We start from the raw sequence: 576,716 nt of genomic DNA on the forward strand, positions 1-576,716 counted from the left end.
GCAAGAAACAACAATGAAAAAATTTTTAAATTAGTTTTAAAAGCCCTGAAATACATGGAGGATATAAATAGAAATGTATGGGATATAGAATGGATAAATCACTTAGCTTATGAGCAGGCCAGCCAAGCACATCTAAACAAATATCAGAGTATACTTTAATTCACATGAAATTATAAAACTGCATTTCTTTGTAAAAAAAAACAATGAACAAGAAAAAAAGAAAATTCCAAAGGTCAATGATAAATATAAAATGAAAGTCAAGAGGCCAAAAAAATGGATACTTTTTAAGCTAGAAAATTTAAGTTTGAAGAATGGCATATCAAATGCCACTTCATTTGGGTGAGATTCAAAGAACTGTTTCAGAGAGCATTTCTTTCCTTGAAAAAGATGTTCAGCAAAGAAAAGATAGAATTTTAGTGATATTTAAAGTGTGGTTAACTACCTATATGAGGCTACATTAAATTTTAAAAGAAATTCATGAGTTTTCACAAATAATTCCATGAGACAACAAGATGCTAAATTTACTTGTACTGCCACTGAACTTTACTGTAAGTTGGTTTGAAATTTTTAATTGCTTTTGAGTAGACAATTTAAACCATAAAGAACTGGCATGTTGCCATGGTAGCGTTTCTTCCCCAGCTGAAGAAGTTACAGAGAAGAAAAGATATAGGACAGAAAGTGTTTACACTGAAAACAACTGCATTTTGTAAATGCTTTTGTAAATGTCATATACTAAAGGAGATCTGTGAATCCTGGTTTCAAGTTACTAAAGACAGACTGATTCATCTTTGGGAAGGTATACCATTCAAGTTCAAAAATATTCTCTTCCCTGCATATTGGTAGTTCAAAAAAAAAAAATGGTGGCCATGATAAACTTTTTGCTACTGGTTTCATCTGTGTTCCTTGAAATAGAGATATATCAAATTGAAGAACTCTCCCAGAAGGCAATTCAGAAGGATCAGCTCTATGATCAAGAATTATATGTTGGTTATTCATTCTGTACCCTGATTAATGCCCAAAATTTCAGAAATGCAATTGAAGCAAGATATAACTAAAGGGAAGGAGGGAATAAGGGTGAAAGTTGCAGGGAGAAATAAAGTGAAGTTAGTCAATAATCCAGAGGCAGGAAAAATGAAGGAAAGATATAAAAATAAGAAGGAAAGAAGTTTAAAAAATGGCATATCAGATGCCAGTAGGAAGTACAAAATAAAAAAGGAAGGAAAGAAGGAAGGAAGGGTGGGAGGGAGGGAAGGAGAGAAGAAGGAGGGAAGAAGGAGGGAAGGAAAGGAAAAAGAACATTGGGAAGTATCAAAATCCCTCTAATAAAAGAATGAATATAGCATTTGCAAGACAGTGGCTGAATGGAAATTTGTAGGCTACCTTCACAGCATCCATTGGTCTCCACAACACAAGACAACCATGACTTTTGTCATGGGGGAATTCACACTTTGCAGTTTTACTGAATTTTGTTTGGATAAGGTTAACTGGATGCCCAGTTTGAAGGGTAGAGTCTGATTGGCTTAAGTTAGTAATATATTCCATTCTCCACTGAACGAAGTGATTAATTCCAGGATGGGCAGATGATCCAATCTGAGCCAGTACTTACACATACTTTGAAGTTTCTAAAAAAGAAAAGCTATTTTAACCTCCTAGAGTGCAATATGAAGACATGAGTTCTTTCTGCAGCCATCTTGGGACTACCAGGAAAAGGTTGAAGCTAACAGAAGCCATCAGTGGAAGCTGGGGATAAAGATACCTCAGAGGAGATTGAACCAAGACATGGATTAAGTGATATTTCAACATTGAACCAAAGCACACTAGAAGACAGAACTATGCAGAGACTTTTCAGTTGCAGGGGCAATTACATTCTTGATTTTCCCTAAGCCCCTTTGAACTGGATTTTCCATTTTTTGCTTTTGGGACAGAATTCTGATAAAATTTCCTGTAATTCCAAAGTATTTCCTTTCCTTCAAGCCAAATGGAGATAACTGAAGTAAACGGAACACAAAACACTTGTTATATCCTTGGGTTCAGAATCCATGAAAATCTCTGGAACATGCATTTATGACCTCCCTTGTGCAAGGCACTAGAAAGGATATAAAAATGAAAAAGACAAAGCTTGTGACATTCAGAGCACAAAAATGAGCATGGGACTAGAATAGGTAACACATCATTAGCAATGAGGTAGAGATTTTATTTTTATCATTTACAAATAAGAATAAGTTTAATTTAATTTAAGAATGAAATTCAGGCACTGAATTTAAGTACTTGCCTCAGGATGTGCACTAAAACTACAGTGGGTGGCTGATGTCAGTCTTCTGTGACTGTCTCAGGTGACTTCAAGGAAGTATCAAAAACAGGAAGAACTGGAAAACCAGTTAAGCAGAGGCACGCAGGCAATAATTTTGAACAAGCAGAAATGATAGATACATAATGTATAAAGAGAGCCTAAAGGACTTTCTCCTATGTGGAAATTAGTAAACCTTAATTTTTACATCCAAATTATACCTTACAACTTACAAGTATATAGAGAACTGCTGCAAGAATGTTTACCTCTCTTCCAATTTTGTATATATGATCCCCTGTTGCTAACAAGCTTTGGAGCAGTTCTTCAGAGCAGTCTGACAGACTGACTTCTGGGCTATAATCTTCAATATGACAATTAATAAAGCATTTACTAACTTGCTTTGAGGTTGACTTTCTTTCAGTCTGCAAAGAGGTGACAGAGCTGATGAGGGATGGAGTTGTGAAGCAAGGCAGTCAGTTGTAGTCAATATTATGTACTGTCTATATTAAATCCATAATCCACAATTCCATCTGTTTATTGATATGTCTATCACTAGTAATAACAGCGTAACCGTTGTTATAAAGAATTTGACTGGTTTTTGTCTCTGATTACTAAGAAGGGAACTAAATCCGAGGGATTTCCTCTGTGATAGGACTTCTTTGTGATGCATAGTGAGCCCTGATAGTTATACCAATGAGGTGACTCCTAGTGGGCCTTTAGTTAGTTTTTGCTAACAAGATGATTTAAGATAGGGCAAACCACTAAAGAAAAACCAACCATGTGATTAAAGGCTTAAGCTTGAGCCACATAATAGCCAAAGTCCTTGACCTCTAGGAATGAGAGGGAGGCTGGAGACCGAGTTCAACCAGGTGGCCAATTATGAAATCAATTGTGCCTCTGTAATGAAACTGCAATACAAATTCTGGGCACCGGGGTGCTTGGGTGGCTCAGTCTGTTGGGTGTCAGACTTTGGTTCAGGTCGTGACCTCACCGTTTGTGAGTTCCAGCCCCACATCTGGCTCGCTGCTGTCAACACGGCTTTGGATCTTCTGTCCCCCTCTTTCTCTGTTCCTCCCTCACTCATACTCTCTCAAAAGTAAATGAACATTAAGAAGAATAATTCTGGGTGCCAAAATCCTGTGGAACTTTCTATTTGGTGAATACGGTGATGTGCTGGTTGGGTGATTATACCCTGATTCACAGGGAGAGGACACAGATGCTCTCTGTTCCTTCCCAGATCTTACCCTCTGGGCCTTTTCCATTGACTGGTCTTCCTAATTTGTATCTTTCATAATAAAACTTAATCCAAAGTACAGTACTTTTGTGAGTTCTGTGAGTCATTCTAGCAAACTACCGAACCTGAAGGGGTCATGGGAACCTCCAAATTTATAGCCATTCAGTCAGAAGTGTGGGTGGCCCCTGGTGATCCCTTAAGTGTGTTGGCATCTGAGGTAAGTTCAGTCTTTTGAGAGACTGTGCCCTTTAACTTGTGGGGTCTTTGCTAAGTTTATGTGGCTAGTACCACAATTGAATTACAGTATATTTGGTTAGTTTTAGACCAATTAGTTTGACATGGAATAATAACATAACACCATAGTGAAATTTCAGGGCTAAGAAAATATTGTACCTCAAATAGTTTAATGCGTTAGTATTTAAAGAAAACAATAAGTGTTCCTTAATCTTTTATTCAGTAAGGCATAGTCAGGGTTCCAGAAGACCTTGAGGGAATGTCTGCAAATTTTGAGAGATAATTTGATGAAAGATTTCTGAAGAGGGCTATACTTCAGCTGCTTCTAAGTTGGAGCTAATGTTGTTCAAAGTTAATAGTTGGAGGAAGAGAGACAAACAAAGGAATTACAGTTTCACATGAAGGCAGCCAGACATGAATTCCCTTCTGCAACTCATTCTGTAACGAGGACAGAATATTTTCAAGGTATTTTGCTTACTGTCAACGTTAGATGAGGTAGGTTGGGTGGGAAAGGAGCTTCTGATGCTCAAGTGATTATGTGATTCTAGAGACTATATGGAGTAGATCAGAGCTAAATTTCAAGTTATTTAATTCCTAACCCTGTGTTTTTTTTCTGCCATAACATAGTGGTCTAGGAATTAAGACAGGCTTGTGCTAAAGTCATAAACAGGGAACATGTATTTACACATTGATTATTTATGATCATTTGTATAGTTACTGAAAGAGTACTTCCTCCCTTTTCCATTCCATAATACCCTGCACTCAATCTTACTCCCCATGAGAGAGGGACATTACCAGAAAAGCACAAGGCATTGCCAGAAAGTACTGAGTGCTGATTTGATGTCAGTGATCATGATTTTATAGTGTTCTGTGCCATTATAACATTTTCTCCGGCCAACTTCAATTACACTGAAGCCAGCACAGACTTGGGTTCTGAGATTAAGATAGAGACAAGAGTGACTGTAAAAAAAAGTTACTAATGAATTATGAATATGATGAAATAAAAAAGAAGGTGAGGACAGGAGGTGGCTGTGAATAGTGGGGACATGGAGGGTATCAACAGTCTAGAGAACTGCAAAGGTAGAAGAATTGATTTTATGTGACACTTACAGGCAGAGTGGCTTCAAGTGTGGGGCAATGCCAAGATATTTTTCTAGCCTCACCTTAAGTCTTCTGAGTTCGGAGTGCCAAGAGGCCCAAGCACCCTAGCTTGTTGCCTTTAGGAGAAAAGATTTATAACTAGAAGTCAAGACTGATGGACCCCGAAGTAAAGACTAAAACTCAGTTTATTTTCAATATTTTTCAGACTTGAAAAGCAAACTTCTTAATTCTATGACTGTTTTGTTCACAACTAATTTTGAAGTTATTGGTAGTGTTTGATTTTCATGTAAAATTATTCTAGAGCTTTTAAAACAGTGCCCCCCTGAGGCATTTCTGAAATCAGGCCCGGAACCACTTACTTCATTCTACCTGCTGCTCCAGGAGGCAAGGAAGCCAGTTCAGTGACTTATCAATGAAACATACTCTTTTTTTCAACAAGTCCACCCTAACACCCTAGCTCCATGGTTCTTAGCTGGTAGCACATCATGTACATTCTTTAGAGCAATTAGGAAGCTATTAGAATATGTTCTTTACAGTAATTATGAAGACAGTATCATTTATTTATCTTATAAATACATAATTAATGTTCATTTACAGTGTGTTATGTACAGTTTTACACACTCTACAAATGTTGAATTATTTAATCTTAACATAGTATTACCACTTTTTTGTAGGTTTATTTTCTTATGATATGCATCCAAATAAGGAAACTGAACTACAGAAAGGAAAAATAATTTGCTCAAGGTTATAGCTAGTAACTGGCATGATTTGAGCCCAGAGCAGCTAATTCCAAAACCATATATTTTAACCACTCTACCTCTCTCAGTGGTCCTTAAAGACATTAGGTTTTTGCCAAAGGGAGAGTTGGAGGAGGCACTCAAGGTAATGGGAACAGAATGAATAAAGATAAAAACAGGAGTGAAAGGGGGCGCCTGGGTGGTGCAGTCGGTTAAGCCTCCGACTTCAGCCAGGTCACGATCTCGCGGTCCGTGAGTTCGAGCCCCGCGTCAGGCTCTGGGCTGATGGCTCAGAGCCTGGAGCCTGTTTCCGATTCTGTGTCTCCCTCTCTGCCCCTCCCCTGTTCATGCTCTGTCTCTCTCTGTCCCAAAAATAAATAAACGTTGGAAAAAAAAAAAAAAAAACAGGAGTGAAAGAACTTATTTGAAAACTGCAGTATACTTAGACTGATTTAGTGACTTATTTTATAATGGTATAAAATAAAGCTGGCAATTAAAAAATAGTTGTATACTAGTAATGATGTTAGCTGTCAGAATAAACATACAAAGCAAATAGTTTGGATGAAGGTAATACATTTCTGTGTATTGACAGCATCATTGCTGAATCTCTGGCCTCAAGTCCTTTGCTAAAATAGAATTCTCCTTTTCAGGGAGTGTGTTGATGTTCACCAAGACGGATCTAGGTTCGGTGATTCAATAAATGGATTCACAGGACTCAGTATATAATTTTACCTATATCTAAGCTTTGTTACAGTGAAAAAATACAAAGCAAAATTATCAAAGGGAAAATGTGCATGGGACATAAGTATGGAGGAAACCAGGCACACATTTCCAGAGTCCCCTACCTGTGGAGTCACAAAGGACACAACTAATTCCTCCAGCATTGAGTTGTGATGACACATGTGAAGTATTTTTTACTAGAGAAGCTCATCAGATGCTCAGCATTCAAGGTTTAAACTGGGGACTGGTCACATAGACACATTCTGCCTATCATGTATCCAAATTCTAGAATTCCAAAGGGAAAGCAGGTCTACAGCATAAACCACGTTGTTTACACAAACAATGAGCCACTCTTATCATTTAAATACAGCTTTGTATCAGTGTAGGAAACTATTTATCAGCTGAGTCACCAGGTGCAAGCCAAGGGTAACCTTGCAAAGCAGGAATTTCTGAGGATAGGCAGTCTCAGGCCTGTTATGTTAACTCTTTTTTTTTTTTTTTTTTTTTTTTGCACAAAGGGTCTCCACAAAAACGTTCTTTATAAGTAAAGGATATTGCTTTTTATTCTGAGGCTGAGATGTCAAGTGAAAGAGGCAACCATATTTTTTTTTAATAAATTCGTTTCTTTGATGTATGCTTGTGAAATGATAGAGACACTAACTCACAATGCTCAAAGCTGGCCTAGTAGACTGAGGCCTCAGACTGAGAAAAATATCTGCAAAACACCCTTGCACTTAAAAGTATAATGCAAGACATTCTTGCAAGTCTTGTAGAAGAGGGTGGCTCAAGTGGATTGGGCAAACCTTAGCTTATCCCCACCTCAAGAGTTTATGAAGTTTTGGTGGCAGGGGGCTTAATTAGACTTGGATGTTCTTTTTCATTCTTTGGGCAACACATGGGTCTCCCCGTAGAAGCCTAGGGAATGGGAGCGGCAATCCAGCAATGGCTGTGATATTGAGGCTCACGGATTCAATTTAGAGAAAATGAAGATAGGTGGTGTTTCTGAAAGACTGAATTTTCTGATGGCAAATCTACATCTGGTAGAATGAAGAGAAATATCAGAGATATAGAAAAAAAAATTGGCTGGCTTTGAAATAGATTAAAACTGAAAGATGGAAAGATGATATTGGTAATTTTTTAATGAACATGAATGAATATGTGATATGTAAATTTATAATATAAATATAAATGTATAATAAATTGGCATGATGGGATTCAGGGTTATCTGTTTCTTGTGTTTAGTAAGAATTTGTAATTAAATGCAGTTTCAGGCATCTAATAATAATTCAAGCAGATTGGATTTAAAAGATAAATTTTATACCTGAAAAAGCCAAACACCAATAGACATACAGATAAACACTAAACTCAGTATCCTCATATCATACAAACTTAAAAAATAACCTTCCCAATGTTGTGATTGTTTTGCTTATACTTCACTTTGAGGTTGTTGGTAATGTTTGACAAACTTTGTTGTAGAATTATGCTAGATCTTTTAAAATATGTTGTATTTTTTAATACAGAAGAAATTCTTACAATCTCAATTGGTTTAAATTTGCAGTCCCTGTCAGGCTACATTTTGATTTACTGGTATTTAGAAACACTAGTAGTGTTATACTTAATATAGTATGAGGACTGCTGATTTTATTGTTAAATCTGATTTTGTTGTTTAAATATTTCCTAATATTTCCCATTTTTTGAATCTTAATAGTAATAGCAATACATTACAAAGTGAAAAAAATAGCATTTTCTCCTGAATGAAATAAAATAAGTGATTAAGTAGTATGAATAAAGAAGATGTGGTATATATATATATATATATATATATATAATGGAATATTACTCAGCCATTAAAGAATGAAATCTTGCCATTGGCAATGGTGCGGATGGAACTAGAGTATATTATGCTAAGTGAAACAAGTATAAGCAAGACAAATACTGTATGATATCACTGATATGTGAAATGTTTTAAAAGTTTTTTATTTTTTTTTTTATTTTGACAGAGAGATCATGCACACAAGAAAGCTGGGGGAGTGGCAGAGAGAGAGGGAGAGAAAATCCCAAGCAGGTTCTTTGCTGTCAGCACATGGCCCAATGTGCACTTGAATACACGAACCATGACATCATGACCTAAGCTGAAATCAAGAGTCTGAGGCTTAGCTGAGTGAGCCACCCAGTCACCCTTTATATGTGGAATTTAAGAAACAAAACAGATGAGCATAGGGGGGGGGGGGGTGGGGACAAAGAAGGAGGCAAACCATTAGAGACTCTTAATTATAGAGAACAAACTAAGGATTGCTGGAGGGGAGCTGGACAGGGGATGGGCTTAATGGGGGATGGGAATTAAGGAGGGCACTTGTGTGATGAGCATTGGGTGTTATATTGAAGTGATGAATCGTTAAATTCTACTCCCGAAACCAATATTACACGGTATATTAACTAACTAGAATTTAAATAAAAACTTGAAACAAACAAAAATAATAATAAACAACTTACATTAAAATATCAGTTACAAAAATCTGATTTTCTCACATTATAATGTGTCTAGACCTTAGAAAATTAATCATAAAATGACTGAGTTTTTCATGTAATATCTTCTTTCTAATTCCACTACGTATGATAATTTAAATCCTATTTACACACATATTAAACAAATTTTCATTTTCTTAAAATACTGTAGAGATCTTTACAGGCATTCTGTTGTCCAGTATCTCTCTGATATAAAATCTGCAACTGTAATGAAATATTAATTAAGGAAATCAGAAATTCTGTATCTTTCATTCCATAAATCTTTTTTTTCAGACATTCAGGAGACTTTCTTCTGTACTTGAGTGCAATGAGTAATAAGCTTTAATATTTTTAAAATGATTACACATTCATTTCACATTACAAAGCTCTCGTACAAAATTACTTCCTTTTACTTTGTCCCAAATATTCTGAATACTAGCAAAGGCTTAATCCCTATAATTTAATTTATCAAGGAGTAGCTTCTGCTCTCCCAGGTTTTATTGTTTGTATAGGGTTAAAATCCTACATTGCTCAATAAATATTTATAGATTTACTGGATATATGCCATTATCTTCTTTCATCTAATGGGTGACTTCAAAAATACAAAGGGACACAGAAGAAAAATAAATAACAGAGGATAAACTATGATAAATAACAGGTGGTGTGAAATGAGTTTTTAAAATTTATTTTTATTTTAATTAAGAACATTTTTTTTTTCCAGCTTTATATCATGGCAGCAAAAAGATTAGATTTTTGTGTTTTCCTTTTGCCAGGGACTCTTATGCTGAAGAATTACTCCTTTAAGATCAGAAAAATAAAACAAAGGTATAAAAATATTACACAGATGTTGCAAACATTAAACAAACACTTAGGGCTGCCTGACAGTATTTCTGCTGCAATATTCTTTTTAAAATGTGTTTCAGTGAAAACCTTTTACAGGAGTTTTTGCACTGCCAACATCTCTTATTCAGGTTCCTAGAGAAATGAAATGTGGGTAGCAGTGACTAATTAAACTAGCAGCTACTGTTTCCCAAACAAGTTTGGACAGATTATATTTACGATGGCCAGATGAAATCAAAACCATTGAGTATAGTCAAAGTGAGACAATCTAAGAGGGCAACTGAGTTTTATCTGATAGCATACTGATTAACCTGACTTAATAAAGTTCAATGGCCTTTGGTGGCCACCTACATTGTCAAGTGCAGAGTGAGGCCTTGGAGTTGCAAAGAGGACTCAGTGACAGATGGTGACTACACTTCCCCTGGTGAGCAATGAGTAATGTACAGAATTGTTGAATCACTGTATTGTACACCTGAAACTAATATAACACTGTATGTTAACTATACTGGAATTAAAATAAATAAAAATGAAAACATTAAAAAAATAAAATATAAAACATTCCCAAAAGAATCTCTCTCAAAGAAGTGAAGGCATGTGCACTTACAGGTTGCTTTAGAGAAAATGGTTATTCTGTTTCCTTTTGCACTGCCTTGTAAAAAGTTCACAGGTCTCTGAAATATGAAATGTACTGAACAGATGGATGAAAAGACAAATGACTGCATTAGTAAATGACAGTGAGCCTTCCATAGGAGTGAGAGCGATGCAGGATCTTCAGTTAATTTATCTTTTCTTGATTTCCTCAAGGTCAAGGTAGTCTTTTTGCTATAAAGAACAACAATGATATGGTAATGCCTTTCATTTGTATAGCACTTTTTATTTGTCAAAGGATTTTTTTCCTGTTCTCACAATATCACTTTTAGGAAAATAGAACAGGTAGGCTATTTTTATACCCTTCAGAGAATTGTGCATGTAAGCCTGAACAAAATTTAAGGAAAAAGAAGAAAATGAGTAGCAAGTTGAGTATTGGGAATTCAGTGATCATTTAGGACATTTATGCTACAGTTAAAAATTGTGATTTTAATATTTTATTACTGCCACTAAAGTATACCCAAATCTCTAAAATTTTATTATCCACTTGCAAGTATTAATCAGAAGACAGAAGTAAATGGTTAATTCAGTACAGAGGTCAGTGACATGAAGATTTTCAATCTTTTTTTTAAATCTCTCACAAATCAGTATCGTTTTCTTAAAATTTGCAAATGCAAGGTAGATATTATAACTGTTTACTGAATTAGTATTTTCTAAGCATCATATATGTATCTTTTCTATATAGGAAATTCAAAACATATAGTGATACTTCACATTTTGAATTCAGTGTATATAATGACATCCTTGAATTCAGAAAATAACTCAAGGTAAAGTTCTGAACTGCAGAATTTGATATTTTGAAAAACAAAATGAGAATTTCATGGAGTGATTTCTTATAATATTCCATAATTCTATGTTACATATAACCAATGACTTGAATAAGTTCTAAACTTAATGTAATTCAATTTTTTTTTTATTTTTGGAGTAAAAGAACACAATGTGGTTATTTTGAGAATTAGCTGGTTTCTTCTGGGTAAAGTCCAGAGATCACATTTTTGCATATACTCTATTCTTGATGTGTCTGAAGAAAGAAACAGTTAATGTGATTTGCAAAACCTAGAAGAAATGGAAATGATAAGATATCAAAATAATAAATAAGAGTAATTCGCAGTTAAAACTTACAATACAATCCCCTACATGCATGTTTTATAGGGAAAGGATCAAAGAGTGGCCAAGTTTTGAAGTAAGGTACATATGGTTGCCAATAAGAAGTCTGCAAAGTGAGTCTTCTAGAGTAACCCAGGTGTCACCAAATTCATTTATGAAGGGACTAACGAATAGACTTCAATTTTAATTACATGAGCTATCATTGGGCTAGATGTCATGATGAACTGTGATCTGGTTTTTGTTCATCATCTGTGTCATCAGTCCTACAAAACTGCTTCATTTTGGTGTAGAATAATTAAAGATGGTGTGCAAAGAGTAGATGATAAAATGGACCACAGGTACTATCTCCCATTCAGTCTTGTCTTAAATACCCAAGCATGAACACAATGGGGAATAAACATTTTGAAAGAACATCATTAATGCATATAAAAATGTTTTAATCACCATTCTGAGACTATAGTTGTTACCAGTTGAAGAAAATTTATGGAACCTCGGGTCAATGCCTTTTTGGATCAGCATAAAATTAAATGCGGTATCCTATTCTGAACAAACCATGCATTATATATTCATTGCAGTGTTTTAGTCTACACTGTGATAATACATTCATTCTCACAGTTTTGTTAAATCCATAGCCTTCACCTGCTTTCATCAGTCTGCACTGAGACTGGAGAATGAAGTTCTGCTTCTGAGTCTCAAATCTATAGTTGGCACTGTACAGGTCAGCAGGTCATGGAATGTGTCTGTTTTGCTTCCCATTGAATCTCTGACCATTAATACAGTACCTGACACACAGTAGATGTTCTCCCTCCTCCAAATTTATTGACTGACTGAATGAATGAATGAATGAGTATATGAGTAACTAGTACATTTACTAATGTCAAACATTGGTCTATATTTCCAGTCTGCCAACTTGAAGACTGCCCAATGTGGGCTCTCACTGTTGAGATATGAAGTATTATATATATATATATATATATATATATATATATATAACATATATATAAAACATGTATATAAAACATATGTGAAGTATATATATACTTATATATATTTATTATATAATATATATTTAATATATAAATTTATTATATATTTATATATATTTATTATACAACACATAATAAATATATAGAATATGTTTATTATATATTATTACATATTTTATACATATATAAATACTTCATCTCTCTCTCTCTCTCTTTCTCTCTCTCTCTCTCTCTATATATATATATATCACAAAGCAATGGAGTCACTACCTTCCAGGATGACCATTTATTAACAGGTCATCAACTTGGCTGATTTAAGGATATCACCCCTCTAGTTGGGACCCATACCTCTCTCGGATGTGAATAGTCTCAAGGTCCTGACTCCTTTTGTATAATTTGTCTGATTAGGACTCCAGCTGGTTTTTCTGCAGTTTGTTATGTATGGTTTATACTCAACTACTTTTTATCTTTAAACATATGAACAAAAGCTTACCTCTGAAGCCAAAAGTCCGAAGTTAATTCCAGTTAATGCTAGAGCATTAGCGTTATACCATGTGTTGATTTTATTTTCACAACCCTAATGAAAGAAAAGTTATTTAGACTGACTTGGGAGAGGAAAATGGTCTTATATAGAATTCTATCACAAAGAAGAAGAAACATAATACAGTAATTCACAAACTCTAAAAAGTCATTGTCTAAGTGGAGACTAGCCTTTTTAGTCCAGAGAACTTCCTCTCATAGCAGAACATCTCTGTTACTACTTTTTAAGTTGCTAAGATGTTGTGATGTAATTGAAATCAGAAATTTATTAAGTTTAGAAAGGGCTCTAATTTTCTGCACACTACTGTAATTCAGCAAGGTATGTACTATGACCGAAAATGATTATTTCCCAAATAGGAGAAGCTTAAAAAAACCCATAATGCTCTATTTATCTGTGAATGAATTATGTAAATAAAAAATGTGTCTTACAATTAGAATAACATCAGTGTGTGAACTATATAAAATGTTAGAAGTTCTTGGGATGGAAATCTTGTTGATCAGTATCCCATACCTGTAAGTAACAGACGAAACCCTGTTCTTGCTTCTACTACATTTATCTGAACACTTGTTCACTGCTGGCGTCCCCTCACTTCAGTTTTTGCCAATGCTCATACCTTCTTACTTCTGGTATTGGAGCTCCCTTACCAATCCTATATGCCAGAGACTGGCCAAAAGTGCCTCCCTTTTCTGCAGTGATTCAGTAAGGAGGGTTGGGGAGAAAGGTTGATGGTATCTCAAGCTCTAGGAGCACTTAAATAACATACTCTCAGAAAGTTAAAATAATAATTATTCATTAATTATGAGTTCAGTTTCATAAAGTAGCTTAAGAACTTAATCACTGTAAATAATAGTGTTTGTATATACAACTTTTGTTCAGCATTCTAAATTGACTTGCAAAAACAAAACAAAAAAAGGCACTGTAAACACTTGGAAAGCCTTATCTTTACCTCTAGGTAAGTTGCATTCAGTGGCTCATCACAAAACCACTTTCTTAATGTAGAATTTGTGCAAGAACATGGCACCTGTTCTGAATTTTCTTTATTTTTATTCTTTATCCAGTCTGTGTAATTGTACTGGCCACAACACTGCAACTAGAAAAGAAATCTATAAATTTTACTATAAAATATTCAAAAGGCAGTTAATTGTGATTCCCATGTACGTTAAAATATTTTTTCTGAAAAAGTTATTAATTCATTCTGCATTGAAATGCAGTGAATTACAAATATAAGTATAGCTTTGTTTGTTTAATCCATTACTTTGTTACTGCTTTTGTTGATGTTAACCAGCACTAAAGATCTTTACAATATAAGTGGGCTATGTTTGGATGAAATTGTTAGATCTGAATTTATCATAAAGGAACCCAGGATGGAAGGTATACCTGATTTACTGAAGCTACAAACTATGTTTGGGACTGAATACAGAAAAGGAAATCACTATAGGCATATCTTTCTCTCCACTATAGCAGTAGCTATATTTTTTCTCCATAATATGCTGCCATTTTTATTTAATTATACATAAAGAGATACAGTGTTATTTTTACTCTCTTAGGACTAATATGTTAACTTGCAATTTTGTATTGTGTGAAAATTTTCCACAGAGAGTCAAAAAAGATGAAAAGGCAAACAGCCATAGAAATGATAAAACATTGGAAAGATCTCATTTCCAATCCCATCAAGTTGAATAGGGAAGATGTGAAAGAATCAACATATATGTTTGTCACCTAGAATGTAAGACAGAGTTGAAGTGAATACTTCATTGTTTTCTAAACTTGTTGTTGAATGTTATAACATCAGTACTGCCTATGTCACAATATGTACCAACAATCATGGAAATGTTGAATGACTGAAATAATGCTTTAGGGTGTGAGTACTGAAAATGAGTTCAGTCAAATCTACATGTCTTGTCTCAATTATACTCAGGACTAGGAACTGTAAGCTTGATTCTCATTAATAATAGCAATGTCACACATAGAACTTTTTTCTTGTTTATCAGTTTATGACCATAGGAAGGTTTGGTTCTCTGCCATCAGTCCTAATGCAATCTAGAGAGGCAATACATGTACACATCATATGCGTCAGGGGAAAAACAGTATGACTAAAAAAGCATTTATAGTTATATTTCAATTCTCCTAAAATGCCTTTCTGTTACTACATATACTAAAAATAATAGCTATTTCTTTTTTTAAATTTTTTTATGTTTATTCATTTTTGAAAGACAGAGAGAGACACAGTACAAGCAGGGAAGGGGTGGAGAGAGAGGTGGGGGGGGGGTGTGGTGCACAGAATCTGAGGCAGGCTCCAGGCTCTAAGCTGTCAGCACAGAGCCCAACGCGGGGCTCGAACTCACGAACCGTGAGATAATGACCTGAGCCACCCAGGAGCTCCAATGATAGTTATTTCTATGTGAGGCACCTACTATAGTAGTTAGAGTACAAAATCTAGTGCTACATTGTCTGGAATTGAATCATGTTTCTGCAACCGAATTAGCTCTATGACCCTGGGTAAGTTAGTCAATTTCATAGTCCTTCATCTATAAAACGAGGATAATAGGTCTTACTTCATTGGGTTCAGAGGAGTAAATAAGTTGATACATATAAATCACTTACAAAAAGTAAATACAAAAATTATTTTCTTTATCAAGCATTTACTAAGTTCCAGCTGGTGATCTATTCCTGTAAACCATCTGGGCAACTATACCCATTCCTGTACGCTGCCTAGAAATATTTGATGTGCAAAATAAGAATCATAATAACATTAGCTAGCAAGTATTAATTGCTCACTATTTTCCAGATCCAAGGCTTTCTGTACATTCTATATATTATTTCATTGATTCCTGCCAACCAGAGGTAAGGGTTATTCTGTCCATTTTAAGAATATGGAATCTGAAATTAATAAGGATACTTGTCCAGGGTCAAAAAGCTAATATGTAGCAAACCTGACATTCAGGCTTAAATGGTAACTACCATGTTTCTCTGCTGCTGGCAAGAACTGTGCTCAGACTTCTGTCCCACAGGTGCAGCAGGGAAGATTACCCCACCAACACTTTTATAGGTGAGACCAGGTTAAAATGCACATCAGTTAACCAAGAATCAAAGATCTAATTTACAAAAGGAGGATAAAACTCAAGATTTGTAACTGGGAACAATGCTATTCCTCTCATTCCTCTGTCCCATCTCCCACCCTTCCCCGTCTCCCTTACCCTATAGTGATCATGTTTGACATCTAATTTTTAGTTTTATTCTAATTTTCTCTTACTGTTTTCTGTAAAGCATTCAGAAAAGTCCACTTGGGTATATCTTCAGGCATATCTTTAGATCCATACTCAGCAATGATTAAGTCAACTTTATCATGCCATACTTGGTGAATCTGTTGAAAATTGCATCAAAGTCAAAATCTGAAATCCTATGGGATTTGTCTTTCTCTGATTTCGCTTAGCATAGTACTCTCTAGTTCCATCCATGTCATTGCAAATAGCAATATTTCATTCTTTTTGATGTCTGAGAAATATTCTATTGTATATATAATCACTAATTTGTACACCTGAAACTAATATTACACTGCATTTTAACTAACTGGACTTTAAATGAAAACTTGGAAAGGAAAAAAAGTCCAAATCTGAAGGAAACTTTCCTTATGGTTCCTAACAAGAGTATTCTAGTCATTTTGCTGTTCTCTGATTATTCCTGTGTTTTCTGTTTCTTTAACTACTTTTAGCAATCTCAGTGAGTGCTGAGGCATTTGGTGTTTTGCATTGTGACCTACAAGAGGAATATATGAGACTTATTTTATGGCTGATGAGAAAGTTATGTGCTATTCTCCTGAATGTCTAAGGATTCTGCTTTTCTTCTTGTACTCTCAGGAAAAATTGTGAAAAACTCTGAAATGGGCCGAAAAAGATTACTGAGTATCTTTTCAATGGAAATTAGGCTTTCTTTAGCATAACTTCCGGGTCTTCTTATTTCATGAGGGTCTGTATCTTTCTCAGTTTTTAACTTATTTAACAACTTTGTAAGTTGTAGGAAACTACTGACAACTGATGCTTTATCAGAGAAATGCAGATGAATTTTTCCTGGTGGGGGGCAAATGATATCTCCTCTACCAACTGTATTTTGTATATGTTGAGAGATAGCCTTTATAAGTGTCTTCTCTTTGGACTCTCCTTTGAACTGGTTTTTATTTCTTACTGATTCCCACATTAATCAAGATGTTAAATAAAATCACTGATCTGTGCTTGCTGTATATTTATACAAGAATTATGATTTTTAATTTAAAAAATTAAATTATGTTTTCACAATGCTATAACAAAAACAATCAGATTTGAAAGAATGGGGTGAACATGCTATTTCAAAACCTAGATATTGCAGAGGTAAATTTTAATAGTAATCTACTTAAATATTTAAAAGTTCAGGTGACTTTCATAACTAAGGTAAAACGTAGGAAGAACAGATACTATTCCGTTTTATGAACAAGGAGATAGATCCAGAATTTAGTTATTTGCTCTGTTTACATGAATAAGGATGTGGAGATGAAGCTTTTAAATATGGTTCATTTGAATTCTAGTTTAGTGATTTCTCATTGTATTATGCTATCTTTGAATAATGAAAACTAATTAACCGGTGGGAATACTACAACCATTAAACCATGTGTACAAGTTAACTCGAATATAGTCACTTATATATCTATGCTTTAATGCATTTAAGAAGATTAGAATAATGTAGTGTTATTTAGATCTGTAAGTTATTTAATTTATTCTCTAAGTTAATTTTTATTTATTTTCATTTTTTAAATGTGCTTTTTTTTTTAAAAAAAAAGTTTATTTATTTTAAGAGAGAGCATACGTGCACATGAATCAGGAAGGGGTAGAGAGAGAGGGAGAGAGAATCCCAAGCAGGCCCTATGCTGCCAGCATGGAGCCCTACCCGGGCCTTGAACCCACAGTGAGATCAAGACCTGAGCCAAAACCAAGAGTTGGATGCTTAACCAACTGAGCCACACAGGCCCCCTAATTTTTATTTAGACTAGAAAATATTTTTCCATTTTATATTGTTGTAGGAAGGGGCAGGCTTATGTCCTTATTTACCCTCTGAAGCATTATTTGGGAGATCCAGAGAGCAGATAAATCACATCTTAGTACACAAGAGTATCATATCTAATCTCCATGACTTCTGTATAAAGAAAATCCCCTCACACATATTTATTTTGACAAGGATCCTTTGTAGCCCTAGTGCATCTCGAACACTGTTGGGTGCTGTAAGTGGCATAAAAGACTTAGAAGCTCCTAGGAGCTTAATCTAGTGTGAATGTAGAAGGAAAATTGATGTAAACAGAGCTGTTACCTCTAGATTCAGTTAATAAGTGTTTGAGTCCAGACTCTGTCATTTGGCCATGATGCATTTTAGCAAATATTTCTCCTCTCAAAGCCTCAGTTTCCTGTTCTAGAAAGTAGGACTAACAATGCCTCTCTAGGGGTTGTTGTGAGAATCAAAAATCTAATGCCTATAAAGTGCTTATCACAGTCTCTGGCACATGGTAATTATTCTCAGGTGATCATTTTTATTCTTAAATTAAGTAGAGATGAATATGTGAATAATACTTAAGAGAGCATGGACAACACTGATAAACTAAATTTAGGTGTTAAGGATCCTGAGGTGTTATATTCAAGTTCTATCACCAGATCCAAAAGTTACAGGCTGATTGGTTGGGATGTAGTGCTTTGCCACCATTACAGCTTTACAGAACTCACATACTGTGCACACACATACACACACACACACACACACACACACGAGAAGACATTTTAGCTCTAAATGTCAGGCCATTAACAACAAGTCCTGGGTGGCTAGATATCCAGGATAGATGCCAAGCACAGGAGAGCAAATGAAGTTGGAGGGTGATGGTGTTCTACAGGAATGAGGTTTGGTCATTGCTTAGGACTCTACATATAGTGAGATTTTTGAAGGCTAGGAAGTGTAGGAATTGATCAGGGGTTCCTTTGAAATTAATTAAGGAAAGAAAGGGAGTTCTTTTTTAAAATATTAAAAAAAAATTAAAGTTTTTTTTAATTCATTTTTGAGAGAGACAGAGTGTGAATGCGGGGGGAGGGAGAGAGAGAGAGAGAGAGAGAGAGAGAGAGAGAATGCAAAGCAGGCTCCAGGCTCAGAGCTGTCAACACAGAGCCTGATGTGGGGTTTGGACCCACGAGTTAGGAGATCATGACCTGAGCCGAAGTCAGACACTTAACCGATGAGCCACCCAGGTGCCCCAGAAAGGGAGCTTTAAGTTACTCAGTGACAGAAACTTTTGAAGTTGTCAGTTAGTGGTAACTCTCTAAGGGAGGTGGGTATTAACCATGCTGTACAGATTAAGACATAGGCTTAGGACTGCTAAGTAGCTTGTGGACCTCTAGTTATCTGCAGATCTGTATAACTTCAAGTCCATGCTCTTTCCTACAGGAAAATCTCCCATAATACAGAGACAGAGCATGGCTGCACTGAAACAATGACATTTCTTTTTCTTTTTTTGAATTTTTAAGTTTATTTATTTATTTTAAGAGAGACAGAAAGTGGGGGAGGGGCAGAGAGAGAGAGGGAAAGAGAGAGAATCCCAAGCAGGCTCCGCACTGTCGGTACAGAGCCCCATGTGGGGCTCGAACTCACGAACCATGAGATCATGACCTGAGCCAAAGTTGGATGCCTAGCCAACTGAGCCACCCAGGCACCCTGAAACAATTAAATTTCTTTAAAAATAGAGGGTAACCATTGAACTTAGTAGGTAATTTTTGTTACCCAAAGGTTTTTTTCAGGCAGTTTACTATATTTTTTTTTAAACTTAATTTGATAAATATAAATCTCGTTGTGACTGATTATATCACTCATGACCATACCTGTACCAAATATTTGAATTATGCATTTCATTTCATTTAAATAACTAAATTTCAAATTCATACAAGTCTAAAGGTATTTCTTGACAAAAATAGAATATAGTAAGTCTATATAGAAAATAGAATTGGGTTAATCATGGGAGCCAGGGTTGGCTGGGAGACAAATTTTGGATTCCCTACACCCACTATCACCCCCTCTTCCCCCATGTTCTTTTTTATTTACAACACTGTCAATATTCTGCTGAGTTAAAGACAAATTTCCTTATAGTCCACCTTTTTGATATGACCTTATATAGAATTCTGTAATATGTCCATTGAATCTTTTCCCCCACAAAGACATTTACCTTTCGCTCTTAATATAGGCTCATAGGTCTTAATAATTTAAGATGTCTAATGTTCTTTAGGTTTCAAATAAAAGGATGATCTTTCCATACCTCTTTTTTCTTTGCGAAGATGAATCCTGAAAGTACAACTTGAACACCAAAGGCCCACATTAACAGTGCTGCATACTAAAACAAAAGAGAAATAGAGGTGGTAACTGTGCTTCTACTATGTACTTTAGATGTTACAATGATGGGGAAATGCACATTATATGAAATATCCTGTCTTAAAATACACACAGGTATTGCTGGTTTCCAGCCCTCATATACATGAGTGATGTTATTCAAACAAAAAGGCAAAGAAAAAAATCATTGAACATTTGGATAAGAGTAAGACAGAAGTGATAGTATTCAGTGGGCACCCTAACAGACCGCTTGGTCTAATGAAATTGTTGATGATCTTCCTTCATTTGGATCTAAAACTGCCCTAGAGGGGAACTCACTTAGCTGGATCTCCACTTAACGCACCATGACACTAACACTAGAAAACTCACTGAATTGTGACCTATTAGGCGAATCCAAAATGGACAAAGTAACAACAACAACAGAAAATAACAAAAGTATCTGCTATAATAAGATTAAATTTGTATGTACATTTAAATTATTCCTTTGAAAACTGAAAATACTTCTCTTCAAGGCCAAATGAAATTATTTGCATGTTTATTTAACTATATTTTTTAAACTTACGGCCACTGCACTCTTCTTCATCATAGCAGCCATAGTAGTATATATTATCTAGAATTTATAATGATCTAAAAAAATTAGCAGTCTGAATATTTTACTAAAATATAAGAATGACTGTTAGTATTCTTAATTTCACATATTTTAAACATTAATACTTTAAAATAGTTAAAATTTATCCATTTTGAGTTTATTTTTGTGAATGGTATGAGAAAGTGGTCTAGTTTCAACCTTTTGCATGTTGCTGTCCAGTTCTCCCAGCACCATTTGTTAAAGAGGCTGTCTTTTTTCCATTGGATGTTCTTTCCTGCTTTGTCAAAGATGAGTTGGCCATACGTTTGTGGGTCTAGTTCTGGGGTTTCTATTCTATTCCATTGGTCTATGTGTCTGTTTTGGTGCCAATACCATGCTGTCTTGATGATGACAGCTTTGTAGTAGAGGCTAAAGTCTGGGATTGTGATGCCTCCTGCTTTGGTCTTCTTCTTCAAAATTCCTTTGGCTATTCGGGGCCTTTTGTGGTTCCATATGAATTTTAGGATTGCTTGTTCTAGTTTCGAGAAGAATGCTGGTGCAATTTTGATTGGGATTGCATTGAATGTGTAGATAGCTTTGGGTAGTATTGACATTTTGACAATATTTATTTTTCCAATCCATGAGCAGGGAATGTCTTTCCATTTCTTTAAATCTTCAATTTCCTTCATAAGCTTTCTATAGTTTTCAGCATACGGATCCTTTACATCTTTGGTTAGATTTATTCCTAGGTATTTTATGCTTCTTGGTGCAATTGTGAATGGGATCAGTTTCTTTATTTGTCTTTCTGTTGCTTCATTGTTAGTGTATAAGAATGCAACTGATTTCTGTACATTGATTTTGTATCCTGCAACTTTGCTGAATTCCTGTATCAGTTCTAGCAGACTTTTGGTGGAGTCTATCGGATTTTCCATGTATAATATCATGTCATCTGCAAAAAGCGAAAGCTTGACTTCATCTTTGCCAATTTTGATGCCTTTGATTTCCTTTTGTTGTCTGATTGCTGATGCTAGAACTTCCAGCACTATGGATAAAGGACCTAAATGTGAGACAGGAAACCATCAAAACCTTAGAGGAGAAAGCAGGAAAAGACCTCTCTGACCTCAGCCGTAGCAATCTCTTACTTGACACATCCCCAAAGGCAAGGGAATTAAAAGCAAAAGTGAATTACTGGGACCTTATGAAGATAAAAAGCTTCTGCACAGCAAAGGAAACAACCAACAAAACTAAAAGGCAACCAACGGAATGGGAAAAGATATTCGCAAATGACATATCGGACAAAGGGCTAGTATCCAAAATCTATAAAGAGCTCACCAAACTCCACACCCGAAAAACAAATAACCCAGTGAAGAAATGGGCAGAAAACATGAATAGACACTTCTCTAAAGAAGACATCCGGATGGCCAACAGGCACATGAAAAGATGTTCAGCGTCGCTCCTTATCAGGGAAATACAAATCAAAACCACACTCAGGTATCACCTCACGCCAGTCAGAGTGGCCAAAATGAACAAATCAGGAGACTATAGATGCTGGAGAGGATGTGGAGAAACGGGAACCCTCTTGCACTATTGGTGGGAATGCAAATTGGTGCAGCCGCTCTGGAAAGCAGTGTGGAGGTTCCTCAGAAAATTAAAAATAGACCTACCCTATGACCCAGCAATAGCACTGCTAGGAATTTATCCAAGGGATACAGGAGTACTGATGCATAGGGCCACTTGTACCCCAATGTTCATAGCAGCACTCTCAACAATAGCCAAATTATGGAAAGAGCCTAAATGTCCATCAACTGATGAATGGATAAAGAAATTGTGGTTTATATATACAATGGAATATTACGTGGCAATGAGAAAAAATGAAATATGGCCTTTTGTAGCAATGTGGATGGAACTGGAGAGTGTGATGCTAAGTGAAATAAGCCATACAGAGAAAGACAGATACCATATGGTTTCACTCTTATGTGGATCCTGAGAAACTTAACAGGAACCCATGGGGGAGGGGAAGGAAAAAAAAAAAGAGGTTAGAATGGGAGAGAGCCAAAGCATAAGAGACTGTTAAAAACTGAGAACACACTGAGGGTTGATGGGGGGTGGGAGGGAGGAGAGGGTGGGTGATGGGTATTGAGGAGGGCACCTGTTGGGATGAGCACTGGGTGTTGTATGGAAACCAATTTGTCAATAAATTTCATAAAAAAATAAAAAATAAAAAAAATAAAATAAAATAGTTAAAATTTGTTTGTTTGATATAAGTTACAAATCTTATTTTTAGAGACAAATGTTTCGGAGACAAAAATAGGGTCTTTAGATCTGTTTGGAAGTTTAGATTTCTAATACTTCTACATACATCATCTCACTTAATCTTCACTAAAAGGAGATTTATAGAGACAGGAAAATTGTAAAACAATACTTCATTATAAAATATTGTAAGACAATATTTTAATGTAAAACAATAAAAAAATTACTGGGCTTCTTTTTAATGGAAAGCTGGTTGTGGTCCAGTGGACCTTCCCAGTTTTCTGATCCTATGGACATATGCAATGTTACCTTTGACTAAACTATTATTCAACTCTGTATGGGGTAAACTTACAGAATTCTGGTAGTAATACAAAAGTTCCTCTTCTTCAATATTACTTTGGCTATTCGGGATCTTTTGTGGTTCCATACAAATTTTAGGATTTCTTGTTCTAGCTTCGAGAAGAATGCTGGTGTAATTTTGATTGGGATTTCATTGAATGTTAGATTGCTTTGGGTAGTATTGACATTTTAACAATATTTATTCTTCCAATCCATGAGCATGGAATATTTTTCCATTTCTTCATATCTTCTTCAATTTCCTTCATAAGCTTTCTACTGTTTTCAGCATACAGATTTTTACATCTTTGGTTAGGTTTATTCCTAGGTATTTTATGATTCTTGGTGCAATTGTGAATGGAATCAGTTTCTTTATTTGTCTTTCTGTTGCTTTATTATTAGTGTATAAGAATGCAACTGCTTTCTGTACATTAATTTTGTATCCTGTGACTTTGCTGAATTCATGTATCAGTTCTAGCAGACTTTGGGTGGAGTCTATCGGGTTTTCCATGTATAATATCACGTCATCTGCAAAAAGTGAAAGCTTAACTTCATCTTTGCCAATTTTGATGCCTTTGATTTCCTTTTGTTGTCTGATCGCTGATGCTAGAACTTCCAATACTATGTTAAACAACAGCAATGAGAGTGGACATCCCTATTGTATTCCTGATCTCAGAGGGAAAGCTCTCAGTTTTTCCCCATTGAGGATGATATTAGCTGTGGGCTTTTCATAAATGGCTTTTATGATGTTTAAGTATGTTCCTTCTATCCCAACTTTCTCGAGGGTTTTTATTAAGAAAGGATGCTGAATTTTGTCAAATGCTTTTTCTGCATAGATTGACAGGATCACATGGTTCTTACCTTTCATTTATTAATGTTATGTATCACATTGATTGATTTGCGAATATTGAACCAGCCCTCCAGCCCAGGAATGAATCCCACTTGATCATGTTGAGTAATTCTTTTTATATGCTGTTGAATTTGATTTGCTACTATCTTGCTGAGAATTTTTGCATCCATATTCATCAGGGATATTGGCCTGTAGTTCTCTTTTTTTGCTGGGTGTCTGTCTGGCTTGGGAATCAAAGTAATGCTGGCTTCATAGAATGCATCTGGAAGTTTTCCTCCCCTTTCTATTTTTTGGAACAGCTTGAGAAGGATAGGTATTATCTCTGCTTTAAATGCCTGGTAGAATTCCCCTGGGAAGCCATCTGGTCCTGGACTCTTATTTGTTGGGAGATTTTTGGTAACCGATTCAATTTCTTCACTGGTTATGGGTCTGTTCAAATTTTCTATTTCTTCCTGTTTGAGTTTTGGAAATGTGTGGGTGCTTAGGAATTTGTCCATTTCTTCCAGGTTGTCCAGTTTGTTGGCATATAATTTTTCATAGTATTCCCTGATAATTGCTTGTATTTCTGAGGGATTGGTTGCAATAATTCCATTTTCATTCATGATTTTATCTATTTGTGTCATCTCCCTTTTCTTTTTGAGAAGCCTAGCTGGAGGTTTATCAATTTATCAATTTTGTTTATTTTTTCAAAAAACCAACTCTTGGTTTCATTGATCTGCTCTACAGTTTTTTTTTCAATCTATATTGTTTATTTCTGCTCTGATCTTTAAACAAGCAATCCTAAAATTTGTATGGAACCGCAAAAGACCGCAAATAGCCAAAGTAATATTGAAGAAGAAGACCAAAGCAGGAAGCATCACAATCCCAGACTTTAGCCTCTACTACAAAGCATTAATCATCAAGACAGCATGGTATTGGCACAAAAACAGACACGTAGACCAATGGAATAGAAGAGAGACCCTAGAACTGGGTGCACAAAGGTATGGCCAACTAATCTTTGACAAAGCAGGAAAGAATATCCAATGGAAAAAAGACAGTCTCTTTAACAAATGGTGCTGGGAGAACTGGACAGCAACATGCAGAAGAATGAAACTAGACCACTTTCTTACACCATTCACAAAAACAAACTGAAAATGGATGAAGGACCTGAGTGTGAGACAGGAAACCATGAAAACCCTAGAGGAGAAAGCAGGAAAAAACCTCTTTGACCTCAGCCGCAGCAATTTCTTACTTGACACATCTCCAAAGGCAAGGGAATTAAAAGCAAAAATGAACTATTGGGACCTCATCTAGATAAAAACTTCTGTGTTGTAAAGGAAACAATCAACAACACTAAATGGCAACCAATGGAATGGGAAAAGATATTTGCAAATGACATATTGGACAAAGGGCTAGTGTCCAAAATCTATAAAGAACTCACCAAACTCCACACCCGAAAAACAAATAATCCAGTGAATAAATGGGCAGAAGACATGAATAGACACTTCTCTAAAGAAGACAGCCAGATGGCCAACAGGCACATGAAAAGATGCTCAATGTCACTCCTCATCAGGAAAAAAAAATATCAAAAACATACTGAGATACCACCTCATGCCAGTCAGACTGGCTAAAATGAACAAATCAGGAGACTGTAGATTCTGGAGAGTATGTGGAGAAATAGGAACCCTCTTGTATTGTTTGTGGGAATACAAACTGGTGCAGCTGCTCTGGAAAACAGTGTGGAGATTCCTCAAAGGATTAAAAATAGATCTACCCTATGACCCAGCAATAGCACTGCTAGGAATTTATCCAAGGGATACAGGAGTCCTGATGCATAAGGGCACTTGTACCCCAATGTTTATAGCAGCACTTTCAACAATAGCCAAATTATGGAAAGAGCTTAAATGTCCATCAACTGATGAATGGATAAAGAAGTTGTGGTTTATATACACAATGGAATACTACTTGGCAATGAGAAAGAATGAAATATGGCCTTTTGTAGCAACATGGATGGAACTGGAGAGTGTTATGCTAAGTGAAATAAGTCATACAGAGAAAGACAGATACCATATGTTTTCACTCTTATGTGGATCCTGAGAAACTTTACAGAAACCCATGGGGGAGGGGAAGGGGGAAAAGAAAAAGAGAGGGAGGGAGGCAAACCATGAGAGACTGTTAAAAACTGAGAACAAACTGAGGGTTGATGGGGGGTGGGAGGCAGGGGAAGGTGGGTGATGGGCACTGAGGAGGGCACCTGTTGGGATGAGCACTGGGTGTTGTATGGAAACCAATTTGACAATAAATTTCATATTAAAAAAAAAGTTCCTTGTCCATAGCAATGCAATTCCTATTAATGGAAATGCAAACAAATACAGTCCATAGAGAATATAAATCTCCAAAATCTTATTCTCATTCAACTAGTTGTTACTTCTTACTGGTTCCCTTAATGATTAATTATTTAAATAAAGTCTCTGACACATATTTGTGCACATATATATGAGTCATGATTTTTACCTTTGAAAGTTCCCTTCTAGTAGTAGTTAGATATTTATAGTAATAAGAAAAATTCAGTGTTTTTTATTTGTTTTAGCACTTAGAGAGTACAGTGAGAGACTGCCCAAGAACTTCTAAAAGAGGGAAGTAAAACTTCCCCTAAGCCTTAAATTGTGAAACAATATTTATTCAACTGGAGTAAGGGTACGCAAAATCGCCATTAAGCCAAAGAAAGTGCTTAGGCGTATAAAATTTGCCCATAAGTTGACTGCATGAATTAACATGGTAATGTATCCATCAGAAAAGTATTGGTAAACGTGACATGATTGCAAAAAGTAGTAGTGCCCTTCATTGGAGCCTCCAGACAAGAGTGTGGTGTCTTGGCTTCAGGACCTACTTTGTGCATTCCTTTTGATGAGGTCTATCAGGCTTTCTCAGTTATAGGCCATTAATATCACAATCCCATAAGGCTGAAACTTATAAGATGTTTGTTTCCCTCCCTCTAGATTCCCCCCTTCTTTTGTTTTGTCAAACAAATACAATATTCAACTGCAGCCATTGTGTCTCTTACCAGGAAGAATGCAGAAATACTTAGCTTTTATGTAGCACTGAAAGGCTGGGTGGTCACTCTGGACACTGGTTATCAATCTACACTGCCTACCACGAAAACTCTCACTTTCCCAGCTCACGTAATCCTTCGGGGTCTACTCATTCTGCTTTTTGAATGGCCTAAGGTGGCAAAGGCAGATCTGCTCTTGTTTGGCAAGAGAGCTCCTGTGAATTAAAACTGATTTGATTTAAAGAAAATGGCAAAAGCCATATTTCATCTGAGCCTGTGAATCGTGATCTTTAGCTGCCACATGTGTGGTAAATGGCTCATGTTCAGGTCTATATTCCTAATTATAATTTATCTTTCCACATATATGGCTAGGGAGAGATAGTGTGCCAGCCAGATGCCAGAGTCTGGCCCTCTCAGCAGTTATATTTCCCTTTGTTAAATAATAAATTGCAATCTCAGTTATAAGTTAGCTTTCCACATGGCAGTCCCACAGGGAGATGTGCTAACTGAAGGACATGGTTTCTTTCGTCTTGCTAAGCTACATTGCTCATTGACTTTAATAGTTTATTTGGATTTTAGTCTTCAGATTGTTATGTTTGGTTAATTGTAGTTCACCCCAGGAGATGGATTCCTATTGACTTTGTTTGGAAAATTAACATCTAAGGGTGCAAGGGCAGAGGTCCAGATCCACGGAAAACTCACCAAGAACATTCTATCTAGAAAAGTTTCTTGAGAGGAGGTGCTTAATTTACCTTATTCCCTGGGAAACACTATACTGAGGTGTTATGGTGATGTAAATGATTATTGCTCATTTCGTGACTTGGACACTCTAAATCAAAGATACAGATTCATTCAGGCTGTTAAAATGAAATACATACCAGGATTAGGAGCCATCTGATTTCATTGTGAATTCCCAAATAACCCAAGAGACAAAGAAGAACAATAGCAGATCCAGTTCCAGTCAAAATTTGAAAAATATATACTATCAGGTGATTATTTTCATCTGTGGAAACCACAAAATAAATGATTATCAAGTGGTATCAAAATCCTACTTAATAATATATGCAGTAACCCAAGATTCTGTAAGCAGTTGTCGCCAAACAGTAGGATTCTCTTTCTCTCTCTCTCTCTCTCTTTTTTTTTTTTACTTCGTTCTGGAACCTCTTATTTAGTCTTGGTGACTTTTCTTCCATTAATGACATGATAAAAAAATTCTTCAATCTCAAAAGATCTCTTTCCTTTTATCTTATTGATCTTCACTGTCTTCTATGAAATTTTTTTCCCCTAAGGTGAAACTTTTATGTTTAATGTATATCCAAACACTTATGAACTTATTTGAGTATCTAATATGTGTGGGTCAATTTTCTTATAAGAAACTGAGTTTATTGGTAATATGACTGCATTGAAATTGTATTTTATTCTCTCTCCACCTAGACTGAGCTCTCTGTGCTAGAGACTATATATACTTATACAGTCAACAGACTAACTGTTAAATGCTTAGTGTTATGACACAGACTGTGGAACACTGAGTGCTTACCAAATATTTGTTAAAAAAAAAAGGAAGAAGAAATAAATTAAATATGCCCTAGGTTTTATGGGAGAACAGTGGAGGCAGTGGTGTGCTGGAGCCAGTTTGTTCTGGCTCATAAACGCCAACTGTTACATTTTCACAAAATTTGTAAGCCAACTTAGCTCACGGTGACACTGTGAAATCAGCCATCGTGACATTACGTATTTAAACCACAGAAATCAGTAAATACCATAAATCAAGACTTTCTCTCCCAGAACTGGTTGTTAAATATTTACCAGCACACCCCTGGGTACATGAGCATCTGATCCAGGAGGGGGAGGAGGTTGGAGAGTAAAGGTAGGCAAGATTTCTGGAGAAGGCAACACTGAGCATGGGCTTTAAGTGATAACTGAATATATCTAGATTGGAATGATAGAACAGTACAGTAGGTGTAGGAAATTCAGCTTTGCTGGCACTTAGGGTTTGAAGCAGGTGAAATTGGGCAGGTTTTCAGGGGCCAAATTATGCACACTTTGTATGCTCTAACCCAGCCTTTCTCACTGAAATTAAACCCCATGAGGACAAAGTATTTACCTTTCTTGTACACTACAGTATCCTCAGCTTACAGGATCATGCCTAACATGTAGAAGACACTCTGTAAATACTTGTCATATGAATGAATAAGTGCAGTGAGGAGCCAGAGAAAAGCTTTTAATGTTGTATGGATGGATTTTCATCTTAAATTATTTCACGGGCCTCTGGAAGATGGTTGAGGAAGGAGATCAGAACACAAGGCTATTGGATGCTATTACTATGGCAGAGGGAAGATGGGAACCTCACGTAGCATGGTGTTATTATAAATGGAAAGGTGAAGGCAGAATAGTGTTTAAAAAAGGGTAAGTTAATTTAAAGTTGCAGATAAAAGGGAGGGGAGGACCCAACCAGTTTCTTGCCACAAACTGGTTATTTTCAGTTCCATGTCTTGAAACCTTAACTGAGATTTCACTAAATACATACTTTCAAATATATAATTTTTAAGAGAACTATCTCTCAATTCCATAATGGAGGGAAAGAAGAAAGGAAATGACTTTTGCTCCACTGTAACTACTATGTTACCAAATTAGATGCTGTATGGGAAGTGCTTAGCCCAGTGTCTGGCACAGAGTCAACATAAATAAGTGGAAGCTCTTATTGCCTCTCTTCTGGGGAAGGAAAAAAAAAAGACAGAAAGGTTGTCGTAAGATCTCCACACACCCCTGTACTCTGAGCAAACCACTAATGCACTCAGACATCATGAATACTTTCCCATAAGCAAAGTATGCAAATGGAAGAGAATAAAGTTACTAGGCACTTAGGTGTAGCTGAAGTTTAAATTGTTCAATACTTTGTAGCACTTTATTACCTATTAAACTTTTTTACTCAGCTTTCATTTTCCTACAAACATATTTTATCTTACTTGAAATCCACTAAGAAAGACGTTGGCCTGCTTTTTGTCATATTTTTAAGGATTAACAGTACTGTTTAATAAAACTCACTGAGGTAATGGATATAATCTAAATCTGCACTTGTCTCATAAGGTAGCCATACCCAACAGCCGCATCTGGCTATTGAGCACTTGAAACTGTGGCTTCTTTCCCTCCCACCAAAGAGATGTATATAAAAATAATCTTTAGCCTATTAAACTTCAGTCCACAGTGACCACAGCATACCACAAAATGGCAAAATAAAGATTTTTTTTATCAAGTTACCTGCATTTAATTATTTTATTCATTTTGGATAATATTATATTTTATTTGTAACCATGTGATGGTGAGAGCAGATGGTAATTGAGTTTTAAAAGAAATTATTTAACCTGGGCACTATCAAATATGTGGATCTCCATTATCTTTTCATCCAGAGTTTATTAGAACAATCCAGTCTTGCATTTCTCTCATAGCTCTTGTCCAGCCAAAGTTCCTAGTTCTCTCTCACCAGATTCATTCTCCTTTATGGTCTTGGTTTTAAGTCCCATTAGTTAGAGATGTTTCTAAAACCAATTGGCAAAGAGCTTCATAGGGAAAAAATTGAACAATACTCAGTGAAGTTTAGAGAAATACTGCCACCTGCTGAATAAATCATGTGTGCAATTATTTAAAATGGAATGCCTGAGTTCACAAAGAGAGCAAAAGAAAAATAGATACATACCCAAAGCTGTGAAAAAAATATTTCTATCTAATAAAAGCCATGCACCAAATCCCAATAATAAAAGTCCAAGAACCTACAGAAAAGACAGTCGATTATATTTTTGTGATTGCCAATAAAAATGCATTACATTTTCTTTACTAAATAATTATAAAGAGTCTTACCAAGAAAGCTCCATTAATGAGATTAAGAAAGTATTTAAAAATTAATATTTTGTTTTTTCTTAACATTCTTTTTCCCTCCAGATATTGGTGTTTCTGAAAAGATAACCACAACTTTTACTATTAAGTCACCACAGTACAACTTTAAATAGTTCTGCCTATTCACATCATTTATTTACACATTTTTCTTCTTATACCAGTTGTCAATGTAACATTCCCCTCCACCCTCCAGAATATAGGGACATGCTGAAGACATCTTGAAATGAGGTCTGTCTTTTCTATCTGCACCAGGGAGTTGAGAACAAGAATTTGTATAACAAATTGGCATTTGTATAACATGCTAATAGGCACCTTACTAAACTTCTTGCAGTTTTCAGAAAGTAATATATTTTATTTTGTTCTTATTTTAACACACCTTCCTTGCTGGGAAGCTTTCCTTCACCTCGGCTTGTCCCTCCCTTTTTTCCAGAATAATGCCTCTGTGAGACCTCTGAGTAGGTCTTGTGTACCAGTATACTCCCAGAGTTTAGCACATAGTAGCTACTCAATAGATATCTATTGAATGAATAAATGAGTAGATGAATTAGATTATTTTATTAGTGCATAATTTAGTTTAGTGTACAATGGAAAGAATAAAACCAACTTACGGCTGTGTTAATTAAAAGTTACTTATTTAAGGGTGCCTGGCTGGCTCAGTCAGTAGAGCATGTGACTCTTGATCTCTGGGTGGCTCAGTGGGTTGGGCGTCTGACTCTTGGTTTCAGCTCAGGTTGTGATCTCACAGTTTTTGAGATTAAACCTTACATTGGGCTCTGTGCTGGCAGTGTGGATCCTGCTTGGGATTCTCTTTCCCTTTCTGCCTCTCTCTCTCTCAAAATAAATAAATAAACTTAAAAAATTCTCTAAAAGTTATTTAATTTAGTTTCCTAAAACTTTTATGGGAAAGTCAACTCCTAGACCATTGGTTTTTGGTGCTTTATTAGATATGAATGCTTTAAATTTTCTTGGGCATGTTTCTGGGTTTTCTCTTTTCCTTCACTGTTTCAATTCTACCTAGTACCATAGTTTACAGCGTTTTAGCACATGCAGTGTATAATTAAGATGATGAAAGCAGATTTAATAAGACTAATTTGAAGCTACTTGTCTCTATTTGCTAAGATCTATTTGTTGAATTGAAGGATGCCCTGACAATTGGAGGACTAAGAGATGTCTAGGTTAGAGTCTACACACTTCCCCTCCCTACTCTCACTTGAGGTCACATTCCTCCCTAAAACTCCACAGTTCTTCTTCCCAGCTGAAGGAGTCTCTCCAGGTTTTGTCTTCTATCATCTTCTTTGAAGTCTCCTACTGCCATTTAGTTTCTCCAGTTTCTGTCCTCCAGTCTTATTTTTAGATTCCTTCAGTGTCTGGCCTGTTTGGATAGAAGAATCAGTTGGAAAGACTAACTGGTTTTTATTTCAGTTTCTGTATGCTGTAGGTATATGATTGTGGCTTCACTTCTATTTACTTCAGCCTATGAGAATATTGAGATGCTCTCCTACAGCCTAAACAAGTTCTCAGGGCTAAAGTCCTGGTCCTCTGTGAATGAGAAAGAGAAAGTAGACTAGTGAACAAGAACACTGAAGTAACTCTGGTGTGAAGTATTGAGAGACAAAGATTTGGCCGTTGATTTGGTAATAATTAGTATGTTAGAATCAGGGCTAAAATGCTTTATCAAAAGATCCAAATACAAAAATAAACTGAAGCTTATTTCTCTTTCAGTCCAAGGTGGGTAACTTGTTCTTTTCTAGGAAATCATCTTAGGGACTTGGGGCTTGCTCCAGCCTATTCCATATCTGGCTCTCAGATTTGTTCACAGGGTCACGCTTTATAGCCAGCAGAAAGGAAATGGGGGGAGGGGGTGCGCTTGGGTGGCTCAGTTAGTTAAGCATCTGCTTTCAGCTTAGGTCATGACCTTACAGTTCACAGGTTCAAGCCCCATGTCAGGCTCTCTGCTGTCTGCACAGAGCCTGCTTTGGATTCTCTGTCTCACTCTCTCTCTCTGCCCCTCTCTGCTCATGCTCTGTCTCTCAAAAAGAAATAAATTAGTAAACTTAAAAAAAAAAAAGAAAGGAAAGGAGGATGAGCAAACTCGGCAAGCATCTTTTAATCAAGTGGGATGAAAGTTGCACACTTCTCTTCTGTACATATTCCGCTGGCACATACTTAGGTCTCAATGGAGGTGGCGTCAACTATGTGCCCAAGATGAAGGAAAGAATTGAATTAGGGTGAAAAGAGCCAAACAAAATACCAAGCAGTTAGGGAAGGGCATTGTAAGAGATCATTATAGGGAGAAATGGAGGGCTTGGATACAGTTTCAAGATGCGTTACCATGAAAAAGAAAGAATCAGAGATAATCAGAATGATTCCTGTAGGATGGGTAAATAAAAGAATAGTGATAATCACTGGCAATAGAGAAATTGGGGGAAAATTATAAATTTCATTTTTAGTAAATGAGTTTGAATTAGAAGAAGATATCTCCTAATATATCTTGTGGTTAACCACTGGAAATGGAGTGCAAGTAAATAGATATCATAGGCAATGTGGGAATTATTCACAGGGAGCTGATGTCATGGAAATGAATGAAAGGGAGTGGGATTGACTACAGATAAAAGTGAGCAGAGATTTGATAACAAACAATGACATCATTAGGAATTTCAATTTTTTAATGCAGACTTCTACAAAATGAGAACATAGTGAAAGTATGATCTCATGGAAATCAATAGAGGAAACATTTTCTAAAATAATGTTGCATGACATAGAGGTAAAAAGGGTAAGAATGCAATATTCTCAAGGTCAGCCAACTTGGTAAGAAGGCTGCTCATGGTACCTTCAAAACAGCAGTGTTTTAGTCTGTTTGGGTTGCTCTAACAGAATACCACAGACTGGGTGGCTTATACACAAAAGAAATTTATGTCTCACAGTCTTGGAGGTTGGAAGTCTGAGATCAGGGTGCCAGCGTGCATGGGAGGAAGCCTTCTTCCAGGTTTCAAACTTCCTCTTGTATCTTCCTGTGGGGAAAGGGGCTAAGGAGCTCTGTGGGATCTCTTTTATAAGAGCACTAATTCCACACATGATGGATCAACCCATGACCTAATCACCCCTTAAAAGTCCCATTTTCGAAAAAGTACCCTAAAAGTACCATCACTTTGTGTATAAAGATTGCAACATGTGAAGTGTGCGGGAATACAAACTTTCAGATCACAGCAAGCAGTTCACGTCAAAGAGTTAGAAGATAACAAATAGGGTCTCTAAGCAACAAGTCAAGGAAGCCTGTAGCCATATTTGCACAGAATGAGAACAGGGGATGGTCATATGCTGATCTTTCCAGTCACAAGCCCCACATACTGGAAACAACATCAATGAAAATAAAGACGTGCTAACACAAAGATACACAAGTTCTTATTTAAATATTTGTAGTGTGGAAGAACTTTGTATTATTGTCATTATTTTACTATAGACAGAGAATTTGTTTTTAACTTAATCAAATAAGGTCCTGGTGTGGCATTTCTTTTGTTCATTTCCTGATTAGTTTATTAATGGTCCAATAGCTGAGATATTTATTAGTAGTATTAAAGCTACAGGGAAAGACAATTTACAATGATTTCCCTATTCATAGGTGTCATTTTTCACTAGTTAAGTAATAGTCTAATTACTTTTTATTATCATTTTTAAGTTGCTTCTGAGTGCCAGGAGATAGAGGCAAAAAAATGAATAAACAACCTGTCAGGGAGTCAAATATCAAAACCTGGGGCCAACTCTTAATTCTGTGTTTGAGGTGTGGGGACAGGGAATAAGCACAACTGGGAAGTTTCAGAGAGAAGATAAATTTGAGATAATCCTTGAAGGATGCTTAAGAAGGTCCCAGTCAGACAAAAATGGGGTAGACAAAGGAAGATTTCAAGACAGATGGAACACTGTGTTCACAAGCTTTACAATGAAGGGTGTGGGGGCATGGGTCGAATGGCAAGAGATGAACAATAAGGCTAGAGAAATAGATTCAGTAAAGATTGTGAAAGATCAGGTACGCTTTGCTAAGAAATGACTTTTATTTTTCTGCAGGTATTGGAAACCATATTTCCATCATCAGCGTGGAAGTCAAATTAGAAAAGAAACCTAAGACAGCGAGGTACTTTATGAAGCTGATGTACTAGTTCACAACAAATGAATGTAGTCTAAAGTACAAGATAGTTGTGGGGATGGAGAACAGTACCAGGATGTGAGAGAAACAACAGGAGGTAGAATTGCCAGCAGTGGGATGTTAGAAAAAGCCCAAAACAACACCTGAAACCAGGTCTATAGAGCTTAAGTACTTGGGCTAGCAACATTATGCCATGTTTTACAATATGTCATTTATATGGGTTGCCTTGACCATCAAAGTTTATCCCCAGGATTGTCAATGACCAAAGAGACTCAGGAAGGTAAAATAACCTTCGTGAGTTCACCTAGTTAATATTTGGCAGAGCTGAGAGTCAAACCCATAGATATAAACCACTTTCTTGCTACTCTTTCCAGGCCCCCATGTCATCATCTGCAAATGTAGATTATAGGAACATCAAAGGGATGTTGTGAAAACAAGATATGATGTGTTAAACAAGATTATGTTTGTAAAGCACTTAGTCTAGTACTGGGCTAAATGTTATTATGGTACAGTGATCTTTTCTTTGAAAAAATATATTAGAGAGAAAGAGAAAGTGTGAACAGGGGAGGGGGGGGAGAGAGACAGAGAGAGAAAGAGAGAATCTCAAGTAGGTTTCATGCTCAGCATTGAGCCCAAGGCAGGGCTCCATCCTATTACCCTGGGATTATGACAGGAGCCAAATTCAAGAGGCTGATGCTCAAGCAACTAAGCCACCCAGGTGCCCCTAGAATAGTAATCTGATACAAGGGAGGTGCACACGAGGTTGGGAAATGGGATGGGAACTGTAGGAAAGTGATGAAGTCAAGTAGGTAGTCATGTCAGCTGCAGACAGAGAGCACCAAAAGGGTTAGAGGAGGAACTTGAGTGTCCGCAATAGTCTTTAAATGGAAAAAAAGAGAAGCAGAGGTCTAAGAATCCAACACTACAGGTCACATATTAAAACTATTATTACTCAATAGTCATCCTCAAGAAAATAAAACAAACACCATGCAGCTATTTGAGTACTATAATGATACTCTGGGATATTTAAATTTTATCACTGCTGAATAAAAACTAAGACAACTGTTGAACAGTATTTTTAAACTAAAGTAATCTCACTACTCAACTAACATTTCCAAAGAAATCTTTTCTTGTTAGATATCAGAAGAACAAATAGTTCTCTTTCATCCTTTTATTTCCTCAATGAATATTATGTGCTCTCTAAGGGAAATATATTGTGTTAGGTCAATTGGCTATAAATACAATCATTCAGATACTTTTCAAAACAAGAGCATAATTTAATGAAAAGAAAGTTATGTATTAAAAAGGAAAAAATGCAGGTTAAAATGTTATAGACAAACTAACCTGCTCAATTTTAGACTACGCTTTCTAGGAAGATTGCAATGAAATAAGTTTATGTTAAATGCTGCATAGTTAAGCAATAGTTTCTTAAAAAAATTTTTTTTAACGTTTTATTTATTTTTGAGACAGGGAGAGACAGAGCATGAACAGGGGAGGGTCAGAGAGAGGGAGACACAGAATCTGAAACAGGCTCCAGGCTCTGAGCTGTCAGCACAGAGCCCGACGCGGGGCTTGAACTCATGAACTGCGAGATCATGACCTGAGCCAAAGTCGGCGGCTTAACCAACTGACCCAGGCGCCCTGTTAAGCAATAGTTTCAAGTTAAATTGACTTATAATCTGTAACCATTTGGGGTGCTTGGCTGGCTCAGTTGGTTAAGCACCCGACTTCACCTCAGGTCATGATCTCGCAGTTTGTGGGTTCCAGCCCCAGGTCTGTCTCTGTGCTGACAGCTCGGAGCTCAGAGCTCAGAGCCTGAAGCCTGCTTCTGATTCTCTGTTTCCTCTCTGCACTTCCCCTGCTCTCTCTCTCTCTCTCTCTCTCTCTCTCTCTCTCACTCTCTCTCTCAAAACAAAACAAAACACACAAAACATAATATGTAACTATTTGAGATAATTGTTGTATTTATTTCTTAATTCGTGATATTAATGACAGCTAAGTAATGACTAATTGATAGAGTTGTCAGTTTTCTTCCAAGGTAAAAAAATAACATAAGAATATAATAGGTGTAGTAACATGCACCATGGATGAATTTATCCTCAGAAGAACTCTAAATATTTTTCTTTTTTGCTAATCAGTTTGTTTGTCAGGGTAAGATTTAAGAAAAAAAGCAATTTAGACATTACATTCAAATAAGTTGACTACTAAGTTAGCTATTTAAAATTAGTTCTGGAAATTAATTGATTACTAATGTATTTGATATTTTTTAAGAAAAGCTGAATAGTTTCATAATTACAAATAAAACCAATCTTAAGATTTTTACATGTGAATTTCAATATGATTCGATAGCCTGAGTGTTTTCAATGAAGAATTTGAATAGTCTGCAAATTTGCAACAAAACTAAACTAAAAACAAAGAAAAAATGGCACTTGAGCATGGATTTTGATAATAAAAAATATCCTAACTTTTAATTAGATTTGAAACCAGAGGTAGTTTATTTTTCAAAATCATTACCGTTCTTGAGTGAGGCACTGTGTTTTTTAATATCAAAAATCTACTTACTTCTCATTGTATATTATTCATTCTTGTGTTGATGCAATGTTAGTTGTTACCAGGAAATAGTCTATTTTCTTTCAAAGGCTCAGTGAAATGTTTGCGTTTAGTTTATCGTATCTCAGATATCTTTTACAATTATGCTTAGACACTTCCTCTTGGAATTTAATACTTTGCAAACTTAAAAAAATTAAAATCAGAAATACCCGTTATTAACTAAAATAAAGTTCACATTTTGTACACTACGTATTTGCTCCACAAAAAAAGAAACTCAGATGAATTTTAAAGTTAAAATTAAATAGCATGATATATACTTAAGCTTAAAATTTTGTATGAAAATAGTGGGTGTCACTGTCAATATTTTACAGTAAAACATATTCCAGAAAAGAATTTTTAAATATTTTCACCCTATACATTGAGAGGTTTTTGATAGGCATTGAGTGATAATTGACTTATTTACTTTTCCTTTTAAAAATAAACTGCTGTCGTGTAAAGCAAAGGCTTTATTGGCTTCTTTTCCACACTTCCCGCCCCACAAATCACTATTCAAGATTAAGGTTTAGTGGCAGGACCAGTTTATACATGGACAAATGAACATTCTCTAGATGGAAGTAATAAATATAGATCAGAAACAGTTAAAAGGTCAGGCTACCTCCACTTGGCTAATTGTAACAAAATGTTTCTTTATTAAATACTTTCTAAAAGTGTTTAAATGTTAAAACTTACCTGGAAAAAAATGTGAAGTTCCTCGTCCAACTCCTGAGATGCAGCTTTCGTTCCAATTTCGAGCGGAGACAGTTTGTCCTACTGGGGCACCGGTAAGAAAAGACCGGTCCATCTTCCTTGGGATTGGTTGTTGTCGTGGTTACGCTTTGTTTGGAGTCTCTGCGCGCTGTCTTCCAACCCAGCCGAGGGACTTAGTCGCTCGTGGGTGAGCCGGAGCCCCTCAAAGCTGGGGTAGGTGGCGCGGGAGGCGACACAGAGCTGTGGGAGCGGGGAGCGCAAACGGAGGCGGGCGCCTCTCCGCCGAGGCCAGGCTTTAGGACAAACGGTGGGGTCCGCGGGCTGAAGGGGTGGCTGCGCGAGTCTAGGCTCTCTTAGATTTTGGAGATTTCGTGGCTCACTCAAAACTTGAAGATCCACCGTAACGATCTAGGGAGATTTCCATAATTACCTTTCTTCCCCCTCCTTAAACGACACTTCCTTTATTCCCTCCTTCCCTCCTTTCCTTTCCTTTCCTTTCCTTTCCTTTCCTTTCCTTTCCTTTCCTTTCCTTTCCTTTCCGTTCCTTTCGTTTTTTCCTTCATAATTTGTAGTTGCCTTTTAAAGTAGATTTCCCTCCCTTATCTTTATAGTTGAAGAACAGTAGTTGAAAGTGGAGTTCCTTAAGATTTCCCATCTTTGGCAGCTTTAAGTAGTTTACTGTAGCCCATTTACAGTGGGATACATCTAAGGCTGCACTGTCCCATCCTGTCACCACCAGGTGGCCGCTTGGGCTTGAAAGGTCTTGAATTGAATTGAGATGGACTGTAGGTGTAAAACACACAGCACATTTTGAAGAATTAGCATACAAAACAAAAATATAAACTTTTTACATTGATCTTAATAATTAATAATTTTTGTACTGGCTACATGTTGAAATAATATTTTAGATATATTGGGTTAAATAAAATGTTATTAAAACGAATTTCACCTGTTTCTCTTTACTTTTTATTTTTTTTTTCAATGTTTATTTGCTCTTTACTTTTTAAAAAGTTGCTACTAGACAATTTAAAATCACGTATGTGCTTGGATATGTAATTGGGCAGGCCGATCTAAACGTCCAGGAGATGAGCAGAGAGGGACATATAATGGAAAAGTCTGTTACCTTTACCCTATTCTACTTCTTTTCTTTCTACATAAAGTTTTGTGTACCTGTGCATTCTGCTTTATAACTATGGTTTTTTAAAAAAATCTAATTTTCCATCTAAAAAATATTTTGAATTGCACTTTAAATGAGTTTGATAACAAGATAGCATTTTACACTGGTTCTGTTTTTTGTTTTGTTTTCCTTTGGAGGAGGGAGATTATGGGTAAAATTGAGTATATTAAAATGAGCTTTTAGAATTACAAAAGCAGTACCTACTCATGATTTTAAAAATCACTCAACATAAAGGTATGAAATGTAAATTGAAAGTTCCTCAAATTCTTCTAGAAAGTTTCTGTGTTAAAAAAAATGTGTGAATGTGTGTATAGTTACACAAAAGAGATATTACTTTACATATTTTTTGGCCATGTGCCTCTTTTCAATTAGTTCTTCCTTGTTACCTTTCCACAGGAGCATAGTAAATATACATATTTTTAAAAGGACTTGTATAGTATTCCATTCTATGAATCCATCATAATCTATTTAACTGTTTTCTTAGTGAGTATTTAGGAGTTTTTAATTACATGTTTTATTGAGATAATTGTAGATTAACACCTAGTTTTAAGAAATAATGCAGAAATATCCCTTGTACACTCTGTCCAGTGTCTCCTCATGGTAACATTTTAAAAGTAAATTTTACTTTTTTTAAAACGTTTCTTTATTTATTTTGAAAGAGAGAGAGAAAGACAGAGAACGAACATGTGCACAAGCAAAAGAAGGGCAGAGAGAGAGGGAGAGAGAGAATCCCAAGCAGGCTCTGTGCTGTCAGCAGAGCCTGACACGGGGCTCGAACTCAGGAAACATGAGATCATGACCTGAGCTGAAATCGAGAGTTAGACACTTAACTGATTGAGGCACGCAGATGTCCCCAGTGGTAACATTTTGTAATGATAGTCTGATATCAGAATATTAATATTGACACAGTCTGCTAATCTTACTCAGTTTTCCTTGTACTCATTTGTGTGTATGATATATAATTTTTATCATCTGAATATACTCACTTATCTATTACTACAATCAAGATACTGAGCAGCTCCAATGCTACAAGGATCTTTCATGTTGCCCTTTCATGACCATAGCCACCTTCCTCCAACTCCATCCACCCCTTACTCCTGGGAATCACTAATCTTTCCTCCACTTATAAAATTTTGTCGTTTCAAAATGTTACATAAGTGGAATCATATAGTATGTTACCTTTTGGTTTGGGCTTTTGCTCAACATAGTTCCCTAGAAATTCAAGGAGATTTATCAATATGGTGACGTGTAGTAAAATCTATTCCTTTTATTTCTGAGTAGTATTGAATGGTATGGATGTGCTAGAATTGGCTTAACCATTCATCTACTGAGGGACATTTTGCTTGTTTCCAGTTTGAGGCTATTATGAATAAAACCGTTGTGAACATTCATGTACAAGTTTTAGTGTGTGAAAATAAATTTTTATTTCCCTGGAATAAATGCCCAATAGTATAGGCAATAAGGGAAGACCAGTCCAATTAAATCAATTGTATGTGAAAGAAAGATATGCAATATGTATAGCTATAGGACAGGCAGGCACAGGTTGTTTGTTTGATTTTTGGATGGGAGTGAACTGATTGTGTTTATGTGTAGAAGAGAGGCAAGTGGAATAAAAATGTATGGCGAGGCAATAAACAGAAAAAATAGTGGATGGAACACAGTTCAATATGTGAGAAATTGTCAGATTCAAAGCATAGGTACAAGATTATACTTTATTAGGAAGGGGTTCCTCTCCAAGTAAGATGAATATGAAAAGATTTCAGGAAAAGAAATAGGAAAATGAGGATGTTTCATTTTCTTTGTTAACTAGATCATAAACTATGAACACAGGATACTTTCTTATTTAATCAATATATTTCTATCCCTAGTAGTGATGTTAATGTACCTTGTAGGCTCCCAAAAACTTGATTTTGAGATGAGTAAAAGAAGGAAAAGAGGAGGGAAGGAAGGAAGGAAAGAAGGAAGGAAAGAAAGAAAGAAGAAAGGAAGAAGAGTCAAGAACACAGCACTGGAAAGGCCAGGGACCTGAGGAAAGAATTAAAGTTTGGAATAGTCTGGAAAACAAAATACTAGTACAGAATTTTTCAAACTTTTTTCCCTTAAACCAAGACCCACAGTAAAACAAATACACAACTACACTGCAGCTCATGTACACATGCATACATATATACCCATTTACAAGTGAAACAAAAGTTTTAAAAACTATTTTTATCTTTAACATATATAGTTAACTTATAGTTTCTTTTATGACCTACCCTAATTTTTCCTATCCTATTCCATCATTAAAACTTTATGATCAAGAGCCACTGAATTAATTTCTGGATTCACGAATTATCATCTAAAATTTGTGTCTGGTGTAAGAAAGTGGTCCAGGTTCATTCTTCTGCATGTTGTTGTACGGTTTTCCCAGCACCACTTGCTGAAGAGACTGTCTTTATTCCATTGGATATTCTTTCCTGCTTTGTCAAAGATTAGTTGGTCATATGTTTGTGGGTCCATTTTTGGGTTCTCTATTGCGTTCCATTGATTTGAGTGTCTGTTTTTGAGCATATCATCTGAAATTTGAAGATTGTTGGATTAAGAGATGTTAAGAAAGACTGCTGCGCAGATGAAGAGCTTGACTAAGTTTGTAGGACATGTTGTAGTGGGAAGAGTCCTGGCTTTGTATCTCTCAATTAGGGTCCTGTTTCCATTGCTTATTAGCATAATGACTATGCACAGTTAAGTAAATTCTTCAAACCTTGGTTTTATTATTAATACAATGACTATAATGACCTTAACCCTGTTAATTTACTCTGATAACTATTAATCACACAAGTGTCTTCTAGTGCCTGGCTTGTCACAGATACTCAATACCTGGAAGCTAATGCTGGTTGATGATGTGATGATTATGTGAAGATATACTGTAATGTATTGCTTGATCCATAGCCATTATAATCATTAAAGATTTAAATAAAATAAGTATTAATCTTATATACTATCCATATATCCATATGGATATCCATATGCTGTCCATTATTATAACATCCATTATCCATTATGGATATCCATATATTATCCATTATTATAACATGTTGTTGTTGTCAAAAACAGATGACTATCTATAGTAAAATTGACAACTATGAGTTAATGAGTAGAAAATAACCATATATTGCCCCACGTATAGACTTGAGTTGTTCTCTTTTGACTATTCGAATCTTCGAATATTCAAGCTGTTCAGAGGTATTTTTCCCTTAATTTTACCCATGAGGATGAATTTTACTGTGATGTTTCTTGGTTCAGGAAGCTAAGACAGTCCATTCCACGTGACTTTTCCCTTACAGAATTAAGAGATTAGTATTAGAGTTGATCATTTTGTAGTCACACATTAAAAAAATAATGAATTAACGTAGAGAGAAAACAATGTTTTCTAATATATGGTACTACCATAATAAGATATGATAAAAGTTTCCTAGATGAAAACATGTTTACACAGAACATTGGTATGACACATTAAACAACCCATAGTTTTTACTCATTTTAGCTACTTCAATTCTCTTTATTTTTTTTAAATAATTTATTTATTTTGAGAGACAGAGAGAGAGACAGAGAGACAGAGAGAGAGGGAGAGAGAGAATCCCAAGCAGGCTTCATGCTGTCAGCAAGAAGCCCAATGCAGGGCTCGATCCCACAACCCTGGGATCATGACCTAGGCAGAAATAGTCAGACCCTTAACTGACTGAGCCACCCAGGCACCTCTCAATTCTCCTTAAATGGTTTTGTGTTTTATTATGAAAGATGATGGAAAACAACAATGATGATGAAGCAAAGCTCGAAGAAGAAATAGAAGCTGAATTGGATAAAATCAGCATTTCTTCATTGGAAAAAGATGATGATGATAGTGATTCAAAATCAGAAACCCAGAGTGTTGATAGTGATACAGTAAGTGTTAAATACTTGACTTTTAGGAGCCTTTTAACTGGAGTAAACTTTTCAGGAGAAATATTACTTTTCTCAGTGTGTTTTACATAGTTATATAATTTTTTAACTTATGATCCCTTTTAAACAATGTGTATTGTTAGATATTTTAATATAAAAATGAAAATAGAAATCACATATAATTTCATATGCATATGTGTGGGATTTATTTGCAAAATTGGGATTATATTATACATATAATTATTTATATCCCGCTTTTTTTTACTTCCTCATGAGTGTCTTAATGTTATTAGATATACATGAAAAACAAAATTTATGTAAACTCTTTAGATCTATAGAAATAGTTATTTTTTTGGAAATCAAATATATCTTCTTTTCATTTGTGCATTTTCCCCAGTGTTTATATGCTTAGAAAATTTATTCACAGATTAATTCTTTTACATCAAAATCCTTAAACTAATGGGAATTTATTTTCAATTATGTTATAAAATGTAGATCTAGCTAGAAATTTTCCTGCATGTATTTAGTTAATATTATTAATATCACTTGATGAATAATTTACCTCTTCTCAATTGATCTGCCTTTTTTTATAATTAAATTTTTTAATGTTTATTTATTTTTGAGAGACAGAGAGAGACAGCATGAGCAAGAGAGGGGCAGAGAGAGGGAGACCCAGAATATGAAGCAGGCTCCAGGCTCTGAGCTTTCAGCGCAGAGCCTGACGTGGGGCTTGAAACTCTGGAGCCCTGAGATCATGATCTGAGCCAAAGTCGGTCGCTCAACCGACTGAGCCACCCAGGTGCCCCTGAACTGCTTTTTTTTTTTTTAAGTTTATTTATTTATTTTGAGAGAGAAAGAGAGAGAGAGAGAGAGAGAGAGAAGGAATGTGAGCAGGGGAGGGGCAGAAAGGGAGGGAGAAGGAGAGAGAGAGAGACAGAGACAGAGAGAGAAAATGAGAATGAATCTTAAGCAGGCTCCATGCTGTCAGCACAGAGCCCTGTGCAGGGCTCGAACTCATGAACCATGACATCATGACTTGAGCTGAAATCAAGAGTCGAATGTTTAACTGACTGAGCCACCAAGGGACCTCTCAATTGATTTGTCCTATCTTTTGTATATGTTTAGCTCTATCTAAGATTATTCTTTTCCGTTATTCTGTTAGTTTTGGCCTATTGTAGTTTTTTAAGTATCAAATAGGTAAAATTGCTTTAGTTGTTTTGCTCTTTGAAATCTCCACTAAGCTTTTTCTAAAAACAAAAACAAAAACAACTCATTTGTTAAATTTCAAAAAGCAGTTCTACTTTGATTTTCAATTAGGATTGAAATAACCTATATACTACGTTTGGAAAGTTAATATTTTTACATTATAATGATAATAGTAATGATATTCAAATGAGACAAACAATTCTGAAATTTTTCATTTAAATGTGAAATCCAACAGAATCATGGATGTGCTTCATAACCACTTGAAAATGAAGAGCAAATTTTAACCAATATACTTGTTTGAACTCATTCACATATTTTGCTCAAATTTTTGGTGTATGAAAACTTTTATCAAATATTTGATACATAGGTTTAATAAACAATTTAACCATTGATTTCATGTTTTTTAAATTTGAGGATGTGGATGAGTTACCTGAGTCAGTTCTTCACTGTATTGACATCATAAAGAATAAGAGTAAAACTGTTGAAGAGCTCATTCTTCAGGACTTGGAAGATACAGAGGTTTTAAGTAAGTACAGTTTTTAACTGCTTGGCAGATAAGTTTTCTGTAAGCAGGAATGATTTATAATTTAGAAAATTATATTGTTTCAAGTTCTTATCTGTTGTCATACACATGTATGTGCATTTGTCTCTAGTATATAATATATGAGATTTTTATTTACTCCATTAATTTATTTCCTGTATTACTTTCCTTATATGTCTAATAAATAGTAGCCACCAACAGTTTGTTTTACCAGTCTTAATTAAAACCAGAGATTGTATTACGGCTGATTCTTTTTTTAAAAATTTTTTAATGTTTGTTTATTTTTTTGAGAGAGAGACAGAACACGAGCGGGAGAGGGGCTGAGAGACAGGGACACAGAATCTGAAGCAAGCTCCAGGCTCCATGCTCTCAGTACAGAGTCTGATGTGGGACTCAAACCCATGAACCTCGAGATCATGACCTGAGCCGAAGTCTGAAGCTAAACTGACTCTGTGACGGTTGGTTCTTGAACAATGCTGGTTCAAATTACATGGGTCATTTATACACAGATTTTTTACAGTGTTATAAAATGGATTTTCTTTTCCTTATGATTTTCTTAATAACATTTTAATTTCTCTAGCTTACTTTGTTGTAAGAATACAGTACATTATACACATAGTATATAAAATATATGTTAATAGACTTTATGTTATTGGTAAGCTTTCTGGTCTACAGTAGGCTATTTGTAGTTATGTTTTGGGGGAACAACAGCTATATGCAGATTTTTTACTACATGGGGGTTGTCACTTGTAATCCCCATGTTGATCAAGGATCATCTGTACTTTGCATTAAAGAAAAGAAAATTGGTTGCAGGAATATTTTAGAAGTATCAGTTTATACATCTTTTTGGAGAAAAACCATTTATATCAGAAGGCTAACAAGTTTTATTTGATTCAGCTGAGCAAATTTACTTCTTGAAATTATTCTAAGAATAATAGAGTGATTAAAGATTTAATTAGAATTAATCAAGGTTTAGTTTATAATGAAAAATGGCAACAGCCTAAGTGTTTAATAGGATCTTAGTGTGTGCAACTACACCCATTAAAAAAGATGGCTTAGATGATATTTAATAGCATAAAAATATTCATTATGTAGTGTTTAAAATTATAAAAGTCAGTGTTATTTATGCAAATATTAGTGTAAGTTACAATATGGATATTCATAGATATTCATTCAACAAATATTGCTGTGTGAAATGATCTGTTTTAGCTACTAAGACTATAACACAGAACAAAATAGACAAAGGTCCTGCTTTCCTATTCTAATGTTCCAGTGTGGGGAGATAGACTATAAATAAATAAATATGTAATATTTTAATCATGATAACTTCTATGAAGGAAAAAGTTTAAGATAGGGGATAGAGATTGGAGGTTGCCGTTTTAGGTAGGGTAAGTCAGGGAAGGCCTCTCTGAGAAAGTAATATTTAAGCAATGACTGAAAGGTAAGCCACATGGACATCTCAGTGAATGAGAAGGTGAGCTACATGGATATCTAGAGAGACAGTGTTCCAGAAAGAAGGATGTGTAAAGGCCAAAGCACAGATCATATACGTGTCAGATCATAGAGGGCTCTTATAAATCATGGTCTGGACTTTGGATTCTACTCTCTGTATGCTAAGGTTTTTGAGTAAAGAGTGACAGTATCTGACACATTTTGAGACAATCATTCTGGTGATTATGTAGAAAAGATGACTTGAGGTAGCAAAAGTCTACTACAAAACTGTTGTAGTAGTGTGGTTAGAAATGAGAGTGATTTGAGTACAAATGATGAAAAATAGTCATATTCAAGAAACCATTTTTAAGGTAAAAAGAACCAAATGGATGTTTTATTGGTGGATTGGAATGAAAGGAAGAGAGGAAATTGACTCCCAAGATTTTTGTCCTGAGAACCTGTGTACATATGTAAATACTTACTATATGTAGATGCTTCAAATTTTGGCAGTGACTGTCTGTAGTTGAGTTATAGGGAATTTTAATGTTTTTTTAAATTTATATTTCCTGAAGTAAATATAATGAAAGTATATTATAAATATATTAGCAATTATATAGCCTAATTAAGAAAAAATAGAAGGAAACACAATCATAGAAAATTAGTTACATAAAAGGTTATATAATTACAGTTGTAGCAGTGGTTTAGAAAATTATGAGATCTTATGTATCATTCTAATGAAATAAGTTTGATAGTATCAAAGGATAGAATAATTTTTCAAGAAAATTCAAATTATCAAAATTGTTTGAAAAGGGTGGAAAACATGATTAAAATGATAACCTGGCAAGAAGGTGGAAAAGGTTTCCTTCTCAAATGTCATTAGAAATTAGTATGATTTTTGGGGCACCTGGGTGGCTCAGTCAGTTAAGTGTCTGACTTTAGCTCAGGTTATGATCTCAAAACTTGTGAGTTTGAGCCCCACATTGGGCTGTGTGCTGACAGATCAGACCCTTGAGCCTGCTTCGGATACTGTGACTCCCTCTCTCTGCTCCTCCCCTGCTTGCGTTCTGTGTGTCTCTCTCTCTCAAAAATAAATAAACATTAAAAAAAATTAAAGAAATTAGTATAATTTTAAAAAAGAAAAAAAGAAATCAGTATGATTTTACAACTGATTTCTTACAATCCACAAGGATAAACAAATCTGAAGATTATATTTCATTTATAAAAAGCTACATATTTCAAATATAAATCTGTACAAGCATAACACACATACAAAAGAAGCCAGAGGCTAATTTCATTTTTGAATGTAGATATTTTGTTTAGGGCTCTCATTTGTAGACAGAAGCTACTTTAGCTCCTTTAAGCAGAAAGGTTTTTGGGGTATTTGTGTGTTTGTTTTTATGCATAGAGTAGATGTTTTGGTTACTTATTGCTGCAAAACAAACTGAGTGGTTTAAAATAACAATATGTTATTATCTTTTATGGTTCTGTGGGTTGACTGAGCTTAAATAGGCAGTTCTTGCTTAGATTTCTGTATGCATTTACAGTTAGATCTTAATTAGGAATGCAGTTAGCTGAAGTCTTTAGTCTTCACACGTAATATTTTTAGGAAAATAAAGACTTAAATATATCACAGAATCTAAATCACCCTCTGAAACCTGGCTTCAAAGAAATCTGTAGAATGTTTTTTTTGCTTTCAACCTCTTACATAGGAAATCATGCTGGTAAGGCTGTGAGTAGGTGTTGAAGGCAATATATGCTATCGGACAAAACTGGTGTGAAGAGGTAGTTAACCAGCAGAACAGTCATCTGTAAAAAATAGTTTACTAGTAGGAGAGGTTCCCAGGATAGAACACATTAGCTGAATAAGGACAAAAAAAAAAAAAACAAACAAAACTACATCTACACAAATGGTAACAGGACAATAAAATTCAACAAAAAACACATAAAACCAGGAATGAAAGCTCACTTCATTCACATTAATAATTATAATCTTTTAAATTAGTAATTTTATTAAAGTATTTTTAATATCTTGTGCAAGCTTATATTGCTAGGTTTTGGCAGGTAGAATTGAACTTTTGTTGATTTCTAATTAGGGCGTCATTGCAGTATAAAACAGCATTATTCTGTGTACATGGAAAATAAACTTCAGTATAAAATATGAAAGGTGATCAAAAGAGTGCTTTATAAATTTATTGCTTTTATTTTTAGAACAAAGATTACAGATTTCCTCTGTTCTTTATTTTTCATTATTTTCCTATTGTTTTGTGTGACTCATCATCGAGTCACTGATAGAGGTTCCTGGATGACTCCGTCGGTTAAGCATCTAAGTCTTGTTTTCTGCTCAGGTCATGATCTCATGGTTCTTAAGATCAAGCCCTGTGTCAGGCTCTGCATTGACAGCATGGAGCCTGCTTGGGATTCTTTCTCTCCCCCTCACCCTGCCTCTCCCACACTCATGCGCATGTGCATGTACTCTCTCTGTCTCTCTCCCAAAACAAATAAAAAGAATATACTATGATAGAATTTGAGATTAAAGGATGACGAAAGCGTTTGAGATTTTAACATGTTTTGCCTTGCTCTCTAATATTTAAAGCTATAATATTTTTTTCTTCTCTAGACTATAGTTATGGAGTGGTTTCTAATAATCATATGCATTTAAAGATAGAATTGTCAACTGAACATAAAGAAAATCCGGAACAATTAATAAAGGTATATGATCAATATTTGACTGAAAGTACTCAATATTACAGTTATAAATTTACCTTTCCCTCTTATAAAGGATGCTAGTTCACTCATTTAAAGTTCACTGATTAAAAATTAAAAATTTAATTATTTTTAAGCAAATAATATTTAGTATTGTGCTTTTCTCTGGCATGTAATAGACAACAACTCAAATTTCAACCTTTAAAAATATTAGAAATAGTGCTTTGAACCATCAGTACCTGGAAATTTAACTATATTGTGTGATTATTTTTTCCCTAAAATCTCCAAGGAAGAAAACAATGACTATAATATTAATTACCTTGCTTAGGAATGTACTGTTACAGTAGAGACTTTAAATACCCTATGGAAAATTTAAAAATAGAACATCTTATGTTAGTTAAAAAAAAAGATAAAATAAAAACATTCTTAAAGAAATAATATGAAAGGAGAGCCTAGCATTTTTGGTTAAAACCTCTAGAAATGTATTTGAGAAAGTTTCTTCTACAGGTTCAGCATTTTGGACTCTTTTACTTCTCATTTTACCCAACTATGTCTAATTTTACTAACTCTACTCCTGGTCCCTATGATGTTTAGTGTAATTTGAAAGTTGCTTATATATATATATATGTCTCGACTCCCTTTTTTTGGTAACAAACTTGAAATATTAATTTTGAATTATCATACTGTTACTTCATTGAAATAGATGTCCTATATCTTACCAGCTAGAATATGGTGCAGGTCTAATTATGGAAAAGTATTCATCAATATTATGACTTTTTCATAATTTAGGTTAAAGTAGCAAATAGTTGTTTTTTAAATGTACTGAATGTATCAGCAGTTTGTATATGTGAGCAATCACTCTAATTGAGAAATATATAAATATATTAAGAAGAAAACATTAGTAGAAACATTTGGAAATAATTTTCAAGGAATTTCTTTGTTTTCATTTGAGTATAGTTAACACACAGTATTACATTAGCTTCAGGTATACAGAGTAATAAAACATCTCCACACATCATGCTATGGTTACCACAAATGTAGCTACCGTCTGTTACCATAAATGGCTGTATACCATTGACTGCATTCCTAATGCTATACCTTTTATTCCTATGACTTATTCGTTCCACAGATTTTCAAGCAGTTTAACTGAATAGTGCAGATGAATATCAGAGAGTGCTTAGAATTCTGAAAAATAAGGAGGGTAAAATATAGTCTGTTTGCATGGGAAAAACATTTTTAGTGTGCTATAGAGTTGTATTTGAGAGAGATTCAAAGTAAATAAATTTCTAGATATGTGTATGTAAATACTTGATACATTATTAAAGCGATTGCTTGACTCTTTCTTTAATTATTGGCATTCTTTTTAACCTCTTAGATGTTATCTGAAATAGAAAAAGAAGAATTCCTGAGGAGTAAAACCCATTGTAGCAGTCCTGATTCTATTCCAGAGCCTGGTCCTCATGATTTGCCTGTAGATGAACATGTTTTGTCAGGTGGGCTAAATGCTGAATGATAGTTTTGATAATTTTAATGTGATTTACTGTAGTTATCTGAAAAACGATTAAGAGTTTTCTTTTGACATTTAGAAAAATACAATCCTGATATTTGAAAATTATTATGCTTTACTGTACTTATTTAATTTCATATTTTCATAGTTTTTAAAAAAATTAATGTTTATTTATTTGTGAGAGAGAGAGACAGAGCACAAGCGGGAGGGGCAGAGAGAGAGGGAGACACAGAATCTGAAGCAGGTTCCAGGCTCTGAGCTGTCAGCACAGAGCTTGACAAAGAGCTTGAAGTCATGAGCCACGAGATCATGATCTGAGCCAAAGTCAGATGCTTAACTGACCGAGCCACCATGGTGACCCCATATTTTCATAGTTTTTTATACCTCTTAAATTAACTTGATTTAAATATATTTAAAATTTTCCATCTATATAGCTGACTGAAATAGATATACTCAGCCTTGGATTTTTAAGTGTCCTTTAACTATGTTCCTTAAGTATCTTTTAAGTACAGCACACACACACGTATTATGTTTTTACATTAAGTTTTAGGTATATAGTTTAAGGCAAGCTATGTAATTTCTTAATTGACTGAAATGGAACTCCCTTATATATGACTGCAATAGAATTTTTATGTATATTTAAGAATGTATTTTTTGCATATTGTCCCTTTTACTTTGGTAATACATTGACATTATTTCTTCATTTCAAAATTACCCTTATACTTTACATTAAATCAGTTTTGAGAGGTTAGATTTTTTTTTTTTCTTTTTTGAGAAAATGAGAGTGTGAGCTGGGAGTGGCAGAAAGAGGGAAGGAGAGAGAATGTTAAGCAGGCTCCATGCCCAGCACAGAGCCCAATCCCACAACTCTGAGATCATGTCCTGAGTTGAAATTATGAGTTGAAATCAACTGACTGGGCTACCCAGGCACACTGAAAGGCATTATTTTAATAATAATAATAGTAATAATAATAATAATATTTCTTTTCATGAATGCAGATGATACTGATATAAATTTTGGATACTGTGAAGTGGAAGAAAGATGTAGGCAGTCTTTTGAAGCCTGGCAAGACAAACAGAAAGAACTGGAAGACCAAGAGAAAGAAACTCTCAAAGCTCAAAGGGATAGAGAACAAAAGCAATTTGAAGAAGAAGAAGAAAAGAGACATTGCTGGATGAAACAGTTTGAAGTTGAAAAGAAGAAATTAGAGAATATTCACAAGGTAAGGATTTTTTTTTTATTTTTGTTGTTTTTCATACATTTTTTGAATCAGTAACTACTTCTGAATAGTACTGGTGTTTTGGATTATGGCATGGATTGAGCTATGTCCTGTGTATTTTTTTTAATAGAATTTTACTTTTTGGACCAAATGACATTAGAAAATATTTTTTTAATATTTATCTTTGAGAGAGAGGGATAGGGGGTGGGGAGAGCCTGAGTGGGGGAGGAGTACAAAGAGATGGGAACAGAGGATCTGAAGTGGGCTCTGTGCTGACAGTAGAGAGCCTGATGCAGGGCTCGAACTCATAATCTGTGAGATCATGTCCTGAGCAGGAGTCAGACCCTAACTGACTGAGCCATCCAGGCACCCTATTCTGTGGGTTTTAAGTACTTCTGATAGTTGAAGCAATTGACTGTGGTAATAGGATTTACTATGGACTTCTTGATTAGTTTTCACTGTAATTCATTGGAATTTCAGATGCTTCTTTGGATCTTGGGGGTCCCCTGGGTCTATGAAGTTACAAAGATTGTCCTAGAAAGGCTGATACTTGGAACATAAACTGTTGTTTTTTCATACCCTTCTTATCATGGAAGAAGGCAACATAATTTACTTGATCATGAAATATCCTTGCTATGTGGTCTAATATATAGCAGTTACATGAAACATTTGGTTGAAGTGGTTCAACCATGTAGGTGATGGCCTATGCCTTGCTCCCATATTGAGCTAATTCCTGGGCCAGAGATTTTTTTGGTGTGAAGGAGTTTTATGTTGTTGTTTAAAAAAAAAATTTTTTTTTAACGTTTATTTAGTTTTGAGAGACAGAGCACGAACAGGAGAGGGGCAGACAAGGAGACACAGAATCCGAAGCAGGCTCCAGGCTCTGAGCTGTCAGCACAGAGCCCCATGTGGGGCTCAAACTCACAAACGCAAGATCATGGCCTGAGCTAAGTCAGACACTCAACCCACTGATCCACCCAGGAGCCCCAGGAGTTTTATGTTTTTATTTTTGTTTCCTCCTAACCCTACCCCAGGGGGTCCACAACTTCAAGTCATGGTAGTGGTGTATTGAGAAACGGGTGAATTTTTAGGACTTGACTTTATGGGCATCAGAATGCCCATGAGCTTAGAATGTGTGGGTAACAGGCAGGACTGACTTCCCTGTCTTACATTACTAAAATTGACTTACATATTACCCACAACTTAATAGTTTTGACTGTTCTGTGTAGAGAGCATTGGGATATGGTCACTTATGCAGTTCAGGGTATTCTAGCCCTCCATGTTGAGTACATTGCATTTCCTGATTTTATAGAAAATAAATTAAAAACAATTATATTAGAGAGCCAGTTTGGTTGTGGCTTTTTCTAATAGAGAACTGTGCATCCTTAACTTTCCTTTCATTATGTTTTCCTTCCCACAGACCATTTTAATCAGTCATTTCTGAAAGTCAGAAGCTTTTTTTTTTTTTAATTCCAGGAAACGCTTTAATATAATTAAGATTATTGGAGTAGTGTTTGCTGTCTTGTGCTTAAATGCATCATTGTTATTGATTCTTAGTGGTGTTTTCAGATTTAGAAGACATCTGACTTTTAAATTCTCTTCAAATAAATTGACATTTTTAATTGTTTTAAAGCAAAAATACAGTGACTACCTCATTGGCAAAGCATTCAGCTATATGCTTAGATGACCCAGAGAGATCTAACACTTGGGGCCCACCCTCAATGATTCTAACTTAGTTTCTAAAAGTAATTTGTGCTTTATCATAAAATTATAGGTTAGAATATTTTAATGAATTCCTAAATGTATGCTTTGTTATGCCTTGAGGCTTAACACTTTTCCAATGACCGTTCCATCATTTTATTATGATGGATTCTAAATATGAAATTTATTTTCTTTCAGTAGTTCTTTTCTGTGTCCTTTGTTAGCTTCCTCTGCATTCCACTTAACAACTATTGTAAATCTCTTTCTTTAAGAGTTCTACCCAACTTCTCCCTCCTCATTATTGGCAAGTAATCACATAGCATTTTTGCATCAATGGCAAATTTTATTTTCTAATCCTGTATCAGTTTGCATCCACCTTTATATTCACCCTGCTGTTTTTTCTTGCCTTTGCTCCATTCTCAGTAGGAAAGGTTTCTTCTACTAAAGGTTAGCTTTCCCTGCTCTGCTCTATATCTGTCATTTTCCAATTTACCCCTGCTTTGTTAGTTTTACCCCATATGCTGAAACACCCCAAAACACCCCTATCAACTTCTTTCTTTCTTACTGTTTATACACATGTTCAATTTTCTCCCATCCTAGAAACAAAACACAAGAAAAATCATGAGATCAGCTTTGATCATATATCTCAATTTAGCTTCTCTTTAGCTCTAGCTACCAGAGTCAGGCTTATTAAAGAGTAGTTATTTTTGCTGTATTTAAGTCCTTGTCTCTCATTAAATCCTAAGCCTACTAGGTGTATATCATCACCACTCTACTAAATTAAACTGCTCTTAACAAAAATAACCAATGACTTCTCTATTTCCATACTCACAGGTTCTTTTTCAGCTCTTATATTGACCTCTGTAGCGTTTTATGCCAGTAAAATTTTGATTGTTGACCATTTCTCTTTCCCTTGTCTTCAATCGGACCATGCTGCCTTGATTCTCTTCTTACGTGTTTGACGATTCCTCCTTTATATCCAGTTTAGCCTTCTCTGTCTCTGTCTCTCTCCCTGAATATGGTACTACCAAGGATTTCTTCCTTTGTTCTTTTATTTTTCTTCATATACTTTCTCTCTTGATAATCTCAGCCACAGCTACGGCTGTTCAGAAACAATGTCAACTACATAACTCTTCTACAGATACTTTACACTCAGAACTTAATATGTTTAAAACTGAATGCATTGTCTTTATTTCTTAATTGTGCTTCTCCTCAGGTGTTTGTTATTTTTATGAGCTACACTATCATCATAGTCCAAGCTGGAATGATAAGGACCATCTTTGACTCTTCCCTCTCTTTATTATCCTCTTCCCTCTAATAGTTATATTATCCATCTTTTCATCCACACACTTAATCTACTGTTACTCCATGGTTCAGGGTGTCCTAATGTCTAGCTTGTCTAAACTCTCTAACCTATCTCTCTACTTTTGGCCTTGTATTCCACAAACCCATTCACCATAGTCCTGTCAGAAGGATTTTTTAAAAAAATATTTATTTATTTATTTTGAGAGAGAGAGAGAGATTGAGAGAGAGAGAGAGAGAGAGAGAGAGAGAGAGAGAACGAACGAGGGAGAAAGTGTACAAGCAGGGTAGGGGCAGAGAGAGAATCCCAAGTAGGCTCTGCACTATCAGCACAGAGCTGGATGCAGGGCTCCATCTCAGGAACCCTGTGATCATGACCTGAGTGGAAATCAAGAGTTGACCACTTAACCGACTCCACCCTGGCACCCCTAGAATGATTTTGTTATTTCTGTGCTTAATTCCCATCATGTAAGATTATATCCAAAGAAATATTCCCATTTCCTTTATTTCCAATCATCTGGTAGTTTATGGAAATTTTATATTTACATTGTCTTTATATCTGTTCTCACTCCTGCCACCCTATCTACAGAGGGCTCTCCTTGATTCTTACATGGACTTTTCTAATACCTACTTTATTATCTCTTTGGTGACTCTTGCTTTCTGTCTTTAACTCTAAGGTAACCTTTTAATTTTCCTAAAAGCAGAACTATAGTCATCTTCCTAGTTGAAAAACATTTAATAAATGCTTAACATGTCTGTTTAACTTCTTGAAAGCCTAGTCATTTCAACTAGTCTTCTGCATGAAGCCTTTGATGATCCTCCAGTTATAACATCTATTTCTGCTGTGATGCTTTATAGTCTTCTCTTGCAGTAAATTTATTCTGCTAAATTTGAGATAATATGGGAATTTATGATAATGTTTCCATAAAGTTTTAGAGGAAAGGGATTACATTTTACTGATCTTGTTTATTCTGCAGAGCCTTAACAAAATAGATGCTAATCAAAAAAAACATTATCCACTGAACTGAATGGTTATGTGAGTTAAATGGGATGGTGAGGAGAGAAAAATATTATATAATGCAAAACTCATCTTACAAACATTAATATTTGTAATTTTCATGTTGTCCAACAGCATATCTAGTGAATACATTTTACTATGTACGTAAACATACTCAAATAAGCTTTCCCAGGTTGCCAACATCTTTATGTGCTCAAAATGGGAACTTTAGGTATCATTTATGTGACACTTTAGGTTGAGATTAAAGTTGTTATACTACTACTAATAACAGAGAATCATTGGGTGAGTTTTTATCTTTAACTATTATTTACAAATACAGGTTTGAGAACCAATTATAATAAGTATATATATATTTTTTGATATTTGAATATAATATCAATATTACCGTATGTTCAGCAAGAACAGGACAAGATGAATGATGAACTCCATAAAGAAGAGAAAATATGGAAAGAGAAATTTAAACAGCATGAGGTATCTATTTCTTCTTTTTAAACATCATGATAATTATTCTTCATTTGGAATATTTATTATACTTGAAATGGACATTTAAAAGTAATATTGCCTAGCTGGTATAGGATTTAATTTACTAAGACTTTAAAAAATTCATTAATCACCAGAAATTCTCCTTGAAATATAATGCCCTAAAAATTAAAATAAACTGGGTCAGTGAGTGAACATGTCTATGTAAAATTATAATTCTATAATTTTTTAAGATTTGAGGAAACATGCTATTATGAATATTTCATTATGATTGAAGATGGTTATGAAAGTTACCTCATTTCTTGAACACAACTGAATGTTAAATAATTCTTGTGAATTCAAGATCATTCTAATGATATTTATTAAGTTTAAATTTACTTAACTCATTTTTATATAATATTTATTTATGTATTTATATATAATATAAATATATAATATAAATATAACATATGTCATATAATATAAATGTAATATATGTTACATATAATATAAATATAAAATAAATTTATATGTAATATAAATATAAAATAAATTTATATGCAATATAAATATAAAATAAATTTTATATAAAATTATGTTTTATATAAAACAAAATTTTTAATAGAAATTTTTATATAAAATTATTTTAATTATAAACATGAAGTAGATAAAACTTCTTATAATCCTGATATCTAGCTAAACATTCTACCTTTCTTTATCTTTCAAGTATTTTCTTTATATAAACATACTCCTGAAAAAGTAGGTTTCTACTATCCATTTAAACAAATATATGTATATTTGACATTTAACATTGCATAAGATTGAAGGGTACAGTGTATTTATTTGATGTTATATATTATAATATGATTTTCTCTATGGTGCATATTTAAATAAAAAAGTTGGTTAGTCATGTGAACAGACAGTACATATGAATGACAAGGGAACAAAAAGACAATAGTAATTTACCTATAGGTAACCCAAATGTTGGAGTAGGAGAGCCATTAAGATACCTATAACTATCATGCCATAGCAACATGTTAAACAGATAGATGCTAAGAAAAGAGAACTAGAATCTATAATGAAATATCAAGCATACATTACAGAGTTGAAAAGTTCAGTATGTAAATTTAAAAATTCAGGGCATAAGTTTGACAGTTTGACTCAGCAAATGAGAGCATTAGTGAAACTGAAGCAAGGTCAGCAGAAAATATCCAAATTAAAGCACAGAGAGGACAAAAAAAAAATGGGAGGACAGAAGAGAGTACAACAAATATATGATGTATAGTGAAAAGATAAAACATGTGTATACTAGTAGCCTTTGAAGGATAGGAGAAAGAGAATGGAGCAGAAACAGTGGGTGAAGAGATAATAGTTGAAATAGTTTAAAAGAAAATCGATCTGAACATTCAAAGTTGATTAATGATCTGTATACAGAATCAATACAGAGAAAACCACACCTGGGAATTTAGTAGTGTAATGATTGAAATTCAAGACAAGGGGGGAAAGTTGTAAAAGCTGCCAGAGAAAAAGGCACATTACCTAAAAGGAGCTACAGTGAACTTAACAGCTGACTTCTTAAGTGAGATAGTAGAAGAAAGTAGAAGATAGTGCTAAGTGTTAATGGTTTCTTTGATCATTAGTGTTCTTTGAATCCTGAGTTTCCCCTGATTTCTGGACTCAGTTTTCATTTTCTGGAATGTATGCCTAAATACCTGTCAAAAAGATTTTTGGATGGCAAATTTTCTTTATTTTGCACACTTGAGAATAATGCCATTTTGTTTTTACAATCGAATGATTTGTTTCATGGGATATAGAATCCAGACTTATTACCATTTGGTTTTAACAATTTAAAGATCTAACTCATGTGTGTATTTAGATATTTTTGCCTGTGTTATCGTTGTAGATTTGACACTCCTTCCTTTCATTCTTTTGAAGTTTTAGGATTTTTCACTTTTTGCATTTATTCACACAAATTTACTGATTTCTTACCGCATGCCGAGCACTTCTGAGTGTTCAGGGTGCAGCGGTGGATAAAACAGAAATAACTTCTGCCTTCATGAAACTTAACGTTCCTTAGGGTTCTGAAATATTGCTGCATCTATATGAGTGTATCAGAGCATGTGTGTCTATGTGTATGTGTGAAAAGTTAACTCCACTCTTTATCTTATCTTATGGCCTTTTTTGGTTTAGAAAACATTTTTGTATTATTTTTTTCCCTTTAATCCTTCTCAGGTCTTTAGCTGTAACTCCTACTAGTGGTGTTGGAGTTTCTGTGTTGATCCTCCGCTTGAAAGTCTCTGTCATATATTTCATGTCTTTGTTGTTTTGCAGGTTGTTTTGGAAAAACACCTAACTTGGAAGTTTTTCTTTAGCCAACACGTATTTAAAGTCATTCTACTGTGATTTTTTGTATGAATGAGTCATATTTTTTTTATTTCAATATTTTCATTTCATTTTTATATAAAGTTGTTCTTATTTAAACATATTTTTCCTAAAAAATGTTTAAATTTTTATTTAGTACCTACCTTTTCTCAGAAACTAGTTCTTCCTTCTGCTTGTTCAAGTATTTTCATTGCCTCACATCCTTTGTGTTAGCTTTTCTCCAATAGTTGCTGAATTTTGTTGACCTGTTTACTTTTGTTTTAGGACTCTAGTGACAATGACATTTTCTCACCTAACCCAATGATCTCATTTAATGTAGTATGTGCTTATCAGCTCTCGTAATAGTTGAGAAAGGATAAAATGTGTGACTAGGCTGGTTCTTCATATTGCATATATGTATGCTCTACCTTGCCTTCCTGGTATCATCATCTCACCAAATAATTCCCTGTGTCTGCAGTCCCTGTGCTAGATCTGGGAAAGTTTAAAGTCCTTTTCCCCTACACAAATTTTGGCTTGTGGTTTTTCTCGCTTTTTCTCTGTACTATTCTAATTTCATATGCTTTCTATCTTCAAGGAATTCCCCAATTTATATCTGAGTGGCTTAGTATAGTCATAATATTAGAATGTCAACTTACTAACTTGATCAAATCTCTCAAATATTTTAAAATATTATATCCTTTAAAATAAATGGCTTTTGTTCTTCTAAGTGAATTTTATAGTAACTTCATTATGACTTCAATTTAACTATTTGTTTTCAGCCTATATTTAATATGATATTTTAATAATATTGTTCACTTATACTGGTATTTATCTTACTTTACTTTAGGAGTTTATTAAAAAGTTGCATCTACAAATAGAAGAAGAAAGAACAAGATTTAAAGATCTGCAAGAAAAAGAAAAAATGCGTTTGTTAAAACTGCATCATAATGCAGCTGTAAAAATTCAAGCTAAATATAAAGCATTTGTGGTCTACCAAAAATATGGTCCAATCATAAGAGAACAAATAGAAAGTAAGAAAAGGAAAGCACAAGAGTGGAAAGAAAAAGAAGCAAAAATACGACAGATGGAAGAAGAAAAACGAAAGAGATTGGAGGAAGAACAAAAGATTGAAGAAGAGATAAAAAAGCAGAAGCAAGAGGAAAGGGAGAGGAGAGAAATAGAATATGAAGAAAAAAAGAACATCGTGAGAAGAGAAAAAGAGCAACTATTAAACAAAGAAAAATTAAGGTTAAGAGGAGATGCAAGCAGACAGCTAATAATAAATAGAGCGTTAAAGAAAGGTGAATATAATGCAAAACATTTAACTGTTGAAGATACATCAAAGAATAAGGATGATATAGCCAAAAAGGTAGGGGAGGAAAAGTCAAAGAAGTGGGAAGATGTTCCCCTCTGGCTATTTGAACAATCAACTAAGAGAAAAAATGTAGGTAGACAGCTTGTATTAAAAGAGCCAATACAAGTGCAATTGAAAGATTCTATACCAAACCAGGTGATTTTGGCAGAAATTGAAATGGAAGTAAAAAATGAAAACCTAGCAAAACAACAACATTCCACAAAAATCGTCAAGCAAGAAAGAAAATGTGAAGATGTAGACAAAAAAACCGAATTGGAATACCCAGGTCTGAAAGAAAACGTGAATGAACAGTTTCATCTGCAAGAATTAAAGTCTCAAATGCAAAAAGGGGAACATGTGAAACCTGCCATAAATGAGAATGTGAGACAAGACACCCAAACAATAATATTAGGACATAGTCAAGGAATTAACAAGGTGAAAAACAATGAAGCACAGAAAATAATCAAAGATAATCAACAGAATAAGGTACAAAAAGTAGAAAAAGAAGAGATATCAGAACAGAATGGACCACTATATGAAGAGAATAATATTTTAGTAATTTCAGTGAAGCAACAACCACTAAAATTAGAAAATCCTAAAGATATAGGGGAAAATGTAATACAACAAGAACAAGAAGTTGATTTCATTTCCAAAGAAACTGAGGAGAACCGAGAAGGCAATACTCTGAATAGTGATGTGATTTTTAACAGCATTGATTCCATGATAAATATAGAAAACAAAATAAATGAGCAAGATTATACTTTAGGAAGAAATGCTCTTTGTGAAGATTTGGGAAGTTTTGATGCAAAAAATTTCTTAGTTTTTAAAGAAGTAAACTCTCTTAAGTCTCAAATTAAAGAAACCGCAGAAGAATGTCATAATAATAGAGCTGAATGTGAAAATATTGTGACCTGTACTTTACCAAAGTCAACACTTCTATCTTCTATTGAAGAAAAGAGGCTAGCTTGGATAAAATCATTTAAACCTTGGTTTGAAATTTTCAAGCAAAATCAACAAAAGGAAATTGTTAGGACAAAGAGACCTGTAAAATGCCCAGCCAACACGATGCCTCCTTTGAATACACTAGAAATTCTTCAGTGTGGCCCTTGGAATACTTTACAGCAGGTATTTTATAACTTTATAATACTTTTTCATATTTAATTACAATTAGTTCTCTAAAATGTAACTTTAAAAATATCAGTAGAAGGCATATTTTGTATCCAAGAATTTTACCTCTTTTTAAAAAAAAAATTAATATTTATTTATTTTTGAGAGAAAGACAGAGAGAGCACAAGTGGGGAAGGGCAGAGAGAGAGAGAAGGAGCCGCAGAATCCAAAGCAGGTTCCAGGCTCTGAGCTGTCTGCACAGAGCCCGATGCGAGGCTCTAACTCAGGCACCATGAGATCATGACCTGAGCTGATGTCGGACCCTCAACTGACTGAGTCACCCAGGCGTCCCAAGAATTTTGTCTCTTAATCGGTGATATTGCTAATGAGATATTGCCCCCATTTGAGAGGGGATGTATTTAAAAGATCTCAGTTAAAATTATTCAAGGCATCTTCTTTCTCAGTGAAGCACTATAAAAAGTTTTGGTTTATATCTTGAAGCCATGTTCAGGGTTCCTGTAGCCATTATTAAGCTTCTAAGAATGGAGGCAGCTGGGAATTTAGTGTTGAATTAGAATAGGAAATTCCAAAATTGACACTCAGTTACTTTGCTATAGTTTTGGGCACAATACCACCTACTGGTTTGTTTTGGAATGAAGTGGATTTTTCTGTACTTGACAAGGGCTGTGAAAGAAGGGCTTACAATAAAAGACTCTAGAATTTAGTCATGTGCTGTATAAACACGGTACATATATACTGACATTTAAAATAATTGTCATCAACTGCTACTAATTTCTATGTTTATAAAGACCATATTTCAACCAAAATTAATACAGAAACTAACAGATATGTAGAAAAACAGTAAAAAAATATTTCAAGTGGTATAATACTAGAAAGGACTTCATGATTAAAATGCATATATTTGTCTAGGGCCGGAAACTGAAATGTATTCACTAAAATTTATTTAGTTTTTTGATATAGACAGATGCCTATGAAAAGAAATATTCATGTTAATATATATGAATTTTTTAAATTCATTCACTCAACTAATATTTCTGTCCAATATGATAGATTAATATGTATTGTTGAAAGGACAGAAAGAAACCTATCTTTGACCTTATGGAGCTAACTTTGGTACACAAAAAGGCTTTAAACAAATAAACACACTGTTAAATACATTACTACAGATCTGGATAATTGCTATAAATAAGATTTCAGAGATTCTGTGATAGGGTAATTAGATAGTTGGCTTTAAAGAGATCTCTGGAATGTGAAAAAGCAGTATAAAGAACAAGAATTACTTTAAAGTTCCTCTACTTCCTAGGCAATGTATTTTTCATTTCCATCAGATCTGTAGGGCTACCTATAGAATCACTCATTAACTCTTCTATTAATTTTTTTCTTTGGCTATGTTATCTCTGGAATCATTCTTTTTCTACTTTCCCTAAGATGTTAGTGCAGGCATTCTTTTTCTTTTTCTTTAAAAAATTTCTTTAAGTTTTTGATAGAGACAGAGTGCAAGTTGGCGGGTGGGGTGGGGGGGGGATGGACAGAGGGAGAGAGGGAGACACAGAATCCAAAGCAGGCTCCAGGCTCTGAGCTGTCAGCACAGAGCCTGACGTGGGGCTTGAACTCATGAACTGTGAGATAATAATCTGAGCTGAAGTCTGACGCTTAGCCAACTGAGTCACCCAAGTGCCCCTAGTGTAAGCTTTCTGAATTTATAACATTAGCTACTAATTTTTACTTTGGGTAATTTTCTTTGTGTGTATGTTTGAGCTAGGCCTGAGTGACAGTTTCATGCTCACTGTGTACTTGTTTCTAATGTAAACTGAAGTTAGAAAAACAATGGTGCTCTTTTCTTTCATTCTGGGTCTTTGCTCTGTTCAACAAGAAGAGCACTGAGGAGGTTAAGATGTGTGAACCTGTCTGCTTGGTGTTTCTTCTCCTATCCACCCTGTTTCTTTTGTGAAACTCTTGTCAATGTGCGTAAAGTGAGGATTAACCCTCTTATTTCTTAGAGCAAATCCTTGCAAACTGTACTGTGTATACAGATCACCTGGAAATTTTAAAATGCTGATTCTGATTCGTTGGGTCTAGTGGCTAGTCTCAATGCTCTGCATTTTTTTCAGCGCCCTTGGATGATGCTGTTGGTGCTGGTCCATGGATTAATTTGAGTAGAAATGTTGTAAAGGACACTGTAATCCTCTAACCACTACTCACGCAACTATTTCAAACATTTAATTTTTCTTTGAAGCATCAAGTATGCAGTATAAAGTTGAAAGATATTTATGAATGTGTCTACAAATGCAGCAGTGTTATAAACTACCATCTTGTAATGACTCGGGTAGATGGTTTATCTTGGTGTCATTATTCACTACTACTACTGACCCATGACTCCCTTACTTTGATTTTCTAATCTCTTAGCTCCACATCTTTGTCCTTATCTTGATCAGTTGCTGCCATCTTCGGAAGGCCCTTCTGGAGGAGACCTTTAGAAGAGAAAATTTTACTCTTCTAGAATTTCACCCAATGATGAATTCATTTTGCTTATATTAATCTCTCACTTTCAGCCTTTGGCTCATGAAATCGGGTCTGCCTCTTGTCTATACTGCTTTACATATGGCCAGGCAAATAGTGGTTTTCATTACTCGACTGTTGGATGGATGAGTGGGAGGAGGGATAAGTGGATGAATAAATAATTCCAACTGAATGTTGACCTTATTTTCCATATAACTAATAGCTTCACAACTTAGATAGAGGTATTAATGAAAAAAGAAATTAATAGAAAATTTAAGTAAAATTTAATAAAGTACTAACAAGCCCTATATCAAGTAAGATCAGGGTCCTAATTTTATATCTGCCATTTACTGGCTCTGTCACCTTGGGCAAGGTGCTTGATTTTTCTGAGCCTCATTTTTATCTTCTATAAACTGGGAAGAGCAATATCTATTGGATAGGATTGTTGAGTTTTGAAATAATATATATGAAGATTATAGCCTAGGACTCCTAGTATATATAATAGTTATTGTCAAACTTGGATCTCAAGCAAAGATTATTGATAACTAATATATATTTTTTCTAGTTAATTCATTTTTATTTTATTTTTGGTATTTTGTTACTAATGATAACTTGCTTCAAATAACCGTAAAAAAGGTACTAAACTTAAGGCTTTTCTTATATGTCTTTATAACATGGCATGAAGGATCGCATCTCAGCTGTTGATTAACTTCTAGATCAGAATCTTTCACATCCTTATACAAGGCAAATTGTAATAAACTGGTGTTGTAATGGTACATGCACTACTAAAAGTTAGATTCTGATTCATTTAAGCCGGTAATTACTCAGATTCAGTCTCTTTGCAGCTGATTTTTCAAATGATATTATTTAAAGAGATTTAAAATTGTGTCACTGAACAGATGTTCTGCCAAAAGCAAAACCAAGAGTCATGACTTTCATTATTTTTGTAATTACAGTTTACATAGATGACTGACACTCCTTATGTTGAACTCGAGAATAATTGAGAGTGAAATCTCTAAAATTATACAGCTATTTTAGGTCATTTTATGTACCATGATCTGTCAAGGATTTAGGGACCTATAGATGATTATTAAGTAGAAAACTGATTTGTTATCTTGTATTAAAATATAATGAATGAGTCAGAGGTTCTATAGGTAGAACAGTTTTTTCAAGTTATAAGAGTTTGAAAATATTAGTATCTAAAATATCTTCATATTACTCACTATTAAGGAAAGAAACTGTGAATGCTATTAGTACATTTTAGTTTTGCTGCAGGGCAATTTATTCCTTCATTTATTTCAGAAACATTTAGTGAACATCCACTATGCTTCAGTTGCTCTTTTTCAGGCTGACCATGAAGTAGTGAATGCCTAGGAGTATTAATTTTATATTGACCTTAATATTTGGGGCATAAAGCAGTTTTATTTGATTATTGCCATGCATAGATCAATACATGATTAATATAAAAATTTATTTTGATCTCATGTTTGGCAAAACCTAGGGTAGAATAGATAATAAATTGCTACATCATAAGGAAATTTTAAAATCTTCAATAAAAGGGAGGAGGAAATATTATTGAAATGCCTCATATTCAAAAGTGGATACCATTAACAAGGACACTGGAGCAGTTGTCACTTCTTTGCTGTAATTAAATTAAACTAGAGAAATGACCACATCATAAAAACTAGAACCTTATTGTTTACCTAGGTGATTGTAAGCAGTGTATTATGAAGTCAAGCAAGGTAATATACATTAGAAGGTAGAGAAGCATTTGTTACTATAAATCTGCAGTTGTGGAGTTTTCAGGGTTTTTTTTTTTAAATATTTATTATTGACAGAGATAGAGCGTGAGTGGGGGAGGGGCAGAGAGAGAGGGAGACACAGAATCTGAAGCAGGCTCCAGGCTCTGAGCTGTCAGCACAGAGCCTTATGAGGGACTTGAACCTACAAACTGCGAGATCATGCCCTAAGCCAAAGTCAGACACTTAACTGACTGAGCCACCCAGGTGCCCCAGGAGTTTTCAGTTTTTAAGTGCTTAGTTCTGAATAGTATTTTCACTTTTTAGTATAGAGCTAGCTTCCCAATTACAGAATTTATAGGTTCTCTTGTGGACAAATTAAATGGGTAATATACTGTGGCTTTCTTGACACAAATGGATGAATATTTTTCTTTCTGAGATACCATAAAATAGAAATTTGTTTCAAAAGTTATTTTAGGGGCGCCTGGGTGGCGCAGCCGGTTAAGCGTCCGACTTCAGCCAGGTCACGATCTCGCGGTCCGTGAGTTCGAGCCCCGCGTCAGGCTCTGGGCTGATGGCTCAGAGCCTGGAGCCTGTTTCCGATTCTGTATCTCCCTCTCTCTCTGCCCCTCCCCCATTCATGTTCTGTCTCTCTCTGTCCCAAAAAAATAAATAAAAACGTTGAAAAAAAAAAGTTATTTTAGATTATAATAACTGAAAAATTCCTGAAATAATTATACTAAAAACTTATTTCACCTGAAATTTAAAAAATATTATTACTTTTGCTATTTAAAGTAAGGAGTGGGCTTAATTCCTTCCTTATACCTCCAGGACCATATGGTCTTCCATTCACTTATATAAACATGTAAATTTAAAACTTTCAGTTTAATTTAATGCATAGGAAATATCCCATATGAAGAGGAGTTACTGCACTTAAGAGTTTTGTACTTTTTCTAGCTTTTTCTGAAGCAATAGTGCTTTGAATTTCAACAGAACATTTTTTGAATCTCTGTTTTCAGTATGATATATACTAGACTCTTCTTATGAAGCTAATAATATTAAAATTTCTTTTCAGTACATGGGAAACCTGGCCTCAGGTAGGATTTTTGATATGAAATGTGTGAAAGTATTCTTACTATACAATGATTTAACATATATAGTTATTTCAGTGCATGGACTCAATTATACTGAAGAACCAATATATTATATTTATTTTTCTGCCATTTTACTTATGTGAGAGTTCTTGAGTTTAATAAGTAGAGTGCTTTTCAGCAATCCAAAAATATTCCTGTTATCTGACATATTCTTGTGGAACTTTAAGTGTAGTCCTTAATATACATACCACAAAGTTGAGCACATTCTTTGATATTGAATTTTCTTCAGTTAAAAAGACTAAAACAAAAAAAAAAGATAGAAAAGTTGTTTAAGAAAAAAAGCTTTGTGAAGTATTGAGTTCACAGTAATATCTCAGTAATAAGAAATTTCATAAATGTATGGTCTCCAAAGTATTTGGAAATACAGGAAAAAATATACCATTCATGATTTGTTGTATCACAGATTCTATATGCTTTGAGTATATTAGTAAGGAATGATTCATACCATTATAATTCAGAGGACTTGTAAAATGAAATTATTTTTATTACATGGTTTACTTATTATTCCATGGTTCTATTTTATGAAAGTTTTTTTTAAATTTTTTTTTAACGTTTATTTATTTTTGAGACAGAGAGAGACAGAGCATGAACAGGGGAGGGGCAGAGAGAGAGGGAGAAACAGAATCTGAAACAGACTCCAGGCTCTGACGGTCAGCACAGAGCCTGACACTGGGCTCGAACTCACGGATCGTGAGATCATGACCTGAGCCGAAGTTGGACGCTTAATAACCGACCGAGCCACCCAGGCGCCCCTGCATGGTTCTATTTATTTCAGGTCCTATAATTTCTCAAATTTCCTTTGTTTTTGGAAGATAACTGAGCTATTCTAGTTGAAGCATGGAGGGTTGGGTACAAAATCTATCCCCTGACATTTTGTGGCTCCTATTACTATCCAGGTATCCCTAGGATACAGATCTTAAACATTTATGTAGTATAGTCCTCAAAATAGTGCCAAAATAATTCACACAGAAAGTGAATTTGATGAAAAATCAGGGAGTGAGCTAATAAACGATTATATTATTGCTTCTGTGCATGTTGCTTTTTTTTGTATTTGAATTGGTCATGGATGATGCATTATTTGTCCTTTCTATGTGAGGAAAAAAAAAAGAGGCCAGATAATTTAGTTGAAATTGAGTTGTTAGTAAGTCAATTTTCAATATATAGCCTTAGTGTTTTAGATGAATTATTTTAATTTTTTTTATTAAAAAATTTTTTAACGTTTATTTATTGTTGAGAGACAGAGTGCAAGCGGGGAAGATGTAGAGAGAGGGACACAGAATCTAAAGCAGGATTCTATCAATTCTGACTGTCAGCAAAGAGCTCTATGCGGGGCTCGAACGCATGAACCATGAGATCATGACTGGAGCCAACGTTGGATGCTTAACTGACTGAGCCACCCAGGCGCCTCTTAGATGAATTTTTATAACAATTTTGCAAGGCTAATATAGTTTATATTCATTATTTTTATTTTTTTAAACAATTTTTTTTTAACATTTATTTATTTTTGGGACAGAGAGAGACAGAGCATGAACGGGGGAGGGGCAGAGAGAGAGGGAGACACAGAATCGGAAACAGGCTCCAGGCTCCGAGCCATCAGCCCAGAGCCCGACGCGGGGCTCGAACTCACGGACCACGAGATCGTGACCTGGCTGAAGTCGGACGCTTAACCGACTGCGCCACCCAGGCGCCCCTCATTATTTTTAGATAATATTACGCACTCCAATTTTCTTGCATTCTCTAGGTTACAACAGTTACATTTCAAGATTTGCCAGGTTGTAGTCTTTCCACACTGGCAGAGTGTCCAAATCTTCAATTTCTGTCTCTTCGACGCTGTGGATTAACTTCTTTGCACAGCCTGAGTAACTGCAAAAAGCTGAAGCACATTGATGCACAGGTATGTCCTCCATTCTCCTCATTATTTATCCTATAATAAAATATAAAATGGACTTATGCTTACATGTTAGAAATGATAATTTTAAATAAATGTTTTCTATAATAACCTATAACTCAGGGTCTAAGGAGATCGAGAGCCAAAATTTGTGAGAACCATTGAGGAAAGATGATTAGGAAGTATGACCTGGAATCACTTACCTCTATTTGCAGATGTTTTTGTTACTTTTTGCTGCATAACAAATGACATTACTTAGTAAATTAAAACAACAACCATTTTATTTGCTCTTGGTTCTGTGGGTTGTGAATTGAGGCCTGGGTTTTCTGGGCATTTCTTCTGCTTCATGTTTTGTTGACTGAGTCTCTTATGTAATTTGAAGCTGGGGCTGGAATGTCCAAAAGGCCTTTTCTTATATATCTGATGCCTTGGGAGGTTGGAATTTCAATCTTTCTTTCTCTCCTCTCTCTCTCTCTCCCTCCCTCTCACTCTGTGTGTGTGTGTGTGTGTGTGTGTGTGTGTGTGTGTGTGTATGTGTCTGTCTGTCTCTTCCATTTAGAGCTTCTTTACAGAATCGCCCAGTGCCACCAGAAAGACAAATCTCCAATATTCAAATGCTTATCAAGCATCTGCTGTCATCCTGCTCACCAAGTCTGAATTTGTGTGAGAGGGGACTGGGTCGATGTGTCAATACTGGGTTGGTGAAATTTATTGGGGCCTACCAAAGTTACCCAGTGGCTCCTGAAGAGTCACATCCTTCCCACATGCAAAATACACTCAGGTGCCAGACACCCCCAAATCTCATCACCTTGTGGCATCAGACTTACACTTGAAGCACAGAATTTTCTCATCTAAATCAGACCCAAGTGGAGATAACATGCTCTGATAGAGTTCTTTCAAGTCCGAGATCTGTGAGATAAAATGAGAAGTTATCTTCTCTCACTGTTCCCTCCCCCTTAACACCCTCACAGACAGTGGTGAGATAGGGCTTGATTAGTTACAATAGTCATTCCCATTCAAAATGAAAGAAAACAAGAAGCCCATAGCAGTGCCTGTTCCATAGCTGAACACATATCATTTCCTTAATGAGGACTCAGTTCTCCATAAAAATAGTTTTGTATGACTCTGGGTTCTGCCCACTGGAGCAGACTGAAGTATATTATTCAGAATTCTGAAGAAGACTTGAGAAGTATTCTCAAGGCATACTTCTTTTTCCAGAAGGAGTGCTGTTTGCAACTGAGAGTTTTTCTCAGCCTGTTTTTTTCCCAAAGAGGATGGGGGCAGGTGTTGTTGCTTGAGGCTTCTTTTCATTTGACTTATTCTTTTCAGTTCACACAGGCAGTGTTTCCACCAATCTGATTTTCTTTTAAAACTTTCTGGATTTCTTATGCTTCTTATTAAGTTCACTCCATTAGACAAAGGCTTTATGCTCATAAATATTTTTGAGGGGGGATGCTAGGAGACTACTCCCTTAAGATTCTTAAAAGCCCATTTATCCTTCTGTGGTCTTAAAAAATAGAATTGCTGGGGCACCTGGGTGGCTCAGTGGTTAAGCGTCTGACTTCGGCTCAGGTCATGATCTCACAGTTTGTGAGTTCGAGCCCCACATCAGGCTTATTACTGTCAGCATGGAGCCCGCTTTGGATCCTCTGTTATCCTCTCTCTCTCTCTGTCCCTCCTCTTCTCCCTCTTGTGCTCTCTCTTGCAAAAAAAAAAAAAGAATTGCTGTTACATCCTAGACATGTGATCTTGACACTGAACCAGTATTATGTATTGCAGAGATATGTGTGTGTAGTAAAAATATAAACGTACACATGAGATAACATACCTAACTCACAATATTGCTGTTCTTTGGAGAGGAAGGGAGCAAAAGGGACTGAGGAAGGGAAGTGGGGAGATTTCAACTTGTTTCAGTCTTTAAAATGATAGTTTTAAAGGAACTATGACCAAGTGTTCACTTTTGTTCATTTAGATTGCTTGAAATATTTTGTTACATGATCGTCTGTATTCTGTATTTTGAAAGATTATTAAGTACAAAATTAGTTAATAATTTATTAGATTACTTACTATTTTCATCTAGATACCATAACATTCTACATATTTGTCTTAAAGTCAGAGATTTGGATGTATGCTTGGAGATCACATCTCACTCTTCCTCTTTTTGTAAGCCTTAAATGTTTCATTAGTAAGCCATTGAAATAAAACTAATTACATTTGTTCTTTGTTTTAGGAAAACCATATTGAGTCTATCAATTGTGAAAATTTGGAAAATCTCTGTGTTGTTCTTCTTAATAAAAATCAACTGACTTCTTTTCATGGTTTGGATGGCTGCACTAATATCCAAAATCTTGAACTTTCACATAATAAAATCACTCGAATTGGTAAGAGCAAGGGAATTTGAATATATTGGCATTTATTTCTCATTATTACGTTTTGTTTCATTTATTCCTTTTCAAGAACAGGCCGCCATCACTAATTTGCTTATTTTATTTGTGCCGTACTTATCTAATCTTTTATCCAGGTGCATGAAAGAAGTAAAATTATTTTTAAAATATACAAAGGGAATATGCTCCCACCACTGGTAAATGGCTAGTTATTAGTAGCTCCTTAAATTACTATATTCACTGACCTGTTCCTGTTTTTATAGCCAGTAGTGATCTGAGCTATACTACAGAATCTAATACCCTGGCTTGGTTCCATCATATGTTTATGGATCCTATGCTTTCTACACTTGGCAACTGTCATAACTGTTCCCTAAAAATCCCTGTCATCACTCCTTTCCTTGCCTACATACCCTGCTTGTGCTAACCTTTCCTTTTTTTAGATAAGGCTATCACCACATGAAAGAAAGAATTCATCAGTTTGCATCACCCTAATCTTTTCCATCCTTCCATCTGTATATCTGTATCCCTTTTTATCTGTGTCTGTTTCTACCCTCATACTTTATAATCCATATAATTCAGCAATGAAAATGTCTTTTCTTGTTTAAGGCCAGTCCTTCTATTTTCTAAGACTGTCAGTTTCCTTTGATACTTTATTCTATCATTTATCACCTGTCTTATGTCAAACACTTCCTTTTGCCATTCACTTCTACCATTGCCTCATTGCTCTTACCCTTGACTGTCAAGTTTTGTGAAAGTGTTCTGTTTGTGCTTTCACTTTTTACTATCCAACTTCCCTCCTCTTCCTACTGAAATTCAACTTCAGCTTACTTATAGACTGTTAACAGTGGGATCACTCTAAAATAAAAATCTCATTATACTTCTTAGTGCCTGGCTTAAAATTCTCTGTTCGTTTTTCACTTAACTTGTGAAATTCTCAAGGGCCTTGATAGGGACTTAAATAATGGTTAATGTATAATCAATATTGCCAAAAAGTCAGGAACTTGATAAAAATTTTACTCTGGGGCACCTGGATGGCTCAGTTGGTTAAGCATCCCAATCGTGGCTTCAGCACAGGTCATGATTTCCTGGTTTGTGAGTTTGAGCCCCACGTTGAGCTCTGCGCTGTCAGTGTAGAGCCTGCTTGGGATGCTCTCTCTTTCCCTCTTTCTCTGACCCACTTGCTCACTCTCTCTTTCAAAATAAATACATAAACAAGTTAAAGAAAACTTTTTTACACTGGAATAATACTAATAGCTTAAATTTTTGGACCCCCAAAAGGTAGTCCTTTCCACCTTCTCCTTACTATAATCATTAGGAAATGTGATCTGGACTGAAATTTCAGCGAGTGGGATGGGAATAGATGGGGTAGTGGAAGAAAGCTCACTTTCCCATTTGATTCTATTTTATTTTTGATATGTGAAACAGACTACATTAGTCAAATTACATTAAAAAAAGGCATACTCAAAGAGATCATTCTTTTTTCCCTGTCTTTTCACTCTGTTGTCATATCTACTTTTTATATAGATATTTTGTATATATGCACATATAACATGTATATATGCATACAATGTATGTATATCACTTATGTGTATATATGTATATGTAAATATACATTTACAACATATATCTAAGAGATACATGTATACATGCTAATCCTTTCACAAAAGAGAATATTTGGGGTGCCTGGGTGGCTCAGTTGGTTGAGTGTCCGATTCTTGATTTCAGCTCAGGTCATTATCCCACAGTTCTTGAGTTCTAGCCCCATATAGTATTCTGCGCTGACAGTGTGGAGACAGCTTGGGACTCTCTCTCTCTCCCTCTCTCTTTGCCCCTCCCTAGCTCTCACTTATGTGCACACACACACTCTCTCTCTCTCAAAATAAATAAATAAAACTTAAAAAGTAAAGAACAAAAACAAAAATATAGAATATTTTAAGTACTGTCCATTGTGTTTATTTTTTTCACTTAACAGTGTGTTATGGCGTTCATAGCATTCTTTTTTCATAGTTTCATAGTATTCAGTTCTGTGGATGGATAAGGTTTTATTCCACTGGTTCCTGGTTGAGGGACATTGGGTGGTTTCTAATCTTACACATTTGCCATAATACCTAATTGGATACCTATATCATTTCATACTTTATCAGTTATATCTTTAGGTTAATGTTCTGCAATATATATTGCTGATGCAAAGGACATCTGTAATTTAGGAAGATAGTGTCAGGAACATTCTATGGGTTTAATTCAATTATTTTTATTCTTTTTCACTCTTGTTAACATAAATGTTTTTTTAAGAAAGTTTATTTATTTGAGAGAGACAGAGACAGTGCAAGTGGGAGAGGAGCAGAGAAAGAGAAAGAGTAAGAGAGACAGGGAATCCCAGACAGGCTCCACACTGCCAGCACAAAGCTGGACACAGGGCTCGAACTCACAAAACCGTGAGATCATAACCTGAGCCGGAACCAACAGTCAGATGCTTAACCAACCCAGCCACTCAGACAGCCCAGCGTAAATACTTGAAGTCTATACATTCTCCTGTGAGCACTGTTTAGTCCATAACCTCTGTGTTTTCATCAGTTCTACAATTTTATGACATATTTTGCCTTTTACCTAAGATTTAAAATTTCTATATGGTAAGACCATTTTGTGTTGTTGCTGTTATTCTTTTTAGTTTTATTGTATTATAGTGAGAGACTTATCTTTGTGCCACTTCTGCTTTTTGTAACTTACTGTGATTTTCTAATGTGTGGTCAATTTTCAGGAATGTTTCATGTGTACTTAAAAAGGAGGTCATTGTTTTTAGTTGGAGTATGGAGTTTACATTTTTATCTTTATGACCTACTTTAGTGATCGTTTGTTGGAGATCTTCTGTGTCTACTTGACCCATCATAGACTGAAGGAGTTGAGCTAGTATAAATATATTTGTTATTATTCAGTCTATTTACTTTTGGTTTCTGTTTTATGAGTGTTGCTTCATGCTGTTTCACTGATATTCTTAACTGTGTTATCTTTATTGTGAATTTTAGCCTTGAAATTTATAAATTCCCTTCTTTTTCTCCTTAATTCTTTGAGACTAAACTTTACCTTGTCTAACAACATTTTATTTTTGTTTGTATTTTCCTACTTGGCCATAAAAAGCAAAACAAAGCAAAACAAAACATCTCGAAGCACTTTGTTTTAGGTATGGACTTATATACAGCATAGATTTGGTTTCTATTTTTGGATCCAATTTTAAATTTATAGGACATGGCCATCTGCATTAGTAATTCATCGTAGACACTCGGTGTTAGCACTGTCATCACACTCAGGATGATGCTATCTCTTTCTGGGAGGAGGCCTTGTTGACAATACATGGGTTCTCCCACCACTGGAGCATTTCCATTTCTTACTTATCTATTCAGTTTCCATAGGATTCCCTCTGTACCAGTGTGGAGTAGGGTGGATTGTATTGGTTGTGGATGCTTACTACCCCACTTAGAAAAAAATCAGCTTGTAATTTCATCTCCCATTTACACTGGAAGCATAGGTTGGGGTATGTTTATTTAATTGTTGCTCATTATGGATTTCTGAAGGAGATACAGGGAGAGTTGGATCTAGGCAGTCACCATCATCTTCCTTTTTTATTTTTAATATGGGAAAAATATAGTTGTTTTCAAAAAGCAAGCTTTTGCAGACATTTCAAGGCACACTTTTGAAAATATAATGCATAATATTCTTTAATGTGTTTATTTGCCTATGTGTCTGTGCTGCCTGCTTTGGGACTACTCATATTTTCTCCTATATGGAAATAGTGATACCTTTGATACAATTTTTATTTTAAAATTTTAGTTTACAAGACAGAAATAATTTTGTTGTTGATGGAATGAAGGCAAGTGCATTGATAATATATGTTGCTATATTGGCACACCCTGAAGCAAGCTTAACAAAAAAAAAGGGGTGTTTGTGAGAGAGATGCTTTAACTCCCATTCACTTCATTTTCATTGCCAGCAGGGCTGTATGGGATTTCTTGTAACCAGTGGATTTCCTGGGATAGGATATCTGCGTGATTTATGTGGAAACTGCCATGGTATTAATTGATGTACTTGAGGTATCTTTATGTAGTACAGAGCAAACAAGGTAAAAGACATCTTTGCTGTCTGTTGGGCACAATGAAAACACTGTATTTATTGAGTGTGAGGAGAGTATACATGAAAAAGTAGATTTTTCTGAAGACCAGTTGGAGTCTGTTTTTCATCTTTAGGAACTGCTTACAGAGATTCTGGTTGAGCTAAGGGGAAAGCATAGATTTTGTCTTTCAATGATGTATTGATGCTAAGAACCCTTATGAAGGAGCACAAAGATAGATTTGTGTTTATAAGTTAATAGGTTACTATTCCATGCTATAATATTTCTTAAGGAGGTGAAATAAAATTGGAAGAAATACCATGTATTCTACATCTGCAGTTTCAAGTATAATTTGTTCCTAATTTTTACTAAGCTGTAGTTGTTGCAGTAAATATGTAAGGTTAGCTCTAATTACTCCTTTTATTAGAAAACTTTAATGCACATTTTTATCTGACTTTCATTGCATTTAAGTGAATGAGAATAGGAACTGTCAATCTGCTTAAGGCAATTCATTTGAAATTATCCATTGAAATAAATGTTTTCCGTTCTAATTGAACTAATTACAGAAATAGGAACACAATGTAAAATATACTTTTTAAAAGTAGCAACTTAAAATGTAATTCTGTAAATTCAAAGTTACAAAGTTAATAATATATTTTTGTTATTGCCATTAATGCTTAAACATATTGTGTGCCATGAGTAATTTGAAAACGACCGTATAACATTTTTATGTTATTTTTATGTTATTTTTTAATGTTATTTTCTATAATTGGTTCTATTTTGGTAGCAAGGTTTTAAAAAATATTTACTTTTGAGAGAGAGAGAGCAAGTGGGGAGGGGCAGAGAGAGAGGGAACTACAATCAAAGGAGGCTGGAGGCTCCAAGCTGTCAGCATAGAGCTGCTTGTGGGGCTCGAGCTCAGGAACTGTTAGTTCATGACCTGAGCCAAAGATGGACAGTTTACTTACTGAGCTACCTAGGAACTCCAGCCAGTTTTTGATTATAGAATATTTTAACTTGATCTGGAATTATTTTTGCATATTTTGAATGTGCATAATAATCGTTTAAATTTATTAAGCTCACTTTAGTTGGTGATTATAAATATGGATTTATTTTGAACAAACAAGAGATTTTATTATACTTTTTATTAGTCTAAAATATTTTATGTTTGAGGTCCCTGGGTGGCTCAGTCGATTACACATCTGACTTAAGCTCTGGTCATAATCTCATGGTTTGTGGGTTCGAGCCCTGCATTGGGCTCTGTGCTAACAGCTCAGAGCCTGGAGCCTGCTTCGGATTCTGTGTCTCCCTGTCTCCCTCTCTCTTTCTGCCCCTCCCCTGCTTGTGCACACTCTCTAGCTCTCAAAAATAAATAAATAAACTTTAAAAAAAGAAAATATTTTGTGTTTTTTTTTTCCTGGAAACTTTTTATTTTCCTGTATTATTTTTTTTAACTGAATTTAATTTGGGTGATTTGCAGTTTAAATTTTAACATTTGTTACTATCTAATTATTCTATTTCATGCTTTCATTTGCCTGAAATTTCCCATAGGTAAATTTTAAGTAAAATTGATAAAACATTTTGTTTTCCAGAAGTAATGTGGAAAAATTTCCTTGAAAGGATGTTGAATATCTGTGGGAAATTTTTCATATTTTGAGTTAGTATTTCTGACTTAATTTTTTAGTGAATAGCCAATAACAAATGAAAAATCAGTGATTTATAATTTATAATGTAGTTTTTTTTGTTTCTTCTACTTTTATGTTGAATTTTATTGACTTTCTAAGGGAAACATTCTGAAACTAAATTAATTTGAAACAATTCATGCTGTATGACAAAATTGTTTTACACATTTTATGTGTAAAAAAATATAATTTAATATGATAAACGTAGTAATAGATACCTTTTTTAACCACCATATATTTATGTGCTTTATACATTTAACTCATTTGCTTTTCACATAAGTGCTATGAGTTAGTTACTATTAAATGTTCCTTTCCCCCCACCTCAGGTAATAATTGAGGCACAGAGAGGTCAAGTAAATTATCTAAGATCACACAGCTAGTATAAATATAGAAGTCAGATTTGAAAACTCAGCAGTCTGTCCCTAGTATCTGATTTTTTTAATTGCCTCATTCTACTGCCTCTCTAATAAATATGCATTTAACGTTTAAGATTATTAGTATTTTTTGGACTATATTAAAACTATGATGAAAAAGTAATGATATTAAGGTTCTTTGATTAATAAATTCATCAGCGAGCAAACTTACTGAGGACCTATGATGTGTCAGCACATTGCCAGGCACTGGAACACAGTAGTGGAAGATTGGCGAGGCTGCAGCAATAAGGAAAACAAATGAGTGTCCTGACTCTCACCAAGATTATCTAATGATACTTACATAGAGAGAGAGAGAGAGACAAATGGGAATAAATTGCTATCTTTCATTTATTATTAATTAAAAATGCAAATAAGTATGATGTTAATGTATAAAAGCAAATAATAATTTTTGTCTCCTCATTTCATGACGTTTCTATCTTTGCTATTTGAAGGAAACTTTAATCTGGAAAAAGTGTTTCTTTAATGCGAACAATTAATTTGTTAGTTTATGTATTTCAGGTAACACATTCCTAGAAGATGTCACTGTAAGTAGATAGAAGTACTAGGAGAGTTTCTTCCCCGTGATGCTTTGTTTTCTGATAATAGTGCTTTCTGGAAAAATGACACTAGTGTTATAAGTATGAAAGATACTGAAATCATGCAACATTTTTACGTAAGCTTGATTACTGTCTTGGCTCCTGGAGGAAATGTGCCTGGCTTAATTCTTGCCCATGTTGTCTTTGGACAACAAGTGTTGTCTTTGGAACATTTGAAAAAAATAATGAAGTAAAATAAAATAAACCTTTGACATTTGCTTGTACAAATGGTTTTTACTATTATACATTTAGTGAATTTTTTATATTCCACTAGATGGTGCTAGCTTACCCTTCAGTTTTGAAGTGCAACAATGCCTAGTACAAAGCTGAAAGGGATTTTACAGATCTGCCAGTTTAGGCTTCTTAAGTTTCCAGATGAAAAAACAGACCCACATAATTTTCATGTAAGTCCTAGCAGAGGTGAGGCTAGCATCCAAGTTTTCTGACTCCTGATTTAGCATTCCTGTTCTCACACAACATGTATGATCCTGAAGGAGTTGTGCATTGAAATTAAAAATCTTAAGTGCCATTCAGCAGATTTGTATGTAACTATCAAACATAGCAATCACTGAGCAGCTAAAGAAGGTAGACCTTTACCAAACACTTATTTAGTGAAAACCTCCAGTGTAATTTAACATCTTTAGTTTGCTGTTCCTTACAGGAGAGGTTTTATTCCCCCCAAGTGGCAGGAATGTTTTATTAGACCATTGGCTCATTTCTGTGGGAGAAATTCTTTGAAATAGATATTTGTAGCAAGTATGGCCAAATGCTAATTTTGCCATGGGCAAAGGCCTTTTGAGGGATAAACACATTTGACCTCAGTTCTATTTTGTGGGACCTAGGAAACTTTTAAAGAGTTAATAAAGATTACATTGAAGCAGTGGACTCAAGAATATTTAAGTGACACTTTATATTTATAGTTGTTATATTTACATCATGTGTAAGAAGCTCTTGAATAGTTTTGTGGCTACTGTTTTGTATTGTTTGGGATGGGGAGTGAAATAGAAACGTTGACTGGAAAAGAATCATTTTCTTTGGTATGTTGAGGAAGTAATGATATCCTAAGGTAAGGCTTGCTGCACGCCCCTTTTGTTCAGTTATTATCCTTCAATTGATAGATAAGAAGTTGTAAGAATAAAGGAGAAAGAATGGCAAGTTATTGTGACTTACGTCCTGTCTAGGTTCCCCGTTTTGAGCCAAATGCGTTGCCTGCGTCAAATTACTGATTAATCAATTGTATATAGACTTTTAAAAAGTGTGTGTTAATATCCAATTTCTTCATGGGTTAGCTCAAACATTTCTCTTTGAAGCCTTATTGGTCACCACAGTTATAGTTTTTTTAAATCATTTTTATTGAGGATTTTTGTTAGGAAGCCATAATAGTACCTCATATGTGAAAGTGTGCAAACTACTTTATGATACTGTTTTTAATCCTCCCAAGAACGTGAAATCACCCTCGCTCCACAAATAAAGGAATAAAAACTCAGAGAAGTTAAGTAACTTGCTTATATAAACGTGGCTAGTTTTGGAATAGGCCTGAAATTCATGGAGTGCCTACGACAGAGCGTATTCGGTTTTTATTATGCAGTAGTGCCTGTAATCCGCATGCACTGATCATGTCAGCATCGCCATAGAGAAAAAGTTATATATGTGACTCCCATGATGATTGTGCATTGTGTCTCTTTATTCTTAGAGCGTGGTTTTTTTTTTATTGCTCTAAATATTCTTGAGGCCATGCTATTTGTTGTATATAAATTTGTAACTGTTACAAATTTCTTTTGAATTCACCAATTTTATCACTTTTAAATGTCCCTTTTCATCTGTAATAAAGCTTTCTGCCTTAGTCTTCTGTGTCTGATATACCCAAAGTACCTTTCTTCTGGACTCTGGAATCTTTTATGCTCATAAAAACTATTGAGTACCCACCTCAAACAGGTTATATCAGTATTTACTGTATAGAAAAAAATGAGGAAAATTGTTGTTTTTATTTATTAATTCATTCAGAGATTAAGATAATAAAGCTTTTCCATTAGTAACAGTTTTTAAATAATAAATGTATTTTTCAACAAAAAGATATGGTGAGAAGAGGGTTATTGTTACACATATTTGCAAATCGCTTTAATGTCTAGCTTAACACAAGACAGCTGGATTTCCGTATTTCCTTCTGCATTTAATTTGCTACAATATCACACCTTATGTAGCCTCTGGAAAACTCCACTGTAAGTTCTTGAGCAAATGAGAGTGAAAAGGCAAAAAACATCTTAGAATTATTATGAAATAGTTTTGACTCCACAGAACCTTTAAAAGCGTCTGTACGAGGGAGATCTCTGGACCACACTTTGAGAATCACTGGTGTAGTGTGTATAGAACATAATTTTTTCTACCCTTTTACTTACAATATTTCTGCAAGTTCTATTTTTGATATGTCTGTTGTATGTAATGTGAAAATGTGTTGCTTTCGTTACTGTTTTCTGTAGGCTTCCTGACAAATTCCAGCTTTGTTTCCAGCCTTCGTTTCCAGCTTAGTTAGCCTTTAATAACTAAGGTTAATTAATAATTAAGTGCAATTATTGATATATTTGAGCATAAATCCACTATCATACTATTTGATTGTGTTTGTTTCTCCTGTTGTGTTTTCCTCTTTTCTTGCCTCTTTTTGTTTTAGTTGAGGTTTTAAATTATTTCATTTTTCCTTTCTATTATAAGTTACATATTATTTTACTATTCTTTTGGTTTATTATAAATACAGCATGCCTTCTTGATTTACCAAATCTGAATTTATGTGGTACTTTTTCAAAGCAGTACTAGGGTCTTAGAAAATTGAAACTTTATTTACTTGCTCCCAAATTAATATACTACTGTTGTCATGCATTTTAATTGTATGTGTGTATTTAGAATGACTTAAGACAGTATAAGTTTATAATATCAATACTTCTGGATTCACCCACTTTTTAAAAACCTTCCCTTTGTTTTTTTATTTCTTTGTGTGTGTGTGTGTGTATGTTTAAAGTATTTTCTTTTTTAAAAAATTGAGATATAATTGATATATAACATTGGGGTGCCTGGGTGTTTCAGTTGGTTGAGTGTCTGACTCTTGATTTCGGCTTAGGTCAGATCATAATCCCACAGTCCTGGGATGGAGCCCCTGCATTGAGGTCTGTATTGAGCATGGAGCCTACTTAAGATTGTCTCTCTTTTTCTCTCTGCTCCTTTACCCCACTTGCACACACACTCTCTCTCATAAAAAATTGGTATATAACATTATATTTGTTTCAGATGCACAACATAATTTGATTTTTGTATACACTACAAGTGATTACTACAGCACATCTAGTTACCATCCGTCATTATACAATTGGCTCCCTTTATTCAATTTGCACTCCCCTTTCTCTCTGGTAGCCACTCATCTGTTCTCTGTGTATGGGAGTTTCGTTTTGGTTTGTTCGATTTTTTCAGACTCCACATATGAGAGAGGTCATATGACATTTGTCTTTTTCCAACTTACTCCACTTAGCATAATGCCCTTGAGATCCATCCATGCTGTCACAAATGACAAGATTTCATTCTTTTTCAACTTTAATTAATTAATTAATTAATTAATTTATTTATTTTTATTGTATATATCTGTATATCACAATTATTTTATCCGTTCACCATCAGTGGGCACTTAGATTGTATCCATATCTTTGCTATTGTAATGATACTGTAACGAACATGAGGGTGCATATACCTTTTCAACTTAGTGGGTTTTTTTCTTTAAATAAATACCTGAAGTAGAATTGCTAGATCATAAGGTAGTTCTATTTTTAACTTTTTGATGGAAACTTCGTACCGTTTTCCATAGTAGCTGCAAAAGTTCACATTCACACATTTACAGTGTGAGAGGATTCTGTTCCCTTCTCTCCACATCCTTGCAGTACGTGTTATTTCTTGTCTTTTTGGTAATAGCTATTTTAACAGATGTGAGGTGAGATCCCTTTGTGTTTGATTTGCATTTCCCTGATGACTAATGATGTGGAGCATCTTTTCATGTGTCTGTTAGCCATCTATATGTTGTCTTTGGAAAAAAATATCTATTCAGATCTTCTGCCCATTTTTAATCAGAATTTTTTGTTTGTTTGTTTGTTTTTGTTATTGAGTTGTGTGAATTCTTTATTTTGGGTATTAGACCCTTATCAGACATGTGATTGGCAAATATTTTATCCCATTCAGTAGGTTGCCTTTTCATTTTGTTCATGGTTTCCTTTGCTGTGCAGAAGCTTGTAGTTTGATATAGTCCCACTTGTTTATTTTGTTTTGGTGCTTTTTCTTTTGGTGTCAGATTTAAAAATTTATTGCCAAGACCTCCTATGTCAAGGAGTTTAACACCTATGTTTTCTTCTAGGGGTTTTATAGTTTTATGGTTTCAGGTCTTACATTCAAGGCTTCAATCTATTTTGAGTTGATTTTTGTGCATGGTGTAAGACTGTGGCATGCTTCATTTTTTGCACATGGCTGTCTAGATTTCCCAAAACTATTCATTGAAGAGACTGCCCTTACCTTGTTGTATAATCTTGGTTCCTTTGTCATTAACTAATTGGCATATGTGTGTGGGTTTATTTCTGGGGTCTCTGTTCTGTTCCCCTGATCTATGTGTCTGTTTTTATGCCAGTACCATCGTGTTTTGATTACTATTGCTTTAATATATAGTTTGAAGTCAAGGAGTGTGATATCTCCAATTTTGTTTTTTTCTCAAAAGTGCTTTGGCTATTCAAGGTCTTTTGTGGTTCCATACAAATTTCAGAATTATTTGTCCTATTTCTGTGAAAAATGTCATTGGGATTTTGATAGGAATTGCATTGGCTGTGTGGATTGCTTTGGATATTGTTATATTTTAACAATATATATTTTTTTCAATCCATGAGCTCAGAATGTCTTTTCATTTATTTGTGACTTCCTCACTTCCTTTTATTAGTGTCTTATAGTTTCCAATATACAGGTCTTTAACCTTCTTGGTTAAATTTATTCTTAGGTATTTTATTTTATTTTTGGTGCAATTATAAATGGGATAATTTTCATATATGCATTATTAGTATATAGAAATGCCACAGATTTCTATACATTGATTTTGCATCTTGCTACTTTACTCATTATTCATTTATGCTAGCAGTTTGGTGGATGGAGTCTTTAGGGTCCTCTATATATATTGTGCCATGTCTTCTGCATATAGTGATAGTGTTGCTTCCTTTCCAATTTGGATGCCATTTATTTATTTTCTTGCCTAATTGTTCTGTCTTTCCATATTGTTTTCTGCCTTTAAAAAAATCACTACTGTAATATTGTTTTGTAATTTACTCTATTCACTTTACAATAAAGTGTTTACGTTTTTACATGCTATAATTTTTAAAAAAATGTAGTTGAAGGGATCCAGTAAGATATTTTAGCAGAGATTCTGTCTTTATTATTTTTCTATTTCTGTGTGGACACAGCACAGGGCTGATACTAGTAAAACAAGTCTCTGATGAATTTTATATTACAAGTAAAGCCATTTTTGAAAAAGTAGGTTTTGATATTTGTAATAGAAATATGGGGAAAATAAATGATTTATGTATATGTGTTAATATATGATACTCTATGCTTATTTCAAAAAATTAGAAAAAAATTACCATATACTACTTATTAAGAAAATAAAACTGTGATAAGCATAGCTGACACCTAAATAGAAATCACAAACTCTTTGAGGAATAACAAATACAAAATGGTAAACAGAATGTCCTTCTATATATAGGAGGCATTTATATGAAAGAAAAAAGTAATTGAAATAAGAAATCACTTGAAATGAATATGGTAACTCTTCAGCCAATCATGCTTAATTTTTCTATATGAATAAGTATACTTAGGGTAAAGCTTAATTTAAAAAAGTTTAGGTAGTTAATTAAGTAAAGTTTAATTAAATGGTAGAAAAAGTTTAATATCTGTGATTATTATACTATACTTAAAGAGATGAGCTCTAGGCATATATTTTATATTAATATTAAAGAAACTCAACATTTTAGTGCTGCTTTTGAGATAATGCAGACATAACTTTAACCACTACTGAGTTGAATACCAATATGAGTTTTTAAAAAGTACCATGATTGTAAAGTAAAGCAATCATTAAAATATATTAATGTATACAAAATAATTTTATGATGAACAACAACAAAAAAGTCATCCCTATATGAATTACTGGTTGGGAACATTCCCTTTTAGTCAATTTTTCTACAGTTTCCTAAGATAGGACATATTTAAAAACTCACAAAAGCATTATTAAACAACAGAGCAGGAAAATATATGAAAATGTTTTGTCTTTGAAATTTTAGAGTGGCTTCCTCATGCTAAAGATGATAAAATTATTGGGGCACCTGAGTACCTCAGTCAGTTAAGCGTCTGACTTCGGCTCAGGTCATGATCTCATAGTTCATGAGTTCGAGCCCCACGTCGGGCTCTGTGCTGACAGCTCAGCACCTGGAGCCTGCTTCAGATTCTGTGTCTCCCTCTCTCTCTGCCCTTCCCCTCTTTACACTGTGTATCTCCCTCTCAAAAATAAATGAACATTAAAAATAAATAAATAAAACCTTTAAAAAAAAGATGATAAAATTATCTCATTCATACCTCCATCTCCCCCTTCCAGTTTTGTCAGTTATAATACCTTTTTTGTTGTTCAGTAAATTATGAAAACATGTGCTTTTAATTCATCTAGTTTAAGCAATATTAACTCTTTAAGAGAATGAAATAAATTAGAATATTTATTCTTTTCACCTCACAATTTTTATTACTCACATCAGGAGTTATGATTCTACATATATATCCGTTAGCAACATTAGATCTGTATGACAGTTGGTCAATACCAGTTCTTTTGACAACTACTCCTTTCATCCTCTGCTTGTCTGGATTATCCAGTTCATTAGCTCTTTTTAAATCTTATTTTTCAAAGAAAGATGCGTCCTATAATTCCCGAATTCTTTCACATTTGAGACTGTCAATTGCCTTCATTCTTGAATGAGAATAAAGCTGTGCTTTAAACTCATTTCAGGGGTGCCTGGGTAGCTCAGTTGGTTAACCGTCAAACTTCAGCTTAGGTCATGATTTCAAGTTTTGTGAGTTTGAGCCCCGAGTCGGGCTCTGTGCTGACAGCTCAAAGCCTGGAGCCTGCTTCGGATTCTGAGTCTCCCTCTCTCTCATTCCCTCCTCTGCTCATGCTGTTTCTCTCTCACAATAAATAAATAAACATTAAAGAAAAATAAACTCATACTTTATTATGAAAGTAACACTTTCACTTGGTGCTGTGTGACAGTACATGATATTGTGTGTTGCTATTGCAAGTGAGAGGCCAACTTGATTTTCTACCCTCATAACTGATTTTTTGTGTAGATACCTGAATAACATTTCCTTGTCCTTGATTCATAACTGAACCAAGAAACATAGTCAAGAAATCCACATAAATTTGTTTGGAACGCAATGTCCCTTTCAAACTACAGACTAAGTTATTATATTGTTTTTGGAAAATTTTGGTTTTTATATATTTGAAAACTTTTTGTCTTGGTTCTATTTTTCAATCATAGATGATTCATATGTTGGTTGAGTTTATCTGTCTTTCATGTCTATTATTATTTAATCTAATCTATGTCTTTATTTTCAGCTTCTTCATATTTTATTCTTCATGTGATGATCTCTTTTCTTTTTTTTTTTTTTTTTTTTTGGTGGGCAATTCAAGCTTTAGTTCTCTGTTCTGTAGAATGTTGTTCCTAAAGTATTTACTAGTTCTGTCATGGTGTTATTTTGGTCCACTTGTGTACCCATCTGTTATTTTAATATCTTTGAATTCTTGTTACATTAAGTTTCTTTAACTGTCCTTCTACCGCCCCGAGGATTTTCAACATATTTTCTCCTTTCTCATATTTTCTTCAGAATGTAATCCTTACTGTATTAGTTGTATGTTGTTGTGAAGTGAAGTACCCTAAAAGAGCAATATAAAACCACAAACACTTATTACTTCATATTTTCTGTGGATCAAGAATCTGGGAGTGGCTTAACTGGGTAGTTCTGTCTCAGGATCTCTCAAGAGGTTGCTGTCAAGTTGCCAACCAGGACTGCTGTCATCTCAAGGCTCAATGAGGCTGAAAGATCTTCCGAGCTCATGCACTTGTTTGTTGGCATGCCTCAGTTCCACATATTTCACATATTTTTTTAAAATGATTTCCTTTTTTTTTGTCATTAAACTAAGTTTTAGGCTATATACACACACACATATATATATACATGTATATACACATATGTATAACACACATATATACGTATATATACATATATACGTATATATACACATATGTGTATATATATTCAAATACGCATCCTTCCTCACAGTTATATTTAGGCCAGTGCTGTAGAGATCTTACCCAGTCTCTGTCTACTGTTTCATTGCATTTCCTTTAAAACTTTTATCTTAAAGTCTAAGAGGTATGTCCTCTTATCTATGTACAGAGTTCCCCTATTTGGCTATATAGCAAGCCCTTTTAATGAATAGCAGATCAGGTTTTCCAAGGTTTTCTTCAGTTAAACAATCATTGTTGGTGGTGGTGGTAGTCAGGATTAAATACAAAGTAACACTTCTATTCAATACTTGCTCTGAGTTTTTTCCCCCAAATTGATTGTTTTTAAATCTGTTATGCAAGAAGTGCATTCTCATTTAAGCATTTTTTAAAAATAGAGAATTATATGATGTAAGCAATAAAACATTCTCTGTTTAAGCCTTCTTTTTTTTTATTTTGTAAGAGTAACCATGGCTCATAATTGTTTATGAATCAATTAAGATATTTTTGCAATACCAATATAGATGTATAGATTTAAATTCCAATATACTCACTCAAATAGCTAAAAGCCTATGTATACAAATTAGGTTTTACATATAGTAATAGATCATGGACATCCTTCTATGTCAGACTACTTCATATTGAAGATTAGGTGTATTCATTTTTAGATACTCCATAATTTATTTAACTATTCCCTTACTGATAGACATTTAACTTATCTCCATTTCTTTGTTTTAAATAATATGGAAAGGAGTTTCTCTACATTTTACTTTGTAGTTGTGTGTGTATTACTGTGTAATGGATTCATAGAAGTACAAATGCTCTGTCAAATATTCCTTGGTATCGGAGGCTTGAAATCATGTTAATTCCACTAGATTGGAATCTCAAACAGATTATTGAATGGACTCATTATACCTTCTCTGTGTACTGGCTGAGAATCATGGTGTCTTAATGTTTGAAATTAGTTGGTGGGCATTACTTAATTCTTCCTAGCCTAACATGTTCACACTCTCATATTGCTTTTTACATATACAGACAGCCCTAAGGTGGAAGTGTGTGTGGCATGTTTGAGGAACAGCAATGAGGTTAACATGGTAGAATGAACCAAGATAATGGGATAGTAGTAGAGGATGAGTTCAAATATAGGGTTTTGTGGGCCATTTTGAGCACTTTAGATGACCTTCTCTCCATAATCAAGTATCAAAAAAACGGTCTATACTCCTTGCCCCCACTTCTACTGCACTGTGACTTCCATCTTGATTATGTTATTGTTGCCTCTAACAAAAGTCTTTAGCTACTTCATGACTGCCAAGACAGTGGCCTCTCCATACTCCTTTTCACATTATTGGCCATATATGATTTACTGTGAATAAAAATGCCTTTCATAATTGTAAAATGTATATTATTTTATTTTTTATTTTTAGTAACCACTGTCATCATCACAGAATTCTGTTTGCTTTTTCCTCTTGTTCTTTCCCAATTATTCTGCTGCTTTGTCTGCTATTTCCTATTTCTTTTAGGCTGCTTCTGCCAAATCCTTTAGCTTTACTCAGTGTATGACTAATGTTTTCATTCTTGGTTCTCTTCTTGTGTGACCTTTGAAAAGTTTTACAAATGCATTCCGAACTCTAAATGATTTAATGGAAGATTCTATTTCTGAATAGCTCTGAAAAGCTTAAGAGCAATGTGCATGGCTTTTAAAAATATTAAGCTTATGGAAGTAGATTGCTTAACATGTGTAAATGTTTGATAAAGGAAATTTTATTTTACACAATTACAAATTTTTATTAGCATTTCCTTCTGCATTGAATACCTTTAAACTACTTCAGTGGGTTTACTGATATTCTTTAGAAGTGATCATAAGACATACTAAATTCCAAAGTATTTTCTATTTCAGCAAACTTTAAATTACATTTTAACGAATATATAATTATTAGAATATGTAATATGCTATTTCTAATACCTTAGAATTAATAATATATAATTGGTCTGTTATTTAAATGGTTAGTCATTTCTTATAGGGCAGAACAATTCACTCCTTGAACAACAACAGATGACAATTTTTCTAAGTTATGCTTGCTATTTTACATTACAAGAAAATACCAGTACATATAATCCTAGATAAGCAGTTAAAAATGCAAGATTACTGCCTACATTTAAATTTCATTCTGTCTCTTCTATAGGTCTTCTATGCATTTTCCTGCTTTTCTTAGATATTATAAAATTTATTTATCATTATAAGAAAATTTACTCTTTAGCATAAAAATATATTCCTTTTCATAAGAAATAATCATGCATAATATCAAATTATTTTGACTCAAACTATTAGAAATACTGAAATTTTGATATATAGTTTTTCTTAAAATATATCTCTGTGAAATATTTGTACAATATTTATCATAATTCTGAATTTTATATATTACATATTGATATTAGATATATTTTTAAAATATGATGCAGACTAAGCTTTCTTGTGAAATCTTGGTAATGTTACTTGATTTTTCCTTTTATTTCTCCATTTTGATATAAGCAGTCTTTCTGCCCTTTCTTTCTGTAAATTACAAGGTATAATCAGAAGAACAAACCTTGAGTTAATGCTTTAAATGTCTCCAGGATAAATTTATTACATAAATTCCAGATATTATTTTTATACATAATGATGTTTCTTTCAAGATTACCTTTCAGTTTATTATCAAATAAATTTTTTTTGGTTGAAAACTCATGCCTAATCCAACATGTAATTAAAAAAAAATATTTTGGGGTTTGACAAGAAAATCACAATGAAGCTTGATTCTCCAAAGTTTAGCCTCAATGACTCCCATATGTGTAATACTCACTGAAGACATTCTGCTTAACTGTACTTACTTTAGACCATAAGCCATACTTCCAGCTTTTAAAACTGCCTATTTCATATAATAGTGTGATGCATAGAGAGATCATATATAGTTCAATATTCAATATAAATAACATTTTCTAGATTTTTAATATCTTCCATGAAACTTTTACAGACTTCCTCAGTGTTTCTTTCCAATCCTAATTCCTGATGACTTACTTGAACAACGTTCTCAGTTTTTTCCTTAGGAGCACTGAGCTGTAGTCTAAGGCTCCTTTGGTATTTTTCATATAGTATCATATTAGTTTGAGCTCTATCTGGGTTAAAAGCGGACCACTTGTGACAATGTTGAAATACCTGAAGAATATGTTAATATTTCATTGTTGTTAATATGGTTGCACCTACATCATTTGGGAATCTAATATAGATATGTCAATGGTAGGAAAATGGCATTCCAATGTTATATATTCAGACTTAAGTAAGGATTCAAACTTTAAAGACCCTGAGATTGAGTTAAAAACTATTTAAAAAAAAAAACCAAGTCCTTTTATCTCTCCCTTGTTCAACTGTCATTTGAAAATAAAATTTTCAGTGTTAATGTATACTTTTAGTATTTTGCTCAATTTTAAATTGGCACACAACTATGTCATTCAAAAATATCTCTCCTGGGTACAAGTTTAAAAAATAATACATTTTACACTTACACACATTTCATAGGAATATGGACTAAGTCTTCACTTGTAACTAGAAATATTGGGAAATATAAAGATGCAATTATTTAGAAAAATATGGAAGCTCTCCTTTCAATTCTGGAAGAATGTACAATGCAAGTGATCTCGGAAAATTTTTCTTTCAGGTGGTTTAGAATCTTTGAAAAATCTTCAGCAACTAATTGTGGACCACAATCAGTTAATTAGCACAAAAGGCCTTTGTGATACTCCTACCATTATATACCTGGATTGCTCACATAATCATCTTACTAAAGTTGAAGGTATTGAAAAGTGTGGATTACTCCAAATACTGAAGTTACAGGGAAATTATCTAAGTGAGGTAATTGCTTTGAATTATTGGTTTCTGTGATTAATGGAACATTTTCCTTTTAATAGAAATATCAACTGTACATTTAAAAGCAAGTTTGATTAATTTTTCTTTATTTTTTTGCCTATTATTGATATGTGATTTCCAGTTTACTTAAAACTGTTACATACTTCTCTCTATTAAAAAAAATGTTCAACATAGAATATTTTATAAAGCAATCTAATTTAACATAAGTTTTTCAAAACACTAAAATAAATAGTAACTACTCAGTTAAAATATAACAGTATATAAATGGGGCCAATTTATCAAGAAATTCTAATTAAAATTTGTGATGAGATAACGTGTAAAAAATCAAATTCTAATTATGAAGTTAATTCTTACAAATTTAATTCATCCTAAAATTCTTATAACATTATACTCTGAATTTAACAGAATATGTCTGTTAGTTTTAGTAGGTTTTATGCTTTTAAATTTTGTTGAATGACAAAATATTTTGCTTAATATTAGCTAATGACCCAAATTTAAATATAGCTTCCATCCTTGGAGAATCATGTTCTACTAAGAGAATTGCACTTGGATGATAATAGCATTTCAACTGTGGAAGCACTTTCTTCATATTGGTTGCCTTTACTACAAAACCTGACTATCTCTCAAAACAGGTAAAAACAAACTGCTTAAGCACTAAATGCATGGAATGATTAAAGTAAATGCTTGATCTTCATAACAAGTAGAAAAGTTGTTAGTTTTTCCCAGCAATTTAGTGAAAGTGCATCACAATAAATTAATATATATGTTAGAGATATAACCTTAATGGATTTGAAAAAGTAGTGTATTGACATACCCTTGCATTTTAGTAGAATTTTAATTGCCACTTATCCTACTCATTTTATTTCTTCTGAAAGACCTACTTGTAGAAATCTCCCAGAGCAGGTTTGTTTATATTTGTAAAGAATATAGTCCTTGGAAAATGCAGGAGGTAGTTAATTTAATTCAGAAGGATGTCTCATTCTCTCAAGTGGTACTTATTAAGTCCTGGAAGAATGATTTTTAATCTGCTCTCAACTTGCATGTCTTTTTGTAACTGTTAAGATTGATTTAAATTCGATTTCCCTAAGGATATAAAGTAACACTTAAAAAAATACCTTAACATTAAATCGAGATGTGTACCTGACACAGAAGATCCATTTGAAACCACCAAACATCTGGATCTTTGCAGGGAAAAACTGTCTAAAACCAAAACAGGAGTACAATATGCGTATGTCTCCTTCTGCTTAATATTTCATTGAGACCTATTCACTCTAATATGATTAATTTGTTCATCAAAGTCACATGGAGTAGGGGATAGAAACCACCTTTAACAAGAAATTGCTTTTTTGAGGTATACAATTCTTGAGGAACAAGTGAACAAGTACAGCCTGATTTTAATACATATATATTTTTCTCCTAAAAGAATCATCAAATATTCTCACATTCTCTGCCACAGAAGTGCTCATCCTTTGAGCATGTATGTCCCAAATGATTTAACATATACCTATTAAACTGTTCCACTGTTTGGTAAAGCAAAAACTGAATCTGTATTCAAAAATTCCCTCAAATTATTTTAATCAGCTCTATTATATGAAAGTTGACTTGGTTTTAAAAGGACATTTATGGTAGAGCCAGCTCTATTAGACAACATTGTTTAAGTAATGTGGGCCATCCACAAACTCACTGGATCTCTTCACAATATTTTCCAGGTAAGAAACACAATTTCAATGGAAATGCTCAGCTGTGCTTTGGACATATGCAATAAATCACTCAGTAATTGACATACCTCACACATCTTATAGAAGTGGATCTTAAACCACATCAATGAGCAAAATAATATTTAATGAGTTTAAAAAATATTTGAGTCAATAACATTTTTTGAGAAATAATGCCTTTAATTTTTTTGGACAATTTAGATTATCAAAGAAATCTTTCTGATAGACTTTTGACCTATCAATCTGCTATTACTAGGAATTATATAAACTTGATCACTAGATGTTTTTTAGAATTGATAATAATAATTGGGATACTTAATCCAGATAATCCTTATTTATAAATTTATTTGCTTAACCTTATAACATTTGGTGGTGGTGTTTGCTATTCTGGGGGACACAGAACTGAGTAATATATGTTCTTAGCATCAAAAAACTCTTAACAATAAAAGAACTTAATCTTTTGAACTTAACTATATAAAAATAAGTAAATTTATTATATAAATATGTTCTTTTGAATTTTTTAATACTGTCACATATTTGAATATATTCTTTATGACTCTCTCAAAGTTCTTTGCACATTTAATCTACCATTTCTGAAAGGACAAAGGGAAAAGGCCTAAAGACATCAGGGATGTGACTGATAGCAATGGACTCAAGGGCAGCCGATCTGAGTTTGAATTCTGAACCTACAACTTACCTGTCAGTTGACCTTGAGCAATTCTCTTCTTACTGCCTGAGCCTGAGTTTTTTTACATATAAAAGAGGTAGTAATACCTACCTTACCTATTTCATGGGATTCTAATGATGATCTAAAAGGAAAATGTATGGCAATATATTTTGCAAATCTGAGAAGAGTTTTGTAAATGCGATATTTGGATTTGTGATTGGTGTGTCTTTTAAATTGTATATATTTTTCTCTTAATTTTTGATATTTTCACCACAAGGAAGAAATTATGTGTCCATATGCTTTTCCCCCCCAACAAATGAAATACAATAAGGAATGATACTTAGTACATATTGTTTGAAATGCATGTTTCATCTTGACTTCTGTTTTAAATTTTCATTAGAACATATGACTGTTTTAAGTTTGACTCAGCGGAGTCCTAACTGGAAGACTCCCGGCTTCATAAGTCTTTCTACTTCCAGTGAGACTCTAAGTAGGAGCAGAAAGTGGAAACTATTACCCATTGGCTGCTCATTGTACAAATCTTTTGCTTTTTGTCGTCTTTGAAATTTATATCTTTTTTATGCCCAGGGCTAATGTGACAAGGTCAAATGGTATTAGGTTTTCACTAATGTCCTTTGTCTTTCTGGTTTGAATTTTCTTGGAAAAAATATACACAGAATGTCAGTAAAAGGAAAAGTTCTAGAAGTTTGAAAAAAGAATTCCACTATTAGGTTTCTACCATCCTAATGAATAGTCATAAAGGTGAATGAATAATCAGTTTTCTTGATTAAAACTTTTAAAAAAGAAAAAGAATAGAATTCTAAAAGCATGGTTATCTGAAAAGATGAAGTTTTCATATTATAAAAATAGTCAAACCAAATATTTCTTTACTTGCATTGATTTTTGAAAAGAGAGTTTTATTTTTAATTCTAAGACTTTATTGGTTATTTTACTGGAAGTCTTCATATAACCTATATGTTACCTACACTTTACCATATAACTTACTGGTTAAAAACATGAAATAGTCTGAAAAAAAAGAAGAAAACTCATTATCTGTTAATCTTTCAAAACCCTTTTAGTAGAAGAACAAAGATTTAGTATTAGAAATTTATTAAAGGTACAAAACAAGTAAGAATTTTCTTGTTGATAAAGACATTCATTAGAATTATATTGAGGAACTTAAACTTCCTGCTTGTAATGATAATGATCCAAAACATGCTGAGTAGGAAAATCATAAAACTAGGACTTAAATCCACTAATTATGTAGCAACAAAGTTTTAGGTTGTTTTCCCTCCCTCCCTTCCTCCCTCCCTTCTTTCCTTCCTCCCTTCCTTCCTTCCTTCCTTCTTTCCTTCCTTCCTTCCTTCCTTCCTTCCTTCCTTCCTTCCTTCCTTCCTTCCTTCCTTCCTTCCTTCCTCTTCATTGTACATGCCACATTTCATAAAATTGACTATTTAGGAATGTATGTACAAATAATGAAGTGTATATATAAATGTAATGGCCAACATTTTATCACTCTTTCTTTTGTTATCTTGGATTTTCTTTCCTCCTGGAAATTGTATGTAAGAAGTGGTGTTGTATAGGCTTAACATAAATAGTAATATTGTATTTAGGTTTAGCTACAGTCAGAGAGAACTTTTTCCAATCTCATTATTTAGTCTGTTTTTTCATCGGTAGTATCTTCTGTCTCTGCTAATGCAGAACAGGATAGTACAAGAAAGGAGTCAAGGTCAGTACAAGGGTTAGTTTTGTGCCAGACCCCATGAGGCTTCTAGTCACAGTATTATTCTACAAGATTCTGACCTTAGAATAATACATTTTTTTTCATGACAAGGAGATAGTAGAAATAAAGATGTAAAAATGTCTGCCAGGACAACTGGAAGAACAGTATAAAAAACAAGAAAAGAAAAGAAGTGGAAATTAATACATACTTTTTTTTCTTTTGTACCAGAAATATTCTGTTAGTTGAGGCATACTTTGAACTGTTATGGAGTTCTGACATTTATATGGAAGATTAGTTCAGGAGACTTGTGTTTGTAATGACAATGTATTTCAAGCAAAGGAATTTTTCTGTTGTTTAAAGATTTAGAAAAGCTGGCTTAATTTTTATTTCTAAATAGCTATGGTAATGTGGTTTTGTGTTACAGACTAAACTGTAGACTTGTCTTAGTTGGAAATGCAAATCAAACTAAATTAATTTTCTCTTCACGGCTTTTGTTTCCAGTGATGTGAATATTTTGAATATCACTTATGTTCCTGGCTTGAATTTGGGTTCTTACTGACAACTATATCTTAGAAAATGATAGAAACTTTTAGATGTAGGAGGAAAATTCATTATTGCTAGAATTTGAATATGCATGCCTTAATAATGATTATTAATTTAAATGTTTGCATATTTCTGCCAAATTTAAGTTCTTTCTATCTGTATAAAACATTTTCTATTATAATGTTGCTTAGATGCATATTTCTAGTTTAGAAATAACCTTAGTGTAACTTTGGATAATTGCAATACTTATAATACTTTTGATCTGGAAAACAAACAAACAAAATTAATTAAAAACAAAACTAGTAACTCTAATCTGTTATGCTGTTGAAAAGTGAAAACAAATATTTTTTTATATTTTTAACCTCTTCATGGTTTAAGTTATGTGTTTGAGCCAGGACAAAATATATCTGTAATATAAATTCTCTGTAAATTTGGCTTTATACAAAAACCAAACAAAAACAATAATGAAAAAGTTCACTTATTTTTATTTAAATAACATGTACACATTAAAATCCATGATATTTGTCATCGAACTTGATAATACATGGTGTTTTCTCTTAAAAATGAATACAAATGTTCTATTGTAGAATAAATACTTAGAATTTTATGATTACTACATTTTTAATTAGCACTCTTAATGTTATTATAATTGTAGTTTATTATACAAATATATAATGATATATGTATATATAATCATATACAATTGCATATTATCACATAATTGTGTTATATTAATACGTTATTATGTGGTTATGTCATAATAAGGACATTCCAATTTAAAATTTTTATGAATTCTATTTCTTTGTTTTCAGCCTGACAAAAATCATACCGCTTTTTCATTTTGTTTCTTTGGAAAAACTAGATGTCAGCAACAATTGTCTTTCTGGTAAGTTTAGAATAATATATAATTTCTAAAAAGTACATAATAAGCTTTTGAGTTTCTTTTCTAAATGTGGTAAGGAATGGTTTTGGATAGATGTGTTAATGGTATTTACAAATAACATATCTATACAATAAGGTGTAGAGGAGGAAAAATTTCTCCTGTATCCTTTTACGATTTTAGGGTAGGCCTAAGAATTAAACTGACACAAGACAGATTTAGAAGCAAAGGATACAACTTGTAATGTTTTGTTGTTGTTGTTGTTGTTGTTGTTTAAAGGTTTGGTTGTAGGCATTTCTCTTGGCTTCTCCCTCCTATCCTCTTGATAAGAATGTCTCTTTTAGGAGCATCTGGGTGGCTCGTTCGGTTAAGTGTCTGACTTCAGCTTAGCTCATGATCTCACAGTTTCATGAGTTTGAGCTCACATTGGGCTCTGTGCTGACTGTGTGGAGGCTGTTTGGGATTCTCTCTCTCTCTCTCTCTCTCTCTCTCTCTCTCTCTCTCTCTTTCTCTCTCTCCCTCCCTCTCGCTCTGCCCCTCCCTGACTTGTGCTTTGTCTGTCTCTCAAAATAAATAAACTTAAAAAAAAAAAGTGTTTCTTTTAGTATAGGGAGGATATCTTTCATTTAGGAATTTCATCTCTTCTAAGGAAACGAAGGAAGGTCACAGGATACTTGCATCTGATGTGTTTTAAATGCCTTTAACTCAAAATAGTCAATATGCTAGAGTGGTATATTTGTGTGGAAATTTCTGAATTCCTTCAAAGGTATGGTGAAATCATTCAATTAAATTTCCTTCCACTTTTAAAATCATAATTCCTGTATCTTTCTGATAGACCTGGCAAATATCACAATTGTATTTTTATTTGAAATTCATGTATCTTTTACCCATGAAAAATCTAACCTAATGAAGATAAGTAAACAAATTTGTCTAATTTGTTGGCTCCTAACATTTATAAAGCAAACACCAATTAAAAATTCATTAAAGAATGATCAACTGATTTAGTTGATTAATACCTCCCCAAATTTCCCCATCCCCATTCCCCTCACGGAGACAACAATATTTCTGAATTTGACACCATAGGTTAACTTGACTATCCTATATATTAATGGCCTCAAACAGTATGTTCTCTTTTGCCTCCAGCTTTCTTAACATTCACGTGACATTCCACCATATCCGTGGTCTGTTCTTTCTTTTTTTTTTTTTTCCTTTGGCTGAAGTGTAGGCTATTGTATGAATGTATCATACTTTGTCCATTTTCCTGTTGATTGATATTTTAATAATTTGTGGTTTGGGACTACCATGATTATTATAGAATTTCCTGGGGAAATTCTTATATAAATCTTTCTGTAGACATATGTTTTCATTTCTGTGGGATAAGTATATCAGAGTGTAATTGCTGGATAATATAGTATGTGTATGTTTCTCTTTAGAAGAAACTGAAAAAACTGTTTGCCAAAGTAGTTGTAACATTTTACACCAGTAATATAGTGGATTTTCAACTGCATCATTCTGGAGGATCTTTAATATTTTATTGTGTTATCTCATTATGGTTTTAGTTTACATTTCCATGATGAATAATGATATTAAGGCTTTTTTCATTCATTTATTGATTGATTATTTTTGTATATTCTTTTGTGTCCATTCAAATGTCTTAGCATTTTTAAAATTTGGTTATTTGCCTTTTTCTTATGTATAAGCTTTTTATATATTCTGGTTATAATTCTTTGTCAGATATATATTTTGTAATGTTTTCTCCTGGTCTTTTAACTATGAATTTTTATTAATGATATTTTCAGGTGAGGAGAAGTTTTAAATTTTGATGAAATTTAATTTATTATTTTTAATAGTTATTGTTCTCTATGTCCGTGTAATATTTTTCTGCCTCCAGTTTGAGAAGATGATTTTATATACTTTCTTGCTTTCTTATAGAAATTTTGTACTCTCAGTTTTGATCTTTTGGTCTATGATCCATATCAAATTATTTTTTATGAATGATACAAAGTAGAAGATGAATTTAGTTTTTTAATGTGGATATCCAGTTGTTCCATCAACGTTTTTTAATCAACCTTTTTTCACCATTGAATTACTTTGGTGTCTGTCAAAAATTTTGATTTACCCTTGACTTTGGGATGAGTTTCTATTAACTGCTTTATTTTCTTTATTAACTGATCTAATGATAAATAATATTTCCTATTTCCTTATGTATTTAGTAATTTTTTATGAGGTGTTTTATTTAATTAAAAATTTGAGAAAAGCAACATATGGATCAAGATGCTAAAAAAAGGAGTTGAGGAAAAGTCTCTTTAGCCTTGCTTGCCCAGCAGCAACCAAAGTTACTAGCTGTTCAGTGTACAATAAAGGTATTCTGTGCGTATACAAGCAGATGAAGAGTGGAGTTGTCTCTGACCTTGGCTTGAACTACACCCCCATCTCCTTCCTATCATGGTAGTGCAGCCTTGGCCCCCAGATGTTCTTCACAGATCAGGCTTCTGGGTCCCAAAGGCTTCTTTTCTCAAGGCCTTTCCTTTTCTCTCTGGACAAAATTAGCTTCCACAGAGCAACAGTCCACTCAGGTGATGGAGGCGGTAGTTTTGAAAATGAGAAACTTAATATATTAGAGAACAAAAACAGCCATATTACCAAGGGCAACTTCAGCTCTGTTAGCCAATCACTGGGAAAACTTTGAAATGACTAAAACAATAAATCGTTCAAACAGATCTGTACAGTTATGTACATAGAACAGTTCCAGAGAGTATGGATAGATATGTTGAGTATCATGGCAAAGGGTATATGGTTGCAAGAATATGTGGTAATTCCTATATAACTGGGACATACAGTGTGAACTAGAACTAGAACTTTTCTTCCAAATTCTGATCCTACAGACTCATCTTTCTCTAAACAGTTCTTTTTGGTGCTAAAATTTTATCCTTTGATTTTGGAGGTGACAGGAATTTACGTGATAAACATATAACTTTCAAAGGATTTTTTTTCAATTTATTTAAACAAACAAAAAAAGAATTCATCCCTTTCTTCCACCCCCACCCCGGGTCTGAGCCTTTTATGTTTGTTTGTTTTGTGTTTTTGTTTTTGTTTTTGTTTTAGATTCCACATATGAGAGAGATCATATGTCATTTGTCTTTTTCTGACTTATTCCACTTAGCTTAATGCCCTTGAGATCTATTCATGTTGTCACAAAGGAGAAGATTCCATTTTTTTTTATGGCTGAATAATAGTCCATTGTAGATCTATATACCATAATTATTTTATCCATTCATGCATCATTGGACGCTTAGGATGGGTACATACCTTCACTATTCCAAATAATGTTGTAATGAACATAGGGGTGCATGGGGTGCATGTATCTTTTCAAGTTAGTGGGTTATTTTTTAAAAAATAAAATATCCTGAAGTAGAATTGCTGTATCATAACATAGTTCTTTTTTTACTTTTTTTGAGAAACTCTATACTGTTTTTTATAGCAGTTGCACCATTTACATTCACACATTTACAGTGTGAGAGGGTTCCCTTCTCTCCACATCCTTGCAACACTGGTTATTTCTTATATTTTTGATAATAGGTGTTTTAACAGATGTGAGGTGAGATCCCATTGTGATTGGGATTTGTATTTCGCTTATAATTAATGATGTTGAGCATCTTTTCATATGCCGGTTGGCTGTCATTTTGCCATCTTTGAAAAAATGCCTATTCAGATCATCTGCCCATTTTTTAATCAGATTAGGTTTTTTTGCCATTGAGTTGTATAAGTTCTGTATTAATTTGGGATATTAGATAATTACCAGACATGTAATTTGCAAATATTTTATCCCATTCAATAGGTTGCCTTTTCATTTCGGCTAGGTTTCCTTTGCTGTTCAGAAGCTTTTAATTTGATATGGTTCCACTTGTTTATTTTGCTTTAATTGCATCTTGTTTTGGTGTTAGATTAAAAACATCATCACCAAGAACCCATCACCAAGATCTAACACCAAGACCCATCACCTATGTTTTCTTCTAGGAGATTTATGGTTTCAGGTCTTATGTTTAAGTCTTCAATCCATTTTGAGATAATTTTTGTGTATGGTATAAGACAATAATCAATTCATTCTTTGAATATGACTGTCCAGTTTTCCCAAATCACTTATTGAAGAGACTGTCCTTTCCCCAATGTATATTCTTGGCTCCTTTGTCATAAGTTAATTAAACATATATGGGTAGGGTTATTTCTGGAGTCTCTCTTTTGTTGATCTGTATGTCTGTTTTTATTCCAATACTATACTAAATTTTAGTTGCTGTAGGTTTGCAATATAGTTTGAAATAAAGGAACATGATGCCTCCAACTTCATTCTTTCTCAAGATTGCTTTGGGTGGTTGGGGGGAATCATGGCTCAGGTCATGAACTCAAAGTCATGGGATCGAGCCTTGTGTTGGGCTCCATGCTCAACGTGGAGCCTACTTAGTTTTCTCTCTCTCCTTCTCTTTCTACCCTCCTCCACTTGTTCTCTCTCTCTCTCTCTCTCTCTTTCAAAATAAATAAATAAACTTAAAAAGAAAAAGATTGTTGGGGCACCTGGATGGCTCAGTCAGTTATGTGTTTGACTCTTGATCTTGGCTCAGGTCATGGATGATCTCATAGCTCGTGACATTGAGCCAGCCCCTGCATTGGGCTCTGCACTGACAGCACAGAGCCTACTTGGGATTCTCTCTTTCCCTCTTTCTGCCCACCCTCTTCTCTCTCTCTCTCTCAAAATAACTAAATAATCTTAAAAAAATTACTTTGGGTATTCAAGGTCTTTTGTGGTTCAATATAAATTTTAGGATTGTTTGTTTTACGTCTGTGAAAAATGCCAGTGGGATTTTGATAGGGATTGCGTTGGACCTGTGTATTGCTTTGGGTGTTATGGACATTTTAACAGTATTCCTTCTTCTGGCCTATTGCGTGGCATGTCTTTCTATTTATTTGTTCTTCCTTGATTCCTTCATTAGTGTCTTACAGTTTTCAATATATAGATCTTTCACCACTTTGGTTAACTTTATTTCTAGGTATTTTATTCTTTTCATGGAATTATAAATGGATTGTGTTCTTAATTTCTTTTTCTGATGCCCTGTTACTACTGTAAAGAAACCCAACAGGTCTTTGTGTATTGATTGTGCATCCTGCAACATTAGTGAATTTGTTTATTAGATCTAACAGTTTTTTGATCAAGTCTTAAGGGTTTTCTATATATATATATATATCATGTCATCATGTCATGTCATCATGTCATCAAATAGCTTCAGTTTTACTCCTTCCTTTCCAATTTGGATGCCTTTTATTTTATTTTCCTGAATAGTTGCTCTAGCTAGGACTTCCAAAACTATGTAGAATAAAGTTGTGAGAGTGGGCATCTGTGTCTTATTCCTGATCTTAGAGGAAAAGCTTCATCTTTTCACCATTAAGAATGATGTTAGCTGTGGGGTTATTCTGTATGGTCTTTATTATGTTCGGGTACATTCCTTCTATACCCACTTTTTGAGCATTTGTATTATAAGTGGATATTGAATTTTGTCAAGTGCTTTTTCTGCATCCTTTGAGATGATCATATGATTTTATCCTTCATTTTGTTGATGTGGTATGTTACATTGACTGGTGATTGTCGATAAATCCCACCTGATCATGATATATTAGTTTTTAATATATTATTGATAATTTAGTTTGCTATTATGAGTTTGATAATATTTTGCTGAGAATTTTTCATATCTATGTTTATCAGGAATATTGGCTTATGATTTTCCTGTGGTGCTCTTGTCTAATTTTGGTATCAGGGTAATGCTAGCTTCATAAAATGAGTTTGGAAGAATTCCCTGCTCTTCTAGTCTTTGTAAGAGATTAAGAAGGATTAGTATGTATTCTTTTGTGAATGTTTTATAGAATTCACCAGTGAAGCTGTTGGATCTTGGACTTTTGTTCGTTGGGAGGCTTTTGATTACTGATTCAGTCATCTTACTAGTAATTGATCTGTTCAGATTTTCTAATTCATGATGATTCAGTCTTGGTGGGTTGTATGTTTTTAGGAATGTATCCATTTCTTTTAGATTGTCCCAGTTTGTTGGCATATAATTGTTCCTAGTAGTCTGTTATGATCCTTTGTATTTCTGTGGTATCAGTTGTAACATTTCTTTGATTTTTGATTCTATTTATTTGAGTCCTCCTGCTTCTAGTGAGTCCAGCTAAAGGTTTGCCAATTTTGTTTATCTTTTCAAAGAATCAGCTCTTAGTTGTATTGATCTTTTCTATTGTCTGTCTTTTATTTCATTTATTTTTGCTCCAATCTTTGTTATTTTCTTCCTTCTAATAACCTTGACCTTCCTTCCTTTTCTGGTGCCTTGGGGTGTAAAGTTATGTTGTTTATTTGAGACTTTTCTTATTTTTTTGCGGTAGCATTTATCCATTTTATCTTCCCTCTTCAAACTACTTTTGCTGTATCCCATAAATTTTAGTATGTTACATTTCCATTTTCATTTGTCTCAAGGTATTTTTTAAATTTCTCTTGATTTCCTCTTTGAAACATTGGTTGTTGAGTAGCAGGATGTTTATTTATTTTTTTTTAATTTTTAAATGTTTATTTATTTTTGAGAGAGAGAGAGAGAGATAGAACACAAGCAAGGGAAGGGCAGAGGGTGAGGGAGACACAGAATTGGAAACAGGCTCCAGGTCCTGAGGTGTCAGCACAGAGCCTGATGTGGGGCTCCAACCCATGAGCCTTTGAGCTGTGAGATCATGACCTGAGCCAAAGTCAGCTACTCAACCAACTGAGCTACCCAAGCGCTCTGGTAGCATGATGTTTAAACTCCACATATTTGTGAAATTCATTTTATTCTTGTGATAAATTTCTAGTTCCATATCATCATGTCAGAAAAGGTGCTTGATATGGTTTCAGTCCTCTTGAATTTATTAAGACTTGTTTCATTGCCTAACATATAATCTGTCTTGGAAAGTGTTTCATGTGCACTTGAGAAGAATGTGTATTCTGTTGCTTTTGAGTGGAATGTTCTATAAACATTTGTTAAGTCCATCTGGTCTAACATGTTGTTTAAGGCTGATGTTTCCTTTTTGATATTCTATCTGGATAATCGATTCTTTGATGTAAGTGGAATATTAAAGTCCTCTATGATTATTGTGTTGCTGTCTATTTCTCTCTTTAAGGCTGTCAATATTTGCTTTAAGCATGTAGGTGTTTTTTTTGTTGGCCACATAAATATTTACAATGTTGCATCCTCATGTTGGATTGACCCTTTTTATCATTATGTAACACTCTTCTTTGTCTCTCATTACATTCTCTGTTTTAAAGTGTGTTTTATCTAGGCGTGCCTGGGTGGCTTAGTCAGTTAAGCATCCAACTTCAGCTCAAGTCATGATCTCACGGTTTGTGAGTTCTAGCCCCTCATCGGGCTCTGTGCTGACAGCTCGGAGCCTGGAGCTGCTTCAGATTCTATGTCTCCCTCTCTATCTGGCCCTTCCCCTCGAGCTCTGTCTCTCTGTCTCTCTCAAAAATAAGTAAACATTAAAAAATTTTGTAAAAAAGTGTGTTTTATCTGAAGTAAAGTCTGTTTTGTCTGATATGTCTAGTAATTTTTAACTATATGTTGGACATTTTACATAATCCAGTTTAGTGAGTCTGCATATTGTTGCCTTCCTTTTAAAGGGAGTTAACTTCAGTTGCGGTAGGCAGTTAAAGCATTTATGGATATATATTTTTTTCTGCTTTAATTTCATTCTCTTTTAGGGCAAGCCATTTTAGTTTTCAACTCTTAGTGCATGCCCCTACCCCAAGGCATTGTGTTCACTCCTAGTGCACACTCTCTGAGATACTCAGTTAGGTCTCATTTTGGCTGGGCTGAGACTCCAGTGTCTTTCACTGATGAATGCACTTAGTGTCATCATGCAGCTCTTAGCCTTACAGCTGGTGATCTCTGCTAGGTTTTTCAGTCTTTCCCTGTGTGTGTGACACCGTGTACTTGCCCACATACCTGTGGTGAATTCTCACATAGACTTCTTTCCCCAGGTTCCTCCCTATAACATGTATATATATACATAGCTTCTTCTCAGTACTTTTCATCATGAATTCCAACTTCAGTTCTAATCTTTGCCTCCTCACTCAGCAAAAGAGCTTCTTCATTTGGTCTCTACTATTCTGAAGTGGTAAGCTGCTTTCAGATGGGAAACCACTGTGAGTGTAGATGCACCATATATGTTTCCCATCTCTGAGAGGCAGGCTTAAAAACAGGTACTTCATATGTATTGTCCAGTTTTCTGATTATCTGTGGGAGAGCAATTTTATATAAATTCTTCTGTAATATACCCTGGATTGACTTACTCTTCTTACTTTTGAAAGTAAAAAAAGTTCACGTAATTCTCTTTAGGTATGTGTTCAATTTTACCACTTATTACTTTAGATTTAACTTCTTTAGATTTCGTGATAACAATCTGGCACAAACTGTTCTAAATTCTTTATACACATGATCTCATTTAAGCCTCACCCAGTAAAAGGTATGAGCCTGAATCACAAAGCAATTGTGGGAAAAATATATATTCTAACAGTGGAGTCTGTATTCTTAATACAGCCTCTTTTTAAAAGCACACTGTATTCTGCAGAATAAATATTTTTGTTGCTTTCCTTTATTACCTAATCAATAAATAAATGGTCATTTATAAATGATTATTGTTCTTTCTCTGTATTACCTTTCATAATGGTTTTTATTTTTTATTTTCTGTAGATCTTACAAGTGCCATTAAGTGGTTTAATGCATGTTATTCTCTCCATGAATTGTCTCTCACTGGAAACCCACTTCTTCAAGAAGTAAACTGGAGGTAAGAAACATTGTTGCACCCTATTATGTGTACTTTATTATAGTTACAGAAAACACAGTTTGATGAAAATTTCTCTGTGCCTATTAATTTCTTGGAAAAAGTTAATAAAAATAATTTAAAAGTTATTCAAAACAAGACATTTTTGTAAAATTAGTTTTAAAAATATCTTCAACCTACAATAATTTTTTTGCACATGTGTGAAATAATGCAAATTTAAAATGATTATTTTGATCCATACCATTAATTATGTGACAATTTTAGTATGATGTTCACTTGGGTCTTGTCTTTATAGAAAACACATTTTTATTGGGAATGACTTTTTATAAGTTATCTAAATCACATAACTTGCTAATTAAAATTATTTTTTTCTCCCAGTAATTTGATTTTATTTTCTTAAAATAGAAATTTGGTGTCTGTTAAAGTACAGATTATAAGATATGTGAATTCATACCTCTCTTTAAAATATTGCAGTACCTAGATCTAATAGAAGAAAAATATTTTATAATTTTTTAGAATGGATTTTTTTATAAAAAAAAAGTTTCTCTAATTTGAAACTCTCATATTATGCTAATACCATTACCCTCAAAACTGACCAACATCTTTTTTCATGATGAGCTTTTTTGAGATAATTTTCATATGACAAACTTCATCAGTTTTATTTAGAAGTGAGTATGGTGTACAAACCACCACAATCAAGACATTAAACATTTTTATCACCTTAAAAAATTGCCTAGTGCCCCTTTGGAGTCAGTCACCTCCTCCAGTTCTTTAAAAAAGTCTCTCCACTCTTATGGCTTTCATTTTTTCTGATGAGAAGTCTGCCAACATTCTCTCTGGAGATTTCTAAGATTTTTCTATCATGGTTTTCAGCAATTTGATTATAATGTATTTTGCTGTGGTTTTATGTAGATTATTTTTCTTAAGAGCTATTGAATCAGGGCCTCTGGGTGGCTCAGTCAGTTAAGAGTTTGACTCTTAATTTTGGCTCAGGTCATGATCTCAGGGTTGTAAGATCAAGCCCTGTGTGGGGCTCCATGCTCAGTGTGGAGCATGCTTAAGATTCTCTCTCTCTGCCCCTCCCCTGCTTGTGTGTGTGTGCATGAGATCTGTTGAACCTCTTGAATCTGATGAATTTGTAGTTCTCATAAAATTTAGAAATTTTTTGGCCATTATTTTTTCAAATATTTTTTCTGCCTCCCCCCATCTTGTCCTACTAGGACTCCAATTTTACCAATATTTGGCCACTTGATATATTCTAGAAGTTGCTATTTCTCTGTTCATGATGCGTGGTGTCTGTGTATATATACATACATACATATATATATATGTATATATATGTATATATATATTATACTTTTTTCTGTTTGTACTTCACTCTTAACAGTTATTGCTATATCTTCAAGTTCTCTTATATTTTCTTCTTATATATCTATTTTGATATTAAAGTCCAGAATTAATCAGTTCAGAGTTCAGATACTGTGGTTTTCATCCTAGAAATTTCATTTATTTTTTTAACATTTGCAGTTTCTCTCCTAATCATACTCATGATGTTTTCCGGAATCATCTTGAACATATGGAGAATATTTATAATAGCTGTTTTAAAATCCTTATCTGCTAGTTTCATCATCCATGTCATTTTGGGGCCTATTTTTATTGACTTTTACCCCAATTTCGGGTCGTATTTCCCTGCTTCTTGCATGCTTCATCATTTTGGTGGTATTCTGGACACCTTAAATTTTATACTGTTGATTTCTTAATTTTGTTCGTTTTTTTTAGATAACATCTATTTTGTTTCTGACATGTAACAGCTATGTTAAATTAGGGAGATGCTTTTAAAGCTTGCTTTTAGTATCTGTTAGGGAAGTCTCAGGGAAATCTTTTGACTGGTGCCAATTTAGCTCTACTGCTATGGCACTGACTTCCTGAGTATTTTCCCTACTGCTTCTTATATACATCCTTTCAATTTTTGCTGATAGGAATTACTCCCAGCCTTATATATATTCTTGTAATTTTTCTACTTTTTCTTTCCCACTGATTCCTGCCCTTGGCTTACATGTTTTTTTTTTTTTCTCATACACCCTCAGATCATTTTTCATTTACCCAGATCCAATTGAATTAAATCCCAGAATTCTGAAAAGCTTTGAAAATGCTCACTTTTCTAGTACTGGTGATGATTCTGATCTAAATTCTTGTCTTTTGTATGTCTAGCAGTGTGTATTTGTAAGATGGTTTAACATGGTTTATTGTACATTTGACATTTGTATCATATCAAGTCATGGGTACGTCAAAACAGAACAAGGTAAGAATAGACAAGGCTTGTAGCTTAATTTAGCAAGATAAGTTTGACAACACACTAAGTATAGAGAAAGGCAAATATTTACTGAAATTTTGGTAGAAAACCCATTTCAGGATACTCAGAGTTTAGATCAAATATGTAAATCTTATCAATTTGATCAGGTAGTGAAAATACAGCATTTATGAATAAAATATAGACAAAAAGGAGTGAATAATCGAAAAAAAAAAAGGTTGTGACATCCAATCCTAGGGCATAAGCAGTTGACTGTTCTGATTCGATTTTCCTATGATGTGTGGCCATAGCCTGGAAGATCCTTGTTCTGATGACTTCCAATGGAGTATACCTTACAGGAAAACCAATGATCTGGTCATGCTTAAAATTCCTATATCTGACTTAATCCACTTGTAGAACAGGTTAAGAAAGTCTAGGAAGTAATCTCTTTCCCTCCCTTGTCTGAGGCCACTGCACACCTCTGACACCCTCTTTCACATGTATTGATTCTGTGAATTTGTTAATTGGTCTTTGGTTAAGAAAATAGCATTTTATATCAAGTTAAACACCTGTGTAATTTGCTACTTGTTGATAGTTCATTTATTACAGAAGAGTTATCTTTTCAGTAAATCTGTTTTTCTATATTCTTTAAAGCTCTGTTTCCACATTAATTTCTAATGCTATACCATTTTTTAGGGAAACCTGGTATGTTTTACATGTTTTAGAACAGAACTTGCCAACTTCTACTTTAGAAATTTCCTTTTCCAAGTGCAACTTAAGCTGTGTACTATAGAGGAGAGAGGACAACCCATTGAAGTGGTTTTTGAAGATACATCCCTAGATGAGAAACTTCATCATCACTTGGAAACTTTTAGAAATGAAAAATCTTGGACACTGTCCAGACCCACTTAATCAGAAGGACCTAGGGGATGATGTTTATTAATGTGTGCTTCAACAAGCCCTTTGGATGATTTGATGCACGCTAAACTTTGGAATCACTGTATTTTTAAACAAGGACATCCTGTTCTTGCCTCATACCATGTGGTCCTGGACAAGTAACAACTTTCCTATGTCTCCAAATCCTCACTGGTAAAATAAGGATAATAATAGTACCTATCTTATGGGGTAGTTATGGTAATTGAATGGAACAATACACATATTTTGTTGAGAGTAATTTCTAGAACATGGTAAGCATACAGAAGTCTACTATTTTCCATGTCTAGGCTAACCACACTATGGTGTCTCATTAAGTCACCAAATATTTAGTGTATGCCTACTATATCCAACCAATGTTCTAACATTTTGGACTCTCTAAAGGAAATTCTATATAGTCCATGATTTCAAACCATGCTTATAATCTTTATAGGGATATAAAATGTATGCAAAAAATGATAGCCATGAAAACTAATAATGATAACAAACACTGTTATAGCATTTACTTTGTGCCCATTTAATACAATGTATAATAAAATAGCTACCTAGTGTCCCCATTTTACAGGTAGGGAAACAGAATCACAAAAGGGCTAAATAACTTGCCCAAGTTTACACAGCTAGCCACTGGAAGAGCCAGGATTCAAACAACCTGACTTCAGTTGTGCTTTTTAACACTTAGATTTCAGTACCTAATACATATGTCAGATGATTGTTGTAGGCAACAGATATGCTTCAGAAATCCCACCCTAATTTAGAGTGACCAAGAAAACTACTTTTGCTGAAGAGGCAGACTTTGGATTAAACCTCAGAATTTTAGTAATATTTAAAATCAAGTTAAAAGAAAAAAAAGCACATCTGATGGAGGAAATGTCCAAGAAAATGAGGGAATATGAAAGGCAAGGTTAGGCTCTGGTCTATTCAGGCGTAACATAGATATAGTGGAAAATACTTTTGGAAGTAAATAAGAAATCAAGTATATACATTTACAATGGGTCAGGGAATGGGCCAAATACATACACATATTACTTCACAGCAACTCAGCTGAGTTCTGTAATTATCATTCTGATTTACGGGGGTATTTACTGAAGCTTAGATGCCTTGTGATTTGTTCAGTTCTGTAAATGTCAGAGAAGGGTTTTGAGTTCTAAGGCCTGGAATTTAAATACTTGCTTTACTGTTTCATATGATATATTGCTACCAGATTGTAAAGGGCCTTGTATGCTCGGATAAGGTGTCTTCTTTATCCTGTGGTCATGGAGAGACCTATTAGCATACTGGGTGTACATGTAGGTGTTGTGAGTAAACTGCTCGGGTGCATATCTAGTTCCACCACTTCCTAGCTGTTTGCCTTGCACAAGTTACTTAATCGTGCTATGTCTCAGTGTCTTCATCTATAGAATGGGTATAATAATAGTAGCTACCTCAGGATTTATTCATTAAGGTAATAGAGGTTATACCACACAACAGCAAACCCAGAAATCTATGTGGTTTAATACAATAGAAGCTTATTTTTGGTTTATATTGCATCTGATGTGAGTTCATCCTGTCTAATCTAAGCAGACGTGAAAACTCAGGATGCTTCCCTTTTGTGGCTCTGTGTCATGTAACTTCAACGTAATCTGACATTTTTAGATAATAGATTGTGGTGAGAAAGAGGGGAAAAGACCACAGGGAAAGCACATCTGATATTTAACTGCTCTGCTTTCAAAAGTAGCATTGGTTAGGGCGCCTGGGTGGCTCAGTCAGTTAAGCGTCTGACTTCGACTCAGGTCATGATCTTGCGGTTGTGAGCTCGAGCCCTGCATCAGGCTTTGCACTGACAGTGTGGAACCTGCTTGATTCTCTCTCTCTCCCTTGCCCTCTGCCCCTCTCCCACTCACGCTTTCTCTCTCGCAAAATAAATGTATTTTTAAAAAGGTGGCATTGATCATTTCTCTCATATTCCACTGGATGTAACTAGTCATAAAGCCAAACTAACTGCAAGACAGAAGCATTTTATAGTAGTGCCTGGCATATAGCACACTTGGTAAATGTTAGCCTTTATTTTTAAGGAACTATAGAGAAATCTTGAATAGTTGTATGAAAAGGAAAATAGTATGTGTGGAAGATTTCTTTTCAGCATCAAAGTGGTAAGAGATTAAGGAAGGTAGCCACGTTCTATGTTAGTAGAAAGTCCAGGAATTAAAAAAGGACTCAGTTGCATTCTTATACACTAACAATGAAGCAACAGAAAGACAAATAAAGAAACTGATCCCATTCACAATTGCACCAAGAAGCATAAAATACCTAGGAATAAATCTAACCAAAGATGTAAAGGATCTGTATGCTGAAAACTATAGAAAGCTTCTGAAGGAAATTGAAGAAGATTTAAAGAAATGGAAAGACATTCCCTGCTCATGGATTGGAAAAATAAATATTGTCAAAATGTCAATACTACCCAAAGCTATCTACACATTCAATGCAATCCCAATCAAAATTGCACCAGCATTCTTCTCGAAACTAGAACAAGCAATCCTAAAATTCATATGGAACCACAAAAGGCCCCGAATAGCCAAAGGAATTTTGAAGAAGAAGACCAAAGCAGGAGGCATCACAATCCCAGACTTTAGCCTCTACTACAAAGCTGTCATCATCAAGACAGCATGGTATTGGCACCAAAACAGACACATAGACCAATGGAATAGAATAGAAACCCCAGAACTAGACCCACAAACGTATGGCCAACTCATCTTTGACAAAGCAGGAAAGAACATCCAATGGAAAAAAGACAGCCTCTTTAACAAATGGTGCTGGGAGAACTGGACAGCAACATGCAGAAGGTTGAAACTAGACCACTTTCTCACACCATTCACAAAAATAAACTCAAAATGGATAAAGGACCTAAATGTGAGACAGGAAACCATCAAAACCTTAGAGGAGAAAGCAGGAAAAGACCTCTCTGACCTCAGCCGTAGCAATCTCTTACTCGACACATCCCCAAAGGCAAGGGAATTAAAAGCAAAAGTGAATTACTGGGACCTTATGAAGATAAAAAGCTTCTGCACAGCAAAGGAAACAACCAACAAAACTAAAAGGCAACCAACGGAATGGGAAAAGATATTCGCAAATGACATATCGGACAAAGGGCTAGTATCCAAAATCTATAAAGAGCTCACCAAACTCCACACCCGAAAAACAAATAACCCAGTGAAGAAATGGGCAGAAAACATGAATAGACACTTCTCTAAAGAAGACATCCAGATGGCCAACAGGCACATGAAAAGATGTTCAGCGTCGCTCCTTATCAGGGAAATACAAATCAAAACCACACTCAGGTATCACCTCACGCCAGTCAGAGTGGCCAAAATGAACAAATCAGGAGACTATAGATGCTGGAGAGGATGTGGAGAAACGGGAACCCTCTTGCACTGTTGGTGGGAATGCAAATTGGTGCAGCCGCTCTGGAAAGCAGTGTGGAGGTTCCTCAGAAAATTAAAAATAGACCTACCCTATGACCCAGCAATAGCACTGCTAGGAATTTATCCAAGGGATACAGGAGCACTGATGCATAGGGCCACTTGTACACCAATGTTCATAGCAGCACTCTCAACAATAGCCAAATTATGGAAAGAGCCTAAATGTCCATCAACTGATGAATGGATAAAGAAATTGTGGTTTATATACACAATGGAATATTACATGGCAATGAGAAAAAATGAAATATGGCCTTTTGTAGCAACGTGGATGGAACTGGAGAGTGTGATGCTAAGTGAAATAAGCCATACAGAGAAAGACAGATACCATATGGTCTCACTCTTATGTGGATCCTGAGAAACTTAACAGGAACCCATGGGGGAGGGGAAGGAAAAAAAAAAAAGAGGTTAGAATGGGAGAGAGCCAAAGCATAAGAGACTGTTAAAAACTGAGAACAAACTGAGGGTTGATGGGGGGTGGGAGGGAGGAGAGGGTGGGTGATGGGTATTGAGGAGGGCACCTTTTGGGATGAGCACTGGGTGTTGTATGGAAACCAATTTGTCAATAAATTTCAGAAAAAAAAAAAAAAGGACTAAAATTAAGTAGTGGAAGTGATCCCAGATATTGTATAGATCCTTATACTTTAGAACTGGAAGAATGACTTTAGAGTAACATTTTCTACACAAAAAGAAGAGCAATTATGTCTAATAGGCTCTGCTTTGCAGGTGATATCATTTATAATGAAAATATCTGATGGATTATTTTTAGGTAGATATCTTTATTTTCCTAAGTAACTATATAGACTATGTGTAGTTATTATACACACACACATACACACACACACACACTGTATGTAGACTTATGCAAGGCAAGTATGTCTGCATGACGTCCATAATGTCATAGATAACCAAAATTATTTGTTGAAGGAATACATTATAGAAATTTACATTGTAATGTGTAAAATCTTGAAAAAAAATGCGTTTCACCCCCTCTAATTTTTCTCTTGGATTTTTTAATGTTTATTTATTTATTGAGAGAGAGAGAGCATGTGCACAGGAGAAAGGCAGAGAGAGAGAGAAAGGGAGGGAGAGAATCCCAAGCAGGCGCTGCACTGCTTGCATGGGGCCCGATGTGTGGCTCCATACCACAAACCATGAGATAATGACTTGAGCTGAAATCAAGAGTCAGATGCTTAACTGACTGAGCCCCCCAGAATCCCTCTATTGAATTTTTAAAATTTACTTCAGGGATTGAAAGTATTATTACCCATAAATTGACAATTGATACTTATTTATCAGTTTGCAGTAATTATCAATGTCAGGAGTTCTACAACTGGAGTCTTTAGACTTTTAGGGACCATAGTGTTTGTGACATTCTTCCTGTTTTCTGAAAACCTGATCTTAGGACAAGTTACTACTACTATACTACTACTATACCAACTATTAGTTAATATCAAATTATAAGGAGATCAGACATTGCAACTATTTAAAGAAGGTGTATATATATGTGAAACAAACAAACAAAAAACCTTAAATATGTTTCTAGACCTTTTTCCACCTGGGAAAAGGACTCTGTCATCCAAAAAAGAAGTAGTCAAGGTCCCCATCTAGATGTACTAGCTCAAGTTCTGGGGCCATGCTTTTCTTACACTGGGATTTAAAACACTAATCCCCAGGTTTTGGGTCCCCTTTTTTAGAACCTAGACCTTAGAATGAAACTTCCCACACAAAAGGTAGGGTGTAATTATGCCCAAAAGCCTCTTCTTGGCAGGTGATATTATTTATAATGAAAATACCTGATGGGTTGTTTTTAGGTAGATATCTTTATTTTTCTAAGTAACTATATAGACCAAATCTATGATGACAAACAGAAATAGGTGGCTGTGCCCAATATTCAGAGCAAGCTCTTTGCAGGCCATGGTTTTTCTATTAGGAGTTGGGCAAATAGGACATGAATTCTGTTGCTGATCTGGTATGAGTTTCCATTCAAACAGCTGCCATGTTGCCAGTTGCAATAACTAGAAACAAATCTATGTCCTGAATAATCTTTGAATTTATTTATGGTTTTTTTTTTTTGGTATGAAGAATAAATACTTAGTTTGTTGGATAAAATATGCTCATAGTGAAATATATTGATATAAATCTGTTTAAATATATAAAGATAAACATTCACATTTTACTACTATGCTAAGTATATATACTTAGTGCTATACTAACATATACTATACTTACTATGTATATATACTTTACAGTTTTAAAGCAAATATTTAATTAAAAATAATATTGATAAAAGGTAGTATTTATATTATAGACATGTACAATTATTTAGCTATTATAATTTCTATGTTTAAATAAAATTTACTGTACTAGAGTAAAACCAACTTAAAAATTTTGCTTATCAAATTTCACTTAGATCAGTGGGCCTAATACAGATTTCATAATTTCAAGAAGAGATTCAGTTATCTAAAGGGTTTAAAATCTGGTAATCTATAAAATAGGGATTTGTTAATGAAAGGATCAACTCAAACTTGGGTAAGCAGTATGTTTCAATGAACTTTACATAACCCCGTGATACCAACAAAGGGATTAGTTATAGATTTTCCCAATTGGCTTCTTACTTTCATGTCTGGCCAGTGATAACATGGAAAAAACTGATGTACTAAAAAAATCTCTTTTTAAAACTTAATCTACAAACTCAGTTTGGAATCTCCTTTGGGAATGTGTTTCATTCGTTAATGATTAATAGAGTCTCTTAAGTGACAGAATATTCACCAGGAAGTTTTCACTAAATGAAATATTGATTCAGCCCTTGGCTAGGAGGACCCCAGCTGGAAAAACTAATGTTGAGATCTCACAGTATTCTTATACTTCATTTCCAACATGAATCAACTTGTTACAGCACTTTCTAATATATTCATCATAGAGTCTTCTAAGGCTGCATTTGAACTGAAGGCCAACCTACTACACTACTGATTTATATAGTTCTGATAACTATTCCTTTAAAAAAAATAGCAAACAATTTTTAACATAAAACACCAAATCAAATATGGATATTTATTATATAAATCATAAATATCAAGATATTGTCATGGTCTTGAAGATCCAAACAAACTAATTTTTACATCCAAAGAAATTTCAAATATTTTGACACAAATAAACTGTTTTGGACTTTTTCTTATGTAAAGGTGATGAATGTAACATCAAAATATTTTCAATGTAAAAATTCAAGCCCCATTGATCCACATTTTCTGTAATTATTCCCTATAGCTATAATATTGTACATAATAATATCTATATTCATAGCCATATTCAAAATGTAGTATTTGATGACAAAATTATCATTTTGCCCCTTGCTAATCTGGTTAGTTAGCATCCAAACAGCTTCCACATAATGCCACTTGCAATACCTACAAATAAACCTAATGCCTTGTATTAGTTACCTTTGGATTTACTTATTTTCTTATTATTTTGGTTGTTTAGGGCATAAACAGTTGTTTTGTTAAATAGAGGATACTTGTGGTAAATCATTGGTCCTTCCATTAATCTGATAAGCAAATTCTTATATTTTGCTTCTAGGATTATATTGGGTCATTTAGTTAAAATGGCTCTTTGTTTTGTCATTAATTATTTCTGAATAGAAAACTGGTTTCTCTATTTGATATGTATTCTGTAACTTCAGTGTTACAAGAATACTTTCCTAAGAAACTTTTGCACCATTTATGTAAAACCAATGGCAATGTTAATCAGTGAACAGATCATTGGAATGTAACTGTCCAGGCCCACAATATCTCTTATTTTAGCAAATTCTCTGGCATCATTGATATATATAGGGCATGCCTCAAGTTTACAAGAAAGCTGTATTTTTCTTGAAAATTTAAGACAATTCCAGAATGATAAAATTTCAAAGTTTTTTTTTAAGTTTAAACCTGAACATCTCTAATTTTTGCGTAACTTGTTGTAGCCCATTCCCCGCCCTCCCCCCCCCCACCCCCCCGCCAATGCATTGGTTCTTTAAAGCCATAAGAAAAGCTATATTTTAAAAATGCAGGGGCGCCTGGGTGGCTCAGTCGGTTGAGCATCCGACTTCATCTCAGTTCACGAACTCACTGCTCTGTGAGTTTGAGCCCCAAGTCGGGCTCTGTGCTGACAGCTCAGAGCCTGGAGCCTGCTTTGGATCCTGTGTCTTCCCTCTCTTTGCCCCTCCCATGCTCATGCTCTGTTTCTCTCTCTCAGAAATAAAGAAACATTTTTAAAAAATTAAAAAAACCAAAACAATAGTTCTGGCAAAGAGAGGGGGAGACACAGGAAGGGGCACCTGGGTGGCTCAGTTGGTTGAGCATCCAGCTTCGGCTCAGGTCATGGTCTTGCGGTTTGTGAGTTCGAGACCCGCATTCAGGCTGTGTGCTGACAGCTTGCTCAGAAGCTGGAGCCTGCTTCAGATTCTGTGTCTCCCCCTCTCTCTCCCCGTCCCCTGCTCATGCTCTGTGTCTCTCTGTCTCTCAATAATAAATAAATGTTAAAAAAATTAAAATGCAAACTCCCCAGAACCCACCAACAGAGGTCTTTGGTGTAAGTGAATTTAAAAAATTATCCCAGGTACTCTGATACAGTAGTTCAAGGAGGATCTTTTCAGAGACCTTGCCCTGCAAGGTTGGAGACACACATAGAGATTTAGCCTTGAATTACCATCACAATGGATTTAGAGAGTGACTAAGATAAAGAACACATGTGTGAGACCCTGTGGTTCTCATGATTGCAGCATGAGTATTTTCTTCATTTTGTTGACATCTTCTTAATTAGATAAAATGACACCTGAAAGATGGCTGTTCAAGAGGGTTTTAAGTGTTACTTCATCTGCAATATCACGGTAGGTACAGGATCCCAATGAAAAGTATTATAGATCCATCAGCTTATTGTTATTGTTCAACCAGAACTAACTGAACAATAGAAATAAAAAAATCAGCTTTACCTCTTTAAAAAATTTTTTCAATGTTTATTTTTTTGAGGGAGAGACAGAGCACGGGCAGGGGAGGGGGAGAAGTAGAGGGAGACACAGAATCTGAAGCAGGCTTCAGGCTCCAAGCTGTCGGCACAGAGCCTGACGCAGAGCTTTAACTCATGAACTGTAAGAGCATGACCTGAACTGAAGTCAGTCGCTTAACCAACTGAGCCACCCAGGCGTCCCAGCTTTGTCTAAGTCTTAAGAGATCCAAATTATAATAAGAAAATCTGCTTTATTAATTTTCCTTATAAGAAATATACCTATTTTAAAGACCAAAGCAGGTCATTAGCATACCTCATTCCTTCTGCTGATCAGGTCCACTCTGGAGACCAAATTATCAGATAGAAATTTGCATGGTACACAAGGAATTAAAACTGTTGGTTATTGTCTAGGGCTGGTTCCATCACATTATTGAAGCCTTACGTTTGCTCTTCTGTATTTTAGGAGATGATCTAATGAAATAAGATCATCAATAGGATTAGAGCATGTTCTTTTTTTTTTTTAATTTTTTTTTCAACGTTTATTTATTTTTGGGACAGAGAGAGACAGAGCATGAACGGGGGAGGGGCAGAGAGAGAAGGAGACACAGAATCGGAAACAGGCTCCAGGCTCTGAGCCATCAGCCCAGAGCCCGACGCGGGGCTCGAACTCACGGACTGCGAGATCGTGACCTGGCTGAAGTCGGACGCTTAACCGACTGCGCCACCCAGGCGCCCCAAGCATGTTCTTTTTTAAGCTGTATAAACACCAATACAGTTTTAACTTTTACTACCCTTTATTATCACATTTCAAAAGCATCTTTATTTCGTATGTGGCATTTTATAGCCACGTTATTCTGACATGTCATGTCTTGAAGAAAACTTGACTGTATACTTGAGGGAGATTTAGAATGCAATATAGTTTCATTACTAATGTAATAAACAATTTGATAGGATAGAATATGGATAGTTAATCTCTCCATTATATTTTAATTATTACCAGCTTCAATTTCAGAGCTCAACCTTTCCTTGTTTTGATGGTAGCCTCAGTCAAAAATTTCATGTTATATTTAGTATTGTACCTCTGTGATGAATACCCATTATCTTAATTAGCATTCTGCTTTTGAACCACATCTTAAAATGAATCCAAACAGAAATGCAATATATGCTAGTTATTTAACCTTTTGTAGTAAGTGCGGTAGTTTATGATATGACCAATATTGGTATCTTCAAGCCTAAAAAAAAAAAAGCTTAAAAAAGTTCCAAATAAATGGACCCTAGTCTTCATTTGATCTTAGCCAAAAGGCCAAGAAGTGATGGACCCAAGTTTTCTTAACTAGATTAAGCTCTTTAACACTGTAAAACATCTGATAGTTATCTTGAACATAATCTGTTTGCTTTCCCTCTTTCCTTATTTAAATATCTGCGCGAGAAAAAAAGTATTATTTCTCAAAGGGTGGAGGGAGGTAAGCGTGGGAAATTAATCATGTATCCTGAGTAAATGAAAAACTGTGATGTTCTTCTCTTTTTTTGCTTTCATTAAAGGAAATGTTTTTATACATTTCTTGTGATTATCTTTTATTAAATACTAAGACTATCAAGATCATAACTATACATAGTAATGTGTTATGGCTTTAGTTGGGCCTTGGCATTTTTGCCTCAGTGGACCACTTTCTTCATTTATATATAAAGTATACATAAATATGTAAATATAAGTTTATATAAATATAAGTTATATATAAATTATTATATAAAGTATTTCTATAAATATAAAAATTATATTTTACAATTGTGTTTTTATAAATGGATATGTTGACCCTGACTATATACCATCTAGGTGGAAGGAGTACCTGACTGGAGTTTTCTTTCTTAAACCTTGGCATTTTTGTAATCTTATCTTGCCGTCCTTCATTTAGTTTTTAGAGAACTGTGAGTTTGTCTTATTTTGTGTTTTAATTAAAAGCTTTATATTTGGGGGCCATGTGGGTAGCTTAGTCAGTTAAGCATCTGGCTCTTAATTTCAGCTCAAGTCATAATCTCATGATTCATGAAATTGATCCCTGTGTTGGGTTCCACACTGACAGTGCAGATCCTGCTTGGGATTCTCTCTCTCTCTCTCTCTCTCTCTCTCTCTCTCTCTCTCTGACTCTTCCCCACTTGTGCTCTGTCTCTCAAAATAAATAAATAAACATTAAAAAACTTTATATTTTAGAGAAGGTCAGGTTATCAAAATTAAGCAGAAAATACAGAGAATTCCCAGGTATACCCTGTCCCCACACATAGACAACCTCCCCGACTATCAGCATCCTACACCAAAGTGGTATACCTGCTATAATTGATGAACCTACATCAACACATCATTATCACCTGAAGTCCATACTTTACATTAGGGTTTGTTCTTGGTGTTGTGTATTCTATGGATTTTGACAAATGTATAATGACATGTATTCGCTATGTAGTAGTATCATACGGAATAGTTTCACTGCCCTAAAAATGCTCTGTGCTTTGCCTGTTCCTCCCTCCCTTCACCTTAATCCCTGGAAAACACTGATCTTTTTACTGTCTCAGTTTTGACTTTTTTCAAGAATTTCATATAGTTGGAATTGTACAGCATGTAGCCCTATCCGATTATCTTTTTTCACTTAGTAATATGCATTTAGAAATCTTCCCTACTCATGGCCTAATAGTTCATCTCTTTTTAGTGCTGAATAATACTCCTTTGTATGGATGTAACTCAGTTTATTTATCCTTTCACCTACTGAAGGACATCTTGGTTGTTTCCGGGTTTTGGCAATTACAAATAAAGCTGCTATAAACATCTGTGTGGAGATTTTGGTGCAGATACAGTTTTTAATTCATTTAGGTAAATCTGAGAAGCACATTGCTGGATCGTATAGTAAAAGTATGTTAACTTTTGTAAGAAACCACCAAACTATCTTCCGAAATAGCTGCACTGATTCCGCATTTCCACCAGCACGAATGAGGGTTTTTATTTCTTCACATCCTCACCAGCGTTTGGTATTGTCAGCGTTTTGAACTGGCCATTCTAATAGATAATAGTATCTTGTTATTTTAATTTACAGTTTTCTAATGACAAATGATGTTGAGTATCTTTCATATACTTACTTACCATCTGTATATTTTCTTTGGTGAGGGGTTTATTAAGTTTTATGGCCCATTTTTTAATTGGTGTATTTATTTGCTTATTGAGCTTTAAAATTTCTTCATATATTTTGGATAACAACCCTTTATCAGATATTTTTCCTAGTATATTGCTTGTCTTCACATTCTCTCGATACTCTTTCACAGGGCAGAAGTTTTTAATTTTAATGAAGTCCATCTTATCAATTATTTCTTTCATGAATTGTATCTTTGGTGTTATTATCAAAAAGTCATCATTATATCAGTGCCGTCTAATTTTTTCTCCTATGTTATCTTCTAGTAGTTTTATGGTTTTGCATTTTACATTTAGGTATGTGACCCATTTTGAGTTAAATTTTTGAAGGATACAAAGTCTGTGTCTAGATTCACTTTTTTGCATGTAAATGTCTGATTGTTCTAGCATCATTTATCTTTGTTCCATTGTATTGCCTTTGCTTCTTTGTCAAAGATTAGTTGACTGATCCACTTTAGTAGATTCATGGAGGTCTACTTCTGGGTTCTCTCTTCTCTTCCATTGATATATTTGTCTGTCTCTCTTCCATTGATAAATTTGTCTATTCTTTCGCCAATACCATACTGTCATAATTACTGTGGCTTTGTAGTAAGTGTGAAGTGAAAAGTGTTAGTTTTCCAACTTTTTTCTTCTTTTTCAGTGTGGAATTGGCTATTCTTGTTTGTTTTTTGTTTTTGTCTTTTTGGATTTTGTTGTTGTTGTTTTTTGGCTTCTTTTTGTAAATTTCAGTATCATTTTGTTGATATACACAAAATACCTTACTGGTACTTTTAGTGGGGTTGCATTGCATCTAAAGATCAAGTTGAGAAGGAATGATCTCTTGAACAATTTTGAACTTCCTATCTATGAAAATATCTTCATTGGACATCTTCCCATTTATTTAGTTTGTTGATATCTTTCATCAGTTTTGTACTTTTCCTCGTAAGAAATTTAGTTTCTAACTAAGGGGGATTTATTCATTCAAGAAGTCCGTTTTACCCCTTTGACCATTAATGGCCTTGTGAAAAGAGGCCCACAGTACCCTTGTGAAAGGATTGGGTAAATACTTATAAATGGCTAGGCCTGGTGGAAAGCTCTTGCTGTCTGGCTTGGTTTTTCACACCATTAGCCTTTTAAATTGGTACAGACTTTTGTGCATACTTTGAATATTTTTATTATCATAATTTTTAGCAAGATTCAAGAAGAAATATAAGTTTAGATTTTTCAGATCATGATAAACAAGGTGATTGTTTACTACTCTTGTTTTAGCCCTACTCTTAACTATGTTTTACTAAGAGAAACAATCAGAATTTACCTCTACTTCTAAAATAAGCAACAAATTTCAGTAGTTTTATTTTAATTATCATATTTTTAAAATACTGTATCTGATATTATTTTTTTTTATAATGTAGCTTTTTATTTACTCCCAGCCCAAGTTTCCATCTGCTAAATTTCCCGTTTATGTTATAGAAGAAAATGGTTAAATGTTTGTCAAGTCTCTAAAATTTAACTTTGTACATGACATGATACCATAGAAATTTTTAACAAATTTAACAGTATCATTTTCTCTACAAAATCAATAGCATTTTCTGAGATATACTCTGTGTTTATATTGTTTAAGTAATAGGTATATGGTTATTTTAGATATAAACTCTTCAAGATTATTTATTTTTTTCCTGCTTTCAATAGGCATTCTCTACTTAAAGTGTTACCGGCTCTAAGAATCCTCAATGGTGAAATGATAAACTCTTGTTCAGAAAGGCAGACTGAAGAATACTATCAACCAGAATTAGGACGTTTCTTGGTACTTTGTCAGTCCCAGATTCAAGAATTCAACTTACTAATTGAAAAGTATATTACTGTGAAAGGGTAAGACTGTTCTCTTCTCATAATTTAAAGAAATAATGCAATTTATGTATATAATTAAAAAATACGCTGATTAATAGTGATGTTTTTTTTAATTAGTACTGTGTGTTTTAAGGATATTCTCTCTTAAAAACACAATATAAAATATAATTTCAATGCTGAAGTGTTAGATAAGTGAAATCATGAGGATAGCTTCAAGACAAGAATCAAACATCCCTTCAGTCAGTCATTCAATGAATCAGTCATAAATTTATTTGACAGTGATTGTAAACAAAATACACAATAAGCTAAGTTTTATACTTTATCTTCAAAGAATTAACAGATTAACATAAGAGAAAATTAGACAAACAGTTAAAATGGAGCAAGGCATACAACATTTATTATGTATTAGATATATTGTACATATATTAATATATTCAAATATTATGAGCGCACAATAGATAAGAGCAGTCAACACATGCACATATTCAGAAGAACAGAAGTTGAGAGTAGAATCCCAATTAGATATAAAAGAAAGAGAATTTCCCATTCCCCCTCCAAAATTCAGGGTACGTTAGTATGAATGAATTATATTTGATCTTTCTATAACTGTATATTCTTTTATTTTTAAAGATTTTTAATATTTTTTATTGAGAGAGCATGAGTGGGGAAGGAGCAGAGAGAAGGAGAGAGAATCTCAAGCAGGCTCTGCACTGTCAGGACAGAGACCAGTGTGGGGCTTGATCTTACAAACCATGAGATCATGACCTGAGCCGAAATCAAAACTTGATGGCTTAACTGACTGAACCACCTGGACACCCCTCTATAATTATATTTTCTAATTTGCATTGCTCCAGAAAACACAAATGAAAAAGGAAAGTGATTTCATATTTCACTTATGATGACTCTCCATTAAAACTGGAATTATAATTGTAATATGCGCTTCTAAATACCTAAACTTAATTTTTAAATTATTGCTCTTTGCACTTTCATACATGCCCATCTACATGAGATTTGGTTTTTCTATTTAAATATTTGTGTATATAGTCCATTCAGATTAAAAACAAATCTCACAGCTTTTAAATAATCCCAATTGTCTGGGGCACCTAGGTGCCTGGTGGCTCAGTTGGTTAAGCATCCAACTCTTGATTTTGGCTCAGGTCATGATCTTGATCTCACTGCTTGTGACTTGGAGCCCCACCTCAGGCTCTACACTGACTGTGCGGAGCCTGCTTGGGATTCTCTTTCTCTCCCTCTCTCTCTGCCTCTTGCTTGTTTTCTCTCTCTCTCTCTCTCTCTCTCTCTCAAAAATAATAATTGTTACAGATAATTACTTTTTACTTTTAATAAAGACTAAGGTTATTTACATTTATTTTGTGCAAAACTAAACATACTTCCTTGAATATGTATGGTAATATGCAATTTTTTGTTTAAAGGTGACCCTTGATATCTCTCATGTTGAAACATAGGTTTCTCAATTCCTTTGGATAATCCATTGTCATTGCAACTTGTTTCATTTTGGCATTGATAATGGAAAATAGACTATATTTTATATTAATAATAAATGGTGAATTCAATACCTAATCAATAACCACTTGATATCCCAATATTGAATTGAAACTTTTCTACATTATTAGCCACCAAAATGAATGAAATACAAAATATAAATATAAAAAATATATATTGGAGGAGACTATGCTAATGTCTGATAATACCTTTGTGAACACAAGACTATTTATCTCTACATTTAGGAACTATAACTTTCATTTTTATGGTATGGTTAAAAGTTTTGTATTTATTTATATCCTGCAAGAAAAAGATAAGGCAGCTTGTGGCTATATAGTAAATATAGTTAGAAAATATACAGTTGGAGTAAGTAAAATTAAAAAAAAATAAATAATGGAAGGTAAATAAAGTGTAGCCAAGAAAAAGGCTCATACAAGTGCAAAGTTCTTTACATTTGCTACTGAGATCCTCAAATCTGGCAAACAGAAAGTTTGATTAATTACATAAGCCATAGCCTCCATAAGATAAAAATTCAACAATTGTTTAAGAGAATCACCACCATTTATATCTTAAAGTATTTGAATTTTCTTTGCAATGGATTGTTTTGCCAGAGAAAAAGGGGAATAAAAACTTTCCCATAATATAAATTCTTTGTTTAAAAGTCCAATACAAATATTTTGCATGGCAAGAGTCAATGTAGAAAGTACTTTTAACTTTGTTTCATAAATAACTTCTCCAAATTTAGGCAGCCATGATCTCTCATGTTTATGGTAGTAAAAGCATGGATTTTTCTCATTCAATTGTACCAAAAATACCTAGAATAAAAATGGTTCTAAAACTTCCAGACATTTTGTCTGGATTGACGGATCTAAATTAGCTAAACAAATATTTTCAAATTTTTTTTAGAAATGAGATCAATTTCTATATAAACAACCAGAAATAAGTTTTTAATGAATATTGTAGTAAAGCTTAATTTTCATGTCAAACCACACAAGGGAAATTTCCAAAACCTATATGTTTTAATATTGGTGATATAATTCTTATTATTAAATGTCTTCTTTATTTGTTTAGAAATTTGGTCACCTTGGATGCTGCAGAAAATCTCTGCCATTATAATAAGAAATTAATGGCACTTAGTAATGAATGCCGATATTCACATGAATGCGGGGATGCACGTATCACCCAGAGAGAAGAATCAGAAGTCCAGCAAAATCATTTAGCTACAGATAGTGATAGCATCCTGCAAAATAGAGTTCTCCAGTCTTGTGCAGACAGGTATAAACTGGAATCACCAGATATTTCTGAGAAATGGATGAATTCTGACTCTAGTCATTCTATATCAACCAAATCCTCTCTATGTGAAAATACGGAAGGAAGAAATCAGGGAGAAATAGCAGACCAGAAGAGAGAAGACAGCAAATTAAACAGTATCCCCACGAAAAGAATCCCATTTGTGGAAACAGTAATGACAAGTTCTCTGCTGAGGAATTGCCAAAATATTGGACATCGTAATAAAATGTAAGACTTAATACATCATTTTTCTTTACATTGTATACTTTGTATTTTTTATTGATAGTATTCGTTCATGTTTTGGTAAAGGATTTAAATCACTATTGTATTTCATATGAATTCCTTTAATTATGTTTTTATGATGTGTACAAATTATTAATTATAGTATTATGAATTTGAATTTTGGCAGGTTCTGATTTAATTAACTAGTATTTCATTGAAAATAAGTACATGTAAAGTTATTCTTTCTGCTTTCTAATCTTTAAACAATTAAAATGAATTTTTAAGAAAAAATAAAACACTCTGCTATTCTAAAAATAATATAAAGAAAACTTGCTGAATAATCAGGTAATTTCATTTTTAAAAGTATACCTTTTCATGTACCATGTCTTTGCTTCTTGATCTCAGAATAATTTAATAAGCATCTATGCAAGTATTTGAATGCATGTGCTATAATTTTTGTTGGCATAACAACCTATAAAGTATGCCAATATTCTTTGATATTAACCACATAAACCTCTTCCAACTATTAAACACTTTAATTTTTAATTTTTTTCTTTCAAGTTTTTATTTAAATTCCAGTTAACATACAGTATATTAGTTTCAAGTGTAGGATTTAGCGATTCATCACTTATATACAACACCTAGTGTTCATCATACAAGTACCCTCCTTAGTACACATCACCCATTTAACCCATCCCCCCACCCACCTCCTGTTCTTAATAGTTAAGAGTCTGTTTTATGGTTTGCCAACTTTTAAATACTTTTATAAAGCTAATGGCTTTAATTTTTTTATCGAACCAGTAAAGATAAATATTACTTCAGCTTGTCAACTTTTTTCTTTTTTTACTGTTGGCCTCACTGTCAAGCCAACAAAATTAAAAAATGGTTAAATTTAGCTTTTCCTAAAATAACAGGTGCTGAATAGGGCAGAATGCAGAAAATCACAGTAGCTGACCTTATTTTTCCCAGTCTTTATTCTTTCAGAAGTTGTCAGTGTGAATGATGATTTCTTTTCTGAAAGCTATATTAAAAAGTTTGATATGCTAAAACTAAGATGTATTCCCTAGTGCAAAAATGTTTTAAATTTTCTTAAAAGTGGCTTTAATATTTCCTCCTTTATATTTCATCAGTTTATTTAATCAATTACTTTTGCTCTGTAAGGGAGGAAAAATATCATCTTTTACTTCCACCCTTCTAAGTTCTCAGCTGGTATCCCTGAAACAAAAGGTTAAATTAATAAGAAAAAAGCATAAAAATGTATTTAATATGTTTCACATGACATGGAAGTCTTCCTAAAGAAATAAGACCTGAAGAAATAGTTAAACCTGAGCATTTTCGTATCGGGTTTGACAAAGAATAGAAGGTTGTGGAAAATATAATTAGGGCAAAGGGTATAAACTAAGTGTAGTAAACTGGGGTAAATTTAGCAAGGCCTGTTGATTCAGATTCTTCTTGTCATCCGTCTTCAGATGAGAATGCTTCTTTTCTCTGGGTACATGAAGGACACCTCTCACAGGAGGATCTTATGGCCTGCTTCTGGTGAAGGTCAAAAAGTCCTTCCTGGACATGCTGTTTCTCAAATTCCTACAGCTTAAAATATTTAGTATACCAGGATGCCATATTTTGAGGTAGCATATTCTGACCCCATCAACTCCAAACACTCCAGACCCTGCCTATTGTAATTTCATATAAACAACATTTACAACTTCTTAATCTGTTATCAATAAAATAACTAAATGATGATAATAAGGAAGGATGGCGAACTGAAAATATAGACAAGCCAAGGTCCTAAAGAATAATGAGAAAAGAAAATGTACGCATTTACTGAACCTCACCATTCAGTGTTTCAGGAAGATTCACTGTCAGTTGTGTAGATGTTTCCTAAGTATGATTTACATGTGTTCTTATGCTAAGGGCATTTTATCATTATGATTTTTGCCAAAAAAAAAAAAGATAATGATGGTGATGGTGATGATGGTAGGCACCTCTGATACAAGCTGTTTTTCTCAACATGGAAACATCCTACATTCAGGAAGCCCCAAAGTCATCATGTTTACCTGCCTTCAGTGTAGTAAAAAGCAGTCCTTGTGTTAGTGTAACTGAGGAAAATATCCCTCACTGTTGTTGTTTCCCTTGGGAAATTTTGATGATGTTGGGCTGAGGAATTCAGGCACTCAATGACTGGTGAGCTTTAGAAGAAATTTACAATTACAGTCAGTGAAACTTGTATGCGTTTGTAGAAAAATACAAGATGCTGTCTGAGCTTAAATGAGTTTTCTTACAAACCTTTCACTCTTTACCACTTATAAATGATAAATACATTTTCAGATTATTTATCAGCCAAAATACCAATTGTAGTGCTTTAAAAACTCCCTAACTTGTTTCTGTTCAAAAGAAGAAAGAATGAATTGATAATTGAACAACTGAATACAAATTAAATCCATTGCAAAATTTATAGTTCTGTTTACCCTACAGAAGGACATGATTTGTTGGAATGTGATTATTTTTTCTAAGCATGTGGAGTTCAAGTAGTTTATCTTAGGTCAGAAGTTTTATCCATTAACTTTAACTTTCTATTCATAGCAAAATAGATTGAAGTCTTCTACAGGGTTTAAGTAAAATTATGATGATGATAACAATAGTGATAATAAAGCAAAATAATGATAAAAATGGTTACATCATTCCTAATTTCCCACAAATATATTACTATGAGAAAAAACAATGTGTGGTCTTGTCTGGCAGAGTTTATGACTCAATTCCACTTTGCCTTAAACTTACTAGTATGAGGAAGGAGAAAATTTCATTTGAATTGCCAATAATTATAAAATTACTGAAAACTGTTTTAATGCAAGGGATATATGCAAGAATCACTTCTCCTTCATGTGCCTTTTAAACTAAACTCTGGAATTTAAAGAGCACTTAAGACAGAATAATTAGGTACTCAGTACCTTGATAATATTCCTGCAATAATCTGGGTGGAAAAAGGGAAATTTATCCAATTAGGAAGAGTTAAAAGGTGAAGCACACTGAGAACCCACTTACTATCATTGTTATTCAAATTTTGCTAATGTTGCTGGGCAGCCTAGGGGGGTGTGGAAAAAACAAAGCATTGATTGATTCAGTGCCTGAAATTGGCAAATAGATGTAGGCTGGGAAAATGTTAGAATTTACTACTGGGTTTGTAAGGGCATGATTTAATATTTGTCATGGGCAGGGAGGGAAGTGCAGCTAGTAATAACCTCACGGGTCCTTTCTCTTACAGTGGAGGGGGCCCTCCCTTCTGTCCAACGCTAGTCTCTCCACTGTGAAGAAGATCACATCCTCTGTTGCCAACTCAGCATAGGCTCCTGCATTGTCCCTTTTTGCAACATCATCACTTTCCCCCCTTTCTACTTGATCAACATACTCTGTTATCATACAAAAATCTTGGTATTATTTTCCTCCTTAAAAGAAACAAACAAAAACCCCCTAGTCCTCACATCCCTCTCTAAGTTACTGGCCCGTTTCTCTTTTTCAGATTTGAAGGTTTTCCATACCATTTTTACCTATGTGCCTATTGTTAACAAAAGATGTTCTTATTTTAAAATAATACTTGATGCGGTTCATGTTTATACATATAGTTTATGAGGACCTCTTACCTACAACTGTTTTTATGGGTTCTAACCATGTTTTCTTTTCTCTTCTGAATAGTATGGCAGCTTTGGTAATCCAGGCACACTGGCGTGGTTACATGGTACGCAGACAGATTAATTTCTCTCAGAGGCTACATACTGCTGCAGTAGGACCCCTGACATTCCAACCCAATGACTGCATCAAGAACAAAACTATTTTAAAGGAAGAAAAAAGGGAAAACACCGTGAATATCCAAGAACAGAGGGAAAAGGCTGCTATTCTTATTCAGGTTAGCTTTAATCTTTGGTGAAATAGTCCTGAGAGATGTAGTTGTCATCTTTCACTGAGTAATTCTATATAATGGACAACCCATGGATGTCAGTGATTTACAGCTACTGGATTTGCTTCTTACTTAGTTAGGTGACAGGTAGGCCATAGATTGGCTGTGCCTGTGCTTAGTATCTAGGGTGAAAGAGTAGCCTATAATTTAGAAATACATTTCTCATGACCAAGGGCCAAACTGAGCCACACAATCATGTTTAAAGCTTCTGATCAGATATGCCATTTGGCACATTTGGTAACATTTGATTAGCCATAGCAACTCTCACTTGGCCTAATCTAGACCTCTTTTTAGAAGCATGTTTAAAAATCTACTAAAATAATTGTTAAAGTTCTTCAAATACACATTTTAATGAGAAATTCAGGGAGCAAGTATTGAATAGACTTGATTCAACCTCACCAAGATCAGATTTTGAAGTGAAGTTCAACCTAATCACATTCATCCTATTATTTATTTATTCATCAAATATTTTTTAGAATCTACTATTTGTCAAGCACTATTATGGGCTTAGGAAACATAACTATAAACAAACTGTATAAGTTCTCTGCCCTCATGGAATTTACATTCTAGTGGAAGAGGCAGAACTAAAAAAATACATAAATATAAAATCAACTAAATAAATACATAAAACTAAATAATGCTAAATAAATACATAAACTAAATAAACTAAATAAATACATAATGGTACCGAATTGAAAGAGAGTAACCAAAAAATTAGTGTTTCCCTTTATCCATTCTTTCAACAAATATTTCTTGGCACAAAAATCTTACTAGCTTACATTCTGTTGGGATGTGCAGTTAGTAAATAAATATGTTAGATAGTGATAAGTACGAAGAGGAAAAATAAAGCAGGATAAACAGGACAGGAGTATCAAGGGAAAGTTTATCATTTTAGATATGATGGAAATGGAAGACCAGAAAACGTGACATTACAGTGACAGATTAAGCCATTGGCTATCTGGGAGAAGAACACTCCAGACAGTGGAATATCTGATCAAAGGCACTGATTTAGGAGCATACTGCAGTGTTTATAAAGAGCAACAAGAAGCCAGGGTGACTGGACAGTGATGGAGGGGAGAAGGGTAACACTTACAAATCATAAGTCAGTGTAAAGACTTTGGCTTGTCATCTGAATGACATGGGAAGATATTATAGGAATCTGAGCAGTAGGCTCACATGATCAAGTTTCCTTTATGTTGTGATTATACTGTAGGAAGGCAGGGGTAGAAGCAGCAAAATCAGTTAGGGGATATTACAGTAATTCAGACAAGGGATAATGGTAGCATGAGGCCAGAGTGTTGCAGTAGAAGCAGTAAGAAAATCACAGGCCAGAATATATGTTGGTTTATTTTGAAGGTAGAGCTGATAACATCAGTTCATGGGGATGTGGTGTGTAAGAGAGCGTAAGGAGTCATGGATGCCTCCAAGGTATTGGAATAACCAACTAGAGGAATAGCCTTAAAATTAAGTTGCTGGCTTTTACTACGAAAGCCATAGTTTTCAACTTATCTTTGCTATGGTTCTAATAAATATATTCAGTATTTCAGTTGACTTAATTTGTCTGAACTGTACTCCTAAGGGCAATGCATAGACATTACTAATGCCTGAATGGTGGTGGGAGTGGGGGGGATTCAATGGATTCAAGGAAACTCTGAGGAAAAGAAAGAACCTCAGTTACTATCTCAAAATATTATTCTGCAACATGAGAAATGAATATATCATGCAGACCAAACTCCCTCCTGTCATCAGTTGATAAGGAATACTTTGTTCAGCATTGATGGTACGTGGATCTGAAACTTTTGCTTCATTCTGTTCAATGAAGAAACAGAAGTTTATCGCTTTGTGAAACAGTCTAGTTCAGGGACTGATATCTCTGATGAATGTCCTTTTGTTGAGCTTCTGTGTATCTATGACAAAAGTAAGCATAATTCAGCCTTTGCAGCTTAGAGCAAGTCTCTTTTATTGTACACCATGGTATTTAAAATCACCTGAAGTGATCTCAGTTTCATTTTCTCTTCTCTTGCGTACAGTCATCTGGTTACTTACAGCATTCGTATTAGTATGAATTCTAGACTGACTTACCATTCTAGAAAGCAGAGCACAAAGCAATAGAAAGAGCCTGGGCTTTAGAAGGAGCAAAATGAACATTTTATGATGGATGTGGTAGAGGCTGCTCTCTGCTCAATAAAACTCACATTCTCCCCTTGTTCCAAGCATACAGCCAGACTAGATATCCCACCTTCTCCTGCACTTTAGTATGGCTCCTTTTCTGACTTCTAGTCAATACATTGTACATGAAAGACATGTACACCACCTCCATGTCTGGATCATTAAACATTGCACAGATATCCCTTCATATTCTTTTCCCTTTCTGGTTGGCTGAAATGAAGACAGGTTTTGAGGCATCCTTGACAGCTGTCTGTCAGGATTACAGAGCTAGCAAGGTCTGGATACCTGAATTACCTTATGTTAACGTTTTGCCCCATGGTCTTTCTCACCCTCTCGTTGTTTGCCAGATGATTACGAAGTAATCCTTTAGGAGAGAACAAGTGTATAGTATGTTTTGGGAATGGGAGTTGATGGGAGTTGGAGGGAAAATAGATACAATTTCTTGGCCAGGGAATTAATTTGAATATGTGAGAAACATGAATTAATTGTAGATGGATTACTGGGGAAAAGTTAAGATCTTGACAGAAACAAATAAGCTAGAAGATGAATCTGAACATCTATAATACCTTTATTTCTCATAAACTGATCAGAGATGGCTGGAGGAAAGTATCTATATATACCACACCAGAAAGACACACATTATATATTGTACTCTAGAGCTTTGGAGAAGTCCTGTCCCTGATGAGTTGGGCTGGATCTGTTGTGAACCACAGTGAGCTGATCCTTATTATTGAAAGCCTGGATTTAAGTTTCCCTTTATACCCTGTTTTGCCTAGGTCTCCATGTCACCTTGATATCTTCTGTAACCAACCCACATCTCCCCACTCATCACTAGACTATTTGAAACAAATCCCAGATACCATTTCTTTTGTAAATATTTCAGTATGAATTTCTGTAAGACCTATTGCTTTAAGTAGAACTACATTACCAACCAAAAATTGAAACTTATTTTTCAATATCACCAAATATCAAATCAATATTCAAATTTATATTGTTTTATCAATGTTTGTTTACAGATTTTTCTTAAAATACAAATAAAGTCATCACTTTGCCTTTGGTTTAAATAATACCTAGAAGTCTTTTAAATACATAGTAACCCCCTCTCTTTTTTCCTTACAGTTTATTAAAGAAACTAGGTCTTTTCTCCTGTAGTTTTCTGCTTTCTGAGTTTTGCCAAATGTATCCCCATAGCATCACATACATGTTTCTTGGTTCCTTCTTTTTCTGTAAGCTGACAGTAGGTTATAAAATTTGCTATTATTTTGGGTTTTTTTGTTTTGTTTTGTTTTGTTTTGTTTTTTATCAAGAATACTTCAGGGGCGCCTGGGTGGCTCAGTCAGTTAAGTGTCTGACTTCAGCTCAGGTCATGATCTCATGGTTCATGAGTTTGAGCCCCATATCGAGCTCTGTGCTGACAGCTCAAAGCCTGGATGGAGCCTGCTTCGGTTTCTGTGTCTCCCTCTCTCTCTGCCCCTCCCCTGCTCGTGCTCTCTCTCTTTCTCAAAAATGAATAAACATTTTTTTAAAAAGTTTAAAAAATGAATACCTCTAAGTGGTTGTATGTATTACAGTGAAGAAGCACCTAATGTCTAGTTGCCTCTCTTTTAGGAATATTAGTGACCATTGATAATAATTGCCTAGGTCAATTCTTGTAAATAGTTTGCAAAATATTGATACTCTATGTGTAATTTCTTCATTTTTAAACAAAAAATGTCTATAGAGAGAAACTTTGTTTAATTGACTATGTAGTTTACCTTGAGGTGCAATTCACTGGAAAGGCAGGTTAAATGCTTGATGCTTTTTTACCAAGTTTTAGATTAATAAGGTTTCCCAGTATCCTTCAGCGGTCACCATAATGTGTTCTATCATAATATACACAAAATTTTTAAATATATGATGTTTAATTCCATTGCAAATTTACTCTTACTGATGCTCAAATTGTCCCTCATTTGGCCAGGTTAGCTTCAAATTAGCTTTGGTGATACAATTCAGTAGTTTTTAAAAACTTCCCTTGCTTTCTAATGTGCCATTATGTTTCAGGTTCATTTTGCTTACATTTTATGCCAGGCCTAGATTCAGACATTGCCCCAAAGATCTTTGGTTCCTTTAATGGGGATAATATTTAGAAACCCAGCCTGGGTTTAGGAGTGAATTAGGATCTTAGAGGTGTTGTTGTTACTGGTATGGTCATGGTTTCTAGATGTTTTTTCATTATAAGGAGCTTACAAATACATATTTTTAAGAAAAAGTATACCATGGGTTCATACTGACATTTTAATATTAAATTTAGGACTACAGGATTTTTACTTATTCGATTTTATATTTGCATCTTTTTTCTTCTATGGAAATTTCTGGTTCCCAATAACATTAACATAATTGTTCTTTATTTTTTTCCTCCTTTTCACTTTCATTTCTGTGTGTGTGTGTGTGTGTGTGTGTGTGTGTGTATCTGTGTTTGTATCTGTGTACACATGCACATACTTAGTGAAAATAAATAAGGACCATACAAATAAGAAAAAAAACAGGCTATTTATTCAGAGACTGCTATAGCAAGGGACTCAGCCACTATCAGTTGCCTTTGGCATAGTCTCAAAGGCAGGGGGAAGAGTAGGAAACCTTTAGTGGAGAAAGAGAGAGAGAAAAAAAAGATCTTCAGGTATGGTCTAATTGGAGGGTTTGGGGAGGGGGAAGGTATTAAAGTGGGCAGCTAGAAAGTAGGACATATTGTGTGATTGGTTGGGAAGCTTATTTGGCTAGCTTTGGTTGATCCTGAGTTGGAAGTAGGGACAAAAGTAGGGAGGCTGACAGTCATTGACAAAATCTTGACCATTCTTGGCTACTTGTTGCCGAGGTTGTGGTTTGGCTTTCAAGGCTAGTTGCTGCAGAGGTTATGAGTGACTTCTATTGTCATGTATGTTCTGGCTATTGTCCATATATTCCAGTTCTCCATATATAGATTTTCCATGATAACAATACCAATATTATTACTAACAATATGATTATTGAAAACATATTTAAGGTATCTTCTGTAGTTAAATTTGTCTTTTGAGTATGTTTGACTAGGAATAAATATATTTTAAAGTCACTTTAAATAACTTCCATGTGTATATGCCCCCAGCATAAAATATATTTTTGTATCTCTTCAGGACTTCCTTTTTATTTCATATTTGTTTGTTTTATAGTTATCTTATGCATGTGCACAGTTCCAAAGTCAAATCTAAGAAAGGTATATTCAGAGAAGTCTGGTTTCTGTTGCTATATCTTGCATCCTATTTTCTGCCTCTATACTTAATGATTTTTAAAATTAATTTCATAACTTTTATTTGTAAATATTAACAACCACATATACGAATATATTTGAGTGTATATGTTTATATAAATTATGTATTTATTGTATATTTATATGCAAAGTTGCATAAAAATGGCAGCATAGAATATACACTTGTTTCTATCTTGTTTTTTTATCCTTAATGGATCTTAGATCTCACTCCCTAGTAGTATATAAAAGTACTTATTTAAAAGCTACAGAGTTCTTGGAGTTACAGTTAGGAAAGCTTTCTCGACTCCAAGATTATTAAGGAATCTGAATGATTTTAATTCTATTTTTATGTGCTTAGTTTATTTTAAAATGAAATTAGTTAATAGTTATGGGAAAAGATTATACCTTTCTAATATGGCCATTTGTATATGTTGAAATTTTCCTAAATGTGTGTTAGTTTATTTTATACACAATTATTTGAAAATGAGAAAAATTGGTTTTCCTTTGTATCTCTTTCTTCTTAGTTTAGAATGGGTCCTGGAGGAATTGTCAGATAATTGATTGGTTGACCTACATGTGCAGTTGAGGGAGTTTTAAAGATTCTTTTCTGCTTACCACAAGGAAAGTCTCCTGAGATTCAGAACTTTAGACACATGCAGTTGTTTAATTTATCTTACAGTTTTAAGTGTCACATAAAGTTCAAAAAACAGATTATTGAGCCATTAAACTAAGGGCTTAGATGTTTTATCTTCCTAATGGGATAACACAGAGAATCTGGTTTGTAGTTTGATCTATAACCTTGTATAACATGCTTTAAATTTTTGTTTAGGCAGTTTGGAAGGGCTTCCTTTTGCGAAAGAAACTGACAACAGCTTTAGAGGCTATTAAGAATGAAGAATCTGAAGAAGAATATGAAGAAATAAATTTGGAGGATTTTACATTTGATGAAGTAAGTACCAACCACAACGTATAAATATAGGTCTTAAAAATGTTTAGTATACTGTTTTGGAGCTAAATCAGTTTTTAAGATTTTTATCCTCTTAACACTATGTCATAGATTATTTTAAACAACACTTGAAAAGGTATGCTTCTGATTTCTTAATATCCTCTTTATTTACTCTACAAGCATGTACAGTATGTGACTGTGCTCCGAGAATATTAACAAGAGTTTGTGCGTACTCTTTGACAAAATGATTTGCACAATGTTTTGTTTATCAGTTATCCTTCATTAAATACAACTCTGAGCTTATGTATGCCCTGCTCAACAGTCTTTTGTAGTTCTTTGTTGCCTCGCAAAATGAGAACACCCTCTATATTGTTCATGTAAGAGTCCACAGTAAGGTACCAAAGTGTAAAGACATCCATACCACTTCTGTGACTTCCAAGTGCTCCAACCAAATCGAGCACTGTTTTATCATACAGAGCACTAGCCTTTTACATTAGTTTTACTCACTCTGTTTCCTCTTCTCTAGACAGTTACACCCACATAAACACCACTCTGATGAAGATGTAAAACATATGAACATCTCCAGACTTCCTCATGCCTCTGCAGTATTCATACCTCCATCATCATAGATTAGTTTTCCCTATTTTGAACTTCCTATAGGTGGAATCATACAGTATGTAATCTTATTATTTCATGTAATATTATGTCCATAAGATTTATCTATGTTGTTGAGTATAGTTGTATATATACCAATCTTAAAAATACCCACTTTTTGGTGCACTTGGATGGCTCAGTCAGTTAGTTAAGTGTCCAACTCTGGATTTCAGCTCAGGTCATGATCTCCTAATTTGTTGGATTGAGCCTAGGGTTGGGCACTGTCCTGACAGTGCGGAACCTTCTTGGGATTCTCTCTCTCCCTCTCTGCTCCTCCTTGGCTTGTGCACACACAGGTGTGTACATGCTCTCTCTCTCTCTCTCTCAAAAAAATAAGTAAATAAATAAAAAGAAAATACCCACTTTTTATCTATTATTTGAGTACGGTACTTTTTAAATCTATTATTTGAACACACCATTTTTTTATTTGAATACATACACTTTGAATAGTAATCTATTCTACTATTGGAAGATATTTGTTGTTAATTCTAGTATTGCCTATTAAAGCTAAATGCTATGAACATTCTTGTGCATGTCTTCTGATGTACATAGTCACATTTCTTTTAGGAATAGAATTTCTGGGCCTTAACATTCACCTGTGTTTAGTTGATAGTGCCTAATGGTATTCCAAAGTGATTATATCAGTTCATAGCCCTATCAGAAGAATATGGGTGTTTTAGAGGAGCTCTATCTTCACAACACTTTGTATTTTCATGTCTTTTTCTTCCATTCCAGTAGGTGTGTGGTAGTATAGCTATTGTTGTTTTAATTTTCATTTGTCATAATTAATAATTTTGAATACCTTTTAAAATGCATATTGGCCATTTAGATATTCACTTTTGTGATATGATCAAGTGTTTGTGTATTTTTTCATTGGGTTGTATATCTTTTCTTCTTATTGATTTGTAGAAGTTCTATATATATTCTGAATACTACTCTCTTTTCCCTTGCAAATATTCTAACCTCTGTGGCTTACCTTTTCACTGTCTTTATGGTTAATTTTAATGAACAGAATGTTTCTAATTTCAAATAAAAAATTTAATTGTTGTGATATATGAGAAATCTTTGCTTACTTCTAGATCATTAAGATATTCTAGAAACTTTATAGCTTTCAGCATTTAAATCTAGATGCACCTGGAATTAATTTTTGTTTATAGTGTGAAGGAGGGGTCATGTTCTTCTTGGGTCAAATGAATCTATAAATCAACTTGGGAGAAATAATATTTTTTAGTCTATTACTTTTTAAAATCCATGAACATAGACTATCCCACAATTTATGTAAGCCATTAAAAATCTCTGTAAAAATGCTTTGTCGGTTTCATCATAGAGGTCTTGTACATTTTTGGTTAGATTTATCAGATATTTTCTGATATTATATTTTTGTATATTGACCTTATATTCAGCCACTTTGTTAAAATCACTTATTAATTTTAGGTTATCTCTCAGGTCTTTGGCATTCTGTATACACATCATGTCATCTGAGAACAATTACAATTTTTTTTCCAATTCTTATGGCTTTTATTTGTTTTGTTTGTGCATTTGTTTGTTTTTGATTTACTATTTCCGGTAAAATGTTGAATAGTGGTGATATTAGTTTTCATCATTTTCTAACTTCTGGTCTTTGGGTGAAAGCTTTCAGTATTCCACCATTAAGTAAGAGTTTTAATATAGGTTTCTTGTAGAAACTCTATATTTGATTTTTTTTTTAATTTTTTTTTCAACGTTTATTTATTTTTGGGACAGAGAGAGACAGAGCATGAATGGGGGAGGGGCAGAGAGAGAGGGAGACACAGAATCCGAAACAGGCTCCAGGCTCTGAGCCATCAGCCCAGAGCCTGATGCGGGGCTCGAACTCACGGACCGCGAGATCGTGACCTGGCTGAAGTCGGACGCTTAACCGACTGCGCCACCCAGGCGCCCCTAGAAACTCTATATTTGATTAAGGAAATTACCTTCCTTAACATATTTTTACCATTCCAAGAGGCTAATATGATGATGATGATGATGATGATGATTTCATATATGAGTTCGATTTTATCAAATACTTTTTATGCATATAACAGTGATTTTCAAACTTTAACTCTTATATTCTTAGAATAAACCAACTTAGCTGTAATGTATTGTCTTTTTTATTATCTCTGAATTTGGCTTACTAGTATTTGTTTAGAATTTTTGCATTTATATTCAAGAAGAACTTGGATGTATAAATTTTCTTTTTTATAAAACTGTTAATTTAGATTTTGGTATCAAAGTTATGTTGGCCATATACATTTCATTGGGAAATGTTTCCTCTGTTTTGTTTTCTGAAAGAGTTTGATGTAATATTGATTTTATTTGTTTCTTAAAATGTGTCTCAGCATATAATATATTTGGGGAAATGTTCCATGAGCATTTGAAAAGAATTTTAAGTATATTGTTACTAAAATCACAGTTATTTCAAGTTTATTAATTATGGTTTTAAAAATCTTCTGAGTCCTCAGTGACTTTGGGAGGAAGAATTCTGTTATTGACCGAAGAATGCTAAAATCTCTTACTATGATTGTGGGTTTCTCTAAATGAACTTATAGTTCTGTCAAATTTTGCCTCATACTTTGAAGCTACATTATTAGGGCATCACATTTTGTATAGGAAGTGATTGATCATTGACCATTTCATCATAATAAAATTCCCTTGTTTAACTCTAGGTTCCCTCTTTAACCAAATGCCTTAGTGGCTACTTCCTCTGATATTTCATACCTACAACAACTTTCTTTTGGCTGGTAATTTTATAGTAATAGATATTTTTCTAACCATTCCCATTTAACATTTCTGTGTTTTATATTTAAAATTATTATCTCATAAGAGACTATAATTAGGTTTTGCTTATTTTTATATTCCATTCTGATAGTATTTCATTAACATATTCAAATTATTTTAATATTTTTTATAGAATATAATTAGATTTATCAATACCATCTTTGTATGAGTTTTTTGTTTGTCGTATGTATTCTATGTATATTTTTTTAGGTTTTTATTGCCCTCTCTTGCATGAATCAAGTTTTTGTTTGTTTTCCTTTTCCCCCCTTCATTAGCTTGTTGGTTTGTGGTTATGTTTTTCCATGCACTTCATTTTTTCCTGCATTAACATGCTTCCATCTGCATTTATTTTCCTTCCCTGAAGGATTTGTTTTAGTAATTATTTAACTTCAGATGCGTTTTTTATCATTTGAACACTTCTTTTACTTTAAAACTTGAAAGATATCTTCTCTAGGCATAGAATTCTAGGTAAAGTTTTTGTGTTTAAAGATGTTATTTCATTAGCTTCTGGCTTTCATAGACTCCGTTGAAAAGTCAGTACTAAATCTTAATTTTCTTCTCTGAAGATATCCTTCCACTCCTGGACTACTTTTAAGGTTCATTTTCTGTGTTTGTTTTTCAGCAAAGGTGTGATTTTCTTTGTATTTACTCTGTTTGTAGTAAGGAGGTTGAATGGCTTCTTGAATCTGTGGTTTGTGTCTTTTACCAGTTTTGGAAATTTCTTGGCCAAGTATTTCAAACATTTAATCTTTTTCATTATTTCTCTTCTTTGAGGTAAAGTGCTTCCAAAAATGTATATGTTAGAATTTCTCATCATTTCACATTAGACTTTTCAACTCTGTTTTGAATTGTTATCTATTTGTGTGTGTGTGTGCTTCTGTGTTTTAATTTGCATGTTTTTTACTGACCTATCTTGTAGTTCACTAATTGTCTCTCTTGAGTTACCTAAGAATTTGTAGCCTATATTTTGAATTCTTAATTTTAGTTATTCCATTTTTTTATAGTTTCAGAATTTCTACTTATTTATTGTAAATTCTAGTTAAATGTTGAAGTTTCCTATCATCTTCTATATTTTCTTGAATATACAAAGTATGGTATTTAAAAAATTTTCTCGGTTAATTGCAACATCTGGATCACTTGTAGGTTTATTTCTATTGACTGTTTATCTCTTGTATTTTGAGTTAGTTCTCCTTTTTGGCATTCAATCTTTGATTAAGTATCAGACATGAATGAAAAAAGTGTAAAGAGCCCGAAAGGTGTTTTCTTTCTCTAAAGAGGATTTAATTTGAATCTTGCAGGCAGATATTGTATGGAAGAGTTTCTTTGAGGCTTATTTTCAAGCTTTATTGACTGGTATTTTTCTGGTTTCTCTTGGGGGCTGATCTAATATGGTGTCTCAACTAAGAGTGACATATTTACCAGGTTACCCTCACCTTGTTTGTCCCTCGATTCTAACCCCCTTCTTCACAGCATCCAGTGACTGAAGAAGTTCCTTTTTAGCTTTTTAGTACAATAGGTATTCCTATTGCCCTTTGATTCCATGTGTCTCTCCTATACATATTCTACATGGAGTTGGAAAACACATGAAGGGGAATTTTATACATTACTTTGAGCTCACATTTCTGTGGCTCTTTTCTCTTGAGGATCTTAGTCCAATCCTAACTACCTTGGCATCCCTGCACTTTAACTTCTGTGTCCTCATTCCAGTGAAACTGCTACAAGAAACTTCATATTTCTGCTTGGCTTCTTTTTCCTGTTAATAAAATTAAGAATTTTCTTGAGGGAAAATGTGGAGGGAAATATAGGATTCATATCAGCATGACACTCTACTTTCTAGGATCTTGGCTTTTTAAGTCCTGGATGCTTTGATTACCCTTGTGTGCCTTCAGCTCCTTTTTAAATGTAATAATTATAGATGTTCTCAGGATAATTTTAATTCTAATTAAAGCTATGCCAGAATGAAATGGACAGAATGAAATTTTTATAAATGAGTATTTCAGGTCAGTAGTTATCTTAAATATTTCAGGAATTGTTCTCACCACAATGAAGAAAACAGGTAAGATCCCTAACCTCACAGAGCTTACATTTAACTTGAAGTGATAAACAGTGAGTAAATACATAAATATATAGAATGCTATAAAAATACATTTTTACCTCTTTTTCATTGGCACCGCTTTATTTTATTATTTTTTTGAAATTAAGAAAGATGTGCCTTTTTTTGAAAACTAAACATATAAATCATTAATAGAAAAGATCTCAAAGTTAGCCATTTGAAAAGCTTGGCATCAAAACTTCTTACCATTCATCTTCTAGGAAGTTAGTAATATGTAATGACTTTATTGTACAATTTGGGAAATTAAATGCTTCTCTTGAGTCTTTAGGATTATTTATGCTCATTACTTAACAGTAATGAGTATCGTAACAGGCTATGAAAGTACTGTGATGGCTAATGAATTATAGGTTTGAGTGACAATGTAGTATCAACCACTTTCCATGAGTTACATAGTTTTTCTTTTTATATACTTCTGAACATCAATGCCAAATTGCAGAGGGTACATGTGTCTTTTCTCCTTTTCTTTCTCTTCTTTGCTAATTGCTTATTTCACCTTAGGCATTTAATATATTGAATATGAAAACATTTACAAATTAATACTTATTTCTTTACTATTTTCCTTTCCAATGAGTTAACAACCATTAAGTAGCAGTCTAGGAATAAAGAACAACAAACTTTTAACTACTGCATTACAGCTGCTGAAAAGATCATGACTAGTCACTTAATAAGAAGGTATCAATGACTGGCAAGTGCAGTGTGGAAATTACCTAAAATGAACAGGCAGAGATAGAGACATGGGGACTGAGGATTCAGTGAATGCATCAAACAGCGTCACCACTTTATTTGAAAATCATCTTACAACTTAAGATGTCATGATTAAATGACCGTGGAGTCCCTGTATCAGAATGTCTGTATGCTGGCAGAAGAAATAAGACATTTATTACTTGTCACATCAGGCAGGAGGAGCTTAGTGCTCCTATCTGTTCCCCTTTGCCCCCAAGTTGCACAGGGAGGAATCCAAAGAATTCCCCCCTAGGAATCCGAAGCCTAGGAAACCTTATATTTTAAAAAGGGCTACTACCAAACCTTTCCACTCCATGATCCAGAGGAAATGATTATCTTAATTATACCAGACAGCAAAGAAACTTTTCCTTCTGCCCCAGAGGGAAACACTAGAAGACTATCTCCATCTTCCGAGTCTATTAGCTATAGTAACATCTTTGAAAAGATAGTCCAGAACAACAACTCTTGTACGTTAGGCAGAAATGTTAGAAACCTATAAAAAAAATTGTCTCCCAATGATATGTAGTCCTTGTGTATACATGGCAAATTTTCCCATAAGACCCACTCTAGTAGGTCCCCCCGAATAATCGGACAGAAGCCAGGACAAAATCCATTGGGTTATCCTCATAATGCATTTATTAAGGTTATCAATTAAACTTATTATATAATAATAATATATATTATATATAATAAGGTTATTTATTAAGGCTATCAATAGCCCAGGTATTTTCTCTTTAAGTTTCTGTACTGACTCCAACTAGGGGCTTTAATCCAGGTACAGCTGGAAGTATTAGCTACTGCACAGACTCTTGGGCTTCAAGGAAGAAGTTTAAATTCTGCCATCTAAAACAACCCTGGCCAGTGAGTCAAAACTGACTTGAATGTTTTCTAGTGGTGTTTTCTTAAACATTTGAAGATGATTTATGGCCAGAACACCTTCCAGGTGGCATTTGTCCATCCCATGGGATGACTGAGAATGGGTATAGGGAAACGTCTAGTGTGGTACAGGTGGTACAGGTTCTGGGGCTATCCCTTGATATCCTGATCAACTTCTCTGTAATGTTAAGGGGAATCACTATCACACTGTGGTCACAGCCTTCTGGAAAGGAATGGCAGACCCAGCAATAAGTTAAATTTAAGGTTCTTGCAGCCACTTGGAAGGGCCATACAGTACATTTTCTTGTGGAAGAAGGCTTCAGGGGTAGTTCTGAAGGACAAAAAATTATCCATGCCCCCCCTTTCCTCTACCTCTCAGAATGTAAGGTGTTCATTTCAAAGATGCTGGGTGGTGGTTATCCTCCACCCCCTCAAAATTCAAGTGTCCCGTTGCAGTAAATGCAACCTCACTTTTTTTTTCCTAATCATTCTCCATTCACACCTAGACCTTTTGAGTGGAAGGTTTAGGACAAGAGGAATAAATTCATTTTTAGAAAACTTAACCAGGATTAAATTTGTATACCTTAAATCTCCTTTGGCCAGGCTGTGCCGTGAGGATGAGGATGTGCCAATCATGCTGGTCTGGGACTCACTGTTAGGGAAGAGGAATATGCATCGTGCCCAGGAATTGTCAGGACAGAATCCTGAGTTGTCAAAGCAGGTCTGTCTTAACCTCGGTACAGTTTTTCCTACTCATTGCCTAGGAAGTAGCTGCAAGGGTATGATCCTTTCTGGGGACAGTCACATTAACTGCCTTATCAGCGTGTTTGAATGGAAGGAAGTAAGACTGGTGGAGTCAGACTATCAGCTCATTGTTGAATAGCTTTTGTGATAAAAGGCAGTACCTGTCAGACTCCAATGGTCCAGAAAACCGTAAAATTATACAGACAAATTTCAAGGCCCACAGTTAATATGGCAAAGTCACCTGGCAACCTGAAAAGATATCAACAGTAAGGTATTGAAAGTTTAATGTAGTCAATTTTTCAATAGCAGACAGGGGCAAGGATCCATGCAATGTTACCTCTTTCACCATAGATGAAGGGGTAAATTTAGTAGAAGTAATGGGGCACCTGGGTGGCTCAGTCAGTTAAGCATCTGACTCTTGATTTCAGCTCAGGTCATGATCCCACAGTTTGTTAATTAGAGCCCTGCATCAAGCTTTGCACTGATAGTGTGGAACCTGCTTGGGATTCTCTCTCTCTCTCTCTCTCTCTCTCTGTCCCTCCCCTTCTCTATCTCTCTCTCTCTCTCAAAATAAATAAACTTAAAAAAACTGTTTGTAGAAGTCACAAGTCTAGCATGCATTAATAGCTTCAAACATAGAATGAAGCCTAATCGGTGATTTGATTCCAGTCATCTCATCAGGGGATGGGACTTTACATTGGACATCCATATGAGTAATCAAAACAGTTCTGTAAACAACTGTGATTTGATTTTCCTGTGTGAGGACCCAAAACAGGTTGTCTGTAGTCAGCCGGTCTGTAGTTTTCCACATGGCAGACCAAACTGTGGACTGTTGGCCACAACCCAAGTGTCATTTGGGTTTCAGCTTACCTGAACCATCCCTGAACCAGACCAATAGGGGAATCTGGGTGAATTTAATCCAAGCCAGTAGCTCTAAGCCAGTAGCTCTGGTTCAGGCCATTGAGTTGAGGTAATGTTTCCCTGAGGATTATAGCTGCTACTTTCTCATGTCAAAGCCAGGATTCCACTGAGGCCAGGATGGCTATTTCTTTTGACAAGTGAGGCTTTGGAAGACCTTTCACCTTGTTAGTCATTGAATCTGAGCTGTTTCACCCCAAACCAGAACTATTAGGTCAGAGAGTCACAAGGCCTCCAACGGTCAATCATTTAGTTTCTAAAAGAGTCCAGCAGGAGCTTTTTTTCAATGGGAATATACCTGGTATCTGTGTTAGAAAGGCCACAAACCCAAAGCCACAAGGGATGCCTCTAGGTGGAGGCCAGAGGGTCCAATTGATAATATCATCAGTCACAGAATCTTGTATTGTTTCCAGTTCTGAAGGGGTCCAGTGAGATATTGGACCTACTTTTTTGTGGTAAAAAGCTGAAGAGATAATAGGGTTTTTTTTGTTACTGTTGTTTTTTGTTTGTTTGTTTGGCCAGTGGAGAGATTGAGCAGTATATTTCTTCCATAGTCCCAAGAAATTACTTGACTAACCAATCCCTGAATGCTATCTCCAGAATTTTGTTCAGATTTGTCGGTCAAGTCCTGCTGGCAGAGGTGTGATAATTCACTATTATCAGGACAGTTGAAACTAAGACTTTTTTGTTGTTGTTGTTGAGATATAATTCACATACCATTCTGACATGACAACCAACAGGATATCATCTATATAATGAAAGCTTTGGACATCAGAGGATAGACCCAATAGTCATCCAAGAGATGTCAAGTTAAGAGTTTGTCACACTAACATTTCTCTACCTGCAACTCTTCCCCTATTGGGATAATTGCCTCTGGCACTTATGGGATAGAAAAGTAAAACATGTGATATATCAACTTCTACTCTACAATTCAGATATAGAAGCAGCAGTAGTACACTGAATTAGCCTAAAGAGCCCCACCACAAGATAACTTCAGCTCCTTCCTCCACAGTGAACCATGTCTAAACCCCATAAGTTGAATCAATGTGGTCCATACCCTATGAGTCCAGAGTAGCATAGTGCCCTCTAGCACAGGGGAAAACACTATCTGTATCTTCCCAGGGTGTTAGCTGTACACAGATCCTTGAAAAGATAGTCTGGAAAGAAAGCTGTCATAAGGCATGCAGAAATGGAGACTCATGAAGAATTGTCTGCTGGCCCTAAGCACTGTTTATATACCACTCATAATGAACTTCTGAAATAGTGACGAATAAGACATTTTCTTGGGCCTTGAGTTCACAGTGCAAAGTGGATAACCTTTTTAAAATAATTATTTTAGCGGAAGCCTTAATAAGCCTAGGTCTCAATCTCCTTTAGAGGGAATTTTGGCCACTTTGCCATAAAATATCTATAATAACTTAATACATGTCTAAATAATAAGTATGTTAAGTCTAATGTGGCATAGTGATCTACACCAGCACTTTTATTTTTATTGTTTTTATTTTTATTTATTTTTAATATTTATTTATTTTTGAGAGAGAGAGAGAGAGAGAGAGAGAGAGAGAGAGAGAGGGGAGGGGCAGAGAGAGGGAAACACAGAATCTGAAGCAGACTCCAGGCTCTGAGCTGTGAGCACAGAGACCAATGTAGGGCTTGAACTCACGAACTGTGAGATCGTGACCTGAACCGAAGCCAGATGCCTAACTGACTGAGCCACCCAGGTGCCGCTATTTTGCACCTTTTAAATTACAGTAATTTTAGTTGATGCTTTTATTTGTCGATTTAATTTAATAAGATTTTCTCTGTTACTTAACACTGTTTAGAAGCCACCATATTAAAACAATAAAGTTATCTTTAAGTTTAAACCACCAATTCTGTTACGAGTCCCTAAATCTAGAGAAGATGAGAAAAGCTAATATAACATAAATATAGAAAACCACAACAGTCAAATCGGATTTTTTTTTCTCAGACTGAAGTAAAATTCAGTAAGTTTTCAGGAATAATTTTTGAGACAGAGACAAAGGTGTTAAGCTGGGCAACATTCTGCTCTGGGGTTTATGTTTGATCCCTATCGCAAATTAACTTCACAGAGTGTTACATATTACAGTACATTGTGGGGAAATAAACAAATGCAATCTAAAGTATAGGCAAAGGAAAAGACCACAGTGACATTTTGTTTAATGAAAAAAAGGTATGCATGGCATATATATAACAACAGTCTCAAACAATTTGAGCCACCATGCTTTTGCAATGAGGATGGAAGAGAGGGTTTAGAAAGTGAGATTTGAGATGTATAATGAGCCAAGTTTCCAAACTATAAGGATTCTAAGATGCTCCAGAAGTTATCAAGAAGTATTAGAAAGAATTATTTTGGGGATAGCAAGAGACAACTTGGACAGAAGAGGAGGAAAGTGTTGGGGCACGAGAGTAGTAGTGAAGGGAGGAGGAAAAACATCAAGTCATGGCTTTTAGCATTTCTGGGACTTGCTCAATTCTAACTGACTTGTTGCTTAGGGCAAGTCTGAACCTAGTTTCACGCATCAAATGAAAGGATTACACTAGATGGCCTGAAAAATTGTGTATTTATACACCCAAATAAACATGAATGTTATTTGCAGTCCTTTCTTTTTCTTTTCTTTCTTTCTTTCTTTCTTTCTTTCTTTCTTTCTTTCTTTCTTTCTTTCTTTCTTTCTTTCTTTCTTTCTTTCTTTCTTTCTTTCTTTCTTTCTTTCTTTCTTTCTTTCTTTCTTTCTTTGCTCCTCTTTTTAATATCCTTATTTTCTAGACTTTCAAAGTTGGATTATAGAATAATGATTTCTTTTCTGATCAAAAGCCAAATACATGATTAGAGTGCCTTGGTGGCTCAGTCAGTTGAGCGTTCAACTCTTGATTTGAGCTCAGGTCATGATCCCGGGTTGTGGGATCAAGCCCTGCGTCAGGCTCTGTGCTGAGTGTGGAGCATGCTTAAGATTCTCTCTCTCTCTCCCTCTGCCTCTCTCCCTCACTTTCTGTCTCTCTCAAATAAAAAAAAAAAAGACAAATACATGGATATCTGGTCAAACATTCAATTGTGAACACACAGTTACAAATCTAAGTTCAAGTTTATTTTTAATATGTAATAAATTTGTTAGTAGTCTTCTAATAACTAGAAAGCTTTCCAGATCCTCAGTTGTAAGTTAAAGGATATCTGAACAGAAGGTTTTCTTAAGCAATAACTGAAATTTGTATAAATGTCCAGGGGTAAGCATGATATATTAATATACATTTTTAAAACAGTAGTATATTTATAATCTTGGCCATTTCCTCCTAACATTTTGAAAGTCTTTTTCAACATTCTAAGTACTGCCAAATATACTTGACATTAATAAACTTGAACTCATATAAATCAGTAGTATTGGTAATATTTTTTGGTTGTTATTATATAATTACTAAGAGCATCTTTAGCATTTTATATTAAACCTTCTCTTCATGCTTCTAGAAATTTCTGAGATAGTAGTTAAAGAATTGTTCTGGCATCTTATAAAAGTTTGTGACATTGAATTAAAAACCAAGAAAAATGATTTTCAAAGTTTTCTTCACTTTTATGTATCAATTTAAAGACTACATTTTCCCCAGACTTTAGATAGCTTTTTTAAGAAAGAGACTTCCATCTACATCTATGTGAAATGGCAAAGAAATCACTCTGCTTTGTGAGTCCCTGTCCTGCTGTAGAAAGGAAACAGCTGGAGTCCCAGAGAATGTAAAAAGGAGGTGGTTGGCAGGTGTTTAAAAGAAAAAAAAAAGTTGTTTGATTGTATATTAAAAAAAAAAAGCAAAAACAGTGTATAAATCAAGCTTCTCACCTGGCAATACTGCTCCTTTTCCACAGTCAGTCCTTTAGTGGCACATTACCTTTAAAAATTTCCCCCCAATTTTTTTTATTGTAGTAAAATACACATAACATAAAATTTATCATCTTAATTTTTAAGTGGTATTCAGTGGTATTAAATACATTCATAAAGTTGTGTTACCATCAATCCATATCCAGAACTCTTTTCATTCTGCAAAACTGAAGCTACATAGCTATTAAACAATAACTCCTTAATCCCCCTTAGTATCCTAAAGCTGTAACATTCTAGTTTTAATTTATGCCATCTTAACTTCAAAAGCATCCAAAAACTTTCTCCTTTACAGTTCCAACTCCACCACTTTTGGTTGTTGATATCACAAAATTGCCTCTGTATAAACCTAAACTAATAACTCCTTTAAATGAATTACTATCTTAAATTATGTGGGGAACTAAATGTGGAATTACAAGCCAAAGTAACAATAATACTAGCTTTTAAATTAATAGTTCTAAAATATATTAGTCTCAAGTCATATAGAAAACAAAAAGTAGAGTTACAAACCGTTGTTACAATAATATTAGCTTTTATACTTTCCCATGTATTTCTCTTTACTGAGATCTTTGTTTTTTCATATGGCTTCGAACTGCTGTCTAGTCTTTTCATTTCAACCTGCAGGACTCCCTTAGGCATTTCTTTCAGGGCAGATCTAATGATAACGAACTCTCTCAACCTGTGTTCATCTGGGACTATCTGAATTTCTTCCCTGAATTTGAAGGACAGTTGACAATATAGGATTCTTGGTTAACAGTTTTGTTGTTGTTGTTTTCTTTCACCATTTTGAATATCTCAACCCATTGCCTTCAGGACTTTAAACTTTCTGATAAGAAATCTGCTGGATGTCTTAGTGAGGATTCCTTATATGTGACAGGTTGCTTCTCATTGGCTCCTTTCAAGATTCTCTGTATCTTTTGCTTTTGAAAGTTTGATTATGTGTCTTGGTTTGGGTCTCTGAGTTCCTTGTACTTCAAGTTCATTAAGTTTCTTGGATGTTTATATTCAGGTCAGTCACTGAATTTGGGAAATTTTTAGCCATTGTGTCTTCAAACATGCTCTCTACCTCTTTCTTTTTTTCTGTTCCATCCGTGACTCCCATGGTACATGCGTTGGTACATTTGATAGTGTCTCACAAGTCCCTTAGGTTCTGTTCACTTTTCTTCAATCTTTTATTTTTTCTTCTATTCCTCAGACTTGATAATTTCCATTGTCCTGTCTTCACATTCACTGATTCCTTTATCTACCTACTCAGAAATAGATCTCTCTAATGAATCCCACTAGTGAATATTTTATTTTGGCTATTGTGCTTTTCAGCTCTAGCATTTCTTCTTGGTGTCTTTTTAGATTTTCTATCTCTTTATTGATATTTCCATTCTGTTTATATACCATTTTCTCTCCTTTTACTTCTTTGAGTATCTTTAAAACAATTATTTGTAAAGTCTTTGCCTAGTAGATCTGCGATGAGGTCTTTTTTTAGGGGTAGTTTTGGTTGATTTATTTATTTTTCCTTTGAATGGGCCATAAACTTTTCTGTTGCTTTGTAAGGCTTGTGATTTTATTTAGAGTTGGACATTGAATCTAATAATTATGGTAATTCTAGAAATTAGATTCTCTTCCCCAAGGTTTGCTGGGGTTTTGTTTTTGCTTTTATTGTTTTTGTTTTTGTATTGATTATTATAGGCTATCTCTGTGCTGAGGGTCACCCTGGTCTTTAAGGTCTTCTCAGGTCTTTTCTGAGCCTGTGCCTTTCCCTGGACATGTATGTTGACTTTCTAATTTCCTACATATATACAGATGCTTTTGAATGTTCTAGCCTTAAGAAATAAAAAGCATATCTTAGTCTTTAATGGCTCCCAAAAGATGAAATAAAGAAAAATGAAGGGGTTGGGGAGAATAGCAGTCCATGAAATCCCCTGGAGATCACTTAGCTGGTAGGGCAGGGGCTTGCAACAATAGAAGTGCAGCAAAGGATACCCACTTCTTTGCACCTCTGTGATCAGAAGTAATAATCAATGATCAGTGCATAGACACCAATACTTGGAGGTTACTGTCCTGATTGTCCACCCTGGCTCTACAAGCTGTGTGCAGGCTACTCCTGGAACACATGAACAGCTGCCTGCCTCAGAGCCCAGGAGTAGAGAATAGCTGCTACTGTGCTAAAAGCTGATATTGAATAAAATTAACCACAATTTGCCATCCAAGTCTTCCCCTGGAAGTTATAAGCCTTCAATAGATGCCAGAATTCCAAAATAATTACATCAGATGGATTCTGCCAGTGCAGTCATTTTCTAAGTTGGGAAACAGGTTCCCAGTTCTTCTTACTCCGCCATCTTCCCAGAATCTTCTGGGACTGCCTTTTATCATATCATCTCCACATTTTCACATTTTCTCTTCACTTTAGTAGTTTTCACCAGATTAAGAATTCGAATTTGATGCTAGCTGATATGCCATAGGCCTTGGTCTTTCCTGGATGGAACTGGATTTTTCTTTATTTGTCATACACAAGGAAGAATTAAAAAATCTGAGCTCTAGGGGAGCCTGGGTGGCTCAGTCAGTTAAGTGTCCAACTTCAGCTCAGGTAATGATCTCACAGTTCGTGAGTTTGAGCCCTGAGTTGGGCTCTGTACTGACAGCTCAGAGCCTGGAACCTGTTTCAGATTCTGTGTCTCCCTCTCGCTCTCTGCCCCGTCCCTGCTCACACTCTGTCTCTCTGTCTCTCTGTCTCTCTCTCTCATAAGTAATGAAATAAACATTAAAAAAAATTTTTTTTAAAAATCTGAACCCTGAATCCTGTTTGCATCGTAAATAGCACTTTATAAACAAGATACATATTCTTAAACCATATGTAACTGATATATAACTGTGATATATGTGTTAAAATGTTTGCCTGGAAAAAATTGGACAATGTACCTGTCAAACAACTGAGTAGAGGTTTCCTATTTATTCAAATACCATGAATTTAAATAGTTATTCTAAGTTCTATAAGTAAAAATATGTCATTGCACTGCTAGCCTATAGTCAGGGTTTCTTAGTTTTTCCTTCTCAGTGGTCTTTCAAGAGATGGTCAAGAAACACTGAAATTGTATAAATGGAAAATTGCATTTAGTTCTCCTCAGAATATAATCATTCTAGTTTTTAAATCCAAAATGTTTGAATATTTTACAACCTTTTAAAAAACAAGTTCATGAGCATCTGATTTTTTTTCATAAAAATTCCCGAAACATTATAGAACCACAGAAGTTTATTCTAAACCATATTAGATACTGCAAGCAAAAAAAATTTGGATAATTATATCCTAATTATATAACACTAGCATAATTAGTATACCATTGTGAAAATATAAAATAAATTTGATAATTACATAAATGGAATAAAGATAAGATAAAAAGTGAAGGGACTTAAATAGAATCGTTTTAAAATTTAAATTTATATATTTTTTATCATCCACACACTTGAATTAGAGACTATAATGTTAAGATCCATGATTTTTATGTTGCCACAAAATTCATTTTCCATCTATTCAGAAAATTTGTGAAATTTTTGAAAAAATTAAGGAAAATCTATCCTATAGACAGTGTACATGGAAAAAATGATAGTAATATTAAAATAACCATAAATTTTCAATACTGAGGTTTGGTTGAAAATATTAAAGTTTGCATTAAAAAGAGATGAAAGATTCTGTCCCCCAGTCACATCTAGAGTTGGCTCAGAGTGATAATTATCAAACAGTTAAATACACGGAACAGTCTGCACCTCTTTATTTTCTGTAACACTTGAGCAGTCAGATTCTCACTTTATCACACTTGGGGATGAAAACTCTTCTATTTTTTACAATGTTTGCTTTAAATAGATGCATAACATCTCACAATAGCAAGTAGCACATTTTCCTATAAATAAAAATCCTGCTACGCTCTCTTAATATTTGTAGTATAAAAGACAATTTCAAAGATTCTTTGTAAAAGTTATGCAAACTGAACTATGTACATTAATGTTTACTATTTACAGGCTGCCTTAGAGAAAGAATGGCTAGCTTTAGATTCCGCCCGCTTCCCTTCACAAACACTGCTTCTCCCGAACCAGCTGCACTGGCCAAAGGTAACATGTCATGGAAATCTCTTAATGCTCCATCTTTGTTCGTTTCTTAAGGTTATGCCGTGCTGCAGTGATTAATAATGCAATTTATTGACTTGAAAAACACAATTACTTTTAGAAGCCTCTGACTTCCTCCTCATCCCCAGATGTAATTTTTCATGTAGCTTTTCTTTCGTTTGCTTCTAATTTTTTTCTTTATTTTGGATTTCTTTCAACACTTTATTTCACAGTAGCAAAAAAAAAAATGATATACTTCAGCTGCATATTTGGCAGCAGACTAAAATCACTAGTTGACAGCACTTTAAAAATACAAAAAATATGCATTAAGAGGGCAACAGCTGAAGATTCTCAGTCAGAGGTCAATGGACTGCAATATCTGTTATTTATTTGATAATCTTTGAAGTTTTTGTTTTTTGATATTTTTTAAGATCTTTGCTATTAATCACTCTGTATATGCAAACTGTACCAAAAAAACATATCCCTTACCACTACAATAAAGGACATTTACATGTGTATTACATAAATTTAATTTTATTATAATTTTCAGTTTTTGTATGTGTTTCCCTTGGGAGGCTACTGAATAATATGCATGTAAAGTAATATGATATAAGTGCTAGAATTTTTCCATTTATTTTATACTTAATATACATTATTTTTCTGATAAGTTCTGTGGAACCTTAAAATATGATGATACTTCACTGAATTTACCAAGCCATCCAGCTCAAGCGTGGCTATGTAATGAGAAAGAAAATTTGTTTTCATCAGAACACTCACAGTTTAATAGCAGGTAAGCTAAATTACTCTTTTAGAGGATCAACCCATAACGAGAATACTATACTTATTACAAAAGTGGTAAAATGATGAAAATTAAGTACAAATTTATCTGCTTAGAAGATGGGAAAACAGTGTTAAGTGTAATGATTTTACAGAGTTTTCAGTAAAAAAAAAAAGTGTGAGGTAGCTTCATTAAAACAACTACAAAAGTGTCAGTGAAATAATGTCATTAACTGTTGTAAACAACTGAACTTTAAAATACTATGATATAGGTAGAGATAAGGATTAGAATAAAAATTCCAGGGCTGCATTTCTTTCGACAAAAGGATTGAAATATGCTTCAAGTAATTGAAATGTAAACATTTTAAATTAATGTCAGACTTTTATTACTTTTCAAGATAAAGTTTTTCTGTAACTTAAATAGATTTTATTTCCGAGTTTGAAACAACATAAATAGCTTGTAGTTTTTTAAAACGTGCTGATATTCTTGTGTTGATTCAGTTAGTGTAGTTTTTTCTATCGCCAGACCAGAACACAGAACTTTGTCCTGGACACCTGAATCAAAGATCAGCAGAAAGAGTTCGCTAAAATCTGAAAAAGAAGCAAAAATTTCGAAAGAATGGTATGTGGTATATTTTAAACTAAAATATTAAGAAATAGAGACTTTAAAATTTTTAGGATAGACATTTTTCAAGACTTTAAGAATTATTAGTTTTTAAGAAACTATACATCTGTTAAATTATAGGTTCTTAAATGGAATCTAATTTGTTTTAGTATGATATAATTCAGATATGTGTGTTTGTATATCTATGTATATATAAATATGGTCTGAATATTTGTTTTTCCTTTATGCAATCTATTAATAGGGGCTTTAAGGACATTGCTACTGCTCAGCAAATGTTGAAGAGAGCACAGAAGATGAAATCAAAGAAATTAAGGAAAAAATTAGGTGGGTTGTGAATGCTCTTTGAATAATAATGTGTGTCTGATATTGAAGATAAATTATCTTAAAATATTCTTTACCAAATCGTATTTAATAACATTTAATAAGAACCAAAATGAAGTGTGCAGTTATGAATACGTCTAAGGTAATAATTCTGAAAACTCAACCAAGGAAACTGAGAGAAAATTATGTTATTACGTTAAATGATTTGCTATACACTTAAGTGCTATTTTCACTTTCCCTCTGTTTCTTATCTACTTTCTCATTGATTATTCTATCCATTGTGCACTGAGAATTATGCTGTAATTTGTTTCTAAGTTGGTTCATTTTGACAAATGTTGATTCTAGAGTGTCTGCTTCATGTGGTTATTCCTTTGTTTTTAAATTGCTTGATTATTCAATAAGCTATTTCTATAAGTTTGTTTGTTCCATGAACATTAGCTCTGAAGGCTTCACAACTTGGCATTTTGGAAAAGAAGTACAGTGTATATCTTCACAGTTATGTAGAACTTGGGAAATGTTCAGTGGCACCCTTTTTTTCTATCCCACTTGATTCTTCAAATCATTCTTTGGATAATTTTGATCATTTTAGTATCATTACCTAATATGTGGAATAGTTTATAGGTGTCAGAGCAAGAAACAGCACATTATTATGACTTCAGAATTAAAACTACTTAAAATTATTAGCATATTGTATGTAACTTTGCATTTACTTATAATTTTATAAATATGGACTCATAGACTTGATATAAGTAATGTGACCTTTTTTTAAAAAAACTGGTTTTGAGTTTTTCTCATTCATTAGCTTCTTTTGTAGATTTTAAGAATTTTTGAGATTTTAATGGCAGTGAAATGTTTTTGTAAAAGTACCATCAGTCCTGAGAAAAGCAAAGAATCTATATTTATCTTGTAGTTCTAGCTTATTTAAGTATACAAAGAAGCATTTAGAAGATTAATTTTTATCTTTATTAATTTTCCTATTTATTATTTAAAAATTATTTATTATTTCCTATTTATTATTTAGGTAATACTTAATGATGACTCCTTCTATTTATTATTTTAATCATTAATTCCCTGGTAGAATTCTAAGAAAAATATATATTTATATATTTATATATATATATATATATATATATATATATTTTTTTTTTTTTTTTTTTTTTTTTTTTTAATAATAAGGGGTGCCTGGGTAGCTCAGTCAGTTAAGTGGCCAACTTCTGCTCAGGTCATGGTCTCATGGTTTGTGAGTCGGAGCCCTGCATCGGACCCTGTGCTGACAGCTCAGAACCTGGAGCCTACTTCAGATTCTGTATCTCCCTCTCTCTCTCCCCCTCTCTCACTCACACTCTCTCGCTTTCTCCTCTGTCTGTCTCAAAAATAAAGGTAAACATTAAACAATAATAATAATAATAATAGCCAAGATACTCTTAGTTTCCAAGGAATAGCTGATATTTCTTGGCACAGTACTTTATTGATAGATTTCTGAAGATTTATTTTTATATTCCAAAATGTCAACTTTCCTTTTTTTGGTGTTTGTTATATTAGTGACATCGTTTATCTTTTTGAGATAGCTGTAGTACTTTTTGTTGTGTGCTAACAGTTTGTAAAGTTTGAAAGATTGAAATTTTAAACATTTTTAAAGAAAATGTAGTGGTGCCTGAGTGACTCAGTTGGTTAATTAAGCATCTGACTTCAGCTCAGGTCATGATCTCTGGGTTCCTGAGTTTGAGCCCCACGTCAGGCTCTGTGCTGACAGCTCTGTGCTGACTTGCTTTGTGCCTCCCACAGTCTTGTTTTATAAACTCCTATTAAGTTCATCAGGACTCAGTGAACACAATACTATAAGGTGGTTCCCAAAGATTAGTAACTCCAAACTCTTAACAATAGTGAGCTTTTGTTTCAGTCCTAGGGAAATGGAATCCAGTATAGTAAGTCAGGGTAGTTTGACAAACTTTTTTATTGCTTTGATCTATATATTTTTTTCATCTTCAGTAGTACCAACAAACATTCTTTAAATAGCCGTTTTGAGAATAATAAAAGTTTCTGAAATTCCTGGGGGAAGTTCAGATATTAGAAGTGGCATAAGTACTATTTCAGCCAATGTTCAACAAATAATTATTACTTATGTTCAAGGTCTATTTTTAAAAGATATTCACAATGTTTGTAATAGTTTCTGATAGTGAAGCTAAGAAAAAATCTATCTTAGTTGAATCTGTCTCTGGAAATGTATAGATCTTTCTTGCTCATTGTTATAACTAAGTGATTTTTGTTGTTAAAATCATTTTTAATAAATCAGCATAGTAAATAATATGTTTTAGCAAAAGGTTTAATAAGGAATATATGCTCATACAGAAAACCATTGTGTTAAAGGACAAAAATTAGACGTAATAATTATCAGGCAAAATCAAACATTTTTTATCTGTCACAAGGTGGCATGATAGAGTAACAAATGTAAAAGGACAACCAAACATACAAATTAACAACCTAATTTTAAATTCAACATTTTGCCAGTGGCCATTAAGCATGATCTGTTAGGTAAAGGTCTAAAATGGCAATTGTATAATTTTTATGGATATCATTACTCTAATTGCATGATTGAAAACCAAATTGCATTCTTACTACTGAGTTTGTACCCTTGTTAAGCTTTTGTTGTGCTTTTGTTTAATCAAAATATTATTAGATTAATGAAATACAAGTAATTTTTTTCTTTTAAATTTGAATTCCATAATGTACAACTTAATGATGACATTTAAATTCTCCTCATTCTTTTTCTCTACTGCCTCGTCACAGCAGATACTCAGAATAGAAATACTCAAGGTAAGATTAAGGATGAAATAATGAACAAGAAAATCAGTGGGATCTTCTCCAATTATAATACTTTAGTCTTCTACTAGATTAATAATGTAGCACTTATGTCATTTTGTATCTGTGAATGAATCGTATAAGATTGTACCTCTGGTTTTCTTCTTACAGAAAAAGAACTTTCTAGCACATTTCCAGTTTACAATTCAATATGTAAAATCCTACTACTTATTTAAATCTGCCTAAAATAATGGCCATAATGTTAAACTTTTACTAAGAAGTTAAAATGATGCTTTAGATACTTCAATTATATTAAACACTTAAAAATTAATAGTAAATTTTCAAGTATACATGGATATATATGTATGTATATATATATGTATATATATGTATATATATGTGTATATATATATATATATATATATATATATATATATATATTATATTACATGGATAACATGCCAACTTGAAAATCATAAGCCACCAGAGGGCAACATTGTCCATAAAACTACGGGAGACTATCCATCTTTGTGGGGGTAGGGAGGGTGGTAGGTGAAACATCAGAGGATAGAAACTTTTAATGAAGTGGAATCAATTATGTCCTCCAACCTAACAAAGCTGTAATCCTCAAGGAGTGGGGTATAAATGCACAGGTTATGGAAGCTTTAATTCAAATTTCTACCATGAAAAAACCTTAGCACAAGTTGCTCAGTAGCATAATACTTCCCGTTTATATCTTATACATGTATTTATTAGCCAAGGGATATGAGTCCACAATATTTGTTTGAAGATGAGAGTGAAAATAGGGCAAAAGGCTGGGGGTCAATTATTCAAAGAAAGTTGCAGATAGGGAAGGAATACCACTGAGTTTGCTGATTAATAAAGAAGCAAGGGGCCAAGGAAACATACAGTGTAGGCAACCATCAGGGGAGAGTCAGTATTAATGACTTCTACTGGGATAAAAGAGGTCATCTGCTTTAAACAGAAAAAGCCAGAAGAGGAGGGGGAGAGGGAAGGGGAATTGATTGGAAGTCAGAGGATGAAATCTAAAATTGTGAGGAGTTATATTTACTTAGTTTGAGTTTGGGATCTGATTATTGTTATTCCTAGTAAGTTATTGCTGTTTTTCTCATGATGGACATAAGCATGAACCAGTAATGACTGGTCTTATCTTTATGGAGTTTTTATTTGTTTGTCTTTTTGTATTTACTGTTGCCTCATGCACAGAAGTAATTTTAGAATTTGGTGATCTGTGTTGGAATTTAGCGAATACGCAGGGAAGGTTAGGGTGTATAACACCGTGGAAAGCATGATGTGCAAGATGTGAGTTGCTGCTTTACTGAAAACATAAGAGTCAATAACCTAAAAGTAATGAGCTTGACTGGTAGCAAGATTGAGAGGAACAGGGTCAGGGAAGAGAGTAAGTGCTTTGTTTTGATGTGGAACACTTCTCAGAGAGGATAAGTTCTGAGTATAGGGATTTGGGTGGAGAGCCCTTAAAAAGTTTAAAGGCTAAGAACATAAGGACAAAAACACAATGTGGTCTTTCAATATTTATCATATTTATGCATATCACATTTTAAATTTCATTGAGTAAAGAAAGAGTAGGATGAAGCAAAAGAAGTTAATTTAGTTCTAAAGGTAGGGCTACACTAGGGATAAGAATCATCTTGCAGCAGTTTGTAACACCTAGCACAGTGTCAAGTAAGCACTCAATAAATACTTGTTCATTTTATTTCAGTGATGAAAATAGCTTGAGACTGTGTTGGTAACAGGTATTTGTAGTCAAGAATTAAGCCAGGTAGAAAATAAGTTAGACTAACTTTTTAATGTGACTCGAGCAGTCATGGGCTACCACAAAGAGATCAGGTTGCAAAATGATAACGTAAAGAATGAATGTGAAGGATCAAAAGGGACTAGAATAGATAGAACTGTGACAAAATTAAGTTTATTGATAATTTGTTTTGTTTACTTCAGTGATTTCTAAAAATAATTTATAAGAATTTTGGTCATGTGGTGCCTGGATTAAGCGTCGGACTCTTGATTTTGGCTCAGGTCCTGATCTCACAGTTTGTGGGATCATGCCTGGCATCAGGCTCTGTGCTGAGCATGCTTGGGATTCCCTCTCTCTTTCTCTGTCCCTCTCCTGCTCGTGCGCTCTCTCTCTCTCTCTCTCTCAAAATAAATAAAATAAAAACATTTTTTGATCAAACATTAACTTTGTTGCGCTAGCAAAACAGTAATAAAATCCATTTGAATAGTAAGATCCTTGAGGTGAAGACACTCCTTGTTCCCCACCTAATATCATACCTGGCATATGGTAGATATTCAATTAACAACTATTAACTGAATCAGCAGTAAATGAGATAAAAGTCACTAAATACCTTTGACTGTGTGTATGTGTATGACTGGGTATGTATATTATAGTCATTTAAATATATGTTTCTATTTGGGAAGGCAAATTTAAATTAGTAAGTAAATGATGAAATAGTCATCAGACTTAAAACATATTTTACAGTACAGCTGTACTTTGCACATACAAAAACTGGGTAATAACCAGGTTTTTATGTATGAAGTTAACAAGAATAAGATCAACCAGTGAGCTAAGATTAGGACTGTAGAAACTGAAAAGAGATTATATAGGAGATGAAATAATTTTAAAGTTGTTCTAATGCCTAAAGTTATGTTACTTAAATGAGATAATGAAGTGTTGAGTACGGAACCACATACATAATAGAAACTCAACGTACTTATAGGTTTCTTTAAATATTTTATAAAGATATATTTAAAATCTATTTCCCAGACATTGGGCAAGCCATACTGGGAGACAAAAGATTTTTAAAACAGCAACATAGACTTGCCATTGATGACCTCAGAGGGTAGATTTAAATGTACAAAATTGATTTTATGATGCAAGAAAAAGGTTTCACAAGCTGAACTCTTTACAATAAGTTTGTACCCTAGCTTATTTTTTGAGGATATTTTTTGAGGATAAGAGTAGTGTCTTATTTCACAGTGGTATTTCCAGGGGCTATCAAAATCAAGTGATTCCCCCCCCCCCCATCTAGAATACTGTTTCTTGCTTCTTTATTATCCCTTTGAAATTTGAATTAATGTAAGTTTTAAATAAACTAAAGGTTGCAATCAAAATGTTTTAAAATGAAAGGATATTGAAAATATAGCACTGTTTATGCGCCCTTGTAGAGTAAAAATTTTTTTTTGAGTAAATTGAGCTAGACAACTTTTCTAGATATTTTTGTATGTATTCTTTAATCTTGATAATAATATGAGGAAAGTGCTATTTTTTCTCTGTTTTACATATTAAGAAATCAAGTCATGGAGAGATTATTTGCCCAAAGGAGTACCAAAGAATTTATAAAAGATCTACAGCTATTATTCTGTGTGCTATATAAATAAAATGGGTAAAATGAAGCTAATTATGGACCATCAATTAATATCATCTTATTCTATGGAGGATTTAAGATCTTTTCTGAGAATAGAATTGCCAAGTTGGAAATATTATTCTTATTTATGTTGTGGTTATATGTTTACTAGCCAGCATTTGTTGAGCACTGACACTTTGCAGACTTGAGTCTTAATGCTTTACATACATTATTTCCTTAGTTCTCGCAGTAGTATTTCAAAGTTACTATTATTTCTCTTGGGTAGAGAAGTGAAGGAGAGAGGGCAATTTTCCCAGAGTCATACAACTAGTAAAAATTAGGTCTCGGGTCTAATCCAGTTCTGTCGAATTGTAATGTCTTGCTCAGGACACGCATATATGAACATGAGAACATGTTCTCATGAACAGGAGAACATGTAGAAAGATCAGTAGGTTGTAAAGTATCATACAGAACATAAGCCCATGGTAATCTGTCTTCCCTGACTTACTAATGCTCCTTTTGACATGTCAGCATGGTTTTTCATAAATGACTTAGACAATATATATGTTTTATTAAATAGACACCACTTTTTAAAAATATGTTATTCTTATTGCTAATTTATGTTGAATTCATATAGACACACCCAACTCTTACAATACCTTAGGTCACATATAATTATGAGACATGCCCAAATATTGACTAATTCCCTAATCTTGAGAAATATGATCTCTGTGAACCATGGAAATCATGCTTATTAGTAAGGGTAATTATTGCTAAAATATTGCTCTGTTTTTTCTAATAATATTCTAAAAATATGCTATCTTAGCATTTAATTGAAGTATGTAGTTTGAGCTTTACAATATTTAAAATCATATTTTTCTATTTGGCATATTCAATGTTACTACATTAGATATTAATTAAAGATTTTAAGTTATCCTTTTGCAAGATGATGTAAGATATTAAGAAATGTATGCTGCCCTTAAATGTGGTTTTATGTTAACCTACTTGAAATGCATAAATTTCCATTCTTTATTCTACTCCATTACTTACACCACTATTTTCTTTTCTCACAGTTCTTCAATAAGCAAAAAGTACAACTGCACCAAATCTCCAATTTACATTCCATAGAATCATTCATTACCAGTAAATTATAGAGCCCTATATTTACAATCATCCCATTTATTTTGTAAAATTAATAGATTTAGAGTTCTCTTGGCTATAAAATGTATATAGAATTTCCATAAATTCTTTGTTATGTAAATATAATACATTAGGACAAAAGCAAAACTGTTATTTTATCCATAAAATTAATGAAATGATCTTTGTCTCTCCTATCAATTGTCTTGCTTACATCTCCTTTCTCCCAGCTCCTCATATGTAGAGGAGAGAATAGTAGGGTATATGGCCTTTCCTGTAATAATAGCTTTCACCTATTATGAATTTATAGAAATTTTACTTTATTCCAGCAGAAATCAGGAATTTAAGAAAGGAGCTAAAATAAACAGTAAAACAATTCCCAAAACAAAAAGATGATGCCATTACTAGAAAGTGTTTATGTGATTTTTTCACATTATTAGCATTTCTGTGCTCTGTATTAATTATTGGCTATGTACTTAATCAGAAAACCAAGAATATGTGAATGGTTAGTTACTGTTTCATATTATGAAACTTTGACATAATTACCAATATCACAGTGATTTATAGAGTGGGTATTATTTGTTAATACTATCATAAAAAAATATAGCCACTTCAGAGATAGAATGAGCCAGAGCTGAACTTTTGTCTTATCTTGCTCTTTTTGTCTAGATCCCACTGTCTGCCTAGAATTATTCAAAAACAATGAAAATAAAGTTTCTGTTACAAAATCACCAAAGAAGGCACAGCCCAGAAGAGATGATCACTTTGAAGGTATGGTTTAATCATAGATACATAGGTAAAAAAGGTAAAGACGGAGTATGGGATTGTTGAATCACCGTATCATACACTGGAACTAATATAGTACGTTAAGGAACTAGAATTGAAAGAAAAAGTTAAAAAAATAAATCAATAAAAGAATTTGTAGAAAAAAGATAAAGATGGAAAATTGTATCTCAAATAAAAAATTTTAGGGGTGCCTGGGTGGTTCAGTTGATATAACATCCGATTCTTGATTTTGGCTCAGGTCATGATTTCATGGTTTGTAGGATCAAGCCCCACTGCACTGATAGCAAGGAGCCTGCGTCGGATTCTCTTTTTCTCCCTCTCTCTCTGCCCTGATAGTGCGGAACCTGATGCAGGGCTCAAACTCACGAACAGTGATATTATGACCTGACCCGAAACCAAGAGTCAGATGCTTAACCAACTGAGCCTCCCAGGCTCCCCAATAAAATAAAAGTTTAATTCTCAATAGTCCTAAAGTACATATATGAAATATTATATATAATTAAATAAAAGTCAAAATATGTCTCTTGGAGCTAAAATACTAATTTAGTGCATCGATTCATTAGCATAGTAGTTTAGTATTTGTATCAGTGCTTACATAAATTTAAATTTCTTATATTTTTATGTGAAATCTTATAAAGCTATTTCATCAGTGTTACTAATTTTATTCAAATTTTACACTGACTGATATTAGCCAATATCAGTGGAAGTGAACCCATGTGGAAATGATATTCTAATATATTTACTTTACTGCCACTATACACAAATTGCACTAAATGTTATAAATTAAACTATGGAATTTTAAATATTTTATTATATTTGAAGCTTGCCCAACTGACTTTTGGGGTAAAGGATTTATACATCTAAATGGCAGATTATATTTCTGATTTCAGCATTTGGAAGAATTATGGACTTAGATTATTGAACAGAAATATTTAAATATGTCAGAGAAGCCAACATGACTTACAATAAGTTTGCCATTGCTTTCTCTTTAATATTACAATATTCATAATTTTATCTATACTTTTGGATTATAATTTCTAATAGGAAAAATACATTTGAATGGAAGTGAACCACTTAGAATTTTTAATACTCTGTCTTCTATACATTTTAAATAAGTCTTAAAATTTATGCATTATTGGAGCACCTGGGTGGCTCAGTCGGTTGCGTCCATTTTTAGCTCAGGTCATGATCTTGTGGTTTGCGAGTTCAAGCCTCACGTCAGGCTCTGTGCTGACAGCTCGGAACCTAGAGCCAGCTTCAAATTCTGTGTCTCCCTCTTTCTCTGCTCCTCCCCCACTTGTGCTGCCTGACTCCCTCTCTCAAAAGTAATTATTAAAAAAATTATGTATTATTATAGCATATTGAAAATAGATATTTTGATTTACAGAAGAAAAATTTGATAAACCCCAAATGTATACTTTTCTTTAGATGCCTATTAAGTATGTAGCAGTGGAAGACATGGGGTCTAGAATTTTCTTTAGTAGTAAATATATACATAAGAAGATAGATAAAATAAGTATAGCAAATTATTGAATTTTTTTGGATCAGTAGATGATGGTATATGTAGGCTTGCTCTACCATTCAATTGTTTTTTAATATTAGAAATTTTCCTTAGAAAAACATTTTTAAAAATTCGTGACCATTGAAGGTGTCAAAAACCAATATTTCAAAAAATACTTATCAATTAGTATTTTAACAAAATTAAAATATGTTTTCAATATAAAATAGGGCTTGGGTTTTAATTAGTTAATTTCCTTATTACAGTCTTAATTTCACCATTTCACTGTGAAAGAAAGAGGTGAAATTCTGCTAAAATCAATAACAATACCACAGCTATTACCTATTAAATAGAAGCATTGTTACTTTAGAAAGGCAATGCCTAGTGAGAAAGATAATTGGGGCATTTTTGCCCTTTAAATTAGCATACATCTCACAATCAAAAGAGAGAAATCTATCCCAGCCTGTTCTATAGGTCGCATTATCTTGTTCTGTGAAGTGTGAAGGTATGCTACCATCTAGAATAGTGTGTGTAAATATACCATATATATATATATATGGTATATTTATAGATTTGTGTATTAATATAAAATATGCTAGGAATAGTTCAAATACTGACAGAAATAAAGTGGACCATAGAACATAGAACATTTCTACCTATGCTTCATGATACGAAGTTATATGTTTTTGTTTACTTTCATCCACATGAAATGCATTTAATTTACTTTTTTTTTTTCTTTTTGCAACCTCAAATATATTTGTCATTTCATTAATTTCACTGAATGGTCATTATGTATTATGTGGGTACCAGATAATCTAGTGACTGACAGTTACTTTCAGCGTTGGTGTTCTTTTTTTGTTTTTTTGTTTTTGAAGGAATAGGCTTGGCAAAGACAGCTGTACATGGAAGAACCTTTTTTACCTAGTATGTTTATTTCTACCTTCTTTTAAGAGGGAAAGAGTGAGGCAAAGGTAATTTGATCATTGCTGGCCAGGTTGAATCCCAAGGTGACTTTACCTGTCTCTCTGGCATCACATGCTTCCTGGACTCACATTATTTCCTAACTTGCCATAAGGGCCAGTCGGTTTCCCCCTGAGTAGCCTGACTCACCCCAGCTTCCCAGTAGAGGGCACATTTTAAAATCAGGCCTTTTGAGATACAATTTCTATAATATAAAATGCACCAGATTTAAGAGTACAATTCAATGAATTTCAATATATTCACAATAACACAACTATCATCACAATCTCATTTTAGAGCATTGGAAGGACTTTTCCCTTAAAAATTTCAAATGAAATTAATAGTTTGGCATCTTACCCCCCCAAAAGTGAGGGAGATCAGAATTAAATCTCAGTGTAGGTTTAGATTGAATGTTCTATCTGAAACATTCTCTCAGCACAATGGCATCGCAGCACTGTCTTATAATTTCCTTGGTTTTGTTGAGATTAGATGATAGTATTATTTGATGATTTCTCCCTATAATTCCCATTTATAATAACACTGTGTGATTTTTTTAATGTTAAGTTTAAAAAATATTTTCTTCTCCACTTTGCAATATTATATGTGGGGTATTTCCATGATTTCTCTTATAAATTATACTAAAATTATTTAGCTATTATTGCTGCTTTTTTCTGAATGTCACTAATCGGACAGAGAGGGTGGTACATATCCTCTATTAGGCAAAAAAATACACTTAAATTTGAGGAATATTTGATGAAATATCAAATAATATTAAGTGATATAAGGTAAAGAACTATTCCCTTTTAATAGATCATGTTTTACAAAGTATCTTTCTATTTTGCAATAACATGAAATATTGACAATTTTTGTCTAGCTGCCAGATTTACAACTGTAACCTTTTGAAGGCTGAGGAACTTTTGACCACACCTGTCCCAGGGTAACCTCATACATGTGCAGTATGTTAGGTATCAATCAGTTATTTCTGTGAGACAAAGCTAAGAGTCTGAGGACTTTACAGATTCAACATTGGTTTACTTGATTGACTTGTTTATTTATTTATAATTTATTTAATGTTGGATTACTGTTTTCCTTTACCCTAGGTCACCCATAATCCCTACTTAGGCTTTAATATCTGATCTTGCCTTAGACTTTGAAACACTTTCTTGATTATTACCTCAGAGATCTCCTACCAAGTTTCCTTTTTTATGGTAAAATGCTCAGTGTAACATCCTGACATCACTCTTCTATAGCTATCACTGGTATAAAAAGAAGCCTAGCTTAATAAAGATAAGTCTAGGTTCCAGAGTTAGTCTGACACTAACGGCCTGAATGGAACTGAATCTTGATTCCACCATTTATTGACTGTGTGGCCTTGAGGGCATTATTTAACTTCCCTGTTTAGAATTATTTTTCACATGTAAAATTGGATACTAATAGTACCTAGTTGTTGGGGATTACATGAGATCCTCCTTGTAAAATGCTTGAAATACGCAGTATAAATATATAGTTAAGTCCTCAAAACTTGCAACCATTTGCAATAGTCATTTTAAAAGTACAGCTTTATTCTTTTTTCCTCTTGCTTGCAATTGGTAGTATTTCTTGTATTTCTTGCTAGGTAGGTACTGTGCCAAGAGTTTTACTTAAATTCTCTTATTCAATCTTCAAAAACTCTGAAGAATGTATTATAACTGGCAACATTTTACAGATGAGGGAACTGGTTTTGAGAGTTTGATAGGTGATTTGCCCAAGATCATACAGAGAGTAAGTGACTGAACAGAAATGGAGATAATTTCTTTATGAAAACAATGCTAGCAAAAATCAAACAAAATGCAGACACTGAAGAGCAAAGGTTCTTGGATAATGCTGAAATGTATATACAACCTTAGAATAAAAATATTTAAGAAAAAGAATAAACACTAATGATTAAGTTAGGCAAAACTCTGGGAAACTAATAGCAATTTTGTTCTTTCTCATAGCTTGCATTAATATAAATTAAGAAACAGTTTAGTACCAACATGGTGATAAATGTCTAATTTGTGCCATGTAATTAACTCCTACCTCATCTAATATTATTATTAATATTATCATGATTATCTAACATTATTAAGGACCGTATCTGTTAGAAGTGACCATATTTTTAATCACCTATTTTAATTTTCAGGTAGATGAGAACATCTCCACACAGCCCAAAAGTAAACACTCTCCTTTTGCTTCATTTTTTCTTATTATTATTTATTCACAAATTAAGTGACATTCTTGCCCTAATCTGCTCAAATTTTAAAATTTGCTACTTCTAAACCAATGCCAAATTCAGTCTTTTGGCTTTAGCCAAGGAAGGAAGCTAGACAAGCCAGGAAAACAATTGGATCTGGCCCAACAACCTTCTCAGAGAGGCAAGTTTTGTCTTCGTTCCTCTATTCCCTGGGACATTTTACTTGATTTTAATGTCAGGTTTTCTTAATTCCCAGTCTGGTGCTGTCATCACTAGCATGCTTTCTATTTCTCCTCTTATAAAACTGAAGATTTACACACACCATATGTCCTTTTACATCATAGATGTTCAAATATTTTTGTACTAAATTTTTGAGCATTGAAGACATTAAAAGACCTTCAACTTCTATAATTTTTACTTCAGAGCATTTCTAGCCAAACCATCTTCCTTTGTGGTATTTTTTATTGTATGATTACAAGCATTTTCTCTTCTAGCTTTCTTCCTTTTAATACCAGCTTAAGGCACAGAGTCACATTATGTAGATTGTTTTAAAGTACGTCTTGTATTTCTGTAGTTGTATAGAGTACTTGCTATTAATGACAATGTGATTAGGTATAAGAGCTGGGAGAATAATTGCAAGCAACCAAAGAATACCTGATGTCATGCTGTAAAGAAGAGATGTTTGCAATCTTATTTCTACTGAGCAAGGCTCAATATTAGTCAAAATAAACAAGGATCTGAATATTCATAAAATGTGCTCTGTCCATCAGTATCTCAGTTCGCAGCAATGACTCTACTTCAAATTACTATTTTCTTACTAAATGTTAAGCTACATGTATCTCCTTGGTATTCACAGCCTTTAGGATAACACCTAATGCATAATGGATGCTTCATAAACTTTTTTAGTGAAGAAAAACACAAAGGACCATACCCTTAAATAACTTCAAATGTAGATGGAGCTACATGATGCTTCTATAACATCTTTGAATATGCTGTTTCCTTTGATGAACTGGACTCACTGTCCTATGCGTTGAAGGAAATCTCTTCACTTGGCTAATTCTTGTCACCTCAGGCATTAATCCCTTAAGAAAAAATTTTTCAATTCTAGCTTACAACACCACTTACTGTGTTCCCACAATAACCAGAATAAACTTTTATCTACCATATGATATAATTAATATAATATAATATAATATAATATAATATAATATAATATATAATTATGATATGATATGATATGATATGATAAGATAATAGTCTCTTTACTCTTGCTTGTTGCTCACTGCTTGTACAGGCATTGTTCTATGTGCTTTACCTATAACATAATGAAATCCTTACCACAGCATTTTGAAATAGGAAACAAAACTTCATTCATATTAGAAAAGTAAAAATTTGCCTGTTCCTACAAAGAATTAAAAATCAACTAGCAAAATCTTGTCTAACTTTTGTATGAATGTTTTTATTTTTCAACCTGACTAATAGAAAAGGATCTGGGGAAAGAGTCAATAGAAATTGGAAAGTAAGTGGGAAGCTCAACTTTAAAGAATATTGAAGGTCAGGTGCTGTATTTTAACCTCCTTTGTAGAATTTAATATGATGCGTTTTATATAACTTATGTATTTAAAATCTTCCCATGATCTCTCATTGCTCTTAGAACAAAAGCTATCGTTCATATCAAGGCCCACCTGACTGTAAATGTCAGAACCCTTTTCAGTTCCTCAAGTATGATAAGAAATTTTTTACTTTGAGGCTTTTATACTTCATTGTTCTGCCTGGAAACTCTGCCCTCCACACTTCGCACAATGACCCTCTCATTGTTTAGTTTGTGTCTCCAGTCCCATGAGAAGGCTTTCTCTTACAACACTACCTTAGTAAATTTTTCCTCTCTACCTAGTAACTCTCTCACCCAACACCCGCTCCATTCATTACATTTATCTGCTATTGTCCTATTTAATCTAAATTGTTAAAATTTAACTTAAATGTTGTATTTCCACTAATAGAATGTAAGTTCTACCAAGGGAGAACCGTGTCAGGAAGATCTTATTTAGCTATATCCTCAGCACTTAGAATAGAGCCAGATATATAGTTGGCACTCAATAATATTTGAATAAGAAAGAAAAATATGTGTAAGCGACATAATTAAAACTCCCTAAATATATTTTAGACAGTATCATGGTATTTTTTAATATAAGGTTCAGAATCAATTTAACTTTCTACAGAAAAAAAAATCTGATTAGGAATTCAGTCCAGTAGAGCATGAAGCAAACTGTAAATTTAAAAAAAAAATTATCTGTGGAGGGGCACCTGGGTGGCTTAGTTGGTTAAGTGTCTGACTTCAGCTCAGGGCATGATCTCGATCTAGTGGTTCATGAGTTTGAGGGTTGCCTTGGGCTTTGTGCTGACGCCCAGAGCCTGGAACCTGCTTTGGATTCTGTGTCGCCTTCTCTCTCTGCCCCTCCCCCTCTCATGCTTTGTCTCTCTCTGTCTCAAAAATGAATAAACATTTAAAAAAATTAAAAAAAAATATCTGTGGATAAGGGGGATTCAGGAAATGGTAATCCCAAGTTTGAAAAAAGCTGATTAAACTCTTCCTTAACCACATTAGTATAAAGAGTTTGTATTTTCTACTTTCCCCCAAATTCAGCCAAAATAGAATATTTATTATATATTTTATAGTGTGTATATATACCTTATGTATAGATGATTTACATATACATATATACTTTATATGTATTTTTTGTGTGTATATGTATATATGGTGTGTATATGATTTAAAAATGGGAAAGGATTTCAGAGCTCTTAAGGTTTTTTAAATAAACCATGTTATGTAGACTATGAGATGTTAGTTTATTTTCCATTAAAAAATACAAGAGGACTTCTACTTCTGGTAAGAGAAGACTATGTAATTCAAACCAACCCTCCTGCAGAGAACAACTTTAAAAGCTGGAAAAGTTATTTTTAAGAATGTAATTGAAGTCATTAGAGAACTAACAAGTAAACAAAGAATTATGAGTCAAGAAGAAAATACAAAGATGTGAGAAGCTAAGCAAAGCATTTGATAATGTCACCAGTCTAGGTGCATTGCAAATAGACTTTCTAGTAGCCTTTTGCCAGAAACAAACATAAAACATCTCCAGAAATAGATAACATTCCAAACTTCAAATTATCTCTACATTTTTTCCTATGCAGTGTTTGGCGCGCGCGCGCGCACACACACACACACACACACACACACACACACACACAGGCATAGAAAGAGATGAGACAACATTGAACACCAGGAGAAACAATGGATACACATAGAGCCAACAAGATTTTAGATAATGGAGATTTTTAAAGAAATATACATAATAACTTTAGGGATATAGAAGAAATTGAGGATTTCAACAGATACTGAACTTATAAAAATATCCAAAAGAAAAGTATAACTTAAAAAACTGAAATTAAGAACTCAATGGATGGATTTAACTACAGGTTAATCAAAACTGAGGAGAGATGGGAAAATAGGTCTGAAAGAAATATCTAGGGGCACCTGGGTGGCTCAGTCATTTGAGTGTCCGACTTCAGCTCAGGTCATGATCTCACGGCTTGTGGGTTCAATCCCCGCATCAGGCTCTGTGCTGACTGACAGCTCAGAGCCTGAAGCCTGCTTCAGATTCTGTGTCTCCCTCTCTCTCTCAGCCCCTACCCATCTTGTGCTCTCTTGCTGTCTCTCTCTGTCTCAAAAATAATAAACATTTTAAAAAAAATCTAAATTGAAGCATGAAATGAAAGAGAATCAAAAATACAGGTAAGAGATCAGACATGCAAGATTCAGCAAAAATGTCTCACACCCATGTAATTACAGTCCAAGAAGTGGTGAGAGAGAGTGTCATAAAAGTAATGTTTGAAAAGTTAATGGTTGAGAATTTACTAAAAGTGAGGAAAACTTCAAGTTGTAGATTTAAGAAACTCCATGAACCATAAAACATAAAACATATACATTCAAAGAAAACTACACTGCAGCATATCATAGTAAAATTGCTAAAAAAGAGAGAGAAAACAAAAAAAAAGAAAAAAGATAACTTTTTTTAAAGACACAGAGAAAAAAAAAGTTTGTTATCTTCAAAGGACCAGTAATGATAAATAATGAAGCTGGCTTCTGAATAGAAATGAGGAAATCCAGAAGACAATTGTTATATATCATGCCACCCCCAAATTCACAGGTTGAAAGACCTAACCCTCTCATTATATTTGGAGATAAAGCTTTTAAGGAGATAATTAAGGTTAAATGAGGTCGGGTGAGTGGGTCTCTAATCTAAGAGGACTGGTATACTTATCCAAAAAGAAAGAGACATCAGGAGTATATGCTCACAGAGAAAAGACCATGTGAGGACACAGTGAGAAGGTGGCCATCTATAAGCCAAGGAAAGAGGCGTCTGAGGAACTAAACTTTTAGCACTTCCATCTTAGACCTCTAGCCTCCAGAACTATAAGAAAATAAATTTCTGTTCTTAAAACATCCAGTCTGTGGTATTTTGTTATGGCAGCCCAAGCTGACTAATGCACAATGTAATGATATCTTCAAAGTACTAAAAGAAAATAAGTTCCAGTGTGAAAGTCTATACCCAGCAAAACTTTCATCTTCAAAAATGAAAAACAAGGCACTCATGCCATCCAGCCCCCCATCTGCTGCTTCTCTGTACAGTCACGAGGAATAAGGAGGAGAACACCTGGATTCCTGAGCTAATCTTCACAAAGAAAATGGGGAAAGATAGTGGGTTCTGAGATAAGAAGTCCATGGCAACCTTTTTTTTTCTCCTTATCTTTGTTGTCCCTTGCTCCTTGAAAACAAAATCTCTCTGCCCATCTGTATTAGATGCCCACCTATTGCTATATAGGAAAATTTCTGTCCTTTGAGATAGCCAATAATCCTGTCAAGGTTTCAGAGAATTATTACAATACCTTAGAAAGTTCATCATAGAGAGCATTAGTCTTCTATCTGAAGAAGGCTACATAAGATAACAAAGTAACAACTGTTTTGCACTGAGAAGTCAGGTTTGAATCTCATGTAGATACTCACTAGCTGTGGACTTATGCCTTTTGTTTTCTCATCTGTAACTGAGAACACCAGTCTTTACTTCTCATGATATTTTAACAATTAAATGTCAATCTAAGACTTCCTAGCTAAAGATGATTGATCTGGAAACCCTCACTAAAACTTCAGGGTAGATATTTTTTAAGACACATACTAACAAATATAGGAAAGGGGCAACAGTAATATAATTTTATAGACTAGAAGACATACATATATGACTAACAGCGAGAAAGCAAAAGCTTAAACTAGCAATGAAATATGAGAACTATTTCAAACTCAGAATTTCAGGATGATGGTATTAGGCCCAGTGGAGGTAATGTGAAGAGATCTGGATTACCTGTACAAAATTTTTTAACTTAATTTTTTTTAATAGGATAAAACAGAATCTGTGACTCAGGAAATCCTTGCTTGACACCTCGCTAAAACTAAGAAGAGTAGATGTAGGTATATGTTAAATGCTAAATTCCCAACCCCTTCCCCTGTTCAGCTCCCAGAATTCTGATAATCATGTTTTTTGGTCCAGATGGGCATAACAAAATACCATAGACTAGGTGGCTTAAAACCCAGAAATTTATTTCTCACAGTTCCAGAGGCTGGGAAGGTCAAAATCAAAATACCAGCTAACATAGTTCCTAGTGAAAGCTCTCTTTCTGGCTTATGCATGGCCACTTTCTTACTATCTATGCACATGGCTTCCCCTTGGTTCATGCATGTGGAGAGAAGAGATCTCTCCGTTCCTCCTCTTACAGGGCCACTAATTCCATCATGAGGGCCCCATCCTCATTACCTAATCTAACCCTAATTCCAAATGCCATCACATTGAGAGTTAAGATTTCAACACAGGAATTTTGGGGACACATAAGCATTAATTCCATAGCACCATGCCTTTAACCTCCAGGAAAGAGATGATAAGAGTGTTTCTGGATATTCTTATCAGTCCGAGAGGAAACATTTAAATATTGACATCAGGTATTTCCAATACAGGACTCTGGTAAGTTATCTTAAGGTGAAGCTCTCAGAAAAGGCCTCATTCACTGGTGCAGAGTTTCCTATCAACCTTACAGACCCCCTGCTCTAAAATATAAGCACACAAAGGAGTATCTGAAGCAAATTTAAACATGAAATATAGAGAAAAAAACCTAACAAATGTAATAGTCAATTTAAATAAACACTGTACCAGGTGAACACACTACCAGGTGAAAAGATTCTTCAAATATACAATGAATATTGTCATTGATATAAAATTGCATCCATGAAATAAGAATGGGATGCTATAATAAGAAAGAGAGGTCAGAAAACCAAAAATATCATTCTGAAAACAAAAACTTGGTATCAGAAATGAAAATTTGGCAAAAGATTAGAAGATAGTGTTAGAAGATAGTGTTAAAGAAATTTCCCAGAAATTGGAACAAAATTACAAAGTGATATGAAATATGAGAGGAAACATAGAAAAGAGACTTATTCCAGGAGGTCCAACCCTTGATAAATAATAGGAGATCCAAAAAGAGAGAAAATTCAATAACAAATAGATTGAAAGAAATGATCAGAAAAAAAAGCATTCCCCAAACCCCCAAGTTAAAGGATACCAGTTTCTAGATCAAGAGAACCCATTGAATGTCAGGAAAATGAATGTAAATAAACCCATCTTTATGGCATATCTTCAAAAAATGTCATAAATCTAGGGACGAATGTAAGAGCCTGAAAGTCCTCCAGAAAGAAAAACAGGTCACATGCAATGCATCAGTTATCTAAAAGCATTGGATTCCCAGCATTAATCCCAGAATCCAGAAGATAATTCAACATTCTTGGAAAAAGTTATTTCCAACCTAGAATTCTGTAAACATAGAAACTATTAATAAAATTTTAAACTATGAAACATGCCAAATCTTAGGTTATCTCCCTTGAAACTTGCTCAGCAAGTACTGGAGGAACTACTCAAAAATAAAGAAGGCAACCATGGAAAAGGCATACATGAGATCTCGCAAGGAAAGAGACAAAGGAATATTTATGGTGATGGTGAGGAGAGATCCAAGGTTGCATGGGCTTAGAGAGTAAATACTTCACAATGACAGAAAACATCATGAGCAATTTCTCTGAGGAAAAAAAAATATTCCTGATTGTTGTATGTGCTCAAACATAAAGGAGGTATATTCTGTAAGAAAAGAGTTTTGGGGTGACCTGTGGATATATGTATAAAATACTAACACATGAACATATAGTAGATGAAGCCTTTTACTAGAGAATTTGGAAACTAATGAACTAACATACATAGAAAACTAGCCTAATGTAAAAAATGAGATAACTAAATGTGAGAAAATAAAAAAGTTGTACAAGGCACGAAATGTTATCTGCAACTGCTGTGCTGGTTTTTCTCAGAGCAGCTGTGTATTTTGAGTTCAAATGAACACTTAAATTGATGAAACACAATAGGAAGCATACAACACTAAATTTACTCAGCTTTAAGGAAGGACAAAGGAGAGGAAACCACAAAACATGCTTAGTATAGAGAGGACATTGTGATACCTGGGCAGAGCATCTGGTGTGTTCCAGTCCTTCTTCACTTAGGAAACACGGGGGCGTGAGAGATGAGGCTGTAAGTGTGTGGACAACTTCAGTTAAAGGAAGCCATCAGCTCTGGGGATCCCAGGAGGTTTTTATAATCATTTAGTCATGTAGTCTTCTCAACTAGTAACCCAGTCTACTTAGGGGTATATATCTAGCTCCCATTCTCTGGTTCAGTTGCATTTCATTCATCCTGCTTGCTTATTGCTTAAGATTCAATCTCAACAATGAGGTAAAAGCACTTAGTCTGATACAGCTGAATTCTCATTGATCTTACATGTGGTATAGATTAAATTCTAACAGTTTTTTGACCCGAGGATCAAATCCTCATACCTTCCTGCAGCTGGAGGAAAACCATAGAACAAGCTATTAACCCTTCTTTTTCAGTACCTTATATGGCTGAGTGGTAAACAATACTTACATGTCATAAAAAGATAAACACTGAGTCATGGTGTAACCAAAAATTATGGTCTTTTTTAGGAACTGGGAAGAAGAGGTATATATGTGTATGGTAGAGATGTTGTAAAAGGGCTAAGTCTTTATACTGTGAAGTCAATAGGTAATATAGATATATAAAAATAAGGACATCAAGATACATTCAGACCAATAGTAGAAGAAATGACTAATGGATGAATGTGATTGCCTTTAAGAGTATAAATTGGGAATAGGGAGGGGCAGAGCTGAGGATAACCATTTTCCATTCATAAAGACATGCCATCTATAACCTTGATGCTTTTTTTTAAATGATTACATGAGATATTTTTTGAATCATCCATTAAAGGGTCTGGGTTTTAATGAACAGATAATAAATGAAAACATATTAAGGTAAAACAAGAATTTTATAACAAGCAAAGAATAATTCTTCATCAATAGACCAAATCTAAGATAAATACTAACTGGTATTCTTGAGACAAAAGGAAAAAGATTCCAGATGAGATCTTGGCGATACAAGAAGTTATAAAGAACAAAGAAGGATGGATATGTAGGTAAATCCCAATGAACTTAGACCAGGAGATCTAATAATGATAGTAATTTCTGGTGAATTTTACATATTTATAGATGGATAACAACATTTTTGCATTGTTTTTCATAACTCCACATCAAATCATTTGCCTAGTTTTTTCTTTAATGAGTCTTAAATTCATCTGATTCTATTTTTGCTTTCTCCACCCCAACAGAAACACATACACTAGGAATTATATAGAACTGAATTTGGATCCCAGCCCAAACCTATGTAATTTTGGTGAATTAACCTTTCTATACTAAATTTTCTCATTAATTAATTGGATCAAATAATATATACCACATAAGTCATAGGATAAATTGAATAAAAATGTTTAGAAGATATTAGAATGATCTAGCCTTTAAATGTGGGAACTAAGACTTAATTCCTTACATTCCCTATTTAATCTACCAACACATCTTTATTGACTATCCACCATGAGCTTGGCATTGTGCAAGAAGATGAAGATAGGGTGGTGAATGAAATAAACACAGACCATGGGTAATAGAGTTCACTATCTGGTTGAAGTGGGAGGTGGGAGTATTTATAAAAACTCATGTAAGTATATAATGACACAAATGAATAAAATTCTATGGAGGAAAAGTAAAGGGAGTTCATTATGAATCTAGCCCAATCAGATAGGGGAAGAAGTGACACTGAATTTGAAGTTCAAGAAGCAGCAACTAGGCAAAGGGGGAAGTTGTATATAACAAGTGTGTGGGCCTGTTGAAAGACTTTGAAGACAAGGATAGCCTACACCATTCAAGGAATTGAAAGAAGGCTGGTATGGCCAGAGATGAAGTTGGCAGGGAACAGAGCAATTTTCGTCCATTACTTTTGGTCCATGTTGAAGAATTGACCTTCGGTATTACAAGAACAACAGTCAATGTAAGCAAAAGATGAAATGGTCAGATTTGTTCAAGTTGCGGTTGTGGAACATGTGTTGTAGAGAACAGTTAGAAAGGAAATAAGAGTGAACATTAAGACCAGATTGAAGGTCACTGCAGTAGTCTAGCATGGAGATGGTGGCTTAGACCAGGGGAAACACAGTAGACATGGAGGGATAAGGGGAAAAAGCAAAGAAATCATGACCACAGGGTATGAGTATATTTCACTTGCTCTCACCCATTGAATGAGAACAATAATACCTATCCCATAGAATAGTTGTGGGGAATGAAGTCACTGCTGAGCATAGTGCTCAGTATGTGGCAGCAGTCGTTAGTTTTATTTCCAGTAGCAGTTACAAAGATCACTGTAACCTGCTCTTTCTTAGTAAATGGTTTCCCACTTCCTTCCCAAAGCTAAAATTTTCCTCCTTGCTTTGGATGTTATTCTGCCTGATGCCATGATACTCTGCATGTTTAGTTGTCTCCTGTCTTTTGTTTCTTGGCCTTCCTAAAATCAACCTATGAGGAAGCTAAAGGTCTGCCATTGAACATGTGATGCTCCTTTTCAAGCTATTACCCTTCAAGCTACGTCTCTCTCTACCTCTCTCTCTCTCTCTCTTTTTTCTTAGCAGCCTCCTTAGGCAGTCTAATCAGGGCCTTTGTTCCCCACCTTCTAATCATTCTGTATTTTTTATTTCTTCAGTAAGCGTCTTTGAGCTTCTGTTTTCTTTCATTGTACCTGAGACTGGAGGCACAAGTAAAAATCAGTTCCTGCTTCAGAGGCTCAGCCTACTGAGAGACAAACTAAGCTGAAACTGAGCATGTCATGTACAATACATTTGTAAAGTTATGCAGACTGTACACTCTGGTCACATTCGCATCATTCTCTTCAAACTGTATTCATTACAGTAATCAGCGTTTACCTCTTAATTGCTAAACTCAGGAATCTCTTTTCTGCCCTCATTCTACTTTCCCTTTCTTCAGGAATTTCTCTACCTAGAATTTCTCTTCTCCCTTTTTATGTTCATCCCGCTCTCCTGAATCTCCTGTTTATCTGGCCACTCTTTTTTAGTTGTCTTCTGTGCCTGTTTCTGTGTCTTAAATATCAATATCCCATGGAATTTTGTCTCTGATCTTAGTATATTCAATCCACATATTTACTTACTCATATAGCCAATGTTTACTTGGTCAGATATTATACTTCGATATACATATGCAAAAGCAAACATCGTGGAAGTACAAATCATACCTATTCCTCTGGCATCATGAAAATATCAAGATATAATGCCTAATCCTCTCACATACTGTATGTTTAGAGGCAAAGATAACGAAATGTCTATCTCCATCCTTCCCCTTTTGATTTGTCTAGGCACTTCAAACCCAGTAGGTTTAACATGAAGTGTATTTCTTCCACTCTCTCTACCTGTTTGATACTTTCTTTCCATCTGTTAGTAGTATCATTAGGTATTCACTCAACCTAGAAAACTCAAGAATAATCTTAATTCTGTTCTCCTCCTTACTCACTGAATATAAGCACCGCCTCACATCAGCCAATGCCTGCAATGTCTCTTACTTTGAAATACTGTAATAGCCTGCTTTGTAGTATCTGCACTTTGTTCAGTGTTGTAAATGCTGTCATCTATGTTTGCACTGCAATGTCTTTCTAAACTATAATTCTGCATATAGCATAACCCATCTTAAAATCTTGTAATGCCTTTCTGTTTCCTCTAGAATGAATTCCGAAGCCTTAAGCATACAGTGAGCTTTACATACATTTCCCAGCCTACCTTTCCATTACTACCTTGTAGCATCTCCCCACTCCCTGAAATATCCTCTAACCATATTGAACTTTGTATACTATATCTATATGATATATCTCTAATGTTTATTCTTACCTTTCTAGTTTCAGACTTTTGCTTATCCTTCATGACTCAGATAAATGTCATTTCATCTGTACATCATTCCTAATACCACCTCCCATAGGCCTTTGCCTATCTTTCTTTAATATTGTCCTATAACTATATGTTTTTATCTATTTCCTCCCCTGACTATAAATCTTTCCAAGGTCATGGATCCAGTCTTAGTCATATTTCTGTTTCCTCCGATCCCCAAAGCCTAGCCTAACAGTATTAGATTCATCTATACTAGGCACTCAATAAGTATTTGTTGAATTAATAAACAGTTCTGACTTAAAAAAAATATCTTTGGATTCTCAGAAACACTCTTCCTGCCAATTGGTATTACTCAAAGTCAGATATTGGCCTGTTCCCAACTTAAACTTACAACTCATTCAGTGTTCACATTCAAGCTTTAGGTCCCACTGTCTCAGCCACCCTTTGGGTCTATTTAGCAAACTTTGGAATTCATTTAATCATTTCCTACTTAAGCCTCACCAGCTGTGAGGGTTTGGATCTTGAATAATTTCATCATTATGAACAGTATCCCTTCGTTTTAAAGCTTCCTAGTTTTTTAAACATTTTTTGGAAGGATAGAGATGAGTAATATATTGAAGTCAAGGTATGTTTTTGTGTTTCTAGAAAACTAAATATTTTCTATTTTCCATTGAGATTTTAGAGTAGTTTAATAGACTCGGGAGACCCCATGTATTTCCCCCAAAGCTTCACTATCTTCTCCAAGACTTTTTAAAATCATTATTTTAATTATAAAATGATACTCAACCTAATGGGTAAGAGAGTAAGGTGTGGAGCTGACTGCCTAGGTTTAAATCCCAACTCCACCCCTTGCTAGAGGTATGACTTTGTCATACACTAACCTTTCTGTATGTCTTTCCACACTGATGAAATTGGCATAATGATGTGAAATAATGCACAGGTCTCAGGGTCAAGTAAATTGATCAGTACATATGAAATGCTGGGAATAGTACCTAATGCATAGCAAGCTCAATACATTTTCACCGTTGCTATTATCAGGAACGGTAGCCATTTTCAATGAAATTTGTACAATTTAGAATTCGATTATAGTAACTGGATACATTTTGAAACATTATACTTTAAAATATGATGTATGTGTGTAGGGGAAATTTATTATTCTGTTTTGCTGATCATTTTTACATGGAAAGGGATTTTCCAGGTGAGGGTAAATGCATATACTTGAATGAATAGACAAGATACTGATTGTGGTCAGTGATTCATTCTATTCTGAATTTTAGCTGGACAAATTTGACAGGCAGCCTTAATCCAGACTTTTAAAAGTGATGTCAGTCAATCAATCAGTCACACTTCTGGCATTAACCTCCCACCCCCAATGTATATGCAATCTCTTGTCATTTCTTTTCTTCACTCTGTATAAGGTCTTGAACTTAGGTAGCCCATTGAAGCATGAATTAAAGAAGAAAACTGATATCTTTAAACATTCCAGTAATAAATCTAATTACAAAAATTAACTTAGTTTTTATCCCCCACTTAGAGATAAAATATTTTGATTCAGATATTGATATATGTTTTGTAAAGATAAAATTTATTTTGCAATTTTATTCAAGAATAGAAGAAACTAACACTTTCAGAATTGCTGAACAAGGGCAGTGAATTGATTTTCTACAATTCTTGTGATTCTAAGATTTATAATTTTTAATAGTTTTGAGGTATTATCAATATTATATAGAAATAAAATTATCCCTTGAAGCTTTCCAAAATATATCCTGTGGTGTTTTTTTTTTTTTTGCATCTGTGAGATTTCCCTATTTAAAAAGATTATATCAAGTACTATTTACAAATTAATTAAGTGAGTTACTATCATAAGTAATATTTAGTCTTAATTTTAAGAAATTAAAACCTATTTACCATGGAACCATCATATAATCATCACCCAAATGCTGAGCTCAAAGTTTATATCAGGGTCAAAGTTGCTGGTCACTCAGAATTGCCACTTGTAAATGACATGCTTGTGTTTAAATGGAATTATTTGTTTGTGCTGGTGTATACCTTGAAGTTGCTTTCCAATTTCATGTTGCGCTTGCTTCCATTATCATGTATCTGTACATGGGCATATATACAAACGTCCATCTGATAAACAGAGTTCTTATTTTTGGCATGCAATGTTAAATTGGAATCTATACATGCTTCCTTAAATTTGCTTGTCTTAACAGATACTATATCCCTTAAATCTAACTTTATGTGTTTTTTTTCTTCGATATATTTCTGTTAATTTTAGGAGCATAAATGTTTAAGTATATTAATTATGTAAGCTTTTTCTCTTGCTGTATGTATGTGTTAATTTATACATTTGAATATTTCAATATTTAAAATATGTAACTTGAATGTTCATAGTAAAAATGCCATGCATTTGGAGCCTTAGATCTAAGAGATTTGAATGTGTTCTCCAAAATATCTATAAAAATCTTACCCATCTGCACCGTTTCTTCGAAGAGGAAAAATGTTCTTGTTTAAAAAATACTAATAGTCGTCTCCAAAATAAGTGGTCCAATCATCTCTGAGTTTAAAATGTTTTCCTTTGAGAAGTATGTTAAAACACCTGAATTATTTTCCTATAACTCATCTCACCCATAATAATAAGAAAATGTAGAAATAGAAACAATGACAGGGGTTGGTATATAAGAAGGAGAATAGAGGCTTTTATATTTTTTATTTGACTATTAGCTAAAATTGTATGTGCCAAGATTTAGGTTAGTTGAAACCCCCTACAAAGGGGCTTATGGAAACAGTAACTGATCCTTCTAACATTGTGTTTTTTAATACACCACGAGAATGCACTTCCCCAAAAGTCTAAGATCCCTATCTTGGGATGTGATGAAATGCTTTTTAAAAATCTATAGTAGAGGAGAAACACCTTTCTTAAAATTTTAAATCATGTCTTTAACATGAGTTCTCACAATAGAGCCCGGCAGACTGAAATATTTTCTCATTTTTTAAGGGAATTAATGGCTCTCCACCAGCCCTTTAACATGTAAAATGAGTAAGTTACTTGTGTCCAGTACATCCAAAAAAGAGCCAGGATAAAATAAACATAAGGGGTTGGATATCTTGGAAAAAATCTGTCATGGGTTTGGGTTAATCATCTCCAGAAGAAATTCAACTTGATGCCTGAAATGTAAGACTTCTTGGAGAAAGCAGAAAGGCCTGAGGCAGTGTTGATCTGAAGGAGTGCTCTCCATGGGTCAGAGCTGCTCTGCTGGCAGAGTGCAAACCCAGTTCACAACCGAGGCCTCTGAAAAGTTGTAAAAGACTGCAGGGGCCTTCCAGTGCACGCACTCCAGCTTTGGTTACATAGTTTTAATAGCCCAGTTTCTTATTATAAAATAAAACTTAAAAATAAAATCTGTGCCTAATTTTCCAACTTTCTGTCTGTCAGTGATAGGATTGCTTCCTTTAACATTTGTGGAAGAAAACATCGACTTTAGTGATCACTTTAGTGATCATATATAAAAGTTATATAAATATGGAATACCTTTATTTGGTGCAATTTTCATAATGTTCTATTCTTGGGCACCCAAACACTGGGAAAGTGAGTTTTTCAAGTGATACTTTGGCTTAATTCTCTTCTACCACTTTTCATCCATTTTTAAAATATAGTTTTTCCAGCCACAAACTCCTCTTCTCTCCTAAAATCCCTAATACTACATGCCTTGGAAGCTGTGCAAAACGATAACTTTGATTTCCAATAATGATCATGGACTTCAGGGAAACTGATCTAGTGCTAAATGACTCAGATCCAGTATTTACTCATTTTGCACCAACTTCCTCTTATTTTGCCTATTTCCATCACCAGAGATAGACTGTATTCACTTGAAATAATATCAGGTGAATATAAAAAAAACAGAAGACCTATCACAGGCTTCACTTAATCATTATTATACCAGAATAACTACACAATTTTATCCTGTGTGATAGTAAAATCTGCTGCAAACTTATATGGCAAGTTTTAAGTGTACTTCAAAAGATATGTAACATAGAGGAATAACGTTTATGTTCCCTTTGCTTTTACCCCCAGTTATATAGCACCCTACTGCCCAGAGACTTATATTATCCCTACACTTAGATGTTAAGTAAAATATCTATGCATATTATGCATATCCTAAAGACTGTTCCTTTTTTGCAGATGTATAAGTCTGTTCATGTGCCCTCTTATACTCATAATCTTTCTGTTTATACCCTGTAGATTTTTCTTAAAATTGCTGTAATCATATAGGCATAAGCGGACTAATTCCAGTAAAGAAACTTCAACCTTTTAACAACATAGGAGTCAATCATTTCAATGAATAGAGTTCTAAGTGCTGAAGCATTTCAAATCCTTTTTCATTTGACCACTCAGTGACCTGATAACTATTTCCTGTCCCTAAATAAGGTTGTGACCCAGGTCTTAGAGTGCGAAACTCAGATAATTTTAGAAACAAGTCAAATGCCATAGAACTAAAGAAATAGAAGACAGTTTGACTAAAATTATTCCTTTTAAAGTGGAATTATTTATCTTAAATATGAAAGAATCAAAATTAAATATATTACCTTCTATTTGTTCATCACATTTAAAACTATCAAAATCATTGATTTTATTGCCCAATATGATGGAAAATCACCAGCTGTCTCTAAAAGATTATAGTATAATTTCTAATTTCTATTCCTTTAAGGTATTCAGATTGTAAAATGAATAATTAAGTAAATAAAATACAAATAATAATATTTCAATAACTCACTGGAATAGTTTGAGAATGGTGATGTTACAAATTAACTCCAATTAGATGTGTATATATGTATGGGTGTGTGTCTGGATGAATGTAATCTTCTGTTTTCATTAGAGTTTAAAACTACAGAAAGAAGAAAATCATAAAAGAATAACAACAAAAAACTAAGTACATTTCAGAAAGTATGGCAGGAATGTTTCTACTCACCTATTTTAGCTGCTAAAATGCCTTTGGCAATTGGATTAGGGGAAGGAAGACTCTTACAAGTGCATTTTGCTGATCTGAAAATGTAATTGACTATAGTTTGTTTTGATAATTTTTTTTTTTTGCTTTTCCATAACTTGGATGTGAAATAAAATGTTATGAAATGTTAATTATTTTAATGAGGTCAAGAAGTGTTTCCTTATAATAACAGTTTTAATGTTTAACATACATTTGATACTTTTCCCCCTTGTATAGTTAATAAACTTATGAATTAAGAATATATTAGAACTAAACTTCAAAATATGATTTTTAGAAAGTAAATATTGGGAAAAGCCTCTGAAATTGACACTTAGTCTGAGCCATTTAAGCTGAGATTTACACTTTTCACAGGGATCACGCAATTTATCAGACAATTTAAATTGTCAGTTTTGATCTCACACATTCTGAAGAATCATGATAAATTAAGAAACTAGTGCTATAGGGCTGGTTAAATAGTAAGAAAACTATTATCTTAGACCGTGTTTAGAATATGATGTGCCATATTATTCTTAAGAAGCACGCTTTTCTATTGTTAATATACTAATTATACAGCCATGAAAAAACAGAATTTCACTCTTACTCAGTTGAATGTCGAACTATTGCCAATTTTAATCTTTCAGTTTTATAATTTGGATTATTGTATGTTTTATTGAACCATGTCATGAAGTTGTGTATATGTATGTACACATTGTGTGGGTGTGTGTAATTTAAATACTAACTATAAGAATTTTCAGGAGTGAAATATAAATTAATACAAAATAAATTCAAGCATCAAGCCCTTGCTTTTCTTGTTTCTTGGAATTTATATGAACAAAAGAGAGCCCAGGAATGTATGATTTTTCAGCATGATTTGTGGAAAATATGTAGAGAAGTAAAACTTATAGTAAAAACAATCTCCCAAGGATTTTTATTTAAATTAAGCAATAACTAAAATGGTAGCATAACTAAAGATATTTTAAACATTAAGTTAAATACATGGACTAAAATGAAAAATAAATAAATTTGCAAGTGTGATTTGAGATTTCTTAAAATGTGGTGGTAGTAATTCATAAACTCCAAATTGCTGTAAGGAAAATGTGAACTAATATTGTACATTATGTTTCTCATATAAATACCTGAATGCAACTCTTTTCCATATATTTTATTTTCCATATTTGATTTAATTGCATGTTTTAGCTACTTATTTATAACTATACCTTTTGTTATATATTAATTACTTTTGTAAGTTTTGCAACTTTTATCCAAAATTACTATTCTGAATTGACTTGCTTTTATATAAGGTATATGCAATGATACATAAATGGTAATTACCTGACAAAATTTGAGATTATTTAATTTGAATATGAGACTATTTTCCTTGTTATTTAAGTATAAAGCACTTTATGCATTAACAGTATGGAATTTAAATTTATTATCACTATGGTCAAAAATTTAAAATTACAGTTTAGAGCAAATAATAAAATAGAATTAAATGAAAAATTCATGCATTTAAATGAAGGTTTGTTGTTGTTAAGGTCAGAAAACAAAAAATTATTAAGCATTCACTTGATCTAAAGAAAATTGCAGTGGTAAATTTAAAAACTGTAAGGGATTAAGACTAGAAAGTAAGCTCTAAGTACCAGGAAAAAGAACTCAGATTTAACCTACAGATGACCTGGGCTTGTTTGTTCAGATGACAATTCTAAAAGTGTGCAGGGAATATTCTTGTTTAATACAATTATTTGCCGCAAGCCTTGACCTCAGTGACTGTCAAGGAGCAGATCTGAATTGGCCCATTCTCTGATATGGTGACATTGCTTCTGTTGCCTCGATTGTGACCTCTGATTGCATGGTACTCTTGAGAGTTCTATGTAACAAGCGTAACTCCTGGTTCTTAGCCAGGAAGGTTGATCTGCCTGCGTGTCAGTCCCCTTATTCTGAGTTACACGTGCTGTCTATCTGTTCATGATAGATAGCTATTATTTTGAGTATATACACCTGAACATTTTAAGAGTAGTGTTCCACAACTAGTGAAATATGCAAGCATCTTTTTTTTTCAAATATGTTGAAGCCTGTGTGTTGTATGAGCTTTTAAAACAAATGCTCATTTATTTTCAAGCAGGTTTATTGTATTACATCTGTGCCTTTCCCCAGCTCAGAGAAGCACACACTGCTTCTCATCCCCCATCTCTGTAATGTAACCATATCTAGGGTATAGAAAATTGATGTAGAAAAGTAACATGACATAGTGTAGTGAGAATAGGGTTAGAAAAGACAGACCACTGACTTTATAGTTTCACCATTGTCACTGTGGGCAAACTACTTAATTCTCTGAACCTCCTTTTTTCACTTTGAAAATGGGGAGCATCACTCAAGAGTTTTATAAAGATTAAGTGAAAATTAATGTAATGTGAAGGGCATGTCACAACTCTCAGCACATATTGTAATCATTATTATTATGGTGATTTTTTTTTAATATGCTCCCCAAAGGAGAGAAAAACATGGATATCCCTACACATAATGGATACAGGATAGTTTCAGAATTCTTACAATCACAGCATGGGATGAAGGCGGTTCCATGCACAGCAACCCAAATAGAATAATTTGCATAGCTTTCTTCACAGTTTAACTGAAAGCTACGATCAGAATCGTTTGGAATCATTTGTTTGTCAGTCATGTGTTTAGACGTGGCTTGGTTATTTGAAGTCAAATTATAAATGGGCAGCAGAGTTGGAAATTTAATTTAAACATTTTCATGCTGAGATTAGTGCTTTGTCCACCAGATCAATGGTTTTCAAACTTTATACTTTAGCAGAAAACTTCTTTCTTGAAATGAAATATTACCCAAAATTCAATATAGTGTGTAAAACAGCTAAGAGTACATCTGCTCTGGTTTAGGAAGTGGGTCTGATCTCTTGGCGACTTCCCATAGCAGCCACTGAGATGCATTTGAAAAGCCTCTACGGCTTTTCAAAGCACAATATAAAAACAGTGTACCTGATTAGCCTTTACCAAAAAATAATTCCCTTATATATTCTCATCGAACCCAGGACTTACTACTTGTTCTTAGTGCTTATCACTGTATGCTGCTGAAGTTCAGAACTCTATTGGTTCACTGCTAGGGTCTCAGCTCTCAGAATAATGCCCAACAATAGTAGGAAGTCAATAAAAGAAAATTAAGCAATTCAGATAAAATGTACCAAGTGTGTATCACAGTAGTAATCAAAAATCATGTAGCATAACTCTTATTCTTAATGATCCAAGATTGACAATTATGGATAGTTACATTTCATATTATACAGTATACTAATAAAATAATAATTTATTCAGTATTTCATTTATTCCAAGATGTGCATTTTTTTCACATTTTAACATCTCTGAACTCAGAATGCATCTTGTAGTAAATGGAAGCTTAGAAGTTGCTGTAAGCCACGTAGTAGTTGACACGTGATGTGAATACCTTCAATTGTCATTTTTCAGCAAGATCAAGATCCAAGCATCATACATACTATGACATAATATAGTGCTCTAAAATTTGGAGAGCATTTTTATTTTATTATTTTATTATTTTTTTTAAATGTTTACTTATTTTTGAGAGTGAGCGAGAGCATGCGAGCAGGAGAGGGTAAAGAGAGGGGGACAGAGGATCAGAAGCAGCCTCCACACTGACAGCAGCGAGCCTGTGAACCTTGAGTTCATGACCCGAGCCAAAGTCAGATGCTCAACTGACTGAGCCACCCAGGCGCCCCAAATTTGGAGAGCATTTTAGTAGAGTTGACATAAGACTGGCATATGCAAGTATGACTGAAACAGTGGTTAAAATACTGAAATACATTCTTATCTGATTGGTAAAAAGCTACTTCCTTGAGCCTCTTCCCACTACTGCCACCCTACCCACCGTGGCTGCTTTAGCTTCTTCCCTGGAAATCCTCTCCCAAGTCTATGATATTTGGTAACTACAGGATTAATGCCCTGCATAGTAAGGACTCTCCTGGACTCTGCTCCAGTTCAAAGCCAGTGTCCTTTCTGATTGTCAGTGCCCATGGTGTAAAGTGTAAAAATTGTTACTATCATACCTATTGTGCATCATTTTTTTTTTTAAATATGGTTCAGCTGTGAGGGGCGCCTGGGTGGCGCAGTCGGTTGAGCGTCCGACTTCAGCCAGGCCACGATCTCGCAGTCCGTGAGTTTGAGTCCCGCGTCAGGCTCTGGGCTGATGGCTCGGAGCCTGGAGCCTGTTTCCAATTCTGTGTCTCCCTCTCTCTCTGCCCCTTCCCCCGTTCATGCTCTGTCTCTCTCTGTCCCAAAAATAAATAAACGTTGAAAAAAAATTAAAAAAAATAAAAATAAAAATATGGTTCAGCTGTGAGGGTAGGCAAAGAAATCGTTGTGACCCCCAAAGTTTATGTATGAAGAAATAAGGCTCAGCACAGCAAACCATATTCTTTTTTTTTTTTTTTAACGTTTATTTATTTTTGAGACAGAGAGAGACAGAGCATGAACGGGGGAGGGTCAGAGAGAGGGAGACACAGAATCTGAAACAGGCTCCAGGCTCTGAGCTGTCAGCACAGAGCCCGACGCGGGGCTCGAACTCACGGACCGTGAGATCATGACCTGAGCCGAAGTCGGCCGCTTAACCGACTGAGCCACCCAGGCGCCCCATCAAACCATATTCTATAATCCTTATTCCGAGCTGATGCCTTAAGTAACAGAGACAGAACAAAGTGGATAATCTCAGATCGAAGCAAGCACAGGCACAAAATTTGTGAGATTGAAAGATCAAGTTAAAATAAGCAAAAGGTCAGGGCACCTGAGTGGCACAGTCACATGAGCTTCTGACTCTTGATTTCCGCTCAGGTCATGACCTAACAGTTCCCAAGATCAAGCCCCACGTCGGGCTCCCTGCTGACAGCCCAGAGCCTGCTTGCGATTCTCTCTCTCCTTCTCTGCCCCGTCCCCCACCTCTCTCAAAATAAATAAACATAAAAAAACAAGCAAAATTCTCAGTACAAGATAAACAGAAAACTGATTCAAAGGCATTCCCTCAGCCAGGGGATACCAGTGTATGCTTCCTGTTAGTGAAGCAGCTCATATCTAAGAATAGCAAGCTTGGGGCCTACAGATGCAGCTAAGAAAAAGCCTATGACTAGATTCAGTAGTAGTGAGAGGACACACTGGATATCAGCACTCTCCTGACAGTTCTGACATTTATGCTATGAATGCAATGACCGCTTCAAGAAATGCCATTATAGGCTGTACCTAAGCTTCTTTCACTGTTGCCAGACATGTTTTCTGTATTCTTGCTGTAATCTGAGCACTGAGAAGAATGTAGAATAGAGACTGTTGAAGTAAAGGTGGGGAAAAAATAGAAGATGAGTAAAGAAAAAGTAGGAAGTAAGTGAAGAATAAAGAAAAATAATGAAAAGCAAGATAACATAATATATGGTTTATGGCTTCAAGTTATTCAGAAGTGTCAAAGTATGTCTTTCCAATACTATCTAGCCTCAGAAAGCATGAAATGTAGATACAAAAAAAAATCTATATTTTTACATGTATCCATCATTTTGGTATCCTGTAGGATACTGTCACTTCTCCAAAAATTCTTTATGCTCCACCTGTTTATCCTTATGCTTTAACTTCAGGCAGCTACTGATCTTTTTACTTTATAGTTTTGGCTTTCCAGAACGTCACATAATTGGAAACATACACAATGCATGCCATATTCCTACTAAAGGGCATCTTGGTTGCTTCCAAGTTTTGACAATTATCAAGAAAGCTGGTGTAAACATCCGTGTGCACATTTTTGTGTAAACATAAGTTTTCAACTTTTGGAGTAAATGCCAAGGAGACTAATTGCTGTATCATATGGTAAGAGATTTTTAGTTTTGCAAGAAACCACCAAACTGTCTGCCATTTTGCATTCCCATCAGCAATGACTGAAAATTCTGTTGCTACACATGCTCATCAGTATTTGGTGTTATCAGTGTTCTGGATTTTGGCAATTCTAAAAGAAATATAGTGGCATCTCAATGTTTTAAATTTGTGCCCATCTTTAAAATGAGGCTGTTTGTTTTCTTACTGTTGAGTTTTAGGATTTCTTTTTATATATCAGGTACCAGTCCTTTATCAGATGTGTCTTTTGCAAATATCTTCTCCTAGTCTGTGGCTTGTCTTCTCAAGCTTTTGGCAGTGTCTTTCACAGAGCAGCAGTTTTTAATTATTTATTTTCTATATTATATTTTATCTGAACAGTCATCACCAAACCTAAGATCACCTAGACTCTTTACTCTGTTATCTCCTAGAATTTTTTTGTTTAGTTTTGCATTTAGGTCTATGATCCATTTTTAGTTAATTTTTAAAAGTTTTATTTTAGAGAAAGATTGAGATAATGAGCAGGGGGTAGGGGCACTGAGGGAGAGAGAGAAAGAAGGAGAAAGAATCTTAAGCAGGCTCTATGCTCATCATGGAACCCAATACAGGGCTCAATCCCATGACCCTGGGACCATGACCTGAGCTGAAATCAAGAGTTGGACACTCAGCAGACTGAGCCACGCAGGTACCTGTTCTTTGAGTTAATTTTTATTAAGGTGTAACATCTGTGTTAAGATTCTCTCTCTGTCTCTATCTCTGTCTCTTTTTAAAAAACAATTTAATGTTTATTTTTGAGAGAGAGAGAGACAGAGCACAAGTTGGAGAGGGGTGGGCAGAGAGAAAGGGCAACACAGAATCTGAAGAAGGCTTCAGGCTCTAAATTCAGCACCAGAGCCTGATGCAGGGCTTGAACTCACGAGCTATGAGATCATGACCTGAGCCAAAGTCGGACACTTAACCAGCTGAGCCACCCAGATGCCCCATCTCTGTCTCTCTTTTTTGCATGTGGAAGTCTAGTTGTTCTAGACAATACTTGAGAAGACTTATTTTTTCTCCATTGTGTTGCCTTTGCTCCTTTATCAAAGACCAGTTGATTGTATTGTGTGAGGTCTATCTCTGGGCTGTCTGTTCTCTTCCATTGATCTATTTGTCTATTCTTTCACCAACACCACACTGTCTTGGTTATTGTAGCTTTATAGTAAGTCTTGAAGTTAGATAACATTAATCCTCCCAAAGTATTTTTAAATAAAGTTTAAGCTGGCAACAAAAGTAGAGAATTCCTCAGAAATCAGAAACAACAAGAAAACATGAATATAAAGATGAATAACTCTAGAGATCTAATGTATACCATAATAACTATAGTTAATAATACTGTACTGAATACAGAAAATTTGCTAAAAGAGTAGATTTCAGGTGCTCTCAGCACACACATAAAAAATGGTAATTATATGAATACATGATAAGTTAGTTAACTTGTCTGTAGTAATCATTTCACTTCATATATGTACATCAGATCAGGTCGTACACCTTAAATATATATCTATAATTTTTATTAAAAATAAAGTAAATAAGTGTTAAAAATTATAAAAAGAAAAAACACAGATATATAGGTATAGCAAGCTTAAGAGTTATCTCTTAGGGTAAGGGGGTAATGTACACTCTAGAAACTGGCAGAAGCAGTCAAAAATCTTTTTTGAGTGGATAATTTAAACTCCTACCTCCAAAAATTTGCATTAGTATGGACCTAAAGAACATAAACTAACTAAAACAATAACAAAATCACTAAACACCTTGGAAAACAAGTTACTAGAGTGAGAATCGACAGAAGAAAACAAACTAAAAAATTAGTCCATTGAATCATACAGGTAGTAGTTTTATCAGATACAGAATTTAAGAATACTCATCTTTGGGGACCCTGGGTGGCTCAGTCGGTTAAGCATCTGACTTTGGCCCAGGTCATGATCTCATGGTTCATGAATTTGAGCCCTGCGTCAGGCTTTGTGTGGACAGCTCAGAGCCTGGAACCTGCTTCAGATTCTGTGTCTCCCTATCTCTCTGCCCCTCCCCTGCTTATGCTCTGTCTCTCTCTGTCTCTCAAAAATAAATAAATGTTAAAAATTAAGTTTAAAAAAGTCATCTTTAATTTGATGAAATACATAATACATTTGGTATATGTGTACATAAAAATGATTTTGAAATACAATGAATCAACAAAAGACTAGTAAGATTAGGAAGCTTTGAAAAAATGATAGGAATTCTGGATGAAATATGACTGATAAAATCAAAAATTAACTATAATTGATATAAACACAATAGGTAGATTAAACATAAAATTAGATTTACTAAATGAAAAACCATTGAACCTCATCTACTGTTATTATTCATTATCTACACAATTAGCTATTAAATTCCAAAGACAACACACTCTATTTTGGATTGTTACCTAATGTCATACACCTGAGGACTCAGGATTCAAATGGCCAAAAGTACTTGCATTTTTCTATAGAGACTTAAGAAATTCTTTCTGTCTTCTGGCTTTACAACTCAAAAGGATATATATTAACAAGTGTTCTTGACATCTATGAACATAGGGCACAAACTGTGGCCTCAAACAACTTGAAACTCACCAGTTGTGTTAGTATTCACAATACAGTGAAAAGGGCCCAAGTATAAGACGTAGAAGAAGGTTCCTGATTTGTCACTACCTAGCTGTTGCATCCTGGGCAAATCACTTAACTTTTCTGAATCTCAGTTTTCTCATTTGAAAGAAAGTAATTGTTTTCTTTTTATTATGAAAGAAATACATTTTCATTTGTGAATTTATCTCTGAGTATAGCTAAGTAAATACATAAAGACTGATTCCCTATCCTTAAACTAGTAATTAGACAATATGAAAAGAGCTCTAGTAAATATCTTAAGTGAGGAATTAATGTCTAAGATTTAGTCTTCATATTTTGAAATAGCTGCTTCAGGAGAAAAGAGAATGCTATTTGTTGAACAACGAGAATGCTCTCTAGGGACTTTACGTCTCTCATTGTGTCTGCACAATATCCTTATAAGAAAAATGTAATAATCCCAATTTTTTTTGGAGAATGAAACTAAGGTTTTGAGCTTATGTAAGAGTTGTATGAATTTAAATCTACATCTGGCTGACTCCAAAGCCCACAGTGTTTCCGTTTCATCAGGAAGCCATATTTTCCCACAAAATACTTCTTAATGTCATATTTCTGAATATGGAAATGAATGACATTTTAAAATGTTCCTAATATACCAGCTGTAATAAATAACACAGAATTTCTTTTTCTCTTGTGGATAACTTTTGGAAAATAACGAATAATTTTGAAATAAAATTTTCCATATTTGGTCTCAGAGGAATTTGTAAATTTCTACTAAACCTATTCAGATGTTAAATTATGGAAAAGCACAATAAGCATCCCAGCCATAAAAACTTTGTACGAATTGGTCAGAAACCACAGTATTCTATAGTGCTGTATTTTATTATGGGAAATACCTTCCGAATATTAGCTTTTTCACACATTTAAAGAGTAAGTCAATAGTGACTATTTAAAGCATACTTCTTATCTATGCTCACTGAAAAACTCAAATAATTTTTACTTATGTTTCTGCCTATAAAAGAATTGGAAACAGCATATTTTGACCTGAAGATACTAGAACTTGTTGATTTTTTTTCCTTTTTTGTTTTCTCCTTTTAAACTCAAATGTCAATGGTTTGGCTTAGTTGTTTATTTGTTTTTCAAATTAGGAAAACAATTTTATAAAGAGAAAAACAAATCTAACATTCAAAATCATAGACACATAATATTTTGGTTAGATTATTTCTTGGGGTTACTTTAGTCTGAATTCTAATAGAAGAAAATGAGAGTTTTCACTGGTTTCATATCCAAAATTGACCGGGTGGTAGTGTAGTAGAATGATTCTCTTGCATTTCTGAATATCTCGAGAGTGTGGCACTAACTACCCTTTTGTTCCAGACCATCTTTTCAAAAATATTTGTATACCAAACATCCTTAAGAGATAAAGATAGTCTCCTGTGAAGCAAAGGGCCGATTTGCTTGCTGTCCAATATAACAGAGGTAATGTTTTCTCATCAGGACAAAAAGCAGCTAATTTGTAACCCAATATAGAATACTTGAGCTCTCTTGGCTTAGGATGTCTCAGCTCTACCACGAGCTTAGTATCTATCTGGACTTCCTTCATTGCACCCTTGTGGAAATTCAGGGGCAAAACGAACCACCAGAAATATGCCAGTACTCATGCTGCTTCCTATGCTCCGAATAATAAAGCCCTTTGTCCCTGACCTAGAAGTCTTCTTTCTTCTGCCAACATTCATAAAACATTCTACCTGAAAGTATGATCAAATCTCAAGAACCCTCAGAGTTCTTGACATAGAAAAACTTTAATTTCACAATTTAAGAAAGAAATGAATTGTGAACTTTATACTATCTTCCTGATTGATTTGTTTCTTGGAATGCTGTCAGTAACCATGAGAGAGTGTTTCTTGCTTATCAAATATAGAGTAGTTTTAAAAAAAACACTAACTTAATATATTTTGGAACTGTAATAATGTGTCTCATTTGCCTGATTGTGGCTATGATTTCAGGAGAGGTGTTATGTGAATCAGCACAGAAAAACTTTATTCCAGGAAACATGTATTCTTCTATTACAGAGAGAGAAAAAAGTCTTGAAATCACATAGACCTTGGCTCAAAAATAAAAAGTGCCATTTCTTAAGGTTTGTATACACAAGAACCAAGAAAATGATAGTAGTTTCTTATTTATAGTACACAAGTGAATTCACAAGTTTGCCTTATGTTTGGCAAGATTCATTTCATTTCCACTTCACAATTGATGAAACTAAGATTTGAAGTGATGATGACCAGTTTTCCTGATTTTTAATTCAATTCTCTCTCCACCAACAAAGATATATTAAATTTGCATCATTCAAAAAAGATAGATAGTGTTTTAATAATCTATTTTTCCAACTTAGTGAAATATACTGAAAGCCAATCATGGTTAGTATATCTTGTGTATAGACTGAGAATCCTTTCACTGTGTATGATGCCTTGACTTTAGGAAAGGTGCTAACAGTGAGTACATATAAAACAAAAGGTAAAAATTGTTAAAACTTAAAGTACAGAAATACTTTTGGGCAAAGAAGCACTATATGAGTGCTATGATATTGGGATAGAGGAGTAAATTTAGATAGAAAAGGAAAGAATTAGAAGGCTAACAGATGGTATAGAACTTGTATGTGGGGAAATAAAGAGGGATGGTATTTTTTTTTCTGAAACAAACATAAATTCGGAATATAATTTAGAAAACAATCTGATCCCAATCTGAAAGCACCCCTATGTACCTGGCAGAATTGAAAACCTATCATCTCTGGAAAAATGCATTTTTATTTATAAGAAAAATAAGATACCATGAGTCAAACCAATAGAAATAATAGACATCACAAAAAACATAAATAATTTATATTAATTTTTATTAGACACTTATAAAATAAATATGCTTACTTTAAGGATTAAAATATATTTTGGAAAAATCAGCAAGAGACAGTAGGTTAGAGAAAACTGAATATAAACTTTAAAATGAAAAATAGGGGCTCCTGGGTGGCGCAGTCGGTTAAGCGTCCGACTTCAGCCAGGTCACGATCTCGCGGTCCATGAGTTCGAGCCCCGCGTCAGGCTCTGGGCTGATGGCTCAGAGCCTGGAGCCTGTTTCCGATTCTGTGTCTCCCTCTCTCTCTGCCCCTCCCCCGTTCATGCTCTGTCTCTCTCTGTCCCAAAAATAAATAAAACGTTGAAAAAAAATTTTTTTAATGAAAAATAAAATAATTTAAATTAAAACCTATAATATAGGTTTGCCTGCAGATCAGACAAGGTTGAAGAAATAATGAACTTGGAAATATGTGAGAAAACATTATCTATAATCTAGTGAAGATAAGCCAATAGATGAAAAAATTAGGAAATAAAAATATATGGAAAAAGTTAGGGAAGGTTTAATTATGTCTAAATGGAATGAGGCAATGGCAATATCCAGTAAGATAATGACTGAAAATTTTTCTGAGCTGGATGAAAGGCATCATCAACAGTTTCAAGAAATTGAATTATAAGCAGGATAATTTTTTGTCCCCAAAATCCAGACCGACTCATCAGAGAAAAACTTTATACATCAGAAAACAAAAATCTTACTGAGAAAAAAAGGAGACTCATTACCAATGAAGTTGCAGTTAGACTAACAGCTGATGTCTTAAAAACAATAGAAGGCAGAAGAGGTAGAATATCTCAGTAATCTGTAAATTGTATGAATGGAAGTTACTGTCAAGCTGTAATTCACCAGAATAAGAACAAAATACAGACATTTTCTTTGTTTAAATATTGTATTTGTTTTTGTTTGTTTTCAAGGCACAATTTTGTATTTTTACTTACTTTTTTCACTTGATTTTATGCTTTTTCTCATCATGATAAGTGTGTTTTTTAATTCCCACCCATTATTTCCCTCATCCCACCCCCCCCCCCCAACAACCTCCCCTCTGGTAACCATAAGTTTGTTCTCTATAGTTAAGAGTTTATTTCTTGGGGCACCTGGGTGGCTCAGTCAGTTAAGCGTCTATTGATTTCGCCTCAGGTCATGATCTCGCAGTCATGAGATCGAGCCCCCTATCAGGCTCTGTGCTGAACATGGAGCCTGCATGGGATTCTCTCTTCCTCCCTCTCTCTCTGTCCTTCCCCTGCTCACTCTCTCAAAATAACTAAACTTAAAAAAAAAACAAAACAGTCCGTTTCTTGGTTTGTCTCTTTCTTTTTTCCTTTGCTCATTTGTTTTGTTCCTTAACTTACATATACGAGTGAGAGCATTTGTATTTGTCCTCCTCTGACTGACTTATATGGCGTGGCCTTATACTGTCTAGCTCCATCCATGTCATTGCAAATGGCAAGATTTCATTCTTTTCTATAGCTGAATAATATTCTATTTTATGTGTGTACCGCATTGCTTTATCCATTCATCTATTGATGGACACTTGGACTACTTCCATATTTGGCTATTGTAAATAATATGGCATTAAACATAGGGGTGCATGTATCCCTTTGAATTAGTGTTTTTGTATTTTGGGAATATATCCCCAGTAGTGTGGTTCCTGGATCATATGTAGTTCTATTTTTAATTTTTTGAAGTACCTCCTTATGTTTTCCATTGTGGCTGCACCAATTTGCATTCCCACCAACAGTGCAAGAGGATTCCTTTTTCTCCACCTTCTTGCCAGCACTTCTTGTTTCTTCTATTGTTGATTTTAGCCATTCTAACAGGTATGAGTTGATATCTCATTGTAGTTTTTATTTGTATTTCCCTAATGAGGAGTGATGTTGAGCATCTTTTAATGTATCTGTTGGCCATTTGTAGGTCTTCTTCAAGGAAATGTCAGTTCATGTCTTCTGTCCATTTTTTAATTGGATTATTTAGGTTTTGGGTATGGAGTTGTATCAGTTCTTTATACATTTTTGATACTAATGCTTTATCAAATATGTCACTTGCAAAGCTCATCTCCCATTTAGTAGGTTGCTTCTTGGTTTTGTTGATTGTTTCCTTCAATGTGCAGAAACTGTTTGTTTTGATGTGAATCCAATAGTTTATTTTTGTTTTATTTCCTTGCCTCAGGAAACATATCTAGAAAAATGTTGCAGTGTCTGACTGCCTGTGCTCACTTAAAAGTTTTTATGCTTTCAGGTCTCTTATTTAACCCCTTAATCCATTTTGAGTTTATTTCATGTATTGTGAAAGAAAGTGGTCCAGTTTCATTCTTTTGCATGTGGCTGTCTAGTTTTCCCAACACCATTTGTTGAAGAAACTGTCTTTTTCCCATTGTATATTCATTCCTCCTCTGATGAAGATTAATTGACCATATAATTGTAGGTTTACTTCTGGGATCTCTTTTCTGTTCTATTGATCTATGTGTCTATTTTTGTGCCAGTAACATACTATTTTAATTATTTATGCTTTGTAATATAACTTTAAGTTTGGAATTGTGATGCCTCCAGGTTTTTTTTTTTTTCATTTTCAAGATTGTTTTGGCTATTTGAGGTCTTTTGTGGTTACATACAATTTTAAGATTTTTTCTAGCCCTGTGAAAAACACTGTTGGTATTTGATTGCATTAAATGTGTAGATTTCTTTGGGTATTATAGACATTTTAACAATATCTGTTCTTCCATTCCATGAGCATGAAATGTCTTTCTATTTCTTTCAGTCATCTTGAATTTCTTTCATCAGCATTTTATAATTTTCAGAGTAAAGGTCTTTCACCTTTTGATTAAGTTTACTCCTAGATATTTTGTTGTTTTGATGCACTTGTAAATGGTATTGTTTTCTTAATTTCACTTCCGGCTACTTCATTATTGGTGTATAGAAATGCAGCAGGTTTCCATGTGTTGATTTTGTATCCTACAACTTTACGGAATTCATTGATCAGTTCTAGTAGTTATTGGTGGAGTCTTTAGGGTTTTCTGTATATAGTATCATGTCATCTATATATAGTGAGAGTTTTCCTTCTTTATATTGTCTAATTTCTGTGGCTTGGACTCCCAGAACTATGTTGAGTCAAAATGGTGAGTGAGAGTGGACATCCTTGTCTTGTTCCTGACCTTGGGGGAATAGCTCTCAGTTTTCACCTATTGTGTATGATGTTGGCTGTGGGTTTTTCATATAAGGCCTTTATTATGTTGAGATATGTTCCCTCTAGACCTACTTTGCAGAGGGTTTTTATTATGAATGAATGAATGTTGTATTTTGTAAAATTTTTTACTGTCTCTGTTGAAATTATCACATGGCTTTTTTTTAATATATGCAACCTGATATTTATTGTAGCATTATTTACAGTACCCCAGATATGAAAGCAACCCAAGTGTCCACTGGTAGATGAATGTATAAAGAAGGAGTGGTATATACATATACAATGTAATATTACTCAGTCCCATCAGCTATGACTCTTTAGTAAACATACCCACTGGGGGTGCTCTATACAATGTGTGAATGGGGGAAGGGGAGAAACCCAAAAAGGGGGGGCTAGGAGTTAACTCAGAGGGTGTCCACTAAATGTTGGTCTATAAATTTCTGTTGTAGGAGAGAAATTAGAAATGCTGGAAACTACAGGTAATAAAGACATTTCAGAGGAAATGATGCGAACTCTGAGATAACAATATAACAAAAATCTTATTAATTTAGGACTATGACTTTATTTATACCTTGCTTCTGACCAAAAACTGATGTGAATAGAAAAATGCTTGATTTGCAGAATTTTATTTTACCCAATATTTCTGGGGCAGGACATATCCATTAGTAAAGCAAAATGTCATAGCTGTGGTTTATATCAAATCACATTCACACTTGACTATTCCTAAAATCAGTATTTATTTGTGAATTATTAATATAACATATAGAACTGAATTCTTTTAAGAAACTATACTTCTTCTAGTAGCTGATATTGAGTAAATGATTTTTTATAGATTTAACTTATCCTGCAACTGCTGACTATAGGATTTAGAAAGCTGTAAGTAAGGTGTGTGTTTACTGCAAAGATTAATGTCTAATCTCATCATTAGTTCTAAAACTATAAAGTTTTCTGTCCCTAGTAAACAAATAAAATAACGAAGTGTGATTGTATGGTTTTATTCTTTCTCTTATTGATGTGACATACCACGTTGAGTGATTTGTGAATATTGAACCACCACTAGCATCTTGAGAATAAATCCTACTTGATCATGATGTATGATTTTTTAATACGTTGTTGGGTTTGGTTTGCTAATATTTTGTTGAACATTTTTATATCTATATTCATGAGAGATAACGATCTGTAGTACTCTTTTTGTTGTTGTTGTGTCCTTATTTGGTTTTGGTAACGGGATGATACGGGCTTCATAGAATGAATTTGGAAGTTTTCTTTCCTCTTCCATTTTTTGGAATAGTTTGAGAAGAGTAAGTATTAACTCTTTTTAAAATATTTGGTAGAATTTGCCTGTGAATTGATCTGGTCCTGGACTTTTGTTTTTTGGGAGTTTTTTGATTACTAACTCAATTTCATTGCTAGTAACTGGTAGTTTATATGTTTCTAGGAATTTATTTCTTCTAGGTTTTCCAATCTGTTGACCTATAGGTTTTTATAATATTCTGTTACAACTATTTGTATTTCTGTGATGTTGGTTGCTATTTCTTCTCATTCACTGGTAATTTTATTTGGGTTCTCTCTCTCTGTCTCTCTCTCTCTCTCTCTCCATAAGTCTGGCTAGAGGAATCAGCTCCTGGTTTTATTGAACTGTTCTATTTTTTTTAAGTTGCTATATCACTTATTTCTGTTCTAATCTTTATTATTTGCTTCCTTTTGCTGGATTTGGGTTTTGTTTGTTCTTCTTTTTTTCTACTTCTTTTAGGTGTAAAGTTAGGTCTTCATTTGAAATTTTACTTGCTTCTTGAAGTAAGCCTGTATTGCTATAAACTTTCCTCTTAGAACCCCTTTTGCTGCATCCCAAAGATTTTGGCCCCTTGTGTTTTCATTTTCATTTGTTTTCATGTAATTTGGGATTTCTTCTTTGATTCCTTGGTTGACCTATTCATTGTTTAGAAGCATGTTATTTAACCTCCATGTATCTGTGGCCTTTCCAGATTTTTCTTTTGGTTGATGTCTAATGTCATATCATTGAAGTCAGGAAAGATGCATGCTATGACTTTGATTTTTTTTTTTAATTTTTCAAGCCTTGTTTTGTGGCCTAATGTGTGATCTGGTGTGCAGAATGTTCCATGTGTACTTGAAAAGAATGTCTATCCTGCTGTTTTAGAATGGAATGTTCTGAATGTATCTGTTAAATCCATCTGGTCCAGTGTGTCACTAAAAGCCATAGTTTCCTTGTTAATTTTCTGTTTGGATGATCTGTCCATTGATGTAAGTGAGATGTTTAAGTCCCCTGGTATTATTGTATTACTATCAAGTATTTCTTTTATGTTTGTTATTAACTGTTTTATGTATTTGTGTGCTTTCATGGTGGGTGCATAAATATTTATAATTGTTATATCCTCTTGTTAGATTGTTCCCTTTATTATTATATAGTGTCCTTCTTTGTCCCTTGTTACATTCTTTGTTTTGAAGTCAATTTTGTCCAATATAAGTACTGCTACCCTGGCTTTATTTTGGCATCCATTTGCATGATAAATGTTTCTCCATCCCCTCACTTTCAATCTGCAGGTGTCTTTCAGTCTGAATGAGTCTCTTGTAGGCAGCATATAGATGGGTCTTTTTTTTTTCTTCCAAAAAAAGCATTTAGTCCATTTATATTCAAAGTCATTATTGATAGATATGTATTTATTGACATTTGTTACTCCTTTGTAATTGTTTCTATAGATTTTCTCTGATTCTTTCTTCTCTTGTTCTTTTTCATGGTTTGTGGCTTTCTTTAGTGATATACCTAGATTCCTCTCTCTTTATTCTTTGCACATCTATTACCGGTTTTTGGTTTGTGGTTACCATTAGGTTTGCATATAACATCTTCTGCATATTTATATAAAGTTGAAAATTGCTTAAGTTTAAACCCGTTCTTCCCGCCTTTCCCTACCCATATTTTAGGTATGTAGTGTCTTATTTTACATTCTTTTATTTTATGAATCCTTTGACTAATTTTTGCAGAATTAAAATCACTAAACTAAGAAAAATTTACAAATATTTGGAACTTAATGGAACTTTTAAATTCAATGAAAGTGAAATGAAGACACCACTTATTATAAAATGTGTGGGATGCAGCAAAAGCTGTGCTTAGAAGGAAATTTATAGCAAAGTGCCTATATTAGAAAAGAAGAGGGGTGCCTGGGTGGCTCAGTTGGTTACGCATCCAACTCTTGATTTTGTCTCAGGTCATGATCTCACAGTTCGTGAGATCGAGCTTCACATTGGGCTCTGCACTGACAGCAAGGAGCCTGCTTCAGATTCTCTCTCTTCCTCTCTGCCCCTTCCTCTCTCTCTCAAAATAAATAAATAAACATTTAAAAAAAGATCTGAAGTCAGTAATCTAAATTTCTACCTTAGGAAACTTGGAAAAGTAAAGCAAATTAAAAGTAAGCAGCAGAAAAAAAAAAGAATTAGAGAAGAAATCAATAAAATGGTAAACAGGAAATCAATAGATAATATCAATGAAACCAGAAGCGGGTCCTTTAAAAAGATCAACAGGATTAATAAGCCTCTAGCCAGGCTAACTAAGAAAAAAAAAAAGAGAGAGGACACAAATTACTAATATCAGAAATGATAGAGGGGACATCACTCTAATTCCATGGACAGTAAAAGAAAAATAAAGGTATGCTATGAATAACTCCATGCCCATAGCTATAATAACCTAGATGAAATAGGTCAATTCTTTGGAACACAATTTGCCAAAACTTACATGATAATAAATGGACGAGCTGAATAAGCCTATATCTCTTGAATAAATTATGTAAAAAATTAATCACTTTCCAAAATGGAAAGTGCCAGGCCCAGAGGGGTTCCTGGTGAATTCTATCAAACATTTAAGGAAGAAATTATACAAATTTACTACAATTTCTTTCAAAGGATAAAAGCAGAAAGGATACCTTCTAATTCATTCTTTAAGGCCAGAATTACCCTAATCCCAAAGACAGACAAAGACTTTACAAGAAAACTACCGACCAATATCTTTCATGAACGTGATACAGAAAATTCTCAACAAAATATTAGTGAATCAAATCCAACAATTTATAATGAGAATTATACACACTATTTTGGGATTTATCCCATGTATGCAAAGCCAGTTAAACATTGAAAAATCAATGTGTCCATCACATCACCAGGCTAAAAAAGAAAAATCACATGATAGCTGTAGAAGCCAAAACACATTTCACAAAACCCACCATTCCTGATAAAATTCAATAAACTAGGAATAGAGGGGAGCTTCTTCAAATTGGTAAAAAATGTCTACAAACAAACCTATAGCTAACATCACACTTAATGGTGAGAAAGTCAAAGCTTTCCCACTAAAATCAAGTACAAGACAAGGATGTTGCCTGTAACCACTTCTTTTCAACCTTGTACTGGAAGTGCTAACTAATGCAATAGACAAGAAAAGGAAATAAAAGGTATACAGAGTGGGAAGAAAGAATGAAATGTTTTTGTTTGCAACAACATGATCATCTATATAGAAAATTTGAAAGCATAAGAAAACTTCTGGAACTAATAAACAATTATAGCAAAGTTTCAGGATGTAAGATACAATAGTCAATCACTTTCCTATGTACTAGCAATGAACAAGTGAAATTTGAAGTTAAAAACACAATACCGTCTACATTGTCCCCCCAAGTTAAATGTTAGGTGTAAATATACAAAATATGTATAAGATCTATATGAGAAAAGGTACAGAACTTTGATGAAATAAATCAAAGACCTCAATAAATTGCTAAATATTCTATGCACATGCATAGAAGAACTCAATATTGGCAAGATTTCAGTTCCTCTTAATTTGATCTGTAGACTTAGTGAAATCCCAGAAAATCATTTTGTGGATATTAACAAACTGATTCTAAAATGTATATGAGAAGGTAAAAGACTCAGAATAGCCAACACAATATTAAAGGAGAACAAATTTGGAGGACTGACAATACTTGTTTTCAAGATTTGCTATAAAGCTACAGTAACCAACACAGTGTGGTATTGGCAAAAGAATAAACCAATAGATCAATGGAGCAGAATTTAGACAGCCCAGAAATAGACCCATACAAATATGTCAGTAGATCTTTGACAAAAGAGCAAAGACTGTCTTTTCAACAAATGGTGCTAGAAGAAGATGACATCCACATAAAAAAAAATCTAGACATAGACCTATACCACTCACAAATATTAACTCAAAATAGATCACAGAGCTAAATGTAAAATGCAAAACTCTTAAGACTCCTATAAGATAACATAGGAGAAGATCTATATCTAGATGACTTTGGTCCTAGCTATAACTTTTTAGAAGCAACACCAGTGGTGCAATGCATAAAATAAATAATTTGATACACTGGACTTCAATAAAATCAAAAACCTGTTTTCTGCTGAAGACAATGTCAAGAGAATGAGAAGAGAAGCCACAGATGAGGAGAAAAGAATTGCAGAACATTTATCTAATAAATGACTATTTATCCAAAATATACAAAGAACTCTTAAATCTCAATAAGAAGAAAACAAACAACCGAATTTCTAAAAAATGAGCCAATGACCTTAACAGACATTTCAACAGAGATAGACAGATGGCAAATAAGTATATGAAAATACATACCACATCGTATGTCTTCAAGGAGATACAAATTACAACAAGATACCACTACACACCTGTTAGAATGGCCAAAATTCAGAATTATGACAACACCAAATTTCGACAAGGTATGGAGCAACAGAACTCTCATTTATTGATGATAGGAGTGCAAAATGGTTCAGCCACTTTGGAAGACAGTTTGGAACTTTCTTATAAGACTAAAAATATTCTTACTGGAGGATCCAGCAATCTCAGTCTTTGGTATTTATCCAAATGAGTTGAAAACTTATGTCCAAACAAAAATCTTCACACAGATGTTTATAGCAGCTTTATTGATAATTGCCAAAATTTGAAAACAACCAAGACATCCTTCAGTAGATAAATGGATAAACTGTAGCACATCAGACAATGGAATATTATTCAACAATGAAAGCAGATGAGCTACCAAGCCATGAAAAGACATGGAAGAACATTAAATGCATATTACTAAGCGAAAGAAGCCAACCTGAAAAGACTATGTATGATTCCAAGTATGTGACATTCTGGAGAAGGCAAAACTTATGGAGATAGTAAAAAAAATCAGTATTGCTAGGGGCTGGGACTGGGGAGAAGGAGTAAAGAGGCAGAGCATAGAGGATTTATAGAGCAGTGAAAAACTATTCTGCATGATACCGTCATGGTGGATACAAGTCATTATACATTTGTCCAAATCCATAGAAAGTACAGCATCAAGAGTGCACCCTAATGTAAACTGTGGACCTTGGGTGGCTATGATGTTTCAGTGTAGGTTCATAGATTGTAACAAATGTACCACTGTGGTGGGGAGTGGCAGCATGTTGGTAATGGGGGAAGCTTTGAACATGTAGGGAAAGGGAGTGTATGGAAAAATGTCTCTACCTTCAAATTTTGTTTTAAACCTAAAAGTGATCTAAAAAATGAATGTTATTAATTTTTAAATAATATAAGGCAAATATTAAGGAAGTAGCAAAGAGAGGTCAAAAATTCTAAACTATATTGGAAGAATTTTATTATATCTTTTTTAGCAATTTATAGAACAAGCACTCAAAAAATCAGTAAGGACATGGTTTGATAAACCAATTTAATAGCATTTGCTTAAAGGACATATATAAAATACTCAACAACTGGAGAATGTACATTACCCTCATACACATACAGGAAATTTACAAAACTTTAACTTATACTGACCTGAAATTAGGTCTCAGAAATTTCTTAAGAATTGAAATCATGTGCAGTGTGTTTTCTGAATGAAATGTAATAAACCATAAATGAACCATAATAAGATAACCAGATAATATTTATTTTCTTGAAAATTAAGAAACATCTGAAAAATTCATGAGTCAAAAAAACATAAATATTAAAAAGTAACTTAACAATAAAAAAATCTATGTATTGCAGTATAAAAGCAATAGTTAATATAATTTTTAAAAGTAAAACAATTAATCGATAAAGATACATTTTTTGAAAGAAATTTGATGAACCCCTGGCAAGTCTCATTATGAAAATGAAAGAGAAAGCACAAACAACCATATCAAGAAGGAAAACTGGGATGGATGACAAATGATACAAACTAAAACGGTAGTAAGGGAATATTGTGAACAACCATATGGCAGTACATTTGAAAATTTGGAGAAAGTGAACAATTCGTAGAAAAATATAATACCCAGACTGACCTTAACTCTAATGTTAAACCTAACATTCTAGGCAAGCAACCAGAATGGAAAAAAATTTCAAACTGTGATAGTATTTTTTAAATCATGTGCCAAAGAATGTGTCTCACAAAAGAGGTACAAGACCTTACCAGGGAAATTGTAGAACTCTATCAAAAAATGTTAAAGAAAAACTATAAGTAAATCTATGAATTGAAAGACTCAATTTCAAAGATTTAAATTCTCCCCAAATTAACAGTGGATACTATGCTCTCTCAATTAAATCCCAAGAGGTATTTATGGACATTGACAAGCAGAATCTAAAAATGTGTGGGAAGTCAAAATCCTCAAATAGCCAAAACACATTCAACAAAGATGACTAAATCGAGAGGCCTTGCCAAACACCATAACTTATTATTAATAAGCTCTTATTATAGAGCTGAAGCAAATAGTATTGCATGGTATGGGTGGTACGGTATGGACGGGATGAGATGAGGTAGGATGAGATGGTAATTCTAGGATAGGGTAGGACAGTGTAGAGTAAAATAGTACAGAAAATAATAACTTATGGAGACCCCTGCATATATGTTTAATTGATATTATAAGACAAATTGCATTCTAAGTCAGTGGGGAATAGATAGACTTTCCAATAAATCTTAATAAATTATCTATATTAAAAATTAATTGGGGCGCCTGGGTGGCTCCATTGGTTAAGCGTCCGACTTCAGCTCAGGTCATGATCTCATGGTCGGTGAGTTCGAGCCCCGCATCGGGCTCTGTGCTGACAGCTCAGAGCCTGGAGCCTGCTTTGGATTCTGTGTCTCCCTCTTTCTGTTTCAAAAGTAAATAAACATTAAAAAAAATTAATTATGCCCACCTTAAAGAACTAAATATAAGAAGCAAAATTATAAAACTTAACAGAAGACAATGTGGAAGAATATAACATTGGATATGGAATTATTTCTTTAACAATATGCAAAAGTACTGGTCATCTTGATAAATATATTGACATTAAAATTAAGAATCTCTATAAAGCCAAAATGTCATAATAGTAGTGAAACAATAACCCACAGAGATGGAGAAGGCATTTGCCACACATATAATCAACAAAGATCCAGAATGTATAATATCCAGAGTGTATAATTCCTAAAAGTCATTAAAATACAAATAGCCTAATAGAAAAAAATAAATAAGAAGCCTTAACATATTTTTCACAAAAGAAGAAATGCAAATAACTTGTGAACATATAAAAAGGTGTTTAATCTCATTTTGTAGCAGAGATACACAAATTAAATCTGCAAAGTTTAAAAAAAAATCCTAACAAAAATAAGATTTGGAAAACACATAACCAATAGGACTTATATTTTGCTAATTGAAGTATAATTTAGTACAACCATTTGGAAAACAATGTTACATGTGGTTGACTTGAAGATATCCATTTCATACAGTCCTTCGAATACGTTCTTAGATGCTTGCCCTATAGGAATTTGTACAAGGATAGGGCAGTATCTTTCTTAATAACCCAAACCGGAAATAGCCCATGTGTCTAACAACAATGGAATGGATAAACTCTAATACATCCATACAGTGGAAAACAGTATGACACTGAAAAGTAATGAATTGCACCTATACACAGCAACACGGATGAATCTCATAAACAATATTGAGCAAAGAAACACAAAAGAATACCTATAGAATTGTTGCAAGCGAAGCTATACTATAATGCTTATACATAAGTAGTGAAAATTTTAAGGAAATCAAGAAAGTCACGGTTATAAACTTTAGCATAGTGGTTACCCTAAGAGAAGAGACTTTTGAGCAAGACTTCTTGTATGCAAGCAGTGTTCTATTTTTTTTAAATGATCGGAGGTCACATGGAATATGTATTTATATTTTTATTTATAGAATAATTTTAATATATTAAAGTATATAATTTTATATAAACTATAAATATATATAAACATAAATATTTTATGTTTATATATATTTTTGTGTCTATATTTTTATATTATATATTTATACAAATATAAATATATAAATAAAATATATAAATATTTTAAATATATAAATATTTAATATATTTAATATATATTTAATATACATTACATTTAATAAATATTTAATAAATATTTAATAAATAAATAAAAATAAATATATAAATATATAAAATAAATATATAAATAAAATAAATATATAAATAAAATAAAATATAGTTTATATAAAATGTAATTTATATAATATTTATGTATGTGTAATTACTTATACACCTTGAAATTATAAACACCTGCTAAAGCCAAAACTTTCTGTACATTGTATACATCACAACAAAATAAAAATGATTAAAAGGAGCTTTCCGTGCCCACGTGGCAGCACATATACTAAAATTGGAATGACATAGAGAAGATTAGCATGGCCTACACAAGATGACATGCAAATTCATGAAGTGCTCCATATTTTGCTTTCCTTCCTAATGGTCTATGTCTATGATACACAAAGTGACTTGATCAATTGAAGTCCCTTCCAGCTTCAAACCCCACCCCCAATTTCTCTTCAGAAAAGAGCTTCCACATATCAATATTTATATGAGTAGCTTAAAGCCAAAAATTAATTTTGTAGGGAAGACTTGTAATGCCTATCTTGACTTTATTCCTGACTACAATGTAAGTAGAACAATAATACTTTCACCTATCTTTTCAATTAAAAGTGAAATCAGTGAATAGAGGCCCTTATTCATGTACGAATGAACTTCTGCTAGCTAAAATAAAAATCTATCTTTCTAAACAAAATATGATGAAAGAAAAAATTTTGCATCAATAAAGTATACACTTAGAAAACTCTTAAATCTTCAGTGTATGGAGATATTTGTTTAAATTATAACCTATGGAAAGCAATAAGTTTGGGACCAGGTTTATTAGTCTCTAATATGTTTTTCATTCAAACTGCGAAAGAAAATTATTTTTACTTATATTTACTTACTGGTTTTTATAATGCAAGCAATACTTTAATATATATTCAATATTTTATGTGATGTTAGCTCTGTGACAGAAGCATATCTGTATTCTTTTTGACAAGTAGAAAAATCATCACATGCAGAAAACTAATAGTCAATGAGAAATGCATTATGAATGTATTAACATACGTACTATGAGTATTTCTGTTTTGTAGCTATAAAAAAGCAATGATTATAATGATATAAAAATGTTTAATTGGGTCCATCAAGTCTCTATCATTAGTGTATATAAATATACACTATTTATATTTATATAAATATAAAACTATTTATTGGCTTCTTTTGAAGTAAAACTAGTAAAGGAAATTAATCATGTACTTGGCCCTCAATTAAGATATATACATAAATGAGTAGAATTAGAGATGTCTTTTTACCACAGTAGAAGCTTTTAGATACAGCAAGAATCTGAAGTCCAACTATACAAACAAACAAACAAACAAACAAAAAACAGGTGGAAGTAATATTTATGTGGCCCTATGGCCATGATATTTTGAGGGCCAACCTACTTATATCATCAGCCTCTCCTTTATTCCGTTGGGTGGACCCTAGTTTGGATGACCTACTATATTAACACTCCCTGAGGGAGTCTAGATTGGATAGGGGAATATTTTCCAACAGTAATTAAATTGAGAGAGTGAAACAGGAGAGAATCATGTCAATGGAACCTCCTTCATGGTTATTACTGAGCAATTGCTAAAAATTATTTGAAATAACTTGAAATCAATTAGGAGTGTGTACCCTTGTTATCTTCTGGAAATTAACTTTTTTTTTTTAAAGACACACTAAAATCCTCATATATTATGAAATAAAATACATTAAAAAATACCTGTTACAAGGTTTAGAATTCTGGTAAGGAGGACTCACTGGACTCCCCCAGAAAATTGTTCTTTCTAGTTTTGTGGTTAATCCTGGAATCTTTCCAGTGACCCCCTGGAACCTTAGTTTGGCCTGGATTTGAAGACTCCTACAGATAGTCCTACCTCCTACATAGCTAAGTCTTGGCCCTTGGCAACTGAGGTAGCACTAAGACTATGCATAATAGCCATTAACTTAGGGGTAAAAATAGCAAAATGGCTACAGTAATTAAATCCTTACTATATGTTAGGCATGATATGTATCCAGTTATTTTATATTATTATATATATTTTAAGAGGAAAAAACTGAGGAAGAGAGAAGGTAGATAATTTGCCCAACATCACACAGTTAGTAGGTGAAAAAGCCAACTTACAACATGCAAGAAAGATGCTAGCAGATAGATCACTAAGGTGTAGCCTCTCCAATATAGACTGAATTAATTTATTCTATAATCAATTTCTCAAATGTCACAATTCCAGAACCTCTTCTAATGAAAAATTAAGTGGTGCGCCAGATTCATAGGAAACACAGAAAGCAATCTTAGACAATGGCTACCGGGTAGTTCTAAAAACATCCCGTTAACACTTAATATTACTTAGAAATGGGTAAATCTGCCAAAGCCATGACAATGAAGGATGAGTACTTATTTTTCCTTTTAGCTCAGGTTCCAAGACACCTTGGCACAGCACTATTACTGATCCTGTCATTTAAAGCTTTTTTGTTTATCAGGGATTTTTCCATTAATTTTTATTTAAAATATTACATGAAAATATTTTTAACCTTGATTCCTGAGATTTTTGTTACCCCGTTAAATTTTGTGCCTGAGGTATTTCATTTGCCCCGCTTGACTTACCCTAGTCCCAGCCCTAGTTAACAGCACACATTAATGTGACTATACATATGACTATATAACTTTATATTGCTCTCGCAGAAGAAAATGAAGGACTACTAGTTTTGTAATATTTGATACTCCACTATAAAGATATTAATGAGATTATATTCAACTGAACATATAAATGGCAAAACATCTTCTTTCTGGTAGAAATATATATTAGTTGAATACAGAAGACCTATTATAAATGGTTAATAAGCACAACTACATCCACTTTGTGAATGTTTCTGTTATTTCAGAGGGATTCACTTAAATATAGCATTTCTATAATATTGAAAATTGCATCTGCAAAATCTATATATTTTAAAAGATAATTTAGTAACTAACTTTCCTTTGCTTTCTCATAAAGATCCTTCATATACTTTACGTATCAGCCAACCCCCCAGACAGACAAATTTTGAGAATTAATTTAAATGTCAGAAACTAGCAAGTATTTTTCATTCTAGTACTTTTTTTTTTTAACCTCCCTGCCATAAACTATAATGAAATATGTAAAGGAGTGATTAGTGCTGCAGTTAGCCTTTGACCCTTACATACAAATTTGGCTCCATTCCCAAAATTTCTGTTTTTAAAGTTTTGCAACAACAATCCTCTTCTTTATTCATGAAATAATTTTCCTTAGTGATCAATTACATATTTATTTAAATATATCATAAAAGAATAGGAATGTTGCTTGTCACACACAAATGGCTCTTAGAGTTACTGGTTTCATGCCAATGCCATCAACTTTCCAACAACAGATTGGATTGGTTAAGGAAGAAGCCATAAACAGCCTATCAACAAGTATTTATACAGATGTTAATGAATTTAAAATTCTGTTAGTGCCAAACTCCAATTTTATTTGTGCTTTATTCATGAGGTATGATGCAATAACTTCTTTTAATAAACATGTACAGACCACTTATACTTTATAATGGAAACATATTTTTAGTGTTTCCAGCATGAGATACATAGAATCAGCCATTTATCAAAGTTACCAAAAATAGTTCCATTGTATGTAGCATTTTGCTCATCATGTAACTATGTCCTCCAAAAGCTTTTGGTAAAGAGATGAACTCATCTCTATCCATGAAACCAAGAATATTTTTTTATTATATTACTAAGAAAGGCCATTAGAAGAAAAGAAAATAGTCATGGGAAGGTTGCCATATGTATTTAAAATATAAATAATTAGCTTTTTTTGTGTGTCCCAAATGATAATTGAATCTTAATCTCCCTGTGTGTAGGATATTATGATATACTGAAAATTTAGAAAACATTTATTTGAAGCATATGGGTTTAATGAACACTTATTTTTTTCATGAAGAAAAGAATAATATTTCCATTAATGTCAAAAGAGACTTCATTTCTTTTAGTGAGCTTTTTAAAGCTGAACTGATTTCCTCTAGAACTGCATACACTGTGGACATTTTATAAAGTCACCTTATATGATGGAGTAGTTTTTGTTTGTTTGCTTTTTAATTTGCCACCTTTCACTGGCAGTTTTTATCCCAAGCTAATTAGGGTTTTCAGGGCTGAAGTTTCTACTGTAATGATTAAGTTAATTATATATAGGAATGTGTTATCCTCCACAATGCACAGGTTTATCTACATGCTAAAAATCTAAATCCCAGCTCAACACTTCTCAGGTCACTTATAGAACATTAATCAACTGTGACAATTATTCATTTCACAGGTATTTATTGAGCACTATCCTACTATGTACCCCTTAAAGAGTTTATATATAGTAGGAAAAACAGACACATGAATAGGAAAGGAAAATATAACATAATAAATGCTATCATGGAGTCTTTATAGGAACCTTTGGAGGACATCTCCAAGTTAACTTGAATAGGAAATATAGTGCTGACAGATCAAGGACTTACCCCAAAGAATATAATTTCCAAACTGAGACCTGAAGACAAATCAAAAACAACATTGGCAAAGTGGGTAATCTGAAGCATAGGTCTATAGGCAAAAGAAACCATTTTGAGTAATTATAATATTTTTGTGTGATTGAGGCAAGAATCTAACATGTGTCTGAAGGCATATGCATGGCTTGTATGCCATGCAAAAAATAAAAATAAAACATGAACTTAATCCAAGGGCAATGGAGAATCAGGAGTTTAACCTATGAAGCAGCAAAATTAGATTTATGTTTTAGCAAGGTCATTTGCAGTATGGAGATAGGTACATGGGAGCAAGACCAAAACAAACAAACAAAGGACCAGTGAAAGGGCTGTTAGAGTAATTCAGAAGAAATGATGGTAGCCTGATACAAAATAGTAGCAACAGGAATCCAGGAAATTTGACAGATTGAAAAGAATTTAAGAGGTAAAATATTCAGCTGTAGGTTGAGGAAGAATGCTGGTTCAGTACGACTCTGGTCTCTGATTTATACATTGACAATGGTGGTACCATTTGGGGAATTTGGAAAAAGTGGGATAATACATGAGTTCAGCTTTTTTACATACTCAGTTTAAATTATCTGTGCAATGTCTAAATGGCAAAGCTTTGGATGGATACATGTTTCAAAAGGAGATCATGAAAATGATGGAAGAACTTGGATGAATATCCTCATACAGGAAAATTATAGCCTAAGGAAAAAAAAAAATGGGGCCAAGATCAAACCCAAGAAGAATCCTGAGATTGGAAGGGATGGCAAGGGCAGAGGAGCCCTTGAAGGAGACTGGGATTTAGAAAAAGAGAAAAAACAAGGAGAGTGTAATGAAACAAAATACAAAGGAAATAAGACTTCAAATTAATGAAGCAAGACCCAAAGAAGTAGGAAAGGAGAGGAGGTAAAAGGTTTCAGTTTCTGCAGGCAGAATGGTGCCTCTTCTACAACGGAAAGGTTTTACTGAGCAGCCTGACTAATGACAAGCATCCATTAAGTTATCCATATCACCATTATTCTTCTTATGCAAGATGCTAAAAACAGAACTTCCTCTGCAAGTTTAAAAGAGTTAATTGTCTTTTCTTCTTCTCAGTGACAGGAGTAATCCTGAAATAGTTTAACCAAAACAAAATCAATTTCTTCAGTATATGAATTGCAGTATCTTCAAGTACATCCAGCCAACTTCACCAATATGTTTGTTCTGTTTCTTACACTGAGCACACGCCAATCTACCAATCTATGCCTTAGGGTTAAAATGGTTAATATGAATTGGGCCCTTACAGTGAAATCTCTCATCTTTACTCAGGACTGTTGTTTAGAACTTTGGCTGAGGTCTGATGTAAAACCACTTAGGATTTATGGAGTGTTATTGCAGAGCTGAGGAAAACTTTCCAAAATGAGTACTTTAAAAAGTGACTATTGCAAGTATATGTCATTATTTAAAAAAACAGAAAGACACAGATAATTTTTTTTGTATTTTAGCTAAAAGCACAATTTAAAAAAAGCAAATAAAAATAAAAAATAAAAGTACAATTGTTACACAAAGATTCTCCACATATCAAGAGTGATAAGGTTCTAGCTATAGGCTCAGTTGATTATCAGTGGTCACTGAGTCCTCACTACTTTCTATCACTGCCCTTACAGGCCCAACATCTGGTTTGGTTAACCAAGAAAGGCTGATAAAAGGTTGGGACTCTGCTGGAGAAAAGACTTAATGCTGTACAGTAACTGGAAGTGATAATGCCAAAAGTTCCCTTTGTTTGAGTCTCCCGTATAGTTTCTACATACCTATATGGTCAGTTACAAGAATGGTGTCTCCTCATGGATTCAACGGTCAGCTCTCTCATGGCAAGCCATTGCTCCTCCAATATAGCAAACATGGAGGGGTTGACTTAAGCTCAGGAAGCAAGAGATAGGGCCTTTTAGAAACGTAAGATGGCATGAGAAGCAACAGCAAGTTAACTTCACTAAGTTCACATAGTTTAGAGAAATAAACACCTTGATTTTTAGCTTTCCTGAGAACTGGCCACCCTATCTTTTTGAATTGAAAACGAGAGTCATTTCACCAATTTCAACAGCAACTTTTAAGGAAAAAAGACACGATAGGTATTTCATCCTCAACATACAGAATGACAAATGTATGTATAAGTGTGTGTGCCACATGCATCAAGCATTTGTGGTTGGCCTTGCGTCATGCTTCATTTGTTTTCCAAACAACTTGCAAATAAATATAAGGTGACTTTCTGTGTGCAAAGATCTACAGTGAATTAATAAGATAAAATTTTAAATATTGGGTTTTAAATTATAGAATTCTTGTTAGCTTGATTACCAGGAGTTAGTTTTTTTTTTTTTTTTAATTTTTTTTTCAACGTTTATTTATTTTTGGGACAGAGAGAGACAGAGCATGAACGGGGGAGGGGCAGAGAGAGAGGGAGACACAGAATCGGAAACAGGCTCCAGGCTCTGAGCCATCAGCCCAGAGCCCGACGCGGGGCTCGAACTCACGGACCGCGAGATCGTGACCTGGCTGAAGTCGGACGCTTAACCGACTGCGCCACCCAGGCGCCCCTGGGAGTTAGTTTTTAAGAAGTACCTTTCTCTGGTGTACTGTCAATCAAACTACAAAGCTAACAAGTCCCTAAATATGGTAATGGCTCAAAAAAAGATCAAGTCTATGGAGGAAGGGTCTAAAACAGCACGTGTTTGGTGTAGTTCGGAAATGCATACCATTGACGTAGTAGTAACATCCACAGATTAAAACAAACAAACGAACAAAAAAACAAACACAAATGTATAAATGTTATATTTGAATAGAAAGGTTGGATTTTTAATTTTCTTTTTTCTTTTCCTTTACTATTTTCATTGTTTCCTTGTATTCTTACCTTATATAAATTTCTCCTCTTGCATATTCCCATATCCATTTACATTGTTATGCTTCCCACCTCCTTTTTTGAAATAGCTACTATGGCATAAGCACAGGTTCCCTAAACCTCATATTATTATATTCCAAGCTTAAAATATTGCATTAGCTTACACAAACCAAGCTGAGTTTTATGCAAAATTAAAACTCTGTTTCAAATACCCTCAATATAATTTATGAATTCTACGTATGTATAAAGTTAGTATAAGAACAATTGACTTTAAAATCAGCCTGAAAAAACATCATAATGGACAGATATTCTTTTCATACTAGAATTGTACTCTACCAAATTTGATCTTTGTATTTTTCATGTAAAAACTAAAAAATAAGTCCTATAAAATGTTGGCTACAATGAAACTTTTTTTTTTTTAAGATAGATGGGTTTGAAACTCAAGCAGGAAAATTACTGAAGTGACTGACATTTTTCTTACAGATGACCTGACTCCCATGAATTAGTCTTTTTTTTTTTCCCTTTCTTTCTTTTGATAAAATTGTTTGCCTAGACTGAACTACTTGGCCAAAATTTGATCTCTTTAAATAACAAATAAAATTTCCATATTTTTCCCCAGGTAAGGAAGAAGAATTTATCTACAAGGATGCCACTGCAAATGAAAAATTAGAAAGGAGTAAAGAATACACATACCAATGGCTTCACACACAGGTTGGGATTCATGAAACAACTAGTTCCAGAAATATGAAATGGTGAGGTCATTTCCTTTAAATTAGATTTTTGTATTGTAAACACATCTTGAAAAGTGAAACCTAGGTTAATTGTGCTAAAACAAACATGACTTTATAGCCAAAGGCCAATACATCACGTTGCCAGGTTGTAAAAGGCCTCTTACATAGAATAGATTTAATCACTTTTTATACTTTTACTCTAAAATGTTTGAGAACTCTGTTTCTGTAATGCTTAAAACTAAGAGATGAACCACACAAATGATTCTACTATATAAAGTTAAATGCATGGTATCCATTAATTGTTTAAATATCATATGTATTGGAGGTAGTATTTTATTTTGTGTCCTTTTTATGTTTGGCAGTTAAAATTATAGTTCAACACTGCTGCTGCTGCTGCTTTACCAGTTGTATAACTAATTTTCAAGGATGTCTCCATGCTACAGTTTCCTCTTTTATAGTAGATAATATGTTATCTATCTATCTCACAGGATAGAGGTGAGCTCACAAGGTGGAGAATATCAATATATATTCTCAATAAACACATCCTTTAACAATAAACAAGATACCTTGAATCTAATAGGTAATTAATTAATTTTTGTTACATTAATGTACATATTAGTTTGCTAGGACCTTTGTAACGAAATACCATAAATTGTGTGGCTTAACCAGCAGAGATTTACTTTCTCACAGTTCTGGAGGCTGTAAGTTCAAGATTAAGGAGTCAGCAAGTTTGGTTTCTTTGAAGGTCAGTCTTCATGGTTTGTAGATGGCCACCTTCTCACTGTGCCCTCACATCATCATCCTTCATTCTCTTTGTGTTTTAATCTCCTGTTTTTATAAGGACACTGGTCATATGGGATTGGAGCCTACCAATATGAACTCATTTTACTGTAATTACCTCTTTCAAGACTCTATCTCCACATATATCACATTATGAAATGTTGAGGGTTAGTACTTCAACATATGAATTCTGATGAAACAAAATTCAGCTCATAGCAATTTAGTATAAACCACTGAACCAAAAGTTATAGGAAAATAATAAAAGTCCAGAGATAATATTTTGGAAAATATTTTCAAGACTTTTGTTTAACTACATGTGTCCAGAAGAAGAATTTAAAAAGTGCTATTATAAACACTTACTAAATATATAAATCGATATTGAATCTAAATGTAGCTGACACTTTGGAAATGTTCCCAGGCATTATAGTAACTATTTAAATGACTAACAAAAGACAAACAAAATCCTACAATTATGAAGGTTAACCCTTAATTTAGAAGCAAGTTAAAATATGTAAAAAAATGAACTCTTTTTATAATATATATAAATTGAAATGTTCACATGTGGTCAATTCTATCCATATAATTCCTTTAAAAATATGGAAAAGGGAGTGAAGAATGAAAGTGAAATTAAAACAATATTTTATAATCTGGATTATTTTGTCTTATTTCATTGCGAGCAAAGAAAATAGGAATAAAGCAATCAACATTTGAGAACATTAAGTATTATAATTAATGCAAGCACAATTTCTTTTATGTTGGTGTTAATCAATTTAATGTAATTCATAAGATGGCATCCTTAAAACTATAAACAAATATAGTGTAACTTATAGTTTATCATCGATCTTAATCAGGTATAAGAGGTCTTATTCAGAGATTTTTAAAGTATTAGGATAGATAAGGTGAAAAATATAAGGACATATTTTAGACATATTTAAACACTTAACAAAATCCTTTACCCCTAAATAAGCTATATTTAAACACATGATATAACAGGAAATTGTTCATAGCTTTTCTCTCTTGAAAATATATAAAGGAATAAGTAGATACTCTGAGAGAAATTGTTTTCAAGAACAGAAGTTCTTGAAAAGCCAAATGTCAATATTCTAGTTTTAAACAGAAATGAATTGTGAGCATTAGTATAATGCTTTAAACACATTACAGATATTTTAAAAATAAGAACCTTTGCCTTTCTCATAACACAAGTAAGATATATAAGTAAAAGTAAATAAAATATTTATATGTTCTATAATTTATTAACTATCATTGGTACTTTCAAATTTTTGCCCTTTATACCTATATGTGTTTGGCAAAGAAGAGTGGCATTAAAGTGGTGTTTAGAAATTTAAATTTTATGTCAAATTGAATTTTCAAATGACTATGGAAAGACACATTTGTATATATGTTTGCATATAACCCAATTTAATAAAACTATTATTTCCACTTTGTAAATTACTGATTCCTCCCAAACTTTTCACTGGGCATTTCTTTAATATTCTTCCTCTACATTTATATAATAATATGATTTTTGTTTTTGTCACCCTGCAGCAAACACTTCTTGCCTGAGTTAGATCCAGATATACTTAACGGTGGAAGAGTTCAGCTTGTGGTAAGAAATGCGTTTAAAGTTACAAAAAAATGTTGTAGACACTAATCCTTAGTAAATGGCACTTTAAAATACGTCCATAATTAATGTAAATTATGAAAATATCACAACTCTATCTATTTGGGGTGATCTCAAAATACTGTATATTAAAATAATAACCTGTAATAATATGTTTTCTTGACTTGTAATATAACTTTCAAATCTGATATTATTTAAAATCTTGATTCTATATGACAGATTTTAAAATATTAGCATACTCTGGGCGCCTGGGTGGCGCAGTCGGTTAAGCGTCCGACTTCAGCCAGGTCACGATCTAGCGGTCTGTGAGTTCGAGCCCCGCGTCGGGCTCTGGGCTGATGGCTCAGAGCCTGGAGCCTGTTTCCGATTCTGTATCTCCCTCTCTCTCTGCCCCTCCCCCGTTCATGCTCTGTCTCTCTCTGTCCCAAAAATAAATAAAAAACGTTGAAAAAAAAATTTTTTTTAAATATTAGCATACTGCCACATTTAAAATAATATTACTATGAATAGGAATTACATAATGAACTTATTTACTTGAATATTTTAAAAGAATAGGATACTGAGGGAAATGTAAAAATATCCTCACAAGTTGGAAAATCAAACCAGATAAAAATTAACAAGTAATTGTGACTCAACCACTCTAAGTAATGAAATAAAAGGTATTGGAACTTTAGGAACAATCAAGTTTTAAACATGGTGGCCAAAGCGTAACACTCTAGACAGTATAACTATATGTGCATTGCAAAAGTCAATTGGGCTATACGCTATCAGAAGGAAGACTATGTTAACAGAAGAAGAATGGCAAATATGGAGTCTAGAGAAATGGAGCCCACAAAACAAGCAATTGTCAGTATGTTTCCAAAAGTTTCCAGAGAAGAGGGTACCCTAACCAATGACAGAAGTGTGCGGTCTCTTTGGCAGGTGAAAATGGATGCATCAGGTGACCCTAACTTTATGACACCTTTCATTTATAGCAACCTATTAATACTCCTTGCGCAGATTCTACATTCACCAAAAAAACTAAATATAATTTAGCTTGCCAAGTAGCACTTAGCATAAAAAGATAATGCACTTTCTAATGGAACCTAGTATGATGGTATCAAGAGCAGTTATATTCACCATTCTTATGAACAACTCATTCAAGGAGTTTTCCTGAAAAGGTAGCAAAATTAGGGCAATAGCTAAAATTAATGTGTTTATGAAAATATTTATAGAATCTATACATAAATTTAAAATAATCATTAAACAAATACTTTCTTGCATTTAATAGACTCCTCTGGCAGAGTGGCATGTTGATTGCCCTAGGAAAATTGATACTTCAAGCTTTGAACACCATGCATATTACTAACAATTGTGCACAGATTGTTGAGTTGCCACTTGGGAGGAAGAATGTCATGATAAAGAAAGTGATTTTATATTTAATCATTATACTTCCTAAAATGAATGAAAACAGACTGGGTAGATCACTAATCAAAATGGTTCTATGAGAGTAATGGTCTGACATTAATCTCTCTCCTCCTATATCCCACTGTATTGCACTATGTTCAAATATGTCACAAATACATATCAATGATAAATGCTTTTCTGATATTGAAGAGGTACAGGTGAACACAAAACAAGGTAAATGGTAGTATATAAGAAACACAGTTTTTGTTTGTTTTTTTTATTTTTTTTGTAAACAGAGATAGGAGAAGGGTTAACTAAGGACTTAACGTCAAAAGGATACTGGACTAATTGAAGGCCCAGAGCAGAAAGACTCTTGCAGAGTCTTGGGAACATACTGGGGAATGTGCCGATAATTGCACAACTGGGACCAGACCATAACTAAGAAGAAAATTAAAAAACAAATCAGCAATGGCTACCACTATAAGATCCTTAAGACATAAGGAAAACACTCATAATAGAAGGACAGAAAATCATGAAACAAAGTGATCAAATTTTAATTAGAACAAATCAGCAAATCAGCCTACTATAAATTCTGAATATATAAAATATTACCATTGAAATAAACTCTGCACTGGACACCATAAAAGAGAGACTTAGTGAATTGAAAGATGATCTACAAAGGAATAGTAATTAGATTGACAGCTGACATTATAGCAGAACTAATTCATACCAAAAGACAGTGGAATTACTTCTTAATAATAAAGATTGATATAAATATTATCCGAAATACTCTTCACTAACTTTCAGGAGAAATAATGAGATATAATCCAATACTCAAATTATGGGTTTTGAGGAAGCTAATAAGTAACATCTCTGTCTTCCAAACAAGATCAAAGCATTTTATGTGGCAGACAGGACTGAGAAAAATGAAAACAAGATATCACTTTACTTATTTCCAAATACATATCAGAAGGCATGTCATAGATTTAGACAATTGCTAATTAAGTTTATTCCCCCAAAACTCCAGGATTTTTCTGCAGAAGGTGGTCTTAGTTCCCCCAGAAAACATATTCTGAGATTCTTGTATTTGAGTGCAGGACATTCGTTGGGGAAGGCTTTCAGAAACGACTCCCTTGAGTGGTGAAAGAAACAGGATTGAGCAGAGGGAAAAGATAAAATGCAATAGAGTTGCAGCAGGAGAAGGGATCCCCAGTGGTAAGAAGGCCCTTTTAAATTGTGTTAGCATATGAGGCAAGAAGATCAGGCTTTTACGCTACTGCATCTCCTCAGAAGAGGCTTTGGCTTAGGCAGGGCAACCATCTTTAGCTAAGGACAATTTCCAGAGACATATTCAGCTAAGAGCCCATAGGCTTCAAGTTTCTCAGCAACTGGAAGAATCTGACTCAGTTGTTACATGTGAGATATGATAATACCCAGTATACTTACCAAGTTTATCATCCATAGATGCAACAACTTAGCACCTAAAATGTGTCAACTGTCTCCAAATAAATCTATAAAATTGCAAATCTATCAATTTGCAAATCTGCAGAGCTGCTTGTTTTAGGAACCTGAAAAATCTCATTCTACAGATTTTTTTCCCTAACGTTTATTTATTTTTGAGACACAGAGGGAGACAGAGCATGAGCAGGGAGGGCAGAGAGAGAGAGGGAGACACAGAATCCACAGCAGGCTCCAGGCTCTGAGCTGTCAGCACAGATAGTGACGCAGGACTCAAACTTATCAACTGGGAGATCATGACCTGAGCTAAAGTTGGTCACTCAACCAAATGAGCCACCCAGATGCCCCTGAAGAATCTCATTCTAAAATGCGTATTGATGAATAAGAGCCCAATGTTATGTAAATCAACTTTGAAAAAGGAAAGCTAACTTGTATCACAAGATATAAAGACTTAATATAAAACTAAACTTTATGGTACAAATATACCAATGGATATAAATAGTTTAGAAGTAGACCTGTGACTGTATAGAAAAATATATGATAAAGATGAGAAAGTTCAAAAATTTTAGTACACAGAATTCAGTAAATTAGCATTAAGAAACAGCACTGAACATAAACCATATTCAAATGGAATTTAGAAGATTTGAAGTCTCAAATGTGAAAAGTGAAGTTATAAAACTGACCAAATAAAATAATTAAGAATATATTTGCAACTTATCAGTAAATACTCTTTTAAAAGATACAAATGATACAAATTATATGGCAAATAAAATTGATTGACTTGACTATGTTAAATTAAATATTACTTCCTATGAAAGATTTTATGGAAAAAGTTAACAGACAGATTACAGATATGGACAAACTATTTTCAGTGCCTAAAAGTAACAATAGCTTAATATCCATATAAAAAGTAAGCTTCTGCAAATAAACAATATAAAGTCAGGTAACCTAATGAAAAAAAGTATATACATACAATAGAAAATGTGTATATAGACAGTTTACACAGTTTATGCCTAAATGCATAAATGTACATAAAGAGATGCTCAGTTATATGACCAGAGAGATAAAAATTAAAGCTAAGAAGTTGCATGACTATCCTCATCAGAATGGCAAACATTAGAATGTTGGGTAATGCAAAGTGCTATTAATGATGTGGAGACACTGATGTACAGCTCATGAAAATAAAAGCTGGTACAGTTATTTTGTAAAGAAATCTGTCAGAATTTATTAAAATAGTTCCTTGTATGCTCTATCAGATATTAGCAGCAAACTTTAGAAAACTTTACTTAAAAATAGTCTATTTACCAGGATGCCTGGGTGGCTCAGTCAGTTAAGCGATTTCGGCTAAGGTCACAATCTCATGGTTTGTGAGTTTGAGCCCCATGTTGGACTGGAAGCTGACAGCACAGAGGCTGCTTGGAATTCTCTCTCTCCCTCTCTCTCTACCCCAACCCCGACTTGTGCTCTCTCTCACTCTTAAAATAAATAAAGATTTTAAAAATTAAAAAAAATATTTTCTATTTACCACAATGTAAAAACATAAAATATTTAAGAATAAATGTTAACATTAAGATGTTCAAAGATCCTATAATGGTAACCACCAAATATTGCTTTAAAAATTTCAAAAAAATATACCACACTCATGCATAGATTCAAATTGTAAGATGTCAATTCTCAATGATCTATAAATTCAGTAGACTCTTAGAAAGATTTTTAGTAGAAATGGACAAATTATAAAATGTGGAAATGCGAAATACCTACAATAGTCAATACAGTCTTGAAAAATAAGACTCACAGTACCTGATCTCAAGACTTTCTATAAAGTCCCAGTAATCAAGACTATATGTTATGTGAATAAAGACAGAAGAATCAATTAATAGAAAATAATAGTCCCGAAAATACCACACTACAAGGTTAGTTGATTTTGCTTAAAGGTACTACAGCAATTAACAGAGGGAAAAAATAATATTTTTCTCAACAAATAGTGCCGGACCCCTGTATATCTACAGTGAATATGAATCTTGATTGCTACTTCACACCTTAAAAGCCAATTTGAGGTGAATTATGGGCCTAGATGTAAATGCTAAAATTATAGAACTTCTCTGGGCACCTGGGTAGCTCCATTGGTTAAGCATCCAACTTCAGCTCAGGTCGTGATCTCATGGTTCATGAGTTCGAGTCCCACATCGGGCTCTGTTCTGACAGCTTGGAGCCTGGAGCTCGCTTCGGATTCTGTGTCTCCCTCTCTCTCTGCTCTTTCCCTGCTTGCACTCTGTCTCTCTCTCTCTTTCTCAAAAATGAATTAACATTTAAAAAATTTTAACTATAAAACTTATCAAAGAAAACAGCAAGGTATTTTCATCTCCTGATACATACAGCAACATAAGTGAATACTGAAAACAATATAGTGAGTGAAAAAAGCCAGACACGTTAAGAGTATATACTGTATGATTGTATTTATATTAAGTTCAAGAGCAGAGAAAACTAACCTGTCCATGGTGAAAGAAATCAGAACAGTTGCTGCTTCTGAGGATAAATTACTGGAAAGAGGTATGAAGGAACCATTTGGTAGTTACATTAGTCAGGGGTCATCAGAGAAACAGAATCAATAAGATACCTATATCCATATCTATATCTATATTTGCCTATATCTAATATGTAAATTCATATTTAAAGTCTCTTTGTGTATATAGAACCTACAATAGCCAAAGAAATCTTGAAAAAGAACAGTAAGAAGTGTCACACTACCTGATTTCAAGACTTTCAGACTTGGCCTGAAACTTACAACATTGACCCTCTGGAATTTATAGATATATTCTATATTTATTATAATAGATTATATATTATTTATTATAATAGATTATATATTATTTATTATAATAATAATAAATATTATTATTTAATAATATAATAAATTACATATAATTTATTATAAGGAACTAGTTCATTTGATTATAGAGGCTAAGAAGTCCCATGGGCTGCATGCTGGAGAGTCAGGAGAGCCTGGGAGCATAGTTCCAGTCGGAGCTGAAGGCCTGAGAACCAGGAGAACGGATGGTATAGGTTCTAGTCTAAGTCTATATGCCTGATGGCTGAAAGGGCTGATAGTGTCAGATCCAGTCCAAGTCTAAAGGCCTAAGAACCAGAAATGCCAATTGTGTAAGTTCCAGTCTCAAGAGAAGACAGACAGTCCAGCTCCATCTGTCAAACAGAGAGAGTGAATTCTCCCTTCCTCCGCTTTTCTGTCCTATTTTGGCCCTCAGTGGATTAGGTGATGCCAGAGAAGACAATCTGGTATACTTTGTCCACCCATTCATATGGTATCGTCATCCAGAAGCACCCTCACAGACACATTCAGAAGTAATGTTTAACCAAATGTCTAGGTACTATATGGCCTAGTCAAGTCGTTACGTGAAATTAACCATCATGGAAGTCATCTGTAAAAAATAATTAAATTGAACAGTGTAATTAAAAAACGAACAAAGGGCTTGAATAGATACTTCATCTAAGAGGCTTTTTAGAGAGAAATAAGCACATGAAAAGATGTTAAACATTGTTAATCACTAGGAAAATTGTTAAAGTGACTATATAATATTAATATTAATATCTTAATAAGGTCTGTGGTTTAGTAATGGTATGGTACCAACGTAAATTTCCTGGTTTTATGAATCCCCCTTTGCTTATATATCATTGGGCAAACTGGCTGGAAGTTATACAGGGAACTCTCAGTACCAATTTTTACAACTTCTGTAGGAATTTTAAATTACTTCAAAATAAAAATTTTGAAAATGATTGAGCTTCATGTTTAAAGTCTGTGCATTTTGGGGCGCCTGGGTGGCTCGGTCGGTTAAGCATCCGACTTCGGCTCAGGTCATGATCTCACGGTCTGTGAGTTCGAGCCCCGCATCGGGCTATGTGCTGACAGCTCAGAGCCTGGAGCCTGTTTCAGATTCTGTGTCTCCCTCTCTCTCTGCCCCTCCCCTGTTCATGCTCTGTCTCTCTGTCTCAAAAATAAATAAACATTAAAAAAAAATAAAGTCTGTGCATTTCATTGTATGTAAATTATAGCTGTATAAAACATTTAAAGTGTCTTCCATGCCCACATATGTTATATAATGAGGCCTCTGCCTCATATGAGAAAGGGGGTTTGTGCAATGATGATAATGTCTATAAATGGAGGGGTAAAATAAATGAACTAAATCTAGATCTTACAAATATAATAGACAGTGAAAAATAAGCAAGTTGCAGAAAATAATATTCTAAAATTTTTGAATACTTTTATAAGATAGGTTATAAGTGAACTTTGCTTTATATATTTTATTTCTCTTGGGGTAGCTTAGTCAGTTAAGCAGCTGACGCTATCAGCTCAGGTCATAATCTAACAGTTTGTGGGTTTGAGTCCCACATTGGGCTCTGTGCTGACAGTGTGGAGCCTGCTTAGAATTCTGTCCCCCTCTCTCTCTTCCCCTCCCCCATTTGCTATCTCTCTCTCAAAATAAACTTAAAAAAATAAATTTTATATCTCTTGTTATGTTATTTTTAAAAATATTTATTTATTTATTTATTTATTTATTTATTTATTTATTTATTTTGAGAGAGAGAGACAGAGACAGAGAGAGCTAGCAGGGGGAGGAGCAGAGAGAGAGAAGAACGAGAATCCCAAGCAGGCTCTGCACTGATAGTGTGGGCTCCATCTCATGAACCCTGAGATCATGACCTGAGCCAAAATCAAGAGCCAGACACTTAACTGACTGAGCGCCCTTATTTCTCTTTTAAAAAAAAATCTAGGTGTGCCTGGGTGGCTCAGTAGGTTGAGCCTCCGACTCTTCGTTTCGGTTCAGGTCATGATCTCATGGTTTCACAGGTTCAAGCTCCGCGTGAGACTGCATTGACAACTCAGAGTTTGCTTGGCATTCTCTCTCCCTCTCTCTCTGCCCCTCCCCCACTTGTGCTGTCTCTGTCTCTCTCAAAATAAATAAACTTAACATCTAGATAATAAGGAAAAAATATTTATTTTTATGTGTGCAGTTTAGTATGTCTTAACTTATGTTAAAAATAAATATTTAATAAAATATTGTTTATGAAAAAAAGAAGAAAGAGGAATTCCCTGTTCTTTATTAGATGTGAGAGATTCTCTGTTTGTAATTAATTTGCATGGGTTGGAGGTGAATCAGGCTCCAGATGCTTAGAAGTAGTGTTCAAAAGGAGCTTCTGGGTTACTCAGCCTGTTAAGCGTTGGACTTTGGCTCAGGTCATGATCTCACTGTTCTTGAGTTTGAGCCCCATGTCCAACTTTGTGCTGACAGCTCAGAGCCTGGAGACTGTGTCTCCCTCTCTCTCTGCCCCTTTCCTGCTTGTGCTCTGTCTCTGTCTCTCTCTCAAAAATAAACATCATTAATTTTTTTTAAAAGTCATGCTCAAATATTCATGCTCCTCATTTTATTGTGAAAATATGGAGAAAAAAATGTTACAAATGTTGCAGGTAGGAGCCACATAAATGCACCCAGTTCAGAAAACAAAGACGTATGAGAGTTTTGCAAAATTACTATTTAAAAAATATTTGCCATTGAATTGCACATAAGAATATTCTTATCTAACCTTGACTCAAAACAGTTTATTGTGTTATAACCATACAAAGTGTCTAATATTACGGTGTTTTAGAATTAAGTATACATTTTTTTTTGTAGAATAAGAAAAGCATGGGCAGTCATATTCAGTTTTTAAGTATATCCATTCTGCATGATATAGAAGAAAATAAATAGAGAAATAATAAAGAAAGGTCAGTTAAAGGAAGAATAATGTTCAATTTAAAAGACAATGTTTTCAGAAAGAGAATCTGCATATTAATGCATATGTGGCTCTCAGATGCACTGCTGGACCTTTCACTGACCCCTTTATAAAACATATGGGTTTGTATTTTAAGCTGCCACGTGGCACTATTGTGAAATTGTGTATTCCTGTTAAGTTTCACTTCTAAATTTGGTTCCTTGTTATAATCTGACCTAGTTAGTAACTGACATTAATTATTTTCTTCTTTGGAAGAAACAATCTTTTGGGTGTTAATGGTTAGATGGTAATGGGATTTATGGAAGGCATGTGTTCACACATATTTTCTTGACATGTAGGTATGATCGTATTTGGAGGATGGGTGGGATTTCTTTTTTCTTTTAATTTTTTTAATGTTATTTATTTTTGAGAGAGAGAGAGATCAGGGGAGGGGCAGAAAGAGAGAGGGAGACACAGAATCCGAAACAGGCTCCAGGCTCCGAGTTGTCAGCACAAAGCCTGACACAGGGCTCGAACTCACGAGCCGTGAGATCATGACCTGAGCTGAAGTCAGATGCTCAACCAACTGAGCCTTTTTTTAAAAATTTTTTTAGTGTTTGGGGGGGGGGGTATTTCTACTTTCTAAATAGGTATGTGAAATTATGTCATCAAATTGAAGCAAATAAAACCTGATTTTAAAATCTTGAATCTTGTAGTTAAAGCCTCCTTAGCTAGCAGGAGGGTCCTTAAGTGGTTAACATGTTTTTCCTTGTTTTTTAACTGATCTCACCAGAACTGTAGTATTGCGTTGGTACTTCCCCCTTATTCCTAACTGGTTCTTTTTTTAATAAAGTTTTATTTGTTTATTTTTGAGAGAGAAAGAAAGAGAGGGAAAAAACAAGTGGGGGAGAGGCAGAGAGAAAGGGGGACAGAGGATTCAAAGCAGGCTCCACGCAGACAGCAGAGAGCCTGATGATGTGGATCTTGAACCCACAAACCAGGAAATCATGACCTGAGCCGAAGGCAGCCACTTAACTGACAGAGCCACCCAGGTGCCCTATGACTGGTTCTTTCTGAGTCTTAGTACTGATGGAGCTATACTAATGGAAATATTAGAAACATACTTTTGTACACTAATTGAAATAAATTTAGAAAGAATGTATAATATTTTTCATACCAATCACAGGTATAAATTAGAAGCCAGTTGTTATTTATTTCATTTTTCAACAGTTTTCTACTGTGGTCTTTTGACAATGCAATTGTATCACTTAGCCGGGTACATCAAAAAGTGACTGACATAGAATGGTGTCTATTCATGCACATGAGAGTGCGAAGAAGTTGGGAGGGGTATGTAAAGGAAAAATGCGAAGATAGAGAATGATCTTTAGATTCTATTTTCATGAGATTTTGTAGCCCATTATATGAGGATAGCTTTTTAAGCACAGTGATGGTTTTATGATATTATTTTGCTCTATTTAAATTTGTCTCACATCAAACATTAAGGACAATGCTTTCTCATAGGAGTTCAAGCATCTTGTGGTTTGGGTTAAATCCTAGTTATTTTGAGGCTGCTTTCCTTTCCATCATGGCATTTTCCCTTACTTCAGGGCTGTATCCTGATAAATCTGTACTTAATAATATTAGACATTATGTAAAATAATATTCTATAGGCAAGAAGTGATTCTGTCAACTGTTAGGTTCAGTCCAAGGTAGTAATAAAAGTTCAAATGGTAATTTTAGATGAAATAAATTATTTAATTCTATGTCCTTAAAATAATATATCTTGAAATTTCTATATATTAACCATTACCCTTAAATTAGCCTTACTGAATAATATTTTTATATTAGTAATAGTTTTAATGAGAAGGCAGAGATCTTCTATGACTTTGTAGTATACAACTATGGAATGAAAGGCATTTTGAGGAATATTGTTGAGAAGACTAATACTTATAACTGGTGAAATACAAATATTGCAGAAAATAATCCAATATGACATTTCTAACATTCAATTAAGAATTAAATAATATACTTGGTAAATAAGTGATGTTAAGCTGTTTCAAGTTTCACCAGTTGCCTTTAAGATTGATTTTCATCAAAATTACTGTACTAAAATGTTTTCTTTTGTTGTACAGACTCAAATAGCAAACCTCAATTTTAAAATCGGCTCTTATTTGCAAGAAATGCTTTGACATAGTGCATTTGTTCTGCCTGGGCACCAGTAAAGGATTGTGGTATCATTTTGAAGAAGGTTGTTTGACAGAGCCTGTTTGTTTATTTGGGGTAATGTGAGCTGCATTCAGAAAATGCCATATTTTGTTTCATGATTGTATACATTCTCTCCCATTGCTCCCAGGCAAGACTTGTAAGCAGAGAAGACACGGATTTAGACCTTTTTTCCATGACCAGTGGAAGTGCTTTGTCTGTAAAGAGAGAAAAAAAAAATCAGGCACACAGACACTCAGCGGGATCTTCAAGTAAGTTGTGGTTTCCTTCAGAATTAATTTAGAAATCACAAACGAATTGATGGAACATAATGCCAACAAGCACTCTTTTTTAGATAAGGGGTAGGCTGCCAGCAGCCAGAACTGCCTGAAAGTGTGTATTGGAAGTTTTTCTTTTTTAAAATGTCTTCTTTTGATATAAACCAAATTAAATCATTTCTAAAATTAATGGCATCAATTTTTATTTTCATTATAATTCTGTGACTCCATGTTCTACTTTCCTCACTTCCCGTGAATATATTGAATTGTTTGATCATTTAGTTCTAAAAGAACTTTTAGGCTAATTGCAAAAAGTTGGATTTATATATCAAAGTAGTGTATTTTGGCCTTTTGTCACTGATATAATAGATGTTATAGGTCACCTTAACTTTTAAAGGAAACTTTTTAAAATAACAGACTTTTAGATAATAATATTATTATCAAAACTGTCAAAACCATGCTTTGGACACTATTTCTTTCTTTTTCTTTTCTTTTTTTTTTAACGTTTATTGATTTTTGAGAGAGAGAGAGAGAGAGACAGAGCATGAGCAGAACAGAATCTGAAGCAGGCTCCAGGCTCTGAGCTGTCAGCACAGAGCCTGATGCGGGGCTCGAACCCATGAGCTATTGAAATCAGGATCTGAGCTGAAGTAGGATGCTCAACCGACTGAGCCACCCAGGCGCCCCTCGACCCTATTTCTGTTGAATAGATAACAGTTCACATTTATTAATGATGAATTTTTACATTTGTTAACTTGACACACCCATCTATTACCTTCAATATCATGATTTCAACAAGAACTGCGGTACAGTTATTAACTGAAAAAAAATAAGCATTTAAAAATATCTATATCTTGTAATAATAAAGTCTAATTTTTTCAAACTCTTCATATACCGTAGAGATTTTGAAATATCTTCTAAAATGTTTTAGTATATTAGTATAAAATATGTTCTATTTAGATATCATATTTTTTTAATTTCCCCAAAGTATAGTAAACCTCAGAAGTCCACACATTAACTCATACTTCATTATAAGCATTAAGTTTTTCTTGAAAAAGTTTTATTGCTCACTGGTACAATAGTTTTATAGATGCAAAATCAATACTTGATTGAATGTGAAAAACTCAACGCTCCAGGTGGTGCTCTACAAACAAAAGGTTAAAAGTGATTCTCTTTCACTTTTTATCCAGGTACATGGCATTATTAGAGTCCAGTCATTTAAATCCATTAACATATGCAAGTTCATTTTGGTAAATTTTAATTTGGTTTTGAAATAATGATTTCAATATATCTAATTTAAAACTATTTTCCAGGATTCAAAGTTCTTAGAATGCCTGAATTTTCTTTACTTCATTATAGAATCTGGTCACAAAAGGTTCTAGTCAATGTGGTTAAGAAAGAAATTGGGGTGCCTGGGTGACTCAGTCGGTTAAGCGTCCGACTTCAGCTCAGGTCACGATCTCGCGGTCCGTGAGTTCGAGCCCCACGTCGGGCTCTGGGCTGATGGCTCAGAGCCTAGAGCCTGCCTCTGATTCTGTGTCTCCCTCTCTCTCTGCCCCTCCCCCGTTCATGCTCTGTCTCTCTCTGTCTCAAAAATAAATAAAACGTTAAAAAAAATTAAAAAAAAGAAATATTTTAGGTTTATTAATTAAGTAAAATTATATTATTGATCTAATATAAAATTTTTGCATTCTTAACATAATCTGTTAGTTACATCAAATTTCAAAATACAACATTTCTGGGGCGCCTGGGTGGCGCAGTCGGTTAAGCGTCCGACTTCAGCCAGGTCACGATCTCGCGGTCCGTGAGTTCGAGCCCCGCGTCAGGCTCTGGGCTGATGGCTCGGAGCCTGGAGCCTGTTTCCGATTCTGTGTCTCCCTCTCTCTCTGCCCCTCCCCCGTTCATGCTCTGTCTCTCTCTGTCCCAAAAATAAAAAAAAAAAAAAAAAAAAAAAAAATACAACATTTCAGAAGTAATCAACCTGTGTCACACATAATAATAAATGCTATCTTGATTTTAAGTACTGCATAGTATGAACTTATTATATATCACTTTGGAGCAGTAATACAAAGCCAAAAAAATTGCCTTGTCAAAGTCTCTATTCATAATATATCTTCTGACTATTAAAACATGAACAGCTCAATAAATCAGCAGCTATCCTAAAATCCTCTAGCTTTACCTTTCACTTATGTGACATCGAATCATAGATTCTAGAAAATACGAGATCATTATATAGATTTAACTTCTTTTTTTAATAGTCTTATTTTCTTTTAAAATTTTAATTCCAGGATAGTTACCACACAGCGTTATATTAGTTTCAGATGTACAATATAGTGATTCAACAACACATTCTCTGAAGAACAAACTGTAATATGGCTATCCTCACTGATTCCAATTAGTTGTCAGTAAATAACATTATAGCGAACACTACTAATCACTAAATCTGTTCACTGACAATTAAGACAAACAACTTTAGAAAAATAGAGTTTTGATTAAATAACAGAATTATTATGAATAAAATAGCACTTACTGAGTTATCGTAGCTACTAGTTTACTACAACATCTGTATAATATAATGGTGAAATGTAGGCTCCACCATCAGTCTGCCTGGAATTGTATCGTGACAATTTCCCCATCCTCAAAATGGGAATGAGAAGAGAAGTACTGTATCTACCTTGAAGAGTTATTGTTAGGATAAAATGTATAGCATTTAAAACAATATCAGGCACAAAACAAGGGCTTAATAAATAGTCTTTATAATTGCCACCTAAACATAGCCATAAAAGAAAAATCAATTGAAGTAAGATATTAACGTCACTAGTATCTGGGCACATGGGCTAACTAGCTCAGCTTATAAGAAACCTACTCTTAATAGTTACTTAACTAAAAAACTTGGGGTAGCCTATTATCCATAGAACTCTTTTAACCATCAAAATCCTTGGGTCATAGGCCTCCATGGCCCTGAGCCAACCACGTTCAGCTTTGGTATTTTGAAAGCTCTTTTTTCTTCCAGCTTTTTCTCTCTCTCTTAAAAAACTTATCACCTTATTAAAACTAAAGCATTTCTTTTAGCTTTGCAAGCCAAAGCTAAGGAGTAGCTTATGGCTGCAGCTATAAAACTCTTTCAGCCTTTGAACTAGATATTTCTCTCTCAATATTGCTATAATATTTGTAACATGTATTCTGTAGCATCAGATAATTTCAGGTTTAAAATCCCAGTTCCACCATCACACATAAGTTGTGTGATCTTAACTCTAAGAACAAGTTAACTATCTGTAAGATGGGAACAGCAATGTTTATCTCATAGAGTTTGGTGGGGAAGAAATGAGTAAAAATAAAGGTAAAGCATGTGATACATTTCCTAGCATACAGTAAATACTTGCTGTTTGTATTGTTTTTGTCTTATGTTGCTGTTGCATAATTTTAAACAACTTTAAAGTAGAATTGCCTTCCTTTCCTGTGTCAAATAATACCAGAACCAGCTTCATGACAGTCATCTTAAGCAATGCTGTCAGAGAAATTTCCTAAATTCTCTCTCCTTTTGCTTTTAGGTCTGACTGCTTTATTTTTTGTTTTGTTTTGTTTTAAATGTTTATTTATTATTGAGAGACAGAGAGAGAAAGAGCATGAGCATGGGAGGGGCAGAGGAGAGGGAGACACAGAATCTGAAGCAGGCTTCAGGCTCTGAGCTGTCAGCCCGATGTGGGGCTCAAAGTCACAAACTGAGAGATCATGACCTGAGCCAAAGTACCACACTCAACCGACTGAGCCAACCAGGCGCCCCTGACTGCTTTCTTAAAAGAGGCCAAGGCAGTCTTCTGCTACTTGGCCTTCTAGCCTACCTTATGGTTTAAAAAAAGATGTAAGAGGTCACATTCTTATTTTTTTAATGCAATTTACAAAATGAGTATGCAAATAAATTCCTTCACTTAGACAATATTTAAACAAAATATTTGGTTTTCTTAAAAGATTTTGGTTTTCTCAATTAATTTTTCCACGTAATGCTTAAGATAAAGGATGCATTGCAGTAATAATAATTTTATTGCTATAGTAATTTATAGCTTTACAAATTTATTTTCATTATCTTTTCTTATTTATAATGACTATTTATCTTTGACAACTAATATAAATAAGTCTCAGAGTTTATTTAATTTGCCTTGGCCCAAAAAACTTAGCAAGGAAAAGCAGAAACTTGAACCCATCTTTTCTTATTGCTTTTTATTCTTCCATGGACTAAAATATAATAGCTGAATTGTAAGAATAGACCACAATTAATGTAGTTCTTATTTATTCACTCAAGAGCCATCTGCTGAATGATCACTGCTCACTATGCACCTAGTTTAGGTTTTCAGATACCTCTTCCTAATCATCTTTCCACTTTCTAGGACATACTCCATTTTCAGAGTTAGCCAGGGATTGAAGATCCACAGTACCCCTATAATAGTGCATAATCAGCCCAAAGTCAAATTCTTCTTTAGGCATATCTAAAGTCTCATGAGATGTAAGCCCTTTTAATATGATACTGAATTTTCTGAATATGAAAGAACCCATTTTTTACAAGCAAAGCAGCTAATATCATTAAAGTGTGTGAGAAAGGCTTCTTGGAGGCAAAATATTTGATTTGTACCTGGAATGACATTTGGGATGTAAATAATGAAAGAAGTGGAAGAAAGTCACCTTAACAAAAGTAAAAGATAAAATATGAATATATGTTCATTGAACTTTGAGGAGTCTCTCTGGACCAGAGTTTGCACATAGTAAAGTAATGCAAAATAAGATTGAATTAAAGATGAAGCCTAGGTTCAGGTAAGTTTGAAAAGCCCCTCAAAAACTTAAAAATAGAACTACCCTACAACCCAGCAATTGCACTACTAGGTATTTAGCCAAAAGATACAAAAATGCTGATTTGAAGGGGCACATGCACCCCAATGTTTATAGCAGCACTATCTACAGTAGTCAAATTATGGTAAGAGTCCAAATGTCCATCTACTTATCAATGGATAAAGAAGATGTGGTATATAAATACACACACACACACACACACACACACACACAATGGAATACTAGTCAGTGATCAAAAAGATTGAAATCTTACCATTTGCAACAATGTGAATGGAACTAGAGTGCATTATACTAAGCGTAATAAGTCAGACAGAGAAAGACACCCCTGCTGGAGGGGTGGTAGGTGGGAGGATGGGTTAAATGGGTGATGGGCATTAAGGAGGGCCCTTGGCTGTGTTATATGCAAGTGATGAATCACTGGGTTCTACTCCTGAAACCAATACTACACTGTATGTTAACTAACTCAAATCTAAATTTAAAAAAATTAAAAATTTTTAACATTTATTCATTTTTGAGAGAGAGAGAGCATAAGTTGGGGAGGGGCAGAGAGAGAGAGGGAGACAGAATCTGAAGCAGGCTCTAGGGTCTGAGCTGTCAGCACAGAGCCTGACACGGGGCTCAAGCTCACGGACCACAAGATTATGACCTGAGCTGAAGTTGGACACTTCACTGACTGAGCCAGGTGCCCCTAAATAAATAAATTTTTAAAAAGGTAAAGAGGAATTGGACTACCCTACTGGTAATGAGTAACTAACAACCATTTCTAAAAATACCTTAGTGTTTTAGAAAGCTCAAGATCAGTTGAAGAAATGTAGTCTGAGACACTTTTAAATTATACAGTGCCTCCAATATATTGACAAAGTAATTTTACAGTTTTTATTAAAAAAGAATATTTTTGGTTATCAAAGTAAAAAGTGAAAGAGTTTACTAGATGTCAATATCCAATAATATGTGCAGATAGAGACTAAAGGTGATAGCTAACACAAAAGTAGATTCCAAAGATTACTAGTAAAGTTTACTCCAAATTTACTCTAAGCACATTCCATTAACACAATTTTTAATTTGCAAATAAAGACTTATTAGCATGGTGTATATTCATGTATTTCTCTATGTATATATGCACATATATATGGATATCTAATTTGGTATTTAGCTGCAGTATATATACATAATATGCATTTTTAATCCTTCACTGAGTAAGTACTTAAACATTATTGCCTATATCGGTTGGTCATCATATAAACCATGCATCATGATCCAAGCACGTATATGCTTACAATGTACAAAGCACTATACAGGCCAATAAAAAAACATAAAGATAGAGAGGTACAGACCTAGAATAGCCAACACAATATTGAAGGAAAACAAAGAACAAAATCCCTTTAATACTATAAAGGGGAATGCAAATTAAAACCATAAGCTATCACTAAACACCTATTAAAATGGCCAAAATCCAGAACACTTACAATACCAAATGCTAGTAGGGATGTGGAGCAATAGGAACTCATTCCTTGCTGGTGGAAATGCAAAATGGTACAGCCACTTTGGAAGAGAGTTTGGTGGTTTCTTACAAAACTGAACATCTATTAATATGTCATCCAGCATTCGTGTTTCTTGATATTTACCCAAAGGAATTGAAAATTTATGTCTAGACAAAACCTGTACATTGATGTTTATAGCAGCTTTATTCATAACTGTCAAAATTTGGAAGCAACCGAGTTGTCCTGTGGTAGGTGAATGTCTAAAAAATCTGTGGTACATCCAGATAATGGCCTGTTATTTCGTGCTCAAAAGAAATGAGCTATGAAACCATGAAAAGACATGGAGGAAATTTAAGTGAATATTACTGAGTGAAAGAAGCCAATCTAAAAGGCTATATGTACTGTATGATTCCAACTATGTGATGTTTTTGAAAAGGCAAAACTATGGAAGGTATCATAGGTTGCTAGGGGTGGAGGGGAGAGGAGATGAACAGGTTGAGCACAGGGGATTTGAGGGGCAGTGAAAATACTCTGTGTGATATCATAATAATAATACATGTCATTCATTATACATTTTTCCTAAACCCATAAACTGTACAAAACCAAGAGTGTATTGTAATGTAAACTATGGACTTTGGGTGATTGTTTTGTGTCAGTCTACATTCATCAGTTATAACAAAGGCATTGGGGGGATATTGTTAGAGAGGCTATGCATGTGTGGGGCAAGGGGTATATGGAGAGTCTCTGTATCCTCCCCTGAATTTTGCTGTGAACCTGGAACAGCTTAATAAAAGGCAAGGGTGGGGGGTGGAGAAGAAAAAAAAAGGGAGAAGAAAATCTCAGAAAAATGTTCCTTGCCAGCTATTACCTGGGATTTACTTTATTAATAAATGGTTATTGCTATTAAAGAAAGGTTGTAATATATTATAAATAGCACTCTATTGTGAATTCAATCAACCTGAAACCAGAATTTTGAAGGCTTGGTCTCTAGCAGGGAGAAAAATCTCTCTCAGTAGTACTAAACACACTTTCTTTCAGATTTTGTTGGCCACAACAATGTCATACTAGTTTTTATCTTTATGGTTTATTCTCCTTCTCCCTACTAGCATGTATGTTCCAGGAGGTCAGGAAACTTAATGTGGTATCCTAGGTAACTAGAAGAGCTCCCTGGCATATGGTAGGCCCTGTAATGTATGGATAATGAGTGAATTTATGGATGACTGACTGACTGACTGACTGACTGACTGACTATGGTCCACTATGGAGCAGAAAATATGAGATAAGAGCTAGAAAGAGAGTATTTGTCATTTTCCTGCTGCATAGTGGGAGGCAGGCTGTACTGACAAAAAAGGAGGGTAAAAGATTGATTGTTTGGTAGATCTTCAATAGTGTCTGCCCAAGCTTCTAAGAGCACCTGATCTGTCCAGAATCCTGGTATGTACAATTTATGCAAACAAGTGAAGTTTTCCTCCCAGGTGGGTCTTTCAAACAACTCAGTCATGAGATTCAAATTCCCATGGATCCAACCTACCTGGAGCCAATCCTGTCATTTGTTCACTGAAAAAAAAAAAAAAATTATGGAGTGCTCTTAAAGGCTCAGCGCATTACACAGGTGAGAGAGTGCTGAGCATCATGGCCTTCATGGAGCTTATAACTTATATAAATATAAATTATAACAGTCTGGGTTCAATCAGGAGACAGCTATGATACAGTTGGTTAAACAGTGAAGTTTAAGTATTGTTACCTATACTAAAGTATTATCCATATCAACTATTGAAATAAAAGGAAACCCTATGTGGTACCCTAGGCCTGAGGGAGATCACCCAAGGAAGGACAAACTTAGAAACGGTTCAGACATCGTTGGAGAAGGTGTGGTTCAGCCACCAGATAGCAGACAAGTTCCCGGGTTTGACCAGACCAAAGCTGGTCTGGAGTTACCAGGCAAATAAGAGGCGATTCTCTGGAGGGCAGGAGGTGGGGAAAGGAATGAGCAATCAGTAGCACAGGCATGCAGTGATAATGGATCTTGATAAGGCAGAGGTACAGCAAGCTTTGGTTTCCCTATGGAGAGGACAGCACCCAGGTTATTGCTAGGGCGAACCTGCCAGGTTGCAGAGGAATCCTATTCTGGGCCTATGGCTCAGGCAGGCTGCATCAGAGGTCCTGAAACCCACAAGGCCCACTCCACCCCCACCTATGCCAGAAACTGCAAAACCGGCAGTGTCCCCTGAGCACCCTCTGTTCAGAAAGCTTGACGTTTTTCTCACTTTAAAGGAGAAATGCTTAAAGAAATTCTTTTATCACAAATCATATAATGAAGGGTGTATTCATCGCTTATAAATCGATAACTGACATATATGCATACACTGAATTACTACTCTCCAGATATAACTTATATATGTGTATGAATTATAGGTATATATATATAAAACACATCTTTATAAAAGTAAATTTGACTCACTATTCTTGTCCTTAAGAGAGAGTCACAGCTTGGACCAAATTAAGACCTAGTATTATTTTACTCATGGCCTCTAAAGCTAGGCAATTTTCACAATTGAGAAGAATTGAGGAAAAAGCATAAGAAGACCTCAGACTGTTAAAAGAATGATGTCCCATCATTCTTTTTCTCTATGTTTTATAGGCTACTTCCAGCCTATGAAACCATGTGGTTAACTAGGGAAAATAATTAACTAACGGATGGCTTTAATAAAGTGTAGCATAGCCCTCACTAAACTGGAATTATGAAGTCCAGAAGTAAGAGATGATAAATAACGCCAGTTGCATTTTTAAACACAGTGAGAGACTGTGTGGTATTGGTAAGAGTATGTGTTAAGAGACTGGGAAATAAATTTCGAGTCCTGGTGTGGCTCCTTACCAGCTTGTCTGTGACCTTAATTAAGTCACTTACAACTCCTTTGTAAATTTAGTAGATAAAAGGCAGCCTGAAACGAGGGAAAGAAATTTGGAGTAGGCTAGATATGAATCTGAATCCCATTTCTCACACATGTGCTTTTGTGAGCTTGGAAGAGATATTTCAGGTTTGGTTTGTCCATTAAAAAGTATCATGGAAAATTAGATGAATATATAAATATCTATTTTGCTCTCATGTGGGAAAAGAGGGAAAAAGAATAAAAATAAACAAAGGAAATCCAAGAGTCCTGATAGCTTTAGAATTCCATACTCTGCAAATAGAACAAGAAAACTTTGTATATGCTAATTCCCCAATTAAAAAAGCAACAGAAACTATTATTTCTGATATTTTATAGTGTGAAAATCTTGTTTATAACTGAAAATTTTCTCCACACTAGAATGCTTCTGACTGGTTTCAAATGTTTTCAAATTGTCTCTAATTACTTTAGCTAAACAAAGTCAGCTGAGATGGGAAAAAAAATTAAACATTTTCTTTAAATGTTTTTTAAGTAAAGATCAAAAAAGCCCATCATCTATGAGAAATGACAGCTATTTCATAAAATGAAGTTGAATTTCAAAAAGCCATAAGTGATTCTGAAACTCGGCATACCTACTATAAAAACTTGGCTTAAGGATATTCTACTATAATAGTAATGGATATCTTGATGTCCCAATACATTTTTTAAATGAGAAAAAACCAACAAGCCAATAAAGTTTCCTATGAAGAACCCAGTCAACATTTCATAGTATGTACTTGGAAATGATCTTTAGCTTAATCTTAGCTAGATGTTTACTTTTAGAAAGAAGTTGTTTGTAAATTTAGTACTGAAGACACTAAAGAGGGAACTAGGTATAGATATATAGCTATAAGATAATTTATATGAATAGGTTATCCTGAAAGTAATTAGTAAAAATCTATGATGTTTTATATAAATGTAAAATGTTACGATGAGAAAAACATAGGAATAACATGTCAGGCAGCTGTCCTCTTTAAGAGAAATTTCAGATTTTCAGTTTATAAGACCGTGTGAAAGGGGCACCTGGGTGGTTGAGCTTTTGACTCTTGATTTTGGCTCAGGTCATGATCCCAGGGTCGTGGGTCATGATCCCAGGGTCACCCATGTCTGGCTCCATGCTGAGTAGAGCCTGCTTAGGATTCTCTCTCTCCCTTTGCCCCCCTCCCTCACTCATGCATGCTCTCTCTCTCTAAAATAAATTTAAAATTACATGTGTGTATATATATATATATATATATACATATATAATTTTATAGTATATATAAATTTATATATAAATTTAAATATAAGTATATATAAATTTATATATATATATAAATTAAAAATTTTATATATATATATATATATATATATATATATATATATATATATAAAGGGGTACCTGGGTGACATGGTTGGTAAGTGTCCAAGTCCTGTTTTCAGCTCAGGTCATGATCTCAGTTTTGTGAGTTCAAGACTTGTGCTTCCAGCACAGAACCTGCTTGGGATTCTCTCTCCTACTCTCTCTGTCCCTTCCCCACTCACTCTGTCTCTGTCTGATAAATAAAAACCAGGAGAGCCTGGGTGGCTCAGTCAGTTAAATGTCCGATTTTAGCTCAGGTTGTGATTCACGGTTCTTGAGTTCGAGCCCTGCATTGAGCTCTCTGCTGTCAGTGAAGACCCCAATTTGGATCCTCTCTCTCCCTCTCTCTCTGGCCCTCCCCTACTTTCTCTCTCAAAAAAATATATAAACATTTATAAATAATAAAAATAAAAATAAAATAATAAAATAAAAATGTAAAAAATACATGTAATAACATGTTAAAGGTGACCTTGCTTTTATTTATTTATTTATTTATATTTTTAATGTTTATTTTTGAGAGAGAGAGACACAGTATGAGTGGGGGGAGGAGCAGAGAGAGAGGGAGACACAGAATCTAAAGCAGCGCTTCAGGCTCTAAATTGTCAGCACAGAGCCCGACGTGGGGCTTGAACCCACAAACTGTGAGATCATGACCTGAGCTGAAGTCCGATGCTTAACCAATTGAGCCACCCAGGTGCTCCATGGCCTTGCTTTTAAATCTGATTATTATCACACAGAATATAATAGAGAACCAGGCCTATAGTTTCTTCTGAAGTATATTTTGAAGAGAACTCTACTATATTAATAGGCCAAAACTAGAAGGAAAGAGAAGCATTCTCCTTTTATTAAGGGTTCCCTTTTTGAAGATGGGGTTAATATTGATAATATCTTAAATTCACCTTGAATGAATTGTACTTTGGAAGTTATTTGTGGCTGTCCTATGTGATTCTGTGTTATAGGGATAATTTCACATTCAATTAAATATCAAAATTCTAACTTTTTAAAAACACAGGTCAGCTTCTCTACCTTAATATAGCGAATGTTTTAAGAAGCAAAGCTTAAATTCCACATAGGAGTGAAATCTTATGGTATTTGTCTTTCTCTGATTGACTTATTTTGCTCAGCATAATACTCTCTGGCTCCATCTACATCTTGGAAATGGTGGGATTTCATTCTTTTTTATGGCTGAATAATATTCCGTTGTATGTATATACCACATTTTCTTTATCCATTCTTCAGTCAATGGGTAGTTGGGTTCTTTCCATAATTTGGATATCTGCTGCTATAAACATCGGGGTGCATGAACATTAGGGGGGAAAAAGAGAGGCAAACCAGAGAACAAACTGAGAGTTGATGGAGGGAGATGAGCAGGGGGATGGGTTAAATGGTAATGGGAATTAAGGAGGGCACTTGTTATGATGAGCACTGGGTGTGGTATGTGATGAATCACTAAATTCTACTCCTGAAACAATATTACACTGTATGTAAATGAACAGGAATTTAAATAAAAACTTGGAAAAGAAAAAAAAAAGTAAGGCCTGGGTTTATTTTCAAAAATTAAACGTCATTATTTTGTCATTTCAAAAGTACAAGCGATATCTCTTATGTGAAATGGCTTTGGTTTTTCTCTGAAAGTATTAATAACAAACTCCACCCAATGCAAAGATGTGTTAAGGAGTTGCAGTGTTAATTTTTAAGATGAGAGGACCCACATCTGTAGTTACCAGCTGTCTTTCTCCACTCCTACAGTAAGAAAACTTGACTGGGTGAGAAAGATAATTATATTCTCCAAAGAGACACTTCTAAATTTAAACACATGGATTACTCTAGGCTATCCTCCTTAGGAACTTATCTTTAGTAAGTCAGTCTGAGTAACTACACTTGTTCCTAAGAATATCCTGAAATAGACTACACAATGGGAGTCATTCAGTTCTCTCAAAACTAGGGGCCCTTGGTATTTTTTAGCAAATTATAGCTCTGGTAATGGGCTAGCTCCTATTGTTCAAAACCATTTAGGGAACATTTTCCAACAAAACCTACGTGGAGATATTCATGCTTTTTATTCTGCTGGCTAGAATAATAGCATCCCCATCATAGAATCTCTTATTTTTAAAGGAAGAGGAAATCATAATTATATAACACTTTCATATTACCAAGCTTCTTACTTAGATCATAAATTTAGAATTTTACATAAAATACCAGGTCAAAAAAAGATAGATAGATAGATGATACATACATACATACATACATACATACATACATAACAGAAGTTTACCTCCTAATTCTTGACACGTTACCATTTCCACTCAGTTAGTTACAAGCATGGTCTTCAAACTGTGAAACAGCAGAAGTAATAGTTGTAAGTATAGTTATAAATTATTTTATGTTCATTTAAAGATACAATCCTGATTACTGACACTTCATTGCTGGATTTGAGCACCCCCCCAACTTTGTCAGCTTGTTGCTTTGCAAGGCTTCCGCCACCCCACTCTGAACCTGCATCCCCTTCAAACTTCACCTTTGTGAAAGTCCCGAGATCTCTCGTTAGCAGTCTCACCTCTTTAGCAGCTCTGCTACTTTCTACTGATCCCTTACCGTGTGTAACTCAAATTTACAAATCAGTGGATTTTTCTCACTCGATGTCTAAAAATGTTTGACATATAAATTAATTTTCTGTCACATAGAGTGGTCAAAAGGTGAGTAAAAGTTACGTTTAATCATGTACCTACTTGCATGTTTTTCAGTATAGACAAACTATATATGAAAAGAATAAATTAAGTTTTGGTTCAGTTGTCAACTAATTAGCATATTGGTTTTACTGGTAACTGGCCTTTTTTTTTTTCAATATATGAAATTTATTGACAAATTGGTTTCCATACAACACCCAGTGCTCATCCCAAAAGGTGCCCTCCTCAATACCCATCACCCACCCTCCCCACCCTCCCACCCCCCATCAACCCTCAGTTTGTTCTCAGTTTTTAAGAGTCTCTTATGCTTTGGCTGTCTCCCACTCTAGCCTCTTTTTTCCTTTTTCCCTTCCCCTCCCCCATGGGTTTCTGTTAAGTTTCTCAGGATCCACATAAGAGTGAAAACATATGGTATCTGTCTTTCTCTGTATGGCTTATTTCACTTAGCATCACACTCTCCATTTCCATCCACGTTGCGACAAAAGGCCATATTTCATTCTTTCTCATTGCCACGTAGTATTCCATTGTGTAACTGGCCTTTCAAAAATCTAGATCGTTACATCGTTCTGATATATCTTCTTCATGTACTGTCTTGAAAAAACATATGATCTCTAGTATTCCATATCAAATTTTGCAAAGTTCACAGGATATGCTACTCATTAACATTACTTTATTAAAGTACATGCTCATGTACTACAACCAAAATCATCTCAAATATGAGCTATTCTTTGAACAACTTCAAAAATTCTGGTAACAACTAGTTTACAAAGACCTTGAGGAGTAAGTAGAGAGACACTGTCGCAACTAAAGGATAAAGTCTGAAAAAAACTTTTGATCATTCGTAAATTAAAAAAAAAAAAAAGCTGTTTGGCGTATGAGATCATATGAAAATATAGGTGAATACAGATATGTCTACAGGTATAGAAATATCTTTCTCTTGTATTTCTTCACTTACGAAAATTGAAAATTGAAGATTGTATTGCTTTTCATTGATACATTTTATTCATTTTTAGTTCCATAGGCCTTATTTCCAGGTAATGGACAGTTCCTTCCCATCTGACATTTGCTCCTAATGATTTTCTTTATGGTACTATTACACTAGAGGCATACTTTATTTCTGACTATTAAACATGATGTTGTCTTCTTTATAATAAATCTTAGTCATATGAAGCCGAGTTTCAACTGTGTTACTGCCACTTACCTTTGGACAAATAGTTTAATAGTGTTACCTTAATTTCCCCAGTTTGAAAATGAGAGTCATGTGTATCTTGTAGAGTTGTAATGAGGATTGAAAGAGATGGCAAAATAAAGTGCTGAGCAAAAGGGCCTGGGACGTAGCGGACTCTTAAACCCCTGCAGCGTGACATTTTGAGGGAAGTTATGAGTGAACTGACAAGAGAATTGAAAAGCCAAGTGAGTGATGAGAAAACATGGGCAATAATACATAATACTTCTAATAGTTTTGATGGTAAAAACTAATATAACTGTGCCCAAACAAAAATGTTACTGATTTTAAATGCACAATGAAGAGATTGTTAAATATGTGCACTTTAGTAATACTTTTAATTACCTGGCATACTACATATCATTTAGTATGACGGTGTTCTAAGTACAAAATCTTCTAATAAAATAACTGCATGATTCCACTATCTATGCCAATTGTTGCAAAAATTCATTGGACAGGAACTAAAAATTGACTGTCATAATTCCCATTTAAATGATTCAAACTTCCATCGTCCACCATGGATGTTTTCGCCCAGATAAAAAGAAGGTCGACATAAGACTTTATAAACAATTACGACCAACTTTAACTTTTATTGTACTGTATTTGAAATCTGACTTTGCTTATCCTCTTTTTTTTTTTTTAATCTGAAGTGTTGGATTTAAAGTAAATGTCAGTAAAGAAGAGCTACATCACACAGATTTTCTTTTTCATTTCTGTTCAGCAAGAGTTGGTCGCTAACAATGTAAAATTTTAAACTGTAAGGCTCTTTTTACTATTGCCTAACCCATTAACTCTGACTTTTCTTGGTCTCAGTTTTTTTTTGGCAGAAGCCTTAAAAATAACAATTTGTGGGGCGCCTGGGTGGCGCAGTCGGTTAAGCGTCCGACTTCAGCCAGGTCACGATCTCGCGGTCCGTGAGTTCGAGCCCCGCGTCAGGCTCTGGGCTGATGGCTCAGAGCCTAGAGGCTGTTTCTGATTCTGTGTCTCCCGCTCTCTCTGCCCCTCCCCCGTTCATGCTCTGTCTCTCTCTGTCCCAAAAATAAATAAAAAAACGTTGAAAAAAAAATTAAAAAAAAAATAACAATTTGTTAGGTCTTGATATTTTGATCCTGAACTTTTAAAATTAATCAAACAAACACATTAACATTAACACTTTAACCCTTAAAACGTTCCCATAATCAGAACTAGATAATCAAAATTAATTACTCGTGCATGAAGAGCATGTTTACAGGGTTGGTGGGAATCATCTAATGCATTTGCAACTACAAGTCTAGTACAAAGTAGATATGTAATAAATAGCTGTTGATTTAATGTCCTTTAATTAAAAAAAAAATTTAACGTTTTTTCATTTTTTTTTTTAATTTTTTTAACGTTTATTTTTGAGACAGAGACAGAGCCTGAACAGGGGAGGGGCAGAGAGAGAGGGAGACACAGAATCTGAAACAGGCTCCAGGCTCTGAGCTGTCAGCACAGAGCCCGACATGGGGCTCAAACTCATGGCCCGTGAGATCATGACCTGAGCTGAAGTTGGACGCTTAACCGACCAAGCCACCCAGGCACCCCAACATTTATTCATTTCTTGAGAGATAGAGAGAGACAGAGCGTGAGCAGGGGAAGGGCAGAGAGAGAAGGAGACACAGAATCCGAAGCAGGCTCCAGGCTCTAAACCGACAGCACAGAGCCCAATGCGGGGCTAAAACTCACAAACTGTGAGATCATGACCTGAGCCGAAGTCAGACGCTCAACCGACTGAGCCACCCAGGCGCCCCAATGTCCTTTAATTTAATGTCTATCTCCAAGATCCGAGACAATGTAATGAAATAGTCAACAATGATTCCAGACACAGTTAAATGTAACAGTATTAGTAACCACAGAACAATGCATATAGATCTAAAACAGTAGTTACTTTCATCAGCAGTTGACATTATCCAGAGAATGACATTGAGTCACTTGAGTGAGGAAACTAGTTGTACTACATTGTACAGCTAATACAAATGTACAAATGTAGTTGTCAACTACATTTACTCTTTGTAAAACAAACAAACAAAAAACCACGCATTTTTCACATTTTTGAGGACAGGATCCATGTATGCTCTATTGATAATAGATTAAAGCATCATGTTTCTAACTGTAGTATTCTAGTTCTTATGCCTTTCCTTCATGTTCATTTCCTTTTCTTAAATAAACTGCTATACGCTGACATACTATTTTTTATTTTTATTTTTTTTATTTTGGTTGTTATTGTTGCTTTCAAACCAATTTCCTACACTAGCTAATGTGGTGAGTAAATAAGTGGGTATGGTCAAATGTGAAATGCATTTGTCAAGTGAATGAAACTGAAGTGCAATAATATAAAAAATCCTCAGGCTAGCCATGTTTATTGTTGCCAAATGTCTCCCTGCTAAGAAGTAATAAGCATGTAAAGGGATAATGAAAGTTTCCATGAAAAGTTTTTGGGAAATCTATCCACAAGTCTTCACTATCTGGGAAAGTGGAAATATGTATTTGTTTTATACAAGTTCCATATGAGGACTGTAAAGATGAACTATTAGAATAAAAAATAAAAAATCAACTACAATGTGATAGTTACTAATATGATTTGGCACATGGAAGGAAATGGACAGGGAAGGTCTACTACACAGAAGAATAGAAGAGTGCCTGCTATAAAATATGCACTAAATAAATAAGTGTTGAATGAATGTGTAAATAAAAGGAAGATTTTACATTAAAGCTTTTAAAGACTCCACGTGATCTTGAAAATCTAATTTGGGTTTTAAATGTTTAAATTCCAAAGGATAACTGCTTAATGATAAACATTTCAAGATTTACTTGAAGTGCATATTTTTGCTAAAAGTTTACTTTGGCTAAATTAATTAATGGGAAAGTGAGGGGTAAAACAAGATCATTAGAAATTAAAATAGAGTTGTTATATAGCAACTGAATTATTTCAAAGAAATAGATGTATCAATTAAGGTTAGAAAATACTCTCAATTATTAGCATCATTTATCCCATCATTCTTTGATTACAAACACTTAAGGACACTTGATTGTAAATGCAGTGAATGGAATTGAGTCCTGCAGAGAACAATAAAAAAAAAAGTGATTAAAGGAGTTGGGAATAGACCTTAACTGAATTGACAAGAGTAAAGGGACATATGACCTGATTTTTAGAAGCAGCAATGTGCAGTAGAAAATGGATGGCTGGGTAGCTTATAGATTAACTCCCTAGTGAGTTACACTTTTTTTCCCCTAATCAATTTAGAAGTTTAAACACTCAATTAGTATCTACTTGTTTAGTCGGAAGCCAGAAAATTGCACTAACCAAAGTTATGCAGAATAGTGAACAATGGAAATAAAAGTGTTAATTAATTTAAGGGCCACATGACAGAAGACAAACCTAGTTCTGAAAAAAAATCACAAAACTTATTTATATTTTACACCCAAAAATAAATAGCTCAAAAAAATTTCCTCCAGAAAAAAATAAAAATAGTGCTGAACAACATTAGTATGAGGACCACAGAATTTATACAATCAAGACAATATTTTTAGCACCACATCCTAGTCATCTATGTCTGTGCAGAGACAGCGACAAGGTATCTTCAAGAAGAAATCAACATAACAGTGTGTTACAAATAGTAAAACCTGGCGAACAGTGCATACTATAAGGAGGCCTCAAAAATTCTAGATCAAATGTGAGGCATAGCTATTGTAAAAGATCAAGAAATATGCAAAATACCAAAATAAAAATCTATACAATATCTATCAAGATTCCTCACTCTATTTAATATGTATTAGCTATTATGCTCATTAGGAATTGTTTTTCAAATAAATATACATAGCCAAAATATATTATATGTGTCTGATTTAGAAATAATAGGCATCATGATTTTTACCAACAATAATGAGTACTGTGGCTATTTTGTTTCAAAACCTGATTTTCTTAGTCATTTGTCTCTTAAATATTGGGCAAGAAGAATAATTGTAAATGCCATTGTCCAAATGAAATATTGAGAAACAGAATTTTTATTAGTATTGTTATGATATAGAAAAAATTTTAGTCACTGAAAAAGCTTGAAAACAATTTCAGAAACAAGCAAAATTTCTGGGATTTATTGAGAAAATCTGAATATAATATAAACAACCTGTTATTTGTTTTATTTTCATTCTCAGTGTTAGACTTTAAACTTTAACTAACTGAAGTTCACTGTGAATGATCATTATAATTCAAAGTTGGACATAACAATGACCTTAAAAAACAACTGTTATTTGAACACTGTAATAACTACCTCAACCCCAGACTTACCCAGTGTAACTCATTTACAGCACTTATATTGATGTAAACGCTTTGCTGCTAAAAATTTGTTCTGGTCACTTTCATTAAAATGTTGAATTTTTTTTTTTTCTCCATGCTTTACTTGTGCTGTATCTGCTGTTAAGCAATACAATATGGGAAGGACTTTGAAATGATTTCTATATCCAGACACATAGTGTTGGGTTTATTGATGAAAATCCAATGACGTATCACTATACATCATGAAATTTCTATTTTGACCTGTTTAACAAAAATTTTTTTATACATACCAGGAGAGTCATTCAAAGCATTTTACATATTAAATTACTTATGAAAACATAGCATATATAGACCTTGACATTTGCTAAAGAACCAAGGATTTAACAAAAAAAATTTTTAAAGGACCAGAACAAATCTTTAGCAGAACACAGATTATGTGGCAAAGAAGTGACTTATTGGAAGATAGAGCATTCTTATCAAGACCTACTTTCAGCATATATGTAAGAAACTGATTGGTTAATTTGTATGATCACCTGCAAATATGTGCCAGACTGTTGTTAAAGAAACATAAAATCTATAATGATAATGTAGCAGGAAAGAGACAAAAACAGTTAGAGGTCCTTCAGTCTTATTTTTTTAATTCCAGGAGCCTATCAGTAGGTCTAGCTCTCATGTCAGTTTTTTGAGGTAAGATTCTCTCACTATTGTATTTTCATGTGGGTAATTTTAGAATGATTATACATTGACTGTATTAAATTGCTTCTTTATTTTCTTTTTTTTTCCATTTCTAGAGTAGTTACAGGACAAAGTAATGGCTTTACAATGAATGCCAATATGTGGTTCCTTTATAGATGTGTTGTTTTACTCTTCGATTTATGTTCCATGTATCTGGTGGTTCAAGAATTTACATGCCAACAAAAAGACTCTCACTAAATGCAATGGGAGAATACGCTATATTGATTACTGTGCAAATTATTTATTTATAGGTAGCAAAACAATAAAATGAAAGCCTTTAATCACATCAAAAATATATTTTTTAAAAACTATATGTATAAATATAAGTATTTCTGTCATTTTAAACACTAATTTCCTGCAGCATTTTCATTCTACTGAAAATATACTTCAAAATTACTACAAAGCTGTTTTATAATATCACGTAATATGTTTTTAAAATTATTTGCCAAAGGATGTTTGCCAAACAATGAAAAATTTACAAGCAGCCTCTTAAAAATGCAGTTACATTGTGGGTAAGTACAAAAAGACTTGCAGATTCATCAACGTTTCAAAATAACAAAGACAACAGAACAATATTAGGGGGAAAAATTGTACCATACAATAAATTTATAGTCAATAGAAAAAATCCTTTAGAATGCAGACTATTAAAAGTGAGCATTTGGTCTAAAGAAAAGCCATGTTTTAACACAATTCAGTTTATTTCATTTTGAAATAATTATTTTAGAAGTATATGAAATTATAACTATTTCAATACTTTGTACAGAAAGTGTCTCCCTCCTTACATATTATTTATCTTTGATTAAAAAAAACTTATATTAAGAGTAAAAGCATTAAGTAATACATCTGTATACTATTAAGATACTGTCATTAAAAAATTAACCAATAATGAACTGTTATTGGATTATATTTTAAAATGCATACTTACTTGTGCATATTACCTTGAATAATGCTTGCAAGGAACTGTAATTAGCTTTCTTTGTTGGAAGAAAACATTTGTGTCAGCCATTTGTGGAAATCTGCTTACTCTTTTATTAATTTCTGTTTTTGTCTTAAGTAAATATATCTGAATTCTGAATGTGTCCCAGTTCTCAAACCTCCCTGCTTCCCTGCCCCTTCAGCCCCAGGTTTCTCCTGAAATGATATATTCTCCTAAAAAAAAAAATACTTGCTATCCAGGAAATTATTTATTCATTAAAGAATTTTTATTGCTGAGGCAAGGTGAGGGTTTGCTGTTACTGTTGTTTTCTAAAATAGACCAAAGGAGACATTCTATTCTGTTTCTTGGAAAAAAAAATATTTTCAATATGTAACAGCAAGTAGAGAGGGGGTGAGCTTTTAGGATGCTTTCTTACATTTTTTTAGGCCACTATTTTATCATCAGGAAATTCTCGCTTTTCTGCACTTGTAATACTCCTGCTGCTTGAAAGTTCTTGCGGTGTCACAAAGGACTACTGACTGACTTGGAGGGAATGGCTTAAAGCAGGCTAACTCTGGCCAGCACTTGAAAACAAACTTTACCTGGCGTAGCTGTTCGTCCCTCTGCCTCTGATTGCCTTTGAGTGCCAGCTGGGAAGGTCTCTGAACTCCCAAGCTATGTTGTCTACCAATTCCATTGCAGGCTTGTGCTGGAGCCATACGTATTACCCTCTTTGTGCCCAGCATACCCCGTCCCGCTTTTTCTTTCATATTCTTTCCACAGACTAAAATATTCTACCTTTATAGAGGTTCATCAACTACTTTGAATTTGTTTTCCTACTCACAATTTTGATATAAATACCCGAAAAGCAAGAGCTTTTACATATAAAATGAAATGAACCAATATTCACCATCATGCTGCACCAAATTTGAAATTAAGGCAAATTTCCACAGATGGTCTAGTGTTTCCCAACCTTTCTATTTAGATTTATATATTTGTAAATATTTTAAGTTTTGGTTGGAAAAGTATTATTTAAAAAAAAAATAGATATTTCCCCTCCTGAACTTATTAAAGCACAGACGCATCACACTGAAGAGTCACGTGGTTTGAACCTTTGCCTCAAGCCAGTACTAAAGGAGCTCTGGATTCCTCACTGCTGCCTTTCAAACCCTTTCCCCACAGATACAGCCCTGTGCTTGCATAATCATCAGGAGATTTAATGCAGATGATCATAATTCTTTGATAGTATTTTTGATATGGCATCTTGGGATCTTGCTGAGTAAAATATTCCTAATCCACTATCCCATTCCTTCAACTACTATTTATTTTTAGCTTCTAACAATTTTTGATGTTTTTCTCTGGATAAATTCTCAATTGTTGACTATAAATAATAACCTTTTCCATTTTATAGCACCTGTTTACAAAGCACTCTGATAGACCTTACCACCATTGCAATATAATAAAAAAGGCAATCTTCACAATGACCCTATACTGCACAGATAATTTCCTTCATTTATAAAACTAAGGCTCAGAAAGTTTGTAACCTGTCCATAGTCACAAAGTTGTGTCTTACGCAGCCAGACTAGAACCCATGAATATCTTTAGATTCTAGAATTAATATATTTTCTGTTTTACCAAGAATTCTTCTTTCTGAAGAAATCCTAAGTTCAGTAGAACCATTTCTAAAACTAATTAGAACATATTTATGAAAATAAAAACAGTTAAAAAATTTTAAACTATGAAAATTTAAATACCTAAGAACTAGGAAGATATATCATCTCAGTCTTGAAATACCACCCTTAATTTGTAGATAGGAGAAAATGTATCTATTTGATTTTTTCAATCATTTCCTTTCATTTAACCTAAATGTACTTTGTACCAAACCTTGATTATTTTTCAGACAAAAGTGAACTCAATATGCCCTTCTTAAACCCAAAGATCATAATTCTAAAATGCACATTGTTGACAAATATATCTCTTACCTTAAATATAATTTTGCTTGGATCAAGTTAAGTGAAATTGTACATTTAATATCACTGTCTAGGTTTTTCAGTTAAGGGGATACTTGCACCAATGATAACAAATTCGAGACCTTCTAAGAAAGAACGTATGTCATTTCGTGACTATCCCGTACAACTCAGTGGTGGATGGGGAAGTGGCAAAAAGAAGGAGAAAACTTCAAACTAATTCTTCAAGCTTCAGCATTCAAAACATATGGCGCACGGTTTTCTCAAGAGATCTACGGATATCTGGTCATGTTACCAATTGAATACAAGGTTTTAGAGCACTGTCTTTAATTTGTGTTACTATACATATTCCACAGTTTTGTTTTCTGATGGAGTTATCTGATTTCCCATCTATAAAAAACAGGTTAGCTATTGTTCCTATGTTTATGAGGAATGGCCTCCAGAATTAATTCTTAAAATATTGTAATGGAATTTGCATATCCAATTTCTTCTTTTGTTTAAAGATTTTATGACGTATGTATTAAAGATGGTTTTTGTTACCAGTAAGAAGTTGTAATACCATACACATATTGTAAGAGAATATAACTATAATTTATTGACATTGTTTATAGTATTAATGAAAAAGTTATATATTAATAAATTTTATTTGACTAGATTATTATTTGGATATTTCGAAGATAAATTGATGTGTAAAATATTTAGAATAGATAATGAAAATGGCCTTTAATTTTATTTTACTTTAAGTCATCTCAAATAGATAAGTTATGTTAAGAAAATATACTTTATGTTTAAACTGAAATGAAACATAAATTTAAATATATCAATTTAATAGATTGCATATTTTATATGTAATGTTTCATTCAAATGTATATTAGCCTTATAATTTTTAAAAGGTAGATGCTAATTCTGATTCATTCACATGATTCTACTGACTCAAAAATATTCTTTGATTTTAATTTTAGCTAAGGCGCCTCAGAATGATTTTAAAAATCTTTTTAAAGCTCAATTTCAAAATTTTGTAATATTAATATATTTTCTAAAATCACAGGCCAGTTTTATTAAATTCTTACTATTTTGTGGTTAATGTTCTGTGATGTTTTAGTGAATACAGTGTGCAAATACTGTATTTACCTTTCACGCTCCTTGGGGTCCTTTACTTTCCTGAGTCTGGAGCTTCTTTCCCCAAGCTAAGTTCTCTCGTTGACTTCCCAGTGTGTGGCTTTTAATAGGATCCAGTGAACTTTAGATTCTTCCTCTTTGTTTTTCCTACTCTTTATTGAAGTATTTCATCTAAAAATGACTAAGCAGATTTAGAGATGCATTTATCTAGTTTGTGCCCCCTATCTACATTTGGAGCTCCATTGCATTTCAGATCTATAAATCTCTTTCAACTTGATTGAGATAGAAATGGTAATGAACCTTGAGCTGTCAATCAAAGAAAACAGAGATTCATGTGTTGTGGCCTCGAAATTGAGCTTTGGAACATAAGCTCCATGTGCAGTTGCTTTATGAACATGCTGTTAGGTCATCCTTTTACTAAGAGCATCCACAAACCAACATAATGTAATGATGGAAAATATTTTATCTCGACTTATTGTGAACCCTGCAAGAGAAAACCACATTAGAGATGAAATTGATGGGGTTTTATGGTTCATATGTTCAAATCAATGATATGAAAAAGTACGAGAAGTGAGATGTTTATGATTAAACTGTTTTAGTGCCTAAAAATAATTCAGTCTGTAGTTTCTGTAGTCAGTGACTTGTGTGTTCCATAATATTAATTTTGAGGAAGATGATGGGTGCTGATGCTTCTTAAATTTGTAGCCGATGGTTGATGAAGATGTCAATAAAATAGTTTCCTGACTATGGTGTTAAATTGGAAGATCTTTGTAGTGTTGTTTATTATGTCTGGCCTTAAAATGATCATTTACAAAATCAAAGTTCAAACATTATTTTTAACACTAGTTTATCTGTGTTTGTGAAAATAAAAAAGGTAAATTTTAAAATTGAATAAATTTTTAAAAATAGTTTAATTTTTTTTAATTTTAAAAGTTAAATAAAACCTAAAAGAAATCAAAGAGATATTCTTTCTCCTGTTGCCTTGGGAAGATATTAAGGCAAATATTTGTCTTTGAGATTTGGATGAGCCTATATTTTCACTTAGTTGACTGAATTTTGGATTGATAGCTATGGACCCAGGTAATGTTGCTATTCAAATGTACAACCCCAAATGACCTTTTGTCTTTCCTTAACCCTTCCCAACCCAATGCTCTCCTTCCTACCTGCCCTCCTCCCCAGTGCTATCACAATCACCAGTCATTTCCAGTGAGAATGGTAAAATGAATCCCCAATCACAAAAAGGCTGGTGGAAGGCAGTGTTTGGAGATTCCAGAATGTCTTAATATGAGAGTTAACTATATTGGTTTATGGGGGTATCACCTTCCCAAGGTTCAGTCTACCAACATCTTTGTGAACATAGTGCTTTATAAGAGAGCTTATTAGGTATTTTGAGAAGCATTCCAAATCCTAATTTCTTATTGTGCTCATGAATTAGTTGTAGGTACAGCTACCACATTAAAAAACAGAAAAGCCAGAATAATAGAACAAAAGCCAAAGAACTGTTAAAGGCAATGCTGTGCCTTAAGGGCAAAAGGGAGAATACACCAGGATTCCTGGAAATTAGTTTTGAGTTTTTCTTTTTTGGAGAAAACAAGGGATGCTGCATTTTAATTAGGAAGAATAAGTTGGGAAGGCATAGACAGGGTTTAAAAGGTTTTTTTTTTAATAAAAATTGTGAATGAACAATAAATACCAGTGGTATAAGAGATCTCTGTCTAATTTTAAATCCTCACATCATCAGTATAAGCAGCTTTAGATGCTACATGCTTTGAGTATGCTGTTATTGAATTGGCTGTTGCCATAATCTTAGTTGCTCTTAATTTACTCATACTTTCTCATCTTTCTCAAAATCTAGGTTAACATTGAGCCAAAATTGAGAATGATAAACATGTAGGATATATTTTGACAATATTTTACTGGTAGTATGCTATAATTGAAGTAACTATAAGTTTTTTAGAAAAGAAAAACATTTTTGCTTATTCTTTTGAAAAGAAAAATAAACTGGTAAGGTCAGCCCTTATTTCCTTTATTATCATATTCCCTACTAAATGCAGTTTCTATCATCTCTGGAGCTCAAAAAATAATTCACCATCTGAATTTATGGTTTTCATGATTACACTGGGAGAAAGTGAGAATAAAGAATATTCTTTAATGTAGGGGAAGAAGTTCCCTATGCATTCTATGGAATAATGGTTTTCAGGGTTAATTTCTAGCTAATTAATTAATTTAATTAATTTCTCACTAATAGGAGAGGTAATTCTGTCTATTTCAATACAGAATAATATCCATTATCTACCAGGATATTTTTGTTTGCATAGATGCAGTTTTGTCAATGATGATTGTGAGATTCAGAGAAAGCCTCTTTTCAGAAGCTAAAGAACTATTATCTAGACTTATGCTGTCAAAACCATTGGTCACTAGCCACATGTAGCTACCTGGTACTTTTAATACAGTTAGTCTGAATTGAGAGATGATGTAAGCATAAAATACACAGCAGAGTTCAAATATTTAGCATGAAATAAGAATTCAAAATTGCCCAATAATTTTATGTTGATGTGTTAAAATAATAGTATTTGGGGTTAAATAAAATGTATTATTAAAATAATTTCTTTTTTATTTTTTAAGATGCAAGCACTTGAAAATTTTAATTGTAAAGTAATCTAATGACATGTATATTTAGCATTGTATTTCTATTGAATAGTACTGATTCAGAGGCTATTGTGTGACATAACTTAGGTAGGGTGTATCATTGCAGAAAATAATTGGGAAGATAGTAGACAAAAGATAGTGACCAGAGAAAACAGGGCACAAAAATTCTAGTTTACAAAAAAAGGAAACTTTGATTCTGCTAAACATAGTGAATATTATGAAATAAGAAGGAAAAATAACCTCAGTTTTGGTTCTAGACTTTAAGATGGTGTAATTGCATTTAACTCTGCATTAAAATTAACATATATATATATATATATACACACACACATATATATGTATATATATATATGTGTATATATATATATATATATATATATATATATATATATATAGTTTGTTTTGTATTTGTTTTTAATAAGAGACCATCTCATAAAGTCCGGTCAGAGTCTTTTATGTTACTGGTGGTAAGAAATAGAATTAGCACCCACCTTGTAGTCTTTATGTTATCTCAGGCTTTACATATGTATAGCTGTTAATTTTCAAATGGCATGACTTGAACTGTGACATAAATAAGGTCTTTTAATGGGAACCATATTATATTTGGCATCTTACTGTATTATAAATCCAGTTTTAATCTACTACATAAAACACAAAAGCCAATAACAGTTGTGTAAATGAATACATTTGGAAACAGTAAATATAATGTTTATAACTTCTAAAAAGCATGTAGTCAAAAAATGCTTTATTTTTATTTTAAATGTGTGTGGGGTTGTTGTTTTTGTTTTGGGGTGGGAGAGCACAAGCGGGGGAAGGGCAGAGAGAGACAGGGAGACACAGAATCTGAAGCAGGCTCCAGGTTCTGAGCTGTCAATGCAGAGCCCAATGTGGTACCTAAACCCATGAACCTGTGAACCACGAGATCATGACCTGAGCGGAAGTCAGATGCCTAATCAACTAAACCACCTGGGTGCCCCAATCAACATATGCTTTAGGTGGTACTACCTGACCACTATCTTTCCTTCCCCTCCAAATAGTATGCAGTTCTTCTGCTGTTCCTAGGAGCCAGAATTTTACCTAAGTCAGAAATTGAAATGAAACCTTCCATATGACTTTTCATTTATGGCATATCCCTGCCAGCACTTTAGAGCAAGAGTCCCCTCTAGTAGATCTGGAATGGCCACCTGCAGAAGGGATCATGAAGACTCTAGAGCTCTGTGAAGAAGAACCCGTGGAGCAGCATGAAAGAGGGCCACTACTAGGAAGGTCTGCTTTAGCATTAGGAGTTTAGAGTAAAGGCTTCTCTGGTACTTGTTTGTCATCTTTGTTTTCAAACAGTAACTAGCCAAGGAGCTACAGAAGATCCTTTATAGGAAGCTTTCGAGAAAAGTGAGCTAATTAATATCACTACAGGTAAAGTTTTCCTTTTTTTTTTCTTTCTTTTTTTTATTATTAATTTTGAGAGACAGAGAGAGACAGAGCCTGAGTGGGGGAGGTGCAGAGAGAGAGGGAGAAACAGAATCTGAAGCAGGCTCCAGGCTCTGAGCTATCAGCACAGAGCCCCATGAGGGGCTCAAACTCACAGACCTTGAGATTATGACCTGAGCAGAAGTTGGACGCTTAACCAACTGAGCCACCCAGGTGCCGCTAAAGTTTTCCTTTTTGTTTTTATTTGTATTTAAAATTTTTTTAACGTTTATTTATTATTAAGAAACAGAGAGAGACAGAGCGTAAGCATGGGAGGGGCAGAGAGAAGGGGAGACACAGAATCCGAAGCAGGCTCCAGGCTCCCACCTGTCAGCACAGAGCCCCACATGGGGCACAAGCTCACAAACTGTGAGATCATGACCTGAGCAGAAGTTGGACGCTCAACCGACTGAGCCACCCAGGCACCCCAAGTTTTCCTTTTTATTTCAAGGTTTATTTTTACCATGACTGAGAGTAATCTTCACAACATCCTTACATTTTAGGTATTGGTATAACCACTTTTTCAATGCAGAGGATAAGATGAGAAACTACTTCAAGTCTATGATTTCTTTATGGAGAACTGAATGCATCTACCAGAGGTAACCAGGTGAGTAAATGTAAAGCTGTTTTTTAAATAAATAGGTCATTAGAATTTCCTAAAAATAATTTTCTCTTGTGAAAGCTATAATAGAAATGTCAAACTTATTTTTGTGATACATAGAGAATTGTTACAGAATTGTTTTAGATCAGCATTCTACAGTACAAATATAATATGAACTACTTATGTAATTTTAAATTTTCTGATAACCACATTACAAATGTAAAAAAATGTAACTGATAAAAATTAATATATTTTACTTAGCCCAATATCTCCAATACATTTCTTTTATCAAATGAAATTATGAAGACGTTATCTTACAGGAATAAAATAAACTTTGGCCATACTAGACCCTAAAATTACAATGTTTGAGAAAAATAAGATGATTTCTCACTGATATGTATCAAACATAGAAGTAAAGGTAAATCTGTTTCTTATCTCTCCTTGAATCATTCAAATTTTGTCTAGCCACGGACCTTCTGTTAACTTCGGAATGAATCTGATACTTAGAATAACTCAATATAATACATAGAACAAAATAAGAAATCAGCACAGCAGTTTTGTTCTGCTCAGTACATGTTTCAGAATGAGGCCTATGGAAGAAAGTGAAGAGATCATATTTTTTGTAATCTGCCTTGTGTTCTGATCCTTACTCCGTTATGTCATTTCAAACAAGTAGCAAACTATGAGCCTGCTTGCTTACCATTAAATTAGGATCATAACTCCTAGGGTGCTGTGAGGTCAAGTGACAAAGTATATGAGAAGCCCCTGGCTCAGAACCTCGGGTATCATGAGGACTCATTAAATGATAGACTTGGCAAAGAAAATCTTTCCAGATCCATCTTCCAAAATTAAACCAACAACTGGATCAATTCCGCATACCTTATTTAGCAAGTATTTCTATGAAATGATGGAAAATATTTTTCTTTTTCTTTTTTCCTTTTTTTCTATTTTTTAATTTATTTTTTTCCTTTTTCTGTTTTTTTTTTTATTTGAATTCAAGTTAGTTAACATGCAGTGTTGTCATGGTTTCAGGACTAGAACCCAGTGATTCATCTCTTACATATGATACCCAGTGCTCATCACAAGTGCCCTCCTTAATATCCATCATCCATTTAACCCATCCCCCTCGCACCTCCCCTCCAGCAACCCTCAGTTTATTCTCTGTATTTAAGAGTCTCTTATGGTTTGCTTCGCTCTGTGTTTTTATCTTGTTTTTCCTTCCCTTCCCCTGTGTTCATCTGTTGTGTTTCTCAAATTCCACAGATGAGTGAAATCATATATCTTTCTTTCTCTGACTGACTTATTTCACTTAGCATAATACCCCCAGCAATTGCACTACTAGGTATTTGTCCAAAGGATACAAAAATGCTGACTTGAGGGCCACATGTACCCCAATGTGTCTAGCTGCGCTATCAACAACAGCCAAACTATGGAAAGAACCCAAATGTCCACTGACTGATGAATGGATAAAGATGTGGTGCGTATATATACATATATATATATATATATATACACACACACACACACACACACACATATATATGTATATATATGTGTGTGTATATATATATATATACACACACACACACACATACATATATGTATATATATATATATACATGCATACATACACAATGGAGTACTGGTGATGAAAAAGAAGGAAAACATTTTTAAAAGATCTTTAAAACTTGCTTCTCTAAATTTGCCTTGAAATAGCAACAGAACTCAATGCTTCAAATACATATATGTTGAGCACTCTCCACTGAAAGGATGTAGAATACTTAGGAAATGTAAAAGACATACATTTCTAATAGCGTGGTCATTTATTTTTTCACATGGATAAGTAAAACAAGCATTTCTAGAAAATAGGTTAAAATGCCACCACCACAACTCTGTAGGCAGTGTTCTGTGTTCCAAAATAGACACACAAAATGTTTCCACTTCAAACCAGGTCCCAAAGGGGATGCCAGGTAATTGGCTAGACTGTTGTACTTTTCCACTTGTCATCCCCTCCCCTTCAAAGGGAGATAACTAGCTCATTGTCTCTCTAGGGAAACAAAGAAAAGCATACCCATCCCTTGATTTTTTTTTTTTTTTTTTGATTAATCAGAAACTTGTGTTTTGGGGGGCATGTGGGTGGCTCAGTCAGTTAAGCATCCAACTCTTGATTTTGGCTCAGGTCATGATCTCAGGATTCCTGGGTTCAAGCCCTGAATCGGGCTCAGTGCTGGCAGTGCAGGCCCTGCTTGGGATTCTCTCTCCCCCCCTCTCTCTGCCCCTCTCCCGCTCTCTCTCCAAATAAATAAATAAACTTTTAAATAAAGAAACTTGTTTTCTTATCTTCATAAATATAAACTAACTTTAAATATAAAAAGAAATGTTTTGGGCATGGGGAGTATTAGTTTCAAATGAGAATGGACAAGAAAAAGGTGTTTTCATATTCTATTTAACTGCCCTTAAAGGATGAATTGATATCAAGGAAAGCATTTTAGGCAAAGGATACAGCCTGAATAAATACCTGGAGATAGCCAACAGTGACATGTCTAGGGAGCAGAAGATAGGACAGTCCAGAGACTGGATTATTGGACAGAACTGAGAGAGCCTGGTGAAAGAGACAGGGAATTAGTAGGAAATGTGATTGGGAAGTAAAATTGGATAAAGTACCCTGAGATCTGTCCTGCCTATAGATTTTAGATGGAAAACTGCTATGTGATGGTTTTCAAAAATAGTAAGACAATGTTATTATTACTAATAATTACAGAGATAATTTCAAAATAAAAATAGACATGATCAGGGGGAAATTTTAATCTGATTCAAATATGAAATGATCACAGTAAAGTTACCCCCTCAAAAGTCCCTGATTAATGGATGCACTATTTTTTTTTTTATTAAGTTAAGGGGGAGAACACTTGAATGACCTACAAAGGTGTTAGCCTGTGGAAGTCTGTTGAGAGTTGGTTTTACATATGCTGATGTTCTTAAATCTAATTGAAGCTACTTCCCAGTATAGACATGGGCTGAACTCTGTAAATGCTTTCCTCACAAGGATATTGATACAGAGAGTGATATCCTAAATAACCTGCTCTATGCCAGGGAATGGGTTCGTTCCATAAAGGCTTCAGGAACACTATGCTGAGTCTTCTAAATTTAATAATTCCTAGAAAAAGCTAGAATTTCTATTATTTACTTGGAATATATTAAGATCAAAGAATTGTAAGGCCTCTGTCTCAGTTGGTTTGGGTTGCTGTAATAGAATACCATTTATTTCTCACAGTTGTGAAATCTTCAATTCTGAGATCAGGCTGCCAATGTGGTCAGGCTCTTGGTGAGGAGCCTCTTGCTGGTTTACAGATGGCCATCCTCTTGCCATATTCTCACATGGCAGAGGACAAGACCTCACCTCTCTTCATCCCTTTATAAGAGTATTAATCTCATCATTAGGGCTCCACTCTCATGATCAAAAAACATAACTCTAATCACCAACCAAAGGCCCCACTTCTAAATACTATCACATTGGGCATCAAGGTTTCAACATATGAATTTTGAGGGGACACAAACATTCAGTCCATAGCAGCCTCCTAAAAACCATATAATTTATTTAAATGATAAGAATTGTATTTCTAATAAATAACTTCAATGTACTATTTTTTCTTTTTTTTGAAGTTTATTGATTATTTTGAAAGAGAGAAAATGAGTGGGGGAGGAGCAGAGAGAGAGAGAGAGAGAGAGAGAGAATCCTAAGCAGGCTCCACACACAGCACCAAGAGGGGCTCCATCTCAAGAATGGAACCCTGAGATCATGACCTAAGCTGGGACCAAGGTGCTTAACCCACTGAGCCACCCAGGCGCCCCCGGTGTAGTCTTGTTTTCAATACATGGCTCATAATGGAAATATTTTATCAGGAGAAGCTGAGATTTTAATAGTTAACTGTATTTGTTTTCGGTTCTACGGACTGATAGTTAGTGATAGAGCTGGGAACAGGACCCCAGTCTCCGGAGTCACAAAAATCCTGGAAAATTTGTTAGAGATGATACTTATGTTTACAACGCGACCGACTTGTAGTTTGCAGCAAACGCACTTACCTCAAACCAGTACACATGTCAGGACATAAGGTCCTCAAGGAGCTTTGTTTCACATATGTGATCCTCTCTCCTTCTCTTTCTTAAATGATAATAATTAGATGTATCATTTTCTTCATTTAAATAGTCAAGTTTTCTTTTTTAATATCACGTTTGATTCCATAGCACAACTTGTTTATTTCTACTATGTCCATAATCCTTACCAAGTGCCTTCCCATTCTGAATTTTAAAAATCGTAACAGTAAAAACAGTGCTTATGATATGGCCAAGCACTGTCTCCAAATGTTTGAGATACAATAACTCTTTTTATATTCACTCTCATCCTTTGAGGTAGGTATTATTCCTGGCCCCCCTTTACAGAAGATGATACTGAATCATAAATGGTTACATACCTTTCTTAGCATCACACAACCAGCAGGTGGTAGAGGTGGACCCAAACCTAGTGAGTCTGAATCTAGCCTGTATTTTACTACACTTCTGATGTTATAAACAAAATGGATATGCACATATATGTTATCACCGACATTGCGGGTAACCAGTTAGCCAAACTTGCCATCAGTAGGTAAAAGTTACCTAAATAACAACAGTACAGGCAGGCCAGAGTGGTATTATGGTAATTTGACAGAGAACACGTGCTTTCGAAGTGTAGTCTTTAATTTCAGCTCATAATTAAGGCAAAATATGAAAAAAAGCATTTTTCTCCTTCGAGAAAATTAATCCTAATTTTGAAATTAATAGCACAGTAATTTGTTGTGAAGGAATCTTCACAGATGTAATGCTATGTTAAGCGTGAAGGACACCATTCAGAAGCTTTGATTTGGAAGAGGCTCGTACAGGACAGATTTACCTCTGTCACCTCTTGCCCAAGAGCATGCAACTTTGAGAATCAGCTCACTTTAATCACAGAGAACTTTCTTGTTAAAACGCTTGCTTTTTACATTAAAAGAACTGTTTTCTAACTGAAGCCAATCCATCTGGGCCCACCACTGGGGCTAAACTGAAAAAATGTAATCATTCTTTTGCGTATGTTCTCTTCGCTAAAGATCACTAAGTGCTCTAACCATTCTCTGCATGACGTCTTTTCCAAATGCCCTTTGACTCCACCCACTATACACTAGAGAAGCTCAAAATGCTCAATTTCTCTTGGTAAAAATAATGTTAGGGCGCTTTTTAGTTCTTTAGACTTCTGCATAGTAAAGTATGTAGTGAGGATTGATCTTTCTTGATAGGGGGTGCTTTCTTTCTGCTAATGTAAGTGAAGTTTCTTTTACCTGCCTTAGCAACTAAATCGTGCTGTTAGACTCAAAATATCCTCAGATCTTTAATGTATGGACCCTTATAAGCCTTGCTTCCCCTCTTCTGCATTTACTTTCTTAACCTTAATTTTAAACTTTGTATTCATCTCCGTTGACTTAATTCCACTATTCCACCTTCTCCAGAATATCTGCCTCCCAATTTTTCTTGTATTCTCAATCTTCATTCCTCTTAAGAATACCTACTTTATCAAACTTTGTAAGTGCAATATCTATATTTGAGCTTTTGGAGAAAATATTGAATAAAGGACCATGTTTAATAGAAAATACTTGAGGGAATTTTTAAAAAATGATTTAAAGGATTCTAGTGTTCACTGATGGAACTAAAAAGTTGCATGAGATACTTAGAGAAGCCCTTCATTCTATTCCATCAGCCTCCACTCTGACTCAGCAGTTAGAGACACCCACAGAAGCTTATGTAGCTTAAATGAGACATTCATTGCTTATGGACCTATTTTATTTCATGAAAAATAAAATTACACTGATAAAGATTCTTTTATTCATTTTCCCAAGATTCATATTACTTTTTAAACTTGGAGACAGTATTCAAAGTTGTATTAACATTAGAAATGCAGTTGTATTAACATGCAGAATTAAAGGATATTCTTAAAACAGAATAATCCATTATTGAGATTTTGCTTAATTCAAGTGTTGAACAATTCTTAATGTAGCAAAAGAATGACTGTAAGTCCCTCTACCCAAAAGTAGCACATGTGAATCAAATACAGTGCCAAAGAAATAATTTCATTAATGTTAACCAGAAATGAACTTTATTTGAAATATTTGAATTCCCTAAAATAACTGCATTAAAGAGATTCCCCCCCCAAACAAGTTCCTTTTAAAATTAAAATCTTCCTTAAGAACACAGCTCATCCTACATATATATATATATATATGTATATATATATATATATTACATATATATAATATATATTATGTATGTTATATATATAATATATATATTGCACAAGTAGTCGAAATCTCACAAAAAGTCTAATGTAAATGAATTGTTTACAGCCATTATTTTCTTTTTTGGTAACTTGAAAAAGAAACGCTCCCTTAAGTATTTGAAAGAATAGCAGTAAATTTTCATTGCTTGTTATACTTGAACTTTATTGATAAATTGTGCACTCATGAGGTTTTGTTATCTCAGAGCGCAAACTGTGAAGGTAGCAAAGTATTTAATTGCTCTGACTTCGTAACAAAGGAACATGTGATGTGGGAGCTGAAAAAATGACGTAATCCGCCGATGTCCTGGGGATTCCTTTTTAGCACAAGCCTTTGAATGTGTTGGGCTATCCCCTGCTCTAGGGGTAGTGCGTCAGCTCTGTTTAACAAAAAGGATATCAAAATTACAGTAAAGGTTAAGAAACGCTTACTGTAAAACAGGATCTTAAAAGGGACTAGACTATTGCCTGCTGTTTAACGTATTCACCAGGAACCTCTTGCAGTCAGGCTGAAACCTGGCTTTCCCCAACCAGGAGAGGGGCTCACTCGCTGTGGAAGGCAGGTAGAAAGAAGAGTGATGTGTGCGTTCCTTTACATACATGCATACACGCTGTCCAAAAGGGTTAGTTACAAGTCTTCTGCTTTATCCCCTAAATCTGCAGCAATTTGCGATATGGATTAATTCTGATCGCCAACTTGTGAAACAAAAAGGGCACTGTCCTTAGCAGGGGACGGTTGGATGATCTATTTGCCAATATCAATATTTGGATGGAAAGCTTAAAATATGTTGTTTTTCCAAGAGTTAGACTTTAAAGGAGGGAAAGCACCACTGGTGAAATATTAGCAGCAAATCGGTTAACCACTAACTTCTTTCTGTAGTCGTGGAGGCGCTTTTAAGTTTGCAGGAGAAGCGAAACTTCATTCTCTGTGCTCAGAATAGAGACTCCCCCACACATGCGCTCCTAACCGCAGCGTCGTCCCGGCCGTAGGTGACTTCGCACGCAGCCTGGAGGTCAAAGCAGGCGCCGTTTGGAGACTCTGACTTCACCCCGCGGGGCAGGCCAGGGCAGTCCCCTGCGGCTCCCCGGGCCAGCAGCCCGGAGGGTCGTCCTACGCCGAGGTGCGCACCAGGTGGCGGCCCACCGGTGTAGGGGGTCGCCCCGACTTGCCCCCGGGGAGTTTGCTCCGCTCACAGCCTGTGCACAACTTCCCGACAGGAAAGCTTTGGCGTGAGGCCGAACTGCGACAGCCTCCGGGCTAGGTAGGGCACGGGATCCGGGGTGCGGTCTGAGGGGCAGGGACGCCGCGAGCGGCCACTGGTCGCGCCTGCATCCCAAGGAGGGGCGGCCCGCGGGCTCGGCTTTCCTTCTGCGAGCCGCAGAGTGCATTTGGTTCCCCAAATCTGCGTACGACACTTCGCGAATTAAAACACACTTATCAAAATTCACATCAGGAATCCACGTTTGCCAGGGGCGGACAGGACAGGTTGGGAGGCGAAGAGAGTGAATCATCTTTACCTTTCCCTATAGTTCTTTAATGGTTTTTCGAATAAAAGAGTTGGCGCTCTCTCCCCTCTCTCTGAATAATCCTGGGTGTAACGAACACGTTTGTGTGTTTTTCTTCCTTCTGTCGAATCTATAAAGCACCGCGGCAGAGAGGTTAATCCAGACTGCGCGTGGTTTTCAGCAGCTCCCGACGAGGTGCGTTCTAAGCGCACCGCTTGGTCCTGCGAGCCCTGCGCTTTTCCGGTCCCGCGAGGTAAAGGGTACTCGTGGGCGGGGGACAGGTACAGTACGTGGGGGTCTATCCCACAGAGAGACAGCTGCTTTCTGTCTGGACCTGCGTCGATTTCGTCTCTTAATCGTAACCCCTGGTGGGGTTTGCTTAATGACCGTGAACTTTTACACTTACGTTGTATACAATTCCAGGGCAAAGGGGAAACGTCCGTCGTGTTATTTTGCCTCTGTCTATATTGAGACGTGCTTTAAGTCGTTACCTGAAACGTGAAAACGTAATGCGTGGATGTGTATGCACAACATCTCAAAGAGAAGCAGCCCTTGTCTTTAAGACTTATCCACATAATCAGCAGGAAAAATGGACCTAAAATACATTGGATGGAACTTTAAACAACTCCTACCTCAGATGAAATGGTGGGCGGCGTGTTATAGGCGAATGATTAATTGCCAGTAAAATCTGAACAGAAATTCAATACAGCTTAGTGTAATTATAAACGATTTAAAAGCACGTATGTCCTAGAAGAGATCTTAACTGGAAGGCTCTTTTATTTTATTGTATTCACAACTTCCTGGAGCGATGGTAACAGCTATAGTGAGAAATAAAGGTGACTCCATTATCGTGGCTGAATTATGACGTTTTTATGTTTGTAATAAAATACATTTCTCTAGCAAATGTAAACAATGTCATAGTAAATGTAAACCATGACATGTTGGATAAGTCAAAATATTTCCACGTGGGGAAAATAGTCTTAGATTTTTTAGATTTAATTTGGACCCTTTAAGAAAACAGAAGTCAAATCCATTTCTCTATTTAAGAAAAGGGCAACTATGTGAAAAACTATTACTGAAACAAGTTGAAACTCAAAAACAAGCACAGGTCTTTGAAAAATCACGTGAGTTTCTAAAATACCAAAATACTTAATATTACTATTGAAATCACAGGTAAATTTAATCTATTGTAGTTGAGAGCTTTGTAACAGGACACTTGACAGACTGACAGGATTGATTAAAATCCAAGTAATTTCCTTTCCAATTGAAAGACAGAAGCTTCAAAAACGTGACGAAGTTACAAATTAGTCTGTAGGTATGTTTTCTGGAGTAGATGATGATAGATTGGGACATGCATTTAAAAGAAAAGCTTAAATAGTTCTTCGTGCATGTATGTATTTTTATTTTGATGGAAACCTCTTGAGCTGCTTCGTTGCAAAATATATTTCTGTATCTGTTATGTCTTCAGAGCTGTGGGGAGGCTGAACATGAAGCCAGGAAGGGAAAACAGCAGCGGAGCGCGCACACACACACACACACACACACACACGAAGCCACCTGGCTTCTTGCCATCATACATGACATTCAATTATTTTAGTACTTTTTCATGAAGTATTCCCTCCACCCATCTTTCCCTCCCCTCCCCAGACCCTTGCTTTTCTACATTTGGCATGGTTCATCTGATTCAGCACGCATTGTTCCTAGCTGTACTTAGCAATATGCCTCAAACTCTCGCCACAAAAAGAAAGTGCTAAGACTAAAGTTCTTGCAACGCTATCTTGACAGTCCCACTGTTGCTATAGAAGTGTGACGTTTCTTTCAATACGTTGAGAAAGAAAGGAGCTAGAGTGATCTACACATTGTTTCAACTGCAGCTTTGATGTATGCACTCAAAATATTTTTCATTTCCCACAATATATTCTCTTGGGGGAGGGGAGCATTAAAAGCAGCTTTTGGACCGTGAGAATTTTTTTTTTTAATATAAAATAAGTCAAGCTGACAGAGAGCCAATCTCTTATCTGAACTTGACTTATCTGAATTTACATGTGTGTGTCCCTGTCTGAGGGAATCAAATAGTCATTTCAGCGGACCTCTCAACGAGTTTTAACTTATTCAATTACTTCAATTCTAGGCTCCAAAGGGAGCTAAATAAAAGAAAAAAAACCCACCCCAAATTGCTGTGTTTGGGGAGTGGGCATCTAACAACAACAGCAACAACCACAAACTGATTGCAGGAATGTTAGATGTAACTTCAAATCAGAGCGTCAGAGTCATTTCGCAAAATAACCTTTCCCCTGTTAGCATCTGATGGTGCCAGGGGAATGAGAAGAAAACAGTGTTTTGGAAGAGCGTGGCACTTGAATCTACAGTAGGTCTGAAGCCCATCCTTTGGCTTTCTGGACTGGACATATTACATATTGACGCCTTCCGCAGACACTGCGCTTCATTCCCATCAAGGACATGTGACCGAACAAATGTCAATGTCTACCCAGCACTCAGAGGGCTGAAGGAGCTGGCATCCTAAGATGTTCTAAGTTTTGTGAGGCTTTAAAAGAAATTGCTGGCTCCCCATCTCCGTCCCTTTCCTACCCACACTTTCCACCATGCCCATTGAGAAAGTTCAGATTTGAAGGAAGCAAAGGAGAAAAGGAGCTACAGAAGCTTTATTCCTTATTTCTAGTAGATTTCTTGACTGACATGAAAGATGGGGAGCAGAATCCTGAGTTTAGAACCAGGCGTAGAGTGCAGAGAGAAACAATACCCTCAAAGACAAAATAGAAAGGTGGGGCAAAGAAGGGAACGGTAGCCTGGGGGTGTTGGACTGAGCCTGCTGAGATAAAATCCCTATTAGGACCTGGCTTAATAAACTGGGTCTTACTTGCCAGCTGATGATTCCTCAGAACACTGACCCCTGGAGTTCTGGCCAAGCTGACTGGTTGGAATTCAGAGTTGGGATAAGGAATGAGGATTAGGAGGGGTTTTAAAAGCCTGCTGAGGAGAGAAGAGTTATGCCCGGTTTGGGGAGAAAGTATGTATGGAAGTGCTAAGGTCAGTTGCCAAGAAAGTTATCCTCAAAGCATCAAGAAGAAAAAGCCTAGGTAGGTCTCACAGAAGGAGAGAGACCCTCCAATCTAATTTCAGCTCTCTTCATTTAATGAGTATTATTTTAATTAGCATTATTCTAAATGTATTATTAACGCTCCAATGGCTAGAGTTGTGTCATTACCATAAACTCCTTCTCAAACTCTCAAAATCTATTTAATGCAGCTTTTGGCAACCAGAGACCCAATTTCTTGCCAAAAGCTGCAGATTAAGCATTCGTTATGGGAGCCTGCCATTAGCTGTTCCTTCTGTTATGGGCACAAGTGGTTACATGTCTCAAAACACACAGCATTCCGTGTAACAGATTTGCATTTGCAGGAGGCTCCAGGGATATTAAGTGTGGTTGGTAACACCTTGCACCCATCGGTCCAACCACTACCATCAGAAATGCATTTGAGGTATGGGATAGGAACGGTTTACTCAACAGCTATCCTCCTTGGCTCCCCTGTAGTTTCCTCTATGAGCTGGATCTTTATTGGTATACGAGTACTCTAGAGCTTGCATCATATGTCTTTCATTTAAACTACATCGAATGTTTTTCAGGAAATTTAGGGCTCTTAAGACGCATATTTATAAACAAGCTGACAGAGCTCTAGGACATAACTAAGTTTATAGCTAGGAGTTGTTTGTATATTTCCTCAAGTCAGCAAGGCGTTATTCTTGCTGCTGTTAAAAATTTAAAAACTTATTAAATGACCGTTTCTTTTATCCTCTCCATGTTTATTATAGAAAGTCAGACTTTCAGAATATCTCTGCAGGTAAGGTACAGAGGGGATTAGGAGAGAATCAAAAATCATCAACCCACACATAAATGAGTGGATAACTCGACACCCAACTTTCCGACTGGGGCAGGTAGAAAGTGCCCAGGAAACACATTGTTGCTAGTCAGTCTTAAACGCGGTCCAGACGCCTAGGGCACCCGCCTGCGTTTCCTTTTTTTTTTTTTTTTTTTTTTTTTTTTTTCCCCTTCTGCCGTCGATGCCAGGATTATTCCCGCGCCTCCTTGCAGTCTGGCTATCTCCTGGAGCGCAATCCCGGAAATTTTTTCTTTGACCGTTCCCACTTGAGATTTAACATTTCGCTGTAGGTGCCGGTTGCAAGTCTCAGGAGATAGCAGTAACAATACAGAAAGAGCCATATAATTCCAGGAGTAGTGTCAACTCTCCAGAACCCGACAGCTCGCTCAAGGCCATGCTGAGCGCGGCGCCACGTGAACTGAGCTGGTGCCCCCACCCCTCCTCGGAAGAAGCGTCCTGGAAAAACAGAGGCTGCTGCTCCGGGCCACCCGCTCCCGCTCCCTTCGTCCCGATCTGGGTGTTCAGGGCCGGCACGCTTCTAGGGCAGTGCTAAGGGGCAGCTCAGAGGTGCGCAGCGTTCCATGGTCGTTCCTCCGAGGCTGCGGCCTGCCCTGGCCTCGAAGAGGGTCTACCAGGGAGTCTTGGGCCAGCCAATGCCCCAAAGAGGCTGGAAATTCTCGAACCCATCCGACGCCTGCCAGAGTTGGACCTGGCCTCACCACTCGCAGAATCGGGGCTGCCCAGTTTGCCCAAGGCCGCGGCGTCGGTGCCAGGCTGGCCTGGGGAAACGCTACGGGCGCTGCGGAGGCCTGTGCGATAAAGGCTGTCAGGACCCTCGAAAAGAGTCCTCCTTGGGGAGGTGCAGTCCACAGACCCCAACTTGTGGGACCTTTTCACCAAATTTGCCAGTTCAAGAGCCTGTTGCAAATGGCTGCCTCTTCGTGCCCAAGGCGCTGAACACATTTCCCTCAGACGCCTCGGGCTTCTCGGAAGCCAGGGTCAATCGCAAAGCCACACGTAGGAGGTTCCAATCCAGCAGTGCCTTCCTGCCCTCAGGGAGCTGCCAGCTCCCCACCCACCCTAGCATCACCCCGGGGCCGAGCGAGGCCCCGGCCCGGCCCGCGCCCGGAACGCCGCGGCGCTTGTGCGCCCAGGTCTTGCGCGCCCCTGGCTCCCCACATGCGCTGTTCACAGGGACTCCGCCGCCACTCTTTAAAACGTAATTGTTTTAAAAACCAGTCGGAAGGCCTTCCTCTTTCATAAGCCCCTTTGTGTAAAGAGCCTCCCCCCCCCCCCCGCCCCCGGCCTACACTAAAGGGCCCTTTGGAGGAGGCACTTTTCCTAGTAGGTTTTCTTAATCTGGATCTAATGATAAAACCGTGGACCAAGGGGAGCGGTGGGGAGGAGAGTGAGGAAAGGGATTGGTATTGGCATAATGCTTTCAATGCCCCTTGCTCAGCTCCCCTCTCCCACCCGTCGCCAGCACGTCCACACGCCGCGGCATTCCAGAAAGAAAGGAAAGGCCATGGGCTCCTAAGCGCCAAGAGCACCGGGACGCCGAGCTCCTCCGGGTTAGAAGCAGAGCGGCCCCTCCACCACCGCCAACCCAGTTAAGAGCTGCCAATGTTTCTGGCTTCTAGGGATTCCGATTTATGTGGATCTTCCACATAAACGATTTACGGATGAAATGAAAGCCCTTTAAAGCAATACTTCCTTTCAAGTTCTTAAGACGCCTCTAAATCTTTCTGGTAGTGAGTGGCCGGCGTGGGGGCGGGGTGGGGACCGGGTGTCGGGCGGGCTGCCCGGAAGGGCGCAGAGAGTGGGGAGTGGAGGGTTAACTGCTTTGCGATCTCACCAAGCTCTTCCGAAATGCCATTCCACTGTCGCGGCGACAATGTTTCTGGGTGTCGGGGCCTCGTCTCTCCTGGCATTTGTCTGAAATGGAGCTGTCTGTCTAACCTAGGCCTGGACGCGCCCTGCCCGGGGAAGTGAGGGAAGGTGGGGGCAGGGTGGGGGCGGAGGGGGGGGGCCGGGGTGGAGTTAGTCGCCTGCCTATTTTCATATTCATTAGAACTGGGAGGTTGCCCGAAGAGCCCAGCTGAGTTTCAAGATATAAAAGCGACTTCGGGTGCCCCCTTTCCAGCCGGGACGTATTAAAGGGCTCGGAGCCGGGCAGCTCCCGGCGCCGAAGCGCTCGCTTCCCCTTCCCTCCTCTGCCCTCCCTTCTCCCGCCCACTTGCTCCCTCCCCCAGCGCTCTCCAGCCTCCGCGCCCCTGGAGCTCCGCAACAACCTTCCAGGATTATGGAGTTTCTGAGCGAGAAGTTTGCCCTCAAGAGCCCGCCGAGTAAAAACAGTGACTTCTACATGGGCGCAGGAGGCGCATTGGAGCACGTTATGGAGACGCTGGACAATGAGTCCTTTTACAGCAAAGCGTCGGCGGGCAAATGCGTGCAGGCCTTCGGGCCCCTGCCCCGCGCCGAGCATCACGTGCGCCTGGAGAGAGCCTCGCCCTGTCAGGACAGCGGCGGTGAGTCGCCAGCCCGAGCCACGGCCGCCCTTCCGCACACCCAAGTGCGGGGACCGGTGGGCAGCGGCTGGCGGGGAGGAAGGGAGGAAGGAAACGGGGAGCGAGAGAGCTGGAGGGCGGAGGCGGGCGGTGGAACTGCGAGCGTTTTAAGGAGCAGTGTTTTGGCTGCAGCCGACTTTAAGGGGCAACGGAAGGATTAGGCACCGGATCGCGTCTGCGCGGTTCTCCCTTGGCTGTCGAGTGTTGTCCCTTGTGGGCCCCGGAGACCCTCTATCTGGGACCCAGGCGTAAACTGATAGGGCGGTAAATAGAGTGTAATCGAGTCAAGACAGGGCGCTTCCTCTGTGAGCCGGCCGCGCTGCCCCCGCAGGAGCTGAAATCGATCACCGCTCCTTGGAGGACGTCAGTGTCGTCTGGAGTAAGACGTCTTTGAGCTCCTTTAGATGAAAAACCTTAAAAAAAAGTTTTCCCAAGACCTATCGGTATTTTTCTTTGTGAAGCTGGAAGGTTGCTATGCGAGGTTGGCTTGTGGGAAGTTGTGATTTCTGATTGCTTGGGTTTACAACACAACGCACATAACATTTTTGTTAAACACCAAATCGCTTTCAGTAGCTTCGGGTAAAGAATCTCCAGTATAATCCCTCACTCCCCAATACCGTATTGTCTATTTTTCTGACTCCACATTCAAAGTCACCTAAGAACCCTTTCGGAATGCTTCTGGGTGAAATCTTCAACTTTGAACGGCCAAGTATCTCAAAGTCAAAATGTTATCAAAACAAACCATCTATCTTTTCTATCTTGTAACCCAATACAAACCTATTTTTTTTTCAGATCGCGACAGCTAAAGCAAGTTTACAATTCCAAGAGGACTTTTCCTTATCATTGTATATATTCCACAGTTAAGCTGTAAGGAGCGGGTTGCTTTAAAATAACAAACGAATTAAGTGTGAAATATTTACAACAAGCCTCCCGCCCCCTATTTTAATGGAGGGTCAAAATCTGGCAAGGTACTGGCTCATAGGGGCTGATTTTCGAAAACTTGTACACAGTAAGTTTAAAAAAAAAAAAAAGAAAAGAACTCCTATATTTTACTTATTCAGCGTTGCGAATTACTTTTGACTTGCAAAGTTAAACCAAAAATATAAGCGGGAACGATGGAGAAAATCAGCTAAATCGTTTCCAGTCAAGTATATAGAGAGACAGATGCAGTTTTTATTTTTAATATGCTAAACTTTGCCTTTCTGGTTGTATTTCAGACTGCAGTATCTTTATTTTTGGAATTCTTTTATGTATACGTAAAGTTATTTAAATGGACAGGATTAAAAAAAAAAAAACCACATGACTCTCTTGTCCTCTGTTAACTGCTGGGTAGGACTTCATCCTATTTTAAATTGTCGGGGATCCAAAATAAGAAGAGAATAGGTGATTGTTGATACGTTGACAACTTTTCAATGAACATCACACTTCTAGGATGAATTTTAATAGGACAGGATTAAGTAAGTTGGATGTGTGCAGCAGTCAGCTAAATTCAGGAAAAGTTCCTGTCTTTCTCCTGAGATGCCCTTAGCCTCACGACTGCTTCCCCTCCCCCTCCCTAATTACCGAAGTTCCCTATTTCATTCTGCTCAAGAAGACAAAACCGTATTGTTAATCAGTCATGGTTCTTCTTTATATCTACTTTTACATCACATCTTTTACATAAAGGATATTAGGCATTTCAGTTATATAGTGATTAAAGTTCAAGACATTTGTGTAATGATTAGACCAGTTGCTAAGATACATTATGAGAAAATTTAAAAACAGACAAAAACGAAAAAAAGTGTGACAATTCATTGGAAATTATTGTTCCGGCTGGGTTCACTTTTTTTTTTTTTTTTTTTTTTTTTTTTTAGTTTTTCCAGTTTCATTATATGCACCCATTGGATTTGGGTGCGTGTGTGTCACCATATGATGTATTTTTCTTTTATGTCGTACAGCAAGCATGCAACCAAAGCTGAGGGAAATCACTGAAGTTAAAACACCTCTAAACAGAATGGGAGATGACATCTTTTGTAATCTTTTCATAGATGTTTTAATTTCTCTGCTTTAGGGAAAAAAATAAAGTTTTCTGTCTTATAACATATTTCATGCATGAAACATAAATATCACATATTTAGAAAGAACCCCCAAATGAGCTTTTACACTAAAGTCTACTTAAATCTTAGGCTGTTCTATAGGAAGCACTTCCAGAAACTGATATGAAATTCATTTTTTAATTTAGTAGGTCACTTTTTGGAAAAAAAAAGATTAAAAAGCAGAAATGAGTATAAGTCAAAATATTCAAAGCATAGTAGAGACAATACCATATCTTAAATCTATAGTGTGTATTTTGTGTGGAGCAGAAAGATAAGTTGGGAAGAGTCTGGATTTGAGTTTACAGATATTCCTTAAAATTGAAATATCTTTCTTGAGCCATGTAAGTAGCTTGATTTTGTCTGCTGTGAATAAATTCACACATGATTTACATTAAATTTGGTTCACTTTAAAAAAATTGTGCTCATTATTTTTTTAATCTAGAGCATCTTTTAATTTGATCACCTTAATGTGATTATAAATTATGTGCATAAACATTACATTATTCCTGTAAAATAGAACTGTAAATCTGGCGAATAATAAGTCCCATGTACACATTTTTAAATGGCCTTAACCCTGCCCAAAGTGGATTAATAATTGTGCACAGTGGGATGACTGAATTAATACTGGCACAAGAAATCATTAACAGACTGCTTTCCTGATGCTCTAAATTCTTTCAACGTAATTTCTTCACCGAAATGTTCCACAAGCCTGAGAATTGTTGTTTTCCCCCTCTGGGTACAGTGAACTATGGCATCACTAAAGGCGAAGGACAGCCTCTTCATCCCGAGCTAAACAGAGCTATGGACAACTGTAACAGTCTCCGAATGTCTCCCGTGAAGGGGATGCCAGAAAAGGGAGAACTAGATGAACTTGGGGATAAATGTGACAGCAACGTATCCAGCAGCAAGAAGCGGAGACACAGAACCACCTTCACCAGCCTGCAGCTCGAGGAGCTGGAGAAGGTTTTTCAGAAAACCCATTACCCGGATGTATACGTCAGAGAACAGCTTGCTCTGAGGACTGAGCTCACGGAGGCCAGAGTCCAGGTAGGAGCCAAATGAAGGACTTGGGTGTGCATGTTGGGGGCCGGTGTGTGGAGATACTGTTAGAATAATTCAGTGGTTGCATTTTGCCAAAAGGAAGAAACTGATCCTCTCACTAAAGACTAGAACCATGTACTATAGCATGTAGGTCTACTAAAATGTCTTTTTCCTTGCAAAGGATTTAATCATTCACATAAATACATAAAAGAACATTGGACTGATTACATAGATATACAAATTAACGATTATTTAAAAAGAAGGGAATTTCACAAATAAATCGGATTAAAAAAAATTTTTTTTAAGTGCAAAAAACCCAGAATCATAGCTATCTATTTACTAATACATTTATTTTATTTTATTTTATTTTTCTATTTTATCAGCCATTAAGGTTCTTTTTAGGTTATGTACCAGGTGTTGGTAAGTTATTTGTGCAATGGCCCATTAATCTGTAATGTTATTGAGGTTGGAGTTATAATAAATCAAAGAAAAAAATGAAGCAATCTCACTGTTATATATACCGTAACTTATTTTCACTATGCATAAAGATCATATAGCTCTCTTATAATTTTTCTAGCTCCTGTAGTTACCAATAGTGCCGTTCCATTTGAATTTTTGAATGTAGATAGCTTACATCCCTTTTGCAGAGGCAATAGGAATAAGGATCTTGAAATGATATTAAAATATATACTCAATTACATTTATAAGTTACATTCAAATTATCAAATTGGATGGTCCAATATACTAAACTTTTAAAATCATTTGAAAAAGGAAAGTTATACTAGGTAAAGTTCTATTTCTTAGACATATTTTTATTTTTACTAGAGTTGGTATGCTTAAACTATATTTTATTACGTCTCAAGTAACATCAATTTCAGGGAATGGCCTGTTTCTTTGTTTTTACTACGCTAAATGGGAAAATACTGAATTTTGCAGTTCCCATAATATATAAGAATGGACTAATGAATAAAATAGTGAGAAATTTTGTTCTGGAAGAAAGAAGAGTAAGATTTCTTCTGAAGATTAAGCCATTGTAAGGCCTTACATCATTAAGATCACCATCTGGGGGTGCGGTATACCAAGCAGCAGGATTTTTCTTTAGTTTGTGGAGGCAAATAGCTACTTTATCATAGTTCAGGAAGTAAAGATACAGAAAGGTGATGCTAATGAAGAATTTTAGAATTGTCAAGTATTAACACTGGTCCCACGTGTGTGGTTTTTTTTTTTTTTTTTAGTTTGTCTTGTATTTATATATTTAAATTAGTTCTACTTATAACCATAAAAAAAAAATATGTTTATAGAGTGATCAGCTGGGCACAATGGATGTTTTCTTCTTAACGTTTCCTCAACTCCTGATTAATTTTTGTCTAGAAACATGCACAGAGAGCCAACCTGAACCTAATTTACTCAGGTTTTCTCTTTCCTGCTTTTCATATCAGAGTGGTAATTCACACCTATTTTAAGGAGATTATAAAGACCTTTTTCTCAGTGAAAAACCGAAAAACAAAACAAACAAACAAACAAACAACCATTCAATACTAAATTCCTTTAGTTTGCTCCTGGTGCCTCTGGAGACAGCAAGAAAATGTTTTGTTTTGTTGTTGATGTTGTTTTGAGCCCTGGGCACTGTGTGTAATACATCTTTCCCATCAATGTCCTAAGAAACCACACTGAACAGATAGCTCTCATTGCCTTCTTTCAATTGCTGGAAACTATAAAGTCCCACCTTAAATTCTCAATACGTGCTTACACATATTAAATTGAAGGTGAATATGTTTCTATAAATGTGATGGTAAAGATATAGAAGATCACAACTGAATATGAAAAAAGCAAAAATTTCAAGTAAATTTTAACAATTTGCACTTTCACGTTTGACTTCCAGCTTCTTTTCTGTTTTTTGTATTCTGGATACAGTTTTGTAAAGACTGAGGAGCTTCTTGACAGCTGCTCGTGAAATGTCTACTCAGAAATATCAAATGATGCATACTGAATATAATTTTCTGTCTTTCTTTAATTCATTAAAATATTAAAGTGAAGATTCTGGAGAGCTACAAGTGTGAATTAGTGATTATTTAACCCTCTGAAGGAGGTGGTTGTTATGATAAATATCATAAATACATAATTAGAGAAATTTGGATGACAGCTTCATGACCTTGTAGAGGCTGTACTAACTCATAGGCTTTCTTAATACTTGGTTATAACTTCCGTTGTTCTTTTATTGTCTATATTACCTGTAAGTCTTTTAAATTAGGGAAATGATTTTGAAGATTTCTGAGCATTTTCTGTAAGGGAAGATGAGTATTATAAGTGGTATAATTTATGTAATAAGTACCCTTGTATATTTTAGAACCAGAGTTCAATTTCAGATGGTTCCATTTACCTGTAGTCTTTTTTATGCTCAATATAGTATGTAATCTTAATATTTTCTGTTACTGAATAATCATGATATTTCTGCCATTGCCGTGTGTTTTGGATGTAACCTTTGTGTTTAAATTTTTCTAAGATTATCTAAGTATGGGTACAACCCAGAAAAGGCTTCACTTTGTGACATGTTTTAAACATAATTGTTTTGACAGACCCAGATATTAATTTGGTTATAGTTTGGCTGGGTTAATGTTATGTGCATAACCCCAAACTAGAAAGTTATGAATGTCTTCCATATTTGCAGCATTCTCTAAGAGGAGCATTATCTATAATAATTTGGAGACATAAAGAGTCTTCAAAATCTATAATCAAATTCCTTTTTATTTTCCAAAATGAAAAAAAAAAAGCCCAGAGGCTGAGACATATTAAATAATTTTTTAAAGTATTTCATCGCTTTCTATTAATTTATATCTCCTCTTATCAGGTTAAAATAAAAAGTAAAATTTGTGGATACTTTTCTGACATAAATTTCTTTATTAGTGATTTTGTTGACCTGGTTTGTGTCTTTCCAATTTATGTCTTCTAATGTCACCATTGCATTATCAAATATTTCTCAGCTGACATTCTACTTTTTAAAAAATTAGGTTTGGTTTCAAAATCGAAGGGCCAAGTGGAGAAAAAGAGAACGTTATGGCCAAATACAACAAGCTAAAAGCCATTTTGCTGCCACCTATGATATATCAGTTTTGCCAAGGACTGACAGCTATCCACAGGTATGGTAAACTTCACAGAATACTGATCGAGAGAAACAGATGTGGTTTGTACATTCTTAAAAGGGCTATTATGATTGGCTTTATTATAGCTAATAGTCAAGAATGAAAATTTTAACCCCCAGAAGAGTTTTTGCATGTTTTTTAGATTTTTATTAGACTGAAATATTTATTTTGTTATTTTCTTTCAGAGCCATTCATTCAAAACTATTTTAGGGTCTCTTCCTTATTGTACATTGCAACCACTGAAGTAGCCTCATTCATGGTCTAAGTCTTTTAATTACTCTACGTTTTTAACTATTCACACTCACTTCCTTTGTTAACTTTTAAAAATAAATAAAGCGTTGCTTGGCATGCTGTCTCTGTGGCTAACGTTTTATGAACTATCCCATAACCTAGTGTCAAGTGTGGTCTATGAAACATTCCGTCCCATTTTAAAAAGATCTCTTTTCCTATGTTGTCTTTTCAGCTTTGAAGTTATTCATTGTTTCAAGGAAACATTTAGCCCTTTGTTACTTAAAGCATACATAGAATTAGTACTGGACATAATTTTAAAAATTTATCACATTAAAAAACACATCCATCCTTTTATAATGGGAGCGCTCATCTCATTTTAAAGAGTATTTAGACATTCATTTTCTTCTAATTTTTTCCATTTAACTTAGAGGGTTTTTTTTCTTTTCTTTTCACACATATAATTAAGACAGTTTTTCCTAGTACTGAGTAATAGTATTCAGAACTGTATTTGATACATGATAAGGAACACTTGTATTCTAAGGAACAAGACATTTGTTATTTCATTCCTTACTGGTGAAGGATATGCATTATTATAGACCATTTTGGGTTTTTTTTAAGTTTTTTTTTTAAACGTTTATTCTTGAGAGACTGAGAGAGAGTGTGAGTGGGGGAGGGGCAGAGAAAGAGGGAGACACAGAATCTGAAGCAGGCTCCAGGCTCCCAGCTGTCAGCACAGAGCCTGATGCAGGGCTCCAACCCACGAACCGTGAGATCATGACCTGAGCTGAAGTCAGATGCTTAACTGACTGAGCCACCCAGGTGCCAGGAGAGCATTTTAAACACAAATACATGACATATATGCCGGTGGAATACTGTGATAGTTCAGTAACTGGTTTTTCGCAATCCCAGACTTACGGGTATTCATTCTCTTCATCTATAAATTCATACCTTGTGAGCATGAATTCATCCTTAAGGTTTGTGGGTCCTTGTATTCTGATGCCTTTTATGATTCTTAAAAACTTATTCAGAGACCTTCACTCTTCCACATAAATTCACCCAATTTATTAATGTAATATTATATGTGAGTAACAGTCTTAGAGATCACCTAGTTTAATCTTTCTAAAAGTCCGAGACCCATGGGAGTTAAGGAATCCTTCCATGATTCTGTTCCTTCTAGGACAGTCTATAAAGGGCTGTTACCGTTAAGCCTTTCCACTGCAGTTTACTAGAAGACCAGCAATACCTTTTGAATAAATGTCCGTACCTGCCTTTAGAAGAACCTTGTTTTTCTTACTCTTCAAAATTTATCTGAAAGTAGTTCATTTTTTTTTCTCCAGTTTAAAGCATGTGCATATTCCTACTTACCATTATAGGGCTAATGAACTTGTATTCACCAAATGCTGCTGAGTATCCTAGTTGAGTTCTGAGCAAAGTGCCATGAGGAAGTTTCCTTGGTTGGCTACAAACTCCATGAGAGCAGGCAGTACAGTGGTAGCCCAGTTATTAACACACCATAGTCCTGACTCTACCAGGCATTGTTCTAAGCAGGTTGTATATATTAACTCATTTAATCCTTACAACAACTTTATGCAATAGGTATTATTAATTATCCTCATTTTTCGTATGAAGAAACAGGCACAGAGAGGTGAGGTTTTTACTCACTTTCACTAGTGGAGAAGCCCAGATTTGATCAGAGGCAATCTGGCTCCCAAGTGCAAGATCTTAACCCTCACAATAGACTGTTTCTCCCAATGACTATGTTTAAATGGTTGAATAATTAATAAATGAATACCAAAGGAGCATAAGGCTTAAGTTGCATTATTCAGGTCTGCAGTTTAGTTCAGGTGAGCAGACACTTTACTCAGAATAAGTGAAATAATGAAAATAATAGAGATAGCACATAGTTTATAAAATTTTGAACTTTCACTATGACGAATTTAAAAATAATAAAGTTACAAACTAGTGAACTCCTTTCAAATGGACTTTAGTCTTACTAAATCTGTTCGACAACACCTATGATATATATATGTATGTATATGTATACATATTTTTTTTGCAGCTTATTTTTTTCATCTTCATTCCTTTCCTTGCAAACCCCATTTCAGTTTATGTGTTGTTGTTGTTGTTTTTCCCCCCACTTCTCTGTGCTTTGCTGGTGGTTGCCTTATCCTTAACTTCCCTTTCTTCTTCTGCACAACATAGAACATTTAGAACAGTGGCTGGCACAAACTAAGCTCTTTGTAAGAGCTTAATATTATTTAATACACTTCGTCATGCTTTTTTTCTAGGATTGTCTTGCCATCATGTTATTGTGCCTCACAACTTTAGATGTTGTCAGTTAACAGAATGAGGTAAGTAGATCGAGTAGGAAGGGAGATGGTAAAATCACATTATACATTTGATAGTCTTTTTCACTCCCACAAAGGATCAATTAAAAATATCTCCTCACACATCATGGGAATTTTGCATGAATTCTCCCTGTGGTTTTTCTGTAATTTATGTCCATTGGTTATACCACCTCATAACTTAAGTATGGCAGCAAAGATATCACATGTTGAGGCTGTTTTGACAGTATAATTCATCAACAGTAATAAATCACTAAAATCCATAGTAATTTTTTATATTGAGAAGTCATTAAATGTTTGGTTGCCAAAAATACTGAAATCAAGTGTCTCTCATTCCCCGTTGTGGGTATTGGATAAAGTCAAGAAAAGTCCATTTTAACTTAAATATGTGGTTGGATTTCTTATTTTGCAAAAAATAATTATGCTAAGATCTTGTCTCTCAAGCTTTAGCCTGAAGGAATTTTTTTTAAGTCATGTGTCTTAAAAATAGAAATTATAATCAGAAAAATAGGGACCAAAGTAGAACTCAACAATTCAATGTAATAAGGCACTGATCTTGGTTACTGTTTCTAACTATGGAAAAACATTATTAATTACCAAAAAGTTGGAAACAAGACAACTGTTTTAGAAACAGGACAGAAATAAAAAATTAACAATTTGGCAGGAAAGCAAAAGCATACACAGAAATACATGAGAAAACAGAATTGGGTGAGAAAATTGTATCAGGTCTGCTCTGTGTGGATAATAATCTTGTCAACTATGGAGGTATCTATATGTATAACATATAATAGGTTTAGTTATGAATGCTAATTAACATTTTCTAAAGTGTTCTAAATACTTTGTTTCCATTCCTCCCATTACAAAATAGTAACAACCGCCCTGATAGTAAAAATAATACCTACCGATTGAGGACTTATTTTAGGTCAGGCTTCTTTCTTACAGCTATTAGTTCATTAAATTGAAGTCCACGGGTTCAGAGCTCTTTATGCAGCATTAGCTCTGTGACCCATCACTCAGCAATGAAATAGTTCAATTTTGACCCTAAAACACCAAATCACTTCAGAAAGCAAAAATGCTTTCATTTTTTTTTAAATGTGTAAAGTAATGATATAAAGCAGTTTAAAACCGTAGACACTTTTCAGACTGTTTTCAGGTATTTTTCTTAATCTTGTCCATATTTGATAGCAAACAGGAGTGTGATACCAGTAGTATACTTCAAGGTAGTATGTTTTGATGTACTGTTTTTTTTAAAAGCCCTTTATTTGGGCTCACAATATCAGTTGTCATTTGGCAACACTATGAGTTAGTTAAGTGAAAGTGCTTGACTACTTGATGTTCTCCAATATTTTAAATAGCAACCACATGCTGAACCTATTCCTTGTGCTATGCTGAATCTGTTCCCTCTATGTTGAATTCCCTTCCCCTCACCTAGACTGTATTTCCTCCAGGAAACCTTCTCTCAATTCTCCTTCAATCAGCACATGACTTTCTCACTGGCAAAGTGGTAGACTGTATACGGTCCACCCCATTTATAATATAACGTATTTATATTTTAAAAAGATTATTCGGTACTTAACTTTGTATTACAACAGTATTAAGCAAATTATGTATACACTCAATAGATGTGAAAAAAAGTAGTTTCACTTCAATATTCTGGGGTACATTATGAACCCAAAATTAATCAATTCCCAGGAAAACAGCTGATTTCTGAATCTCTGCCATTAACCACCCCTGTGGTGTTAAGCAGTTAACTTCTCTCTGAGTCTCAATTTCTTCCTCTGTTGAACAGAATAGATTAGGAAGATTTTGCAGAATCCTTTCGGCTTAATTCTTTTTCTCCCAGAGTTACTTGTATTTAGGCAACAAACATATGCTAGGTACTGTTTTAGGCATGGAGATTATATAAATTATCTAGACAAAATCTCTTGCTTTTTGGACAGATTACAAACTAGGTCATCTTCATACCAAATTCTGCAGACACTTCCTGATGCAAACTATACCCAGCAGATCAAAAAGGCATTTGTGTCTTTGAATGAAAAAAGCAAGCATCTATCAACGGTAGATTCTAATTTGCTTCTAATTCATTAATGCCAAAGCATTTCTTCAAATAATTATTTTGTTGAATAAAATATTTTGTCAGGGTATAAACATTTCTAGAGGATGATAGCCAGCCTTCATTCTTATAAGAAACCCTAGTTCCATGCCCTCAGGTTTGGCTCAGATCACATATGCATTAACTTGATCATTTACTTGCTGGAAACTTTGGATACATTTCCTGACTTCCTTATCTTCAGATTTCTTTATTGGTGAAATGGAGGTATTGTTGGTGCTACAGCTGGTGGTGTGGATGATGATAAGGACCATTATCCTAATACTTTTTCTGTTAGTGAGAGGATTATATTAATTTCCTGTCTGTGTAACTAAATCATGGGACTTGAAAAGGGCTAAGGTGTTAATGTTTGACTATGAGCTTCACAGTCAGGTACTTGTGGGTCCAAATCCTGCCTCTGCTACTTAACAGATTTTAGACCTTTGGCAAATGAATTAACCTCTAGGAATATTTCTCCTCATTTATAAAATGGGTATAAAAGTTCATATGATGTTTGTGAGGATTAAACATAATAGTTTCTGCAAAGTACTCAGGACATTGACTAGTAAATAACAAGTGCTCTATAAATAGAAATAATTCTATAATAGCCATTAGTCATTATGAATTCTACAGTAGAGAGATAGCTAAGTGGTGTGAATGTTCTGTTATTGTAGCATTTAAACTAATCCAATTTTTTAGTAACTTTACTATTTAAGGATCTAGGGAAAGACCAAATTCAGTTATATGTACTTTCCTCTTTAAATTGGGACAACCAAATATGGTAACTTAAGGAATGTTTGAGTATATTCTTAATCCACCAAAATTATTTTCTCATGAAGAAAATATTTTCATCAAAAATTTTAAAAGGTTTGAAATTTTTTCCCACCAAAATTTTCGATGTGGTTTTACTTAGTGGATAGTGAGAATCACAACTAATTCAATGTTTACCTAATATACAAGGGGACCCGTGCAGTATCTTGCTTTCTGTTGTTTAATTGATGACTTTATAAATATATGCCACTTGGAGTTAGAATATACCAGAAGTGGGATTCAAGTTATAAATAACTGGTAGTCATTGGAGTAATTTAAAACACCGATTAAAGCTGTACAACATTTCTAGTTTAACAAAGTCTGTTTCAAATGTTGTAATCATGCAGTTTTTTTAAAGGAAATGTTAAAGTTTCTATAAGCTAGTGATTGCGAAAATACTGCTCACTCCCCCCTTCTTCCATCATCAGTGCTTTCTGTTTTTTCCCCAAACATTTGAAAAAAGTAAATAACCAAAAATCTTTTTTAAATGTTCAAAATATAGCTATGCTTGATGCATTGTATAATAAATATTCTCATATCTATGTAACAACCAGTGAAATGGTCCCATAGTGATACAGTGAGGCTTCCCTTATGAGGGATGGAGGGGTAAAATATTAACATCATTAGGTTAGCAAGTCATATTGATATAAAATTGATGATTTAATTAAATGTATAAAAATATGTACATGTTGTATATATATTTGTATGAAGAATATTTCATATATATGTATAAGTGTATATTTAACGTAAGTTCTATGTAGCATAAAGGCAGGTCTTCTCAGCATCATTTAAGTGAATATGCAGCTGGACACAAACGGAATAATTTTTATTTTGTTGAAAACACAAACACTTTTTTCTTCAGAGATGAAAAAAATTACCCTGCAAAAGAAGCAAAGCACATTCAAGTTTTAGATTATGACTATAGACATATTTTTTGAAAAACATGATATTCAATTTAATATGACTTAATGACTTTAAACACGAAGAATTACTTAGCTGATTTTTTTTTTGTGGTTTTTTGTTTGCTTTTAATAGGCAATTGGTGTTAAAACATTGAATTTATCTGAATTGGTCATAAGTATTTTATATTTTGAGAGGAAAGAACAAATTAATAAATTGAATAGATTTCCAAAATAAATCATTACAAAAAATGTAAAAATAAATTACTGAAGAGTGCCATTGCTGTTTATACATATAAAAACTACTCTGTGGGTGATAGAGAAGGACCAGGGGGAAAATTAAACCTGGGAAATCTGTGGGTTAAAACCTGTAGTAGACATTGTTATTGTTAGTGTGAACCTACGCTATATAGTTTAATACAGAGTTTTATGCTTGCCGTATTTATTAAGCCTCATGTTTGTGTGTTTTTTTTTTAATTCTAAATCAAGGAGCATTAAATAAAAAAAATTACACAAACTCACAGTTGATTTAAAATCACAAAAATAAAATTCCAACTTTGTGGTTAACACATACAAGATGAAAATAATGGATAAATTTACTCAGGATTTTAACAATAAATTCAAAGCTCGTATATGACACCAAGTGGTAATCTCTAAGTTTCAAAATATTTTGCGCAAATCAAAAAATTTGCATATTTGATTCATGTTTTAAGTCATTAATTCACAAGGGAAACTTGATTTATATTTTAATCTTTGTTTCTTATAATTGTGGATTTTGCTTTAATTGGGAAATTGTGTCATTAAAAATGAATCAAGCACCATCAACAATGGCTGTCATGCATGAATTAAAATACATGAAAAATAGTGTTACAAACAATGGAAATGTGACTTTAATGGAAAGTCACTCGTACTTGTCCTAAATCCCTATACACATTTCTAAGATGGAATTTTATTTAAAAAATCAAAGTAGTAGTCAATACTTAATGTATGACCCTTTCCTGATAAATAATTACTAACCACTTTAGCATAATGATGCTATATGTTGAAAAGATATATTTTTGAAATTTTTGAAATGTAAATTGATTTTTTTAAATTAATTATATATTATCTGAAATTTTGTATGTGAAAATTACACCCAATAAGTAGGGACTGATGAAAATGTACCCTTATTTCTATCTTAGGTAGTATCTAACCATGCTCAGATTAATGCTTTTCCCTTCATAATTAATTTCAATTGAGATTTCCGCCCCCTCCCTCCCCCAGATGGACAAAGTATCAGTGTTTGAGACTTATTCACTTTTTCTCTGATAGCAAGTGAGGCTTACTCACTGGCAGTAAATTCACTATTTATAAAAACGTTTATACTCTTTCTCCCTGCCAGGAACTTACTAATGTGGTGGTTATTGATGTAGTTACTATAAAAGTTAATGGGACCCTGAAATTAGTCAACAGCTAAAGTATCCACAAGTTGCTAAGCAAGTTATTAATATTATGTCACCTTAATTTTAAAGGAAGTGATATACTACTACTAAGGAATATAATGGCCTCTTAAAAAACTGCTTTTGCAAAATGTGATGTTGGAATTTTTTAAGAGACCATATAAAAAATCTGGTAAATTAAATTATATAAGTGATAATGTGGTAATAAATATATATAGTAGTATTGAATAATATATAAAGTGGTCAGTAAATGTAAACCTTCTGTCAAAAAGGAATAACCAAAATCAACTTTTGGATTTTAATGCAAAAAGTTATTGTTTAAACATTATTACAAACATAACTTTGTGAATCCCTGATTTATATCTTTTTAAAGCAACCTTTAACTCCCACAGGGAAGTGTGTAAGCATATGATGGGAGGGCATGAGGGTAGCATGGTGTATGTGTGTGTGTTTGTGTGTGTGTGTGTGTGTGTGTGTGTGTGTGTGTGTGTACATATGGACATCAGGGCCAGGTAAGAACAGTCTATATATAGAGGAAGAGTAAGGTTAAATAAACTTGCTTTGGTAGAAAAATATTAGTTTTAGAGTGCTTTAAAATTAAGGAACGGTTGTTACTCATTTGTTTTCACGTTATATACTAAATTCTGTAGGGTAGTGTCTTCTAAATAGCACAAACATTAGGATATAGAATATATAATGCTGTCATGAATCTATTTGATGTTTTTTTATACATCGTGATACTTTGCAACTAACAGAAAGACTAACAGACTTGCATTGTTTAACATTCTTTAAAAGTACATAGTGTTGCTTACTGCAGTAGAGATCAGCAAATATATTAAAAATATACACCAGGTTTAGTTATACTAAAATTTTCTTAGTAGTTTTGATTTTACAAAGAATATATTTGTATCAAGTTTCTAAGGTAAAGGTAAATGAGATTTATAATTTTTATCCATTGTTTACCATATTACTTCAAGTCATGATGAATATATATCCACAGTGAAGAATCGTGTGTGTGTGTGTGTGTGTGTGTATGTGTGTGTGTGTGTAAAATACACATATATATTGACTCTTTCATTCCTACGTGTTACTTTTAATTCCTCAGAAGGAAAATGAGTGTTAAATGAATTTGATTTCTGTTTGGAAAGAATCAGACAAAAAACCCAGCTTTCCTCCAAAACTCAAAGTCATGGAATAATTAAGTGTTAACTTTTTGTTTGATTAGAAAAACATTAAGGAGCAAATGTTCAAAGTAGAGTATAGTTAAGTCAGCTGAACTTCCATTCATGCTAATGGGAGGCTGTTGGCTACGTTCCCTGGACAATGCTTTGAACGTACCCCTAGAACTTTTTAAAATGTTGTGAAGCACATTAAAGCATGGAATGTTTTTTAGATTTTCTACTCCTTTTAAACAGAATAAAGAATAAAAAATGTAAAGGCAGGCAGACTTTTTTTTTTCTTTTTTTTTGGCACATGGGAAAGAAGGATGTGGACATTATTTAATAATGGTGTTCCTGGTTGTGAGTCTCTTGAATGTTATACAGTTAGAAGCCCATAAAAACACCCCCAAATTTATCTGATACTGGACATTGCCATTGTAGATGTCTTAGAAATAGTTCAAAAAAGAAAAGTAGTGATCCTATTCAGAAAAACATTCTTTCATTTCAAAATTTAACAACAAATACAATATTTCTTTTAATGAGTCAGCAAGGTTTTTTGTGGCTTCTCTGTTGACAACAGTTTTAGACAAAATGACTTGTACATTCCAGCACATAGTTCTCAAATGACCACTTATATAGGGTGGCAGAGGGATGGAGGGGCCATAGACTGAGCCCGCCTTTAGAGCAGTAGATTTCTTAAACTGTAAGCTCTAACAGCTTTGTTCTTTGATCAAATACTGCCTTTGGGGAAGCTTAAGAAAAGAGATTTGTGTCATAATTGCCTAAGATATTTGAAGATTTTCACGTGTAAGAAGGATGCTGCTTATTCTGTATCATTTTAAAGAAAAGAAATAGAATCAATAGACAGAGGAAGATAACAGCTCACTTTTTTTACAGAACTCTCCAAAAGGGAATGAAACATTTTTAAACAGGTGAGCTTCTTATCACAGGAACCAAACATAGTTGAAAATTTACAAGGACTTCAGTAGTGTCTCCTAATCCCAGGTTATTTTCAGAATTCATGTATTATTGTCATTATTTTAATACAGATCCCATAAACCACACCACACGCTTGATGAATTAGAATCCTCGAGATATATCTGTAATGAAGAATAAGTATTTAGTAGGAAAATAAAACAACCTAGGGAAATACAGTCAACAGGGTCTGGGGATGAAATTTTCACAATAATTGTCAAGATTATACAGAATGGTGATTATAGAGCTCAAATCATGAAGCAAATTTAGATATACAGTATTAGCATAAATTGTCCATAAAATTTCCATTACACCTCCAAGATGGATCAGTTCAAATTTCATATTCTTAAAGATTTTAAAGTCCTCTAAAAAATTGTATTAAGTGCTTATCATATATTGTGTTAGGCTGAAGGATGAGAAAAGGGTTACGAGCAAACATCAGGGATTTTGCTTTCAGAGAATAGAACCTATGAATCCCCCAAAAGTTGGGATTATGAATGTGTAAATAAGCAACTTCAACCTATACGACTAGTTTTTATATCATTGTAGCATTTCTTAAGATTTCCTGGGTTCAGATTTTACCTCCACAATTGGAGTTACATGTCTTGGGTAAGGTTATTAAACTCTCTGTTCTGTTTTACCTTTTACAAAATGGGGATACTAAAAACAAGGAAACATCTTTTAGTGTATTGAAATGATTAGAAGTCTTCACAGTGCATTAAATACCATGTCCGACACGGTAATTAATTAATAACCATTAGCTATCATGAGCATGATTTTGATTGTCGTCATCAGATGTTTAATCATCCAGAGGGAATGCTTCAGAGGAAGCAAAATCTCAATTCACTGGGGATATTGTCTTTTATGCTTTGCATCGAACTTTCGATATCAAAACCAACGAAAACCCTAAAGTCAAATGAAGACATTCCAGAAATTTTTAAATGAAACAAAGATATGGGAGTGGAGGAGATACAGATCATGGAAGTAGGACACATCATTAAAAATGTGCTACAGTATTACTACCCATGGGAATACCTGGGTATCTTTTCAAATCCAACTAAAATATTGCTGTAGTAACTTGCTTCACCAATCTGTTCTGTTCAGAAAACATTTCTTTCTATATGCTAGAAATTCTTTCACCAAAAGTAACACATTTAACTTGCTAGATCACGTCTAGGTAAGAAGTTTTGATCAAAATAAAAATATTTGTCCAGGTCATCAAAAGTGGAAAATTTATTTTCAATTTACAGGTAGATTAATGTGAATTATTTTAAGCATAGAAAACTTCTTAAATTTACATTCATAGATTACTTTCCTTGCCTTTACTGTCCTAACTTTCCTTTTTTTTTATACCTACTTAGTAAATATGTTTCTATGCATTTGGAATATGAGTAGATGGTTTTAATAGTAAATTTCAGCAATACTATGTGTAAATTGAGGAATCTTTTAACAAACTTAAAATGTAAAGTGTTTCTCTACCACTATTTTGCCTTTCATTTATTTTTTTTTTCAAAAATAAGCAAGCAAGTTCACTTTCATTTCCTGAAAGCCCTTTTGTCAGACATGTGACTGTGGTTTTTGCAGTGTAGCACAATGTTTGATTGAATGTCAGAGGAAAATCACCCAGATCAAGTTAGAAGAGCTAGGTTGACAGAGTAATGACATTAACAGTCCTTCTTGTTGGTCTGAGATACATAACTCAGCAATCAGTGGCACCAATCATTATATTTTGGCTAAAGTGGGATTCATTTAGTAGAATCAGCCAAAATTAAAACAACATAGCCCACGATGACTTAAAGATGAATAGAATGCACAAATCATTGTATATATATTTAGACATGTCTCACAGATTTAATATATTTATATAAATACACATATACATATTTATATAAATATAAATATACATACACATATTTATATAAATATACATACTTATATAAATATATACATATTTATATAAATATACATACATATTTATATGTATATATCTTGAGTAACAGAACATCTCTACCAGTTTAATCTAGAAGATTCATTTACATTTTATGCTATTAATTGAAAATAAGTTGTCTTAAAAAGTACGATTTAAGCATGGGTGTGTGAGACTACATCAGGGGCTATATGTAGTAGACTGGAATTTTTATGTAAAAGTAAATATAATAAAACATAATTTGTGTATATGTTAAAGAGAATCGATGATTCTATTCTGATTGTCATGATTTTAAAAAAGGAAACCAGATGTGATAAACATGGCATCTATTGTAATAATATAGCAAAAGGCATACAGGTTTTAAATTTCATCTTCTAAGGCTCAAACTCTGTCCCATGTTCTACCATTCAACATTTTCCCCCAGCTCCTGCTGTTTGTCAGGATTTTTCTCTGTGCTTCTCAGTAATGCATGGGATCACTGTTTTCTCCCTGCCTTGTTTAAATAGCTGGTCTAAGACACCTCCTAATACAAATTTTACTTAGTGTTTCCTTTACATGCTAGTAACTTTAGATAAATTTGTATTTGTTGTTTCCTATATAGATTTAATAAGAAATGTGAATTTCCTGGGTTCAAATGACAACCTAGTTTTCAATCTTATGTAAAATGTTATATATAGTACTTTATACTCACAGGATATTTTTGCCAATACTAGCACATTTTTCTCAGTTTTGCTTTTATGATTTGGTAATGGTCATGTGTTTGAATTTTAAATTATTTTACATGTCATAATTCCATTGCAACCTGACCATATCACCTGTAAATCATAGAACAAATGTTTAAAATATGTATAGATTGCTCAGATTCACAGAGCTATGTATTTGAGGCTCTAGGAAATAAAAATCAATGAACGGGTAAACATTTCTGATAATGAATTTGATTAAAAGTTTCTACAGAGTAAATAGCCTAATATCAGGAATGGTTGCCAACAAAAACTGTCACACTGAGTCTAACTATGAACGTTAAAAACTGTGATTGTGTCATTTTGCTTAGATGAAGACTATATTTAAACTTAAAGCCGTATTTTAAACTGCTTTTCCAAACATATGAATTTGTCATGAATCATGACTAACTCGTCTAGATTTCATATTCAAATCATGACTATAAAAAGAATACTCAAGAGATTGACATGTTTTGAGACTATTTTATGTGGTCAAGTGTGTGGGTTTTGGTGATCTATTAGAGTATAACAAACTGGAAGAATCTTTCAAGTAATTATTTTTTAGTAATCCCTTTATGTACTCAGAATATAATGACAGACCACCCAATGGGAGCAAACAATGAATTGTTGACAAAATTTAGTAAACACTGTTTAACAAATGTAAGGGGACAAAAGTGAGAATGCGTAAATGTAATATTTGTTGTTTTATATATTCCAGATTCAGAACAATTTGTGGGCAGGAAATGCGAGTGGCGGTTCTGTGGTTACTTCAGGCATGTTACCACGTGACACTTCCTCTTGTATGACACCTTATTCTCACTCGCCTCGGACAGATTCCAGTTACACAGGGTTTTCACACCACCAGAACCAGTTCAGCCACGTGCCCCTCAACAATTTTTTCACTGACTCTCTTCTGACTGGGGCTACCAATGGACATGCATTTGAAACAAAGCCAGAATTCGAAAGGAGGTCTTCCAGTATTGCAGTCCTTCGAATGAAAGCCAAGGAGCACACTGCCAATATTTCATGGGCCATGTAACATACAGTACTCTTTTATTTTTCTTTTAATGGCAAAGTAAAACATTCTATTTCTCATATTTAAAGGATACCACAATAAGCTGCTGTGTGTGGAATTGCTAAAGGTCAAGATATACAGTGAGACCAGCTTAAATGAATAGTCGTTATTATTTAACATTAAAATCTAAGAATGAACCTCTGGAAAGACGAAATAGATTTACCATCCATCAGTCTCCACAAACGCTGTTTTAGTAGTAACATTTTTTTTTCTATTGTACAAGTCGATGAAATACGATCATGCAACTTCTTAAAAGAATAAATGTATTAAACAAATTCCTCTGTTATAGATTGATTTATGTCAGTTCTGAATAACAAGAAATCCCTTGTAAAATAATACCTGATAAAGGAGGAAATGCACTGGGGAACAGGTCCAGATACCAAAGCTGTCAGGTAGATATTGAAGCAGCATGTTTCCGGGAGTTCACTGTTATTTCTCCCTCTCTGGCTGTAAGACACAATGGCATAGTTCGGGTCTCAAAGGTTTTTTACCTATGGATGTTTTAGTGAATTTCCATTCCGTGAAATAGCACTCTCCTACAATGGCCAGCATTTGCATGAAATATTTGGGCATAGTTTCCTGAAACCATGTGGCTAAAGGTGATAACTGAAATATTCCAGTGTGATTTAAAATCTAGTCAGGAGAGTAGTTTCTATAAATGCCATCTTTTACATGAAAAAGCACCGACTCAGCAGAAAAGCCAACACTGACTCACCTCACCGATTTAGTATTAACACACTAGAAAAAAAAGTAAGTTACAAAACCTCCTGCTTTTAAGCTAAAATTGTGTCGATTACACTGTACACACAAACATCTAATAAATACACGAAAAGAAGGATTTTTGATGTGTAACATTATGCTTTATTATATTAGGAAACATTTTCAGTTAAAAGAGCAGCAAATCTGAACTTATATTTATTTCATAGGCTTATGCCAGTGCACATGTGTGCGTGTTTGTTTTTTGATATATAAGCTGTAAGCATTTTTTGCTACTGTGGTTTTGCATAGGGAATTAAAATGTCAGAAGGCTCTCTAAAATTTCTGGTGGAAAAGAAAAGAAAAATACTTTGCATCTGGAAAATTGCTAACCCCTTTGATTTACTTCTCCTCCCTTTCCCCTGTCACATTCCAAGCTTTTTCAGATGAGTGAAATGTCAACCTCCTTAAAATACTCTTAATTCATAAAGGCAAAGTAAATTAATTGAAATGAAGATGGCTCCCATGGCTTGGATCACAGCAAGGTCTGCTCTTTGTATGCTCTTAGAATCTTCCTTGTGGCTCCTCCAGCCTTTAGGAGTATGCTTGGAAGCCGTAAAGGCTAAAGGACAGGAATAAGTGAATTTTAAAAATTAAATTTCAGAAAAAAGTACTTAAATCCAGTGTCTACTTCTCAGTGGGAAAATATTTACAGCAGTTAGACATCTTTTGTAATGAAAGTTTAAAATCAAGCAGATGATGAGTGATGTCCTAAACAAACATTCCTTGACTTCATAATAACTCTCTTCTTTATTTTGTGTTCTCTCTTTTTAGTGTTCTTCCCAGGACAAACTTGTTCAACTTTGGCCCTGAGAATTATGCTTACATGCAGGAGCTCTTGTTAAGGGATTGTTTAGGCAGCTGTTAAATATCCTTCATGTTTTAAAAGAGAATGACTTGTTTTAATATATTCATATGACTGGTCAATAGGAATTTATGAACTAAAACAGAAAAGGAAAATGTAAGATTTTCTTTTTAAAAATTCCCAAATTGGGGGGCATGGGGGCTCAGTTGGTTAAGCAGGCAGCCAACTCTTGATTTTGGCTAAGGTCATGATCTCACAGTTCGTGAGATCAAGCCCCACGTCAAGCTCTGTGCTGGCAACACGGAGACTGCTTGGGATTCTTTCCCCCTCTCTTCTGCCTCTCCCCCACTCGTGTGCGCGCACACACACACACACTCTCAAAATAAATAAATTTTAATTTGTTTTGATGTTTACTTATTTTTGAGAGAAAGAGAGCAAGCAGGGGAGGGGCAGAGAGAGAGGGAGACACAGAATCTCAAGCAGGCTCCAGGCTCCTAGCTCACAGCACAGAACCCCAGGCGGTGCTCAAACCCATGAATCATGAGATCACTATCTGAGCCGAAATCAGATGCTTAACTGACTGAACCACCCAGGCACCCCATAAATAAATAAACTTTAAAAACAAATAAATACTCCCAAATTAGTAGAGTTTATGTTCATTTTCTTCTGCTTTCTTAATTGAAGTTTTAATGTCCCTTGGCTAATACATTATATTTTTAAAATAAGGGACAAAACTCATTTTTGAATCCAGTTTGAATTTCACTTCATCCTTAAGTTTTCCTACTGGAGAACCTACCAGAAGGGAACCTAAGGGAAGAAGTGAAATTCAAACTTGATCATCTCCTAGTTTTCTCATTATATTGTAATAATTCATTGGAGCTTCTGTAACTCAGCTTCTTTCAATTTTAACAACCTCTTTTTAATTGAAGTTCTATATCTGCAATGCTTTGTATAAATTTAATTTAATCAGCACATTCTTTTTTTTTTTTTTTTTAATGCCTACAGTGTGTGAAGTACTTTCTGGGATAATAAAATAAATAATAGAACCATGGTTTTTGTTCTTGATGAGTTCTCAATCTTCCTGGACAGACACACCCATAAAGTTTGTATCCTCAACCATGCCTCACAATTTATGATGGCAATAAGAATTGAATGCATTTTTTTGTGTTAACATTCTGACCTTTCCTTTTCATTGGCTGAATTTTATTACATATTTAAATTACCAAAATATAATAAAATGAACTTCTGATGTAATAGGATAAGATAAAGCTAAAACAAAGAATGCATAAAATGCACTTCCTGAATTTTCTCTTGCTGTTTCTGAACTTAGCTTAAACTAAGTTTCATATACTAGAATTCATATCACTTACAAACATGTTGAACTTACTTGGGCGCCTGGGTGGCTTAGTCGGTTGAGTGTCCGACTTCAGCTCAAGTCATGATCTCACGGTCTGCGAGTTTGAGCCCTGCATTGGGCTCTGTGCTGACAGCTCAGAGCCTGGAGCCTGCTTCAGATTCTGTGTCTCCCCCTCTCTCTGCCCTACCCTGCTCATGCTCTGTCTCTCTCTGTCTCAAAAATAAATAAAAACACTAAATTTTTTTTTTAATGTTGAACTTACTTAAGAGAGGACAAACTAAGGAGTTTATAATTTACTTTTTGGGGGCTCAAATTATTGACAGTATAGAACACTGGGATTTTTGGTCCATTAAGTAGTTGATCCTCTTGGATGTTTGTTCCCATGACATTCCCATCCCCTATTTGCACATTCTGCACATTGTTCTTGCACAGATGGTTTACAGGATGGTTCTTGTACTCTTTCTCCTGAGCAGTTTGGTTAAGGTTTGGTTTTCATGAGAGGAGATAAATTTAATGGACAATTAGGTAAGATTTGCTGTTTCTTTCATAAACATAAAATGAAATTTCAGAAAACAGTTTGTGGATTTTGGAGGATATGTAATTTACTTAAGAATATTAAATAGTGATTCTTTCTTTCTTATACAACTTCTTATGAAATCAGAAAAAGAAAGCCACTGTAATCTTTGCCCTCAGTCTTGACAATGTATCTCAAAAGAATCACAGAGTTACTTTATATAACCTTGAGGAAACTCATGAAATTGAGTATACAAATTACTGGAGTGTAGTAGTTTCATCATTTCAATAGGCTGTTGATTTTTTTACCTCCAAGGAAAGGGAGGGAGGGGCATACCTATGCAGTTAATACAGTTCTTACAAAGATGATGTGTTGTTTCCTTTTAGTGTCTTTACTTTCTTGTCTCAAATACTAGCTGCTTATTTGCATAGCACCTCCCTGTGTTTTATATAATGCTGTTTTCTATATAAGGTTGTAGTTTTAGTCTATCAGCAGCTAAACAATGCCTTGGCTAAAAGAGAAGTGGAAGGATCAACGATGATGTTTGTGTAAGCTCTTTGACAAAGTTAAATAATTTTCTAAACTTACCAGTGAACTTGAGTTTGTTTTTCAATATTTAATTGAAATAGAATTATAAATGATGAGTAATGGTTAGATATAATTTTTAATAATTAATTTGGTAATTTTTTATTTGCTGCCAAATATTTTAGGAGAAATATAGAAATGATCTTATTTTTAAAATCCAAGTTTGGCTAACTTCTTGTTTTCTCTGATTGGAATATGCAGATATATTTTTATTATTTAAAACATAGTTGCTAATTTTCAGCCACCTCTACTTTAAGAAATTAGGCATCTAAAATTTCAGCAGACATTATTTCCTTATAGCTATTCATATTTTGCATTGAAGAAGCTTTTTGTAAGGAAACCTATTTAATAAAATGCTACATTAAATAGTACTTTTGTTCTTAGCCTCAGAGTCTCCTTGCATATATTTTATACAAGCCGGGCAGTAATGTCACTAACAATCCAAATGAAAACAAAACCAGAAATGAAATGCCTAGCAGTAGAGTCCTCACTGACGGCAGGAATCCTCAAAAACAGATTAAATGTGATTCTGGTTTTCAGGGTATAGAAAATGCTAAAACAGGATTTTGTTTTGTTTTAATAACTCTCCTTTGTAAACGAACATATTGCCATTATCTATCCTAGAAATATATTCCAAAAATGGTGAACAAGTCTTCAAGACATGGGCTAGCTAATTCTTCAGTTTTACTGCATAAAATAGGACAGGATTGAAAGACGCTTTTTCTTTCCTTCCTAGCCTTAGAATTGTATATCACTATGCATTCTTTAAGTTCCAGGGGCAAATAAATGACTTCACTTGAGTATTTCATCATGACACTATTTTATAGCATGTCTGGCTTTAGAGACACTACTTACTGAAGTTTTTCATGCATCTTCACAAAATATGCACTTGTAATATTTTCTTTACTTATTTACTTTAACATACACTTTAAAGATTTAAGAGAATAACTCAGAATAATCACCAGCATTGTCAAAACATGATAAGTTTAGTAGAAGGCAAAAGGAGCCCCCTACAGGCTGTTTATGCTGTCCAAAGGGTGGACGTGATTCAAACTCCCCAAATCACTAGAACAGGTTCATAACTTATGTGGGAGTGGAGTTAAAGGATAGAAGTCGGAGAGAGTCCATATACTGAGATGGAAAAATAGATCCTTAGTTTCACTAACCCTAGAATGAAACTTGGCATTTTCTTATATTTATGAATATGGACAACAAATCTCAGTAGTATGGCAGTGCTTGTGATTTTTGTCACCAATAAAAAGAAGAGATATTTATAGATATCTTGAAATAATTATCATTTAAGTTTATCACTTGATCAGGATAGTTTTCAAACTTTTTTAGCAGTTGTCAAACTACATCAAAATTAGGGTAATTTCTAGCTCTCTTGTTGGGTCTTGTTGTTTAATCTATCTGTAAAGATGCACAGACACTACATCCTGGAATTAGTTTTATAAATATTTGGACACCCGTATTTCAATATAAGTGGTTTCCCTTTTAAGCCTATTCATTTGATGTACTGAAATACATTATCTAAGAAGGGGTTCTCACAAGACCACTACACTGCCAGAGGGCCCCATGGAGCAAAAGAGATTTGAAAATAGATGAGATTTGAAAAGAGATAAGAAAACATTTTATGCACCAGTGTCATTTCCCCATATCAAATAATTTTTTTCATCCCAGAGGATGACCGTGTGTTATGGAAGGGGTGCATAAAATAGGGTACATACTAACTCATCAGATTCTCTCTTACTAGCAGAGGGTAGGACTGAAAGAGAATGGGGCTTTTTAAAGCAGGCAGCCCCATAGCATTCATTGTTGAATGACTGAGGCAATTTAATAAGGATCACTGAGAAGCTAGGATGCATTGGACAGAAACTAGGTATTTGGGAAGAGGGCGAAATGTTTGGGTAGTATCATGGAAAGACTATGGCCTTAGAAGTTTTAGTTGTTTCATTTTTTAACTTTAAAGGTTTAGGCAGATCATTTAATTCCTCTGAATCCTAGTTTTCTCAGTGGTAAGTGAAAAAGTTACATAAAGCTTTAAGTTAACAAGCCACCTTCACATTTATATTCTCCTCTGACTTCACAGTTTTCTGACAATGGACATTATCATCTGCATCTGACAGATAAGGTAACTTACGGTCAGAGAGTATAAGAAACTTCTAAATCCAAAGCCTCTCCTTCTGCCCTCTTATCCCATAGGCTTTCCTTAAACTATGAAGAAAAAATAACTGAAATATACATTCAAAAATAATTTATTGTGGTCTGGGAAGTGCTTAAATGACATCTTTTTTTTTTTTTTTTACAGACTCTAATTTTTTCCTCCTATTGAGTCAATGTTAATTTTTTCTTCATTTTTTAATCTTTAAATTCAGTTTTCGATTAACAAGCAAAATTATTGAGAACCTCCTTTGTGCCTAAACCTTAGAAAAACTAACATTCTGGCTGGAGAGGTGAAAAGGTATAAGAAAAAATAGCCGCAAAATGACATGGAAATGGCTCATGCAAGTTACTGTTGGAAATTCAACCCTTTGTAAGTCATGGAAAGCTGAAAAGAAGAGGTGTCTTGAGTCAGACATTGAAAGATGAATGGGGTCGGGGGGTGGGGGGCGCCTGGATGGCTCAGTCAGTAGAGCATGCAACTCTTGATCTCAGGGTTGTGAGTTCAAGCCCCACCTTGGGTGTAGAGATTACTTAGAAGTAAAATCTCAAAAAAATAAAAGGAAAGAAGAAAAAAAAAGAAAGATGGATAGGAACTTACAAGGGTACATTTTACCTCTTTTTCTCTGAAGGAGAATCCAAATCCATTTTGAAAAGCTATGTTCATGCTAGTTGGCCTGGTCTGAGCCGGCTTGGGATTCTGTCACTCTCGCTCTCTGCCCCTCCCTGCTGGGGTGCGAGTGTGGGTGCACTTTCTCTCTCTCTCTCAAAATAAATAAATAAATAAACTTAAAAAAAATGAGACAGGTGTGCTTGTTAAAAAAAATATTTGCAAATTTTTGCTTATATCATACCACAATTTTTCTCTAATTTTAAATATTTATTTTCCTTATTTTAATTTTATTATTTTATTAATTGGACCAAAGGTCTCAGACTCAGCAGAGAAATAATTTGTTTTATTCAATAACATTTTACAAGTTTCTACTCTCAAATAATTCAGTGAATATGTGCCAACCTCATAATATTACAACGTGGAAGTTGTGAATAAATGCAAGCCCTGACCTTTGTGTTCAGGGGATATTCACTTTAGTTAGATGGGGGACATTTGCTGGAAGTTGCCTAATATGAAAAGAGAGCATACATATTTTAATAAGTCCTCTCTATAAATATATAACAGAAAAAAAGGAAAAATTCTAAGTACCGCTTCAAAATACACATCTGCAAAAAGTTGATAGAAAAGTCCAATAAGAAGAAGATTTCAGCCTGATACCCCTTGATCTCTGACCAAGAAAAAGAGAAGATTCTGAGGTCATTGCAGGAAAAATACTCCCCACTCTATGAAAGGGAAAAGAAAAAGAAGCTGCAGCTGGGTGTTGCTTTTGTGTCTTTAATTTAACCCTTTGTCTGCCTCAGTATGGCCAAAGCTTGTCTCACTCTATACAAAACTCTGTCCTAAATTCTATAAACAGAGGTTTAGCGGAGGAATTGCTCTCTTATCTTGATGCCTCTTTTCCCAGCTGTGAAATTGATCGATGTTTTTAGAGCCCCAAGAAGCCTCCCCTTGTTGATATGTTTTCTGGTTCAAAGGGGAGAAAAGGCAGGAGAAAATTATTCTGAGAAATACCTTAGAAGAAAATTTTAATGACCTAGGAAGAGAGCTATATAGCTAGACATTAGTCAGAGGGTAAACCCTTAATTCAGTTCATGTAGTAAGAATGAAAATAAGAGGCAAGAGAGAATTTACTAGGCTCTTGGAGTTGTGTGACTTAGATTAACTTTTTGTAGCTCAGTGAAAATTTCCTAGATTTAAAATTGTGTAATATTTCGATTGACTTTGGCTGTGATCACTAACAATTTAGCAGAACAGAATCAAGATTCTGATCCCAGATATGTCACTGATAATCAGTGCCACCTCACCTCCTGGTTCTCAGAGTTCAATTCAATTCAGCAAATATTTATTGAGTGCTTATGGCTGCTGACTTTTGTAAGTCAGACAAAAATAATGAGATGTTAGTAAAATGTGACAAGTCTCGAGTAAGACAGCACTACTTACAGAAAGCCATTATCATCGTTGGCATTTTAAACAGAAGTTGCACTTAATTGCATTAATAACACCAATAGGGTACCTTGCTTTGAGGTACAATAACTTCCACACTGGATTTTGATTTCTATCTGCTGGCTGGATACAAATCACAGTCCCCAAGATCTGACTTATGAGTAAAATAACACCCCCCCCCTTTCTAGCATCAGTTATGCACATCCTTAATAGCTCGCCTGAAGGACAGCATTAGCCATTATATAAACTAATTGGGTTAATTCTGCTCTGGAATTTAGGCAAATAATGTAACTGAGATAAACAGAGGGTCACTTATACGTCTACTTGTACACATTTATCTACACTTCTTATTTATACTACTAAATGCTTAAAACAACACTAGGCTATAAATTTGCCTTTTCTTTCTGATTCTCTTGGCAGGGTTTCTTACATGCTTAACTTTTAAAGAGTGGAGTTCGGTCTCCTCTCAAATAAATAAGAGAGCAGTGGAAGGAAAAAACTGCAGCTACAAAGTAGTTCTAACCCATTAAACGCAGATGGCTCACAGGGGGTTTAATCATCAGGAGCGAACACACATCACGCTGAAATATAGAGCTGTTTTCTATCACTTGTTACCATTTGAATGTCTGTCTCAGGAAAGTGAATTCCATATATCTTCCTGGCCATCAGTTGCCCTTTGAATACTCCTCTCTCTGATGTAGCTAGATTTCTCTTCAGAACTTACTGAGATGAATGAGCTCTTGCCACACGTAGAAGTGAAAGAAAACATTTCTTTCTCTGCCAGAACAGATGAGATTCGTCATTAGGAGAATGGATTTGACCTTGTAAAGTGGACCAAAGCAATTAACAAACAAACCCCTTTGGGGCAGATCGCCTTTATCCTAGTCCTCCAGCAGAATTTTTTTTTTTTTTTAATGCACTCACAGTTACATTGGACAGACTGTGGAATCTGCTCACCTGAAAAGAATCCAAACTGTGGGGTAAGAAATCATCTCTAAGAGATAAGAAAAAAATCTCTTTCATGCAAAGAGTATTTCATGGATGGACACTTAAAAACATCATATAGATTTAACCCATAGCTATCATACATCAATTATCAATGATCAGAAATCATTAAAGAGATCCATAAAGCCAATTTGATGGCAATGTATAAACCAAAACTAGAGATAAGCATTAGAACCTATTATAAAACAGTGGGAAACTCCTTTTGAGGATGATTTATAATATCTAAGGAAAAGATCGACTGCATTTTGCATCTCTCTCCGCAGCTCATTAATTATCTATCAATTTCCTAATTCATGATCTCTTTTCTATAGTTTCTTGACCTGACTCCTTATCTTTCCCTTATTCTTCTTTTATCTATTTTCCTCTTTCCCAGAACTGATACCTAGCTAAAACCCATTCTTGACGTTTAAAGTCTGAGTGACATTCAGGAAAAGAGCAGCTACCAATCGCTTCAAAGCAGCTTCCTTGCTTTGCCTGGAGTGCACATTCAGCCAATGCTATTAAAGTGATTGACGTAATCTGGAGTAAACCCAGCTGATAAACCACAGAAATGCTGCTCATTTGTGGACCTGCAATACTTTGGTCTCTTGCTATTTCTTTTGTCTTCCTGACTTTGTAAACCATTCAGCAATTTGGACACTTAGATACAGATTAAAAGTTATTGTTTTATCCCACAAATAAGAAAGTCAGTTCAAGGCATTTGTAGAAAGGAATTCCTTCTAAAAATTTTGTGTGTGTATTTTGCTTATTTTATGTTTTACTTGGCAAAATCTACCTTTGAAAAGCAAACAAAGTCTAGGTAATGGTGAAGGATATCAGACTAGTAAAAGATCTGAGATCTCAATGCATTTTTAAAAATTCAGAAACTTTACAAAATGTGTTATGAAGAGAAATATTAAATTCCCTTATTTTATTATTATTATTATTAATTATTATTATTTACCAGTAGATGGCACTGCACAGGTGTGAACAAGCGGTCTACACCCATGTGATTTGGGGGAAGAGAGGATCATCAATCATGCTCACTGGTGTGCAATGCCTTCCACTAGCCTTTCTTTCATAGGGAAGTGTTGTATCCAAGAGTCCCAACAGGTGTGTGTGAGGGAGGAACATAAATTCATGAACACTAATTTTATTTATCAAAACAGGGCTTACTATGTGACAAATGAGTAGGTCCTCTTATTTCCTTTTTCAGATAAGAAAACTGAAGCAGAGAGAGGTTAAGATTACCAAATGTGAGGCAGAAGGTAAAACGGTAGGACAAGGATCGGCTCAGGTATCTGATACCGTTGTGCTCTCTCTGGTTTGCTCTCTCTTGATTTAATAACATGGATTATTTCTTCATCTATTCAACACACTTGAAAAGCCAAGGTATAGAAGCTGATAGATTCCCATCAGAAGACTAGAGAATCTTAAGGGCAAAGAGGTAATATTGAGGGAAAACAAAGAGGTCTTCAAGAGGGAAGGGATATGGGGGCACCTGGGTGACTCATTTGGTTAAGTGTCTGAATGGCTCAGGTCATGATCTCACTGTTCATGGGTTCAAGCCCTGTACTGGGCTTCCTGCTGTCAGCATAGAGCCTGCTTCAGATCCTCTGTCCTCCTCTCTCTCTGTCCCCAACCCTCTATGCTCTCTCTCTCTCTTGCAAAAATAAATAAACATTCAAATATTAAAAAAAAAAAGAGGGAAGGGACTTATTGGTCTATTAAGAAGAAACACCATTAAAGAAGAGGAGAGGATGCCATACGTAAAATTCACCACTTCACAACCTTACTGAGATGCTGCATATTTTTCAAACATATATTCTTTAAATTTTTTTTAAGTTTATTTATTTCGAGAGAGAGAGAGAGAGCACAAGCAGGGGAGGGTCAGAGAGGAGAGACGAATTCCAAGAAGGTTCTGCAACATGAGTGCAGAGCCTGATGCGAGGCTTGAACTCACGAACTGTGAGATTATGACCGGAGCCGAGATCAAGAGTCGGATGCTTAATTAAAAAACAAATATTCTTAATATGGTTCAATTATATTTTATTTGTAGCCAGTGTAGAAAACACTTTAAATACTTTTAAAACTTAATGTGCAGATTATAACTTGGTCAGTGTCAGACATCATCCACTGCAGTAACTCTTGCCTCCCCTTTACTTCGGGCATCTACATTCCTCGTGAAGGCTCAGAGCCTCAGCCTATCCAGAATTGTGCCATCATGAAATCGGGAATCCCAACTTCTCATTCTCTGGCAGTACCCTACATCATTCAAAAACCTTAACTTAGTTTCTTCCATGTGCCTATTATCTACCTGCACCGAATCCTCCAGTCCCTGGAGGGTTCTTTTCTGATGCTCTCTTCCATATCTACTTTCTTTCCTATCCCTCTTCCACCTCACAGCCCATCCTGTCAACTACTCTTTGGCCAATACCGTCAGAGGCCTGCTGTTTTCCCGTTATCACACCTGCCTCCACCTGGGCTAATGAACTCGCTAAAAAGGAATGTGTGCAGATTAGCTCCATTAAAAGAATGTATACTATCTCCACTAACGTGTGTCTTTAGTCCCAAGGGGAGCTTTGCATGGCTAAGTACAGTCATTCCTGCTTCCTATTTTTGGCCATAAACATTATGAAGCTGTCTACCCTCTGAATCTTTCACCTTTATGCTCTCCCACTTCACTGCACCTTCTTCACAAGAAAAAAAAGGAAAAAGAAAGCATTCCTAAGGCAACTGTCAATTTCTTACCACTACCGCTACAAATATACTATATTCATAAGTGGTTTTTCCTTCTGATTTATTTTAGGGAAAGAGATATTCCCTTTTTTAAAATAAATGTTTATTTATTTATTTTGAGAGACAGATATATGTGTCTAGAGAGAGAGAGAGAGAGTAGGGGAGGGGCAGAGAGAGAGAGAGAGGAAGAGAGAGAATCCCAAGCAGACTCCATGCTGTCAGCACAGAGCTCTATGCAGGTCTCAATCCCATGAACCATGAGATCATGACCTGAGCCAAAATCAAGAGTCAGACACCTAACCAAATGAGCCATCCAGGCGTCCCGAGATATTTCCTTTTTAATTCTTATCCTCATTTTGCATTGTATCCCTTCCCATCTTGTCACTCTCCTGTATGTTTAACTTCCCCTTTTAGCCATTTACCCAATTTCATTTGTTAAAAAATAGTAATAATAAAATTTGGTAAAACAATCTTCATGCCTCTTCACTGCTTCCAGATTTGCCCCAAAATGTGCTATGAATGTATATCTGCATTCTACATCCTTACTTTTTCACTTACTCATTATTCAAACCTCTGCAGTAGGTTTTTGAGTTCTACCAATCCATGAAAATTACTTTTTTCAAGATCAACAACCTAAATCCAATGGTCACTTCTCAATTCTTCTGATCAATTCTGTTTTGGATTGAATCGTGTCCTCCTAAAAGTCCTAACCCTCAGTGCCCATGAATGTGGCCTTATTTAGAAATAGGATCTTCATAGACTTAAATTAAGATAAGGTCATACTGAATTAGGATGGTTCTTAATGCTAATTCCTGCTGTTGAAGAGAGAAATTTGGGTATAGACAGATAAGGAGAGAATATCATCTAATGATGAAGGCAAAATTTGGAGTGGTGTGTCTGCAAGTGAAGAAACCCCAAGGATTGCCAACAACCACTGAAAACTAGGAGAGAGGTGGGGGGCAGATTCTCCCTTGGAGCCGCCAGAACTGCAATGCCTATCAACACCTTGATTTCAGACTCAATATATTCTAGCTGTTTTAAATTACTAAGTGTGAAGTACATCGTTACAGCAGCTTGCAGAAACTGATACAAACTCTCAGATCCATTTGGCACTTCTGATTGTGACTATTCCTTCCTGCTCAGGGGAGACTTCCATGTGGGCTTCTATGGTACCACACTCGTCCAGTCATCCTATTCCTTCTCCCTCTTTGCCCCAGCCCACTCTTCCTCTATGCCTAAATGTTGGTGATTCTGGGTGTTCTACTCCATCCTCTTCTTTTCTCACTATCAATATTCTTTGCAGATGATTTTACTGCAGTAAAAACAGGTCTATGCCCTTGACCACATTCTAGTTCTCCCTTCTGAGGAGTAGAGCTATGTATCTGATCACCTACTGGCATGCTCCAGTAGAGACACAGAAAGCTCAAACCGAACATAAAACTGCAACCCACTTCTGCTTTAAAATAGTATATGAAAATATTAAAAATATGATATTTAATATATAATCATATATAATTAATAGAATTTATTTATTTATTTATTTATTTATTTATTTATTTATTTATATTTTTAAGAAATCTCTACACCCAACATGAGGCTCAAACTTACAACCTCAAGATCAAGAGTCATACGCTTCACCTACGGAGCCAGCCAGGTGCCCCAGTAGAATTTATTTTTAAAGCACTTTTATGTTCTCACAAAAATTGAGAGGAAAGCACAGAATTCCTATGTACTCCTTCCTACTACTAACATCATCTGGCATTAGTGTGGTACATGGGTTACAATTGATGAGTCAATTTAGATATATTATTATTCCCTAAAGTCCATAGTTTACATTAGGGTTCACTCTTGGTGTTGTTCATTCTATGAATTTTGACAAATATATCTACCATTACAGTAGTATACAGACTAGTTCTGCTGCCTTAAAATTTCCTTTGTGCTCTGCCTATTTATCCATCCCTCCATCTTAACCACTGGCAATCACTGATCTTTTTACTGTTTCCATAGTTTTGCCTTTTCTAGAATGTCATATAGATACTTATCCAGTATGTTGCCTTTTCAGATTGGTTTCTTAGCAATGTGCATCTGAGTTTCCCCTGGGTTTGTGTGTGTGTATGTGTGTGTGTGTGTGTGTGTTTGTGTGGTTTGATGGCTCATCTTTTTGTTAATAAACAATATTGGGTGGATGTCATACTGTTTATCCATTCACTCAGCAAAGGACATCTTGATTGCCTCCAAGTTTTGGCAATTATGAATAAAGGTGCTGTAAGTATGCATGTGAGGACTTTTGTGTGGACATAAGTATTCAAATCAGTTGGGTAAATACCAAGGAGCACAGTTGCTGGATTGTATGGTAAGAATTTGTTTAGTTTTGTAAGAAGTTGCCAAACTGTTTTCCAAAATGGCTATCAAAATGGCTACTATGTTGCGTTCCCACCAGCCATGAGCAAGAAGAGTTCCTATTGCTCCCCATTCTCACAGCATTTGGTATTGTCAGTGTTTAGGATTTTGGCCATTCTATAGGCATGTAGCGGTATCTCATTATTGTTTTAATTTGTAATTCACTAATGACATTTGATGTTGAGTATCTTCTCATATGCTTCATTGGTAGAACTTTGGTGAGATGTCTATTCAGATCTTTCCCCATTTTTGAAATTGGGTTTTTTGAATTGTTGAATTTTAGGAGTTCTTTGTATATTTTAGATATTTGTCATATGTGTGTTTTGTTAAGATCCTGTTCTCCTTTTCTATAGACTTTTTATTCTCTTGACAGCATCTTTCACAGAGAGAAATTTTTAAGTTCAATGAAGTCCATATTATCAGTTTTTTTTTCTTCTGAATCATGCTTTTGGTATATCTAAAATGTCATTGCCAAACCCAAGGCTACCTAGATTTTCTCCTATATTATCTCTGAGGAGTTTTATAGGTTTGTTTTTTGCCTTTAGATCTTTGGTCCATTTTGAGTTGATTTTTTACAAAGTGTAAGGTCTAGGTCTAGATTCGTTTTTTTTTGCGTGTTGATGTCCACTTGTTCCAGCACCATTTGTTACAAAGACTATCTTTTCTCCCTTGAATCACCTTTTCTCCTTTGTCAAAGGTCAGTTGACTACATTTGGCTATGTCTATTTCTGGGCCACCTCTGATTTTCATCATCTATTATTCTAACTTCCTCACTAGAAGCCTGAGGGATTCTTTACTCCAGTCTCTTCTCTCACATAGTCCTGTGCTAAGCACTTCCCATGTATTACTTCATGTAATACTACAGTAATCTTGTGCTATTGTTAGGATCAAATGATAGCGAGAACCTGAGTTTAGAGACAACTCTATGTATATAAATAGACTGAAGCATCTTTTTTCCTAACCCCTCTGGTATATTACCATGCACAGCTCACAAGCAGCAGGGCAATTGGACTTCTGGATACGAACCTCCAACCATTACACTAATTTCTAAATATATTTTGAAATCATTAGTATCTCTTCATCCTTATTGCCATCATCTTAATTTAAGCAACATCACCTTTCAGTAGGTTTACTGACAGTAATCTCTTAATGGGTTACCTGCATCCAGTCTGGCTCTGTTCCAGATTGTCATTTTTCAAGCACAAATCTGATACAATTAATCATAAAATCATCTCATAGTTCCCCATCACCTCTAAAGAAAGCAGACATTCCAAGATATGTTTACTACCCGCCCCCCATCCAAATATCAAATTCTGCCACAATGACCTGTTTGTACTTCTCCATGGCACTGCCTGTGGTTAAATCTGCATCTTTCTGCATATGGGTCCATTTGCCTCTGTTGGTGGTTTCTGTGTCTTCGTCTGCCCCCTTTCCTTCAGACTGCAACTAAAACGTCATGATCTAGTAGAGTTTCTAGTAGAGTTTTATTTAGCAAATAAAAATACAGGACACCTAGTTATAAATATTGAATGATCATACTTACATAAGGAATTATTCATTGTTTACCAAAAATTCAAACATAACTGGTCATCTTCTATTTTATATGGCAACCCTATGTCCTAGGGAGGCCTTATTTGTCACCCCATTACCTAAGATTGGGTTAAGTGCCCCTCTGATCTGTTTCCATAGCTTCTTAGGTGTACCCCATCACAGTATTCACCACTTTTTTAAAAGCTTTTTTTATTTTGAGAGAGAGAGAGAGAGAGAGAGAGAGAGAGAGAGAGAACGTGGGCAGGGCAGGGACAGAGAGGGAGAGAGAATGGCAATCAGGCTCTGTGCGCTGCTAGTGTGGAGCCTGATGCTGGGCTTGAACTTGTGAACCATAAGATCATGACCTGAGCAGAAATCAAGCATCATGCTTAATGGACTGAGCCACCCAGTCACCCCAAAATATTCACTTGTCTATTGTTCATGTAATACATCCATCTCTGCCTTCATCCAGAAATTATATCTTTTCTGGCAGCATGTTTCCAGTATCTAGGCATCCAATGCTTGGTGCTCAACAAACGTTTATTAAATGTTTTTAAATAAGTGGATTCTACACATTTAAGTCTAACTCTTTGTCATTGTACTTGCTATTAGCTCTAGGTACTATTAAGATACATCTCACACCTGATTTTGATATACTTAGTAGAAATTGCTTCTTGTATTTAACTTTGAAATTCTTGGCTTAGAATTTGTGAAATTATATAAATTATCTTTAAGTAATTCCTAGCCAGCATCAGGACCCCTTACCATAAAGACAATACACAGTGCAATGATAGGCTGTCAAGTATGTGACTCATCTAGACAGCAGCAAGACAGTGGGCTCCTCTCCTTCCCAGAAGCTGGAAGTGATAGCTGAGATGCCAAATATTGCCCATTCACCCAATCTAAAGTGTAAGAAAAAAATCATAATTTTGGCATTAGTCATCCGCATTAATATTTGTTGTCTACAGTGTTTCAAGGAACACAAATTCCTCATGTTGACAGCTGGTGTTCTTCAAATGCAGACATATGGTGGGTTTGTTTTTCAGCTGGGTAGAACAATTTTGAATAGATTTCTGTCTTCTAGGGATTTTCAGAACTTCTAACATGTAAAGACGAATCTTCAGGAGGTGATATAAATACAGGGGATTTTACTAGTATAGCTAATCAGAGTCTTTTCGTTAGTTATCACCTAATTTGGGAATACTAGTGTAGATTTTAATGCTCTCCTCAGGGTAAATGAGTATATCGACCAGATTTTATTGTTAAAAACAGGCTCTTTGGAATGCCTGACTCAGAGATGTGATTACATAATTTATCTACTAGACCCAGCTTTATTAGGTCACGTTCATCTGTTTTGAACTAGAGTGCCAAAACATTTCCAAAATGAATGCCTTCAGGATTTAGCGTACGTGAAATAAAGTTTGTATTTGACACAGAAATTGGTAAGCTCATAAAGAGCTATAGAAAATCCTAGAGCAGTTATATATAATTCAGATTGCCGAATATTTAGTATTATTGGATTTTAAAACAAGAACTTCAAAGGTAAGATACAATTCTTACTAATGAAAAACACATGTGATATGGCTGAAGCCTCCCCAACTCACCCACCCCCACCCTGCCCCATAGGCAACAGTTAGGGCAAGACCTGGTGTGTGATCAGAGCTCCCCACCACCTGTGGGCTGCAGTGTGAGGGCCCTGCCTTCCACATCGTACTTACCTCCATTATTTGAATGAGGTTGAGCGTTACCAGAGGGTTAATATAGATCGTGTTGCATCTGAAAGGTGGCACATCTGCTATTAACCTAGAAGTGAGTATGAGTTTCTTCCTATTATTATTAAATATCATACTACTGATATTTAAAAATAATAATTTCCATTTGTTCAACCACATATATGTCACATATGCCACTCTGCTGGTGGCTTTACGTGACGATAGTGACAGCAGATGATTTTTTTTATTGTTGAACATTTAGTGTGCTATACACAATGGTGTTTTCTCTGGGTTATTTCACTTAATTGCTGCAATAACTCTTTGAAGTCGATCTCACTATCTACATCCGCTTCACAGATGGTGACAACTCAAGTGACCTACTCGGAAGGTATAGTAAGCAGCTGAGATGGGCTTTGCAATGATGTCTGTCTGACCCTGCTTACAATCTTAAGCAGCACTATGTCCCATTTGGATAGATCTCAGAAGATAATGCAAGTATTCTTATCACTTTTTCTAGCGGAAGAAACCGAGGCTGAGAAAATATATCTATTTTGCCCAGGGTGTTGAGGGAATAGGTACTGGGACAATAAAGGAATAAATTATGTGAAACCGTTAAAGTAAGCAGAAGCAGGGAAGGTAAGGTCTAGGACAGTAACCTATAGTTTTGGCCACGTTGAGAGGTGAGAAGTAGAACCAAAAACGGAGTAGGATGAATCTCAAAGGACAAAGAGATCTTCCTAACAATTCCATTTTGGACTTTAAGGAAGAACTCCAGCGATTTAAACTCGATGATATTTTCTATTTAATTTGCAAACTCTATAAATAATAAAATACGTTTAATGTAATATGATGGTTTTTTGCTGCTAAAAGCATTAGGAAATAGACCACTTGAGGTCAGGGTAACACCAAGAAGAATTTCCCAGCACTAAAATGAACCACATTGCAAACTCTTCCTAAGTGCTTAGCAACGTCCTGAAATGGCTCCATTTAAGTGAGACTTGAAAAAAGGGGCCTCTTGTGAACTTTTCAACCACAGAGAGGAGTGTGCTTTAAGAAAATATATTCAAAGTGATATAGCAAGTGCTGGATATAAGCTGGTGAGTCTCTTTACTTATAAACAAGTGTCAATAAAAGGCATTCTTCCTGTTGAAAACCAAAATGGTTCAATCTTCAGACATTAAATTTCTGAAAACCATAATAATGAGATATTGTATGTTTAATGTTCTTTGTATTTCGTAATTGGTTTTTAATTTCTTCCATTATTTTTTTCATATATGTACTACGTCATTAAAGATCTTGTGATTCATTATGCAACATCCTATTGAATGACTGGGTAATATAGATTGATAGTAATAAAAATGAACATTTAGTGATATCAGACAGTCGGCTAAGAGGCTTTGGAATACAGAAACTAAAAATTTGTCATGGTTATTGCTTTACTTCAAACAACCTCCGTTTCAAGCAAACTTCCTTGGAGAAAATGTTGGTTCCAGCTCCCACAGCCCAGATGCAGGTGAGATTATTAATAGCAGTTGGTATATCACAAAGGTCCATATAGCAAATTATTATTATGCTAAGCACTTCATCAACGACACTCAAAATCACTCCCATAAGGCAGCCATTATTATTATACCTAGTTTATAGATGGGAAAACTGAGATTTAGAGAGGTTAAGTCATCTATCCAGAGTAAGACAGCTAGTCAGTGGTAGAGCCAGGATTCAAACTCTGGCAACCTGACTCTGCAAAGCAACACATGTAAACATTACGGTATTTATGTCTCCCATGGAAAGAGCATTGTTGCGAAACCAGTGCTGACATGATTCTGACCTTAATTCCTGCGTCTTGGATGCGTCAGGTATAAAATGAGGGGACGATCGAGCTGACTCCTGAGATCCATTGGAAGTCTAAGGTTCTATGATTGTCTCTAATTGTTTTAGCAAAACCTTAGAGAAATGGCTACTTGTGCAATATCCAAAATGGATTATATTATAAATGGAAAAAAATATAGAGAATGAATGGAGATTTATGAAAGGGGAAGTTAAAATCATACATATTAATAATGTATGAAGTACAGTGAACTCATTTAATGTTCCCTCTACATATGAAAAAATTGCTTTTACAGATGCCTTTGGCAACTGCATACCTAGACTGTGGAACTTAAACCTGGAAAACATTTACTTTTTTTGGTTTTGTTTTATGTATTTGAATTCAGACAGCTAATATGGAGTGCCCTTTTTCTCAGTTATATTCATAACTAATGGTAAATTCTTTAAAAACATTTTGCCAAAGAGACTTTAACCCCCTGATTTTAGAATGTGCTTGTCTGACTTTCTTGGGTGTGACCGAAGGACTTTAGTCTTTGTTTGGACTTTCAAGTGAACTTTTCCTCTTTGTAACTTCATCTTCCATTTTTATGAACCAGTCAAGCATGTTTTACTTTACACTGTGATAAGGGGATCAGAAACAGCTTCCCCACATCTAAGACGATCTTAATCAATTGCAAGGAATACATGAGTGGCATAGTGTGGAAGCTTCCTGCCTTGAAGAGGAAGAGATCTCCTCTGGATTATTACTTTTGATTTCATTGATAGAGGGAGAAAATTAGGTAACCTTGAAAACAAGGTACTTTTGATTGTGATCCATTTTGAGAGGACATGAGGTAAATTGTCACCCCCCTTCCTTGACCTTTAACTAACCTTTCACTTTTAACATATGTTTTGAAGTGCCAGCCATGTTGATTTCCATGGCTGTTTGGGTACAAGTTTCAGAGAAACTTACTGCCTCCACGTCTTTAATCACTTTTTTGAACTTTGAATATAAGAATTTAAGATGCTTGTAGGGCTCACAGAAGACTGGCCAAGTGGCATTGACTACAAAAACTTCCCTTAAGGTGTGTCAAGTAGCCTCTCATTCAGCAACCGAACTATGAGGTATTATTACTCAGGATACAAAATGAGTAGTGTAAGCTCACTGTGCATGCATGGTGATGTGGTGATTGAATCACAGAATTTACTGGATATCCTGAATTCTTCTTTGTGGAACAGCCACGGGAAGGCCCAATTGTTTGGGGGGCATTCTATAGGTCATTTTGGTGTGAATCAAGCTATTATGTGCTGATATTTCTGCCTTTCAATGCCATGAGGAATGAGAGATGAAAAAAACAAACGTATAGCTAATGTGATAGGAAACTGACAGGGCAAAAATGAAAGCAGAGTATGAAGCCTACAGTTTTTGCTCTTTCACCGTGGAGTAATCTAAAAGTGCAAATGTGCAATTAATCATAAGCACAGATAACATGGCCCTCAAAAGAGGAGACTAGCAAGGGTTAAACACATTGAATTCTCTCACTTTCTCCTTTGGCTCCTGTTAAGTCACTTTAATTCTTTTTTTCTATTGTCTTTGCTACCAATGCCCCCACCTCTGAAAATCCTACCACATTATTATTATTATTTTTTTTTTTAAAGAAGATGGAAGGTCACAGGAATGGAATGAAAATCAAGTCTCACTAAGGTCCAGGCGCTGGCAGCCTTCCAGGAATGCTTTTCCAAAATACCGGTCTCAAGTTTTCATTGTCGAGGGGGAAGGGAGAGAGGGGATTTGGGAACACTGAGAACCTCTGGGGATTATCGCTTGCTCAGACACCTCATTACAGAGCTCTAGTGGCAGCTCTAGCCACAGGAGAGCCCAGGAGGCCAGGGAGATGATGAAGAGGACTTCATGAAAGCAGGGGTATAAAAATAAAGGGAAAAAAAAAGAAGAAAGAAAGAACAAAAGAAAGACAAAGGAATGTTTTTCATTTGTGATAGCCATGGTGTTAGTTTTCCATCCATGTGCCACCAAAAAAATCACCTACTGTGCATTGGCATCTAAATACTAATTTCTCATGAAATAATCAGTATAATTATGTTGATAAAATATGGTGATAAGATTTGCAAACTCAGTGCATTGAAAAAAAGTGTCATTCTTTGCTCTTCTGTGGCTTTCTAATAGGCAGTAATACATTACACAATGAATGGCTTATAGGAAGTGCTCAATAAAATTGTTGAATTAATTTAAATTAAATGTCATGCATGGGCCATATAGCTTTTCATCAAATCTGAACATACTTTCTGTCAAGCAGCATGCTAAGTCTCATGGAGAATATACAGGAATACATTCTTCGACAGAGATTCTGCCCTCAAGGGGCTTACGGTTTAACTATGATCATGATACAAGTTTAAAAGAAAGTTTTATGTAACGTTAATTACATTAAATGGATCTTGAGTGAATGAGAAAAGAATCATGCTACCTTAAAAGCATTTAAATCAGATTTTTAGTTGGAGGGATAGATAACTTTAGCTTTTTAAAAAACTCAAGTATCTATGAAGAAACTAAAGTTTCATTATTAAGTAAATATACGTGTGTCACTACCTTGCAGAAGAATTCTCTCGAATAAAGACCCCAATCCCTTTACTATAACAGCACAAGTTTAAAAGCAGCTCTCAATGTGACACATGTGTGCTTGTGTGTGCGAATGTGTATGTGTGTGGTTGTATGTGTGCACGTACATGGGACAGAAGGAGAGTAAAAGAGAAAAGGATGTTCTTTTTTTTTTCTTTTTTTAAGCTTACTTTTTGCTTTGAGAGAGAGAGCGTGTGAGCGCCATGGGTGAAGGGGCAGAGATACGGAGAGATGAATCTCTCCCCAGCAGGCTCCATGTTGTCAGCGTGGAGCCCGAGGCAGAGCTAGGACTCACAACCTGTTGGATCATGACCTGAGCCAAGATCAAGACTTTGATGCTTCACCAATTGAGCCATCCAGGCATCCCAAAGAAGGGGATGTTCTAAAGCCTTGCCAAACATATCTTCCATGAGTTAATGACTAACATTAGTGTCAAGAAAAAGCTGTTCCTAAATACTCCAAGTAAAGCAAGATAGAAAGGGAAATTTCTCCATCTTGGAATAAAAATGTTATCTCTTCACCATGTCTACCTGGTTTACTGCATCTCTGCATCTGGTCTTACCCGTAAAGACCTATTGTTCATCTCTATACTGCAAGAGACTGTACAACTCCCATGTGATCAAGTCATTTCTCTGAAACTTATCAGTGTCTTCAAGTGCCTCAGATTACAGTCACAATCCTTTAGCATGGCTGGCAAGGCCTTCTGGGACCTCATATCTGCTAACATCTCTAGCCTCTCTCACTCGATGTTCCAGCCAATGGTCGATTGTTGCAGTTCTTGGATGCACTGTAAGCTCTTTTTGGTTTTCAGGGTTTCCCATAAACTACCTTTGCCCAGAAAAAAAAAATGTTTTCTTTCTCTCCTCTGTGTCTAACGATATTCCTAAGTTCTAACTTAAAAGTTACGCATGAGGACGTTTCTGCTGACCCCTTGCTGACCCTTCCTTAATGTGATTCTGTTAGGATCTCTCTAGCACCTTCTACTTTCCTGGTTAGAACAATTGTCATACTTTGTTAAAGCTATTCCTGTAAGTGTCTATCTGCTCCCTACACTATATCTTTCCATAAACATAGGGATAATGTCCATTTGTTCACAGTATTTGGAACATCATAGAAATACAATATTTATAGAACTCATTCATCCAACAAATATTTGTTCATTGATGCTAAGCAGTGTTCTAGGTGCTTGGTATACAGCAATGAACAGAATGGACAAAATCCTTTGTTCTCATGGAGATTCCATTGTAAAGGAATAAATAAAAACAAAGTAGGTTAGAAATGAAGAGTGTTAAGTTCACAAGCAAAGAGGAAAGGGGGGATGAAAGAATGTTGCTAGGATGGAAGAGAATTATAACTGAGATGTTTAAAAAAGGCCTCACAGAGGGGCACCTAGCTGGCATAGTCAGCGGAGCCTGTGACTCTTGTTCTTGGGGCTGTAACTTCGAGCTCCACATTTGGTGTGTAAATTGCGTAAGAAAAAAAATCCTAAAAAAAAAAAAAAGAAAGAAAAAAGAAAGCCTTATGGAGAAGATTACTTGGAGCCACAGAAGAGGTCAAGGGGATATTGGGAGGCAGGATGCCACCACACAACAGGTACCTGCCATGTCCTGACTGTCCCTGTTGTGAAGAACATCATGAGACAGGAGATTAGACAGCGAACGGGACCAGATCACTAAGGTACTTACCAGCTATTGAAGAACTCTGACCTTTTGTTTACTTTTTTTTGGAAAAAATGGTAGATTGGCAGGAGAGTTGCCAAGATAGTAACCGAATTCCCTCATACCCTTGACCTAACTTCCTCTGTCCTTAACACCTTTCATAACCATAGTGCTTTTACCCAAATCAATTAACATTAGTACAACGCTATTAACTAAAGTACACGCTTTATTCAGATTTCATCAGATTCTCCATCGATGCCCTTAGTTTTCTGCTCCAGTTCCCATCCAGGCTGGTGCATTGCACTTTGTCATGTCCCTTAGTCTTCTCTTATCCATCTCTTTATCTTCTATCCATCTCTTCCCTTAACCATCTCTTTATTCAAAGACATTTTCTTAGTCTTCCTTTGTTTTTTACTTTGAAGTTTTTAAAGAGTACTAGTCAAGTACTTTGTGCAATATCTCTATATTTGGGTTTGCCCTTTTTTTTTTTCTTCTTATGAGAGTGGGATTATGGGTTTCTGGGAAGAATACTTGAAGAGGTGAACGCCATTCTCATTATATCACATATATATCAGGTGGTACATCATATCAACATGGGTCACCACTGCTGATGTTAGCCTCGATCACTTGCTTAAGATGCTACCTAATTTTTCTTTCCGTGGTAAAGTTACTATTTTTTCCCATTCTATACTTTATTTGGAAAGGGACTTCAGCCCCACTTCCTGGAGGGAAGACTATCAAATAATTTGTGGACTATGTCGAAACTGCCACAGAAATTAGTAGGTGTTTGGTGGAGATACTTTGAAGGCATGCAAATATCCTGTTTTTCCTTGAAGTCTTACTTACTAATTATAGTATTCAGTAATGGACCTTGCCTGCAGTAATTATTACTGTAATGTTCTAATGGTAATTTTCTATTTCCCTCACTTCTTCTGTATTTATTTTTTTGAAATTCTTCCAAAAAGAAATTGAACTACATATAGAGTACATATATTATATAAATGTTATATATGTCCATTTAACTATATATATATATATATATATTTAAACTATGTGTAACTTTTCACAATAATTCCATTTCTACTTTTTAAGAGAAATGGGTTTTGTGCATTTTAAAGAGAACCTAATTGTAAAAAAGTAGTTAGTATTCCACATCTGAACTCCAGTGGGGAGTTCTCTGTCGACTTGAATCTGACCAGGTCCAAGCAAGAGGTGACCTAGACTGCTACCTGTGGTTAATGTGTCTCCTAAATACCACCCCAGGGGACATAAATATTGTTCTTTGAAGAGTGCTTCAAAAGGTGTAAAGCTTGGGGTCGCCTGGGTGGCGCAGTCAGTTAAGCGTCTGACTTCAGCTCAGGTCATGATCTCGCGGTCCGTGAGTTCGAGCCCCACGTCAGGCTCTGGGCTGATGGCCTGGAGCCTGTTTCCGATTCTGTGTCTCCCTCTCTCTCTGCCCCTCCCCCGTTCATGTTCTGTCTCTCTCTGTCCCAAAAATAAAATAAAATAAAATAAAAAGTTGAAGAAAAAAAAAGGTGTAAAGCTTGATATTTTACCTGATTATGGAGTAGAATAGCTCATAAAATAAAAAAAATAGTCCTTGGAAATCATGACATGTATTACAGTTCAGTGACGATTATATCAGATGTATCTTTACACCAAATAATAAAAATATCGACACTTTCTGAAGCCCAGTCATGGACATAGGCACAATGCTTGAGGATACCATGCTGAGCAAATAACATTAATAAAGAAGTTCCATGGGCCTGAAATAGGCTTGGTAAAAACTATTCACTACCTTGTTAAAATTACAATTGTCTTTCATTGTTTATCATCATAAGCCAAAAGGAAACACACTTAAAATAAAGTAACTTCCTTCAAATTATCTTAATAAATATCTTTGTGTAGTTCATTTTTATTCAAGATACACGTGCGTATATTCAGTGGACAATTGCTACAGGAATTTTAGGATGGTTAAAACATAAAACCTGTGTCACCTAAAACTTACTAGACACACATAAAAAAAATGAAATTTTCCTGGATGCACACAATCGAAGAAAGCTTTTTAGTGTGAGTCACGTTGTCCTGGTGCCTAAGCCCAACTGTCCTCTTACCCTCCCCACAGACAGGACCTACAGATGTTTCCTCTTGATGTTTCTTGGAAAGTTCTTTTCTTCCCTCCAGTGATCCATACACATGCTTTTCCCTCCCTTTTCTTCCTGCTTTCCTTCTTTCTTCCATTTTGTCAAAACTTGCGTTCCTTTCAGCTTTTGACTCTCTCACTGACTCCATAGAATTCCTCCCTGTGTTTCCTTAGCCCTAATAATTCTATTTCTCCATTTACTTTCTTCTTTTCTTCAGTCATTGCAGGGGAAAGAGAACCACCCGATCATAAAATACATTTAACACGCTCACTTCGATCACCTACATGTCTTTCTTTTCTTGTACAGTGTGTACACATATGCACACTGGTTCTTTACAGACGCAAACAAGTGTGATTGTTTTTTCTGTACCAGTCACATCAATCACAGACTACCCCCTTCTTTTTTTTCTCCTGACCTGACTGATTAAGTCAGTCAAAACATCAAACTGGTTTATATGACTAGACAGCATCACTCTGTGTCTTGTTTGTTATGACATGCCACGGTTCCCTGACATTTTTGTAAATTTTGAGTTATGACATTTTCTTTGAAATCTGCTGCTACTATTTCTTAAGAAAGATATCTGTGAAGTGTCTGGCTTTCAACTGCCCAGTTGGAAATCATCACTCTCTCCCGAATACTTCTGCTACACTTTGATCAGACCTCCGTTACTTCATGTGTATAGTTAGCTGAACATGCAAATGTTTCCTCTGCTAGGTTATACATTCTTCAGGGAGTAATTTGAAGCAATAATTTTAGTATTTCAGAATATTTTTTATTTAGTAGGTGCCCAGGTACATATTCTATAAATGGGTGAATGTTTACATTCTAATTTTCAAAATTAAAATTCTGAGTTAATAAAACCAAAATAAAAACAGATTGTAAACAAATGGCAACAGGAAATAGCATACATAATTTCAAAGAAAAATAGTCACTATGTAACTGTCAGGTCTTATATAAGATCATATGTAGCCAAAACTGGGAACAGTTCATTTTTGCCTATTCCTCTCCCTGACTACATCGATCCATAGGAAAAGATTAAATATAGGAGAATTCTGCTTATTTATGGAAAGAATTTTTAAATTTTTTTTATTGAATTAAAGGCAATGCAAGTTTTTCATAGGCCAACATGCTTTGAAGCTTTTACTTAGATTTAAGTTTATGTAACTCTTAATTGGTAACATGTGTTCTGTGCGTGTCTATGTATAAAAATGTATATACAGTGTACCTATAGATATAGATATGAAAATGATACAAATCCTCCTCATATGTTTATATGCTTCCACTTTACAGCTTCTAAAATTTACTATATCCATCCCAAGTACTACAGTATGTTGACAAAAATCATTTAAAAATGTATTTATGCCTTTGTCTCTCTATATCACATAAGCACATTTGCAGGCAGAGGAAAGAATAGAACAAGAAGAAAGAAGAGGAAAAGATGAAATAAATATGTATGTGAGTGAATGTATTTGAGGGGAAGCACATTATGTTTGTGCCCCTGGTAGGGGATCCACGAACATTGGAATATATGAACAATTACATCTATATGTTTGTATCTCATTCTCTACGTATCTATATCTAGGCCATCTGGTAATTTAAAATATCTTTTTGCTTATGCATATGTTCTAATTTTGTACATGGGCACATTTTATGTTGCCAAAAGTGACAATTATTAAAAAATTAAGATGTTAATATTCATGCTACCAATGAGACAGATAATGCGAAGTTTAAGTCTCAGTATTACACTGGAGCTAACTAACCAAAATGTAACTAGAAACTTTTTCTACTGTGAGTGAATTTTTTTTTTTGAATTTTTTTTTTCAACGTTTATTTTTGGGACAGAGAGAGACAGAGCATGAACAGGGGAGGGGCAGAGAGAGAGGGAGACACAGAATCGGAAACAGGCTCCAGGCTCTGAGCCATCAGCCCAGAGCCCGACGCGGGGCTCGAACTCACGGACCGCAAGATCGTGACCTGGCTGAAGTCGGACGTCCAACCGACCGCGCCACCCAGGCGCCCCTACTGTGAGTGAATTTTAAAGTTATGGTGCTTTTGCTTTCTCAAACACAAAATAAGATATCAAATTGGAATAATTGGAATAATTATGTAATTCATCTGACCAAGCCAGGTTTTTATTCTTAGGACAGATTGTGCAATGTACCCTTGTAACTTAAAGTGTATAAACAGCCAAAAACTTAAAAATTTTTATTACATAAAACATTTGTTCAGTGTAATTATTATTTTTTCAATAATCTGATTTTATGTTACATACCAAAGGAACAACCATGTAAAGATTTGCAAAGCATAAAAACCAAATGTTTTTCTCCAAGCAGGATACCTGAAAGTCAAAAACACCACAGATTATTTAGTAAAATAGCATATCCAAGAAGCAGTCTCCATCTTTCTTTTTAATTCTGAATTCTGTCTTTCCTTTTATCAGTGGTTCCATGTTGTATATCATCATAAGAAACATCTCTTAAATCCCTAGTATAACCTGACCAAATTGAAAAGTTTGAATCCTAAACATATATAATCAAACAACAAAATATTTGTTTCTGCGCTAATGGAAGCATAAATGATTTATTCCTAATATAAATATGAACATTTCAGTTTCAATAAATTAACTAGAAGTTGTCAGCCCTGAGTATAGTATAAGGAAAGCTTTTATTGTAAAGCACATAGAAGAAAGAATATCTATTTAAAGTAGAATATTTAGCCATTAGTCTGAAACAGATTCATTGCTATAATTTTGTTCTGCTGGCATTTAAAGGATGTGAAATAGTAGATGTCACAAAAATAAATAATGGCATATCTGTTTTCTGGGATTTTATTTTAAGACCTGAAAAGAAAATCTTAATTAGTCATAGCTTCATATTGATGAATCTAATTCTTTTAGCATTTTTCAATACAGAAACTAATTTTTTAAAGTTTAGACAAATAAATGTCTTTGATAATCAGGCTATAAACAAGATTATTAACCATTTTTTTTACTGAATTCAATAATTTTCAAAACTTGTGTCAGAATAGGGCTGAATTTAATTATAGAAATAGTCCATAAATCATGTCCTATAATATTTATGGATTAACCATACATTAGCTTTAGTGAGTATAATTTTTTTCAGTCTAATTGTTCACTGTAACCTCATTGTTTCTTCCTCACGATGTACACACACATACACACATGCTCATTTTATTATAGGGACAAAAGACAGGGAAAAACTCAAAACCTTACTTCAGTCCTATCAGTTTTTCTTCTGAGAAAAGTGTACTGAAGAAAAGAATGAACCTATGCATTCACTAAAAATAGGACTTGGAGATTTTTGAAAAATGATCTTCTTTGAAAATTGACCTGATAACACTTCCCAATTTAGTATTAAGGCCATAATGAACACACAGATCTACACAGTTGTCTGCACGAATGACACCTGTGTGTCCTTCTAATGCTTACTCTCATCTCTAGAACTGACTTTTCTCATTGCCCTGTGGTCTTCATTGAGTTTCTCCCTTCTGTACTCTCTCTCTCTCCATCTACCATCATCCTCTTTCTGCTCCTTCAGGAAGCGAGATTGGAAAATGATGTTTTGGATCAAATGGGGGAGATGCAGAATATAAAAGGAAAAAGAAGAAGGGACAAGAGGGGAGAAGGTTGCCTTAGGATAGATACTGAATGACAAGGGTGTGCAAAGCAGGATGTGGTACACATTCTTCTTTCGTTTCCTCTGTTATTTCTTCCCGTCTTTAAGATCACTTGAGTGCATGTAGATAATGAAGCATAGGAAGAAACACAGATTGTTTCAAAACAAACATCTAGTTCAGAAATGTATCCATGAGAAGAGAATTCAGTATCTGAGGGATTCTTAAAAAAAGAAATCTACACTTAAGAAGAATGTGACACTCTGAGCTTTGCATTTCCCTAAAATAAAGCTGTGAATTCTTTTAAAAAAAGAATGTGACACTATATGTTCATCTAATCAGTTATCATTTTCAAATGATTAATCTATTTTGTTCCAATTTTAAATATCTCCCTTGTGAATATAGTGTGATCTGTTTCAATTGTTGTGATTGGTACATTGATAGTATTTAGTCCAAGGCTTTCTACTTTATAAGTACATTACAACTTCCAAAGGCATTGTGTCCTAAAAATACCTTCATAATTGGGTAGACTGGAACTTAATAGACCTTTTATTTTCTCCAACAGTAAAGAGTGTTAAAAATGGTGGTTAAGATCTCAGGATAATTCACAAGGACACATTCAGTCTGACAGTGCAGGTTGGATTTTTCCTAAACACATAAGAGAAACATTTCCTAAGAAAGAAAGATGTGCCTAATTTTAAAATCACCCCAGCAGACGTGAGGCAGTTAGATTTTACTGGCTTCTGTAAGGTATCTTCCTTTTGTTTTTCCCTTTCTTTTCTCCTCGCATCACCTTTATTCCTTCTCTTTCTCCCAAACTCACGGTTGTGGGACATAAACCAGCACATGAAGACCTTTTCATCCATAGAGTGAAATCAATTTATATCTGCCCGATTTCATTAAGCAGAGACTACCTGTGTAAAGTAACAGGATGGAAAAGAACCAAACAGTTACCTTGTTCTACCAATGACAGATTTATTTAATGATGAGGATTTTATTTTTCCTTGGATTTTCTCAGGCAGCCAGTTGCTATTGTGTGTGTTATGCCAACTGGAAAGGATTTTGATTATATCTGGCTACGCAGGCTGGGACATTTATTACATGGTCATAACACAGTGCAACGTGGTGCTGAACTTCTGAGGAATATGCATACTGCATGTGCTTAGGGCTTTGTACATTCATGGAGGACTGGATTACAAACAACCGTTTTTAGATTTCCTTAAAAGAGGCAAATTCTTAAACCAGAAACATTTCATCCTCTCCTGATGTACTTTATAATTCTTTTATGAGAATGATGCTCTGTTTCATGTCTATAAATTTTACTCGATTGCATCCTCAATTTCACTTTAGATGCAGTCTGTGTGCATTTAATATCACATCTCTAGATCTGGTCAAGGCTTTCCCTGAAACTTAAAGGAAATAGTTGAAAGGAAAAACCCAGAATATAATATCTTAGGAAGACTCAGACTTGGTCTGGCTGTGTTTAGATTTCTTCCCAATTTTGGCTCGGGTTTAAGCTTTATTGGCAGACTCATTCAGAACTGTGGCTTTATCCTCTTTTTTTTTTTTTTTCATTTGCCTAATATGATTTGTTAAAACATTCTCTGTTTATTTCTTCTTGCTTAACATTTTTCCACACAGCAGGCATAATGAATTTTTGTTTATGATGGGCCGTGCTGCCTGAATTATGGTATGGAATCTGGATTTAGTTTCCTTGGAAAGGTATTTGATTGCTCTTTTAGCGGATTTTTGCTGCTTCCGGTGTTCTCTTAGACGTGAGTGTTTCGGAGGCTCGTTGCTTAAGAGGAGTTATTTTTAAGAAAAACTAGGCGGTATCTGGAAATAAATAACTACCATAATTTATTAGAAATAGATTTCTGGGTAAAGGTGTAATCATATTCCCTACAAAACTATCTCTGCATGTGGATTGTGAAAGATATGATTTAAAAAAAAATACGCATCCTTTTAACTGGTGTTCATCAAAACTCTTTAAACTGCCATGTGCACTGGGCCTGATGGATGCTGATCCACTACAGAGAACACATACTGAAATATACCCTCCCTAAAAATAGCTAAGGAGATCATATTTCTCTGTACAAGGAATACTGATATGGGCTACATTTTGAAAAGAAAAGTTCTTAGTTTGTAGCTGAAGAAATAATTACACCTCTTTGCGGTACCTCACTGTAAATTGAAATTATATAAAATAAGCTTCTAAAGAGATCAAACTACAGTTTCCTGGTTTCTGTGTCACCAGACCACATAAATGGACTTCACTTGTTAGAGCTTTCCATAAGAAGGATATTCGCTAATTTGTTCATTTGAGAAATACATACTGGAATGGGATGCATTTTCTTTATCAATTATTATGTTATTTTTCTTGAGACACAAAAATAAATAAATATATAAATAAATAAATAAAGCCCAAACCCTCCAAACCCATTGTGGAAGTATTTTTAGTTTATTTACTTGAGAAATGACCATACAAATATCTGATGACTTACAGAGTTCAGAGCACAGGTTTTGAAGGTCGGCTGATCTCATTTGGAATGCCGGTTCTACCTCTGAGTAAATTACTAAATCTCTGCCTTGTATCAATTTTTCGTCTATAAAATAAAATTAGAAATGCAAAACTTGAAAGACTGTTGTCTGGACTAAGTGATATAATGAATACAAAATGACTACTATTACATCTGGCAAATATTATATGTTCAATAAATGGTGGCTAGTGGTACTTCTGTTATTATGCATTCAGTGTTAATTACTGGATCTTGACAGACATTTCGAAGTAGAAGATGGGCATCTATGACGTGTCCTCTGAAAATATGTACCTTGCATTTAATGACTGGCAAACAAAATATGAATCAGCAATATAGAAATGACATTTTACGACAATCCTGATATAATATTGTAGCATAAGGTAACTTTCCTCTGATGCTGACCCTATTCAAGATTTTGCAACATCCACTCAGGATCAAAGAACTTGAAGAGAATTTCAGTGATTAAATATGATTAAAGCAGTGAAAAAAATAAGACCAGGGATAAATGGAGCAAAAGACCTATTTGTGGGTATTTTTCATTCCCTTGAGTTGAGAGTTGCATCATTTCCACAGTGTAGCTGTTAAGAGCCCAGGGTTTGAGGTCAGACTGCCTGGTTGCGATCTACTTACTAATTTTGTGATCATAGGTTGGTTTCCTTTTTGCTTCCATTTCCTTGCCTAATATAAGATTGAGCTAATGATAATACTCCACAGACTAATTTTTATGTTTCCATATGTTAATACATGTAAAGTTTTAAAAACAGTACTTACTGTGGAGAGTAGGAGATAACAGGCTTTTACCTTTGGAATGAGTAACTCATTAGGATAAGAATTCCAGCACATGGAATATAGTCAATGCGACAGACAGTAGCTACAGTTGTATAGACTTGTCTGGGAAACTAATGTAACATTGTGTGCCAACTAAAGTAATTAATTAATTAATACATATACATAGGAGGTACTCAATAAATTTACCTAATAAAATTATATAGGGAGGACAACAATTTCTTTCTTTTTAAAAAATGTTTATTTATTTTTGAGAGAAATAGAGACAGAGCATGAGTAGGGGAGGGGCACAGAAAGAAGGAGACATAGAATCTAGAGCAAGCTCCAAGCTCCAAGCTGTCAGCACAGAGCCCAATGCGGAGCTCCAACTCATGAACCATGAGATCATGACCTGAGCCGAAGTCAGACACTTAACCAACTGAGCCGCCCAGGCACCCCGAGAGGACAACAATTTCTATATTTATCTTACTTATACATACAAAAGTCAGAAAAACGGTGAGGAAATTTTTCTCATAAAAACGACATTCCTGTGTTACATATGAATCTAATATTTTTTTCTTTACATTACTTTCCAGAGAAGATCAGCATAAAAATAAAACCAAAAATTAGTATTAGTGGGCCTACACGATTTTATTTTTCTTAGCATTTTCATATATAATTTTTAGAAAAGAAGAACATAAAATAACGAAAAAACGTTAATGCCCCTGTGTTTTTATTGTTTTCCCTTCCTTTTACTGTTTTTGGAGATTTCCCCCTTCCTTTTGATGTTTTCTGCTATACTACACATTATAAATATGAAGCATACTGTTTTACAGTTCTTTTTCATAATACTAAAATTATGAACTCGAATAGTTGAAAGTTTTTGTAACTTATTTGTTAGATAAACCCAATACAACCAAATGAATCATTTGATTACAAAATACTATTTGAAATAGTATGACATCTATAGTCGGTTTTTGTGCACTAAGTATGAACAGGTTATGCTGCAGTAATAAACAGCTTCCAACTATAATGGCTTAAAACAGCATGTCCACTATGGTTTGACTAGAGTCACTCAAGAACCTGGGCAGAGATTACTCCCATCACCCGAAATACTGCCGGTTGTCATGCCAGAGGGGTAGAGAGCTAAAGAGGATCTCCCATTAATAATTAATACTTAGAAATGACACACATTACTTCCACTCACAAACAAAACTAGCCACCTGGCTCTTCCCAGCCACAGAAGGTATAATCCTGCTCTGTACCTCTCGTAGGGAAGATAACTGGAAATATATTTGGTAAATGGCACTAATGATTGTCACATTATACTTTACTGCAGAAATATTATTATGGTGATTACAAGGTGCAGTGCCCAGTACCTGATTGGGGTCTCATAGATCACACATTGTAAAGACCGTATTTTTTTTTTCTAAAATCTAAAAGATTTTTGGATTCCACCAAGAAAAACATTCAGAAATGGAATTAAGAATTAGTACTGTGTTGAGCTCTAGGAATCCGAAGAATAAGACATAATCTCTATTTTCATAGGACTCATAGTCCAATGAAAGACAAGGACGTGTAGCCGCAACTTTCAATACAATGCATAATGCACTGTGGTAGAGATTTAGTGAGAGTGTGATTGCAGTAGTGGAGGAGGAGTGAGTAGGTAGGCCTGCACTAAATAGAATGGCTTCAGATAGAGGTTGCATTAAGCTGGGGTTTGAAGCATGGCCAATAGGTAGATAAGCATGGAAGGGGATGATAAGCATCTCTGATAGACTTTAATAAAAATGTTTTTGTTGTTGGTGCCAGGGTCTATGCTTTGCTCATACACTGTATATGCATAATTCAATTGTTCACGCAATGTTTGGGGCATATTAAATATGATGGTGGTTCCACCATGGGGAAAGGATAAGAGGTAAGCCTGAAATAAAAAATCCATGTCCAATCATAAAGAGATGCTGTAGTAAAGCAGTTTTAGTATTATTCAGTGGGTAGCAAAGGCACTCAGCCAAGTGTTTTGAAAACTTGGGGTGTGAAATGTTCTATTCTTTGAAAAGATCCTCTTGAACCAAAAGATGTGATGTAGAAATGTCAATTCATTGGGAACAGTGATTTATGAAAAGAGAAGTACACCTTTTGTTTTTGCATTTCAGTGCTTTTTAATCATGTCTTTTCAATATAGAGCTTATATCCAATATTAAACATGGGAACTAAAATCTTAACCATCTTTACGCTCATTTGAGTAAAAGGTCTTAGGGAGGTATTCCTCATGTTTGTGTTTAGATTTGGTTGACGTCAACTTGTCCTTATGTTTGTTGCATTTCTGGAGTCCTGTCTGGTGTCAAACGCATTTGCCACTGTCATTCTATGTTTTAATTCTTGAAATATGTGGGTAGAATATGATGGATGAACTCTGTACAAGAAGTGGTGTAAACACCTCTTAAAAACCACAGCTGTGCTTGCATCCATCCTTGAAGTGAAATTGCAGGAAAATCTCTGAAAATGAGGAAAACATGAAAAAATGGAGCAGTTTACATTTATAGAGGAAACACTTCATTTAGAAAAAGGTATGGTATATTTGAGAAATAATGAAGTCAGAAATTCATCATTATATTTTGCACATTTTATATGATTATAGAATTCACAAAATGTATAGTCCAGTAGGATCATACGCTCCTAACTCATGGGGGCTATTTCAAAGTTGTTCGAGCTTATATTTTTTAATTGTACATAAAGTTTAAAATGCTTTTCCATACGTTAAGTTCAGTTACTAAATGCTAAAGTTATTGAGGTCATAAAAGTGAAAATTATGTCACCTATTCATCAAGTAGATAGCACTTGAGAAGTATATTGTACTTAACCAATTAAATAAAACATAGTAAAAATACTACGATATGACTTTTTATTATGGACTTTGTTTTTAGTAAAAAAAATCACTTTGTAAGAAACTGATTAACAATTGCTTACGAAATACAATTTCCTTCCTATTCATCTCATCCTATAGACCAACATAGACTGGAACAGTGGAATGAGCTGGAATTTTAACTGAGGTGGTTATGGGTTCATATCCAGTTTGTCACTTATTATCTATGGTCCTAAGCAAGTTGTTTAAATTCTCAAGTCTCCGTTTTTGCACATGTAAATCAAAGATTGTGACATCAGTATGTTAAGAAACAAAATTCAATTGAGTAAACTTCAAAGATCTTATTGGCTTTATTTAGTGACTTATGAATTAAGCAGTATCCCATTTAGCAGATAGAAAGCAGCTTGGAAGAACTGAACAAAATGGGAGACTTTCATAGGCGGAAGTGTATGGGGACAAGGAAATAACATATCACCTTATCTTTCTTTGGAGGAAGGTAAGGTCTGTCAGGTGGATTTCCTCACTATTACTGACCAGCACATTCCGGATTGCTAGTTTAAGACTGTATTCCTGGGAGAAGTTAAAATTACAGCTAGGTTAGGAAATATGGATTTAGCCCACGTGACTCCATTTTGAGTCTGTTGTCTCTCTCTCTTTTCTTTTTTTAAGATAACCTAAAGAACCGTGCCTGGGAATGAAATAATGCATTGTCACCTAGGTGAATAAAAGTCACTGACAGATGAAGAGAACTATCATGCAGTTCTGATTTCACAGTTAATGGCCTGGCACCTCCTCTCACAGAAATCCCATCTCTATGTTTGTCTTTATTATTTACTTATTTATTTATTTATTTATCACTCCCTTTTTTATGTTTCAAGTTTTTATTTAAATTCTAGTTGGTTAACATATAGTGTAATATTAGTTTCAGGAATAGAGTTTAGTGATTCATCACTTACATACAACAGCCAGTGCTCATCACAGCAAGTGCCCTCCTTAATTCCCATCCCCTATTTAGCCTATCCCCCACCCACCTCCCCTCCAGCAACCCTCACTTTTTTCTTTGTAGTTAAGAGTCTCTTACAGGTTGCTTCTCTCTCTCTCTTTTTTTCCCTTCCCCTATGCTCATCTGTTTTGTTTCTTAAATATGAACGAAATCATATCATATTTGTCTTTCTCTGGCGGACTTATTTTTCTCAGCATAATACTTTCTAGCTCCATCCATGTCATTGCAAATGGCAAGATTTTATTATTTTTGATGGCTGAGTAATATTCCTTTATATATATATATATATACACACACACACATTATAGAAAGAGGTCAAATGTCCATCAATTGAGTAAAGATGTATATACACATACATACACACTGCATCTTCTTTATCTATTCATCAGTTTTGATGGACATTTGGGCTCTTTCTATAATTTGGCTATTATTGATAATGCTACTATAAACATTTTTAAAATGGATCAAAATGTTATTTTCCAAGAAGTCTGGAAAAAGAATATTAAAAATAGAGGGATCACGTTGGATCCTTTTTTTTTATTATTTTTTTTAATGTTTATTTATCTTTGAGAGAGAGAGAGAGAGAGACAGAATGCAAGCCAGGGAGGGGCAGAGAGAGAGGGAGACACAGAATCTGAAGCAGGCTCCAGGCTCTGAGCTGTCAGCACAGCCTGATGCAGGGCTCAGACCCATGAACTGTGATATCATGACCAGAGCCGAAGTCTTAATGCTTAACCAACTGAGCAACCCAGGTGCCTCCACATTGGATTCTTTTAAAAAAATAGAGTCAATTGACGTATCTGTGGAATAAGTTGTACTACAAACAGAAAGCGGGCATATCAATAAAAAACAACAGAATGCCATGGAGATAGGTCAGGATAGAAGTACAAAATACCAGTTTGAAATTGGTATCTGTGGTGTTGTGCTTTATTAATAAGAAATACATGCTTGGTCTTCAGTTAGTTCTTGCAACTCCTAAAACACTTGGAATTTCCTTTGATAAGAGTAGTAAAGTTGTCTTTGGTTGTGTTAATGAGGAGACTTTTGAAAAGCCCTCAGGTAACCTAATGATGGGGACTGGTTGCCAGGGGAACCAAACATAGGATTATAGGGTTGGAACTTTAGTACCACTCCCCCTCCATCTCCAACCTCCATGGAGGGGAGAGGGACTAGAGGTTGAATCAATTGCCAATGGTCAATGATTTAATCAATCATAACTAAGTACTGAAGCTTCTGCAAAACTCCAAGAGGGACAGTGTTGAAACAGCTTCACCTTGGTGAACACATGGAGATGCCAGAAGAATCATATACTTGGATTGGGCATGAAAGCTCTGGGCCCTTTCTCTGAGCCTTGTCCTTTGGCTGTTCCTGAGTTATCTCTTTTTATAATATACTGGTAATCTAGTAAGTAAAATGTTTCTCTGAGTTCTGTGAGCTGCTAGAGCAAATTAATTGAACCTGAGGAGGGGGTCTTGGGAATTTCTTGTTTATAACAAGTCTGTCAGAAGGACAGGTAACAACCCGGGTTTGTGGTTGGCATCTGAAGTTGGGAGCAGGGAGCAGTTTGTGGGACTGAATCCTTAATCTTTGGAATCTAATGCTAACAACAGGTAGATATGAGTTAACTTTTAGGACACTCAACTGGTGTCTGGAGCATTGCTTGTTAGTGTGGGCAACCACCTCACCTCAACATGCAGTGGAACTGGGTCCAGAACGCAATTTAGGATCAAAACTTCACATCAGATGAGCCCCACAACATTGTTAGTGCTTTGAAAAATATATGCTCCAGGATGACATTCTGTCTTCCATTTCCAATTTCTTTTTTTGGCCTAATACCTCTTGCTTTCCCATTCAAGCAATTTTTATTCATTAAATTATAAAAAATCCTGCATTTGAACCTGCTGGTAACTTATTTCCATCTTGATTCTGTTTATAATCTTGAGTTCTAACCTTGATGCTACAGTTTCCTGGTTCTCCCCATACTGCCTTGCTCATCTATTCCTGGTCACCCATCCTAAGTGTTTTTCCTCTGATTGTTTCCTAAACCTTTGTAATTCCCAGAATACTACTCTCTATATTTTCCTCACACGTTGAGTGTACCTCTAGCAGCATGGTTTTAACTATCACTTACCTACATATTTATTTCTAGAAAATGAATATTTTATGAGTTCTTTATCATGAAATTAGAAGTTCTCCATGATGCAGCTGTTTCTTTCTCTCTCATCTAAATTTATTCCACAGCAATAACAGAATTCATTCACAATGGCAGATACACTACGTATTCATGAAAATAAATTATTTCCTTCCTGTTTAAAAAGATGGAATGCATTTCTCAGCCTTCCTTGCAGATAGGAGTGGTCATACCACAGTATTGTAGGTGAATGGAAGTGAGGACAATTACTTCCAGAACCGGTGCATGAAAACCTCCCGTGGGCTCTTTTCTCTTTCTTTCAATTTGATGCCACAAAGCTCGAAGACCTTACCACACATTGATGGTGGTGGAGACTTCATATGGAAGGATCCCGGGTCCCCCAGTCACCACTTTGTGAAGAATCTCTTTGACATCAGGAGCACAAGCATGAGAAAAAATAACTTCGATTAGGTTTGGCCAATATACATTTTGGAGGTGGGCTTGTAATAGTTAGCAAGATTTTTTTTTTTCAACGTTTATTTATTTTTGGGACAGAGAGAGACAGAGCATGAACGGGGGAGGGGCAGAGAGAGAGGGAGACACAGAATCAGAAACAGGCTCCAGGCTCTGAGCCATCAGCCCAGAGCCTGACGCGGGGCTTGAACTCACGGACCGCGAGATCGTGACCTGGCTGAAGTCGGACACTTAACCGACTGCGCCTCCCAGGCGCCCCGAGCAAGATTTTGACTTATGCACATGCCATATGGAACCAGAACTCTGTGACTTTGTTCTTGCAATCCCCTCTGTCTAGAAAATCAGTTTCACCATCTTCATTATTCAAGATCCAACATGGGTATTGCCACTTTTGGAAAAACTTCCTTGGGACCCATGTTTTCGGGTAGAAGCTTCTTGTTCCCACAGAAAGTAAGCTAAGCCTTCTTAGTATGGTTCAACATGAGACTCTATTCACCTATTTTGTGAGCAACCGTCTCAACCAAGACTGACATTTCATAAAGGGTAGAAAGCAAAGCAGTTGTTTTGCATCTTCAGCCAAGCTTGGCATTGTGTTCCTGGCTGAAGATACAAAATGATTGCAATAAGGTTGCAATAAATTCTTCCTGGACTGACTTCAACGCAATTTCCTCACCAATAAAAAATAACATAATAATTCAGACCCCATATGGTTACCATGTTGATTAAGTGAGGCAATATATGCAAAGCACCTGGCACATAGCAGGTGCTTACTAAGAGTTCTTTTCATTCCCTCACAGAGCCTTCTTAACTACTTTGTTTCATAGTTTCACCTTTTTATCTTAATTCTCTTTAGTTGCAATACCATTTATTTCTTAGTTTTTTGGTAATTATTTTATGTATATATTAATTATCTCTCCTCATCCAAACTGTGAACCACTTCTCGACACAGCTATGGTTTATCCTTTTCTCCAACCCCATTCCACCTTGGACAGAGGAGGTGTTCAATATTCACTTTTTAAGTTGGCTGAGATCTCCCTATATGTATTCTATTATGTCGCATTAAAAACAGCTCCAAAGCCTGGTCTTCATGACAGAAAACAAATCTTTGGCCAAGAAATAAGCCAATGCATAAAACATGCTGTCAACTTGGCTTTCATACTAACTTATGCAGGTGTGTCTATGTTTAGGGAGTAGAATATTATGGAATATCAGTGCCAATTTAGAGGGGAGAAGAGTGGTGATGTGTGTGTGTGTTTGTGTGAGTGTGTGTATGTTACAGATAATCTGCAACACATAAAAATTTCTAGTGCTTAGAAACGAGTTATGGGATTTAACAGCTATACTTCAAGAGTATGTACTTCAGGTTCTGACTCTAGAACCATATGAAGTTTTGTCAAGACTTGACCTTACACGGTCAAAGATCTCCCTATTTTATATGTTCTAAATTCCTCCAGGACTGCATCCTCTTTTAAGCCCACCCTTCTGTAACAACAATATTCAGCATTGATCAGTTCAATTTGCACATGTTGTCAGAGTTGTGACATTAAAGAAATTCTGGGAATTGGTCCAGTTTACTGACAGTGATGGAAAGGATGGGTATTCAGGATTGAGGTGGAGATGAACTAATATTACAAGAAGTAACAGCACAAGAAATGAGGTAATATTACAAGAAGTAAGAGCACAGACTCTGGAGTCACACTACATCAGCCCTGGTACTGCCCCTTGCTATATGAGGCAAGTTTGTTCACACTTGCTAATGTATTTGAGAAGTATTTATTAAGTGCCTAATATGTGTCTGCACTGTATTAGTTGCTCAGGAAAAAGCAATGAACAACATAGGCAGAAATTCCTTCTTGCCACAGAGCTTACATTCTAGTGGTGGGGGGATGGACAATAGATAGCAATAACAAAAATCTGTAGAATGTTAATAAAGTTTTCTGAGGAAAAATGAGATGAAAATAAGGAAGACGGATAAAGGGTGTGGGAGTAAATGGGTATGAATTTTTAACAAGGACATCGGGAAAGACCTCACTGAGGAGATAGCATTTGACAAAAGTCCTTAAGGACGAGGGGAAGAAGATTCTACAAATATAAGGGAAAAAGCTTTCTAAGAAGGGAATAGAAAGAGCAGAAGTTCTGAGCAACATAAGAGAAAGAGAAACTGGAGAAGTTGTAAGCCCCTTAGGGCCCTCTGGGTCATTTCTGGGACTGTGGTTTTATTTGGTTGGGTTGGGAAGCAGTGAAAATGTTTTGAGCAGAATTGTGTCCTGACATGACTTATGTTTTCACAGGATAATTCTGTTTGCTGTATTAAGAATAGATTGACAGTCGGTTAAGCGTCCGACTTCAGCCAGGTCACGATCTCGCGGTCCGTGAGTTCGAGCCCCGCGTCGGGCTCTGGGCTGATGGCTCAGAGCCTGGAGCCTGTTTCCGATTCTGTGTCTCCCTCTCTCTCTGCCCCTCCCCCGTTCATGCTCTGTCTCTCTCTGTCCCAAAAATAAATAAACGTTGAAAAAAAATTAAAAAAAAAAAGAATAGATTGAAATGAGGGTGAGGGAAGAATCATGAGACCAGTTAGGAGGATATTGCAAAACCTTAGCCAAGAGTTTAAGAGAAGATTTGACCATACGGTAGCAAAGATATAATAATAAAAGGTGAGTTCTGAAAAGATATTTTTGAAAATAGAGTTAGTAGGTTTTGTGAGTAGATTGTAGAATGAGGGGAATGAGAGAAGACAGTCATGCATAACTCAACATTTTTTTGCTTGATTAAGCAGAAGGGTGGTCAACATTTGCTTATAGGGAAAGGCTGTAGAACACATTTTGTTGAATAAGGAAAGAAGCTAGTTCAGTTTGCTAAGTTTGAAAAGCCCATTAAACATCCTAGACAGTACTATATAGACAGTACTGTATAGACAGTACTATACATGAATGTTAAATTCAGATAGAAAGATTTGAGGATACAAATAAGTCCGATCAGCAGAGAGATACTATTTAAATGAATAAGACTGGATAAAATTAGTATGTGAGTATGTGTAGGTAGAAAAGTTTAGGACCTGTGAAGTGTACACAGCGATGGGACCTGCCTCAATGGATCATTGTGGAGATTAAGTTATACATGTAAAATGTCTGTACAGAGTAAGTCTTCAATGAATAGTGAAGGTGGTTGTTTAGTAGATAGAGACATCCTTATTTGGATATCATGACCCCCAAATTATGTTGTTGCATGAAGACTGTATGTTATTTGATACAACAACCTTCTCATACATAGTCTTCTCTCAAACATATTTTCCTACGTATTCTGTAATAAAATAAAATAATTGACACTTACCATTAGAATTGGAGTTGAACAATGTTTTTGTTTATTCTGAACTTTCCTTCCAAGGCAAGTGGTATTTGTTCAATATCTGTTGCATACATCTCTCATTTCATTTTTCTCTAGATATAATTTGTGTGTGTGTGTGTGTGTGTGTGTGTGCGTGTTTTACTCACTAGATTATGAAATTCTTGAGGCTACAGATGTGAGGTTGCATGATTTATGCAGGATCTCAAACACTACTTAATAAATATTTGGTGAATGGGTAGAAAGTGTGGGTGGATATCATCTATGTGTTAAACATTATACTAGGGCTCGCTGATGTGATGATTTACCTAATCCATACAAGAGCCTAGCTAGGGTGGCATTATTAGCTCCATTTAAAGTATAGAAAGGGGTACCTGGGTGGCTCAGTCAGTTGAGCATCCAACTCTTGATTTTGGCTCAGGTCATGATCTCAGGGTTGTGGGATCAAGCCCCATGTTAGGCCCTGTGCTGAGATGGAGCCTGCGTGGGATTTTTCTCCCTCTCTCCCTCTCTCTCCCTCAGACCTCTCTCTGGCTCATGTGCTCTTTCTAAAAAAAGAAAAAAAAGAAAAAGGAAAAAATTATGCACAAAGTTAATTGATATGCTTGAAACTAACCATCTAGTTAGTTGTAATGTTTGTATTATACCACAGGTATACTCTAAGGCCCTCCTGTTCCTTGCTTTATCCCCAAATCTCTTGTTAATACTAAAGTTTCTTTCAAAATAATTTTGGTAATGGGGTACCTTGGTGGCTCAGTCAGTGGAGTGTCTGACACTTGATTTCAGCTCTGGTCATGATTCCAGGGTTGTGGCATCAAGCTTCTCACTGAATGTGGAGCCTGTTTGAGGCTCTCTCTCTCTCTCTCTCTCTCTCTGCTCCTCTCCCTCTGCTTAAACTCTCTCTCTAAAAAAAATTAAAAAATAATTATGATCACGAAAGATAATCATTGATCCTTGACTTTAAAACTTTCAAACATGTTAAGTTCACTAATTACAAATAAATCTGTAATTAGTTCACTAATTACTAGTTCAGTAATTAGTTCACTAATCTATACTGTTAGATAACCTTAATCAATAGCAGCCCTTACATACCTTAAGTCCAAAGATAAACTATAATAATATTATTAAATATGATTAAATATTATGTATATAATCTGAACAATAACAAACCTACAAAAAATTAAAAGTATACAGCATATAGAATGTTTTTTTCTAAATTATTTAAGTGCAAAGTCTTGAGACAATATCTCAACATCCTCAAATACTTTACTGTATATCCATTACCAACATTATGCTATATAACCACAATATGAGCATCACAATTAGGAAACTAACATTGATACACTATTACCATTTAATCCTCAGACAGCTTTCAGATTTCACTAGTCATCTCAATGATGTTCGTTAGCACAAGAATCCAGGCCAGAATCATGTGTTATATTTGGCTGTCATTTCACATTTTACTTTAGTGTTTTTCAGAATGGGGCAATTCCTCAACTCTTACGATCATGACACTTTAGAAGATTACAAGCCATTCATTTTGCAGAAGTGTCTTTCAAACTGGGTTTATCTAATGTTTGAAATGATTAGATTCAGGTTATGCAACACAGGCATCACCACATTCTTATTATTGCATCCTGTTATATAGTGTATGATTTCAACTAGTTCCATGTGGATATTCATTTTGATCATTTGGTTAAAGTAGATTTTTCCACTGCAAGGTTAATCTTTTGCCTTTTATAGCTAATAAGTATTTTGTACATACCATGCTAATATCCTAGTCCTCAACAAACTTTCAACTAATTCATCTTTTTACTTATAACAAAATGGTCTCAGAGTTTCTTCTACTTTTCAGTGTGTTATAATCTGCTTTTATCAACTATTTTGATGCTCGTATTGTCAGTGATTTAGCCAATGGTAACCCCATTCAAGCTGGCTTTTGTATTCTTTGACATATCTCAATCATTTATGAAGCATTTCCTGCTTCCTGGTACATGAGAACGTTACAGTCTCATTTATGTTTTCTATTTTCCTTGCCCCAGCCTGGATAAAAATAAGAAAAGAAAAAATAGACCAGCAAGTGATATATATTTTTTTTTAATTAAAAAAATTTTTTTTTCAACGTTTATTTATTTTTGGGACAGAGAGAGACAGAGCATGAACGGGGGAGGGGCAGAGAGAGAGGGAGACACAGAATCGGAAACAGGCTCCAGGCTCTGAGCCATCAGCCCAGAGCCTGACGCGGGGCTCGAACTCAGGGACCGTGAGATCGTGACCTGGCTGAAGTCGGACGCTTAACCGACTGCGCCACCCAGGCGCCCCGCAAGTGATATTTTTAAAAGTCAAAATATACATGCTCATTGCCAATTTATCATTTTAAAATTTCTTATGAAACTCTTCTTTGTGTTATATACTTCAGATTTTCAATTAAAGCTTTTAGCAAATAATACGCACAGAGCCAGCTTTTGGAAATTTTTTTTTTTTCAACTCCCAGTTCCTAGGTTTGTTTGTATTATTTCACTGTGTATTCTAAACATAAGAAGCAAAGAATTTTCGGGCTGAACGAGGTCTTAGGGGCTGTATAATCCCAGCCCTCTCCCATTGCAGAAATATCTCTGTAGATTTTTTAAAAATGTTTTTATTTATTTTTGAGAGACAGAGAGAGACAGAGCATGAGTGGGGGAGGGGCAGAGAGAGAGGGAGACACAGAATCTGAAGCAGGCACCAGGTTCTGAGCTGTCAGCACAGAGCCTGATGTGGGGCTCAAGCCTACAAACCATGGGATCATGACCTGAGCCCAAGTCAGACACTTAACTGACTGAGCCACCCAGGCAGCCCTCTTTGTAGATTCTTGATTGACTGCCACCCAGTTTCTTGAACCATTATGGAGACAATTTCACTACTTTTTGACTACCTTTCTCTGAATTACATAGTTCTAATGTTTCAAATCGAATCAAAACACCTATTTTTCTGACTTCTGCTCATTAATCCTAGTTCTACATATTCGTGCAAGAGAGAAAGGATATAAAACATTGTTTACATAACAGCCATCCAAATACTGAAGACAGCTTTCATGCCAGCCTTCTTGGCCTTCACGTCTTCCTTGATCTTGGTAAAATATCTCGTTTTCTCATTTACAAGACATGTTTTCCTCATCCTTCATTTTCTTACACTATGAAAATATATTAATCTAGTAAGAAGAGAGAAAATACCTCCAAGACTGCAATCTTTCCATTTGAATTTAATAATATAAAATTGTTATTTTGTATCTGGGATGTCTAAGAAACCCATTCCCTGGGTTATTTCAGTAAGAATGAATCTCAGTTGGAACTGGGACCCACCTTGCTACAAATTCAGGAATTTCTTGGGCTGCGATTAATAATGCACTGGGAAGTCTAGCATCTGATATCGCTGTCACAGATAGACACATTGCAACATAATCATTTTCTTAGTATTTTAATAATGTATTGTATTTTTTAAATTCTGTATTTCCAATCGTTTTTTATCTTTCGTATAAATGTAATTAATTTCAAATGTGATACTCAAGAATTTCCTTGAAGGAAATTTTAAATTGATTCCCAGAAGTACATTAAAGATGAAAATGTGAGAAAGGTTCAGACCACTAGAAGAACTTTAATTAAATTCCAGACCCATGAGCCCTCTGCTGACAAGAGCTTACTCCTGATCCCTAATTTGAAGCCTTGGGATTTTAGAAAAAACGTATTCAATTCCACTGCCATGGAGGTCCAGCGGGTGACTGCAAACTACAGTGAGAAGGAAATTGTGATTCCCTATCCCTAACTTTTAAATATATAGCTTCTTAAAATTTTGCAACATGTTTTGATGCATTTTCTCTTTTCTCTTTTTTTAAGTGACACTTTTAAATGACAGAGTAAATCATCTCCTAAAGGAATGAAGCCTTTCCCAAAGTAATAACCTATTTGTCAATTAAGAGAGTATGGCAGTCAGATACTGGTTATTTCACTTTACATTTCTCAACAATATAGCTTAATTTGGTAGTTTTGACAATTGTGACTAAAAGTTTTGATACTTTTAAGAAATAATTGATCTTATGTAGGAAAAAATGATTTTTTAGCTTATTCTACATAAAATGGTTTCATATATGCATATTTTCCTTACCTTCTATTAAGATTATTTAAATTTGGCAATGAAGTAAAAAGAAACTATTTCTTAGCATGTTTCACGACACACGTTAGTATCTTTCTAACTGAAGAATGGTCTTTCAAGATTGTTCCTGTAAGGCTAAACCACAACAATAATAAAGAAATATTAGCATCAAGACCAAATAGAGAACAAATACTTAGTGATTTGCTTAAACTCTGATTCTTAAATCAGTCTATTACACAATAGTTGGCAAACTTTTTTCTTAATTATGTCTTATTGAGACAACCAGATGCACATGTACCAAAGGATTCTGCAAGATACATTTTTTTGAAATTTAAAGTTTACCACTTCCTATATTTGCAGATTTCCACCTTCACTAAAAGTAGGTTTTCATATAATGGGTTTCAAACGTTTAAATAAATGTAACACCATATTAAATATCAGGAAAGAATGAAATTTAAATATCCCAAAGTTGATTGAAGGTGGCAATTGTGGAAAAAGGAACAGGTTTACTACTATAAGTCTTGTTCTTAACAACTCACTCATCATTATTAATAGGTCAAAAGTTTTAATTTCAAAATTTATCAGATATTACAAAGATAATGTCAAGTGATTTTAAATGCTTGATATAGTAACTTTTGTTCTGAATTATTGGAAATTTACTGAAAATTTCATGGTTTTAAAGTTTAGTGTATTTTTATTTCTAAGTAATGCCCAGTTCTGCTGTATGTCTCCTGCCTTTTGTGTCCTGGAGACATTCTGCTTTCCTTCCCTAATGAAGTGCATTAGTCAAGAGCTCAGTGACCTCTGACAGGCTCAGTACGGGATTATAGCCTGACAGAAGGCAGCTGGAAGGAATACTTGACAATTCACACTTAGAGTAATCCCTGAAAATTGCGGGGCAGTTATGAGGAAGTAACAGTTTGGCTCCCTTGTGAAAAAGACTAATAAAAGAAATTTCAAGTAGAGTTTGGGACACTAACTATAGTCTCTAAATTAAAACGAATGATCAAGTTCCCTAAGCACCAGTCAATAGGGAACACATTTTCATGAAAAGATTCAGTCAACAGCCCTATTTCAAGCAGCAACCACTTTAGCCCGTTGATAGAAACCTCATTTAGCCCATAGATTATCTATAATTGACTTCTTTAATAGAGTTTTAGCACATCTTACATGTAAAAACATTTCAGCAAGGTCTCACAGAGAATAATAGTTGTAATCAGAAATATCAAATGGTCATTTTCTGTAAAAATTATCACAAGAAATCAATAATACACATTTTCTTGATTTGTATTTTTCTAACATGCTAGTTAATCTACGACGTGTTTTTTTTTCAAATAGTAACTGTTCTGCTATAATTTTTCTTAAAAACCCATTGTCCACCTAAAAGCAAAAATATTTTGCAAAAATAACTTTCAAATATAAAATAAACTAAATGATTTTAAATCATCATATATATTACATTATAAGGTACTATATAACATATAATTAATAATATACATATATTTTTAAAATATAGATACTGTGGTTTCTAGTAACCTCCTTCTCTCTGTCTCAGACTATCAGAGTTTTCTTCTTGTTACCTGTTACAATTTTCTTGTAGGTGTTCGTGAAATCCATCCCACAACAGAAAAATGAAAACATTAGAATTCAATTTCCTTGGAAAATTCACTATTAAAAAATGTTTACCTATTTATTTTGAAAGAGAGGGAGAGAACAAGCAGGGGATGGGCAGAGAGAGAGAGAGAGAGAGACAGAGAGAGAGAGAAAGGGAGAAAGAGAATCCTAAGCAGGCTCCATGCTGTCAGTGCAAAGCCCATTAGGGGGCTGGAACTCTGGAATCCTGAATCATGAGATCATGACCTGTGCAGAAATCAGGTGTGGGATGCTTAACTGACAGCCACCGAGGTACCCTGAAAATTGACTATTTTAAATCTAACTTTGAATTTTCACCAGGTACAATATATGCTGATTGATTTATACCTCACTGGCACCAAATAAATGTGTGTTGGATAAAATGCAAAGAATTCATCAGCATTGTTCTCATAATTGTTTTCCCAGGTCATTTAACAAATATTATATGGCATCCACTATGTGACAATCACTCTGCTAAATGCTGAATTCTGTTTTGCTAAATGTCTTAAAACGTTTTTTGCTCTCTGGTAAACCCAAGGTTTAGCCTCTAAACTTACTCTGAATAAGCCTAAAATGAGTTTTAAGAAAAATGGTTAGGGGTGTCTGGGTGGCTCAGTCAGTTGGGCAACCAACTCCTGATTTCCATTCAGGTCATGATATCACTGTGGTGAGATCAAGCATTACCCACCTTTTTGGGCTCAGCACTGGGCACAGAGCCTGCTTAGGATTCCCTCTGCCCCTCCCCAACTTGAAAAAGAAAAAGAAAAACAAAATGGTTAACAAACCCATACTTAATCATATTAATATTTGGCAATTTGTAGTACTCTTTGTGCACAGATGGAAGAAACTTCTTCCCAAACAAAAAAACCCACGTGGAATTCTATCTTAATCTGCAAACCTAGTGTCTAATTTATTTATCTTTAAAAAATATTTGTTCTCTCAAAGAATATCAGAAAACTCACTCAATTATGACTCTAATGAACTATCAGAATCAAGGCTGAAGGTCCACAACTAGGTTTGCTTATTTTGATGGTCTGAAGATGGCTAAAGGAAAAGAAGGAGGCAGGATATCGACTCAAATAATGTGTGAGCCACTGGTTTCTTTCAAAAGATTTTGAGGTGTGCTAACCGCTTGAGTGTCGGGGGAAGTAAAGTCTCTGCAGTAACTACCAGGGAGCAATGGCTGTGTAACAGTTGTAGGGTAACATGGTAGGTGGAGGGGTCTCTCCAGTCTCTGCTCTGGTATGTGCATTGAGAGCTACTGATTTAGACCATGTGTCTCTTTAGGTAAGAGAAGTATTTGTTAGATGGCCAAACTCAGAGTTGTTACCTTCAGTGTAATGTTATTCAAGAGAATGGCAAAAATCTTGTTTACTTTTTCACTTCCCCACTCTTAATTTACATTTTTAAGAAGACATCAGCCAGAAAGATCTATTCTTCATTTAACAATTTGCATTTACTTAGATCAAATGGGAGCAATATCATGCCTACATAAGGCTTGCAGGATAACATACAGTGTATCACATTCGGGGTTCTTGCACATTACTTTAGGTGATTTGTTCTCACCTCACTGGTTGTTCATTTTGACTTTTTTTTCTACAGATTGATGTTTTTTCCATTCATGATGAGATTCTCAGACAGTCACTCTGCTAGCTGGGTTAAGAGTCCTGGACTTTATAGAGTAAGACACTTACAAGATAACTGGTCTTGAGCTACTTGTTCAATTGCTTCAAGGTCCGCCTACTTCTCTCACTTGTAAAATTGAGATTAAAATCTCATAATTTAGAAGATTGTAAAAGACGAACGAGTGATCACAACTGCACATACTTCGTAAATTTGAAAGCCTCCTATTCATTTAAAATATTAAGGTCTACTGTTTCTTCTTTTAATCTACTTATTTATTTTTATTTTTTAGGTTTCTTTATTTATTTTGAGAACGAGCAAGCAGGGGAGGGGCAGAGAGAGAGGTAGAGAGAGAAACCCAAGCAAGAGCCACACTGTCAGCACAGAGCCTGACTGGGGGCATGAACCCAAACCGTGAGATCATGACCTGAGCCTAAAACAAGTCAGATGGTTAACCAACTGTGCCACCAGCCTCCCCTCATCTATTTATTCATTCCTAATGTATGTACTGAAACTGAAACTAGATTTAAGGTCTTTTTTTTTTCAGAGAACCTTAGATATAATACTATTTAAAAGACATTTTCTATGACTCTGAAAAAAAATTAATACTCTTAACACTGAGAGGTTCATTTTTTTTTTTGGATTTTATGACCACACACTCACTCATACATTATTTTTTTCTATAGCAGTAGAGGTGACTGAAAATAATAATGAAAAACACAAAAATTATTTTCTGTTCTGAGCACATCCAATATGCTATGAGAAGTTTTGTGTGAAGCTGATTATTGCTTATAACTTTTAGGAAATGATAAATACAGAAAAGAAATTCTCAGTTGCATTTAATACAAAGCCAATGGACATCTAAATACTGCTTACCAAGAATGCCACATGATTTTTAGCTATTGTTTCATAGGTGTTTAAAATTCCCTTTCTAACCTCACTTTTAAAATGTTTATGTACAACTGATTGCTTTGTTTTTTTTTATGCAAAGTATCAATAAAAATGTGAAATCTAGCTTAAAAAACTATATATTTCAAACTTCAGTTTCAGTGAATACATGTTTCCTTTTAGATGTAGTAAAAAGTTCTGTGGTTCAATTGCTCAGGGGTGAGTACATTTCTTTTAAAATATGCTCAGCATTTTAGGGATGAGAATATGTTATTTATGTATGTATGTTTAAAAGTTTATGTACTTATTTTGAGAGAGAGGGAAAGAGTGGGCAGAGGGAAAGAGACAGAAGGGGAGAGAAAACCCCAAGCAGGCTCTGCACTGTCAGTGCAGAGCCCAACACAGGGCTCAAACTCATGAACCATGAGGTCATGCACTGAGCCAAAATCAAGAGTCAGATGCTTATCTGAAGAGCCACTCAGGTGCCCCAAGGGGTGAGGATCTGTCTTCTAAAATGCTGCTATAGAATACCACAGAACTGTGGGCACGACTCAGACCTAACAGAGTTTCCTTCATTTGAAAGCAGCCAGTGTTCCTTTGCCCAGTTAATTGGCTTTTTCAGACCTCATAACCTTCAATGCAGCAAAATCATAATGAGTAACTTGATTATGTCATGCCATGCTTTTACTGAAAAAAATAAAATATATGTGTTGTTTACTATTTAGTTTTATTAGGTCCATGCTGGCATTTCTGTGATGTTCGTTTTGCATTTCAAACTCATGTAGGTAATCAGAGTTGATGATACTGATATTCAAGGTTTAGCATGTATATCTGGATGTGAAGAATAAATTATTAACTTCTTTATCTCCTTGGGAACTGGGCATAAAAATGCTGTAATTTTCCAGATAAAGGAACCTCAAGATCAGAGACCATTTTTATTCTTATTTGTCTGTTAGCATCTAGTATAATGACTAACATGGAGTAATGCATACTACACGTTTGTGGAAGGTTTTGTTGTTAAACAGGAGGCAAGAGATTGTTGGCGATGATGACTGCGGTCTTAACCTGCTAGCTTTCCATAATCTCACACATTATTGCTTTGCTCAGATAATTATCTTCTGAACCCTAACTATTCCTAGTGTGCTCTAATTTGACTTCAGGGAATGTGTGCTTCATTTCATGGAATGCCCAACTGCTTGATATCCTACAGACTTGGATAGAGACCATACCAACTGTCTTAAAATATGATCAATCTGATACCATTGCCAATTTGTTCAAAATTGATTGAAAACAATTTAATCTGGGTTTTATATATAGGCAATAAAGTGCATAGCAAGATTTTTCTATTTCAGGGAGAGGAGGAAGAATACCTCATATTTACATAGTACTTTCCCATGCAATTTATTTAACTAATATTTATTCATTAAAAATGAATAAGGCAGAGCAACTTTCATGAAATTCTATGTAAAATTGTGTATGCAAGTATAAACTTACTTGACGAAGGTTTTAATATCTTTTGTAAATCAGATTTTCAAATGATTTTCTGACATTCTCTTTTCCCCAATTTAGAATCTTTGATGTTGGAATTTTCTGAATAAGGCAGCAGAAGAAAAGAAACCTTTAGCACAAGGTATAATGTGAGTAGAGCTCTGTGTATAAATTTAGGATGTGTTTTAAAAAAAAGTCACATCATTTGGAGTTGTTAGAGAGTAGGGAATGATGGAAGACTGAGAGGAAGTTTGTCAGATGTGAAAAGCCTTATGGTTTAAAGTAATGAATTTAAGCTGTATCCTCTGACTAAGAAGAGTAATTACAAACTTCAAAGCAGGAAATACGAATGGACTTCTTTTTCTTTTTCTTTTTTTCTTTTTCTTTTTCTTTTTCCCTTCCTTCCTTCCTTCCTTCCTTCCTTCCTTCCTTCCTTCCTTCCTTCCTCTCTCTCTCTCTCTCTCTCTCTCTCTCTCTTTCTCTCTCTCTCCTCTCTTTCTTTCTTACTAAAAGATGGTGTGGGAGGCCCCTGAGCAGTTCAGTCAATTAAACATCCAATATTTAACTTCAGCTCAGGTCATTATCTGACAGTTTGTGAGTTCCAGAACCATGTAGGGCCCTGTGCTGACAGCACAGAGCCTGCTTGGGATTCTCTCTCTCTCCGACTCTCTCTGCCCTTCCCTTGCTCTCTCTCTCTCAAAATCAATCAATCAATCAATCAATCAATCAACAAACTTAAAAAAGAGGGAGGTGGGTGTAGAAGGTGTACTGGTGTAGGAGTAATTAGAGGGAGCAGTAAGGATACTGTAATAATTTAAAAAATGGTGGTCAGGTTGCCTAAGGGAAAATGATCAGTGAGAGTAATGTATCAAACAGGAGGAGTCAGGGACAAGGACAAATTCTTGGTGAGGCAAGAGAGCATATGGAGCTTAAGGAAGAAAGGGAGGACAGTTGGAGAAGTAGAAGAACTATGTTGAAGATGTGTGTGGATCTAAGGGGAAGCATTCTCACTTCTTCTGACACACACAAACCATTCAGTCATGGCTGAGAAATTTACGGAATGTTCCCTTTAGGGGTATCCAATATCCAGAGCGGTCAAATTGTTTAAGGATTTACACTAACTGAAGACCATTACAAGGCCACTGGTGACCTCTCTGAAAGCAAATATAACAGATTTGTGGGCACAGAAGTCATAGTTTAGAATAATGAAGAGTAAATTAGACCTGAGCAAGCTTTCATGATGATGATAAACTGCTCTTTGAAGAAGTTTAGCCAAAAAGAGAATAATTTAATTCAAGAAATATTTATTGATTATCCATTCGCATCAAGTTCTGTCCCAACTACTATGTTCCCCAGTGGGGTTAGAGCCTGGTGGAGAAAACAGGGACTTAATGAGAAAGCTGAATGTTAAGATCATGTAAGCACAAGAGGACAGGGGCTAATGTAACAAAGGAGCTGACCTACTTTAGATCAAGGAAGACCTCCCTGGCGAGGAGACAACTAAAATCCGGAAGTTTTATTGAGTGGGAGATAACCAGCAAATATGCTGTTACAGCATTAAAAAAAGGGGAAAGAATATTACTGGCTGAGAAATATGTAAAAGGATAGAAAACAAGACAGATGATCAAGTTTTTAAATTGCAAGATAAAATCATACCCATACAAGTTTAGGTATAACTTTCATGGACTAACCACCTCATGTAAAAAATAGAACAATACCAATAATATCGAAGCACTGTGTGTTCTGATTCTTGGGTATCCCTCCCTCTTTCTTCAGTATATACAAGTAGGAACATATATATTACATAGTCAACATATAATTACTATTATGAATTTGGTATGTACTTATCTTGCTTTATATTAATATATGTGTATGTGTCTAGTTCATATGTTTTTCAATGTTAATTTCTCAATTTTATGTAAATGGAATCTTATTACATATGCTATTTTATGATTTTCTTTTTTTCATTCAACATGATGTTTTGAGAGCCATCCATACTTATTCTTGTAGCTGAGGTAAATCCATTTTCATTAGTGTATAGTTGTCCACTGTAAAAGATATCAAAATTTCTGTGTCCATCTCTTAGGTATTTTTGTTTGCTTGTTTTCAGAATTTTGCTTTTCCAACAATATAGCTCTACAAATTCTTTTATATCACTTGTTGCCCAAGTGTGAAAATTTTCTGAGGCATTTACCTCGGAGTAGAATTCTGGGTTATTGGATATAAACATGCTTAGCATTATCATGTAATACCAAAATGTTTTTGAGATGATAGTTTTTGAGGACCTGAAAGAATCTGAGATTATTGAAATAGAGACAGAATGGTTATGAGGAAATAAAATCAAGGGAAAATTTTTCAGTGTGTGTGTGTGTGTGTGTGTGTGTGTGTGGTTTATACGTTTTCAGCAAAAGAAACATATAAGCATATTTATGAGAGCACATGGGAGGACACCAGTCGAAGGAAAGATTCTGATGATAAAAGTGAGAAACTGCATGATTAATGCTACAAGGTCCCAAAGGAGGCAGGAAGGAGAATATGAGTTCAAGATCATAAATGAGAGGGAAGAAACTGAAGCTCAGAAACATCAAGAAATAGAGATCTAAAGGCTAGAGTGCAAAAACAGAGAATAAAAAGAATCTTCCAGTTACACTCGTGGTGTTTCTTTCCATTGGTTAAAACTGGTAACAAACAAATAGTGCAATTTTGTATATGCACTATATATGTGTTACAGGTTTTCCCATGGACTAACTCAAGTCAACAGAGAAAAAAAAAACAGTGTAAATTAAGTCCCTAAGCACTGTGTAAATATTTGAAAGCTTCTCTCTTGGAGTTATTCCTTGAAGAATATCTCTTGCAATTATGCTAGTCACCGTTTTCCACAGGCATTAAGACGGCTCAGTTGCCTTTGTAAAGGAACAGAGCTATATTCTTCAAAGGGATGCATATCTGCTTAAATATTCTTTTCCTTATACTATTGCTTTTATTGCAACAATAGTCAGGGGAACTGTATTTGACCTTTACGTTGAACATTACCCACACAAGGACCAACTTGGGAAAATTCAAACATTTGAGATGTGTCCATGAACAGCTATTTGAGTCAGGTGGAATGACTGTATCTATTAATCAACTGCTCATGAAGAGGTGTGCATGATGGCTTTTACACATTTTTGCAAAATCCATATGTGTGTATGTGTGTATATATATATATATATGTATATAACATTCTGGATGTATATTATCTAGAAATGTATATTTCATATATATGTTTATATCAAATATGTATAAAATATTTGTGTTATCTTTCAAAACTATTGTTAATTCTTTTAGATGGTTAGACTTTGACAGAAAGGTAATTTTTCTGAAGTTGGAACATGTGTTTCAAGATTCTACCTTTTGCCTGAAGAAATGGCTTTACAGGGACCTTTTTTAAAATGTGCTGATAGGTAAAAATTAATCAAGGGAAGGATAAATGTTTCCAGACTTTTGCTACTGTTTGTATCTTGGCTAGACAAGCCTATCTTGGGTTATTATTATTCCAGTCTGCCTAATTTTCTTCTCATTTAATGACTCTGTTATATGTGTCTGCTTTGTGTTTTTCAAATACTTAATCATCTACTTGTTTTGTCCCAAAGAAACTTTTATTTATAGATGCAGCTTGAATATATATGTGTTGCTTCTTCACTATTTGATACCCCTTGAGGATAATCTCACTAAAAAATACTTCCTGTTCCCTTCCCCTTGAAGTCAATATTCATGCCTTGTTTGTGTTGCTGTTGGAGGTCAAAACAGCAAAAATCCTATATATCTGCTGGTCTTAGCTTTAGTTAGAAGCAGGCAGCTATAAGTTTGAAAAACTCTACATAATTTATATGGTGTGGGCAATATCTTTAGCAGTCTGCATGAAAAAGATTTCGAGTAAAGGCTCGCTGCTCGTCCACTCTAATGTAACACCCTCTATATCTCATATGAGGTCATCAGAATCACACATGCATTTATTCCTTTGGAAAAACTGCCATGTGAGGAACATATTAAAGCTCGACATGATTTTTCCATTGCTGCCAGCTCTAAGGTCACAAACAACTCTAACCTTAGCTGGAAAGATAACACTTTATTTCTTATGGTCTTTTAAGAGGAAGGGTTTCCATTTTCTTTACAACCCAGGTCACCTTAGAAAAGATTTGTGATTACTATTTAAAAGAGAGTGTTTTAGCTTCTGGCTAAAACTCCTGATTTTTATACCAGTTTGGTTTCAGCATCTCTTCTGTCCTTTGTTCCTGGTGGGGTACAAAGGGCCACAATACATCATAAAATGATATTTTCTACCTCCACTCACCCACTCCATAGATGTGCTTGAAAATACAAGTTAGAAGAAAAAAAGTTATACAGAATTCATGTGCCCAGATTTACAGTGGGATTTTGAAAAGATCCTATTGCAAACTGAAAAGTTATAAGCTGGCCTCCCCAAACTGGTTGCTGATAACCTGCTTCATCTGTCTTATGTCTGGGAGCCAAGCTTAACTCAGAGATGAGGAACCTTTCCAACTCTGAAGTCAACATGAGAAGAAACAGTGATGGTGTAGGTAGGAGATGATTTATACACCTCCGACTCCTCTTACGTTTCTCAGACACCCATGGAAATATTTCAGTGACTTTTGTGCCTTATTTATGCCCAGAATAGTTTGACTTTTTTTTTTTTTTTTGCTTTCAGTAGATTCGTGACTACATTGACTCTAGGGGCTCATTTAATGAGTTCTTTTTTTAGAGAAATCATATGGGAAATTTTCAAAGTATGTTCTCAGTCATTCTCTCATTTAGGTACATTAGACAATTACACATTAAACAGATTAAATAAAATTACACCGTTTTCCTATTGAAAAAACTGAAGCTGAAAGTAATTAAAATAACCTTTTCAAGGTCACATGATTAATAAATTATAGAGTGGAATTCTAGATTCCTGACTCATAATCCAGTACTTTTTATTATGTACTCTATGTTATGTTGAAATATGAAAAATTTTTCTCAATTCACATTTAGAATCTTACCCTGACATTTCATGTTTAATGTCTTTCCTGGTTAAAATCATGCTTAAACAAATTTGCTTTAGCCAATTCTTAACTGCACAAAAGCCCCTTTATCTGCATTAGTATAAATCAATTAACCTTCTTTACTTTCTGCTGAAAGTTCAAAACGTCAAATGAATTGGCCATTAACTTTGACTGTTTGCCCAGTGTACTAACAACAATAAAAACAAACATCTACCTGATGTGCTCAATGTGCTATTATTATGAATTCAGTTTTCTTATGCATTCCTAACGGAGGGCCATTGGGGGTTGGCCCTGGTATATCGTACAGTGGCAAGGTTTTGCTGATAGAGAAGCTGTTACAAGATATTCCACTGCAAGAAAGACTATGATCATTTCAAATAGTTTTCTCTCCCCAAGTTTTTATTGAAATTCCAACTAGTTAACATACAGTCCATTCAAATGGTTTTTAACTAGTCTTCTTCCAACAGGAAGGGGCAAGAATTCCAGCATTCTGTGCACCAAACGAGTGCATATTCAGGGTGAAATTCTCACAAGTACACAATGGGAAGATGCAATTCACACAGAGCTTAGCAAATGACTTATTAAAGTTCATTTTTTTCTCTATGAGGTATAATAAAAACCATCAACTTATTTCACTGAGCAAGAGGCCATCTGTAGCTGTTTGAAACAACTAAAATTAGACACACTGCAAAGAAGTTAGCCGGAGTTTCTTTTTTTTTTATTTAAAAATTTTTTTTTCAACGTTTATTTATTTTTGGGACAGAGAGAGACAGAGCATGAACGGGGGAGGGGCAGAGAGAGAGGGAGACACAGAATCGGAAACAGGCTCCAGGCTCTGAGCCATCAGCCCAGAGCCTGACACGGGGCTCGAACTCACAGACCGCGAGATCGTGACCTGGCTGAAGTCGGACCCTTAACCGACTGCGCCACCCAGGCGCCCCTGGCTGGAGTTTCAAAGATGGCATACTTGAAGTTTTCCTTCTTCCCTTTTCTCCTTCCCCCTCTCCCTTTCACTTCCTTCCCTCTTTCCCCTTTTCCTGTTTCTTTCTTTTTTTTTATTTTTTATTTTTTAAAATTTACATCCAAGTGAGTTAGCATATAGTGCAGCAATGATTTCAGGAGTAGATTCCTCAGTGCCCCTTACCCATTTAGCCTATCCCCCCTCCCACAACCCCTCCAGTAACCCTCAGTTTGTTCTCCATATTTATGAGTCTCTTCTGTTTTGTCCCCCTCCCTGTTTTATATATTTTTTTTGTTACCCTTCCCTTATGTTCATCTGTTTTGTCTCTTAAAGTCCTCATATGAGTGAAGTCATATGATTTCTGTCTTTCTCTGACTAATTTCACTTAGCCTAATACCCTCCAGTTCCATTCACATAGTTGCAAATGGCAAGATTTCATTATTTCTGATTGTGAGTAATACTCCATTGTGTGTGTGTGTGTGTGTGTGTGTGTGTGTGTGTATACCACATCTTCTTTATCCATTCATCTGTTGATGGACATTTGGGCTCTTTCCATCCTTTGGCTATTGTTGATAGTGCTGCTATAAGCATGGTGGTGCATGTGTCTGTTAAAAACAGCACACCTGTATACCTTGGATAAATGCCTAGTAGTGCAATTGCTGGGTCATAGGGTAGTTCTATTTTTAGTTTTTTGAGGAACCTCCATACTGTTTTCCAGAGTGGCTGCACCAGCTTGCATTCCCACCAACAATGCAAAAGAGCTCCTCTTTCTCCACATCCTCGCCAACATCTGTTGTTGCCTGAGTTGTTCATGTTAGCCATTCTGACAGGTGTAAGGTGGTATCTCATTGTGGTTTTGATTTGTATTTCCCTGATGATGAATGATGTTGAGCATTTTCTCAAGTGTCAGTTGGCCGTCTGGATGTCCTCCTTGGAGAAGTGTCTATTCATGTCTTTTGTCCATTTCTTCACTGGATTATTTGTTTCTTGGGTGTTGAGTTTGATAAGTTCTTTATAGATTTTGGAGACTAACCCTTCATCTGATATGTCATTTGCAAATATCTTCTCCCATTCTGTCGGTTGCCTTTTAGTTTTGCTGATTGTTTCCTTCACTGTGCAGAAGCTCTTTATTTTGATGAGGTCCCAGTAGTTCATTTTTGCTTTTGTTCCCTTTGCCTCCAGAGACGTGTTGAGTAAGAAGTTGCTGCAGGCAAGATCAGAGGTTTTTGCCTGCTTTCTCCTCGAGGATTTTGATGGCTTCCTGTCTTACATTGAGGTCTTTCATCCATTTTGAGTTTATTTTTATGTATGGTGTAAGAAAGTGGTCCAGGTTCATTGTTCTGCATGTCGCTGTCCAGTTTTCCCAGCACACTTGCTGAAGAGACTGTCTTTATTCCATTGGATATTCTTTCCTTCTTTGTTAAAGATTAGTTGGCCATATGTTTGTGGGACCATTTCTGGGTTCTCTAATCTGTTCCATTTATCTGAGTGTCTGTTCTTGGGCAAGTACCAGTACTGTCTTGATGATTACAGCTTTGTAGTATCGCTTGAAGTCTGGGATTGTGATGCCTCCTGCTTTGGTTTTCTTTTTCAAGATCACTTTGGCTATTTGGGGTCTTTTCTGGTTCCATACAAATTTTAGGATTATTTGTTCTAGCTCTGTGAAGAATGCTGGTGTAATTTTGATAGGGATTGCATTGAGTATGTAGATTGCTTTGGGTAGTATCAACTTTTAACAATATTTGTTCTTCCTATCCAGGAGCATGGAATCTTTTTCCATTTTTTTTGGTGCCTTCTTCAATTTCTTTCATAAGCTTTCAATAGTTCTCAGCTTACAGATTTTTCACCTCTTTGGTTAGATTTATTCCTAGGTATTTTATGGTTTTTGGTGCAACTGTAAATGGAATACATTCCTTGATTTCTCTTTCTGTCGCTTCATTGTTGGCGTATAGGAATGCAACCAATTTCTGTGTGTTGATTTTATATTCTACAACTTTGCTGAATTCATGAATGAATTCTAGCAGTTTTTGGTGGAATTTTTTGGGTTTTCCATATAGAGTATCATGTCATCTGTGCAGAGTGAAAGTATGACCTCCTCCTGGCCGATTTGAATGCCTTTTATTTCTTTGTGTTGTCTGATTGCAGAGGCTAATACTTCCAATACTATGCTGAATAACAGTGGCGAGAGTGGACATCCCTGTCTTGTTCCTGACCTTAGGGGGAAAGCTCTCAGTTTTTCCTCAGTGGGAAAATGATATTAATGTTGGGTCATTCATATGTGGCTTTTACGATCGCAAGGTATGCTCCTTCTATCCCTACTTTCTTGAGGGTTTTTATCAAGAAAGGATGCTGTATTTTGTCAAATGCATTCTCTGCATCTATTGAGAGGATCTATTGAGATGGTTCTTATCCTTTCTTTTACTGATGTGATGAATCACGTTAATTGTTTTGCGGATATTGAACCAGCCCTGCATCCTAGGTATAAATCCCACTTAGTCATGATGAATAATTTTTTTAATGTATTGTTGGAGCTGTTTGGCTAATATCTTGTTGAGGATTTTTGCATCCATGTTCATCAGGGAAATTGGTCTATAGTTCTCCTTTTTAGTGGGGTCTCTGGTTTTGGAATCAAGGTAATGCTGGCCTCATAGAAAGAGTTTGGAAGTTTTCCCTCCATTTCTATTTTTTGCAATCCCTTCAAGAGAATAGGTGTTAACTCTTCCTTAAATGTTTTGTTGAATTCCCCTGGAGAGCCATCTAGCCCTGGACTCTTGTTTTTTGGCAGGTTTTTGATTACTAATTCAATTTCCTTACTGGTTATGGGTCTGTTCAAATTTTCTATTTCTTGCTGTTTCAGTTTTGGTAGTGTATATGTTTCTAGGAATTTATCCATTTCTTCCAGATTACCCATTTTATTGGCATATAATTTCTCATAATATTCTCTTAGTATTGTTTTTATTTCTGTTGTGTTGGTTGTGATCTCTCCTCTTTCATTCTTGATTTTATTATTTGGGTCCTTTCCTTTTTCTTTTTGATCAAACTGGCTAGTGGTTTATCAATTTTGTTAATTCTTTCAAAGAACCAACTTCTGGTTTCATTTGTCTGTTTTACCGTGTTTTTTGGTGTCGATAGCATTAATTTCTACTCTAATCTTTATTATTTCCTGTCTTCTGTTGGTTTTGGGTTTTATTTGCTGTTCTTTTTCCAGTTCCTTAAGGTGTAAGGTTAGGTTATGTATCTGAGATCTTTTTCCTTCTTTAGGAAGGCGTGGATTGCTATATACTTTCCTCTTATGACCACTTTTGCTGCATCTCAGAGGTTTTAGGTTGTGCTGTTATCATTTTCATTGATTTCCATATACTTTTTAATTTCCTCTTTAACTTCTTGGTTAGCCCATTCATTCTTTAATAGGATATTCTTCAGTCTCCAGGTATTTGTTACTTTTCCAAATTTTTTCTTGTGTTTGATTTCAAATTTCATAGTGTTGTGGTCTGAAAATATGCACGGTATGATCTCGATTTTTTGTACTTACTTAGGACTGATTTGTGTCCCAGTATATGGTCTATTCTGGAGAACATTCCATGTGCACTGGAGAAGAATGTATATTCTGCTGCTTTAGGATGAAATGTTCTGAATATATCCGTTAAGTCCATCTGGTCCAGTGTGTCATTCAAAGCCATTGTTTCCTTGTTGATTTTTTGATTACATGATCTGTCCATTGTTGTGAGTGGGGTGTTGAAGTCTCCTACTATTATGGTATTACCATCAATGAGTTTCTTTACGGTTGTGATTAATTGATTAATATATTTGGGTGCTTCTACATTTGGCACATAAAAGTTTACAATTGTTAGATCTTCTTGGTGGAAAGACCCCTTGATTATGATATAATGCCCTTCTGCATCTCTTGATACAGTCTTTATTTTAAAGTCTAGATTGTCTGATATAAGTATGGCTACTTTGGCTTTCTTTTGTTGACCATTAGCATGATAGATGGTTCTCCGTCCCCCTATTTTCAATGAGAATGTATCTTTAGGTCTAAAGTGGGTCTCTTGTAAACAGCATATAGATGGATCTTGTTTTCTTATCCATTCTGCTACCCTATGTCTTTTGATTGGAGCATTGAGTCCACTGATGTTTAGTGTGAGTATGAAAGATATGAATTTATTGCCATTATGATGCTTGTAGAGTTGGAATTTCTGGTGGTGATCTCTGGTGCTTTCTAATCTTTGTTGTTTATTCTATTGCTATTCTAATCTTTGTCATTTATTCATTTATTTATTTACTCTCTCTATACATATTTTTTCATCTTTCTTCCCTCAGAGAGTACCCCTTAAAATTTCTTGCAGGACTGGTTTAGTGGTCACAAACTCCTTTAATTTTTGTTTGTCTGGGAAACTTTTTATCTCTCCTTCTATTTTGAATGACAGCCTTGCTGGATAAAGAATTCTTGGCTGCATATTTTTCTGATACAGCACAGTGAATATATCTGCCACTCCTTTCTGGCCTGCCAAGTTTCTGTGGATAGGTCTGTTTCAAACCTGATCTGTCTTCCCTTGTAGGTTAGGGACTTTTTTTTCCTTGCTGCTTTCATGATTCTCTCCTTGCCTGAATATTTTGTGAATTTGACTATGATATGCCTTGTTGATGGTCAGTTTTTGTTGAATGTAATGGGGGTCCTTGTGCTTCCTGGATTTTGATGTCTGTGGTTTTCCCCAGGTTAGGAAAGTTTTCCGCTGTGATTTGCTCACATAACCCTTCTACCCCTATTTCTCTCTCTTCCTCTTCTGGGACCCCTATGATTCTGATATTGTTCCTTTTTAATGAGTCACTGATTTCTCTAATTCTTAAATCGTGCTCTTTTGCCTTAATCTCCCTCTTTTTTACTGCTTTGTTATTCTCTATAAGTTTGTCCTGTATACCGCTGATTCTCTGTTCTGCCTTGTGCATCCTTGCCCCCACTGCATCCATCGGTGATTGCAGCTCAGTTATAGCATTTTTAATTTTATTCTAGCTATTTTTTACTTATTTTATCTCTGCACAAAGGGATTCTAATCTATTTTCAACTACAGCTAGTATTCTTATTATCGTGATTCTAAATTCTGGTTCAGACATCTTGCTTGTATATGTGTTGGTTAAATCCCTGGCTGTCGTTTCTTCATGCTCTTTCTTTTGGGGTTAATTCCTTCATTTTGTCATTTTGAAGGGAGAAAAAGAATTAATGAGGTAGAAAAATTGAAACTAAAAAAAATTAAAATTAAAAAATAAAAACATACACACAGAAATTGAATAAATGATGCTAGATCCTAGGTGTGTTTTGGTCAGGGTGTTGAAAGTGGTTTGACCGATTAGAGAAAAAAAAGAGGGGGGGGGAGAAAAAAGAAAGAAATCATTTGAGTATTTGAAAAATTGAATACACTGAAGGAAACTAAAATGAGATGATGGGAGTAAAATAGAATTGGAAAAAAATATACACAAAATTAAAGAATATAGTAGAAAAAAATTAAAAAATATCTAATAAAAATTAAAAATAAAATGAATTTTTTTCCGTATTCAAGAAAAAGAAAAATGAAAAAGAGAAAAAAGATTTAAAAAAGAAAAAAGAGGAAATCTTTTGAAAATTTGAAACAGTGAATACACTGTGTAGACTAAATTAAATGATGGAAGGAAAATAGAATTTGAAAAAAATTACATAAAAGCAAAAAATATAGTAAAAAAATTAAATAAGATATTTTTAATATAAATTGAAAGTAAAAATTGTTTTTCTTATTCTGCATTCAAGAAAAAGAAAAGAAATGAAAAATAGAAAAAAAAAAGAAAGAATAAAGAGAAAAGAAAAGGAAATTATTTGAAAATTTGAAAAGGTGAATACCCTGAAGTTGACTAAAATAAAATGATGGAAGCAAAATAGAATTTGAAAAAAGTTACACAAAAGTAAAAAATGTAGTAATAAAAATGAAAGAAAAATATTAAAAAAAATTTTTTTTAACATTTATTTATTTTTGAGACAGAGAGAGACAGAGCATGAACGGGGGAGGGTCAGAGAGAGGGAGACACAGAATCTGAAACAGGCTCCAGGCTCTGAGCCATCAGCACAGAGCCCGATGCGGGGCTTGAACCCATGGACTGTGAGATCATGACCTGAGCCGAAGTCGGCCGCTCAACTGACTGAGCCACCCAGGTGCCCCAAGAAAAATATTTTTAATAAAAGTTGGAAATAAAAATGAATTTTTTCTCTTTCTGTATTCAAGAAAAAGAAAAGAAGTGTAAAAGAGAAAAAAAAAAAGACAGAAATTTGAATAGATGCACCTGCTAACAGATTGAAGTAGGACTGGAGTTACTTCGTTTTCCCCTAGAAGTCAGTCTATGTAGAGCTTTATAGTCCATAAACTAAGCCAGTGGTGAGACTTGTGTTCTTGAGGAGCGAAGTTGGCCCAGTTGGGTGGGGCTCAGTGTAATGGCTCCGCTCTCCACTAGATGGCGCTGGTATCCTACTGGGGTGGATTGTTGCGCGCTCATAGGTGCATATGCGCATGCGCGGGGGCGGTGAAAAAATGGCGCTACTCACCTATCCATCTGTTCTCCCGGATTAGCAATCGCACATCTGTCCTCTGTCTTCAGCTTTTGTCCACGCCCACTTTTTCACTGTCTGTGACCAGGCCCCAGGCAGTACCTCTCTCCTGAATTTTGTCTCAGATGCAGCCATTTTCCCCAGCCCCTTACTTCTTTTTTTTTTTTTTTTAATTTTTTTTTCAACGTTTTTATTTATTTTTGGGACAGAGAGAGACAGAGCATGAACGGGGGAGGGGCAGAGAGAGAGGGAGACACAGAATCGGAAACAGGCTCCAAGCCATCAGCCCAGAGCCCGACGCGGGACTCGAACTCACGGACCGCGAGATCATGACCTGGCCGAAGTCGGACGCTCAACCGACTGCACCACCCAGGCGCCCCTCCAGCCCCTTACTTCTGAAGGACTGCGGCTTTGACCTGTCCCGCCCCTCTGCGGAAGGGTCTCACTAAGCAATGACCTAATGAGCAATGGCTGAATGTCGGCTGCACCCTGGAACGCTTACTGGACCCCGCTGCTGTTGGTGCCCCAGGACTATGGCCAGGTGCCAGCCCACCTCAAAAAACGTTCGCGAGATAGTGTAGCAGCAGCGTTTCAGGGATTATGGAAAATCACAACACACATCTGGCACCAGGTTTCACCCTTAACGACCTTGTTCCTGCACCAGCGAGTGTAGCCGTTTTCTGGGGTCTGCTGGGACCAGGTGGCTTCAACAGTCTCTACCAAATGTCCTTCCAGCAGTGGAACTGCTTTTCCCTGTGTGGCCCGAGAACCTCCCGGCCTCCACTCTGTTCCTGGGGATTCGCCCTTCTCACCAGAGCACCTCCAGGTATCGAGCTGCGGAGTTGCAGCCTTTGCGCTCCCCTTGTTTACAGTCTTAATGGAATTTAAACCATCTCCTTTCTCCCTTCTCCCTTTTTAGTTTAGTCCCTGCGGCTGTTTCCAATTTTCCACTTTCTCTCCAGCTGCTTTTGGGGAGGGGTGCTCTTCCCGTATTCTCCCCCTTCCCCAGTCTCCGTCCTCTCTCTGCCCGCAAAAGTGGCTCCCTACCCTCTGCGGCTTTTTTGCTCCCCAAATTCACCTCTTCGTGCCACGTACCTGCTGAATTCTGTGGTTCAGGTTGTGCAGATTGTTGAGTGAATCCTCCAATCAGCTTTCTAGATTTGTAGGATGGTTTAGTGTTGGTCTGGCTGTATTTCATGGACGCAAGACACACAAAAAAACTTCCATGCTGTTTCGCCATCTTGGCTCCTCAGGCTGTTTTTTTCTTTCTTGATGAAAGAAATGTTGAATCTCAAATGCAAACTGTCACAGTTTTATAAAGTTCAGAGCATGTTATATAACTGCATATACTTTCTCCATTTTTTTGTTCTCAATTGGTTAACAGTTGACTAACTACCCTAACATACCACATGGTGTGTAACATGGTCCTCCTACCAAGGCCTGATTTCTCACTGTTTACACAGGCAACTCACTGCATGAGTTCTTCAAAATCTGAGCCGGTCTACACCTTATGCAAGGAGGCAAATCTCCAGATCAAATGCTTGAATGTCTTGGGACTCACAAATGCTCTAGAAAGTGTCTCAGTGCTTACCCTTAACTTCTGAACTTCTCTCTTCAAGGATTTGTAATCAGCAGTTCATCAACCAAGGCATGGTTTCTTCTTGCCTGGCTTGTGCCAATAAGTAGCTTCCCATTCGGATTTATACCTTCTGTGTCTCTCTTCTAATAAAGTTTCCAAGGTGATCTTAAAATGTAAGCAATCGAGTAATTCCTTGCTTTAAATCCATCATGGGTTTCCCTTTGCACTTGATGGTAGACACGTTTGGTTGACCTGAGGGCCTTATATGAACTGGCCCCTGAATATCTCTCCCACTGAGGTTCGTTCTTTGTTCCTACTTGTCACTATGGTTATGCCACTTGGCTTTGTTTTATTTTGGAAATCCTGTGCACGTTCCTCCCACTTCTGAAAAGCTTTTCCCCTGCCTCTTGCTAAGGCTGAATTGTGCTTATCTCTAAGTCAAGGATGGGCAAAGTTCTGTAAAAGCTCAGTAAAAAATATTTAGTCTCCTGGGTTGTACAGTCTCTGTTGCCAACTCAACCTTGGGAGAGTGAAAGCTCTTAATGAAAGAGCAGGTTTGTGTTCCAATAAAGTTTTATTTGTGGACACTAAAATTTGAATTTTGTATAATTTTCATTTGCAGTACTTCCCTTAAATTTTTTTTTTTTTTTGTGGACACTTGGTGCCTCAGTCGGTTAAGCCTCCCACTCTTGATTTCCACTTAGATCATGATCTCACAGTCAGATCTCACAGGTAGAGTCTGCTTAAGATTCTCTCTCTCTCTCCCTCCCTCTCCCTCTGCCCTTTCCACACACATGCATGCACACTCTCTCTCTCAAAAAATTTTGTTTTTATTGTTAAAGAAATATTCTTAGCTCAAGGGCACCAAAATAGGTGGTGTGGCTTGCAGGCCCCTTTGTGTAATGTTTAACTTGTAAGTCATTTTGTAAAAACTTTCCCTAACTTGTCTAAGTCTATTCCTTAACTTCAGCACTGTTACTTTAATTTATATTACCTTTTTTTTTCTTTTGGTAATTATTTCCTGATATTTTTTTTGGTTTATTTATTGTCTTTTCATTTAGTTACATTTCCTGATTTTTTTTTAATTTTTAAATTTTTTTATTATTTATTTATTTAAATATGAAATTTATTGTCAAATTGGTTTCCATGCAACACCCAGTGTTCATCCCAACAGGTGCCCTCCTCAATGCCCATCACCCAATTTCCCCTCCCTCCCACCCCCTATCAACCCTCAGTTTATTCTCAGTTTTTTTTTTTAATATTTATTTATTTTTGAGAGAGAGAGAGAGAGTGCAAGCGGGTGAGGGGCAGAGAGAGAGAGAGACAGAATTGGAAGCAGGTTCCAGGCTCTGAGTTGTCAGCACAGAGCCCAAGGCAGGGCTGAAACATAGGAATCATATGTTCCCATATGAATCATATGCCCCTACGTGTTCCCTGATCTTGACTGTTCTGTTAATCTCTATACATTAATTGTATAGTCACAATTAAAATAATGCCTGGTACATGGCAAATGCTCAGTATTTGTTGACTAAATTAATTAATTTTGTTAACTTATTTCAAGTACTTTAAAAACTGAGCTATGTCAAACTATTTTATGTATTTTAAGACACTGAGACTGGAACTTAACACAAACATCCTGTTATCTTTCTCACCGTGTCCTGTCTTCAAGATAAATTTGAGAGAATATTTACTCTTATTTGTTCAATCTACAAATAACAGTGTGCATAACAGTGCAAAAAAAAACCCAAAAAACAAACAAAAAAAACAACCCACAACACCATGTATACATTCACACTGTGTACCATATTTTGTTTATAAAAAGGTCATAAAAAGAGACAATGCATTAGAATAGTCTTAAGAAGACTTTTATTTGACCTTCTGATTACAGTCATTGTCACAGAAATGGATTCCTGTGGTATCACTTGAAAGTCTCATGACATGTCTTTGAAGGCATGTCTGGATAAAGAACCAGGAGGCAGCAATAATTTTGGTGGTCAGTGTTGTTGTTCATCTGGTACCTTACTCTTCCTGACCCTTTCTCGGTAGCAGAGCCTCTGTGTGACTGTGTGCCCAGGAAAGCTGACCCTATTTTAGCCTCAGAGTGAATATGAGTGAATATTGATTAGTCTTAGCCAATCTTTTTTTTTTTTAATGTTTATTTATTTTTGACAGAGAGAGAGAGACAGAGAGAGAGAGAGAGAGAGAGAGAGCATGAGCAGGGGAGGGACAGAGAGAGAGGGAGGCACAGAATCTGAAGCAGGTTCCAAGCTCTGAGCTGTCAGCACAGAACCCGATGAGGGGCTCTAACTCAGAGACCATGATATCATGACCTGATCTGAAGTCAGATGCTTAACTGGCTGAGCCACTCAGGCACCCCTGGTTTTTTTTTTTTTTTTTTTTTTTTTTTTTTTTTTTTTTTTTTTTTTTGAGGGCGGGAGGGGCAGAGAGAGAGAGGGAGACACAGAATCCAAAGCAGGCTCCAGGCTCTGAGCTGTCAGCACAGAGCCCCACACAGGGGCTCCAACTCACGGACCGCAAGATCATGAGCTGAGCCGAAGTCGGATGCTCAAGCGACTGAGCCACCCAGGCGCCCCTACTCCTAGCCAATCTTGATAATTTCATCCTCTCTGCTAATGGAATCACCAGGCAGGGGCCAATAGCACTGACAGGGGTTTGTTAGGGGCTTTTGTGAGATATGTTCCTCCCTGTCAAAAAAGAGATGCTGCCTGGGGAGCTAGAAACTCCTTTCCAGTTCTGTGAAATAACGAAACATTCTCTTGACTAGTCTAGTGATTTTCTGACTGTAATGTGCATCTGAATCACTTGGGAGATCTTGTTACATCTAGGATTTTAATTCAGCAAATCTGTACGCTCCCAAGTGAGGCTGATGCTGTATTTCCAGGGCCTACACTTTAAGTAGCAAGGCCTTAGGCGTCTGTTTTGACCTTCTGAGAGCTGAAAGCACCTTACACAAACCAAATCTGCGTTAAAGAATGGGAAGCTGATTTCTCTCTGTCTCCATTTATATTAGTTATACTAATAAGTATAGATTATATAACTTTATGTTTTAATCAGGAAAAAAAAACAATGACTCTGCCTCTCTCTGAAAAAAGTAGTCAAGCCACTAGAGGCTGTCTCCTGTGATAGTTATGTGAAAATAAAAGCTTTTGTTGAAACTTTAGCATTGTGTTTATACTTGATAGCGATATAATTTTTTCATCATAACTTTTCAAAAATGATAAATGTTGGAAACACATCAGGTGGATTTTGAAAGATACATTTACTAATAGATATGTTCATTTGGAAATTCAATCAATTAAAAGGAAAGTTTGCTCAGCTAAACTTTGGGGTAGGCATGCGAACTACCATTTTTTTGTTGTTACACTAAATTTTTTTCAAGTGCTCTTTTGGAGTTATGTCAGCATAGGCTGAAATGTATCAGAGCAGAGACAAAAGAAGCAAGATAGTAAAAAAGTGAAGATCCATTTAAAAACTAAGAAAAATCCCATTTTCTAATTTTAGGCCTTTAATTTTGGTATGTTAAGGCATGGCTTGTCTGGAACAATGCAAAGATTGTAGAGATGCTGTTTTAAAATGAGCAGGAACAATGAGCAAAATTGCATCAGTGCCAAGAAATTCACCTGGGAAGATACAAATGATAGCTTGAGGATGAAAACTGTTTGCATCTCATGGTAAACACAAGATGACTTTCTCCAATTATTTCTTGTTACTAGCAGGATATAATATTCTTTGTATATATTGCAATTATTACTGTCAGTGCAGTATCATTTGTCTAATGACTTAAAAATATGTTTTGCATGATGCAAGTGACTGTGGCAAAGAAATCTAATTTCGTCACATTCTTTTCTTTATATTTTCCAAATCAAAATAAAGGTTATGTCAGAAGCAAAAGTTCATTCTTTTCTGAGAATGAGTAACAAGCTAGATTAGCAGCCAACCCACATTCACTGCCAATTGATGGGTCACGAAACAAGTTCAACAATCCAGGAACACAATGTTAATTTTGGCCAGTCTTTAAGAATGTTTGTCCAAATATTCAGGGTGGAGCTAACTATAGTTTTTTTCTTTATGCTAGCAAGATGCTTAAAATAAACTCGTCTGCAAATCTTCCTATGAGCACTTATTCTCTGATGAAATTGTAAAAGAACGTTTTTTGAAATTTCATAAATTTTCCTAGGCATTTAATCAGATACATTTCTACAAAAACCTAGGATTTGGTCTAAAAGAGGCAAGGAATTGGGATGGTTGTCTAGACCCCACCTTGTTAGGCAATCATTACTAAGGACAGATTTATGTTTTTTTGATCCTATTGAATCAATGATAGCTCAGTCCTCTCTGAATTGTAGAATGCTTCAAGTCTCTAACTCTATGCTGACTTTGAGCACTATGGATTTATAGACAGCGATATCTACTGCTGTACTCAGTGCTGGATAATTCCCATGCTCTTTTGCTTTTGTGTCATATGGCTTATTTATGTGTTTTATATACATAGTGCATATTGCATAATTTTAATATTCTATTACAGATATTAAATAACAAATGTATTTTAGAATAAGGATTATAGGCCAACATAGAAATATCACTTAATTCTTTAATAATTATAGTCACATATGCTCACAAAGGAAAAATGTTTAATAAAAAAATAAACAAAATTAACAAAATGTTTTCTAAATATCCTTATATAAAAAGTTGAATAAAAAGCTCAAGAAAGAGTCTACATCATCACAAATGTTGTGGATTCATGCTGCCAACATAGTTGATTGGATGCAATAATGACAAATATGCGAAAACAGATCATTTTCATTTAAAACTTGTTTGGATGCACTGTATAAAACAAATGTGCTGACACTCAGCCAATTGGAGCAGACAAAGGCTTCTAAACCAAGTTATACATGCTGGGCCCTATTGTGTAATCTCATCCTGGACTACTCTTGTTTCTTTATTGCAAAAGCTTAAAAAAAAGTGGTGGGAAGCAATGAAGTTAGAATACTAGAATCAAAGATTTTACTATTCCATTTAGATACAAAGATTCCATAAATTTTTCAAATTCCCTATTGCATTTATGACTCTAGGTTTGGTTTCTCGAAAGAAAACATTTAACAGTCTGTACTAAATTATTATTTTAATATGGCTAAATGATGAAGGCCTGGCAATTGAACATCACATAGTTGGAAGACACAGAAAAAGCTGATAATGTCTGAATGTGTTTAGCTAAAAGTCTTGTTTTCAGAACCTTCAGATGAAATTTGCTTGCAGTTAGGATTTTCATTTTCTGTAGTAAAAGAGCAGGTGAGCAAATCAATAGATCTTTATTTTAAGTTTAAAAAGATGCCGTAGGCCATTGTTAAACTCTAGTTTACTATGGCTTTGGCAGAAAATTAAAATTATATGATGCTGTTTTCTCTTTTAAAAATCAATAAAAAGCAATTTTATTTGAGCTGTGATTTTCAAAATTATAGCCTACTGGTTTGGATTCACTGTACAACCAATTCAGTGATGAGCAGCATATGACCATTATTAGGATAGCTTTTGCAGAACAAGCTGTTAAAAGAAAAATGAGTTTAGATATCACAGGCAGCCCATGTGTACTTGGTTTTCTATATTTAAAGAGCCACAAGAAAAATAATAATAATAAAAATCTACACTGAAGCTCGTTTTGTGTAATAGCATTTCCTGGGATAAAAGACTATAAACCTGTATCAAGTGTAGAACTGGCCTCAATAATTACGCATAACACACACTATGGGCCAGGTGCTGTGCCAAACACCTGATAGAGATCTCTCATTTCATCATGCAACAGCCCTTGAAAGGTAGGTATTCTTTTTCCCTCTACTTTAAGGATCTGAAAACCAAGGCTTAAAGTGGTTCAATAACTTGCTTAGCGTCAAATTACTAGCAAGTATTATAGTCAGATTTGAATCTAAGCAGTCTGACTCCAGGATGTAACATAGTTGTTCTTAAAATGTTGTCTTGACCCCAGGTTTGAAGTCCCGAACTAGAGGCTGGTTCGTTCCCTTCTTAATCGGCTGATTTAAGTCCACATATCAATGACATTCCTTTTCGGCGCCTCTGTGCACCAGTCCTAATCGCACTAGTGCCCAGTACCGCACAACCAGGACCAGCGTCTTTGGTGGAACAGGTGAAATTATTCAAATTAGCCAATTGCCAGGGAGCCTGGGAAGCCTAACCCCACTCCCCTTGCCTTACATAAGCTGCCTCCCTACAGCTCCAAATGGCCGTTACCCTGTCCCGAAGTGCAACTCCGCATGACCCACCAACACTTTGGGTCTGTAAATCACAGAGTTCTGCCTTTCTATACCAGTATCATGGTTTGTCCTACCATCAAAAGAATCTTTCGGGTTGCCTGAGTGGCTCAGTTTGTTGGGCCTCTGACTCTTGATTTCGGCTCAGGTCGTGATCTCACGGTTTTTTGGCTAGAGTTCCAAGTCAGACTTCACTGATAGCAGGAGCCTGCTTGGGATTTTCTCTCTCCCTCTCTCTCTGTCCCTCCCCCACTGTTCTCCCTCTTTCTCTCTCTCTCTCAAAATAAATAAAAACCAAATCGGTAAAGCTTATAAACACAAGAGTCTACTCCCTCAATCTCTACACTTCCTCACATCCAGAAGTTGTACAGTGAGGGTATTTAAGTAGTGACTCATTCATTTAGATCTGTAATTATTATGAACATTCTAGACCAGGACTATAAATAACAAGCCTGCTAATTCTTTTTTTCATATTCACTAAACTAGTCTGGATTCATATTAACTATAATTAGTTATAAGCATTCTACCTAATACTTTTCCCACACATATCAATGAAGGTCATATTTAAGGTAAAATTAATTTAATAGGACAAAAGAGAGGTTACAAAATTTAAGAAGAAGAGTAGGCTTATACTTTCTGGGATGTTTATGAGTAATAAATTGATAAGGAAATCAATCAGAACAGGAAAATAATTATAAAATTTAAACAACTCAATATAGTACAAATATAAAATGACTCAAATAATTATTTCAAATAGGCCCCTTATATTTGGATACTTAGAGATAAAAGCATTAGTGTTGGTTTTCTTTCTTGGGTGTGAGAAAGAAGTGATTGCGGTGAGTACCTCCTATGAATTACTTTAATAGTCTAATACAGAGTTCAGAAACTATTACCTTTAAACAGTCAGATAGCAAAAGCTTTGGGGCCATATGGTGTTTGTCTCAAATACTCAGTTCTGCCATTAAACCAGGGCGCACGTTTGGTCCAATAACGTTATTTACAAAAACAGGCAATGGTTTGGATTTTGCCCATGGGCCACAGTTTGCTAAAAACTGGTCTAATACTCTGAGTTACCATTCTAGCTTCCTTTCTTTTCCATGATTGGCACATTATTATAGAAGGGGATCCCAGTTCAGGAAGTATGAGGTCCACATGTTAGGGATGAGGTAAGTCTAGAGTTAACCAGCCAAAGACGTCTCTTTTCAACAGTATAATTATAATTCATTGAGACTTTTAGGACAGTTGGTTTAGATCACATAGAGAAAGAGGGTGTTTTAATATGATAATGGCAGCTCTAGAAGACCACCAATTTTCACAATAAAGTTTACCTGACCTGCTGCTCTGAACTCTCCATTTGGTCATTTGTAAAAATGAATGTGTACCTGCTAAAGTACGTGTCATTCCTGTGCAATCAACTATCAGCTGGAACTAGAAATGAATGATTATCTTTTGTAGGTGTGAATAATAGTAATGGTAATAAAAATAGTAGGCGCTAGTTACAGAATATTTACTGTGTGAGATTCTGCCTTATTCTTCAAGACTCAGACTCAGTCTGTCCAGAAAACCATCTCTGATGCTATGGATTGGGTTCTACACCCTTCTATTCTTCGCGTCTCATCACACCTTGATTTTCTTGTACTATAGTACCAACTACACTCGAAGGGTCTTACTACTAATTTGCTCCTAAACTGGTAATAAGTGCTGTGGGTCAGGAACCCCCTCTAGAGACTAACAGTGCACCCCTGGAGTCTAGCACAGTGCCGGGCTCCTAATAAACTCTCATGCTGTAAGTGCTTTCAAAGAAATGAATGAGCAGCTAGCTACATGGAGCCCCAGTAGAGCAGGCCTAGCTGTCGGAGGCCTTGAGAAACTGAAAGAAAAGGCTGAATCCTGGGGTGACATCAAGGCTCAGCTGCATGAAAGAAAGGCCCATCACTCTGAATCATTCTAGCACAAATTATAGGCTTTAAAAAATGGTTTGGGAATGTTACATTTTTGAGTTTCCTGCACTGGAAGATATCTTAAATTTCACTTTCTTCTCTGGGCAGCACTCATTCTGAGTGTATGTTGGTTAGTTCACTCAAGTGAAGGGGAAAGCCAGTTTGAAAACAAACCACAAATCAGATTGCTTTTCTACCCTGATTCCTTTTCTGCGTGTGTTTATCACAGCTCCAGAAGTAGGATGCCTTTAGAGATGTGTGTGGATAGGCTACCAGGAATGAAATTTCAATTCCAGTTTGGCACTAAGTGAACCACTCGCCCAAATGTCTTTTACAATGTGCTGACTGGAATGCTTTGACCATAAACCACTGGTAATAGCAAGAAATTAGGCCCTGGTTAGAAACATATTACTGCATTGCCAAATCCTTCTGTGGAATTCAACTACTACATATTTTTAGGTTAAAGAAAACTAGATCTCTGCACTTCAGCCAAATCTGGCTTGGGTTTCAAACTACCTCAGAGGGGAAAAAAAAATATTCTTAGCCGATAATTCATTTGATACGGTTTGCTTCACATGGAGATATATGTACAATGTATTTGGTAATTGAACATCTTTTCAATTAAAAATGTGATACTTACTAATTAGAAGTTATTCTAGTTAGTATTCTAGTTATTCTCTGGGGTTGGGGGAGGGGAGAGAAAGGGAAGTGGACAGGATTTATGATGTTTTAGGGTATTGGAAATGGGGAGGTAGGGGCTTGAGAAGAGAAAAAAAAATATGAGAGAAACAGACAGACAAACAATAACAACAACAGCAACTTTGAAGACTCCAGAGAAACATCTGGCTAAGTGTAGGACCTCATGTTAGGGAACACTCCTGTTAGATTAGTACCAAGGCCTCTAATTCTGATAGGGCTTGTTTGGTTGTTTCCATAGAACACCGATATCCCTTCCACACCAATACTTTTCATTTCTCCTGATTTGTCCTCATTCCCTTTATCCTGAAAACATGTTGATGAAAAAAGACATCCTGGAATATCTCCCCTACACTCAGTTGGGTAAGATATCGATGTGAAGGAGGCTTGCATTTCTCTAGGAACTTGCTGTCCTCAGCATTGTTTAAATGAGCCTATCAGGGATACTCATGCCTCAGAGAAACAGCTTATTAGAATTTCTAATGGAAGAAACAAAACACTTCTAAGGCAACAGTTTGTGCCAAGGAGAGCTCACTAATAGTTTACTTATTCAACACGCATCTATTGCGTGCTTGCCATATGGAAATAGGTGAAAGGAGTAATAATAATAATAAAAAGACATTATAGTTCATAGTCCCTTCTCTAGAAGAGCTTATTTTGTAGTAAAAATTTCCAATTTGACATTTTAAAATTATAGGATCACTGAGAGATTCTAGCTCCCAAATTCCATTATAGATTCTTATTTGTGATACACCTGACCTTTGTATGCATTTTACCTACTTGGTCATTTTTATAATTGATCTTAATTCGGGGTTTCTTATTTTTGAGATCCCTCCCAGTCATCTCTGACAATTAATTTTACTGACGGCTAAACGTAATCCTCTAAAGTGATTTGTGTCTACATGCTCTGAGTTTATTGCCAATCTGAGAGATTTTAATGAGCAAGGATGAATATATTATCAGCAAAAAAAATTCCATTTTCTTTACCTGCATAAAATACTTTTACTTCCATGATAAAACTGCTAGTATGCTTATGCCTAGTATTTTTTTTTTTGTTTCAAAAATTTCTCTTGTATTTAAGGAATGAAAACGTTCCAGTTTTAATTCATGATTTATTGAAATCACAAGACTTGAAATTTAGACTAAGTCATAGCAATTATAATGGTTTCTGCTTATTCTTGTTTTATTTTTTATTATTTTAAATGTTTATTTATTTTACATTGTTTATTTTACATTATTATTTTATACTGTCACTCTGTGACAGAAACACAGAGTGTGAGCAGGGGAGGGGTAGAGAGAGAGAGAGAGGGAGACATGGAATCCAAAGCAGACTCCAGGCTCTGAGCTGTCAGCCCCCAGTGTGGGTCTCGAACTCATGGACCTCGAGATCATTATCTGGGCCAAAGTCAGACGCTCAAGTGACTGAGCCAACCAAGGGCCCCTGCTTATTCTTGTTTTAAAAAGGAGGTTTTTTAACTGAAGTAGACTATACATACAGCTTTGTACAGAACAAAGCTATTTCTTATTTCTTTGGACTAATTAGCACAGACATAGGTTGCATTACACATGCAAGGCAATATCGCTTTTTCAAAAACCTAAATATTTAAAGTTTTGGATTCAATCCCCTGGTTTCCTTTCTTAGAAAGCAAAGGTTAGAATAAAATACCACAGTTTCCCTAAATTTAAGCCATGCTCCCCCTTTTTAAAGAGAACTTTAAAGTACTCAGACCATACATTGTGAAGAAATGTAACATCTATACATAGACATGTTTGCACTGGCAAAGAGAAAAAAAAGTCCCCATCTTTCTGAGCATTGTTCTTCAGAAGGTTTTCCTCAGCTGTTTGTGGAGGATAATCACTAGGCCAAAATGTCAAGACACTAATGGTAACTGATAACGATGATGTATCTTTGTGTGCACTCCTTGGAGATAGACGTTCTCTTTGACAGCTAATATTTCCATTAATTAACGGATACTTTATCTACCAGCTACAAGAATAATAAAGAGTTGCAACATATTTAGTAATAGGTTCAGTCACACACACACACACACACTCAAACTTCAATTTATTTATCAATCTATGTGTAAATAATGTAACTGATTCATTAAGGTATATAAGGATTTTCGATTGAAAGTTCCAATTATTTAGACTACAAAGTTTGTAAGGACACATTATAGTGTAGCCAAATGAACACTTAAGTTGTAATCAGGAGATGAGTCCTGATTTATATTCTACTACTGTTAGCTGTGTGACTTTTGGCACATTATTTTAGCTTCAAAGTCCTTGGTTTCCTTATCTCTTCAATTTCCACCTATTCAGTGATTCCTTCATAGCTGAGAGCCTTATGTAGGGACGAATGATCTTGTTTGAATGAATTTAGTGCTTTTAAAGATTACCTAACTAATTGGCTTACGTACATTTATCCGTGTATTTCCTTCATGAGTTTAATATTGCTTTTTGTTTTTTTCTTTTTTTCAAGTTTATTTTTGAGAGAGAGAGAGAGAGAGAGAGAGAGAAGGCAAGATGGGAAGGGGCAGAAGGAGAGGGAGACAGAGAATTCCAAGCAGGCTTCACACTGTCAGTGCAGAGATGGACTTGGGTCTCAAACTCACGAACCATGATATCATGACCTGAGACAAAATCAGGAATCCGAAAATCAACCTACTGAGTCACTCAGGTGCACTGTTTTGTTTTTCATAGCAACATCACTTCTGATTGTTTAACTGCTTTGTATATTTTGACATAGGTGCTTGATTACCTAACATTTGGTTCAGGATAGGTACAGAGTATTGATAGAAGTAGCAAAGATGAGCATAGAAGTCCATAAAGATGATTGGGTACTTGAAGTAGAGCACAGAAAAGATAATTTAACCTTCTATATTCATTTTTTAACCTCCTTATCACCATGTAAAGAAATTGGCCTGTAACTATGTCATTTTAGGCATTTGGTTACTTATTTAGACATTTAGAATTACTATTTAGGAAACCAAAATCTGAATTTTCTCCTCACCTTTTACCCATTTGCAATTAGAACTTAATTATCATATTGAATCATTAGTATTTATTCCTTAGTTTACTTGACCTGTGCTTGATATTTACACTCCCTTGAATTCCTCTCCTCCCCCCAGACATGTGACATCTCTTTCTTTTCTCTCTGGCTGTTTTGATCAGAATTCTTTGCTGGTTCACCATCCTCTGCCTGCACAATCCATATTGATATACTCCATAGCTGCATTCTGGGATATCCTCTGACTTTATCCACTCTTGGGTGAGTTTACGACTTCAGTACAATGCCCTGCAAATACATATCTCTACTTTTCAAACCAACTCTGGATACCTACTTCTAACAGCAGCCTATGGCATTTAGATCTCCTATAAGACCCTCAAATTCAACATGAACACAAGTAAAAGTTAATTACCTGCCCCACCCCAACAACAAATGCTCATCTTCCTTTCATGTTTATTTTTAATACTAGCATGATATCCATGCAGTCATCTAAGAGAGAAATCTGTTACCTATGTTATTCTTTATTTCCCCATGGTTTTCTAGTTATAAAAGCAGACTCTGGAGTCTTTGTCTGAGTTTGAATTATACCTCAACAAGTCCTCTATTGACTATTGGTGTGACCTTGGGGGAGATACTTGACTGCTCAGTGCCTCAGTTTCCTCATCCGTAAAATGGGGGTGATATTGAATGAATATCCTGGGGTTGTTCTGAGCACTAAATGCATTATGTAAAGTCGTTAGAATGTTATCTGGCGGAGAATGAATGCTCAGTGTTAGCTCTTATTGTCCTCGTTGGCACTGACATCATTACCTTCAGGAGGTATCACATGGCTGATGACCATTGGCTTCTTCTAGGACTTCATGATCTCCATCTGGATTGTTGGGCTATAAACTCCACAATGTTCTCTTGCCTGCCATCATTCTCTGTCTCAACTGACGCTTTGCTTTGCCACTTCAGTGATTCTGTACAGTTTTTAAAATGTGCTTATATTTTTCTTATATTGCTTGTATGTTTCCTTACTTGATTGATGTTTATAGGGTGTACATTAATACTTTCTACATTTTTATATTTCCAGTGTTGACACAGAGCTAAAACTTTATTAAACAAAACGATGAATGATAGTTTATTTAGAACTATGATGAAATGCAAGGTTCACAATTTCATGGTAATCAAATTAGGCTTATCAAATAGAGCCCTGAACAAAGAATAAAATAAAGCAAATGGTGCTATAACCCTGTGTATATTTAAAACATATAATTAGTCAAATTGTTGGTGAGCTGTAATGGCTAAAATAATCTTTTTTAAGTTTAAACTCCATAGTCCATTTAGAAGAATCTTAACACAGATTATTGTAGGAAGTCTCTAAGTCTAATTTAACACTTTTCTGTCAAAATACACCCCCTCTGGGTAATCTTTTACCATTGCATGAGGCTAATTAGAAGCCACTTTTTAATGTTTTCCTAAAGAATTAAGAATCCATGATAGGCCCTCTCTAACTAAGCCTGCTAGGAAATCCAAGATGAACCTTAGTGTCTGTTGAGCCCAGAATTAGGCCACAGACAAATATTTGACACCTCCCTCTTTGCTGGAGAACCCAGACAACACAGCAGGCTCTCTCATTAGATAAGGTACAAGTCAAAAGCCACAATCCAAGCTGTATTCAGGCTAGTCAGCATCTAATTGACTGCTAATCTTCCAAGAAAACAGAAATGGGGGAACATTCACAGCTATGACTATTTTGACAAGACTGGGATTTAAGATAATAATTTCTTCTGAGTTTGTTCTTTGGGAATATTCTGGCTGTGCCAAGGGATTCATTAATTCAATCAGTGTGAGCATCAAGTCCACATCATTCTGGAGAAAACTGTCAGTGTACTCAATCATAATTTATCCCAATTCAAATTTGGACATGACTATAAAATTATACACAGAACAACAATCCTGAAAATTGACTAAATGATGGGTTTGACTGGGCTTGACAATTAATTAGGGCTTTCTGAAAGAAGAATTGTATATTTTTCTCTGGCAGTCAATTACTGCCTGAGATCGAAAAGTCAATTTTCCATGGATTTAGATGCCAAGAACATTTACTTCTAATAGAATCAGGATTTATGCATAGCTACCTTAGTTATAAATACTAACTTGAAATTGTAATACTCAGTCCATATGGGAATAACTCTGTAAGGGAAATAATTTATGCCTTCTGAAATCATTTCAATTTCTGTTATCCTTCAGTTCCTATATTAGACTTTAAGTTTGCTCTTGTGTATGCTTCTGTCCTTTACTAAATTACATGCTTCTGAATTGAGAAATTGCCTCCTGAATGTATTTGTATTATCTTCCCATGTGCTTTTAACATATTGGACACATAAAGAAGCCCAAAGTTTCCATTTATACCTTTAACCCTCAAAGCCACCTTATGGGATGCATATTATTGTGTATTTTATAAGTTAAAAATCAGAGGTTCAGAGGGTTTAAAGAACGCTTCACCCGATTTCACCAGGGTAGAAAATGTAGAGGATGGAAAGGCCTATGACTCTTTCCACAAGGCAATCCTGTATTATGTACTGATTATTACCAAAGGCAAGCACTTAAAAAAATAGCGTATAAGTCCCAGAAAAGTCTTTGGTTAAAAGTTACTCAGCAGAATAATTGAAAGAATTTCACGGAGTTTGATAAAATTTATGTGGTACACTAAATGTCCAAGATCAGCTGGGAAACTTAAGGAAGACTGGGGAATGAGGATTTGCCATAGTGTGGGAACTTAGTATGAATCTACAGTAAATGAGACAGTGTTGTATTGGCTCAAGGAAAGACAAAAAATGACAAGCAGAGTTCTCAGAATTCTTTTTTTTTAATGCTTATTTGTTTATTTTGAGAGAGAGAGAATGAGAGATCATGAGTGGGGAGAGGCAGAGAGACAGAGAGAGAGAGAAGAGTCCTAAGAAAGATCTACACTCAGGACAGAGCCCAACTCAGGGCTGGATACCATGATTGTGAGATCATGACCTGAGCAGAAATCAAGAGTTGGGCATTTAATGGACTGAGCCACCCAGGTGCCCCCCACAAACAAATTCTTAACAGGGATTCCAGGAAGAGGCCCATTTTGTGACTGTGTACCATGTCACCTTAGCTAAGTCAAAATCGTCCCTTAGAGTTCCCATAGTTTTGCTGGGAATGACGTTTTCAAACCTTCACTCCTTGTACTAGTTCAAGGGCCGATTCACATTCCCTTCAATAATCATTTCCTTACCACTTTAACCAAAAGCGGACACTACCTCTTCGGTACCTCTGTAATACCTCCTCTATCCATTTTTCAAGAGAACAGAACTTCTGTAGGAGGTTTAGTTGGATGCCTTATTTCTAGGAAGTAATAACGGGGGAAAAATTCAAACAAAATGTAGAAAGCAACTTATTCCTAGACCATGGGCTTTAAAAATGCCCCGTTATTTTTATTGGACAGATTATAATGTTCTACCGAGGACATGTTGAAGCAATACCACAATATTTAACCTTCAATTTAAGAAAATAACCACAAAAATTTATCATTCCAAGGTTGCCGCCTGGTTGGATATTTTATTAACATAACATTTTTTTAAAATTTTTTTTCAACGTTTTTTATTTATTTTTGGGACAGAGAGAGACAGAGCATGAACGGGGGAGGGGCAGAGAGAGAGGGAGACACAGAATCGGAAACAGGCTCCAGGCCCTGAGCCATCAGCCCAGAGCCTGACGCGGGGCTCGAACTCACGGACCGCGAGATCGTGACCTGGCTAAAGTCGGACGCTTAACCGACTGCGCCACCCAGGCGCCCCTAACATAACATTTTAATACATAGAATAGAATTTCTCAAACTTTGTTCCTTAAGATATTAATAGATATTTTTAGAAAGAGAGAGAAAAGAAGAAAGTAAATTTAAACACATTTGGAAAATGCTGCCAAATATTAACTATCTCTTGGCTACTAACAATAACTATCATACAACATTCTCTGAAAACTTAGAGGTAAAAAAAGGCCTGCATTTATTCAAGCTAGTCTTTTCCATACTTATTTGTACACAGAACACATTTTTTTTTATAAATTTCTTAAATTCAAGCATTTACAGTAGAAAATTCTTATGTGTTTTCTCTCAATCTCTATAAAATTTCATTTATTTTTTTGAGTAAATAATTCATATATATCATATATATACACTGTTATTTTTGTATATATATTCTGCCCTATGCTTTATGTTCTTAACTTTAAATATGTATCACAGATTTCTTTCCACATTGGTATATAAGGGGCAACTGTATCATTTTTTAAAGCTGCATAATATTCCATTGAGTGGACATATTGTGTAACTTTTTCATCCATTCCTTGAATTTGTATAAATATATTGCTTTAAGACTTTTGTTATTACAAAACAAATGTCACAATGAATAAGCTTATGTGTGTCATTTCATAGGCATGCCAGTTTATTTGTAGGATAAATTCCAAAGATTTCTAGGTCAAATTGTGGATACATTTGCAATTTTGTTACATATTGCCAACTTGCTGTTCCCAGAAATCACATGCTCCACTACCACAACCTATTTCACCAGAGCCTTGACAACAGAATGAGTTTTCAAACTTTGAATGTTGTTAATATTGTAGTAGAAAATTATAATTTAATTTTTATTTTCTCTTACTGTAATTGGTATTTGGGGGGATATGAATTCTTCCTTTGCCTAGATTCTTTTTTTTTAATTTATTTATTTAAATTCAAGTTAGCGGACAGTGTAGTATTGGTTTCAGGGTAGAACCCTGTGACTCATCACTTACATATAACACCCAGTGCTCATCCCAACAAGGGCCCTCCTTAATGTTCATCACCCATTTGGCCCATTACCCCACCTACCTCACCTCCGGCAACCCTCAATTTGTTCTCTGTATTTAAGAGCCTCTTATGGTTTACCTCCCTCTCTGTTTTTATCTTATTTTTCCTTCCCTTCCCTTCCCCTATGTTCGTCTGTTTATTTTTTCCCTTAAATTCCACATATGAGTGAAATCATATGATATTTGTCTTTTTCTGACTGGTTTATTTTTACTTAGCATAATACACTCTAGTTCCATCAATGTTATTGCAAATGGCAAGATGTCATTCTTTTTGATCACCAAGTAATATTTCACTGTGTATGTATGTGTAGATAGATAGATAGATAGATAGATAGATAGATAGATGACATCTTTATCCATTGATCAGTTGATCGACATTTTGGGCTTTTTCCATAATTTGGCTATTTTTGATAGTGCTACTATAAACATTAGGGTGCATGTGCCCCTACAAATCAGCACTTTTCAATCCTTTGAATAAATACCTAGTAGTACAATTGCTGGGTCGTAGGATAGTTCTATTTTTAATTTTTAACTAACCTCTGTGTTGTTTTTGACCAGTAGCTGCACCAGTTTGCATTCCCACAAACAGTGCAAGTGTTTCCCTTTCTCCGCATCCTTGCCAACATCTGTCGTTTCCTGAGCTGTTAATTTTAGCCACTTTGACAGGTATGAGGTAGTGGATGAGGATGTTGAGCATCTTTTCATGTGCCTGTTAGCAATCTGGATGTCCTCTTTTGAAAAGTGTCTATTCATGTCTTCTGCCCATTTCTTCAGTGACTTATTTGTTTTTTGGGTGTTGAGTTTGATAAAATCTTTACAGATTTGGATACTAACCCTTTATCAGGTATGTTGTTTACAAATATCCCATTCAGTTGGTTGTCTTTTAGTTTTGCTGATTGTTTTCTTTACTATGCAGAAGTTTTTGTCTTGATGAGGTCCCAATAGCTCTCTCTCTTTTTTTGTTTCCCTTGCCTCTGGAGACATGTCAAGTAAGAAGTTGCTGTAGTTGAGATCAAAGAGGTTGCTTCCCATTTTCTCCTCTACAATTGTGACAGTTTCATGTCTCACTTTTAGGTCTTTCATCCATTTTAAATTTATTTTTGTGTATGGTGTAAGAAAGTGGTCCAGTTTCACTATTCTGCATGTCTCTGTCCAGTTTTCCCAGCAACATTTGTCCATTAGATAATCTTTCTTGCTTTTTCAAAGATTAGCTGGCACACATTTGTGGGTCCATTTCTGCATTATCTATTATATTCCATTGACCTATGTGTCTGTTTATTCTGCCAGTACCATACTGTCTTGATTATTATAGCTTTGTAATAAAGCTTGAAGTCTGGAATTGTGATGCCTCCAGCTTTGCTTTGCTTTTTCAAAATTACTTTGGCTATTTGGGGTCTTTTCTGGTTCCATACAAATTTTAGAATTGTTTGTTCTAGCGCTGTGAAGAATGCTGGTGTTATTTTGATAGGGATTGCATTGAATGTGTCTATTGCTTTGGGTATCTTAGACCTTTTAATAATATTTGTTCTTTCAATCCATGAGCATGGAATGTTTTTCCATTTCTTTGTGTTTGCTTCAATCTATTTCATGAGCTTTCAATAGTTTTCAGCATATAGATCTTTTACCTCATATTAATGAGATGAGCCCTTTGTGTGATATAAGATGCAGTTATTCTCTGTTTTTCATGTATCTTCTTACTTTGCTTCTGATCATTTTTTTCACTATGAAGAAATCTTGGTATGTGTGTACTCAAAAATGTTTATTATTTTTTTTTTTGTACATATGGCTGCTCGTTTCTATACTTTCTTAGCCAAAGGCTGAGAAGCAATACTGTGGCTGTTTGTTTCTAAATTTTGGTTCTAGAAAATTGCATTTTCCTAAGTGACACCATGATCTTCTACCCACATAATCCTCTTACAATGTAACTGAATTAGTTTGCTAAGACTGCCATAAGAAAGTACCATAGGCTTAGTGGATTAAATGACAGAAATTTATTGGCTCACAGTTCTGGAGGCCGGAAGTTCTAGATGGAGATGTCAGCCGGGTTGGTTTATTCTAAGGCTTCTCTCCTTGGCTTGTAGATAGCTATCTTCCTCTGCTTTCACATGGTCTTTGTCGTGATTTCCTCTTTTAATAGGGAGACCATTTATATTGGTTTAGGACATTCCCTAATGATCTCACTTAATCCTAATCACGTCTTTAAAGTCTGTTTCTCCAAAGACAGTCATATTCTGAGGCCCTGGTGATTAGTGAATTTTAGTGGAACACTGTTTAGTCCATGACAGTGGCTTTGACATTCCTGGCCCTGAGAAGTGGAATCTGTTTCCTCCCTTTACATCTTGATGGATCTTTTGACAACTTCAATCAGTAGAATATGGCAGAAGTGATACTATGTGACTCCCAAGGGTAGGTACTAAAAAGATATAGCTCCCAGTTGAACCACTCTTTTTGGAATGTCAGGCTCAAAGCCATTTGCCTTTAGCCTTTATACCCAAGGGAGAGTTTGAGTAAATGTGAATAAGTTTTATGTGGAATGTTGTTGTGTGGAAGTCTGATGCCAGCCTTTTCTTCTTTCTTATATATGCGATGTGATCATTTTTGCTTGGCTTTTAAATTTGGAAGTGCAATAACTTTACAAAGAGATGTCTCATTGCTCTGAATAAAGTTTCCTTGATCACAATGTCTTTCTATGTATGGAAGCAATATGATTCTTCCATTTCAGAGAAATTTCTTTTTTTTTTTTAAGTTTATTGAGAGAGAGAGAGAGAGAGAGAGAGAGAGAGAGAGAGAGAGAGAAAGAGAGAGAGCGCACATACAAGCATGAGCTGGGGAGGGGTAGAGAGAGAGGAAAGAGAGAATCCCAAGTAGGCTTGGTGTTGTCAGCACAGAGCCAGACACGGGGCTCAAATCCACAAATTATGAAGTCATGATTTGAGCCCAAATCAAGAGTTGGATGCTTAAGCACTGAGCCACCCAGGTGCCCCTCAGTGCAATTTATTTAATTATATATTGAACTTTTTGTTTGGTTTCATAGTTTCATTTCTGCTTTAGGAATTTCAGTTATATGTACAACAAATTACCTTTTCCTATCTTTTATGTTTGTTATTTTGTGCGTTGTATGTATGTATATATGGCTTCTTCAGTATCTACTCTCTCTTATTTCTGTAATTTAAACCTTTATTTCTGATATTTTTCACTATTTTACTTCTATTTCCTTCCTTCTACCAGTTTCCACTTTCCCACTTGTGTTGTTTGCTTGTTACCTACAGCAGCCTGTGCACCTATTCTGAGCTCCTGTATTGCTGGTCTTCCATAATATTAACAATTGCTACATTAAGGGGATTTTTTTCTTGTTGTGTGTAGTGGTATTTATGTTGTAATGTTGGATTATGTTTCCAAATGCTTGTGACAACTTTTTATTCTAGTGAATTTTCTCATATTTATGGCAGTTTTGTAATCTTTAATTTTTCTTATAATGTTTGAATTTTTAAAACTTCCAATAAAATATTTATATTTAAGAGAGATGGATTTATTTGGATAAACTATTAGCAGATGATTTCTATGTGTGTATGTGTAGAGTGGGGGGGACAGTGGGCAGGAGGGCAAGGTTAGTGTCAGGATAGCTTCCAAATTTGCAATCCTGGCTCCTTGTCCCTCTAGCTATGTAGGATTCTCTAACTTATTTAAATTCTGTGGTCTTTGCATAATGGTGCTTATTTCACTGGTTTGCTGTGAAGAAAAAATCAAGCAGAGTTCTAGTTATATAATGAGCATTCAGTATATGGAAATTTCTGTTCTAGCTTTCCTCTGACCTGATTTGACCGTGCTATAAAAGTTACAAAATGGTTGGCTTCTATCGTAGCATACATTTAAGCGCAGAAAGCAAATAAATGTTGAAGTCTGAGTAGCCAAAACTTTGCCTCAATAATTCTGTACTTTTTTTGGCATCAACCTCATTGTCTTAGACAGAAAGCAGATACCAGCTTTGGCCTGCTCCATAGGGAAAGTCTGATACTTGTTAATCATCTCAGTGAATGGAAACTTACAGATGATGGAAGAGGAATGACTGAATATCATCTTAAAAATACCAGCCCTCATCACAGGTAGCACAAACAAGATCCTTGGCTTTAAATGCTTAAAGGTTCTTTTGACATTAAATGCCCTTTTGGGCATATTTATTGATCATCTGTTGCATTTTTCTATGAGAGTCCAGTGGAACATATTAGATCAGTTGGCATGAGATTAAAGATTACAAGTTTTTGACTGATGTATGAAATAATTGATCATTCAAATGTATCCCATCAATAAAAACATACTTGCTTACATTTAATAATTGAAATAAAGGTTTTTTTTTTATACTTGGTGATAGAATGGCTTAGTTAAACCAAAACAAATAAAGAAGATATAAATTAATTAAAACTAACTAAATCTTTAATATATATACAAAAAGAAAATTAGCACGTAGACTGCAGTGGAAAAGTTATTATTTATCCTTTATTCCAAAGTAGAATTCTAAGTTAAAAATTATATCTAATTAAGTTCATTATTTTTCACATATATAACTATGTGAAATTATTTTAGGTACCTGTGTATTTTTTCATCAAGAATTATGTTATCTTGATTCGTATAAAACAAGACATTTATTGATAAACCTTAATAAGAAAATTTTACATCAGAATATTTTAGGAAATAACTTCCAGCATAAACTTTAGAAAACTTAGATAATTTATGTAATTGAACTGGCAGCTCAAAAAAAGAAAGCCAAAATTTATGTGCTTTGGCTACTGTATATCAGTAACTTGCCTAGGAAACAACTATTTCATTCAAATATTTTTTAAGGGGAAAAACTAAAAAAAAATCAGAATTTGTTGTCAGTTATTGGGAATTGAAATGTTCATAGTGTTTATCCAAACATACAGATTTATTTTTGCCTTTTGGAACTGAAGCTAAAAGCTTGGTGAAAATGAACTTCCTCTTCAAAGATTTACAATACTTCATGTTTTTCCCCCATGGAAACAAAATGCTGAAGTATCATTTTCCCTTTAAGAGTACAGGATTTGTATTTTAGAGCCAAACCAAACTAAAGCCATCTGGGGACTTGCCATTCTTCACCTTTCAATTTATTCACTGAGTAGAAATGATGACCCACAGCTCTTAAGGTTTGGCACTTTTTTTTTTTTAATTTTTTTTTCAACGTTTTTATTTATTTTTTTGGGACAGAGAGAGACAGAGCATGAACGGGGGAGGGGCAGAGAGAGAGGGAGACACAGAATCAGAAACAGGCTCCAGGCTCTGAGCCATCAGCCCAGAACCTGACGCAGGGCTCGAACTCACGGACCGCGAGATCGTGACCTGGCTGAAGTCGGACGCTTAACCGACTGTGCCACCCAGGCGCCCCATACGGTTTGGCACTTTTAAGTTCACCTCAACAACTGTTGAATAAATAAATTCATTTGCCCACGTGATTTTTATCTGTCTTTACTATTTTCAGTTTGTTTTCTATAGGTCTATTAATTGACCCAGCATACTGTAAGTTCTTAACAATATATACTTCTTTTATTATTATTAATCGCCATTCCTAGAACAGTGCCAGTCACAAATTATACATTAATAATTATCTGCGAATTCAATAGGAAATGATGGCCTGTAAGCCTTAGAAGTTTTCAGCTCCCAAGTCAAATAAACATCCTCTTTCCAAATTCTTATTGCACCTAGCTTGAATTGACACAATACATTATTACAAAGATCTCCTATGTTCTTATGATACATGTTTTCTCCTCTTTGTGCTTGGCCAGTCCTAAACACCTAAGAGTTAATGGTCACTGGGAAAGATAATGGTTGTTACGCATGGAAGTCCAGCCACTTACAAATGATTGACTAAAAAATGGAGTCAAATAAATAAAAGAATTAAAAATTGTGATATACTATTTTGAAATATATTGGATACTGAGATAGAATGTAACAGTAAGACCTGCTCTTGATTGGGTAATCAAGGAATTCTCTGAGGAGGGAAATTTAAAAGATGAAGAATAAGGAGCCAGTCGTGTGAACATTTTGAAGTCACTGTCAGTATTAAGATTTCTTTTCAGTATCTTAATACATAGCTGTCCTCACTGCCTCTCTATTTTTTATGTTTTTGAAGTGACTTTCCTTCACCTTTTCCATCACTGTTAGATTTTGCTACTAAAACTTCATTTTTGCAGTTTTTATTTTATTTATTTTTCTTTTTTCAAACTTTTATTTAACTTCTAGTTAGTTAGCATATAGTGTAATATTGGTTTCAGGAGTAGAATTTAGTGATTTGTGACTTACATATAACACCCAGTGCTCAACACAAGTGCCCCAACTTAATGTTCTTAGGAACAAACTTTTATTTTTACTTTGACTTCCCTTCCAAACCTTTCTCTCAGCAGCCTTTACATATCTCTTAAGAGCTCTCTACCCAACTCCCAAATCCTTTAATTTTTGATATTATTTTCTTGTTCTATTGCTTTGCTGTTTATTTTATATCTTCTGTATCATGATGGCTTCTTTAGAAGCTGATACCACCTTGGAAAGATCTGTTGAGCTACATGCTATAAGAACTATCATGAATTTCTTTCTTTTTTTAAAGTTTGTTTGTTTATTTATTTATTTAGAGAGTGAGAGAGCCAGCACACACAAGTGAGCCAAGGATGAGCAGAGAGAGAGGGAGAGAGAGAATTCCAAGTAGACTCTGTGCTGAAAGCTCAGATCTCACAGGGCTTGATCTGGACTATGAGATCATGACCTGAGCCAAAAATCAAGAGTTGGATGCTTAAGCAAGTGAGCCACCCAGGTTCCCCATGAATTCATTTCTTAAGCCACTCAGTGTCACAAGTGCAAGTGCATTGTTTAAGGTTGGATTCCCCCTGGGAAAAAGACTGGGATGGATATTTACATGCAGTCAATTTGTTGGGGAGTGCTCTGGGATTAACTTCTCTGAGTGACAGAGGGAAATAGGGCTGGGCAAAAGGAGGGCTTTAACTGTGATGGGGTTGTAACAAATGTCCCAGTTCATAGGATGCTCTGGAGCTGGTATGGCTCTACAGAGCCATCCTTCCTTGACACAAGGGACCTGGTCTTCAAATGTCCATATTGATCAGTCATTAGATGTAGACTAGGAGACATCACCTGCTGTGTGAGTCCCTTTCACTGAGACCATTTTTTAGGGAGGGACTTCAGTTGAGACCATCAACAACCAACATCCTGAGCATCAGAGTAAATGAGTCCCTCATTCTGAAGAGGGGTTCAGAATTCCAAACCACAGTGTGAGAAAAAACAAAAACAAAAACAAAAAGATTTCCTCAGGCACACCATGTTTTTAACATCAGAAATTGTAGACTGTTGTCAAATCTAATCATATATTTTACATATATTAATAATAAACAGTAAACAATTCTATGTACAAATATCTATTTTCTTACAAATTATTGATAATTGCAAACAAAATATGTAAGTCAACAGTTATATTTTGAAATATTTACACACATCTTTCAGATATTAAAGAATAAGTAGATTGGGGCATCTAGGTAGCTCAGTTGGTTAAGCATCAAACTTCGGCTCAGGTCATGATCTCACAGTCCATGGGTTCAAGCCCCACATCAGGCTCTGTGCTGATAGCTCAGAGCCTGGAGCCTGCTTCGGATTTTGTGTCTTCCTCTCTCTCTGCCTCTCTCCCACTTGCACTTTGTCTCTCTCCCAAAAATAAAATAAAAACATAAAAAATAAGCATATATTAAAATATAAGCAGATCATATAAGTTAATTGTAAATTCAAACCAATAAATCCATAAAAGACTCAACACCCAACAAAAAGTGAATGCATGAGATGTTCACAAATATTGATCAAATTTTAGGGCACAAATCAGTATTAAATTCCTAGAAATTGGCTTTCTACAGAATATACTGTCCTACCTTAACACAATAAAATGGATAGCTTTAAAAAATCCCAAATATCTGGAAGTTCAAAATTATATTATAAATGACCCTTGAGTAATAAAGGACAAGGACAGTGATGAAATGCTTAGCACTGAACCACAGTAAAAACAAAATAAATCAAAACAAAAACAAACAAGAATCTCACCAAATTTGAGACATTCTGCTAAACAGTGTCTACGGGGAAAATTATAGTTACAAATATCAAAAAAATTTTAAGAGTTTTTTTTTAAATGTTTATTTATTTTTGAGAGAGTGAGAGAGACAGAGCTAGAGAGGGGAAGGGCCAGAGAGAGAGGGAGACACAGAATCCGAAACAGGCTCCAGGCTCCGATCCGCACAGAGCCTGATGCGGGGCTCCAAGTCACATACTGTGAGATCATGATCTGAGCTGAAGTTGGACACTCAACTGACTGAGCCACCCAGGTGCCCCACCCCCATTTTTTTTTTAATAAATAGGTTAAGAATTCAACTTTAAAAAAAAAATTTGTTTTTAAATCTTTGTTTTTGAGAGAGAGAGAGAGAGAGAGAGAGAGAGAGAGAGAGAGAGAGAGAGAGCGCGCATGAGCGGGGAGGAACAGAGAGAGAGGGAGACACAGAATCTGAAGCAGGCTCCAGGCTCTGAGCTTTTAGCACAGAGCCCGACATGGAGCTCGAACTCACAAGCTCTGAGATCATGACCTGAGCTGAAGTTGGATGCTTAACGGACTGAGCCACCCAGGCGCCCCAATAATTCAACTTTTAAAAAGCTTAAACAGAAACAACCGAGTAAATAAGAAAAATTACAAAGACCAAGGAAGAAATAAATAATATGGAGAACTACAATATAAAATAAGAGGAGGGCTGCCTGGGTGGCTCAGCTGGTTGCGTGTTGGAATCTTGATTTTGGCTCAGGTTATTATCTCACAGTTCATGGGATTGAGCCCCGCATGAGGCTTTTTGCTAACAGGGCAGAGCCTGCTTGGGATTCTCTCTCTCCCTCTCGCTTTGCTCCTCCCCTCTGTTTCTTTTTTTCAAAATAAATAAGTAAACTTAAAAAAAAAAAGGAATAAGAAAACTAAAAGCTGTTTTTAAAAAAATTAACAAAATACTCAGACATTTGTCAGTGCTTATCATGGAAAAAAGAGAATATAATCAGGGCACCTGAGTGGCTCTGTCAGTTGAGCATCTGACTCTTGATTTTGGCTCATGGTCTCATGATTCATGGATTTGAGCTCCGCATTGATAGCATGGAGCCTGCTTGGGATTCTCTCTCTCTCTGCCCCTCCCTTGCTTGCAATCCTTTTCTCTCTCTCTCTCAAAGTAAATAAACTTAAAAAAAGAGAAACTAATCAATTAAAATACAGAATAATAAAAGAAATAAGTACAGATATAATGATTATTTAAACATTGTAAATGGTAAGTATGAAAAAAATAAATTTTAAAAACCAGGCACTGGAAATTTGAAAACATGAAATAAAAATTCTGAGAAGTACTAAATTAAAAAAAAAACAAAAAAACAAAAAAACAACCAAAAACCATTAGCCATTAAGGAAAGTCCCAGAAACAAATGGTTTCATAGATACACTGTATCAAATTCCAAGAGACAGGTGTCATTTCTTATACAAGATTTTCCAGGGAATAGAAACAAATCTGTTGTGTCCATTTTGTGATGCTAGTAATATCCTGATTCCAAAACTTGATACAGCACAAAAATGAGAAAATTATAGACCTCCATAAGTTGCAAATATACATTCAACAATTCTAAATAAAAGCTGAAGTTAATAGTTATTAAAACAATATATAAAGATTAGAAAGGGAAATTATAGAAAAGCAAGGATAATTAATATTAGAAAAATATATTAAGGTTGACTTAAGGAGATGGATTTTTTTAACTTGTTTTATGTTTTAGTTTTTAAAATTTACATCCAAATTAGTTAGCATATAGTGCAGCAATGATTTCAGGAGTAGATTCCTTAGTGCCCCTCACCCATTTACCCCATCCCCCCTCCCACAACCCCTCCTGTAACTCTCAGTTTGTTCTCCATATTTATGAGTCACTTCTGTTTTGTCCCCCTCCCTGTTTTTATATTATGTTTCCCTTCCCTTATGTTCATCTGTTTTGTCTCTTAAAGTCCTCATAAGAGTGAAGTCATGTGATTTCTGTCTTTCTCTGACTGACTAATTTCATTTAGCCTAATACCCTCCAGTTCCATCCACATAGTTGCAAATGGCAAGATTTCATTCTTTTTGATTGCTGAGTAATACTCCATTGTGTATATGTACCACATCTTCTTTATCCATTCATCCATTGAGGGACATTTGGGCTCTTTCCATCCTTTGGCTATTGTTGATAGTGCTACTATAAACATGGGGGTACATGTGTCCCTTCGAAACATCACATCTGTATCCCTTGGAAAAATCTTAGTAGTGCAATTGCTGGGTTGTAGCGTAGTTCTATTTTTAGTTTTTTTGAGGAACTTCCATACTGTTTTCCAGAGTGGCTGCACCAGCTTGCATTCCTACCAACAATGCAAAAGAGATCCTCTTTCTCCACATCCTTGCCAACATCTGTTGTTGCCTGAGTTGTTCATGTTAGCCATTCTGACAGGTGTAAGGTGGGATCTCATTGTGGTTTTGATTTGTGTTTCCCTGATGATGAGTGATGTTGAGCATTTTTTCATGTGTCATTTGGCCATCTGCATATCTTCTTTAGAGAAGTGTCTATTCATGTCTTTTGTCCATTTCTTCACTGGATTATTTGTTTTTTGGGTATTGAGTTTGATGCGTTCTGTATAGATTTTGGATACTAACCCTTTATCTGATGGATTTTGATTCCTGGTTTTGGAGAAATGTTAAATGCTTTGCAGTTTTAAGCAAGGGAGTAAAATTTAAAATTCACCTTTTGCAAAGACCATTCTATTTGCAATATTCAATATGAGTTGATGTAGAATAGAACTGAAGGTTTAGGGATTATTTAGGGCACTATTGTACAATCCAGGAAGAATTGACAAGAATTTTAACTGTAGCAGTATCACTGGCTATGGAAAGATGGTAACGGAAATGAATAGGATATATTTTATCACCACACTTGGATTCTTTATGATTGCAAAGGGGTATAACCCATATATAAGCTGGGATAACAGGTGAAATCTAGGACTTCCCAAAGCTAGCAAGAATCTGTTGTCACCATGGATATGACAGACTTTCAGAAAACATAATATGCAGGATTGACCAGTAATTAAATGTAGGAGTCAAGGGAAAGGAAAGAGTAAATAATGACTCCCACTGGTGGATAGAGGAAATACAGGAGGGAAGTTTGGAGGTGCTGGAATGGGTGGGGAAGATAATGAGTTTAGGCTCAAAGTTATTGTGTTAAAGGTGCTTGTGAAATATCCAGGTGGAGAAGAAGACATTGAATGGAATTTTCTGATAGAGATCAGAACTCTATACTGAAGGTATGAAGCTGGGTGCCTTCAATATGCACATGGAAGTTCAGTCTCTGGGAGTAGATGAATCTTTCCAAAAAGTAAATATTGTTTTGTGTAAAAAATACATAGACATCCTCTAGTAGAAAGAAACTCATTAAATTTTTTGGGAAAGAGGCAAGATTCTCAATTCATGGATGTGTGTTTAACCAAAAATTACATAGTTCCTTTTGAGTAATTTTGCTTCCCTTACCCTAAGAATTTTATTGAATTCAAAATATGGTGATTATAAGATATTTCTTGACCTTTCTGTTTTAAAATAACCCATATATTTATATAAGTAGAGCATATGTTGCTATGTTGCTGTATGCATTACAGATATAGTATACATTATTAATTGCAAAAATTTCAAAGAAGGTGTAGTTCTGTTTTCTTCAACATGGATTGCATTTATTTTATTTTATTTTATTTTATTTTAGTTTAGTTTAGTTTAGTTTAGTTTAGTTTAGTTTTGTTTTATTTTGCTTTATCTTATTATTTATTTTCTCATCATGATGAATGTAATCTTTAATCCCCATCACCTATTTCACCCATTCTATCCTACCTCACTTTCCCTCTGGTAACCATTAGTTTGTTGTTCTCTCTAGTTAAGAATCTGTTTCTTGATTTGTCTCTCTTTTTTTTCCTTTGCTCATTTTTTTGTTTCTTAAATGACACATGAGTGAGATCATATGTTACATATATTTCTGATTCACTTATTTCACTTAGTATTATACTCTCCTTTTCCATCCATGTTGTTGCAAAATGGCAAGATTTCATTCTTTTTTATGGCTGAATAATATCACCTCTTCTTTATCCAGACCCTGGGGCTGCTTCCATATGTTGGCTATTGTAGATAATGCTGCAATAAATACAGGGGTACATATAGCCCTTTGAATAGTGTTTTCATATTTTGGGGGTAAATACCCAGCAGTGTGATTCCTAGACCTAAGCCTGTTCTATTTTTAACTTTCCGAGGAACCTCCATACTGTTCTCTGCAGTGGCTGCATCAATTTGCATTCCTACCAACAGTGCAAGAAGGTTCTTTTTTCTCACCTCCTTGCCAAACTTCCTGTTTCTTGTGTCTTTTATTGTAGCCATTCTGATAGGTGTAAGATGATCTCTCATTGTAGTTTTGATTAGCATTTCCCTGATGATGAGTGATGTTGAGCATCTTTTCATATATCTGTTGGCCATCTGGGTGTCTTTGGAGAAATGTATGTTTATGTCTTTTGTCCATTTTTAATTGGATTATTCATTTCTTTGGCATTGAATTATACCAGTTCTTTATATATTTTCAATATTAACTCTGTATTGGATATGTCATTTGCAAATATCTTCTATTTAGTACTTTGTTTTTTAGTATTATTATTTCCTTCATTGTGCAGAAGAAATTTTATTTGATGTAGTTCCAATAGTTTATATTTGCTTTTGTTTCTCTTGCCTCAGGAGACACATCTAGAAAAATGTTGCTAAGGTTTATGTCGAGAAATTACTGCCTGTGCTCTCTTTTTTTATAAATTTCTTTTTTTTAATGTTTTATTTATTTTTGAGAGCGAGAGAGAGACAGAGTGTGAGTAGGGAAGGGCAGAGAGAGGGAGACACAGAATCCGAAGCAGGCTCCAGTCTCTGAGCAGTCAGCACAGAACCCGACACGGGGCTCAAACCCACGAACTGTGAGATTATGACCTGAGCTGAAGTCTGACGCTTAACCGACGAGCTACCCAAGCACCCCTGCCTATGCTCTCTTGAAGGATTTTTATGGTTTCAATGTCTCACATTTAGCTCTTTAATCCATTTTGGGTTTATTTTTGTATATGGTGAAAGAAAGTGGTCCAGTTTCATTCTTTTGCATGTGTGGCTGTCCAGTTTTCCCAACATCATTTGCTGAAGAGACTCTTTTTCCTGTTATATATTCATTCCTTCTTTGTTGAAGATTAATTGACCAAACAACTGTGTTTTTATTTCTGGGTTTTCTATTCTATTTATTGATCTGTCTATTTTTATGCCAGTACTTAACTGTTTTAATTACTACTGCTTTGTAATGTAACTTTGAGTCTGCAATTGTGATACCTCCAGTTTTGTTTTTCTATTTCAAGATGGCTTTGATTATTCAAAGTCTTTTGTGGTTCCATTAACATTTCAGAATTATTTGTTCTTGTTTTCGGAAAAATGCAGCTGGTATTTTGATAGGGATTGCATGAAATCTGTCGATGGCTTTGGATAGTATATATATTTTAACAATATTTGTTCTTCCAACCCATAAATGTGAAATGTCTTTCCATTTGTTTGCATCATCTTGAATTTCTTTCATCAGTGTTTTGTAGTTTTCAGAGTACAGGTCTTTCATCTCTAAGGTTAAGTTTATTTCCAGATATTTTATTTATTTATTTTTGTAATTATAAATGGAATTATTTTCTTAATTTCACTTTCTGCTGCTTCATTATTAGTGTATAGGAATGCAACAGATTTCTCTACATTGATTTTTGTATCTGCAATTTTACCAAATTCATTTATCAGTTTTAGTAGGTTTTTTTTTTTTTTGTGGAATCCTTCAGGTTTAATCTATATGGTATCATGTCATCTATAAATAGAATTTTGCTTCTTATCCATTTGGAAGACTTTTAGTTCTTTATATTGTTTAAGTGCTGTGGTTAAGACTTCCAGTACTATATCTAATAAAAGTGTTGGGAGTGGATATCCTTGTCTTATGGCTGAACTTAGGTGAAAGGCTCTCAGTTTTTCATTGTTGAGTATGATGTTTGCTGTAGGTTTTCATATAAGGTCTTTATTATGTTAAAGTATGTTCCCTCCAGACTTACTTTGTGGAAGGTTTTTATCATGAATGGATGTACTTTGTCTAATGCTTTTTCTGCATCTATTGAAATGATCATATGGTTTTTATCCTTTCTCCTATTGATATGATGTATCATGTTGATTATTTTGTGAATATTGAACCACCTTTGCATCTCAGGCATAAATCCCACTTGATCTCAGTGTATGATTTTTTAGATGTACTGTTGGATTCAGTTTGTTATTATTTTGTTGAGGAGTTTTGCATTTATTTTCATGGAAGATATTGGCCTATAGTTCTCTTTTTTATGGTGTCTTTATCTGCTTTTGGTATCAGGGTGATACTGGCCCCATAGAATGAATTTGGATGTTTTCCTTCCTCTTATGTTTTTTGGAATAGTTTGAGAAGAATGGGTATTAACTCTTTTTTAAATGTTTTGTAGAATTTGTCTGTGAAGCTGGCTGGTCCCGGACTTCTGTTTTTTTGGGAGGTTTTTGATTACTGATTCAGTTTCTTTACTGGTAATTTTTCTGTTTAAATCTTTTTTCTTCCTTCTTCATTTTTTTTGTAGTATATATGTTTCTAGGAATATAACTCTTTCCTCCAGGTTGTCCAGTTTGTTGGAATATAGATTTTCATAATATTCTGTTACAATTGTTTGTATTTCTGTAGTGTTAGTTGTTATTTCTTTTCTCATTAGTTATTTTATTTGGTTGGGTCCTCTCTCTCTCTCTCAATCCCCCCATGTCTCTTTTTTTATGAGTCTGGCTAGAGATTTATCAATTCTCTTGGTCTTTAAAAAAAAAAAAAAACCCAGCTCCTGGTTTTATTGATCTGTTCCACTGTTTTTGTTTTGTTTTGTTTTGTTTTTAGTTTCTATCTCATTTCTTTCTGCTCTAACCTTTATTATTTCCTTGGCTTTTGCTGGGTTTAGGTTTAGTTTGTTCTTTTTTGCTAGGTCCTCTTGGGGTAAGGTTAAGCTGTTTATTTGATATTTTTCTCGCTTTTTTGATGTAGGCCTGTATTGCTTTAAACTTCCCTTCTAGAACTAGTTTTGCTGCACCCCAAAGATTTTGGATCCTTATGTTTTCATTTTCGTTTGCTTCCATGAAATTTTTACTTCTTCTTTGATGTCTTAGTTGACCCATTTATTGTTTAGTAGCATATTATTCAACCTTCATGTATTTGTGTTATTTCCAGATTTTTTCTTGTGGTTGATTTCTAGTTTCATGGCATTGTGGTAGGAAATGATGCATGGAATGATTTCATTTTTTTTGAATTTGTTGAGACTTGTTTTGTGGCCTGATATATGATCTATTCTGGAAAATGTTTCAAGTGAATTTGAAAAAAATGTGTATTTTGCTGTTTTAGGATGGAATGTTCTGAGTATATCTGTTAAATCCATCTGGTCCACTGCATGATTCAGAGCCACAGTTTCTTTGTTGATTTTCAGTTCAGATGATCTGTCCATCGATGTAAGTTGAAGAAGGCATTGTTCTTGAATATTCCATCTGAAGTTATTTCTATTAATAAAAATATTAATTGATAGTATTTGGTTGATGACTTATTTTCTGCCAAGCACTGTTCTAGGTGCCTTATTTGAATAGTCACATTTAAAATTCATAACTTATTGGTGATATTATTAGTGAGATACTACTACAAACTTTATTTACGATTTAAGAAAACTGTAGCCCAGAAAGATTAAGTAACTTGTTCAGATTTATCTCCATTAGTTTCTTCATGTTGGGGCATCAATAATCAAAATTTTTGATCATCAAATGAAAGTAAAGTTTTCGCTTTTATGTAAAAGGAATTTGTATAATTTTTATGAAAAGAATTTTTCCATGATAAAAATTCTTGGAATTAAAGTCATATTTAACATCTTTAACTGCCTTCTCCTCCAGATCCAAGCAATAGCCAGTTCCACTTCCTATAGCAGTTCCACTTCCCTGTCTTTGTATACCTTAGCCTGTTACTTTTTATTCCTACTGTCTCTGCTATAGGTTGTTGCTTTCTCATTATATCTTTTAAACCACGCTAAGAACTTCTTAACTGGTGTCCTACTCTTCAATTTGTCTCCAGTTTAATTTATTCTTCACACTGCTTCCAGATAAATCTTTGAGATAAATGGACATAATCATGTGATTTGCAATTTTAAAACTCTTCTAAGACTATCTTTCCTGGTGAATTACATTTCTATCTCATGAGTTTGACATTCAATACCCTCCATACTGTATCCTACCTATGTATTAGCCAACTGAAATGGCTTATACCAGCTCCCAAGAGTGAATGTTAAATTTTCAGAAATTTTATGATCAAACTGTCAAACAGCCATTATAAAAGAATTGTGTTATGTAAACCTGTAGCTAAATATTTTATTAAAAACAAAGGCAGTAAATACTCATAACTGTAAAATTATGCCTCTGAGTTTATGTACATATATTGTATCTGATGGTGGACGTATTCTACAATGGTACGCTACTTTGCATCTCTAACTGCATTCAGAATGTGACCTTGGAAGATTAAAATCACCATTATGGGGATATTTACACCATGGAAATTGGAAAACATGCAAATCAGGATAAAAATGTGTTTATTTTGTTGAGTGTCTGGAGCCAGGGTCAGCAAACTATAGCCTGTGGACCAACTGCCTGTTTTGAATCAGAATTCAGCCAGGCTCTTTCCCTTATGGGTTGCCTATGAGTGCTTTGCTCCGCAGTAGAGAGTAGAGTAGTTTTTTGTTTGTTTAGTTGTTTGTCCATCTAGACTATTTATTTATTCATTAATTTATCTATTTATTGAAGTATAGTTGTTAAATAGACTAGTTTTAACAGAGATGGTTAAATATGGCTCCCAATATTTACTCTCTGACCCTTTAAGGAAACACTTGCTGATGAGGGCTCGCCATTGTAGCAGAAAAAGGAGCTAAAGATAATAGGGAAACAAATAGAAAGGGTTGTATTCCAATTATACTTTATTTGCAAAAACACATGGCTGGCCAGATTTGGCCTATGGACTGTACTTTGCTGAGCCCTAGTCTAAGGCTGGTCTATGACTTAAGGAAGTAATAGAAAAAATTGGTAGTAATGCAGTTCAAACTTAAACATGTAACATATCTGTAGCCCTTACCCTCATATCATAACAAAGTGATAAAATATTATTTTGGTACTCAAAAACTATAATCTGTATTCAATTTCAGTGTTCAAAATCTATAATCAATGAAGATGTTGCTCATGTCATTGATGAATGAATGAAAATTAGCATACATTTTTATTGTTTTACTTTCATCTTACTAGGTAATATAATCAAAAATATTAACAGTATTTGTATTGAAATTACACTGGATTGTCAATTGCAACTACAGTTTGGCTTTGGATATGAGAGTGCAGGAAAAACTGATGAGAGTGCTTTGAGAGTGATTTGGCTGTATGGAAATTTAATGAAAAGTATTTATATTTATTTATAATATTGTGAGTTATATACCCTTTTGCATTAATAAAATTTATTATAAATTACAGTATATTAACATACATATATATATTTTATTTTATATGCATACTTTATTTAATAGTTGTTAAACAATTGCCAGCAGATTGCTGTATATGTGTTTCTAGCTTCTCTCCTTCATGTACATACATTCAAATTCAAGTGAATATGTACTCCTTCATGGGTGCATTTGTATTTTTCCCTCCTTCCTGCGCCCAGGTTGCTCCTTTCACATGGAATGACTTCACGATCAAATTCTGCTCGTCATTACCCTATATGTTCTCCAAGACTTGGCCCACATGACACCTTTATTAAAAATTCCAATATCTCCCAGGTTACATATTTATTGTTTATGCCCTACTTACTTATAGTACTATTTTTATATTTCTCTATAACATTTGTTAAAGTTCTTTGTGTATCTCCCCAATGCTTGATTAAAAGTTCCTGGAGAAGGTATGCTCTGTCTCTTCCATTTATCACTTGTTATGGAATCCAGTCATATGTCTTATGCATAGTGTTTACTGTCCTTTATTGAGCTGGGTTGAAGAGGCACTGTACAAATAAACCTGCTGGGATATTTTTGTCAATCTTACTTCTTTCTCATAAGTCCCTTTAGTAAAACTAATCTATTCACTTTCTTCTAAAACACATCATTTACATGTATGACCCTTGTCCCTGTTGTTTCTCTAACACATAGGTTCATTGCCTCAGGCTCTTTGGGCTGTCAAAATACCACAGACTGGATAGCTTACAAAAACCAGAAATTTATTTCAAGTCACCAGCATGGTTGTGTTCTGGTGAAGACCCTCCTTCTGGTCATAGCTGATACCTTCTCACTTTGTCTTCACATAGTAGAAGGGGCAGGCAAGCTCTCCAGAGTATCTTTTATAAGAGTGCTAATCTTATTCATGAGGATGCAGTCCTCATGACATAATCAGTTCCCAAAGGTCTCACCTCCTAATTCTATCACCTTGAATGTTAGGATTTCCTATGAATGTTGGGGGAGGGGGGACACAAGCATTCAGACCATAATATTAATCTATTTTTGTCTTCCTCTCTGAATTCCAAGTTGAAAACCAGTTAGTTCCCATCTCAAGTGGGAAATACGCTCTGAAAATAGGAGCCAAAGGAGAGTTTCTTTGTCTAAGCTTCAGTATGTTTCATTTATTCAGTATTCCTCCTAAATTGTATGTGTAAAAATTTTATCTGACTAACTGGATGTAGGTTTCTTGAAGAAAGGAATTATGTCTTCCTCATCTTCACAAAGCACAGAGTACTTCCAAAGCACTCAGGATAGAGCCTTGCACTCAGATACTGAATATAATGTTTCACGAATGAATAAATTTCTCGTAAGTTTCTGTATTCCCTACAGTGTTTAATGGTGCTGAACACATTGTAGTCACTCCATAAATAGTTGTTGATTGATTGATATGTTAATGAAACATAAAAACCAAAAGTGGTTGAAAATTAGACTTATAATTTATTGAGATGCAATAAAACTATCTTCGGTTTCTAAGTATTTTAATACTTTCAACTGTTGTTTCATCTTTACATCATGGACAAATTTTTATGCAATGTCATGAGGCTGTTGTCTGCTTGAATTTATAAGACACTTAAAAATGCTCAGGCCCCATAGCAATGCCAGGATCTAGGAAATCTGCAGTCATTTATGATTAATGATGCTCTGTGTTTTGTGAGGGATTATTAAAAACAGGAGTCTATGACTTCACTGTTTCTGACAATAACTTTGAACACGGGGTCAGTCCTTCAATTTTAACATGTCTTTGTGAGATTAAAAGAAAGTAAAAACATTGCATTGGGAGTTTCACCCAGATGTGACAAAATAGGAGACACAAGTTTTCAATCTGTTTCTTCCAATGAAACGTCACCTCATTCATAGAATATTGATGATGAGCAAATGTTACTGAAGGGCCAATCTAGTCATCAGAAAAACATAGAGTTCAGGACACTATCAGGCATCACATGGTCAATTCATAGAAGATGTTAACCAAAAGACTTAAGAGCAACTTAAGAGCTGACTCATAACAAATGCAGTTTAATATTTGCATTTGTCTCCAGATGAGTAACTGGAATGAGAGTTATCAGGTTAAAAAAAATCAAAGTATTCAAGGTTCTATTGAAAATATAAGAGAGTACTAAATGTTTCCTGAAAAAGGATAGTTGTGTAATATAATGACCATTTTTATTCAATTACTTAAAAATAATAATCATGTGCTCCAGCAAGTAAAAAAAATAGGAACAGCATGATAGTTTTTTTTTTTTTTAATTTTTTTTCCACGTTTTCATTTATTTTTTGGGACAGAGAGAGACAGAGCATGAACGGGGGAGGGGCAGAGAGAGAGGGAGACACAGAATCGGAAACAGGTTCCAGGCTCCTAGCCATCAGCCCAGAGCCCGACGCGGGGCTCGAACTCACGGAACGCGAGATCGTGACCTGGCTGAAGTCGGACGCTTAACCGACTGCGCCACCCAGGCGCCCAGATAGTTTGCTTTTAAATGGACACTTGAGATTCAAGAACACACCTAGTTCTCCCTCTGTTATCTTATTTACCTGAAGATGTCTCTAATTTGCCTATAATTATTTATAATAGGTTATTTGATTGCAATGATTCATGTTTTTAAAAGGACTATATGCTTTTACAAAAATTAATTCAAACTTCTCCACTCTGCTTACTGACAGCACTTTATACTCCATAGGAAATAAGAGCTACCTTCTTATAAGCGTTGATGTAGCCTTCAAAATACACTGTTGGGCTAAATCCCACCTCTGCTAGCAGCTTAGAAGCACTCTCCTAATTGTCAGGTAGTATGGCCACGATATTGAGCCTAACTGCACGGTGTGTAACTTCTTCTGGGTTATATGCATCTCACTGGTTGCTAGGCCACAGTCTGACCTTAAATTTGTATGAAAAATTAAGTGGAAGACCAACGATTGAGTTGTGGTTTTTCTCCATTTAATATGATTGCCCCAGAGTCTGGCAAGGAAAGAAAAAACCAGCTGCTTGATAGGAATTGTCACTTTCCAGTCCTTCGGTGAAACAGTACTAGAAAGGATTTAGTTGGAGCCAGCTCACAGCTAATTCTTCTTCCTGAAAATGTGATGACGTGAGGAGAGACAGGCCTAAAGGATGGAATAATTCAAAAAATTTCTTCCTCACTTTATTACTACAAGTTAACTTCTATTTTTTTTAAGGGTTCCACTTACCCTCATTGCTTCAAAGCAGTAAAATGATGTGTCAAAGCTATACAGTTAAATGAAACAGTCCTGGCCTGTAAGAACAAAGATCCTATCATGTCACGTTTTCAGCTGTTACAGTAACCCCAATTTAAGATAATCAAACAGGAGATATCTGAAGAAAGAACACCCATTCATAACTATGCAGTTCAAAACCTTCTTTTCTATTAAACTGAGCAGGATTTGTGAATTAGAGGGTGTTGTACGCATGTGTTGAAATAAAGCTCTTTGCAGTTAATGTCACAAAGGAAGTGAGTTATAGGCTTTTTAATAAGACACATTTCTCTTTAAGTAATGAGTCATGGTGTTGCTTTCCACCAATATAACAGTAGTCATCAATTTATGGATTTTTTTGGTTGCTTTTTATCTTAATTATTTGATCTATTTTTCATCCATACCTTCAGCCTTTGATCAATCATTAAAAAAAGTTTTAATGTTTATTTATTTTTCGGAGAGAGAGAGAGAGAGAGAGAGAGAGAGAGAGAGGCAGAGTATGAGCGGGGGATGGACAGAAGGAGAGGAAGACAGAATCCGAAGCAGGCTCCAGGCTCTGAGGTGTCAGCACAGAGCCCAATGCGGGGCTCAAACTCATGACCTGCGAGATCATGACCTGAGCTGAAGTTGGACGCTCAAGAGACAGAGCCACCAAGGCGCCCCAACCAATCATTTTAAAAATACTGTACGTTGTAAATATACCCAAATGTTCTGGGTGTGGATATCAAAAAATTTTGTTAAGCACCAAGAACTAGAAAGTACAAGAAATTGGCTCAAAAACATTGTTGATTGTATTCTCTCATTATATTTGGTGGGCCAAACAAGCTAGAAGCATAATAGAAATGTAAGGTACCTTGCTGTGTTTTAGAAATCCTCCTAGAATGCAGCAAGTGAATCAGCAATATACATTGTACCCCTCCTCACTGCCAAGGAATTCAGTTAAAAAAGGTTTCAATGTACTAATGGCTTTCATTCATTTACTTCTTCCTACCATAAATATTTATTGAGCACCTACCATGGTGAAGCATTATTTTAGGTCCTGAGAGTGTAGCAATAAAGAAGGCAGGCATGAGCCCATTCTCATGAAGAGTAGCATTCAGTGATGTGGAATGGATCACAAATAAGTAAGTTGCAAATAATAAAAATATTAGGAAACGATTAGCCCTTCTGACCACCACCCCCGTGGAGGTGATTTCTAGCTGAGATCTGAATGACGACATGGCACCAGTATTGGACTGTCTGTATAGAATATTCCAGGCAGTGAATGCAGAGGCCCTAGGGGAGTACGTATGTTTGAGGAACTGAAATAAAGGTACCCGTGGTTACAGTCCAGTGCGACGAGGCAGAAGAGGTATGGGGAGATCAGAGTGGGAGGGGAAGCCAGATCACATACTACCTCACAGGCTGGGGCAAAGGAGGTTGGCTTTTCTTTAGCTGTGATGGAAAGCCCCTGAAAGATTTTAAGGAAAGGATAATACAATTTGATTTATGTTTTTAAAAAGATCCCTCTATCAAGTTGTTACAGAAGAGGTAATAAGGCAACCGTAGTTGAGGCAGATTTTTTTTACATCTATTTTAAATATTTTTTTTTTAATTTATATTTTAGAGAGATGGGGGAGAGAGACAGCATGAAAGCAGGGGATGGGCAGAGAGAGAGAGAGAGAGAGAAAGAGACAGAATCCGAAGTAGATTCCAGGCTCCGAAATGTAAGCGCAGAGCCTGACTGATGCGGGGCTCAAACTGGTAAACCATGAGATCATTACCTGAGCTGAAGTCAGAGGCTTAACCGACTAAACCACCCAGGTTCCCCAGGCAGAGTTTTAATCACTCTCTTATTGCTGTAGGGTAGACTGTGCAAGACAACCTGCAGAAGGACAGGGATTTGAGTGTGTAATGGAATGCTGATAAGGTTGTCTTGTTTTTGTTTTTGTTTTTAATCTGCCTTTCATGTGTGCTGTGAACATTGCCCTGCCTCTTTTCCCTGAGATGCTGTTTTCCCTCCACTTCCCAATCTTTTGTATCTACAAGCTGTAGATACTCATGAAGCATGAGATCATGACCTGACCTGAAGTCAGATGTTTATTTCCATAAGTACATCTTCAATAATAAATCATAATTTATAACGATATGTAATAATAGTAGCTATAGTAATAATTGCTATAATAGCTACAATAATAACAATAACAATATAATATTTGAAGCTGATTCCATTTATCCTAACAACTGAAGCAAAAGCTATTCTTCTCATTGACAAATAATAAAGATTCAAAGGAGTCAACACATTGACCATCTGCTTAGTAGGGAGCCAGGGTCTGAACACCGGATTTTTCAACAGAAATGTTCCTTTTTGTTTCACTATACTAAGCTGCCCTTCTAACCAAGAATTCTTGATTAAAGTGTCTTTTTTCTTTTCAATTAGAGATCTTGGCAGACATTGACATCAAAGAAAAGAATGCTTCTGTATATGCTCACAAGTGTAGGAAAGAGTATCAGTAGGTAAAAATTGTTTTAACTAGTGCTAACATTCTCACTCTTACAAAATATGCAATAGAATATGAAGATGAAATATCAGAGCCTTCTTTTAATGGGCCAGGAGAGAGAGGAACACAGAGTAACAATTAATAACATGTAGTTGTGTTAGTGCCTTTTCAAGCAAAAGTCTGTATGTTTCAGCTTTACATCCAGTACGTGAATACAGTGTGGTGCCATAAAACTGCCTTGGTCATCATTATCTCCTTGTTTTGTAATAAATGATAGCCATAAATGCCAAAGCAAAATGGGTCAGATAATTAACTGTTTGTCAATTTCCCTCTTTCATCACTCCATCCCTCCATGGCCACATAAGATAGTAAGAGTATAAGAATGATGCACATACATTTTCTATGAAGACTGATTTGCACATACTTCCTGAAGAATTCCTCAGATAGATAGATAGATTTTTTTTTTTGATGGGGGAGAGAGAGAGAAAGAGAGTGTGAGTGGAGAAGGGGCAGAGAGAGAGGGGGACAGAGGATCTGAAGTGGTTCCTTGCTGACAGCACAGTCCAATGTGGGGCTTGAACTCATGAACCATGAGATCATGACCTGAGCTAAAGTCAGATGTTTAACCGACTGAACCATCCAGGTGCCCCAAGAATTCTTGAAAAACCATTGGATTTCTTGTATTGCACTATACCAGGAACCCCTTTCAGGCCAAAGGGAGTAAATTATGGTACCCTAGTTTCTTCTTGGCTGTTGAATTCTTGTTATAATCTTAGCCCATTGAGGTAAACAGAGATTACTTCTGAATCAATAACTTGAGACTGAGTTTCATAGGAAGACTAGCGGGAATGTTTATCAGTCACTTCATTTGTAAATTGAATTGCCTACTAAGGGGTTAGCTTTGATTTTGTATTAGCACATAATGGAAGAATTAATTCAAACAATGCCCGATTTCAAAATAGATTTCACTTTAAACAGAGAGAGGTTGAGGAATATGGCCACTTTAGATAGTTTAAAGTGAAAATATTCCACTTCACCTACGTAACAAAAGTAGATCTATACTTTAATTTACTCTTAAAAAGATGGGAAAAGTGGGTGAAAAAATTTGCTGTATTTTGAATTGCAGCATGTAATTTATATTTTCTTAATATTCCTTTTATACGGATTTCTCACTTCTGCTAGTGAAAAGTTGCATAATTTGGATTTGTTAAATAACTTATATTTAGTTTTCAGAAACAATTGATTTACGAAAATCTTATGAGTATTTTGAAACATGTTATGTAAAATCCCAAAGCCGTTTTTTCACAAATATAAAGCTGGATCCAACAGTTGAAAAAATGAGTTGGTCATTCTATCAAAATTGACAAATCTTTATTATTTATGATTACTCACAGCCTGTCATGATTCAATTATACTTAAAAGAACACTTTTAGTGTTGACTGTAGCCTGTTTGCATTATAGAACAACTCATATTCATTTAATACTTTGATTTACAGTTGTTGAATTACTATGGAATTTAAAAAATATATATATAAATGCATATTTTTAAACAATAATGTGAAAGATTATACTTCAAAAGAGAACCTACTACTACGACTACCTTACCATATGGAAAATGAAATACCCAGTCATCTAATTGCTTGGACTGTATAACGTCAGATACCAAGATATTAAGGAACATTGGCATGTTATGAAGTATCACCATAATGAAATTTTTATTTTACTTTTTACTTAGATTTTGGTCATCATTTAGAAAGAGTATTAGATTTCAATTCGGTTAAATATGTACATTTTTATTTTGTATCCCTTATGCTGTGTTTTTTATTCCCTGAATATTTTTTGCAACAGCGTTATGTAAAGTGAGCAGCACGACTCTCTCTTCGTGTTTGAATGGAGATGATTTTTAATGGGGGTTTACTTTGTCCCCCAGGGTACATTTGATAATGTCTGGAGATATTTTTGGTGGTTTTCAATAGTGCCAAGTTTGAGAAACACTGAAGTACTGACGTATTAAAGAAACTTAATACTAGAGCATGTAATAAAGATGAGACAGTAAGAACGTGAGCAATTAAGAAGTTAGGATCTGGTTCTGTTTGGTTAACAACTTGTCTTGCACATTGTAGAAACTCAGTAAATATTTGTTGAATAAATACATTCATAAGCAGGTAAAAGACAGACAATTGTTCCCTGAAGATTTGTTCAGTTTTTTTTTATCTACAAAAGGAGGCAAGTAATTATTCTTTTCTATACCAAAATAAGTTAGCAATCATTGCTGTAGGGCAACATATCCTATTCAATGTATGGGAAGCATTTTTAGAATTATGTTTATGACACACTTCAGAATACATGCAAATGAAGAGTTGAAATATGTTTCAGCTTGTTCTAGTATAAGGGATGTATTAAGATGGATTCGGAAATATATACACGTAACCATTTTATTATACTGTGAAATTATTGCCCGTTCTTACGGAAAAATAAAATTTGTGGACAGGACCGTTTTGCAATTTTTAGCCATAAATGACAGAATTTTTATACACCCCAGGCACTAATATTACTTATAAATTTATACCATACACCACTTTAACTTACACTTTTTTTTTCGTTTTATTAAAGGGAGTGATCAGAGTCAAAACCATATGCTGTGGCTTTTGCCCTATGGAACTCCCAAATGTACTGCAAGAATAATTATTCCTACTTAATGGAGTTACCAAAGAGAATGTGGTGCTGGATGGTAAGACACATGTAATCTAATGAAAACCCTCTGTAAGTCCTCTAAAGGCTTGTGTTAAGGGTTTTGAGTTTTGTGGGATTTCTCTTATTAAAAGACTGAATAGCAGTTGAAATCTCTAAGAGAATAAATGGTTGCTAAGGATTGAAAATCCTTCCTTCTCAGGGGAGTCCATCATGAGTGTATAATAAAGAGTTTCCTTTGGGAAATCAGTGTCTTCATGAGAGGGAAGGAGGGAGAGAGACATCAAGGGAGGTGGGGAGAGGGAGATTTTGATTATATTTCTCAAAACGATATCATGTTGAAGTTTTCTTTATTTGGAAACTAAAACATAAATGTAGATCTTCAAATCATTTTCTTTTCATTAGCCTCCTAGGTGTCTTTCTACTCACAGTCTCTTTTCTATGTAGCCCATTTAGACCCATCCTTCAAAGCTTTGTCTGTTGTTTGTTTTGTTTTCAAAAGCACAGATCTGGACAGGCCTGTCCCCAGCCTCAAAATATTTGACCCCCTTAGCATGGTAGAAACATTCTTTTTACATCTGCTCCCTATCCTTTTTGCCAACTATGTTCCCACCACTCATGCACTAACCACACATATCTCCCTGTGCCTGTAAATGTCATGCTCTTTAATGCTTTTCTTTTCTTCCTTTGTAGCTAGGTAATGTGAAGATATCCTTCAAATGGCAAATCTTTACAAATTTTCCTTAAAAATTCTTTGAATTCACTTCCCTATGTTGTTAAAAGAATTCCTACATACCTATATGAAACAATTCACCACACTCAACTAAAATCATGTGTTTGGGTATTTATTTTCTCATCAACTGTCACATCTGTGAAAGAAAGGGTGTGCATTATTAACCTTTGTATTCCTACTGCCAGTGCCTGGTACATAAGTGTTTTAAAATTCAAAGGTGAGCCACCGATTAGAATGGCTAAAATTAAAAAGACTAACCAACTCAATCAGTCAAGGAAAGATTGCAAAAGAGCTAGAACTCCCATACAGTGCTGATGGGAAAGGAAAATAGTACAAAAACTTTGGAAAATAGTTTGGCAACTTTTTAAATAGGTAAACATATGCTTATAAATAACCTGGCCATTCCCTTCCTAGACAGTTACTCAAGCGTATGTCCATACAAAAACTTGTACATGAATGTTCATAGTATCTTTATTTTAAGAACCTCAAACAGCAAACAACCCCAATGTCTATCAACGGGTAAATGGGTAAACAAACAGTGGTATACCCACATGATGGAATATTGACTTACAGCAGTACAAAAGCATGAACTATGGAGAAATACAATAATTAGAATGAATCTCAAAATAATTATGTTAACTGAAAGCAGCCAGACAAAACCTAGTACATGCTTTCTGGCTCAATTTGAATTTGATATTATGATACACTTAAAACCTCCTAAAATGCAGGGGTGCCTGGATGGCTCAGTCGGTTAAAGCATCCAACTCTTGATTTCAGCTCTGGTCATGATCTCACGGTTCCTGGGTTTGAGCCCTACATAGGGCTCTCTGCTGTCAGCGCAGGGCCCACTTCGGATCCTCAGTCTCCCTCTCTCTATTGCCCTCCCCTGCTCATGCTATTTCTCTCCCTCTGTCAAAAATAAATAAGCATTAAAAAAAAACCTCTTAAAATGCAAACTTCTATGGTGACCGAAAGTAGCCTCATGTGTGGTTGCTGGGTTGGGGTGAGGTGAGTAATGGAGAGTTCAGGAAAGGATGTAGAAAAGGATTGTGGAGATTTGAGGAAAGTCTCAGGATCTTAGGTATATTCATAATCTTAACTTTGGTGATGATTTCATGTGGGTAAATATATGTAAAAACTTAACAAATTGTATGTCTTAAATATGTGCAGTTTGTTCTGGGTTAGTTATACCTCAATAAAGGTTTTTAAAAAAGAAACAAACTTAGAGGACCTCTGAGTCAGCTAAGCATCTGACTCTTGATTTCAGCTCTGGTCATGAGGCCCACAGTGGGTTCTCAGCTGACAGCTCAGAGCTGGCTTGGGGTTCTCTCTCTCCCTCTCTCTCTGCCTCTCCTCTGCTCTCTCTCACATGTGTGCACATGTGCTCTCTCTCAAAAAGAAATAAATAAACAATTTAAAAAGAAACAAAATTAGAAGATGCAATCATGAAGAAAAGACATTTTGCAAGTAATTTACAAAGTAGATGCTTTGGGTTTTTTCAAGTGGAACTGAGTATTTATATTTATTGACATGATTTGACAACACACACTCTCCTTTTTCAATAACTCACAGAATGAGACAAACACTATACTCCCTTAAAAATATATATTCTTCTTTGTTAATCAAACATATGATTACTTAATATGTATAGTTACCGTGGTGTAATGGGTAGAAACATTGAACTGAGAATAAGCCTCATAATTCTACCACAGTAACTATGTAGCCCGTGAGTAGGTAACTTAACCTCGTTGGGCATTAGCACCTCATTTTGTAAGATAAGGTTGTTGCTATGGAGTGAATATGGGTCAATAAATATTGAGGTAATTTTTCACAAAAGCACTTGGGAAAGATGTTAATGATGGAAGTGTTAAAAGATAAACTGAAGTACATTGAAATTTTCAAAAGTTTCTTTGAACAAACATTGATTTAAACCAGGCAGCACCAAACCCAAAGTAGGTGAGGGCATACTATTGTGGCCGTACTGGGGGCGGGCAGTACGGGTTTTGTAGAGCAGTTTTGGCTTGCAACCTTGGGAGCTTCCTGGGTGAAATCTGAAATTGGCCCTCATACCGCAAGGGCAAGGAGAGACTGAAGAAGGAGGCAGACCACCCCCAAATTGGTGGGCAGCAAGGGTTAATAAGCAAGAGAACTTCTACATGAGGCTGATCTCCACACCTGCCTGCCAGAATCTTAAAAGTTTATATAGAGGCCCAAACTGGGTTTAGTCATGTATATGGCCTAGATAATCTCAACAATACATTACTCTCTCAAGGTTGCATATTTTTAAAAATTAAAAAAAAAATTTTTTTTTTGAGAGGGGACGGGTAGAGAGAGAGAGGAAGAGAGAGAGAGAATCCTAAGCAGGCTCTACACCGTCAGCACAGTGCCTGATGAGGGGCTCGAATTCACAAACCATGAGATCATGGCCTGAGAGGAAATCAAGAGTTGAACACCTAACCTACTGAGCCACCCAGGTACCCATCAGGTTTGCATATTTAAAAACATCTTCTACTGTGGGAATGGGGGGGCAGAATATGCCTTGCAAGGACAGGGTAAGGGGCGAGGAGCCTCTTATTGCACAGGTCTGGCTCTCAGTTTCCTCCAAACAGATGCAGATACAAGGTGATGAAGTGATTTGGCTATTGTTTAAGTCGTTGCCTTATTTGGGAAAGCCTAATTGGCTGTTTGTGATTGGTTACTCTTAAATTTTGTTTTCTGCAATGAAAGTGCATTTACAGGAATTGGTTCTGGCTTAGGTTTCACTTGGCTTCTGAAGGTTACCAACACATTAGAGCCACCTCAGTCTAATGGCCTCCTTGTTTACTTACTTTAATAGTAGATAAGGCGCACCTGGGTGGCTCCGTCAGTTAAGCATCCAACTTCAGCTTAGGTCATGATCTTGTGGTCCATAAGTTCGAGCCCGGTGTCAGGCTCTGTGATGACAGCTCAGAGCCTGGAGCCTGCTTCGGATTCTGTGTCTCCCTCTCTCTCTGCCCCTTCCCCACTTGTACTGTGTCTCTCTTTTTCTCAAAAATAAATAAACATTAAAAAAAATAAAAAAGAAAAAACAACAGTAGACAGTATGCATTTTAAACTCCAAAGCAGTTTAAAATCCAGAAGGGAAATGACATCATGCACAAATAATTTTAAAGAAGCGCTAGGTGCAAGTAGGGTATACTATAAGCAAGGCGCAAAGCCTCCCTTTCCAGGGAGACTGGAAAGTTTGTGAACATTTCACTGGATCCAGCCCTTGAAGAATGCGTAAGTTTCCAATAAGGTGGAACTGTGGAAATGGTTTCCATGGAAAGGTGGAATTGTGGAAAGGTTTTCATGTGGAAATGGAAAGAAAGAAAATCTAAACAGAAGTGACTAGTACCAGTGCACAGAGTGGGCTCGATACAGGGGACTTACTCATGTTGACTGGAGCAGGCTATTGTTAAAAGCAAATAGGAATATGGGGTGGTCTGGAAAAGGTGACAGTCACCGAGGTCCTTGAATGCCATCATTAAGAGGTTTAGATTTGTGTTAATAGAATCATGTTTCAGAAAGCAGGTTCATGAAATTCTGCACTTAAGCAAAGCCACAGAGTAAACATGAAAAATCTTTTACTCTACCTAGTCTGGAGAACACTGATATTCAAGAACAAGGTAAAGCACACGGTTGGGTCATCTGGTTTATGGGGAAGGTGATTAAACTCGGTTTACACACGTTGGTTCTGAGGTACTAGTAGAACGATTAGACACACATGACCATTGGGAAATTGATATTAAGAATTTTACTGTATGTATGTATGAATTTATGTGATGCTAAGAATTTTAGGCTAATCTAAGGCTAGAGAGGTCATTATGAATACAAGATATACTATTTGTGAATGGTTTATAATATACGATTGTTTAAAAAAAGCCAACAATTTTATATATCCATTAGCTCATGTAAATTCTCACAAGTTCCTCACCAAGGCACGTTTCAGTCTCTTTAACTGGTTTTAACTCACATCCCTGACCTCTAAAGGTGAGGATGAGCCAAGGCTTGGTGGTCTTTGATCCTCTTTTCTTATTATACTCATGTCTTAGATGATCTTGCATCCAATCTTGCCTTGAAGCACAATCTTTATGTTGAAGACACCAACATAAATAGACTTGGCTGGACTTTCTCAGAACTTTGCATGTCTAATAGATATCTTGAATTTAACAAAGGAAAAGGCAAATCTTGATTTTACTTTCCTCACCCACGTTTCCTTCTGTTCTTTCATATCTCAGAAAATGGCAACTCTTTCCATTCAGGTACTGAGGCTAAACAAAACCAAACAAAACAGAAGCTATTCGATACTTATTTTCCTCTCACACACTTCCTCTCCAACCCATAAGTAAAGGCAGTAAGCTCTACCTTCAAAATATATCCAGAATTCATCTATTTCTCTCCACCTTCCCTGCTACTACCCTGATATAAGGCAACATTGTGGCTCACCCGAATTAATATGTTAGTCTCCTTTCACTCTTGACCCATTTCAGCCTAGAATCCATAGAACAGTCAGAGTTGTTCCTTTAAAACATTTGTCAGATCAGGCTGCTCCTCTGCTAATAATCCTCAGAATAAAAAAGTCGAAATCTTTACCCAAATGCCTAATGACCTCTTTAACCCCATCTAACATCTCTGCCCTTTGTTCCAACCAGGGATACATTTCTTGCTATTTCTGGAACTCATTGAGTGGGCTTCAACCTTGGGGCATTTACACTTGCTGTTTCTTCAACCTGCAATGTTCTTCCCTCTTATATTCCCAAGGTTCACCCCTTCTCTATCTCTAGGTCTCTGCTCAGATGGTGCCTGGCCAAAGAATCTTTGTTTAACCATCCTACATAAAAACAAATCAAATGAAACAACAACAAAAGCCTCTCAATTCTATCACTGACACACAGTAGGTGCTCAGAAATACCCGAACAGATACTCAGCATTTCAAAGCATAGTCTGTATGTTGAAAATGAGTACCATGTGCCCTAAATGAAGTTTCTAAGTTTTACATCCAGTAAATTATAGACATGGATTTTGAACTGATTCTTCCTGACTCCAAAACTTTAGTTATTTTATGGAAATTTAAGTCTTAATGGGTGACTTGAAAATCTTTGAGGAGAAATATTTGAAACTGTAGGAAGAGATGGGATTATACAATGGTTAGACCATATACATGGACCAGGGAGAGACACTAGGGTAGGGATTCTTAATTTTTTTCAGGTCATGGATTTCTTTGAAAATAGAAGGAAGCCCTTTGGCCCTCACTCCCCCAAATACATGTAAGCATGTACCATAGTCTTGCAGAATATAGCATGTAATTTACAGACTCTGTATCATGCTCTAACCGAAAGGGACAGAAGATAGTAGAAGAGGGTGGTTTGCAGATATTTTGTGCAGATTATTCTTTTGGGAATTTTGAGAATAAATATAAAGGAATGGCTTTCTAAGTATAAAGGCTATTATTCTGACTTCTCTGTTTATGCCTAAATTATTCAAACATTATGTTCCCATCAAGTCAAAATGGAAGGGAAAAAAGAGTTCATCTATTATCCTCATTTTACACACGAGACAGCAGGGGCCACGTGGCCTCAGTTGCTTGCTCGTGTACTTCCAAGTGGCTAGTTGCAGAGCAGAGATTAGATTTCATGTGTCCTGAGTCAAGGCCTCTGCTCCTTTTGCATACCATGCTGCCTTCTCTGAAGAACTGGGTTATCCTCCTGTGCTTCCTTGCTGTTCTCAAGGTGCTTTAGTATACAGTGTTGGTGTGTTTCTTCATCAAAATGTATATTGAATATAGATGGTGGACAATGCTTTACACTGGAATTATTCTTTTGCATTGCTGAAACATGCTTGAAAGTCATTCTGTAATTAGTTCATGGGTTTGAGAAATTTACTGGTTAGTTATAGCTGAGGAAAAAATAATTTGATGGTTAAGCGAAAGCTTAAGTATCTAGACAAGGCTTAAAAATACTAGTGCAAGAATTTCATTCCATTATCCAGCTCACTTCAATCTGCAGTTTGGTTTTCATTGTGCATATGGCTGAAATGGTGCAAGATTGTGACATTGTGGTCAATTGTGCAATTATGAGGAACGTTATACATTCCAGATCTTTGGAGAAACACTACAAAATGTCAGTGCATATTCACTCATTTGGAGAAGCTTAAATGTCTAAAATCTTCAAGATCTGATGGTACTACTGAGGCACAATTAAAAGAAATAATTAATTCATGTATTTATCGGTGTAACTACCCATCTATCCATTTGTCCACAGATTTCAAATGGGTTTTGCAGATAAAGTGGAAATCCTCAGACATTATTCATGAGGTCTCTTAGAGTGACTGACAAGACTTCCCAGAGTGCTAATGTACACTCTGCTCCAGCTTATCAGCTAACTAGTGAAATTTAACACGAATGGTGTCAGCTTTATATTTAGAGTGTAACTGTATAAACAGAGGAAGCCACTAGGAGAACTTGTTTTAGCGTTTTCACCACATTTAAATTCTTAATTTGTCCCTTCAGTTTAGAAAAGACCATTGCAATGTGGTCCTGCTTCCAATTAATGAGCTTCGGGACAGATTAGGTTTGCCTCACTCAGTCTTTCCAAAATAGACTAACCTTGAATCACACAAACTAGAAGAAAAGGTAAATACTCTGTTCTGATTCAAATTAACTTCAACAGAGAAGACAAACCGAGGTTGTTTGTTTTATTATAGCCTCAGCTAAGAGTCCTAAAAGTTAAAGTTGATAAAACAGACTTTTTTTTTGAAAGTTAAAAAAAGAGAAATATGAGTTTGGCATACTTGTTACTTTTATTAAACTTTTTTCCCACTTATCTAACGTTTTCTGTTTCTAGCCATTCAATAAAATAGTAGCGGAAACTAATAGCTTGTATCACTCTCATAAGGTTGAAAATACTTGGGTGATTTTGTTATTGAGTTAAACGAATCCCAAGGAGCCAGTTTAAAAAAGCCCCTAATATATTAAGTATCGTAAGCATATTATGAGATTATACAAGGAACATAATTGTATATATATTTGTAAGATCACTAAATATATCCACTCCTCTATAATCATTTTTTGGGGATTTCATAGAAGTCGGGACATCTGACAATATCACAGTCTAGTTTCTCTTCCATGAAGGTAGTCACCTGTCTCCCCTTAAACCCATCCCCACATTCACATCCCAAAATACAAACTACTTGTGAGGGAATCTAAAATGGCATCAATTTCTATCTTAATCCATTTTGGGCAATATTTTTCATGTGTTTCCACCTGACTCTGATTCATTTATTCTTGAATTCTCTGACTTCAAAAATGTTTTGATCATGTTGACAAGCACATTCACATTCTAGTCCCTTCCCAAGATAAAATTAAACTCATAACCTGATTTATACAAGAGAGGAATGCACTATAGCGGTTGGTGTTTAATTGTTAAGCATTAGATTTTCTTTCAGTAGCAAATAAAGCAAAAAGGAAACTCACTGATTTTGGTCAAATTACTCATGTTGTTAAAAAACATTGATTTTAAGGTTTTGTTTCACATAAGTTACTCAGCCTGGGTTAGGGCAGTCAACACAGTTGTAAATGAAAATATGTTTGAATTAAAACAATTAGGCTTGGTTTTCTTTGTCGTGCATCTCACAGCAGGTATTCAAGCACAGCCAAAACTTGGATGTGCTGACACCTGTAATCAACACAAAAGGTCTCTTTCAAACTAACAAATCATCCCTCCCAGTGGAAGTATAAACAAAACCCTAATTGGGGATTTTGCTAACTATTCTCCCCTGCTGTGAATACTAGTTAGTATCTAGAGTTTAAGCAGTAACCTCAGCTATAATTTATAATTGCCAAAAGATAAGACCTAATTCTCTTGATTCAGTCAGTATTACTGTGTGCTTAAATTGAGTCTACCATTCAACAATTCCCTAATTACCAGCTAGTGTCAAGCATCTTGAGATGGCTTTTTAATTGCAAGGAGACAAGTAATTAGAAACACATATAGTGCTGCTAAAGTGTGATAGTGTCCTAAGCACTTTTACATATATTAGCTTATTTAATCATCACAAACTACATTTGGGGTAGATACTAATATTAATTTACAGATACAGAAATTGTGGCTATGTAGTGGTTTGTTCTAAGCATCACAGCTACTAAGCAGTGTAGGTAAGATTTGAATCCAGGTTGTCTGTGTCCAGGGCTTGCGTCCTGCCTTTGTCACTAAAAATAAAGATGTAAATAAATAATAAGTAGCCACTATTCCATTTTAGACAATTGAACACATTTGCTGGCCAGATTCTTCACGCTAGCTTCCTGGATCTTATGCTTTCCCCCGGGAAGGGCTTCACGGATTCTGAGATCCATAGTTTGCCAGCAAGGAATATCTTTGATTAAAACAATTGATTTCAGGGAATAGACAAAATCTAAGTGCACAATGAATTAACACAAATAAAAGTGGTACTAACTCAATAATCAACGTATGCTTCATTTCATATCAGGGAACATTTCTTCCTATACCACACAAGAATGTGACTTTTTCCTCTATTTCCTTTTTTTTAAATAATTTTTTATGTTTATTTATTTTTGAGATACAAACAGAGCATGAATGGGGGAGGGGCAGGGAGCGAGAGACACAGAATCTGAAACAGTCTCCAGGCTCTGAGCTGTCAGCACAGAGCGTGACGCGGGGCTCGAACCCACCAACCGTGAGATCATGACCTGAGATGAAGTCGGACGCTTAACCTACTGAGCCACCCAGGCGCCCTTTCCTCTATTTCTTAATGTGACTGTCAATATGCCTTAACAACTACATTCTTCTGTTCCCTAAAGTATTCTTGGGCTACAAACTAAGAACTTATGAAATTTTCATTAACTCTTTCAGGTATCATACTAGTGTCATCAATTTAAATAGTGATACAATTTTATCCGAAGCCTCATTTACTTTTTAAGGTCTTGCTACTCTGTGGCTATCAGTCAGCATCAGTATCACTTGGGAGTTTGTTGGAGATACAGAATCTCAGGCTGCAAAACACAAACCTGAATCGGAATCTGCACTTTACCAGGATAACCCAGGTGATTCATCTGTAAATACAAGTGGTTTAAGTCACTCTGTTTAAAGAGGGGAAAAAGCTGAGGTTTCAATTACCATTAGGTAAATTTTTAAGAATTGGATATATTTCTCTTCTGCTTGTACAATAGAAAAAGAATAAAACTTTGCAGAAAATATATATGACTTTGTAGGCTACTGGATTAATTAATGAGATTCCCATTTTATTTTTACTTATTATTAGTTATTAATTTTCAGGAATGTTAGTGGGAGTAAAATAGTTAGGTGTGGGGTGTTAATTATGAACATCTATGGTTTTAACTTCTCTGGTATAGTTCTGATTTCTTAAAACCCACTCCATCCCCATTTCCAGTCTTTGTGGTTCGGTGGGACTGAAATCTGAGAGTACGTCTTTGACCCTGGCTTAGCCAATAAGAATATATAATGATTGGTCCAGGGGTAGCACGTGACCCCACATTGACCATTGGGAGTTTTACCTAGGGTTTATCCCACCTCTGAGTTTGGTACCTGAGAGGCTGCTCCAGTTTGCTGAGATGGTGAGCACTAAGGACCAAGGAAGCCTGGAGTTTCCGTGGTTCATCATTGCCACCTTAAGGGTGGGGGAGCTGCCTGAAAATGAAACCTATAGAGAAAAAAACAAGAGATATTTTCTTGGTGATGTTTGGTCAGACACCTGGATCCAGTTACAGTTTTGAATCCATCACACGGACTTTTCAGGTATGTGAGACATGTGCATTTTTTTTAATTGAGATATAGTTGATATATAACATTATATTGGTTTCAGGTGTGCAACATACATGAGTTGATATTTTTATATAGTGAAATGACCACTACAATAAGTCTACTTAACATCTGTCACCATACATAGTTAAATATGTTTTCTTCTGGTGAGAACTTTTAAGATTTACTCTCCTAGCAACTTTCGAATATGTAATGCAATATTATTAATTACAGTCACCATGTTGTACCTTATGTTCCCATGACTTATTTATTTTATAACTGGAACCGTGTGCCTTTTTCCCCGTAACACCCATCTCTCCTCAGCCACTAATCTGTTCTTTGTATCTATGAGCTTGGTTTTTTGTTTGTTTGTTTAGAGTTCACATATAAGTGAGATCATATGGTATTTGTCTTTCTCTGACTTATTTCACTTAGCATGGTGCCCTCAAGGTCTATCCATGTTGTTACAAATGGCAAGATCTCCTTCTCTTTTATGGCTGAATAATATTACTCTGTGTGTGTGTGCTTCAGCCATTCATCTGCTGATGAACACTTAGGTTGTTTCCATATCTTGGCTAGTGTAAATAATGCCTTAGTGAACCTGAGTATTATGTATCTTTCTGTTAAGTGTTTTTGTTTTCTTCAGGTGAGTACTCAGAAATATAATTACTGGATAATATGACAATTCTATTTTAATTTTTTGAGGAACCTCAATACTGTTTTCTTTTGTGGCTGCACCAATTTGCATTTCCACCAATAGTGCACACATGTTTCCTTTTCTCTGCATCCTCGCCAATGCTTGTTAAATTCTTGTCTTTTTGAGAATAGCCATTAAGAAGTGTGCAGTGTGATCTCATTGTGGTTGATTCGCATTTCCCTAATGATTAGTGATGTTGAGCACCTTTTCACAAACCTGTGGGCTGTTTGTCTTTGGAAAAATGGCTATTCAGATCCTCTGCCTATTTTAAATTGGACTGTGTTTGTTTTCTCTGTTGAGTTATAGGAATTGTTCATATATTTTAGATGTTACCCCTTATCAGATGTATGATTTTCAAATATTTCCTCCCATTTGGTAGGTTGCCTTTTCCCTTTGTTGATGGTTTCCCTTGTTATAGATTCTCACTTAAAAAAAAAGTTTAAAAAAGCTTATCTATGTATTTTGAGAGAGAGACACAGAGAGAGAGAGAGAGAGAGAGAGAGAGAGAGAGAGAGAGAGAGAGAGGCAGAGGGAGAGGGAGGGAGAGAGAATGCACATGCATGAGTGGGGTAGGGGTAGAGAGAGAATCCTGATGCAGGACTGGATCACAGGAACTGGGAGATCAAGACCTGAGCCAAAATCAAAAGTCTGATACTCAACCGACTGAGCCACCCAGGTGCCCCTGTGGATTCTCATTTTAAAATGTAGCTATTTTCTAGTTTCTAAAAAAAATGTTTTCCATTTTAAAATCTATTTAATTGACAATGTGTTTGTATTTAGCTCATTCCAAAAAGATTTAAAGGTGATTTACTAAGACACAAGCATAGAGTGTGTGAGCTTTTATGAAGGCATGCTGCCTGTATTTGCTATGTTGCCTCTCTTTAGCTGTGTGAACTTGATCTAATGACCTCTCTTTCCTGTATCAGTTTTCTTATTTGTGCCATGTGGATACTACTGTCATTCTATATACCTCTTAGGGTAATTAGGAGGTAATCATTGATCCATATTTTAACTACTTAGTATAGTCCTAACATATGATAAGTGCAATGAGCTTTAGGTACCAGTAGGATACAAGAGTAGAGTTATATAAAATTAATTCAAAATAAGCAAGGAAAATGGGAGAAAGTAAAATAAGGATTGGAGATTCCCTAAAAAAAAAAACCCAAAACCCAAGAAAATCCCTATGACCCAGCAATAGCACTACTAGGAATTTATCCAAGGATACAGGAGTGCAGATTCATGTACCCCAATGTTTATAGAAGTGCTATCAACAGTAGCAAAATTTTTAAAAGAGCCCAAATGTTCATCAACTGATAAATGGCCAAAGAATGAATATATATATATATATATATATATATATATATATATATATACAGACACACACATATGTATATGTATGATGGAATACTACTCAGCAATGAAAAAGAATACAATGTCGCCACATTTTCAACAATGTGGATAGAACTGGAGAGTATTATGCTAAGTGAAATCAGTCAGTCAGAAAAAGACACATATCATATGTTTTAACTCATATGTGGAATTGGAGAAACTTAACAGAAGATCAAAGGGGAAGGGAAGGAAAAATAAGTTACAAACAGAGAGGGAGGCAAACCGTAGGAGACTCTTAAATATAGAGAACAAACTGAGGGTTGATGGGCATGGGGAGCTGGGGCAGGGCAGAGAAAATGGGAGATGGGCATTGAGGAGGGCACTTGTTGGGATGAGCACTGGGTGTTTTATGTAAGTGATGAATCAAAGGAATCTACTCCCGAAGCCAAGACTACACTGTATACCCTCTGTTAGCTAACTTAACACAAAACAAAACAAAACAAAACAAAACAAAACAAAACAAAACAAACAAAAAAAGGACATTTTGGTTCTCCAACCTTCCCTTCCCTGTACCAGTTTCCCCCATGGTGCCCTTCCATACAGCATCACCTATGCCCTGCAGGTTTATATCACCCTGTTAATCCCCTTCATGGCATTTATCAGAATTGAAAATCATCTAATTTACTTCCAGAGTATAAGCTCCATAAGGAGAAGGCCCTTCAGTATTTTTGTTCACCCTGTATTTCTGGTATCTAGAACAGGGCTTGCCATAAAGGAGAAGCTCAATAAATATTTGTTAAATAAAAACACGTATGTTCACATGCCAGATGTAAATTAAAACCATAAAATACATGCCACAAAATCCTGCACCTACCAGAAGCAAGCCCAACTTTTTGCTCTCAGTTTCTTACTTGTTAAACTAGAGACCATCAGTTACTTGATTCATAACCCAAAATGAAAATTAAATTGTTTCATATTTGTATTATACTTTATATTATAATAAATATTCTCACAAGCAAGAAATAAAATTGCCAGATAATATTTAAACAAAATGTGTAAAAATAATTTACCTAATATATGCCTTTTTCTAAACGTGTAGTCTGTTCCCAATTTTTACATGTACCAGACTTATAACTGAGGTATTTTCATTTTTAACTTTTTAACGTGTTCACTATAATTTATTTTGGATAGATCACCAAATTGAAATTGAGGTTGGAGGGTTTAAGAATTTTAAGGTGTCTAATAAAAATTGTATACTTTAAAATATTGCAAAGAGCCCACTGGACACAGAAATATTTTCTCCAGTCAACTCATCAGTACATTTTGGCTTTTAGATAATTAGCTATGAATATACTTGTTAACTCTGAAAATGGTTTTCATTTGTAATCTTTGTAATTAGAGAAATTGTGTTTCTGTTATCTATACTATTACTAGGAAAACTATTCATGACAGATATCTTGCCATGGCAATCCAATAATTAATTTTCTACATGAAGTAAATAGTATTTTCCTTTAATACACACTATAATAACATTTAATGAATACTCTATTTTTCCTAGAAGACTAGGAATATGTAACCTTTTAAATTTTTGACTGTATTAGAAAATGTTTAGAAACACGAAACAAATTGCAAAATTTTAGTAGCATAGCATAATACAAATTTACGTTTCACTCACCTAACATTCCAATGTGGGTATTTTTTTTAATGTTTATTTTTTTTTGAGAGAGAGAGAGCAAGTAGGGAAGGGGCAGAGAGAGAGGGAGACAATCCAAAATGGGTTCCAGGCTCTGAGCTGTCAGCACAGAGCCCAATGAGGGGCTCAAACTCAGGGACCATGAGATCGTGACCTGAGCCTAAATCAGATGCTTAACCAACTGAGCCACCCAGGTGCCCCACCAATGTAGGTATTTCTGATTGGGACTGAGGAGGACTTTTGTTCCATTAACTACACTCAAGGACCCAGACTGATGGAGGCTCTCCCATCTCTGAAAATTGCTTCCCACAGTCACCCTGAATATCAACATCCAAGTGGTGAGTTGGTGAAAGAGAGGGTAGAGAAAACATGCTCTTTTTGGTCTTGTCCCCAAAGTGACAAATCACTTTACCACCATTCTACTTGCAAAAACTAGTCATATGGCTTTACCTAAGCTTGTTTGTATAACCTTGGGAACATTACCTAACCTTTCTAAGTTCCGGTTTTCTGAAATGCGGAAAACACTCGCAATCTGTTCCCCTGGCAATTGTGAAGTTTAATGCTTATGAATAAAGTACTTAGCTCAGTGTCTGACTCATACTAAAGGCTCAATTAACAACAATGTTCTTATTATTATCACTTTTAGTATTAGGTAAAACATACAATTTAGACATATATTACAGAAATGTTTTTAAATTACATATAATTACATCTAATAATTTTAAAAGAACTCCAAAAAATAAGAAAAAAAAATAACTTACCTACCAAAAAAAAAAAAATTGTGGACTCAAACCTCTCTATAGTACTAAACACCAGAAAGGAAAAAGGAAAAAAAAAATGTTGCGGCCAACAATTTGATTACAGGACTAATGTATAAGGCAATAGGGAGACATGTTTATATATGTAGTTACCTGGAAAATAAAGTATATGCTTCATTTAGAAGAGGGCAAGAAGATTACATTCTAAAAAGCTGAATTTAGGAATGAACAAGATATTGGATAAGAAGGGATGGTGATCAATTCTATTATTTTAAGTTAAGTCTAAGGATTATTACAAACAGTCCAAACTAACTAAAGATTACGAGTAGTTATTGAAAGATAATATGTGTTGTGAAGTTAATGAAGTAAGTTTGAAGCCTCCCTGATTTAAATAAAGTAGATGTGTGAGGAAAGGTACCGGGAAGGCTGCTCTGCTGAAAACAAAGGTGGCAGAGAATAAGCCTGAGGAGCAAGTGGGAACCAAAAAGCAGGAAAAGCCTTTGTTAGTGTATTGGAAGCATGCATCTATTAGCAGCTGCTACATGATGAGATCTGAGCTTTCAAAAAATCACCCTAGATGCATTTTGGCAAATGGACTGGAGAAATCTAAGAATGGATGGGGTGAGTCCAGATAGTATGCTGTTAAAGAAGTTAAAGTAGAGTGGCACCTGCATGGCTCAGTCAGTTAAGCTTCCGACTTTTACCCAGGTCATGATGTCATGGTTTGTGGATTCAAGCCCCATGTCTGCACTGACAGCTCGGAGCCTGGAGCCTGCTTCAGATTCTGTGTCGCACTTTGTCTCTCTCTGTCTCTCAAAAATGAATAAATGTTAAAAAATTTTTTTAAATAAAAAAAAAGCTGAAGTTGAAATGCTGATAGTTCAAACAAGGTGTTTGGCATTAGAGTAGAGAGAAATTGAGGCGATTGAGAATATTTTGACCATAGGAACGGTAGAACTTAGTAATGGGTTGGGTATGTGGATGAGAGCGATGTGAAAGGTGATTCTGGGCGTGTGGCTTGTGACCCTAGGTAGTGGGTGGTGATGCCACTCACTATGATTAGGGTTGAAGACTCATGGAAGAGAACTCGAGATTAGTTTGTCACAACCTGAGTTTGAGGGACTCATGCATGTAGAGGTGAACATGCAAGTGGAGAGGCTACATAGACATTTGGATGTTTAGATCAAAAAGATTTAAAGGAACTATTAAAAATGTAGTAAAAATGTTGATGCAGAGTCACATATATAGCTTAAAGTGGAGTTTCTCAACCTTGGCACTGTTGATATCTTAGGTGAATAATTCTTTGTTGTACAGGGTCTACTGTACATTATAGGATGTTCAGAACATCCCTAGCCTCTACCCACAAGATATTAGTAACAACAGCCTAATAATGACAATGAAAACATGTTTCCAGACATTGCAGATGTCTCTGGGGGTGGGAGTGGGGAGTACAAAATTATTCTATTGAGAAACACTGGCTTAAATGATGGTGACTAACAACACAGTATAGAGTAATAAGAAAACCCTATAACCCTATTGAGATGAGTAATTTGGTTCTAAAATATATGGCTCAGGCAATTTTCCTTAATTAAAATAATTGTCACAGACACAAGAATGGATAACAGGAGGAGGAACACAATATGTTTGTATGTGCTATTTTAAAACTAGTTAAAGTAGGATCCACGGTAGGTGGAGAGATAAAGCCAGAAGGATTAGAGATTTCAAAATGGTTGAAGATGGAATTTACTGGAATAGAGAATAAAAAAGGTTCTTGATAGTTAGTAAATTAAATTGAAATTGTATATCTTCTTACATAGTTGGTTAATCCTGCATATCCGTGAATAGGCTTAACTGAGAGACAGTGATCTTACTTATCCCATTTTCAGAAAAAGCAGGGCTGGACTGCATCTCCACAGTCACATGGGCATTGATCACACCAGAAGCTTTCTTATTTGAGTTTTTGGTCCTGTTATTGACAATGAACTCTAATGGCTTCATGGAATATCTTAGTATCTTTGAAGGTTGACAGAATATGAGAATATCATTGAATCCTGTAGAGTAACATTATTTATTGATACTATTAACAGTATTTCCAATACATAATTTTTATTCATTGATTTGCATAAATTTAGATTATGTCTGTTAGAAATATTTGAATGGTTCTGATTATTTTGTTGGTAAGTATTTCCTTTATTCCCTGAAATATATGCAAATATATCATTATTTTACAAACTGAAAGTAGTAGATCCTGAGGTCCTGTTAAATTATGCAACATTTACTCCTTTTTTATTAAAGTTCTTTTCATGTACAGATATTCAAGTGAATAGTGTTTTCTAAAGTACTGACATTAAACTTTCACTTGACCGTTTGTACTCTGGAATGCTCTTGATATTATACATTTCAGAGTTTCTTTGCTGCTTAACTTTGATTTGGAATACTCAGTATGGTGGGTTGTAATTTGCCAATAACTGCCAACTCCTTTGAAAGTGAGAGTGAAAAAAATAGAAATCTGTTTTAAAATGTAAAGATCTCTTTTTTTTCCTTAATGACCAGAAATTTCTAAATCCTGTTTTCTAAAAACCGTGCCATTTTGAAATTTATCTGGCGGATAGCACTGCTCTGTTGCGTTACATGTGGTTGATGTTAGTCACATCCTTGATGTAACATAACACAAGCTGGCTAAGGTAATCCAATGTGACATATGACAGCATTTTGAGCCAGTCTGGGATATTTGAAAATATGCCATCTTTCAAAGACCATGGACAGATAGCATGGTGAGCCAAGATTGTGAACTCTGCTGCTTTTATTTTGAACAACCACAAAGGCAAGTTACTATAATTAACCGGTGAATTCCAACATGGTAGACTGTAACAAACACTAACAAAAGTGCATTGTTTTGATGGTGAGTTTATGCCTGAAACCCCTTAAGTTACATCATTAATAAAAACAAGTAAAGAGATGTGATTATGCATTATCACAAGTATGAAAAGGTAATGCAGAGATCAGCTAACAATATCTAGTAACAAAGACACAAAGAGATGACAAGTGGGCATCTGGTTCTTTACTATTTGTTAAAAGTGCTCATATCAAGTCAAGTATCACTGTTGTAGTGTTTGAGGAAATACAATCTAGAAACATGAGCACACAGGCAAAAATCTATGTTTTCTACATATGTTGTTGCATTTCTCTGTGAAAAGTCTCTCTATACTCAGCCTAATTTATTGTGCAGGCTGTGGAGAATTTGAAAACCACGTTTTCTTCTAGGATTACTTCAAGATCAGCTCCTTTGGTTTTAAATTTGTTTCACATTTGTTGGAGCAGAAAATACTAGCACTAATAATACCTGATAAATAGTGATGAGTTACAGAAATGAAAATAACCTGGACACTGAATTAGAAAAAGGACGGAAGAGGAAATTGAACATAATATGTACATCTTAGAATGAAAAGGTAAAATTGAACTACAAGTAAAGGGTCAGCACAACTGTTCTTTTTTGTGAGATTTACCACTGAAAGTTGTAATATGTGATTGCCTTACTCAATTATATTTTAAAATATCTTCTTTCATAAAAATATCCTCTTATCTTTCCAGGTAAATCAAAATCATTAAGAATTCTGGTACCAATCTATTAATAATGTGATTTAAGTAAATGAGAAAACAGTTCACTTTCTTGCAAATTAAAAACACATACTTAAAACATACTTTGTGCATCTATAAAGATGTATGTAAATAGATTTTTTATCTTTTCACATATATTTTAAAAACATTAAATTGAGGTTTCCGGAACTGCCAAGATGACATTATAGCATATCAAGAAAAGGCTGTTTTGTTTTGTTTTGTTTTGTTTATTACTAGGTACAACAGCAAAATTTCCTTATACTTTGATATCCCTCTTAAATTTTATAGTAATGTTTGTCTAATGCTTCTTCTTTGAAACTCAAAGGTATGTGTGTATCACAAAGATAAATTGGTTTATCCATTTTACAGAAAGGAAAATAGAAACTTACGGTTCTAGTAATTTATGGAATTTTAATTTCAATTCAGATTTGAACTTGAATTCTGCTCTTTTTTATGGTTCTCATAAAATTAAGATTCTGTTAATGTGACCCAAGATATAGTGACTGATGCCAAAATTTAACGTGAAGATAAACAATTTAACATTAAGTGGAAGTTGGATGTCACCCTGATGTTATTATACTTTAATAATGCTGAAAGTGAACAAAGTAATTACCTCTCAAATTCTGGCTAATAATTAGATTAAAGGGGTGCTGTAGCTAAGAACGTTATAATATTCTGTGCTTAGGGCTATAGCATGTGTTGAAATAAAAACATGGTAATGCCCAATGAATCTAATATAGAAGATCTGATATTTTTGATTTAATGGAAATAAAAATATTGCCAAATTTACTGCTGTTATAATATTATCAAGAAAAACCTATTAAAAACAAAACAAAATAAAACTGTCCTTTTGGAGGAAACTGAAGGTTAAAAGGTGTAAACTGAGGAAAACCAAGGTCAAGCAAATTATTTTATTTGCTGGGCTGGTTTCAAAGATGTTTGAACATTTTGTGAATGCATCTGTCAAAGACCTTTTGCCAACTATTCTAGACAGGAGTTGCCTAACCAAAAGGAGAGATAAGATACTAGAAACAGTGTCGTTATATGCCTGCTGTGCCTACATTTTTATAAATTTTTCTCACAGAAAGGCTGTGAAAGCTATTTTCCCATTATATACACCACGGATTGCAGCTCAGAGATTAAGTGACTTCTCCAAGGCAATATAGCTAACATGTGGCTGACTAGGGATTTGAGCCTAGTTATAGAGTTGAGATTTGAATACTAAAAATATTGAAAAATATATTAATCTTGGAAGAGGTATAAGCAGATGACAAATGACAGAGGACAGAAATGCAAATAAAAGAGCAAAGGAGTTTTTCACACTGATGGGCTAGCATTGGTAAGAGTCTACCCAGGAAGATTTGTGTGATTCAGTTGGATTACAGATAATTCTGTCTGGTTATCTAGTTGAATTAGGAATCTTCTACATCATGAGTTGGCAGCATTTTGGCCTTCTAAAGTACTTTCAGAGAGAATATATTGTATGGAGTTGGGCAACTCTGAATTCAGTTCCTTGATGGTTAGTTTACTTTCTGTGTTACTTTGGACGACATACTTAATTACACTGATCCTCAATGCGTTCCTCTGCAAAATGAATATTAATGACACTTACTTGCATTCTGTTCAATTATACTGGGGTAGCAAACATTGCCAAAACTTTAATGGCTCACAACAAAGGTTCATTTCTTTCTTGGATTGCAGATCCTTTCCATGTCAGGCACACCTCTGTTCCCTGTGTTCTTCCTTTTGACAGAAGAGGCCTCCCATTCAGCATGTGTTTATCTCCAGGCATAGGGAAAAGAGATGTTCCCCTGCTCATGCGTGCTCTCTCTCAAAAATAAAGATTAAAAAGAAATTAAAAAAAAAAGTGGGGCGCCTGGGTGGCGCAGTCGGTTAAGCCTCCGACTTCAGCCAGGTCACGATCTCGCGGTCCGTGAGTTCGAGCCCCGCATCAGGCTCTGGGCTGATGGCTCGGAGCCTGGAGCCTGTTTCCGATTCTGTGTCTCCCTCTCTCTCTGCCCCTCCCCCGTTCATGCTCTGTCTCTCTCTGTCCCAAAAATAAATAAACGTTGAAAAAAAAAAACTTACGAAAAAAAAAAAGAGATGCACGAACCATAGGATGACACTAACAGGGTCTCCTTGTATATTTTGTGCCTCACTCTCCCTGATCTTTAAATTGTCCAGGGGAAGTCACATACCCAAGCTTCATTTGAGTGGGGCAGAAAATGTTATCTCATAGGGAAAGGCAGTGAATAATTAAGAATAATTAAGTCTACCATAATGCCCATATTATTATTATGATAATTAAATGAGATGAATAAATAGAGTGCCTAGCAGAGTTCTAGACACATAGTACATGCTCAAGAAATTTTATTTCACTTTCATCCCATTTGGGATCCAGAATCAAGTTGAACAAATGCTCATGAAATATTGCAATTGTACATAACAATTTTCAAGTGTTCATTCTATGACCTTATTGAGTCATTGAAAAAATTACAAATGAGTGAATTATTGTTTCTCATTAGAAACTGGGGATTAAAACATTTAAAGTCCTATTGAAAAATCACAGTAAGTTAAAAAGACTTTAGTCCTCCTATTTAACTCCTAATAGAGAATTGACAAATTAAGATCTGGCTTTTAAAAGTATATTATTAATTTCTTAAGAATTCCTAACTTCTCATACACACAAACACACACGTTAAACAATTAAATGAGCACTACTAACAAAATAGCACGGCAGTTTCAATTGGAAGCTGGCATTTGGGATAACAGATGAACATAAAATTTGGTAAGATTTTTTTTCCAGCTTAAAAAAAAACCCTTTTAGGAATTTTGCAAACTTTAGCACGAGAGGAAAATTCCCTATTGAATGTTTCTGAAAAGGTCTCTTTTCTATGTCATGTGGTCAACTCCAGCAAGAGTTTTGTATGAGTAATGGATTTGGTCTTGAAATTTTTGGATGAATCCTTGAGGAAAAAGCCAACAAGTCTTGCCTTCCCTCTATGAGATCAAAGACACCACTGTATTTTTGGTATGAAAAGGGTTTTACCATGTTGCCAAAAATATGCTGTTTCCCCATCAGCTGTGTAGTGGCCATGCTGTGATTGACAGACCATGAAGTCTCTCCAGGGTGGCTCCATTTCAACTTAATGGTAGTGTTTAGTTTGCAAAGTACTCTGAGTCTCTTTTGGATAAAAATTGTGACCATACACAAAGTTTTTCCCTCAGCTAAGAGTCAGTCAACAAAACCCACTGTGTGAGGTGTTAGCATAGTACGAAGCAGCCCTTTGTGAATTCATGGGATACATTTTTATCTGTGGAAGACCAAAGTATTCAGATGATGATTTATCTGCCCCTTTTCTCGTAATAAATTCAATGGAGAAAAAAAATAGCTTCAGACGAAGACTAAATTGGTTAAATGCTCCAAGAGAAACAAATTTGAGAATTATTTTTATGGGAAAAAATGTATAAGAAAGTCATTGGTAGGCCGTTTTTCATTATAAACTATTTAAATAATGGAACTTGCTGTCACATGATTTTAATATACAATAGTTTGAAACACATCCTCTCATATAGCAAGTACTCAGCTGATAGGCAATGGACAATGACAAGTGGGTATTAGTCATGTCTTATCAAGGGTCCCCAAATATATAAACTTTATTACAAATATGAGAAAATTTTGATAATCTGTTTGTAGTTTAGCATGTTTATTTTTTTTTAATTTCAATGTATTCAACATATTGTAATGTTAGATAACAAAAATAAATTAACAAAAGTTAACTAAAAATACCTCAGTACTTGTGGGATACAGGCAGAGTATACAAATAAATAAGACTTCTTTAAAAAAGTGTACCCTTCGGGGCGCCTGGGAGGCTCAGTCTGTTAAGTGTCCAACTTCAGCTCAGGTCACCATCTAGAAGTTTGTGAGTTCGAGCCCAGTGTCAGGCTGGGAGCCTTCAGCCTGCTTTGGATTCTGTGTGTGTCTCTCTCTCTGCCCATCCCCCGCTCACTCTCTGTGTCTCTTTCAAAAATAAACATTAAAAAAAACGTTTAAAAAATGTACCCTTCAAACTGAGGTTCAATATATATGAGAGCATAGAGTCTAGTGGAGAGTCCAAGAAACCCCAGAAAACATCCTCTACTAGGAACTACCTGGTCTCACACCAGAGTCTGCAACCCTCAGGTCTGCAGCATTCCTTGGCTTTCCTCTGAATCTCAGGTCTAGCTAAATGAAATGATGTGGAGAGAAAACACAGAAACAAAAACGCACAAACACTTAAGCACGTTATGCTCCAAATCATGAAACTGAGGACATGATATCCTGAATGATCAGGACTCCTTGGTGACTGCATGAAGAGGTCACCTTCACCAGAGACCTGCTTTTTTGCTTCAGTTCACAGGAGCTACATAAGATCAGAGGTAGAAAGGGGTTGCATGTTGTATTGCTTCAGAAGTAGGTTTTCTGCTCACTTTTGATGCTCTACAATCAAATGAAACAGTTTGGAATGCAAACTGAAACAGGAGGTTATGGAGGGGTGACAGGCTCACAGCCTTAACTAGTTTGTAGTACGCCAGTAAGCACCCTTTTGTTCTACCTCTGAAATTTTCCAGGAGTATTTTTGAGCAAAAAAACAAACAAACAAAAAAACATAATAAGGTCTATGTGAAAATGGTAAATAAAATAGGGAAGTTTTGAAGATTTTTTTTGCCTCAAATATTATGTATTTCATGAATTCTATTTCATCTGATTCTTCCAAGTTGCATTTTAATGTCTCCACTTCAGTTTGTATATATCTCATCCTAAATATTCTATAGCCTGAAGGGGTCATTTAGGTCTGTGTTCTGTGGTGCCTAATTCTACGTTTATAATGCACAAGTTATAGTTCAATTATTTAACAATATAAAGCTTTGAAGTGAAATTCATGAAAACATTTAAAACACACTAAATCTAAAGTTCACTTAAACAATTTTAATTTTATTGGCAAATCATTATGCTTTTTATAGTAATAAAATACCATATGGGTGTGTGTGTGTGTGTGTGTGTGTGTGTGTGTGTGTGTATGTATGCACATCTTTTCTAAAGTGCAAATTTATAGACCTGTTTCTTCTAATTCCTCTTTTGCAAATGTCCAGTATATGAAAATAAGTTTATACTTGATATCAGAATGATCTGTGACAGAGAAAAAAAAATCCATGTTCTTTGGCAGAAATACATGCAGTAGGCTTCAACTGTTAGATTTTTAAAATATTTGAATGATGGTTATCTATAGCCCAATCTCTTCTGATGTTTGAATTTGCCTTATCACTGCCTGAATCATTTCTAGGAAATACTTTTTTTTTTAAAGATTTATTTAAATTGGGAAGCTTTCAATCAGTTTTGCTTCCATTACAAAATCAAATTCTACCATTGACAGCAGTCAATAAGAATAGTGGCTTTTGCTCTTAACAATGTATTTATCTCTAGACTAATACAATTATTTGAGTTAGAGATTAATACAATATACTATTAACATATTAATAAAACAACTAACAAGTTTAAAATATGCTAAAATGAAACCCAGCCCATTTTGTGTTTAAATTCCTAAGGCTTTGATTAAATCCTAATACATATCATCCAGCTGCATTGAATTCATTTGATGGGCACACTTGATAATTGTTCACCTTATACCCTAATCATCCATACACATTCTTTAATACTCTCTACTTGCTATTCCTTGAAATAATAAACTCAAACACCAAAGCAAAAACAAAATGAAACAAAACAAAAACAACACTTAAACAGCAGTTTGAACACTGAAGAAAAAGTAGCATACTCTGAAAATAAAAACAAAAACCTGTAAAATAATATTTTATTGATCACATATAAACGTGTTTTCCTAAGAATTATTTCCAGTGTGGGCCACCATATGGAAGTAGAAAGCCATTATAGGAATGAGCTAAGATGGTTTGTATCACCTGCATAACTTGTTTTGTTCTATGCCTTCAGGCTTCAAAATCCACTTCCCATATTTTTTTTTCTTTCTTAAAAATAATGTACATCAGTTTAATTTATCCCAGGTCCTGACAGAAGGATCGGATTTTAAGCATTTAATGCTGTGGTTTCAAATCCAATTTCTCAGTGTTCATCGTTTCAAAAGTGGTAGAATTCAGTTTTTGAAAAGGTTCAAGAACTTGGAGAGGATTGGCATACTTTCTAAAGTCTTACATTGATGTTAAAGGCAGCTCTGTACGGAGAGAGCAGTTTGGTCTGAATTTTTCTATAGTGCTCCAGGAAATACTAAACCCTTTGCCTGCTCCAACAAGAGTCTCTTCTTAATGGTGTCAACCTAGGAAAATTTTTGAAACTCATAAAGCATATTGAATAAATAACCTATTTACAGATTTTTCCGAGCTAGGACACCGATTGGTTGGTACATTTTCCTAAAAGGAGGGTATCAATATATCTGCTTAAGGCTTGATTCCACTGCATGTGTTTAGAAACAACTTTCCTTAAGACCAATGGGATTTTTATCCATTCAGACGCTGAGGCATTAGATCTCTGCACAGTAAATTCATTGTAGGCTCTCTTTATTGGTGGTGGGTGAACCTCAAAAGGTCAGGAGTCCAGGTTGCTTCAAATAAACATCCAGAATCTCAGATGCCTTTTTGAAACGGGCCCAAGTTTATTTGAACCTCTTTTCTGGTTTGGAAATCAGGCTGAAAATTTTACAGAAACAGATTTTCTTGTGAGATCTCAGAATGTTGTGGTTTAAGTAAGGTAATAAACAAATTTGAAAAATGAAAGGCAAAATTGGCTCAAACTCACCTGGTTTCATTCTGTTAAATGCCTGAAACTGAGTGGCATTGTGCAATATTTAAAAAAGAAAAAAAAAGACTTTGGCTGTGGTTTCACCTAGAATCATCAAACATTCCTGCTGAGGAGGTTTAAGAGAACTTTCTGTCACTCTGTGCTCCTCCATCCTTATGTTCCACTAACTTTTCATCTATTTTTTTGTTTGTTTGTTTATGTTCAGTTTGGGAGACTTTGGCATTGGTCTCCTATTTTTAAAGTGCTAATGAAGAGTAGCTCTTTTGAGGTGCAATAATTTCCGTTTATTTATGGGTGTGATCGCCTTGAAGTGCATATTTTGGCATTTGCATGGTATATATAACATGGGAATAAAGAAAGAATTTTTGAAATGCTTACTAATTAATTAAACACCAGGCATGAGTTAAAACTTTCACATACATCCGCCTTCGCTGCCACAGCAAAACTATTAAGCAGGCATTTCATCTTTATTTTACAAGTGATAAAAAAGCAGTTTATGAAGTAATGGTAACTTGCCCAATTGTATAGCTCTGTTACTCTTAGCTAGGAAGTCACAGAGGAAGGACCGAAGCCGAGGATGTCTGACTGACTTCAAAGGCCATACACTTTACTTCTGCTTTACAAAGTTTCCTGTATAGTTGTTTAGGTTTTCCCGAGACGTTGTTTTTGTAAAGCCCATTTATCCCTACTAATAACTTTAACCCTAACCACTACATATAAGAGTTTATATACATTAGATGTTAGCTGGAAAGAGTATTTGTGTTGTAGCTCTTAGATGTGAATAGGAAATTTCTATAGTTAAGAACGTCTCTTATAATCATGCCTTAGATTCGTGAAGCCCTGTACTGTGTACAAAGACCTTTTGTGTTTGTCATCTCATTCTGCTCTGTCCAGCAAGCCAGGAGGTGGGCAGATAAGGCATCTTGATCCACTTGTACAAATGAGAAAAACTGAGGCTCTGTGAAATTAAGATACGTTCCCAAAGTCATGAAACTAAGAGTCATCCAGGAGAAACTCTCACTGAAGTCTCTTACCTATGTGAATTGCTTTTTGCACATCAACACTTCAGAGTTCTTCTGTGGTCTCCTCATACCTAGTTTTATTTTCTCACACTTAACCTCTTTTCAGTTACACTATTTTCTCCACAGAACTTTTGCATATTTCAGCTCTGAACATATATTGTGCTCCTGATAGAAAGTGCTCTGCACTAACTGATAAAATCCAAACTACTTTTGCAAAGCCCAAAATAGTCTGGACACATGATACCAAAGCTGTTCTTGTGCTACCCATTTAAGTTATGTATCAAGTCTAAATTTAATCAAGGCCACATTTTATTTATACATTTCATGCATTAAACTCATTTAAACTTTTAGTCAGATTTCATTAGAAGAAATACTACCGTGCACATCATACAGTAGTAAAGCTAATGTACTTCAGGAATTTGAAAGGAGTTAGAGATCGGGGGTCTGATTTCAAAATTTCTTTTTCTTTCTCTGCTCAGTGCTTGCAGCAGGTCTGTGAGCGGCACACGGTTTGTTTCCTAGGACACTAATACAGTCAGCATGCTCTGTATAAACGTGTAAACACAGACATTCCCTGTAATCAGGGAGGTTGGTGTCTTAAGGCAAGATTATGTTTTTTTAGGAAATGCAATTTATGTTCAGGATTAAGTTTCACTTGCAGACTGATAACGTCTGAGGTTCAGGGAGATGATAATAAGTATTGTATCCTAACTCCCTGCCTGCATGTGAAGCCTTGAATCAGTCTTCCTGGATAGCTTTCATTCTCCTGATCCCAAGTAAAATTACTTAGAGTCTTCATTTCTTAGCAAGATGAGGAAAGTAAATGATGTGAAAATACAAAACACACCTAAAAAACACTCAGGGCATCTATAAGTCTTATTGGTGCGTGTGAGGAAATACAGAAAGACATGAGGAAAAAACACAGATGACACCAGAGTGAAAATTCTTCACAAGTCAGGAAATTTACATTTATGTTAGATACTTTGGTATTCTTGAGGCTGAGGTGGGATTGGGTAGCAAATGAGCCATGATTCTTAGAATGTAATCATTTTTGTCTGCTTGTGGCATAGCTCTAATACTATAAAACAAGTTAAATATATTACAGATATTCTCTTTTTACCTAAGAGTTGAAATAAATCCATTCAGAATGTCACGTGAGCCCTTTCTAGAAATTCTTCCACTGAAAAAACTGACTGCCCTTTGTTTTTCAAACCAATAAAGTTTTCACAAGTTGAAGAGCATTTTCCATGCCAAAAACATACATTTTTTTCACCTAATACTAAATTCACAGGTTTTCTTTTTTCTTTTCTTTTTTCTTTTTTTACTTCCAGAGTCAGTGATCTGAGATTCCCTTATACCTCCCTTTTACACAAATTGTGGATCATGCAAAAGAGAACTATGGCCTTGATCAGATGGCTGAGTTTTCTCCATCTTTAAAATATTTTTGCCCACAAATGATTAAGTACGTAGAACTGGAACTTTTTTGACAGCAGAGAAGACTGAGGTGCTTTTTTTATCAGGGTAACAGGTACTGCATGGGGATGAGCCTTACCATGGAAACCTCAGTCTGCCTAGGCTGTGAGAGGGGATATGCCACCAGACAGGCTGGTGGGGGCCGCTGGGGGGCGGGGGTTGCTTGTTCTTACAAACATATTTTCTAGATTACTAGTTTGTGTCACTTAGGAGAACAGAACTGGAAAATGCTGCTTTGAGCTGGTTTTTACAGAGCAAAGTCCTTGTGTAGCATTATAATAATTTGAGTAACTATGTAATGCTCCTATGGGCAGGGAATCAAGTCTGATAGGGCAAGGTCAACTCTATATTGTGATGACTCCTGCTGTTTTCTTCCAAGACACTTGAAAGAAAACATATAGTAGTTTAGAAAAAAAATCCTTTATCCCCCCCAAAGTCCCACCTCCTCTAAAAATAGAATTTTATGATGTTCAATCTAATTTATTTTCAAGACCACTTATTTAATAAGGGGAATGTTCTCCTGGACTGAGATGCAATATAACTTTGTGTGTGTGTGTGTGTGTGTTTGTGTGTGTGTGTGTGTGTGTGTGTGTGTTTCATAGAGTCAAAGTTTACAGCAAAGGGCTAAGCATTGAAAATGAGGAGCTGAAATGGAAACTCTGACATCACTTTAGCTGCAGTCCCGCTGCCTTAACCGGGGAGAAAAATATTAGCCCTTGTCCAACTTACCTTTTCCATGAGGTGTAAAAAGCACCCTATACAAAGGAGACTATGAAAGCCAGAGCTACTCTGATTGCTCGCATGTTATTCATATACACGCCCGTCGTTTTAAACTGGCACTGAGTGAACCCGCTGATTCCAACCATATGGCGGCACGCACAAGTGCATTGAGAAGTTTCCTCTAGGGTGCCCACACAGTGTCCTACTGGCTTCCCCGGCTGCAGGAGAAAATAAAAAATCTGCATTCTCCTATTAGGAGATTTAATCCAGATGCTCACGAGGCTATAGATTTAAAGAATGGATCTTGAACTTTAAGGAACATTAACATTTTAAAGCTTTGAAGACTTTTTGCTTTTTCCACTGGGTGGCGCACAAAGGCCATGCTGGTGAAGACCACTCAACGACTGGAAACTGGAAGTCTAATTTTTGAAATGTCTTAAGGGTGGATTAATTCACAACTACTACTCTTCTAATCAGATTACGAGTTTAGAGTGTCCAGTGTCACTCAGACTGTACTGGTACTGCATGCTGAGTGGTCAATAATAATTCCACAGCACAGGGGGCATGTAGAAACTTTTGAGTAGTGGAAATAGTTTATGCTGATCGACTAACATTTTTTGAGAGTAAATATTTTGTACTCTGTATAAATTGAATGGCCAAATGATCATGATGATTTATCTGCAATGGAGTTTTTTCCCCTGACTTTTTCAGTTTTTAAGGAAGATATTTCCTGTCCCAGATATCTTTCAAAATTCCAGATAAATACTATTTCACATAATAGTAGTTCTTGGTTATGAACCACCATTAACAGCTCTTACAAACTATTCTCATTATTTCTAGGCCTGGAAGTTTGGGGGCTGTGTGGTACATTCATTTTAGTTTGATGATAATCAGTTACTGCATGCTACATGGGCCATCAACTGTAAATATGAAATCTTATGTAGAGATTTCTGTTTTCTGCATATCAGCTCTGCAAACCTTATTTGACTTTTTTCTTGGCTACAGAACAAGCAGCATTACTAGTATATGCAGGGTGTGCATTAGGGCTAATCTCTTTGGCTGCCTCTAGGACCTAGTTATATGACCTTTGCCCCATCATATATATTTTGTCCCTAACCAGAACCAGCTATATGCAAAATGTTGAAGTAGGTGATACTGTTTTTGATAATTATGTTTTCTTTCCCTGGTCTTGTCTGCACATAACGTGTAGTATAGCTGATCAAACAAAAACACAAGTATTAAGTAGACTTGGGTTAGAATTGGATGTTTACTGATTATATGATCTTAGGTTATTTAATATCACTGTACTTCTAGTACCTACTTTAAAAATTGAGACTAGCACTCATTATAACTCTGTAACTCAAAAGGGGGCTTTTTAATATTAAGTCATATCAAATGTATGAAGAACTTTGTGGTCTGGCCTATGATAACTTATCAGTAGGTGAGAGCTGTTGTCATCAAGAATAAACATTTGAAAAAGCTAACCTAACTGCAATAGACTGATTATAAGACGCACTGCCCTAGGGTCTATGCAGTCTAGCTCAGATAATAATTCATCTGTTCATTCATTCACTCACTCAACACATATTTATTGAATACCTATATATGACATGAGTTTTTTGATGGTGATATGACAGCAGTGAACAGAAGAGACATGAATCTTGCCCTCATGGAGCTTAGTTTCATGGAAGAACTAAACTCTAAACAAAAACACACTGTTCAAACAAATTTTAAGGTTGTGATAAGTATCGTGAACCAAGGATGGCATAATGAAAGCCTAGATGTATCCAGGGGTCACCCTTACCTTTGAATTAAAAAGAAATAGTCTGAACTTCTTTTATCATGTTTTCTGCAAAAAGGAATATCTTCTTCTTGGCTATGCAGATTCCTCCAGATTTGTTTTTCTGAGAATCAGCCTTTTCTCTAATTTCATATTCTTGCTAAAATCTTTATTTCTTTATGATCTTTACTCCAAAACTGATTTTCTTCACTCTGCCTCTTATGGACTAAGAGTCCATTAGAGTACTTAGGATTTCTAAAGCTAGAAAGGCTTTGATTAAAAAAATACGTCTCTAATTCTGAAATTGACCAATCAGTTTGCTATGTATTAATGGCAATGCTGATACAAATGAAGATTTACAGTGAAGATCAATGATAGTGATCCCAGTCTAGTGGAGGGAGATTTTATGACAGAATTCCTTTCTTGTGCTTCTCAAATCACATCAAATGAACTTATTTACCAAGCTTATTTGCAAATTGACTTCCACAAACTCTGACAAATGAAAACACACATGTGCACATGTGCACATATATGCGCATGCTCACAAACGCTGTCTCACACACGCACAACTTTTAACCAAACCTTTAAAAAATTCCACAAGGTTTAATCTTCAATTTAACATTTTCTCCTTATGGTAGTGAATAGGCACGTGTGGGTTATGTTTTAATTTTAAATGATTAAAATTAAAATTTAAAGTTTGATTTTTTAGTCACACTAGTCACATGTTAAGTGTGCAGTATTCACATAGGGCTAATGGCTACCATATTGGACAGCTCAGGTATAGACATTGAAGGATGTTCCTTTCTGCAGTACTGTAGTAGAATGTCTATCCTGATCTATAGTATCCCTTTTTGTGCCTTGCCTTATTCTTCATCATTTTCTTTTTTTTTTTAATTTTTTTAAACATTTATTTATTTTTGAGACAGAGAGAGACAGAGCATGAACGGGGGAGAGTCAGAGAGAGGGAGACACAGAATCTGAAACAGGCTCCAGGCTCTGAGCCATCAGCACAGAGCCCGACGCAGGGCTCGAACTCACGGACCATGAGATCATGACCTGAGCCAAAGTTGGCCGCTTAACCAACTGAGACACCCAGGTGCCCCTCTTCATCATTTTCTTAATGATATGTTTTAGGGGACAGAAAATTTTAATTTCATGTACTTCAACAATTCATTCAACACTTACAGCTATCTGGAATTTTATTATTTGCTTACTTTTTATCGTTTGTCTACACCCACTAGAATGTAAACTCCATTCTAGTTGTTTTGCTACTAACAATTTATTGATTATAATTGCCCCCACCTTATCTGCATTTGATCTACTTTTTCCTAGTATAGGAAGAAATGCAGACATTCTCAATAGATTAGGTTAAGCAAAACACAAATGAAGATATCATTATAAGAAATTATATGGCCCTATAATTTTGCTATTCTTACTTACAGCTCTATCCCTATTATAAAGAATACCCACTGGCATGTGGTAAGGCACCTAATAAATATTTCTTGAATGAAGGATTCTCTTTCCAATGTATTAGATAAGAAGGAAAAGATCATTCTATGGTCTCAAGGCAGATGTGGGACAGACATATAAATTTTCTGAGTATTCAAGTTCATAAACTTTCCCTAGGACAGTCTGTCTCTGAACGTAATTTTGAATAATAAGAACTAGGTGATAAAGTAGAATTTGTCAGAATTTAAGGGAAATTTACCATATCATGTGAGTCGAGTCTAGTCAAAGAAGTCTTAGTCAGAAATGAGTACCTGATTTAAAAAAATAGGATTTCCAGACACTTCAGATAAAATAAGTTTGAATAAATGGCTTGAGGTATTCAAAGGGAAAATGGCTGAAGAGATGAAGAGTATTCAAAAACAGTTACTGTATCTGTGCTCTGATACCAGAAGGGTACGCATTTATTTCACTGTTTTGTGTTAGAGTTTGCCGAGGATTTACTTGTTTGCTGTCGTCATATTTTCACTTGATTTTATCCTTCTGTGGCCCTGACAACATCAAGTACAGCATCATATACAATAAACATTAAATACTGTTGAACTAGGTCAAGTTATTCAAACCAAAAATAAAAATGGATACATCTAAAGAAGTAAATACTTCAATACAATTTTATTACAATTTGGATTTTAAAAGGGTTTAGGAAGGAGAGTAAAGTGGATACAGAAGAGATGCACGGGATAGGTAAAGTCAAAAAAATTAGAATAATTACTGTATATTTTTCCTTATTTATTCTACCAAGGATTACTCTTGTTTTCTTGAAATAAGAAAGAATAGGGAAAATGTAGTTAAGGAGGATTGAAAAATACAATCAATGAAGAGTTTGTTAGGGGGAAACAAACAAAGCCAAACAAAACCAAAACCAAAAAACACTAGAGGGCACTCTTATAAAATTTCGTGTTTTCTAGGACAAATGAGTGACATTTTGAAATAACCATAAAAGTTATTGAGACATCATGGAAATTTAGGGCTATCCTGAAAGGAAGCTAGAGATAGGGAAATTAATAAAAGGGAGAGGAATTCATGGCAATAACCTTAGTGTTACAAATTTGACATCAATGCTTGGTAAAATTCTAAAATATTTACTGAAATTATCAGAATTAATAATAATTGATCACTAGGAAACATAAAATCACTTGGAATAAAGTTTGTCAAGAACTGCAGTGGATCTGAGATTTTAGCCTACTTGCAAACTAACAAGTTAGCCTAACCTAAAGTCTAACTTCAGGTTAGACTTCCTCAGTGGCATAGATGTTGGCAGGAGATATAAAACTCTTGGGTTAGAGACCAGGAAAATTATTATTCATGGAAGAACAAACGATGTGAGCGTCAACTTGTTTTGTATCAAATCGCTTTGCGTTGGGTGATGATGAAGGCCAGATAATGCCTAAAATACAGTCTTATAGGAAGGAAATTCCAAGTTTAGGGAACCAGAATCTTTTAGTCAGGGCAATAGACATACCTGCCCTTTGCTCTCGAGACACTATTGCTGTCTTCCAAAGCTATTTGCTCTCAGAACATTCTTGAAAATATTGTCTGGAAAAAGAGGAAGTTAATGCCTCTCTCGCAAGATATAAAGAAATGCAAGAGACTTGAGGAGAATTGTCTGTCAACAAAATTATGTGAAACTAAGATCATTTTCTTTTCTTGATAGACATACTATTTCAGAAGAATTCTTATAAAATACCTACTAGTTTTATCCTTTGATAACATTCTCTTCTGACATGTTTACACATAAGATATAGAAAGCTGTACAGATGGATAGATGTTGCAAATGCCTGAAATTGTTGTTGATAGAAAAACTGCATACGGGGTATTAACTTATGACAGCTTAATTTTTGAAAACCTGAAGGCATGTCTCAGCTAGTTGTCACCAATATTGTAAACTCTGATATGATTTCAAGTGCCCTTTTCTCTGATCAATGTGCTATTTTTTTTATTAAATATATTTTAGCACCCCCAATCTAAATATTCTTTCAGTGAGCTTTCCAATTGCTCTCATTACTTTTTCATTGTATTAACCCATCATACCCTTATTTCTTTCACACTTTATATTCTGTGGTTTCTTCTCTCCAACTCCAGCCTGATTCCATTGCTTACAATGGAATACCATTGTAAGAGTAGAGAAAAAACAACTGTAATTCACATGCACTGCAACACACACACACACACACACACACACACACACACACACACACTTTCATGACGCAAATACACTCAGGGACATTGATGCTGTCTTTTCACTTGTCCATCACCACAAATCTCAGATATGCTATTCACTTAACACTGATAAACCATTCCATTATTTGGTTCATATATTTTCTTTCTTACTCATTCTCTCAGAGCATTATGGCACACATTCCTCCTCTGCACAGCCTTCGAATCATCTCTGAACTCAAATGATAATCTTTGCTCATATTTAGTTGGAAAATAAAAGAAGATTAATCAGACTCTAGGAAGACATTTGTCTCCAGAGATTTGTAATGCTACTTAATATGTAGTCCAGGGGGCTGATCTAGAGTTAACACAAGTTATAGAGAGACTAAGTTCCATTTAGTGTACATAAAAAGCTGTGTCCGGATGATTTTCAGTTAGTGAAATACTTCAGGGAGAAGCTAGACAACTATATTCATGCACTCTTAATGTATGGAAAAGAACTGGGTTTGAGTCACTGTACTTGAATTTGAAACTATATATGACACTTGCAATAGTCTGGTTAAACCTAAATTTCTAATTCTTAAGGAACTAGAAGGTATGGAAGAAGAAGATCCATAGAAAGGGTAATACTAAGGGTTTTAGATCTCATGTACTAGGCCTTCAGAGTGGGGTGGAGGCCGCAGGAGGAGGGTATGTTCTGCTATTAGAGGAGTGGAGGATAGAGGTGGTATTCTAGTAATCACACTGTACCTGAGAATTTCTGATTCAGCTCTTTAGGCCCACAATTCTACCAACAAATTTTAGTTAATGACCTGTATTGAATCACATGTTGGGCTACCTCAGATTGTTGTAAAGTAATTCAAGAGAATCTTCCCGCATGAAAGGGACTGGGGTTTAGCCTGTGGTTTATCCATGTACAACTCTATAGCATTTTATTGCTAAAGCCTAATTGTAATTCTCATTCATTCATTGATTCATTTATTCCTTCAGCATGTTTATTGAGTACCTGTCACTGTTCTGAATGCAGAGGATACAGTAATGAAAAATAAATAAATAAATAACAGGGACACCTGGGTGGCTTAGTCGGTTAATCGTCCAACTTCGGCTCATGTCATGACCTTGTGGTTTGTGAGTTTGAGCCCCGTGTCGGGCTCTGTGATGAAGAGCCTAGAGCCCTCTTTACATTCTGTGTCTCCCTCTCTCTCTGCCCCTTCTCCATGCACTCTCTCTCTCTCTCTCTCTCAAAAATAAAATAAAAACATTAAAAATTTTTTAAATAAAAAAACAAACTTCTCTCTTAAAAGTTGCATTCTGATGAGGGAAGGCAGAAATTAAACTGGTTGAATAAGTAAAATATATCATGTGTTATATAGATATGGACAAAAATAATGTAGACAATGGGTGTTAAGTGTGTGTGTGTGTGTGTGTGTGTGAGAGAGAGAGAGAGAGAGAGAGAGAGAGAGAGAGAGAGAGAGGGAGAATTATAAGATTAAATAAGGTGGGCAGCAAGGCTTGAGAATGTGATGTTTAAAGAAAAGACTGAAGGTTTAGGGAATAAGGATGGAAGAAAAAAGGGATGTAGGGAAGACTCGAACACACAGGTGTCTGGAGGAAGGGTGTCCTGGCAGAAGACATGGTAAATTTAAACTCGTTAATCAGGGTCGGCTTCATGGGTGTACAATCTGTGCTGTTGTATAAGACACATGCCATCTTGAAATTCTTAATACATTTTGAACACAGGGATCTACATTTTTATTTTGCACTGGGTTCCACAACATATGCAGCCAACTCTGTCCTTAAGGCACTGTAGGGGAATAGTAGTGAGGTCCCCAAGGCTAGAGAGGAATGAGTGGGAAAGAGAGCAGTAAACATCAGGGATATGGTGAGGCCACACCTCTTGTATGAACTTGAATGACCTGAATAATGTTTTATCAGTATTATTCCAACCGCTGTGTTGGAAATAGAAATGAAGAGATCAAGGGTGGAAATAAAGTGATCAGTTTTGGGAGAATATTTGCAGTGAAATCTCAGTAAAACTTGATGGTGAGATAACAATCTGATCCTAAATTTAAAATACTGTTGTAGAGTACAGAGATTACTTAAAATAAAAAATAAAATACCATTGTATTGTCCTGTTTTTAATTAAGGGCTTATAGGTTTCAGTGCATTTAGATGACAGTTTATGGACAAAGAGGAGAAAGCCTTGTTATAAAGAATCATTTGCTGGTACAATGCAGCCCCCCAAAAAGAATTGTCTTATGTCAATGTAGCACTTATGACCTATACTCTAAAAGTCTCATGCAAGTTAAAAAATTCCTTATAAACTACATGAGGTTATTATGATCATTATTTTAATAGGGGGGTTTGAACTAGATGATCTGTAAAGACTCTTTCCAATTCTTGTTTCTTTGCTTTGTTCATTCTCTTGCCATTTAATACTATCCTAAATCTGATTTCCTTTTAGTTACTCTGGCCCCAGACAGACTGGGTTTATTTTCAACTTATATTTAATTTTGAGGGCTGTGGAATTGTCACAGGTTTTACATTTTTACATATAGTTATATATCTATGTATATTTCATCTATGAGCATCAAATGAGACAATGTATATAAAATGCTTTAGAAAGCCTAAATAACTCTATAAATGTAAGAGATTAAGTAGTATATTAGGAAGATTGCAGTTTAAATCTGTTTGAAATAGTTTGAAATCTTGCTTACATTTTCCAGCAGTCTGAGGGAACTATGTATGTACTCATTTACTATAGCTAAAACATAGAACTGGCTTTCATTTTATAAAATTAAATTTTTGGAGAAGGATTAACTAACAATTTTCTACATAGTATAAAGATTGTTCTTCTGATATTGGCACGTGTACGCTGTTTAGAATTTTTCTGCCAAATGTGCAGTTTCTTGATTTTTTTTCCTTAGTGAAAGAGAATTAATTTTCTGTGCTGATGCTTGTTTCCAACTTTCAACCTCTATTTACAAGCATGAAAATAAGCTCCCCCCTCTCTTAACAAAAATGTTAATTTTGAGTACTCATTCCCTGGAACAAGTTGTTGGCAATTAAAATGTTGCTTACAAATTTATCTGTGTTCTTATGATCCAGACAGTGATGTCATTTCAGATATATTTCTTTAGGAAGATGGCCATCTTTGCAAAGGTTAAGTCCTCCATAATTGCTCTTGATCCCAGTTTCAAACATCAAGTATCAGCTCTTACTCAGATATCCCTTTGCAGTCCTCTCTAAATTCCCAGAGTAGGTCATACCCCTTCACTGCCCTCAGTCTCTTCCTTCAGGACATGTCATGAATAGTTTGATAAGCAACAACAACAACAACAACAACAACAACAGCAACAAAATAACAGTTGTCTCCCCCAGAGATTCTAAACTTGGTTATAATAGACACTATGCCTGTTTGTTCTTCCAATTCTGTCACATTACTTGACAAATAGGAGGTACTGTGCCTTTGGTCATTGAATAATTAACACTAAGATGCCTCCTTCAAGTGGAACTATTGCACTAGTATTTTTTGGAATAATATAGTATTTGAAAGGTATTAATAGCCAGGGAATGCTTTACTGGTTTAATTATTCAGTGTTGACTAGACTATGCCACACTAAAATCTGTCTCCCAAATGTTAGCATATGTCTAGTGAGATCAGTGCGTCTTTGCTCCAGAAAGTTACTCAGGGATCCGAGTTCACTGAAGTTCCGCTGTGTTGGGACATACCGTCTCAGACCGTGGCTTCCAGGGTCACTGTAACAGGAAAAGAGAGAGGGCATGGGGAACTCACAGACCCTCTTAGAAGGGCTAGACTGGAAATGACAAGTGCCACTTCTGCTTACCCAATTTGGCTAGTACTTGTCACATAGCCCTGCATAAATGCAAGGGTCTTGAAATTCTTCTTTTATGCAAAGGAAAGACAGGGAAAAGTAGATGTGGTAAGAAACAACATTTTTATACTAGGAAAATTTCATTTCAGGTGTTAGAATGAGGAATTACATATGCAATAATAAATAGGTAAGTAGAGAGCTCATGCTTATAAAGCAAAAGGACTTGATCAGAGAATGCCATCTAAAAGGAAAAGTGCCATCTTGTTGGGATGAGCATGGGGTGTTGTATGTAAGTGATTAATCATGTGAATCTACCCCCAAAACCGAGAGCACACTGTATACACTGTATGTTAGCCAATATGACAATAAATTATATTAAAAACAACAAAAAACTGAAGCTGTTTATATTAAAATAAATAAATAAATAAATAAATAAATAAATAAATAAAAGGAAAAGTACCATGAATAAACTTTATTAACTGAGCCGCAACAATCACCTGTCAGTAACACGACTAAATTTAAGTTTCTTCAATACTTCCATCTTTCCATCCTCTCTCTCTTTTGAACAATAAATTTGAAGGCTTGAAATTTCTAAACTTATGGCATAGATTATTAAGTATCAGAAATATAACAGGCATTAGTGTTTTGTTTTTTTTCTAAGGATTGTATACTTTAAAGAACTTTCACGGGTTCAATATGCAAATAACGAATATATACAAAAATTATGAACTAATAAGCCTTGATAAAATCACTCAATCACTCTGCTTTTGAAAATATTTGAAATAGAGCATGGTAATGATTATAGTGAAGGCAGTGACCACGATTATGGAGATGGACGGACAGTGTTACAAGCAAAGTTCCGTGCTGTGGGAACCTAAGTGACTATCGCAGAAATGGGAACATGATTTTTCATAAAGAGCCTTGCAAATGTTAGCAGAACATAGCAAAACCTAATCAGTTTTGACATTTTAACTAAATTTAGAGCTTACTAAGTACTTATTTTTCAATTTAGTCAAATAACCTACTAATAACACATGTTTTTAGCCAAAGTAGTTAGTAAAAGTAAGAAAAGTAGGCAAACTAGTGGAACATACAGTTTTACTTCAAATCATAACTAAAAGACTGTGACAGAAATGAGTGTGACCAGAAGTTGTTTTGGTTTGGAATCCCTGACCCCGTTTTGGTGTCAGTGTTAGAAATCTGCATATCCTGGATCAGCTTCTCACAGGGATGCCTTTCTGAATCAGACAAACTTGACTCTTTTACCCACATCTGATTCCGCCACAATTGCACATGCACAGACTAGGCATAAAAACCGTATGAGAACATTCTCACATAAACCCTCAAACTGAAATCAAAGATAAAAGTGTATATGCGACAGATACATTTATGTTCTAGAAATACACATTCTAGGAAAACTGGTTTGGCTCATTGCATTACCCTAATTCCTTCTTCATAGAAGGAAGTATTATATCAAATTACAAGTATGTAATGTTAAGTGAGCTTTGGCAAACTTTAGAGATGCCTATTTAAAGATAAAGACATGCTTATTTTGCTTATTGCTTTGTCATTTATTGACAATATGTTTTATATTATGGGTTCTAAGTAAATATCTTTTGAATTCAGATTGATACCAATTATACAATATGGTTGACATCTTACTTCGTTTTATTTGTATTTCTATTAGAAATCCTACATGAACAGCAAATCAAGTTAGTTTCGATCAAACACCAATTATTAATGCTAAGGGTATAACTAATTCATTCAAATATTTATTGAGCACCTACTAATACCACTATTCTAGACCTTGGGTTCAAATCAGTTAAACAAGACCTCTGCCCTCATGATGTGAAACAGTTGTTAACAATTATGAGTAAGTATCTGTATGGTAAGCTGGAAAATACCTAGTATGAAAGTAATGAAAAATGGATAGGACAGATTAGGTCTCTTAGAGAAGGTGCCGTTTGAGGAAAAACTTGAAAATGTAGCAATAGCTAAGTAATAACCTGCAAAACAGCATTCCAGGTAAAGAGACGAACTAGAGCAGAGGTGTGTGACTGGTATATGTCTCCTGTGTTCACAGAAAAGCCATGAAGCCAGTGAGACTGGAATCGAGTAATAAAGGGAGAGAATGGTAGGAGTTGAGACCCAAGGGGTATCAGGGAACTGGAATTCTGACTTTTACTCTTGAGTGAAATGAGGAGCCTTTGCAGGTTTTGAGCAGGACAGTGGCATGATCTAAGCAGTGATTAAAAGAATCATAAGCTGCAGGTCAAGAAAACATTGTGGGGAAGTAAGGACTGAAGCAAGATCAATTGTGAGGTGATGGTTGCTCAGAACAGGCTAATAGCAGGAAGGATGGTAAGTGACTAGATTTTGGAAACACGCTGAACGTAGAGTCAACAGGATTTCTTCACGGATTGAATGTGGGTGGGGTGGGGTGGGGTGGACGGAGAGGAACAGAAAAACAGAGGAGCGAATATCCCAAGGGTTTTGACTCCAGAAACAAGATCAAGTTGTTTGGTGAAACAGGTTTGAGTGAGGGCTATGGTCAAGATCAAGCATTCAGTTTTGGACACATCGAGTTTGGCATAACTTACACGTTTATGTGAAACAACCAGTAGCTCTCCAGATATATAACGCTGACGCCTTAGGAAATAGACTCACGTTCTACTAAGAATTTCTGAAGAAAGCAGATATTAAGAAGTTTTACAGGGATTTATGTGATTTCATTTCAAATAGGAAACTATTTTCTCCCCTCTGTCCTATATGCTGTATTTTATGGCATATATATATATATATATATATATATATATATATATATATCCCATAGGACTATTTATAGGCTTGCTGGTGGGAAAACAGCACCATCTTGTGGATTACAGTGTACAATTATTTTAACGAAAATACTTTTTTCTACGTTCTAAAGGAGTTTAATTCTGAAATTATTTACTAGTATTTTGAAAACTCACAGAAATTTCGGAGTGTATTTGTATAAGGTTATGTCTACTGGGTATCAGAATTACTGACCAAACCAGTAAGTCAGGCAACTGGATAATTCGAATAAATGTCAGTTCAGTAAATTATCTCACAAAATCTTCCAAGGACTCTGAGTAGTGACATTAATTATAATGTATGTAATTAGTCAATTTTAAAATATGAGATGCGGTAATTACATATGCACATACATATAATTTATTAATTTATTAATGTAAATTCTGCCTTTGACAAACTACTTCCTGGAAACTCATTAATTCACTTATTCACTTTTCAAATATCATTAAAAAACATTTTCTGCATATGCATAATTATATCAGGCCCAGTGAGAAACCTTATTTCTGTCCTGAGGAAACTTCCTATCTGGGTGAACTTACTACTTGTTAAAATTTAAGGAACTTTAAAATTGAAAAGTTATAGCAATATAATAGTAAATATAAAGTAGCTACTTATGAGTCAAAATGTTTGCTTAGACTATTGGTTTTCAAATTGGGTTCATTAAAGTTGCTTCAGGAATTCCACAATATTTTATCAAAAAAATAGGAGAGTGCCCAAAAAAGTTTGCTTTGGTTGTGAAAATGAGCATATGGAACATATGTAAAATACTGTATTAAGATTCAAATTTTATAATTCTTATTTTTTCACTTTAATTTACTTTTGTTCTCTAAACAAGGCAATACAAGTATATTTATTTCATTACATAGATCTAATATCATTTTTAAAAATAAGATGGGTCTCTTTTACAAATTAAAACAAATAAACGTGTAATTTACCAAGCATGACATAACTAATCCTGGCTGTTATTATCACAAAAAGGAACTCCAGGTAGGATAAACAAGAAATGAATGAAGTATTTGCCAAGAGAAGAGTGGAAGGGAAAGGGGAAGAGGTTAATACTCCTTTGAATATACCTTTTTATAAAGCTTTGATTTTGAGCTATGCAAACATTTTCCATGTTACGAAAAGTAGTATAAAGGGATAAAGAAAACCTTAAAATTAAAAATTGGCGAACTTAACATGATATCAAATTGACAACCAGTCAGAAGAAAATAGATAACTAAACTATATTTTGAACAATACTTTGATTATATACCCACAACTTCAAGGAAATTTTGAACTTTAGAAAGGTTGTTCCTCGTAGTGGCATTGGCATTGGGACTCTTAAGCAATTTCTGGTGACTTTCAGGATAAAGAAAATGCGTAAATATATAGGTGCTGTCGTGAACTAGTATTTCCACTGTGAGAAAAGTGAGATACAAATTTGGAGTGGGGAAAGTTTGAGTAAGATATCTGATGATAGATTTTAATTGGAGCTATTAAATATGAGCTCATGTAAATATATATATACATATATATATATAACCATAGTGTGTATGTGTATATATATATATATATATATATATATATATATATATACACACACAGGCACACAAGTAAAACCTTGGTTTGCAAACATAATCTGTTCTGGAAACATGCTTGTAATCCAAAGCACTTGTATATCAAAGCGAATTTCCCTGTAAGGAATAATGGAAACTCAGATGATTCGTTCCACAAACAAAAATATTCATATAAAAATGATTACAGTACTGCAATATAATACAAAGTAATAAGGAAAATACAAAATATAAAGAAAAGTAAACAAATTAACCTGAACTTAACCTTTGAAAACCTTGTTTTATGAGAGGGAGACAAGAGAGAGGAGGGTTATTGTCTAGGACAACTTTCAGACTTTCACTGTCACTAACAGAATCACTGCTATCTATTGGCTCAATGGAGTCTTTCTCTTTTTGCACAACTTAAACAAGAACCCTATCCAATGACATTTGCTTTTGCCTCCTTTTGAGAATTTTGTGGAAATGTGACATTGCATTGTCATTAAACAGATTCATCGCTCACACTGCTACAGTCTTATTTGGGTGGTGCCTTTTAACAAAATTTTGCACTGTTTCCCGTATTTCACACATCTCCTTAATCTCATTTGAAGTGAGGGATTCCTCTGCCTTTTTTTTCCTCCTCCTCTGCAGACAAGATCTCCTCCACAACCTCTTGCTGTTGCTCATGATGCAGATCCATCAGTTTGTCGGTGGTCAGCTCCTGGCCATGCTCCTCCACCAGCTCTAGAATGTTGTCCTCATTCACCTCCAGTCCCATGGTCTTCCCCAGGTACACAATTTCATGGACAACTGGTGGCGCCTGTTCATGAACAAGCCCCTCTAAGTCATGTCCAAGAATGCAACCAGACCAAAGTTTTTTCCAAGCAGAATTGAGGGTTCTTTTGGTGACCCCTTTCCAGGCTTTATTGCAGACCTTGAGGCAGTTCACATTGTGGAAATGGTTTTTCCAAAACTCTCAGAGGGTAAGGTTTGTTCCTTTGGTCACCTCAAAGCATCGCTGAAATAGTGATTTGGTGAAAATCTTTTTAAAGTTCAAAATGACCTACTGACCTATGGGCTGGAGGATTGGAGTGGGGTTGGGAGGAAGGAACTTGACCTTAATGAACTCGAATTCCTCCAGTAAGTCATCCTCAAGGCCTGGAGCAGAAGCAGGAGCAGGAGCATTATCCATAACCAGCAAGGCTTTGAGTGGCAGATTCTTTTCTAAGAGGTATTTCTTCACTGCAGGACCAAAGACCTCTTTGATCCACTCAACGAACAATATATGAGTGACCCAAGTCTTGCTCTTGGACCTCCACATGACGTTTAACTGGCTCTTCTGCACCTTGCATTTCTTGAAGGCTCATGGATTCTTGGAATGATACACAAGCCGGGGCTTCACTTGAAATCCCCACTTACATTAGCACAAAACAAGAGGGTGAGAGATCTTTCACAGGCTTGCAGTTGGGCATTGCATTCCCTTCTTCTGTAATGTACATCCTCTTTGGCATCTTTTCCCAAAAAAGCCCCATCTCATTGATGTTAAAAACTTGCTCTGACAGGTAACACTCGGAAACCACGAGCTTTCGGAACTCGGTAGTGAATGCCTTAGCTGCCTTAGCATCCGAATTCGCGGCGTCTTCATACCTCACAACACTGTGAATGCCACTTCTCCTCTTAAAGTTAGCAAACCATCCCCTGCTTGCCTGGAAGCCTTTGTTTTCTGTTGACGTACCCGGCAGTTTACTTATGATGTTAGTGTACAAGGCCTTTGCTTTCTTGCAAATAAAGCTCTCAGTCACAGTATCACCTGCTGGTTGCTTCTCGTTTATCCAAACCAGAAGCAACATTTCTACATCTCCCAGAACACGTGGCCGTTGCTTTGATATTCGCGTGACTCCTTTTGCTGCATCTATGCCCCTTCTTTCTTCTTTAATATTGTGCAAATGGTCGACATAGACTTTTTATAAAATCTTGCAATTTTGGCTACTCACATATCTTGTTCATACTTCTGGATGATTCTCTTCCTAACTTTCACCATAATCATCTTCTTAGCACCTTTTTTTTGAAACTTTTTCTGCATGGAGACCATTGTATATGCTCTCATGGATGTTGACTATAGTACAGTATTAATAAACTCCTGTCATGTACTGTATTTAATGGAACTGGCAATAAGGCAGCAGAGGAAAGGGTCTATATCTGCAGGCGGCCTGACCTAGAATGAAGCAAAGCATTCCTAAGCTTACCCTCCTATGGAAAAGTAAAGGACTGTTCATAGTGACAAAGAAATACACTAAGTGCCAGTTGTGGGCACCTGCCAACATTCTGAAAAGTCACTGATTTCTGCCAGACACCGCAGACTGAGACCAAGAATCTGAGCATGGGAGACAATCACCCACAATCCCAGAGCAAGAGAGAGAGAACCATTGGCTCAGTTGTGATCATGTGACATTTGGTGGCATGTACTATTTATATTGCAAGACATCACTTATTTATAGAGGTAAAATTTATTAGAAATGTTTGCTCATCTTGCGGAATACTTGCAGAACAAGTTGCTCATAATCCAAGGTTTTACTGTATGTGTGAATCTATATCAATATCTATATCTGTACCTATATGTATATCTAAATCTATATCTAATCTATGTCTATATTTATATCTATATCTATAGAGACAGATATCTATAGATACACATATGTTTATTGAGATACATATATATATATAATCTCCAGCTATCAAGTTCTAGCCACAGAAGGATGTAAAACCAATGAAATCTAAGTAGCAGTGATCACCTCCTGCTCCGCAACCCCTGAACTCCATCCCTTGATCTTGGTTTCTAAAAACGATGTTCATTCAAAGGAACCAGAGAAGCATGAAGTAATTAATGATTTTGTTTCAGTTTTGGAGCAGGAAAGGGATAAATTGAACCTGAAATATAATTTTGTGCCAGAAACTAAAGAAGATTAAAGACTAGTGGGTCCTTTGCAAAAGATAGAGGTTCCATTCTGGTAGACTCTCATCGTCCAAATGTAGGACAGTTTGAAAATCAAAGAATAAGGAAACTAATGAATTACATTAGTATATAATCTAGTAGTAATAATAATAATAACCTAATACTATAAAATATAATCTAATAAATTAGATGAAATGATAGAATTATAAAGTTCCCAGTTTGTAATTATCAACTTAAGAACAGATTCAGGCAAAGGTCATTAATATGTAGTAAAACCCTGTGTTTTAGAGTTGTTTGGGTAACAGGATCACATGGTCAGAAAGTATTACCACTGATAACATATGAATTACAGAGGGAAAAGGGAAAAAAAGTACCTTGAGAATGGAGAAATCTAGCAGACATCACCTTTACCAAGTGATCAAGTTTAACATCATCAATAACATCATCAAACCTAAATTATATGCCTCCTGGGATGATGCAGTAGGAAAAACTCCCTAAAAATAGTATTGTTGACATAAATATTTAACCTGAATTGAATCATGAAAAAAACAAGTAGACCCATCTACAAAGTATTCCATAATACAACTGGCCTAGACTCTAAAAATATGAATGCCGTAAAATATAAAATAAGAGCTGTTCTAGATGAAATGAGCTAAAGAGACAACTAAATATAATATTTAATTTTTCACTCAATCATTGATCGGAGGAGAAAAAGAGCTGTAAACTACATTGTTAGGCTACCTGGGGAGATTTTTTATGTAAGATTGTCACTATTGCATTAGTGTTACATTTTTTGGGTGTGATAATGAAAATGTGTTCTGTAGTTATATAGAACAATGTCCTGGTTCTTAGGAGATAAGGCTAAAGTATTGTGGTGCTTAAGTAATTAAGGGTAAAGTCTGTCTGTGTCTGCAATTTATTCTCAGGTTTTTCCAGAAAAACGACAAAACTATCTGTATCTATGTCTATATCTGTGTCCATATTTATACTTCTATCTTCCCTACATTTATATCTATCTGTGAAACAGTTGTTAACAAAGGGCAAATCTAGATTAAAGTCATGTGGGAGTTCTTTCAACTTTTATAGGTTGCAAAACATTCAAACTAAGAAAATTAGGAGAAAAGTGCTCTCACTTATTACATAGATTTTTCTAAACTGCCTCATAGTTTAGAAATAAAACAGGCCATAAAAGCACACTGATGATTGAAACCAATATTCAAAAAATGTTAGGCTATTTATTCAAAAAATTTTAATGTGATAAAGATCCAGACTTCCCTGAAAATCCTTTGACCTTGCCGCATTATGATGTTGCCTTCACGGCATATATAATCATAAACTTCGAACTATCTTGGGGAATACTAATTCTATTTATTTAATCTCCTGATCATAACTCTCTTCTGAATATAACTTTTGCGTTTCACTGATTTTTTGATTTTGTTAATTCTCAGGGCACTTTGAGCCTATAAAATAAAAGTTTTGAGGTAAGTGGAAGTTCAAGTACAGAAATGTAACATCTGACATTATGTGCATATATGACCTTTACACTTGAAAGCCCACAAAATGCTTTCTGAATTAACAATAATATATAAATTTGTTATTGAAGATTTAATATAAAGTTATATTCTGATTGTACGATATTATAATTCAATTATTCAATGTATCCAAATCCTAATCATTCCAGAAATTTCAGCTTTTGCTATATAGTTTTTAACTAGAATTAAGAAAATGAAAGAATTCTATCATTGGAGCTATAAATATATTTTAAAAATTTTATTTAAGTAATTCAATATTTAAAAATTGTCTTCAAGTAATTTATCTATGCATGGATTGCTTTCCTCCTTCATGATTCCTAGCTTCTACACCTTGAAATGAAAAGTCTCATTCACTACTGGAGGGATTTCTGAAAGCTTTTACTTTGTTTCTCTTGCTGGGATAACCATTTCCTTTGCGTTAATTAAATTCAGCAGACCTGCTTTACATTCCACCTTGTTTTAACAGAGAAAGCATTGAGGAAAGGTACAAGGAGGGAAATGGGGGATATAAACAAGGGAAAACACTCAACAAGTGCAATAAAGAATGGACACAAATGTTTTGGTATCTTCAACTGAGATCACTCTAATTTGGGTGAGGAAAATTTTGTGGACCCTGTAGGGAAACCATGATGTATAGCAGGATGTTGGCTAAATTCCTCTGCAAAATTCCCTGTATAAAAACTCTAGATTGAATTCAAGTCGATAGAGTAAAGGTTCAGAAAATAAGAAAGTTGTTGGTTGGTAACAGGGAGTAACTAAAATTATATTTATATCTCTATATCAGGATTAATATCTATCTTAATATGGATATTAATATGTTTAATATTTTATATATTTAATACTTCATATGAGTTAGTATGTTCGCTTGACATTTATTCGGCATCTGCTATATAACAAGCATTGTACTGGACAAATTTACATAAAACAGGTGACCCTGTTAATAAAGCCAAGTGGGAAGGAGAGATTATCATGCTGCATGTGTTGAGATCTCACCCTACAGATTTTTAAGATTAAAAAAAATGTTTATTTATTTATTTTTGAGAGAGACAGAGCACAGGCCAGGGAGGGACAGAGAGAAAAGTAACACAGAATCTGAAGCAGTCTCCAGACTGAGCTGTCAGCACAGACCCCACACGAGGCTCGGACCCACAGACCGTGAGATCATGACCTGAGCTGAAGTCAGATGCTTAACTGACTGAGCCACCAAGGTGCCCCTTTCAGGCCTTTCTTGATGGTAGCTTTGCTCTTAACAATTCTCAGATATGACCTTTTATCTTAACTCATATACGGAGAATGTGAAGTTAAAACAAGGTTGTTGCTAATACCTTAGCCTGCATATTGTTTTCTGTCCTAAAGCAGTCAAATTTATTTTTAAAGAAATAGCAAGATAAATTATTCATAGAAAATGGCAGCAAACTTGACATAGGAGAACCTGTAGGAAAAATGACTTCAATGCATTTTTAACAATCCTAGTGGCACAATGGCACCTTTAGTACAGTGACCCAGCAAGTGTATTGAGCAAAATCGGGCAAAGGGATTTAATCATAATTTATTTCTGGAAAGAATCCAAAATCGTTGCTCTCTACTTTTCATTTACACCAATGATTTTCATGCATGCTATTTTAAAGTACATAACTGCTTTATAAAGTCATTTTCTATTTCTCTGACCTCTTCTGTGGCATTCCAATCTATTCAAAGTAAACCTCACTAAAGATCCAAAATCAAAGTGCTTTCACTGTAACTTATTATTTGCATTTATTCAGTTTCCAAGAACCTAATTTAAAAGAGAAGTTCAGGCACCAGTTGCATATTTAATGGCAAATAGTCAAAAAGAAAAATAATCTAATAATTCTTGATATAAGATGAATCTAAAAGCAGGACTTAAAATATAGCTCATTTGTCTTCTGTTTTCTTCAAAGATACTGTTTCTATACCATCTTCTGATATTGCTTTGCTTCCAGGGAGAATAAAATATTTAAAGTATACACATTTATAATCCTATCTTGTCTGCTCCCTAAGGAGGGGTGGATCCTGATAGAAGAATCTCTTTATTTGTTGTAGATGGAGAGGCAAATATTAGAATACTGGGGAAATAGTAAATAGCTGTATATCAACATGTGTATCTTGGAGAGATGGAAATTCAAGTGGCAGAGAGAGGTAAGGTCTATATTCAGCATGAACTAAGAATGTGGGGTGACAACACGGTGACTTCATCCCAGCCCTTCATCCTCTTCAGGGCCAGCTGTGACTGAGAATACATGAAGAGTATGAAACTTTTGTTTGTTTATTAGTCATTTCTGTTTCTTCACATGTGTTTATATCTTTTGTCCTGATTATTAAAAATAAGCATTTTGGGGTGCCTGGGTGGCTCAGTTGGTTGAGCATCCAATTTTGGCTCAGGTCATGATCTTGCTGTTCATGAGTTCGAGCCCTGCATCAGGGCCTGTGTTGACAGCTTAGAGCCTGGAACCTGCTTCAGATTCTATGTCTTCCTCTCGGCCCCTCCCCCGCTTATACTCTGTCTTCTCTCTCTCAAAAATAAACAAACATTAAAAAAATTATTTAAAAAAAGAAGCACCTGGGTGGCTCAGTCAGTTAAGCATCTGACATCAGCTCAGGTCATGATCTCCCAGTTCGTGGGTTGGAGCCCTGTGTGGGGCTCTGTGCTGACAGTTTGGAGCCTGGAGCCTGCTTTGGATTCTGTGTTTTCCTCTCTCTCTCTCTGACCCTCCCCTGCTCATTCTCTCTCTCTTTTTCAAAAATACATGAAACATTAAAAAATTAAAAAAAATAAGCATTCAATCTTTTATTCTTTTTACTTGTAGGCATTCTGTTGCCTAATGAATAGCTCTCTCGGTGTCCTTAGGCCCTGCTCAAATTCACTGTATGCAAGGCAGTTCATTATTTCTGTTCACATATCACCCTCTTCTAATGACTAACACTTTTGTAAATAACCTCATTCACCGAGTTGTAGAAGATAAACATTTTAGAACCTCTTTGGATCTTTCTTCTCTTTTATTCTGTAAATTGAATTCATGACGTCCTTCTAATTCTACCCCCTAAATTCCTCCATTCCATGGCCACTGTCCTACTTCAGGCCCTCATCTTCTCTTACCTGGTCCATTTTACTAGGATCATGTTTAGGCTCTCCATTTCAAGTTGATTGGTTACCTACATCAACCAATCCTTACCAGTCTTACTTCCAGTCTATTCTTGACCACTCTTCAGCCAGACTAAGCTTATACAATCTTTTTCATGACTTTGTTCAATCTGTTCTTCAAACGTGCCTAAACATGTTCCCCCCTCTGGGTCTTTGCACACTTATCCTACTCTCTTTCTTGAATGCATTTCTCACATATATATTGTCTGCACACAGACTGTTCTCATTCCAGGAATCTTCTCAGATGTTACCTTATTAGAGAAGCCTTCCTTAGCCACACTTGTCTAAAATAGCATTCATCTCTATGATAGTCTTTACTTCCTTACTGTTTTATTTTACTTCTTGTCACTTCATGGCACTTCTTACCAACTAACATGTTATATTTTTGTTCATTAATTCGTTGTTTGTTTTCCACCACTAGAATTAAGATCCTTGAGGACAGGGACTTCATATTGTTGTATACCCTGTACCAAGAATAGTCCTTGCTTTCTGGCAACTGCTCAAAAAAATATTTGGGAATGAATGCATGAATTAAGTTCTTTTCGGTGAATTGAATGTGTTTCTCCCCTCTTTTATGTCTGAATGACTCATTTTTCTGAGCAGACCAAAATCAAATTCATCTTCCCTAAGCCACCATTTTTTTCAACTGGAAAGATTTCATGTTATTATTGCACATTGTAAATAACTAATTCAGCATACTGTTTATGTATGACTTTTCCATTCTTATTTGTTTTTCTCAATTCTGAGTAGAATATAGAATACTAGAGATGATGGATTGTGTACTAGGGGCTCAAAATGAGCCCAAATTGGTAATGAGCCTGAATTGATAATGCCAATTGTGTTACATGACCAGAGGCATCTCATCACAGTTACTTGGGTGGGGCCCACATCTGATGAGAATTTTCATGCTGGCTGCCAGGGCTATTCCCCTCTCTGCTGTTTCAACCATTGTTACAGTGGTGCCTCATTGCATGCTGAGAATAAGAATCACTCCCATTCCATTACAGTCTTAGGTACAAATTTGGATTAAAAAAAAAAGTGTTTCTTCATGTTCTAATAACAACAATTAAACAAAAAGCATTGGGCTCTGCACTTTCATCTTTGTAACAGAAATTTGCCTCTAGCAATAAACACTGATTACATTTTCTCAAGTGGAGCGCTGAATGCATACTAGGTCCCCACACTCACTGCTCAGTAAAAGTTGTTGAATAGAGCCCCCAAAATGATTACATTAATCATTGAATAGTCTATAAATTACAAGCAAGTACTAAATATAAGGAAACATCAAAATACTTTCCCCCTCTTTTCAATATTCAAAGTACTTTCCCCTCCTGCACTCTGGATAGTCAAAATAACATTTATATCACATACAATGATAATGTTGTATCGTTACACACAGAAATACAAAGGGGCTATGGGCAGCTGGGCTTGTTCCTGACTTGATATATCAAGTTAACTCATTCTACAGGACATAGGGAGATTAATGTATCCAATCCACCTTCCTTAAAAGATCTCTACTGCAAATGAAGAAGAATTATATTCTTTCTGCTTCTGACTGAAATTTTTTAGAACTTTAACAGTTTAATCTGAGGCTTGAAATTAGGCTTTTCTCTTAAATTGTTAAGTTGTTCAGGAAAGCATCTTCTGAAATATTTTAAATAACATGATTGCCTGACAATTACTACAAACACACTGAACAATTCTCTTCCACTGAGAAGAAACTGAGTTCTTGCCAAAAAAAAAAAAAAGGGTGTGTGTGTGTATGTGTATGTGTGTGTGTGTGTGTGTGTGTGTGTGTGTGTGTGTGTGTAAGAGGGAGGATGAAGGGAAAGAGGGAGAAGGAGGAAAGGGAAAGAAGGAGGGGGAAGAGAGGGGGATGGAGGGGGTCGGGGTGGGGGGCCGGGCTGTAATATACCGGAGTAACAGTCCAAAAACATAATAGCCAGAATACTTTTATTTCTTTCTAACTTGCCAAATAATCTGAAAAGCCACAATTTTCCTGTGGCTAAAACCATAGAAAAACCTACTTAATTCTCTGTGGTTCTATAGGTCACAAAAAATGAACCCCAAAGGAATGGAGTCATAACATAATGAAAAGTTTTCTCTAATAACTTTAGTCTTGAACTCTCAAATTAGGCGTGCATTCACACAGGCCTCGCCTCAATCCCCCATACCCACCCTTTCTGTTGGGTATGTCTAAAGCTCTGTCTGTGCTCCCTGTTGGCATCCTAATATTACTTAGATTTTTACCTGTTTTCTGAATTTGAAAGTGCGCTCATCCTGTGGGTTGGATTGCCGTGACAATTAACGTTTTGAAAGTTTTCTCTTAGCCGCACTTCGTCCTCACTTTCTGCCTCCATATAGTAATCAGTGGCAGTGCTCTCTTCATTTGTCATCGTGTTGGGAACAATCACTTTCAAAAATACTTTGTTGTGAACATTTTCAGGGTAGAGACAGCCACTTTCTCCCCTTTATGTGTCATATGGAAATGAGTTGGACTTCCACTATCATTAAGAATTATACTTTTATGACTCGAGTTCTTCTCTGTTGTCAGACTGGAAAAAGAAACGGTGGTCAGAACTGGCTCTTGTTTATAGTCTTTCATTTTCTAGGAGGTAAATGAAATGATATTTAAAGCAGTTCACTTATTTTCAATTTTGGAAATTTTTTTTAACCCAATTTATATGATGCAGCAAATTTAAAATACGCTCTAGATTTAGAAAGCTGCAGCAAAGTGGTTGTAGTCCAAAATAAGTGGCTTTGTTACTATTGTCCTTGCACTGAATGAACTTTAAATAAAAATTATTTTTTTGAGGGTGCAGTAATACAAGAACCAGCAACAATCATTGATATTTATGAGCACTTACCACTTGTCAATGACTGTGCTACATGCTTTACATGCATTATCTCAATTTATTTTAACAACTATGACATAGGCCCAATGATTCCTATTTTATAGAAAATCTTGATATTTATAGCAGTATATAATTTGCTCATGTTCATACATTTAATAATTAGTAGATTATAATTGAGACTCAGTCCCATAATGGACTTCATTATATTAATAAAATGTTACAATAATGCTATGCTAAGTTGCAATTTCAGATGTATCTGAAACAACTAAATCATAATAAATAATCATAAACAAATATGGAAGACATACTCAAAGGGGGAATGGAGATTGCTTAAGCATTTAATCTAACAAAATTGTGAAATTTCATTGCAGGATTTCAAAAATATCAGAAAATGATACCTTATTAAAAGTATGGATTTTTCTTATAATTTTATAATAGAAATTACATTGTATTTTATATCAAGACAGCAGTAATAATTTCTTTTTGGAATTGTAAAGAATTTTGTTGCGTGAATCTTTGTTTTATCCTTTGCTAATACTAGAATAATAGTAGGAGAGATGGTAATTTAATGGGACACATAAGAAGAAACTCTTAAGTGTAAGTGGTTGAAATCAGAGACAATTTGCCCTCCAAAACTGGAGACAGTTTTGGTCGTCACAACTTGAGCATTTCTTTGTCTTAATTTTAAATAATCTTAGTTATTCTAACTCAGTAGTTCCTGAAAATCCTGTTTCAGGATCAGACAGTGCCAGTACTATAAGATTAATTTCCTGTGTACAGGAGAGCAACAATATATGTGGAAACAGCTTGGATACATTTTGATGACATAAATGAGTGATTTGGGTGAACTATTTTATTAGAAGTTATGTGTATATTCAATACTGAAGCTCATAGGACTAAAATATATAATTCATCAAACTTGGAGATTCTTTTAGGCTCTTGCAGTTTTCAGAAAAGTAAAAGGTAGGTGAGAGAATTTTATTTTTCAGATTCATGTGTAATAAAGCAAGAAACATGTCCCAGCAGGTCTTGGGGAGAAACTCAAATGTGAGTCAAGGAGTTGGATAATTGGTTCTTCTCTGGCAGCCTCTATTTTCTTCTCAAAATTAGGTATCTATTGTTCCCTACAAGATGTCTGCCATTGTGGGCAACTGCTAAGCTACCCTCTTCTTTGGCTTTTACTGTTACTGCCGAGACTACCCAAATGTCCCTTCTGTCTTTGGTTCTGTCCATAGCTTTGAATCACTCATGACTTTACCTCCCTCAGGACATACCCAACTGCAGTAGCATTGGCTTTGGGGAGCCAAATAATTCTTTGTTGTTAGAAGGAGGCTGTTCTGTACAGTCTAGGGATGTTAGCAGCATCCTGCCCTCTGCCCACTAGGTGCCAGAAACACTGCTCAAGTTGTGACGACCAAAACTGTCTCCAGTTTTGGAGGGCAAATTGTCTCTGATTTCAACCACTTACACTTAAGAGTTTCTTCTTATGTGTCCCATGTCACATCCTCTCTCTCCTCCTCTCCCTCTCTCTCCTCTCTTTCTTTCTTTCTAAGTCTTATCTCTCCCTGTCTCTTTCTGACTCTCTCTTTCTCTCCCCCTGCCCCCAGCCTTCTCACTCTCTCCTACTCACAGCTAAACTCAGTTTCAAAGAAAGAAACCTTTCCAGATAGTGACAGTATGACCAGCCAATACCTTGCATGGTCTTTCCATTAGAGTTAAATAATATCTAGCCTTAAAGGATGTTAAATAAACCAGATTAGTGACACAATTTCCCTTTATTCTGTTACTGTTTATAAGGATTTATTTTTGTAGGCTTTTGTGGAAATAATATCTTTAGTTGTGAAGAAAAATGTATTTAAAGTTCAATCATTCCTTAATTTCCAATTGTTTTTTTTAAGTCCAAGTAAAATAAAACTAGTTTTAAACTTAAAATAGAATTCTCATGTGATTTAATTTTTTGCAAAAGGAATTCTATCTACCACTTCTATCAGTACATACAGATCTTCTAGTTTAATGTAGAATTTATATTCCAGAATGCCTAGGTTCAAATTCAGAAGGGCACTAGTTGTCTCATCTTGGAAATTTACTTAACCCATTTATGCCTTAGTTTTCTTATTTTTATTTTTTTTTTAATTTTTTTTTTCAACGTTTATTTATTTTTGGGACAGAGAGAGACAGAGCATGAAAGGGGGAGGGGCAGAGAGAGAGGGAGACACAGAATCGGAAACAGGCTCCAGGCTCTGAGCCATCAGCCCAGAGCCTGACGCGGGGCTCGAACTCACAGACTGCGAGATCATGACCTGGCTGAAGTCGGACACTTAACCGACTGCGCCACCCAGGCGCCCCTGTTTTCTTATTTTTAAATGGAGATAAAGTTAATACCAACCTTGTGGGGTTTTAAGAATGATTTAATATTTACTTAAAAATAACCTTTAAGTGTCTATTAAATGAGCAAAGGAATAAATATATCCATTGTCCCCAAAATCAGACACGGGTGTCTTCATATATCAAACTCACCACATTGTGTATTTTAAATAAGTGTAACTTATTGTGTTGATTATACTGCAATAAAGGTGACATTTTATGTTTAATAAAATATATATTTATAAAAGTGTTTACCTAACCACTAACATGGTTATTTCTAGAGAGTGGTAATTTGTATAGTTTGTCTAGAGTTTAATTAAAGGTTTATTAAATTTTTTTTTATTTTTAAAAAAAATTTTTTTTTTCAACGTTTATTTATTTTTGGGACAGAGAGAGACAGAGCATGAACGGGCAAGGGGCAGAGAGAGAGGGAGACACAGAATCGGAAACAGGCTCCAGGCTCTGAGCCATCAGCCCAGAGCCTGACACGGGGCTCGAACTCACGGACCTGCGAGATCGTGACCTGGCTGAAGTCGGACGCTTAACCGACTGCGCCACCCAGGCGCCCCAAGGTTTATTAAATTTAATTAAACTTATTATCTGCATTGCTTAGATTATTTACAGTGAGGATATCAACACAAACTATCACTTTCTTAGAAGGAAGCATTTTAAAAACAATAATATCATCAGTATTCATTTTTAATTCTTTACCATTTGTCACTTTTCTTTAGGATGCTGGTACAATATTTCTTATATAAATCTCTGAGCTCTGTTATTTCATCATGTCACATTTGACAGGTGCACATCTCAGAGCTGACTTACTTTGCCTCTCTAAATATGACTGTGAAACACTGCATAACTTTCCCATGTGTTGTATTTCTTTCCTGCGTTCAGACACAATGCATTGAGTAAATGAACCCCTCCTTATATTTAACTTAATAGCATGTTAACTTAATTTAAGTGTATTGTTGTTTCCTGTCTACAGAAGGCAACTGCTATTAACCAATTTTGGCTTAGTGATTTTTCACATTAAGGAAGTACCTTTCCTCTTAGCTCCTCTGTGTAAGATTAATTTTATTTCCTGTATTACTGACTTCTTTTTGTTTCCACAAGCTGTGCGTGAACATGACATTTTTCACAGAACTGTCTCTGAGTGGGCCCAACTTTATCAATTTCTACAGCATAATGGCAAAAACCTCCTCCTGTTCCTTTCCCTAATTCACACAAAGTGATCCGTTCATACTTGAAGCTGCAGATAGCTTAAAGATTATTTATTTATTTACCTATTTATTTATTTTTTTAAATGTTTTAACATTTACTTATTTTTGAAGAGAAACAGAGCACAGGCAGGGGAGAGGCAGAGAGAGAGGGAGACACAGAATCCAAAGCAGAGCTCCCAGTTCTGAGATGTCAGCACAGAGCTGACCAACACAGGGCTTGAACCCACAAACCGTGGGATCATGACCTGAGCTGAAGTCAGATGCTTAACTGACTGAGCCACCCAGGCGCCCCTGAAAATCTTTCGATGAGACTATTGCTTACAAGACCAAATATTTCACCCATAATATGGCTACCAACAGGCTTATAGCCTCATATATTTCAACATTTTAAGTGACGTCTGTGTTAGGTATTCTTTTTTTTTTTTTATTTGAGAGAGAGAGGGAGAGAGTACACATGAGCAGGGGAGAGGGCCTGGTTGTGGGGGGGGGGTGGAGAGAGAGAGAAAGAGAGAGAGAGAGAGAGAGAGAGAGAGAGAGAGAGAGAATCTTAAGCAGGCTCCATGCTCCATGTGGAGCCCGACTTGGGGTTTGATTCCCTTGGGATCAAGACCTGAGCCCAAATCAAGAGTCTGATGCCCAACCAACTCAGCCACCTAGGTGCCCCAATGTTAAATAGTTTTTCAAGTTACTTCTGTTTTTTGTTACAAAATGTGTACATTAATTGTAAACATTTAGAAAATGCAAATAATTATTTTATTGCATTATTTCCTCCTGATATTGGCAATACCAGTGGCTGTTCCAGTGCCTGCTTTTGTGTGAGGACACAGGCTATGGGGGAAGGTGGAGGGGCAGAGGTGTGCTGATTAAATGAGTCCTCTTTTTATTTACAAAATCGGCAAACAGAGAACAGCCTTAAATTTCCTTTTTATTTTTATTCTATATATTTTTTTTGCCTTGGGAGCAACTTAGAACCAGTATATCTCAACTTTGACACAATTATATTTTTATTCAAAACATACTATTTGACCAGCTGGTCTTTTTGTCAATAGCCCTGGTTCATTAAGGTATCATTTTGATTCCCTGTATTCTGTTCCATTTCACTCCTGTAGCTACTTCCTGAACACTTCATTCTTTCTCTTTTATTCTCTAATTATATCTCTCCCATGTTTTTTTTGATGATTATTAATTTTGAGAGTGAGAGACAGAGACAGAGAGAGGATAAGTAGGGTAGGGGAAGAGAGAGAGGGAGAAAGGATCTCAAGCAAGTTCTGTGCTGTCAGTGCAGAGCCCAATGCAGGACTGGATCCCATGAACTTAAGATCTTTAGCTGAAATCAAGAGTTAGATGCTCAACTGACTGAGCCACCCAGGTGCCACTCTCCTATTGTTTTTTTTTTTTATTATTTATTTAAAAAAATTTTTAATGTTTATTCATTTTTGAGAGACAGAGAGAGAGACAGAGCATGAGCGGGGAAGGGGCAGAGAGAAGGAGACACAGATCCAAAGCAGGCTCCAGGCTCTGAGCTGTCAGCACAGAGCCCGACGTGGGGCTCGAACTCACGAACTGTGAGATCATGACCTGAGATGGAGTTGGATGCTCAACCAATTGAGCCACCCAGGCACCCTTCTCCTATTGCTTTTTAAAGATGCTTGTGAAAATTCTCATCCTGATTTTCAAAAAAACCTCATGGTCTCATCTGGAGGCTGCCTCTGACACGGTTCTTCTACTCCACTCAGGTGAATTATCATGTGGCAAGTGGACTGGTCACATCATTCACTGTATTTGATTTTTACTTTGTGTTAGTTTTTTCCATGTTTGGATACCTTCTTTGTCCTCCTTGGACGCTTTCTTAAACCAACTTTTGCTTTAAGGCTCATTCCAAGTCTAGTTTTCTCTAAATGTCCTCTGAGGGCACACTTGTTCTTGTCCTACTCTGATTATCTTTAAAATTAAACTCAGAATTTAGAGATAGAAGAACAGTTAGGGATCATGTAGTTCAATCTTTTGGTGAGGCGAAGAATTTAAGTGAATTTGTGTCAGCAGACTAGCAACTGTAGAACTGAGATCAGAATTTCCATTTCCAAATATTATATCACATGGCCATGCGCTTTCCCCATGCAGTTTTGTGTTGCTATTTAGTCACATACTACTCTCTGGTATTATTTTATTGTATCATTCTGTGAGTTCTGTTTCCCACTGTGGTAGAGGCTTATTGAAAATTAGACCAGTATCTGTATACACACACACACACACACACACACACACACACACACACACACACACATATATATATATATATACAGTGCAGCCCAGTCTGAACTATGGAGCTGCCATATGTGTGCAGCTCCCCACTTTCTCTCTTGCTGTATGTGCAGGAGTACCCTAATACCAACTATAGACTTAGCAGAGGTCTGGTTTCTTTTTTTTTTTTTTTTCTGTTAAAGACTTTGTTTTTTAGAGCAGTTTTTGGTTCGCAGCAAAATTAAGAAGGAACAGGGATTTCCCATTTGCCCCCTATCCCCCACATGCACAACTTCACCATTATTACCATCCCCCACCACAGTAGCACATTGGTTATAATTGCTGAAGCTGTATCGACACATTATAATCACCCAAAGTTCATAGTTTACATTAGGACATTAGGGTTCACTTTTGAGGAGATGTCTGCTCTTAAAAGTTTTTATTATGAGGGCTTTGTATACCCAATATAAACTCTGTTAAAGAATTCTATAATTCTTGGTAAGTGTTTAGTTTTGACCAAATATTAGAGTATAACATTTTTTTCCATGACTCTCTTCTACCTCTGACATCCTGAATTCTTATTAATCAGGCCCATTACTTCTTTTCCTTTTGCTTTCCTTGACAGTAGGAAAGGGCAGTCATCTGTATGTGTCTTCTAGGGTGTGCTTTTTATCTCCCTGGTCCATTACTTAATTCTTATTACGATTTGTTTGGCCATGATATTGTGACAAGCAGTGGTCTGTGTATTCATTAGATGGAGCATATCTCTGTAGATACATGTGTAGGAGTTTTTACTCTCTTTTACCAGTCTCACCACAAATACAGAACTAAGCCTATAAAGACACAGCACGTGTGTCTTTCGTGGAGGGGAGGTTGGGAGGCAGCTGCTATTAAAACAGTTGTGTGGAAACCACATGGCTGACTCATAAAACACACTATGTGGAGAGAGAACAGGTTTGAACATAAAGAAGTCTTACAGGGATTGCCCTTTCACAGGCGAGCAATCCCTGTGGAACATCAGGTTAGTAATCTAAACTATACTTTACTATTAAAACTACTCAGGCTTCAAATAAGTTGTCTTAGTCATTAATTAAATCATAAAACCACTGAATAAACTAACTGACATCTTTGTAAAATGAGGATTTAATTATAAACTTTAATCTTGGCAATACTGCTTCAATGAAACTTAAAACTGTTAACATAAATGTGTACACTCAATAAAAGGCAACCTTTTCACTTATTAGCAACACTTCCCTCACTTAAGGGGTTTCCTTTTCTTAAGCTTTTGGCACATTTACCCCCGTCTCCACTTTATAGGTCCTTAGGAGACATGTGTACTTTTTAAAATATGGACTCAACATTCAGAAGCCTCTCAAATGACTTCTAACTAAAAACTTATGTTTAATCAAAATTTCAATTTGGGGAAATACAAGACATGTTAAGGAGCAGCCTGACACATTCTTTTTTTGCCTGTAATTTATTTATTTATTTTTTACTATAAGCTCATAACCCTTACTACCTTTAACAAAAATGAGTTAGAAAAATCTTGCTTGCCTGCTGCAGTATCCCTTCATGTTGAAGACTCTGCTGGAAAAGGATGGTCTTAGAGGAAGCGCTTTTGCACTGCGGTGATCTGAGGCCGTAGCACAGGGCGCACCTGCTCTAGTACACATTCATCCCCTGAATATCTTCTTTTACAGCAATGGCTCTAGATTGGCCTGTTGCAATAGCTCTATATGAGCCTATCCTGGGGTTTTGTTTCAATTGATGAAAGTAGTCTAACTTTGCTAATATTCCCGAAAGCATACAATGGCTCTTACGAAACAGATTTTTTTTTTTTGAAAAATTTTGCTCATTTGGATTACCTGTTAAGTGACAATTGGACAAGATGTCTTGCTCAGCAGTCATACAGGCTCCCAAGTGGAGGGAGTTTCTGTCGTCTTCAACAAAGGGTCTCAGGGATACCCTGTGGATCGCCATCCTTGTCAGCTTGAAGTGAAAAGTGCGTTGAGCATGTGTGATATGACAGATTTTCATAAACCGATCTTGGTAGTTGTGCATACCATTTCTGCCTCCCTGTTATTGGCTAATCAGTCATATGGCCATACTTAAGTACAAGTGAAGTAGGAAACCCTGGTCTAGCTCTGTGTCTGGGAAGAAGAGACACTCATGGATTTGGGTGAGCCACTGGTTGTTTCTGCCATACCCATTCAAGTTCATTCAATCTCTGTTGGTGCAAAAAAGGAATATCTTATGATTAAACAGATCTTAACAAAGTTTGATCTTCTTAAAAAATGGTCTTCTGAAATGAAATTTATTTAGTTAACCTCCTTGATTTTAATTGAAGAAAATAGACCTGACTTCCCTCAATGAAATTAAAATCATTGGGATCAAACATATATAACTTCAAATAGATGTAATTTACAACAGATTTAATAAAATTTGTAATCATATTTTCTATGTTTGGGGAAAGTCAACCACCTCTCACCTCATGTAAACCTGTTTTCTTCTATCACATCCTTTACTGACTATTATAGAGGTCAGTCAAAAATTCAATGTCCGTAGGGGCACCTGGGTGGCTCAGTGCGTTAAGCGTTTGACTCAGGTCATGATCTTATGGTGAATGGGCTTGAGCCCTGTGCCAGGCTCTGTGCTGTCAACGCAGGGCCTGGAGCCTGCTTCAAATTCTGTCTCTCTCTCTTTTAGCCCCTCCACTGCTCGTGCTCTGTTGCTTTTTGTCTCTCAGAAGTGAATAAATGTTAAAAAAAATATTTAAAAATTCAAGGACTGTAGAATTGGCTTGAGCGTCTGGGTCTTAAAACTCATTAGGGTTCCCAGGGGCGCCTGGGTGGCTCAGTCGGTTAAATGTCCAACTTCTGCTCAGGTCACGATCTCGCGGTCCATGAGTTCGAGCCCCGCGTCCGGCTCTGGGCTGATGGCTTAGAGCCTGGAGCCTGCTTCCGATTCTGTGTCTCCCTCTCTCTCTGACCCTCCCCTGTTCATGCTCTGTCTCCCTCTGTCTCAAAAATAAATAAAATGTTAAAAAAAAATTAAAAAAAAAACTCATTAGGGTTCCCAATGGGAGCTTTTTTTTCCCCCTTTCGTTTAGGGAAAAAAAGTAGGATGAAGAGCTCTACTGTTTCTAGGATGTAAAGGACTGACATGTTGGTGGAACTGAAGGATTCAGAAGACTTCACACCGAGTTCAGTCTTCTGTTATTCAAACCAGCATGGTTTATGTCACAACATAGCAAGTTGTGCCAAATTCACTTTTCCCTCCTCTCCCTTCCTTTTACTGTCCACATTTAGCAAATAAGGAATACAAACGCTTAGAAAAAAGTTGTTTCAACAGGACAGATTATCTACTGCCCCTGTGATGACTCTAAACAATGAGTGCTTCTGAATAACTGTCTCTTCCCTATTGTTAGCAAAGGTAGCTGTTTCAATGGGGCCTTTACTCCACCTCCTGCAGTAATTCCTGATAGTGATTCCACAACAGCTGGATTCTCAAGCCCAGAATACTCCAAGATGCCCACCAGCTCTTTGCTGAGCTTGCTTCTGGTAGCTACAACTTTGTACAAGTCTTTAAAGAAAGTTTCTTCAGTGGCGAGACCAGCTGTTCCAATTTGCTTGGGCCGATGAGTCTCCTAGGGTTCTAAAATTGTGAAAATCCCCAGCAAACTGGGCTGAGGTGGTCCCATTGTAGTCTTACCTCAAGAACTGCTAGGTAACAATAGAAACACAAACTGTAATTCCTTGTCCCTCAGCTTCACTTTAATTACTCTGAAGTGGCAAACCTTAGCTCACTTGCCCTTGGCTCGGTTGGAAGTAATTCTCAAATTGTGGTCCCACACCACCTGTATCAGAATAGGGATGATTTTTAAGAAAAAAGATCCTATGGTTCTACCCCAGATCAACTGCCTAAATCATAGCAGATGGAATCTAAAATCTCAAATTTCTAATAAGGACCCTATGGTGAAATTTGAATGTATGTTCTATCATTTGGGCTTTATTTCCTTATGGACTCCATCTATGGAATGGCAAGAAATAGCTCTTTTCCCAACTGTCTGGATCAAGTTTAGGTAACTATAGTGCTTGACGAAATCCTCACACTTTATTTTTTAAGGCACTCAACTTTATTTAAAAAAATATATATAGGCACTTAAGTAAATAAAGCTCCAAGTTATAGTTATACACTAGGAGTTTACCAAATTCTTCCCCTGTGCAAGAATGTTTGGTATATAGATGGAATTTGAAATATCTTTGTCTCAATGCCTCCCTCTACCACCCCCTCCCCTTCCAACATAGTCATTGAACTTCCAAGCTCCCACCAGAGCTACCTTTCTCTTGTACTTGCCATAACAGCCATTATTAAAATTGACTTTACTACAGTCATCAATACCACTGTCAAATCTTCTTGAGGGAAAGCTTCATTTTCTTTTTCAACTTCTGGTTATTTTCTTTGCCATTTTTTTTCTGTCTCACAGTAGTTACCCCAGTGAGTGCTCTCTCCACCCTGGAATATGAGGTGTATGATGCTTCTCACCTTGTGTCAGGCATGGTATGTACAACTCTTCTGAGACAACACAACAGGCTTCTTCCTCTTCCTCCTCCATAGCCTCTAAGCTGGATAGAAAGTTTTCTGTGACTGGAGAAAGAAGGCAATGATAATCATTATCTCTGCCTGTAGGTGTCAATTTCTTTCCTTAATCTCCAGGTATTAGCTACACCTTTCCTTTGCTGTACAGCATGCTTTCCCCAATTTTCCTATGTGTTATTTTAAGAAAAGGCTGTGGAAGTGAACAGCCTGTTTAGGTCATAGTAGATCTCTCCACTAGATGGCACTCTTAGGTTAGCTTTGTTTTCAGTTTCCTTCATTGCGGTAGATTTTCACACTGAAACAAGAACAGAGGGCCATGATTTATATTTCATGATTTACTTAGCTGATTACAAAGACTAAAATATTTCACATTGTTTCAGGAATATAAGCATCTTGTGCTATTGAATCTGAGATATACTGTAGTATATTGGGGGCAGGCATGGGAGAGGTACACTTTAAAATGTAGGCAAACAGTAGCAAGTACCAGAACTTACAAGGAGAAGAAATGGAAGTTAAAAAAAAAAAAAAGAAAAAAGCCATGAGTAGTAACCATGTACAAGTAAAATTCAAGGTATAAAAAGGAAAAAGCGTCTTAAGTTGGATGCACCTGTTACAAAAGTGATATTGATTTGAAAGAAAGCCAATCTCAAAATTGGTTAGTAAATGCTTTAATTGTTGTGTTACTGATGACTGTGGCCTGGGAGACAGTTTCAGATTACTCTGAGGAACTTCTCAGAAGATCGTTAGCTACGGGGGATATTGTATACAAAAGGAGAAAGGGTATATACATGCTTGTAAGAAGTTCTCCAAATACTTGTGTCTTCATTAGTACGGTAGGATTTCAATTGGTAGGGAGCATTAATATTAAAAAAAAATATTTTCAACATTTATTTATTTTTGAGAGACAGAGAGAGGCAGGACATGAGCAGGATAGGGTGGGGGGAGAGAGAGGGAGATCCAGAATCTGAAGCAGACTCCAGGCTCTGAGCTGTTTGTTAGCACAGAGACTGATGCAGGGCTCAAACTCACAAACTGTGAGACTGTGACCTAAGCTGAAGTCAGACGCTCAAGCAACTGAGCCACCCAGGCTCCCCAGCATTAATATTTTTAAAATTAGTCTTCTTTAAGTAGTAATTAATAAATAAACACAAGGCACCTGGGTGGCTCATTTGGTTAAGTGTCGGACTTTTGGTTTCAGCTTGGGTCATGATCTCACGGTTTCTAGCCCTTCATTGGGCTTTGTGCTGACAGTGCAGAGCCTGCTTGGGATTCTTCCTCTCCCTCTGTCTCTTCCCCTCGCCCACTCACACTGTCACTGTCTCTCTCAAAAATAAATAAATTAATTAAAAAGTAATAAAATAAAATAAACACATGCTGGATGACTTTGCTTTCATATTTTAGAGTTTCCTTGCTAAGAATGCTGATTTTCTGCATTTATATGGGAAAGAGCATATTTATTTTCACATTTGTAAAGAGAGAGAAAACTGATGGCAGAACTGGGGTGGAAGCAGGATTGGGACATCAAATGAGGTTTTAATACTTCAAGATGATAAGGCATAATAAAAGAGAGGTTTTGGAATCCAAAAGTACAAATTAGTGGGTATTAGTGGCCTTCAACTTGTGAAAAACAATTTAAAAACTGATTTAATAAAGTATGGGTTTATTCTTCAACCCACCCTACTCACTGTTGTATATTAAATTTGTGATAAACTCTTAATTTAGATTTTGATAATAAAAATAAAATATATACAATAAAAATGTATAAGTGATAAAGGCCATTCTAGATTTTCAAGGCATTAAATGACTGAAGGTCTTGACTCTGTTTCACAGTGATGATGTCCTTGAATATTAATCATTAATCTCAGACGTACTAAAACTAGTTAGATTTTTTTTTTTCAGTTTTTTATTTTTAGTTGGAGACATTTTTGTACTTTATTCTGGCCTTTTAAATGTGTATATATAGTCTGAAGCAGCTTCATACGTTTCTGTCATTTATAGGGAATCATGTCAGAGAGTGAATACCCTCCAACAGACTGTTCTTCCAGTTTTAAAACATGTAAAACATTGAAACCACATAAAAAATTAGCAATTACCAAATACATTTGGAAAAATGGCTTGCTGTAATGCTTTTCTTTTTTGTTAGAGTGAAGCTTTGGCTGGGTTGAAAGGCATCAGATTTATATTGCCACTTCAAAAAAGGCTATTTGTAGAGTTTCCAAATAACAAACTAAAGTAATACTATTATCGAGTGTGGACACCTGAATAGCACAGATGTTGCAATGATGTGAACTCACTGCTCTTTATTTATTTCTGACTACTTTTATGTCTTCACTTTATCAATGTCTGCAAATGTGTCTCTAATTTTCATTTCAAGTCTGAATTAAATGCAAAATTTGACAAAGCTGATTGAATGTTGTTGTTGTTGTTGTTGTTGTTTTTAATCTGAAGACTTTTAAGGTTTTATATTTAGATTTGGATGTATTGCTTTAGACTTCCCAGGACGGCATTTGTAATCATTTTTTATGAATTGTCCTATATCCATAAGCCTAGAAATAGAGAAAGAAGTAAAAACAGAAAGGAGAGAGGAAGGAAGGAAATGAAAAAAATGAAAAAATTAAAAAGAAGAAAAAATGGGAGAAAAGAGCGTCAAAGGAATGGAGGAAAAAGAAAGAACACAGTGACTTCTGCTGTTTCCACCTCTTTCTTCTCTCTCACCTCTTGGAATATGAGTATAGAAACAGAGCCTTAATTAGGAGTGGGCACATTAATTAACAATTGAATTACTTACTTTACACAGTAGCAAATACCTCAACCTTAGGACTCTTTATATAGATGATTCACAAGAATGTTATATTGATAAATTATAACTGTAATTAAACTATGAATACATAGATGCTGCTGATTTGTGTACATCTTCTAATGAAATGGTTTTCTTAGTCTACATCAAATAGTTTACAAAAAAAGCCTCACAGCCAAGAAACATGTCCTACTTCAAATCCATTTATAAATAAATTCATGGAGGGGAAGAAGAACTAAGTAGGTGGAATGTTTGGGGGAACCTAGGCTTGCCTTGTCTCTGAAACACAGCTAGATAAGTATCAAATCATTCTGAATACCTGAGAAATCAATCTGAGGACTGACAGAACAAACTGTACAACTAGAGGGAGAGAAGAGGCCAGGTCATAGAAAGTAGGAGGTGTGAAGATGTGATTCAAGGAGAAATGGATCACAAATTCTGTGGAGGGAACCCTGGTTCGTGGAAGGGGGGTGAGAGGGAGAGAGAGAGAGAGAGAGAGAGAGAGAGAGAGAGAGAGAGAGAAAGGAACACATATATTGTACAAGGAAAACATTTCCTCAAAAACATACACCGGGAAAATGAGAGGGGCTACTTTTTGTGAGTTTTTACAGTGAGTAGGACTCAAAGACTGGAGTTTTAGAGGTCTACAGAGCCCTGAGGGTATTGCATTGTTCCTGTGGAGAAGGAGGGCAGATAGCCTGGAAGCAGATGGTGCAATCTGAGGATCCCCTGGGACACACTGGGAGAGACAATTCCCTCTTTTGCAGGGTAACTGGGAGAGGTGGTATTACCTCTCTGGGGATGAAAGAGCTGGCAGGTACCATTACACTCCCCTGTTCCTCAACATAGGTGCAGAGACACCTGCTGAGGGTAGTTAACCTAGACACTGGCTCTTTGCTGCATTTTACTCTAAAATCCACCCCCTTGTACTTTAGTGCTACTGCCCTTGTGGGACAAACCTACAAACCTGCATCAGTTCCAATGTGGCAAGACCCTCTCCCAGAGGACCAGCATGGGGCTATCAAGGACAGGTCCCTAAAGTTTAGTTTTAAAACTCAGCTGGTCTGTCTGGGATAGAACACAAGTGCACTGCACTGCCGGGCAGGGAGATGGTCCACACACAGATAGGTTAAAGGCAGAGATCTGAGGGGTACTTGGAATATATGAGAGAAGATTGTTCACTCTTCTGGGAGGGCTCCCTGGATAGTGGTGGGCATGAACTTGTCTCTCCAGGGACAAGGGAGAAGGCTGGTGCCATTTTACACTTCTGCCCCTTAATATAAACTAATTTCAGTAAGCAACATAGCACCAACAGTGGAGGCCTAAACTTCTACACCAAGCCCAACACCCCCACCCCCTTTGCTCTGCAGTTGCTGCTTTTCTCAGGCAAGTGTGTCTGAGAACCACACAGAGCCACACAGAGCAGTGGACTCCTTCCCCAGAAGACCAGCACAAACCCCCCTCCACACCCCCTGCACACACCATATCTACTTACCATAGAGTCCTACAAAGCATCATCTCTAGTGGAAATAGTATCAGATGATTTTATCAAGCTGACCAGAGCACCCCTATTTGAAACTCACCACACTCTGGCCAAGGTCCAAACACTTCCCACTATAGGCAAGAAGAAACTCTATTGAGGACTGACCTGAGGGAAAGAGCAGTCAAAACACTGTAGCAGAGTGCACACAGCATACACCAGAGACACTTCCTGAAACACAAGGCCCTGGACAGTATACAACCTCTTCTTCATAAAGGCATTAATCTCAGGAGCAGGAAACACAATAGGCTTTCCTAATACACAGAAGATAGAAACCTAGACAAATGCCAAGACAGAGGAATTCATCCCAAAAGAAAGAAAACAAAAAGTTCATGGTCAGGGATCTATTAAAAAAGATGTAAGGAATATGCCTAATCCAGAATTTAAAGCAACAATCATAAGGATACTGACTGGGCTTGAGAAAAGCATAAGACAACATGGAGTCCCTTACCTCAGAGATAAAAGACCTGAAAACTAGTCAGTCTGAAATGAAAATTGCTATAACCAAGATGCAAAACTAAATGAATATAATGACTTCAAGAATGGAAGAAGCAGAGGAACAAATAAGTGATATAGAAGATAAAATTATTGAAAATAATGAAGCTAAAAAGGAAAGGGAAAGGAAAATATTATATCATAGATGTAGACTAAGAGAACTCAATAACTCCATAGAGAATAGTAACATTCATATGATAGGAGTCCCAGAAGAAGAACAGAGGGAAAAAGGGCAGAAGATTTATTTGAGGAGATTCTACCTGAAAACTTCCTAATCTGGGGAAGGAACAGCCATCCAAATCCAGAAGTCTCAGAGAACTCCCATCAAAATCAGCAAAAGTAGGCCAACATCAAGATATATCATGGTTAAATTTGCAAAATATATAAAGATAAAGAAAAAAGCCTAAAAACAGCAGGAGAAAGAAGTCCCTAACTTACAAGGGAAGACAAATAAGGTTAGCAGCAGATCACTTCACAGAAACTTGGTAGAAAAGAAGAAAGTGCCATGATATATTCAACGTGCTGAATGGGAGAAATATGCAGCCAATAATACTCTACCCAGCAAGGCTATCATTCAGAATAGAAGAAAACATGAAGAGGTTCCCAAACAACAAAAACTAAAAGAGTTCATGACTTCTAAACCAGCTCTGCAAGAAATATTAAAGGGGACTCTGTGAGTTGGAGAGAAAGATCAAAAGCGACAACAACTAGAAAGGAATATATCAAGAAACAATGACAAAACAAGTAATAAAATGACACCAAATTCATATCTATCAATAATTACTTGGAATGTAAATGGACTAAATGCTCCAATCAAAAGACATAGGGTGTCAGAATAGATTAAAAAAAAAAAGACCCATATATATACTGCTACAAAAGACTCATTTTAGACCTAAAGACACCTGCACACTAAAAGAATGAAGAACCATTTATCACACAAATGGACGTCAAAAGAAAGCCAGAATAGCAATACTTACATCAGACAAACTAGATTTTAAACCAAAGATGGCAACAAGGGATGAAAAGGACAGTATATCATGATAAAGGGGTCTATCCAACAAGAAGATCTAACAAGATTTTAAATATTTACGCCTCCCTGCACTGGGAGTACCCACATATAAAAAAATAGTAACAAACATAAAGGAACTCATTGATAACAATGCAATAATAGTAGGGGATTTAGCATTCCATTTATATCAATGGACAGATCATCTAAGTAGAAAATCAACAAGGAAACAGTGGGTTTGAATGACACACTAGACCAGAAGGACTAATTGTTGTATTCAGAACATTTCATCCTAAGGCAGCAGAATACATATTCTTCTTTAGTGCACGTGGAACATTCTCCAGAATAGATCACATAGTAGGTCACAAATCAGGCCTCAGCAAATACAAAAATTGAGATCATACCATGCACATTTTCCAATCACAACACTATTAAATTTGCAGTCAACCACAAGAAAAAAAATTGGAAAGAACACAAATACATGGAGGTTAAAGAACATTCTTCTAAAGAATAAATGGTCAACCAGGAAATTAAAGAATAAATTTAAACATACATGGAAACAAATGATAATAAAAACAGGACAATTCAAACCTTTCAGATATAGCAAGAGTACAGTATATAGCAATAAAGGTCTGCCTCAAGAAGCAAGAAAAATCTCCAATATGCAACCTATCCTTACACCTAAAGGAGCTAGACAAAGAACAACAAACAGTGCCTAAAGCCAGCAGAAGAAAGGGAATAATAAAGATTAGAGCAAAAATCAATAATATAGAAACACTAAAAAGAAAAACTAGTAGAACAGATCAGTGAAACCAGGAGCTGACTCTTTGAAAGAATTAGTAAAATTGATAAACCCCTAGCCAGACTTATCAAAAAGAAAAGAGAAAGGACCCAAATAAATAAAATCATGAATGAGAGAGGAGAACTCACAACCAACACCACAGAAATACAAACAATTTAGAGAATATTATGAAAAATTATATGCCAACAAATTGGGCAATCTGGAAGAAATGGATAAATTCCTAGAAACATAAACTACCAAAACTGAAACAGGATGTGTAGAAAACTTGAACAGACCAATAACCAGCAACAAATTGAATCAGTAATCAAAAATCTCCCAACGAACAAAAGTCCAGAGCCAGATGTCTTCCCAGAGGAATTCTACCAGACATTTAAGGAAGATTTAATATCTATTATTCTCAAACTGTTCCAACAAATAGAAATGGAAGGAAAACTTCCAAACTCATTCTACTAAAAAAGGGAATTACAGGCCAATATCCCTGATGAACATGGAATCAAAAATTCTCAACAAAATCCTAGCAAATCAAATCCAGCAGTACATTAAAAGAATCATTCACCACAATCAAGTGGGATTTATTCCTGGACTACAAGGGTGTCAAATATTTGCAAATCAATTATGACACATCACATTAATATAAAAGGATAAGGAACGTATGATCCTCTCAATAGATTCATAAAAAGCATTTGACGAAGTCCGGTATCCACTTTTGATTAAAACCTTCAACAAAGTAGGGATAGAGGGAACATACCTCAACATCATAAAGACCATATAACAAAATATTGACAGCTAATATCATCCTCAAAGGGGAAAAATTGAGAGCTTTTCCTCTATGGTCAGGAATGAGACAGGGATGCCCACTCTCACCATTACCATTTAACATAGCATTGGAAGTCCTAGCCTCAGCAGTCAAACAACATGAAGAAATAAAAGGCATCCAAATTGGCAAGGAAGATATCAAACTTTCACTATTTTCAAACAACATGATACTCTACATAGAAAACCCAAAATGCTCCACCAAAAATTTCCAAAACTGATACATGAATTCAGATACAAGATCAATGTGCAGAAGTCTGTCACATTTCTATACATCAATAATGAAACAGCAGAAAGAGAAATCAAAGAAATCAATCCAATTTACAATTGAACCCAAACCTGTAAGATACCTAGAAATAAAGTTAACCAAAACTGTAAAAGCTCTGTACTCTGAAAACTATGGAAAGTTTATGAAAGAAATTGAAGATAACACAGAGAAATGGAAAAACATTCCATGCTTGAGGATTGGGAGAACAAATGTTGTTAAAATGTGTATACTACCCAAGCAATCTACACATATGATGCAATCCCTATCAAAATACCACCAGCTTTTTTCACAGAGCTAGAATAAGCAATCCTAAAATTTGTATGGAACTAAAAAAGACCCCAGATTGCCAAAGCAATCTTGAAAAAGCAAAGCAAAGCTGGAGGTATCATGATTCTGGACTTCAAGCTATATCACAAAGTTGTAGTCATCAAGACAGTGTGGTACTACCATAAAAACAGACACATAGATCAATAGAACAGAATAGAAAACCCAGAATTTCACCCACAACTATATGGTCAACTAATCTTTGACGAAGCAGGAAAGAATATACAATGGAAAGAAGTCTCTTCAACAAATGGTGTTGGGAAAACTGAACAGCAATATGCAGAAGAACGAAATTGGACAATTTTCTTATACCATACACAAAAATAAATTCAAAATGGATAAAAGACCTATATGAATCCTATAGGAGAACACAGGCAGCAACCACTTTGACATCAGCTCTAGGAACTTCTTACTAGACACATCTCTGGAGGCACGTGAAACAAAAGCAAAAATGAACTATTGGGACTTCATCATGATAAAAAGCTTCTGCACAGCGAAGAGAACAATCAACAAAACTAAAAGGCAGCTTAAAGAATAGGAGAAGATATTTGCAAATGACATATCTGATAAAGGGTTTGTATCCAAAACCTATAAACAACTTATCAAACTCAACACTCCAAAAACAAATAATCCAGTTAAGAAATGGGCAGAAGACACGAATAAACATTATTCCAAAGAAGACATCCAGATGGCTGAAGGACACATGGAAAGATGCTCAACATCACTGATCATCAGGGGAATACAAATCAAAATGGCAATGAGATATCACCTCACACCTGTCAGAATGGCTAAAATTAACAATGCGGGAAACAACAGATGTTGGCGAGGCAGCAGAGAAAGGGGAACCCTTTTACATTGCCTGTGGGAATGGAAACTGGTGCAGCCAGTTGTTACTCTGGAAAACAGTATGGAGGTTCCTCAAAAAGTTAAAAATAGAACTAGCAATTGTACTCAGCAATTGTACTAGTAGGTATTTACTTAAAGGATACAAAAATACTGATTCAGGGGTGCTTGCATGGCTTAGTCGGTTAAATGTCTGACTCTTGATTTCTGCTCAGTTCATGATCTCACAGTTTGTGAGATCGAGCCTCAAGCTGGGCTCTGTGCTGACCATATGGAGCCTGCTTGGGATTCTCTCTCTCTCTCTCTCTCTCTCTCTCTCTCTCTCTCCCTCCCTCTCTCCCTCCTTCCCCCCTCAAGTTCTCTCTCTCTCCCCTATTTCAAAATAAATAAATAAATATTAAAAAAATACTGATCAAAGTTATACATGCACCCTGATGTTTATAGCAGCATTGTCAACAATAGTCAAAATCTGGAAAGAACCTAAATTCCCAATGACTGATGAGTGGATAAAGATGTGGTATATACCCAGTGAAATATTATTCAGCCACAAAAAAGAATGAAATCTTATCATTTACAAGGATGTAGATGGAGCTAGGGTGTACTGTGACAAGCATAATAAGCGAGCCATAGAAAGACAAATACTGTATAATTTCACTCAGTTGTGGGATTTAAGAAACAAAACAGATGAACATAGGAGAAAAAAAGAGAGGCAAACCAAAAAACAGACTCTATAGAGAACAAAATGAGGTTGTTGGAAGGGAGCTGGGTGTAGGATGGGCTAAATGGGTGATGGATATTAAGGAGAGCACTTGTGATGAGCACTGGGTGTTATATGTAAGTGGTGAATCACTAAATTCTACTCCTAAAACTAATATTACATTGTATCACTAAGTATTAACTGGAAATCAAATAAAAATACAAAACTAAAATAATAATAATAATAATAATAATAATAATAAACTTTAATTAATGAATGAAAGTAGTTTCATAGGGAATGTTCTTGGGCAAAGAGATTTATTCAAAGGGCCATCAGGCTCCCCAGCATCCCTAGTATCACTGTAGAAGAAACAACTGTCTGGGACCGTCGTAGATATTCCTGAGTCCTTGAGTAGTAGCCAAGTCAAACTGTTCTCCATCTTCTAAATATTTCTCTCTTCAGCTCAGATTTTCAGAAGAAAAGTTGACAAATTAAGGAGAGTATGGGCTAGCAGAAATTCTCATCTTTTTCAGACCTGTTTCCTTTGTGTAACAAATATCCTAAAGTTAAATTCATAGGTAATATGCTTCATCTGCTGATATAAATCACATAATGCCCACTTATAATATAAAAGATAATAAAAATATAGATGATAAATTATCTACATTTCCATATATAAATAGGCACAAGTGTAGTAGAAAACAAAATAGTTAGATATTTGCACTTAAACACAAAATCATCATAAAGCAACAGCTAAACAACGTAAATAAATACGGGGCTTTGTTCTGGCAACTAAAATACCATAACACTACTAATAACTTTGCTCAATATCCTAATTTTCTAAAATGGTGAACAAGTTAAAGCTCCAGAAAAAATAAAAGTACAATTTTTTTCCTTATTAGACTTGCATTCCTGGAAGAGTTGATGTGTATTAAAAATATTTTTTAAATGTAAGTTTTTATTTGCAAAGGAGAGTTGGGTTCATGTAGGTGACACACATATCAAAATATTCTCAGCCTAAGTCCACTAGGTTTCTTTCAGAGCGAAATACTAGTTGCCCGAGTTGGAGGTTTCACTCTGCACTTCAGACACTTGGTAATACTGGGAGAACGGAAGGACAACAGACATAAGAATGAAGATAAACCAAAGAGTAGCACAGCTACACGTTTTCTCATCACCATGATGGCTCTCAGGTCCCAAATTGGCCTCCTACTTAGTAACACAGATTGGCTGCTGGCCTAAACAGTGAGGGACCTTAGGTCAAGTTAGTTGTCCTTGAACAACATTTGTCCCTCCTAATAGCTGAATACAACACTACTATTTAAATTAAGTAGTACTGGGTCACTCTTCCAAGAACAGTTGCTACCCAAATTAGAGATTCCTTGGAGAATAGAATGGAGAGTGTTGCTAACCCCAAACTATCTATCACGAAGAAAGAGGTGGTTCTGTATAGTAGTTTAGAGTTAGACAAACCTGTTTTCAAATCTTAACTTTGCAAAGTACTGAATACTGTTCAATATTTACTTAATCACTCTGCAATTTCCTACCTTTCCTTTATGGTGTCATCATAAGTATTCAACAAAGCACAGCAAGTGGAAGCTAACCTTCTTAATTCTTTCTGTTCTCTCATAAAATATCCCAAGACCAGAAATGGAAAATCTCAGCAGGGATGTGATGACAGGAAACATAAGACAGAAAGAATAGTATGTTTTCCTGGGAGAGAAGAAAGAAAGGAGGATGTCAAACTGGAAAAGAGATGATCAATTATGACCTAATTCCACTCTCAAAATTAAGATTTTGTTCTTTTATTTGTCTAGGTAAGAAGTGACTGGAACTCTTGTTGCTTACATGAAGGGGACTAGAGGGAAGCCATTATTGTCACCATTTACTGAGTAATTTCAGTTGCATTCCTTTGTATTTTATTTTGTTCTTTTAGTGGATTGAAAGGAATAAAAACATTTGGGAATACTTTTTTGTTAGATTAACATCACTATGGATGTGGCAACATCATACAGTATCTAGTGTCTATTGCTTAAATTTCACAATTTAGGGGCTCCTGGGTGGCTCAGTTGGTTAAGTTTCTGACTTCAGCTTAGGTCATGATCTCATGGTTTGTGGGTTCGAGCCCCGCATTGGGCTCTGTGCTGACAGCTCAGAGCCTGGACCCTACTTCAGATTCTGTCTGTCTCTCTCTCTCCCCATTCTATCTCTCTTTCAAAAATAAATAAACATTAAAAAAATTAAAATTTCACAATTTAAAATTGACATCGACAATAAGAAAAAGGTATTTTATATAAATAGAAGGTTAAAGTTTCATGACATTATAAAAATAAACATATTGACATATATTGTTGAAATCAGGAAAAAATATGTCATGATTAATTATGCCCTAACAATAATAATTAATTCTGCCCTAAACTACAATTTGATTATCAGAAAGAGAATCCTCATTGATATGTTAGTTCATTTATTTAAACAAATTTAAATTCCTACTCTAGTTTAGGCCCTGTGCTAAGTGCTAGGAATCCAATGATAAAATAAAGTTACAATACGTACCTTCAAAGAGGTAACATCAACTGCTCAGTCCACTCTGTTTAGAAACAAAAAAATGATGGATTTTTACATGGAGTTTACCCACATAGGCATATTTTTCCTGCTTTTCCAGTTTTTCTTTTTGCGTTATACATCAGTCATATAAAGACTAGGCATAAAATGCCTTTAGTAACTAAAACTCATTTCAGTAAAAAAAAAAAAAAAAGACTCACAAAATAAAAATAATGTGGTTTATTTAATTTTTTTTTCTTTTCCCTCCAGGACTAGAAAGTAAAACTGTCAGGTAATTTGTAATTTGCAGCAAACTTCACGATGAATTTGGCACAGCAGCCTGCCTATTTCTTATGGCTCAGAGCACGAAATAATTTCTATCCAAAGTTAGGAGGAAATTTTAAAGACTGTCAAACATCCTTTCTGGAGATCCCTGCTGTTAAGTGTTAGAATATCATGCTGTGAAATCCACACTGTGATGATTTAACAATGAATGAATTCTGAGGTATTCTGGTTGACCCTTATTCTGATGCTGGGAACTAATGATTCACTCCAGCAGTGTAACTAGAAATTTAGGGCCTTCAGATAAAAATGAAGAATGATTCTAATTCTTAGTTGGAACTCAAGGCAGCCTCTCTTCAAGTCTCGTTCCCAAACCAGAGCAGAAATCTAGATGTGACATGATTCCTCAGAGATTGGAATTTTTTAGCTGGAAAATTTTTAAGTGGCAAAGTTAATTTTACCCTTCACTTGAATCTGAATTTGATATTGAATAACACATGGGGGATTTAGTCGTAAATGTATGGAAAATAATAACTTTGGTTTCAGTGAACTTCTTAGATATTTGTCAAATTATTTAATTTCATCAAAAACAAGTGGTTCAGGAAATGTCTAAAATAAAATAGGAACTGATATAAAAATGTTGCTTAAGTTCAAATGAAAATGGCCTATAGTATATACTTGTTTCTGGAAAAGTTACTGTTCATAAGCCTTTGTTTTCCTCTAAAGAGCCTCTATAAAGGCCCTCTCATTATATGTCTTCAAAACACATGATCAAGTTTCTATTGTATGTGGTTTCTCAACGTGACAGTTACTGAAGTCTTAAAAGTAAGGTGGAGTGCTAGGCATTGGTGTCCCCAAAGTGACTGTGATGTGATCCCTTTTTTCAATTTGGTCACAGTCTATCTGGGTTTAGTAAGAGGGACAGATCTGTCTCCTGAAATCATATTAAACAAGAATTTCCTGTCTGTGTAGATCACATGTGAGCTACCCATGAACAGTTAGTTTTTCCTCAACTGCTCTGAAAAGTCAAGGTAAACGTTCCTCAGGCTCAATGTGAACATTTAGGTAGATCATTAGAATCATTAGTGTAGTGAAAATATGTATTTTGATTTTCTTCTGGTTCTTGGCACATGGTGTTGTTTTGAAGTTATGACTACCTGTTTTCCCAGACTTTCCAGGGACTTGCTCAGCTGCACAGGTTTCCCACATTGATGCCAGAGTGCCTGAGCAGCACCTGTGATTTGGTCATTGGTCTTCAACTTCAACTGCACGTTAAAATAACATGGAGCTTTAAAAAATAGCAAGGACTAACACCCATTCTAGTTTAAATCAAAATCTGTGGGGCTAGAGCTAAGGAATCACACTTTTTGTTTGTTTCTTCCCTATGGTGATTTTAATATGTAGCAGAATTCAGAATGTCCTTATAGTCATTTTCTCCATCAAAATGGGTTTAATCAGATCACTAGTTCATTCAGAGTTAATGCAATTTAGGAGGAAGGTGTCTTGTCATATTATAAATTATATGAATCTTATTCTAAATATCTTCCCTCCAAACTGTGGGAGAGTGGGCTAGTCTCTTTAAATCCAGTTGTATTGCTGGAAAATTGAGGACCACTTAGTCTAGCCTCTCACAGGTAGGTATCACAACCACAGCATGTATGACATCTTCTCACACACTGCTAGTTCACTTCCTCACAAGGTAGCTTATTATATTAGTGGGAAGATTTAGCCATCAGAAAACTCTTCTTATGTCAAACTGAAATAACTTATCTCTATAATTTCATTTATTAGTACTGATATCATTTTTCTTGAATAATACAGACTGTTATCTGTAATTTCGCTGGTGACCATTCAGATAGTTGAAGACAGTCCTCAGAACTTCTTTGTGTCTTCTTTTCTATAGATGAAACATTTTTAGTGCTTTCAACTTTTCCCTTTAGATGTGTGGTGGTTTGAAAATGGAGTTACAAATTCTTTGACATTTTATCCATCCAGAGGTAGGGTGTGTATCTGAGTGAATCTGGGTAAGTTTGTGACTGGGAGTGCCATGGCCATGATGTTCTAAGAAGTACAAGGTTAGGCCTTTAAAAGCTATGCAATGGCTTCCTTCTTATTCTATTGAACCCCCGATCCAGCAGGTAAGAAGTCTAGTCACTGTGAGGCCGCCATGATGAGGAAATCACAGAAAGGCATTCCAATCCACACTCCTAGCTGAGCTCCACCTCCTTGCCCTCCTCAAAAAGGCATCATCCATATCAGCTAAATCTTACTGAGTGCAGTCATTGCTACATGGGACAGAAAAAACCCCAGCCAAACTCTGTTCAAATTCTCACAAAATCGTGATATAAAATATGGTTGTTTTAAGCTACTTAGTTTTGAAGTAGTTACTCATCAACAGACACAGACATAAAATGGCACATTTGTTATATATGCTTTAATATTTTGTGCATCTTTTCACACACCTATAGGAGTACAAATCATCTCAAAAAAGAAAACGTTCTCATCTTTGTTTACATACCAGTATGCAGTTTGACTCACAAGATGTTTTCAGCCAAAAAATACAAAATATATCGCTTCAACTTTGTTGTGACAGTCACTGAGAAGTGTCAGTTGTTTATTTTTCCTATTTTCTATTGTCTTCTTAATTTATCTTTATTTGACATTCTGTGCGATGGGCTTGAAATTTAGTTTGTAAGAACAGAAAGGCAAGAAGAAAGAAGGGCCATAGTATTTAGAACAGTTTCTTGAATATAATTTAGAAGCTCAAAACTCACCATTAGATATTATTTCAATTAACTCAAAAGGAAAAATGTGATGTCTCTGGGATTGAAAAAAATATTAATTTTGATCCTTTGTCTTTGGTATTGATATATATGCTATATAAATGTGGTCATAAGAAGTAAATTAACAATCAATGAAACAAGTGATAAGGAGTTTCAAATTTAGCAAATATTTAAATATTTGCTACAGCCATTTTTACAAAATACAGCAAAAACATTGTTGTGGGAAGTTGAATTTTAGTTTCTGTCTGTATGGTTTAATGAGGACACACATACATGCAAAGAGACACCACAGATACACATGCATACACAGAAATTTAGAATATAGAAGAGAAAAAGTAATTTGTGCCAGTATTTTTTTCTCCAGGAAAATATGTGCCTTTGAAACATTTCTAATTGTACCACTAGATGGAGCTCCTTGTTAGAAAGTTAGCTACCCAGAGAACTCGAGGGTTGGGAGGGAATATATGTACATATATATTTATTGTATATATGGCTTTTCCATTATATATTCCTTTGAGAATATTAAAAACTATTCGACCTTTATTTATCTTTTGAGAGAGAGAGAGAGAGAGAGAGAGAGAGAGAGAGAGAGAGAGGAGGCAAGGATAGATAGCAAGTAGGAATGACAAAAGGTGCTTGGATTGATAGTAAATTGCTTTATCTAGAAGATGATATTGAACAGGTTCTGGAAGCATATTTAGAGATATTAGCAAAAAAAGAGGTATTAAAATTGAAGGGGGGAAGAAAAATGGGTTGCATTGACTTAAGTATGGGTATAAAGAGACATAAGATTTAATAAAGTGAGGTTTAAAAATGTGAAGGGTGCCTGGCTGGCTCAGTTGGTAGAGCATGTGACTCTTGAACTTGGGATCATGAGTTCAAGCCCCATGTTGGGTGAGGAGCATACTTAAAAATTGTAAAAAAAAAATAATAAAAATAAATGTGAGACTTAGTAACCATGTCATCTCTATTGATACCCAAGCCTGGGAATAACTGTATGGAAGATTCAGTGGTGAGAGTTCTCAGATAGGAATTCTCTCAACTATCTCTTATTAACTTAAGATATGTTCTTTATGGGCACCTGGGTGGCTCAGTCAGTTAAGCGTCTGGCTTTGGCTCACGTCATGATCTCGCAGATGTGAGTTTGAGCCTGGCATCCAGCTCCCTGCTGACAGCTCAGAGCCTGCAGCCTGTTCTGGGTTCTGTGTCTCCTCCTCACTTTGCCCCTCTCCTGCTCGTGCTCTCTCTCTCTCTCTCTCTCTCTCTCTCTCTCTCAAAAATAAATAAATATTAAAAAAATATTTTTAATGAATATGTTCTTTGTCAGTGCTAGAGGCAATAACTTCTAAATATGAGATGCTTTTTCAATAAAGCCACAAATGTCTACATCCTTTATTCTTACAAACTCCCACATGTTCAAGAGAAGGTAGGAAGAGAGAAAACAATTGTTTTGCATAAAGATTTTTGCAAAAAGATTTTCACCACTTCCCATCCAGATATGCCCAGTCATAGCCTATCTCTGTGTGGAAAGGATTAAAGAGAGTGAGAATGTACAGGCAAGTCAGCAGGAAAGCAGGCATTGCTTTAGGCTCTGGAGACCTAGAGCAGAGAGCAACAGGGAAAAGGACAGCTCTGTTAGACTCTTCTAGAGAACATTGTGATGATAGGATTGAAGAAGAGAACTGAGCTCACCCAATTAGAAATGTCTATTTTTTTGTCTATTGATGGTGGAAAATACTGGAATTAGAGGCTGTGGTGGCAGCGATTAGCTGAGCCAGGAGCTCCCAAGTGTACTCGGAAGCTACCATGCCCTCCCAATGCATCTAGAAGAGTCTTTGGCCAGAGAGATTTGGTTTCTTATCTCCTGGATGATGAGAGGAAGTCTAGATAAGATGGACATTTGAGAAAGGGAAGAAGAAAGGAGCAATGGGAAGGGAGATGACAGTAAACCAAAGGCTTGCAGAACTTGATTTTATCAATTTTAATGCTCTGCTTAGAGTCAATACCAAAGTCTAATAAAATATTTGGTCCGTCTGGTCCCCAAACCAATGTTATTTTTCATTATTATACTAAGTGAGAGAAAAAGGTAATTATAACTATGAGTACAGAAGGAAAGTAAAGCTATGTTTTATGTTTTATATTGGCAGAAAGTCTGGTTATGTTAGCACTTCAATTTGGAACAAAAATGATTCAGAACAAAACTCAGGCTCTTTCCTTTATTCCGTGGACGCCCTTAAAATATTGTCAAGTTGCCCTAAATAGGTTCTAGGTCCTAATTTTCATTCATTCATTATCCAGTGTTTGTGGAGGCACTGTAGTAGACTTCTTAAGGCATCTAGGCTGGCCATGACTCCCTTGCCTTGAAGTATTTCTGATAATTAGCCATTTATGTGCTGCCCTAGGAGATCAAACATAAACTCTTCCATTATGTCTTTGCCTTGTGTTAGTTCCTCAAAACACAATTATTCTCAAGTGGAAGTCACCCTTTTCTGACATCTTAATAAGTCATCTATATAACCGCATTTTTGACTGCAGTGCTGTACAATGAAAGAAATGCTCTCAGAATGAATATCTTAGAAGAGCATGTGAAAATGTACATTTTCAGCTACTTTAATTCTACCCATTAGAGGACAGAAAGAAATATAATTTTGAAGTGATGGCTGTTTGGATCAATCATTCTTTCCTTCCTTTCCCCAAACTTTCCTCTATGACAATTCAATGTAAATATGGAAAATTACATAGACTGAGTTCCTACACTGTGAGGTAAGATGACCAACCTTTAATAAGAGAACTGAATTTTTATTCTATCAAGAATCTCAAGAGTTTAGAATCTCCAATATGGGAAACAAAGAATAATGATTAAGAAAAAATGGTGTGACATGGGGCTTATTCAGTGGGATTTACAGGTCACATAATAAATTTAAAAATCTTGAGTCACTGTTTTGGGGAATCTTACAAATGCCTGTCTCTACAGACAGAAAATCTGCAAAGAACCTTTCATCTTGCTTATGTAATTCATTATTTCCAAAATAATTAAATTACTGATTGTCACTTTTCAGTTTTTAAAAGCATCCACTTATATATTAGAATAATGGTTAATCATTACATCTATAGCCAGGGATCTAAGATAATTTGATAGTGACAAGTACTTTTTATAGTGCAAAGTAAAATTAGTTTGTATTAGATGGTAGCAAGTCCACGCTTATTTGGGAAGCCATCATTGTAATAGTTGTTTGACAGCAGGAAGTGCTTATTAGTACTGACCCTATATGGTCAGATAGGATATTAACTTAACAGTGAAACCAATCAGCCACCCAACTAAAGAGAAAACAAAAGGTAATGCTATTTTCTTTTTCAATATAATTTGAAGCCATCAAACTAAATAGAATCTCAAAATTAAAAACATTACACAAATGTGTTTAATGGAGACTAAAATATATAGAGGAAGTGAACAGGAACCAAAAAATCATTTCTAATGCAAAATTATTCTAAACTGGCAACAGTGAACTTCTGCTGCATGGAAATTGGGAAGTGACATTGTTTCATGTCAACAAAAGAGATGCCAAATACTTTCAATGCAGAGTTCAGAAAGACATAATTTGCCATGGAAACCTTACCCAATCCCAGAGAGAGTGTGTGTTTCCATTCCAGTCAGGAAATCTCAGAGATTCTAATTCTTTGTAGAATGCAAGAGAAGTCACATCCCTGTCTTCATTCTTTACTTTAATTTAACCAAAAATTTGAGTATTATATATCAAGCACTAAGCTAGATAATAGAGGTACTGTTGACTTGTAATATTGTGTTGGTATACACAGATAGGAAAAAGAAAACATAGACTTTCCATGTCCTATCTTACCTTGGAAGAGTATGTCCTACATACCATTATTTTATATACATATAGGAAAGAAAAGGTGCTGCCAGTTAAAGTATGACAGGCTAAGATTTGTAAAGCACACTGCTGTTTTAGGGGAAATGTCTCAAACATGAAAAAAAGATGTGAGTCATGGTACGTTTTTCTCACAAGGGAGATTTGAAGGATAAATACATTTGCAGTTCTTAAGCCCAGCATCTTCTATGGAATGTTACATAGAACAAGTAGCTAGGCAGAATTTGGATAAGTGTATCTAAGAAACGATAACAACTACATAGATAAGTAAACATTCTGTGCTCAAAGAAGTTTGGGAAATGATGAATTAAATAACAGTAAACTCTATTGTAGGATTCATGGAGACTTTAACATTTGAGAATCGTTGTGAATTTCTAAAAGGTACATAAAGTATCTATTGGTTACCAAAATTGCTTGACATAAATAAATCATCTTTGTTTCGTAGGACATGTTGTGGCATTAGGCTCACTTGAAAATATTAATGCACTCAGAATTTAATAGCAAACAGTCCAAATTTATTTAAATTACTTCTCTAATTTTTAGGTTCTAAGAAATACAACAATGTTAATATATAAGTAAAATGCATACTGTCTCTTCCTGGGTAGTACAGTATTAGTATGTCTATGCCATATTTCATGCAACTTTCCTAGGCAATAAAGAGAACTCAAAGATCCCCTTTGTTCTGAGGAACACTTGCTAATATTCCCCAGCCTTTGCCCCCTGGGAAGAGATCTCCATTAAAATGATGTTCCCCCTCCTTGCTCTGCCCCTTAAGTCGTTCCTCTTCACAGGGAAGCAGTGTGTTTGGAATAGGATTTGCGTGCAACCATCTTGTTCCTCACCTTTCTTGGGAAGCCAACATTTTAGGAAGAATAAGGACACCTTTTCCTATCTTTCCATTTCTCTCTGAAAGTTGGCATGGTGGTTGGTTCAGAAGAATTCTGAAAGCCCTAAGAAATATAAATGCTTCTTTTATTGTGATCTTAAAAGAATCCTTAGGGGCAGTCGCCTTGTACCCCTCCTTTTCTCTCTGAGACTTTTAATTCTTTCCCTTCCATTTTTTTGTGTTCTGTGTATAAAATCTTTAAGCATAAGAATTAGTAGCTTAAAACCATTTCATCTCTTCCTAATGTGTATAAAAGTCTAAAATAACTTCTCTCTTAACTCTTCCTTCTCTCTCTCTTTTGAGGAGAAGATTTCTGGCAAATTCCGAGTTGGGAAACATCAGTCGTTGCCACAAATCCTAATTGTAAATCCAGTGATTACTTTTGAGAGACAATTGCAAAATAGTAGCCTAACTCTCTAGAAGACATTTAATTTTGACTGAATCATCCTAACGTTGTACTGTACTTTAAAGAAAATTATCAGGTTATTAATGTTCTCAGTACTGAAAAACTACGAAAGTGGAAATATTATAAGCAGTTGGTATTTTGTTTTGGGAATTTTGCCCAGGATTTAGGAAAATTAAGGAGGCATTTTTTTCCTGTTGGACCCCCGAGTGTTCAGTGTTCCATCTTTGAGAGGTTTAAAATCAAGGCTGATAAAGGCAGCATTAAAATTAAAACACACTATGCAAACAATAGTTTACATTCAACCAGGTTAAGGAAATAAGAGATTCTTTTAGGATAATTTTAATTTCTCAGTAACTGTTTATCTTATTTACACCATCATTTTAATTAGAATAAAAACATTCTTTATATGGTCATCAGTATAATTAAATTATTTTTTTCTTTCAAGGTTTACATGGATAGTTACTCTTGTCATTCTGGAAAGCCTGGACTAAAAGTTAAACTGCTATCATGTAAAGAATTTTTTTTAAGTTTGTCTGTTTGTTTGTTTGTTTGTTTATTTTGAGAGAGAAAGAACCTGAGCAGGGAGAAGGGCAGAGAGAGAGAGAGAGAGACAATCCCAAGCAGGCTCTGCACTGTCAGCATAGAACCCTACATGGGGCAAGATCTCACAACCATGAGATCATGATCTGAACAGAAATCCAGAGCCGGATGCTCAACTGACTGAGCCACCCAGGTGGCTTTAAAAAAAAACAAACAAACAGAAATTCTTCCATTTCTTACTTGTATGGATCAAAATATAAATGATTGAAACCTGTTGAAGAGATCCTACTCACAGCACAGTTCAGTACGGCTATCAAGGGAATATGTGAACACACATTTAAAAAAGTGCTTTAAGCTCATAGAAACATTTTTTTTTCCCTACAAAAGTCTTGAAAGTAGGAGACAAATTATTGGACATCAGTGTATTATCATTTGGTGAATATGACATAAGATCAAATTCTATTTCATTTAGAGTTTAAATGATAATTTTCTCTTTTTCCCCTTCTCTTCACACTTTATTCTTTTAGAAGGCTAGAGTATAACGTGTTATATAGTTTACTTACAGAACTGGCCACTTGATGACATGAACTATAAATCACAGTATGAAATAGCTTTTTCTTGGCCAGTCAGAGAAAAAAAGAGAGACAATGTCTGCCTTTATTTCATTTTATTTCAGTCTGGTGAAAATTAGATGGAACAAAGGCTTTAGCTCTAAGTGGACATGATTAGACACAGTCTGCACTGGAAAGTCAGAGGATAAAATTGATGAAAAGCACATTTTGTTATTAGGGGATTTCCATTCTTAAATGCTAATGCCTTTAAACAATGATGAACTGTGTAAATATAAAGTTATATAATAACAATCATTTAAGAAAAACTTTAAATTGTGGTGGCTGAGTTGGCATGGAGGGACATCTCCCATAGCAATTATAACCCCCCACCCCAGTTGGGTAGTAGGAGTATGTGTAATAAAAGTATGTTGTGTGTCTGGACTCTATGGACAGCAGATACAGATGAGAAACTATTATTTAGAAAATAGACAATGGGATACTCTCCACTTAAAAGCAAATAAGTAAATGTAAGGTGTTCAGAAATAGACCTTTGCTTCCCCCCTACCCACCTTACCCATGTACACAAATAAGCTCAGGGTACTGGGGATTGGAATTTAGTCTATGGTAACTTAGGTCCCAGAAAGTAGAAAAAATATAGATTATTATCTGAAGCATATAGCCTTTTAGGGGAAGAAAGTCCTATATATAGTACAAAATACTGGTCTCCATTTGGAGAGATAATGACTTGATTTACATATTTTACTAGGATTGAATTTTACTAAATTAAGGTTTTCAATGTTCATGTATTAATAAAGACACTTCATTAGGCAATTTGGTGTGCTTAACATATACTGTGACTAACACTATTATTACCTTCTAATTAAACACTAGGAGATGCTCATCTAAATTGACTTAATCATAGTTTAATTACTATATACCAAGGCACACCTGTTTCAAAATTCAGACCCATGTTGGCCACATAATAGACTACAAATACAGTGTGATCATATAAGACTGGATAATAAATTCATTTATTTGATGTTTGAGAAAATATTTTAGAAAAAGTTCCTAAGCCAGTTGTGATGAAGAGAAGAAATCATTTTTTTTCAAGTTAAGAACCTTAATTTTGCAGACTCCCATTTTTTTAGTTTGATGACCAATTAGTTTAGAACCAATTGAACTATTGACTTGCAGAATACAAATAGAGACTCATGACAACATATCCTGATACCTGCAGATTCAACAACTGCATATCTAATAGTTATCTTCCATAACATCGAAATAAACAGAAATGAAGCAAAATATTTTTACCCTTCAACGTTTTAAACAAGGAAACTTATGATGTGAAACGTTCATCCATATGAGGGGCAATCTCCCATATTTTCAAGATCCCATCTCAATCCTTCTCAAGACAGTAAATGGTTTGGAGAGTCACCTTACTAGTTAGAACAATCAATTGTGGGATTGGAGGCCTCTCTTGTTAGGATACAGGTTTAAATATATTCAAGTCTGAATTGTTTTAGCAAGAATGATTTTTATTTGAGTCCAGTAAAAAACAGTTTTTGGCTAAGTCCATGTTTTCAATTTAATTCCCTAAATGTTTATAGAACACATAGTGTTTCTTAAGCACAGTATTAAAGATGAAAGTCAGATCCAGGCACCAACCTAGAGACCCACTAACCTATGATCTTTCAGTCAGAATGCTCTTTCTTAAAGCAAAGCCTACTCTATGAAAATCACAGTCCATGGAAGCTTAAGCACAGAAGGAATTCCAACATCAAAGTCAAGGGCATAGATCCAATATTCAATACACTGTCTGTACACAATCTAAAGTTCCTACACTCAAGTACAAGTTACTCCAGGACCTGGTGCCCCAGTCACCCACTTGTCTGCTTTCCAATATCTACCCATTCCCTCTTTTTCTTGTCTACTGCCTTCAAGAATCTTCCCTAAAGCCTCTAATCTGATCAGATATTTTCATTACATGGTTCATTTCATCCCAGTCGCTAGCTGCAAAAGTCCTAACTTCAATTTAAGACCCAGATGAGGTAATATATCCTTTGAAACCCCTTGCTTCCTCAGGGAATATTGTCTCATTCTCTAAATTTACACTGTTTATTGCTTATATTACTGCATTTGTGTTTACCACATTATGTTGTAATTCAAAAGTATACAAGTCTGTCTTTCTGTTTAGAGCAAGGCCCCTGGGTCTAACTTTTATATCTTTAGTTCTTAGTAGAGTATCAGATATGTATTGTCCAAAAAGTGTTGAATGTTGATTGAGGATGAGTTTTTTTTTTCCTTCCTCCTAGGGGTATTCATGCACTGATGGAAACCCAAGCATGAAAACGAACAAGCAAAAAAGACTATAATATAAGCATAAGAGCTAACTTTTATTAAGCTCTTCCTCTCTGCCAATTGCTGTACTAAAACATTTTTAGGAATGATCACACTGAATCCTCATGCCAATCTTAGAAATAGGTGTTATATTTATGCCCATTTTATATATTCCCCTGAGTACTTCTCACATGATATTGGCATTTCTTTGTTACTTCTCCATCCAATCCACTCAAGACTGCAAGCTCTTTGAAGACATGGAGTATGTTTCGCAGTGTTTCATTCACAACATCTAATAGATAATCAAAATGTTTGCTGATGCTTTTGTTAATGAATTCATGCACTAATCAAAGGATTCTTTTTGCCCAGTGCTTTCAAGATTATTATAGCACACATTTATACAATGCTTATGTGGTGCCAGATGCTGTCCTAAGTGCTTCACATATATTAGTTCATCAAACCATCACCACATCCTGTGAACTAGCTTCTCTTACTGTAAGCTGGGTAATGTTTTTCAGATGAGAAAACTGAGGCACAGAGAGGTAAAGCCATGTGACCAGGGATTTACAGCTAGTTATCTACCTTGGGTACTGCTCTTAAGGATGAACTAAGATAAAAACACAGACTATAAAATCAGCCATATATACCAGCTAAAAGGGCAACTTAAGAAGATTATAAATGGTTTTAAGTATTGTGGTGGTCACTTTTCATCTTTCTTACCTGTTGAAGTCCTTAGCCCATACTGATCATTTTTCTTCATTTTGGTTCCACATCCTCTTAACTCTTTTTTATTGAATCAAAGTCTGCTCTCTGAAAAAAAGCATAGCTTACTTCCTGAAACTGCTCCTTAAAGAATAGGATCTTGGTTACAAGTACCCAGATTTTAGGCCTTGTACCTCAATTGTCTTTTCAGTTTCTGTTCCTAATTATTATGGCACAAAGCTGTGTAGAGTAACAATTACAGGAAATGTGAGCTTTCAAATGTAAATATGGCTTTTGTGATAATTAGGCTAGTGGGTTTTGTAGCTCTTTGAATGTTTTAGTAGGGGAAAAGTAATCTTCTATGGAGATTTTCTGCATTGTTCAAAATTTCTTTCTCTAATATAGTTATTTCCTAATTGTTTCACAATTATCCCCATCTCAAAGAAACTATCTGCCCTTCTGTGTTCAGCCCAACCAGCTAAAAAGTATATTTTCCTGTTTACTGTTTCACATCCATTAACACTGCCATATATTAACACTCCTGTCCCATATACTATTTATCTATTTTGTGGTTACCTTTTTCTCTATTGACATGGACTCCTGATTGAATAGCAGTGATCATTGATTCATTATTGACAAATTGGTTCCTAATGATAATGAGTAGTTGAGAGAGTGGTTCCTTGGTGAATTATAATATAATTGACTCTTAATTGGTTTTCCTATCACAGTAAACACATAATGTAGTTATTTACTGACTCTAAAAGCTATGTTACTATAAAATAATATGACATTCTAGTGAATATTTAAAAAACATTAAGGTAAAAAGTTAAAAAGTGTTGGACATACAAGAACACTACCCATTTTTGTAATCTTGGCATTAATTTTGAATCTAAAGAAGGCTGAACATACTATTGTAGCTCCTTAAATGATCCTTGTACTTGTTTTCTATGGCTGAATAACACATTACCGCAAATTTAGAAGCTTAAAACAATACTTGTTTCTTTGTCAGAAACATGGTTTTCTATGTCAGAAGTCCAGCAAGATGGGGCTAGGCTCTCTGTTCACTCACAGGGTGGAAATCAAGATGTTATCAAGTCTTAGTTCTCATTAGGAAGAGCTGGAGGAGGATCTGCTTAGAAGTTCATTCAGGTAGTTGGTAGAATACAGCTCCTTAGAGTTTCAGTCCTGAGATCCTTAATTTTTGTTCTGAAAGAGTTTCTAGAGGCCTCTCTCAGATTCTTTCCATATGGCCGCCTCCACCTTCAAGCCAACAGTAAAATAGCAAATCCATCTCTTGTTTCGAATCTCTCATTTCCACTTCTGCAACTAGCCAGAGAAACATAATGTTTTTAAAGGCTTCATGTGATTAGGTCAGGACCACTTGGCTAATTTTCCTATACTAAATTCAGTCATTCCATATCACATAACTTAATCACAGGAATAAAATTCAGTATCCTGAGGATGATTTGGCGCCTGTACATCAGAGGTTGGGAATCATGGAGGCAATTTGGAATTCTGCTTATTACAGTCCCCAAATAGACAAAATCACCTCTGAATTTCAAAGCATACTCTTTTTCTATCCCATGAGGGATCGAAAATTTCCTCATATCTTTTCTGATGGTGCCATGTAATCATATTCTGACAACTTTTGCAGTGCTAACATTTTAGGGCTGGCCAAAGAAAAATAAATACTATCCCTCTCCATTTGTGTGTATGCTTGTGTTCTTTTTACTATACATACACATGAACATCTGAAATATTGGTTAAACTTTTAATGAATATTAACAGTTAAAATCTGCTGACAGTGCAGCTACATGAACTGTGAATAACTAGAGATTTATGAAAAGACTAGATACATATATTGCTGGAATGACAAAATATTTTAAGATTCTATATTTGCTGGTTGACATTAACAAAAAGTAAAACAACAACAACAACAACAACAACAACAACAAAAAAACAACCAGACTAAATAGATTAAACAAAAGCTGCTTATTTTCTTGCAGTTCTGGAGGATAGAAGTTCCAGAGGAAGGTGTGAACAGGGTTGATTTTCTCTGAGGTCTCCTTGGCTTGCATATGGTCACCTTTTTGGTGTCTCTTCACATTGTCTTCCTTCCTTGCCTTTTACATTCCTGGCATCTCCATATGTGTCCTAATCTCCTCTTCTCAAAAGGACACCTTTCAGATTGGATTACAGCCTACTCTAAAGGCCTCATTTTAATTAATTTATTTTTTATTTTTTATTTTTTTAATATTTATTTATTTTTGAGAGAGAGAGAGAGACAGAGCATGAGCAGGGGAGGAGCAGAGAGAGAGGGACACACAGAATCTGAATCAGGCTCCAGGCTCTGAGCTGTCAGCACAGAGCCCGACATGGGGCTTGAACCCACAAGCTGTGAGATCAACACCTGAGCTGAAGTTGGACACTCAACCGACTGAGCCACCCAAGCGCCCCTCCTCATTTTAATTTAATCATATCTGTAATGGCCTTACTCCAAATACCATTACATTCTGAGATACTAGGAATTAAGACCTAAGATAATGAATCATGGGGAGGGGTACAATTCAGCCTATAATGGATTCTGAATAAAATATATCAGATGTCCCTTCAGTTTTTATAAACATAGTGCAGTGAGGCCTGCAATTATCAAAATATGGGAATGATCTGTTACACATGACAAATTTTCTGACTTATATATGGTTATCAAGATAACAAAGTGAGATCTGGGATGTACATTTCTCAAAAAAGATGATTTTGTTTAGATTGGCTTATTTATCTCATATGCTCTTATCAAAGATTCACTCATATGTAAATTGTTCTAGTTATCAGATAAGACAAAATGTATATTTTCTGAAATATGAATTAAAACGGTCCAAGAAAATTATTTTTTATAATAGAAATTTTCTATGCTAACCTCTACAACAATGTAAAATTGGAAAGAAAATAAATGTTAGAGATTTGCAAGACCAGCAAAATGTAGTCTGTTTTTCTCCTTGTTCCATGTATATAATATTAGGCATTGTTTTTTAGTAACAAACACATCATAAACTGAGTCCACTGTCTGTCAAAATACCATCCATCAGCACAAAAATGGGAAATAATTTAAGAAAAATTTCCTTTCTAATGTAAATTACATCATATTGCATTTTAACTAGAGTATACTGCTTTCATTTCAAGTTAAACAGGATAGATGAAGAATTTACTGTTGTTTACAGAGTTCTAGGGAGTTTCAAAAGTCCCTACCATAGCCCCAAGTCCAAAGGTCAATTAGATAATTATTAAATAGCTACTATAAACTAAGTTGTATTTGTTTGCAATTGCCATTGTAACACATTAGCACAAATTTAGAGACACAAAATAACAGAAATTTATTCTCCTGTGACTCTGAAAATTAGAAGTCCAAAATGAGACCAACAGGCTAAGATCAAGGAGTCATCAAGGTTGCTTTCTTCTGGAGGCTCCAGGGTAGAATATGTTCCTTGCCTCTTTCTCTTCTAGTGGCTTCTAATGGCTTCCAGAATTCCTTGGCTTTTGATCCCATCACTCCATTCTCTACTTTTTGGGTACATGGCCTTCTTCTCTACCATGATGAAATCCTCATCTACCTCTTGTGAGGACACTCACAATTATACTCAGGGCCCACCCAGCAGCTCCAAGATAGTCTCCCCATGTCAAGATCCTTAATAATGTAGGAAAAGTCTCTCTCTCTCTCTTTTGCCATCTAAGTTCATATTCCGAGATTCTGGAGCTTAAGATGTGGGGTTCTTTGGGCCCATAGCAGTGTTGTTCTGTATTACCATTAGAGACGTAAAGCAGTAAGGAGATAGGTCCTTCATGGGTAGTTAATATCCATAGGGACACAAAAGGGCCTTCTGTTATGAAATAAAGCATAACGCAGTCTGTGTAAGATGAGGCTAAAATCAAGTACAATTAGTTATTAAAACAATGAAGAAATCATTTGGAAGAAGCTTGGAAAAATGCATGAGCAAGGACAGAAAAGTTAAAACAGGAGAGGACCATTTATAGAATTGGATTCCTGGGTTAGAAAGAACAATTGGAAGGCAGAAACATATATGAAGATGTCTAATTCCTTCTACTCTGGCAGGCACAGAGGTAGGCCCTAAGTGATTATCTATGTAAAATCAATGAATGTTTGAAATGGGAATGAATGAATTTATGGACAAATAGTATGTTAAATAGATTGGAAGTTGAAAACGAGCGCCACAAATTAGATTCAATGTGAGTAAAAAGTTTTTGTGGATTTTTGAGCACAAAGGGTATAATGTATAATTATACTTTCATCGGTTACATGCAATTCCTCCAAGTGCTCAGGATACCCTTCTTTCCCATATTTAAGCTCCACTGTGATAAGAGGGTCTAACCATACACACACACACACACACACACACACACACACACACACCACACTTCTCTGAGAACCACTTTCTTCTAGTTCTATTTAGAGGAAAGGAGATAGTCAGTTTCCTGGGCACCACTCTGAACTTAAGGCTTCTCTCACTGCAATTCTAAATCTGTGATGACTTTTGCAAATCACCACCAAACTGAGGCTGTCATGTATAATAGTCTTTACAGAATATTTTGGGGAAAATTATAAAAGAAGCAACAACTAACCTCAAAGTCAATGCCAGATATGCTATTTTATGGAAATGCATGAGCTATTCCTCACCACAAAAAGTTTTATACGGGCAGTTTCCTTCTTTATGCCCTGGCTTGGATCCACCTCTTTCTCAAAAGTTCCTGTGTCTGTGTTCCAGATTCCTCACTTCCTTCTCTCTCTTGGTGGCTTACTGAAATGCAAAATGTTTGTCCTTTCTATTTTGAGACCAAAGGCATGTTCTGCTTGTCTCACCCTTGTCTATCTGTGATATATACTTTCTTTATTTTATTCAAACAAAAGTTTGAATTACAGCTCAAAATTTGAGTTATATCGCTCTTTTAGAGATCATATATCATGATACTTGGTTGGCTTTTGTTTTGTTTTTTGTTCCTCTCTATAACATAATGAAGGTAATAATTTTTTTCAAACTTTACTGGGAAGTGATGTACAAGATACTTTGAAAGGGCAAAAGGCGATGAGTCTTTGTTTAGTAGAAGGAACATAGATTTATGGTTTAGACTTTTGGTTTAATATACACTTCCCCCATACTTAATGAGAAGAATTCAGTCATCTTATTCATCCATAAAATGGGATAATAGGCTTATTCTGAGGGTTTAAAGGTGTGATATCTAGGGGTGCCTGGGTGGCTCAGTTGGTTAGGTGTCCGACTTTGGCTCTGATCACGCTCTCACTGTTCGTGGATTTGGGCCCCACATCGGGGGCCCTTTCCCCACTCACACTCTGTCTGTCATCTCTCTTTCAAAATAAATCAACATTAAAAAACCATATATATATATATATATATATATATATATATAAAGGTGTGATATTTAGCATCTAATGCATAATATGTCTAATACATAATACAACATGTGATAACTATTTTAGGACTAGAGAGTTTTGCTTGTCAGCTGGATAGTCATTCATACATGAAGTAACTAGACCCCATTCAAGGGGGAAGAACTGAGTAATAGAAGTGAAAAGGATAAATGGGAAATGCAATTTGGGGGAAGAAATGGCAGTTGTTTGTGACTTCTAAGAGAATAAAAGAGAAAGTGTTACATTAAGGGAGAACAGCAATATCACTGAAAAGTCAGTGTATGTTCCAATCGGACTATTTGATCTTTGAATGAAGAAGAGGGAGAGGTCAGTATAGCTTTTAAGTACATGGTTGGGAGGAAGTATGATATGCATAGTGAAGAAAGACTAAAAATAAAATAAGTGAAGTAGAGAAATGAAGGCACACCAGAAGGAAATACGCATCAGCATGGGAGTGGTAATTGGTGAGGTAAGTGGAGAGAGGTAGTGAAGGTACAAAGCCAACTGGAGTAATGGATTCACACTGTGAGTCACAAGATGTTACACAGGGAGTAGGGCAAATTTGGCAATGAGATCATCAATAAGAGAGCTTTTGTAGGCTTTTGAGCTAGTAAAACTATCTGATCAGTCTCCAGAACCTATTACTAGTCCATTTAAAATGTCTCTCAGATTCACCATTTCCTCCCTATTTCTAGAACGTTCATTGTCATTACCAAATTCTATGCACATGGTGATAAATTCTTTTTAACAGTCTTTCCCCACATCACTCTCCCCCAGAATTTCTCCCCTCTCCAGTCCTTGCTGTATGCTATGTCAATTAATCATCAGAAAACCCTGTTATCATGACATTTGTTATGGTGAGCTGTATGCTGGACTTAAGTGGCAACAGTAAACCAAGGCCAAAAAAGCAGAGGAAAACCATGCAAATATCTTGAATCAATAAGCACATCCTTGGATGCCTGAAGGCATTTGCTACATGTCAGATTTAGGGCTGAGGATTTCTTAAATACACTTGTTTTTTAAATGTCCTGCTCACCAATAATAATGGCTCTTGAAAATTACTGTTCATTCAGTGTCTGCTTCATCTTACAAGAGAGGGCCAATTTAAGACATGTAGAAGGCCGATGAGCACGGAGTAGAAATAAGAACAGTAAACTGTAAATCAAAAAAAAAAAAAAAAGAAATCTATCACTGCATCTAAGAAGAATAACAGAGATAAAAGTTTTTAAATTGATGAGGACAAGCTCAAGAAAGTTATTGCCATAAACCATTTTTGGAATGCAATGGTAGACAAGAGATGAGAAGGGTTTGAAGATTATATTTAATATATATGTGTATATATGTATGTATATAATATATGTGTGTTCTATATTTTAGACTAATACTGAGCTGTCTAAAGGTGGGTTTGAGTTTCTTTCATTGTGTTAAGTGTTCTCAGTGTTCATGAAAGTGACGTGTTTTGTGAAAATAATGTAGGAATAGAATGGCCATGAATTTAAAGTTGAGGTTTTCTTTTTTTTTCAGTATTTTCCTTTGATGAGCGACTCAAATAAAAATGATTTTATACATTTTATAAATGATTTAAAACTAAGATGGTTTCCTTGAGAATATAAAGCTTTATAATGAAATAGTTACTGGATTAGAAATCAAGTGCAGACACCTTCACTTGTTTGGTTGAATGAAATTTTGTCCCTCATCTGTAAATGTAAATCTGTTGAAATCCTTAGGGATAAATCTGTTTCTTTATGTAATAATATCTTTGGATTTACTAGAAATAAAACACCCTTTATAATCTCTATACCTTTTCAATGAATATTATTTTTTGGATGTTTTTCCCTGAAGGTCTTTAAACAAAGTATAAGCAAGTTTTACATTGGTTCCAAAATATAAATTATGCTTTATTAGCTGCTGAACCAAGAACAATTCACCACATTTTCAAATAGTTGTCTTGTAATAATATCTGTTCCCCAAAGAATTGGCTCTGAGACTTGACTCAGCTTGGAGGTGTGCACTATAGATCTTTTGAATCATCTGCTCCTCCATAATTTTTATTTTTTCTACGTTAAGAAGCTTAGAACACATTGCTAGTTTTTTAATAATGAGTCATGATATGTAATGAGTTGTACGGACGTCTAGATTCATATGAATGACCTTTAGTCTGATCTGTCACTGTGCACTCCAAACTCATATCCCATAATTGCATGGAGATAGTTTTTTTTTGTTAATTTTGCAATCTTTCAAGTTAATAGCTTACTAAATTACACCACCTGCTATTGCAATTTGGCTAGTAAATTTTCATCAACATGTATGCACTGTTTTTTTTTAGCTATATGTCACATAGGTATTAGGAAGAAATAAAATGGTCTCTTAATTAACATATCCTAATTATTCTGAAAAAAAAATTAAAAACCATTAAAATAGATGACCTCAAAGCAGGTATATATTTTTCCCTTTCAATTTACTTCATATTATCCATCTTTCTAGTTTATACTTTATATCCTTTATAACACTGTTACACTCTGAAATTAGCTTGTTTATTTACTTATTTTCTGTATTCCTCAGTATAATGTAACATCTCTGAGTAAAGGGAACTTCTCTATCTTGTTTAGTGCTAGGTCATCATTGCCTAGAACATCAGAATCTGTCACAGAATGCTGGATTTTAAAGCTGTATTTAATCACAATATCTAATAGTCCTCTTAAAAATTATGGGAATATTTTATGAATAATAAACAATAAACATATTGAGTATAATATGAATATAGTAAATAAATTTTGTATATACCTATAAGTATCATGTGTCCATATTTTAATCATTTTCAATTCAAATAGACAATTAAACAGTCATTTAATTAAAAAAGAAAACAATTCCTAGAGATTACAGAAGATCATATGTTTAGCATGAGTTTAGGATAAGGCACAGACCTTGCTTTAAGGATATGCTCCTGAGAGAAAGACAAGATAAAGGAACAGCTAGTTATAAACAAAAGCAGATTGCAAAGAGTTAGGAAAATGTGGAACACACATTCAAATTAAGAAGCCAGGAATTGTTTAAGGTGTTAAACTGAGTCACATTAAAACTTTTTAAGAGTATATTTGAACAAAAAATTGACGAATCAGGCAGCATCCAGTCCAGCACAGAGAAGAGAGCTCCAAGGAACTGTATAAAATGAGACTTTTCTAGACAGAAGGGAGCAGGAATAGGAAGTTATACTCAGCAAAAGAGCAAGTTGCCTGGGGCACCTGGGTGGCTCAGTTGGTTAAGCATCCAGTTCTTGATTTTGGCTCAGGTCATAATCTCATGGTTCGTGAGGTCAAGCCCACATAGGGCTGTGTGCTGACAGTATGGAGCCTGCTTGGGATTCTGTCTCCCTCACTCTGTGCCCTGCCCCGCTTCAGGCATGCATGCGAGCTCTCTCTTTCTCAAAATAAACAAACAACCTTAAAAAAAAACTAACAGGTTGCTTATTGTAGGATTACTTTCCTTTAGGTGCTGGCAGCGGTTTGTGGTGCAGATTACCTGACTAGAACAGATCAAGTAATTCTTGATTGGTGTAAGATTCCGTTTCTGGGAGAGTCAAAATGTAACTAAGTCAAGTTTCAGTTTGGCAATGGGGGGTTTAGCGTGAGTGACTCTACTTTGGACCTGTTATCTTGTTTTAACAATGGAAAAAGTATCTTTGAGGGAGTAACTAAATGATTTTGAAGATATATTGGAATGTGTAAGGGATCTATGAGTAAAGATGAGGTAGTGGAACATGAAAAGAGTCAAGAAATATTAGAAGCTATTAAATGTGTTAGAGAACTGAGTTTGGTTGGAGTCATGTAGCAGATAAGGTCAGAGGAATGGTTTGGATGTTAGTGCACCAAGTCCTCCATTCCAGCTTGAGGAAGTATATTTAATTTCTTTAGAAATATTCAATGATTTTCTGTTTCCTATCATGGGAACTGTAAGAACTCTGCTTCATGAGGATCGGTAAAGCCTTGATCAGCAGTTTTGACACAACTGAAGTGTAACCTGAGGTAGGAGAGTAGGTAGTGGGTGGCTGAAATCGGTCAGGTGAGGTTATGATGCATTGCTGAAATTGAATAATAGCACAGAGAATTTAAAGAAATATGTGTAAGGAGTCATAAAGTTAGGAGTCTAGGATTTAGATATGGATGAGGTCCTAAACGAATTCTGAACTATGAGCCCAGTATTAATTTCGATCAATTCACCAATTGTTCTAAAGAGGAAGCCCTTAGAGAAACTGTCTTACACCTGTCCTATCTCTGTCCCCTTTTTATAAACTCCTAAATAAAAGTGGAAGCATATAGAAATTCATTTTTGTGCCAACTTTGTACTTATGAAAGACCCAAACTGAAATTTTTATTAATGTTCTCATTTTGTTACATATATGCATTAAACCTGAGCATATCAACAGCAAATGATCTATTCCCACATTCCACTGTATTTTGCAAGCATACTTCCATGTGACCTATTACAAATTTTAATCATTATTAGAAATATATTTGGTAGCATTGATGGTGTGATAGGAAACTGGTTTCTTCCTTGAAACCGCCAATTTCCAATCTGTCAGGTGATTGTTTTTTAATCTTATTATTTATAGTGGCTAAACTTAAAGTGAGTGTTCTCCAGAACCACTACATCCTGGGACAGTATGCCCCCTCCTCGCAATGAAGCCTATGGGGTCACAAGTTAGGGGTCCATGTCCTACCCTTCCATAATTTACATACTAAGTCTTATTTGGTCATTAGTTTTGACTGATAATACTTCACTCACTCGAAAACATTCAGATAATACTAGAAGCTTTTGCTTGAGAGGTGGAAATATACTTTTCATTTTCTTGGAATCCCCATTTTCTAAGACCTTTCAAGTCTTTTATTCCTAACTTTTTCTAAGATTAAAGTAGATTTTTTGATTCTTTTGTGGAAGTATTTTAGCAGCACAATTGGGAGACTCTTGTACCAGGGTAAGCCATGGAGTCATTGAAATGCCAGTGGCTTGCTAGGTCATGTCATCTTATACCTGCTCCCAGGTTATTTGGAGCTAAGCATTTATCTCTTTGACATTAGAACACCATTTAATCTTCCTGAGGCACACTTATCAATTTTGACACATGGTCACATACTCTTGGTCTTTTATAATTAGCCCCATTCTTCAGCTGGTTACCCTAGGTTCTAAAATTGAATGAGACAGAAAAGATCCAGATGAGTTTATGAAATTATAGAATATTAGCAAATACTTTCATTTTATTGTTCGGAATGAATATATAATTCAAACCTTAAATGGAGATAATAGCATACATAGTCAAGATTATTTTGTATTTGCGTGGGAATAAATATTTGATCCTTTTGTCAAATTCTGTAAGAGTAACTGGCTAACAATGATAAATATATTCAAACAGAATACTCATTGAATCATTACTAAGCCAAAGGATTATTTACTTATACTCTCATTACTAAGCCAAAAGATTATTTACCTATACTCATTCTCTGAATCCTGATTTCTTTATCAATGTTTTATTTAGATGGAAGCTGGACATACATACAACTGTAGATTTATATGAATGTATACATTCATACAAGTGTAGAAGCGTATACAATACACTAAAAGTGGAGGTGCATATTAGGTGATACAATTATATTATGTTTTGCTTTATTTGAGATACTCTGTTTATGGTTATTCTTAGGCATATGGTGGTTAATATTAAAACGAATTTTTATCATTCCAATTATTAATTTATCACATCAGTTTTTAAATTTGATGTACATTTTCAGGGTTATTATATGTATACGTTGATGAGTAAGGCAAAGAAACAAAACTAAGGATATTTGCTTTCTTGAATTACCAGTTATATGTTAAAAATAAGTGAAAATGTATGCATGACTTTGACTTAACAGGAAACTGTTACCCTAGATTTATCATGTGATTGAAAGAAACAAAGCAATATACATTAACTTATGTACAGAATCTTAATGTTAGATATAAAAACCATGGCCTTCAGAAATATAATTTTCAACATTTTGAAGTACATAATTATCTCCATAATCTCATGCTTCTATTTCATTTAATAAACTATTTTATCAAAAATTCAATTGTAAACCCTTTAATATTCCCAATGGCTTTTAAATTAATATCAGTAGTCATTTGCATGGTGATTATGCCTGAGAGAATCATAAATTCTTCTTTTTTTTCTTTTTCTCTTGTGGCTCAGCAGTGGATTGAGAGCAATCATGATAATTGTTCAATCAGTTAAGACTCAAAAAACTTCAGGAAACAAAACCCTTTTCACCTTTTCTAACCATTATTCATTCAGAACAACGTGAAGATCTGACTGACAATATATTTACTGTAACAAATCTTAGCATCAGTGATGGTAATACAGCAGGCGTTAAGTGCTTTTCATTGTGGTGCACATTATGGTATACAATAACACCTAGGCAGAGTATTCTTATCAAAAATAATTTGAGTTGCAGCTTTTAGATACTATTTTCTGCTTATAAGAAATAAAGAAGATAGAGAAACCGGTAAGAAAATTCCTCTGTTACACAGTGAACATCGTTGTGCATAACAAAATGTGGATCATTGCATTTGATATTGTTGTGTCTCTTTCTTGTTCATTGCCAAGCATAATGCTGTATTATAAAAAAAATCAGTCACCATACAATAAGTTATGACTTAGATTTTTATGGAATGTAAGGTTCGCTTATATCTGAAACGCACCACACCCTTGGGAGGCAGATGTAGCTGTGCTCACATTAAAGATGAATCTGACTCTGGGAGAATAGCCATGCTCTCTCTCTCTCCCCAAATATAAAGCATTTATTAAATGTAACAACTCTTCTGAGGGATTGCTCAAGTAGTTGAGGAGGGGGGCAAGTTGGAGTGTCAGGGAGCTCAGTGTGCTAGGGACCAAAGCTATTGATTTGGCGGAAATCAGTTTCTGTATCAAAGTTCACAGAAATTTTTCAACCATTTAGTTGGTTTGTATATCATCTTTAACAAGTCATTCGTTCATTTAATGAATATGAGCGTCAACTATGGACCAGACAGTTTTGAGGTGTAGGGGAAATTAAGAGTGTAGGAAATATTCCTACCCTCAATTTGACAATTTAGTGTCAAACAAACCTTAAACTGTTTCTTGAAAACATGCATAGAATTTGTCAAATGGTGATGCATTTTATAGAGAAAGAGAAGGCTGGGAAACTAGGTGAAGGGGTTAATGAAACAGAGGGGGTGCAGAGAAGAGATAAATAATTCAGGTATTATGGAAAGCCTCTCTAACAAGAGTTTTGAACTGTGTCTGAAACAAGTTAAGAATTAAGTTATCAAGGTCTCTAGAGAGAAGCCTTTCCAGGCGGAGGGGAGAGCAATTGTAAAGAATTGATGCCGACATGAGCTTGCCAAGCTGGAGAAGGAGCAAGATATGTGGCTGGAATGGAATGGACCAAAGAGAAAATAGCAGGAGACAAAATCAGACAAAATCAGCTGAGTACTGGATCATCAAGGGCTTTCTAAGCCATTGTAAATCACTTTCAGTCTGAGATAAGAAGGCAGTGGGGAGTTTTGTCAAAGGAGTGATGTAATTTGTGTCATGTATGGTGCTTTTCAAAAGCCTGTATTTCTGATTGTGTGGTGGTGGTGGTAGTGGTGGCCCGAAGCAATAAGAGCCTCTAGGAGAATTCAGTGGCTTGGACCAGGTGCTTAGTGGTAGAGACGGTAAAGCAATAGTCGAGATTCTGGGTATAATTTGAAGGTATAGTCTGAAGTAATTTACTGATATATTGGATTTCTGAGAGGAGGCATGAAAGAGTTAAGTCAAACCTCTAAGCCTTTGAATTTAAGCACTTGGGAGGGTAAAGATGACATTTACTGAGATGAGGAAGACTGTGAAGAATCAGCTTTTGGCAGAAGGATATCAGGACAGAGAAAGACAGAGAAAATCAGACAGAGAAAGACAAATACTGTATGATCTCACTTATGCACCAAATCTAAAAGCAACACATCTCATAGAAATAGAGAACCAATCTGTGGAGGAATGGGGGGTGGGGAAATGGGGGAAGGTGGTAAAAAGAAACAAAAACAAAGAAGAGAGTTCTGAGGAGAAAGGCCTAGAACATTCCATTTGAGAGGTCAGAAAGATAAGGGGAACACTAGCAAAGGAGATTGATAAGGGGCATCAGAGATGTAAGAAGAAAGGCTATAGCGGGTGAAGTGGAAATTCAGAAACCAAGTTTAAGAAAGTGTGAGGGAGCCAGAAAAGAGGCCTGTGAGGTAGAAGGAAAGCTGAAAGGATGTTGTACCACAGAGGTTCAGTGGAGAAAAAGAAAGTGGTCATCTTGGTGGAATGCTTGTGATGGTCGGGAAAGATGGAATCAAATATTGTCTTTTGAATTTATCCATAGGGAAGTCATTGAAGACCTGTTTTGTTGGAATGGTGGTACTAAAGATTGTTTGGGATGGGTTCACAGGAAAATGGGGTAATGTCTTAGTTTTCTAGTACTGTAAAATAAATTATCCCTTAGTTGTAACTTAGTGGCTTAAACGAATACCCATTTATTAGCCGACAGTTGTTTCTAGATCAGAAGTCTGGCTTGGAATGACCCTCGGTCTGGGCTCTTACCAGGCTGACATCAATGTTTCAGCCAGCTTATATTCTCATCTGAAGCTCAGGCTTCACTTTTAAGACCACCTGGTTATGGCAGAATTCAGTTCCTTATCGTTATAGGATGGAGGTCCCTGTTTCCTTGCTGGCTATCAACTGGGAATTTTTCTCAAACTTTAGAAGCCTCCTTCGGTCCTGGCCCTGTGACCATGTCTGTCTTCAAAGCCAGCAGTAGAGAATCTCTCTCATGTCAAATCTCTCTTATATTCTGAATGTCTGACTTCCTCTCCTTGTGTAGCTGGAATAAAATTCTCTGCATTCAAACAGCTCTTGTGATCAGTTCTGACTAACATGGATAATCCTTCTACCTTAAGGTCAACTGTGCTATGTATCAAAACCTAAGCAAGAGAAGTAAATCCATCATATATATGGTCCCAGGGATTATGGAGATGGTATATAACAAGAGGGCAGGGAGTCTTAGAGACCATCCTAGAATTTGAGCTACTACTGGAAAAAAGCAATTGGGAGTTGTTCATTTTGTCTATAGAGGAGAACAGAGCAACAGGGCAGTAATTTGTAGTAAAGTGGGGTCAAAAGGATATTTTAAAGAGGCAAGAAATAGCAAAATATCTGTATGCAGGTAAAAATGATCCAAAAAAGAGAGAAAAGCTGATGTTTCTGGAGAGGCCGGAGCTGTTTGGATATTTTTGAGGAGACAAGGAGGGATGGCATCTAGGGCACGTGTGAGGATGCTGCTCTTAGGACACAAGAATGAACAGATCCTCCATACTAAAAAGAGGACCCTTCGTTATTTTGCCAGGAGCATGTGTAAATTTTCTTCTGTTGCTTCTTTTTAATTTATCCCACAGTGAAACAAAGAGATTTATAGGTGAGATGAGAGTGGGGAAGCAGTGTTAGAGGTTTGAGGAGAGTATGAAAGGCTTCAAAATGGAATATTTACAAGCCAACATATAAGATAATCATGAAGATAATTTTACAAGGTAAAATTTGCACAAAGAAATAAAATCATTTTATGTTGTAGAATAGGTTTTGTATTTGTGGAGGAAGAGGAAGGAAGGGAGGGAGGAAGAAATAAAGCAAAGGAGGAAGGAAGGCAGAAACACCTAGACATTTACTTGGCTGAATGTTATTTTCCCATCACAACATTATTAGTTCTATGAGAATAAGTGAAATACAGTCCTAGTGTAAAGAATTAAGGAGAATCTTGTGAATATTTCATTAAAATGTATGGTGATAAACAAGAAAAGATGTGAATCCAGAATGTCAGAAGGACAGCCTACCTGGAAGACTTCATAAAAAAAGAAAAGAGAAAAGAAAAGAAAAGAAAAGAAAAGAAAAGAAAAGAAAAGAAAAGAAAAAGAAAAGAAAAGAAAAGAAAAGAAAAGAAAAGAAAAGAAAAAAAGAAAGAAAGAAAGAAAGAAAGAAAAGAAAGAAAGAAAGAAAGAAAGAAAATGTTTGAGATGGTTCTTAAAGGAAAAGTAAAGATTTGTCCAGCAAAAATAGTATTATTTATAGTTCTTCTTAATTCTGATGAAGAAAAAATATTGGGGAGATAATGCAACAGAGTAAAGAGAGTAAAATAGAATAAATCAGGACAAAGTCAGGAACCCAACACTGCAATGATGATTTCAAGTATAGGCCAATCAGTGAATGATCTTCCTCATTTACATGTCTCTATTGGTCTCTTGTTATTATAATAGAAAGATGCCCTGAAGAGAACTTAGAATCAGGATAATAATAATTCATTAAACTTTATTAATATTTCATGATTGTTTTAGTAAGACTTAGATCCCCATTTTTTCAGATTAAGTGAAATAGGCAAAAATTATTCTGAAACAAGCTATTTATAAAAGCCAATTATCATAGACTGTTCTTGATCTGATTTGTCACATGTGTAACCTCTCTACTCAATACTTTTTGATTTAAATGAGTAATGATTTGCATATGCTGCTTTTCTTGTGAGCAAACATAATTGAAATGCCAACAGAGAGTGCCATTTCTTCCACAGTAATTGTTGATGTAAGTTTATTGACTATTTGATTATCTGCATTTTGAAAATGTTAGTTGATATTTAAAATTAGACCAGTGATTCTTAGTATACAACTCTTAGGTATACAACCCATTTTCTTTAAATTTTCTTTAGAAAAAGACACTACCAATAAATAGGATTTATATAAATTGCCGAGAACTTTATTACTTCTCCTATTCATTGAGCTCTTCGATAAAAACAACATTCAGAATAATTTTGAAAGCACCCCTGAAGCTTTCATTTTTGAACTAAAAAAAAAAACAGGTTTGATTTTTTTTCTCATTTTTATTTCTGGATAATATTGAAAGAAATGTCAAATAAATGCCACTGCAAAAATTGGGCTTGTCATTCTCCTAATAGTTTAGAAAATAAGACCATCATGATTACTTTCACTACTGTAACACGACTTGAAGGGAAAAAAATGGTTATAGAAAAACTACAAATCCTATTCTCATGTACTCTTGAATCCACAAAAATTTAATTCCATTTTTGAATAAGAAGAATATATCAATGTATAACACATACATATTCTTTTCACTTAAGGAACAAAAATCAGTAATGTGATTTGTTTTCTCTTGATAACTAGGCAAAGAGCATCAACAGAATGTGTAACTCTTTTTCTTTTTTTCAAAAGCAAATGATTACACTAATTGAATAGTATCTGTAACTAATAACCACCACTTATTGGAAATATTAAAAAGTTAAAACATTTTAATAGATAAATCTATCAAAATGCACAACTCTGATTGTTGAGAGAGGGAAAACTTAAAACACTTCTTGCAACTTAGAAAGAAGAGTTTTTGCATTTTGTTCTCCTCAGAGTTAAAATAAAAATTTGGCTTAATTTCCATCAAGAGCATCCATATTATACATAATATACATTTCCAAATAAATATATATGGAATTTTTGTAGAATCATGGTAACTTTAAAAATAAAGGTGTTCCCCTTATCTGCGTCTTTCACAAGCATTTCTAATTTTATTATAGATTAATACCGAGGTAATTCTAACAGTTTCAAACAATCATTCATTTTGGAAATGTGTAATGGGTCACTCTAAGCCCCATAGTGCTAGGTTCGTTATAAGAAATGCATGTCTTAGATTTCAAAGATCTAGTAGATTTATCTGCACTAAACCAATTCTTTATGCCAGTGTGGTGGTGTATATCTCCTAGAGCAGATTGATGACTTCAAAATTCAATTATATGTCTGACATTCAGCTGATCTGACAAAAAATACAGCAAGCAACTTACATGAGTGAAATTGTATATGCCTAAACAATGAAAATGCTGCATAAGTCTTCTGTTGAATAAAATTTTGATTTTGGCTATGTTAGTTTAAATATATCAAAGGACATTGTTTATATACTATAACTTTTGTTATCTTCTCCTTATTAGGAGGAGAAGATAAATTATGAAATTAGAAAAGAATAATTTTGTTAGACCATTTCAGTTCCTAATTAAAAAAATGCTAAAGACCTTAATTATTTTATCATGAGTTAGATTTAAGCCATAGCCATTTAAAAAGACTCAGGCATCATGAGATATATAAAAATGAGACATGTACCAAAGTTAAGAGTTGAAGGGACCTTAGCATCATCTTGATCTGTTCTATCCAGTATGATAGCTACTACCACTTGTGGCTATCAAGCACTTGACATGTGACTAACACAAACTGAAACATGCTATAAGTATAAAGTACACATCATACATCAATGGTTTGGCATAAAAGTATATGTGAAATATCTCAATGATTACTTTTATATTTATCAAATGGTGACATGGTAATATTTTAGATGCACTGAGTTAAATAAATTATATTTTTAATATATAAAAAAAGAATTAGAGGTGTGATTTACCTTTGAAAAGACTTTGGGAAAAAAATCTCTTTAGGATCTTGGATGAGTTTCTGTAGGCTTTTGCTTTTAATGAAACGAGGAAAATTTTTTATTTTAATGGACCAACATGACACTGTGCCTATAAATGTAGTTTGTTTTCAATAGTGTAGAGTGAGGCAGATTATCCAGAAGTCTAAGTACAGGATGCACAAATAACACTATCTTTGGGAAAGACCCAGTAAAGCTTGGCCTGGCTTTTTGTGCTGTTCAACCTGGAGTTGAGGTTTCCTGACTGAGTCTCAAGGTTATGTAAGTCTAAGTAACCTGAATGTCCTGGGTTGTGTATTGTGTTCTGATAGTTACTTTAATGAGAACAAGGGCCTAATCACAGTCCCATGGTTTTCCCTGAAGGGAATAGGCATTTCCATTGTCAGTCATCTTGGAGAAGACAAGCCTTCAAAAGGAACAAACTTTGAATTAGTTGGTAGGTGATGGGGCTGAAGAGAATGAACCATTTCTAATCACTTTTGGATCACTTCTGGTGGTAGTGATGGAGAGAGGGAGTCCATAGGTATGCCTCAAGTGAAGCCCAGAATCTATGTTTATATCACGCCCTCCTCCCCACCATCTATCATCCATGATTCTATGAAGATAGCCTGTGTACTATACTTTAAGAGATGCTAAACTTAAAGAATAGAAAATTTAGCATATAAAATCAAACACAATTGGACAATAAAAGTAGCTTTTACAAATGTATTATTTTAGCATGGCCCTTGTGCAAGGATGATATGCAAATTCATAAAGCATTGCATATTTTTATGAAATATTTTTCACCTATTAACAAGAAGGAAGTGGGTTTATTACATATCGAAATGGAACAAGATTTTTGCTAAATCAAAAAAGTGCAGAATGGTGTATACAGTGTACCACCATTTGGGTAAAAATAAATGAATAAACTGTAAAAAAAAAAGTATGATTTTGTCATGTTCAAAAATGTCTACCTTGTTTCCCATGCCAAAACTACATGTTGAAACTTTCTAGAGATCTATCTAATCAAAAAATTATAAGATTGAACTCTTTCATTTGAAATAGCTACCGTTCCATTTCATAAATGTGGCTAATATGGTGAAATTCTTGTTCAAATTCATTTAGGGTCCTCATTATTAGTCTGGCTTTGGGGAAAACAAAATATGCTGAAATGAAATCCATTGCCTTTTGTTCTTATCTTAGCTCTGAGAAGTAAAACAAGTCTCTTGACTCTCAAAAAGGGAACGTGTAATATCAGTGGTACACAGGATGATGAAGGTTGCCCATAGACATAGCGCTTTTCACACTTACAGTTCATACTTCATCACATTCTGGTTCAAAAATAAAACGTAATGATCCAGTATGTAATATACAGAGGCAGTCTTCAATTTGACTAGCAATTAATTTTAAAAGTTAGTTTTCCCTTGATAAGTGCAAGCTAGTAATTATTTTTTGCTGTATGCCATTTTAGTGCATACAAGCAATTTTAAAGTAAGAGAAATATATCAGTTATTAAACAATGATAAATATCACAGAAGCAATTATCTTTTATTTTTTCTTGAAAATATTTAAACTTTTTTGACCATGTATCATGGAAATAAAAAACATTCCCAAATTAATTTTTGATGTCAAATTAAAAATGACAATGAGCTTTTTAGAGGGGAGGTCAAACACTTAGGTTCATTGCATTAAAATTTGTATTGTTCTCTCAAAACAGAGATGGATCCAAATATATTTTGGAACTCTTCCTGCAGCCACATCATACTCAAATTACTTAAAAAGTGCCCCCAAAGAAGAAACTTCTTGGTAAAGGGCAGGTCCAGGTGGTCATTTTTGTATTATATGATACTCCACCTACCCCTGATGGGGGATGATCAGTCCATGATAGAACTATTCCCTAGAGAATGAAGAATGGATTATATTTTCCCCTTGATAATTTCAGGAGAAAAATGAGGTTACTCTGTATGTTGTTGCTTGTGGGGTCTAAGTTGAAACTTAATGTAAAATTGGACTTGAGTTTACAACCATGGCAGACCCAATTATGGGAAGTAGAGACCTTGAATAAGCAGAATAGGTCAATCATTAGAGAAGGTAAGAGAGATGCAGAGAAGAAAAAGAAGCTAGTGAGCCAGGGAGGCGGGTGGACAGAGAGGAGGTGAGGAGTGGAGTGGGGGTGGGGAAGAGGAAGAGAGACAAAGAGAAAAAACGAGAGAACCTAGGGCTGGCTGGCTGGCTGGCTTCATGGAAATGGGATCTGTTTAATCACACAGGCCCCACACACAGAGGGGCCCTCACTTGGTTTAATGTTCTACTGTAATCCACTTGAAATTGTTCATTGTATTTGAACAAAGCATTCTACATTTCCATTTTGTGCTGTACTTTGCAAATTATGTAACTGGTCCTGCTTGTTCCTTTATAGTTTCTTCTCTTTGAGTAGCCAGAGTAGTTTTTAAGCTATAAATCCAATCATGCATTCTCTTACATAAAACTCTCTATTTTCTTCCTGCCTTCTCCCAAACTTTTAGAATAAAATCCATGCTCCTGACTTTTGCCTGGGAGACGCTACATTATCTGGCTCCTGCCTCACCGGCCCTGCTGTTTTCCTTTCCACTCTTGCCGCGCGTGTGATGTTGTCCTTTATGCTCTTCCCACAAGCTGAACTCCTTTTCTGGGTCTCCGTTCCTTCTGATCTTCAGTCTAGAAAACGTTTTCTTGGGGCGCCTGGGTGGCGCAGTCGGTTAAGCGTCCGACTTCAGCCAGGTCACGATCTCGCAGTCTGCGAGTTCGAGCCCCGCGTCAGGCTCTGGGCTGATGGCTCAGAGCCTGGAGCCTGCTTCCAATTCTGTGTCTCCCTCTCTCTCTGCCCCTCTCCCGTTCATGCTCTGTCTCTCTCTGTCCCAAAAATAAATAAACGTTGAAAAAAAAAAAAAGAAAACGTTTTCTTCAGTTCTCTTCATATCTCACTTTCGACAATGATTCAGGTCTTACTTCTCACATACCCTCGTTAGTGAGACATCCACTGAGCAGTGCCTTTTACGAACCATCTACTATATTGACTTCATTATGTACATTTACTTGTTATTTGTTTACTTGCTTCTGGCCTGTCTCCTCAGCCAGCCTGCTCCACCCCCACTCCACCTGGTGTCATCTCCACAAAGGCAGGGATGACATTTGCTGGGATGCAGGTGCGGCCAGTATACCTAGACCAGTTCACGGAATATGGTAAATGCTCACATTTATTTCTTGAAAAGTGAGTGAAAGGAATTAGAATTCCTAAAGAAAGGGAAGATAATTTGGACCTGCTTCAGTGCCCAAAGTGTTTGTGAACATTTACCCCAATAAAAATGCTGTAGAATTGTTTATTGGGTCAAAAGGTTAAGGGAAAAACTAGAAAGCAGGGAATAGATACTAATTAATTTAGAGATACAGTTTATCAATAGAGAAAATAGTTAAGAAATTATAATTTTGATGTCATTTATGCAAGATTATCAGAGAAGTTTTAGTTATTTTGCTTGAACAGTCTTTCTTTTTCCTTTTACTATGTGTGAACATCTGGGAGCAATATCAGAGATAGTGCACAAGTGTTTATGCTTTGGGAATTCTCATGATGAGTAATCTATTGTTACTTTTATGTACACACTTGTGCAATGATAACATGTGATTCAAAATATAGTAATGTTCCAAGAATGTGTCATTAATAACATATTCTCTCATGTCATCAGCATATTTTTACTGAACTGGGCACACCTCAAAAACATCTTAAAATGTGTTCTGAAGCTCTACATTCAGCATTTTCTGTGACAACACATTAATCTCGTGGTTTTTCAACTGGCAAGTCACAAAATTCAAATGCACTACATGAACAGACATAGTTCCGATGGCACTCCTCTTTTTTCTGGAGTTTGTATTAATCATCAGACCTCAGAGAGGGAGAAGAAAAGCTAGTATCAACTAAAGCTAACATATATGGAGGGCTTACTGTGTATTTTATTTTATTCAATCCCACAATAACCCAAGGGGTCATTTCTCTATCTTCTTTACATAGAGTGCAATGTACTAGCGCTCAGTAAATGTCATATGAATCTTCACAACTCTATAAACGATGGCCAATAATTTTCCAAATATGCGTAACTCATTTGTGGAAGAACAAAGATTATAATCCAAATCTGTGTGACTACAACACTGAGTTCTGTTATATCATGATGATTCTCATAAAGAAGTTTCAGACCAGATTTTTTAAGCATAGCTCTGAGTGGGGGTTAATTGATTCTATTAGCTTTTCTAATACTGTCTTTTTGTGTGTTCTTTATGACTCTCAACATCAAAATCCCTACCATGGACAATTGCTGATCTTGGTCAAGGCATCTTCCTTAATATCACCTCCTTCTCTATTATTACCTCTCAGATCAGTTCCTTCCTTTTTAGGCCAAGTGTATCACTGTCCATCTCTATGTTAACTATGATGCCTATCCTTAACGTTTTCTTTCAATTCTCCTTTTCTTGGAATAGCTGAAAATTTACGTTCTCTCTGTATTAGTTTCCTAGGGACACCAAAACAAATAATTATAAACAGAATGGTTTAAAAGAATAGAACTTTATTTTCTCACTGATAAGGAAGCCAGAAGTCCAAGGTCAAGATGTTGAGAGATTTAATTCCTTTTGGAGGGTCTGCAGGAGAATCTTTTCCATGCTTCTTTCAGGTGGTGGCCAACAATCTTTAGTATTCTTAGACTTGTAGATACATCACTCCAGTCTCTGCTTATTTCTAGAAAGTCTTCTTTATGTCTCTGTGTGTCTTTCCTTTTGTTTCTTTCTTTTTTTAACGTTTATTTATTTTTGAAAGAGAGAGACAGAGACAGAGTGTGAGTGGGAGAGAGGCAGAGAGAGAGGGAGAGACACAGATCAGAAGCAGGCTCCATGCTCTGAGCTGTCATCACAGAGTCGAACGCTGGGCTCGAACTCACGAACAGCAAGATCATGATCTGAGCCAAAGTCGGATGCTCAACTGACTGAGTCACCCAGATGCCACTGTGTGTCTTCTCCTTTTTTATGAGGGCATCAGTCATTGGATTTGGGGCCCACTCTAATCTGGTATGACTGAATTTGAATTTAACTCATTACATCTGCAAAAATCCTATCTTCAAATAAGGTCACATTCTGAGGTTCTTGAAGGGCATCAATTTTTGGAGGACACAGCTCAGCCCACCACACTCCCTGATAACCCAGCGGCTCCCAAAAAGGAAATCTACTTTTCTCATTTCTTCCTTCAGTGAGACAAGATGAGGTTGTCAGCTATCTTTTTGATTCAGACAATTGCTTGTAGATCATCATCATCATTGTGTTATGTTAATTAAATAGCTTCTCTGTTGATAACTCTGTCTGCCACTTTGGGCACTACCCCTTCTCATTATAGACACTCACCAACATCTAATACACTCTCCCATCTTCATCGATGGCTTGACACTTCACCCATAATCTTTCTTTCATCCTCCTTTTCTGTCCTTAACAACAGGATGTTCACATTAGTATTGATGAACTCTCTGACTCCAAAGTTGTACCATGTCCCCAAACTACAGATTTCCATTCTGTTTGTACCTGTGACTTTACTTACAGGGTCTGTTTTGTATCTTAATCAAGGCTTCTGTCAGAGTCTTGAACTCAGAAATCTGACTAGAGTCTTCAATCTGGCTCTTGTCCATGTGTCTTCATTCCTAGACCATAATTTTCATCTAAAAGCATGACCTCTAGTCCTTCATCCACCACTACCAGTATCTCACTCCATTTATTTATTTTTCTGACTCTTTAGCCTCTTTCTTATTCTGGGATCTATGATCAAACATTTGAGGAAAATTTTGCTTTTCCTATATACAAGAGTTGGCTAAGCATTTAACTTATTTAACTTATTAAAGAGACCACAGAAGTAGAAGGATCAAATCTTATGAAATAACCAAAGGTCAAATTTAATTGTCAACTTCTTTATCCATTTTGTCCCTCTCTAATTCTTTTTTTTTTAATGTTAATGATTTATTTTTGAGAGAGAGGACGGGGGCGGTGAAGGGAGAGGCAGACAGGGAATCCCAAGCAGGATCTGCGCCATGTGCACTGAGCCTGAGATGGGGCTCAAACCCACAAACTGTGAGATCTGACCTAAGCCAAAATTAAGAGTTGGAGGCTTAACAGACTGAGCCACCGAGGTGCCCCTATCCCTCTCTAATTCTAAAATTCTGGTGAAAAGAACTGATTCAAATTATTTTACATAGTTTCTCTCTTTCCAAAATAAATATATTTCTGAAATTATTTCTAGGAGGTAGAAAACTTCTTTCTAGGAAAGAAAATGCTAAGCTTAAGAAAATACTAGCACCAAAAAGCTTCCAAAAACATAAATAAACAGATATGTACTAGATGATTATTAATAAAATGCATGGGTTCTATGAGTTTTTCACAAATTCTTCTAAGATGCTTAATATTCTGAGTCCTATTTATGCATAAATATCTGCTTTAATATTTATAATTCAACAGGTTTTAATTTTTATATTATTTTTTCTGAATAATATATAATAAAATACAGTTAAAAAGTTTTAGTGCTTAAGTGGATTTTCAACCCCATTTTTTAACTCCTATGCTCTTTATAGGTTTTCAGAATAAACTGTTTTTTCATTTCATTCAGGTGCATAATTAGAATTAATCTATACAACAATGCTGTAGGTACTAGAATATTTATGACAACAATAACAATAGTAACCAACAAAAGCAACAGTAATAATAACAAAATAACAATGATAATGAAAATAAAAATAATTTATTAATGTATCTTTCAGATATGAACTAAGATTTCATATATTATTAAATCTGCTCCAAGAAACTCCACTTCAGAATGCTCAGTAATTTCCCAATTATACAAATGAGAAAATATGTACAAGTTAATTGCTAAAGATTACTACTAATTTGAGAACTAGGATTTGCACTCATGTTTGCCTGCTACAAGGTCTGGACTCTTAATCATGACACCTCATGACAAGCTAAATTTGTACCGAAGTTTTTATAAAGACAATGTTAAAATAAGCTTCGTGTCATTCCTCTATTAGTAAGTCATGTCAGTGTGAAGGTGTCATCTTCAGATCAACTCTGTGAGAACCTAAACTCATTCCTCCTCCAAGCAGTCTGCATTAAAAAGCATCCTTACCTATGTTCCTATGAAATTTTTGTTTTTGCCACACACATGCATAAAAAAAAATACAGAAATTCTTATCCCTTTAACATTCATTAGACTATGGAGATAATAAGGCTCTGGGGTTATCTTACTCCCACGTTTCTTCTTTTTATTCCTTTTTCTTTTTTTTTTTTAAGTTTAAACTTAAATCAGGTGCCGTATTTCAAATTGTAGCCAAACCTCAAGTCTGACACTTGGAAGATTCTGCCTCTAGCCTCTGAGGAGTACAGGCTAAGTCTCTGCCTGTGAGGTCAGGTTCACAGAGATTTAATTACATGCTGTTTCAAAGGAAGAGAAGCACAGCATGGAAATGTGAGTGGGGTGGGACCTACCTTGGTTCAAATTAGAACTGTTCCATCAAAATTGTGTGATTTTAAGCAAATTAATCTCTCTAAAAGAATCATTTTTCTTAATTATAAAATTTAATCGAGTCATGTAATCTAGTCAGAGTTTGTGCACTTCGTAGTAATAGAGATAGGGCACCTAGCATCTTTCTTTGAAATGAAAATGAAAGCATTATAGAATAATAGTTCTCTTCCCAGTCCCTATTTTAGCAATAATAGATGAGTGAGTTTTTTTTTTTTTTTTCTCCTGGAAAAGTTTCTCCCACTGATACTGAAATCTATTTAATAGAAGGCAGTCTTTCTTACTTGTCTCTTAAACCTTAAGTCCTGGCACAATATAATTATCTAAAATAGAAATAAATTTGTGCAAAACAGATAAAATAGGATGAAGATCTGATCCTTACTAGTGTGTGTCCTAAAGCACATACTTACGTAATGTTTCATTAATTCCAATCCTTTATTGATGTATTAAACTCCCAAACACCAAGCGAAACCTGGAGAAGAGACCTCTGTTAATTGAATAGGAATTTAATTATGTCAAAAAATGGCCCTTGTAAAGTTAGTGCTTATTAGTCTCATTTTTTTTTATTTTAGCTTTTTATAAAAATGTTTAGGAATAGATGTGATTAAAGGAGAAAACAGTTGCAAATTCTGAGACATTAGGATTTTTACCATATTCCTTGCAAACAGATTTGGCTTGAAAATGTATCTAGTTTCCTTCTCCAATTCTGTCAAACGAAATAATAATGATTAGCCTTCAAAGTTTTGGGGTGCCTGGGTGGCTCAGTTGGTTAAGTGTCCGACTTCCGGCTCGGGTCTTGATCTAGCAGTTTGTGGGTTTGAGCCCTGCGTTGGGCTCTGGGCTAACAGCTCAGAGCCTGGAGCCTGCTTCGGATTCTGTGTCTCCTGCTCTCTTTGCCCCTCCCATGCTCATGCTCTGTCTCTGTCTCTGTCTCTCAATAATAAATAAACCTTAAAAAATTTTTTTCTTAAGTTTATATTTCCTTTTAGCTACCTGAAAGTTTGTGTTAAAAAAAACACAAATTTTCTTTATAATCAGCATATTTTTGTAATCACTTTGTAAAACACAAAAATTATTTTCCTCTCAAATGAGTAAAATAACTTTCCTCAGGATTATCTCAAATATTTGTTAGGATTTTGTACCTGGTACAAATTAATTGATAAATTATTCTTCTTTTCAGTAAATGGAAATTTAAATCATCCTTTGTCATATTTTTCTTAGGAAATTTGATTATGAGAATGTATCCAACTTTTAAAAAGATTTTAATAAAATATTTCTTTTATGAGAAGCAATTTTTATGTATAATTTAACACCCACTTACCTCTCAAAAAAGAATCAAAAGCATTTAGGATCATCATTAAACTGTTCATCCTCAAATATGACTAATTAGTTTAACACTAGGCTTCAGTTTCCCTTTAAACGATTCTGGAAAAGACCTTAATTGTGCCCTTTCCATCCAAGCGAACTGAAAAAACAATGAAAAACTGGCAGTGTATGTAATAAAATCATTTTGTTGATAATTTGACCTCACTGCTGATAAGGGAGAGGAAGTATTTATTTATTTATTATTATTATTTTTTTTTTTGCTGTCACCAGGACGACAATTATTGCTTAGCTTTCTGAAAGATAATTTAATTGTGGATTTGGATTCTGAGAAGTTGTCAGATACTAAGAAGTTTTTCAGCGAAGGATGAAACCAGGGATCATTCAACCACCTTTTTTCCTTTCTAGAAATGAGGGATGGATCCTAGAGGCTTTTCCCTAGAGGTGCCTTTTTTTTTTAAGCTTATTTATTTTTGAGAGAGATACAGAGAAAGCAAACAGGAGAAGGGCAGGGAGTGAGAGAGAGAGAGAGAGAGAGAGAGAGAATCCCACGTAGGCTCTGTGCTGACAGCGCAGAACTAGACTTGGGGCTTGAATCCATGAAACCTGAGATCATGACCTGAGCCGAAACCAAGAATTGGACCCTTAACTAACTGAGGCAACCCAGGTACCCCTAGAGGTGTCTTGTTTAAGAGTTGGCATGAGTTCCCAGAGTCTCTGATCTCCCATCAAATTGTAACCTGGTGATTATCTATTGACCTCAGATTCTCCTGAAAGAATCTATCCTGAGAGTATCCTTTGAGATTAAGAGATGTTCTACATTTTCATAAATTGCAATCCTGCACCAGTAGCTGTTCGGCTCATAGAGTGGCTAGTGGACCTTCATTTGCACAGCTCTTTCTAGCCTGGTCACAGAGCTGCACCCTGAAAATGCAAAATAGATGAAAGAGAACTGTGCTAGTGCAAAGGGTGGGGACAAGGTCAGAGTCCTCCTCAGACTACTCCCAGTGCCTGCTAGCTCCCTTGTTGCAGTCCCGTCCTCAACTCCGAGAGGTCCAGGTGCAATGAGTGGCACCGAATGGAAACCACTGAGCCTGTTCTTCGGCCTTCTATTTCTTGTCTCCTGGAAACTTATTTCAGATGCATACGTGAATCCATTCTCCCTCTCCAGAGAATGCTATTTTAAAAACAGAGTTGGCAGTTACATAAAAGAGAACAAATACTAATATGGAATAGATATAATGCAAATATCATATACTTTGATATGTCAATACCATGATTGAAATGATTCATTCACGAGTTCTAATAATTTTGATTAGGTATATACCACTGGACTTAGGTCTTTATTCTTGCCAAGTATTTAAATTTTTTAAAACTGTTTATTTCTGAGAGAGAGAGAGAGAGAGAGAGAGAGAGAGAGAGAGAGAGAGAGAGAAACAGAGTGTGAGTAGGGGAGGGGCAGAGAGAGAGGGAGACACAGAATCCAAAGCAGGCTCCAGGCTCTGAGCTGTCAGCACAGAGTCCAACGCGGGGCTTAAACTCAAAAACCGTGAAATCACAACCTGAGCCGGAGTTGGATGTTTAACTGACTGCGCCACCCAGGCTCCCCTCTTGCCAAGTGTTTTAAATAAATAAAAACCCTTGGTGGCATATAAGTTGCCATACTTCATGAACATATGATCAATCTTATGTGAATCTTATGATTTGGGAACATGTGTACACAGTGTTAACTATAAATTCTATAGGGTAGTTAACACTGTTTGTGTTAAAAGAGTGTCCCTGGAGGGTGCCTGGGTGGCTCAGCTGGTTAAGAGTCAGACTTTGGCTCAGGTCAGAATCTTGAGGTTTGTGGGTTCGAGCCCCTCATTGGGTTCTGTGCTGGCAGCTCAGAGCCCAGAGATTGCTTCAGATTCTGTCTGTCTGCCTGTCTGTCTTTCTCTCTGCCCCTTTCCTGCTTGTGCTCTGTTTCTCTCAAAATAAAATAAAATATTAAAAAAAATTTAAAAAGTGTCCACTGGAGATAGATTTTCTACATTCAAATGTTTGGGAAGTTTATCTAACCTCTTTGTGCTCACTTTCCTCATCTATAAAATAGAGACAGTAATATTACCCACTTATAATTGGCAGATGTAAATGATGTAATTCAGTTACTAGTCTGCTGGCACATAGAAAAGTAGTTGCTATAAGTAGTTGCTAATGGTATTACAAACAAGCATGTAAGATACTGAGTGTAATGAAATCTGAAGAATGAGAGGTCTTATTTCAGGAAATTTCCTGAAGAAGCAAACATGTTTGAGAATGGAAATTGATGCATTATTGCCAAATATGTAAGAAGTGCTGGGCTGCTGTTTACTATAAGGCTGTGCTCATTTTTCATCCATCTTGACCACTGAAAAAATATATTCTGAACTAGTGTGCAATAGAGAAAGGGAGACAGTCCAACACTATTAAACTCTGAAGAGTGAGATTAAACAGAAGCATTTTTAGTTTCCAGGAGTAAGACAAATTGTATTTTCCTGAGCTCATATGGGGTATTGATTCCTTAAGTTTAAAGTTTCTTTTAAGCGAAAACACTTTATTGAATGACTTCTCCCTTCTAAGATTCCATTAAAGCTAGTTTAAGTAGTGTGGAATCATTCACTCTCTAATACATCAGTGTTTGATATTTCATTACATCTAGCTTGCCCTCACATTATCTTTTCTTTATTTCTTATGTCATTACACAATTATCAACTGACAATCTAATGCCTTAAAGCTTGTGTTAGATATATGGAGTCTCTCTCTGTCTCTCAACAATCATTTTTAATGTCTTATTCAACTGCTAAAAAACTTTTTTTATTTTATTTACTGCCCATGGAGAGGAGAGGGACAGTTTGCTGTCCCTGGTGAACTCATAAAACCCCTCTAGTCTACCCATTTCCACAGCACCACACCGATCTTATTCGCGGCAACCTAGGTGGTTGTGGTCCAAGAGCTGTACTGTCATGCCTATGCGACCTACGCATCTCCTTAGGTCTATCTCTACCAAAGTTACCTGAGGCACCACTGGTAGTACAAAACTCAGGAGGCTCTAAAAACCATACTTCTGTGGTCAGAGACTGAACTAGGGACCATTTGGACCTGTCCACCTGCCTCATAGCTGGTTGGACGGCTGATGGTGATGCTGCCTCTGGGACATGCTCATTGGATTCCCCCAGCCCTCCTCCCTCCTAGTCCACCAGCTCTGCTGCCGCCGATGATGGGCACATCTCCACCAAACCCTCATTGCCATAACGTATTATTGTATCCACACAGCTACCTCCTTTCAAAGCCGTGGGACCTAGATTTGTGGGTTGGGTGCCATGTAATTCAATGATCTAATCGTTCTAACATTCAAAATTCAATTCTTATTGTTGTTCAACAACTAGACTCAAAACTTTTGTTTTCCTTTCTGGTCCAAAACTTGGCCATGAATTATAGATTTCTATTTTACAAATACTGTGCATGGCATTGGCAAATGTAATATAATCTGATAGCACCCAAGTATTTTTGGGGTGCTTTCATTAAGCTCTTTTTCCACAGAATAGTCTTAAAACTATAAGCTTGATTTATATTTTTATTAAATGATTAAATGTTTAAGAAATATGGTTAAATGATTAAATAAATTTGTTAGTAAAGTTTAATCAAAGACCCCTTGTTAGAATTTTGAGGCATTATGATGTATCATAAAAATTCATGATTAATCAAGGTGATACAAATTTGCAAGTCAAGATAGAGAATTCCTCAGTTTGGCTTATAAATAAGAAAGTATACAATTTATATTTTCTAATTCTTTCACATCTACCACCCTAAAACTACTGCCACATACAAAATATATATGCAACCTCTACAAAAGTCTAATGCTCTATTTTCTTTGAGGGCGCCCTAGTTCTGGAATTGATAAAAAAAAATCATTCTCTGCTATACTTAATTTTAAAGTATTTTAGGTCCTGTGATTCAATTCAAGACTGAATTAATTTATGATTTATAAGGTATGTAGAACTTCACTAGAAATGAGAGGATTGATGGCTTTTACAGGGAGCAGTTTTTTGGATATCACTGTAGTGAATTTAACTTTATTTTTATTGGAATTCCATATAATAATGAAAGAAATAAAACATATGCTTATCTTGGAAGGAATACCCAGTAGAGCATCCTAATCAACTGAGAATTTTTAGAACTCCATGTCTGTTTTTATTTTTTCTTGCTTTATCTTGAAGCTTTATCTTGAAATTCCATGTAACTAGAAAATAAACATTAATGTAATTTTACAAATCATGTAAGTTACTGTAAAAATGCTAAAATTTATTAATAGAATGATGGAATATAATAGCTTATCACTGAGTCAAAATCATGCTCTATATATATAAATTAAGCTTGATGGAATTTTATGGCCTAGCAGATGGATAATTATTCTCAAGTATCTTTCTTTGATTCATTATGTATTCGAACTTCGTTCAGAGATTAATGACCAAAGGTGCCATTTCACTGCCTGATGACTTGAATCAGAGTCATCAGCTGCAATTATTGCAGAGGTTCAACTCTGTTTATGAGTTAGCTGAGATGTAGGTATGTCAGGTGCCTGGGGACTGGGTGACATTTTCAGACTCAATTCATACTGTCTTCGGGAGGTGGATGAAGTCAGGTCACATATTCCATTTGCGGTTTTTACTACTAGAGTGTTCAATTTTACCTTTTCTAACATTTATTTCTAGATCTTTATGTTTATTTTAAAACACTTAGAAAATTTTAATAAGAAAAATAAAAATGTTTCTATTTTCTGTTGAAATGAAAACATGAAACTCTGTTCTGAGAGCCTGAGTGTTGATCCAACCACTCATCCTGGAAGATAAGAGTAGCTCTGCCCCAAGACAAAGAGGCAGCTATTTCAACGAATGGGTCTCCCCTCCTTCTCTGAACTGTTCTTTCTGACTTTTGAAATCTCTACTATGAATTTTATCGATTCAATATTAGTTAGTTTATTCCTGTGAGTTAATTGTCTCTCCCTACATATGGAGTTTTAGCATCTTGAAGACAAAGGCCATTTCTTATTTTTCTTATACCCATATTTGTGCATCCATAATCTCCCTCTCTTTCTGTCTCTTTTCACTTAACAATAAAATGATAAGGCATTTTAAGAAAAGTTTGTTTATTTTAACATACCATATTATTATTTATATTATTATTTACTCTGGTTACTTAAACATTGGACCTATGTATTTTGTATTTCTTTATTTGACTGATAACAATGGTTTGCCTTCTGGCAGAATAATAAAGAATACTGTCTGATGGAGGAATGGGCAGATAAATTACCAGAGCAAATAGACAGTTGCATGATTAAAAGTTAGGTAGCATATACTGAATGTTTTCCAATTTCATCAAATTATATTTATCCATTTTATTGCTATTTTAAATGCTAAATAACTGGAAGGTAAATGTTTTCATAGAATCATAATGCTAAAAAGGACCTCACCAATTTTACATTTTTCTTTAAATTTGAATAGATTCTATCTCAGCCACTTCAAATAGAAACACACTAATAGATACAATATATGAACATAACTATGTGTATATATCTGTATAAATATCTGTATTGAAAAAACAATATAATTAAAAAAATTTTGTTTACTTATTTTTGAGAAGGAGAGAGAGAGACAGAGAGACAGAGACATAGACAGAGACAGAGAGACAGAGAAACAGAGCATGAGTGGGGGAGAGCCGAGAGAGGGGGAGACATAGAATCCAAAGCAGGCTCCAGGCTCTGAGCTGTCAGCACAGAGCCAGATGCAGGGCTCCAACTCATAAACAGACAGATCATGACCTAAGCTGAAGTTGGACGCTTAACCAACTGATCCAACCAGGCACCCCTATTTTATAACTTTTTAAAGTTTATTTATTTATTTTGAGAGAGAGAGTGCAAGTATGAGAAGAGAGAGAGAGGGAGAGAGAGAATCCCAAGCAGATTTTGCACTGACAGCATGGAGCTTGAAGCAGGGATTGATTTCACGAATTGCAAGATCACGACCTGAGCCAAAATCAAGAGTCAACGGTTATGATCTTGTGTAGAATGACAAGTTATATTGCTCCAAGGTTAAAATATTTAATAGTAATTACAAAAAATCCTTTTCAAATGTAGACAACAGAGCATTTACATGTGAAAATATTATTTTGTTAATACATATTTTAATATGCTATAATAATACTTTCCCTTAACAACTGAGTTTTATCCATATTTTAAGATAGTTACTTTTTTTGTTAAGATATTTTTGCTATAACAAAGTTCATTACTTGATGAATATTATGTAATCCTGAAAAATATTTGAGAAGTTTGGAAACCTTGGTTAGCAAACATCAGTTTTTAAAACCTACAAAATGGGAGTAGTAAAGAACCAAATGATACTTTTTAATAATGCTGACAATTACGTACTTCCATTTCTTTTCCACGGCACATGATGGGATTGCACTTCCCAGTTCCCTTTTAGTTAGCTGGGACTTATGTATTGTTTTGGTCAATAAGTAGAGCTGATATATGATACTTCCATTTGAAAACTTTAAGAGCCTGTGTGTAAATTGCCACACTCAGTGTTCCAGACAGTGTCTTCTCCATTAGATTTAAGTGTTGGGATAATATGAACAGAGCCCCCAACCAAACAAGAGTGAATGTGTAGAAGGAGCAAGAAATCGGTCTTTGTTGGTTTACCACTAAAATTTGATGTTACTCAATAATGCTGTACAACCTAGTCAAAGTATGAGACAATACATATAAAGTGTAGAGCTTAGTATTAAGCACAGGTGTTATTACTATTATAAAAGTCTCACATATGACTAACATAGACTAAATGCAACGTAAACACTATTGGCGAGTTGGAACACATAAAACAAATACTAAGAGTTGATTATATGCCCCTAATGTTAGTTTGTAATAAGGGAGACTGGTAGTACACTCTCTTTCCTCATTGCACGCTGAGTTTTTCCTAGTGATAGTGAATATAATTATTACAAAATTATATGGGCATCTGGGTGGCTAAGTTGGTTAAGTGACCTACTTCAGCTCAGGTCATGATCTCGTGGTTTGTGGGTTCAAATCCTGCCTTGGGCTCTGTGCTGACAGCTCAGACTGGAGCCTGCTTCAGATACTGTGTCTCCCTTTCTCTCTCTGCCCCTCCTCTGCTTATACTCTGTCTCTCTCTCTCTCAAAAATAAATAAATCACTAAAAAGTTTTTTCATTAAAATATTATAATTTATAAGGGAAAACTTTAATTTTTTTGATAGAATATATGTAAAGATACTGATACGTAAGAGGATATAGAAAACAGAATTATGGGAAAAGCAATACATACATTTGTTTATTATCTCAACAGCTCTTTAAAATCATAACTCCAACATCTAGAATAGTTGCTGGTTCATATAAATTTGTTGAATGAAAGAGTGAAGGAATGAATTTGACAATTCATACCAAAGCCTATTTTTTTTATCATTTTCAACATTATATGCCTGTTTTTGTTAATGGAAATTTTATATTAGCTAGATTATTTTTCTCTGCAGCTTTAACTTCTGCTGGGATGAAAAAGACATTTTCTTGGGGCGCCTGGGTGGCTCAGTCGGTTGAGCGTCCGACTTCAGCTCAGGTCACGATCTCACGGTTCGTGAGTTCGAGCCCCACGTCAAGCTCTGGGCTGATGGCTCAGAGCCTGGAGCCTGCTTCCGATTCTGTGTCTCCCTCTCTCTCTGCCCCTCCCCCATTCATGCTCTATCTCTCTCTGTCTCAAAAATAAATAAACATTAAAAAAAAATTAAAAAGATATTTTCTTTAATTTTGCATATTATTCATATCTCTAGTTGTACAACCTCATGTCTAAAGTCTTATCATTGAAAACTACAAATACATTTTTGTAGCCTATCTCTTCAGGTGATACATTTTCATTACACCTGAAATAGTTCTTTTCATTGAAGAACTGTAGAAGGCAGTAAGAAGTATAACTCAGGAAAACTAAACATATAGCACAGAATTAATTGTGATACACTCAGCAACTAATTTGAGCAGAGATTTAGGTACAAATAGTTGAAAGAAATAAAACTTTTCATCTTTAATCATCAGTATGTCTTTAGTAAGAATTTGGGAAAATAAAAATATAAATATCAGCATTGGGATGAGAGAAGTGTTATCTTTTACCTCATTTGTGAGTGGGTGGTAACCGAAGTTGATAAATTAAAAAAAAAATAAGAGCTCATTCTGGAGTTATGGATTAACCACCAAAATTTGCTAATTAAGGTAAAAAAATAGAAATGGCTAGAAGAGTTGGCTCACGGGAAGGGAAAGAAGAGAAATGAAAACTATAGCTTTTAACCATATGGTCTTCTGTATTTTATTTGATAGAATGTGCAAGTATTGTTTTGATCTAGCTGCCTACTTGTCATCTTCATCTGTATATCTCAAATGCACCTCAAATGAAAAAAATATCCATTGTTGAACTCATAGTCTCTTTTTCCATTGTCTCCCATATCAGTTAATGGCACAAATCCATTTATCCAATTGTCCTCGACACTCCCCACTCCCTCATTCCCCTTGTCCAAATTTTCACTAAGTTCTGTCCATTATTTTGATCCCTTTGAATACCCCCTGAATATATAGTTTTCTCTTTTTCTCCATGGTTGCCTTTATGCTCTACTGTTTTCTATTCATGGAGTTGCCTTAATTCAGTCCAAGCGTTCTTATCAGAGCTTCAGGGGTATTTCAAACTGCAGATGTGATTATGTTTCATGCTCTTGCATAAAACACACCCATGACTTCTAATTGTCCTTAGGATACAGAACGACTCCTTTTCCTTAACATAATGTAAGAAGTTCTGCATTGTGAAGCAACATGACCATCTTCTACGTCTTCTACCACTGCATGCTTCACTCTCTGTGCTCTGGTGGTCCAGTTTAACTTTTAAAAATTCACATAGTCTTATCTATTCACAGAACCTATGCACAGCTTCTTTCTTCTACCCTGACCACAACTCACCCTCACTCTGTTCAATTGGGAAACCAATTCTGCCACACCAGTCCCAATCGTGTTCCTCTGTTGTATGCTTTTAAAAACTACATTCCCTGGAATTATGATATTTGTCTAGCTTCTCTTGAGCACTATTCTGAATGAGAAAGTTACTGCATAGGTTTTGTTCACTATTGTTCACTATTTTCACTATTTATACTGCTCTAGCAATTAATATATAATTTTAATGACTTACAAATTATAAGGAATCAAAATTATTTGTTATGAATTAATATATGGCCCACTGGTCACACATTCAAGCAATAATGCAAACTTTCTCAGTCTTTCTTTAAATATTCCTCCAAGTTGTAAGGTTTTTGCTTTTTAAATTTCTTGCTGGACCTGTGTTTCTATTATTCTTCATTGCTATTTTACAGCCTTATGCAATTCTGGGACAGATTGAAGTAAATGTGTTGTATGCTGGAATGCCTTCTACTGCTTGAGATTTGCTGGATCCCTGTGGACTTAAGGAGAAATAATTTCTTCCACATTTAGTGCTGATTGCAGTTTTTCTCTATTCTCAAATGTTCTTATGGTCATTTTCTCTATGCTACATACCCCTGAAAAATAAATACTTATATCCTGTTGGTTTATCCAGACAATTAAGCCACTTTTTAAATTTACATTTTCCAGGTAATTATATTTAGGCTACTAGCTTCAATGGAGAATTTTTACATTTACTTGTAGATTATAGCTGGTGTCATTGTCAAGAGTAGTATTATTGTGTTTTGTGAACTAAGAATCTACTGTTTTATAAATTTTGAAATAAAGCATAAGCCTGAAGACAGAGTAGATGATTGTTTACTGGAAGAAGATTATATCTTGTTTGAGGAGGAAAAACAAATAAAAGTGAACCTTAGTGATGCTTCTGGGCTTGTGGTTTTGGTTTGGAGCTATCCTGGTGCAAATGTTTGGTTCCTAAATAAGAGGTGAGGGATTTGTGAGCTTACACAACTAGTCTTTCTGTATTTAGATGGAAGAAAAAGCACAGTATAGAGATTTTAAATTACCCAAGACAGTAACGTGTTTTAAATGTATATATTTTTTAATTTTTATCCTTCCTAACTGCCCAATATTGCTGCCCCACATCAAGGTTAATTCAAAAAAACAAAACAATCTCATTGTTTTCTGTGTGTTACCAATTGGCAATCAATCTTTCTTTCTAATTCTGAGGCAAACTTATGGATTAATGTTAATTAGATAAAACAGTTCCCAGGAGAGAACTGTAGATATAAAACTAAATTATGTTATGTCAAGATTTTCTGTTATATTTCAAGTTGAATGAATAACAAAAGAAATCACAAAGTTTCCTTAGTTAGACAGATGTGGTATTTTGACATGAATAGATGAAAAAGATCAAAGAGACAGAGATAAATTTCCACTTTCTCCTGACTTTTTCACCAAATTGCAGTTGGGTTTGACAGAGCTCTTTTCTTTTGCTACTCCCACATCCCATAAATTTGAGCTGAATTCTCCATAAATGTCAAAGAAGACGCAACTTGCTACTTAGTTTTTCTTGCACGAATGATCCAACAAGGTATTTTCCTAACTGAAGGAAAATGCTATAATCCAGCTACAAATTAGGAAGCTATTACATTGTGGAGATAGTTCTGAAATGACTGTGAGAATCTGTATCTGTGTTGTGTCAATTCTCTGGAGAGCCCAGGACTTACTCTGCAGACAGATTTCGTTCTTTTAAATATCATTACAAGTTTCATTTTTTTAAACAAATATTCAATAGTGGTTATGTATATGATTCTTCTTTATTGCTTCTTTCTTTTGGAATGAAAAATGCTAGGATAAAAAAAGAGATTAAAATGCAAGTCTCTAGCCACATATAAAAATGATATTTCACTGGAAAATAAATGTAGACTAACTTTATGTCTGATCAAATAAGTAAATCCTATATTTGGTTTGGTAGTTAAAAATGAATAAGAAACTTTTAAAAAATTGCTACCGTTCTTAGTTAATGGACTAAATTATAAGTGAGACAAAGTTAAATGAACCATTAATGCCTATTATATTTTCTTTATTTTTTATAAGTTGGATTATGGAAGGGCAATCTTATTTATCTTGAAGCATCAAAATCCACATAACCAAAAACAAATTTGCTTTTAGGAAATTTGAACGGATCCCTCACGGCATTTACTTTTCCTTCATAGAAAGTGCTAAAATTTCATCTGGCAGATATTATTTTAGGTTTTTAAGATCACCAGTAAACATTTATTTAGTAAGTACCTACTATATCTTAGACATTTTTCTAGGCACTGATGGTTCAGGAAGAAAGCATGGTCTCTGATGTTGAAGAGTATATTTCAGAAAAGAAAGACCTGTAATACATATTTACCATACAATGTAATGAGTACTTATATAGTGGCACATATAAAGAGAGTTCTGTTAGAGTTGAAGGGATACTATCCTGTTCTGCCTGCTGTACATGTGAGAGGAATTATACGTGAAAAGACATCAGAGTAATTCCATGGCTGGAAGGGAACCATGAGCCAAGCAGTACAGGTGACTTACACAAGCTGGAAAAGGAAAGGAATGGATTCTCTCCTGGAGCCTCCAGAAGGAACCAGACTGCCAACATTTGAGTTTGGTCCAATGAGCCTGATTTTGGACTTCTGACCATCAGGACTGTAAGATAATGAATTTAAGGTGTTTTAAACTACTAAGTTTATGGTGATTTGTTACAGAAACAGTAAGAAACTAATATAATTACTAATAAATGGTGGTATACCTTTGCTGGGTAGAGCATAAACATCTGCTGGGAAGTGAGCTGTAATGTTTAAAAGCTAATTCAAGTCATTCTCAAGTTCTCTTTTAAGGAAGCTTGTTGCTACCTATTCTCTTCTTTCAATTCTTGTGAGAATCATCAGAAAGGGTAAAAACAAGGTTACCTTTTTACAAAGATAAACATGGATAGAGAGTGTAAGCTTCAAACACAATGCTTTGCTCATTTATACTGCTACTTCAAGGTCTTGAGTAAGAAGGATCATCCTGGGTACTACTGGAGCTTGGAATTATCTTTGTCATCACTCTAGCAAATATCACTCTGTAACCCTTTGTCTGTGACTGCCAGACAAAATATTCTAGATTAGTTGAAACCTGTAGACTTCAAACTTAAAAGTAGATGATGTAGCAAAGTTTAAACTTAGACATTAGTACTGAATTTGAAATGTAGAATGTAATTGATGGGTTATTTTGGGCCTGAGCAACCCAACACCTGAATTCATGATCATCCTGAGGAGAATTGAACTTACAAATATATAGGCCCTTATGACTATCACTCTGGGATAGCCTGAAGCAATAGAAATATGATTTGTCCCTTATTGGACCAAGAGAATATTCCTTCCTTCCTCTCGTCCTTCTTTTCCTCCTCTCCTCTCCTCTCCTCTCCTCTCCTCTCCTCTCCTCTCCTCTCCTCTCTTTTCCCCTCCCCTCCCCTCCCCTCCCCTCCCCTCCCCTCCCCTCCCCTCCCCTTCCCTCCTCTCCCCTCCCCTTCCCTTCCCTTCCCTTTATTCCATTTCACCTCCTTCTCCGCTGGTAGTATGGGCTGTATTATGCTTGGAGTACATAAACGCCATGACACTTAACTCCCTCTTTGGCTATGAATCTCCCTCCCACTATTTTTCCTACTTTAATCTGAAGACAGGAAATAGCATTAAATATCAGAATTTTCTGTAAAAGACTGAGAAAAAAATATATATTTCATATATACATACATAATTATATGTATACACATATATGTAACAAATAGCTAAAACCTTATAAACTTAGAAATAAACATGAAATACAAATAGTAATGATTTAAAGAAAAGTCAATGAATATAACAGGAGATAGGAGCATAACCTTGTTTTAAGAAGATTTTTCACCAGCCAAAGTCTATGAAGAAGAAAGAGCATCACCATGGCAAAAATCATTAAAGTAGAAGGCAAAAAAAAAAAAAAAAAGAATAAAGAAACAGTTATAAAGCCAAGTCATTTGAAAAAGACACGATTTTAAAGAAGAATAGAATAAGAAGATAGATTGGGATTTAATACATTGACAAACACAATGTAGACTATAACCCTGGGGATTGAATTGAATGTGAAAGAATCAGAAGTTGTGCTTGGGTGAACAAGTTATAGTAACCAGACGGAAGCAACCGTAAGCTTTCTGAATTTGAAATAACAACTAGAGACTTTTTATTGTTCAATGGAAATTGATAATAAGCTGTGCTTCAGTGGATCCTACCAGCCCAGACTGCAAATAAGATGTGTCTCAATACCAATGTTGAAACCATATCTGATTCAAGAAGCATTTCTTCTTCAGTGACTGTGAACTCAGAGCTTCCGGGGAACTTTCTTTAATAATCATTGTTCAGGAAGATACTGATAATGGGGACTTGTCTGAGACTTTGTGACACCAATGCCACCCACTGCATCACAATACTTGATGGCAGGTATGTTAAAGAAAATAATGTTTGGAATGCAAATGGCATCTAAAGCACATACAGACAGATTATGTATGAAAAATAACACTCAAATTTTACTCCATTAGCATAAATATTGTTCACTCTTTTCCTGGTCATTTTTAAGCTTTCGGTAAAAATAAAGATCTTCTTGTAATGCGGTTTAAGCCACCAGGTTTCATTGTAGTTCTCCCTGCTTTCCCAAACACATTTAATGCTGATATATTTTTCTTAATTATCTTGGTTACTGCAGAAATTGGGCTGTTTTGTCTCTGAGCGTTGAAGTTTCCCTAGCTTTAGTTCACTATAAATCATCTTGAACTTATGTAAATGTAGTTTAGCCATATGCCTCTGGCTTCTGATCAGACATGTTTTGAGTAGAGTACGTTTTGGTTGTTTTTTTTGTTTTGTTTTGTTTTTGTTTTTGTTTTTGTTTTTTTGTTTTTTGTTTTGTTTTTGTTTTTGTTTTTTGCCCTGGACTTATAAATTTGTTTAATAACTGAACCACTTTCCTGCTCTGGTACCTTCTTCATCTCCTTCTCTTTCATATGATTTGTACCTCGACTTAATTATCTCTCTAAAATTTGATTTCCCATCATTTCTCATGTTCCTCAACATACCCACAATTATCACTTAACCTTGGTGGACCCACCTCTTCAACCTATACCTTTCAATTATGAGAGGGGCAAAGATGAATGTTTGAAAGGGGAAATCAGATTTTTTTTCCCCTAGAGGAAGATGCTAAGTTTGCTCTCAGAAAACCTCTTTCAAATAGAAATATGTCAAGGAAAGATAATCAAGGGATTCCTTGTAGTAGGATTTAACTGAAGAAAAAAGTTATGATAAAACTTATGAAAGCTGAAGCCATCACTATGGCATGGGTACTGGAGTATGTGGGTGAGCTAAAGAAGGCATGGAGAAGTAATCCTGTGACGTCTTTGGTCTTCAGGCAAATTGGACTTGTCACCAGCTGCAGCTAAAATTGTTGGGGCTTGTGGGATGTGTGTCTTAATTAAATGAAAACTTGAATTTGCAAAGATAAGAGCAGGTGCCCAAATTCAGCCTTGAGGAAAAAAAAAGTGGGTAACCTCCTTGAAAAAAGAAATTAGAGAAGTGAACCAAAAATAGATGCACAGCATGCAATTTAACCAAAGTAGATAATTTTCCTACACTTAAAAAAAAAGTATATTATGGATTATATTGAGGACACAGTATGGGATCTGAAGAGTTCTGGCCAAATAGCCAAAACCTATGTTGTATCCAAACAATCATAAAAAGAGTCAGCATATAGCATAATAAAAAAGTCCTGACCATGCCTGATTTTTTTTTATCAAGCACAAATTACCACATTATTGCGAGAAGGAATTTGTGATTAGTAAGGACATATCTGTGCTATACACACTGAAATTAATTACAAGTGTGTATCAGCCAGAGTTCTAGTAGGAAACAAAATTTACTTCAGGTGGTTAAAATAAAAAGACTTTGAAAAAGGGCTATCTAAGTCAGTGTGGATATTCGGTTAAGAAAATAAACAAGGAATGATGAGATAATGAGAGAACAGCAACCATGGATAGCTGCTGCCAGTGCCAGAGGCAACTAAAATCATGTCGCACAGATGGTTGCAGAGAACCACAGTCAAGGTAGGACAGACTATTGTCAGAGATGTGGTGTGAAAGCAGGGAAGAATCACCCACGTTTTATTTCTACTGACCTCCTGTCTCCCACTACTGATGTCTCTTGACCAGTTCCATGAAGCTGGTCAGCAGATAAGCCTAGTGTACAATAGGTGGTCCTTAGAATTCAGCATCATGGGGCGCAGCATATTAGAGAAGGGTGAATAGAGGACCGGAGCAGAGGAAACACCTAGAACAAAATGTAACTGATTTGACTTAGTAAATTTGTGTGATACATTGAATTACAAGTCCTGATTTTCTATTCCCCTATAGTAGTCTTATAAATTCACATTAAACTCACCTTCCCATCTTTTGACTTTGAGCTTGTCCATGTGATTTACTTTGGCTAATGTTAGCAGATGTGATACAACCAGAGGCTTAAGCTTTCTTGCACAGTTTGGCTTGCCCTTTGTACTTTGGCTGTTGCCAGGAGAGTACACTCTCCTAACCCTTCCACTTGGGTCCCTTTCAACTGTTGCCCCCAAATGATTCATGGAACAGGGTCCCCTAACTGACTCACAGACTTGCAGGCTGACACCTAGCTTTTCTAGTTGATCCACAAATGTGAAAATAAATGATTGCTTTTTTAAGCCATTGAATTTTGCATTGGTTTGTTACACAGCAATGCCATATAGCTGACTGAAACAGCATGCATGGTGCTCATTGCATGTATTAACCTTTAAAATTATGAGTATTAAAATAGCAACTCCGATAAATTGAAGGATAGAGCTACCTGAAACTGAGAGAACCAAACTGCTACTGTGATCACCATTTAGAACTATCTTTGTGTCCACTCTTAATTACCATTTTAATTCAGCAGATGGGATATTGGTGTTATAACATTAGTGCCCTGATAGAGTCTTATTTTGCATGAATTACTGCAGAAACACTTATTCTTTTTTTACTTATGTTCTTATAATATACATGTATGGTATATGTATAATGGTATTATAGATTACTGGAGTCCCCTTCCCAATGCAGGCGCTAGAACATTTTCAGTATTACATTTCCTCTCCTACTCTATTCCCTTGTCTTTCTCTCTTCCTGATTAGTGAAAGTAATACCAACCATAGTCTTTGGGTACTTTATTTATTTTTTGATGTTTATTTATTTTTGAGATAAACAGAGCACAAGCAGGGGAAGGGCAGAGGGAGAGGGAGACACAGAATCTGAAGCAGGTTCCAGGCTCTGAGCTGTCAGCACAGAGCCTGACATGGGGCTTGAACTCACAAACTGTGAGATCATGCCCTGAGCTGAAGTCCCATGTTTAACAGACTGAGCCACCCAGGTGCTCTGGTCTTTGGATTCTTTAAAACAATTTACATGTCATCTATATTGTTTCTAGGTGCTCTACCTTATTTCTGTTGTTGTATACTATTCAGTTGTAATTATACACCACATATTATTTAGTAAGTTTCGTGTCAGTGGATATTCACAATCTCTACTTTCCTTGCCACAGTGTTGTATGAATGGGGGTAGTCATAGTGAGAGAAGAAAGTATAACTAAACTTATTGGTTAGTTTCATCCTGAAACAATGTGCAGGATCATCATTACCATTTTCAGGAAATGTGAATTATTCTATTAAGAGTTTTTGAGCTCATATCACATAGATCTTGAGTACTATTATCTCTCAGATTATAATGAGCCTAATAAAGTTGCTATCAGAAGCCGACAAAAAATCTGTCCCTGAGAGATTTGATATATTTACGAGATGAAATAAACTCACATTTATTTGACACTTACTGGGTTTACAGGATATTTATTAAACTTCCCTCTGCTGTAGGTGTAATTGAAGAGGTCTTAATGGGTGCAGAATACATGTTAATATTTATACAACTAAGAAAGATATTTTCTGCTGGTACTCCAAGAAACAAAAGTGTTCCCACAGTGCCTAAAAATTCAATGGAAAGAAAAATATAAATACTTAAAATTTTTTTTCAATGTTTATTTATTTTTGGGACAGAGAGAGACAGGGCATGAATGGGGGAGGGTCAGAGAGAGAGGGAGACACAGAGTCGGAAACAGGCTCCAGGCTCCGAGCCATCAGCCCAGAGCCTGACGCGGGGCTCGAACTCACTGAAGGCGAGATCGTGACCTGGCTGAAGTCGGACGCTTAACCGACTGCGCCACCCAGGCGCCCCCCAAAAAAATATAAATACTTTAAAGAAAGCTCAAGCTCAGGTTAAGAAGAGAGACAGTAGGCCACCACAAAATTTAGACATTTCTATTCACAAGCAAGACTGAGGACTGTTATTTTGAAGAGCCTGGTAGAGGATGGCAAAAACCACTTATAGAAATCAATTAATAAAAATTCAGAAACAAAGTCTTTATGGGGTAATGCACAAAACTTTCTATGATTAACAGAAAGAGTCCTGAAATAATAAACAGATCCTCTAACCATGGTAGTTGGGGACAGGATACTGTGGGGCTCTTCAAAGATAATCCTCTTATGCTCATTAATAAGAGAAACACAAAGTTCACAAAAATCATTATCAATAGTTTTTATCTGATGGAAGTGAGACTGACTTCATAATCCCTCTATATATCCTTTCTAGTCTGTCATCTATCTCTGTGTGTGTGTGTGTGTGTGTGTGTTTATTCCAAAAATCAAGTTTAGTCACTTTCATAGACCCCCAAGATTAAAAAGAAGGCTCTAGAGGGGTGCCTGAGTGGCTCAGTCGGTTAAGCATCTGACTTGGGCTCAGGTCATGATCTTGTAGTTCATGACTTCAAGACCCGTGTCAGGTTCTGTGCTGACAGCTCAGAGCCTGAAGCCTGCTTCAGATTCTGTCTCCCTTTCTCTCTACCTGTTCCCCACTCATACTCTGTCTCTCTCTCTCTCTTTCAAAAATAAATAAATGTTAAAAGAAATTAAATAAAAAAGAAGGCTCTAGATATTGAAATATATAGGCAGTGCATGGACAGGGTGAACACATCCTCACTATTGGGGTGGAAGTTCTGTGTTCATTGTGAGCACACTGAGGGCAGCATATTCTTTTTTTAAAATATAATTTAGTGTCAAATTGGCTTACATACAACACCCAGTGCTCATCCCAAGAAGTGCCCTCCTCAATGCCCACCACCCCTTCCCCCCATCCCCCCATCCTCAGTTTGTTCTCTGTGTTTAAGAGTTTCTTGTGGTTTGCCTCCCTCCCTCTGTGTTTGTAACTACTTTTTCCCCTTCCTTTCCCCCATGACTTTCTGTTAAGTTTCTCAAGATCCACGTATGAGTGAAAACATATGATATCTGTCCTTCTCTGACTGACTTATTTCACCCAACATAATAACTTCCAGTTCCCTCCACATTGCTGAAAATGGCATGATTTCATTCTTTCTCATTGCCAAGTAGTATATGGAAAGTGCCTAAATGTCCAGCATATCCTTCTTACACAGTACTTTGCAGCTCAGCTCTCTCCGATGTGCTACAAATAACATTGTCACATAGCAAGTCAGAAGCAGAAGCTACAGAGCTTCAAAACGTTAGTTTAGTTCTTTTACCTCCACATCTTGCTGCCCAAGTTCTTATCCTGTTAACATCTGCTAAAAAGAAAATGTTGAGACCCTTTGCTCCTAAAGCTATATGTCTGTTTGCCTTAGGTAACCTGAATGGCCACATGCTCATTAAGATAAAATCACTTCCAAAGAGAAAGACTGTACTTTAACCCCAGTTAACTATCTCTAAACTGTATGCCACTGCTCACAACAGAGATTGAGTCAAATTATGAACGGACGAAAGCACATTCATGATCCTTAAAGGAAAACCAACTCTTACACATGCCGTGTATTGCTTAGACAATCTGCATCATCTTTTCATCCATTACATTATATGGTATTATTTGCCAAGGACAATTAAAAGCCCTAAATTTATAAGGGGCTGTTATACCAAAGATGTGTTAAGCTGCCAGCCATCTGGAGGTGAGTTTCAATTTTAGCCCATGGGATTAAGGATGCTCATAATCGTTGCTGTTAATATTGATGAAACATTCCTGGAGTATAGATCGGTAGACAAGAAATGTTTGACAGTATACTGACGTGATTAGGAGCACTCTGAGAGGTTTCCGGGGGCCGGGGGGAGGGCGGGGTACTTAGGTCTTCTTTCCTGGAAATTGTTGATAGACGCCTTGCAGTCTGGTAGAGTGAAAAATCTGTCCTTCCTCAATCAGATATATGATCTAATGTCTAAGGTCCATTCCAAGCCTCTGTCAGAGAACTAAACTCAAGACGATATAAAGAACAGAATACCTTTTTTTTCATATCCCTTTAGAAGCTGATTACCTGCAACAAGAGATTAATTTGAGCACCTGTTATATGAGTAAAATAGATCATCTCACAATTAACTAGCATGCATATTACATGTAGTTAACCTGACAGCTAGTATCCTTATCATTTATCCTTATCATAATTCAAACTAGATTTAAAAAAGAAGAAAAACTGATCTGGTAGTAAAACTTGTGTTATGATTGCAATGTCTTTCTATGGGGTATTGTGGATGATGGTGATAATTTTATGAGATAAAATACTACATTTGGGAAGTTCTTGGCACATGTGAGAAAGACTCTTCTAATAAAGTTAATAAAGCTTTCCCTTTTCTATATTTGATTTAATACAGGGGTCAGGCTTTACTCTATTTTGATATGTTTCACATACTCTAGAAACTTTTAACAGCAGCCCTTTTAAAGACACACTCCTATCCCAAGCTGCTTTGCTCTCCAACGGCTTCCACATCAACTCAGATCTTTCATTGTTTCCTTTTTTTTTTTTTTTTTTTTTACCACTTTGGTTCAGTGGTAGTTTCATCACCTTGAAAGCACATTATATCGTTTGGAAAACAGGCACCATGCTGATTTCACTTCTGTGGAAATATGCTATACTGCACTCACCCCATAAGCTCTTCAACATGACACGACGCTATGAAACTACCTTCACTCTCCCTGTTTCAAACAAACCTTTGCAACCACAGATCAAGACTTATGAAAGTTCACTTCCTGATTTGCAGCAGCTCATTGAATGTTTTCCCAGTTTCAAACACGCTGTTGCAACGAAACAGTGAAGCTTCTAATGTTTGAAAAGCAGCAGGATTTCACTTCTTTAATGAAGAACATTCAAATTTGCAGCCCCAAGCTGGCAGTGCAGGGGGTGTCGTGTTTCCCACAGTCTGTTGTGAGGCCTGCAGGTGTAACAGCCCTGCCACAGATCTAAATGAGCACCCCTGCTCCTATATGGTGCAGAGTTAAGGGTTTTTCTCCCTCTGTTCTACCTGCTTGCTACAAATCATTCTTAGAAACCCATTTAGAAGAATGCACAAGTAATCTAACATGTCTGAGTATTGTGTGTGTGTGTATGTGTTTGTGTGTGTGAATCTGCTAGTATTCCTGACCATTAACAGGTGAACCAAGTATCATTCTCATGCATTTAATAAGACTGTATCATGTTAAACACAGACCAGAAGTCAAAGCTCCCCTTTCAAAAGTACACTGCAGATACCATTGCTTTTGATTAACTTCTATCTCATCTTTTACCTCTCATCTAAGCTTACACAGGAGATACAAAGGCAACAGTAGCACAAACAGGATATTTAGAATCAGAAGACCAAGAACAATAATAGCTTGGTCAGCTGCTTTCTGTTTTATCCTAAGCTTCCTAAATTTCTAAAGCTTCTGTGTTCTTATCTGTCAAATAAGGGGAAAATTGGATTAGTGTGAGAAATAAATGAGATTATGTCATCTATCAGTCCAGTGAGACTTTCAGCCAACATCTCTCTGAGACCAATTTACTCTCTGGATCAGATTAAGAGGTATAACAATTAGTGAGACTAAATACTGATCCAAAGGGAAAAACACTATGCTAATCGTAAGACATTATGCTTTTGTGAGATGTCTTTGTTACAACCTAAGGTGGGAGTTCAGAACGAGCTAAGTAGTCAGGAAGTAGTATTGATAATAGTTTCATTTGTAATCACAGACAACAAACATGTGGTGGTGTAGGCACTAAAGTGTGAAATTTGGAGAAAATTGTCTTTTGTAGTAGAGAGTCTGGAAAAAAAAATCAGATGTGAAAAAAACATTTTCTTCTTGTTTCAATTCTGGAAGGTACAAAAAAAGTTTGTGTGCATCAGTTTATTGTTTGTAATGGCAGATAACAGCTACAAGATTATATTGTTGCTTAATCTCTAAAGCTGTTACATAAATGCAAACCTACCTAAATTTATCAAATGAATGGAAAGAAATATACCTTCCATCTTTAACTGTATCAAAAGAAAGTTTAATATAATTCTATCTTTTTTTTTCTTTCACAGTAAAGCTGTAGCTTATAAACATCAAAGCAAAATTATTAAATAGCAACTGAGTCCAGCCCTGTGCTAGGGTTTGTAAGAGGTGTTAAATCAAGTTGAAGTACAAATTTTGTCTGTAGGTAGCTTGAAATAAGTTTGAGAGAAATAACCTTGACATATATGAAACAACTAAAATACTGTGTTACATATTCGGATAGTACATAGACTTCCCTAGATTGTGAGCTCTAAAATACTTACACAATAAAAAAGTGATCATTGAAAGATAGAAATTTCAAAGGATCCTTGTCGAAAGGATAAATTCTATAAACAACTCACAGGCAGGGCTGATGTTTTAGTTTCCTTTGTATCTCCCGAGTACTTAGAAAAGCATCAGTTCCGTATACATACCCAGGAAACGTTGAATGGAAATTGAATCATTTGCTATGAAATAGCTTAGGGATATACTAAAGCAGAGAAGTTACAGTCCAGATGGAAAGAAACAGTTGTGGCAAACCTATGTCAATGCTTTCAGAGTAGTGCTATGTACAGGGCATAGCAATGACACAAAGGAGAGAACAATCACTTCTCTTCTGCAGTCTCTCCAAGGAGGAGAGGTACTGGGATTTCTTCTGGAATGCAAGGAGCAGAGCATTACAAAAAAAAAAAAAAAAAAGTGAAATAGTAGTTTTACATTTGGGGGATATAAGAAACTCAGTATGTTTCTCAGGATCCACATAAGAGTGAAAACATATGGTATCTATCTTTTTCTGTATGACTTATTTCACTTAGCATAACAATCTCCAGTTCCATCCACGTTGCTACAAAAGGCCATATTCCATTCTTTCTCCCTGCCAAGTAGTATTCCATTGTATATATAAACCACGACTTCTTTATCCATTCATCAGTTGATGGCCATTTAGGCTCTTTCCATAATTTGGCTGTTGTTGAAAGCGCTGCTCTAAACATTGGGGTACAAGTGCCCCTATGCATCAGCACTCCTGTATCCCTTGGGTAAATTCCTAGCAGTGCTATTGCTGGGTCATAGGGTAGATCTATTTTTAATTTTTTGAGGAACCTCCACACTGTTTTCCAGAGTGGCTGCACCAGTTTGCATTCCCACCAGTGCAAGAGGGTTCCCGTTTCTCCACATCCTCTCCAGCATCTATAGTCTCCTGATTTGTTCATTTTGGCCACTCTGACTGGCGTGAGGTGATATCTGAGTGTGGTTTTGATTTGTATTTCCCTAATGAGGAGTGACATTGAACATCTTTTCATGTGCCCGTTGGCCATCTGGATGTCTTCTTTAGAGAAGTGTCTATTCATGTCTTCTACCCATTTCTTCACTGGGTTATTTGTTTTCCGGGTGTGGAGTTTGCTGAGTTCTTTATAGACCATGGGGGAGGGAAGGGAAAAAAACAAAGTTAGAGAGGGAGGGAGGCAAACCATAAGAGACTCTTAAAAACTGAGAATAAACTGAGGGTTGATGGGGGGTGGGAGGGAGGGGGAAATGGGTGATGGGCATTGAGGAGGGCACTTGTTGGGATGAGCACTGAGTGTTGTGTGGAAACCAATGTGACAATAAATTTCATTAAAAAATTAAAAACAGAAACTCAGTGTGGCTGGGATATTGAAAAAAATTACTATATTTCAGATAAGCTCAAATATTTCAGTGTTCAGTAGTGGTTTCCAACTAAGAAGATGTGTAAATAAACAGGTAAGAAGAGCTTGCATGAAATAATATGCATAAAACATTCGAGTAGTCACGATGAGGAGTGGGAGTAATAGGGTGGGGAAGTGAGGCAGGTATCAGGAAAGGCCAGGCACCACTGTGGCCAAGTTCTTAAACTCTAGTATGTATCAAAATCACCGAATTTAAAATGATATTGTTGGGCTCTCATCCACAGTGTTTCTGGTTCAATAGGCCAGGGGTAGGGGTCAATCATTTGAATTTCTAAGAAGTTTCCAGGTGATGCTGATGCTGCTCTTCAGGAACCACACACAAGGAAACATTGGTCTAAAAAAATAAAATTCTACAAACAGTGTAGGACTAGCTGATGAAAAGTTTTAAATCTTGAGATCAAGAGTGTGGACTGATTGATCTTATGAATATTAATAAGTCATGATGCCTTCTTAAACTCCATAATTCACAGATTTAAGGTGTGTAAATATAAACCAAGAATTAGTTTCCATTTCAGAAACAACAACTGTCAAAAATATAAAAGCCCACATCTTTAAATTTTAGGGACAATGTGTAAAATGGAAAAATTCATACATTGCTAGTAGAAGAGTAGGCTGGGGTGTGCCTGGCTGGCTCAGTTGGTAGAGCATGTGTCTCTGGACCTGGGGGACATGAGTTTGAGCCCCACATTGAGTGTAGAGATTACTTTTAAAAAATTAAGAAAAAAAGAAGTGTAAGCTGGTATAACACTTTGGAAAGAGATTTGGCTATGTCTAGGAAACTTGAATATGTTCATATATTAAGATCAGAAATTCTAGGGGCACCTGGGAGGCTCAGTCGGTTAAGTGTCTGACTCTTGTCTTTGGCTCAGATCATGATCTCATGGCTCATGAGATCGAGCCCAACACAGAGTGGATCCTGCTTAGGATTCTCTTTCTCTTTCTCTGTCCCTTCCCCACTGGTGTTCTCTCTCTCTCTCTCTCTCTCTCTCTCTCTCTCTCTCTCTCAAAATAAACAAATTAATTAATTAAAAAAAAAGAAATAGAAATTCTACTCCAAGGCATATTCCCCAGAGGAACTCTCACAATTGTGCCATTGGAGACCTGTATAAGAAAATTCATTATAGTGATGTAATAATATCTATCCATCTACCTAGATAATAGCTGTCATATCACCAGGAAAATGAATAAATAATTGTATATGGGATTCCACTGAATAACTTTTTAGTTAAAATGAATTAAAGAGGGGCGCCTGGGTGGCGCAGTCGGTTAAGCGTCCGACTTCAGCCAGGTCACGATCTCACGATCTCGCGGTCCGGGAGTTCGAGCCCCGCATCAGGCTCTGGGCTGATGGCTCGGAGCCTGGAGCCTGTTTCTGATTCTGTGTCTCCCTCTCTCTCTGCCCCTCGCCCATTCATGCTCTGTCTCTCTCTGTCCCAAAAATAAATAAACGTTGAAAAAAAAATTAAAAAAAAAAAATAAATAAAATGAATTAAAGATATATACATTACCATGGATAAACATCAAAACCATAGTGTTAAATACATACACAGTGCCTTCTTATAGCACATAAATATGTGAACAAATTCTGTTTATTAATTGTGAATACATAAATACATACACATCAGTCAGTGTATAAAGTTACATGGAATAGCATATGCCAAATTCAAAAGAGTGATTACCTCTGATATTGATGGAAATGAAATTGGAGACGAATATATAGAAGTGTTTATATTCTGTCAGTAATTGCCTTCTTCAGCTTGGTGGTAGATACCTGTTTGTTTGTTTTTAAAATATTGTCATCTATATTTGTATGCAAGAGTTAGTTTATAATTCCAAAAATAAGAATGGCATAAAGAAAGTGATGGCTTAAAAATAATGATATAATAAGTTGAACCTATTACACATTATGGATTGAGTGGGAGTGACAGGTTAAGAGACAGGCAATTAAGATGCCTGTTGAGTGGATACTGTTCAGATTTCATTTATAGTCACTGAATTTCTTGTTATTTCTATGACCTTTCTAAACATCAGTTAGCACAGCACTCCACTTGAAGTGAATTGTCAGTATTTTTTCCAACAACTTACATAAAAGTAAAATTTATTGACCTTATTATTAATAATTAGCCCTATTCGGGTGAAATTGTATTTGCTTATCTGGCAGTGCTTAATATCTTAATCAGAATGGAGAGGAGGAGTGGTGTGCAGGGAGAAACTCAATCACACTTGATTCTATAAAGTTAATTACAGTAACAATTTAAATATTATCTTTAAACATTCAGTAATTTTCTTCTGCATAAGCATGTCTGACCAACATTGTTAAAAACTGGCTTCGCTTGTACAATTAATTTTATTTTTAACTTGTGGGTTATACTAATATTCTGATAACTGTCTTTGATGAAATAAACAAGATAGGTAAGAATCTCCAGGAAGAATAAAAAAGTAATCTTTCAGTCAATGAATTACTTAGGGGTAATTTGTTAGGTGTTTCTGCTCTTATGCCTTCTTATTAGTCTTACTATTTTCACTTCTCAATGGCTTTTATGTATGTAAAATGGCTTTCACTTCTCAATGGCTTTTATGTAGTCACGTTAAGATTGGTGTTATGTAACCAATTATCAGAATTCAGTGACTTAAGCCTGGACAAACATTTGTGAATGATGAAATCAAACAGAGGGACAATTCTTGAGTAATTCTTGGTTTATTTTCTGGATTAATGTCACTTAGACTTTGTTATCCATATCAACTTTTCCATGTTAAGCCAACGTCCACATTAGAGAAAATTACTTTCTCCTCTTATTAGCTATTGTTGAGGTGGGCAGTGATGTAATTTTTATTTCAAGCCTACTGAATAGAGCACCGGAAAAAGCAAAGTTTGTGTCACATAATCACATAATGTGTTTCAACATCTAACGTAAATTACTTGGAACCATAGCTCTTTGGGAGTAATTGAAGTGTTGTTTACCCGTTTGAATTTCCTCTGTGACTTTAGAAAAACATCTAATGTGGTGATAATATATATCAAAGAAATTCAGTGGTACCTGACAGCTAGTGAATGCTTGAAAACTCTTACTTTAATGTGACCAAGTGCAACATACTTAAGATGTTATGAGAAATTATGATGATGGCAATGGCCATAGTTTGAATGCTAAAACTAGAACTGATGAGTGGGTATCCAGGCTAAATTAAAAGCAAACTGAAGTAGAGATTCTAACTTGACCCATTGTTTAATTATCTGCCTTTTGAAAAACAAATAATTTAAATGATTGTAGATGAATACTGAGGAGCAAGTCCTTATATAAGGCAGAATAATATGGGGATAGAGAGCATGGACATGGGGACCATACTCCCAGGGTTCACACCCTGGTTCTGCCACGTAAGGGTGTGACCCAAGGCATATAACATAGCCTTCTCATGCCTCACTTTCCTCATATGTAAAAATGGGGATAATCATAGCACCTATTGAATAGGGTTGATTTGAGGATTAAATGATTCAGTGTCTGAAAAGCAAACTAAAACAGCGTCAGATAGTAATTACCAAATAGTTATCTGTTAAATAGGTACATTAACAGTGAATATAAACAGCCAGTATGGCTAAAACTACTCTTGAGATTATGAGTCCTGTTGTTGAGCAGCTTATTGAATTATCCATATTTGTTTGTCATTTACTTTCATGGCTGCCTTATATTTTTCTGTTTTTTCTCCAAATTTGGTTGTAAACTTTATAGATTAATAATAGAAGGAATTAAAGGGTAAATAATTACTATATAAGTTAATATTTCTTTCCTGACAAATATCCCAACATTAATTTATAGGAAGTATAATTAATGAACTATAAGATATGTAAACAATAAGATGTGTAAACAATATGTAAACATAAGCTATGTAAACAATAGTCAGTATATAAGATATGTAAGCAATAGTCGGTGTATAAACACTTCTCATCATGAGAGAACACTAAACTAGCCACTCATTTTTTTAAATAAAAGAATCATTAAAATTGTACTGTCTTGGGGCGCCTGGGTGGCGCAGTTGGTTAAGCGTCCGACTTCAGCCAGGTCACGATCTCGCAGTCCGTGAGTTCGAGCCCCGGTCAGGCTCTGGGCTGATGGCTCAGAGCCTGGAGCCTGTTTCCGATTCTGTGTCTCCCTCTCTCTCTGCCCCTCCCCCGTTCATGCTCTCTCTCTGTCCCAAAAATAAATAAACGTTGAAAAAAAAAATTGTACTGTCTTTAACAACATTTTCCCTTCTACACATAAAAGTTTATCAAATTGTTAATTTTATATACATCTTTATCCTTGGAGCAGCAAGGGGAATTTGTACAGTCTATCAGATAGAATGGATCATATGATGCTGGGTTTATGCTCAGTACAAACTTTTTAAATGCATCATGTCCTCATTTTAAGCTAGGTCTTGGGGCACCTGGGTGGCTCAGTCGAGCGTCTGACTTTGGCTCAGGTCATGATCTCACGCTCGTGAGTTTGAGCCCCGCGTCAGGCTCTGTGTTGACAGCTCAGAGCCTGGAGCCTGCTTTATATTCTGGGTCTCCCTCTCTCTCTCTACCCTCTCCCGCTCATGCTGTCTCTCTCTGTTGCTGAAAAATAAATGAACATTAAAAAAAAATTTTTTTAAGCTAGGTCTTGATTTAGGATTTGCAAGAATGGCATCTGATAGTTTCTCCCACGGCTTCTTCAGTTTCCCCACGTACACACATTATAAGTTTTTTTTTTTAATGTTTATTTATTTATTTTGAAAGAGAAAGAGTGTGTGTGCAAGCAGGGGAGGGTCAGAGAGAAAGGGAGAAAGAGAATCCCAAGCAAGCTCTGCGCTGTCAGTGCAGAGCCCGATATGGCACTAGATCTCACGAACCGTGAGATCATGACCTGAGCAGAAATCAAGAGTCATATGCTTAACCTATTGAGTTGAATGAGCCACCCAGGCACCCCCACATGTTATAAGAATTAATAGGTATTCGGCTACAATTATGTGCTAATTACTGTTTCAAGTATTTCATATATATTAAATAATGTTTATCTTCACAGAAACCTTTTGAGATGTCTGCTATTATTATCCCAACTTTACTGACGAGAAAATTGTGACAAAGAACAAGTTAAGCACCTTGGTCAAAATCCTAAGGAAAGTGGCAGACCTAGTATTTTAACACAGGCAATTCAACTTCAGAAAACATGCTTTTAACCTTTGGAATATACAATCTCTCCCACATTTCATGCATAGGGTATAAGATACAAGCAGTGGCAGTTAGTTTCTGAAGTGGTTACACCAAAGTCCATCCTTGGGAGCTGGTATCAGAGGAATATAGGTGTATACACATATACACCTAGGTTGAATATAGGTGTATACAGTTATTGATACTACTAACATCCTAATGACACAGAAGTTCAACCTTGGAATCAATGCATTTTATTTGTAATATAAAATAATAAATCAGGCTTGAAAAAGTAGGTAAACATACATACATAATATTTTCATTCAGTATCTTGTATATCTCCTATTATTGATCTCTATGATATTATGTCCTCTTTTAACAACATAGTTTTATTACTTTAAAGACTTAAAGATATACACTTTATTGCATATCCAATCAATATTAAAGGCCATAAAAGTATTTTCTTTAAATGAGTAAAGCAGGAAGATATCTATAATGTGAAACATCTGTTCAAGAGAATGAGGTTTATAGGCTTTTTTTTTAAAGCTTTCTAGAAATATCTTTATTGTAAGTTTTCTTAAACACTTCACTGCCTACATTACAGACTGGGCATCACCTATAAACTTCTATTAGCAATGAGCCGTTATTTTAATGTCTTCTCTTGTAAGGTTTACTATTTCTTCAGTCTTGAGTCATGCCTAAGTAAAAAATGGAAAAATTATTGAGATTTCTATAATGATAACCTATTCTTGTTATTACAAGGAACTCCATTATATGAAAAAACATATTGTTATTCCAAAACATTCCAAGTATGTTTCATACAAAGTTTTTTTTTTTAATTAAAAAAATTTTTAATATTTACTCATTTTTGAGAGAGAGAGAGAGAGTGAGCAAGAGCAGGGGAGGGGCAGAGAGAGAGGAAGACACAGAATTTGAAACAGGCTCCAGGCTCCAGATGTCAGCACAGAGCCCGATGCGGGGTTTGAACTCACAAACCACGGGATCATGACCTGAGCTGAAGTTGGATACTTAACCAACTGAGCCACCCAGGCACCCCCCATTTCACACAAAGTTTTAAGAAACATTGCCACTTTCCGTTTTTCTTATTTTTATGAGATATTATTTTAAAGCTTTATGATTCTAAAACTGAGAGTGACCAGAGTTACTTACACCAATGCCCCAATGTTTTAAAATTGGCAACGTGTGTTCAAAACAGATTATTTTTCATTGCTAGTATCTTGGTTTGTGATACAAATGAAAGACTTGACTGAAAGATATCTTTTCATGTTTGCAACTGGCTGTTTTCTAGTCTAGTATTTGAAAAGAAATCATGAGTATATTTCCATAATGAAAGATATAATTGTATGATCTCTAAGAGTTAAGATAAAAGCATGCTTTGGAATAAAATGAAAACAATTTGGATTAACCAAAGTTTTCCCCATAGTCTTGGAAATAGCTCAGAGAAGTTAATCTTGAAATTTCTCACGAGGGGCAGGTACTGCTCTGTGGTAGTAAACACGGTGTGATACTGATATACCACAGAACTGTTGAATGTTTTTCATGTGAAATATATAACCAGAGGGAAAATGATTCATGCTGGTGAGCACAAATAAACACATTATTTAATTTGATATTTTGAGACATTGTGTTCTTTAATTTTTAAACAGCCCTTTTTGTGAAAATAAAACATACATCACTAAGAATTTTTTAAAAACAAGTTTTTAATATATGTTCTTTTTTTTTATGGAATTTAAATTGCTATGAGGAAAGGCCCAAAATAAATAAAGTTCCCTAATAATATTGCCTATGTATGTCTGCACTTAAGCATTTTGGAAAATATTTAAAAAAAGATTATAATGACAGGGTTTTGTGTGTGTGTGTGTGTGTGTGTGTGTGTGTGTGTTTTGTTTTGTTTTGCTTTTTACTTTTTATTTTATAAGATATATAACTTATATTGGAGTCATATAAAAATATCAAGAAGAGGGGTACTTTGATGGCTCAGTCTGCTGAGTGTCTGACTTTTGATTTTGGTTCAGGTCATGATCCCAGAGTTGTGAAACCAAGCCCTGTGTCATGCTCCATGCTGAGTGTGGAGCTTGCTTAAGATTCTGTTTCTCTCTCTTTCTCCCTCTGCTCCTTTCCCCTGTTCACATTCATTATCTATCTATCTATCTATCTATCTATCTATCTATCTATCTAATCAATCATCTATCTATCTATATCAGGAAGATATTCATAACAATCAGAAGCAAATGTGAAAATTCTACCTGGTGCATAAAATCACAAGATTACAAATGAATTACCCTAACATAACACTCAGGAAAAATGCCTCATCAAAATGAGATATTGCCGCACTATAAAATTTAAATTAACCACAATTATTGAGTAAAACTATGATTATACTTAAGTCAAAAGGAAAAAAAAAACAGCCTTCAAGAATATTTTTAGAAGTGGGGCGCCTGGGTGGCGCAGTCGGTTAAGCGTCCGACTTCAGCCAGGTCACGATCTCGCGGCCCGTGAGTTCGAGCCCCGCGTCGGGCTCTGGGCTGATGGCTCAGAGCCTGGAGCCTGTTTCCGATTCTGTGTCTCCCTCTCTCTCTGCCCCTCCCCCGTTCATGCTCTGTCTCTCTCTGTCCCAAAAATAAATAAATGTTGAAAAAAAAAATTTAAAAAAAAAAAAAAAAAAAAGAATATTTTTAGAAGTATATGGTGTTTGTATCAGGATGAAAATATCATTTCTTTGGATAAGAGTCTAAAAATGAAATTAGGTTGTTTTAAACCTTTTTTATTGGTGATTGCTAATCAAAATATATGACTAGAATGGGGCACCTGGGTGGCTCAGTTGGTTGAGCATCCGACTTTAGCTCAGGTCACGATCTCACAGTTCGTGGGTTTGAACTCCGCATCAGGTTCACTGCTGTCAGTGCAAAGCCTGCTTCAGATCCTCTGTACCCCTCTCTCTGCCCCTACCCTGATCATGCGCTCTCTCAAAAATAAGTAAATAAGCAAAAATTATGTATGACCAGAAAAGTCAATATCGATGGTAAAGACATTAGGAGACATAGCAAAATTTTGTATAATATGGTCTGAAGTATATCATAATCTATGTAATAAGAAAATTATAACTTTTGGTTAGTGGATATCATTTTTGTTGTAAATATTCAGGAATTTTTCAGCAACCTACATAATTTAAACATAAATTAATTGAAAGTAGGAAGCTTAACTATGAGCTGGAGAAGTAGACAGTGAATCTTTTATGTAGAAAGTAATCACAGTAAAAATGAGATGAGCTGTTTCTTACCTTTTATGAGCTAAATAGATTTATGTGCACAATCTACATGTGGTAAAGTATTATGCCTTGTAAGGATAATTTAATTTTCCTTTCTGGAGAAGCTAAATGGGCATAAAATCTGATTTTTCATTGATGGAGATGGAACATCATTAGATACTATGCCTGTTTATTTTATTTTATTTTTTAGTAAATATGGCTTAGGTAACTAGAAATGCTTGATTCTTACATAAGTATTTTAAATAGGTACCTCTTCCTTATAGGGAGACAAACTTTGTACAAGTGACATGAAATCTTTACTAGGAGAGAGTGCAAGATTTAGGGTCATTTATCTGGGAAACATCACTAATAGTGAAAACAACCCCATTTGCAGTGCATATGAATTCTTCATACATGTTTAAAAGTGTACACTTCAAGAACTTAGCACACATGAACTGGAGATATAAAATCTGAAAGATTCAAGTATGTAATACCCAATTGGTGATAGGGTCAAATAATTGTAGTGATGGTCTAAATGATCTCAGAATGTGGTCAGGATAGCCTCATTCAGAGTGGAATATAGATTTTTCAGAAAGTTCAAGCTTAACAGCTTATAGGACAGTTACTTCATGTGAGATACGTCATACTTAGCTTGGAGAACAGGAAGTACTCACAGAATGAATGAAAAGAGAAATATTAGAAGATGAGTAATACTGGGATGATTAATGCCCATTTCTTGTTAAGTGTTTTTCCTTCATACTTTTCTCACTAGTAGGTATATCACATCCTTCATATAGTCCCTTTTGTCACAAAAATGTTTGGGACTTGGAGAATTTCATATTTAAAAATCTAGCCAGTATGTTTATCATCATGTACTAAATCACAGCCCTTGTCTTTTTAGCTATTGTGAAAGCTCTGATGAAGAGATTAATGGTTTTATCTTCTCTAATTGAACTGGAAGGCGGACATATTATACTCAGTGTGCAACATGAGTGATGCCATTTATAGTTTCACTTTCACCAACAATATTGAAGCCAAAGGTGTTAATTCATGAGAATTGAGTGAGACAATTATGACTACATTGGTTTTCAATATGACAGAAGGAAGATGTCCAAGAACAGATAGCTATAGTCTAAATTCCAGGTATTTCCATTTAAAATGATCTTCTGGGGGTACCTAGGTGTCTCAGTTGGTTGAGTGTATGACTGAGGCTAAGGTCATGATCTCATGGTTTGTGAGTTTGAGCCCCACGTTGGGATCTCTGTGGTCAGCACAGAGCCTGCCTGGGATCCTCTGTCTCCCTCTCTCTCTGCCCATCTCTGGCTCATGCCCAGTCTCTCTCTCTCTGTCTCTCTCTGTCTCTCTCTCAAAAATAAACATAAAATAAAATAAAATAAAATAAAATAAAATAAAATAAAATAAAATAAAAATCTTCTGACTCCCATTTTCTTCTATTGTAGGACATAGTCTGTCATTTTTTGTTTTTAACCTAGTACTAACACTACTTCTGATTCTAGTAATGGGACACTGATTTTCCTTTACATGCAGTTGGGAATGTCTTCTCCAATATTTGTATCTGATTGGCACGGCCAAACAGAGATCGCTTTCCCTAGCCAAGGTGTGGTCAGGTTATATCTCTCAGGAATATGAACTTTGAGTCAAATGTAGACGCAAGAACAATCATTTTGTTTCAATGAGCTTATCCAGTGTTTCCTGCTACCGAGATTTCAAGAACCATTCTAGTTCCTATCCTCTCTAAAACCTAGTTCTTCAACTTTTTCTTTTATTTTGTGACATAATCTACTTAATTCCAATAATTTGGTTTTTGCTGAATTTAGCTAGAGTTGATTTACTTTGCTTTCAAGTAAAGAAACTTAACTATTACATTTATTCATTACCACCCCATTTACAATTCTTTCATTAATTCACTCATTCATCTAATGAATCTACACTGAGGAGCAGATGTCTGAAATGCAATTAGGAAAACATACATTCCTTCCATACTAAGGAATTTAGTATCTGATGATGATAAACAAGATATCAACTATTTTAGGTTTTGTGGGCCATATTATTTCTCTTGCAGCTACTCTGAAGGTATAGTACAGAAGCAGTACTAGACAATATGTAAATAAATTGGAGTGAATGTGTTACAATAAAACTTTAGTTAAATATACTGGAATGATATGTGTATTTCATACATTTTTATATTCTTGAAAAAAATTTAATTTTTTTAACTAAAAAAAACTACGAAGCATTTTTAGCTTGTAAGACATGCAGAGATAAGTAGTAGACCAGATTTAGCTGATCCCTGAGATGGACAGAAAAAGAAAACAGTTACTTGTAAGCAGTTAGGTAAGGAGGGCTGTTTTGGTAGTATACACAAGGTAGTGTGGAGTTAGAGGTATGACCCTAACTACGTATTTGAAGGAAGAAAGAATGGAGGATGCCTTTCTGAAGGAATTTCATTAAGCTGTACCTTGAGAGTAGAGCAGAAATGAGGTAACAAAAGAGGAAACAACAGAATGTACAAATCAGAGGGAACAGCAGTTCTTAATGCCCACAGGGAAGACAAAGGATTGCACCCTAATGTGGCTGGGCACATGTCCTGAAGAGTGTGAGAGAAGGAAGTAGTTGGAAGAGGGGACTGGAAAGCAGAGCCAGAGTCTTAAAATGGCCTTGGTGCTTAGTTATCTTGTAGGGATACTGAACATGTTCTTATTATTGCACCAGCAAAAAGAGGCAATTTCCAAAGTGACTGGGCAAGATGGCCTTTGAAGGAAAGCTATTAAGAATCAGTCACTATAAGATTAAATGAATATTGTTGTATTTCCTAATATTTTATGTTTTCATTTTGCATGCTATCCTTATGGGAAAGAAGATAAAACAATTTTAAGTTCCTCTAAAATGTTAATTTTGACAAATTTGTAACTAGGTTAAGTGTTTTCGATTTCAATTTAAGAACAACAAGGAATCATTGAAAGCCTTTAAGCAGGAAAAACATGATATGATCTTCATTTTTGAAACACAACTCTACTTTCCAACACAAGAGGAAGGAAAGCAGATTTTTCAGGGAAAAGAGTTGGATTTGACATATTGAGGGTGATGTGCTTTTAGACTTCCAGATAAAGACAACAACTAGGTTGTTGGATATACCAGAAAAGATATCTGGATTAATACATTTGCTATATGACATAATGTTTTGGAAATTCATCATAATTAAATTTGCTAAACACATATAATGTGTCAGCCATTTTGCTAAGATCTTTGCATTCATTTTTCATTAATCTTCACAAAACCTAAAGAGTATTGCTATTATTATTATTGCTATATTATTAGTGAGAAACTAAAGGTATTATAGGTTATGTAAGTTACTAGAATTATTAAAGCTAAAAGTAGATGGCAATGATGTGATTCATGCAACGGATTTGTTAGTTTCAAGAAGCAACACTCTTAATTACTATGCTGCTTTAAACAAGTGTAATATGAGAAACGGCTTCTTTCCAGATTGAAGTAAATAATTCAGGGGAGAAAAGTCAGGCAAGATCTTTTCATTTCAGGAAGACAATCAGAAAAATAATAGTGATGGGGCGCCTGGGTGGCGCAGTCGGTTAAGCGTCGGACTTCAGCCAGGTCACGATCTTGTGCTCCGTGAGTTTGAGCCCCGCGTCAGGCTCTGGGCTGATGGCTCAGAGCCTGGAGCCTGTTTCCAATTCTGTGTCTCCCTCTCTCTCTGCCCCTCCCCCGTTCATGCTCTGTCTCTCTCTGTCCCAAAAATAAATAAACGTTGAAAAAAAAATTAAAAAAAAAAAAGAAAAATAATAGTGATGCCGTTTGCCAAGTCTTTTAAACATTTCTAGTAAGTGATGCAAATAGTAGAATGATTGATTTTAAATGTTATTCCTGTAAATCTACCTAAGGTTATCAGTTTAGACTCTATGAAATTTTAATACACCTGTGGGTCCTTTTACACATTGTCCAGGAATTTGCCCAAATTAGCAAATTTGCCCAAATTATTAGCATATTGGCCCAAATTATCAGGTGTTACCTGATAGATTTTCTCAACCCAAATCATGACTGGCAATGGTTCTTTTGACCATTTATTGGTACCTAATTAAAATTATAGTTAATACTAAGTGTAGCAGGCATATGATGTAATGATGACACGGTTATCTACAATGATTATGTTCTCCAGGGTTAGTATGGCAGATAAGCTTAGAACAAGATTTTCCCACGTAAACAAGAACATTTATTCAAACACAGCAAGAGGAAAATAACCACCTCTCTCTCTCTCTTTCTCTCTCTCTCTCTCTCTCGACATCAAAATTGAAAAAGAATATGTTGGATCCTAAGAACTACATTAATGTATAAATTATACAGAATATACTCATCTTTTCCTGCCCACTAATATAATTTGTAATGCAGTAATAGCCATCATTTATTAGAGTTGTGTTGCCCATAAATGCTCCCCATCTTCTCCTCTCTGTAGATGCTTTAGAATGATCCATGCCATTAGGTAATAGGTGGCTTTCTTTGCTATATATATTTCACATAGTGAGTGATGTGAGTAGGCAGAGAACTGCACACCTCCATTTGGACTAATGTATAAAGGACTATTAGAACTAAAAATCAAATGTGGGACTCCTTCTCCATCAAGAAAAAAATAGTTTAACAAATTGGGAGAATCTTAAGTTCTCTCTATATGAGTTTCTTAGTTTTGAAACTATTAATAATATTTTGGACTGAGTGAAATCTTTGTTGTGGAGGACTAACAAGTTTAATATAATCCCTGGACTCTACTCACTAGTTTCCAGTAATATCTGCTCAATCATGACCATCAGAAATGTCAAACATCCTCCATGGGGCAAAATTATTCCTGGATAAGAACCACTGCTTGATATAAAATATCCTAAATCATAATAGTGCCCATAATGTATTTACTTCATGTTTTTGCCTCATTTGTTAACATTATCTAATCAAATGATAAGGACTTCTAGGATAATAATGGGACATGTTTTATAGGTGAGTAAGATGGAGTTAGTGAGTATAAGATGTAATAACTATGTCAGGTTAGATTAAGATACTGGGAATTCTGCCACATGAAATTTTGATAGGTGCATTTGATTTAATACAATTGGTTTTGGGGATTTTTCTGTTCTGCAGAAATATTAATCTTCAGGTAGATAAGGTTAGAGGATATATGTATGAGAAATGAGGGAGCAATAAAAATCAAAAAAGGAACAGAAGTTTAAAAGAATTACTGTGCAAAGGAAAAGGGAAAATGACTAGAGGTGGGAGAATGCAATTCTTAAAGCTCTTCTTCCAAGAAACAGTGGTCTCTGAGTTCACTTCAGAGAAAATTTAAGTTACATATGTGGAGTTCACTGTTTTTGTTTAGCACAGATTGATCTGCTCTGCATCAGACAGGAAAACTATGCAATCTTGTTGGATGGTTAGAATACTCTGAGTAAATAACAGTAAAGTTTTACTAAAATAAGAGAAATTGCCTAACGTGCAAGATAATTTTCATTCGAAATGTCAAAAACTCTCTGCAAAAACTGTTTACCACTAAAACAACCTCAGCTCCTGGATAGATTTTTGTTTTGTTTTTTGTTTTGTTGAGATGAAAAAGAGAGTTCTTGGAAAGATATAATCACATTTTTTAGCAGACTGAAAATAAATTAAACCTGATATCACAGTTTTAAATTCTCAAATGAGTATCTCTGCATTTCAAGGAATGAAAATGCAGCAGATATAGGACATTATTGTGTTGATTATTTATTAAAGGCATACTAATTTCAAACATACATATACCAGTGCCCCAAAGTTTTCCGTCACAGTTTTGGAACCACTGAAAAGAATATTTACCTGAACATGATTTTATCTTCATTACTAAAAGCCACTTATGAAGGCACTTTTGGGGGTGCGTGGATGGTTCAGTCCATTAAGCATCCAACTATTGATTTCAGCTCAAGTCATGATCGTTTTGAACATTGATAGAAGTTATTTTTATTTTTTTTAAGATTTTATTTGTAAGTAATCCCTACACCCAACGTGGGGCTTGAACTCACAACCCTGAGATCAAGAGTCTCATGCCTTACCGACTCAGCCAGCCAGGGTCTCCTGAACATCAATAAAACTTATTATTAAACTGTTACAAAATTGAAAGTATTTTAGAATTCTATTATTATAGAACGACTCCAAACTTATTACAGATTTTTTTTTAAGTCAACTGGCTCCCTGTGTTTGGAATCTAGACAAATGAGATTAGATGTGCTAAGTGCTGTTCTACTAGTCCTGGATGTCACTGATAATATGTATATACTCTTGAGAAGTGAGTAAGCACTCACAGATTAGAGGCTGTCTTTTGCGGGCCAAATCTAAGCTTTGTGACTTCTTTTGGTAAGTTATTTAACTTCTTTTACTCTGAGTTCCCCCTCTGCAAAATGGAGAAAGTGCCCCTATTTTATAGGGGAACTGTGAGCATTGAGACAGAGAACAGTGCTTAGGACAGAGTAAGTGTCGAATAAATGTCATCATTATTGTTTTTGAATCTTTCCAAATAACTGCCATTTCTTTGGTGCTTGACCTCCATTACATTTTTTAATTATTTGTGAAAGAAATAATACTTTTCAAACGTAACACTTTCTCCAATTTTACCTTGTGATTCCATTTAAGATTTTGTGTAGTATTTATGCTTGAAATGAGTTCCCTTTTTGACAAGCAGCACCACGAAGTTTCCTGTAGTCACAAAATTCGAGGTGTCTTATTTTCACATGGCTCCTGATTAGCCTTCCTTTACCCGGAGGGAACTGTGGCTCTCCAATGCATTGGCTTCTCTTTGTTGAGTCTGCTGACCACCAGAGCCCCCTGTCTCAGTTCAGTGCAAATGAGGAGCCCAGAATGTCAGAGTTAGCACCATCATCCCTTGTATTTGATGATTTTTTTCTGAAATTTCTGTAAGTAATCAGGGCTTTTTGCCCTGGTAATTTATTCTCTATTGATACAAATTGCAAGAAATTCTTGGGCTTTTATTTTTAATAGATTTAATTTATTTACTTCATAAGTTTTCTATCAACAGCTCACCTGCTATTCACACAAAACTGTAGTGTTACATGTGATATTTAATTTGTGCCATGTGACCCAAGATAGAACAGGGAGCATGCTGGTGTAGTCATGTTTTTAAAAATGGGCAAGTGCCTACAAGTTGTGATACTTCCAAATTCCAGGATAAACCTGGCATGGGGCCAAGCTGTTGGGTTCTATAATTTAACGTTATTTGAATGTCATGATATTTTCATTTTATGGCTTCTCAAGTATACCAAAATATGTATATACGTGTGCATTATATTTGTGTAAACATCATAAGCAACTGAAAATAAATATTTAACCCTTTAAATTATAAGTTCTATATAAAAGCTGTGGGCAGTAACATTTTTGTAATGACTTCACCGCAATTATGTTTTAATGACTGTTGCATTAGTTTTCTACTGCTGCATAACAAATTACTTCAGATAATGGCTTAAAACACATGTTTCTTATTTTGCAGTTTGCATGGGTCAGGAGTCTGGCAGCTTAGTTGAGCTTAGTCCTCTTCTTAGATGCCGCAAGGCTGCAATGAAGCTGTTGGCTAGTGTTACAGCCTCATTGGAAGCTTGGAGCCCTTTTCTAAGCTTGTTCAAGTTCCTGGCACAGTTCAGTTCCTTGTATTTGTAGGACTGAGGCCCTCAGCTTCTAGAAGCTGTCTACACAGATGGTTTAAAAAGTGGCTCTTGCTTCTTCCAGGCCAGTGACAAGCATCTCTGCTGCTTCAAGTCTCTTCTTTTATAAAATGCCTGGACCCTTAACTTTTAAAGAACTCACCTGGTTAGGTCATATGCACCCAGGATAATCTACTTTTGATTAGAAACCTTAATTATATCTTTAAAAATCCCTTGACTTTCTGTCATACTGTATTGGTTAAAATAATGGAAAGGTGGAGAATATCTACAAAAATAATCTACAGCTAACATACTTAATGGTGACAGACTCAAAGCTTTCCTGCTCAGGTCAGGTACAAGACAACAATGTTCCCTCTCGCCATTCCTTTTCAATATTGTACTGGAAGTTCTAGCTAAAGCAATAAGATCACAAAGCAATAAGATCACAAAGGGAAAGAAGAAGCAAAACTCCCTTTGTTTGAAGATTATATGATCATCTATGTGGAACTGAAAGAATTGACAAAAGAAATGCCAGGAGCTAATAAGTGATCCTAGTAAGGTTGCAATATACATGGTAAATATACAAAAGTCAGTCACTTTCCTAAATACCAGGAATGAACAAGAGGAATTTGAAATTAAAAGTACAATTTAATTATATTAGCAACCAAAAAGTTGAAATACTTAGGTATAGATCCAACAAAATAAGTATATGAACCATATGAGGAAAGCTATTAAACTCTGATGAACAAGATAAAAGACCTTAATAGATGTAGAGATATTCCATATTCATGGATAGAAAGACTCAATATTGTCAAGATATAAGTTCTTCCCAAATTGATTTATAGGTTCAATGCAATCCCAATCAAAATCCCAGCAAGTTATTTGGTGGATATTGACTAAACGATTATAAAGATTTTATGAGAGAATAGCCAACACAATATTGAAGTAAAAGAACACAGTTGAAAGACTGACTATCTGAATTCAGGACTCAAGATTTTGAAAATCAAGACAGTGTGGTATTAATGAAAAATTAGACAAACAGAACAATGGAACAGAATAGAGAACCCAGACAGAGACCCACATAAGCATAGTCAATTGATCTTTGATAAAGCAGCAAGGGCAATAAAAAAGAGCAAAGTCTTTTTTTAACAAATGGTCCTCGAACAAGTGAACATCCAGATGCAAAAGAATGAATCTAGACAAAGACTTTATATGCTTCACAAACACTAACTCAAAGTCAATCACAGACCTAAATGAAAAACTCTATAAACTCTTGGATACAACACCAAAGGCAAGATCCATGAAAGAAAGAATTAATAAGCTGGACTTCATTAAAATGACAAAAACAAAAAAACAAAAAAACACTCCGTGAAAGACAGTGTTAAGAGAATGAGAAGAAAAGCCACAGACTAAGAGACAATATTTGCCAAAGACACATCTGATATCCAGACTATACAAAGAATTTTTAAACCTCAACAGTAAAAAACAAACAACCCAGTTAAAAAATGGGCAAGAGAGCTAAACAGACACCTCATCAAAGAGGATATACAGAAGGCAATTAAGCACATATGAAAAGATGCTCCACATCATATGTTATTAGGAAATATCAACAAAAACACACCTATTAGAATGACCAAAATCCAGAACACTGACAGCACTAAACACTGTAAGGATGTGGAGTAAAAGGAACCCTCATTCATTGCTGGTAGGAATACAAAGTGGTACAGCCACTTTGGAAGACAGCTTGGCAGTTTTTTATAAAACTAAACATACTTTTACCATATGATACAGCAATCATACTCTTTGGTGTTTATCCAGAGGAGTTGAGAGCTTATGTCCACACAAAACCCTGCATACAGATGCTTATAGCAGCTTTATTCATGATTGCCAAACCTTGAAAGCAACCAAGATAACCTTTTCTAAATGGATAAACTCTGTTATACCTAGACAATGGAATATTATTCAATACAAAAAGGAAATAATCTATCAAACATGAAAAGACATGGAAGTACCTTAAATACATATTACTATGTGTGTAATATGTAAAAGCCAATGTGAAAAGGGTATATACTGTATGTTTGCAACCATATGAGATTCTCGAAAAGGCAAAACTGCAGAGACAGGAAAAGGATCGGTGGTTGTCAGAAGTTGGGGTGGGAAACAGAAGGATGAGTAGACAGAACACAGAGGATTTTGTAGGTCAGTGAACATACTCTTTCAGTTACCATAATAGGGACTTGGCATTGTACGTCTGTTTAAATGAGTAAGTGAACTCTATGTAAACTATGGACATTTTGTGATAATGATATGTAAGTGTAGATTCATCAATATTAACAAATGCATCACCCTGGTGGGGGATATTGACAATGGAGGGGAGATGTAATGTACGTGTGAAGGCTGGGGGTGGATGATAAATCTCTGTAACTTTTCCTCAATATTTCTGTGAACTGAAAACTCCAAAAAATTGTCTTAGTGAGAAGAAGAAAAAAACAAAAGCAAATGCCTGTCTGCTTTCAAGGGGAAGGTACTACCCAGAGGTGTACCAGGGATGAGAATCATAAGGCTCATCTCGGTTTCTGCCAATTCATACAAATTTGTACAACCTAATGGATCTCCCTTGTGCCTTATTTTACACAACTGTCATGCAAAACCACTCTGTTCACACTGCTGATCCACTGTGTATATTAGGGCACACACACAAAAAAAATAGCTGAAAACTAGTTTCTCCTAAAATTAAATACAAGCTGTGAGTACTCAATATTTTTTTCCAGTCTAAAGTTTCTATTCTCATCATAGAAATCATTGTAGCAGCTTAAAAACACTGATTGAGTTCAAATATATAATTATACTATATGCAAAATATTCCATAATTATGGTCATATAAATGATCCAGGTTCACTTTTTATAATGTAAATGTTACTTGCCATTTTCTTCACACAATGAACTAAGAAATGCAAAGAAAAAAATATGCTTTTTTTGAAGTTCAAAAAATTTTAATATTACATAAATAAGTTTGCTAAAACAGATTTTGATCTTAGATATGTTCTTAAAAAGCAAAGCAATTAACTTTTTTTAATTTGAGAGTATCAAGATATTATGAAAATTCATCTTTTTTAAAAGTACAGGCACTCTAAAACTTTAATTTCGAATATACAGAACAGAAACAAAACTGATGCCCAAAGAACTGTATTCTGGGGCATTGAGAATATGTTCTACTTTAGCACAAATCCTTAGATTTAGAGAGTTTTTTTCATAGATTTACAATACTCCACACTTAATGAATATTTTGAGCAACTGGATAAACCATATTGGTTTTTTATGTACAAATAAATTATTCCTTGTAGCTATTACAATTCTTCTGAAAGCCTCTAGAAATCATATTGCAATGCAAGTACAAATGAAAATATGTAAGATGCTAAGGTCATAGATACAGTTCACCACTACTTGTACAAATTTATATAATTTACCAGAGCTTTCTTTCTGTGCCTGACCATACACAGCTGAACACTCTGGCCTATCTCAAGTCCATTTTCAGCTCAAAAAAAGTGGTTGATTGATGATGAAATTAAGTTATCCTTTTCCCCGCTTTGATTTTCAGGGGGAAAAAATTAAAAGAAAATAAAAACCTTCTCTACATGGAACGTGACATTTAAGATTATGGTCCCCTTACATAAATATAGTAGGCTAACCTTAATTTCTATGAACTTTCATCAGATGAGTGTGTGTGTCTGTGCGTGTCTGTGTTAGGTGAGTAGTTATTTTTAAAATGTAGCTGTTTTGAATGTTTCTTGTTCTTCAAATTCTATCTTGTTTACTGCCAATCTATTTTTAATGACATCTTTTCTCTCTAGTCCAGTATTATTTGGCTATATATATATTTTTTTCTAATTTTCAGTGTTGCTCTTTTCTTTACCTATGGAATTGGAATTTTCGTTTATTTTTCTTCTAAAAGAAATGCTGTTGTTACAAATTGATAAATTTTACTGACATTGGCAATAGTAAATAATAAATGGAATATTGAAAATCAAATTTAAATTTAACAGAACCAGTACCTAAAGATTGAAACTTATCTTACTATCTATGAACATGTTCATCAGAATTCCATATATTCAAAGATAATACCTTTTTTGCAAAATATAAGAAAAATTATATTTTCCTTTCTGTTTCTTCATTTCATTTGGTCCCACTATAGGAAAAAGAGAAAACATGATGTGAAAGCACTTTAAAGTATATAGTACTGTTATGGATTGAATTGTGTCCCCTAAAACTTGTATGTTGATGTCCTAATCCCCTAGGTACCTTACACTGTGAGCTTATTTGGAGATGAATCCTTATAGAGGTAATCAACTGAAAATGGAATCATGAGAGTGAATCCTACTCCAATATGATTGGTTTCCTTTTAAGATTCCATGAAATTAAATTCTGATTCCATTACGTACTAGCTGTGTGTTTTCATGCAGGTTACCTTATCTGTATTCATATCTACCTACATAACTTGTGGGGTCTAGTGCAAAATGATCACCTTGTAAAATAGGCAGGAAAAAAGTGTTGTTAAAAATAGTAAAATTGGGCGCCTGGGTGGCGCAGTCGGTTAAGCATCCGACTTCAGCCAGGTCACGATCTCGCGGTCCGGGAGTTCGAGCCCCGCGTCAGGCTCTGGGCTGATGGCTCAGAGCCTGGAGCCTGTTTCCGATTCTGTGTCTCCCTCTCTCTCTGCCCCTCCCCCGTTCATGCTCTGTCTCTCTCTGTCCCAAAAATAAATAAACGTTGAAAAAAAAATTAAAAAAAATAGTAAAATAGAAAACTTTGTTTTTTAGAAATGTTTTATAACAAACAAAATGTACAAAAGCTGTAAATGTCTTATTTTTATATATTACAACAATAATTTAATGAAAATGTTGTTTATAAGAACTTAATTTTTCAAGAATATATTTGAAAATGACATCAGTCAATATTTGCAAATGTAAGATCACAAATAATTCTTGGTAATTTTTCATTTTGGAAAAAAAAAATCCTGCCGATGTAACTAATAGAGCGGTTAAGGATATTTTATAGACTGTATTAACATTGGGATTAATTTCTGATAAATTATTTAGAAACATACTTGTTAGATGGGGCGCCTGGGTGGCGCAGTCGGTTGGGCATCCGACTTCAGCCAGGTCACGATCTTGCAGTCCGTGAGTTCGAGCCCCACGTCGGGCTCTGGGCTGATGGCTCAGAGACTGGAGCCTGTTTCTGATTCTGTGTCTCCCTCTCTCTCTGCCCCTCCCCCGTTCATGCTCTGTCTCTCTCTGTCCCAAAAATAAATAAACGTTGAAAAAAAATTTTTTTTAAAAAAGAAACATACTTGTTAGAGGATCTAGAGCTTATTATCCTCATGGAACAATTATTCTAAAATAGGTTTAACTCAGCGCAAATCAGTTTCACATAACTCTAATTTTACTTTTTTTTTTATTTTTTTTTTTAACGTGTATTTATTTTTGAGACAGAGAGAGACAGAGCATGAGGGGGGGAGGGGCAGAGAGAGGGAGACACAGAATCAGAAGCACGTTCCAGGCTCTGAGCCATCAGCCCAGAGCCCGACGTGCGGCTAGAACTCACGGACCGCGAGATAGTGACCTGAGCTGAAGTTGGACGCTCAACCGACTGAGCCACCCAGGCACCCCACATAACTCTAATTTTAAATTTAAATAGACACAATGATATTTTAATGTTTCCTCCCACACTTCCTGTAATTTATAGAGTAGTGTTAAGAAACCATAAGTGGACTCGGAATGTGTGTATAATTCCAAATATTATTAATGCAATATAGTAATGCAATATATTATCTCTAAACTGTCAGTCAGGGGCAAAAATTAATTTTAAAAATGTTTCCTCATTAAGGACTGATGATTTAAAGTTTCGTATGGAAATCAGGCTTCTTTCTGTCCAATGTGAAAACTTTACACTCAATTCCTATTTTTAATGCTGTGGATATTTGCTTTCAAATGTTACTGCAGTTTTTGAAAGTAGATATTTTAAGTCCTTGGAAGAACTCTAATCCCTTCCTGATAAGCTTTATTAAAATGTCCGTGTGTACCCTTTTATTTTGTAATAACATACTGACATCGTATATGGCCTCAGCACCAGCAGTTCTTGTCAGAGGGTTACTATCTGTGTACTTACTGGTTGCGGGGGGAGGGTTCTGGGAATGGACAATCAAGCCATTCTCCCAACACAGGGCCCAGTGCTGCTCACATACGGGGACTCCCCTCTCTCTTATAGCTGTGACTACTGTGCCCAGGTCCCACCAGGTCCCACCTGGCCAGCTAGGTACCTGAGGATGACCCTAATTGCTCTGAAGCCTACACCTGTGTGCTAGGACACCAGGGCAATTGTTCAATGCCCATGTGCCTGTCAGGCCTTGATCCTGTGCTGGAATTGGCATGTGCAACTCCCAGGCGATCTCCTTTGCTCAGTCACGTGCTCCCTTGTCTCCCAGACTCATTTACAGTTCCAAGAAAAGAATATTAAGCATTTCAAGTGGTGACACCAGAGCTATAAACCAAGTATAGGGCTCTTTTGAGAACAAGGCCCTATGCCTGCCGCGTCCATGTTTGCCGGCTAAACTAAGATTAGAATAATAGTACCTACCTAGTAGGGTTGGTGATGATACTAGTTTATATATATGACAAATTTATAAAAGAATCTGATTCATAGCAAATGTTCAGTAGGTATTCATCCTTGTATTATAATGACATATAAAACCCAGTCACTGTCTCAAAAGTGTTCATAGGCTAGAGAGAAAGGCATGTGAACAATTTATTGCAACATTACAATAATAAACATCACTAGGCATTGAGAATATTAAAATGTCTTGTCTACAAGGGATTTATAGAGGTGACACTGAGAGTCACATATAATTCAACATAATGAGTATAATTTCTATTTCCATGGAGGATGTAGAAGATCTCAACAGAATGTTACTTGTAACATCAAATGGGGAAAAAAAGATAGTCTATAAAATCATAACTTTTCTGGAACTCATCAGAGAGCCAACTAGGTGAACTAATTTCTAAAAGGTGACAAGTTCCTTCAAAAAGACACTGAGCATGCAAACTATTTTGTCTTTAGCAGACTATGGGAAGAAGAAGTGAAAGACATAAACATGGGTAAGAAAGGAGACAACTGAAGTTTTAATGAACTTAAAGATTAAGTGTTGGCTAGCAAAAGAATTTAGAAGTCCTAGAAACGTCAGACACAAAGGTCATCTACACTTCCCTCATCAACTGTTTAACATAAGCCTCCATCTTATGCATGTAAGAAAGCGTGGGATCAGGAAAGGGCACCCAAAGAATCAGCTGCTGGAGGATAGATAGGAAATCTAGACTCTTCTCTCATGGGAGCAAAATCTTTCCACTGCTGTGGATCACGGCCAGAATTGTATACTTTTGTAGTGAGGTAAAATAAAGCTGCTGGAGGAGGGGCAGGACACTCACTTGCCCAAGAGCCCCCATTCTTACAAGACAGGGAGAGATGAAAGGAAAGCTGAGAAATCCCACCCTGACACCAAAGTGCACAGGGCTTACCTAAGAACTAGGCTGGAACAGAACTGAGAAACCTCTCGGCCCCACCAGCAACCTTGCACCAAATGATAAGCAATAGCAGTCGACTGCTGGTGTAGCTGCAGAAGCACAGAGACCCTCTCTGTCACACCCACATAAGACCTGCTCAAAGCTGATGGCGGAGGGGCAGAAAGTGAGAAGAGCCGTCCAGCTTCACATTAAGCTAAAGGCAGCCACCCTTCCTCACCTCAAGGACCCAGAATCATCTCTACCCCGGTTAGGCCATAGCAGAAAACTGCCATTAGATGGCACCAGATCTCAACCAAGCCCCAGACAGGTCTGGGTTACCAAGCTCTACGCCCGGATTCCTCTTGCTAGATGCAGAGCCTAGTCCGTCATTTCATTATTTTTGTCATATTACTACTTAACACTAATTTTTTTCTTTTTTGCCAGCTGCCATTGTGACATTGGATATCCTTTTCTCCCCCCTTCTCTGTTTACTAAAATAATGTATTCCAACTAGGTATGTGACTGCTTGGGAGGAAGAGATCACACACACACACACACACAGACACACACACACACACACAGAGCACTCAAAGATGAAATAAATTTCCTAGCCCAATTTCTCAAGAAGAAAAATGTTTCTGGGGTGCCTGAATGGCTCAGTCAGTTAAGCATCAGATCCTTGGTTTCAGCTCAGATCATGATCTCAATGGTTCATATGTCAGTCTCTGTGCTGATGGCACAGAGCCTGCTTGGGATTTCTCTCTCTATCCCTCTCACTGCCCCTCCCTATCTTGCTCTTTCTCTCTCTCTCTCTTTGTCTTTCTTTCTCTCTCTTCTTTCTTTCTCTCTCTCTCAAAAAATAAATAAACATAAACAGAATAATAAAAATGTTTCTGAAATACAGTGGCACACAAGAAGAGAGGATGTATTGCATGTTTTAGTGTGGTTTCTCATGATCCTCAGGGATCCCAATGGAACATGGAACTATTATTCACACATATACATGGTGTTTTGCCAGATCTGGAAAATTCAATTCTTGAGATATCATGGATCAGTAAGGGAGGATAGCTGCCAGATATCTTAAACATAGCAGTATTTTTTTTCCTCTTTGCAGAAACTGTTTACTTTTAGCAGGCATTGATAACCTTGCCTAAATCGATTAGTACATAGAAAACTATGTATTTATTTCCTCTCATTTTAATTTGGTTCCAAGAGAGAAAAAATATATAATTTTTTTAATGTTTTATTTATTTTTGAGACAGAGGGAGATGGAGCGTGAGTGGAGGAGGAGCAGAGAGAGAGGGAGACACAGAATCCAAAGCAGGCTCCAGGCTCTGAGCTATCTGCACAGAGCCTGACACAGGCTCGAACTCACAAACCGCGAGATCATGACCGGAGCCAAAGTTGGACGCTTAACTGACTGAGCCTCCCAGGCACCCCCAAAATATATGTAAACATGAATCATCAGCCCTCTGGTTTAGCCTGATATCGGACCAGTTTAGAAGTCCTAAGCAGAGGGAATGAAAAGAGATATTTGAGTTCAAAGATTAAAAAAAAAATAGTGAAAAAAAAGTCATAGTCATTAGTTTAGTTCCTGGACCTGAGCCAATTTTCAGATCCCTATGTATTGTTGGAGAGGTGGTCAGGTCTCTAGAAGGAAGTGCCCTGCAACATGTATATCTTGTAATGATTCCCTGGTTTAAAAAATTATTTTTAAAAATGAGACACTTAAAGTCTCTCCCATTATGTATTTGATGAATATATATGTTCATATATATTCATATGTATTCATATATATTTATATATATTCATATAATATATATATTCCCATTATATATACGATGATTCCCGGTTTAAAAAATAATTTTTGAAAATGAAACATTTAAAGTCTTTCCCATTATATACTTGATGAATTTCCAATAAGCAAGAATTTACATTTCTTGTTCTCTTCATCATTTAGTTCAGAGCTGGGTGTCTTAAACCTCAACTTACATTTCTTGTCCTGACCTCTAACGCTGTATATGAATTTGCCCTTACTTGACCTCTCAACCTCTTCTACAGTTCTCTTTTGTGATCAGCACAGTAAAAATGGACTAGCCCCTTACTCCTCAAGCATATCCAACTTTGCTCAGCACTTAAACAAGGTCATCATGTGGCTTATTTCTTCTTGTCTTTCATTTCTTAGCTTAAGTGTTCTCTATACAGAGAACCCTTTCCTGACCATTGAGTGTTAAGTAGCTAGTACCTGTTCTATATGGCAGGAAGATCCTTAAAAACCATCATAGCACTGGTGATATGTGACAGCTATGTTTGTCTTTCCTCAGTAGAATGGAAATTCCAGGAGAGTAGATATCTTGGCTATCTGTTCTTTGCTATACCTTGCCACCTAGAATAGAATTGAAGACAAGATTTTTGAATAAAAGAAACACCTTAGTTTATGCACTTGTTAAACCTATATCCCTATACCTTTTAATAGTATTAGGTATTAAATATGAGTTTAAAATTGTCTCAAAAATACAATGCACTAGGGGTTTTGCTTCCAGAAGTGGTGGCCATGGTGATTTGTTTCAACTCTTGTACTGAGAAGGATTAAGAAAGTGTGTGTGTGTGTGTGTGTGTGTGTGTGTGTGTGATCACATTGTGATGCTAAGACCTAGCGCTTGGTATTTGTCTCTACTTTTCCTTTTGTGGGATCTGCCAGTTCTGGAAGAGTGATTGAGATGTGAAGATGCCAATGAGAGTTTTTGAAAAATTTACAAGAATCAAAATGAAAATTGGGTTCAGTGGTCAACAGGGGGCATTGGTAAGTCACCCTAGATTTTGTTTAAAATCCTAATGGTCTCCACCTGCCAAATAAGGGTAAAACCCACTTGCAGGGGTTAAAGTGAGAATTCTAACTTCAATCCCTACTAATAGTAGTAAGGTGATTCTAGTTTGTTGATGACCCTAGCCACCTGCAGAAGCAAACACAAATCTGCTTCTGAGGAAATACAATATTTTTTACACCTTGAATCCTCTTTATATATATTGAACCTGTCAAACAATAAAGAACAATCAGGCAAATGAAAAACAAGAGGATGGAGAAAAAGGAAACAACAGTATTCAACTACAACAAACCACTGCTGCAATGGTTTTAGAAAGTAACACATACATGAATGCCAAAATACTATCTGAACCTCAACCTGAAACTGAACTCTTAATCTCCCCCCAAATGCATTCCACCATGGCCTTCCTTATTGCTGTCAAAGGTACCACCATATTTCCACTGAACAGCCTAAGATTTTCTGTCATCTTTGACTTCTTTATTTTTTTGTCATACCACATATATAATTGGTTAGGAAGCCCTCATTCTTGTTTACAAATACAGGTAAATACATAATCTGGCCATTTTTCATCCCCTCCACAGCTACAAGCTTGTTATCCTGTTCTTACTGAATTGTCTGTAGTCTCAATGTTACAGTCAGGGTGACTCTATTAAAGCATACCTCAAACTAGGTTTTCCTCTACTCATAATTTTGGCAGCAGAATTAGGTTTCAGTCATTGTAAGTGAAGATTATCCTCTGTTGATCAAGGACTATCAACTGCTGTTGTAAGTAAGCAATGTCTTAAAAACTATCTTGGTCTAAATTTTTTTTTTTTGCATGGGCTTGCCTTATTACTTTTATCATTTTTCCTTTTGCATAATGCTTTCTGATTAAAGTATCCTCTCATTGGGCACCACAGTGACATTTTATCAACCTGTGTTAATCTATTGATAGTCTAAAGACAAACAAACTTGGATATATTTGGGTTTTAGCTTTATTTTGGGGGGAAGCTTGCCTTTGTGTAATGTTTCATTGTTAAAGCAATTTCCCACTGGACTCCTGTTGGACTCTTTTATTAATATATTTCAATCTATTGATAGTTGAAAGATAAATAGACTTGGATACAAATAAATTCTGAAGTAAAGAACTGTAAGGGGCAGAGTTGCTAGAAACTAGAGCACAACCCTAATTAACATATGGTTATCATTTCTTTTGTTCATAAAGCTAAGCTTAGAGCTACATTGAAGTTCAAGGTTGTTAAATTTTGAAAGTGGAATTTTCACTACAACAGTTTCCCCTGGCCTCTCAAGTAGCTTTTTTGTTCTTTTCCTTATCTTCTCAAATGGAAATTATAACAACTCTTTATGTAACTGAACTAAATCAGAATAATAAAATAGAAACTAAGACTATATGCCCATTTTACATGAACTTTTTTTTAGCAAGATGACTAATACATTAGTAAATCTAACAACCTTGGTTACGATAATCATGACCTGGACCCTCCTAGTCCACATCCTGAATCAGGCTCTCTCAGACGTCACCTAGAGCTGAGCTTGTGACATGTCAGTGGAAAAATGGAAACCACATTTTGATATTCAATTCTGGGGAGGAAACTGTTGTGCCAAAAACAATTCTCTTCGTAATTTTTCATTTCAATTATCTGCAGCATAATGGCTAAAGGGTGTTTTCTTCTCTTTTGTTCTGATTTGGTAAGGAAGTACAAGGTAGGTCAATATAGGCCACCTGAACACAGCTGCCAAGACCATTCCTTATAAAGAGGATGAGTTTTGCACAATAGGGGGTACAAACACATTTCCTTCCCCTGTCAAAATTCTGTCTATCTTTGGATAGGAAAACAGCCCCCACTATGCTTTCCCAAATTAGATGGTAGTAAATGTATAGAAAGAAGGCAAATTATTTCTTTAAGTATCATGCATTATGAGATAAAACATTTGAAATTTACCTTGATAGCAATGTTTGTTTTTACTCAAGTGTTTTTAGATTTAAAAACATCTTAGTATATATTATATTCTCTATCTGTGTCCTTCTCTTAATAATTACTTTCCTTTTTATATGCCCACAAAAGTGACTAACTTAATTCTATGGTTTATAATGATAAAATATTGTTTAACTCATTACAACTTAAGTAAAAAAGAAAACGTAAAAACATTTGAACAGATTTATTTTCCTATATGGTTTCTTTTTACAAAATAACAATGTTTTATATACAAGATCTATTTTCTTAATAACATTTACTAAAATTCTAATTTCTATACACTTATAAGTATTTTGATACTCAACTTAGAAATATTAGAACAAATGGAATCCATTAGGCTGGATTTAAAATTCTAAAGTTTAGAAATGTTTTGTCAGTTGTATTTTGCAACTTGCAAATTGTAAATTTTTTCCTTAAACACACAAAAAGGCCACTTGGGACTCTTTATAAACTATATTTATTTTTGGTCCGTTCAAAAAATCTTTTTGTTTTTATGTTTATTATTTATTTTTGAGAGAGAGAGAGAGACAGAGTGCAAGCAGGGGAAGAGCAGAGAGAGAGAGAGGGAAACATAGAATCTGAAGCAGGCTCCATGCTCTGAGCTGTCAGCACAGAGCCTGATGCAGGGCTTAAACCCATGAACCGTGAGATCATGACCTGAGCTGAAGTCAGATGCTTAACAGGCCAAGCCATCCAGGAGTCCCATTTCATTCAATAAATCTTGATTGAGTGCTGCTTTTGTATTGCAACTACTTCTTTAATTCTAGTGACAAAGCAAGAAAAAAAGAAGAAACTTCCTGCCCCCAGGTGACTTAAGATAAGTGAATGTAATTAAAGAGAAAATATCAATTACTACAGAGATATATTGACTTTCCTTGTACATTGAACTTTTTCTCAAAGTGATGAAATTTAACGTTTATTCCACTCCTGTCCACACACACCTTTTACCTACACATTGAATTGATCTTTTAAAATTGTTTGGAAGCAAACATAGGTTTTATCTTTCTGAAGAGGATTTTTTCATTGTAGACACAAAAGAGGTAATATATCATTTATAATTCATAGAGCTCTTACTCTCTTCCCCATTTCTTTGTGGCACATTCTGTTCCAAATAAGTCAGTGCAGAATACATTTACTGCCTTCATAACCTATGAGCAAATCTAGAAGTTGGATATGTGTGAAAAAGTTCTTATTTTTTCATTGGCCTAATTATTGATGTAAGTCCCCAAAGACAGCACCAGATTAAACTTCTATCACTGGACCACCTTTATTTTGCAGTGTGTGCAGTTCACATACTTGCAGTGATTTGAATGGCTTGCTAGACAAGAATGGCGAAATCACATTCTTATGCTCTGACTCATCTTTGTACTTATTTTGATTAGAACTTTCCTGAGGGCAAAGGACATGCCTTCTTCATCACTTGTAAATAATTGAATACAAATCAAACAAAAGGAGTTACAACAGTAGTTAAACAATTCATATGCATTAAGTTATTTGTTGTTGACTTATGTAACTAAATGTTGGGGAGGTGAAAACAGGACTGTGCTTTCAGGTGAACTCAGGGGAATTCCTTAGTTCCCTATGACTGAAGGGTTGGCAGTTAGTTCCACACACAGTATATGAAACCAAAGCAAGTGCCTCTGAGATTCAGTCTAGATACTAATTCCTGCAGAAATTGACCTCTCTTTATCACTGGCCATACTGCTCATACGCTCATACTCCCTCCTTCCCTCAGACCATACCTCTTCTTTATTCTCCCATATTTCCTCTTATTTCTCTTAACACATGGTTTATAATTGTGAGTTCTGTAGTCCCACATGGACAATGAGCTCGTCAAGGGCAGGAAGTATGTTTTATTCTTCTTTGCAGACTTGTTACCTAGTGTTGAATACTTTGAATTAATTAATATATTCCTATGTTTTAGAGTGTTGCTTGGATGAATTGAATGAATGGATGAGTGAATGAGATGGTCATCATTTTGGCTGAGCAGTCTTCCCTTCAGACAACCCAGTCAACTCTCTGGAACGATTTTCATTCTGTCTTCAGTATGGTTTTGTTTTCTGGCTTGATTGTAACAGATAAATCTGAAATTCAGACAATTTAAATGTATTGACACAGAAGGTCACTGAGCAGAGCTATATCTAAAATTCCAGGTGATTTGAAAGAATGAGACAGGTAGCTAGTAGCTAAAAGCTTAGTCTTTTGTGTCAAAAAACCCCCCAAAAACAAAACAAAAAAACAAAAAAAAACCTAGGTTACAATATGTCTTCTATGTGGCAGACATAAGGTATCTTTAGGTAGCACACATAATTTTTCAGAGCTTCTCCTTTTGAATAATGCCTGTTTTGTAATATTGCTGTGAAAGAATATATATGCAAAGAGCTTACTCCAGTGCTTAGCATATATTAAATGCAACAATCTTACATATATCATAAATACGAGCATTATGGCTTTTAAGTAATAATAATAAATCAGACGGATAGGAAAGTCATGGGATGAAGGAAACATGAATGAAGAGCAATGGGTGTCCATATGACAGGATGTAGTAACAAGCAAACAGTAACTCATGAAGTTATAGATCCTAGAAGATAATTTCATGATGGGGTTTTTATACTCACAAAGTGGCTGTGGCTATTGTGAGTAAATATCCATGTGTACCCGGGACAGATCTGCTTTACTCTATTTGTCTCACTGTAACTGTTAATAGCTCTCCATTTCATTCTCAAGATTGTTAGAATTTGGATGGTGAATTGTATGGTTACTAAATGATGGCACATGTGCTAATCTGGAAAATTTTAGGAGAAACTTTTTGAAATATCTAATAAGCGTCATACAATGAAAATTTGCAAGAGCATGTGTAGATGAGTTTCGTCTTCTGTATACAAAATCTAGGTTGTTGAGCATTTCTGATCTATCCAAGTAAGACCATCTTGAATGCAAATGTCTTTTTAGCAATTCACCTCAGTGTTCTCTTGCTACCCTGACAAAAATGTAATTTGCATGGCTAGAAGTAAAACATACCAAATGACTCCCTTGGGTTGCATTTTTCCTTTTTCTTCTTTTTTTCACCAGCCTCTGATAACTTATTCCCACATTCAACTTATTTTAAAAAGGCTTGTTTTCCCCCTTTATGATCTGAAATTCAGGAGTTGAAAAATAGTGAGAAATGTCCACCTTCTTTCTTGCTCCATTTCTACACAGAATAACATCCTTTCCAATTACAAGTATTCAATAAAGGAAAAAAAACCGTTGTGATAGGATATTCTTCCTTGTTTTTATTTACCAATCTTTGTTAGCAATGTGAACATAGTCATGTTACTTCAAGTGATTTCTACAAGTCTATTCTTGGCATTATCTAAAAAACAAAACAAATACAAAACATATTCATGAATATCACCATCTTTGCAATCAAAGGTATTTATAATCAGGAAAGCAAATATAGGGGCACCTGAGTGGCTCAGTCGGTTGAGCATCTGACTCAGGTCATGATCTCACAGTTCGGGAGTTCGAGGCTGGAAACAGGCTCTGTGCTGACACAGTGTGGAGCCTGCTTGGGATTCTCTTTCCCCTCTTTCTCTGACCCTATCTCACTCGCAGTCTCACTCTCTCAAAATAAATAAATACACTTAAAAAAATTAGGAAAAAAAAAGGAAGCAAACATGAAGACTGCTTATCTTAAATATCTCAGTTTTTGAAAATACGTTCCTTCAAGGTATTATGTAGGAGCTTTCTCACTGTAACTATTAAATTGTATTAATGATAAAGCAATATCAGATTATGGTAATATACAAAAGAATAGCATTTTAAACTATTGTTCATGGAAATGCAGAGAGAGATTCAGATCACATTATTAGAAATTCAATAATTTTCAGATGATATTCACATTATCAGAAATTTGCAATTGAAAGAGCTGTGGGGAATTTGGTTGGCAAGTAATAAACACAAATTTATAGTTATTATAATTCCAAGAAAATTGAAGAAATTCAATAGTATTTTAAAAGACATTTTAATCAGTGGTGATGGCTTCTTAGAGAGGGAAATGATTGTGAAGTATTGATGTGCTAACCCATCTCTGTAAGTATAATAAAATTATGCTGAGTTGAACATTGACAGACTTTATTTTCTTGTTTTGAGGTAACTATCCAATCTGTTTAAGCATAAAACTCAGTAAGCTTATAGGTAATGAGTAACGATTTGACTGTATTTTAGACCAATTTTAATATTCCAGATACTCAGAATGTTCAAAGTTATAGTGTTGTCGCAAAAAAATACATTAACTTTGTCCTAATATTATTTAATAACCAATTTTTCAGAAAGTATTACTTTTAGAGGTTTTAATCAGTTATATTGAAAATTAAGTGAAATGTTTTCATTTTCAAACCTTTCCACTTTCTACTAATCTGGCTTGGTTTTCAGTTTTGGATCTTCAATGTCTCTCATATCACATGTTGGATTTCTATTTGTTGACCATTTTTTAAAAAACCTGCAACCTTTCAATTTATTCTTTGTAGCACTCTGCTATATAACCATTTTGGGCAGAGCAACTCTCTATAAAGGTTTAGAAATATCCAAGAGTCCAAACTAAAATTATCAAAAGATTAAAATCAAAGTAGAAATAGATTTCCCAATATGCCTGTACTTACTTCTTTGGATTATTCAGGGCATTAAGTCAAAGTATACACAATGGGGATAAAGAAAAGTAGTTGTGAGGTAGTAACATGAGATAATAAGGCAATCCTCCCTTCCACTTGACCAATCATCCAAATAAATGCAATTCAGGAAAAAATAATTATAAAATATACCACAGTTTTTCATCATATCCCATTATTTAATTGCTATTATGATAGCAGAAGTTAACTTTGGATTCCTTAAGATATTTGAATTAATAGTTAAAATACATATTAATCAGCTCAGCTTTATGATTATGTGTATACAATTGGTAACAAAGTATAGATATTTATGATTTCTAACATCTTCTTAGTAGTGGAAATCCTAATATTTTAATAACTCTAGGGTTTTTTTTTTTGTGGGTCACACAAAGGTGTTAATTAAGCCTGAGAACCTTGCAGAAACTTGTGTTGGGGATCCTGTCAGGGAAGGGGAAGAGGCTGGAGGGTACAGGAGGAAAAGAGCTTAGGGAGGAAGGCAGGAAAGGAGAGGCCTAGGGAGGCAGGGAGAGAGCAGGGAGAGAGAGAGAGACTACATAAGGATAAAAAGATGTTTGGGGGATGAAAAGTTGAGTCTTGGGTTGTAACTGCCCTCTCCCTCTTCTGTCTTCTACAAAAAATTTGCTCACAAACTGTTTGATGTTTTTAAAATGGCCTTTCTTCTGAAGATAAAGAAAAAATGCTGAGCCCTGTTCTAAAGTTGACCCAGGCTGAAACCAATGGATATGTAGGAGATCTACTACATGCTTTTGTGTTTAGCTATCTATCTATTCATCTGTCTATCTATCTATCTATCATCTGTCTATCATCTATCAGAGAAAGAGAGATTGAGAAGGAGAAAAACCAAAAGCTAAAATTAAGTGACAACTTTAAAATTTCTCAAATGAATACAACGCACATTTTTAAACAAAGAAGAATTGTTGATGTCTGTATTTTGTTATAATCTACTGAAAAGGGCATGATCTGATTGAAATTGAAGTTAAAGGAAATGTTAGAATATTATTTTATATTGTACCATATGGAATATTCATAGAAAAATAAGGAAGTAAGAGAAAAAATTAAAAATTAAAAAAAAAAACAGTAAAAGTCTATATCAGTTAAGGAACTGAAGCAATTAATGTGATAGTGATCATTTTAAATTTTATTTTCAGCTTTGGTCTTGTTTTTATTCTCAAAACTCAAAGAATAAAGGGGGGATAGAATAGTATGGAATATAGGAAATGGAGAGATGGAGGAAAGGAAGCTAAAGTAGCTATCAAAATAGACTGAGATGTCTAGTCAAAAGATTATGTTTTCTCTACCTGTTTTTCTCCCTGAACATCTTAATGCTTTTCCTTTATAGTGTTCACCGCAGTTACGATTAATATCTATTGGTATCTCTTTTCCTTCTTTGGACTGAAATCTCCATGAAGATGTACCCAGTGTCAAAATCATGGATGTCTTGCTCCAAATATGTTTTTTTCTCATGTTCTGCATTAAAAAAAAAAAATTACCACCAACCCATCTAGGAACAAAACCCAGAAACCTAGGAGTCAGTGTGGACATCTTGCCTTCTCTCACCCTTCATATATAATTTGTCATGACATCTTATTGATTTTAATGCCTAAATATTCCTTGAGTCAAGATTTATTCCCACTACATCACAACATCATTGTAGCAACTCTCTTCTTGACCTCTAACTGGTTTGCTTGTATCTGTACTGGGATCCAGGACCCCTCTCCCAACCACAACCCTTCCCCTGACCCCCAGACCAGGTACCCAATCAATTTCTACATTTGCAACCAGAGTCATCTTTCCAAAATGCAACTCCTACATTGTATCTTCTTTCCCTAGAGTGAAGACTGGCCCTCAGCTCCCTCTTTAATCAGATTTCACATCTTGCACTCTCAACCTTGTACTAGTCACATGAATGATTTTTTTCCTTTATAAAAGGAATGGCAGGCTGCATCATAATACCAGACTGGTCCCTTTACCAAAAGTGCTTTTCTCTCCCTGTTCCACCTTCTTATCTGCTACTTATCCTTTAGATTTTGGCTCAAGTGGTACTTACATGGGTTAGACTTCACTGAATTTTCACTTTAGGTCAGTCCCTCATTTTAAAGGTTTCCTAGCAGTATATACCTCTTTTTTTGCCACATTTGAAATTTGCCAATAGTTTGTGATTAGTTGATTAATGTCTACTTACCCCAGTAGAGAAAACTACAAGAAAGAAGGGAAGGTATTGCTTGTGTAGCTACTGCAGTGTGTGGCTCAAGAAATATTTATTGAATGAATAAATGCATAAACTAAGGTCTATATGTTTTATAGAGAAAGAAGAATTTAGGCCACAATGCCTTCTTAGTAAAATTTTTCTTTTTATCCTTTGAGTTCAAAAATGAAATGGGGAAATAATGAATCCTCAATATAAAATTCCAAAATTTCTTATGTAGGTAAAAATAAAGAAGTGACGGACACATAGAATAAGCGGTGACTGGCTACCTGTGGCTTGAAGAGAATGTGAGCCATCCAGAATGGTTCCTGTAACATTCAGGGATGACATATATATATTTTTTTCCTTTCTAATTTGCTCATAATAGCTTTCATTAATCCTTTACAACCTGATTGAGTCATGACATTTTCCCCAAATACACCCCAAACTATCCAGTGTTAATATTGCCAACAATGTTTGAGTACAGCATACGAGAGTGTCTATCTGTGTTTGTGTATTGTGGTTACTATGGTTAGGAGATATTTCCTGAGAATGGTCTTCTAAAGTAGCTATCAAAATCAGGTAAACAGCTGTTCCAGAGTTGATAAGGCTGAGAAAGTAGATAGCATACAGCCATTGTTGCCAATGGCTACAACAGTTGCAGGGTATCTTGAATATTATATTTTCATACGAAAGTACTTTTGGTAATACCAGACAAATCAATTTATAAGATGCATGCTAGCAATCCTGTTATAGGAAAAGAAATCATAAAAAAATTAAAAATAATATTTGAATATAATAAAAATTATTGGATATTTAAAAAGGAAGTTCAACGAATAAAATGGGGAGAGAATAGTATGGAATAGAGGAAATGGAGAGATAGAGGAAAGGAAGCTAAAATTATAGGGAGATAAGAAAAGAAGAAACATTCATGTCATTAAGACTTCATGTCAAATTTAAAAAATAGATATATGATAACATCTCATCAGCACAACAATAAAATTAAATTGCTTAAGTATTATAATTATGTCTTGATTAAATCGGTCCTGCTCTTCTCTCAAGTACAAAATTAATGACAAAATTTTAGTTGCTAAAGGATCAAATGTTTGAAAAATTTGTAAGAGCTTCACAGAACATATAGCCGTATATTACAAATGAGTTAGAGCAAACTCAACCTGTTTTATTATTGAAGTTTATAATCTTAATTCAGGCACAGATTTAAAAAATCAAATACCTCATATAGTAAGCATATTAGTCCCATATCTTCCCTTTAAGGGCAGTCATGAGATATTATTTACATACACGGGTATACATGTACTAATTAAATCCCATGCACTGTGAATGTATTTAAAATTCCAAGTTTTGTTTTGTTTTTGCCCTGAGATACCTAATATTCAGGAAACACTTGACATATTATAAGAAAATGACATATAATGTTTCATGGCAGCATTTCCATAAGCCAAGAGGAGAGGTCTCACCAGAAACCTTCCTTCTGGCACCTTGATCTTAGACTTCCAGCCTGCAGATTGTGAGAAAATTAATTTGTGTTATTTAAAACACTCCATCTGTAATATACTGTTATGGTGGCCCTATCTGTCTAACACATATACCATCATATATTATTTCATAAATTCACTTGAACGATAGCCCTTTTATCTACCAGATCTAGCATAGACATACATATTTAATGAGGACAGATAAATAAATAAAAATGTGCAAATATAAGGTCATAACATTATAAAGGAAGACCTATGCTAAAGGTCCTAAAAGGTATTTTAGTTCCTTTGGTGAATCTCTTGTTCTTCTTGCTTTGGAAGTGTTTTCTATTAAATTACTTTTAAGTAATATCCATGAACAACATATGAATGTCTTCCCTCATGTATTTTGGCAATATACTTGCAAAAGTGATGAAGCAGTACACCAAAGAACAAGAAAATTAAGACTTATTAAGTATCCTGTTTGATGTAAGCTGTAGTAACTTCTTTTCAGTTGTCTCCTGATTGGAGCACCTGGGTGATTCAGTCGCTTAAGCCTCCGACTTCGGCTCAGGTCATGATCTCACAGTTTGTGAGTTCAAGGCCCAAGTCAGGCTCTGTGTTGATAGCCCAGAGACTGGAGCCTGCTTTGGACTCTGTGTCTCCCTCTCTCTCTGCCCCTCCCCAGCTTGCATTCTGTCTCTCTCTCTCTCTATCTCTCTCTCTCAAAAATAAATAAAAAAAACATTAAACTTTTTTTCTTAAAGATATGTCTCCTGAGGCAAGGGAAACAAAAGCAAAAATAAACTGTTGGGACCACATCAAAATTAAAAACTTCTGCCCAGTGGAAGAAAAAATCAACAAAAGTAAAAGGCAGCCTGTGGAATGGGAGAAGATATTTGCAAATGTCATAACTGAGAAAGGGTTAGTATCCAAAATATATAAAGAACTTATAAAACTCAAAAACCTAAACCAAATAGTCCAATTTAAAAATGGGCAGAAGGGGCGCCTGGGTGGCGCAGTCGGTTAAGTGTTCGACTTCAGCCAGGTCACCATCTCACGGTCCGTGAGTTCGAGCCCCGCGTCAGGCTCTGGGCTGATGGCTCGGAGCCTGGAGCCTGTTTCCGATTCTGCGTCTCCCTCTCTCTCTGTCCCTCCCCCATTCATGCTCTGTCTCTCTCTGTCCCAAAAATTAAAAAAAAATAAAAAAAAAGTTGAAAAAAAATGGGCAGAAGACATCAATAGATACTTTTCCAAAGAAAACATACAGATGGCAACAGACACATGAAAAGATGCTCCACATCAATGATCATCAGGGAAATGAAAATCAAAAGTACAATGACATACATACCACCTCACACTCGTCAGAATGTCTAAAATCAACAACACTAGAAACAACAGGTGTTGGTGAAGATGTAGAGAAGGGGGAACCCTCTTATACTGTTGGTAGGAATTAGAACTGGAGCAGCCACTGTGGAAGAACATGGAAGTTCCTCAAAAAGTTAAAAATAGAACTACCCTAGGACCCAGCAATTGCGCTACTAGGTATTTACCCAAAGAATACAAAAATACTAATTCAAAGTGATACATGCACCCTAATCTTTATAGCAGCATTATCTACAATAGGCAAATTATGGAAACAGCCCAAGTGCCCATTGATTGATGAACGGATAAAGAAGTGGTACCTATATACAGCAGAATATTACTCAGCCATAAAAAGGAATGAAATCTTAGCATTTGCAATGACATGGATGGAGCTACACAATACTATGCTAAGTGAAATAAGTCCATCAGAGAAAGATGAATACTTAATATCCAGATGAAATAACTTATTAAAAAACTGCCTTCAAGATATTGCACATTCTTTATTAAAGATGGTGATTCCTGCAAAGATGGGAAGCGAATGAGATGAGCCCTCTGACGACTCCAGCTTGCTACCTTTAAAGACACACCTGGCTGGTGCAGGGAGAGGGAAGTCAGTTGGATACAAGAGACCCTGAGTTAAGGAAACAGAACTGAAAGTCTGAGAAGAGTAGGTGGCTAGCATTCACAGGGAAGGCTACCAGAAAGAAGAGAGCTGCTCACAAAGACTGCTGAAGATCAGGGGATGCCTTCAAGGGGACCTCAGAGTAGTGACAGTCTCTCTTGAGTGGGAAACTAGCAGGTATGGGAGTGATTCATCTGAAAGGCTAAGAGGGAACATTATCTGATGCTCACATGGGATGGAAAATAAATCCTTGTATCATCAGCCAGACTGGGAAATCTCATAATTCAT

The 576,716-nt window shown here is 35.3% G+C and overlaps 3 protein-coding genes and 1 non-coding gene across 4 annotated transcripts; 3 read left to right on the plus strand and 1 right to left on the minus strand.

Moving 5' to 3' along the window:
- Positions 1 to 10,596: 10,596 nt before the first annotated feature.
- TSPAN19 (tetraspanin 19) lies at positions 10,597 to 31,279 on the minus strand. The gene is made up of 8 exons (XM_043563744.1): positions 31,214 to 31,279; positions 31,053 to 31,125; positions 28,237 to 28,361; positions 20,253 to 20,327; positions 16,194 to 16,304; positions 13,887 to 14,030; positions 12,893 to 12,976; positions 10,597 to 11,362 (listed from the first exon to the last, which is right to left on the minus strand). The coding sequence occupies exons 1-8, from the start codon at positions 31,277 to 31,279 to the stop codon at positions 11,294 to 11,296; spliced, it is 747 nt and encodes a 248-aa protein (XP_043419679.1). The 3' UTR covers positions 10,597 to 11,293.
- Positions 31,280 to 43,641: 12,362 nt separating this feature from the next.
- Positions 43,642 to 251,001, plus strand: LRRIQ1 (leucine rich repeats and IQ motif containing 1). Its single transcript, XM_043561707.1, has 27 exons — positions 43,642 to 43,785; positions 45,403 to 45,514; positions 49,578 to 49,669; positions 51,039 to 51,156; positions 52,170 to 52,393; positions 56,808 to 56,882; positions 60,079 to 61,710; positions 68,847 to 68,999; positions 71,224 to 71,374; positions 90,190 to 90,383; positions 90,903 to 91,030; positions 95,859 to 95,932; positions 104,683 to 104,776; positions 121,272 to 121,451; positions 124,005 to 124,451; positions 128,136 to 128,346; positions 134,655 to 134,774; positions 151,482 to 151,571; positions 152,234 to 152,355; positions 152,869 to 152,964; positions 153,209 to 153,291; positions 156,076 to 156,102; positions 161,277 to 161,378; positions 214,431 to 214,563; positions 216,868 to 216,928; positions 227,907 to 228,027; positions 250,524 to 251,001. The coding sequence occupies exons 1-27, from the start codon at positions 43,642 to 43,644 to the stop codon at positions 250,664 to 250,666; spliced, it is 5,127 nt and encodes a 1,708-aa protein (XP_043417642.1). The 3' UTR covers positions 250,667 to 251,001.
- LOC122474122 lies at positions 206,664 to 206,766 on the plus strand. The gene has a single exon (XR_006294813.1). It is a non-coding gene; the product is annotated as a U6 spliceosomal RNA (small nuclear RNA).
- A 19,075-nt stretch (positions 251,002 to 270,076) lies between the features above and the next one.
- Positions 270,077 to 290,794, plus strand: ALX1 (ALX homeobox 1). The gene is made up of 4 exons (XM_043561724.1): positions 270,077 to 270,555; positions 273,412 to 273,716; positions 276,719 to 276,847; positions 290,163 to 290,794. Exons 1-4 carry the CDS (start codon positions 270,330 to 270,332, stop codon positions 290,481 to 290,483), a joined length of 981 nt encoding a protein of 326 aa, XP_043417659.1. The 5' UTR covers positions 270,077 to 270,329; the 3' UTR covers positions 290,484 to 290,794.
- Positions 290,795 to 576,716: the final 285,922 nt, after the last annotated feature.

This window comes from Prionailurus bengalensis, chromosome B4 (genome assembly GCF_016509475.1).
Source record: "Prionailurus bengalensis isolate Pbe53 chromosome B4, Fcat_Pben_1.1_paternal_pri, whole genome shotgun sequence".
Classification (NCBI taxonomy): Eukaryota; Metazoa; Chordata; class Mammalia; order Carnivora; family Felidae; genus Prionailurus; species Prionailurus bengalensis.

Bases quoted from the DNA above. Each gene is read 5' to 3' on its own strand.
- TSPAN19 (XM_043563744.1), bottom strand. From the start codon at position 31,279: ATGTTAAGAAAAAACAAAATATTAATTTTTAAATACTTTCTTAATCTC. The intron at 16,305-20,252 runs GTATGGAAAGAT...AATTTTCAACAG, and splicing joins TCTTCGCAAAGAAAAAAGAG to ATTCACCAAGTATGGCATGA. The intron at 12,977-13,886 runs GTAAAGATAAGG...TTCTTTCATTAG, and splicing joins TGAATGCAACTTACCTAGAG to GGTTGTGAAAATAAAATCAA.
- LRRIQ1 (XM_043561707.1), top strand. From the start codon at position 43,642: ATGATGGAAAACAACAATGATGATGAAGCAAAGCTCGAAGAAGAAATA. The intron at 71,375-90,189 runs GTAAGAGCAAGG...TTTTTCTTTCAG, and splicing joins TAATAAAATCACTCGAATTG to GTGGTTTAGAATCTTTGAAA. The intron at 153,292-156,075 runs GTGGGTTGTGAA...GCCTCGTCACAG, and splicing joins GAAATTAAGGAAAAAATTAG to CAGATACTCAGAATAGAAAT.
- ALX1 (XM_043561724.1), top strand. From the start codon at position 270,330: ATGGAGTTTCTGAGCGAGAAGTTTGCCCTCAAGAGCCCGCCGAGTAAA. The intron at 270,556-273,411 runs GTGAGTCGCCAG...CTCTGGGTACAG, and splicing joins GCCCTGTCAGGACAGCGGCG to TGAACTATGGCATCACTAAA. The intron at 276,848-290,162 runs GTATGGTAAACT...TATATATTCCAG, and splicing joins GGACTGACAGCTATCCACAG to ATTCAGAACAATTTGTGGGC.